The following is a 576,716-nucleotide window of genomic DNA, read 5'->3' as shown; positions in this document are numbered from 1 at the left end:
TTGATTTATGTTAATTAATGTTGCGTTGATTTTTGGGCGATGTTCTGCTGGGATACCCTGGGTCCAACCATCCATGTGCCGGGCACTATGCCGTCTACCACCTAGCTAAACGTCATTGATGACCAAGTACACCCTTTCGTGGCAACGGTTTTACCATCTGGCGGTGACGTCTTTCTGCAGATTTATGTCAGTTGTTATTGTAAACATTGGTTTCTGTGAAACACAAGGTTTATGAGAAGCATTTAGTAGCTATCTCATTGTGCTTGTCGACAGGTTTGAAAGTTCCAGCGGACAGACTAGATAGTGTTGTTAATTATCCGTCCATTGTATGTTATATATTGTTTTCTTGGTTCTCAGGAATTCAGAGACTGAGCATATATAAAAAAAGTATTGTATATATCTGTTTAATATAATAATTACTGTTTCTCGGTGGTAGTGTAGTGAGGATAATTTGTTGCAGTTCTCCACTAGTTGTCGACACCCACTGGTATTGCACTACTTCCGGTGTGTGCGGGACTTGTGCATTCAGCAGAAATACATAACGTAAACCGGGGCCTAGAGAAGGGCACCGGGCAGCATCTGTCGTATATTGGCGGTGATAAAATACCTCGCACATGTTTTTAGGCTAGATTTGTTGAGGTTCTACGCCAAAATAGGTGAACCAGGTGGAGATGGGCTTTTGCCTAGGAGCCACCCTTGACTAGGATACACGTACGCAGTGCACTAGGAGGTCAAATATAATATAATGTCTTATATATGTGTAACGAGAATGTTAATGTATATAAAATTGTATATATATATATATATATATATATATATATATATATATATATATATATATATATATATATATATATATAGTCAGTCCTCGTATAGCACGATAGTTGTGTTCCTAGAAACCCTCGGCGCCTCCGTAGCCAGGTGGGAAGGAGCAGCAGTGCATAGTCCACGCTTCTTGATTAGACCGGAGTTCAAGCCCGTCACCACCAAATACGGAGGATGCGGAAAGGTCAGGGAATGACCATCGCATATTCCCGGAGCAATATGGCCTTAGTTGCTAATGCTCCTAAAAACCAAATAACAACATAACTAGAAACCCTCGTGCAATGCAAAATCGTGCAATATAAACAACAGGCCCTATGGGAAAAATAGGGTTAGGTGGCGACCACCAAATTTTGAACACACATTTGTAACCAAAACATTACCAAACACAATAAATAAAATCGTAATAAAATACTTACGTATTTTATTACGACTATTACCTAATAAAATATTGCTAATGCTTTTGCTTCTATGGTAAGCAAACTTGTTTTTTGTTTGGTTTTCTATCCAAACAGATGACAGCCGTTCCATCTCTTCCAATTTTTTGTGTCTTAATCTAATGGATTTTAATTACACTTTTGAGTTGTTCCTGCTATGAAAGTTGTTTTCATTTTCTCTGCATTCTTTGGCGTTGCCTCATTTAGGTCTGTAGCACGTGCAATATCACATGGTCTTTCGTTTTGCTCAAAGCGTTTCACAATTTCATATTTTTTTCTCTATCGACAGAGGCGGACTGGCTTTACCAGGGGAAACCCCGGTGGGCCGGAGGCCGGTGTGATTTTGGCCATAAACCATAGTATGAGGCCACTATAAATTTTCCCGGGTAAGAATTTTTGATCCAGTCCGCCTCTGTTTATCGTTATTGCTTTTCTTTTTCTCTCTGAATCTGCAGTGTCTTCACCAGGACGCTTCCTTTTCACACTTTTTAAGTATTTTGCTCATTTTTAGGGAATAAAGCTTTATACACATAAACAAAGCTATGAATAAACAATGAATAAACAACACCGTAAAGGCAGAGAGATACGCTATTAACACCTCACATTTTACTAAAGAACATTTCTAGGGGTTACTACCATAAAACAATAAAAACAATTTCCAGTTGCGTTTCTGCTAGTGGAATCTGTTATAGACTGGTAGTAAACACGATCTAATTGCATTTGCGATTATACCGATAGCTGGAATTGTGTTGGTTTTTACGTTATTATGGTGAAATGTGTTTTCCCCTTCACTGATAAAAAAAAAAAACATTAATACATTTTCAGAATCTTCTTTTCATTCCTATCGTGTTGCGTTCGGTTGGAGTGATTCTGGGGTGATTCTCAGGGTAACTCGGGAATTTTTTTTGGCTGGTGTAGCATGAGCCTCAGGCTTCCTTGCATCATATTACTAATAATAATAATAATTAGAGTGCTCTAACAATCTAACCATGTGTCGAAAAAAAATTAAACCTCATGAGTTCGTAAATCACTGGGTAAATAAATATCTATTTCTGTTCATCTCCGGTTAGTATACATGTGATACAGAACACAGGCCAGAGGTTTAAAAGTGTACAAAGGGTACTAGGAAAGTTTTGCAATATGACGCAACAATGAATCACAGGAAGCTGCATGTTGAGACATGTTCATGCACATATGAACATGTTGAGACATGTTCATACGTGCATAGTAGCCGCCGCGCCAAGTCGATGGGCTCAGTTATTCATTAGCAGTGAGAGTGTAAAGTGCTTGCGATGGCATCGTGGTCACGAAATGAGATAAGGACAGTTTTGCAGTATAATTTCCTGCGTGGTTTAACCATAGACCAGTGCTTAGAAGAAATGACTCTTGCACTAGATGATGATTGTCCACATCGTACAACGATATTCAGGTGGTATAGAGAATTCCAAAGGGGAAATTTCACTCTGGAGGATTCTGAGAGGCCGGGAAGGCCACGAACGTCAGTTACGGAGGAAAACGTTACTGCTGTGAGGAAAATGCTTGACGAAAACAGGCGAGTGGCCTACCAACAGATAGAGGATACTTTGGGCCTAAATGCACCAGCAATTCGTTCGATTCTGCAAGATCATTTGCACGTGAAGAAACTTTGTTCTCTCTGGGTGCCGCATCAACTGACTGAAGAGCAGATGACACGACGTGTGACTTGGTGCCGGGAGATGTTAAAAAAGTTTGATAAGGGACAATCTCGGTATGTGAACAACATCGTGACAGGTGACGAGACTTGGCTGTACTATTACGATCTGCCGACCAAGGCTCAAAACAAAGTTTGGGTCTTTGATGATGACGACACACCCGTAATTGTCAGAAAATCCCGATCTGTAAAGAAGAAAATGATAGCTGTATTTTTCAAATCGAGTGGAATTGTGGAACGTGTCGTTTTGGACACGCAGAAGACAGTCACAGCTAAGTGGTATACTGAACAATGATTGCCTAAAGTCATTGGATCTATGAAGAACCTGCGGCCAAAGTCAAGAATGGACACCTGGTACCTCCATCACGAAAATGCTCCAGCTCACCGCGCCAAAGCCTGCACCGAATATTTGACGACAGGACTGAAACTTCTCGAGCACCCTCCCTACAGGCCAGACCTTGCTCCCTGCGACTTTGCACTGTTCCTGCATGTGAAAATGAAGCTAAAAGGGAGGCGATTTTCCAGTGATGAGGACCTTCTACGGGCTTGGGACAACGAGTGTGCTTTACTTCCTAGTGAAACTTGGCAGAACTGGTTTAAAGATTGGTTTCGGAGGATGGAGAGGTGTATTGAATGTAGAGGAAATTACTTTGAAAAAATTAAATAAACAAAGCTGTATTGCAAAACTTTCCTAGTACCCTTTGTATGAAATATATGTGCTGTGTAATGTTTTGTACTGTTGTTCATCTGGCCTTTTAGCTATTGAATCCCTAATGAGACCCACCCTTGCCCACACTAAGCCCCTTGGAGGCAGACCAGGTACACCAGTATTTTAGATATTTACTCTGGCAGATCCAGTGTAAATATCTAATTTACCACCTAATTTCCTGAGATTTCAGTGGCTAGGACCGAAGGAAAAAAAGGTGGGGGGGGGGATAAACGCTAGAAATTAGGTCAGGCCAAAAAAGAGATATAAGTTATGCTGGGTAGAGTTAAAAATTTTGAGTGTGGGGCTTGTGTAGTTTCGACAAGGGTCAAACGCTAGTAGTGAGATAGCTAGAGAGGGAAGGGAGACTGAAGACTGGGGGGTGAGAGACAGAAGTATGGGGACAGTAGGGAAGATGGCCCCAGAGTATCAGTGAGGCAGGCCCATGCCTCACCAGGTGAAGAGTGGAGTGTGTGGGGGGACAGCATGCCATCCCCTCCCCCTTCCCAGGAAGGGGAAAGATAGGGGCACCTCACAAGAGTGAGGTACAAAGTGCCAATGGCACCAGCATAGCTGGGAGTTTTCACACTCAGTGTTAGAGTCCATATCAGTTGTTGGAGGTCCGCTGTGAGTCATTCATGGGGAAAGCCCCGTTCTGTGAGATTGTCTCGGTATTGGTAGTTTTTGGTCCACTCGCTGTTCAATTTGTGTGACTGGCTGGATTATACGTTGTCCAACGAGGGAGTGGAATGTCCCAAATTTCGAATTTCCTGCGTGTTGTCACTTCTTCATCTAGTTCGAGTTGTTTTTAGTTTTAGTTGGTACCCTGAATAGCAATCAACATTCTTCTCCTGGAGAATAAGTCCTGAGCGAAGCGTGAGAGTGCTCTGTAGTTGTCCTCCGCTTGGAGTAAGTGCGACTCGTGATTCAGTGGCATGTATCTTGTCCTTATTATTATTAGGCATTGCAAGTCCTCATAGTGTTCACATCGGTGCATTAGATGGTCTCCTGTCTCCGCCTGCCTGCAAATACACAGTGGCTATCAACCAAGCTGAAGCCTGCCAATTTGGCATTGTATGGGCAATGTCCTGTGATTAGAAAGGTCAGATTCAGTCCTGGATGAAACCAAGGAGGGGGCCGGAGGTACACCCTGTCAATATCCGGTAAGAATTTCCTTGTCGCTTCTCCTTTCGTTGAATGCATCCATCTGTTCTGTCGTGCCCGCTACAGGTGTTTTATTAGGTTGGCTTTCTCCATCTTCTGATTGTTTGTGGGATCTATGGTGTATCCAGCAAAGGTGGGGGACTCCCTTTGCAAGGTGGTCTAGGTCCAGCGGGAGGGTTCCCACAAGAACCTGTAGAGCGTGTGTACTGACCGTATGGCAGGCTTGGGTGATAAGGAGTATAGTTCTTTGGATTGTATCCAGGGTTCTTCTGTTTACAGCAGCTATGGATTTGTAGTACCATATAGGTGAGGCATATGTGATTACAGGAATGAAGATGGTTTTGTGATATAGTGAATGAGTGTGTTTTTTTTAAGTCCCCAGTCCCTCCTAGTGACTTGCAACTAAAGCCACATAGTTTCTTATTTTACTCTTTATATGTTTCAAGTGAGCTTAGAACGTCAATTTGGTGTCCAGGACAATGTCTATATATTTAAGTTCCGTGGTGAGCTTCAGAGTTTTAAATCCAATCTTTATTTGTGGCAGCAATTGACAATCCAGTCTTCCTTTCAGGAGGATAGTGGAAGTCTGTGGAGGAGATTTTTAAGAAGTGGGTCAAGGCCCATTCTTGTAGTTTTGTCATTACCTGGCTTGCAGTGGTCTCTAATTGGGCCCTTGAGTCTCCCGTTATCATAAGAACGAGATCGTCCACAAAGGCCTGGGAACAGACATCACCCAAGTCCAGGGTGAGGAACTCATCAAGAACTATATTCCACAGGAATGGCTCCAGGATCGAACCCTGTGGGCAGCCGCTGTGGACCAGTCTAGTTAGGCTTCTATATGGCATGTTTACGGCTATTTCCTGTCCTGAGAGGTATGATTTCATTATGTCATAGTGGTTCCTTGGTATAGAGGCCTGCCTCAGTCTTGCAAGGACGCTTGGCCACCAAATGGTGTCAAATGCCCCCACAAAGTCAATCGAAATGACCAGAAAATACTTCTTATCGCATGCTGCTGCAGCATCTAGACGTTTCAGTGCATTGGTGGTTGAGACTCTGAGCTTGAACCCAAACTGGTTCGGACTTGCAAGTCTGACTGCATCGTAGTGGGATTGTATTCTTCTGGACAGCATCCTCACTAGTGTGCAAGCAGCATATGGTATTTTTCAGCAAATATATTAAATATTTTTGCCTTGTGCAAAAAAATACATGCTCTTATAACCATCAGCATTTATGAAGGTTTGTATAACTTTTGAATTTTATATTAGTGTAGCTTCTTTAATCATCACCATTACTATTTGGATTACTTATATGCTGTAAAATGTACTGTGAAAGTTGACAACACTTGGGGCATTGCACAACAAACATGTGAGGGCTGCACATGGCCTCCAGGCCACCAGTTTGACATGCCTGATGTGTACTCTGTTAGCAGAAATATTGGGACACTAAGGAAACTGTTTGCAAGTCAGATTTAGTATGATGGAGGACACCTTCCACAATTTTTTGTACATATTGGAAAACAGTATTCTTTGAAACCAAAAAGTCCCACATACCATGCTTTGTGACTATGGTAATGTTTCAAAAATGTAATTTTATGTGCCATAAAATTTCATCAGCATTAGAAGAATGACATTATGGCGTTAGAAGAATGACAATGTCTGAAAGGCATTAACCACACAATCTCCTCGGTCCATCATCATACCATGAAAAGTACACCCAAACAGTTATACTTCACATAGTGCTGATCACCACTGATCACTATGCTCCATGATCAGGACAATTCAGTGATTTTCAAAACATTCTCTGAGTTGGTACCACACCAAAGTTCTTTCATCAGATGAAAACACTACAGAGATTTGCTGCTCCATGGACTCCTTTTATACTCCTATAGTCCAGGCTAGTTCTTCCAAGCATGACTCTATTGCACTGTAAAGATAATGCTGCACATTAAATTTTGTAATAATTTTAATGTTTAATGAAAGATTTGTAGATAGAAGATTATCTTTCAAATCTCTGTTGAAGTAACACAGTGTATGCAGCACATGCACTGTGTATTCTTAGAAGTCTTAAGTGATTTGTTGGAAACTGACTGCTCACCCCATCAACCCCTGGTAGATTGCTTGCTATTAAAGTAGATGCCCTATAAATGTTCAAATATGACACGACCAATGGTAATCTACTTGCATCTGTTGTGCACTGTTCTATCCTCCTTCCTCTAGTGACCTACCCCTTGACCACATTCAGGTTCATTTTCAGGTGGTATGTTGATTTTAATTTATACTACTTTTTGCTTTTACTTTGTGCAACTTGATTTATATGTTTCTGTGCTACAGCACTGTGCTCTATAATATTTGTACGAAACTGGTTTATTCCTTGGTGACCCAATATAAGCACACTTAAACATTAATATATAAATCAATTAATACTTAACATTATTCATAGGTAAAGTAGGACTTATCTTCAATATTAAAAAAGACTGACTACCAGATCACAATCCTTGGAAAAACATTTATACCACACAAATGTGCACTAACCCATTGTTTTATCACCATATTAAAGTCTGCTAAGGCAACTTCAGTCAGGTCTTCTGAAAAGTAGTTCTCTGATCAGTGCTAGTATTTTAATAGACCAACAGCAGTGATACTACTGTTGTGTTTCCTACTTTGGAATGTGTATTAAAGATGCTGCATTTGTATAATAAGATCAAAACTTATGTCACCTACTAAATAGGATTCCATGTGCTGCCAGTTTAAAGCAAAACTTTGTGGTACCATAAAAAGTTCTGCCATTACTTTCCATGTTCAGTTTTGCCTTAACAGTAATGCAAGGATGGTAGAAAATGTATCTGTACAAAAGTTGAATCCATATTGAATTCTTGGAGAAAAAGTTTCCCATCAATTCCACCCCAGTATAGCATCCCGAAGAGTTGTTTCCAAAATTATATAGATTTCATGAAATGTACTGTGGCTTGGTGGGCTGAGGAGTATGTTTTTCCATGTTACAGCTGTAACTATCAGTGTTCTGAGAGATGGATGAAAGATTTTACCACTCTCTTGTTTGCATATGACAATGTGCTTTACGATAGCCTGCTAAAGTGACTGAAAATTTTCAGAATCAAGAAACTTCCACAATTCTGGCTGTTCCTCTGAAGGAGGGCAGAACAAAGCAGGGGGGGCTATGTGGAATATTATCCACATTAGCATGTGATATTGTTCATTTACAATTTGGTTGCATCTCAAGTTCAAAACTGAGCTACCTTCATACATTCATTATTGTTAATTTTTGAATCTACTTCTTACTTTACGTTTATAAAAATTTTAAATGCAACATGAACCTTTATACTGGCATTTTTTAACTTGTGATAAAGTCTTTTTTTTTAATATATATATATATTACAGTAAAAACCCTAAATCTGTTATTACCAGTTCTTACTAGTACAAAAAAAAGAAGCTCCCAATGCGTTCAACAAAACTAGTTTTTACTGGCAAGAACTAGAAACCACTGCACATGCTGGTAAAAATCCAAAGTGTAACTCTTAGTATTACTGACATTTTTAGTAAAAATTAGCTCCTTCGAAATTTCATTTGGCAGAAAACACAAGAACACTGTAAAATGTAACAGAGGGGGAAGGTTAAACTTTAGAACAAGACTCTTACCCATGGATCTTTGCAACAGCAAATGATAGCCAGGTGTAGCTCCACCACTGCTTTGTGCTGATTGGTTGCTAATTGCCATGATTTTTCATTAGAGTGAATGCCATTCTGCAAGCGAGTCGAGCCAGTGGGAATTTAATAGACTTTCATGTTCGGCTAGTAAAAAAAGGTTGGGTTATGTTAGTTTATGCAACCAAATTTGGGATGGATTCCAGCGGGAAAAAAAAAAAGTGTTTGTAATATTTGGTGCGCACTGTTTTTATCTTGAATCCATCCTGAATTTGGTGGCTTAAATAATCTGCGATTTTTTAACAAGTGGAAATGGAAATCAGTTAAGAAAACTCCTACTATCCAAGCCTGCCTATTGTATTCCTGTTGGTCAGACTATCTGAATTTAGCACTGACTGGCAGAAAGGTTAAAGAGCTTCTACTATAGCCTTTAAAGTAGGCTGTTGCTATTTTTTTTTTTTTTAATTGATCCACTTACAAACACTGAAGATGAAATGACCCTCGCCCTCCCCAACTTCAATTTTTCTGCATTTGTTTTGGTTTCACAAGCTTTAGAATTAACTGAGGTTGTTGATGTGTTTTCTGGTGCAAGGGCTAGAAAATACAACAACATCACTTAAGCAATACCTCAATTAATCAATAGGCCATATTGATTAACTGAGGTAAAAAGCTTATTTTCAACTACGTTTGTATTTAAACAAAAATGCCCAATGCCCAGCCTCTAGAGATAATTCTAAGGGTAAATTGCATCTATTTATTTAATTTCTATGATTTTTACAAGCAAAAGGCTTTTACATTAAATTTCCTGGCCATCATATGCTATATTCAGTTAAAAAAAGTTTACTTTGAAACTTTTTTTGAAAAAAAAAAAAGTTTCAAAGTAAACTTGGTGTTCAAAGAAAGTGCATCACCTAGAAATTTCACATTTCTAACCCTTTTTCGGGATGGTATGTTACACTAATGACTAGCATCACAAATGGAAATATAAACAAAAGATTTTTTGATAGTTAAGGCAAAGGTAAGTAATATTTGACAGGTGCTCTCAAAATATTCCAAAATGAGCATTTGCAACCTTCATACAACAGTTTTGGTAAACACAACAATTACGGCTGAAATGTTATCAGAAGCTCTCAATTTGCTCCAGTTTATCATTTTAAATGGAAAACAAAATGAAAAGTTCACCAGGTGCAAACTAATATTTAGTTGAACCACCTCTGGCCCTGATGACAGTAGCACACCATCAATACATTGACAAGATCAATTTCTGAATATAATCAATTAGTAGTAGTAGTGGCATGTGATGCAAGAAAGCAAGTGTATGAGCTTATGCAGCATCAGCAAAAAAAAAAAAAAAAAAAAAATCACACCATTCCCTCCAAATGCCTGTCCAGTTCCTCTTTAAATTTATTCAACCTATCAACTTCCACAACGACAGATGGAAGTTTGTTCCAGCAATTAACCACCCGCTGGCTAAAGGCAAATTTCAGCATCTGTCTTTTCTTAATTTGAATTTATGCCCCCTTAGGTTTGTAATCTGAACAAGTAGAAGGAACCCATCAGAATTCGGCGTGCTCAACCCATTCAAGGCCTTATACACCTCAATCAGATCACCGTGCAGGTGCCTAGTCTCCAACTACTGCAATTTGCAGAACTTAAGCCTCTCTTGGTAAGAGGATCCCTTCATTCCCCTCACTAATCTTGTTGCCCTTCTCTGTACACGCTCAAGCAAATCAACATCCTTCCTAAAATGAGGCGTCCAGACCTGTACGCGGTACTCAAGGCGTGGCCTGACCATTGTATCCCCCCCAAGCTAGCAGTTTTCCGACCCACCTAACACTGCCTCGATAGCATCAGCAAATATTCTTGCACCCTTTCTATTTAAGTGTATCCCATCCCAGTAGAAGCAGTCTCTCCTGTTAACACGTACAGACCAGGCTGAAAAAAATTCTACCCCTTGAGCCTTGCACAATCTTTCCAGGGCCAAATTGATCGACAAGGCTCTCATCATATACTCCCTCCTATCATGTCTGGGCAGAATTGCAGACACTTTCAAATTCAACCCTAATTCACGGCTTTTGTTCAACAGTGACCTGTACTTGTTAAGTAGTTCTGCCAGTGTCCTACTCTTAATATCATTAGTGCCAACATGTACAACTATATCACCTTTTGTGCCCTTAAAAGATGATATCTGCTCCACAACATCATCAACCTGTCCTTTTTTACAAAGCGTGTTCCCCGTTTCCCTGACAATAGAGTCACCAACAACTACTAGTTCCTGTGGGACCAGTGCATTCTGCCTTGTGGGTTGCCGCTGTGTCACGCGATGACCAAGTGCAAGCTCTGGTGTTGATGTGGGCAGCTGAGTGCTTGATGGGCCCCTCAATTTAGATCATTCAAGGGCATCCAACCTGTCCTTCAAGCTCTCATATAGGCCCATAACAACATTGAGTTGTTGCCTGATTTCCTTACACTCCTTACTTCGCGTGCGCACACACACACACACACAAAGACATCCCCATGGCAATATCATGATCTGTTCCAGAGAGTTCGGCAAACATTTCACAAGTTGCACATTTTTTTAGGCTGTGATGCATTGGAGAATCGCCCCCATCAGTTCTCCCCCGAGTCTCTCCCATGAATTGATAGTTCGTGGTTCCAAACACAAATTATGGCTGCCTGAAGTTCACGAAAGGGTCTTTAGTTTCTTTCTAGCAACTGCAGATTCCACAAAATGCTAACAGTTCCCTATAGGATTCAAGTCCGCTGTTTTCTGGCCAGCTAAGAGTTGTAATGGACCGTTCTTCCAACCATTTTTTCACCTGTAACAAATGTAAACATATTACTGTCGAACCTCTAATGCAGAAATAAAACTCAAGTTACTGCAGAAGTGCCTACTTAAACTTTTCGCCCGATGACAAGGAGCAGAGTTGTCTTGAAAGATGCAGTTACTTGGCAGGTTGAAAGTCTCTAATGGTTGGCAGCAGTTTGCCTTCCAGTATAGCCAGATATCCATTGGCATTTATGGAACCTTTTATAAACTATTCCGCGATATGAAATGCAGTCCGATATCATTTGGCTGGTAGGGAATTTCACTGTAGACATTATACAGTCTGGATAGTATTCTTCACCACACCTGCAGCAAATCGTTTGTCTCCTATCAGAGCCATGCAGGTTGAATTTCTTCTCATTTGAGAAAATAACTGACTTCCATGGCTTGGGGGTACATTTGACATGCTCCTTACACCAAATTAATCGGGCCTTTCTCATATTTTGTGCAAGGAGTGGCTTCTTAGGATGACGGACTACTAGTCCATTTTCGAAGACGCTTCTTCTGACTGTTACTGCACTTGCTACCACTCCTGTATGTTCTCCCCATTCTCTTTTCAGCTCAGATGAAGAAGCTTTACCTTTACAGTTTTTAAGGATTATTTGTTCGAAACGCTGTCCTGTTTTGGCATAGAGACTCATTTGCATCTGGTTCCTTTTTTCCTATCACCAGAAACAGTATTATTAAGTTTGGAAAGAAATCTACTCACCGTTGGCTGATTACAAGACACTCTATAAGCAATATGATGGGAAGAAGATCCTTCCTCACATAAAGCGACAATAGCACTCTTTCATCGTGGCGTCAACTGCACGTAACTCACCATCCCGACAAGCAAAGAATGACTGCAACTCTTGCAGAGTGTGCTTATACACTGATGAGCCAAAACATTATGACCAGGAGTCGGTATGCAAATTGAAGCAACCGCAGGTGAACTATAGCGCGTGCAGGGACATGGTATAAAAAACACATGATACTGAGCTCCATTAATCAGTGTTACTCTTGTTCTTCAGATGGGAAAGGCAGCAGACTTAAGCGAGTTTGATAAAGGCCAAATTGTAATGGCCAGACGAATAGGTCAGAGCATATCCGAAACAGCACGGCTGGTGGGATGCTCACGGTCAGCTGTGGTTAGTACCTACCGAAAGTGGTCTGAGGAGTGAAAACCCACGAACCGCCTGCAAGGTGCTGGACGACTATGACTCATTGATGCTCAAGGTGAGCAAAGGCTCTCGTGGATGGTACGTGGCAACAGAAGGGCGACTGTGGCGCAAATCGCCAGTAATTGGAATGCTCGTGACAGGAGTAATGTGTCACAACACATACTACATCGAACCCTGCTGAAAAGCAAGTGGAGGACCAACATCATATTAGGTAGGTGGTCATAATGTTTTGACCCATCGGTGTATAGCTGAAAGTAACAGCTGATGCAATATTATGTCATCACTTGTGTCAATTGTATCTCGTGCAATCTGTAAGAAATATTGCCATATACTTACGTTATGCTGATGACAATTACAATTTTAAGGGGGTGACGCACTTTCTTTGAACACCAGTGTATATACTGTGCTTCTAGTTATGATTTGCCCACAGTGGGTAAACAAGGAGATTAGACAGTGCCACCTTGATAATAAAGCCAATTTACGTCATCAGTGGGCTAATCTGTTTAGCTAAGTGGTTCGAGTGGTAAACGTAAAGAACTAATTCCAGTAGTAGTAGCAGTGCTTTTGTTTGTGTTATTTGTGCTGTTGTGAATATTATAAACAGAATATAACTTTTGTGTTTGTGATATTTCATCTCATAAAAGTACTTTGAAATTTTTAATAATGCCTGGAACATGTCATGTTCCTGGATGGAGTGGAAATTATAAAGGTGGTTCAAAAGTATGTCTAACTTTCCTTTGAAGGATACTGTTTTAACTGGTTGAAAGCTATAAAGTTTTCTAAAATAAGTTTGTGGTAAGTTAATAATAGTTATCTTAAATAGTGGTATTTTAATCAGTAATGAAATGATAGTATAGTACATTTATCTAATCACACAATTAGCTATCATAAGGAAATAGAACAGATATATTCTTGTCAGAATTTTGGCTTTGTGACAAAATCAAAAATATGAACATTAATTGCAATAAATAAATACTAAATATTCATAAATACGGCATTTTAAGCCACGCGCATATCTATACTGTAGTACTGTACAGCTACGCATACTGTTCGTTTGTTTGTTCAGGAAAATGAGAGAATCTCACTGACCAACATAACATAAAGCTCGCTGAAGTCACAAAGTGTGGTTCTCTTCATTTTCACTGTGTTGTCTTATTTCAAATTTATCCCAGTTATTAATACTTTACAGTATGCCAAAATGAAGTCATATTATAGAAAGTGATGTTAATAAAAAGAATAAACATTGGAAACAAAATATGAGATCATAAGCAAGCATAATCTCATTATTCTTCATCATCAGTTGTTGTTGTTGTTTGGTTTTTAGGAGCATTAGCAACTAAGGCCATATTGCTCCAGGATATGCGGTGGTCATTCCTTAACCTTTCCGCATCCTCCGTATTTGGTAGTGACGGGCTCGAACCCCGGTCTAATCAAGAAGCGTGTGCTACGCACTGCTGCTGCTCTTTCCCACCTGGCTACGGAGGCGCCCTCATCATCAGTCGATGATGATGAAGAATAAACATTCTTTAATGTTTGTATGACATAATTTCTTTATTGTTATAATTTGCTTGATTTTAAAGGCTATGGTTTCATTTCTTGGGATAAATAAATCTTTGTTTAAGCATAAACTATTGTTTTGTTGACCTTTATTTAACATTACTATGGTCAAATTTCATTGTTGAGAATGTAACTCCTGTTTTTAACATTACGTCTATGGGAAATATATTCCCGCTTTACAGGTGCACAGTAGGAACATATTAATTTGTAAAGTCGAGAACTACCTGTATTCATTTTGTGTATTGGATACACTGAAGAAAAGTGCATGCTTGTTTAAGAAATCAAAAAAATCTCAATATTTGTACACAATACTTAATGTTAATTTTATTTATTGCAACTTTTAGTGTAGATAAATACACAAAGTATAATTATATGCAGCCTTTGATTTTTCTGAATAAATGTATCGATTGGTTAGATAGATGGGGACTACTACAGTCTAATATTAGTACAGGTTTTTTAACAAGAGACACTACTTTGGAGCATACAACTTACACATTACTTGAAATGGCAAATTACTGTTTTTCAGAATTAAACAAGAGTTATTTTCTTAGAGGAAAGATTTGGTCAATACAGCAATTATCTAGTTCAGTAGTATATCATGTGTCTTTATGACAAATTAATGAAAATGAAATAAAATTATGAAAATGAAATTAATGCATTCTGTATTACCTTTAACTTTAAAGTCAAACACATTTGGCAACTTTGGAATTAATGGTTTCAATACAAACTCATTTCATGAAAGTTTTGTTGAAACAGGAATGAATGGAGGCTATTACATCCACATTGTTTTCTCATTACCTTCACAGAAAGTGATTTAATAAAAGAAAAAGATTACATGCCACTCTTAGTTTATCTTGCTGGATATCCTGCATATGTTGTTATCAAAAGATATTGTTGTGAGAAATTTAAACTTATTTTAAAAGTGAATGAACCATTACCTACTGGTGGCCAATATGAACCAATTCAAAACACCGATAGAGGTAGACTGTTGTACCCGAATAAAACATAATTACCATTGCTGAATATTGTTATATATTATTTCAAAAAATTATATCGTCAAAAGCCCTTGAGAAAGAATTCTTGAAGTTATGTAATCAGAGAGAATTCTTATCATTACTTATGTTAAATTTCTTTGAAACCATTGAATTTTCTTTGATGTTTGCAAAAATGGTCATTTTGGAGAAATAATTTTAAATTTACTAATTAATACCATTATCAATATTTTTCTGAACAATTATGGTAAAACAAAAAATGTATTAAAAGCAACAAACAATTTCTGTTAAATTATAGTAATCAAATTATTAGATTTAATAAACTAATGTATACATTAGTTGGATTAAAAATTACAGTGGGGCCTTGACTTACGATGACATCGACCTCTGATATTCTCAGGAACTGATATACGATCTTTTGTTTTAAGGACCGATGATATTTGCAGGTACCGATGGCTTTCCGACATAGCTGGAAAGATACATGGGTGGAAATTTTCAGACTCATGGCACACAGAACGTCACTCGTACAATTGTTCTCAATCAATTAGCGTCTTTGGTATTGTTCAACGTGTGGCACACGGAACATCATTCATATGATTATTTCACATTTATGATGATCTGAAACTTAAAGCTCCCTCAACCAGTGGCAGTGCTGTGTGCTTTAAAGACAGCAGAGGTTGGTCCAAGTGCTTCAAAAAAAGGGCGAATATCAAAAGTGTTGAAAGGCACGGGGAGGCTTCCAGTGCTGATAAAAAAGCAGCTGAGACCTTTAAAATTGAATTCAATAGTTTGTTGATCAGGAGGGTTATCTTCCCCAGCAGGATTTTAACATTGACGAAACTGACCTCTTCTGGAAGTGAATGCCCAGGAACATGTACATTACTAAGGATGAGGCTAGTTTACCTGTACATAAGTCTATGAAAGATAGGCTCATTCTCCTGTTGGGTGCCAATACCTCTTGAGATTTTAAGCTGAAGCCTTTGCTTGTGTATCGCTTTAACACATCCCCAGAGTATTTAAACAAAAAAAAGATTGACAAAGGCATGCTGGGAGTGTTTTGGCTCAGTAACAAGAAGGCCTGAGTTACAGGATATGTCTTCAATGAATAGGAGCTTGAAATTTTTTGTCCTTCAATGAAGAGTTATCTTGAGAAAAATAAGCTTCCTGTGAAGGCACTGCTCCTGCTGGATAATGTGCCAGAATATGATAGACTGTGAGGCTGATTGTAAGTTCTTGGAATGATGTTTCCACTAAGGGTTTAAATTTGGCCTGGAAAAATATCTGGCCTTTAATTATCCATAACGTTGACAGATTTGAAAATGATGGTGCTTTGACAAATGATATTGTCACTCTTGGTAAATCAATGGGTCTGGAGGTTGGCGAAGAGGATGTGGAGGATCTTATTGACACTCAATGGCGTGAGCTAACAATAGAAGCGCTACAACAGTTGGAGAAAATTACGGAGAGTGACACTGGAGAGGAAGACCTAAAAAGTATCAGCTAAAGACTTATTTCTTGTTGGGAGAATTTAAGAGAAGTGATAAAAAAACACCCCAACATTGAAAACACCGAACTCATGATGTGCAAAATGGAAGACAAAGTCATTTCTTACTTCAGGAAGCTACAAAAAAGTTGTCAAAAACAGTCCACTTTGGACAGTTTCTTTGCTAGTAGCAGCAAAAGACAAAAAAGACACCTGACATAGTCCCACCAGCACTACTACGCCACCATTGATTTCATCCGCTCTGCACTTCAAGTCTAAGGTAAATGTTAATTTATTGTTTTTTTATTATTTTTTTATTTTAAGATGTTTTATGTCTATTAATAAATAATTTTTAAAAAACACTAATTATTAATGTAAAAATGAAGTATAACTGCAAAAAAAACCTATTTTATGTTTTGTTGGGGAACGAATTATAGAAAATCAATGTTACAGTGGATTCTGGTTATTTGGGCCACCAGTTAATTGGGGCAAATCTTAAAAAAAAAAAAGAACCCAATTGAGAAAATATCCAGGGTTTACTTCGCTTAATTGGGACAACATGCCGTTTAATCGGGGCAGGAGACTGCAGCACTGGAGATTACCCTACGATTGTCTCCGACCGTACCACGTGGTTCGGTTGGATTTCTGGAGGTCACAACCATAAAACAATAAAAACAGTTAGCAGTCACCTGTTTATTGGGCTTTTCTGTTAGTACAATCTATCATAAACGGATAGTAAACTCGATCTTATTGAATTTGCAATGACACCGACAGCTGGAATTTTGTGGGTTGTTGTGGTGAAATGTGTTTACACTTCCATGGAATCTTCAATCATATAAAAAAAATTAATTTTCAGAATCTTTTCTTCATTCCTATTTTTAAAGCTTTGTAACTTGTTACTCCGTTCTCACTTGCACATATTGATATGTGCAAATTGTTACTTGCAATTTGTGTGTGTCGTGTTCTTTTTACTGTTTTAAATTTTAATCCCCACCCACAAATGTCAGTGAACAGAAATGTCAACTAGTTAGTATGTACATATTACAGTACGTATTAATTATTCCGATTATCATGTATATTCTTCCGATTTTCACATATCATTTAATTTTTTAATTGGTAAGGTAATAAAGGGTAAATTTGTGCTTAATATATTTTGGCTTTTATAGCCTGTGGATAATATTCCTCCTATTTTCACTAATTTGAATCGCTATTTAATAGAATTAAAATTCAATTCATAAACTTAATCACAATGACCGGCACTTACTACACATCGATAGTGAATGGTACTTTACTATGGTGAGTTCATTGTAACGTGATTTGATTGTACAGTGAACCAATTGTAAAGCGGGGGTCGCCACTGTACATGTAAAACATTAAAATGTAATAAAATAGTTAACTATAAAATGTGTTGTCTTCATTTTTTCAGAATGTTATGATTAACAAAAATTATCATACTTAAGTATCAAAACTGTAATTTTTTATTTATTTATTATTTTTTGTATTGTCCCTTGCAACATAAATTAGTTTTCCATGGACAGAAAATAAAATAGATTCACATTCAACTCTTGCTTTCGCTTTTCTCAAAAATTTGGTGCAGCGATGTAGCTTTATGTACTTTTTATGGCCTTATGATGTCAAACATGCAGTGATCAGGCTTTGTTCTTAAGGTGGTGCTGGATTAGACCACATTTCAGAGCATATGAGGGGGATTATCATGGCCACTAATTTTGGTACTGGCTGATGCAGCTACTGATGTAAGCAGCATGGTATGCCATGCCAACTTCAAAGATTCAGGCAGCGTGATCTGCCTGAGTCTTGGAAGTGGGCCGTAAGACAATTAAGAAGATTGTGAGATTGTAGAAAATGAATAATTTGCATAATGTGCATCCCATAAGGGTAGATCAATTTCTATTGGATACTCAGAATTTGTATTCCACGATGCCTATTACACTGCTTGACAAAATTAACAGAACATGTAGTAAATGTGGTATAACTTGTGCACTACAGAATAATGAAATGAGCAATGAGATTTATGGGGGGTTGCATAAGAATTTCAAAAAACATCACATTACAGTTCTTGTGTGGGGCAGAATGATCAACAGCCGCACTACCATTCATGTTTTTGATAGGGGTACCGTAACTGCCCAAAGGTACTGAGAACAGATCTTCGAACCCTATGTGCCACTTTTTAGGGGTTCAGTTGGCCCAGATTTTATTTTCTTGCATGACAGAGCTCAAGTGGCAGAGGAATATCTTGAAACTGAAGAAATCCAATACTGCTGTGGGCAGTAGTACAATCACCAGATTTAAATCCAACTAAACATCGCACGTCGACAGTCAACTCCTTGGTCACTTGGTCAGCTAAGATCTGTGTTGGTGGAAGAATGGGATTTGTTGCCACAGAATCTTATGGACACCTGTATATTGAGCATGGTTCACTGCTGTCAGGCCTGTTTAGCTGAATGGATCATACGGCATACTGATGTCATGTTGTGAGCATATTTTTCAGCATCTTGTATCAATTCCACAATGTAATTTTTTTATCTTATACAACCCCTGTAAATGTCCCTTATACCTGTACAAAGTTTCTCGCTGTCTCCTCATTTCATCGTTATTATATGGTACACTATATCAAATCTCAAGCTGCACAAGCTACATCAAGTTTTCTACATGCGTTCTGTTAATTTTGTCGAGCAGTGTAGAATGTATACAGGTCTTACACCTTATTTCAATTAATACAGTAAACCCCCGCTATTCGCGGTATCTGTATTCATGGTCGCTGATTTAATATAAAATGAAACCTAAAAAAATTTGAATTTTAAAGCGGCGTGAACATTTTCCACCATAAAAAAACATGGGCGTGGCTAAAATTATCTTTCACGGTCAAAACAGCGCTCAGTGGATGTGGGGAGGGATGACAAAATCGCTAGTGTGGATGTTTCTCGCTAATCCTTGTTCAGTATGTGTTATGCACTTGTCATGGAAGTTTGTTTTTTTTTTGTTATTTGGTTTCTAGGAGCATTAGCAACTAAGGCCATATTGCTCCAGGGATATGCGGTGGTCATTCCCTGACCTTTCAGCATCCTCCGTATTTGGTGGTCACGGGCTCAAACGCCGGTCTAATCAAGAAGCGTGTGCTATGCACTGCCACTCCTGCCCACCTAGCTATGGAGGCGCCTTGTCGTGGAAGTTTTCGTCGTTTGCTTTTAATTTATATGCTTATAAATTGAATAAATTTATATGCTTATAAATTGAATAAATTTATATGCTTACAAAAGTGATAAATCTACCGTTTTGCAGTGTAAAACAGACTTTCTGATAAATCTGCCGTTTTGCAGTGTAAAACAGACTTTTTCGAGTGTGTTAACAGAAGAAATTGACTTTATTGTGGACAAGTTCTTTCTAACCCGTACAAAAATATGGCTACGAATAACAAGGGAAATGTGAAAAGATCAAAGAAGGTGATGACATTAGCGAATAAAATTGAGTTATTAGACAAAATTTCTTATGGTGAAAGTGTCTCCTCAGTGGCAAAACATTATAAAATCAATGAGTCAATGGTACGATCAATCAAAAAATCGGAAGAAAAAAAATCAGCCGTAGTGTCTGTGAAAACGCGCTAATTGCTTCAAAAATTTGCTCTTGATGTTAAATTAGAAAAAATGGAAAAAGCTTTAAATCTGTGGATAGAAGACCGAACTCAAAATAAAATTCCGTTAAGTTCACTCATCATTCGTGAAACGGCAAAACTCCTTTATCAACACTTTAGCAAAACTGGTGATAGCACTGGTGGGATAAGTTTTTTTAGCTAGCAACTGCGCTGGTTTGAAATTTCTAATAAATATTACATTTAATATTAAATTGTTTCTTATTTTCATTTCGATGTCATATGCTTGCATTTCACTATGTATTGTCTATGTACATAGTCATATTATGAAGGTACATATAATACATACATACACAAAATTTTAGACTAGTTTTTCTTATATATTTCATACTTTGGAACGGAACCCCTTTATTCGCGCTTTCGGTATTCGTGGCATTTCTCAGGGGTTTACAGGGGTTTACTGTATTTAGACCTACCACACGAATGGCAAGCATCTAACCATGAGCAAAGCTAAAAATCATAGGTTTGGCCAATTCAAGTATCTCCCCCCCACCCCACCCGAATGTTTTAGATAAATTCAGATTGTCTGTGGGTGTTCCTGATGTGTCAACAGCTCCTGCACTGATGAGTTTGTTTCCACCACCTACATCTCCCATGATTGGGGGTATTTCTGAAGGTCTCGTGTTGCACAGTTACCATATTGTAGTGTGTAGTTCCTTGGCAGAAAGGGAATCTATAATTACCAAAGTTTATTATTCCTTTCTTTTTATGAAGTGGTTTTGTTTATCAGCTTTAATTCTGGATTGTGTGGTTTGTTACATTGTTGAAACTGGCAAGAGACTTATCATCTTAGAACATGAATTGATTGGCAAAGACACTTTTATGCATTTCATTGGTGGCAGAAAATTACTAGTTTAAGTATCAATCTCAATCTAATATTTATTGAGATTTCAGACTTCTTCCAAATTTTAACTGAAATAGGGGAACCTACATATATGCTATTATGGGAAGAGTAATTTTGTGATGAATGATCTATTCCTTATTATTCCTTAGCCACTGAACAACATTTCATCCCAAAGTATAACAAACTATCCTGTTTTTCTCATTTCCTTCCTTTTTTCTCACTTTTGTTTCTTTCTTTTTTACCCTCCTTTTCTTTTTTTTACTTTCCTTTTATTTATGGTCCATATCAGTTATGTCCACATGTCAATCCTAAGTTGAATGCTAGATGTTCTTTCAAGCTGAAGAAGGAACACTCCATTCTGAAAGTTTCTTACATATTTTATCACTTTTAATACTATTATTTTTTTCATCTGTTTTTAATTTTCTTTCTGCTTATATATATATATATATATATATATATAAGAATATTAAATGTAACCCCTTAAAGGAAATGTTTAAAAAGTTACAAAGGTATTAAGTTGTTGAAATGGTTTCAGTGAATGAAAGATTAATAAATCAAGTATGACAGATGCACCTAAAAGCACAAAGCATCATTAAAGGATGCAAGGATATAAGTTTGTATTGATATATTGAATAAAGTATATATTGAATAAATGGATGTGACAGTTACACAAAGTGCCAGTAACTATAAAGGTGAGGAAAGTAGAAAAAGAAGTGTAGTAGATTTGTGAAAGGTGAAAGAATGCTAATATCCTAAAGATTATGATGAATTAAGAAAATTATGAGCTGAATTACCAAGCCAGTAGAAAGTGGAAGAACTACCCCAGGGGCTTACACATCTGATGAGTATGGGTTTGGCACACCCAGGGTTCTGAGCTGGATATCATCATTCTTCTCTTTCTTGGTGATTCTTTTTTACTTCTGACACTCTCTCTCTCTCTCTCTCTCTCTCTCTCTCTCTCTCTCTCTCTCTCTCAGGGTAATTCAAAAATTTTTTTTTTTTGGCTGGTGGGGCAGGAAATTTAACAGAGACAGTGGCAAATTATCCAAGACTTGCCATGTCCTGGTCAAAGAATTGTCACTGATCAGGCAACCACTCAAAATGGTGGATGATATGGTACAAGCTAATTGACATGTAACCACTAGCACAACAGAGAGTGACCTATCATCTTAGTGTAGGTTACGGCAGTGTCTACATAATTCACGACCATTTGCATTATCATAAAATCTGTGTAACACAAAATGTTTGCACAATAAATAAGAGCAGCTCGAATGCGTACGCATATGCCATACCTGGTAATCGACACCACTTTCATTTATAATATTGGCATTAATATTGCAAAATTTCAAAGCCAATTGACCAGAGCTTTCTTTCATTTAAAAACCAATAATTACAAATCACAAATCAGTAATTACACAATACAAAGTGATTTTATTTATTGAGGAGAATATTTACTTTGCTTAGCATGCCAGCAAAGTTTAAGTTCTCTAGATCAGAATTTTAGAGTATAACCTTTGATGCTTACTACATATACTAACCAACTGACAAATTTTAAGAGTGTGTGTGTGTGTGTGTGTGTGTGTGTGTGTGTGTGTGTGTGTGTGTGTGTGTGTGTGTGTGTGTGTGTGTGAAGAACAGTAAAATGTTTAAAACCTTATCTTTAATACACCATTTTAAAGCCAGTGGTCTACACTATACAAAAACAAACAAACAAACAAAAAAAACAAACAAAAAAGAGTCCAAAGAGTACAGACCAACTCACCCCCACAAATTTCATTACAAGATTTACTGTACACATCAATTGTATGGAGATCACAGGTCTGTTAAGATGTGAGAGAGGAAAAGCAGCACCACCACAGCCACGTCTTTGTCCAATAGTCAAAACATGCACTGGGTGCCAGGCCTTTAAGGCAATCCTGAAGGAAAGCAAAACAATCAACAGGCAGGCCACTGCCACTCAGATTGTCTTACTGGGTGCAAGTACATTAGATGCATTTCATCTTTAACTTCCTTGCTACCACTCTGAATCTCCCAAAGCTTTCTGGAAAACATAGTCTTTTCCTTGAAGGTTCATAATGCCATCTTTCAAATGAAACTTCCATCTGTTCTTGCTCCGTGTAATCTATTTAGATTAAAATCCATTAGAAATAAAATGAACTTAGACTATAAGTTAAGTCACAAAAAGCTGAAAAATATAATATTACAGTAAAAGAATTGTTTAAAAATTTGCCTATAACAGTGTTTATTCATAATTATACACTATTAACCATTTCATCAACAAGTTTCCCGAAAGTATATGTATTGCTCCAAGTAGCTACTGTTATGACGATTTCTGGTGCAAGGGTTACTTAGGTCATATTTTACCATCAATGTGATTAAAATTAGTCATACTTACAAAAAAATTAGAATTCAGAAGTGATTAAACAGATTTTATTTTTTTACAAGTAGCAAGTTTCTGATATGTGGAACTCAAATGTGGAATTTAAGTTTCATGAAAAAAATCTCTTCATATCATCATCATCAGCCATTTTCAATCCACTGCAGGATGAAGGCCTCTCCAGCAACTTTCCAGTTCCTTCTGTTTTGAGCACTGGCCATCCATTTACTACTCACAAACTCATGAATTTCATCTATCCATCTCCGCCTTTGTCTTTCAGGTTTTCTTCTAGCTCCTCTTGGGTACCATTCTGTTATTTTCTTAGTCCATCTGTCATCATGTCTTTGAGCTATGTGTCCTGCCCAAGACCATTTTAGTTCTTTAGTTTTGATAAGAATGTCCTTTACTTTGCTGCCTAATCCATGTGTTTCTCTTGTTATCTAACAGACTGATTCCCAATATAATTCGTTTCCTTCTTCGCTGTGTAGTTCTCAGCTTCTCTTCCATTCTTTTGGTGAGTGTCCAAGTTTCACTTCCATAAGTCATGGTGGGGAGTATACATTGGTTCATTATTTTACATTTCAGACAAAGTGGGATATTGCTCTTCAGTATGTGACTATATTTCCTGAATGCCATCCATCCAAAATTTATTCTTCTCTTGACTTCCAGCCATTTATCATTATTACAGCTAATAACTTGTCCCAGATAAATATATGACTCCGCCTTTTCAATTACTGCTCCTTCAATCATTATTTCCCTTTCCGTGGCATACTTGTTCATCATTACTTTTGTTTTAGCCATATTCATCTTTAGTCCAAAATTCTTACTAACTGTGCATAACTGATTAAGATTTTCCTCTAATTCTTTGGGATCATGGCTTATGACCACAATGTCATCTGCAAATCGTAAATGGTTTAGATACTCTCCGTTCACATTGACTCCTTTCTGCGACCAGTCTAATCTTCTGAAAGCTTCCTCAAGGGCAGCAGTAAACAGCTTCGGAGATATTGTGTCTCCTTGTCGAACTCCTTTCTCGATTATTATATTTTCTCAATTATTATACTTTCTCGAATATTTTCCATGACTTTTTTTCTAAATTTTCTACTGTCTTTGTCTAGTCTAATAAAGGAGGTACACTCTCATATATTTCCTTCAAAACCATAATATATGGGGTATCTATGCCTTGTCTTTCCAGTGCCCGAAACATTGCCTTATGCTGTATGAAGTCAAATGCCTTTTCATAATCCACAAATGCCAGGCATAATGGTGTTTTATATTCATTTGCTTTCTCCATTAGCTGTGATATTATGTGAAGGTAGTTGAGAATCCTGTCCTAAAGCCAGCTTGCTCTTTCGGTTGATTCTCATCATGTATTCTTTCTAATCTGTTAGTAATGGCCCTTGTGAACAACTTGTAGATGTAGGATAACAAGCTAATTGGTCTATAATTTCCAATTTCTGATTTATCTCCTTTCTTATGCAGCAAAACTATGATTGCATTATTCCACTGCTTAGGCGTCACACCTTTTCTAATGCACTTTGTGAAGAGCCTTGCCAGTTTTTGTGTTATGTCTCTTCCTTCCAATTTTAACAACTCTACAGTAATGTCATCTTCCCCTGGGGCTTTCTGATTCTTCGTTTTCTTCAATGCATGTTCTACCTCATCAGGAAGAATATGGGGTATGTTGTATGTGTTGCTAATTTGCAATCCATCTTCCCCACTGTTAGCATCATTCCCTCGCTCCTTGTATAATTAATTAATATAAATTATTAATATTAATATAAATATTAATACGATCTTAGTTTGACTCGATTGCCTAATATTAGAATGAAATAGTAAAAAATTAAATTAGAACTCTTTCAATTGTAAAAAAAAATTTCATAATAATCTTATTATTATTTTTTTTTTTACATCAACTTCTAGATCTCAATTTTAGAGAATTTCTTTTAACCTTTTTTAAACCCAAATCAGATAACTGACATTAACAAGTATGATTTATTCATTTAATCTTCAAAGCTGATTTTGTGCTACCAATCTGTGATAAGCTGTCTCTATGATTTGTTGGAAATCACAAATAAGAAATGGCAGCATGAACTGAAAAAAATTTCAATACACTTTGTGTACATTAGTGGGCACACTGAAGTTACTTTCAAAAAGGAGATCTACATATATACCCCACAGTCCATCCACATACAAAAAAATTATATCTTTATATATACTCATTAAAGAGATTACATGTATATTTTGTAACTTTAAAATGACTGAGTTGATAAATTGATATTTATATATTTATCACTTTGCAGCAAATATATATTTCAACAAAATACAAATAAGTTCCGATGCAGTGCTACTGTTTGAAATGCATGTTTAATTATCACTTCAAAAACTTGAAATGAATTCAGTGAAACTAGTGATTTTCATCTATACCTGCTGCCATTCCATACTTAATATTTTCCATAACTTTTCTACCTCAACAATATGAATATACTGTAGTGAGGTAGAAAATTAAGTGCAAAAATTGGTAGCAGGGGTAGATGAAATCAGACTAAGTCTATAATTACTGCCATTCAATGCTTAATACTTTCCAGAGTCTTGTCTACCTCAACAGTATGAAATTACAGATGATCAGTGGTCTGCATCGATTTTGATGTTTCTAAAATGCATGTTTTTTTTTTTTGTTTTTTTTTTTACAAATAACAAGGTTTTTAGGTACACATTTTATGTATATATGACATTGACATGCATACTACTTCCTTTACAACTAACAGGTAGATGTGTCTGGCCGTGTTTGGACAAAGACCTTCAAGTCAGCAAGCTATACAAACCTATGAAGTGTTTCTTCTGTATTCAGTTTTTTGGTGTAGTTACACTAAACTAGCATCTGCTTCTAACATGATTTAAACATTTTCACATTTTGTGTCTTTGACAATGGCAACTCATAATTATGTGAACAAACAAAATATATCTTGTTACATTTGCAATAACTATGTCATGGAAAAACAAAAGCAGGTAATAACATCATTTTTGAAAAAAGTATATGGATCATATATTTTGGAATAAAAGTTAGTCCCCATAAAGTGTGCCATACATGTGGAAGGCCTGAGCTTGTGGAAATGTGGTAAAAAGGCAGTCATGATACCTGCCATTCCCATGGTGTAGAGGGAACCTTTAGAGCATATTAATTACTGCTACTTTTGTATATGCCATGGACCTTAACTACTGATACTACCACCTCCAAGTCATTCTTGAGCATGTGCCATCAGATTCAGAATCTGACATTTGTGATCTAGAAGATGGTATTCAGTACTGTGACAAAGAAATTCACAACTTTTCCATAGCTGTTTATATAAAGTGCTAAAAGCTAGTGCTTACACATAGCTGTTTACACAAACTCTACAATCTCATAGAAATTTAATCTACTTGAAGAGTCTGCAGAACTTTTAGAGGCAAGACTGAAATCCAAGAATTTGCTAACTTCAGGAACTTTTATTGTATTCATGAATCTATTGTTTTACAATGTGAAAAACAATGGATTCCCCATTTTTACAGAGAATGCCCAATAATATATTGCAACAACATTCCTGTAGTTAGGAATGTTTCTGGAATTTTCTACCAACAGAATGGAGGCTATTTACTGCCTTAAAGAAAAGATGCAAAGGAGTTCTCCTTCATAATGGGAAAAAAGTATGCATCCATTCCTGTAGCCCATTCAACAAACCTAAAAGAACATTAAAGAACTAAAAGAACTACAAAAACATTAAGTTTTTTTGAAAAAGGTCAGTATAAGGATCATGGCTGGCTATTGTGTGGTGATTTTAAAGTTATTAGTGAAATTATTAAGGCTACTTAGCCAACAACACGATAACAGAAAAATGCATTGTTTTCTGTGCGAGTGGGATAGCTAGACAAGAAGCAAATATTGGGAAAGGAAAGTGTGGCCACCAAAGACAGTCTCTGACACCAGGTTCAAAGATGAGCTACTAACAGATTGAATGAGTACTGGTACTTCCTCTGCATATAAAGCTAGTTTTGATGAAACAATTTGCGCAGGCCCTGAATAAAGAAAGAAATTTGTTTCAAGGATTTTTATACTAAATTCTCATCACTTTTTTTTTTTTTTTATGAAAACTCCACACAAGAGAGGTATTAGAACCTATTGTACTTAGTACAGTGCATGAGTTGGAGGTTGAGAACATGAAAGAAGATATTTCTTGACATTAGGCTTTAACTTCTATAGGTTGTAATTTTTAGGAAATACTATGAAGGAAGGTTGTTCCAGAAAACCGAAGTTGAATGAATAAATGAGAAAGAAGAAAAGGTGGTTCTGAAAGTTTGATGTTGGACTGTAAAATGATGTTGACTGGTTGCAGCATGTGTTCGGACTGCTTTGAAAGTGAGAGCAGGAATTACAAAAGCCAATTCAGAAGAACAATGTGCCCACAGAGGTATCTATAGAAAAGGCTGACAGCAGAATCAGAACGTCTACAAGACAGAGTGCAGCAGAGAGACTTCAGCATTAGCAGATGCATATGATGCGAGAAAGCAAGCTTATGCCGCATCAGCCAAGAAAAAAAAACAAAAAAAACCCCTCTCATTTCACATATCTATTTTCTCTAAAAGTCTGTCCAGTTCTTCCTTGAATTTATTTAAGCTATAGCCACAACAACAGATGGAAGTCTGTTCCAGCAATCAACTACCCGCTGGCTAAAAGCAAATTTCTGCACATCTGTTCTACAACTGTCTTTCTTCAATCTGAATTTATGGCCCCCTCAGGTTTGTAATCTGAGTAAGAGGAAGAATCCCATCAGTACTGAGCCTGCTCAAACCATTCAAGGCCTTGAACACATCAATCAGATCATCTTGCAGGTGCTTAGTCACAAGATAGTAGTAGTAGTGGCATGTAATGCAAGAAAGCATGTGTATGAGCTTATGCAGCATCAGCCACAAAAAAAAAAAAAAAAAAAAAAAAAAATCACACCATTCCCTCCAAATGCCTGTCCAGTTCCTCCTTAAATTTATTCAACCTATCACAACGACAGATGGAAGTTTGTTCCAGCAATTAACCACCCGCTGGCTAAAGGAAAATTTCCGCACATCTATTCTACATGTCTTTTCTTAATTTGAATTTATGCCCCCTTAGGTTCGTAATCTGAACAAGTGGAAGGATCCCATCAGAATTCAGCGTGCTCAACCCATTCAAGGCCTTATATACCTCAATCAGATCACCGTGCAGGTGCCTAGTCTCCAGGCACTGCAATTTGCAGAACTTAAGCCTCTCTTGGTAAGAGGATACCTTCATTCCCCTCACCAATCTTGTTGCCCTTCTCTGTACAAGCTCAAGTAAATCTACATCCTTCCTAAAATGAGGCCTCCAGACCTGAATGCAGTACTCAAGGCATGGCCTGACCATTGCCTTATACAGAAGGATAATCACCTCATTTTCCCTGCTAGCAAAATTCCTATATATCATTGACAAAACCCCATGACCTGCCCCATGCTGCAATTTGCAGAACTTAAGCCTTTCGGGGTAAGAGGATCCCTTTGTTCCCCTCACCAATCTTGTTGCCCTTCTCTGTACTCGTTCTAGCAACTCTATATCCTTCCGAAAATAAGGCTTCCACACCTGTACGCAGTATGCAAAGTGCAGCCTGACCATTGCCTTTTACAAGGGGATAATCACCTCCTTATCCCTGCTAGAAAAATTCCTGTATATCATTGACAAGACCCCATGACCTGCTCTGGCAGCCTGTCTGCATTGCTCAGAAAACTTCATATCTGACTTCACAATTACCCCAGGTCGTTTTCATTCACTGCCACTCTGAGTGTAGTATGACACAGTTGGTACGTTTCTCTGGGGTTACTTCTACCTCAGAGAAATATACAATATTCAGTACTTTGCATTTGTCAATGTTAAATTTCAGTTGCAACTTCTCAGCCCAGCTTTTCTAGATCCTGTTGCAGTAGCACACTGCCATTACTATCATTAACAACCCTGATAACCTTTGTATCATCTTCAAACTTTGACATTAAGCCTGATATACCTTCATCAATATCATTGATAAATATAAAAAACAACAGTGGACCCAACACCGAACCCTGTGAGACTCCACTAATAACATTAATCCACGAAGAGCAGCACCCATTGATTACCACCCTCTGTCTTCTCCCACTCAACCATCCTTTTATCCCTTGTAGCAACTTACCCTTATTACCATTCTGCTCCAATTTGTACAATAGTCTTCCATGCGCAACAGTGTCAAAAGCTTTCCTGAAATCCAAATATATATCATCAAAATTATTTTTTGCATCCAGTTCCTTTGTAACCACATCACAGTATACAATCAAATTTGTCAGACAAGCCCATGCTGTGTCTGACAAATTTGTCAGACAAGCCCATTTCCCTTAACAAGCCCATGCTGTGTCTGAATTATTACTGCAGTCTTGTCTAAATGATCTTGCAATGCTTCTTTAACCAGTGACTCTATTATTTCCTCCAAAACAGAAGTTAAACTGGTCTGTAATTACTCGTGTCACCCTTCGATCCCCCTTTGTGAATTGGGGATACATTTGCACATCTCCAGTCCAAGGGAACCTCCCCTGAGTCCAAGGATGCTCTCATAATTATAGCTAAGTGTTTGCTTAGTTTCTTTGCCGCCTCCTTTAATGTAACTGGATAGATCCAATCCACCCCAGGTGCCTTTCTTATGTTTAACTTCAACAATTTCTCCTCCACTTTGATCTCGGTTATTACAAAATCATAAGCACCCTGCTACAATTTGATAACCTTAATAACTCCTCATGTGTGAATGTAGATAAATACTCATTCAGTTTGTTTGCTATCTGAGCAGGATCATCAACAGTGGACCCATCAGATTCATCCCCTTCCTTTTAGAGTTTATATAAGTAAAGAAATCCTTGCTGATTTTCTTAGCATCTTTTGCCAAAGATGTCTCGTAATCTGCCTTCGCCTGCCTAACCTCCTTTGTGACCTGATTACAGACTAGCTTATATCTGCCATAGGCTTCTGAGTCGCTTGAATAATTTATATGCATCCAATGCATTTTTCTTCTCTGTCACGAGTCTCATTAGTTCATTTGATAACCATTTAGGCCTAAACCTTGAACAATACTTCTTAATAGGTATGAAACTTTTAGTAGCTTCCACGATTAATTCCTTGAATGCTTCCCACTTAGAATTTACTGTTGGTAACATCGTCAGTTTATCCCACTGTAGAGAATTTAAAAACTTTCTGAGACCACTGTACTCACCTTTACGGAAGCAAAAATCCTTTCCTTTACCCCTGATGGTAATTATATCTTTAAGTAAATCCAGCATTAGTACACTGTGATCACTGCCACCTAGTGGTTCCTTTATCTGCAAATTCTTAATACACGAATGATCACTGCTGATAACCAGATCAAGAATATTATTCTCATTGGTTGCCTCTCGAACATGCTGCTGCAGAAAACAATCATCCAATAAATCCACAAAAGTCTGACTAGTGTGTGAGTGACCAACAAGTTCCAATATCTGGGAAGTTAAAATCCCCCATTATAAGACATTCTGATTTACTGGCCCACTCTATTTCTCTGTATAATTGTTCATTGTACTCATTCGAGTCATTAGGCCTATAACACACTCCTACTCTTATTTTTGCTTTCGCAGTGCTTATGTCACACCAAACTGATTCAACAGTGCACTGTTCATCTATATCAATTGGGTGCACTTCTTTTGATTTTGTTTTTCTTAATTAACAGCATAACACCTCCTCCCTTTCTATCTTTTCTGTACACATTGTACCCCCCAAATTCCAGTTCTGCATTTCTTATATCTGTGTGACACTACATTTCTGCTATCCCAACAATATCCGCCTTTAATGTCTTGATCAACACTTCAAATTCATCAAATTTATTTACTATACTTCTGGCATTGGTATACAATCAAGCATACATGCTCCTATTCCTATTCCCCATAACACATCCTATATACCCACCTATTTCAGGATGACTGCCATCCGTCCCTGAAACCCCCAACACCCCTCGCTCCAGGTCGCTACTTATTCTAATAGAAGTTGTGCAAGAATCACCTTCACCTCTGCCTATGGCTACTGTTAAACTATTAGTCCTTGTATCCCCCCAAGTTATCAGTTTTTCGACCCACCTAACACTGCCTCAACAGCATCAGCAAATATTCTTGCACCCTTTCTATTTAAGTGTATCCCATCCCTGTAGAAGCAGTCTCTCCTATTAATGGTTATCATTTGATAACCATTTAGGCCTAAACCTTGAACAATATTTCTTAATAGGTATGAAACTTTTAGTAGCTTCCACGATTAATTCCTTGAATGCTTCCCACAGGAATGGTCCTGTGCAGTTTGGCAGATTGATTTTATTTTGCAGTCAGGGGCTTGAACCCTGGTCTACTCAAAAAGTGTGTGCTACTGCACTCCTGCTCCTGACCACTCCGCTATGGAAGCCGTTTAAATATAGTAAGTACCTCATTGCCAATATTTTCTTTTCATTTGTAAAAAATTATGACATATAGAAACAGAACAGATTAAGTAAATTTTGAAACTTCCATTAAAAATGTAGTTTAGATTTCTTATCAGCAGTAAAACAGAATGCAGACCTACATTTATTAGAAAAACTTGAGCCTGAAAACAAATAAGGCTCCTAGAGTTGATGGTATTTACCCAGTAATTTCGAAGAATAAATCTTTCACACCATTTATGTGAAGGATTGCATAAATTATGTCCTAGAATGGCCACTTCTAGCCTCAATTTCTATAGTTTCTTCTTCTTCCCTAAATTGTTTCTACAATTTGGAAATGGTAGCTTCCAAACACTGGCATTGGTTAGCTGTTCCAGCATTAGTAATGCCCTTATTGTGCATCATTATAACAGCATTACGTTTTCTTGTTGTTAATTCGGCCATTGGAACAGGAATCCTCTATCATTAACATTAACTTGCACTGCTGACTGACCTGCTATTTGTAGCTCAAAAGTAAGAATGATACAATAATGTGCAATATGGGATGATGCAATATGTATGTTGATGGCTTATGAGAAAATTGAAAATTAAGTTGGAAAAATGTTTTAACCAAAAATTATATTTTCTAAAATATTTTGAAATTTTATTATACATTAGCAACTTGCAGTACTCCTGGCCAAAGTATACACACATGAAAAACAGAATTTGTCATAAATCAAAACAGCTGAGAGCTAGGCAACTGACAAACAATTTTTTTTGGCTAATGCTGTATAAGTTTATTTCTTTGCATATTTTGTCACTACTAACTTTTCTAAAGTGATGGGAAATTATGTGATTATCGTGAAATAGCTTATGAAGCTACTGGCCAACAAATGTGCAAAGGAGTTCCATCCTGCATAAAAACAGTTATTTATAAAGAAAAGGAATTACACAATGACTGAGAAGATTGCAGTAATTCTTGGTTGTCATGGTATGTCTGGAGGTGATGACCCCCACACCCAAGAATTATGGGTATTCACACTGCCAATTAACTGGAAATGAGCCTTGTCCACCCACAAGATGTTCTCTGGCCATGTCATTGACCTCCATCCTTGCCAGAAACTACAAGGCAAAGTCATTAATGTGGATCAGTTTGTGTTAGCTGTTGCACCACACGAAGAGGTACAAAGGAATGATTGGATCAAAGAACTTTATGGGCAGTTTAAGAAGGAATGTTAAGCTGTTGTTATTGTTATTTATTTGGTTTTTAGGAGCATTAGCAACTAAGGCCATATTGCTCCGGGTTATGCGGTGGTCATTCCCTGACCTTTCCACATCCTCCGTATTTGGTGGTGAAGGGCTCGAACCCCGGTCTAATCAAGAAGCGTGTGCTACGCACTGCTGCTCCTTCCCACCTGGCTACGGAGGCGCCTGTTAAGCTGTTGTGATACTGTCCTAGCACTAATGGACAAATGTTGATTTTGTGCTGTATCGTTAGCCACAGCAATGTCAATCCCTTTGACAAAAGCTGCCACAACTGGTAGGCATCCTCTGCAGTGAGATAGTTTCCTGTTTTTTTTTTGAATTTTCAAATCATTTTGCAGCTGTTTTGGGAAAAGTGCTTTGCTTCTTAACGGTTTTAAATGCCCATATTCTATGAGCACAGCCACAGAGTTTTTGTTTTTCTGGTAAAACAACTTCAACAACACATGATCCATCTTTTGAAGTATTATTTCTAGATCTGTTGACATCACCATCCTACCCCAGTCATACCATTTTTAAATTCTTTCAGAAGTGTTACAGGGCTAGATTTGGAATCTGGCACACATACATACAATAGTATTTCTCTCTGCTCATAGTTTTTGGAACTATTTTTATACTTTCCATTTCTACATGCATTGGATAATGTCCATTCTAAAGTATCTTTCATTAACGGTTTCCCACCTACAGCCAACTGAAGTGATGCACTTTAATTATAACCATCCTATTAAAAAATAATAATTTTTTTTTTTCCTTGTATTTTTTTTAGAGTAACTGAAGAGAACTGGGCAACTTTTAGCTGATTACAAAACGTACAAGTTTACATTACAGGTTTACGCCTCTGTATTAGTTGAATTTATTAACAATCCAAATGTGCACATCATTCTGCAATATTTATATTTTATCACGTGCATAAATACAGTTTTTAACACTTTTCTTAATACATTTAACTTCATATTGAAGTTTTATTATTGAAAGTTGCCTATTTTGTGATATTGAAAGTTGCCTATATTGGAAATCACAACAAAATTAAAGATTTATGTATAAATTTATCCACACTTAACCACCATTAGCATAGGTGGTTGGCATTTTATATTTTCTAAAAGGGAAAAAAAAAAATTTTTAATTATTTAAATGTAACTTACTTTATCATACTGACAGACAACCACATTATCTGTGTCAAACAGATCTGCAGACTCATCATCAGTAACATCATCATTAGAATTCAGAGGTTCCTATAAAAATCACATTAGATTAAAATTGGCATGATGTTACAAAATGATATTTTATAAATTATCATTTAAGTAAAAATAAGTTAACATTAGTACAATGAGCAAAAAAGTATACCATGTATTAATTAGGATATCTAGAATACACTTAACTGGAAGAATGAAATTCCACTATTATCTTTCTTCCTACATGGCTATCTCAGAAAGTATCCAGTTGAAACTGTAATTGTGCATGACCAATTACTGTATAATCTAAAACAGGGTGGAATAATCCTTAGACAGGTTGCAGGGCAAGAGGATTGTGATTACTCGTTATTCATCAGATTAGGCTAACATAAGAAGTGATGTTCCCCAAGGATTAGTTCTGGGACCACTGTTGTTTCTGATTTTTTTAACCTGGCAGACAGCTACACCCCAGTTTGTTGTAACAAACACAGTTATGTGGAACCTGATAAGTGACCAACTCTTTTTAATTTTTATGTTTTTTTAAGATTCTGCTTGTGTATTTATTTATTTTTTAATTGATTGCAGTATAAAAACTTAAAATATTCAAAAAAATGCTGCATTTTTTTACACCTTAAAAATACAAAAATTAATTCTGTTGAAAAAAAATTATAATCATAATATATAAACAAACTAATAATGTATTTATTTATAATATCACAACTACCAGGTCGAGTTGACAAATTATTTTGTAATTAATACAACTGTTAACTGTATTTAGCAGTTATGCAGGCTTGAACCACAGTTCACTCAAATGTGTGTATATTACTGCATTCTTGCACTTGACCAATCAGCTACATTCCTTCCATTTTCCAGTTCAGGGAATTATTAGGAGCATAAAATTTTAAATTTGCATACGTATAAATATTAACCCTTTGTGGTTCAGCATTATTTTCATTGTCTTCCCCATACACTCCAGCACTATCAATAAAAAAAAAGACAATTTTTGCCAGTGATGTTCAAAAATTTATTTATTTAAGGGTTTGCATGAGCTAATAAATATTTATAATAATATATAAAACGGCATGAAAAAGCAGCTTAAATGGTCTAATGTAATATTTCTTCCTGGAAGAAAATATTCACAAACCTTCAATTTGGATACTGACGATTTTTTTACTTTAGAACCCCTATTTGGAATTCCTTGTTTGTCCTTTTGTGAGCGGGCAGAAATGCAACATCCAAAATAGCTGTAGAAATCTCTTCCTGCAAAATAAATCCTTTAAAAATTTAATTCTGTCTGTTCATTTTTCAGACCAATTTTTTTTCATTTAGTCTCATGTTGATAACTCCAAAAATCTCATTCAGTTCATTTAGTGAAACCTAAACCCAGTAACATTATTATTATTAGCCATATGGTGCAAGGAAGCCTGAGGCTTATGTTGCACTAGACAAAAAAAAAAAAAAAAAAAAAAATTCCCGAGTTACCCTGAGAGAGAGAGAGAGAGAACAAGTATCAGAAGTAGAAGGGAATCACCAAGAAAGAGAAGAATGATGATATCCAGCTCAGGACCCTGGGTGTACCAAGTCCATACTCACCAGATGTGAGCCCCTGGGGTTATCATATGGAACAGTCAAACTAACTTATTTGTAAGTTTCCTTTTTTTCCACCTCAATTTCTTTAGGCAGGTGTAACAATTTCTCAATTTTTGGCATCAGAAAGGTCTTTTACTAGATCTTGACGACATGTCTAAATACTTCATTCTAACACAGAGTATAAGTTACTTCATGACTTCTACACTTTAAAAACACAATGCCACCTGCTGCTATAACAATTGAATATAAACATCCACTTAGTTTTTCAGATTGTTTATATGAAGTATAAATGGATGGCTGTACAGGAGGAAAACAGATTTTATAATCGGAAATGCCAACGTTTTTTGTCTTCAAGTTCAATGTGTTTCCTTATGGAACTTGGACAGAAAAAAACCCTTGCCTGCCATTAACCATTGAACATAAACATTGATTTAGTTTTTCTGATTGTTTATATGAAGTATAATTATTATTATTATTAGCCATATGGTGCAAGGAAGCCTGAGGCTTATGTTGCACTAGCCAAAGAGAGAGAGAGAGAGAGAATCAGAAGTAGAAGGGAATCACCAAGAAAGAGAAGAATGATGATATCCAGCTCAGGACCCTGGGTGTACCAAGTCCATACTCACCAGTCCATACAAAATTTGCAGATGATGTATATTTTACTCTAATGTACCGGTAAGTTGTCGATTTTTTTGCCTTTTCCGTTTTAATTTCTGGAGGGTATCATACGGAAGTGTTCTATGCACTATATTGAGGTAAACTCCTCTTATTATTTTACTAATATTATTATCAACGTAGAACATATCGAGTAGTACAGCTCTGATTCATACTATCTAATCAAGTATAAATAAATTTCATTATCAAAATTGCCAAAGGTTGTGCCATTTGAGACATTTGGACTTTATGACACAGAGAAGAATGTGCAACAGTCAATTTCATGAATCACATGTGAGGTCCTGCATGACTGGCTCTGGCACTGACAAAGAGACAGTAGGTGTGATGTCAAAATTTGCAGATGATGTAAAGATAAGGAGAGTAGTTAATGATCTAGGTAAGGATATTCTTACCAAAAAATCTTCAGTTCTGTAAATTGTAGCATCTAGAAACCAGGCACCTGTGAGAAGAGATGATTGAGATATTCAAGGTTCTCAATGGATTGAGTAAGCTAAATGTTGATTGGAATTCTTACTTTTTTTTCAGACAACACATGATGTCCCATCATGTGTTGTCCGAAATTGGGGAAGGATGGTTGATGGACAGTTGTGCAGAAATTTGCTTTCAGCTAGAGTAGTTGATTGTTGGAAGAAATTAAATATAGCAACACAGTCTGGTGTTGCTGAAGTAGGTAGTTTGAATAAACTTAAGGAAGAATAAGAATTATTGGAGGGAATAAACAGGTAATGTGAGAAGCTCTCTCTCTCTCTCTCTCTCTCTCTCTCTCTCTCTCTCTCTCTCTCTCTCTCTCTCTCGGGAGTACAATGTGTACAGAAAGGATAGACAGGATAGGAAGGGAGGAGGTGTCATGCTGTTAATTAAGAAAAACATAAAATCAAAAGAAGTGCATCCAGTTGATATAGATGAACAGTGCACTGTTCAGTCAGTTTGGTGTAACATAAACACTGCAAAAGCAAAAATAAGAGTAGGAGTGTGTTATAGGCCTAATGACTCGAATGAGTACAATGAACAATTGTACAGAGAAATAGAGGAATGTCTATCAGTAAATCAGAATGTCTTATAATGGGGGATTTTACTTCCCAGATATTGACTGGAACTTATGGGTTGGTCACTCACACACTAGTAAGAGTTTTGTGGATTTATTGGATGACTGTTTTCTGCAGCAGAATGTTCGAGAGGCAACCAGAGGGAGTAATACTCTTAGCATTAGCATTAGTAGAGGCATTTGATGCAAGAAAGCAAGCTTATGCAACATCAACCAAAAAAAAAAAGAAAAAAAGTAAAATAAATAAATCAAAAATAACCACTTCCACTTCACCCCTCTGTTCGTTCGAAATACCTGTCCAGCTGAGCCTTAAACTTATTTAGGCTATCAACTTCCACGACAAGGGAAGGAAGTCTGTTCCACCTACCAACCACCCGCTGGCTCAAGGCAAATTTCCGCACATCTATCCTACATCTGCCTTTCCTCAATTTGAATTTATGCCCTCTCAGGTGATTATTCTGAGCAAGAGGAAGAATCCCATCAGCATTGAGCATGCTCAAACCATTCAAGGCTTTGTACACCTCTATCAGATCACCTCGCTGGTGCCTAGTCTCCAGACACTATAATTCGCAAAACTTAAGCCTTTCTTCATAAGAGCACCCCCTTTGTTCCAATCACTAATCTTGTTGCCCTTCTCTGTACTCGTTCCAGCAGCTCTACATCCTTCTTGAAATGAGGCCTCCAGGTCTGTATACAGTACTCTAGGTGTGGCCTGACCATTGCCTTATACAAGGGAATAATCACCTCCTTATCCCTGCTAGAAAAATTCCTATATATCATTGACAATACACCATGAGCTACTCTTGCAGCCCGTCTGCACTGCTCAGAGAACTTCATATCTGACTGCACAACCATCACCAGGTCCCTTTCATTCTCTACCACTGTCAGTGTAGTGACAGTGGTAGACTCTTGATATGATTATCAGTAGTGATTCATACATTAAAAATCTGCGGATAAAGGAACCACTAAGTGGCAGTGATCGTAGTGTACTGATGTGGGATTTACTTAAAGATATAATTACCATCAGGAGTAAAGGAAAGGGTTTTTGCTTCCGTAAAGGTGAGTACGGTGGTCTCAGACAGTTTTTGAATTCTGTACAGTGGGATCAACTGACGATATTACCAACAGTAAATTCTAAGTGGGAAGCATTCAAGGAATTAATTGTGGATGCTACTAAAAGTTTCATACCTATTAAGAAATATTGTTCAAGGTTTAGGCCTAAATGGTTATCAAATGAACTAATGAGACTCGTGACACAGAAGAAAAATGCATGGGATGCATATAAATTATCAAGCGACTCAGAAGCCTATGGCAGATATAAGCTAGTCTGTAATCAGGTCATAAAGGAGGTTAGGCAGGCGAAGGCAGATTACGAGAAATATTTGGCAAAGGATACTAAGAAAAACAGCAAGGATTTCTTTACTTATATAAACTCTAAAAGGAAGGGGATGAATCTGATTGGATCACTTGATATCGATGGTTCCACTGTTGATGATCCTGCTCAGATAGCAAATAAACTGAATGAGTATTTTGCATCTACATTCACACATGAGGAGTTATTAAGGTTTGAAAATGGCAGAAGGTTATCAAATTGTAGCAGGGTGCTTAATGATTTTGTAATAACTGAGAGCAAAGTGGAGGAGAAATTGTTGTTAAACATAAGAAAGGCACCTGGGGTGGATGGGATCTATCCAGTTATATTAAAGGAGACGGCAAAGCAACTAAGCGAACCCTTAGCCATAATTATGAGAGCATCCTTGGACTCTAGGGAGGTCACCACGGACTGGAGATGTGCAAATGTATCCCCAATTCTCAAAGGGGGAACGAAGGGTGACACGAGTAATTAAAGAACAGTTAGTGTAACTTCTGTTCCGGGTAAAATAATGGAGTCACTGGTTAAAGATGCATTGCAAGATCATCTGGACAAGACTGCAGCAATAATTCAGACACAGCATGGGTTTTTTAAGGGAAAGTCTTGTCTGACAAATTTGATAGAATATTATGATGTGGTTATAAAGGAACTGGATGCAAAAAATAATTTTGATATCATATATTTGGATTTCAGGAAAGCTTTTGACACTGTTGCGCATGGAAGACTATTGTACAAATTGGGGCAGAATGGTATTAAGGATAAGTTGCTACAATGAATAAAAGGATGGTTGAGTGGGAGAAGACGCAGGGTGGTAATCAATGGGTGCTGCTCTTCTTGGACTAATGTTATTAGTGGAGTCCCACAGGGTTCAGTGTTGGGTCTACTGTTGTTTTGTATATATATTTATCAATGATACTGATGGCATATCAGGCTTAATGTCGAAGTTTGCAGATGATACAAAGGTTGGCAGGGTTGTTAATGATAGTAATGGCAGTGTGCTACTGCAACAGGATCTAGATAATTTGGGCAGATGGGCTAAGAAGTGGCAACTGAAGTTTAACCTTGACAAATGCAAAGTACTGCATATGGGTAGAAGTAACCCCAGAGAAATGTACCAACTGTGTGGTACTAAACTTAAGGTGGTAGAAAATGAAAAAGACCTGGGGGTAATTTTGCAGTCAGATATGAAGTTTTCTGAGCAATACAGACAGGCTGCCAGGACAGTCATGGGGTTTTGTCAATGATATATAGGAATTTTGCTAGCAGGGAAAAGGAGGTGATTGTCCCTCTGTATAAGGCAATGGTCTGACCATGCCTTGAGTATTGCATACAAGTCTGGAGGCCTCATTTTAGGAAGTATGTAGATTTGCTTGAGCGTGTACAGAGAAGGTCAACAAGATTGGTGAGGGGAATGAAGGGATCCTCTTACCAAGAGAGGCTTAAGTTCTGCAAATTGCAGTGGCTGGAGACTAGGCACCTGCACGGTGATCTGATTGAGGTGTATAAGGCCTTGAATGGGTTTAGCATGCTGAATTCTGATGGGTTCCTTCCACTTGTTCAGATTACGAACCTAAGGGGGCATTAATTCAAATTAAGAAAAGACAGATGTAGAATAGATGTGCAGAAATTTGTCTTTAGCCAGCGGGTGGTTAATTGCTGGAACAAACTTCTATATGTTGTGGAAGTTGATAGGTTAAATAAATAAGGAGGAACTGGACAGGCATTTGGAGGGAATGGTGTGATTTTTTTTTTTTTGGCTGATGCTGCATAAGCTCATACACTTGCTTTCTTGAATCACATGCTACTACTACTACTCTCTCTGCCTGCTATATACGCTTCCTTCCTTCCGTCATTTATCACTACCATCAGTGCACCAGTCAGGTTTCCTGACTGGTGCACTGATGATGCTGCAGGATTAAGGTGGTTTTGCTGATGTATAGTGTTGATGGAGGTATTTCAATAGTTGGCAATAAAAAATGCACAAAAGCAGCAACTAGTATTAACCTTGAAAATGCAGTTTATAAGTAGTTTGTACAACAGTGCTTAACAGGTGAGTGTACATAGCTGCATGTAGGTAGGTGTACGAATGATATTCCCAATGTGTTCAGCTAGTTTCTTACCAGCAACTCAAGAAAGTCAAGGTAAATAAAAGCTTGTTTTTTTTATTGTTTAACTTTTTTTGGAATTTCTAATACATACACGTACAGAGTAACTATTTAAGTTGTCAATTATGTGTGGTAAAAATGGTCTTGTAAAAAAACTTTTGATTTAATGGACATTCAGCAATAATGGACACTCCATCCCTATTAGTCTGCAAAACAGAGGGTTTACTATACTATTAAATGCTAGTCATCACAAAGAAAATTTGTAGGATAGGCTATTTACCTCTTCTTCTCCAACATAGTTTTCTTCATCATTTTGCTCTTCTTCATTATCATCTCTTTCTTCTTCATCCTGATATTCATCTTCATCCTCTTCATCACTTGTGTCATTAGTGCCATCTAACTGATGAATCCCAGTTGTCTTAAAAATATACACAAACTAAATTATTTACTATCTTCTTAGTAACAAACTTAGAAGAAATATCATTTAAAATTTTTAACCCCAGTTTTTCTTAAGAGAAAGGACCACTTAATATTTTACTCAAAATTGTAAAAAAAAAGGACAGAATTCATAAGAATATGTTTAGATATCTACTCAAAAGTTAATTTGCCAATTTTTTCATTTCTTTTAGTTTATATCAAATATCTTAATGTAGTCATGATAAAGGAAAACTGTCAAAGGAACTCAAAGAACTGAAAAAGTTGAGGCCCCTTTCTGAGTTATTTCAAGATTATTCTGATAACTAAACAAGTATTTCAAAATATCAGAAAATGTATAGTTAATTTATTTTGTGTTCATTACACAGAAAATTACAGTGTTTAGAGTTTACCTTCTTACGTTAACTCTTCACTCATTCTTAATCATATACATTATATAAATTTGCCTCTCAGTTGATGTGGGGGGGGGGGGAAATCCACTAAATCTGAGTGGAAGAGAGCAGGAAGGTATATAGTTATAGCACTAAAATTGTAACATCATAAATTTAATTGCAAAAAAATAGAAAAGGGGCTTAAAGCAAAGTAAAATGAATTAAAACAATATGAATATCTATTTACAGATTAAAATGCCCCTAAAATTACTAATTCAGGATCACTTTAAACTAAACCCAGTGTGAACCTAAGTGGATGAACCTAAGAAAAATAAATTTTCTGTTTATACTCCGGGACGTCATGCGGTCAGAGGAGTTCACAAGACAGAGTGAATACAACAAACAGCACCGTATTCAGCAGTCACGGACTTGAACCCCCGTCACTCAAGGCACATGTACTTATGCACCCTCGTGCATGACCTCTCGGCTGTGGCAGCCTAATATAGTTTAGGCCGTCATACATAATATAGTCATATACAAATATTTGTAATTTTTTTTCCTTCTAAAATACTAATGGTTGAAAAATAGTTTTTGATTAAAAAAATAAATTACAAGAGCAAAGAGACTTACCTGTGCCTGAATAGTTGTGGTAGGTTGGCTTACAGCAACTGCAAATTGTGGAGTTTTCTGTAGTTGCTCAGTTGTTAAAGTATGATAAAGTTGTTGACCTAATTAAATTTTTTTAAAACCAAGATATTAGTTTCACATTCTTCCTTTATAGAATAATGATTAGAAATTCAATTTTTTTTTTTTTTTTTTTAATTCTTATATAACACAGGTTTTCAAACTTGGTTTCATGTGATGGGGAGGGAGGCGTGGAGAAAAAGAGGGATGTGTTTTATATTTGTTATGTTTGTTTTTTCATCAAATAAAATAGCAAAGTGGATAAGTTCTATGATATTTGTTCCTCTTTGAATAACTTTCTAAAGCAGTGATTTTCAAAATTTATTCCACAGGGCCCCTGCCTGGTCTTAGGTAGGGAATACAACTAGACCAGGGCCCCGTGTATTCAACTTATCATTTGAATTGCCTAAAAATACAACCTACAGAAGTGAAAGTAAAATAATTTTCCAATCATTAATCTGTCTATGGTACTTTTTTTTAGAAAGCACATTAAAAAATGAAGTGGCTAGTGTGTGTCATCAAAAATATGAACTGTACCATAAACACTAAATAAAAAAATAAATTACAGCATGGCATGTTAAAAGTCTGCATTTTCAACCTTGTTTCGTCATATCAAATTCTCACAGAATTCACTGAATTTTTATATTCACCAAATTGTTGTAGCTACCAACTATCTTTTGCTCAATTGCCATGCACCAAATTGTCTTGTACACCAAACATCATGCAACAAATTATTTTGTACACCCTTTCAAACAGACTTGTGAAAAGTTGTTGCTGTTCTACCATTCTAGTTACACATTTAACTAAAGACAGCCAATTCATACAAAGACATGCTTCAAAATCTCTTTCCTTTCAGCACTTTTTTTAGATATTAGTAAATTCATCCACTTTCACAGGAAGGCATGTCTCCTTTTCCAGCACATAAATTAATAAAGGTTCTAATACTTTTCATGGGTTAGGGTTTTCATTAAAAGAAAATAAAAAAAAAAAAAAAAAGCCCTTCCCAAAAGCTGTGCAAAACTATTTTCTTTGTGCATCTGGCAAAATGGATTTATGAAATTAGAACACTTAGTTCTCTATATCTGTTGCCATTTTGCTAATAATGTGATGTGACTAGAACCAACCCAACAAGAAGCTGCCAATTCAACCTCCTTTAACCAGGTTTCAAACAGTCTTTCAGGAGTTTCTTAATTTGGAAATTCCTTCAAAATTTCCTACAAAAAATTCCTTCCTTAAGCTTGGCATATGTTAAATTAGGATTTGCATACTTGAGAAGTATGCAAATCCTAATTTACCTTCTTTTCTAGTCCCTTCGCAAAATTTTTAATTCCAAGTTTGATGTGCGGGGATGGAAGAACCTTGTTTGATTGCACTAAAGAAATATATTTTACATTACATTGTCCTGGTATGAAGTGAACTCGTCCTGCTTGTCCCAATGTTGCACAACACAATGTTCTTTTGTCGCACAGCTGTCCCACCAACACAAAAAACAACAATATTTTGTGAACCCTTCCTTGCAAATCAATAACCTTAAGACTGCTACATATGTTCCAACCATAAACCTGGTATTTTATAGCATGTAGAACCTTAGATATGCTTTCATGACTTTTAAATCCAACTGAATGAAACACGGGAACTGATGGAAATTAGTTGCCATTATGAAGCAAAATTGCTTTTAAAATTGCTTTTTAATTTTGAGGCATCTATGAATAAATGCCATTCATCTGACTTATGCATGACACCTGGTTCTTTCAGAAGTCCAATAACGTCTTTGCAAAAATGCATACCATCCTCCATAGCAAAATATTTTGAAAACTTTTCAGTGTCTTTTTCGAAACACTGAAATCTTTGTTCTTGCTACGAGTATATTCCATTGCTGTAACCTAGAATCTGACAATTCAGCTTGTTCTTTCAGCAAATTTAAGTCTCGAACCAAACCATTCAACTCATCTTGTTTTATTAAATGTACCTCATTACCTGAACTTACTGGCTGATAGTTGATATCTTGTGGAGTGGTGGGGGGCCCTCGAGAGTAGGAAAGTGCCACCCTCCTACTCTCAAGGGGCTGTTTATGTTTGGAGGCTAAATTTATAATCCCAAGAATGTGTCACGATCAGTTAATACTTAGAAAACCTTGGCACAGCCTACAAAAATCCTCAGCATACACGCTAAGAGTCCTCTTTTCAAATCATAAATTGTTATATCAGAATTTGAACCTAAGAACCAGAGGTAGCAGTCTGATTATGTTTATCACAAGAAAATCAAGGCCAGAATTGATTGCTAAAATTAAGAGAATCTGTTAAAATAAATCAAATGTCCTACACACTACTGGCTAGATTATGCGAAATTGGCATATTTTGATAAAATGTAACTCCCTCTATATTTAATAACTGACATGGTGTGAAACTATCATGGTGATTTTTGAAATCGATGCATAATAACTGGTTAAAAACAGCATTTAAGTTCTTGCAGGTAAAAATTGTGTTGGCTAGTGTAATCAGACATATTGGTATAAGGTGCACAGAAACAGTAATTACTTATTATTTATGCATTGACGAGTGTGTCCTGAATGAAGTGCATATCCTGAATTAGAGAATATAGATAGAATTGATATCTTTCATTTAAAATCAATTATTGAAATTGTAAAAAAGAAGAAATGGGAGACAAAGATGGACAAATCAAGAAACAGCCACTCCCCGACTTTTGTGAGGGTTTGCCTTCCTCAGAACTCTAAGTAAGTCGAATTTTACATGTCGGAATTTCCCTAAATGCTTATGCAGCACTCGCAGCTATGCGCACTGAATTTGATTGAAGCAAAACAGAAACGTTCAACGAACATGTAAATAGAATTATTTATTCAATTTTTTTTTATCTTGTGCAGAGGAAAAATTACAAAAATTTCAAAATTATAAAATTACAAAAAGAGAGAGGAGACAGGCATAATGTCAGCAAGTTTTATCTTTTGAGCATCGTTGCCAGAATGCAAAAGTTGAGGGCTGTGGAGATTTAGAAGGGGTTTTTTCCAACACATCACAAAATTTCTCCACAGCAGCAGAATCGGCACTGGCGACTTCACTGCATACTTTAATGTTTTGGAAACCAGCGTGATGCTTGAACCTATTAAACCACCTATTGCTTGCCACGAACTTGGCTTGGGGTTTGCCATACTTATCCTTAATACCTTCATAAATACTTCTTGCTTAAATGGCCATTGAACTTAGGGGCACTTGCTTCTGAATCTGATTTTCCATCCATATTATTTATAGCACCTGAATGCTGTTTTGTTATCGCTGCTGATCTTAAATGCATTGATTCTTTAACATGTTCTTTTATACGTGCACTGTCCCTTAAAATAGTATTCAACGTTGAAGCAGCTAGACCTAATTCCGTGCAATAGATGACAAACTTTTGCCCTGCTTTGTAATTCTTAATTAATCATCTTCATTTCTAAATCAGTTTTGTTTCATTTCCTAGCACTGTCAGCACTTTCCCTTTCCGTTGGTCCCTTTCCCTTCACCATTGTAATAAGTAAATAGGAATGAGGAGAAGATTCTTAAAATTTATGTTTTTTATATGATTGAAGATTTCAGTGAAGGGGAACTCATTTCACCATAAAGTAAAAACCCAAAGAATTCCAGTTATCGGGATTATCGCAAATGCAATAAGATCGGGTTTACTGCCCATTTAAAATAGATTGCGCTAACAGAAAAGCCCAATAAACCGGAAAGTGCAAATTGTTTTTATTGTTTTTTGGTAGTGACCTCCAGAAATGTGTTTTAGAACACTATCATGAAAGCATTCAAAATTGATTCTTATAATGGAACATATGACAATGATGAAAGCGCAATTTCCATTATAAAAATGACCTTTTAGAGAGATAAATAGCTTAGTTATATAGCAAAAATTTCAACTTCTGAGGTCTTGGAACGAATTACCAAAAAACAAAAAAAAAACAAAAAAACAAAACTGTTATTGGGTTCACATTACGATATTTTCACAATACCTCCATTTATTCCTACTGGATGCAAAATATGTTTCCACAATTTTTTTAGGTTTGCACCGGCCGGCACTAGTATGTGAACTCTGTCCAAAATTTTGGACCCCATCACCCGCATTATATTGAGTCTACAGTGTAATAATAATAATAATAATAATTTAAAAATAAAGTCAATTTTTGATAGGAAAATTAATCTTCATTAAAAACAAATACCTTGGTGACCAGTTGATGGCTGAGCTTGACTTGCATGTAATACTCCTCCTTGACTAAGTGCAGCCTGCTGCAGAATGGTAGCAAAATCAGGTGTTAGGGCAAATGTAGTACCACCAGGACCAGACTAAATAAGAAAGAAATAAAAAATTTGATGTTTATTTAGAAGAATAGGAACTTTTTTTATAAAGTCTATTTGATAAATGCTATTTGTTGCAAACAAATAGCTTTTATCAAAAATGTGTTTCATTAAAACCACAATTTTTTAGTCATCACACCATTTTAGTCATCTGAGCAATATAAAATGTTTAGAAACAGAAAGTACCTGATCTATATTTATCAATTTTATTATAATTCATGTCACAGCATGTTAAGGTGTCCTCCACACTCATCAATAATGTATCACAGATGGAGTGTGAAGTTGCAAAAAATATGCTCCATTTCCTCTGACATAAAACATTTCATCTTTAATCACTTCCTTTAGCATAGGGAATGGTTTGCAAGTTCTTACGAATCACTGTCTTTAAAATAGCTCCAAAGATAAAAATCATGTGAGTTCAAATCAAGTTATATTGGAGGCCACGTGTCCTTTGTTTACACCTCAGGTTTGGCAGTTAGAAACCACCCTGTTGATAAAAAATTTAATCCAGGAAATCCAGAACAACTCCTGCAATATGGTCCTTGCACTGCCCTGTTGAAACCATTTGTCATCCACATCAGTGCCACAGCCATACAAAAATAAAGGTACAGAATTATCCCCAAGGTAGATATCACTTGTTTCCATTGACAAACATTGGCTGAAAAATGCCAATTCAGAGAGTGCATACCAGACAGTGATGACCTTCTGTGCATGTAATGGATTGTAAGTAATAATGTGTGGATTTTCCAGAGCCCAGAATCTTGCATTTTGCTTATTCACATACCTGTCTAAATGAAAGTGCACTTTGCAGAAAATCAGACTTTGTTTATAATGTCAGGTTCTCACTTTAAGAGTGCACTGAATTCCATGGCAAACTGAACATGCCATTCTTTTGCATTTGGTATGTGGCTGACTGAGCTGAATTTTATAAGGACATGCAGACAAGTCACTTTGGTAAATCTTCCTTATTGTGGAATAAGGTCACTTTTTTAAATCTTCCTTATCTGTTGTGAACGTTTATGCAAATTCTTCCTTGGGCTTTGTAGCAAGATTTCCTGAGCTTTAGTTCTCACTGGCATTCTTAATGCCAGCCTGTATGATTTTTTGGCTAAGGTAAAGAAAGCCAACATGAGAACAATGAGAAACGTCGGATAACTTACACGGAAAATTAATTTCCCGACTCTAGCGCTGCTCTCTCGGTAAACAGACGGTAGGTGTTATCGGTCTGGAGACGAAATTGAGAAGGATATATTGATCGGCAGGTAGGCGTGGTAAACAATGAAATGATTGGTGGTGGGTGCGACAGATGACAAGCTACTGTGCAGTCATTGGTTGGCATTATGATGTGTATTTATGAGTAAAGAACAGTGCATAATAGTTTTGTGATGAACGGTAAACAGGTAATAGTAGTGATGAATCTTTTAAAGATGGAAGAAATTTGGAAGGAAAATAAAATGTTGGTTGATTTTTTGATGAAAACTAAATTAATAAAAGTTTCGTTCTGTTTATTTTTATGTTCTTCATTGTTTTTTTCTCACTATTAAAAGCAGATTTTTGAAGTTCATGAGTGTTTTTACTATATTGCTGATTTAGGTTTGGTTACGAAAAAAGGAAAAAGGTTTCTTTATTTTTTGTTATATTTCGTAACCTGACCTTAAATGGTAGGTTAGGAAATAATAGGAAAAGAAAGAAAGATTCTTTATTTATATATATAAATAATAGCTATTCACTATATATATATATATATATACACACACACACACACACACACACACACAGGGTGTCTCAAAAATATTGGTACAAACGTTTAGGGGAGGTAGGTAAAATCTAAAGGAATCTAAATTGCATAGGAACCCATAACCAGAAACATCACCGTAAGTCGGTACACAGCGCTATTCATCAGTTCGCAAGAGGGAAAATTTCTGGTTTACTCATTCAAGCAGTAGTCGCTGCACGAAGAGCATGCATCGATATACAAACTGTGAGCTGGCAGATATGCACCTAGTGTATGGATTAGCAGAGGGCAATGGACGAGCCGCTCAACGAATTTATGGAGAACACTTCCCAGACAGACATGTACCGGACCACTGTTTGTTTGCACGTGTGCATCAAAATTTGTGCGATTATGGGTCATTTAGAGGTAACAGGAATAGTGTGGGTAGACCACGTCCGACACGAACTCCCGCCATGGAAGAAAGTGTCTTGAATGCCGTTGTATAAAGGCAAAACATGAATTTATTCATAAATTTTTACTTTACAATAGTAAATAAGTTTATTTTTTCTAATTTGAAGAAAGGCTATGTTGCAGACATTCATTAGTGTTAGTATAATGTTTTAATGAAATTTAAAACACACTAACATTAGTGAATGTTTGTGCTTTATGTTAATTCTTTAACCTTTTGTAAAACATTGCTTTAAAATGAAAATATATAGTATTCAATTTTTATAATATGAAAATCTTGTTCAATGAATATTAAATTAAATGTGTAATAAAATAAAAGTTTCTAACAGAGTATAAATTTATAGAGAACATTAACATGGACATACTGCTAGGTAAGCTTTAATAAATCACATTTTATCATTTAAATACTGGAATACTGGTAGGAGAAGGATAAAATTATTACAGTTTTGCTTTTACCAGTCCCAATATCTTAATTAAAAAGTGACTGTTTCTGAATTCCATATTTAAATTAGTGCTGAGGATAAATATATCATAGAAGTACTAAAGTTACTTGTATAATACTGCCTACTGACACTTAATCGTGCTTGAATGGGAAGAAAAAATTATCAAAAGCACTTAGAAGGAAAACAGCTACAATAAAGAGCCATCACTGTAGCCGTGATCTTCCAAGAGATTAATGACAATCTGAAAATACTGCAGGAAAATTGCTTCCTTGAGAAAATTATTCAACCAGCACAAAAAAAAATGCAGAAAACTAAAATCTGGAAAACATTTTAAAATCTATAAATACTAAAGAAATTCAACACTCTTATCTACAATTCCATTTGTCTTTAAGAATCCACATAAAAAAAAAAAGGAAAAAAAAAAATCTCTTTCAGCACTATTGCTTATTTAGTAAACTTTGTTACAGAGCAAGAACTGCTCTTGCCAGTTACAGCTATGTGGCTGGTCAAACAGTGCTTCTCTGAGCCAGTCTGATATAAGTTTAGAACAGCTGGGGGGGGGGAGAGGGAGGAGAGAGAGAGAGAGAGAGAGAGAGAGAGAGAGAGAGAGAGAGAGAGAGAGAGAGAGAATATACAGCACGAGAATGACTGGAAAAATGGATGCTTCATTAAATCTATGGTTAATTTCTTCCATAAATAGTTGCTTGCTGATACAGACAAACAGCAGATTCTACACAGAGGTGGTTTTTGCCATCATTATAACTAGTAATACAATTGTCAGCTGCATGAGAATATAATTGTGAATATAACTTAGTGACCTCTGTTATTATGTGCCAAAAATTAATTGTTTTTCCACAGTACATTATCAAAATGTCATGTAAATTGATAAAGACTGCACATATCTTGTCACACTTATTCTTTAGTAACAATGGTTAATTTTTTTTTTTATTCTTCAATGTAAAAGTAAATTTTTTTTTCTCTGAAGCAAATTCACTGATATTTTCTCTGATACTGAACTAAATATGTATCTGAAATGACATTACAGTACACAGAAAAATTTGCTGCAACTACTATCATTTGTTTACATTTAGAAAAATTTGAGCCATTACTGCTACCTTTTAGTTAAATGTTTACTGATGTAAATAAGTTCAGTTATTAGTGCTTAATATTCATTTCAAAACTGTTCAACTGCTAGGTATACCTCTCTAAAATCCAGAATCAAAAGAAGACATACTAATAAACACAATCTATAAGTCGAAACCAAAACAGGAAAGTAGGGTAGGAAGACATAGGAAATGATAAAAAGATATCATAGAAAACAGAATCCTGGTTGCAACAGGATTCTGTTTACATCTAATGAATAAAGAAATACAGTGCATGTTAAATGGTTGAAATTATAACTTGCAGATGAGAAAATCCTAGCATTCAAGTTAATATTTTCTCATCAGCAAAATAATTGCAACATAAGAATATTTAATAAAACACTTTCCTGTGTGAAATATTTAATTAGTTTATTAGTATGCAATTAGTATTCTTTCTAACTGGTATTAGTTTATTTGTACTTATAATCTACTGTTATTTGAAAAGAATCCTCTTCCTATTTAACACAAAAATGCTTAAAATTAGGAGAGACTGAGGTGCAACCAGAAGCCATCTTATCCATTGAATCAGTGTACACCACTACTGCTCTACAAGAAGCAAAACACAATTATCAGAGAAGTCTTCAATTAACAAAAACAGAATTTCCAAGACCTGTATTAGTAAATGACATGTCACATTCAACAGACAAAAATGATGTTTCTACTGCTAGCAGAAACAATTGTAGTTAATCTAAAGCCAAAATTTTTGGAAACCGCTCCCTTGTAAACCAAATTCTGATGCCATTACATCAACGACTAAATTTCAAAAACAAAGATTCCATGTACAGTCTGTCCTCGTATAGCACGATAGTTGCGTTCTTAGAAACCCTCGTGCAATGCGAAATCGTGCAATATAAACAACAGGCCCTATGGGAAAAGTAAGGTTAGGTGCCGACCACACAAGATTGAACACACATTTGGAACCAAAACATTACCAAGCAATAAATAATCGGGTAATTTTAATTGTTATAAAATATGTTAAGTATTTTATAACGATTAAAATACGTAATAAAACTATTATAATAAAGTATTTTTTAATACTAAAAAAGTATTTTTTACGAATAAAATACGTATTTTATTCGTAAAAAATTTATTATATTAAATAAAATAGTCGTAATAAAATACTTACGTATTTTATAATACGTAAGTATAAATTATAATACGTAAGTCGTAATAAAATATTGCTAATGCTTTTGCTTCTATCGTAAGCAAACTTGCTTTTTGTTTGATTTTCTATCCAAACAGATGACAGCCGTTCCATCTCTTCCAATTCTTGTGTCTTAATCTAATGGATTTTAATTACACTGAGTTGTTCCTGCTATGAAAGTTGTTTTTATTTTCTCTGCATTCTTTGTAATTCTCGGCGTTCCCTGATTTAGGTCTATAGCACGTGCAATATCACATGGCCTTTCATTTCGCTCAAAGCGTTTCACAATTTCATATTTTTTTCTCTATCAACAGAGGCGGACAGAAGCCTTACAGGGGAAACCACGGTGGGCCGGAGGCCGGTGTGATTTTGGCCATAAACCGTAGTATGAGGCCACTATAAATTTTCCCGGTTAAGAATTTTTGATCCAGTCCGCCTCTGTTTATCGATATTGCTTTTTTTTTTTTTTTCACTGAATCTGCAGTGTCTTAGCCAGAACGCTTCGTTTTCACACCTTTTAGTATTTTACTCATTTTTAGGGAATAAAGCACAATTACAAAACGAGGAGGCACGCTTGATACACATAAACAAAGCTGAGCGCGTGTAGCAACTGAATAAACAACACCGTAAAGGCCGAGATACACTATTAACACCCCACATTTTACTAAAGCACATTTCTGGGGGTTACTACCATAAAACAATAAAAACAATTTCCAGTTGCGTTTCTGCTAGTGGAATCTGTTATAAACTGGTAGTAAACTCGATCTAATTGCATTTGCTATTATATCGATAACTGGAATTGTGTTGATTTTTACGTTATTATGGTGAAATGTGTTTCCCCTTCACTGATATAAAACACAAATACATTTTCAGAATCTTCTTCATTCCTGTCGTGTTGCGTTCAGTTGGGGTGATTCCACGTTCGACTGACATTTCTTGTAAACACAAAGACGAATCGTGTATAAGCGAATTCGGTTCGTGTTATATAAGATAATGTTCCCCTATTTATAAATCGTGTATGATCGAATTCATGTAATGTAAACACGTGTTATACGAGGACCGACTGTATTTTAGAATTTTATATGGTTTATTTATTGATATCCAGAGATGTTATTGTTATTAGGTTTTAGGAACTGCAGCAATACAACCATATAGCACCACTCTGTATTAGGTCTATACAAGTGTGTGTTCACAGATCAAATTGCATTTGTACAACCGGAGATGGAAAAGAGGATTTCCTATATAAAGGAATGTTCAATTGAGTATAAATAAGACTGCAAAAAATAATGTCAAGCTGCAGTATTACTGCAGCAACAGACTCTTCTTAGACAAGTTGTAAACTGATGTAGTTACAACCTATCTTAGAAGAGTCCACACGACTCTACATTATAGTAACTTGTCTCAAGAATGGATCTGAAATGATGACATCAATATAATGGTATTTAGTTAACTGAATGTGCCTTCGTGTAGTAAATTGTCTTTTTCATCTCTAGGTATCAATCAAAAAATCATTTAATTTGCAAATGTGGATTGTGTTTTTCATCTTTAATGAAATTCTAGTAATTTTTCATGGCAAGGACAACCTCCAATTATTCTGTGACCAATTTCCATGCTAACTGAATTAGTTATTGGGATGGTGAGTCTAATCATAATTTATTGCATACCAGTAAATTAAATATTTTGTATGAAAAAACACATTTTAGTTAATGGTCATACTAGTGGTAATCTCATGTCATGAGAATACCACTAGTAATCCTTCTTAAGCTTAAATGAAAATAAGCATTTTCCAGACAGATGTTTGAATGTTGTTGACATTTTGTCAGTGGGAAGAAAAACTCCTAGATGGATAAAGCTATGGGAACAAAAGACAAAAACATCATTTATACTGAACTGAACTGGTTCATTTTAAAAACCTGCCTTTATATGCATTATACCGATAAAATGAGGAGGAGGAGGAAAAATCGGAATAAGGAAAAAAACTATAAAAAGACATTTTCCATAAATTTTATAGAAAACCATAAAAACTAAGTATGAATATAAAGTTAAGCTGTACTCAGCATCCAAACTAATAGATCCTCCAAGAACACTACTATAGTTAAGATTTTTGAATTCTGTTAATTCAGTAGAATTTTTTTTCCCTTTCCATTATACCAGGCATGTGGAACCTTGTGATAAGTGCAACACACTTTAACCTCCGAGTTAAAAAATGCTCTCACTTCAAGACTTTGCATTATTCTCAAGCATACCAGTTGAAGTTTTCAAATGGTGCCCATAAATACTTCGTTCATTGCCTACTAGCAAATTCCACTTACACTTTAACTGCTGCTCAATAACAAAACTCAGCAGTAGTTTTCAAATTTAGCAATGCTGGTCAATTTAAATACTTAACAGTGGAAAAGGTTGAGAACCCCCTCATCTGCATTTTTCCCACATGCCCTCTCAAAGCTAGTATGATAATCAAGGGACAAGAGGAATTCTTTACTGTCTTCCAAAACTGCCTATCCGAAGACAGGCAACTCAAATAGTGAGATCAGCAGAAGGATGACCACATGAGGAAAGACTGATTATGTGGGCTTGACAGCCATGCACCTCTGAGGTGACCTGATTGAGGTTTATAAGGCCCTGAGAGGGATTAGTAAGATGAAATTCTCACTGTTCTAAAGAATTCCAGAACTAGGAGTCATAAATTCAAATTACAGGGCTTAAGGTTCAGATTAGATTGTAGGAAGTTTTCTTATAGCCAGCAAGTTGTTGTTTGCTGGAACAAGTTGCCCTTGCAGGTAGTTGAGGCTGACAGTTTGAATAAATTCAAAGGTCAACTGGATACTTACCTGTACGAGGAGGGAAGCATATAATTTGCGTTTTTTTATCTACTTGTCCCCCCCCCCCATTCCGAGCGCAGCAAAAGCCTGTGGCTTCCTTGCACTATATGATTAATACTATTATTATCACTAAAAGTAGGCCTAGAGTATTAATCAAAGTCCTATGAACACAACTTAAGCTTAAATATGCATCCAACACTCAAAATTGAAAAAATATTAAAAGAAAGATAACATAACTATGATTTTAAAGAAACTTAAAAATCACTGCCACAACATCATCATGTACCAAATAAGATTGAAATAGGTGGATTATGGCCTTACTAGTAGCCCTTCTTAAGCCACCACTTAGTAGCCCTTGCACCAATAAATCCAACAAACGACAACAACTGCCACACCATGTGATAGTTTTAAACATTCAAGTGAATCACATTAATTTACACTTAATATTGATTTGATTTTTTTCGAGGTTCAACTGAACCTTGTCATCAGAGAATATTAGAACCTATAGGGACTGTTAAAACCCGAAAAATAAAAAAAAATCAAATTAGCAATTGTAGGGTTACAACAGAATTGCAATATGAAGTTATATCAATGAATTTGTAAAAATTGTAAAAAATTACATTTAAAATAATATATCTTAATTTAATCATTAGAAAATTCATTAATGTAACTTCAAATTGCAATCCTGTTGTAACCCTACAACTGATAATTTGATTTCTTTCATATTTTAAACTTCCCCTATAGAGGCCTGATGGCAGGGTTCGGCTGAACCTTGAAATAGATGAAATAGCATAAATTGATGTGATTCACTAAATGTTTAAAACTGTCATGTGGTGTAACACTGTTTTTAATTTCCTTTAAATCACAGTAAATGGCTAAGTATTGTCCTCCCTTTCACACAATTAACAAAGTTAACATAATATCTGGAATGGCTAAGTCAGTTTAATATAAAGGATGGTTTAAGCATAAAAATAATTGTCATGTGGAAGAGTTAATGGAGTGTTTCTTTATGGAAATATTCAAAGGTGTTGATTTCAAAACTTTTATTTCAAGGTGTGTTGATAAGATTATATGATTTTGCAATGAGAACAGAAGACCTCTGACTTTAATTTCTTTGACAGTAGAAGAGGACAGTCTGGTATTTTCTGGTGTATAAGAACTATCAATCAATCTGATTAATAACGTTAGCACTATTATAAATAACAATGTTAATTGAAACCGTGCTTGGTCTTTTAACAGGTTCTCATTCAACAAAATATTGTTCAAACATTATAATTTGTTGACATATTCATTTGACAAAAGGCTGTGCTAATCTTCTTAACTTTTGTACACACTCACCAGATTATATTATATCTTCTCATCTGCACCTTCTCTACACAGATGAGAAGTAAGCTTCATTAGCCATATAAATATAGGTTCAAGAAGAACACTTTACATCCATTTCTTAATGTGAAAATTATAGTTATTATACTGAAAGCTACATGCATGTTTATCTAATTTAAGTATTTAAGTTAATTTAAGTGTTCCTTTCTACAGGTATTAATACAAAAAGCAATTTAAATGGGATTTTTAATAAAATTGATAAGAATAATGATTCCAAGACATAGCAAAAAAAAAAAGCAAATTTCTGTTATATTATTGCTTATTTACCACCAAAGTTTGCAATCCAGCCTGAGCAATATGCGTGGGAAGTGCCAAAGTAAGTTTCTGTGGTACTCCTATTACTGTCTTCTGGCCATCATTCTAGAATTATAAAATGATAAATGTTTATCATGAAGTTTTAAATATACTTTCATTCATAGAAATGTATTCTTTAAGACCCAATTCACCAGGCCAAAATTTACTGGGTTAAAAATAACGAGCTAGTATGAAATTTCATGATACACCAAAAAAAGTCAGACACACAAGAAACCAAGTTTGCATGTGTTCAATATGACTTTTTTTTATGAGTAGTAACAACTGCAGTAATCACAATTTCAGTTTAATTTTATAAAACAACAGCAATAAAATCGCTAGCTTATTTCCAAAACAGCAAGGATTTACAAATCATGTGGAGGGAGAAAAAAAGGAAATTATTAAAAGCAAATAATCATGGTTATGTTTATATACAAAGAGAACACAAAAATAAGCAATAAAGGGGAGGAAGAGAGAGAGATCCATTGTTAAAAAAAAAAAAAAAAAACATTTCTGTCTTGAACTTTGTCAAATTATCTCAACTACCTCAGGAGGTGGTAGATGACTTTCATCAACCGGTGAAATACCACCACTTTGCTTATTGGAGGCTTGAAGTGGTGAAACCCATGTTTAGTCTCTACAGCAAAGTTTCCGGCATCCCCCTCCCCCCCATACTTCTCCTTCAACCCATGCACGGTACTAAGTACTATAGGTTTTGATACTTTTCGTGTTTTGGGTTTTCATAAAAAAAAAAAAAAAAAAAAAAAAAGGAGGAAGTATTCCAGGATCAGCAACACATTGCCAAACACTTTCATTATTAAAATACCAAACACTGCACTAGTAAAACATGAACTGCTGGAAAACAAACATTGTGATACAAAATGTTATACAAATCAGATATTACCATATCTATGGGCACAATACTGTTCAACTCATAAAGCAAATGGAAACAACAAGTATCAAGGAAATGAAGGTTAATGTCCTATTTTATTAACAGTGTGGTAATTGATGTTTCCTTAATTCAAGAACCTTCTGTTGCTTCTCAACATGTTATCTGTCCTCTTGTTCTAGTTTCACTTGCCACAGAAAAATCTCCCCCTAGTTCACTGTACTTATTCCTTTAAGGGCTTTAAACAACTATCACATCATCCTGTGAGAGTTTTCTCTAGGCTCTGCAGTTCATATCCTCTTAAGACATTTCTCACAGGGGACAACGCTTGGAATCCCAACCAATTTAGCTGGCCTTCTTTTGACCTTCTCTAGAAGTGTGATGTCCAGCAGATATACAATATTCCATATGTGGTTTCACCATTTCATAAAGTGGAATACCTTTCTCAATGCTATCAAAGATCCTACTGATTATGGATAATCACCCTGAACCTTCCTGGCTACATACTTACACTTCAAGGGAACCTTCATGTCTTCTTACATCATAATCCTTAAATATGTCATCCTGATTTACTTTTGTGTCTACCATTTTGTAAGTAAACCCAGATTTCTTTTCTTCAGACAAAACTTTACATTTAGCAGGATTAAACTTCAGTTGCCATCTTTCAGACCATATATGTACTGATCTAAGTCATTCTGAAACTGCACAGCTTGGTCCAGATTATTTACCATCTCACCTACCTTTAAATCATCAGACTTTGACAGCTTTCCCTTCAACTAGTATTGAAATGGGTACATCAAGAAATTCAATATCATTGAGGAAAATCCAAAAGAGGGGAGCCCAGCACAAAACACTGATAGATCCCCCACCCACAACATTAGTGCTATCACTAATGTTGTGAGTGGGGAAGGAAGGCCATTCTGAAGAAAGGCCATTCATTACTATCCTCCATCTGCTTTTTCACACAGCCGCCAGCTTCTGGTCCACTAAAGGACCTTACCAGTAATCCAAGCACACTACAGTTTATACAGTATCCTCACATGGGGAACAAAATCAAAGCAGTGCACAATATCAAAAGTTAAATTGTTTCCAGCAACTAAATGCTTTATGACTTCTTCATAATAATTAACCAGATTTGTCAGGTAAGATACCCTTCACAAATTATGCTTAAGATTTTTTGGGTTATATCCTTAATCACTGGCACATTATATTAACAACCACAGAAGTCAGACTCGTCACTGACTTCTGTGGTTACTCATCTTCAACTAAGCCCCCTTATTCCTTCCCTTATGAATGGGTGAGATGTGAATTTTTCAGTCCAAAGAAATCATCCCAGGGTCTAGTGATGATCTCAGTAGCAATCCAAATTGTACACATCTCTTCTGCATTCTTTTAATATAAGTGAATCACTCCTCATTGTTATGTTTCCATGACTTTTCTATAATTTTTCTTAGTTCATATTTTTATTGTGGCATCCTATATTTGGCATTAAATGTGTGTTCTACCCCAAGATTATAGGCAACCATACTTCAAACCCCTCTTTTCTAAGATAGTTTGAAAATATGTTAACTAGTACACTCAGTGTAATTTCTCTGCAACTGTTAGATTCAGGTTTATTTCTCATTTCATATACAGGTGAAATTAATGCCTTGAGTAGAACCTTTCACATTCATTTCACAAATATACATGGTCTTAGTTCTAATCTCAATGATATACATTTCCAACTAAAATATGCCAAGCCCCACTTACTTTTTCTGACAGAATCTCAATTATTGGTTGCCCCAACCAATATTCATTTCAGTTGCCCTAAGTATTCACTCTTAAGATTCTTTTACTTGTTCATATATTCACTTTTCTATTCACTGCAAGAGGCTTCCTAATTTAGAATCCCCTCTTAAAATCTATAGCTTAAAATATCTACCCCATTCTATCATCCTATCTGTTGCCCCTAATATTCTCCCAACTCCACTTTCTCCAGTCTAATTTGTCTAACAGTGAGGTAATTTTCTTGGGTGGCTTTAGTTTTATAGTTGCACAAACCCAGCTGGTTGAGATACTGAGGGTTTTGCAGTCACTACCAGAATACAGCTCATTCATTTACCTACCAGAATACAGTCAATCTCAACCATATACCCAACACCCATGATCTTTTTCTCGCCAAAAATGTTTAAAGTACAGGATCGGCGTTAGTGGTCCTCCTGCACCTCAGATTACAACTTGGTGATGGTCTATTTTACAATAGAGCCTCTCCCAAATAGTCATTATCATCAGCCTCGTGTAATTTGGAATAAGAGAAATGCAAAAATGGAATGATCTGCATAATTTCTATTCTTATTTTCCCTGGTTAGACAGCTGTTTTAAATCTTCTGATCCTAATGTTTACTGAGATTTCAATAATGAAATTTCTTGCAGGAACAATATCCTTTATTCTGTATTCCATTCTAAAATCTTGTCAATCTAAACCTTGGTTTTCCAATAAATGTGCTAAGGCTGTTCAAGATAAGAATTTAGTAGTAGTAATGGCAAATTATGCAAGAAAGCAAGTTTATGTGGCATCAACAACCCCCCCCCACAATTCACCCATCCATACCCTTCGAGAATTTGTCTAGTTCTCCCTTGAATTTATTCAACCTATCCACTTCCACAACAACAACAGATGGAAAGCGTTCCAGCAATCAACCACAACAGGTGAAGGCAAGCTTCCACACATCTATCCTGCGACCATCCTTCCTTGACTTGAATTTATAATCCCCCCCCCCTCATGAATGTAGTCTCAGCAAGTAGAAGAATACCATTAACATTCAGCTTACTCAATGCATTCAAGGCTTTAAACACCTTATTCAGATCTCCATACAGGTGCCTGGTCTCAAGACGCTGCAGTTTGCAGAACGGAAGCCTTTCTAGGTAAGAGTACCTTTTTGTTCCCTTCAGCAATCTGATTGTCCTCTGTTCTAGCAGATCTAAATCCTTCCTAAAGTGAGGCCTCCAGACCTGTCCAGTACTCTGTGTGGCCTAACCATGGCCTTATACAAAGGGATAACCACCTCCTTATCCCTGATAGCAAAGTTTCTGTATATCATTGACAAAACCTCACGAACTGTCCTGGCAATATGTCTGCACTGCTTAGAGAATTTCATGTCTGACTGCACAATTACCCCCAGGTCTTTACCATTCTCTGCTACCCTGAGTGTAGTGCCATACAGTTAATAAGTTACTCCGGGGTTACTGCTACCCATGTGTAATATCATGCATTTGTTAATGTTAAACTTCAACTGTCATTTCTGTCGACCCAATTTTCCTAGTCCTTGTTGCATAGCTCACCCCGAGCTGTCATTAACCACTCTGCCAACCTTTGTATCATCTGCAAACTTATACATTAAGCCTGATATACCTTCATCAATATCATTGATAAATATTGAAAACAATGGACCCAGCACTGAACCTTGAGGAACTCCACTAATAACATTAGTCCATGAAGAGTAATGCCTATTAGTAACCACTCTTGTCTTCTTCCACTTAACCATCTCTTTATTCATAGTAGTAATTTGTCCTTAATGCCAGATTGCTCCAGTTTGTATAGCAGTCTTTTATGTGCAGCAGTATCAAAAGCCTTCCTGAAATCCATGTATATGATATCAGAATTACTTTTTGAATCCAGTTCTTTGGTCACTACATCACAGTAACCTATCAGATTGGTTAGACAAGACCACTCCTTGCCAAATCCATGCTGTGATTACAGTATAATTGCATGCCTGTCGAAATGGTCCTGTATTACTTCTTTAGCCAGGATTATATAATATAACAATTATCACAATTGGTTTATATTCAAACCTTCAGCTTTATTTTCTTCTCACAATAAAGCTCAAAACAATTTTAAAATATTTATTAACTAATTTTGAACCAGGTAAAATTAACAAGATTTAAGCATACTAAAAACATGTTTCTTGTCCACATGTTGAACATTCTGGTCTATTGCCAAATACTATTGGCTGCAATTTCTGTCCATTTATATTCCCAATTCTTTTACAACCTCATCTTTCTATTGTGCCATCATAAAGCCGACTTACTACCATCCTACTTTTTTTTCAAACTTTTATTAGCATTAGTAGAGGCATATAATGCAAGAAAGAAAGCTTATACAGTATCTCCGAAAAAAAAAAAAAAAAAAAAACATACACTTTGCATTTCATCCACCCATTCGCTCCAAAAGTTTGTTCAGTTTTTCCTTGAATTTATTTAAGCTATCAACCTCCACAATGTCAGATGGAAATTTGATCCAGCAATCAACTATCTGCTGGCTAAAGATAAATTTTCACACATCTTTTCATCAACTGTCTTTCCTCAATTTGAATTGGTCTCCTCAGGTTTGTAATAGTAGTAGTAATATGTCCCCTTGTATTAGTAGTAGTAATAGAGGCATGTGATGCAAGAAAGCAAGCAAGCAAGAATATGAGCTTATGTAGATCAACCAAAAAAAAAAAAAAAAAAAAAATTCACTATTTATTTAAATAGTGAATTTTTTAATTTATTTAAGCTATCAACATTGACAATGACAGTTTGGAGTTTGTTCCAACAATTAACTAGCTGGCTAAAGACAAATTTCTGCACATTTATTCTACAATTGTCTATCCTCAATTTGAATTTATGCTTTTCAGGTGTGTAATCTGAGCAAGCAGAAGAATCCCATCAGAATTCAGTATGTTCAACCCATTCAAGGCCTTATACACCTCAATCAGATCACTTTGCAGGTACCTAGTCTTCGGCTACTGCAATTTGCAGAACTTAAGCCTTTCTTGGTAAGAGGACCCCTTCATTCAACTCACCAATCTTGTTGCCGTTCTCTGTACATGTTCAAGCAACTCTACATCCTTCCTAAAATGAGGCCTTCAGACCTGTACACAGTACTAAAGGCGTGGTCTGACCATTGCCTTATACAAAGCGATAATCACCTCCTTTTCCATACTAGCAAAATTCCTGTATATCATTGACAATACCCCGTGACCTGCTCTGGCAGCCTGTCTGCATTTCTCAGAAAACTTCATATCTGATTGCAGAATTACTCCCAGATCTTTTTTTCATTTTCTACCACCCTAAGTGTAGTACCAGTTGGTACGTTTCTCTAGAATCACTTCTACCCATATGCAGTACACATTGTAAACTTCAGTTGCCACTTCTCAGCACATCTGCTCAAATTTTCTAGATCCTGTTGCAGTAGCACACTACCATTACTGTCATTAACAACCCTGAGCAAGAGGAAGCATCCCATCAGCATTGTGCCTGCTTAAGCCATTCAAAGCCTTAAAATACTTCAATCAGATGATCTCGCAAGTGCCTAGTCTCCAGATGCTGCAATTTGCAGAACTTAAGCCTTTCTTGTAAGAGCACACCTCTGTTCCCCTCACCAAACTTGCTGCCCTTCTCTGTACTTGTTCTAGCAACTCTACATCCTTCCTAAAATCAGGCCCTCCCCTCACCTGTATGAAGTACTCAAGGTGTGGCTCAACCATTGACTTATACAAAGGTTTTAACTTCTGTTCCAGGGAAATTAATGGAAGCACTGGTTAAAGAAGCACTGCAGGATCATCTAGACAAGACTTCAATTATAGCTCGGACCAGTGGTGGGATTCAAATAATTTAACAACCAGTTCGCTGCCTTAATGACCGTCCTAAGTATAAAAAAACTATATACCGAAAGGTAGTTTATTATTTCATGCAGTTAATACTTACATAAGAACAATAAAAGAGGTCCACAAAACTAGATTATGTTATAAGAAAGAGTTTTAAAATATTAATGAAAAAATATTAAATAATACCTGACAAAAAAACAATAAAACTGTTATTTAAGATATTTCCATATTGCTTCTTGATTGGCGTCCTTAGTTGCAATTTTCTTCGCTTTTATCCGAGCATCACCGGCTGAGTGGTTTATCCTTAACCATCATTTAGAGGTAGCCCGATTAGACTAATAGTCATTGTGTTTGATATATTAGAAACAGTTATGCGACTTCTCTTCTCTGATCATATTATGTTCATCTTTGAAAAACCCCTTTCCACTTCTGCTGAACTTACAGCAATTGTTCTGACAACATTTTTAACTCTTTGAACACTTTCAGGAATTGCATAATTCTGGGAATTTAAAACGTTTTCCATGAAATCTCGATAATCATTAATATCAATTTGGTAATTAAAAATGTCATTAAACATGAGCAATTGTTCTTCAGCTGCATTCCATGGAACTAGTACTTCTCCAATATTCCAGTAATCTGGCTAAAAAAAATTGAGAAATTGTAATTTATTCCCATCTTGAAATTGGCTACAACTTGCTTTTAAATGTTCACACTCCATTAGTCTTTTTTTCAAATTCGTTATGTTTTCTAAAAGTCTTTCCCGAGGAAGCCTGACAAATCGATGATTTTCTACAAATTTTATATTTTTGAATGTTTCTGAAGTAATTAATTCATCAACTTTTTTTTCGTATGGACCCTTTTCCTTTCCAAGCATCTGAAATGCTTTTATAGATCTTATGAGTTTTTCAGCCTTTATTATGTCTATATTTCTTGCTTGCAGTGCATTTGAAAGAAGAGAAATTTCGTTTAAAATATCAATCATCAATGCCAAATCAGTTATAAAATATATATTTTCAAGACGGGCAGCCATACCTAAGTACTTTTTATTTGAATAAAAATAGTGATGCAGTGCTGGATAAGCACGCTACACAGCTAGGGTTGACCTTAAACTACAAGGCAGCCCATCTTGGTCCCAAAACTCTACCAATCTTTATAATTTCAATTCCAAGTTGTTCGGATATTTTGGAAAGTTCAATTTGGTTCTTATTGGATTGATGAAAAATAGTATGTATCTTATCAATAAATATTTTAAAATGATTTACTTGCTTTATTTCCTTTATCGAATTATCTAAAACAAGATATAGGCGATGATTTAAACAGTGCCATATTATTATGTTTGGAAACTCTTTTGCAATCCTAGTGCTCACTCCAGATTTTCTTCCAAGCATGACGCTGGCACCATCGGAGCAAAATCCTATTAAATTTTTTTCTAGGTAGTTCTTAGTAAGCCCAACATTATTTAAACTTTCCATAACTGAAGAACATATTGTCTCTGCACCTTGTTTTTCCAACTCAACTAGTTCAACGAAAATTGTTGGTGATGTAACTGAATCCTCAACTTTTAAGAAAAGTTGAATAACTGGTTTGCGGGATATCGTTGAAGCTTTGTCAATAATCAAACATATTTTCAGATTATTTTCAATAATTTTATTAAATATTTCTTTAATTTCCTTTGCAATGAAATCAACTACTTTCACAGCAGTTTTACAAGAATGTAATCCTATTCCCATATCTAATCCATTTTTAATTTGCACTTCTATCTCATCTTCTATGTCTGAAAACAGTTTACATCTTTTTGCCAGGATGTAAACTGTATTGAATACTCTACAAGTAGCACTTAAATATTTTTCATTCATCGTATCTGTTACTTTTGTTATTGAATCCTGCTCACATTGTTTTAAGTTCTCTTTACAAATGTTATGAGCTTTTGATGAAAAATGTTTTTTCATTTTTTTCCTTAGAGAACCTTGTTGTACCTCTTTATTTTTCCCTGATGCCTCAATCTGAAAACATTTCCATTCTTTTGACACATGAACACTTTTCTCTTTTATAAAGTCATATTTTGCACAATACTCACAACCTATCTTTTTGTTAAAAATTACCAGTCTGTCATATTTTTATTTAAAATTGTTATATTGTTGCACTGTCCAGCATTCAAGAAGATTATTTTCAATTTTGGAGTTGTTATCGTTTTTTATTTCAATATTTGATGTGCTGCTTTCTTCAAGTTGGAGTGGTTGTGCTTGTGACTGTTTTGTACCATCCAAGGCCAATTCTGATACAAATTCTGATTTTGGTTTCTTATTGAAAAAATCTGTCAAACTCTGTTTCCTTTTCATTCTTTTAAGGGCTACTGCAAAAAATTAATTTTTTTATTTTAATATATTATAGAGCAGGAGCAGATATGTGCCTATATATTTGAATATTTTTACTGGTTCTGTCCACATGTGGTCATATCATAAACTTTTATAAAAAAAAAGCACTGTGCTTATACCATTGATAAACATCAGTCAGAACATACATTTTCTTCATTTTATTGATACTAAACGAAAATTTCTTGCTGAATTAATAAATAGCATAGGCTATGCAGATTAAATACGACAGAATAATGTGTATGACAAACCTGTTTGTCACGGGAAAGTAGTGATAAAAACGTCTTAATTACCACGTGCACACTGGCATAAGGATTCCAACATGGAAGAACATTCTTCCACGGCTTCCGAAATGGGCAATAAGATAACCCTTGAAATCTATATTTCTATTGGTTCGTTGTGTACTAGCTTCCTATTGTTTTTATTGATGGGGGAACACCAACGCACTCATAATATCTCGTGTGAATTTAGGGCGTAACACAAAGCTGAAACAAATGACAGTGTCACCCCCTGGTTATTTGGCACTTTTTCTCTTTACATTATACGTTTGTTTACTTAAGTAACAAACGCAAGGGAATAAAAATGTAGTATTTCATCAAAGGTATAATGAGTTTTATGAAATGAATAAATAAATATTACAAGCATAGTTCCATCTAATTTTTTTTTCATCTATGGACAGAATGAACATTACTACGGGCACTTGGAATACGCTGTTGTGTAGATGAACATTAAAAAAGAGTAAGGAATGTAAATTTGTGATTTCCACATTGGGTGGCTGCTCAGAAGCCCAATGTGGAAAACCTTAGGGAGAACCCTGATCACAAGTGCCATTTTAACAACCGGTTTGCCGAACTCAACAAAAAATTAGGTATCGGTTTTGCCGAACCTGTGCGAACCAGCTGAATCCCACCACTGGCTCGGAGACAGCATAGTTTTGTTAAGGGAAAGTCTTGTCTGACCAATTTGATTGGATACTATGATGTGGTCACAAATGAACTGGATGCAGGGAATAACTTTGATATCATATATTTGGATCTTACAAAGGCTTTTGATACTGTTGCACATGGAAGACTGCTGCACAAATTGGAGCAGTGTGGCATTGGAGGCAAATTGCTACTATGGATAAAGGGATGGTTGAGTGGGAGAAGACAGAGATTGGTAATTAATGGACATTGCTCTTTTTTTTTCTTTTTTTTAATGTGAACCCCAAACACGAGAGGTATTAGAACCTATAATACTTAGTACCGTGCTTGGGTTGGAGGTTAATAAGACAAAAGAAGATATTTGTTGACATTGGACTTGAACTTCTGTAGATTGTAATTTTCAGGAAATACGTATGAAGGAAGGTTGTTCCAGAAAAATGCAGTTGAATGAATAAATGAGGAAGATGAAAAGTTGGTTCTGTGGGTTTGAAGTTGGACAGTAAATGGATGTTGGCTGGTGGCGGCACGTGTTCAGACTGTTTTGAAAGAGAGAGCGGGAATTATAGAAGCCAGTTCAGAAGAACAGTGCCCATGGAAGTATCTGTAGAAGTGGCACGAAGCAGAAACAGTACGTCTATGAGAAAGCGAGTGGAGAGACTCTGTTAGAGATGAATCATTAATTAACCTAACTGCCTTCTTCTGAATGGAATCAAGAAGCCTGAGAGAGGTTATGGGGGCACCACCCCAGATGTAGGAACAATATTCCATGGTAGGGCGGATTTGCGATTTATACAGAGTGAGCAGCTGCTTGGAAGAAAAGTAACACCGAGAGTGAAAGAGAAAACCAAGTTTTTTAGATGCAGAGAAAGCAATATTTGCAATGTGCTTGTGCCAAGAGAGATTAGAAGTAAGGGTAATCCCCAAAAGAGATATATCATTTTGTCTAGAAATCGGAGTGTCACTAAAGATAAGCATAGGAGCAGAAGAATCCTTTTTGCGAGATATAAGACAAGACTGAGTTTTAGAAGGGTTGAAATCAACTAAGTTGTCTTTACCCCACTGGAGAATTACCTGAAGATCGGCATTTAAGGAATTGGTAGCAAATTTTCGAAAAATTGAAGCTGATTGAGCAGGACAAGGTGCTCAATCTAATAGGTGCTCCACTAATAACATTAGTCTTCATGGACTAATGTTATTAGTGGAGTCCCTCAGGGTTCAGTGTTGGGTTCATTGTTGTTTTCTGTATTTATAAGTGATATTGATGATGATGGTATATCAGGCTTAATCTCCAAGTTTGCAGACGATATGAAGGTTGGCAGGGTTGTTAAGGACACTAACTACAGTACGATGCTGCAGCAGGATCTAGAAAAGTTGAGCAGATGGGCTGAGAGGTGGCAAATGAAGTTTAACATTGACAAATGTAAAGTACTACATATGGGAAGCAGTAACCCCAGAGTAACGTATCACCTCTGTGATACTAACACTGACAGTGGTAGAGAATGAAACAGATCTGGGGGTAATTGTGCAGGCAGATATGAAGTTTTCTGAACAGTGCAGACGGTCTGCAAGAGTAGCTCATGGTGTCTTGTCAACGATATACAGGAATTTTTCTGGCAGGGATAAGGCAATGGTCAGGCCACACCTTCAGTACTGTACACAGGTCTGGAGGCTTCATTTTAAGAAGGATGTAGAGCTGTTGGAATGAGTACAGAGAAAGGCAAGAAAATTGGTGAACGGAACGAAGGGTTGCTCTTGCGAAGAAAGGTTGCAGTTTTGCAGATTACAGCCTCTGGAGACTAGGCACTTTTTTTTTTTTTTTTGATTTGGTAGTTGTTGGCGCATCGGCTTCTGTGGCCATATTGCACCTCCCAAGGTTTTTGCAGTACTTTGATCCAAGCCCGAGGCGGGAATCGAACCCGCGACCTTTGGGTTGCCGGGCAGGTACTTTACCCACTCGGCTAGCCCGGTCGGCTACTAGGCACCTGCAAGGTGATCTCTGATTGAGGTGTATAAAGCCTTGAATAGTTTGAGCAGGCTCAATGCTGATGGGATTCTTTCTCTTGTTCAGAATAATCACCTGAGAGAGCATAAATTCAAATTGAGGAAAGACAGTTGTAGGATAGATGTGCGGAAGTTCGCCTTTAGCCAGCGGGTAGTTGATTGGTGGAATAGACTTCCATCTTTTGTTGTGGAAGTTGATAGCCTAAATAAATTTAAGGCAGAGCTGGACAGGTATTTGGAATAAACAGAGGGGTGAAATGAGAGCTTTTCGGGTTTTTTTTTGGCTGATGCTGCATAAGCTTGTTTTCTTGCATCGTATGCCTCTACTAACGCTAATGCTAATAATAACCTCCTCCCTCCTAGCAAAATTTCTGTATATTATTGACAAGATTCCGCGATCTGCTCTGGCAGCGTGTCCGCACTGCTCTGAAAATTTCATATCAGACTGCACAATTATCCTCAGATCTTTTTCATTCTCCACTACCCTGAGGGTAGTACTACACAGTTGGTACATTTCTCTGGGTTTACTGCTATGCAGTACTTTGCATTTTTCAATTTAAACTTCAGTTGCCACTTCTCAGCCAGGCTGCCAAACTTTTCTAGATCCTGTTACTGTAGCACACTGCCATTAACAACCCCGCTAACCTTTGAATCATCTGCAAACATCAACATTAAGCCTGATATATATCAATATCATTGATAATATACAAAACAACAATGGGGCCCAACACCAAACTCTGGGGAACTACACTAATAAAATTAGTCCACGAAGAGCAGTCCATTGATTACCACTCTGTCTTCTCCCTCTCAACCATCCTTTTATCCATTATAGCAATTTGTTCTTAATGCTATACTGCTCCAATTTGTACAGTAGTCTTCCATGTGCAACAGTATTAAAAGCTTTCGTGAAATACAAGTATATGTTATCAAAATTATTTTTTGCATCCAGTTCCTTTGTGACCACATTATCGTATCCAATCGAATTGGTCAGACAAGGCTTTCTCTTTACAAATGCTTACAAACTTACAAACTATTAGAATGAGCAGAAGCCTGAAAAACAAGATGCATGGTATTTCAGAGACTGCTGGGAGCCATTGTGGTACAAGTAAACACATGGATTGTGTTAGGGTAGCTAAGAATAGAAACAGGTGCAGGTATACTTGCGTGTACACCAATGCTAGGAGTTTAGTAAATAAATTTAATGAATTTGAGGTATTGCTCAAAACATCGAAGGCAGATATTGTTGGGATATCAGAGACGTGGTGTCACACAGATATAAGGGATGCGGAACTGCAATTTGGGGAGTACAACGTCTACAGAAAGGATAGACAGGATAGGAAGGGGGGAGGTGTTATGCTATTAGTTAAGAAACACATAAAAACCAAGGAAGTGAAGCCAGTCGACATCGCTGGACAGTGCAGTGTGGAGTCAGTTTGGTGTGACATAAACATTGGGAGATCAAAATTGAGAGTAGGAGTGTGCTATAGGCCTAATGACTCTGATGAGTATAATAAGGAACTGTACAGGGAAATAGAATGGGCCAGTAAATCAGAGAGTCTTATAATGGGGGATTTTAATTTCCCAGATATTGACTGGAATTTGTGGGTTGGTCACTCACACACTAGCAAGGCTTTTGTGGATTTATTGGATGATTGTTTTCTACACCAGCATGTTCGGGAGGCAACTAGAGGGAGTAATACTCTTGATCTGATTATCAGTAGTGATTCTTCATGCATTAAGAATCTGCAGATAAATGAACCACTAGGTGGCAGTGATCACAGTGTGCTGAAGTGGGATTTACTCAAAGAGGTAACTACCATTAGGGGTAAAGGGAAGGGTTATTGCTTCCGTAAAGGCGACTACGATGGACTGAGACAGTATTTAAATTCTATACAGTGGGACCAACTGATGATGTTACCAACAGCAAATTCAAAATGGGAAGCATTCAAAGAACTTATCTTGGAAGCTACTAGGCTTTACATACCACCTAAGAAATATTGTTCAAGGTTTAGGCCAAAATGGATGTCAGATGAACTAATGAGGCATATGGCAGAGAAGAAAAATGCATGGGATACTTACAAATTAACACATGACACAGAAGCCTATGATAGATACAAGTTGATATGCAACCAAGTTACAAAGGAGGTTAGGCAGGCGAAGGCAGATTACGAGAAATCCTTGGCAAGAGATGCAAAGAAAAACAGCAAAGAGTTCTTTACTTATGTAAACTCTAGAAGGAAAGGGATGAATCAGATTGGTCCACTTGATATTGATGGGTCAAGTGTTGATGATCCTGCTCAGGTGGCTAACAAACTAAATGAATATTTTGCATCGACATTCACACATGAGGAGTTATTCAGCGAGGGGAATGCCAGAGGTGTATTCAACTCTAGCAGTAAGTTACAGAATCTTGAAATAACTGGGAGTAAAGTGGAGGAGAAACTGTTGAAGATAAACACAAGAAAGGCACCCGGGGTGGATGGGATCTATCCAGTTATATTAAAGGAGGCAGCAAAGGAAGTAAGCAAACCCTTAGCCATAATTATGAGAGCTTCCTTGGACTCAGGGGAGGTACCCATAGACTGGAAATGTGCAAATGTGACCCCAATTCACAAAGGAGGGTCAAAGGCTGACACAAGTAATTATAGACCTGTGAGCTTGACTTCTGTTCCAGGAAAATTAATGGAGGCACTGGTTAAAGACACACTGCAGGATCATTTAGACAAGACTTCAGTTATAGCTCAGACACAGCATGGTTTTGTTAAGGGGAAGTCTTGCCTGACCAACTTGATTGGATACTATGATGCAGTCACAAAAGAACTGGATGCAGGGAATAACTTTGATATTATATACTTGGATCTTAGAAAGGCTTTTGATACTGTTGCACATGGAAGACTGCTACACAAATTGGAGCAGTGTGACATTGGAGGCAAATTGCTGCTATGGATAAAGGGGTGGTTGAGGGGGAGAAGACAGAGAGTGGTAATCAATAGACACTGCTCATCGTGGACTGATGTTATTAGTGGAGTCCCTCAGGGCTCAGTGTTGGGTCCATTATTGTTTTCTGTATTTATAAATGATATTGATGATGGTATATCGGGATTAATGTCCAAGTTTGCAGACGATACAAAGGTTGGCAGGGTTGTCAAGGACACTACTGACACTATGCTTCTGCAACAGGATCTGGAAAGGTTGAGCAGATGGGCTGAGAGGTGGCAAATGAAGTTTAACATTGACAAATGTAAAGTACTACACATGGGAAACAGCAACCCCAGAGCAACGTATCAACTCTATGGTACAACACTGACAGTGGTAGAGAATGAAAGGGACTTGGGGGTGGTTGTGCAGGCAGATATGAAGTTCTCTGAGCAGTGCAGACGGGCTGCAAGAGTAGCTCATGGAGTATTGTCAATGATATACAGGAATTTTTCCAGCAGGGATAAGGAGGTGATTATTCCATTGTATAAGGCGATGGTCAGGCCACACCTAGAGTACTGTATACAGGTCTGGAGGCCTCATTTCAAGAAGGATGTAGAGCTGCTGGAACGAGTACAGAGAAGGGCAACAAGATTAGTGAATGGAACAAAGGGGTGCTCTTACGAAGAAAGGCTTAAGTTTTGCAAATTACAGTGTCTGGAGACTAGGCACCAGCGAGGTGATCTGATAGAGGTGTATAAAGCCTTGAATGGTTTAAGCATGCTCAATGCTGATGGGATTCTTCCTCTAGCTCAGAAAAATCACCTGAGAGGGCATAAATTCAAATTGAGGAAAGACAGATGTAGGATAGACGTGCGGAAATTTGCCTTTAGCCAGCGGGTGGTTGGTTGGTGGAACAGACTTCCATCCCTTGTGGTGGAGGTTGATAGCCTAAATAAGTTTAAGGCTCAGCTGGACAGGTATTTTGAACGAACAGAGGGGTGAAGTGGAAGTGGTTTTTTTTTTTTTTTTTTGGCTGATGCTGCATAAGCTTGCTTTCTTGCATCAAATGCCTCTACTAATGCTAATGCTAAATGCATGCCGTGTCTGAATTATTACTGCAGCCTTGTCTAGTATGATCCTGCAATGCTTCTTTAACCAGTGACTCCATTATTTTCCTTGGAACAGAGGTAAACTAACAGGTCTGTAGTTACTCGTGTCACTCTTTGATCCCCTTTGTGAATTTGGGATACATTTGCTCATCTACAGTCTGTGGGGGACTTCTCCTGAATCCAAGAATGCTTACACTGCTGCCTTCTTTAATATAACTGGATAGATCCCATCCACCCCAGGTGCCTTTCTTATGTTTAACTTCAACAATTTTTCTTCCACTTTCGTCCTTGTTATTACAAAATCATTTAGCTTCCTGTTAGAGCTTGATAAACTTCTGGTGTCCTCTTCCTTAAGAATTCCACATGTGAATGTAGATGTAAATACTCGGTGTGTCAGCAACCTGAGTTGGATCATCAACAGTCAAAGTATCAATATCAAGTGGATCAATATGATTCATCCCCTTCCTTTTAGAGTTCACATAAGTAAAGGCGCATCCGTAGCCAGGTGGGCAGGAGCAGCAGTGCGTAGCACAGGCTTCTTGATTAGACCGGGGTTCGAGCCCGTCACCACCAAATATGGAGGATGCGGAAAGGTCAGGGAATGACCACTGCATATCCCGCGGCCTTAGTTGCTAATGCTCCTAAAAATCAAATAACAAAGAACATAAGTAAAGAAGTTTTTGCTATTTTTCTTTGCATTCCTTTGCCAAAGATTTCTCATAATCTGTCTTCACTTGCCATACCTCCGTTGTGACTTGATTACAGACTAGCTTATATCTACCATAAGCTTTTGTGTTGCCTGATAATTCATATGTGTCCAATGCATTTTAATTCTCTGCCACAAGTCTCATTAGTTTGTCTGACATCCATTTAGGCCTAAACCTTGAATGTTTCCCATTTAGAATTTACCGTTGGTAACATCATCAGTTGGTCCCACTGAATAGAATTTAAAAACTGTGTGAGACCACTGAAGTTATCTTTTCAAAAGCAATAACTCTTCACTTTACCCCTAATGGTAGTTACATCTTTAAGTAAATCTCACATCAGTACACTGTGATCACTGCCACCTAGTTGTTCTTTTATCTGCAAAATTTTTAATGCATGAATAATCACTGCTGATAATCATATAAACAATATTACTCCTTCTGGTTGCCTCTCAAACGGGCTTCTGTAGAAAAAAAATCCACTAAAGCCTTGTTAGTGTGTGAATAACAAACCCACAAGTTCCAGTCAATATTTGGGAAGTTAAAATCCCCCATTATAAGACATTCTTATTTACTGGCCCACTGTATATTTCTCTATATACAATTGTTCATTATACATCATTAGGACTCCTACACTCTTTTTTCTTTCCCAGTGCTTATTCACACTAAACTGACTCAACATTACACTGTCCACCTATGTCAACTCGATGCATTTCCTTAGATTTTATATATTTCTTAACTAACAGCATAACCCCTCCTCCCTTTCTGTACACAATGTAGTCCCCAAATTCCAATTCTGCACTGCAATGAAATAATAGTAAGAAAGAGAAAAGCGAAAGGAAAAAAAAAAAAGAATATTTGTGCATTAGGGTTACTGATAGAAAGGCCAACCAAACAAGCATGTTGATTTATAGTTTTAAGGGCAGAGGAATGAAGATAGATGGAAGAGTGGAGAGAAGTGAAAGAATAACAAGAAAGATACAGGAGTGAAGAAAGGGAAAAGATTAGTTAAGAACTCATTAGGTGGTGAAAGAGAAAGATAATGGGGAAAGAGTAGTTATCAGGAGAGAGTAAGAAAAATATAAGGAAGATAAAGAGGAGTAGTGAGAAGAGATAGTGAGAATGGTAATTGTAATAAAACATCATAATAAAAAAAAAAAAAGTAATGCTAAATGATATAATATCTAAAGAAAAGTGAATATTATTATGCAGCAATATCAACATCTTTTTCAAGAACCAATCACTGAAATTAAACGAAAAATAACAATATCAAGCTTGTCTGCTTCTGATATTAAATATATGCGAATAAGGTACTAGTTAAAAACTTTGATTTTGAATTTTCATAAAAACTTTTAACTGAAAGTAGCAAAGGGGGGGAATTAATGCACTGGCATATATTTTATAATTGGTTCTACAGAAGACATGAAGGAACAGAAAAGTAACTCACCATAAATAAAAAACACCAAGATTGAGCTTGGTGAAAGTGGAGCTGGCTATGCAAAAGACAAAAGTAAAAGGTGCAAGTGAGGTCACTAAAGGAATGTAAACAAAGTGAAACTGGAATATATAGTAATCACATAGTGGCATCTAGTAGAACAACAAATGAGGGGTGGGTGAAGTGGTGAAAAGAGAAAATGCATTTAAAGAAATAAAAGTGCAAAAAGGAAAAACCAGATGTAAGTTTTCTAACAACTTTGGAGTTAAAGTAGTTCATACATCCAGCATACTTAGTGGACATTACTAACAAAGTAGCGATAAACAAAGGATGCAAAAACTTTGTAAAGGATAAAAAAAGGTATAGGAAGGGAATAGCAACCTACTAGGCATTTGAAACCTAATGGTTTCATGGGAAATAAGATGAAGAAATGAAGTACAGTTAAAAGTATGAGGAAATGAAGTAAAATATATTTGCTCATGCAAATCCCATTCCTAAAGGAAGACCTTGAACAGAATTCTGAGAGTATGAATCACATATTTAAGAAAATACAAAACTATGAAGATCAACTAAAATGTGAAAAGTGAGAACATAAAAGTAAACTAAAAAATAAACCGAAATAAAAAATGCCTACATAGTACAGTAAATCATCATACACAGTCATAAGCTATACCTTGTAAGCTATATACAGAATATACAGACTTGGAAAATTAGAAATAAACAAAACTCCAGGCAAGGAATGGTAATGAATAATTAATAATGTAATCTACAGTAGATCAAAATGGTCTGAGAGAAAATAATTTTATTAATATGATTTTGAAATATGATGATTGATTCAATAGTTGATTGGTTGGTTGGTTGGTTGGTTCAATATGATTTTGAAATATTTTTTTTTTTTTTTTTAATAATTAATAATATTAAGAGCTTTAAGAAAATGAAACCTCAAATGTGGTAAGGGTTGTGATAAACATTGCTAATGAGTTTCACGATAGAATATTCTCAAGTTAGAAACAGCCAAATTATAATTGTCGCAATCCTTAACACATTGGGAGAGGATATTAGCATGAACACTTTTAGAAATGTTATAAAACAAGTGAGAGAAATTGTTCACCTCAAAAGTAAAAGCATCGCACTTATTGTGTCCAATATCAGTATGATTATTGATGTACAGATAATTGGTAATTTGGTTACAAGAATTAGTCTTTTCTAGTGCAAGTTCTGTGGATGCATATGACCAAAATCTTGATAAAATTTGGATAATTGAGTACACACACAGATCATCTACACGTCTCCATTGATTACCCCTCTCTGTCTTCTCCCATTCAACCATTGTTTTATCCATAGCAGCAACTTGTCCTTAATGCCATACTGCTCCAATTTGTATAGTAGTCTTTCATGTGCAATAGTATCAAAAGCTTTCCTGAAAGCCAACTATATGATATCAAAATTAGTTTTTGTGACCACATCGTAGTTCCAACCAATTTGGCAAGACAAGACTTCCCCTTAACAAACCCATGCTGTGTCTGAAACTAGGCACTGAGTTGGCACCTAATTTCTTCACACTGTCTGCACCTAGCACACACAGATATCCTTGTTGGCTAGATCATGTCCTATTCCCAAAAGGTCTGCAAACATTTCACAACTTCCATCCGTGGGGCATTGGAGAATCAAGAAAGTAGGTTTCAACTCAGCATTCTGATGAGCATCTATGAGATTTTGAAGAGTAGGGTAGATACTCTCGAAGGAATTAAATGGGGGGGGGTCATCAAGCTCTCAGCTGTCCAGCTCAATGCCAGAGCTCACTCTTGTGCATCAGGCAACACAGCAGCAATCTTCAAGGCAGAATGCACTGGTCCTACAGAAACTAGTTATTGTCAGTGACTCTATTGCAGAGAGATGCAAAATATATTGTGCAAAAAGGATAGGTGGAATAGGACCAGAGTATTAGCATTAGTAGAGGCATACGATGCAAGAAAGCAAGCTTATGCAGCATCAATCAAAAAAAAAAAACAAAACAAAAAAAAAAAAACCCTCCCATTTCACTCCTCCTTTCATTCCAAATGCCTGTTCAGCTCAGCCTTAAATTTATTTAGGCTATCTTATTCACTCTCCACTTCCCTGAGTGTAGTACCACACAGTTGGTATGTTTCTCTTCGGTTGCTATCCATATGCAGTACTTTGCATTTGTCAATGTTAAACTTCAATTGCCAATTCTCAGCCCATTTGCCCAACTTGTCTAGATCCAGGTGGAGTAGCATACTCTCTTTACTGTCGTTAACAACCTTCCAACAAAAGATGGAAGTCTGTTCCACCAATCACTACCCGCTGGCTAAAGGCAAATTTCCGCACATCTATTCTACAACTATCTTTCTTCAATTTGAATCTGTGCCACCTCAGGTTCTTAATCTGAACAAGAGGATTAAGCTCAACCCATTCAAGGCCCTATACACCTCAATCAGATCACCTCACAGGTGCCTACTCTCCAGGCACTGCAATTTGCAGAACTTAAGCCTTTCTTGGTAAGAGCACCCCCCCCTCCCTTTTTCCCCTCACCAATCTTGTTTCTCTTCTTTGTACTCGTTCTAGCAACTCGACATCCTTCCTAAAATGAGGCCTCCAGACCTGTACACAGTATTGATCATTGCCTAGTATAAAGGGATAATCACCTCCCTGTCTCTGCTAGCAAAATTTCTATATATTGTTGACAAGACTCCATGACCTGCCCTGGCAGCCCATCTACAGCCCAGCTCAGCAAACTTCATATTTGACTGCACAATTACCCCCAGGTCTTTTTCACTCTCCACTTCCCTGAGTGTGGTACCACACAGTTGGTAAGTTTCTCTTCAGTTGCTATCCATATGCAGTACTTTGCATTTGTCAATGTTAAACTTCAATTGCCAATTCTCAGCCCATTTGCCCAACTTGTCTAGATCCAGGTGGAGTAGCATACTCTCTTTACTGTCATTAACAACCTTTCCAACCTTTGTATCATCTGCAAACTTGGATATAATACCTGATATACCCTCATCAATATCATTGATAAATATACAAAACAACAATGGGCCAACACCAAACCCTGGGGAACTCCACTAATAACATTTGTCCACAAAGAGCAGTGTCCATTGATTACCACTCTCTGTCGTCTTCCATTCAACCATCCCTTTATCCATTGTAGCAACTTATCCTTAATGCCAAACTTCTCCAATTTGTACAGCAGTCTTCCATGTGCAACAGTATTAAAAGCTTTCCGGAAATCCAAGTATATGATATCAAAATTATTTTTGCAATTCGGTTCCTTTGTAACCACATCTTAGTATCCAATCAAATTGGTCAGATAAGACTTCCCTTTAACAAACCCATGCTGTGTCTTAACTATTACTGCAGTCTAGATGATCCTGCGACACTTCTTTAACCATTGATTCCATTATTTTTCCTGGAACACAAGTTAAACTAACAGGTCTATAGTTACCTGTGTCACCTTTTGAATCCCCTTTGTGAATTGGTGATACATTTGCACAACTCCAGTCTATGGGGACCTCCCCTGAGTCCAAGGAAGCTCTCATAATTATGGCTAAGAGTTTGCTTACTTCCTTAGCTGCTTCCCTTAATATAACTGGATAGATCCTGTCTACTCCAGGTGTCTTTTTTATGTTATGTTTTATATATTTTTGCCATTGGCAAGAGTTAATGATGTAGAGCACATATCTTTTAAGGGCACAAAATGTCATATTGTTGTACATATTGGTACTAACAACATTAAGAGTAGGAGATCTGGAGATTTACTTAACAAGTGCAGGTCAATGTTGAAAAAAAGTTGCGAGTTAGGGTTAAATTTGAAAGTGTCTGCAATTCTGCCCAGACACGATAGGAGGAAGTATACGATGGAGCCTTGTCGATCAATTCGGCCTTGAGAGATGGTGTGAGGCTCATGGGGTAGAATTTTTTACTTCTTAACAGGAGAGATAGCTTCTACAGGGGTGGGAATACAATTAAAAAAAAAGGGTGCAAGAATATTTGGTATTGATATTGAGACAGTGTTAGGTTGGTCGGAAAACTGCTAGCTTGGCGGGATTTCAGACTAAAAAGATTAACAGTAGCCGCAGGCAGAGGTGAAAGTGATTGTTGCACTGCTTCTATTAGAATGGGCAACAGCCTGAAAAGCAAAATGCTGGGGATTTCAAGGACTGCTGGGAGTTGTCAGGGAACAAGTAAATACATGGGCTGTATTGGGGTAACTAAAAGTAAGAACAGGTGCTTGTATACTTACATCTACACCAATGCTAGGTGTACAGTAAATGACTTTGATGTGCTGATCAGGACATCAAAGGTGGATATTGTTGGGATATCAGAGATATGGTGTCACACTAATCTGCATCCCTTTCCCCATTATCTTTCGCTTTCACCACCTAATGAGTTCTTAACTAATTTTTTCCCTTTCTTAACTCCTCTATCTTTCTTGTTACTCTTTCTCATGGTTGTTGGGTTGGCCTTTCTATCAGTAACCCTAATCCACAAATATTTTTTTTTCCCTTTCTCTTTCTTACTATTATTTCATTGTCTTCTAATATAAAGTTTACATTATTATAGATATATATATATTTTATTATTATTATTTTTTTTTTTATTGTACAAGGCAGTCCCAGCCAATTTTTCGAAAACTCCACCAAATATTTACAGTATTTTACTGATGATATCATACAGATAGAGATTAACAGTATCATTCATTAGAACAGGATAAAAGTTCCCAAACTTTTATATCTTGTGCCCTCTTAACACATTCATAAATTTCACCCCTTTCCAGAGTGAAAAATAAACAGATTTGATATAAAATTTAGCTATGAGTACACATTTTTATAAATTAATATGTACTTTAATACATTTAATCTCAAAGATTGAAATAAAATATGCTTCATATGTGGATTAGTACATGTTTGGTCCACATTTGGTTAAGAAGTGTTCCATAAAAATCACATTTGCCCTACCCAAAACACAAAGTGCATCCCCAGGAGGGAATGTGCCTCACAATTTGGGAACCTCTGTGCTAAATAAAAAGATTCCTTTTGTTATGGTCCCAATTTGCTCTATTTATTTTATTTTTATTTTTTTTAAGCAATAATCAGAATTATCATTGTGCCATACCACGTGGAGAAAGGGGAACTACTGGAATTGGGCATGTAATACTAAATTCTTTTATCATATTTTATTCAAGTGAACACTTGAAGAAAATGCTGCTTTTTGGATTTCTGATTCTTTTCTTAGTTGTATTTCCAATATAGAGTGCATACGGTGTTTTAGGTAATGAATTTCAGATAAGATGATGAAACCAGTTTTTTGTTGGTTTTTTTTTATTCTTGAACCAACCACTCACATATATTCACACTTTTCTATTTGTAAATAAATAAATATATTTCAGTGCTGGGCTCGTTTTTTTTTTTTTTTTTTTTGACTGATGCTATATAAGCTTGCTTTCTTGCATCATATGCGTTTACTAATGCTAATTTTATGCACTAATTCACTGTACCGTATTTTTTGTAGGAACTAATTTTGTTCAAACAAGATTTATAAAGCACAAACAAGTTGTCCAGGACAAGGAAATATTTTTGCTATAGTGAAATTTTCATTAAAATAATATTTGTTAATAGGATTTTACTGTACATGTAAGGAAAGTGAAATTGGATCTTCAGTGATCATAGATTCGTTGAAGGTCAGTCTTGTCTGACCAATTTGATTGGATACTGTGATACAGTGACCAAGGAACTGGACACAAAAAAAAATATCATATACCTAGATTTCAGAAAAGCTTTTGATACTGGCTTTTCAAAGTACCAATGGACCAATGTAATTTCTTGGACCAATGTAATTATAGAGTCCCCAAGGTTCAGTGCTGGGCCCATTGTTGTTTTCTACATTTATTAATGAAGGCATATCAGGCTTAATGTCCAAGTGTGCAGATAATATGACGGTTGGCAGGTACGTTACTACAAACATGATCTAGAAAAATTACACAGATGGGCTGAGAAGTGGCGACTGAAGAACACTGACAAATATAAAATACTGCACATGGGTAGTAGTAATCCCAGAATAATATATCACCTGTGTAGTACCACATCATTATTATTACTAACCTACACTACTTGTACAATGCGCTACCTGAGCAACAGCTCATCCACACTTAAATCTTTAATCTATAATTTCATCCTTAATTGATCCTTTGTCATACCTCCCATTTTCTAATTCTTTCATTTTTTTCCCTTTTCTCTTTCGTTCTTTTTTTTTTTTTTTTCTCTTTCCCTTTTTTTTCCTCTCCTTTCCCTTTTTTCCCTTTCTTTCTTCCCCCCCCCCTTTTTTTACAAACTGTAAACTCACATAAAACTTTAAACTTTCAACTCAACAATTGCTAATATAAATAAAAACTCATCAGTGAGTGCAAAAATAACTTGAATAAATATAAATAGCTTAAAATATAAATAAAATAACTTGAATAAATATAAATAAAGATAAAATAGCAAAAAAAAAAAAAAAAAAAACACCTACACTCAGGATAGTGGGGAATGAAAAAGATGTAATTTTGTATGACAGAGGTTCCCAAACTGTAGGCCACGGTGCCCTGGGGAGTTGCAGCGAACTCATGGGGGCACTACGGGATATTTAAATTCGAGGGAAACAATGAATACTCTACATCTGTCAGACTCAGACACTGCGCGAACTACTAGTTATTACTTAAGTTGTTTGGACCTAAATACTTAATAAACGGAACTGTTAGATATTTCTTTCTAGGGTTGCCGTGAAAAAATTACTGAAACACTAAGGGCACCGTGAACCGAGAAAGTTTGGGAACCTCTGGTGTATGAACTTCTCTGATCAGTGCAAAAAGGCTGTGAGGACAGCTCAGGGGGTTTTGTCTATGATATACAGGAATTTTGCCAGCAGGAATAAGGAGATATTTATCCCATTATAGATTTGACCATGGTTCTGTTAGAATGCAGAGAAGAATAACGAAATTGGTGAGAACAACAAAGGGCACTCTTACCAGGAAAGAGTTCAGTTCTGCAAATTGCAGCATCAGGAGAGTAGACACCTGCAAGGAGGTGTGAGTGTATAAGGTTCTGAATGGATTGAGTAAGTCAATGGCATCCATCCTCTTGCTTTTACTATGCACATGAAAAGGCATAAATTCAAATTGAGGAAAGATAGTTTCAGGATCATCAGCCATTTTCAATCCACTGCAGGATGAAGGCCTCTCCAGCAACTTTCCAGTTCCTTCTGTTTTGAGCACTGGCCATCCATTTACTACTCACAAACTCATGAATTTCATCTATCCATCTCCGCCTTTGTCTTCCAGGTTTTCTTCTAGCTCCTCTTGGGTACCATTCTGTTATTTTCTTAGTCCATCTGTCAGCATGTCTTTGAGCTATGTGTCCTGCCCAAGACCATTTTAGTTCTTTAGTTTTGATAAGAATGTCCTTTACTTTGCTGCCTAATCCATGTGTTTCTCTTGTTATCTAACAGACTGATTCCCAATATAATTCGTTTCCTTCTTCGCTGTGTAGTTCTCAGCTTCTCTTCCATTCTTTTGGTGAGTGTCCAAGTTTCACTTCCATAAGTCATGGTGGGGAGTATACATTGGTTCATTATTTTACATTTCAGACAAAGTGGGATATTGCTCTTCAGTATGTGACTATATTTCCTGAATGCCATCCATCCAAAATTTATTCTTCTCTTGACTTCCAGCCATTTATCATTATTACAGCTAATAACTTGTCCCAGATAAATATATGACTCTGCCTTTTCAATTACTGCTCCTTCAATCATTATTTCCCTTTCTGTGGCATACTTGTTCATCATTACTTTTGTTTTAGCCATATTCATCTTTAGTCCAAAATTCTTACTAACTGTGCATAACTGATTAAGATTTTCCTCTAATTCTTTGGGATCATGGCTTATGACCACAATGTCATCTGCAAATCGTAAATGGTTTAGATACTCTCCGTTCACATTGACTCCTTTCTGCGACCACTCTAATCTTCTGAAAGCTTCCTCAAGGGCAGCAGTAAACAGCTTCGGAGATATTGTGTCTCCTTGTCGAACTCCTTTCTCGATTTTAAATTTCCTACTGTCTTTGTCTAGTCTAATAAAGGAGGTAGCACTCTCATATATTTTCTTCAAAATCATAATATATGGGGTATCTATGCCTTGTCTTTCCAGTGCCCGAAACATTGCCTTATGCTGTATGGAGTCAAATGCCTTTTCATAATCCACAAATGCCAGGCATAATGGTGTTTTATATTCATTTGCTTTCCCCATTAGCTGTGATATTACGTGAAGGTGATCCACAGTTGAGAATCCTGTCCTAAAGCCAGCTTGCTCTTTCGGTTGATTCTCATCAAGTATTCTTTCTAATCTGTTAGTAATGACCCTTGTGAACAACTTGTAGATGTTGGATAACAAGCTAATTGGTCTATAATTTCCAATTTCTGATTTATCTCCTTCCTTATGCAGCAAAACTATGATTGCATTATTCCAATGCTTAGGCGTCACACCTTTTCAAATGCACTTTGTGAAGAGCCTTGCCAGTTTTTGTGTTATGTCTCTTCCTCCCAATTTTAACAACTCTACAGTAACTTCATCTTCCCCCGGGGCTTTCTGATTCTTCATTTTCTTCAATGCATGTTCTACCTCATCGGAAGAATATCGGGTATGTCGTATGTGTTTCAGGATAGATGTGTGCAAATTTGTCTTCGGCCAGCAGGTAGTGGATTGTTGGAACAAACTTCAATTTGGTGTTGTAGAAGTAGGCAGTGTGAATAAATTCAAGGAAGAAAGAACTAAACGAATCATTAGAGGGAATGGAAGTGTTTTTTGGGGGGGGGGAGTGATGCTGTATAAGCTTGCTTTCTTGTATCATTTCCCACTACTAATAGTAACAGGAAGACAGAAATTAAAAATTCAACATCCACTTTGTGAAAATACACATTCTCCACATCAGATCATTAAGATTAGTGACATTGAAATTAAAAATTTAAAAACTACAAGCTTTTGTAGTTTTTAAATTTACCAGAACAAAATGTAATATTGTCCTTGGCTGGTAAGAGATGCTAATGAAATTAAAGAAGAAAACAGTGATTACATGAGTTTGTGAAAGGACTTGTGGGGGCTGGGGAATTAAGATTCAGGTTCTGTTTCTGATAATTTAGTAATAAATATTAAGAATGTCAGGATGACTTTTAAATTAAGATTTGCAAGGTTAACTTGTTCAAATGCAGTATGAAACTACTTATATGGTGACAGCTCTCTCGCTCTCTCTCTCGCTCTGTGTGTGTGTGTGTGTGTGTGTGTGTGTGTGTGTGTGTGTGTGTGTGTGTGTGTGTGTGTGTGTGTGTGTGTGTGTGTGTGTGTGAAGAGTTACTGTTAAAACTTTCATGATGAAAATTAAATGTGAACAGTTCATTTAATAAATTAGTTCTTATTTCATTTTTATTATCAGAATGCATTCAGTATATGAATAATATGTTTTAAACTACATTATGTTAGAGACATTAGTTAATATGCTCCAGTAATTTTCAAAGGAAAGAAAAAATGCATTTCTATTATGTAATTATTATCACTATCCCATCAAGAAAAAAAAATTCAATAAACACAAAATATCTTACCCCAGTTGTAGTAGTAGCATATTGTAATACTCCTTGTTGGACCAGATTTCCTGCCGGCATAGTTATTTGGTGAGTTATTGCTATAAGAAAATAAACATATTTTTACATCAGTTATTTTAATTTCGATCAATAAGTTAAATTCTCTTTTCAATTGATCGTAATTCATAAAGTTAGGAGTTTTTTTAGTTTACTTTTGCCTTTCTAGTTAATGATATACACTTAACAATAAATAGCACTTATTTTAATTGACACTAAACCATCTAGGAGGAGGGCCTGCATTTTACCATTTCCATAAACTTCTTGATTTTTAATATGTGGTGGCATGGTATCCTATTGGGAAATGTTTTTATACCAATTTTACCCATTCAGAAACAAAGTTTTTATTAAATTTTTCAGAAAATTATGTACAGAGGGTTAGTGCTGTCCAATGCATTTTCAAATGCCAAAAAGCAGAGTTTTTTCATAAAACTTGGACTTTTGCTTTGCTCCAATTCATCTTGTACTCGCTACTTCGTAAAGAATGGCCAAATATTGCTATTTTAGTTGGGTATTTCAAATGAAAAGTTTTACATATAAAATCATTAAGCACTTTATAACCATAAGTATTTTACTAGCAAATGAAAAATTAAATAGTAAATATTCACGTGTCTGCATTACAAGATCCTAATAATGAGGTGCATCAATACCGTATTCTATCACTTATGGTTATGGAGGGAACAACAAATACATGAGTATATATAACAAATTTTCCAAAAAGTCCTGTTCATCCATATTTCTTAATATTTCTTCATAAATTTGGGTATGGTGAGCTCAAATGCGACCTTAGTCTTTGTTTAACATCAATGGTTACCTAAGAAATAAAAGAAAAGTAAATATACTTTTCTTACTAAAGCATTTTAAGGGCATTATGCCCTTAAAATGCTTTAGAAAGAATGCTTTAGAAAATTTTCTTACTAAAGCATTTTAAGGGCATTATGCCCTTAAAATGCTTTAGTAAGAAATTTTCTGTGGATACTACCACCTGCATCACTGGGGTATCTACCCACCCACCGAAGAAGGGCCAAATAGCCCTGAAACGGTGCTGTCTGGGTGGTGGTGGTGGTGGTGGTGGTGGTGGTGGTGGTGGTAGTAGTAGTAGTATCCACAGAGAATAAGTAACAATAGTCTTCTCCATTGGTGAAGTGCTGCTTATTCGAAGTAGTGCAATAGCATGGCAATTTGTAAAGGTATTCACAATATGAGATACAATTAAAACAATGCTGTTTCTAACTATTTTTAGTTTTTAGAGGTTTGCTGCATACTAATATGCTGCCTTTGCACAAACTTGTATATTGTCATATACTTTTCTTTTATTTATATTTTAAAAAAGTAAAAGAAAAGTAAGTAAAAATAAAGTAAATTTATTAACAATGTTTGAATTCTGTACACAACAGAATATTAATCTTTGCTAGAAATAAACAAGTTAAAAAAATCAAATTAAAAAGAAGACACCCTTCAGATTAATCAAAACATTTCCTTAAAAAACTACATTTGTCTTTTGTGGTCTTCCACATTGCCTATATGAGGAGGGGTTTGAAAAAAAGATTTGTATTCAACTAGAAGTAGTAATGATAGCGGTTGTAACAAACACACTGTAATACACTTTTTTAACATTGTCACTAGGCAAAATGACACATTTTTCTCACCTCCCAATATACTTCTGGAGGTTAGTTTTGTAGGTCCTCCAAACTGTCCTTCAAACCAAAACCTGGCAGCAGAAACCTCATCAACAGCAGCAAAGTGTTTTCTATGAAGAAAGGACTTCAGGACAGGAAAGAGGAAGAAATCCAAGGTGCAAGGTCAGGGGAATAAGCAGGATGTGACAATATTTCAGTTTTTCCTAGCACGTGACAACATTTCATGTGCACACTGTGCCCCTTTCTTCTGGTAAGTGATTAAACATCTGGGAACCAATTTAGCAGACACTACTCATATCCAACTGTTGATGTTCTTCACAGACCCTACACTTGTTTGTCGCTCTGCAGCAAGTTCTTTGATGCTAATACGACAATCATCCAGAATTAATGCCTCAATTTTTACAATACTCTTCTGTTACAGCAGTTGCTGGGTGTTCTTGGATTTCTTCATGCACTAGGTTCATTCACATTTGAATTGTTTATACTAATGCACAACAACATTGTAACCTGGGAAGTCTTCTCCATAAACAGCAACCATTTCTTCATGGATTCTTTTGGGTGTTTTCTCTTGCAGAAAGAGGAACCAAATCACTGATCTATATTCCACTTTATCCATTGTGACACTTCACTTAATTCAGGACTGCAAAGAAAAAAATTGTCAGATCAAAACAAAAATTTGTATGGTTGCTATACAGATTACGGTATCAGACAAACAAAAAAAAAAAAAAAAAAAAAATATATATATATATATATCATCTTTCTATCCCAACTACTTCTCAGTGAATATAAACCTTTTTTGATCTCCCTCACATGTCCTATGGAATCTCTCCCTATTCAACTAGCATCACTCAGATTTAGAGTAAAAAAAATCCAGGTGAGAGTGCAACTATATCTTGATGGTCATTCTGCTTCCCATTTTTCCATAATTTCAATCAAAGCCATTCATTACAATGTGAAAGAATTGACAGGCATTTTGCTCAGCCAACAGTATTTTGTCTTCCAGTTCTTGTGAAATCAGTTTGACTAACCATTACTTACGTCACCTTTTGCATCAGACAATTTTGAAAACAGTTTGTTACATGCTTTGAGGCATCACCATCAGGATCCAGTGCTTTAAAAATTGTTTGACTATTCCCAGCTTGACGTGAAGTGGTAGAAGCAAGATTGTTTCTTGGAACAAAGGGATTGTTTACTACATTTTGTGCATCTAGTTACCACTCAATTCTGGCAAATCATTCTCTTCTCTTGTAGGGCTGATCTACTGCCCCATAGGCAGAAAAAGCAAGGGAACTTAATGAAACCACCTTGAAAACCCAGAAGAAATTCCAGCTTATTGAAGTCCCCCCCCACACACACATCCCATTTATAGTCATATTTGATATCTAATGCATGCTTCACACTTCTGTAGTATTCTTTAATATGAACAGAGTGCAGAACAGGAATCAATAGGCGTATATATTTCCATTTTCGAGCAACACATCTTTCAAACATTTACTCAAACTTCTAGTGTGAATAATAATAATTTCTTCATATATATATAAAAAAACCAGTCAAATTAAAGCAACAGCACAGGGATTCTCAACAGTGTAAAAAAAGTACATAAATGATATCTTTTTCTGCAAGAAGTCTTGCAGCTGGGATCCAGTAGGCTGCCCTCTTTAAGGTATCAGGAACTCTGCATTGGATTTGGTTAGAGCAAGTCCCTCACTAAGCCATCCAATTCTTGCTGATTAGGAAAAGGTGGATTTACTTGAATAGATCTCTGAGGTGTAATATGAGTTATTCTATTCTAAAAATTTATCATCCATTTCTGAAGACATTCTCTGGATGGCAGGTCTACATTGTTGTGTGGCACTGAATCAATAGATGACATTACTTTAGGCTTTTTAAACTGATTGCATTCATCATAAAAAAGTAGCAGCAGAGGATGCCCCCAAGTCATGAAGATAACTTGGGGACACCATCCCTCTAACAATGACCTGCAACTACCGTAGCAAAAATGCACTTGTCTTGATCACCCGTATGCATTCCAAAATGGGCTAAAGGTGCACTGGAAAATTTGGTGCCACCAACAATGTTATGCTTCACTTGCTTTGGATCTATATTATATCCACAAACAGCAGCATGAGTGTGGGACTAATTTGCACTTTCATCTGGCAGCCACAGTACACTTAAAAAAAAAAAAAAAAAACTTTATAATACAATACAAGCTCTTATATATCACAGTACACAAACATATTCCCCTATCATTAAATATACAGACACCTGCATACTGAAATGTTTAGTATTTATGACAGTCTCTAATTTCTGTGGAATGCTATCCAACCAGTTTTTTTTTTGCAAATGACCTCTGATATATTCCACAATTTGGCTTTCAAAGCAGTGACCAGTTCAGCTGTTTTTTGGGGAGTCTCTCATAACATGCATCCCTAAGTCACCAAGGAGACTAGGCAAGCGAAGGCAGATTACGAGAAATCTTTGGCAAAGGATGCTAAGAAAAACAGAAAGGACTTCTTTACTTATATAAACTCAAAATGGAAGGGGATGAATCAGATTGGTCCACTTGATATCGATGGTTCAACTGTTGATGATCCTGCTCAGATAGCTAAAACTGAATGAGTATTTTGAATCTATATTCACACACGAGGAGTAATTAAGGGAGGAAAAAGCCAGAAGTTTTATTAAACTGTCACAGGGTGCTTAATGATTTTGTAATAACTGAGAGCAAAGTGGAGGAGAAATTGTTGAAGATAAACATAAGAAAGGCCCAATTACAGACCAGTTAGTTTAACTTCTGTTCTGGGGAAAATAATGGAGTCAATGGATAAAGATGCATTGCAGGATCATCTAGACAAGACTGCAGCAATAATTCAGACACAGCATGGGCTTGTTAAGGGAAAGTCTTGTCTGACAAATTTGATTGGATATTATGATGTGGTTACAAAGGAACTGGATGCAAAAAATGATTTTGATATCATATACTTGGATTTCTGGAAAGCTTTTGACACTGTTGCACATGGAAGACTACTGTACAAATTGGAGCAGAATGGTATTAAGGGTAAGTTGCTACAATGGATAAAAGGGTGGTTGAGTGGAAGAAAACAGAGAGTGGTAATCAATGGACGTTGCTCTTCGTGGACTAATGTTAGTTTAGTCCCAGAGGGTTCAGTGTTAGGCCCATGTTGTTTTGTATATTTATCAATGATATTGATGAAGGTATATATCAGGCTTAGTGTTGAAGTTTGTAGATGATAGTTGGCAGGGTTGTTTAACGACAGTAATGGCAGTGTGCTACTGCAACAGAATCTAGAAAATTTGGGCAGATGGACTGAGAAGTGGCAACTGAAATTTAACATTGACAAATGCAGAGTACTGCATATGGGTAGAAGTAATCCCAGAGGAATGTACTAACTGTGTGGTACTACACTTAGGGTGGTAGAAAATGAAGAAGACCTGGGAGTAATTGTGGAGTCAGATATGAAGTTTTCTGAGCAATGCAGACAGGTTGCCAGAGCAGGTCATGGGGTTTTGTCAATGATATACAGGAATTTTGCTTGCAGGGAAAAGGAAGTGATTATTCCTTTGTATAAGACAATGGTCAGGCCACGCTTTGAGTACTGCGTACAGGTCTGGAGGCATCATTTTAGGAAAGATGCCTCCAGACTAGCTTGAACTTGCTAGATTTGCTTGAATATGTACAGAGAAAGGCAACAAGATTGGTGAGGGGAATGACGGGGTTCTCTTACCAAGAGAGGCTTAAATTCTGCAAATTGCAATGGCTGGAGACTAGGCACCTGCGAGGTGATTTGATTGAGGTGTATAAGGCCTTGAATGGGTTGAGCATGCTGAATTCTGATGGGATTTTTCCGCTTTCTCAGATTATGAACCTAAGGGGACATAAATTCGAATTGAGGAAAGACAGCTGTAGAATAGATGTGTGGAAATTTGCCTTTAGCCAGCGGGTGGTTAATTGCTGGGACAAACTTCCATCTGTCGTTGTGGAAGTTGATAGCTTAAATAAATTCAACAAGGAACTGGACAAACTTTTAGAGGGAATGGCTGTGTGAATTTTTTTTTTTTTTTTTTTTTAAGGTTCATGCTACATAAGCTCATACACTTGCTTTCTTGCATCACATGCCCCTATTACTATGATCCAATTCATCCCAGAGGTTCTCTACAGGTTGAGTTCAGGGCTCTGGACTAGCCAGTTGAACTTTTAGATGCTTATGTCCTCAAACCAATCTATCACAGTGAGAGTAGTAGACATGGAGTTGTCCTGCCGACACAGGGATGGAGCCTCCCCATTGTGCTGCCACAACATAGGTAACATTGTCCTGGATATCTAGACAGACCTCAGAATTTAATGAATTTGTCCAAAACAACTAATGGTCCCACACTAAACCATGAAAACAGCCCATGTTACCTGTGTTCTGAGTGGACGATTCTTTGCAGGGCTGTCCAGCTTTGGAGATTTTCTGGGTTGTTTTGAGACTGTTTTAGCACCATTCCACTTCCATTTGCAGATTGCATCAATCGTTTACCTAGGATTTTTTAGTGCTGTTACAATGTCATGCACAGACATTGCTTATGCAGCACCCTATTATCATTCTGTGCTGCAAGTCCATTAACTTCATCAGTCACAGCGTCTTGGATTTGCAATTGCGCAACTGTCTCCTCAAAGACCTATGACAATAATATAAAACCTTAAATTTACAGAAATTCTGATGGGGAGAAATCAATGACACTGTTAGATTCAGCAAACCAAATGCCTATAAGAAACAATTATAAATAAACATATGTTTGTTATGTGGTGTTGAAGCTCTTGATACTTCTAGGGGTTCTCAATTAGAGCCTACTCCTTTGGATGTGATAAGTGTCCTTGTGAGGGGTTGTTATTACTGAGAGTTTACTGGGTGGTATATTTAGCACTCATTCAGAGTGCCTTTTGTTAGGCATTCCTACAATCACATCCCCCATATCTACATTGTTTTACAGACTTGGGAGAAGCCCACAAGGTTTACCAGCTCTTTTTTGCATCCTTAAAGGCCTATTAGTTATACTATAGTTAGGCAGGCAACTTTCCTTTTAGTTACTGTTTCAGTGCCTAGCAGATCTGGATTTGTGATACAATAAAATTTTTCTTTTAACTGAAAGGCAAATGACAAATGTCTTCCCTATATCACTTTACAGATATTGCTTTCGTCAGCAGAATGGAAATCTCTAGTAAGAATCTTCAGCAGTTCCATCAAGAACTTCGTTTTCCAATATTTGTATTTCTAAGTAAAAATATGAAGATTGTTAAATGGCATGCCATCCCTTGGGATGGAAACGCAGCAAGATTTTCACCCAGTGATTAGTTTATTAAACATACAAAGCCAACAAAAAGATTCTTTCTTCCTAGTATTAAATAGATAAAATTTATGTAACAGAAACACCAAGATCATTAATTTAGTTAGAGAGAATCATGTCAACATCATCTGCCTCCCAGCTGATAGCAACTACAAAATGCACCCCCTCAGATAAAACTTTCCTTGAGGGATTTCCCTGAAAACTTCCTACTGTCATGAAACTGAGAAATGGTTTCGCACTCAGAGCAAATGGTCACCTTCTACCAAAACTGGTACTCGTTGGAAATGGTTACGAGAGAGAGAGAGAGAGAGAGAGAGAGAGAGAGAGAGAATTTAAAAAAAAAAAAAAAAAACACAAAATGCAGGCTACCTGGAGTTCCTATCTGTGTTGTTGCTTGGGTTTGTACTTGAATCTGTTGGCTAGGTGCTGTTGTTGACTGACTAACAATTCTGCTCACAACTGGCTCTGGTTCATGGTCAATAGCTTTGGACTCAACGAGCTTTTTTTCCCAGGTCTAAAAAATTAAAAAGTGAATATTGTTTTAAATATAACACACACACACACAGGATAAATTTTAGTAAACACAAACTGCTTCATGAAAAAAAAATAGGAAAGATCTGTAGATCTGTAAAGAAGAAATGTTAAATTCATACAATATATCTTAAAATTATAGTAACTAAAAGTTAAGTATTGCAAGGAGTCAGTAGCAAAGTTCAGGATAAGTGTTTACGAGGAGTACCCTAATCTCAGCAAGATAATGATGAAAACACTCCTACCTTTTGCAATATCCTACTTATGCGACAAAGGATTCTCATCCGTTGCAGCACTTGAAACAAAGTATCAATGCTCCAATTGACATAGAAAAAGATCCTCATCAGTGGCCATTTCCAGACTCAAGACACAATTTGAGGAATTATGCTCCAAGGTGCAGCCACATACTTCTTACTAATGTAGGTACCTTCCTTTTTTCATCTTATTAATTCACTTGTTTAAAAATTACTTAAAGTAGGAACAATTTATTTTTACATTATATTTATATGTATTTATACTTACAGTATTTATAATTAATAAAGGGAGCACACAACATTCAAAAACTTTTAAGGGAGGCACAGTGTAAAAGTGTGGAAATCCCTGCACTATATAAATTTGGCTCTATACATTTGTATGGGAGAACTGGCAATAAACAGACATTTTTTCCTGCTAATTTTATTTTATATCTAGCCATATGTAAACAATGTTACTCTTGTGATCTGTCTATTTGATCTTAGGACAGAATGTAGTGTTTTTAAACATGTAAAGTTTGCATCAATATTTTTTTTGCATGCTGAAAAGGCTGTCTCAGAAAAAAATGTCAGAAACTGTTGAAGAGTAGGTCTCAGACAAGATATTTTTAGAATATATTGAAAACTTCAAGATGAGAAACACTCAAAGGGAGCAATTGTATAGCTAATAAAATTAGCAAAATTTAAAAAAGCAGCTGAATAACTCTTTTTATTTTGTACTGATCAAAAAAAAATCAACTCATAACTTAATATTAATATATCACAAGAAAGCTTATTCCATCTATGTCTTTTGCTTTAAAAGTTTGTTCTAAAATGGTTCTTCATCTCCATACTGTTTTTCTTCAAACTAGCCATGGTTCCCTTCTTGCTAAACTTGCTATGTTTAATCTGCCTGATTCTCCCCTCTAACTGTGATAGCCCAGAAGACTAGCAGCATGTTCTTTTCACCTGTCCATATTACTTGGATCTTCGTTAGCCTCTGGCTGCTGTGTATCAACCATTTTATCCTGGCAACAAATCATCTCTCCTGGACCCCAAAGAAAAGCCTAATCTTCTGCAAGACTTTGTTCAATAAAGCCTTCACCAGACACGAAAGCTCATCACTAGTATTTCAGTTCCTGGAACTACTCCTATTTCAGCTCCACCTTCAGTTTAGGCTATCGCCTCCATTGTCTCTAGTTTGTAATACCTCCATAATCATTGTTACCTATCTTTAGTTCAAGTAACCACCATCACCTTCAACAGTTTCTAAGCATGCTTGTAGAATGTTGAATGATGACTGTATTTTCCTATCTTACATCTCCTGCTGGCCTTAGGCTGGTCCTGAGGTGGAATCATCTGCTGGCACAGGCTATCCTGTGTGGAACCTATATCTTTTCCCTATATTTCCTTAATTTTTTTGTCTTTTCCTTTTCATTTGTCTATCAGGTGTTAACTTTTTTTTTTCTTTTTATTCTTCCTCTTTTTTCTGCTATTCTTTCCTCTATTGTATTTGTCCTTGCTGGAACCAGCTTTGAACCAGTGTGGGATTTGCTTTGGTTTTTATTTTTAATTATTTTTTGGTAGTTTTCTATCAATTCTTTTACTTTTATTATTTTTTATTTATTTTTAATCCTTTAATTCTTTTTAATTTTATCATTCATATTACTTAATTATTATTATTTTTACTACTTTATTATTATTTTTTATTTAATTTGCTCATTTTTTGGGCATTCAATACATGACATTCTAGGTTTGCTGCAGTTTGTATTCAGTTGTGGCCCACCTCCTCGTAGCATAGATCAATACCATGATGCTCCTTCCTGGTAGCAAAGTGGCCAGAAACAACTAACAACATATGCCTAGCACAAACATAGTACTACACTACATACGTTTCTGGCCTTTCTGCAAAGTTTCTGTATCATCACAGGGTATCACAGCAGAGTTGAAATAGTGTTTGGGAGTCACTCTACATAAGGTACTATACATATCTACATGCCTAATATATTTTTTTAAATACATATTGATATATAATTTTAAATTTATATTTTTTTATATTACAGTGGTCAACAAAATGAATTTTTTTTCATCAAAAATGTAAACACTTTTCTAAATCAATTTTGCACACTGATTTTAAATATGTCCTTAGTATTTTTCTGGTCGATGTAGTTTCATAATATAACTGATGATAACATCAGTGCAAGTTAATTAAGATGATTTTATTTACAAACTCATATCATTGGTTCTTATTACTTTTACACTTTAAACCCATGCACTTTATATACATAGTTAAAAATAATACAATACCCTATTATAAAAAAGATATGCACAATTTAAAAAATTGTTGGAGGATTCCTTTGGCACTTTGTCTGGAATGTAAAGTAAAGCTGTCCAATAGTATTCAACAAATTCTGGAATAAATATGCTAATGTATTTAATTCTAATCTTGATGGAAAAATTGTTGGAGGATTCCTTTGGCACTTTGTCTGGAATGTAAAGTAAAGCTGTCCAATAGTATTCAACAAATTCTGGAATAAATATGCCAATGTATTTAATTCTAAAGATATCTTGATGGAATCTCACCCCCCCCCCCCCCGATTCATCATTCACTGTGACATGGTTTTCAGAGAAGAAGTCTGAACATGAATGAAAGAAAAAGTTTCAGCAACACGTGACATCCAATTTCTTCGTATGCACTGAGCAGTTTCTGAACTCCACCTTTGTATGTGAGAAAATTTTTGGTTACCAAAAAAGTTTCCACAAATTTATATTTTTTATATTACAGTGGTCAACAAAATGAATTTTTTTTCATCAAAAATGTAAACACTTTTCTAAATCAATTTTGCACACTGATTTTAAATATGTCCTTAGTATTTTTCTGGTTGGTGTAGTTTCATAATATAACTGATGATAACATCAGTGCAAGTTAATTAAGATGATTTTATTTATTCCTCCCATGCTTTTAGCTCTAATAAACTGTGGAAAGCCTCCCATGCTTTTAGTTCTAATAAACTGAGGCATTTTCAATGCTTTTATCCTGAAGCTCTCTGATTTGAGGCCCTACAAAAATACCCTCTTTCACTTTCATGGGACTGATCTTTGTGAAGTTTCTCAAGTAATGAAATCCTCTTGAAGTCATCTTGCCCATCACTTTCACAAAGCTCTTCACTAGGAAGACTTTATTGTGAGAAAACAGGACATGCTTCAGTGGATACACTAGTGGCTCATATGTGCTTCTTTGAGACTAGTCACATCAGATGTGATGGTCTGCAATAGAATAATATACAATATGTCCCATTAGTGGATCCATTAAGTATTCCATTGTTGAGTGCCATATTGAACTGCTTAGAATAGTGTCCTCATGTTATACACAGTGCAGCAATTGGGAAATGAGAATGATGTTATGAGATGAGTGCTGGTGCTGCCATCTACTAGAAGTAAACACGAAATGAAAAAACTTGTTCCTCAAGGATGCAGTTAGCAGAGTTTGCCACCATTTCAGAATGTAGTACTAGCTGAACTAAATGTCTCTCCTGTGTCTGTGGAAGGACAATGGAACAAAGAGAAAACATTAAGGTTTTGTGTTTGACTGGGCAAAAAGTGCCATTAAAACGTTACAAATGATGAAGCAAGTGTATGGAGTGAGTTGTCTGTCTCGTGCAAGTGTGTTTGAGTGGCATAAACATTTCTCCCATGGAAAAGTATCACTGGAAGCCTACGAACAGCCCAGCCTGGCAAAAATGCTTCAAACTCCAGTCTTGATTGAAAAGGTGTGGGAAATGGACTGTGCAATGCTTTGAATGATTTCAGAAGATGAATTAATAAGCAAATAATTAATAAGCAAATCATTTAACAAATAATAACTCAGGATTTGAAGAAAATGAAGGTCTTTATGTGGTTTGTTCCACATTCGTTAGCAGACTCAACAATAGGTGCAACCGAACACTGCAGAGAACTCATTGAAGCTGCTGAAAGCAAACCTAACTTCCTGAATTCAATCATTACAGGTGACGACACATTTTCAGTACGACTCCACAAGAAAGCAGTAAAGTGCGGAGTGAAATCAGCAAACTCTCCCAAAGCAAAAAAAGTTCATCAAGAAATATCAAAAATCAAAACCATCCTAGTCAATTTCTACAACACTAAGGGAATTGGGCACAAAGAGTTCATGGCAAAAAGGCTCTGCAGCAAAAGTGTTACTGCTGCCTACTATCTGGACGTTTTGAAATGTTTTTTGTAGAGAATCTGTCATGTGTGGCCACAGTATGAAGAATACAGCAGTTTGTTCCTCTTATATGACAATGCATCAAGCTACAAGGCTCTCACTGTTCCAGTGTTTTTGGCTAGAAAGAAAGTTTATGTACTGTTGCACTCACTGTATTCATCAGACTTAGCCCTGTGCAACTTCTTTTTGTTCTAGAAGCTCAAGGCACCTTTGAAAGACTTATTATCATGATGTCAATACAATTCAAAGAGCTGTGACAAGAATGTTATACCAATCATGGCCTTTCACCAGTCATTCAGTTGCCACGTGATAGTTGTATGCATTGTGTGGATTTGGGAGAAAGTTACTCAGAATAAACAAAGGTTAGTTTACTCATACATAGGATCATTATTTTTTCTAGCATCAGTCTCATTTTCTAATTGCCACACTGTGTAGTATGTTTCCTTTTAGTGGACAGAGTGAGCAATGGGGATGTTCTTATTATGTAAGGGAACAACTTTTAAACTTCACTGTAAGGAGTCAATGAAGCAGCAGCAGCATTAAGCAATGTGTACTTGAGACAATCTCCCCCAAAACTCCATTGATATCGTGGCAGTAGCAGAGCAAATTGTTACCATAAGAATGTTGCCAAAACTTTTTTTTTTTTTTTTGACAGTAAGATGCCTTAACATTCTTCTTAACCAAGTGTTTCTGCTTTAGTTGCAAGGCAAGAAGTTTCAGCTTTATTATTATTATTATTATTATTATTAGCTATATGGTGTATCTTTGTAGAGGGCAAGATTTCTATATGATGTCATGTAACTCAGAGGTAAACAGCTCTGATGTTGCTTCATCAAGTGTGTACTCAATTTGGCTGAAGTTTGGGTCTTCACCAATTGTCTTCTAAAGAATCTAGTCCATGCTATGGAGGTATCAGAATTGGAATATATTGTTATTGTGAGGGACTGGTCTCATCACTAAGTACATGTTTGGATAAACAATCCTGTATTATTCTTTCGTGAGAATCTATTCACATTCATATTTAAAAATAATTACCATAGTGATTTTTTGGCTCCCTCCAAATCACGAGTATAGCAAACAGTATTAACTCTTTCCTTTCTTTCATCTGTCATATAATCCATTCAAACAAGCAGCACAAATAACATGTGATTCCCATACTATATTCTGGTAACCTAGAATAGCATTTCCCAACCTGGTTCACTGAACTTAATAATAAAACAGGGCTTTTTTTTTTTTTTTTTTGCAGTAGGCAACAAACCACTTAATAATGATCGGATATAAAAGTAGGTCCATAACGACAATGTATATTACATGTTTTAAGTATACAGTATGTATTTAAAAAATGGTCAACATATTTCCATCATGCAGTATGATTGATGATTTTTGAGGTTATGATGAATGTCGTGGCGAGATCCAATATTCCTTACATTTCAAGGGTACAGCTCTAAAACGGTGTTCGCAGGCCGGCCGCTAGTTAGTACACCGGACTGAACCTATTGGTAACTCTCTAGGAAGCTTCCGGATCAGCTAGTGTATAATCTTGCTACCTCTACTCTGCCAGATAGTGACTGGAGGGAGTCCGAGTAGTGTGTATGCGGGGAGCATTGTCGAGGCCACGTTATGTCAAGGATCTGGGTATATTCTTACCACATGTACGCCATATCCAAAAATTTCATTACTTCATACAGCATGTCCCACCCACTTTTTCTTATTATTGAATACACCATGAATTGTCAAAATAATAGAGCAAGCTTATCTGCGAAAAGATCTAAACCTCCCAAGGACTTCCTAATACATTTCACAAATATACGTAGTCTCATTTCTAATCTCAACGATGTCCATTTCCACTTGCAGTCTTCCAAACCCCATGTACTTTTTCTGACTGAATCTCAGTTATCAGTTGATTCAACTACTGCTCATCTCAGATGTCCAAATTATTTGCTGTATGATTCCTTTCGCCTCAAAGGTGGTACTTGTGCATATGTCCGTTCTGATATTCCCTGTCAGAGACTTGGCAATTTGGAATCTCCTCTCTTTGATCTTCTCTGGCTTAAAATCTCTCTACCTCATTGTGTAAAATTCATCTGTTGTCTCTACCGTTCTCCCAACTCCACTAATCACTTGGAGCTCTTTGACTTCCTCTCTTTGCAACTTGACTTTCTCCAGTCCAACTTTCCTAACAGTGAGGTAATTTTCCTTGGTGATTTTAACGTTCACAACTCCAGCTGGCTTCCGTTTTCTAGTCACACCAACCCAGCAGGTCGAGATGCTCAGGCTTTTGCAATTACTAATGACCTAGCACAGATTGTTCATTTACCTACAAGAATACCGGACAATCCTAATCATACAGCCAATACGCTTGATCTTTTTCTCACAAACAACCCTTCTAAGTACAAGGTTGAAGTGAGAGGTCCTTTAGGCACTTCAGATCACAACTTGGTGATTGCCTCTTCTCCAATGGAACCTTTATCTCATGGCTATTCCCAACCTCGTATTGTTTGGCATCACAAGAATGCAAAATGGGATGACCTGCGAAACTTCTTTTCTTCTTTTCCTTGGTCTGATTACTGTTTCAAAACTTCTGATGTCAACGTTTGCTCAGATCGTGTCAGTGAAATTATTCTTGCAGGAATGGAATGCTTTATCCCACACTCCACTTTAAAATCTCGTCCTTTATCTAAACCTTGGTTTTCCAATAAATGTGCTAAGGCTGTCCAAGAGAAGAACGTTGCATATCGTAATTGGCTTGTTTCTAATTCTTCAGTTTCATTTTCTGCCATATACCAAAGCTCGCAACAATTGTAAAGCAGTTATTAATCAGTCCAAACTAGAGTTTGAACAGGCTAATAGTAGAAAACTTGCTTCTTGCCCTAATGGTAGCCGAGCATTCTGGTCTCTTGCCAAAGCTATTGGCCGCAACTTTTGCCCATCTCTGCTCCCACCTCTGTCCAAACCAGATGGTTCTGTTGTCACTTCAGCCAAGGATAAAGCTGACCTGCTAGCATCCCATTTTTCTTTGAGCTCATGTATTAATGATCTTGGTAAAACACGTCCCACCATTCCTAACACGCTCCATTCAATGCCTCCTGTGGTCTTCCGTCAAAAGGATATCAGAAGGATTTTGATGAATCTTGATGCTAAGAAAGCACCAGGTCCTGATGGTATTTCTCCGCTTGTTCTCAAAACCTGTGCTCCTGAACTTACTCCTATTCTTTGCCGCCTTTTTTCACTTTCGTATTCCAAAGGTGTTTTTCCTTCTGCTTGGAATTTGCTCATATCCAGCCAGTTCCTAAAAAGGGTGACAAATCCCTCCCATCCAATTATCGTCCCATTGCAATTACTTCTACTCTTTCTAAAGTAATGGAGAAATCAATTAACCGCCAACTCTTAAACTACCTAGAAACCTTCCATCTGATCAACGATCGCCAGTATGGATTCCGTCAGTGTCGATCCACTGGTGATATTCTGGCTTATGTTACCCATTTATGGACTAATTCAATGGAAAGGTTCGGTGAAACACAAGTAGTTGCTCTTGACATCTCAAAGGCTTTTGATCGTGTTTGGCATAAAGGTCTTCTAAACAAGCTTCCTTTTATGGTTTGCCAACTGTTTTTAGTAATTGGTTATCCAGTTTTCTCTCTGATCGCTCACTGAGGGTGATTGTAGATGGCTCTCTGTCTTCTAACTTCTCCACTAATGCTGGTGTCCCCCAAGGTTCAGTTCTTTCCCCCACTCTTTTCCTCTTGTATATCAATGACCTTCTTCCATTGACTGGAAATCCTATCCATAGTTTTGCCGATGATAGCACATTGCATTCAACTTTCCATTTTGAGAAACCTTGTCCAGCTCAATCAGCTTCAAGTTCTCGAAAATCTGCTGCCAATTCCTTAAATGCCGATCTTCAGGTAATTCTCCAGTGGGGCAAAGACAACTTAGTTGATTTCAACCCTTCTAAAACTCAATCTTGTCTTATATCTCGCAAAAAGGATTCTTCTGCTCCTATGCTTATCTTTAGTGACACTCCGATTTCTAGGCAAAATGATATATCTCTTTTGGGGATTACCCTGACTTCTAATCTCTCTTGGCACAAGCACATTACAAATATTGCTTCCTCTGCATCTAAAAAACTTGGTTTTCTCTTTCGCTCTCGGCGTTACTTTTCTCCCAAACAGCTGCTCACTCTGTATAAATCGCAAATCCGCCCTGCCATGGAATATTGTTCCCACATCTGGGGTGGTGCCCCCAAAACCTCTCTCAGGCTTCTTGATTCCATTCAGAAGAGGGCAGTTAGATTAATTAATGATTCATCTCTAACAGAGTCTCTCCACTCGCTTTCTCATAGACGCACTGTTTCTGCTGCATGCCTCTTCTACAGATACTTCCATGGGCACTGTTCTTCTGAATTGGCTTCTATAATTCCCGCTCTCTCTTTCAAAACAGTCCGAACACGTGCCGCCACCAGCCAACATCCATTTACTGTCCAACTTCAAACCCACAGAACCAACTTTTCATCTTCCTCATTTATTCATTCAACTGCCGTTTTCTGGAACAACCTTCCTTCATACGTATTTCCTGAAAATTACAATCTACAGAAGTTCAAGTCCAATATCAACAAATATCTTCTTTCGTCTTCTCAACCTCCAACCCAAGCACGGTACTAAGTACTATAGGTTATAATACCTCTCGTGTTTGGGGTTCTCATAAAAAAAAAAAAAAAATTTGCACATATAGTTTAATATATTGTGGTCCATGGCCTCTACCTCAAAATAACAAAAGTGGTTCATATCTGGAAAAAAAAAAAGTTGAGATACACAGATCTAGAGGATAACTGGCAAATTTCCAAATATCTGTCATGATTTTATGCCATTATGATTTAGTGTTAAGAATGAGCTGCACACACAGTAGAATTTGTTGGGGTGATTTTTACACTTTTGAGGCATGACAACGAACATGTTTCAGTAATTCAATGGATCTTACCTAAAATAACATGGATATATATATATATATATATATATATATATATATATATATATAATTAAACAATTACATCCAAAATATGAATGTATAAACAATAAGTAATGATTATATGCATTCATCCGATCAACATGAATATAATAAATAATAATTATATTCATATATATTGGCTGAATTAGGTACGCAAGTAGTATAATCACTCTCATGTTCATGTAATCTGTCTGATTACAAAAAAACAAAACATGCTAGTGGAAAACCAAAAACAGATTTGGAATGAGTGTCCATAAATCTATCTAGTCCACTTTTTTTTCCCAATGAGAAAAAAAAAGAGAGAGAGAAGAAAACCTTGATCTGTATTGTTTACACAAAACAAAAATAACAGGTTAAAACAGACTAGTTCCCAATAAATTTTGCAATTAGGTCAATATATATAAGTGACCATTTCTCATATTGGTCTTCTGTAAGCATTACAGAAACTATCCACTGACAGAAACTGTGCATTACTGAGTTCTTATATAGAAGCTTATGTTAGCTGAAATTAGGATTCTAACACTCATTTTGCTGATTCCACACTCTACATGATATGGAAGAAAGTTTATTGGTCTAAAGTCTAAGCAGCTGTTCTGTCACATTATTTGTAAACTGTACATACTCATGGTATGCAAAAGGTTTGCTCATACAATACTCATATGAATGTTCTGTATGCTTGGAAAGACAAACTGGAAGAGATTTTGTAGTGATAAATAGTAATAACTGAGTATTTATGAGAAAAAACATTGCTTCTCCCTTTCAAATTTATTATGCTTCTGCTATAGGAAATTAATTATAAAAAAGCAGGATGTTCCTAGGACTCATTTAATTGACATACTTACTTGTTTGAGCTCTAAAAGGATTTGTTCATCTACTCCTTCATCCATAAATGCCTCTCTCACAGTATTGATGACATCATCTATCACACTCTGATATAACTTTGGCTATAAAATGAAATTGCCAATTATGTGTAAAATACAGCAGTATTCAAATAAACTTTATTAAAAGATCAAATTTTTTTTAAGGCTACATCAATCACAAAAAAAGAGAACAAAGCAGCACTACATTCACAAAGCTGAAAAAAATCTGAATTTGACCTGTTAATGCTACCACCATCTTTTTCATTGATGATTTCATGACCACACACACACACACATAAAAATTTTCTTTCTCTGCAATTCTGATAAATTGTGTTGAATTTAAATCTGACCTTAAATACTGAATGGAACATTTAAGAAAAAAGAAAGGATATTAAAGATTTATAAATAGAAAAATTTTAATTTTATTGTACTTAAGTAAAAAACTGGGAGGTTGGGTTGCTTCATACAGCATCAGCAGTGCTCATACCATTTCTTATGATTATGTTCAGATCATTATTTGTAATACTGTTACCTACAGATCTTTTCATAATCTGTTATAGGCAGTAGCATTAGATTTTTGTTTAAAACAATAGCTACCATTTGCACATATTACCAATGTCAGCTGTTACAGAAGCAACAACTGACATCTCAAGAACTCTTGTGGTATGTGCAAGCAATACTTTGGCTCTTCTTTACTCATTTTTAATTGTTCCTCCAATCAAAAAAACTTGCTAGAATGCTTTGACTTATTACTCTATGATGAATTAGTTCTGAGATATTCATCTCATCAGATAAACGCATCTATATTATCCCTATTCCACCCCCTAATAAGCAGTTTCCCTGAACTTTTAAGTTAAGCGCAATAATTGGCAAAAACCATTGTTAGTCCCTTTGTACAAATATATTCCATCTCCATGAAATAGATTCTTTCTGCCTACAAGTGTGGGCCATGCTGATTAAAAAAACAGAAAAATCACCTCTCCACAAAAGCTTTCTAGAGTCCCTTAAGTCTTTAGTTAATCCACAAGGATTTCAAACAAGCATCTATCCCATTGTGCTTGGCACAATGGGATAGATGCTTGTGCTTGGCACAGGTAAGTTAGCACGAAATTTGGCAGGTGTAGTTGGTAGCACATATACACGTGAATAGGCTTTTTGTTGTATGAAATAAAAGAAATTGAAACTCCATTCAAGCAGTGGCATAGCCAGGATTTTTCGTCAGCAGGTACATTCACAAAAAAAAAAAAAAAGGCACCATTTGTTTTCTAAGAAAAGTGCCACAATACCAGGTTTTGGCATCGGGGGATACAATGTACTTGCTGATCCTACACTCCTGCATTCAAGGATAGCAGATGTAAGTCATGCATTGTGAAGCATAAGCTGGCTCAACTTTCATATTAAAGTAAGTTTAAGCTATTTTTATTGTAATGTTCAGTTTTATATTGGTCATGGCAAAGCTATTTGAATGCTCTGGTCTTTGTAGCATATATCTTTAAATTTGCCTAAAAGGTTAGCACCCCCTGTTCTGTTTTGTTATGCAGGTTCACTTTGTTTACATGTCCCCTGTCTTTGTAGCAAACTATTTCTTTCAATGTGCTGCTTGTCATAATTGAAACTTATCACTTGAAACTTTGCAGCCAGTTATTACAAATTAAATCTTTACTCATTTTTATTTTTAATTGTTCCTCCATTCAAAAAACTTGCTAGAATACTGTGACTTATTACTCTATGATGAATCAAATTCTGAGATATGTTTGGTTTGTGAAAGAGAAAATTACACACTGTATAATTGTATCTTATACATACTTATGCATATACACTATAGTTGCTTAAATCCAGTGAAGATAGTAGTGTACTCTTTCTGACACCAAATATCAATGGTATTAGAACCTGTAGTACTGTGTACGGGTCCATGGTACTACAGGTTCTTCAACTAATTAAATAAGTATCGCCCATCTTTGCAACTGGTGTTTATTGACATTCAACATGAATTTCTGTATATTGCAATTTTTATTAAATATATATATACACAGAAGGTTTTTCCAAAGACATAAGGAAGGGATAAATGTAGAGTTCTCCTATCCCCAAAAAATGCAACATTTAACTGTTATGTTTTTTTGGAGGCAGGAAACTCCAGATTTATCCATATTAGCATTAGTTATAATGTTAGTTATAATTATAAGTTATACAGCATCAGCAAAAAAAAGAACCCACTTCCCATTTCACTTATCCATTCACTCCAAAAGTTTGTCCAGTTCTTTCTTGAATCTATTTCAGCAATCAAATTCCACAATGACAAGTGAAAGTTTGTTCCAGCAATCAACCACTCACTGGCTAAAGGCAAATTTCCACACATATATTCTACAACTGCCTTATCTCAATTTGAATTTATGGCCCCTCAAATGTGTAGTCTGAGAAAGAGAAAGAATCCCATCAGCTTCTGAGAAAGAGAAAGAATCCCACCAGCTTCTGAGAAAGAGAAAGAATCCCACCAGCTTTCTCAAGAGACTGCAATTTGCAGAACTTAAGCCTTTCTTGGTAAAAGCACCCATTTGATTCCCTAACCAATCTTATTGCCCTTCTCTGTACATGTTCCAGCAGCACTACATCTTTCCTAAAATGAAGCCTCCAGACCTGTATGCAGTACTCAAGGTGTGGCCTGACCATTACCTTATACAAAGGGATAATCACCTCCTTATTTCTGCTAGCAAAGTTCCTGTATATCATTGACAAGGCACCCTGAGCTGCTGTGGCAGTCTGTAAGCACTGCTCTGAAAACACCATATCTGACCACACAATTATCCCCAAGTCTTTTTCATTCTATATTACCCTGAATGTAGTAACACACAGTTAGTAGATTGCTCTGTGGTTACTGATACTCATTGATTAGACTGGGGTTCGAGCCCGTCACCACCAAATACGGAGGATGCAGAAAGGTCAGGGAATGACCACCGCATATTCCCGGAGCAATATGGCCTTAGTTGCTAATGCTCCTAAAAACCAAATAACAAACAAACAAACAACTGATACCCATATGCAGTACTTTGCTGCATTTGTCAATGTTAAACTTTAGTTGCCAGCTTTCATCTCATCTGCCCAAAATTTTTTATTTAACCACAATTTGAGAAGGTCCACATTTCTCCACATTAGCAGTAGTATTTGATACAAGAAAGCAAGCTTATACAGCATCAGCAAAAAAAAAAAAAAACACACACATTTTACATTTCTGTTGCACTAGCGTACTGTCATTAACAAACCTGCCAACCCTTGCTTCATCTGCAAACTTGAACATAAGCTTGATATACCTTCATTAATATTACTGATATATATAGAAAACAACAATGGTCCAAACACTAAAACGTGGATGACTCCACTACTAACATTAGTCCACATAGTATAGTGTCCATTTATTACCACTTTCTGCTGTCTCCCACTCAATCATCCCTTTATCCATTGTAGCAACTTGCCCTTAATGCCATATCGCTCCAATTTGTACAGCAGTCTTCCATGTGCAACAGTATCAAATGTTTTCTTAAAATCCAAGTATATGATATTGAAATTAATTTTTTGCATCCAATTCCTTTGTGATCAACATCGTAGTATCCAATCAAATTGGTCAGACAAGACCTTCCCTCCTCCCCTTAACAAGCCAATGCCATGTCTGAACTGCAGTCTTTTCTAGATGATTTTGCATTGCTTCTTTAATCAGTGACTCCATTAATTTCCCCTGAACAGAAGTTAAACTAACAGGTCTCTAATTGCTTACATTACCCTTTGATCCCTTTTGTGAATTGAGGATACAGTTGCACATCTCCAATCCGTAGGGACTTCCCCTGAATCAAAGGATGCACACATAATTGTGGCTAAGGGTTTGCTTATTTCCTTTGCTGCCTCCTTTAATATAACTGGATAGATCCCATCCACCCCAGGTGCCTTTCTTATGTTTAACTTCAACAATTTCTCCTCTACTTTCTCCTTAGTTATTACAAATCAGTTAGTCCCCTGTTAGAGTTTGATAAATTTCTGGCCTCAACTTCCCAACAGAATTTCTCATGTATGAATATAGATGCAAAATACTCATTCAGTTTGTCAGCTATCTGAGCAGGGTCACCAACAGTCAAACCATTGATATCAAGTGGACCAATCTGATTCATCCTCCCTCCCTTCCTTCTAGAGCAGGGGTCGGCAACTTGCGACCTGCATGCAGTTCTTTGAGTATGTAACTGCGACTCTTTAACTTTTAGCCCACACTAGGCACAATATTATTATTATTAGCCATATGGTGCAAGGAAGCCTGAGGTTTATGCTGCACCAGCCAAAAAAAAAAAAAATTTTCTGAATTACCCTGAGAGCGAGAGAGAAGTAGAAGGGAATCACCAAGAAAAAGAAGAATGATGATATCCAGTTCAGGACCCTGGGTTTGCCAAGCCCATACTCACCAGATGTGAGCCCCTGGGGTTTATGAAATGGAGTTAGAGGACTAAAAATCAAGGACATTTGGAGTGCAAGACAAATCCTCAAAACTGAAATTGAGGATTTGGAGAGGCAAAAGGCTGCCCTTGCAATTCTACACAAATGGACGGCAATATGTTGTTGCTGTTTTTGAGTTTAATGACACATAGACTGCTAGGGCTATATTGTGTCTTTCTAATGGTGAATATGAAATATTAGCTTCATTGTGATAACTATATTTTATGATATATTCCTATACGATTTAGGAAAGTAAATAGTTCTTTTTCATTAGAATCATCTCCCAGAATCTGTAATAAATTTATTGATGACTGTGTATTAGCTATTGATTTAAAGGTGTTTAAGCGGATATTTTGAAAGTGGGGACAGTCCACTAACAAATGGCGAATGGTCAGTTGTACTTGACATGATGTACATTGGGGGAGCGCTGTCATTAGTTAATAGATACAGGTGAGTGAGGTGAGTATGCCCAATCCTTAGCCTTCCTAAAATTATTTCATCTCGCCTGTTTTTTCGGAAGCTGGAGAGCCACAGCTTTGGTTCCGATTTTATTTGGTAGAGTTTATTTCCTGGATAACCTTTCCAAATTAATGACCAGCTGTTATAATATGCTTTACGGATAATGCGTTTGTAATCTGTATATGGAACTTGAAAAGTATGTGAAATAGTGGTTTCTGGTTGTTTGGCTGCATGATCTGCTCTTTCATTGCCAGCTATTCCAGAATTTCCTGGGATTTTTTTTTTTTCCCCTTGTTAGTTGTTGGCACATCAGCTTCTATGGCCATAATGCACCTCCCAAAGTTTTTGCATTTTACTGTGATCCAAGCCCGAGGAAGGAATCGAACCCGCGACCTTTGGGTTGCCAGGCAGGCACTTTACCTACCTAGCTAGCCCGGTCGGCAATGTCCTGGATCCAGCAGAATGTCACAGTTTGGTTCAATTCCTTACAGGAAAGTAACTTAGAATGAATCTGTTTTATTACAGGGTGAGAGGAGTTGGTATTAGTATTTATGGCAGAGACAGCCCTGAGTGAGTCAGTGTATATTAAAGCAGATGGAATTAGATGTTCAATAATGTGATCCAGAGCTAAGTTTATAGCATAGAGCTCAGCAGTGAAGATACTGCATTCTATTGGCAATGAGACAGAAGTGCTAAATGATGGGAAGATTGCAGCAGCACCTACTTGGGTCTCAGTATTTGATCCATCTGTATAGATTTCACATGCGTTTGAATTAGAAAGAGTGTAAGTTGCATGTAACTGGGTGATATTGGAAGGAAACAGCGTGTTCTTTCCCCACTGTTCAAAGTAGTCATCATATATTGCAGATATTTTTCCAGGGTGGATCTGGTGGTGCTTTGTCCTGAAATATATTGCTGATTTCTATATTCCATGATTGTGCCAGTTCCTTAAAACTAAGTGGAGCAGGTCGGTTTTCATTATGTTTACTGTTGTAAAATGACTCTCATTCAGTATTGTAGAGACATCTCCAATAAGTATGAGAGGGCAGACTACAGATTTTTGCAACATACATCAGAAGTAATGTTTTTCTGCGAAGATGTAAGGAAGGTTCATGAGCTTCGATGTAAAGGCTCTGAACCGGGGAGGTTCTGAATGCGCCTAGAGCGACTCTCAAAGCACAGTGCTGGATGGTGTTTAGTCGTTCTAAAGTACTTTTCTTTGCTGAATCATATACTGGAGAGCCATAGTCCAAGCGAGACCTGATGAGAGCTCTATAAAGATGGATGAGGGTATGACGATCAGCGCCCCATGACATGGATGACACACACCGGAGGATGTTTAATTTCTTAAAGCAGATGGTTCGAAGATAGGCCACATGTGCTTGAAAGTTCAGTTTCCTGTCTAGTATCAGGACAAGGAAATGGACAATGTGAGCAAGAGGAACTGGCACGTTATTTATCTTTAGCTCTGGATCAAGATGAAGTGACTGAAGTTTGCAGAAATGAGTGGTAGTGGTTTTCTGTTCAGCGAGATGATATCCATTTCGTAAGGTCCGGGATTGAATTCTCGTTAAAGCAATTTGTAGCTGTCTTTCGATAGTATTCATGCTTTGCGATTGGCAGGATATGGTGAGATCGCCAGCCTACATGTATACTTCAATCGTTTTTGGAAGTTATTCCAAAATATTGTTGATTCTAATTGCAAATAGGGTTGGGCTCAATATGGAACCCTGTGGGACACCCTCTTCTTGAATGTGAGATGTTGACAGCATGTTTTTATATCGGACTTGAAATGTACACAATTTTAAAAAGTTCTGAATTATTAAAGGGAGATGTCCTCTCAGCCCCAACTGATGCATATCTTTAATAATACCATGTGGTGTCAAATGCTTTATGAATATCCAGGTTGACCATCACTAGATGTTGCCTTCTGACAAAAGCATTACGAATGTTGGATTCAATTTTTACAAGTACATCTAGGGTGGACCTGTTTTTACGGAAGCCATATTGGTGATCAGAAAGGAGATTTTCGGAGTCTAGAATCCAGGTGAGCCTCTTATGTACCATCCTTTCAAAGATTTTGCCCAAACAGCTTGTTAATGATATTGGTCTGTAATTCTCAACTAGAGAAGGATCTTTGCCTGGTTTTGGAATAGCACAAATACAGGAATGACGCCATGACAGAGGATACGTATTTTCTGAGAAGATCTGGTTATAAAAGAGTAATATATGCCGAGATCGGCTTCACATAGATTCTTCAGCATACTGTAGTGAATGCTGTCTGGTCCTGCTGCGCTGTTCAGAGATTTGCTCAAAGATTCTCTCAGTTCAGATAGAGTAAACAGCTGGTTATATGGAAGTGAAAGTCTTGTTGTGAAATTAAACTTATGACGTTCTGAATCAGTTTTACTGCGTTGAAAGGAGATCACATAAGAGGAACAGGCAGAAATGTTATCAAAAGATTCGGCTAAAGCATTTGCAATGTCAGTAGGAGAGGATAAGTCCTGCCCATTGCATTGTATTATCGGAGATTGCAGTGGTAGAAATTTCCCATTGAGAGCTTGAATTTTTTTCCAAATGATTCGAGGGTCAGTACTTTTGTTAATAGCTAAGGCAAATTTAATCCAGGAGTCACGTTTTGCTGTCTTCCTAATTTCTTCTTTGCTTTGGCTCTGAGTTTTTTTGTACATAATTAGGTTGGCGGTAGTTGGAAATTTGCGAAACTGGTTCCAGGCACGGTTTTTTTCTCGTTACACTTCGGAGCATTCTTCATTCCAACACTGATTACTGATTTTGGTGTACATGCTTCAGCTGATCAGATTTTGGGATGGAAATTTCTGCTGCAGATAATATATGGCTTATAATGTGATGATCAGTTATGTCATCAATATGTTTTTGTTGTACATATAGTTTGTCAAGTAGGACACAAGTTGAATAGTTTTTCCAGTCTGCTTTATGAAATTTCCAAGAAGTACAGCCTTTAGGACATGACACTGTCTGTGTTTGAATTGAACTAATGATAGGAAAATGGTCACTGTGGAATGGATCATTTAGCGCTAACCATTCCATGCTTAGCAAAAGAGATGCCGAACATATGGATAAGTCTATGGCTGATGTAGTACCTGTAGGTAGTTGGATATAAGTTGGAGAGCCAGAATTTAACAGAGTCAGGTTATGGTTATCCAGGAATATTTCTATTAATTGGCCTCTCTTATCCATGGTGGAAGATCCCCACAATGGATGGTGACTGTTGAAATCGCCGAGTAAACAGACTGGAGGTGGTAGTTGTGTGATAAGATTGTCAAGTTCAGTCTGGGAGCAAGGATAATTTGGTGGGATATAAATGGATGCAAGGATTAACGATATTCCCATTGCTATCCAAACCGCTACAACTTCTAAAGAGGTTAGTTGGAGATGTCTTGACGGTATGTTAGTTTTGGTAAGAATAGCCACCCCGCCATGAGCAGGAGTGTCAGAATCCCTGTCTCGCCTGAACATAGTATAATTTTTAATTTTCAGAGAAATTTGTGGTGATAAAAAGGTTTCCTGTAACATACACCTATTGCTTTAGTTTGTATGAGTAAATCATTCAAGTCATCTACGTATATTACTGCGTAATCCTCTACAGTTCCATTGAAGGAATTTATTAATTTGTTGGATTTATTTGAGGAAGATTGATCTGACTGTTTTTTCAGAGAAGGTTTCTGTCTGTTTAGTTTTGATTTTTCATTTCTGGGAAAGTTTGGGTGTCCCATGGTATCATTAGCATGTAACTCTAATACTGTGTCTTTATTCTCTGACTGAACCTCCATTTTCATGTTGCTAATGCGTGGTTTCACTTTCTTCTGGTTTTCAATAGTAGCTGATTTTGTTGTTTCGGGCAAGGTTGAGATAGCATCAGTTGGGATGCTGATTGGGGTGTTGCTGGTCTCATTGACTGTAGTTTTCTTATTGTAAGTTAGCATAGTTTTGGCCCAGGTGGCAAAGGAAATATTTGGTTTGATGGAGACATCTGTTTGGGTTGCAGCTGAGTGGCTATTTTTGGTGACCAATGCATATGATCGGCTAGGCATGGTTAGCATTATTTGCTTTCTTGCTTCAGGGTATGTGACTTTATGCTCCACTTTATACTTCTGATATTTTTTTCCCTGTTTTCCAAAGGTCACACACACTTTAGAAAATGCAGGATGGCTTCCTTTACAGTTTGGGCAAGTGGGAGTGGAAGCTGTACAGTCTCCTTGGGAATGCTCCTTGGAGCCGCAAATAGGGCACACAGCATCGCCTCGGCATGCGATCTGAGAATGGCCGTACTTCTGGCACTTAAAGCAGTGAATGGGATTCGGGATGTAAGGTTGAATCTTGCAGTTTAAGTAACCTGCTTTTACAGAAGATGGGAGATTCGGAGTACTGAATGTCAAAATAATGGACTTAGTTGGTAATTTCTCATAATTCTCCATGCATGAGTCACTTTTTGTTCGCTAAGCTCTTGAATGATATCTTCCTCAGACACATTTAGTAAGTCCCATTCGCTGATAGTTAAACCCAGGGGCTCACATCTGGTGAGTATGGGCTTCATTCTTCTCTTTCTGACACTCACTCACTCACTCTCAGGAATTTTTTTTTGGCTGGTGCAGCATAAGCTTCAGGCTTCCTTGCACCATACAGCTAATAATAATAACTCCTTTAGAGGTGTTCAGAGTGTTATGGGCAGTTACTGACACAGGAATATCGTTAAAAGTTGTTAATTTTAACAATTTTTCTGAGTGACTTGGCTTAGAAGCTTCAATTAGAATAGAAGGTCTCCAGATTGGAGACGTTTAACCATTTTGGGAGATCCAATAACCTATTCTAAACATTTCTGTATTAGAAAAGGCGATAGCTTGCTAACAGGTTGTGTGGATAGGGAATGCATTATGAGAAATGCTGGCACGTCTGTTTTTTGTTTTTCTGTCCGTAGTCTCTTCGGACGATTCAAGTCATGCTCTAAATCAGAGTTGACGGGTCTGGAGCCCGCGGGCTCTAGCGATGGATATGCATCACAATCCATCGCTGCTCCTTTTAGCCCTGGAAGAGGGAATTCCTTCTCCCAGGTTACCGATCCCACCACGTGGAGGCAGGAGCGGTGCCAACCAGTGACCAAGCGATCAGCAGAAGAGGAGAGCAGTAACATTGCTAGTGATAGCAGTAACGTTGCAAGTGGGGTTAGCAGTAACGTTGCTAGCAGTGAAGTTGCTCAGCAAGGGAAGCAGTAATGTTTCAAGCGGTCAGCAGTAATGTTGCGAGCGGTGGAGGGATTATTAAAACACTAGTACTCGCCCTAGGAAAATCGCTTGGGAACTATCGCTTGACACTCGGGGGCCCAAACAGATGGCAATAGATGAGCTGAAAAGGGAAGACCAAATTGTGTTCGATAAGTACAGTAGCTTACCAAACATGTATATAAATTTGAAAATATTTACATTTGGACTCAAAGAAAAATGAGTTTGGACTCAAACTCATTTTTCTCTCAGTGTTTGGTTCAATGTATTTCTACTGGCAAATATTTTCGTTATTTGTTATTTGTTTTTTTTGGAGCATTAGCAACTAAGGCCATATTGCTCCTAGATATGCAGTGGTCATTCCCTGACCTTTCCGCATCCTCTGTATTTGATGGTGACGGGCTCTAACCCCGGTCTAATCAAGAAGCGTGTGTGCTACGCACTGCTGCTCCTTCCCACCTGGCTACGGAGGCGCCAAATATTTTCACACATGAACTATATTAAAAATAAATCAGGAAACCTTCTGAACAATGCGAGTCTCTCAGCATGTTTAAAGATAAATTACAGCAAACTCGCCTGATGCTGAGAAACTGGCTCAAGAAGTTAAGCAACAAAAGTCACATTAATTCGTAACTAACTGAATGTTTGTTACGTTTTTTCAGTATTAATAAATATTTCAAAAACACCTTCTCACTCTATTCCATTTCTTAAAAAACTCCCTGCCTCCCCCAGCTTGAGCTGAGGTGCGGCTCTTTGGATTCTGTTTTTTTTTTTTTTTTTAATTAGAACAAAAATGGCTCTTCACTCAAAAAAGGTTGCTGATCCCTGTTCTAGAGTTTATATAAGTAAAGTCTTTACATCCTTTGCAAAAGATTTCTCGTAATCTCTTTCCTTGCCTAACTTGATTACAGATTAACTTATATCTAACATAGGCTACTGTGTCGCCTGATAATTTATATGCATCCCGTGCACTTTTCTTCTCTGCCATGAATCTCAGTTCATCTGACATCCATTTAGGCCTAAACCTTGAACAGCATTTTTAGCATTAGCATTAGTAGAGGCATTTGATGCAAGAAAGCAAGTTTATGCAGCATCAGCCAAAAAAAAAAAAAAAACCACTTCCACTTCACCCCTCTGTTCGTTCAAAATATCTGTCTAGCTGAGCTTTAAACTTATTTAGGCTATCAACTTCCACGACAAGGGATGGAAGTCTGTTCCACCAACCAACCACCCTCTGGCTAAAGGCAAATTTCCGCACGTCTATCCTGCATCTGTCTTTCCTCAATTTGAATTTATGCCCTCTCAGGCGATTATTCTGAGCTAGAGGAAGAATCCCATCAGCATTGAGCATGCTCAAACCATTCAAGGCTTTATACACCTCTATCAGAACACCTCGCTGTTGCCTAGTCTCCAGACACTGTAATTTGCAAAACTTAAGCCTTTCTTCGTAAGAGCACCCCCTTGTTCCATTCACTAATCTTGTTGCCCTTCTCTGTACTCGTTCCAGCAGCTCTACATCCTTCTTGAAATGAGGCCTCCAAACCTGTATACAGTACTCTAGGTGTGGCCTGACCATTGCCTTATACAAGGGAATAATCACCTCCTTATTCCTGCTAGAAAAATTCCTATATATCATTGACAATACACCATGAGCTACTCTTGCAGCCCATCTGCACTGCTCAGAGAACTTCATATTTGCCTGCACAACCACCCCCAGGTCCCTTTCATTCTCTACCACTGTCAGTGTAGTACCACAGAGTTGATACTTTGCTCTGGGGTTGCTGTTTCGCATGTGTAGTACTTTACATTTGTCAATGTTAAACTTCATTTGCCACCTCTCAGCCCATCTGCTCAACCTTTCCAGATCCTGTTGCAGCATCATAGTATCAGTAGTGTCCTTGGGTCCATTAACAAGATGCAGGATATTTCAGAGACTGCCGGGAGTCATTGCGGTACAAGTAAACACATGGGTTGTGTTAGGGTAGCTAAGAATAGAAATAGGTGCATGTATACTTGCGTGTACACCAATGCTACGACTTTAGTAAATAAATTTGATGAATTTGAGGTATTGCTCAAAACATCAAAGGCAGATATTGTTGGGATATCAGAGACTTGGTGTCACACAGATATAAGGAATGCAGAACTGGAATTTGGGGAGTACAATGTCTACAGAAAGGATAGACTGGATAGGAAGGGAGGAGGGGTTATGCTATTAGTTAAGAAATACATAAAATCCAAGGAAGTGAAGCCAGTTGACATCGCTGGACAGTGCAGTGTCGAGTCATTTTGGTGTGACATAAGCATTGGGAGATCAAAATCGATCAAAAATTGAGAGTAGGAGTGTGCTAGGCCTAATGACTCTAATGAGTATAATAAGATACTGTACAGGTAAATAGAATGGGCCAGTAAATCAGAGAGTCTTATAATGGGAGATTTTAATTTCCCAGATATTGACTGGAATTTGGGGGCTGGTCACTCACACACTAGTTGTCCTTGACAACCCTGCCTACCTTTGTATCGTCTGCAAACTTCGACATTAAGCTTGATATACCCTCATCAATATCATTTATGAATACAGAAAACAATAATGGACCCAACACTGAGCCCTAAGGGACTCCACTAATAACATTAGTCCACGACGAGCAGTGTCCATTGATTACCACTCTCTGTCTTCTCCCCTTCAGCCACCCCTTTATCCACAGCAGCAATTTGCCTCCAATGCCACACTGCTCCAATTTGTGCAGCAGTCTTCCATGTGCAACAGTATCCAAAACCTTTCTAAGATCCAAGTATATAATATCAAAGTTATTCCCTGCATCCAGTTCCTTTGTGACTGCATCATAGTATCCAGTCAAATTGGTCGGGGAAGACTTCCCCTTAACAAAACCATGCTGTGTCCGAGCTATAGCTGAAGTCTTGTCTAGATGATCCTGCAGTGCTTCTTTAACTAGTGCCTCCATTAATATTCCTGGAACAGAAGTTAAACTCACAGGTCTATAATTACTTGTGTCAGCCTTTGATCCTCCTTTGTGAATTGGGGTGACATTTGCACATCTCCAGTCTGTGGGTACCTCCCCTGAGCCCAAGGGAGCTCTCATAATTATGGCTAAGGGTTTGCTTACTTCCTTTGCTGCTTCCTTTAATATAACTGGATAGATCCCATCCACCCCGGGTGCCTTTCTTGTGTTTATCTTCAACAATTTCTCCTCCACTTTACTCTCAGTTATTACAAGATTCTCTCGCTTACTGCTAGAGTTGAATACACCTCTGGCTTTCCCCTCGCTAAATAACTCCTCATGTGTGAATGTCGATGCAAAATATTCATTTAGTTTGTTAGCTACCTGAGCAGGATCATCAACAGTTGACCCATCGATATCAAGTGGACCAATCTGATTCATCCCCTTCCTTCTAGAGTTTACATAAGTAAAGATCTCTTTGCTGTTTTTCTTTGCATCCCTTGCCAAAGATTTCTTGTAATCTGCCTTCGCCTGCCTAACCTCCTTTGTAACTTGGTTACAGATCAATTTGTATCTATCATAGGCTTCTGTGTCATGTGTTAATTTGTATGTATCCCATGCATGTTTCTTCTCTGCCATATGCCTCATCAGTTCATCTGACATCCATTTAGGCCTAAACCTTGAACAATATTTCTTAGTCGGTATGTATAGCCTAGTAGCTTCCAAGATAAGTTCTTTGAATGCTTCCCATTTTGCATTTGCTGTTGGTAACATCATTAGTTGGTCCCACTGTATAGAATTTAAATACTGTCTCAGTTCATTGTAGTCGCCTTTACGAAAGCAATAACCCTTCCCTTTACCCCTAATGGTAGTTACCTCTTTGAGTAAATCCCACTTCAGCACACTGTGATCACTGCCACCTAGTGGTTCATTTATCTGCAGATTCTTAATGCATGAAGAATCACTGCAGATAATCAAATCAAGAGTATTCTTCCCTCTAGTTGCCTCCTGAACATGCTGAAAATAATCATCCTATACATCCACAAAAGCCTTGCTAGTGTGTGAGTGACCAGCCCCCAAATTCCAGTCAATATCTGGGAAATTAAAATCTCCCATTATAAGACTCTCTGATTTACTGGCCCATTCTATTTACCTGTACAGTATCTTATTATACTCATTAGAGGCATTAGGCCTAGCACGCTCCTACTCTCAATTTTTGATCGATTTTGATCTCCCAATGCTTATGTCACACCAAAATGACTCGACACTGCACTGTCCAGCGATGTCAACTGGCTTCACTTCCTTGGATTTTATGTATTTCTTAACTAATAGCATAACCCCTCCTCCCTTCCTATCCAGTCTATCCTTTCTGTAGACATTGTACTCCCCAAATTCCAGTTCTGCATTCCTTATATCTGTGTGACACCAAGTCTCTGATATCCCAACAATATCTGCCTTTGATGTTTTGAGCAATACCTCAAATTCATCAAATTTATTTACTAAAGTCGTAGCATTGGTGTACACGCAAGTATACATGCACCTATTTCTATTCTTAGCTACCCTAACACAACCCATGTGTTTACTTGTACCGCAATGACTCCCGGCAGTCTCTGAAATATCCTGCATCTTGTTTTTCAGGCTTCTGCTCATTCCAATAGAAGCAGTGCAAGAATCTCTTTCACCTCTGCCAGTGGCTACTGTTAATCTATTCGTCTTTGTCTCCCCCCAAGCTAGCAGTTTTCCGACCCACCTAACACTGCCTCGATAGCATCAGCAAATATTCTTGCACCCTTTCTATTCAAGTGTTCCATCCCTGTAGAAGCAATCTCTCCTGTTAACAAGTACAGTCCAGGCTGAAAAAAATTCTACCCATTGAGCCTTGCACAATCTTTCCAGGGCCAAATTGATCGACAAGGCTCTCATCATATACTCCCTCCTATCGTGTCTGGGCAGAATTGCAGACACTTTCAAATTCAACCCTATTTCACGGCTTTTTTTCAACAGTGACCTGTACTTGTTAAGCAATTCTGCCGGTCTCCTACTCTTGATATCATTAGTGCCAACGTGTACAACTATATCACCTTTTGTGCCCTTAAAAGATGATATCTGCTCTACAACATCATCAACCTTTGCCCCTGGCAGACATACCCTGGTCCTGTTCCACCTATCCTTTTTACAAAGCATGTTCCCCGTTTCTCTGACAGTAGAGTCACCAACAACTACTAGTTCCTTTGGGACCAGCGCATTCTGTCTTGGGGGTTGCCGCTGTGTTGCGCGATGACCAAGTGCAAGCTCTGGCGTTGATGTGGGCAGCTGAGAGCTTGATGGGCCCCTCAATTTAGTTCCTTCGAGGGCATCCACCCTGTCCTTCAAGCTCTCATATAGGTCTCCCATATTTCTTAGTTTAAAAACTCTAGTAGCTTCCAAGATTAATTCCTTGAATGTTTCCCATTTGGAATTTGCTGCTGGTAACATTATCAGTTGGTCCCACTGTATAGAATTTAAAAACTGTCTTAGACCACCATAGTCACCTTTATAAAAGAAAAAACCCTTCCCTCACTTAAAGATGGTAGTTACATCTTTAAGAAAGTCCCACATCAGTACACTGCAATCACTGCCACTTAGTGGTTCCTTTATCCGCAGATTCTTAATGCATGAATAATCACTGCTGATAATCATATCAAGAGTATTACTCCCTCTGGTTGCCTCTCGGACATGCTGCTATAGAAAACAGTCATCCAATAAATCCACAAAAGTGTTGCTAGTGTGCAAGTGACCAACCCATAAATTCCAGTCCATATCTGGGAAGTTAAAATCCCACTATAAGACATTCTGATTTACTGGCCCACTCTTTGTCTGTACAGTTGTTCATTGGGCCTATAACACACTCCTCCTCTCATTTTTGCTTTCCCAGTGCTTATGTCACTCCAAACTGACTCAACATTGCACTGGCCACTCATGTCAACTGGATGCATTGCCTTAGATTTTGTTTCCTAACTAACAGCATAACCCCTCCTCCCTTCTGTCCTTTCTGAACACATTATACTGCCCAAATGCAAGTTCCACATTTCTTATATCTTTGTGATACCACGTCTCTGATATCCCAACAATATATAACTTTGATGTCTTTTTCAGAACTTCAAATTCATCAAATTTATTTACTAGCATTGGTGTAGATGCAAGTATATATGCACCTGTTCTTACTCTTAGTTACCCTATAACACAGCCCATGTATTTGCTTCTTCCATGATGACTCTCAGCAGTACTTGAAATCATCCCCAGCACCTTGCTTTCCAGGCCACTGCTCATTCCAATAGAACCAGTGCATTTTCCATTGCTTTGAATGTGGTGCCAAGCATCTGGTATGTTATTGTTGGATTACTGCTGCCCACATGCAGCAGTGCCTTGCATTTATAAATGTTGAAATTCAACTGACACATCTCAGCCCACTTACCTAACTTTTCCAGGTTTTGTTAGAGTAGTATACCTTGATTCCTATCATTAACCACACCTGGCAACCTTTTAAACATCTACAAGCTTAAATAATAAGTTTGATTTTCCTTCTTCAGTATTATTAAAAATATCAAAAACAGTAAGGGGTCTGGTCTGTACTAAATCCTAAAGGATGCCACTAAAGACATTGTTCCAAGAAAAGCAGTGTCCATTTATAACACCCTCTGTCTTCTGCCACTCAATCATCCCTTTATCTATAGCAGTAACCAGTTCCTAATGCTACACTGCTCCAATGTGCAACAGTGTCAAATGCCTTACTGAAATCTAAGTATATGATGTAAAAATTATTTTTTGTGTCCCCTTCCTTTGTTACTCCATCATAATACTTAATCAGATTGGTCAGAGATTTCCATAACTCCATTCCCGTCAAGATGATCCTGCAATACTTCAACCACTGACTCCATTATTCTCCCCGGAAGAGAAGTCAAGATTACAAGTTTGTAATTACTCACACTGCCTTTGATCTCCCTTTGTGAATAGGAGTCATTTGCACATATCCAATCTACTGGGACCTCCTCATGAATCCAAGGATGCTCTCATAACAGGCTAAAGTTTTGCTTGCCTCTTTTACTGCTTCTTTTAATTCAACTGGATGGAGTCCGTTCAGCCCCATGGGACTTTTTTCTTTTAGCTCTGGCAATTTCTCTTTCACTTTCTTCTCAGTTAACACAAAATAATTTAGCTTCTTATAAGCTGATAAACCTCTGGCATTCTCATCCCTAAAAACTTCATATACGAATCTAGATGAAAACTATTTATTTAGTTTGCCAGCAATCCAAAGAGGATCATCAGTAATTATGACATTCATATCTAGTGGTTCATCCCTTTCCCTTTTCTAGTGTCATTATAAGCAAATAATTCTTTGCTACTTTTCTTTGCATTCTTAGCCAAAGAGTTGTGATAACCTGCTTTAGCTTGCCTAACCTTTTTAATGAATTGACTGCACACTGGTTTGTATTTACAGTAGGTTCCTGTGTCCTCTGATAATATATAATTATACCATGCATTTTTCTCTCTGCTACTAATCTCATCAACTCTTCTAACATCCATTTAGATCTAAACCTTGAACAATATCTCTTTATTGGTATAAAAAGCTTAAGTTTCTGTGATTACTTCCCTGACTGCTTTCCATTTAAAATTTGCAGTTGGTAACATCATCCAATAGTCCCATTGAAAATAATTTAAAAACTCTTTAAGACCATTGTAGCCATCCTTAACAGTTGTAAGCCTGAATATCATGATTGTTCAATGATAATGTTTACAAGTTGAATTTGTTACTTTTATTCTGCAATTATGATAAAAATGAAAATAAAATCCCCCCCTTCTCTATTTCATAAAATAAAAATAATATGAAAATATGTATATCTAAGGGTGTAATTATAGTGTAATTAGCCCCCTCCTGAACTAAGGATTATTCCAAATGTTCTTGTATGTTTTACTTCTGTATTATCTATAGACAAATTTTACGTAGGTTGCAATTTTCCCCACCTAATTGGATTCACCTTATTTTCTTATGCTGTCCTCCCATTTCCAAATTGAATCTGGATCCATTCATGATATACAGGGTGTTTCAGTTAAACGTTTCAGAACTTCTAAGAGGGGTAGGGTACATCCTGACAACTCGAAATCATATAGCAATGTGGGGTCGGAAATGCTTTCCTGAAGCGGTGTTGTACACAGAAGCACCATAAAGAAAAGAGACCGTAAGTGAGAAATCGTTTTAATAATACATGAAAAGAAGCAAAAGGTACATGGATTAAAGTAAGTGTTCGAAGTTTCTTCATCGGGCTACAATGCACGCCTCACATCTCCGACGCATGGACATCCGAACATTCTGGAATACTCCAGGCGAATTTCGAATTTCTTCGGCAGCTACTGCGATTCTTGCAACCAGCTCCTCAGCATTGTCAACAGGGGTGTCATAAACTAGCGATTTCATATGACCCCAGAAATAAAAATCAAGACATGATAGGTCGGGTGACCGAGCAGGCCAACGCACGGGACCACTACGTCCGATCCACTGTTGACCAAATGTGACATCCAGGTAGTTACGAACATCTCCGCTATAATGGGCAGGGGCTCCATCGTGTTGGAACCACATTGTCTGTTGCGTCGATGCAGAAATCTGATCATCTCTCAAAAGTTGTGGCAATACTTGCTGCAGAAAGATCAAGTAGATAGGTCCGGTTAGACGACACGGTAACAGGTAAGGTCCGATGAGGTGATCTCCCATAATACCGGCCCATACATTGACCGAAAATCGAATCTGTGCTGCACGACGACTTCTGTGTACAATACCGCTTCAGGAAAGCATTTCCGACCCCACATTGCTATATGATTTCGAGTTGTCAGGATGTACCCTACCCCTCTTAGAAGTTCTGAAACGTTTAACTGAAACACCCTGTATTGTAATGGTAAAGAACAAAATTTCCATTTCTTTCTGATAATCTTTTATAATGGGGACTGAGAAACTTCCCAAAATGTGACCAAAGCTATATTTCAATGTCACATCGGGTATAATCTCTTATTAGGGAACCACTAATAAGTAGTGATCATAATACTGTATATTGGTTTGGGACATACTTAAGAACAATATTCTTGTCCACACATCAGACAGGAAATGCGACTTAAAAATTTTATAGTAAAATAAAGTCTGCCTATATAGAAAAAGGAATAAAGGGAAAGTAAAGAAAACTCCAAAAACCAGAATTAATATAAGGAAATTTTCTTACAATTCTAATTTTTTATAAAACCCTCAACCTGCAGGGGACATACCATGGCAGTGTTTTTGGAGATTTCTTTCTTTTTGTGTTATTCTATTTTCTGTGTAAGCAACTTTATTTTACTACGCTAAAATCTTTAAAACACATTTCCTGTGTAGTCAGTGTCAACAAATACTATTCGAAGTAATATCTCCACATATAAAAATGGGTGCCATTATGCATATCATACCATTCCACTGCGTGATCCCTCCTTGCAACATATTTAGAAATGCTTTACATGTGATCTACTGCAGCTGAACTTACTCGTTTTGGGTTCTCCTATAGAAGATGAAAGCCACAGTTGAATCTACAGTTGAATCACTACAGTAAACATATTTTCCAGGTCCAACAATATAGCATTATATTTATAATATACATTTAAACAAGTTGAAATTTTATTGTCAGGTTTTTTTGAAACTCTACGACACAAGTGATTAACTGAAAATTAACTTTCTTTTCTATTAATGTACAATTAACAACAAAGCAGAAATCTATCCCCATTATCGACATGCACAGAAAAGCATGATCAGTAAAATAATTGAACCTGTGGAATCCATTCTGGATTTATTCTGATTATTTTAATGCTCTTTAATTTTCTTCAAAAGTAGAGAAAATGTTTATTTATTGGTATCCATTTCATCATGATAACTGTTTCAGAAAGATTTCAGTTAAGTTTTTCATCTCCCATGAAAAGTTTATATACTGGATAATGTTTTGAAAAAAAGCTTCTCAAATGAGGAAGACATTTTGGAGTTGAACTGTGAATGGCTGCGGACTAGCTGAAGAGTAGTTTGGATTGTTATTGTTGTTGTTATTTGGTTTTTAGGAGCATTAGCAACTAAGGCCATATTGCTCCGGGAATATGCGCTGGTCATTCCCTGACCTTTCCACATCCTCCTTATTTGGTGGTGACGGACTCGAACCCCGGTCTAATCAAGAAGCGTGTGCTCTGCACTGCTGCTCCTTCCCACCTGGCTACGGAGGTGCCCAGTAGTTTGGAAGTATACTGACATTCTCTCTGATATACCAGACAAGCTGTACTTGCTACCTGGGAGTCTAAAACGCTGATATACGGGAGACACTCAAGTCAAGTGGACCCAATTTCGGCGAAGTCTGGACAGTCTGTGACAGCCAAATCCTCTGCTTGCACCTTCACAATGGTGGGACTGTTAGTAACCTCCATGCACAAGTACATGGTGGGTGGCCACCCAGGTGTGAACCAACGTAAGCAGGGGTCGAGGTGTGGTGCCCACACCACATGGAGTAACGCCACCCCTCTATCTTACCAGGCAGTAACTAGGTGGTAGATGACTCTCATCAACCGGTGCAATACCACCACTTTCCTTATTGGAGGCTTGAAGTGGTGGAACCCATGTTTAGTCTTTAGAGCTAAGTACCAGTATTAGAGATATTACCGGTCAACCATTCCCTATCTCTTCCATCATGCAGTACGATTGATGACTTTTGAGGTTATGATGAACATCGTGGCGAGATCCAATATTCCTTACATTTTGAGGGTACAGCTCTAAAACAGTGTTCGCAGGCTGGCCACTAGTCAGTACACCGGACTGAACCTATTGGTAACTCTCTAGGAGGTTTCCAGATCAGCTAGTGTATAATCTTGCTACCTCTACTCTGCCAGATAGTGACTGGAGGGAGTCCGAGTAGTGTGCATGAGGGGAGCATTGTCGAGGCCCCGTTGTGTAAAGGATCTGGATATATTTTCACCATGTGTACGCCATATCCAAAAATTTCATTAATTCATGCAGCATGTCCCACCCACTTTTTCTTACTATTGAATACACCACGAATTGTCAAACTAATAGAGCAAGCTTATCTGCGAAAAGATCTAAACCTCCCAAGCACTTCCTAATTCATTTCACAAATATACGTGGTCTCAATTCTAATCTTAACGATGTCCATTTCCACTTGCAGTTTACCAAACCCCATGTACTTTTTCTGACGAATCTCAGTTATCGGTTTATTTAACTACTGCTCATCTCAGATGCCAAATTATTCGCTGTATGATTCCTTCCACATCAAAGGTGGTACTTGTGCATATGTCCATTCTGATATTCCCTGTCAGAGACTTGGCAATTTGAAATCTCCTCACTTTGATCTTCTCTGGCTTAAAATCTCTCTACCTCATTATGTCAAATTCATCTGTTGTCTCTACAGTTCTCCCAACTCCACTAATCACTTGGAACTCTTTGACTTCCTCTCTTTGCAACTTGACTTTCTCCAGTCCAAATTTCCTAAAAGTGAGGTAATTTTCCTTGGTGATTTTAATGTTCACAACTCCAGCTGGCTTCCGTTTTCTAGTCACACCGACCCAGCTGGTCGAGATGCTGAGGCTTTTGCAATTACTTATGAACTTACACAGATTGTTCATTTACCTACAAGTATACCGGACAATCCTAATCATACAGCCAGCACGCTTGATTTTTTTCTCACAAACAACCCTTCTAAGTACACGTTCGAAGTGAGAGGTCCTTTAGGTACTTCAGATCACAACTTGGTGATTGTCTCTTCTCCAATGGGACCTTTAACTCATTGCTATTCCCAACCTCGTGTTGTTTGGCATTACAAGAATGCAAAATGGGATGACCTGCGAGACTTCCTTTCTTCTTTTCCTTGGTCGGATTACTGTTTCAAAACTTCTGATGTCAACGTTTGCTCAGATCATGTCAGTGAAATTATTCTTGCAGGAATGGAATCCTTTATCCCACACTCCACTTTAAAATCTCGTCCTTTATCTAAACCTTGGTTTTCCAATAAATGTGCTAAAGCTGTTCAAGAGAAGAATGTTGCATATCGTAATTGGCTTGTTTCTAATTCTCCAGTTTCATTTTCTGCCTACACCAAAGCGCGCAACAATCGTAAAGCAGTTATTAATCAGCCCAAACTAGAGTTTGAATAGGCTAAGAGTAGAAAACTTGCTTCTTGCCCTAATGGTAGCCGAGCATTCTGATCTCTTCCCAAAGCTATTAGTCGCAACTTTTGCCCATCTCTGCTCCCACCTCAGTCCAAACCAGATGGTTCTTTTGTCACTTCAGCCAAAGCTGACCTGCTAGCATCCCAGTTTTCTTCCAACTCATGTATTAATGATCTTGATAAAACACCTCCCACCATTCCCAACACGCTCCATTCAATGCCTCCTGTGGTCTTCCGTCAAAAGGATGTCAGAAGGATTTTGACGAATTTTGATGCTAAGAAAGCTCCAGGTCCCAATGGTATTTTTCCACTTGTTCTCAAAACCTGTGCTCCTGAACTTACTCCTGTTCTTTGCCGCCCTTTTTCACTTTCTTATTCCAAAGGTGTTTTTCCTTCTGCTTGGAAATTTGCTCATATCCAGCCAGTTCCTAAAAAGGATTACAAATCCTTCCCATCCAATTATTGTCCCATTGCAATTACTTCTACTCTTTCTAAAGTAATGGAGAAATCAATTAACCGCCAAACACTTAAACTACCTATAAACCTTCCGTCTGATCAACGATCGCCAGCATGGATTCTGTCAGTGTCGATCCACTGGTGATGTATGTTCTGGCTTATGTTACCCATTTATGGACTAATTCAATGGAAAGGTTCGGTGAAACACAAGTAGTTGCTCTTGACATCTCAAAGGCTTTCGCTCGTGTTTGGCATAAAGGTCTTCTAAACAAGCTTCCATCTTAAGGCTTGCCAACTGTTTTTAGTAATTGGTTATCCAGTTTTCTCTCTGATTGCTCACTGAGGGTGATGGCAGATGGCTCTGTCTTCTAACTACCTCACTAACACCGGTGTCTCCCGAGGTTCAGTTCTTTCCCCCACTCTTTTCCTCCATTGACAGAAATCCTATCCATAGTTTTGCCGATGACAGCACTTTGCATTCCACTTTTCATTTTGAGAAACCCTGCCCTGCTCAATCAGCTTCAACTTCTCAAAAATCTGCTACCAATTCCTTAAATGCCGATCTTCAGGTAATTCTCCAGTGGGGCAAAGACAACTTAGTTGATTTCAACTCTTCTAAAACTCAGTCTTGTCTTATATCTCGCAAAAAGGATTCTTCTTCTCCTATGCTTATCTTTAGTGACACTCCGATTTCTAGGCAAAACGATATATCTCTTTTGGGGATTACCCTGAGTTCTAATCTCTCTTGGCACAAGCACATTACAAATATTGCTTCCTCTGCATCTAAAAAACTTGGGGTTTTCTCTTTCGCTCTCAGCGTTACTTTTCTTCCAAACAACTTCTCACTCTGTATAAATCGCAAATCCACCCTGCCATGGAATATCGTTCCCACATCTGGGGAGGTGCCCCAAAACCTCTCTCAGGCTTCTTGATTCCATTCAGAAGAGGGCAGTTAGGTTAATTAATGATTCATCTCTAACAGAGTCACTCCACTCGCTGTCTCATAGACGTACTGTTTCTGCTGCATGCCTCTTCTACAGATACTTCCATGGGCACTGTTCTTCTGAATTGGCTTCTATAATTCCCGCTGTCTCTTTCAAAACAGTCCGAACACGTGCCACCACCAGCCAACATCCATTTACTGTCCAACTGCAAACTCACAGAACCAACTTTTCATCTTCCTCATTTATTCATTCAACTGCATTTTTCTGGAACAACCTTCCTTCATACGTATTTCCTGAAAATTACAATCTACAGAAGTTCAAGTCCAATGTCAACAAATATCTTCTTTTGTCTTATTAACCTCCAACCCAAGCACGGTACTAAGTATTATAGGTTCTAATACCTCTCATGTTTGGGGTTTACATAAAAAAAAAAAAAAAATACAGCGTTACTTTTCTTCCAAACAGCTGCTCACTCCGTATAAATCGGAAATCTGTCCTGCCATGGAATATCGTTCCCACATCTGGGGGGGGGGGGTGCCTCCATAGCCAGGTGGGAAGGAGCTACAGCGCCTAGCACACGCTTCTTGATTGGACCATGGTTTGATCCCGTCACCACCAAATACGGAGGATGTCGAAAGGTCAGGGAATGACCACCGCATATTCCAGGAGTAATATGGCCTTAGTTGCTAATGCTCCTAAAAACCAAATCACAAATAACAACATAACATCTGGGGTGGTGCCCCCAAAACCTCTCTCAGGCTTCTTGATTCCATTCAGAAGAGGGCAGTTAGGTTAATTAATGATTCATCTCTAACAGAGGCTCTCCACTCGCTGTCTCATAGACATACTGTTTCTGCTGCATGCGTCTTCTACAGATACTTCCATGGGCACTGTTCTTCTGAATTGGCTTCTATAATTCCCGCTCTCTCTTTCAAAACAGTCCGAACACGTGCTGCCACCAGCCAACATCCATTTACTGTCCAACTTCAAACTCACAGAACCAACTTTTCATTTTCCTCATTTATTCATTCAACTGCCGTTTTCTGGAACAACCTTTCTTCATACGTATTTTCTGAAAATTACAGTCTATAGAAGTTCAAGTTCAATGTCAACAAATATCTTCTTTCGTCTTCTCAACCTCCAACCCAAGCAGGGTACAAGTACTGTAGGTTCTAATACCTCTCGTGTTTGGGGTTTACATAAAAAAAAAGAAAAGAAAAAAAAAGAAAGGTGTAATTAAATGCTAACTTAGTGTCTGTAGAAAAGATAATTCACCAACAAATGAACATATGTGTGCGAATGGAGAGTGGAGTTAATTTGTATGCCCTGATTGTCTTCTTTTGGATAGAGTCTAAGAGAATATGCAGGCACCATCCCATATGAGAACAATATTCCTTAGTAGGGAAAATCGTGATTTGTTAAGTGTGAATAGCTGCTTAAATGAAAAGTAACAATGAAGAGAAATGCAAAGAAAGCAGTACAATAACACCAAAAAGCTCAGTCAGCTTATCTCCTGTAAAGAAAGTGATCATGTCTAGAATTAGGACTGTTGTTGAAGATAAGCAGGAGCAGCAGACTAGTGAGAAGTAAGACAGGACTAGGTTTTTAGAAGGATTAAAGTTTTCTTCTCTCCACTAGAATTAAGGGAGGCAGCAGAGGAAGTAAGCAAAGCATTAGCCATAATTATGAGAGCATTCTTAGATTCAGGTGAGGTCCCCACAGACTACAGATGTGCAAATGTATCCCTAATTCACAAGGAACAAGATTAATTACAGACCTGTTAGTTTAACTTCTGTTCCAGGGAAAATAATGGAGTCACTGGTTAAAGAAGCAATGCAGGATCATCTAGACAAGGCTGCAGTTATAGTTCAGACACAGCATGGGTTTGTTGAGGGGAAGTCTTGTGTGACCAATTTGATTGGATACTACAACATGGTCAGAAAGGAATAACACAAAAAATAATTTTGATATAATATACTTGGATTTCAGGAAATTTTTTGATACTGGTGCACATAAAAGGCTGCTGTACAAATTAAGGGCAGATTACTGTATGGATAAAGGGATGGTTGAGTGGGAGATGACAGGAGTGGTAATCAATGGACACTGCTCTTTGTGGACAAATGTTTTAGTGTACCCCCCCCCCCAGGGTTTGGTATTGGGACCATTATAGTTTTCTATATTTATCAATGATATTGATAAAAGTATCAGGTTTAATGTCTATGTTTGCAGATGATACAAAGGGTGGCAGGGTTGTTAATGACAGTAATGACGGTATGCTACTTGGTGAACTGAAGTTTAATATTGACAAATGCAAAGTACTGCATATGAGTAGCAGTAACCATAGTGTAATGTACCAACTGTGCAGTACAACACTCAGGTCAGTGGAGAGTGAAAAGGACCTGGAGGTAATTGTGCAGTCAGATAAGAAGTTTTCAAAGCAGTGCAGAGAGGCTGCTAGAGCAGCTGATGGGATCTGTCTTGTCAATTATATACAGGAATTTTGATAGCAGGAATAAGGAATTGATTACCCCTTTGTATAAGACAATGGTCAGGCCACACCTTGAGTACTGCATACAGGACTGGAGGCCTCATTTTAGGAAGGATTTAGAACTGCTGGAATGAGTACAGAGAAGCGCAACAAGATTGGTGAAGGGAACAAAGTTTTGCAAATTGTAGTGTCTGGAGACTAGGTACTTGCAAGGTGATCTGATTGAGGTGTATAAGGCCTTGAGTGGTTTAAACAAGCTCAATAGTGATGGGATTCTTCCTTCCGCTTGAGTAAGTGATTAATTGCCTGAGGTGACAATTTCAAATTGAGGAAAGAGTTGCAGAATAAATGTGCAGAAACTTGCCTTTAGCCAGCAGGTGATTGATTGCTGTTACAAACTTCCATCTGTCATTGTGAAAATTGACAGCTTAAATAGATTCAAGGAAGAACTGGACACTTTTGGAGTGAATGGATAGGTAAAATGGGAGGTTTTTTTTTTTTTGCTGATGCTGTATAAGCTTGCTTTCTTGCATCATATGACAGTATTAATATTAATGCTGATTATCTGGAGATCAGCTTTAAGGAACTGGTGGTGGATATTTTAGAAATTTCAGCTATTTGTGTGGAGCACGTTTTATTGAACTAGAAGGTATAATATTGTGTACTGTCACCATAACTCTAGACAGGAAAAGTGTGTGTGAAAGAACAGACCCGGTGGAATCCCAGTATTAGATGAGAAGTTAAAGACGGCATCACATAACATCACATGCAGAAAATAGTCTATCCAATTGCAAAAAAAAAAAAAAAAAAAAAAAATAAGGTGGAAGCCTGTTTAGAAGTCCTTCGTGGGGAAACACTATCAAGACTACTGACACTATGCTGCTGCAGCAGGATCTGGAAAGGTTGAGCAGATGGGCTGAGAGGTGGCAAACGAAGTTTAATTTGTTTGTTTGTTTGTATTGAGGTTTAATGGCGCATGGACTACGCGGGTCATAATGCGCCAGTTCATACGGTGTGATGTGTTTCAGGGGTGTTTACTTTCAATTTCAATTGTTCATTTTAACCTGATTTATACGTTCTTGTGTTAGTCTGTTGCTTATATTCATTTCCTTAGAGGAGGTGGTATAAATTGATAGCTTTAAGAAAGTTGAAAACATCTGTGCAGTCATGTTTATTTTTAAAAAGATCTGTTAGTGTAATGGCGTCATGTGTCTCATAAATATCTTTGAAGACTTGTTTACGTTCATTTGTATATGTAGGACAGTCTATTAATATGTGTTTTACTGATTGAACGGTGTCACAAGTCTGGCATCGTGGTGGTTCCTCTGCTCACAACAAAAATGAGTGCGTAAGATGGGTATGGCCGATTCTTAGCCTAGTGAGTGCTGTTTCTTCTTTTCTCAACCTTCGACTGCTAGAAATCCAGTTTTCAATATTCAGCTTTATTCGGTATAATTTGTTTGCAGTTTGCTGATTCCAGGTTTCTTGCCATTTCAACTGGCAAATACGCCATATCGCAGGCTTGTGAAGTTTAACATTGACAAATGTAAAGTACTACACATGGGAAACAGCAACCCCAGAGCAACGTATCAACTCTGTGGTACTACATTGACAGTGGTAGAGAATGAAAGGGACCTGGGGGTGGTTGTGCAGGCAGATATGAAATTCTCTAAGCAGCGCAGACGGGCTGCAAGAGTAGCTCATGGTGTATTGTCAATGATATATAGGAATTTTTCTAGCAGGGATAAGGAGGTGATTATTCTCTTGTATAAGGCAATGGTCAGGCCACACCTAGAGTACTGTATACAGGCCTGGAGGCCTCATTTCAAGAAGGATGTTGAGCTGCTGGAATGAATACAGAGAAGGGCAACAAGATTAGTGAATGGAACAAAGGGGTGCTCTTATGAAGAAAGGCTTAAGTTTTGCGAATTACAGTGTCTGGAGACTAGGCACCAGCGAGGTGATCTGATAGAGGTGTACAAAGCCTTGAATGGTTTGAGCATGCTCAATGCTGATGGGATTCTTCCTCTTGCTCAGAATAATCACCTGAGAGGGCATAAATTCAAATTGAGGAAAGACAGATGTAAGATAGATGTGCGGAAATTTGCCTTTAGCCAGCCGGTGGTTGGTAGGTGGAACAGACTTCCATCCCTTGTCGTGGAAGTTGATAGCCTAAATAAGTTTAAGGCTCAGCTGGACAGGTATTTCGAACGAACAGAGGGGTGAAGTGGAAGTGGTTATTTTTTATTTATTTATTTTACTTTATTTTTTTTGGCTGATGCTGCATAAGCTTGCTTTCTTGCATCAAATGCCTCTACTAATGCTAATAAGATCGATGCTTAAGTTTCACTGAACTATTTGGTGAAACTCAAGTATTTGATAATTTTATTTATTTCGTATGATGTGATCAATACACAAAAGAACCAGTTTTTTCTTGCTTCTTTCATGTATCGTGGCTGGGATATCCAACCAACCAGTTGGTTTGGCACCATCGTGATATCGAGCCTGAGGCAGGAATCGAACCCGTGACCTTTGGGTTGCCAGGCAGGCACTTTACCTACCCGGTCGACTATTTGATCATTATATATAAGCAGTCATTAACGAGATGGAAGGTTTCATGATAATGTAAGATGAATTCCTCCATTTGGAAGGAGTTGAGGATAGATGCAGTGGAATGTTAATTGAAGGAGAACAGTAGAGTAAGATGACACAAGTCAATTCTGGAGCACAGGTTTTAAGGCCATGTAGGAAAATGCCATCAGGTCCTGATTAGTTTTTACTTCCAGTATCCTTCTGTCAAAAAAACAAGTCACACTGAGTTAGAGAAAAATTAGCATGCTAATAAGTCATCTTTATCTTTAGATAAGAGTACAGTAGTGGCAGGATGTAACAGAGGTGGAAGTATTGGTGGATCAAGCCCTAACTGCAATGACAGTTTAAGTATTAACACATCTTGGAGGAATATCCAAACTATGAAACAGAAAGGCTGACATTGTCATAACTGGTACGCTATAAGCACTGGTTTGGTTTTTTTTTTTTTTTTTAGGAGCATTAGCAACTAAGGCCATATTGCTCGGGGATATGCGGTGGTCATTCCTTGACCTTTCCGCATACTCCGTATTTGGTGGTGACGGGCTCGAACCCCGGTCTAATCAAGAAGCGTGTGCTACGCACTGCTGCTCCTTCCCACCTGGCTACGGAGACGCCACTTCTATAAGCACTGCTGATGCTATACAAAAAGAAAACCCACCTTCTCAATAAATACAGTCAGTTCTGCTATAACGTGGTACGTGTTCCCAAAAATCTCTGCATTATGGTATTTCGCACATTAAAAACAACAGGGCTTATGAGAAAAATAGGGATGGGGCAGAGCACTAAAAACAGTCTGGCAAGTAAAACACTAAAAAAAAAGTTAGAAACCCAATAAAATTGCTAACAGGTTTAAACATTTTAAATTTCTAATAAATAAATGAAATATTACAGTAAATATAGCACTTTACCTTGAAAAGATATAAAGTTTGATATCTGTTCACTGTCATTTTCTTTTTGTGGATTGCAAAATTTAAAACAGTAAAAAAGATAAGCAATCAATAACGACGAATACGGGAAGCACAAATTGCACAAGTGAGACAAGTTTACGAAGCTTAAAAATAGGAATGGAGAGAAGATTCTGAAAATTTATTTATGTTTTTATTATGACTGAAGATTTCATGGAAGGTGAAACACATTTCACATTAATAATAAAAACCCACAGAATTCTAGCTATCAATATTATGGCAAATGCAATAAGATCGAGTTTACTCCCCATTTATAATTAGATTGCACTAACTGAAAAGCCCCGGGAACTGCAAATAGTTTTTATTTATGGTAGTGACCTCCAGAAATGTGCTTGTCTGCTCACACCTCACGAAATTTCAGTTCGAACAGAAAAATGTGAGCTCCTGAAACACGAGTTGGCCTACAATATCACCGGTTATCTTGTGAATACAATGAATGACAACAGTGTCTCTGACCAATACAACTACAGTAAATGGGAAATATAGCTGTCACACATTTGTTGTTTGACAATTTTTAAGCTTCATAAACTTGTATGTATTTGTCGCACAGGTCGCCACGTTCAGCTTGGTGCTGGGTTTTGCATTCACCTAGTGTTACTTGCAGATGAAATCACGCATGAGAAAATAAAAAAAATCACGTTATACTCTCAGTTTCCTAATATATCAGTCGTGTTGGAGCAAATTCGTGTTTTGAAAATGTGCATTATAGCAGAACTGACTGTAACTGCATTTTTGTTGAATATTACAATGAGCCACAAAGATGTAGAGGATATTTATATAAGATTAATCTCTTAAATGAAAGAGATTAGCATTAGTAGAGGCATATGATGCAAGAAAGCAAGCTTATTCAGCATCAGGCAAAAAAAAAAAAAAAAAAAAAAAAAAAACACACCACTCCCATTTCACCCCTCCGTTCGCTCGAAATACCTGTCCAGTTGAGCCTTAAATTTGTTTAGGCTATCAAATTCAACAACAAGTGATGGAAGTCGGTTCCACCAACCAACCACCCGCTGGCCAAAGGCAAATTTCCACACATCTATCCAGCATCCGTCCTTCCTCAATTTGAATTTATGCCCTCTGAGCTGATTATTCTGAGCAAGATGAAGAATCCCATTGGCATTGAGCATACTCAAACCATTCAAAGCCTTATACACCTCTATCAGATCACCTCGCCGGTGCCTAGTCTCCAGACTCTGTAATTTGCAAAACTTAAGCCTTTCTTCGTAAAAGCAACCCTTTGTTCCATTCACTAATCTTGTTGCTCTTCTCTGTACCCGTTCCAGCAGCTCTACGTCCTTTTTGAAATGAGGCCTCCAGACCTGTATACAGTACTCAAGATGTGGCCTAACCATTGCCTTATACAAGGGAATAATCACCTCCTTATCCCTGCTAGAAAAATTCCTGTATATCATTGACAAGACAGGAAATGCCATTAATGGCATTTTTATTCATGTCGTCCCAGTTATGAGCACACAATCCAATCCTTTGTTTAGATATAATACATCTGCATCACACCTAAAAATGCCAAATATTTTTTGAGGCTATCTAATAAGACATTGAGAATGTTTGCATAAAAAAAAAAAACGAAATTTAAGTTTGTTCAGTCTTCTCTAGAATGCCTGGATGCCTTTCTCATTTCTTCCATTTATTCATTCACAAATTAGCCTAATTAAATTTAAACCATTTTCATAGTAAAGAAGTTTTGATTACATAAATTCTTAAATTCCATAACCATTAGACTCAATTTTTGATACATACTGTTATTTGAGGCTGAAATGTAGGTTCAAAAAAAAAATAATTTTTAACATCATATACTTAGATTTCAGAGAAGTTCTTAATAGTTGCACATAATACTTCTATACAAATTTGGGGAAGTGTGGCATTAAGGGTGATAGTAGTAGTAATAGAGGCTACTAGGTGCTAGATAACACTCATCAACTGGTGCAATACAACCACTTTGCTTATTGGAGGCTTGAAGTGATGGAACCCATGTTTAGTCTCCAGAGCTAAGTTCCGGTCAACCCTTCCCCATCTCTTTCATCACGCGGTATGACTGATGACTTTTGAGGTTATGATGGACTTCATGGCAAGATCCATTCTTCCTTACATTTCGAGGGTACAGCTCTAAAACGGTGTTCACAGGCCACCTAGTTAGGACACCGGACTGAATCTATTGGTAACTCTCTAGGAGGCTTCTAGATCAGCTAGGGTATAATGCTGCTACCTCTACTCTGCCAGAGTGACTGGAGGGAGTCCAAGTAGTGTGTATGTGGCAGCCATTGTTCAGGCCACGTTATGTCAAGGATATGGGTATGTTCCTACCATGTGTACGCCATATCCAAAAATTTCATTACTTCATATAGCATGCCCCCCCACTTTTTCTTACTATTGAATACACCATGAATTGTCAAACTAATAGAATAAGCTTATCTGCAAAAAGATCTAAACCTCCCAAACACTTCCTAATTCATTTCACAAATATACGTGGTCTCAGTTCTAATCTAAATGATGTCCATTTCCATTTGCAGTATGCCAAACTCCATGTACCTTTTCTGACAGAATCTCAGTTATTGGTTGATTCAACTACTGCTCAACTCAGTTGCCCAAATTATTCACTGTACGATTCGTTTCAACTCAAAGGTGGTACTTGTGCATATGTCCTCAAAGGTGGTACTTGTGCATAATTCCAATATTCCCTGTCAGAGACTTGGTAATTTGGAATCTCCTCTATTCGATCTTCCCTGACTTAAAATCTCTCTACCTCATTCTGTCAAATTCATCTGTTGTTTCTACTGTTCTCCCAACTCCACTAATCACTTTTATCTCTTTGACTTTCTCCAGTCCAATTTTTTTAAAAGTAAGGTAATTTTCCTTGGTGATTTTAATGTTCACAACTCCAACTGGGTTCCGTTTTCTACTCACACCGACCCAGCTGATCGAGATGTTTAGGCTTTTGCAATTACTAATGACCTTGTACAGATTTTTCATTTACCTACCAGAGTACCGGACAATCCTAACCATACAGCCAACACGCTTGATCTTTTTCTCACACAAACAACCTGTCTAAGTACACGGTCGAAGTGAGTGGTCCTCTAGGCACCTCAGATCAACTTGGTGATTGTCTCTTCTCCAATGGAGCCTTTATCTCATGTCTATTCCCAACCTCATATTGTTTGGCATTACAAGAATCAAAATGGGGTGACCTGTGAGATTTCTTTTCTTTTCCTTGCTCAGATTACGGTTTTAAAACTTCTGATGTCAACGTTTGCTCAGATCTTGTCAGTGAAATTATTCTTTTAGGAATAGAATCCTTTATTCACATGTCTCCACTTTAAAATCTCGTCCTTTATCTAAACCCTGGTTTTCCAATAAATGTACTACGGCTGTTCAAGAGAAGAATGTTGCATATCACAATTGGCTTGTTTCCAATTCTTCAGTTTCATTTTCTGCCTACACCAAAGCTTGCAACAATTGTAAAGCAGTTATTAATCAGTCCAAACTAGATTTTTCAACAGACTAAGAGTAGAAAACTTGTTTCTTGCCCTAATGGTACACAAGCATTCTGGTCTCTTGCCAAAGGTATTGGCTGCAACTTTTGCCCATCTCTGCTCCCACCTCTGTCAAAACCAGATGGTTCTGTTGTCACTTCAGTCAAGGATAAAGCGGACCTGCTAGCATCCCATTTTTCTTCCAGCTCATGTATTAATGATCTTGGTAAAACACCTCCAACCATTCCCAACGTGCTCCATTCAATGCCTCCTGTGGTCTTCTGTCAAAAGGATATCAGAAGGATTTTGATGAATCTTGATGCTAAGAAAGCTCCAGGTCCTGATGGTATTTCTCCACTTGTTCTCAAAAGCTGTGCTCCCGAACTTACTCCTATTCTTTGCCGCCTTTTTTCACTTTCTTATTCCAAAGGTGTTTTTCCTTCTGCTTGGAAATTTGCTCATATCCAGCCAGTTTCTAAAAAGGATGACAAATGCCTCCCTTCCAATTATCGTCCTATTGCAGTTACTTCTACTGTTTCTAAAGTAATGGAGAAATCATTAACCGCCAACCTCTTAACCTATCTAGAAACCTTCCATCTGATTAATGATCGCCAGTATGGATTCTGTCAATGCCAATCCACTGGTGATATTCTGGATTATGTTTATGGACAATTTTTGTCCATTTATGGACAAATTAAATGGAAAAGTTCGGTGAAACAAGCAGTTGCTCTTGACATCTCAAAGGCTTTCGATTGTGTTTGGCATAAAGGTTTTCTAAACAAACTTCCATATTATGGTTTGCCAACTGTTTTTTGTAATTGGTTATCTCCGATCGCTCACAAAGAGTGATGGCTGTGTCTCTTCTAACTTCTCCACTAATGCTGGTGTCCCCCAAGGTTCCGTTCTTTCCCCACTCTTTTCCTCTTGTATATTAATGACCTTCTTCCATTGGCTAGAAATGCTATCCATAGTTTTGCTGGTGATAGCACATTGCATTCCACTTTCCAGTTTGAGAAACTTTGCCCTGCTCAATCAGGTTCAACTTCTCGAATATCTCCTACCAATTCCTTAAATGCCAATCTCCAGGTAATTTTCCAGCGGGGCAATGACAACTTAGTTGATTTCAATCCCACTAAAACACAGTCTTGTCTTATATCTCACAAAAAGGATTCTTCTGCTCTTATGCTTATCTTTGGTGATACTGATTTCTAGGTAAGATGATATATTTCTTTTATGGATTACCGTGACTTCTAATCTCTCTCTTAGCACAAGCACATTACAATTATTGCTTCCTCTGCATCTAAAAAACTTGGCTTTCTCTTTCGCTCTCGGCGTTACTTTTCTTCCAAATAGCTATTCACTCTGTAGAAATCGCAAATCTGCCCTACCATGGAATATTGTTTCCACATCTGGGGTGGTGTCCCCAAAATCTCTCTAAGGCTTCTAGATTCCATTCAGAAGAGGGCAGTTAGGTTAGTTAATGACTCATCTCTAACAGCATCTCTCCACTTCCTGTCTCATAGATATACTGTTTCTGCTGCATGCTTTTTCTACAGATACTTCCATGGGCACTGTTCTTCTGAATTGGCTCCTATAATTCGTGCTCTCTCTTTCAAAACAGTCCGAACAAGTGCCACCACCAGTCCATTTACTGTCAGACTTCGCAGAACCAAGTTTTCATCTTCCTTATTTATTCATTCAACTGCCATTTTCTGGAACAACTTTCCTTCATATGTATTTCCTGAAAATTACAGTCTACAGAGGTTCTAGTCTAATGTCAACAAATATCTTCTTTTGTCTTCCCAATCTCCAACCCAAGCATGGTACTAAGTACTATAGGTTCTAATACCTCTCGTATTTGGGGTTTTCATAAAAAAAAAAAAAAAAAAAAAAAAAGAAAAGCAGGTGATGCAAGAAAGCAAGCGTATGAGCTTATGTAGCATCAGCAAAAAAAATAATTTCATACATCCGATCCCTCTAAAAGTTTGTCCAGTTCCTCCTTGAATTTACTTATGCTATCAACTTCCACAATGACAGATGAAGTTTGTTCTAGCAATGAACTACCCGCTGGCTAAAGGCAAATTTCCACACAGCTATTCTAACAACTGTCTTTCCACAATTTGGATTTATGTCTCCTTAGGTTCATAATCTGAGCAAGTGGAAGAATCCCATCAGAATTGAGCCTTCTGAACCCATTCAAGGTCTTATATGCCTCAATTAGATCACCTCACTGGTGTCTAGTCTCCAGCAGTTACAATTTTCAGAACTTAAGCCTTTCTTGGTAAGAGGACCTCTTCGTTCCCCTCACCAATCTTGTTGCTCTTCTCTATACTTGCTCAAGCAACTCTACATCCTTCCTAAATTGAGGCCTCTAGACACCTGTAGGCAGTACTCAAGGTGCAGCCTGACCATTGCCTTATACAAAGGGATAATCACCTTGTTTTTCTTACTAGCAAAATTTATGTATATATCATTGATACGTTTCTCTGGGGTTACTTCTACCCATATGCAGTACTTTGCATTTGTCAATGTTAAACTTCAGTTACCACTTCTACCCAACTTTTCTAGATCATGTTGCAGTAGCACACTGCCATTACTCTATCATTACCCATCAACAACCCTGCCAACCTTTGTATCATCTGTATACTTGGACATTAAGCCTGATATACCTTCATCAATATCATTGATAAATATACAAGAAACAGTGGACCAAACACTGAACCCTGGGGGACTCCACTAATAACATTAGTCCATGAAGAGCAGTGTCCATTGATTGCCACTGTCTTCTCCCTCTCAACCAACCTTTTATCCATTATAGCAACTTGCCCTTAATACCACACTACTCCAATTTGTACAGTAGTCTTCCATGTGTAACATCTGTTACACATGGAAGACTTTCCTTTCTTTTCTTACATCTATATCAAGTGTGCATCTTACCATTATGTGACCACTTCCAACATTTATTTCATTCAGGACAGTAACATCATTCACGATATATCTTCTGTTAGTGAGGATGAAGTCGATTTCATTAGTTGTTAATCCATTTGGGCTCTTCCGTGCCCACTTTCTGTTCATTCTTTTCTTGAAAAAAGTGTTTATTACTGACAATCCTTGAGATTCTGCAAATTCCACAAGTCTTTCACCTCTTTCATTTCTTTTACCAATTCCAAAATTTCCTATAGTTCCCCTTTCTGCACTGTTTTGTCTACAGCACATGTGCACCAAAGCATACAGAGAATGTCGGAAACAGAAGCAAGAACATTGCAGTCTTTCTCATAATTTTGGTGGATGGCCTCTGACAAAGACACTGAAATTGTGAAAAACACTGCAATATAGTCTTATTTTGGTTGCCTTTTCATATCTTATTTTAATTTCTTCCAACTATCTGTCTCCTTTTTATATCTTACCTGGTCACCGCATCCTACCATATATTGCTACATTTCTTATCCATTTTGTCAAATCCACTTCTTGTGTATACCGTAGATTCAATAGGAATAAACAAAAAATCTTCTTCACACTTTCTTCATACCATAAATATATATACACATTATGGCTGTAGGGTACGTTTGCTAATTCAGTGTCCCTGATCCATAATTAACGCTCGCTACAGTTACTCTATGCTTACTTATCTTCTTAATACTATTATTATATATATATACATACAGTAAAATCTCATTAATACAAACTCAGTTTATACACAGTACTCGTTTATATGAAGCATATACCATTTCCCTGCGAAAGGATATAAATATATTCAATTATTACAAAATTCAGTTAATATGTATTACAAAGTTCTTTTTCACCCCATGAGAAATTAATATTGTCATTTTGTATGTTTAATACAAATCTTGGCAGAGCGATCTGATTATTGTCCCTGGCCACCTGGCTCCCTACTTTCCGAAGGATGGCACTAACTTGTTAGAAATTAGTTTTGTGTAAACAAAAGTAGTATATGATAGCTACAATGTCAAGTGCACTCTGAAAAACATCTTTCTGAAGGATGAATTGTAAATTAAAAAAAAGAATAAAAAGTTTTTCTAAGTTGTTTGCATGCACTCCCTCGCTCTCCACAGGAATAAGGTCAGTTGCAATTGTTACCCCATTCAAAGAGTCTTTTGCTATCACATACAGCAATCTATTTTTTGTGTCATTTTGTCTGAGCTGATGTCTATTTTGGAACTTGTCTTTAAATTAATTTAAAATTTGTTTATATTAAATCTTATCTAGCAGCGTATGGCGACAAAACGAAGACAGACCAAATTAAGCCTGGAAATTAAACAAAAATTATACAAGAGCCTTATTAATTATTGGTGGGATATATTGAATGGTGTTAGCTCTCGAAAAAGTGTCATTCAATGTATCCGATTATCAATAATTAGCTGCATAATCATTATTTTATTTGATTCTATTTTATTGCTAATTATATGTTTATTTCTAGGATATATATAGCAACATAAACCAACACAGGCTATCTTAGTCTTTATAGGTTCTTTTGGCCTTATGGCCCGCTGAGTACTTTTGTACCAATGTTTTAATACACTTTAAGTACATGTTTAGTACCAATTATACTCTTACAATAGTAATTATATATATATATATATATATATATATATATATATATATATATATATATAGCAAGCTACATTGTGTCAACCAGTCTAAGAAAGTGCGCTCCATATCTTCAACTTCTCAAATATCCACTGCCAATTCCTTAACTCAGTGATGGTGGCACCCCCAATAGTAGCAAACATTGGCAGGTCACTTTAGCATTAGCATTAGTAGAGGCATTTGATGCAAGAAAGCAAGCTTATGGAACATCAGCCAAAAAAAAAAAAAAAAAAGAAAGTAACATAAATAAAAATAACCACTTCCACTTCACCCCTCTGTTCGTTCGAAATACCTGTCCAGCTGAGCCTTAAACTTATTCAGGCTATCAACCTCCACGACAAGGGATGGAAGTCTGTTCCACCTACCAACCACCCGCTGGCTAAAGGCAAATTTCCGCACATCTATCCTACATCTGTCCTTCCTCAATTTGAATTTATGCCCTCTCAGGTGATTATTCTGAGCAAGAGGAAGAATCCCATCAGCATTGAGCATGCTCAAACCATTCAAGGCTTTGTACACCTCTATCAGATCACCTCGCTGGTGCTAGTTTCCAGACACTGTAATTCACAAAACTTAAGCCTTTCTTCGTAAGAGCACCTCTTTGTCCCATTCACCAATCTAGTTGCCCTTCTCTGTACTCGTTCCAGCAGCTCTACATCCTTCTTGAAATTAGGCCTCCAGGCCTGTATACAGTACTCTAGGTGTGGCCTGACCATTGCTTTATACAAGGGAATAATCACCTCCTTATCCCTACTAGAAAAATTCCTATATATCACTGACAATACACCATGAGCTACTCTTGCAGCCCGTCTGCACTGCTCAGAGAACTTCATATCTGCCTGCACAACCACCCCCAGGTCCCTTTCATTCTCTACCACTGTCAGTGTAGTACCACAGAGTTGATACGTTGCTCTGGGGTTGCTGTTTCCCATATGTAGTACTTTACATTTGTCAATGTTAAACTTCATTTGCCACCTCGAAGCCCATCTGCTCAACCTTTCCAAATCCTGTTGCAGTAGCATAGTGTCAGTAGTGTCCTTGACAACCCTGCCAACCTTCGTATCGTCTGCAAACTTGGACATTAAGCCTGATATACCATCATAAATATCATTTATAAATACAGAAAACAATAAAGGACCCAATACTGAACCCTGAGGGACTCCACTAATAACATTAGTCCACGATGAGCAGTGTCCATTGATTACCACTCTGTCTTCTCCCCCTCAACCACCCCTTTATCCATAGCAGCAATTTGCCTCCAATGCCACACTGCTCCAATTTGTGCAGCAGTCTTCCATGTGGCAACAGTATCAAAAGCCTTTCTAAGATCCAAGTATATAATATCAAAGTTATTCCCTGCATCCAGTTCTTTTGTGACTGCATCATAGTATCCAATCAAATTGGTCAGGCAAGACTTACCCTTAACAAAACCATGCTGTGTCCTAGCTATAACTGAAGTCTTGTCTAGATGATCCTGCAGTGCTTCTTTAACCACTGCCTCCATTAATTTTCCGGGAACAGAAGTTAAACTCACAGGTCTATAATTACTTGTGTCAGCCTTTGATCCCCCTTTGTGAATTGGGGTCACATTTGCACATCTCCCGTCCGTGGGTACCTCCCCTGAGTCCAAGGAAGTTTTTTTTTTTTTTTTTGGTAGTTGTTGGCGCATCGGCTTCTGTGGCCATATTGCACCTTCCAAGGTTTTTGCAGACTTTGATCCAAGCCCGAGGCGGGAATCGAACCCGCGACCTTTGGGTTGCCGGGCAGGTACTTTACCCACTCGGCTAGCCCGGTCGGCCCTCCAAGGAAGCTCTCATAATTATGGCTAAGGGTTTGCTTACTTCCTTTGCTGCCTCCTTTAATATAACTGGATAGATCCCATCCACCCCAGGTGCCTTTCTTGACAGGTGATCTGCCACTTCAATTTTCAAAATTTATTTCAAATTTTGCACACTTCTGATCTGATTGATTGATTGTCCCACTCACTGTTTTTGCACACTTCACACAGCATGCAAAATTTTAAATTACAAATGTTGCTTTCTGCAAAGTAGCACCCATCTTGGGAGAATCAGGTGTTTTCCTGTCTTTACTATGTGAAAATGACAAATCATTAAAAAAAAAAAGAAAGTTTTCTTTAAATTCTTTTGAAATGTTTATTATCTCAATGTTACAATAGTTTAATATTTTACAATTGTTTTACAAGCTTTTATGGATCTCTCCTTTATACTCAGTGGTGGGTTCGGTGGTCGCATTGCACATATACGTGCTCTATACACTTTACGATGCTCACTATTAGCTCCCCATCTTGAATTATAAATTTTTTTTCTTTCAAAATTTTTTATGAAATACGGTAGAGAATGACAAAATATTTTATTCTTTAAATTGGAATGGTAGAAGCTGAGATATGGCAATTTAAAATGTAAACACAACACACATGCGAGTTACAGTGGCCATGTTGAAGCATACTGATTGCATTCATGCAACGAATCATTTTGTGTTGCATTTATGGTGATTTTTGTCAATTCTCCCATGTGAATGGGAGAATTGACCATGAACAAGTTACTCCCATGTGAAAACTGCCTGGGGTGCACCTAAAGAAGTTTCACTAAAAAAAAAACAAAAAAAAAAAAAAAACTAGGAAATGCTGTAGATGTTTATTGAACTAGTAAGAGAATAAAAACAAGTAACCTGACACATGTAATTCAAAACTTTGTAAACAGTCACAGAACTCTCACTAAATTACTCTCGGTGTTGGGGGGGGGGTAACACTTTAGAGGACTATAGTTTTTTTTTGTATTTAGGAAGGTCGAAAAAATTTCAGATATTTCATGCCTAACAAATAACAGTTAACACAGGATAATTATTTATGAGAATCACCTGTCAGGTGACATGTGATTCTCATAAATGTTAAGTAATCACCTCAGCGATGCCCCGTTAAGTAATCACCTCTGTGTAATTCTGCAATATGGAAAAGAAAACGTAATTAACTTCAAGCACTCTTAAACTCAGCCCTGTCATATTTCTTGCAGAGAAGCATTACTTCTGTGCTTATCTTCAATAACACTCACATCTCTAAACAAGATCATATCTTTCTTGGGTTTATCTTTGTTGGTTCAGATTCATCTTGATATCTAATCATCTCTCATGAAATAAGCAGATCATAAATATTGCTTCCCCTGCACATCATGAATGTTTTCTTTTTCACTCTCAGCAGCTCTAAATAGTGACTGACTCAAGGAATCTCAAATCTATCCTATCATGAAATATCATTCCCAAATCATTGTGGTGTCCCCTAAAGTTTCCATTATAAAAATGTCATTTTTATAATGGAAATGGCACTACACTTTCATTGTTATAATAATCAATTTTGAACGCCTTTGTAATTTTTCTAAAACGCATTTCTGGAGGTCACTAACATAAAACAATTTGCACTTTCCAGTTTATTGGGCTTTTCTGTTAGTGCATTTAATTATAAACAGGTAGTAAACTTGATCTTATTGCATTTGCGATAATACCGATAACTGCAATTGTGCGGGTTTTTACGCTATTATGATGAAATGTGTTTCCCTTCACTCAAATCTTCAATCATATAAAAAACAAATTTTCAGAAACTTCTCTTCATTCCTATTTACTTACTACAATGGTGAAGGGACCAACAGAAAACAAAAGAAAGCTAGGAAACAAAACAAAATTGATTTAGAAATGAAGGTGATTAATTAAGAAGTACAAAGCAGTGCAAAGGTTTGTCATCTATTGCACAGAATTAGGTCTCTCTGCTTCAACAGTGAATACAATTTTAAGGGACAGTGCACGTATAAAAGAACATGTTAAATAATCAACAGCGATCACAAAACAGCATTCAGGCACTATATTGAAGATGGAAAAGCTATTAATAATATGGATGGAAAATCAGACTCAGAAGCAAGTGCCCTTGAGTCCAATGGCCATTCAAGCAAAAGCAACAAGTATATTTATGAAGATATTAAGGATAAGTATGGCGAATCCCAAGCCAAGTTCGTGGCAAGCAACGTTGTTTAAAAGGCTCAAGCATCGCACTGGTTTCCAAAACATTATGTGGTGAAGTCGCCAGTGCCGATACATATGTTATATATAGGGATCCACAATTTTTTTTGACGGGGTCTGGGAACTTTTCTGAATTTTTGAAAGGGTCCGTAGATCTCAGTAGTTTGGGAACCACTGAGCTGGAGAGTTCATTCTGGCAATGATGCTCAAAAGGTAAAACTTGCTGACATTATGCCCATTTCCTCTCTCTTTTTTAATTTTATAATTTTGTAATTTTTCCTGCGTAAAAAAATTTAATAAATAATTCTTTTTACATGTTCGTCGAACATTTCTTTTTTGCTTCAATCAAATTCAGTGTGCATAGTTGCGAGTGCTGCATAAGCATTTTGGGAAATTCCGACTTACGCAGAGTTCCGCGGAACGCAACCCTTATGTAAGTTGGGGAGTGGCTGTACTTCGAATACCATGTCCAAGTATGGAGACTGCACTTAAAATAAGACATTGAACTTGTCAAAATGGTTGAAAGATAGACAGCATGCCTGGTTAGATCAGCAAATGGGCTACAGCTCTCAAATCAGGTCCTCAGCCCTCAATCCACATGACAAAAGACTTTGAATATATAGGCTACAGCCCTCAAATCAGGTCCCTTCTAAAGGAAACCTAATTGAGATCTATAATGGCTGAGAGTGGTCAGTAATATGAATGAAGGTGAAATTTTGACATTTAATAATGATTCCCAAATTGGGACCATAATTTAAAATTATTGGGATTTTAAACTGAATTATAGGAAGATTTCTTTTAGCTAAAGAGTTGTTGATTACTGGAATGTTACCTTCATGGGTTGAGACTGAACAGCTTGGGAAATTCAGTGGTCAACTGGATAAACATCTATACAAAGATATGTTAGTGATACATATGTATGCAGTACATTACATTTCAGGCATGTATGATTTTGTCTTAAATTAATTGAATTTCTTTTTCTGTGATTCACAGAAGTGAATTAAATATAGTTACCTTCTTATCAATTAATTAATAAGATTATTGGAATGGCTTTACAAATATTTTTAAAAGGCCCAAATATAAAATTTCATGAAAATCCATCCACTGTGGATGAATAGGCAGACATATGGACATGGTAAAGACAATAGGCACTTACCATATGCAGGGTGTCTCAAAAATATTGGTACAAACTTTTAGGGGAGGTAGGTAACATCTAAAGAAATGCGAATCGCATAGGAACCCATAACCGGAAACGTCATGAGGAAAGTAGTAGCAGAGGCACAAGAAGCAGAAATGGCACAAGACAGTAATTAGTGGCAAATATTTATTTGACATAATATTCGGATCTCAAAAAATCCTCAGAGAATACCACATAAAATGCGTGCAGTTGCCTGGTAGAAACTTATGTTCTCTAGTTTCCAATGTAAAGACGCAGCAGTGTAATATACCGCATAGCCTGCAAAGACTGTGACAGCTGCTACATAGGAGAGACTTCGAGACTCTTCAAGACTGCCTTGCAGAACACGACAGAGCAATTCACCTTGCTGAGACCGACCAGTCCGCAATTGCGGAACACTTCTGGTCCACCCACCATGACCTCAATCCCAAGCAGGACTTTGAAATAATCGACCACTCCCGACACTTTCGCCATCACCTCTGGTTAGAATCACTCAGTATACAGGGTGTCTCAAAAATATTGGTACAAACATTTATTGGAGGTAGGTAACACCTAAAGGAATGTGAATCGCATAGGAATCCATAACCGGAAATGTCAGGGGAAAGTAGTAGCAGAAGCACAAGAAGCAGAAATGACACAAGACAGTAATTAGAGGCAAACATTTATTTGACATAATATTAACAATGGAGTATGAGATGGATGCATTTCATGATGTTACAACAGATGCTCAAAGGTTCCACCACGAGACGCGATGCATGTGTGACACCAACGCAGCATGGATTGGCGGACACGGTCGAACACATCTGGAGTTTCTTTGACAGTAGCAGCAGCACAGACAAGTCTCGCCACGAGATCCATTTCCGTCTCCACAGGCGAGTCATACATGATAGATTTGAGGTTCCCTCCACAGAAAGAAATCAAGGCTCGATAAATCAGCTGAGCATGGGTGGCTAGGTAATGTATCCACCACGGCCAATCCATCGACGCCCAAAACACCTGTTCAAATGGTCACGAATGCACCTTCCATAATGGGCAGGTGCCCCATCATGTTGAAACCAAATATTGCGTCTCACATTTGCTGGAACATCGTCAAGTAACCCATGGTAGAAATTTTTCAAGAAAGATCCGATATTTAGCGGAGTTCATGCGGGATGGTACCAGGTATGGGCCGATTAAGCAGTCACCAACCATACCTGCCCACACATTTATTGCAAAGCGATGTTGTGCCGCATGGGGCACACACTGTGTGGGTTGTCGTGAGCCCACACATGAGCATTGTGCTGATTGAATAAGCCTTCCCGAGTGAAATAAGCCTCATCCGTGAACAAAAAATATGCTGGAAAATTAAAGTCTTGAACACTTTTTTGGAGAAACCACTGTGCAAAAGCCACACGTGCAGTATGATCTTGGGGGAGCAGTAAGAGCATGTATCAATGCATGCTCTTCGTGCGGCGATTACCGTGCCATTTACCGACTTACAGTGACGTTTCCGGTTATAGGTTCCTATGTGATTCACATTCTTTTAGATGTTACCTACCTCCCCTAAATGTTTGTACCAATATTTTTGAGACACCGTATATATGTTACGAGAAGGGGTAGTTTATTTTATGCCGACTGGGCTAGCTGGGTGGGTAAAGTGCCTGCCTGGCAACCCAAAGGTCGCGGGTTCAAATCCCACCTCGGGCTTGGATCAGAGTACAAAATGCAAAAACCTTAGGAGGTGCAATATAGCCACAGAAGCCAATGTGCCAACAACTAACAAAAAAAAAAGTTTATTTTTTTTGTACAAACTTAGCGGTGATGGGCACTGTTCAGAGGAAGCTTTAGCCTATACCATGTTAATCCATTCTAAGAAGTGTTTTCTTGATGGTTACAGGTCTTACACTTATCTATAAAATCTCACAAATCAGCCTTTGCAATTTCTTTCAAAAATTCTCACATCTGTTTCAACTATTAACATGCTGAGGGCATGTTAATAACCAGTCATCCCAAGCCAGGCAGAGCATGATTAATGGTGGTCTGCCTAGCTTGGGATGAATGTTACATTATCTTTCCTTGGCATGTGTCCAAAAGATGATTTTGTGTGCCTCGCTCTGCTATCTGGAAAAAAGGATATGCTCTATGTGACAACCTACTATCACACCTCTTGTGGAGAGAACTAGGTCCTTTTCTCATTTTATTTTGTTTTAGGTTGTCACATAGACAAATGCTAATTTATTTTGATTTTCTTTTGTAGAGGATCTGTGTTCTCATTTTGAATTTAAAATCAATGGTGTGAATTTACACCAAACAGGACAGTGTTGGCTATTAAGAAGTATTTTTGGAATATTAAAATTTTAGAAACTTTATATTTTAAGCCAGAAATTCTCTTACCTGAGATTTATTCAGGAATGGCTGGATCCAGGTAAGATGTAATTTGAATAGTATTAAAAGCTTTAGGATCAGAGCTTGCTTTTATTGGTGTGAATTTACACCAAACAGGACAGTGTTGGCTATTAAGAAGTATTTTTGGAATATTAAAATTTTAGAAACTTTATATTTTAAGCCAGAAATTCTCTTACCTGAGATTTATTCAGGAATGGCTGGATCCAGGTAAGATGTAATTTGAATAGTATTAAAAGCTTTAGGATCAGAGCTTGCTTTTATTCCTTCATCCTCTTACTAGGTTTATTTCATTTCAAACTACTCTAATTACACCTTACCCTGATGCAGCCAGTCCTGAATAAATCTCATGTAAGAGAATTTCTGACTTAAAATATATTTCTAAAATTTAATATTTCTTAATAGCCTACACTATTCTATTTTGTTTAAATTCACACCATTGATTTTAAATTCAAAATGAGAACACAGATCCTCTACAAGAGAAAATCACAATAAATTAGCATTTGTCCAACTTTACTAAAATTAGTGGGTCTCAACTACACAAGTTGTCTGTCCAATATGTCTAAAAGTTGAGACTAGGATTTCCATAATTTTTTACACTGGGTAGATGTAACTGATTCTAACATATGACCTCTAGAATTAACCATTTCTTCCTGGGAATAAATTTGGCAAAAATGATTCAAATGATTATACAGCACCAAGGAAAAAGGGGGGAAATCATATTTTGAAGATAAATTTCCACATATCTTCAACCTTCCTATTTCAATTTACTTTACACAAAAGAATAAAAATGGCATCAAAATTAATTTACTCATTACATGTAATCCTCTACTGGTAATACTGCTGAACGGAACAAATTGGCTTGAGTGCATCTATCAGATGATATTTTTTAATAACAAAAACTTTTTTTGTTGAATCAAAATGTTTTATTAAATTAATAATGTAATTACATAACTTATTGGACTGAAATTTCTGGGGATGAATGGTTTCAATTTATGTATGTTTTTGGGTTTGTATGCTTTTTATTCATCTTTTATTATGGCTCTGCCCTTTAAATTTTCATAAAGTTGCTGAATTAACTGAAATTTGTATGCACTATTTAATAAATTTTAAAAAAAAAGTCAACTTCTTGTAAATAGTAAATTAAGCAAAAACTTTATATCCTTTCTAACTAGAGCATATCAGGCATGCTCTATCAAACTGAAAGTTGGGGAGGAGGATCTGGTTGTCCATCTCATACAAGACACACTATCCCTGAAAGCATAGGGTCACTAAATACACTCTGTGAAGACATGCTTACTGTCCAAGATAAATGTAAAATGCAATGTAGAATGAAAGAAGAATGAACAAAAGGAAAGAATCAGAGTGTGAAAGACAGAGAATGGGCTGGGCACTGAATGATAGAGTGAAATAAGAATTGAGGTAAAAGGAATTAATATTAGTTTTGGTGGAAGACCCAGCAAGGGAGCAAGAGAGTGAATGAGTGTTATGATAAAAAAGTGAGTGAAGGAATGAAAGAAATTGCCCACAAGAACACACATATATAACAACAATATATTTATTAGAAATACTAACAAATCTCGACTATATACTAACAACACAAATGCTGCAACCCCCCCCCCCCCGGGCTTGCAAGATCTACAGCCAAGATCTGCACTTTAACCGAAAGTTATTAGTAAGTTGAAGTGTCCAGGGAAAGCAGTGCAGTAGGAAAGAATTGAGTAAATGCCAGCAGAATAAATGGGAATATGTCTGTGAAAAGGTTCTTCTCCTTCCAGTCACATAGTTCCTCGAGGAGCTGTTGTGGCCACCAACAAATTCCTCTAACTGCATCAAGCATGTGCTATATGAGCAGTGAAGTAGCCCAGTGGTCAGGAGCGAGAGTGCACAGCACGCGTTCCTTGAGTGGACCAGGGTTCAAGCCTGTGACTACTAAATACGATAAATATTTGTATTGGCGATTTATTGTAAACTCTACTGACTTGGTTGTCGTGCCAGAGTATAAACAGAAAATTTATTTATTTATTGCAAAATGTCACGCCCAAAAGTTCACTGATCCCATCCTTCCATCTAGTTGCAGATTTTACAGCAGTTTTTGGAGTTGGTTTTGTTTTGGTCTCTGTGGGGCATCAGATAATGTGATGGTATGCCATTGCCTACCACATAGCCGATTTTGAAAGGGGCCAGCTTTAAGGTGAAACTGTGCAAATCACATATTGATTAATTTAAGTGTTTACTAACCCTTAGTTATTAGATGTTTAGTATAGTAAGTACACTATATACCATTGCATTCTCCCCCATATGAGAACAAAGATGGATGTTTAAAAAAAAAAAAAAAGTTGTATAACCTAACAGAAAACATAAGAAAAAAAAAAGCATAAAACGGTATAAAATGTAAGAAAAAACTATAAAACCAGAATGAGAACAGAATCAATGAGGATTATGAGTGGATGAAATTACCCACTTTCCCCCAGTGGATGATGGGTAGAGGGCCATAGCAGTCCCCTGCCTATCCGAGCAGACATCATGCTATTGCTAATTAGCTGGCATGGTGTGGGATGCTGACACTAACCAACAGAGCTTGCCCCTTGGCCAGTGTGGGAAAGAGCACCACTGCAGGCACTCTAACATAGGGACCCTTTTCCCTATGACCTTTCATTTCTACCACCTGGGTTTGTTGTTCTTTCGTTCCCCCTCCCTTCACCTGGTGGGTAACCCCACTGCCATCTGTCAGTGGGGTTACCCACAAGAATGCCCATCCTGACCTGGGGGCAGGATGGGCATTCTGGTTAGGGTCCCTCTTCTTTCCCCTCTTTCAACCAGGCAGGCATCTTTACTACTGCCTCCCTTTCTCCTCCGTCTCCCCACTATCACTTTCATTTTTTACTGGGCTTTCCTTGTCTATAGTCTTGGCTAACCCAGGTTTGCCCCACCAGGGTATTTGGGGGAGACCCTCCTCGTCGTGCTGGATGGTAAACTAGAGGTTTTTGTGTAAAAACACAGGCCAAATGAAACCCCCACACTAATACTACACGAACACTCATTAACCTACTTACATAAATCTGACCTTCACAGAGTTTTGTATTCATCACATTGCTTGATGCAGAGTTCAGGGAATTCCCCCCCCAGAGCCGCATTACAATTAACACTATGTCAATGATGAATCTGGACCTACTGCTTCTGTAAAATGGTAAACATAGGGAACTAATCTCTATATCTTACAGCTGTGAGATCTCCTCACTGGAATATATGGAGATTGTTTAGCCTCTGGCAGCAGTTACTGGGTGGAATTTGGTTTCCATCTGGTCTAAATTAGGGAGATTCCAGTGAAGGGCATTATCCCTACTCAGAGATTGTATATGCATTTTGGAATTAGTTCCAAAATGCATATACAATGGACATACTTGTCATTGTGCTTACAATGACAAGTCCCATTCAGCCACATGGTTACCTTGGATCTACCTTTTCCTGACTCTATTCTTCCTATTGCCCTACATATCAAATAACCATTCACATGGTATCTTGATATCCTAAAATTAATATTCGAATGATAAACACAAAATGCACAAATACAAAACTGTTTTCATGAAACAATTGCAACTCCTGATCACCTGGTATAAATCAAAAAATATATATTGTATTGAAATTTTCACATTTTACAAAGAATGTTCAATATCATTCCTAAGAATATTGTTGTTATTTGGTTTTTAGGAGCATTAGCAACTAAGGCCATATTGCTCCGGGATATGCGGTGGTCATTCCCTAACCTTCCCGCATCCTCCGTATTTGGTGGTGACGGGCTCGAACCCCGATCTAATCAAGAAGCGTGTGCTACACACTGCTGCTCCTTCCCACCTGGCTATGGAGACGCCTATTCCTAAGAATAATGGGATGAATAATAAACTGTTGATGTTAGTATGTTACAGTTTTATTTTACAATTAACACTTATTACTAATAGATGTAATTAGGGCTATGATGCACACAGGCTTTTCAGACCCAGTGGTCCTCAAATTGTGGTGGTATGTGGACCTTTGAGCTAAGCACAGATGGTAAGAACCACAGATAACCACTAATCATACAAGCCACCATTGGTGCATTGAGCTCCAGCACTAATCCACACAGCTTCACTGGCTATTTCTCTTGGAGCACACATGACCCTACCCACCACTCCTCAAGGGAGTGGTCATTGACCCGACCCTCCCCAAAGCCCATTTGTCCCTTAGGGAGGGTCAAAATCCATCCAAGACAAGTGGGCTTTGGGGGAGACCCACTTTTCTAGTCCCACCCACAGTAATAGAAAAGCATAAGCACCAAGTTTAATTTTCTAGGCTCAATCATAAAACATGAGTGAAAGCCCGGTCCTTAAACTCTGTTGATCATAATTACACCTAATCTTTTAATTTAGCACAAGTTCCTATACACCAAAAGAACTTTTATATTTTGTTAAAAAATTCTGCTTAAGTTATGCATAATATTTATTCCTGTAACAATATCAAATGTTCTATTTATTTTATAAATCTTTTCCTTCAAATATTAATAGTTATTTTTCATTCAGCCCCATAGACATATTTCACCATTAGGAAAAATATCAATCAGTCATGACCATTAGAAGTAATGTCCAAGTGGGGCACAAGTTAAAGGAGATACTTATTGAGCATCATATGTATATGCATTAAGGAACATACATGTTGTTCAATTATTCCATTTGCATTACTCTATCAGTGACAGTCACACATGAGGAAAAAAATATACAACCATCCATCCTCTTCATATGTTCCAGAAGTCCACTCAAAAGTCACTAATCCACACTCACAATAAGAAACAATGAGCAAAAATTCTTTTAAACGATACATATAAATGGGACATGGAAACTGTAGTAGGGATACACACGTGGTATAAGTTATTGTCAGCCACTTATTAGTTTCCTCTAACCTATTTTTTAATTATCATAACTAGGGGGTATGAACAGAAGGGAGTTCATTTCAAAACTAAATGGATTTCATGTAGTCCTATACAAACACAAAAGGATATTCTTATCAGAAACAAAATTGGGGGTGCCCATAAATTTGCCTGCAGAAACAAGGCATCTCCAGGTGGCCAAATTGAAGAGTATAATGCTTTAAAAGAGCTAAGTAAACTAAATGCTGATGGCATCTTTACTTTTTGTGAGTTAAAGCCCACAACAGTGTTGTGGGCTTTAACTCACAAAAACTGAAAGAGGATTGCTGCAGAACAGATGTCCAGAAATTTGCATTCACCCAAAGAGTAATCATCTGTTGGAGCAAACTTCCAACTAGTGTTATTATGGTGGTGAATAAATTTAGGGAAGGTATGGCCAAATTATTGGAAGCAGTGGGCAAGTGATTTATTATTATTATTTTTTTTTTTGTATTAATGCTGTATAAGCCTTGCTTTGTTGCATCACATTGACAATACTAATGATGGAAAAACGTGGACGCACAATTTTTCATGATTTATGAAGTTAACATATAGTGAAAATAAATGCACGGATTTATTGTTTTTATTTTCTTCTTTCATTTCGTTCTAAAAGAAAGGGACGAAGGAGTGACGATAGGCATTAAATTTTAGGAGCCTTTTCTTTTTAGTAGTACAACTAATAAGAAAAACTTTTTAATTCAATCTTTGACAACGATTCTCTACACATTCCTCGAAAGTTACTCAAACTTACATTTCATTGATAATGTACAGATTGAATAAGGCAACAGTCGAGTTACGACTTCCGGAGATTTCTAGTGCCGTATTATAGTCCCACAATATTAAACCTGTTTGCTAACAAATAAAAAAAATATTAAAAGTAAAGTTATTTCCATTGAGTAATATAATCGATGTTCTAAACCCCACCAAATGTTTATCCAGACTTCACTAACAAAACGACAGTTTTCCGTGAGCAGAAAACTGATAACCGGTAACTTGTCTGAACCCACTACTACTACACCGATGTAAACTGCAGCGTCGCGAATGACGTATATTTATCCCGGTTGGAGGTTATATATTCGACATTAGTAACAAACCCCCCGATCTTGATACACCTTAGATTTCATTAAATCCTTAAATTCTAAACTCAGTTAAACAAATAAATGGCACAACTAGTCCAACCTGACTTACCACGCTAGTTGCTGCCATTTAACTTAGTTTTTCATAGATGTACGCGACCTAATGGGCTTCGATGAAGCCGAAGCCAGCTGCACAACACTCCTTTATATAGATGACGGTGATCCTCCACTGCTGCTGTAGGGGATAGTCCCGTGACATCAGATAAGACTAGAACGCCATCTTCCGTCACTTAATGAAAACAGCATATAATACTGTATACAGTATAATAAAGAAAAACAACTTAGTGCAAGTAATAGACTAAATGTTTCTTCTGCAAGATGCCGAAGAAGGGGAAGGAAAGTGGAAGCGTAAGAAAATAAGACATAACGAGATGAAACGATATCAAAAATGCTAATGGTTTGATTAATATGATGATGTAATACTGATCATTATTAGAGAATACCAGCATTGATATACATATAACTACAATGTGAATATTGTGCAAAATTTGCTATACTGTAACTAGAACGCAGCTGATGATAATAAGCAATATGTTATGCAAGGTCTGGGATCAGGGCAGGCCTAAAATTTTTGATACTGTGTTCAAGATTTAATTGCGGGCGCTGGGGTCCTATGCAAAATTTATATGGGTGTTTTTGCAATGCGATTTTTATCTTTTCAAATTTTACAGTAATTAAGAAATAATTAAATAATTTTACATTTAATTATGAACAAAGATTTTAAAAATAAATAATAATATGAATCACAGACATTTACATATTAAAGCAATTCATCATCGTAACGCTGTTCCAAGGATCGATTGTCTGAAGCCTCGCCACCATGCCTTGTCAGATGATGAGAGCCTTGTCAATATATTCCGCCCTGGAGGGAATGTGCAAGGCTCAAGGGGTAGAATTTTTTTCAGCGTTGTCTGTAGGATAGGATGAGATATACTTAAATAGAAAGTGTGCAAGAATATTTGCTGATGTTATGCAGGCAGTGTTAGGTGGGTCGGAAAACTGTTACCTTGGGGGGTTTCACAAAATAAGGTTAAATGTAGCTGCAGGCAGAGGTGAAGGTGATTCTTGTACTACTTCTGTTAGAATAGGCAGTCGCCGGGAGCAAGGGTTACTGGGGGTTTCAGGGACTGGTGGCAGGCATCGTGAAACAGGTGGGTATATGGGATGTGTTAGGGTAACTAAGAATAAGAATAGGTGCATGCATACCAATGCTAGAAGTATAATAAATAAATTTGATGAATTTGAAGTGTTGGTCAAGACATCAAAAGCGAATATCAGAGACGTTGTGTAACACATATTAGGAATGCAGAATTGGAATTTGGGGAGTACAATGTGTACAGAAAGGATAGGAAAGGAGCAGGTGTTATGCTGTTGATTAATAAAATCAAAAGAAGCGCATCATTATAACTGACCTAACCATTATAAGACATTCTGATTTACTATCCGACTCTATTTCTATGTACAATTGTTCATTGTACTCATTCGAGCCATCAGGTCTCGAAATTTTTTTTTTTAGCTGGTGCAGCATAAGCCTCAGGCTTTCTTGCACATATATGGCTAATAATAATAATAACACACTCCTGTTTTTATTTTTGCTTTCGCAGTGCTTACGATTTGTCACACCAGATTGACTCAAGAGTGCACAGTTGATATACATGAACAGTGCACTGTTGAGTCAGTTTGGTGTTACATATCGTAAGCACTGCGACAGCAAAAATAAGAGTAGGAGTGTATTATTATTATTATTATTATTATTATTATTATTATTATTATTATTATTATTATTATTATAAGAGTAGGAATGTATTATTATTATTATTATTATTAGCCATATGATGCAAGGAAGGCTGAGGCTTATGCTGCACCAGCTAAAAAAAAAAATTCTGAATTTCCCTGACAGAGAGAGAAGTAGACCTAATGACTCGATGAGTAAAATTAGCAATTGTACAGAGAAATAGACTGGGCTAGTAAATCAGAATGTCTTATAATGGGGGGGGGGATTTTAACTTCCCAGATATTGACTGGAACTTGAGGTTTGGTCACTCGCACAATAGTAAGACTTTGTGCATTTATTGGATGAATGTCTTCTACAGCAGAATGTTCGAGAAGCAACCAGAGAGGGTAATACTCTTGATCTGGTTTGCAGATAAAGGAACCAATAGGTGGCAATGATCACAGTGTACTGATGTGGAATTTACTTAAAGACATAACTACCATCAGGAGTAAAGGAAAGGGTTTTTGCTTTCATAAAGGTGACTACAGTGGTCTCAGACAGTTTAAATTCTGTACAGTGGGATCGACTGATGATGTTACCAACAGCAAATTCTAAGTGAGAAGCATTCAAGGAATTAATCGTGGAAGATACTAAAAGTTTCATACCTATTAAGAAATATTGTTCAAGGTTTAGGCTTAAATGGTTGTCAAATGAACTAATGAAACTCGTGGCAGAGAATAAAAATGCAAGGGATGCATATAAATTATCAGGCAACACAAGCCTATGGCAGATATAAGCTTGTCTGTAATCAAGTCACAAAGGAGGTTAGGCAAGCGAAGGCAGATTACGAGAAATCTTTGGCAAAGGCTGCTAAGAAAAAGAGCATGCATTTCTTTACTTATATAAACTCTGAAAGGAAGGGGATGAATCTGATTGGTCCACTTGATATCGATGGTTCGACTGTTGATGATTCTGATCAGATAGCAAACAAACTGAATGAGTATTTGCATCTACATTCGCAAATGAGTACTGTAGTTATTAAGGACTGAAAATGCCAGAAGGTTATCAAATTCTAGCAGGCTGCTTAATGATTTTGTAATAACTGAGAGCAAAGTGGACAAGAAATTGTGAAGTTCAACATAAGAAAGGCACCTGGGGATGGATGGGATCTATCCAGTTATATTAAAGGAGGCAGAAAAGGAAGAAAACAAGCCCTTAGCCATAATTATGAGAGCATCATTGGACTCTGGGGAGGTGCCCACGGACTGGAGATGTGCAAATGTATCCCCAATTCACAAAGGAAGATCGAATGGAGACACGAGTAATTACAGATCAGTTACTTTAACTTCTGTTCCGGATAAAATAATGCAGTCACTGGTTAAAGATACATTGCAGGATCATCTAGACAAGACTGCAGCAATAATTCAGACACAGCATGGGTTTGTTAATGGAAAGGCTTGTCTGACAAATTTGATTGGATATATGATTTGGTTACAAAGCAACTGGATGAAAAAAATAATTTTGATATCATATATTTGGATTTCAGGAAAGCTTTTGACACTGTTTTTCATGGAAGACTTGTACAAATTGGAGCAGAATGGTATTAAGGGTAAGTTACTACAATGGATAAAAGGATGGTCGAGTAGGAGAAGACAGAGGGTGGTAATCAATGGGTGCTACTCTTCATGGACTAATGTTATTAGTGGAGCCCCACAGGTTTCAGTGTTGGGTCCAATGTTGTTTTGTATACTGTATTTATCAATGATATTTATTTATTTATTATTTATTATTTTTTTTTTTATGGAAACCCCAAACACGAAAGGTATCAAAACGTATAGTACTTAGTACCGTGCATGAGTTGAAGGAGAAGTATGGGGGGAACGGGGAGGGGTGCTGGAAACTTTGCTCTAGAGACTAAACATGGGTTTCACCACTTCAAGCCTCCAATAAGCAAAGTGGTAGTATTTCACCGGTTGATGAAAGTCATCTACCACCTACAATGAAGGTGTATCAGGCTTAGTGTCGAAGTTTCCAGATGATACAAAAGTTGGAAGAGTTTTTAATGGCAGTGTGCCACTGCAACAGGATCTATACAATTTGGGCAGATCGGCTGAGAAGTGGCAACTGAAATTTAACCTTGACAAATGCAAAGTACTGCATGTGGATAGATGTATCCCCAGAGGAATGTACCAACTGTGTGGAACTACACTTAAGGTGGTAGAAAATGAAAAAGACCTGGGAGTAATTGTGCAGTCAGATATGAAGTTTTCTGAGCAATGCAGACAGGCTGGCAGGTCAGGGGGTTTTGTCAATGATATACAGGAATTTTGCTAGCAGGGAGAAGCAAGTGATTGTGGCTCTGTATAAGGCAATGGTCAGGCCACGCCTTGAGTACTGCGTACAGGTCTGGAGGCCTCATTTTAGGAAGGATGTAGATTTGCTTGAACATGTACAGAGAAGGGCAACAAGATTGGTGAGGGGCAGAGCCGGCCCGACCAAAAGCGGGGCCCGGTGCAAAGTTGACTTGCGGGGCCTTGATACAAATTTCGTACAACAAAATAATTTATTGCATTTGATATTTTTTACATTGCACAAATTGGTTTAGTAAGGATTACATTAAAATGATAAATATTGAATTATTTTAATAAAATTAACATTTCAATCACAAAAAAATCTTTAATAAATCAAATAAGAAAAATAATTGCTTCATATACTTATAAAATACAATTTGGTATGCGACTTAATCGAATAAGGTCATAATATGGGATTTTTGTTTCATTTTCTTACATGTTTTATAGCAAATTCGTTGATAATAACATCATAATTTAGTTTTTTGGCTATTTCAGATTCGATAGATAAAATGGCTACGGAAGTAAATCGTTCTTGACTAATGCTAGATCTCAAGTAATTTTTTATTATTTTCAATCTTGAGAAAGATCTTTCTGCAGATGCGACGGTAATTGGTAAGGTTAATATATTTTTCAGAACAGTAACAAAATTTGGATACAATTCAAATAAATTTTTTTCAGTAAATATTGTAATATTTGTAGAATTGTGATCCTGGAAGGCAAAACTCGACGACAAATTTTGATTTCATTAAATAAATCAATATCGTCTTGTAAGGTCGCATTTAAGTCTTTGCAACATTTAAGAAGATCGTTTTCAGTCAGTTTTTGAATATTATCCGAATTATATAAAAAACCATATGATGTCTCATGTACGTGTTAAATTTCGAATCTTTTCTTAAAATAAATAATCGCACTATCGATTATGACTAGAAAATATTGAATTATGAAATATTCTTCGCCTGATGAAATAGGCTGATCGGTTCCTTCATAACAAAATTGCTTTGTTTTTCGTCCAGTTCTTTGATTCTTAAATTCAGATGTCACTTGTAATTCTTCAGCTATTTCCTTTGCAGTTATTAAAGAAGATTTGAATCCCGATTCATGATACTGTTCAAAAAAATTTAAAAGGCCTTTTAAATGTGAATTTGCAGTACCGATATCTATATTTGAATTTTGAAATATCTTGCTCACAATATTTACTTTATTCAGTATGTCATACCAAATGACCAAACTTAATAAAAATTCAAATGAAGTAAGTTTATTTTCGATTGATTGGATTTCGTTTTCATGTCACTGGTATGTTCATAAAGGTATTTATGAACATACCAGAGGTAACTACCATGACGGTAGTTACCTCAAAGAGGTAACTACCGTCAGGGGTAAAGGAAAGGGTTTTTGCTTCCGTAAAGGGGAGTACAGTGGTCTCAGACAGTTTTTAAATTCTGTACAGTGGGATCGACTGACGATGTTACAAACAGTAAATTCTAAGTGGGAAGCATTCAAGGAATTAATCGTGGAAGCTACTAGACTTTTCATACCGATGAAGAAATATTGTTCAAGGTTTAGGCCTAAATGGTTATCAAATGAACTAATGAGACTCGTGACAGAGAAGAAAAATGCATGGGATGCATATAAATTATCAGGCGACGCAGAAGCCTGTAGCAGATATAAGCTAGTCTGTAATCAGGTCACAAAGGAGGTTCGGCAGGCAAAGGCGGATTACGAGAAATCTTTGGCAAAAGATGCTAAGAAAAACAGCAAGGATTTCTTTACTTATATAAACTCTAAAAGGAAGGGGCTGAATATGATTGGTCCACTTGACATCGATGGTTCGACTGTTGATGATCCTGCTCAGATAGCAAACAAACTGAATGAGTATTTTGCATCTACATTCACACGTGAGGAATCATTACAGTTTGAAAATGGAAGAAGGTTATCAAATTGTAGCAGTGTGCTTAATGATTTTGTAATAACTGAGAGCAAAGTGGAGGAGAAATTGTTGAAGTTAAACATAAGAAAGGCACCTGGGGCGGATGGGATCTATCCAGTTATATTAAAGGAGGCGGCAAAGCAACTAAGCAAACCCTTAGCCATAATTATGAGAGCATCCTTGGATTCAGGGGAGGTTCCCACGGACTGGAGATGTGCAAATGTATCCCCAATTCACAAAGGAGGTTCGAAGGGTGACACGAATAATTACAGACCAGTTAGTTTAACTTCTGTTCCGGGTAAAATAATGGAGTCACTGGTTAAAGATGCATTGCAGGATCATCTAGACAAGACTGCAGCAATAATTCAGACACAGCATGGGTTTGTTAAGGAAAAGTCTTGTCTGACAAATTTGATTGGTTATTATGATGTGGTCACAAAGGAACTGGATGCAAAAAATAATTTTGATATCATATACTTGGATTTCAGGAAAGCTTTTGACACTGTTGCGCATGGAAGACTACTGTACAAATTGGAGCAGAATGGTATTAACGGTAAGTTGCTACAATGGATAAAAGGATGGTTAAGTGGGAGAAGACAGAGGGTGGTAATCAATGGGTGCTGCTCTTCGTGGACTAATGTTATTAGTGGAGTCCCACAGGGTTCGGTGTTGGGTCCACTGTTGTTTTGTATATTTATCAATGATATTGATGAAGGTATATCAGGCTTAATGTCGAAGTTTGCAGATGACACGAAGGTTGGCAGGGTTGTTAATGACAGTAATGGCAGTGTGCTACTGCAACAGGATCTAGATAATTTGGGCAGATGGGCTAAGAAGTGGCAACTGAAGTTTAACCTTGACAAATGCAAAGTACTGCATATGGGTAGACGTAACCCCAGAGAAACGTACCAACTGTGTGGTACTACACTTAAGGTGGTAGAAAATGAAAAAGACCTGGGAGTAATTGTGCAGTCAGATATGAAGTTTTCTGAGCAATGTAGACAGGCTGCTAGGGCAGGTCATGGGGTTTTGTCAATGATATATAGGAATTTTGCTAGCAGGGAAAAGGAGGTGATTGTCCCTCTGTATAAGGCAATGGTCAGGCCACGCCTTGAGTACTGCGTACAGGTCTGGAGGCCTCATTTTAGGAAGGATGTAGATTTGCTTGAGCGTGTACAGAGAAGAGCAACACGATTGGTGAGGGGAATGAAGGGATCCTCTTACCAAGAGAGGCTTAAGTTCTGCAAATTGCAGTGGCTGGAGACTAGGCACCTGCGCGGTGATCTGATTGAGGTCTATAAGGCCTTGAATGGGTTGAGCACGCTGAATTCTGATGGGATCCTCCCACTTGTTCAGAATACGAACCTACGGGGACATAAGTTCAAATTAAGAAAGGACAGATGTAGAATAGATGTGCGGAAATTTGCCTTTAGCCAGCGGGTGGTTAATTGCTGGAACAAACTTCCATCTGTCGTTGTGGAAGTTGATAGGTTAAATAAATTTAAGGAGGAACTGGACAGGCAATTGGAGGGTATGGTGTGATATTTTTTTTTTTTTTTGGCTGATGCTGCATAAGCTCCTACACTTGCTTTCTTGCATCAAGTGCCACTACTACTACTACTACTACTATTTCACAGCTAGAGAAAATTGTGGTACTTGGTATCTCACAGATTTCGCACTTTCGAGGCGACATTCCCACCTCGTTTCTGACGGTGATTTTGGAGCAAGATGTTTGACATGCTCTTTTAATATATCGCAGCGTATTACAGAACTTGCAAAAATATTATATATGCTTTGTAAAGTCCCAAAAAATGAATTTGCAAGAGAAGATGATTTTGAAATGTCTCCAAGAACTAAATTCAAATTATGACCTCCGCAGGGCATATGTTGTGCTTTGGAATTCTTTTGCAGGATAAGTGCTTGCACACCTTTATATAAACCTCTCATATGAGCTCCGTTATCGTATCCCTGTCCTCGACAGTTCCCTAAATCTAATTCCTCCTTTTCTAATATGCTTTCAATTTTAGCTGATAACCCTTTTCCTGTCGAGTCTTTTACTGTTTCAAAACAAATAAATCGTTCTTGTATACTCACATCACTTTCAGAATTATCTACATTAACATATCTTAAAATAACAGATAATTGTTCTTGATGGCTTACGCCTTGGAGTGCAATCTAATAAAATTGTGAAATACTTAGCTTTCTTAACTGTATTTATTATTTCCTTTCTAACTTTTTTAGCCAAAGCAGAAATCAGTTCATCTTGTATTCTATGAGATAAATAGGAACGCAATGCTGATTCTACCCACCAAATATTGTTTCATTATTGGGTCAAATCTTGCAAGTAATTCTAAAACCTAAAAAATTACTGTTGTGCGGTTTATATAAAGCATCGCTACTGCCCCTGAACGCCAAATTATGCTCTGATAAAATTGCAACCACTATTCGTTCACAAACACATTTTAAACGCTGTGCTTCGTTTTTAATTATTTTTTCATGTTCTTTGTCAATAGTGTTTCCAAGTTTCAAATTCTTTTCAAGTTGTAACAATTTGTACATAGCTTGTAAATGATATTTTGATGTTTCATGACTTTGTAATCGCGATTACAATTTCATGACTTTGAGTAGAGTAACCACCTTCGTTCTTGACGTTCCCCATTCGTTAATTTTCTTAAATAATAATTTTCAGAAAAACTTCTGTTATTTTTATCTTTCGGAAAATCGTAGTTTTTTACTTGTGTCACGCCATTCTGTACTATAGCCATTCTAAATTTATCAGTTATAATTTCGGGCCAAGTACCAGGATCATTGATATCGATATTTTCGTCTTCGTCGCTTTGTTAATTCTCTTGAAGCTGCGGTCCTCGGAATAATTCATCTTGTTCTTTGTTCGACGCTGGCAAAAAAATCCTCCGTCTGTACTTTTCCCTCTGCTTCGTGATTATCTTCCCGTTCTACAGTTTTCTTATCATCGCTTTCCTCTTCATTAGGAGGAGAGCTGGCTTTATGATGATCAGGATCGTTTTCGTGGATGTCGCACACCGTAATTTCATTTCCGCGAGTTTGATCTTCCAGTAACTGTGAATTATGCGTTTCTTCAGTTTGTTGCACATTTTCGGTTTTTAAAAATTTTGCGAGGGAGTTCCTCTGTTTTTCCGTAATTTCTTCTCTCTTACTTTTTTCTTCAATTTATCAGACACATATACTTTCTTCCTGAATCTCTGTCTCTACTAGTCATGTTGCGAAATAGATACGAATATGTTATTTATTTTCAAACCTCGCGAATCGCAATAAAAACGTACGATGTACGATCAGCTGTCATATATATATATATATATATATATATATATATTTGTGGGGAATATTTATTCAATAATTTCAAATGAAACTCCAATAAATTATTATTTTTATTTGTAAGCAGAGATATTTTAAATATATTTGAAATAAAATATATTTTTCCGTGTTCTTTGGGGAATTCTTGGCGGGCTTTCAGATAATGTTAATAACATGATTATTGACATTTTATTTCTTATGTATATTAAAAATATGGCCATTTTATGGCGATGTCGCTAGATTTTGCGACGGTATTAAAACAAAACAAAAAAAAAATTAAATCATTTTTATTTTGCAAAATCAGTCAGCGGCGCGGGGCCTTCAGAAACGCGAGGCCTTGTGGGCTCGCACCGTTCGCACCCCCCTCGGGCCGGCTCTGGTGAGGGGAATGAAGAGATCCTCTGACGAAGAGAGAGGCTTAAGTTCTGCAAATTGCAGCGACTGGAGACTGGGCACCTGTGAGGTGATCTGATTCAGGTGTATGAGGCCTTGAATGGGTTGAGCACATTGAATTCTGATGGGATTCTTCCACTTGTTCAGATTACGAACCTAAGGGGGCATAAATTCGAATTGAGGAAAGACAGCTGTAGAACATGCGTGGAAATTTGCCTTTAGCCAGCGGGTGGTTAATTGCTGGAACAAACTTCCATCTGTTGTTGTGGAAGTTAATAGCTTAAATAAATTCAAGAAGGAACTGGACAAACTTTTAGAGGGAATGGCTGTGTAAATTTTTTTTTTTTTTTTTTTGCCTGATACTGCATAAGCTCATAAGCTTGCTTTTTTGCATCACATGCCGCTATTACTACTACTATTACTATTGATCATTAATACAGAACACTAGAATTGATATACACTGTACATATAACTACAATGTGAATATTGTGCAAAATTTGCTTTACTGTGACTAGAACGCAGCTGATGATAATAATAAGTAATATGTTATGCAAGGTTTGAGCAGAGCAGGCCCAAAATTTTTTGAACTCTGTTCAAGAATTAATTGCAGGCGCTGGGGTCCTGTGCAAAACTTATAGGAGTGTTTTTGTAATAGCGATTTTTTATCTTTTCAAATTTCACAGTAACTGAGAAATTTGAAGACGAAACGGCAAGGCATAATTCCTTATGGGTTTAGGTAATTAATTTTTATAATATCGGTGTAGATACATCATAGTTTACCCATAAATTTGAATTACGAATGTAGTCTAAAAGTAACTAAGAAATAATTAAATCATTTTACATTTAATTATGAACAAAAATTTTAAAAGCAAATAATATTTAATATCTTAATCAACAATATTGTTTAACATTGCGTCATCTCATAAAATTGGAAATATGAATAAATAATAATAATAGGAATCACCCACATTTACATATTAAAGCAATTCCTCATCATCACCGTCATCGTTCCGCTGTTCCAATGGTCCATGTATCAAGCCTCGCCAACATACCTTGTCTGTGTACTTCTCTCCGGGGTTGATTTCATTCTAGTTTCCTCCTCTATGAATGACATCTGTCTTTATCATATCCTGCCACTTCATTCCTGATCTCCCCTTGGTCTTTTGTTCCTTAATTGCAAATCAAACACTCTTCTTTACAAACACCTCTCGTTCATGCTCTTGACATGTCCAACCATTTCAAACGGGACCTTTCAATCCTATTCTGGGGTTTTTCAACCTGAATTCTCTCTTTCATCACATCTTTCCTGATTTTATCGGACCTTGTGTTTTCCGCTATGCTTCTCACAAATCTCATTTCTGCCCTCTGCTTTCATTCTTTTTCCTCATAGTCTAAATTTCTGACGCATACGTCACAATTCATACGTAAGTGTAAAGTGTGTTAGCACCAGGGATTTCCCCCATCTCAGCATTGCGTACTCTGTTTGTGTATCACAGTACAGTACTCTGTGGAGGCCAGAGATTTAAAGATGTGTGTGGGGAGCGGAATGTCGTGTATTGCTATGTTCTGTTGTTCTTCTGACCATTTAGCTGTTGGTCAACTAGCGGGACCCACCTTGGCCCAAATTGAGCAACGAGGAGGCAGGTCAGGCACAAAACAAGGAATGAATTGCGGTGAATTTACAGCTGAATTGGAGTATAGGTTTAAATGAGATGGTTTAAATTTTGCGCTAGTTCAATTAAGTTAATTTAAGGGCATACTCGGTAAGTTAAGTTTGAGTAGAGGGAGAGACTGAAGGCTGGTGAGGAACAGATAGGAAAGGTGTCCCCTTGAAGATCAGTGGGGAAAGGCCCAACCAGAAGAGGTGGGAGGTAGGAAGAAAAATCAAATTATTATATTAGGATCTCCCGTAAATGATTACATATACCCGTGTATGTATTATGTCTGTAAATTGCGTTAGTTCTCTGTTCGATTTGCCTGCTTTGCTGGACGAAAAACCCCAGTTTATGGGGGGAGGAACTTGCTATCTACGCCTGAGATCGACGAACTGAGCCAAGGAGTGAAAAGAGTCCATTAAAGTTCCTCGCGTAATCGACGGGATTTGAACATGGATCTTTTCCATTCGCTGCGGGGAGGACGGTGACGATACCACTGTGCTACACGCGCAGACTGGGAGGTAGGAGAGGGGAGAAGACAGGAACCTGTCTCCTCATCCCCTGCCAGAGGATGAGGATTTAAAGAAACCGGTTAGGTTAACCGGTTTAGATCGCCAAATTGCGGAATGTCAGATTCAGGATGCGATTCTCAACACCCTAGCTGGGGGAATAGAAGGTCATTCCATACGTTGGTATTTGTCGTCCTACAATTGTATTTCCAGTTCTTTAATTTGCTAGTCTCCGTTTTGGCGGGGAATCTTGTACTACTATTCGGCGCATTGTGGGTAGTCAGTTCCCGTCCATCAGACATGAGTTTGATTTCGGACGTATACGTCATCAATGTCGGGTCGCTATAGGCATCCTCCTCTTTGTTCATTGACTTCTCTATTTAGTAGCGTCAAGTTTAGGTATGATTTCTGGGTGTTCAGTCAGTAAGGATTTGTTGATAGGGGCTCCATTACTTTACTTAGGTTCCTTGCTGCCCTTTTCTTGTTCGTTTGGTGCGGGTCTAAAGTCTGCTATGTTAATTTCCTTCGCTGCTATGCAGCGCGATCAATGTCACCTTCCTTGCGAAAAGAAAATTATTTTATTATTATTATTATTATTATTATTATTATTAATGGCCATATGGTACAAGGAAGCCTGAGGCTTATGCTGCACCAGCCAAAAAAAAAAAAAAAAAAAAATTCCCAAGTTACCCCCTGAGAGAGAGAGAGAGAGAGAGAGAGAGAGAGAGAGAGAGAGAGAGAGAGAAGTAGAAAGGAATCACCAAGAAAGAGAAGAATGATGATATCCAGCTCAGGACCCTGGGTTTGCCAAGCCCATACTCACCAGATGTGAGCCCCCGGGGTTAAAATTATCCTGTGCGAACTTACTGAATGCTTTGTTTTCTTCTTCGTGTCCAGTAAAAGGTATAAAAAAACCCACACTATTATTTCAGGCCACCCGAATAATTAAATTCATCTGCCGTGCTGTGTGTCTTATGTCTGTTAATTGCGTGTGCTCTACGGTCGACTTGTCTGATTTGCTGGAAGAAAATCCCTAAGGTTTTGCTGTCTAGGGCGTAGACAGTAAAACCTTGCTGTCTACGCCTGAGACCGACTAACTCAGCCACGGAGTGAAAAGAGCCCATAAAATTTCCTCGCGTCATCGACGGGATTCGAACCCTGGCTTTTTCCACCTGTTGTGGGGAGAACGGTAACGATACCATTGTGCTACCCGCGCAGACTCCACTAAACGGTAAAGTGTATTTAGTGTCAAACGGCACCATGGGTTTCCCCATCTCCTCGTTGCTTTCATTGTGGGCGTACCAGTTCTCTAGAAAGGCCAGAGATTTAAACGTGTATGGATATTGAATATTTTGTTGTGTCGGGTACCATTGTTCTTCTCCGACGTTTAGCCACTGGAACGTTGCTTGCTGGGGCCCAACGTTGCCCACCCTTCGACCAGTGGGATCGGACCAGGTACCAGTAGTTTAGATTTAACTCTCTCAGTAAAAAGTAAAAAAAAACAAACAAACAAACTGTTATTTTTAGGGCACCGGAAGAATTAAATTCATCTGCCGTGTGCATTGTGTATTATGTCCGTAAATTGCGTGAGTTCTATGGTCAATTTGCTTGTTTTGCTGGACGTACAACCTTAGTGGCTGAGGGGAAAAAAACTTGCTCTCTACGCTTCAGACGGAGGGCAGTAAAAGGTAAAAACAAAAATTATAATACTAGGGCCAACTGTATATGATTATATCTACCCATATATGTATTACGTCTGTAAATTGCGTGTGTTCGCTGGTCTATTCGCCTGTTTTGTAAAATCCCCCATTATAGGACACTCTGATTTACTGCCCCACTCTATTTCTCTGCACAATTGCTCATTATACTCATCAGATTCATTAGGCCTATAACACACACCTACTCTCACTTTTTCTTTCCTAGTGCTTATGTCACACCAAACAGACTCAACATTGCATTGTCCACCAACATCAATTGGATGCACTTCCTTAGATTTTATGTGTTTCTTATCTAACAGCATAAACCCTCCTCCCTTCCTGTCCTGTCTATCCTTTCTGTACACATTGTACTCCCCAAATTCCAATTCTGCACTGCTTATGTCTGTGTGACACCAAGTGTCTGATGTCCCAACAATATCTGCCTTTGATGTTTTGACTTTCTTACACTTCAGTGGTATCTTCCTGTTCCGGATCACATTTTTTTTTTATCTGCTTAGAGAAATTCTCGCCGATTTTATTCTACTTATTTGTTCTTCTATCGTTCACTGGAGCGATCTTTGTGATGGAGACCCCAAGGTACTTGAAGTTGTTAACCATTTTTAGCTCTTCCCCAACCCATTGTAATGTATCCGTCAGGCTCACCACACCGCTTTAGAACTATTACTTCACTCTTTTCCTGACTGAAACCATAACGGGATGATATTAAAGCAATTATTGCACACAAACATTGTTTAGATATTTGCAAAATATTTCTAATCCTTTTGGCGGCAAAGTCATTAATGATGTTGTCATAACCATTTTTTATTTTATTTATTATTATTATATATATATTTTTTTGCAATGTAATTTTCGATGGAAATACATTGGCGTGCAAATTTAAGGACCAGTCAGGTTTTCACCTGTAGCTTCTTATAGGAGTGGCCTGGAACCTCGTGACCAAAGGAACTGACCAAAGGAACCTCGTGATGTACAGAAATGATGAAGCAAAAAAGAACACCGACACAACAACAACAACGGAAACAAAACGGTACAGAGGGACTTGATTGAAAAATGGCAACATAGCACTGGCTGCCATGATACAGATGCATAACTGCCAAAGATGGAACAAAGGTAAGGGGTGGTCCTCAGTAGGAGTTATGGCCAGGCTTTGCACCGCCTGTCCATACTTAGAACAATGTTGATGATAAGTTCTTGCGGTAACATCGTCCATTCCTCTGTCAACGCCATCTTCAGCTGGTGAACATTTTCTGATGGGTGTGGACGTGCCCTAGGCGTCTCCCCAGAGCGTCCCATATGTGTTCGATGGGATTTAGATCGCTGGAACGGGCAGGCCAATCCATACGAAGAATGTCCTCACTTTCCAAAAACATATCAACAGCTGCAGCGCGATGGGGGTGTAGTTATCATCCATAAACACGACCTCGGGGCTAATGGCACAATGTCACCCCGGAACAGACGCACATGGGGGAAGGATTACCTCGGGCGGTACTGTAACCGGTGCACGTGCACCTGAAGGATTACCGGTTCACTGTGCACCTCTTACAGTACCGCCTTTCGATATCTGGGGTTGTGTACGTCCATCCAACATAACGCCTAATCAGACGAGAACACCTCGACCGCCATATCGATCCCTTTCAGTGATGTTTGCGGGGTGATACCGTGTGCCAACCTCTCGCCAGATTAGCCGATGTCCAGAATCGCTGCTGAGACTGAATCTACTCTCATCAGTAAATAGTACCTTAAGTAAAAATTTGTGGTTTAGAAACAGTGTTGGTCCTTAAGTTTTGCACACCAATGTAATTTTTCTCTATCAATTGCACACGAGTGTAATTGATAGATTAATCAGTTTTTCCTGGGAAATTGAAGACTTTAAATATTTTTTAATTATTTTTAGCTTGGAATGGGATCTTTCATTCGCTGCTATTATAATGAGGTTTGTTAAAATCAATCTTAAAAACAATACATATATTATTGAAGTGAGTATAACTTCCCATGTTCGAAATCAAACGAAACTTACACATTGAGAATGAAGTATACGCCTTACTTCTAGCAATTTTCAAGTGACTCGCGCAAGCACTCCTGGAGTGACAATAATGTGGGAAAATAGGGATTAAGACGGCTTGTTGATAGAAATACGGAAAAGGCGCAGATGATATTATTATTAAGACCATTTGAACACGGGGCACAGTTCGACAGAACTGGTTGAACTTCCTTGTGGCGATGTTGCCTTGGATGCCAGTTAATGGTAGAATGTCAATGTTGGAAAGTAGCAAAGCAAGGTTAAGTAAAATAAAATTAAATAGAACATCATAGGAAACTTCGTCAGGGGACCACAACCATGATGATCAATTGAAGACATAATGTTTCATACATTTCTGCCAATGCAAGAAGATCAAAATTGAAAACGAAAAAACAAAGTAATATAAATTTAAAATATGCATAAGGAGAAACGGTGGTTCAATCGCTGTTGATATATTAACAAGTAAAATATTAAAACGTGAGTAGCAAATTAAATTACTAATTAAATAAAATTTCAAAAAAAAAAATGAGTCGTATACAAAAAATTGTATATCAGATAAATGACATAATAGTGTGACGGACCAGTTTATATATATAATGTGTAAGGGAAAAAATGATGATTAGTTAATTGCAAAGAAGGCAAAGAATAGAATGGAGGCAATTTTTTTTTCCTATGCATATTCCAAAATCGTAGTACAGTACAGTACTGTATTTTGTTTTGTTTGGTTTTATTATTAATTTTCTATATTGATCTACTTGCATTTGCCAAGATGTACGAAACATTATTTCTCAAAGGAACATCAAAATTAGTTGTGTTTAATTCTAGGAAGAACTGGACAAACTTTTGTGGCGAATGGATGGGAGAAATGAAAAGAGAGGTTTTTTTTTTTTTTTTTTTTTTTTAGCTGATGCTGTGTAAGCTTTGCTTTCTTGCGTCATATACCTCTACTAATGCTAATGATGTTCCATTTCACTTTACTTTGCTTTACCTTCTTCTCGGTCTGCGCGAGTGGCATAGTGGTATCGTCACCGTCTTCCCCACACTGGGTGGAAAAATCCCGAATTCGAATCCCATCGATGACGCGAGGAAATTTAATGGGCTTTTTTTACACTACGTGGCTGAGTTAGTTGGGGTTTGGTGTAGATAGCACGGTTTTTTTACCCCAGAAATTGGGGATTTTTTTCGTACAAATCGATCATAGAACCCATGCAATTTACAGACATAATACACATATGGGCATATACAAAGAAATTATGGGTGGCCATAATATAATAGTTTGAGCTTTGCGTTCTTCCCAGCATTGATATACTACCATTAACTTTCATTCCATTAATCAAATAATTAGCATTTTTATATTCTTTCAGCTTTTTATGTCTTCTTTACTCACTTCTACTTTCCTTTCTCTTCTTTTTATGGGTTTACATCTTGCAGATGAACATTTCAAATTATTGCTTCGATTAAATTGCTTTTCCTTTATTAAACTTTCTCCAACACCCCTCTTTCCCAGCTCAGCACTTCTAATTGTTGTTACATATCTGCAGGTGGTAGATGACTTTCATCAACCGGTGAAATACCACCACTTTGCTTATTGGAGGCTTGAAGTGGTGAAACCCATGTTTAGTCTCTAGAGCAAAGTTTCCGGCATCCCCTTCTCCCCATACTTCTCCTTCAACCCATGCATGGTACTAAGTACTATAGGTTTTGATACCTTTCGTGTTTGGGGTTTTCATAAAAAAAAAAAAATATCATCAGAGGCGGACTGGCTGAAAACTTCTTACCAGGGGAAAACTTGTAGCGGTCTGACACGAGTGTTATGGCCAAAATCATATCGGCCTCTGACCCCTATATATACATATGAAATGCTTATAGAACTGAGTTCTATATATATGAAAACAGTATTAATAACTCCACCAGACACAGTCACAAGACAAATACTCGCATAGTTCTCCCTTACCATAGTGAGCTCCCAGCACAATTCCGACGTACATTCAAAGATACCTACATCTCCCTCACCCTCTCCACTTACAATAAACTAGGTTCCATATTTAATTCTTATAAAGATACACACAAATATCCCATCAATGATCTCAATAACTTAATATATCTCATAAAATGCCAACCGAACTGCGACACCTATTACATCGGCAGCACAACCACCAAATTCGGTTCCTCCACAACTTCCAATACCCGCGCATACTACCACTTCAACAGTTTCAAGACAAGTCAATCCTGCACCGAGTTAACAACCCATGCCCAAACCACAACCACACCCCCCTTGTTGACTCTGCCATCACCATTATTAAACTTAGATCGAGCTACAGAATTCTTCAATATGAAGCCCTCACCATCGAATGGTACCGACACCATTCTGATCTCAACATTATTAACGCTAAACTTCCCTTCAACCTTTCACCGGCGTGGAACCTCTCGCGGCTAAAGTTCCCACGTGTCAAAAAGAGCATCATGGGAGTTTAGATAAACTTTAAATACAACACGCGCTCACTTCTCTTCCATTTGCCACCTGATGACGGTTTACTCACGAAAGTCCTTCGTAACGACTATTGGCACCACCGGTCTTCTCTCTTTTTTTCCATTTACGTCTTTTAACCTCTTTATGACAACCAAGGATTGGAGATCTGCATTTCTACTTCCTTGCGCTCATTTTAAAATCTGTTTAAAATATTTTCACCCCATTCCCCACCTTAGTTCTTTTTAATGCATCTTCCAACCTAAATTTAACCACCATCTATCAAAAAAAATTATTGCAGATTTATACAAGGTGAGTACCGTTTTCTAAGCATTTGTTATTCATTTTCAAACAACAACAACAAAGAACGAGCGATCGGAGAGAAAACTAGATAACCAATTACAAAAAACAGTTGTCAAACCATAAGATGGAAGCTTATTTAGAAGGCTTTTATGCCAAACACGATCGAATGCCTTTGAGATGTCAAGAGAAACTGCTTGTGTTTCACCGAATTAGTCCATAAATGGGTAACATAAGCCAGAATATGACTAGTGGATCGACACTGACGGAATCCATACTGGCGATCGTTGATCAGACGGAAGGTTTCTACGTAGTTTAAGAGCTGGCGGTTAATTTATTTTCTCCATTATTTTGCATTAGCATTAGCATTAGCATTAGCATTAGTAGAGGCATTTGATGCAAGAAAGCAAGCTCATGCAGCATCAGCCAAAAAAAAAAAAAAAACCCACTTCCACTTCACCCCTCTGTTCGTTCAAAATACCTGTCCAGCTGAGCCTTAAACTTATTTAGGCTATCAACCTCCACCACAAGGGATGGAAGTCTGTTCCACCAACCAACCACCCGCTGGCTAAAGGCAAATTTCCGCACGTCTATCCTACATCTGTCTTTCCTCAATTTGAATTTATGCCCTCTCAGGTGATTATTCTGAGCTAGAGGAAGAATTCCATCAGCATTGAGCATGCTCAAACCATTCAAGGCTTTATACACCTCTATCAGATCACCTCGCTGGTGCCTAGTCTCCAGACACTGTAATTTGCAAAACTTAAGCCTTTCTTCGTAAGAGCACCCCTTTGTTCCATTCACTAATCTTGTTGCCCTTCTCTGTACTCGTTCCAGCAGCTCTACATCCTTCTTGAAATGAGGCCTCCAGACCTGTATAAAGTACTCTAGGTGTGGCCTGACCATTGCCTTATACAATGGAATAATCACCTCCTTATCACTGCTGGAAAAATTCCTGTATATCATGGACAATACTCCATGAGCTACTCTTGCAGCCCGTCTGCACTGCTCAGAGAACTTCATATCTGCCTGCACAACCACCCCCAAGTCCCTTTCATTCTCTACCACTGTCAGTGTAGTACCACAGAGTTGATACGTTGATCTGGGGTTGCTGTTTCCCATGTGTAGTATTTACATTTGTCAATGTTAAACTTCATTTGCCACCTCTCAGCCCATCTGCTCAACCTTTCCAGATCCTGTTGCAGCAGCATAGTGTCAGTAGTGTCCTTAACAACCCTGCCAACCTTGTTTCTTGGCGCAGTATAACCTTAGTTGTTTTTGCGCCAATAAACCCAAAATCAAATCAAACCTGCCAACCTTTGTATCGTCTGCAAACTTGGACATTAAGCTTGATATACCATCATCAATATCATTTATAAATACAGAAAACAATAATGGACCCAACACTGAGCCCTGAGGGACTCCACTAATAACATTAGTCCACGATGAGCAGTGTCCATTGATTACCACTCTCTGTCTTCTCCCCCTCAACCACCCCTTTATCCATAGCAGCAATTTGCCTCCAATGTCACACTGCTCCAATTTGTGTAGCAGTCTTCCATGTGCAACAGTATCAAAAGCCTTTCTAAGATCCAAGTATATAATATCAAAGTTATTCCCTGCATCCAGTTCTTTTGTGACTGCATCATAGTATCCAATCAAGTTGGTCAGGCAAGACTTCCTCTTAACAAAACCATGCTGTGTCTGAGCTATAACTGAAGTCTTGTCTAAATGATCCTGCAGTGCTTCTTTAACCAGTGCCTCCATTAATTTTCCTGGAACAGAAGTTAAGCTCACAGGTCTATAATTACTTGTGTCAGCCTTTGATCCTCCTTTGTGAATTGGGGTCACATTTGCACATTTCCAGTCTATGGGTACCTCCCCTGAGTTCAAGGAAGCTCTCATAATTATGGCTAAGGGTTTGCTTACTTCCTTTGCTGCCTCCTTTAATATAACTGGATAGATCCCATCCACCCCGGGTGCCTTTCTTGTGTTTATCTTCAACAGTTTCTCCTCCACTTTACTCCCAGTTATTTCAAGATTCTGTAGCTTACTGCTAGAGAATCCAATTATCCAAGAATCCAATTATCCAATTATCGTCCCATTGCAATTACTTCTACTCTTTCTTTAGAAAGAGTAGAAGTAATTGCAATGGGACGATAATTGGATGGGAGGGATTTGTCACCCTTTTTAGGAACTGGCTGGATATGAGCAAATTTCGAAGCAGAAGGAAAAATAACTTTGGAATAAGTAAGTGAAAAAAGGTGGCAAAGAACAGGAGTAAGTTCAGGAGCACAGGGTCAGGTAATTACATGTACAGTATAAAGTTAATATACATAGTCAGGTAATCACTTAATACATAGAATGATTTGGTGTAGTCCCCCTGATGATAATACCTGATCATTTATTAATATTCAATTTTGTTAATATCAGATTAAAAGACAGATTTAATTGCATATTTGCTCTAACCGCTTTTTTCGACTTACAGCTAAATTTGGCCACTCATATATGATGCTTGTTACTATTACTTTTATTAATTTAATCATTTTTACTTTACAGGTCACTCCTCTTAATTGGCTTTACAATTCAGCCTATAATTTTACTTAATTCATTAAAACATAATTCATTCACAAAGAATGTGAATATATAGGATATTCACATTCTTTCTTTCTTTTTCACACCTACAATTTCTCATATTTTTGCAATACTTTTTCTATTAGCTTTTGGTATTTTGTGTAATTTACACTTCCATCTTCACACTTAACTGACTTATTAATTCTCCCCAGTACTGTAGCTAGAGCTTTTGCCGCCCGTGGCGATCCCTGAGTTTGCCGTCCCTCTCAATACACACCAAAAATACTACAAAAAGTCAAAACGACGTATAGGGAAATAAATTAAAACACTATGTTTATTTTTGAAGTAAAACTTTAATTACAAGATTCTAAAATGTTATTTTTGCGTATAACTAAGGCCATCGACAAGATGGCCTTAGTTATACGCAAAATTAGAATAATAAAAAAATACGTTTTCGCAAATACATGTATGTACTGACTGTGCGGTGCCGTTGCTGAGACGCAGCCGCCGCGGTATAAGCAATCGCCGTGCCATGCCTTTTATTGTTTTATTTTTAAGAATTTGAATTATAGTATGATAGGGAAATGTAAAGGTTTTGTTATATTTATATTTTATTTATTTTAGCTGTAAGTATAGTTGTTAAAAACTAATTATTAATTAAGTAATCAAAATTACTAAGTTAACATAAAAAAAAGAATCGTCGAAAAATAAAATTGTGTCTCACATGAAAATTGCCGCCCACAAAAAGTGGCGCCCGGGGCAGATCGCCTTTTCCCCCTAGCTACGCCACTGGTAAAGAGATTAATATTAACCGATAAAGAAAAGAATTACTGAGTATACTTTTCCAACTGAACAGGATGTCCCTTATATGCGAAAATTTCAATTTAAGTGTCTGGAAACTTATAAAGGGTATAGTTATTCGCAGTTGAAAGAAAGGATTTTGTAAATATTGTTTGTCGTTCCGAGAGCTTATTCCTTTTGAAACTTAGTGCGTTGGTTACCCAGTCATGTACAACTTTTTAAAAATCTTTAATATTATTGAAAAAACATGCAAAATACCACAAAACTGACTAGTCACCTCTGATAACTTAGCGAAAATTATTAACAAAATGTTAGCATTAGCATTAGCATTAGTAGAGGCATTTGATGCAAGAAAGCAAGCTTATGCAGCATCAGCCAAAAAAAAAAAAAAAAAAAAAAAACCCACATCACCCCTCTGTTCGTTCAAAATACCTGTCCAGCTGAGCCTTAAACTTATTTAGGCTATCAACCTCCACTACAAGGGATGGAAGTCTGTTCCACCAACCAACCACCCGCTGGCTAAAGGCAAATTTCCGCACGTCTATCCTACATCTGTCTTTCCTCAATTTGAATTTATGCCCTCTCAGGTGATTATTCTGAGCTAGAGGAAGAATCCCATCAGCATTGAGCATGCTCAAACCATTCAAGGCTTTATACACCTCTATCAGATCACCTCGCTGGTGCCTAGTCTCTAGACACTGTAATTTGCAAAACTTAAGCCTTTCTTCGTAAGAGCACCCCTTTGTTCCATTCACTAATCTTGTTGCCCTTCTCTGTACTCGTTCCAGCAGCTCTACATCCTTCTTGAAATGAGGCCTCCAGACCTGTATAAAGTACTCTAGGTGTGGCCTGACCATTGCCTTATACAAGGGAATAATCACCTCCTTATCCCTGCTGGAAAAATTCCTGTATATCATGGACAATACTCCATGAGCTACTCTTGCAGCCCGTCTGCACTGCTCAGAGAACTTCATATCTGCCTGCACAACCACCCCCAAGTCCCTTTCATTCTCTACCACTGTCAGTGTAGTACCACAGAGTTGATACGTTGCTCTGGGGGTTGCTGTTTCCCATGTGTAGTATTTACATTTGTCAATGTTAAACTTCATTTGCCACCTCTCAGCCCATCTGCTCAACCTTTCCAGATCCTGTTGCAGCAGCATAGTGTCAGTAGTGTCCTTGACAACCCTGCCAACCTTTGTATCGTCTGCAAACTTGGACATTAAGCTTGATATACCATCATCAATATCATTTATAAATACAGAAAACAATAATGGACCCAACACTGAGCCCTGAGGGACTCCACTAATAACATTAGTCCACGATGAGCAGTGTCCATTGATTACCACTCTCTGTCTTCTCCCCTTCAACCACCCCTTTATCCATAGCAGCAATTTGCCTCCAATGTCACACTGGTCCAATTTGTGTAGCAGTCTTCCATGTGCAACAGTATCAAAAGCCTTTCTAAGATCCAAGTATATAATATCAAAGCTATTCCCTGCATCCAGTTCTTTTGTGACTGCATCATAGTATCCAATCAAATTGGTCAGGCAAGACTTCCCCTTAACAAAGCCATGCTGTGTCCGAGCTATAACTGAAGTATTGTCTAAATGATCCTGCAGTGCTTCTTTAACCAGTGCCTCCATTAATTTTCCTGGAACAGAAGTTAAGCTCACAGGTCTATAATTACTTGTGTCAGCCCTTGATCCTCCTTTGTGAATTGGGGTCACATTTGCACATTTCCAGTCTATGGGTACCTCCCCTGAGTCCAAGGAAGCTCTCATAATTATGGCTGAAGGTTTGATTACTTCCTTTGCTGCCTCCTTTAATATAACTGGATAGATCCCATCCACCCCGGGTGCCTTTCTTGTGTTTATCTTCTACAGTTTCTCCTCCACTTTACTCCCAGTTATTTCAAGATTCTGTAGCTTACTGCTAGAGTTGAATACACCTCTGGCATTCTCCTCGCTGAATAACTCCTCATGTGTGAATGTCGATGCAAAATATTCATTTAGTTTGTTAGCTACCTGAGCAGGATCATCAACAGTTGACCCATCAATATCAAGTGGACTAATCTGATTCATCCCCTTCCTTCTAGAGTTTACATAAGTAAAGAACTCTTTGCTGTTTTTCTTTGCATCCCTTGCCAAGGATTTCTCGTAATCTGCCTTCGCCTGCCTAAATGTTAGCTAAATGTTAAAGGCATTCTTCCATTTGTTGAGACTACACGCATGTGGGGGAACATAAATTCAGGTTGAGGAAGGATGTGTGGTAACACTTATATTTATTTTATTTAACTGGCCATACGTCAATTGTGGTCGTTCAGCCTCATATGTAGTTTATTTACTTTATTATTTTAATTTATTTTCTTCAAAATAAATGTTAATAATTTTGCCAGGACAGCTCATAGGATTGTCAGTTTCTGCATGTCAATGATATGCAGAAACTTTCTTGCAGCGATAAAGTGGTGATTATACATTTGTATATGGCCATGGTTAGGCCGCATCTTGAGTACTGTATACAGGTCTGGAGACCTCACTTTAGGAAGGATGTAGATCTGTTGGAACAGATACACAGAAGTTCAACCAGACTGGTGAAGGGAACAAAAGGGTGCTCATACCTGAAAGGTTTCAGTTCTGCAAATTTCAGCGCGTGCAGACTAGGCGCCTGCGGGGAGATCTGATTGGGGTGTTTATAGCCTGCCTTGAATGGATTCAGTAAGCTAAATGTTAATGGCATTCTTCCATTTGTTGAGACTACACGCATGTGGGGGGGACATAAATTCAGGTTGAAGAAGGATGTGTGGTAACACGTATATTTATTTTATTTAACTGGCCATACGCCAATTGTGGTCGTTCAGCCTCATATATAGTTTATTTACTTTATTATTTTAATTTATTTTCTTCAAAATAAATGAAATGATTTCCACCCGTATCGATGCCCCGCGCGAACTAAATCGCAACTCTGACTGCAATTTTCAGAAAATTCCAAAATCTAGGGTGTGTGTGTGTGTAAAGCGATAATTAGCAGAGCATAAAGACCACATCAAATTTATATCATAACAAATTTTAATAAGGCTAATGTAATTTTTTTTTTTTTACAGATTCCAAATTGAATTTACATATAGGAACTACAATACAAGGAATTTCACCATCTCACACACATAGGTATCAACTATTCTCTTATATTTCCTCATATAAATAATTTAGTGTTTAAAACATCCCTTCCTTCCCTTTTTTTCTTATTGGTAATCTCTCACACTAATCAAGGAATTCCAGCTATTATTTAGGTTCTTTTCTTCTTTTACAGATTTTTTGCGTATATATCCCTTACATCAGTAGACTTTTACTTACTACAAACTCACTCACAAGCATATTGTTACTTCGCTTTTCTCATACAGGGCAGGGTTCCCCTTTTCTCTCAAGGTTTTTATTTTTCTTTTCACACATTACCTAGAATTTTATCAGTTATTATATTATCTGTTAACACATTATCTAGAAATATCATATACCAGGTGATTATAAAATAAGTTTTCCTATTCAGGAGACCATAGTTTCAAAACGGTTAGAGATAGCGCTGTGAAAATCGGTGTATGTCATTTAGGGTATGGGGACGCGATTTGAAAAAAATTAGTTCAAATTCCCTCCATCAGGGGAGAAATTCGCACTGTAAACGTGTGATGGAATACCTAACATAGGATTAGAATTTAATATCACAAATCAGAAATCTACAGATATTGTTCTATGTGCTTTCCTCCACTTGAGATGAGAGTCTGAAAACTGCGTGCGACACAGTTACGCATGGCTACATGCTGTTTAATGCTTGCTTTCAAATCGACAAGCGTCTGTATACCGCCACGGTAAACTCTGTCTTTCAGGTATCCCCTTAGCCAGAAATCACAGGGATTGTGACCTGTGATCGGGTTGGCCAGAACTGCGGAAAGTCTCTAGAAATGACGTGATCATTTCCAAATGTCGAACGGAGCAGTTCCTTCACTTGTCGACCAGCATGGGGAGGGGCACCATCTTGCATGAACACTACGATCTCCAAGCATTGCCTTTCTTTCTTGAAGAGCGGGAATAATGTGATCTCTTAGAAGAGCGCAGTACTGTGCACTAGTTACTATACACCTTACGGGGGGGGGGGGGCATGACGTGTAGACTCTTCAAAGAAAAATGGTCTGATTATAAACTCTGCTGTGAATCCACACCATACTGTAACGTATGGATTTTTGCAGTGGATTTTCATGCACAGCAGATTCGGCAGTTTTTTGCATTTACAGCCCCGTGAAGAGTGAAACGTGTCCCATCAGACCACAAAATCATTCGAACCCATGTATCGTCAAGTTCTATACGAGCCAGAAATCGTAGGGCAAAGTCTATTCATTGTTGCTGATCGCAAGATTTTAGTTCTGTGTGAATCTTGTAATGTGTGTGTGCGCGTTGTGTAGTGTCGTGTTATGTTGTTCTTCTGACCATTTAGCCGTTCGGCCTCTAGTGGGATTCCCTGTTGCTCAAACTTAGCCCCAAGGAGGAGGCAGGTCAGGGATCGCATAAGCACTCTGGCAGGCCCTGTCACCTAATTTCCGAAGGTTTCAGTGGCAAGGGCCGAAAAAAAAAAAAATAAAAATAATAATAATAAATTAAAAAAATTAAATAAATAAATAATAATAAATAAAAAAATAAAATAAATAATAATAAATAAATAAAATAAATAAATAATAATAAATAAAAAAATAAAAAAAAGTAAAAAAAAAAGTGACAAGTTAGAATAAGGGTAGAATCAGAAGGAGGAGGGGACAGGTAAAAACATGAATGGGGATGATAGGGAAGACAACAACAAACTGGTCAGTGGAGAAAAACCCCACCAGGAGAAAAAAGGGGGAGGGGGACATAAACCGTCCTCTCTCCCCTGCCCAAGGGATGGGGATTAAAAGTGAACTGGGCTAGAGCACCCCATTCAGGTCGCCAATGACAACAGTCACTGTCAGGTAATGGATCCATTATTCCAGGCAAGAAGTACATTCAGGAAGCTGGCATTTAGTGTTATTTTTCCTCCTCCGGGTGTTTCTTGGGTCTTCCTTGCCTTATCAATGGCCATTGTCTCCAGAGATCAGGTCCAGTTTAATTGCTTCTAATAGGACTAAGTCACAGTTAGGAGTTGATGGTCAAGTTTCCATTTCTCAAAGACAACCATGGTGCATCTCCAGTGGCTGTGATGGCTCCGGATCGAAGTACGACAAATCCGGTCTTGTAAGATCGCTCCTAGTCCGGTCGACAGCGAGCAATTTGATTTCACTCTCATTATTTCAAGTCAGTAATTGGTAGTAGTATATGTCAATTCTCAGTGGGAGGTGTTGTTATTCTCAGGATGCAATTTTAAGTTCAGAGTTTTCAATTCCAGCGGTTTCAATTCCCTGTGTCTCTCATTGGAAGCATTATTTTGTTGAGCAACTATGCTAGGTCAGTTCCCCAAAATGGTTTGTCAGTTTCTGGTCAATTTAGAGTATAGTCAGTTCCGTTGCGTGCATTTAAAAGGTTCAAGTTTCTTGACACACCTCTGGCAGGCACTACCAACTGGCAGTGTTTCGTATTCTGACCATTCCAGTTGCCACTTCATTCACTATCTCCGTTCCGATACGTGGTCGTCCCCTGCCTGGAATTACACCTAACTCCCTGGTCGCTTCAAATTTCTTTATTAGTTTTCGAAGCCTCACTGACGTCAAAAGTCCTTTACGCAAACCTTTAACTTTCCGATATTCATGTAGTGCTGATTTAGCGTTACTATTATTCTGGTAGAACAGTTTTACTAAAACAGCACGTTCCTTTTTTGTAAGAGTCATAATGGTTATGGACGGTGGCGTTGGGCTTTCTGCTTTTATCTAACAGGGGGCTCACATCTGGTGAGTATGGGCTTGGCAAACCCAGGGTCCTGAGCTGGATATCATCATTCTTCTCTTTCTTGGTGATGCCTTTCTACTTTTCTCTCTCTCTCTCTCACACACACACACACACACACACACACACACACACACACACACACACACACACACACACACACACACACACACACACACGGGGTAACTCGGGATTTTTTTTTTTTTTTTTTTTTTTTTGGCTGGTGCAGCATAAGCCTCAGGCTTCCTTGTACCATGTGGCTAATAATAATAATCATAATAATAATAATAATAGGATGTCATTGCCATAAGCAGCGTGTCTTGAAGTAAATGACAACTTTTACATATGTGCAGTACCGTTTTCCCTGGTGGCAGAAATTTGAACTAATTTTTTTTCTTCTACAAATCGCTTCCCCATATCCTAAATGACACACCCACCGATTTTCATATGGCTAACTCTAACCGTTTCGACACTAAGGTTTCCTGAATAGGGAAACTTATTTTATAACTACCCAGTAGATACTTCGATGAGTCAAAACATGACCAGCGAGTCGTTATGCAAATGGAAGCAACTGCAGGTGAATTACGGCGCGTACGCAGGTCGGGATACGGTATAAAAACACCTGATACTGACGGTGAAGAAGGTGACGATACCACTGTGCTACTCGTGAAGACTATTCTCTTTGCACAATATATTTCCTGTCGCCCTGACTATAGAGTCACCGACAATAACTACCTCATGTGGGACCAGCGCATTCTGCCTTGGAGAATGCTGCTGTGTTGCCTGATGCACAGGAGTGAGCTCTGGCGTTGAGTCGGGCAGCTGAGAGCTTGATGGGCCTGTTATATTAATTTATTCGATGGCATCTACCCTAAACCTCAAACTCTCAAACGCCCATCAGAATCTTGAGTTGGCGCCTAATTTCTTCACACTCTGTGTACCTAGCACACACACACACACACACACACACACACACACACACACACACACACACACACACACACACACACACACACACACACACACACACACACACAAATACAGAACATCCTCCTTGGCTAGATCATGTGCTGCTCCAGAAGTTCCGCAAACATTTCGCAAGTCTGCTCGGATAACACAGTGGTATCATCACCGTCCTCCCCAAACCGGGTGGAAAATTAATAAATTATTTTATTATTTATTATGTTGATAGTACTGCAAGTGTTTTGCTGACTGCACGGGTAGCATAATGGTATCGTTACTGTCCTCCCCAGACCGGATGGAAAAGGCCTAGGTTATAATCCTGTCGATGACACAAGGAACTTTAATGGTCTTTTTTCACTCCGTAGAGAGCAAGTTTTTTTCTCCCGAAAAAAAACTGGGGATTTCATCCAGCAAAGCAGACGAATCAACCAGAGAACACATGCAATTTACAGACATAATACACATGGGTTGTTGAAATTAAATTTCCAGGTGATCCCAATAAAATAGTTTTAGTTAATAGTAAGTGCTTTTCTTTGCTTATGCATTATAATCATGCTAGCCTCACACTGAAACACTCCATTTGATGTCTTCTTCCCACAGTTTGTTGCTTCTAAAGTAATAACTTCTTTAGTGTGTTTGTTAGTCGGTACCTGCGGTTTTCGACAAAAGGGTGGGAAACCTCTGCATCGTTGGAATAAATTGGTGGCAGGGTTCAGAAGGAATGTTTCTTTACTGTGTACTAGAATAGACATCTCTTCCTTTTGTTCAAAAGTTACTTTGCTGAACGTACTGTCTACATCCAGACCAAACATCAGTCGGTATCCAAAGCTGTTTCTCGAGGGTGTCCTCAGGGTTCCATTCTTGGCCTTCTTGTGTGGAACCTCGTCCTTGATGATTGGCTGTCTTCTGCCTCCTACAGGGCCGATGTGCAAATGATTGCCTTTGCCGACGATCTCTCCATCTTAGTACATGGCAATTCCAGGTCCCATTTAGAACAACGGGCTAACTCTGTGCTCAATAACTTGCTGGATTGGACTCTGAAAAATAAATTAAGAGTGTCACCATCTAAAATCAAGATGATGATACTGTATTTCACTGAAAACTAGACCATAATAGACCTCCAGTGGTCAAGTTTAATGGAGTATCTCTGTCACTTGTTACCACTCATAAGCATCTTGGCATTATTTTGATGAAAAATTATCATTCTTACCACACATCCAGAATCTTTCCAAAAAAGTGAAAACTTTTACGGCCATGTTATTCAAAGTATCTTGGGAGGATTGGGGTTTAAAAAAGGTAACCCTCAGAATTCTATACTACACAGTGTTTATTCCAATCGTTACATATGCAGCCAGCATATGGTTTCACAGAACCAAACTTATTACAGTTCAAACCAAACTAGACAGTGTCTAACGGACCTTTTTGCTAGCTCTCCTGAGAACTTGTACAACAGTTTCAACTGCATCTTTGCAAGTCATCTCAGACTTGTTACCTCTGGATCTGTATCTTACGTACAAAGGCTTTGTTTACTGTATTCGTAAAGGATATCCTCTAACTTTTTCCGATTTGACCTATGATCCCACTGCCAATCCAAAGAATGAAAAAGCGAAATGTTGGACTGATCTTCATAAACGATGGAAAGTGAGATGGAATTCCTCGACCAAAGGAGCAGTGACCAGATATTTTATAAAAATGTAAAGTGCAGCCATTATAAACCCACTGCAGGATGGAAGCCTCTTCAACAATTCATGCTGAGAGAAATGGACCATAATCTGCCACGCTGGTCCAGTGCGGGTTGGCAGATCGACCGTATTCAGCAGTCAGGGGCTTGAACCCCGGTCTACTCAAAGAGCGTGTGCTACTGCACTCACGCTCCTGACCACTCGGCTACGGATGTTTTATACTTGATATTAAATTCACTACCTCAAAAAGTAATCAGTTGTGGTTCTACCCAAGCCTTGTTACCTCATCCATTCTAACTGGTCACGGTTCTTTAAACGCTCGTCTTCTTCAATTCAATTTATCTACGACAGATACCTGTTTCTGCAGCTCCTCTGAAGACTGGGGTCATGTCTTATTCTTCTGCAGAGTTTACCAAGATTTAAGACAAACATTATCTAGTACAGTGCATAATTTCTCGCCTGGAAATGAAAGATATCTTATTGAAAATCAAAATGCATTCTCAGCTCTACAGGAATTTGCCACACAGGTTTTCCAGACGTCGTGGATTGCTGAGATGACTTCTATACTCAATAAAGCTACTTTTTTTTTTAATAATAATTATTTTAATATTTTATCTAATTAATTTATTATTATTATTTTTTTTATTTACCATTTTTTTATTTTTTTTTCGTTATTTTATTTATTTTTTTCGTTATTTTATTTATTTTTTTCTTAATTTTATTTATTTATTTTTATTTTTAGTAACGTAATGAAATTTTGTCCATAATTTTTTTTTTTTTTTTTGCTAGCCCCTTAGGGGTCAGGATTCACTGGTCTCCAGTTTATTAGAGACGGGATTTTAAACTGCTTGTACCGAGATTTGGGCTTCCTGGGTACGGGAACTGCTGGCATCCATTGCTATTACACTTTCTTCAGTGGATGCGGGATTCTTTGTGGTATTCACCACCGTACGTGATTAAAGGAGACTGCTGCACCCATAAGACTTGCGCTTATTCCTATGGGTGCTTGAAATATTACATTTAGTTAGTACGTGTATAGTTGTGCCCGCCTCCTCGTGGCGTGGACGGGTACTGGGAAGCAGCCTTCCTGGCGATCGCTGCTTCTTGGTAGCAAAGCGGCCAGAAATAGCTAAACAACACAATAACACACACACACACACACACACACACACACACACACACACACACACACACACACACACACACACACACAACGCAAACATAACTCATTTCTGGCCATTGTATAGTCTTGTATATCATCACAGAGAACCATGGCGGAGATAAACTAACGTTTAGGGGCCGCCTTGCGTAAGACACAACACATGTCCACATGTGTACTAGAATACGAGTAGTTCTGTTGATTGCTCGATTTAAGGAGTTATTTACGTAGGTCTAAGTATATTGAACAGTTGCATATGAGATGAGCCTACTCCGCTGTGTCCCTGCATAGGCATTTGTTGATTTTCAGGCCTAGGTTCATAGAGATAAGAGTTGATGGAACCATGGCCGGTGGTAAGATATGTTGTTCTTTCAAGATCTGGTGTGAACAAGGTCAGAGTGCCTTTAGAAAGGTGTCCATTTTGTGGCAATCATTCCACATGGACCCACCTGGGTCCATGTAGAATCATTCTAGAAGGACCATTTAGTTTGCCAAAGCTGATATAGTTCCTCCCAGCGCCTCTTCCTCTCCACCTTGAAGGCCTGGTCTGTTCTTGTAGCATTTCCTAGGAATTCAGTTTGTTTGTTTTTCCTGACACATTGCGAAATGAGGCTGTGCGACATGCGCTGATAAGTCGAAGGAAGAAGCGACGCTGGATCTATTCACTTTCTTGGTAAGAGTGATTTTATTCATTCACTGAACCAGACTGCGGACCCCATAGGCGACGTTAGGGAGAAAGACAGTTCTGTATAATAGATAGAGAACACTCTCACAATGGTTCCACGCAGTTCTGGTAACCCTGGCCAACAAGGGTGTATGCCTTGAGTTTTTATTTCATGTGTTCTAGAAGAGGAAGGAAGGACCACTTTTGGTCAAGAATTATTCTCAGATATTTCAGAGCGGCTGAATATTTTAGGGATTTACTCTCTAGCTTTATAACTGAGATCCTGTTTGGATGAAGTGTGCCTATGATGAGCAACGTTTTTATCTTGCTGTTTGAGGTTGTGAGCATGTGGATGGTAGCCCATTCTGAGAAGCAGAGAGGACAGAGTTTGCCTGCCAATCGGGGTGGCAGTAGTGTATTCCTCAACCAAAAGAAAAAGTAATCGGCGTATGAAAGCATGGTTGTTTGTTGGATATTAATTAATAGTAATACACTCATCCAATACCATGTCCCTTACATGAATCCCTAATGGCAGCCTCTAGTCGACTTTCTAGTAATACTATGAAATTTTTTACGGATAGTAAGCCTCATTTCAGGGAAGTAGCTTTTTAGGCATCTGAAGAGCATTGGTTCGAGCTTGCCTGATGACGCCGGCCCGCCAGATAGAGTCAAAGGCCATTTGAAATTGATAAAGATTGCAAGGATGTATTCAGATGGTAATTCTTCAGCTTTTTGTGGAACGTAAAGTAGAGTGTCTGTGGTGGACCTCCCTGCCATAAAGCCATATTGATTAGGGCAGTCGTTCTCTGAGCCTTTTTGCTCAGAGGTGCCCCCTGGAAGACCAGGTAGGTCTTCAGGTATCCCCCCCCCTAATATTATCGGAGGTACAGAACGCTAAGAAAGGGGCGTATTCCGGTTTTTTGCACGTGTGTATCGTTTTATACTGAAGTCAGAAAATAATCGCTACTCTTAAAATTTTAAACTAAAAAAAAATGTAATGCCTAGTCCAAATTAAAGAATAAAAAATAGACTTACTCAGTAAATCTAGTGAGAGACCTGCTATGACAGATTTTAAGCGATTTTTCAGAAATTAGGTGTCAAAGTTGATAATCGACAGCGAATATCTGCTGAAGCGTCAAATCTGTTTCCGATTTTTGATTGTGTCACTATATGTGTCAAACCCACGTTCACATGGGTGAACGTCGGTTTGACACATTGGGAAGCATTCAAAGTGGGAAGCATTCAAAGAATTAATCGTGGAAGCTACTAGACTTTTTATACCGATTAAGAAATATCGTTCAAGGTTTAGGCCTAAATGGTTATCAAATGAACTAATGAGACTCGTGACAGAGAAGAAAAATGCTTGGGATGCATATAAATTATCAGGTGACGCAGAAGCCTGTGGCAGATATAAGCTAGTCTGTAATCAAGTCACAAAGGAGGTTCGGCAGGCGAAGGCGGATTACGAGAAATCTTTGGCAAAAGATGCTAAGAAAAACAGCAAGGATTTCTTTACTTATATAAACTCTAAAAGGAAGGGGGTGAATCTGATTGGTCCACTTGACATCGATGGTTCGACTGTTGATGATCCTGCTCAGATAGCAAACAAACTGAATGAGTATTTTGCATCTACATTCACACGTGAGGAATTATTACAATTTGAAAATGGAAGAAGGTTATCAAATTGTAGCAGTGTGCTTAATGATTTTGTAATTGAGAGCAAAGTGGAGGAGAAATTGTTGAAGTTAAACATAAGAAAGGCACCTGGGGTGGATGGGATCTATCCAGTTATTTTAAAGGAGGCGGCAAAGCAACTAAGCAAACCCTTAGCCATAATTATGAGAGCATCCTTGGACTCAGGGGAGGTTCCCACGGACTGGAGATGTGCAAATGTGTCCCCAATTCACAAAGGTGGATCGAAGGGTGACACGAGTAATTACAGACCAGTTAGTTTAACTTCTGTTCCGGGTAAAATAATGGAGTCGCTGGTTAAAGATGCATTGCAGGATCATCTAGACAAGACTGCAGCAATAATTCAAACACAGCATGGGTTTGTTAAGGGAAAGTCTTGTCTGACAAATTTGATTGGTTATTATGATGTGGTCACAAAGGAACTGGATGCAAAAAATAATTTTGATATCATATACTTGGATTTCAAGAAAGCTTTTGACACTGTTGCGCATGGAAGACTACTGTACAAATTGGAGCAGAATGGTACTAAGGGTAAGTTGCTACAATGGATAAAAGGATGGTTAAGTGGGAGAAGACAGAGGGTGGTAATCAATGGGTGCTGCTCTTCGTGGACTAATGTTATTAGTGGAGTCCCACAGGGCTCGGTGTTGGGTCCACTGTTGTTTTGTGTATTTATCAATGATATTGATGAAGGTATATCAGGCTTAATGTCGAAGTTTGCAGATGACACAAAGGTTGGCAGGGTTGTTAATGACAGTAATGGCAGTGTGCTACTGCAACAGGATCTAGATAATTTGGACAGATGGGCTAAGAAGTGGCAACTGAAGTTCAACCTTGACAAATGCAAAGTACTGCATATGGGTAGAAGTAACCCCAGAGAAACGTACCAACTGTGTGGTACTACACTTAAGGTGGTAGAAAATGAAAAAGACCTGGGAGTAATTGTGCAGTCAGATATGAAGTTTTCTGAGCAGTGCAGACAGGCTGCTAGGGTGGGTCATGGGGTTTTGTCAATGATATATAGGAATTTTGCTAGCAGGGAAAAGGAGGTGATTGTCCCTCTCTATAAGGCAATGGTCAGGCCACGCCTTGAGTACTGCGTACAGGTCTGGAGGCCTCATTTTAGGAAGGATGTAGATTTGCTTGAGCGTGTACAGAGAAGAGCAACACGATTGGTGAGGGGAATGAAGGGATTCTCTTACCAAGAGAGGCTTAAGTTCTGCAAATTGCAGTGGCTGGAGACTAGGCACCTGCGCGGTGATCTGATTGAGGTCTATAAGGCCTTGAATGGGTTGAGCACGCTGAATTCTGATGGGATCCTTTTACTTGTTCAGATTACCAACCTACGGGGACATAAGTTCAAATTAAAAAAGGACAGATGTAGAATAGATATGCGGAAATTTGCCTTTAGCCAGCGGGTGGTTAATTGCTGGAACAAACTTCCATCTGTCGTTGTGGAAGTTGAAAGGTTAAATAAATTTAAGGAGGAACTGGACAGGCATTTGGAGGGAATGGTGTGATTTTTTTTTTTTTTTTTTGGCTGATGCTGCATAAGCTCCTACACTTGCTTTCTTGCATCATGTGCCACTACTACTACTACTATTACTACTACTACTACTACTACATAAATAAGTTGTCACAAATGGTAAAAGTTTACGAATTACTTTGTCTGCTATATTAGGGAAAGAGTGAAAGAAAATAGCTCAGAATGAAGAAAGTGGAACACTAAAAACGTTTCTTGGACTGACGTGTCACAAGAGATATCAATCAATTCTGCTGCTTCTTCATTTTCTTTTCTGGACAGGGCAGAACCATCTGGTCCTTGAGGTTGTCACAGACATTCTCTCAGATATGCCAGACAAGCTGTTCTTGCTGCCTGGGAGTCTAAAACGCTGATGGAACTGATATTCGGGTGACACTCAAGTCAAAGTGGATCCAATTTCGGCGAAGGCCGGACGGTCTATGACAGCCAAATCCTCTGCTTGCACCTTCACGATGGTGGGACTGTTAGTAATCCTGGGTATAACCTCCATGCACAAGTACATGGTGGGTGACCACCCAGGTGTGAACCAACGTAAGCAGGGGTCGAGGTGTGGCGCCCACACCACATGGAGGAACGCCGCCCCTCTATGTTACCAGGCAGTACTAGGTGGTAGATGACTCTCATCAACCGGTGAAATACCACCACTTTGCTTATTGGAGGTTTGAAGTGGTGAACCCATGTTTAGTCTCTAGAAATTAAGTTCCGGTCAACCCTTCCCTATCTCTTCTGTCATGCAGTATGATTGATGATTTTTGAGGTTATGATGAATGTCGTGGCGAGATCCAATACTCCTTACATTTCGAGGGTATAGCTCTAAAACGGTGTTCGCAGGCCGGCCGCTAGTTAGTACACCGGACTGAACCTATTGGTAACTCTCTAGGAAGCTTCCGGATCAGCTAGTGTATAATCTTACTACCTCTACTCTGCCAGATAGTGACTGGAGGGAGTCCGAGTAGTGTGTATGCGGGGAGCATTGTCGAGGCCACGTTATGTCAAGGATCTGGGTATATTCCTACCACATGTACGCCATATCCAAAAATTTCATTACTTCATACAGCATGTCCCACCCACTTTTTCTTACTATTGAATACACCATGAATTGTCAAAATAATAGAGCAAGCTTATCTGCGAAAAGATCTAAACCTCCCAAGGACGACTTCCTAATTCATTTCACAAATATACGTGGTCTCAATTCTAATCTCAACGATGTCCATTTACACTTGCAGTCTTCCAAACCCCATGTACTTTTTCTGACTGAATCTCAGTTATCAGTTGATTCAACTACTGCTCATCTCAGATGTCCAAATTATTTGCTGTATGATTCCTTTCGCCTCAAAGGTGGTACTTGTGCATATGTCCGTTCTGATATTCCCTGTCAGAGACTTGGCAATTTGGAATCTCCTCTCTTTGATCTTCTCTGGCTTAAAATCTCTCTACCTCATTGTGTCAAATTCATCTGTTGTCTCTACCGTTCTCCCAACTTCACTAATCACTTGGAGCTCTTTGACTTCCTCTCTTTGCAACTTGACTTTCTCCAGTCCAACTTTCCTAACAGTGAGGTAATATTCCTTGGTGATTTTAACGTTCACAACTCCAGCTGGCTTCCGTTTTCTAGTCACACCGACCCAGCAGGTCGAGATGCTGAGGCTTTTGCAATTACTAATGACCTAGCACAGATTGTTCATTTACCTACAAGAATACCGGACAATCCTAATCATACAGCCAATACGCTTGATCTTTTTCTCACAAACAACCCTTCTAAGTACAAGGTTGAAATGAGAGGTCCTTTAGGCACTTCAGATCACAACTTGGTGATTGTCTCTTCTCCAATGGAACCTTTATCTCATGGCTATTCCCAACCTCGTATTGTTTGGCATTACAAGAATGCAAAATGGGATGACCTGCGTGACTTCTTTTCTTCTTTTCCTTGGTCTGATTACTGTTTCAAAACTTCTGATGTCAACGTTTGCTCAGATCGTGTCAGTGAAATTATTCTTGCAAGAATGGAATCCTTTATCCCAAACTCCACTTTAAAATCTCGTCCTTTATCTAAACCTTGGTTTTCCAATAAATGTGCTAAGGCTGTTCGAGAGAAGAATGTTGCATATCGTAATTGGCTTGTTTCTAATTCTTCAGTTTCATTTTCTGCCTACACCAAAGCTCACAACAATTGTAAAGCAGTTATTAATCAGTCCAAACTAGAGTTTGAACAGGCTAAGAGTAGAATTAATTTATATAAATTTTGGATGGATAGCATTCAGGAAATATAGTCACATACTGAAGAGCAATATCCCACTTTGTCTGAAACGTAAAATAATGAACCAATGTTTACTCCCCACCATGACTTATGGAAGTGAAACTTGGGCACTCACCAAAAGAATGGAAGAGAAGCTGAGCAGCGAACTACACAGCGAAGAATGGAACGAATTATATTGGGAATAAGACTGTTAGATAAGAAGAGAAACACATGGATTAGACAGCAAACTCAAGTAAAGGACATTCTTATCAAAACTAAAGAACTAACATGGTCTTGGGTAGGACACATAGCTCAAAGACATGATGACAGATGGACTAAGAAAATAACAGAATGGTACCCAAGAGTACCATTCTGTTATTTTGTTGCTGGAGAGGCCTTCATCCAGCAGTGGATTGAAAATGGCTGATGATGATGATGATGAAGAGTAGAAAACTTGCTTCTTGCCCTAATGGTAGCCGAGCATTCTGGTCTCTTGCCAAAGCCATTTGCCGCAACTTTTGCCCATCTTTACTCCCACCTCTGCCCAATACAGATGGTTCTGTTGTCACTTCAGCCAAGGATAAAGCTGACCTGCTAGCATCCCATTTTTCTTCCAACTCATGTTTTAATGATGTTGGTAAAACACCTCCCACCATTCCCAACATGCTCCATTCAATGCCTCCTGTGGTCTTCCGTCAAAAGAATATCAGAAGGATTTTGATGAATCTTGATGCTAAGAAAGCTCCAGGTCCTGATGGTATTTCTCCACTTGTTCTCAAAAGCTGTGCTCCTGAACTTACTCCTATTCTTTGCCGCCTTTTTTCACTTTCTTATTCCAAAGGTGTTTTTCCTTCTGCTTGGAAATTTGCTCATATCCAGCCAGTTCCTAAAAAGGGTGACAAATCCCTCCCATCCAATTATCTCCCATTGCAATTATTCTACTCTTTCTAAAGTAATGGAGAAATCAATTAACCGCCAACTCTGAAACTACCTAGAAACCTTCTGTCTGATCAACGATCGCCAATATGGATTCCGTCAGTGTCGATATCACTGGTGATATTCTGGCTTATGTTACCCATTTATGGACTAATTCAATGGAAAGGTTCGGTGAAACACAAGTAGTTGCTCTTGACATTTCAAAGGCTCTTGATCATGTTTGGCATAAAGGTCTTCTAAACAAGCTTCCATCTTATGGTTTGCCAATTGTTTTTAGTAATCAGTTATCCAGTTTTCTCTCTGATCGCTCACTGAGGGTGATGGTAGATGGCTCTCTGTCTTCTAACTGCTCCACTAATGCCGGTGTCCCCCAAGGTTCAGTTCTTTTCCCCACTCTTTTCCTCTTGTATATCTCAATCTTGTCTTATATCTCGCAAAAAGGATTCTTCTGCTCCTATGCTTATGTTTAGTGACACTCCGATTTCTCGGCAAAATGATATATCTCTTTTGGGGATTACCCTGACTTCTAATCTCTCTTGACACAAGCACATTACAAATATTGCTTCCTCTGCATCTAAAAAACTTGGTTTTCTCTTTCGCTCTCGGCGTTACGTTTCTCCCAAACAGCTGCTCACTCTGTATAAATCGCAAATCTGCCCTGCCATGGAATATTGTTCCCACATCTGGGGTGGTGCCCCCAAAACCTCTCTCAGGCTTCTTGATTCCATTGAGGAGAGGGCAGTTAGGTTAATTAATGATTCATCTCTAACAGAGTCTCTCCACTCGCTTTCTCGTAGACGCACTGTTTCTGCTGCATGCCTCTTCTACAGATACTTCCATGGGCACTGTTCTTCTGAATTGGCTTCTATAATTCCCGCTCTCTCTTTCAAAACAGTCTGAACACGTGCCGCCACCAGCCAACATCCATTTACTGTCCAACTTCAAACCCACAGAACCAACTTTTCATCTTCCTCATTTATTCATTCAACTGCCGTTTTTTGGAACAACCTTCCTTCATACGTATTTCCTGAAAATTACAATCTACAGAAGTTCAAGTCCAATGTCAACAAATATCTTCTTTCGTCTTCTCAACCTCCAACCCAAGCACGGTACTAAGTACTATAGGTTATAATACCTCTCGTGTTTGGGGTTCTCATAAAAAAAAAAAAAAAAGAAGAATTTAGATTTTTGAAGAAAGGGTTAGCTATCTACCTGTAATTTTCAATGTATCTATTGACAGGAAAATATTCCTCAAAAGAGAACGACAGTGTGTGAAGCGATCAGTTATTTCATTCTGTATGTCTGACTCTGAGGAGATATTTTTTTTAAACAAGACATGTAGTAAATGTATCGAAGGTATTACATTGTCCTGCTTGAACTTACTTTCTCCAAAGAATATTTTTATCTTTGAATACAAAGATTTTATCATTATCCATGAAAAGTGTCGTGTTTCTACTTTGAAGTGATACATTTATTAAGTTCAGTATGTCAAATATATCGGCAAAGTATGCAACTGCAACCCCATGTGAATTATAATCACTAGACAAAGTGAAAGGATTTTTGCAGTTCATCTCGAGTTGTTTTTCCTTTGGCTTCATCCAATTTCAAAACGTAATTCAGAGAATCTCATCAGCATTTTTCCTCAACTCATCCAACGTGCTTCGGTGTAAAGAAGTTAACAGTGGTAGTCGCTGCCCATTTAGTCCCAAAACTGCTAGAAACGCTTTGTATTTAAGCCACTAGATTTCACATAATTAACGATTTCTATTAGTGTCGTATAAAATATCTTTCAGTTTTTCACAGCTACATTTTATATAGCGACTTCTTGAACAGTAAAGTTGTGCTACTGTCTTGATTCTCATAGCAACACCTGAAATGGGACCATGCACAGCCTTGGCACAGTCGGTACAGACGTCAATACACTTCTTCCAGTCAAGTTCATGAGCGCGAAAAAAGCAGTCAGTTATTTAAAAATAGCAGCTCCTCTTATTGTGGTTTTCAAATTGTCGCAGGTCACCATTATACAGGTATCAAACAAATACTAACAGTACAGCTAAGCTACTGATATCAGTGCTCTCATCGATTGTTGCAAGGTAAAATGATGCGACAACTTAAGTGTACGGATGAGTTCACTGAAAAGATGAGCTGAGCAAAGTAAAATTCTTTTTATACACTGGTGTGAAAAATTTAAAGACCAGCCTGGTTTTCACCTGTGGCTTCTCATAGGAGTAGCCCTGATATGGGAAAGGCGTACCAAAGGAACCTCATGAGGTACAGAAATGACGAAGAAAACAACACCGACACAACAACGGAAACAAAACGGTACAGAGTGACTTTATTCAAAAATGGCAACATAACACTGGCTGCCATGATCCAGATGCATCGCTGTCAAAGATGGAAAAATGGAAGAGGTGGTCCTCAGTAGGAGATATGGCCACCCCTAATGTCGATGCAGGCCTTGCACAGCCTGTCCATACTTAGAACAATGTTGTTGATAAGTCCTTGCGGTAACATCGTCCATTCCTCTGTCAATGCCATCTTCAGCTGGTGAACATTTTATGGTGGGTGTGGACGTGCCGTTAGGTGTCCTCCCAGAGCGTCCCATATGTGTGCGATGGGATTTAGATCGTTGGAACGGGCAGGCCAATCCATACGAACAATGTCCTCACATTCCAAAAACATATCAATAGCTGAAGTGCGATGGGGTGTGGAGTTATCATCCATAAACACGAACTCGGGGCCAATGGCACCTCCGGACAGACGCAAATGGGGTAGGATTGCTTCAGTACAATAGAGTGCTGCGCGGGTAGTATAGTAGTATCGTCACCGTCCTCTCCACACTGGGTGGAAAAGGCCCGGGTACGAATCTCGTCGATGACGCGAGGAATTTTAATGGGCTTTTTTCTCTCAGTGTGGCTGAGGTAGTCAGTCTCAGGCGCAGATAGCAAGGTTTTTCCCCAGAAACTGGAGGTTTTCGTCCAGAAACAGACAAAACGACCATAGAACACACGCAATTAACAGACATAAGACACAGCATGGCAGATGAATTTAATTATTTGGGTGGCTTAAATATAATGATAGTAGTACAGTAGCGTGCACTGGTTACAGTACCGCCTTCCAGTATCTGGAGTTGTGTACGACCATCCAAGATAACGCCTCATCAGACGAGAACACCTCGATCGCCATATCGATCCCTTTCAGTGATTTTTGCGGGGTGATACCGTGTGCCAACCTCTCGCCATATTAACTGACGTCCAGAATCGCTGCTGAGACTGAATCCATCATCAGATTCTCATCAGTAAAGAGTACCTTAAGTAAAGATTTTGTGGTTGTAACCTTTAGAAATAGCGTTGACCCTTACGTTTTGCACACCAGTGTAATATCATTAAAGTGTTGCACCTGTTTTATATTTGCTAATTCATTGGGTCAGAATATTGTCTTGCACTGATAAATAGCACACGGCATTATCAAATTTTCACGAATAGTGTGGGCTTCTCTTTAGCATTAGTAAAGGCATTTGATGCAAGAAAGCAAGCTTATGCAGCATCAGCCAAAAAAAAAAAAAAAAAGTAAAATAAATAAATAAAAAATAACCACTTCCACTACACCTCTCTGTTCGTTCGAAATACCTGTACGGCTGAGCCTTAAACTTATTTAGGCTATCAACTTCCACTACAAGGGATGGAAGTCTGTTCCACCTACCAACCACCCGCTGGCTACAGGCAAATTTCCGCACATCTATCCTACATCTGTCTTTCCTCAATGTGAATTTATGCCCTCTCAGGTGATTATTCTGAGCAAGAGGAAGAATCCCATCAGCATTGAGCATGCTCTCAACATTCAAGGCTTTGTACACCTCTATCAGATCACCTCGCTGGTGCCTAGTCTCCAGACACTGTAATTCGCAAAACTTAAGCCTTTCTTCATAAGAGCACCCCTTTGTTCCATTCACTACTCTTGTTGCCCTTCTCTGTACTCGTTCCAGTAGCTCTACATCATTTCTTGAAATGAGGCCTCCAGACCTGTATACAGTACTCTAGGTGTGGCCTGAGCATTGCCTTATACAAGGGAATAATCACCTCCTCATCCCTGCTAGAAAAATTTCTATATATCATTGACAATACACCATGAACTACTCTTGCAGCCCATCTGCACTGCTCAGAGAACTTCATATCTGCCTGTACAACCACCCCCAGGTCCCTTTCATTCTCTACCACTGTCAGTGTAGTACCACAGAGTTGATACGTTGCTCTGGGGTTGCTGTTTCCCATATGTAGTACTTTATATTTGTCAATGTTAAACTTCATTTGCCACCTCTCAGCCCATCTACTCAACCTTTCCAGATCCTGTTGCAGCAGCATAGTGTCAGTAGTGTCCTTGACAACCCTGCCAACCTTTGTATCGTCTGCAAACTTGGACATTAAGCTTGATATACCATCATCAATATCATTTATAAATACAGAAAACAATAAAGGACCCAATAGTGGACCCTGAGGGACTCCACTAATAACATTAGTCCACGATGAGCAGTATCCATTGATTACCACTCTCTGTCTTCTCCCCCTCAACCACCCCTTTATCCATAGCAGCAATTTGCCTCCAATGCCACACTGCTCCAATTTGTGCAGCAGTCTTCCATGTGCAACAGTATCAAAAGCCTTTCTAAGATCCAAGTATATAATATCAAAGTTATTCCCTGCATCCAGTTCTTTTGTGACTGCATAATAGTATCCAATCAAATTGGTCAGGCAAGACTTCCCCTTAACAAAACCATGCTGTGTCCGAGCTATAACTGAAGTCTTGTCTAGATGATCCTGCAGTGCTTCTTTAACTAGTGCCTCCATTAATTTTCCTGGAACAGAAGGTAAAATCACAGGTCTATAATTACTTGTGTCAGCCTTTGATCCTCCCTTGTGAATTGGGGTCACATTTGCACATCTCCAGTCCATGGGTACCTCCCCTGAGTCCAAGGAAGCTCTCATAATTATGGCTAAGGGTTTGCTTACTTCCTTTGCTGCCTCCTTTAATATAACTGGATAGATCCCATCCACCCCGGGTGCTTTTCTTGTGTTTATCTTCAACAATTTCTCCTCCACTTTACTCTCAGTTATTACAAGATTCTCTAGCTTACTGCTAGAGTTGAATACACCTCTGGTATTCCCCTCGCTGAATAACTCCTCATGTGTGAATGTCGATGCAAAATATTCATTTAGTTTGTTAGCTACCTGAGCAGGGTCATCAACAGTTGACCCATCGATATCAAGTGGACCAATCTCATTCATCCCCTTCCTTCTAGAGTTTACATAAGTAAAGAATTCTTTGCTGTTTTTCTTCGCTTCCTTGCCAAGGATCTCTCGTAATCTGCCTTCGTCTGCCTAACCTCCTTTGTAACTTGGTTACAGATCAATTTGTATCTATCATAGGCTTCTGTGTCACGTGTTAATTTGTATGTATCCCATGGATTTTTCTTCTCTGCAACATGCCTCATTAGTTCATCTGACATCCATTTAGGCCTAAACCTTGAACAATATTTCTTAGTTGGTATGTAAAGCCTAGTAGCTTCCAAGATAAGTTCTTTGAATGCTTCCCATTTTGAATTTGATGTTGGTAACATCATCAGTTGATCCCCCTGTATAGAATTTAAATACTGTCTCAGTCCATTGTAGTCGCCTTTACGAAAGCAATACCCCTTTCCTTTACCCCTAATGGTAGTTACCTCTTTGAGTAACTCCCACTTCAGAACACTGTGAACACTGCCACCTAGTGGTTCATTTATCTGCAGATTCTTATGTATGAAGAATCACTACTGATAATCAAATCAAGAGTATTACTCCCTCTAGTTACCTCCCGAACATGCTGATGTAGAAAACAATCATCGAATAAATCCACAAAAGCCTTGCTAGTGTGTGAGTGACCAGCCCCCAAATTCCAGTCAATATCTGGGAAATTAAAATCCCCCATTATAAGACTCTCTGATTTACTGGCCCACTCTATTTCTCTGTACAGTTTCTTATTATACTCATCAGAGTCATTAGGCCTATAGCACACTCCTACTCTCGATTTTGATCTCCCAATGCTTATGTCACACCAAACTGACTCGACACTGCAGTGTCCAGCAATGTCGACTAGCTTCACTTCCTTGGATTTTATGTGTTTCTTAACTAATAGCATAACCCCTCCTCCCTTCCTATCCTGTCTATCCTTTCTGTAGACATTGTACTCCCCAAATTCCAGTTCTGCATTCCTTATATCTGTGTGACACCACGTCTCTGAAATCCCAACAATATCTGCCTGTGATGTTTTGAGCAATACCTGAAATTTCTCAAATTTATTTACTAAACTCCTAGCATTGGTGTACACGCAAGTATACATGCACCTGCTCTTCCTCTTAGCCACCCTAACACAACCCATGTGTTCACTTGTACCCCCATGATTCCCAGCAGTCTCTGAAATATCCTGCATCTTATTTTCCAGGCTGCTGCTCATTCCAATAGAAGCAGTGCAAGAATCACTTTCTCCTCTGCCAGTGGCTACTGTTAATCTATTAGTCCTTGTATCCCCCAATCTAGCAGTTTTCCGACCCACCTGACACTGCCTCGATAGCATCAGCAAACATTCTTGCACCCTTTCTATTTAATAGTATCCCATCCCTGTAGAAGCAGTCTCTCCTGTTAACAAGTACAGACCAGGCTGAAAAAAATTCTACCCCTTGAGCCCTGCACAATCTTTCCAGGGCCGAATTGATCGACAGGGCTCTCATCATATACTCCCTCCTATCGTGTCTTGGCAGAATTGCAGACGCTTTGAAATTCAACCCTAATTCACGGCTTTTTTTTCATCAGTGACCTGTACTAGTTAAGTAATTCCGCCGGTCTCCAACTCTTAATATCATTAGTGCAACGTGTACAACTATATCATCTTTTGTGCCCTTAAAGTGTGCCCTTTGATAAGCAATGTGAGCCCTCACTTTCAGTCTGTTTCTAATAATTCTTTTTTCCGACTCAAAACTTCAGATTTCACCAACGAAGTCGTTTTTAAGTAATATTTCCTTTTCTCTTGGAAATAGGTAATTTACTTACTGTTAAGGTCTCGAAAATTTCTTTCAAAATGTCTCATCAACAGAGAGAGTTTCATACAATTATTGCTGAATTTGTGTTCACATATTAAATTATTCTGTTAACTTATACCCACCAAATAAAACAAATCTGATGGGGCGAGCCTAGGGCTGTAGGGTGGGTGAGGCATTATGCTTCACCCCAGCTTTGCGATCAGTGATAGTGTTGTCTGTGCTGTGTGCTACCTTGCGTTATCCTCACGAAACGTAATGTCCTGCCGATTCAATTCTAGTCTTTTGGTTTTCAGAGCTCGATTAAACATTTCTAGGGACAAGCAGTATCTTTGTTTGTTGATGGTCGTTTGGTTTACCCAGAAATCGATAAAAATGATGCCATTTTGATCCCAGAAGAATGTAGCAGTCAGTAGATGACTTGGAAAATTTTGGCTTTTTGTTTACAATGCACCCGCATGTGTAAATAATTTTAAATTACTAATTGCTCACCCTTGTATATTAAATATGAATTATTTGGTTTATCCAGTACTTTTGGTTTTCTTTTCTCAATATACTATTCGCACAAATTTTACTCACCAGATGTGAGCCCCTGAGGGTAATAATATTCCTGTGAGCCCCATAAATATTCTGATGTTAGAGACACATGTTCAACTAGTACCTAGGAGACAGTGTGCTACTGCAACAGGATCTAGAAAATTTGGGCAGATGGGCTAAGAAGTGGCAACTGAAGTTTAACCTTGACAAATGCAAAGTACTGCATATGGGTGGAAGTAACCCCAGAGAAACGTACCAGCTGTGTGGTACTACACTTAAGGTGGTAGAAAATGAAAAAGACCTGGGAGTAATTGTGCAGTCAGATATGAAGTTTTCTGAGCAATGCAGACAGTCTGCCAGGGCAGGTCATGGGGTTTTGTCAATGATATATAGGAATTTTGCTAGCAGGGAAAAGAAGGTGATTGTCCCTCTGTATAAGGCAATGGTCAGGACACGCCTTGAGTATTGCGTACAGGTCTGGAGGCCACATTTTAGGAAGGATGGAGATTTGCTTAAGCGTGTACAGAGAAGGGCTCCTCTTACAAAGAGAGGCTTAAGTTCTGCAAATTGCAGTGGCTGGAGACTAGGCACCTGCGTGGTGATCTGATTGAGGTGTATAGCGTGCTCAACCCTTGAATGGTTTGAGCACGCCTAATTCTAATGGGATCCTTTCACTTGTTCAGATTACGAACCTAAGGGGGCATAAATTCGAATTAAGAAAAGACAGATGTAGAATAGATGTGCGGAAATTTTCCTTTAATCAGCGGGTGGTTTATTGCTGGAACAAACTTCCATCTGTCGTTGTGGAAGTTGATAGGTTAAATAAATCTAAGGAACTGGACAAGAATTTGGAAGGAATGGTGTGATTTTTTTTTTTTTTTGGCTGATGTTGCATAAGCTCATACACTTGCTTTCTTGCATCACATGCCATTACTACTACTAATTACCTTGTAGAAATAATACCAATAGGGAACAGGTTTACGCCTCCACAAAATCATTTGTGTCTGCAAATAATTGGGTAAACCACATTTATATAAGACAAAACTAAGGGCCCTATAGAAAGAAAGAGTATATATATATTTTTTTTTTTGACTGTTGCAGCATATGCCTCAGGCTTCCTTGCACCATATAGCTAATAATAATAATAATATGCATTTACAGATATCAGTCCAAACATGGACATTGACAAACAAGTCGATATTTACTAATTTATATTTGTGGAATGTGATTCTTCTGAAGACATGACATGAATGCGTTAACCATTACTCGTTCTAAAAGCTTTAATTCCTAATTATAGTTTTATAACCAGTACAACTGTATATTTACTGTAGAACTTAGTTTGATGTTGTTATATACTGTATTTGTTATAGCGATCAGCTGATCTTAAACCGGTAGTATCGGTATCGAGAGTGTGGAGGCGTTTCCGGTTGTTGATTCTTGGCGTATGATTGTGAAAAATAGTTGTTTTAAAATGATAGACAGAGTTAAAGATCGATTAAAGTAATTTTAATATGAAAACAGCTGTTACCTGCTGCATTCCTAGTAGGGCTTACAATGCTTCAGCAAATAAGATATTTATTTAGTAAGTATTTTCAGCATGTTACACTGCTTGTCATGTTAAGTTGGAATATACAAGAGGTGGAAATATTTGTTTTCAAATGTCACTCCCTGAACTAATACACAATTGTTAAATATTAAAAATACAGAGTTCTCCTCGAATTAATCTTGCTTGTGTATCATGGTGTATTTTCAATGTTATATGATGTGTTATCGCGATTATTGATAATTACTCCCAAGCGTAATTTATGAAGAGCTGAATAATATCGTCTACATTGAAAACATGTTGAGTTAATTTTTCAGTGTCATGTATATGTTTTTAGTTTTTGTTCATTGGGTTAAAGCTTTTCATTCATGTATTGAGAAGGCACTCGCTTTCTTTTGCATTTTCTAGCGCAAGTATTATATTGGTAAAAATTACATTGGATATTATAAAAAATCTGCATATATTGCATAGGTCACATTACAGTCTTAACTCTTTAGTAGTCGCGTGACACTTTTAGTCTCATGGATGACTTGTCCTTTAGCTTAAAATTCATTTTTAAGCTTGTGGATTGTTTTTTTCTTTCTTTGTAATTTTATAATTGGTGTTTTTATTGATCCATTCAGAGACATTGTAGATTGGTTTTAAGTTTCTGGAAAAAAGGACGGCCATAAATAATTATCTAATGTTCGGCGTTGATAGAATTTTGGTATCGGGGCATTGATGGTGAATATTCTATAAATGATAGAAATATTGAATATTTGTGTCGATTATGATTATTCTTTCAAACATCCGCAAAGGCATTTCTGCAGAATTTCAGGGAATCATTGTTAACCCTCAGACTGATCCCAAAACTGAGCGAACCAGATGCTGGAATTTGTTAGTGAACACCTGGCAGAATAGATGGAATTCTACCGAAAAAGGAGCTATCACCAAAAACTTCGTTCCCGACGTAACTGCACTACTCTCATCATCCACCAGAAAATGGTTTTCACCCTCACTGTTTACCTCCTACATACTAACTGGGCATGGTTCGCTTAACGCAAAACTCTACCAATTCAGACTTTCCAATACAGTCTCCTGTAGATGTGGGCTACCGGAAGACTCTCCTCACGTATTTTTTGAATGCTCCATTTACGAGGATCTAAGATCGGCTCTTAAGGCAACAGTACCAAACTTGTGTCCCGGAGGTGAGAAGATACTCATTTCTGTCAACAGTTTCCGGGCCCTTCAAACCTTCTGCAATGCTGCTTTTAATCGCAGGAAGTCTCTCAACCTCAATGTTAATTCAAGAAATGAAACTGAAAATGCATCATAAATCATAATACAACTGTGCGCTGCCTTGTCGTCCTGATGACGTCATATACAAAATTGTTGTGGCTTTCAAGACCACGCAAAGATTTTAACAGATGCTGCACTTCTTTGACTCATCCTTTATCAAGACTCTCTTCAACTAAACCTCTGCTCAGTGATACCGTCATCTACCAGAGACTTCTGACACCACTCCAGTTTAACAGAATTCAGAATTATATCTAGAATTTGTTCCTGCCGATCATGATTGAATGACATTACTACTTCTGTTTGACAATACACCTTTTCTCTTTGTGGACCACTTTGGGCAGCACTGCATAAAGATGTGGGCAAGAAATGGATAAAGATTTTATTTTACTTTTTCTTTTTTTTTTTTTTTAATACATATATTTTCTATATATATATATATATTTTTTTTTCCTTCTTATATATATATATATATTTTTATTATTATTATTATTATTATTATTATTTTTTTTTTTTAAATTTAATTTTATTTATTTATTATTTTTTTTTACTTTATGCTATTCTCATCCTTATTTCTTCATCTTCTGCTGTCCTGTCTCCTGTGTGTGTGTGTGTGTGTGTGTGTGCGCGCGCGCGTGCGTGCATGTGCGCGCTGTTGCCGGCTTGCTGGCACGGGGTTCTTTTGAATGGCTCCAAACCCTCTTTGGACATTTAGTACGTGACTGTTGAGGTTGGCCATGGTTCTTGCGCAGTTGTGGCCTACCTCCCCGTGGTGTAGACGGACACTGGGCAGGCTTTCCAGGTGATCGCCTGCCTGGTGACAAAACGGCCAGAAACAACTAAACAACACAACAACACACATACTGCACGAACATAACATTACACACATTTCTGGCCTGTTACAGTGCTCTGTAACCATCACAGTGTACAAAGACGGAGTTGAACTTTCGTTCAGGTGCCGTCCTACATAAGATACTATACATGTCTACACACACATACATTCTTTCAATCAGTAGATTATTATTTATAGAAGTTTCATAATCATAAATAAATCAAAAATAATTTTGATATCATATACTTGGATCTCAGGAAAGCTTTTGACACTGTTGCACATGGAAGACTACTGTACAAATTGGAGCAGAATTAAGGGTAAGTTGCTAAAATGGATAAAAGGGTGGTTGAGTGGAAGAGGTCAGAGAATGGTAATCAATGCCCACTGCTCTTCTTGGACTAATGTTATTAGTGGAGTCTCACAGAGTTAGATGTTGGGCCCACTGTTGTTTTGTATATTTATCAATGATATTGATGAAGGTATATGAGGCTTGGTGTTGAAGTTTGCAGATGATACAAAGGTCGGCAGGGTTGTTAATGGCAGTGTACTACTGAAACAGGATCTAGAAAATTTGGGCAGATGGGCTGAGAAGTGGCAATTGAAGTTTAACATTGACAAATGCAAAGTACTGCATATGGGTAGAAGTAACTCCAGAGGAACATACCAACTGTGTGGTACTAAGTCTAGTACCACAGACTTAGAAAATGAAAGAGACCTGGGAAATGGTAGACAACGAAAGAGACCTGGGAGTAATTGTGCAGTCAGATATGAAGTTTTCTGAGCAATGCAGACAGGCTGCCAGAGTAGGTCATGGGGTTTTGTGTCAATGATATATAGGAATTTTGCTAGCAGGGAAAAGGAGGTGATTATCCCTTTGTATAAGGCAATGGTCAGGTCACCCCTTGTGTACTGCATACAGGTCTGGAGGCCTCATTTTAGGAAGGATGTAGATTTGCTTGAGCTTGTACAGAGAAGGGCAATAAGATTGGTGAGGGGAACGAAGGGGGTCCTCTTACCAAGGGAGGGTCTCAAGTTTTGCAAATTGCAGTGGCTGGAGACTAGGCACTTGCGAGGTAATCCAGTTGAGGTGCACAAGGCCTTGAATGGGTTGAGCATGCCGAATTCATTCTGATGGGAGTCTTCTGTTTGCTCAGATTACAAACCTAAGGGAGCATAAATTGAAATTGCTGAAATTTGCATTTAGCCAGCGGGTGGTTTATTGCTGGAACAAACTTCCATCTGTTGTTGTGGAAGTTGATAGCTTAAATAAATTCAAGGAGGAACTGAACAAACTTTTAGAGGGAATGGTTGTGTGAATTTTTTTTTTTTTTTTTTTGGGCTGATGCTACATAAGCTCATATGCTTGCTTTCTTGCATCACATGCCTCTATTACTATAATGGAATAATCTGATGTTCATTACTAATAGAATAATCTGATGTTCATTACTAATAGAATATTTTATTAGTATGAGATGTGCATCAAACACAGAGTAAAGATATTGGTTTCAATGACACGTGTAATATATATTTCAAAATTATATATGTTTTAAAAAACATTTTTTTATAGTAAATATACAAAATATTACTTTACTGTGTATATATGCTTATTTATCTACTATAACAATTGTTTTACTCTCGGCACTAAAATCACCTATTACCCTAATTCTTTTAGAATGTGACATTGCAAAATAGACATAACGCAAATAAAAAAGAGCAAACAAGGACAGCGCACTCTAAAATCTAAGTGAAAACTGAAATCATAGCAAGGACAGAATAAAATAACTGTAGAAATCAACAGTGAATCAGAATGCAGCAATGTGAAATGGAGAGGAGAATTGTAACGTTATTAGTCACATGGATGACTGTCGTCTTCGAGGCCAATTTTTATGGAAATTATTCAGAAAACTAACTGCCACTTGATCTGGGTTCACAGAAACAATAAATTAGCTTGAGATACGAAGTTACTGAAAGTTACATAGCTGTAAATGCAATTACTATTTATTGGCACCAATTTAAAATTCCATGAATGACTATTGTCATTCACACGATTACTGAAAGGTTAAAGGTATGGTCCACCCTAAGTGGTTACGCCTAGGTCCACCCTAAGTGGTTGGCTGCCTTCTCGTAATGTACAAAAATGTTACTGAAAAGAATATACAGTAACAGCTTGATTATCTGAGCTTTTAACTGGCCAACCAAAGTGCAGAAAAAAAAAGAGGGTGTGGTGATAAAAGGTGATAAAACAGTTGAACTTAGAATTGTTTATGCGGCAGTTTATGTAGCCACTGAGCTCTCATTCTGCACTGGAACAGGAAAATTAGAACTCAGATATTTGGATATCAAGATTATGTAACTGCTCAAACTTGTAATCGATACTGATCATCTTGACCTTTTGAAAAACTTTTCTGAGTAGTATAACAACCAGAATGCTTTGTGTAATATAACAGTATAGGTGCTAATGTGATGATTTAACAATAACAATAGTGTAATTTATAAAAAATTGAATTTATTGATTGTGCATTTAAAACTTTGTTTTAAATGCACAGTCAATACAGCATTTTACAGCACATTAAATTCAGCAAGAGATAATACACATTTAAAATGTATTGCTATACTGTATTGTTAAATAAAACTATTTAAGAATTATTCCATACATGCTTTTTTTAGAACTACTGTATGTAATAACCACTATAAAATAATAAATGTATTGTATTTACTAGTTTTACAGAGATCAATAAGAGAATTACAGATGGCAGAAAGGCTATCGGCATGTAAACTCTGTTCTGTGGAGCAAAATTATCCTAAATAAAACAAAGAAACTTATATTTCAAATGATTGTACAAAGTCTTCTATTGTATGGAGTGGAAACCTTAAGGTTGTCACAGACATTCTCTCAGATATGCCAGACAAGCTGTACTTGCTACCTGGGAGTCTAAAACGCTGATGGAACTGATATTCAGGTGACACTCAAGTCAAGTGGACCCAATTTCAGGGAAGTCCGGACAGTCTGTGACAGCCAAATCCTCTGCTTGCACCTTCACGATGGTGGGACTGTTAGTAATCCTGGGTATAACCTCCATGCACAAGTACATGGTGGGTGACCACCCAGGTGTGAACCAACGTAAGCAGGGGTCGAGATGTGGCGCCCACACCACATGGAGGAACGCCGCCCCTCTATGTTACCAGGCAGTACTATGTGGTAGATGACTCTCATCAACCGGTGAAATACCACCACTTTGCTTATTGGAGGCTTGAAGTGGTGGAACCCATGTTTAGTCTCTAGAGCTAAGTTCCGGTCAACCCTTCCCTATCTCTTCTGTCACGCAGTATGATTGATGACTTTTGAGGTTATGATGAACGTCATGGTGAGATCCAATATTCCTTACATTTCGAGGGTACAGCTCTAAAACAGTGTTCGCAGGCCGGCCGCTAGTTAGTACACCGGACTGAACCTATTGGTAACTCTCTAGGAGGCTTCTGGATCAGCTAGTGTATAATCTTGCTACCTCTACTCTGCCAGATAGTGACTGGAGGGAGTCCGAGTAGTGTGTATGCGGGGAGCATTGTCGAGGCCACGTTATGTCAAGGATCTGGGTATATTCTTACCACATGTACGCCATATCCAAAAATTTCATTACTTCATACAGCATGTCCCACCCACTTTTTCTTACTATTGAATACACCATGAATTGTCAAACTAATAGAGCAAGCTTATCTGCAAAAAGATCTAAACCTCCCAAGGACTTCCTAATTCATTTCACAAATATACGTGGTCTCAGTTCTGATCTCAACGATGTCCATTTCCACTTGCAGTCTGCCAAACCCCATGTACTTTTTTTCTGACAGGATCTCAGTTATCGGTTGATTCAACTACTGCTCATCTCAGATGACCAAATTATTCGCTGTATGATTCCTTTCGCCTCAAAGGTGGTACTTGTGCATATGTCCATTCTGATATTCCCTGTCAGAGACTTGGCAATTTGGAATCTCCTCTCTTTGATCTTCTCTGGCTTAAAATCTCTCTACCTCATTGTGTCAAATTCATCTGTTGTCTCTACCGTTCTCCCAACTCCACTAATCACTTGGAGCTCTTTGACTTCCTCTCTTTGCAACTTGACTTTCTCCAGTCCAACTTTCCTAACAGTGAGGTAATTTTCCTTGGTGATTTTAATGTTCACAACTCCAGCTGGCTTCCGTTTTCAAGTCACACCGACCCAGCAGGCCGAGATGCTGAGGCTTTTGCAATTACTAATGACCTAGCACAGATTGTTCATTTACCTACGAGAATACCAGACAATCCTAATCATACAGCCAATACCCTTGATCTTTATCTCACAAACAACCCTTCTAAGTACACGGTCGAAGTGAGAGGTCCTTTTGGCACTTCAGATCACAACTTGGTGATTATCTCTTCTCCAATGGAACCTTTATCTCATGGCTATTCCCAATCTCGTGTTGTTTGGCATTACAAGAATGCAAAATGGGATGACCTGCGAGACTTCTTTTCTTCTTTTCCTTGGTCGGATTACTGTTTCAAAACTTCTGATGTCAACGTCTGCTCAGATCGTGTCAGTGAAATTATTCTTGCAGGAATGGAATCCTTTATCCCGCACTCCACTTTAAAATCTCGTCCTTTATATAAACCTTGGTTTTCCAATAAATGTGCTAAGGCTGTCCAAGAGAAGAATGTTGCATATCGTAATTGGCTTGTTTCTAATTCTTCAGTTTCATTTTCTGCCTACACCAAAGCTTGCAACAATTGTAAAGCAGTTATTAATCAGTCCAAACTAGAGTTTGAACAGGCTAAGAGTAGAAAACTTGCTTCTTGCCCTAATGGTAGCCGAGCATTCTGTTCTCTTGCCATAGCTATTGGCCGCAACTTTTGCCCATCTCTGCTCCCACCTCTGTCCAAACCAGATGGTTCTGTTGTCACTTCAGTCAAGGATAAAGCGGATCTGCTAGCATCCCATTTTTCTTCCAGCTCATGTATTAATGATCTTGGTAAAACACCTCCCACCATTCCCAACGTGCTCCATTCAATGCCTCCTGTGGTCTTCTGTCAAAAGGATATCAGAAGGATTTTGATGAATCTTGATGCTAAGAAAGCTCCAGGTCCTGATGGTATTTCTCCACTTGTTCTCAAAAGCTGTGCTCCTGAACTTACTCCTATTCTTTGCCGCCTTTTTTCACTTTCTTATTCCAAAGGTGTTTTTCCTTCTGCTTGGAAATTTGCTCATATCCAGCCAGTTCCTAAAAAGGGTGACAAATCCCTCCGATCCAATTATCGTCCCATTGCAATTACTTCTACTCTTTCTAAAGTAATGGAGAAATCAATTAACCGCCAACTCTGAAACTACCTAGAAACCTTCTGTCTGATCAACGATCGCCAATATGGATTCCGTCAGTGTCGATATCACTGGTGATATTCTGGCTTATGTTACCCATTTATGGACTAATTCAATGGAAAGGTTCGGTGAAACACAAGTAGTTGCTCTTGACATTTCAAAGGCTCTTGATCATGTTTGGCATAAAGGTCTTCTAAACAAGCTTCCATCTTATGGTTTGCCAATTGTTTTTAGTAATCAGTTATCCAGTTTTCTCTCTGATCGCTCACTGAGGGTGATGGTAGATGGCTCTCTGTCTTCTAACTGCTCCACTAATGCCGGTGTCCCCCAAGGTTCAGTTCTTTCCCCCACTCTTTTCCTCTTGTATATCAATGACCTTCTTCCATTGACTGGAAATCCTATCCATAGTTTTGCCGATGATAGCACATTGCATTCAACTTTCTATTTTGAGAAACCTTGTCCTGCTCAATCAGCTTCAACTTCTCGAAAATCTGCTACCAATTCCTTAAATGCCGATCTTCAGGTAATTCTCCAGTGGGGCAAAGACAATTTAGTTGATTTCAACCCTTCTAAAACTCAGTCTTGTCTTATATCTCGCAAAAAGGATTCTTCTGCTCCTATGCTTATGTTTAGTGACACTCTGATTTCTAGGCAAAATGATATATCTCTTTTGGGGATTACCCTGACTTCTAATCTCTCTTGGCACAAGCACATTACAAATATTGCTTTCTCTGCATCTATCTAAAAAACTTGGTTTTCTCTTTCGCTCTCGGCGTTACTTTTCTTCCAAACAGCTGCTCACTCTATAAATCGCAAACCTGCCCTGCCATGGAATATTGTTCCCACATCTGGGGTGGTGCCCCCTTAACCTCTCTCAGGCTTCTTGATTCCATTCAGAAGAGGGTAGTTTAAGTTAATTAATGATTCATCTCTAACAGAGTCTCTCCACTCGTTTCTCATAGATGCACTGTTTCTGCTGCATGCGTCTTCTACAGATACTTCCATGGGCAATGTTCTTCTGAATTGGCTTCTATAATTCCCGCTCTCTCTTTCAAAACAGTCCGAACACGTGCCGCCACCAGCCAACATCCATTTACTGTCCAACTTCAAACCCACAGAACCAACTTTTCATCTTCCTGATTTATTCATTCAACTGCCGTTTTCTGGAACAACCTTCCTTCATACGTATTTCCTGAAAATTACAATCTACAGAAGTTCAAGTCCAATGTCAACAAATATCTTCTTTCGTCTTCTCAACCTCCAACCCAAGCACGTTACTAAGTACTATAGGTTCTAATACCTCTCGTGTTTGGGGTTCACATAAAAAAAAAAAAAAAACCTGGACATTGAATAGGTGAGTGGAAAACAAATTGCTCTCCATAGAAATGGATTTTTGGAGATGCTCAGCAGGAACTTCTAGAAAAGACAGAAAACGGAATGAAGACATAAGGGAAAAAATGGAAGTGAAAAAGACTATTATTGACACCATCAAAGAAAATCGTCTAACATGGTATGGACAAGTAAAACGGATGCAAGAAAACAGATATCCAATGGCTATCCTGGAAGAAGGAGAAGAGGAAGACCTAGGAGGACATGGATGGATGGAGTACGGGAGTGCATGACAGCCCGAGGCTTAACCGACCAAGAGACCTTGAACCGCACTTTATGGCGGGAAAAAATTCCTAACAAGAAATAACTTGTAGGCTGAGGAAACTCATTGTGAATGGAAACACTCCTCTTGAAGAAGAAGATTTACTAGTATAAAAAAATTAGCAAAATAGTTGTATTTTTCTACTCCAGAGCAGTTTTGGTCTCATTCATCTCATATAATCGAGATACCACTGTCTAAAGGAAATTACAGTCAGCTTGCAGAACTTCCTTTTACTCAACTTACTTAGCTTATTTTTATTTTTTTATTTGTGCTATACGTCTCTCTAGTCTTGCACATTTTAGAATGTTCATCTACAATTTGGGCTGTTTTGGACCCACAAACATTCAGTTATTGGGAGGGGGGGGGAAGAGCGATAGAGAGAGAATTCAGCAGAAATTTATTAGAATTTTATTGACTATATTCTTTAAAGAATTTTCAGAGATAATATTATTTTTCAAATGTTTTGTTTATGTTCTTTATATAATTGAAATTGAAAGGAACAATCTCAAGCAAAGACTTAGGAAATATGAACACACACCAAGATCTTCAGACCAGGTTACACACATTAAATAATCAACTCTGCTCAGCATTTATGGCAGATAAAAAATCCCACTTGTTCAGATTACGAACCTAAGGGGGCATAAATTCAAATTAAGGAACGACAGATGTAGAATAGATGTGCCGAAATTTGCCTTTAGCCAGCGGGTGGTTAATTGCTGAACAAACTTCTATCTCTCATTGTGGAAGTTGATAGGTTAAATAAATTTAAGGAGAAACTGGACAAACATATATTAATTTTGTAAATTTTTTTTTTTTTTGGCTGATGCTGCATAAGCTCATATATATTGCATTCTTCTGCATTTTGGAAAATTGGTTTCACGGAAGCGAATGACTAAACTCTATCACTCATTGTTTCCTAATCCAATGTTTTATCAGATATATGAAGTAAAAAACAGATAGAAATACTCTTTTAACATAATAAACATTTGTCTCAAATACTACCATTAATAAAAAAAAGAAGAAAAATCAGCCTTTCAAATAATTCCGGATAACTGACATTCTGGAAAACTGGCTTCCAGATAACCGACGTTCTACTGTAGTTTTAAATCAACATGGTATTGTTGATCATGAATGGTTTGAACATGCTCAGTGCTGATGGGATTCCTTTCTCTTGCCCAGATTACTCACCTGAGGGGGCATAAATTCAAATTAAGGAAAGACAATTTTAGAATAGGTGTGAAAATTTGTCTTTAGCCAGCGAGTGGTTGATAGTTGGAACAAACTTCCATCTATTGTAGTGGAGGTCAACTTAAATAAATTCACGGCTGAACTAGACAAACTTTTGGAGTGACTGGATGGTTAAAACGGGAAGTTTTTTTTTTTTTTTTGGCTGATGCTATTATAAGCTTGCTTTCTTGCATCTTCTAATGTGAATGTGTTGTGTCTTATGTAGAGTGGCTCCTAAATGCTAGTTCAACTCAAAGTGGTATTGTGATGATGCTCTGTAAAATGGCCAGAAGTGAGTTTACTCTTATTTTTTTGTAGTGTGTGTGTGTGTGTGTGTGTGTGTGTTTCCAGCAAAAAAAAAAAAAAAACACACACAAACAAAAAAAAACCCTACCATCTCACAGGGAGGGCAACTATGCTTTGATGGTGGCATTGTGGGTCTTGGAAGGTCTCCCCATAATTCTAGACATGGGAGACCTTTAGCATTAGTAGAGGCATATGATGCAAGAAAGCAAGCTTATGCAGCATCAGCCAAAAAAAAAAAAAAAACCCTTTCACTTCACCCCTCTGTTCGTTCGAAATAGTGTCCAGCTGAACCTTAAATTTATTTAGGCTATCAACTCTCACAACAAGGGATGGAAGTCTGTTCCACCAACCAACTACCCGCTGGCTAAAGGCACATTTCCGCACATCTATCCTACATCTATCTTTCCTCAATTTGAATTTATGCCCTCTCAGGTGATTATTCTGAGCAAGAGGCAGTATCCCATCAGCATTGAGCATGCTCAAACCATTCAAGGCTTTGTACACCTCTATCAGATCACCTCACCGGTGCCTAGTCTCCAGACACTGTAATTTGCAAAACTTAAACCTTTCTTCATAAGAGCAACCCTTCGTTCTGTTCACTAACCTTGTTGCCCTTCTCTGTACTCATTCCAGCAGCTCTACATCCTTCTTGAAATGAGGCCTCCAGACCTGTATACAGTACTCAAGGTGTGGCCTGACCATTGCCTTATACAATGGAATAATCACCTCCCTATCCCTGCTAGAAAAATTTCTGTATATCATTGATAAGACACCAGGAGCTACTCTTGCAGCCCATCTGCACTGCTCAGAGAACTTCATATCTGCCTGCACAATATCCCCAGGTCCTTTTCATTCTCTATTAATGTCAGTGTAGTACCACAGAGTTGATACGTTGCTCTGGGGTTGCTGTTTCCCATATGTAGTACAGTAATACCCCGACTTACGCGAACTTGGAGTTACGCTGTTCTTGATTTTTTCTATTGGTGTATATCTAAAATTAGCTTATCAGTGATTTGGAAGTCAAATCATAAAGCTTGGGTGACAGCTTCCGTTTTTGAGGACTGGTTTGGTCACCACTTCATACTCGAAGTCGAACGTTATTGCAAGTCTAAACAGATTCCATTTAAAGTGATGCTTCTTATTGACAATGCACCTGGTCACCCTGCTACCACCCTAATTAATTTTGACCCATGTGTGAAAGTTGTGTTTTTGCCTCCAAACACAACCAGCTTGCTTCAACTGATGGACCAGGGAGTCATCAAAACATTCAAGACTTACTACATGAGGCGTTCGTTTGCAAGTCTGAATGAAGCTATGAGACAAAATAGTGAGATATCTGTTAAAGACTTTTGGAAACAATTCAATGTTTTAGATGCTGTAAGAATCATTGAAGAATCTTGGGATGAAATTCACAAAAAACATTGATTTTTTTTTCAAAACTGACATGAAAACAATGCCAGAAACTGATCATGTTGCTCATGTGATAGAAGAAGTTGTTAATCTTGCCAGTCAATTAGATTTGGAAGTCAATGGTGATGATGTCAACGAGCGGTTGGATTCACATAGTCAGGAGCCGACAGTGAATGAGCTCATAGAGACGCATGAGCAAAATGTCACTGAAGTATCCGACACTTCAGACCCAGTTCCACCAGAAAAGCACATGACAATTGCAAGCTTGACAGAAGGTCTCAGCTCAATTGAAAAGGGCTTAAAAATTTTAGAAAACAGACTCCAATGAAGAACGCATTATAGCTACAAAGCAAGGAATAAAAAAATTATTAGCTTGCTACGAAGAAATTCTGCGTGAAAAAAAAGGGGCTGTGTCGTCAGACGAATTTGTTAGATTTTATGAAGCCATCGACATCGAAATAGCTTTTTTACGTAACTCGTTTATTTTTTTAATACATATTTTGTATTAATATGTATAAAGAACTGCAACTTTATTAAATATTTTTCTTCTAAACTAGTGTTTTTGTTAGTCCTTGGTCCTAATTAAACAAAATATATATGTATTTATATGCAAAGTTCTACCCCGACTTACGCAAATTCGACTTAAGTGATTTTTGTCGGACCCACCTATCTCGTAACTTCGGGGTATTACTGTACTTTACATTTGTCAATGTTAAACTTCATTTGCCACCTCTCAGCCCATCTGCTCAACCTTTCCAGATCCTGTTGCAGCAGCATAGCGTCAGTAGTGTCCTTAACAATCCTGCCAACCTTTGTATCGTCTGCAAACTTGGACATTAAGCTTGATATACCATCATCAATATTATTTATAAATACAGAAAACAACAATGGACACAACACTGAACCCTGAGGGACTCCACTAATAACATTAGTCCACGACGAGCAGTGTCAATTGATTACCACTCTCTGTCTTCTCCCCCTCAGCCACCCCTTTATTGATAGCAATAATTTGCCACCAATGCCACACTGCTCCAATTTGTGCAGCAGTCTTCCATGTGCAACAGTATCAAAAGCCTTTCTAAGATCCAAATATATAATATCAAAGTTATTCCCTGCATCCAATTCTTTTGTGACTACATCATAGTATCCAATCAAATTAGTCAGGCAAGACCTTCCCTTAACAAAACCATGCTGTGTTTAAGCTATAACTGAATTCTTGTCAAGATGATCCTGCAGTGCTTCTTTAACCAGTGCTTCCATTAATTTTCCTGGAACAGAAGTTAAACTCACAGGTCTATAATTACTTGTGTCAGCCTTTGATCCTCCTTTGTGAATTGGGGTAACATTTGCACATCTCCAGTCTGTGGGTTCGTCCTCTGAGTCCACGGAAGCTCTCATAATTATGGCTAATGGATTGCTTACTTCCTGTGCTGCCTCCTTTAATCTAACTGGATAGATCCCATCCAGCCCCAGGTGCCTTTCTTGTATTTATCTTTAATTTCTCCTCCACTTTACTCTCAATTATTACAAGATCATCTAGCACACTGCCAGTGTTTACTCCATCTATGGCATTCCCCTTCCTGAATAACTCCTCATGTGTGAATGTAGATGCAAAATATTGATTTAGTTTGTTAGCTACCTGAGCACGATCATGAACAGTTGAACCATCGATATCAAGTGAACCAATCTGATTCATCCCCTTCCTTCTAGAGTTTACATAAGTAAAGAACTCCTTGCTGTTTTTCTTTGCATCCCTTGCCAAAGATTTCTCGTAATCTGCCTTTGCCTGCCTAACCTCTTTTGTAACTTGGTTACAGGTCAACTTATATCTATCATAGGCTTCTGTGTCACATGTTAATTTATATGTATCCCATGCATTTTTCTTCTCTGCCATATATCTCATTAGTTCATCTGACATCCATTTAGGCCTGAACCTTGAACAATATTTCTTAGTTGGTATGTAAAGCCTAGTAGCTTCCAAGATAATTTCTTTGAATGCTTCCCATTTTGAGTTTGCTGTTGGTAACATCATCAGTTGGTCCCACTGTATAGAATTTAAATACTGTCTCAGACCATCGTAGTCGCCTTTACGAAAGCAATAACCCTTCCCTTTACCCTTGATGGTAGTTACCTCCTTGAGTAAATTCCACTTCAGCACACTGTGATCACTGCCACCTAGTGGTTCCTGTATCTGCAGATTCTTAATGCATGAAGAATCACTACTGATAATCAAATCAAGAGTATTGCTCCCTCTAGTTGCTTCCCGAACATACTGATTTAGAAAACAATCATCCAATAAATCCACAAAAGCCTTGCTAATGTGAGAGTGAACAACCCACAAATTCCAGTCAATATCTGGGAAATTTAAATCCCCCATTATAAGACTCTCTGATTTACTGGCCCACTCTGTTTCCCTGTACAATTTCTTATTATACTCATCAGAGTCATTAGTCCTATAGCACACTCCTACTCTCAATTTTGATCTCCCCATGCTTATGTCACACCAAACTGACTCGACACTGCACTGTCCAGCAATGTCGACTGGCTTCACTTCTTTGGATTTTATGTGTTTCTTAACTAATAGCATAACCCCTCCTCCCTTCTTATACTGTCTATCCTTTCTGTAGACATTGTACTCCCCAAATTCCTGTTCTGCATTACTTACATCTGTGTGACACCATGTCTCTGATATCCCAACAATATCCACCTTTGATGCTTTGAGCAATACCTCAAATTCATCAAATTTATTTACCAAACTCCTAGCATTGGTGTACACGCAAGTATACATGTACCTGTTCTTTTTCTTAGCTACCCTAACACAACCCATGTGTTTACTTGTACCCCAATTACTCCCAGCAGTCTCTGAAATATCCTGCATCTTATTTTCCAAGCTGCTGCTCATTCCAATAGAAGCAGTGCAAGAATCACTTTCAACTCTGCCAGTGGCTACTGTTAATCTATTAGTCATTGTATCCCCCCAATCTAGCAGTTTTCCGACCCACTTAACACTGCCTCGATAGCATCAGCAAACATTCTTGCACCCTTTCTATTTAAGTGTATCCCATCCCTGTAGAAGCAGTCTCTCCTGTTAACAAGTACAGACCAGGCTGAAAAAAATTCTACCCCTTGAGCCTTGCACAATCTTTCCAGGGCCGAATTGATCAACAGGGATCGATACGATGATTGATTGATCATCATATACTCCCTCCTATCGTGTCTGGGCAGAATTGCAGACACCTTCAAATTCAACCCTAATTCACAGCTTTTTTTAAACGGTGACCTGTACTTGTTAAGTAATTCCGCCGGTCTCCTACTCTTAATAAAGTAGTAAAACCTTTTTTGAGGTTTTATCATGAAATCCTTTTATCATTTAGGTTACATGAAATCCCAAGTAAAACCTTGGGATTTCATGTGACCCTTAGCTCCTTCAAGGGATGGGCTGTTCATAGAAACTTCCTTGCTGGCATTGGAATAATGCAGACACTATGGGCCCCTGCTCATAGCATAGGATTTCATTAGCCACCGGTTTTCTAGGAGTGTATTAGGATGATGCTTCCTACTGTCTTTTCATGCCTTTATTACTTTCACCTCCTCTTACTATCTCCTACCCCTCTTGCCCTGTTGATCCCACCTCTAGCTAGCTAAGGTCTTGCTGATCTCCAAATTTTTGGAGGTGGCATGATATGGGGAAATCTTCCTTACTGCTCCATCTTTGAAAACTTCTCCATCTACACTTGTACTATTACTCCCCGCCCCACATCTTTGTTTCTTCCCAGCAGGTCTCGTTTCAGTGGGCAGGAGAAAAATTAGTACTTATAAGGCGGTCATAAGACTTAACTTTGAATATTGTGTTCATGTATGGAGACAGTATCTAAAAAAAGGCATTCAGGTTCTTGAAAGGATCCAAAGATGGGCAGCATACCTATCGAGATCAGCAAAGAGATATCCTTATGAGGAAAGACTTTGAATATGTGGGCAGTAGAGATTGGTAACTATAACCACCTTAGAAGACACCTGATTGTGGTATACAAGGTTCCGAGGTTAGAAGGTAAAATAAATGAGGGTGAAAATTTCACTGTTATTAATTATTCCAGAACTAGGATTCATAAATTCAAATTATGAGAGAAGAGATTTAGACTGGATTGTAGAAACTTTTCTTTTGCCAGTGAGCTGTTGATTACTAGAATAAGTTGCCTCCATGGGTGAATGCAGCTGAGAGCTCTGGGAGATACAAAGGTTAATTAGCATTAGCAAAGGCACATGATGCAAGAAAGCAAGCTTATTTAGCATCAGCTAAAAAAAACCCTTATTTCACCCATCCACTTGCTCCAAATGTTCGTAAAGTTCTGCCTTGAATCTATTTAAGTTATCAACTTCTACAACGACAGATAGAAGTTTGTTCCAGTAATCAACCACCCGCAGGCTAAAGGCAAACTTCCACACATCTATCCTACAACCGTCTTTCCTCAATTTGAATTTATGCCCTCTCAGGCGATTATTCTGAACAAGGGGAAGAATATCATCAGCATTGAGCATGCTCAAACCGTTCAAAGCTTTATATACCTCAGTCAGATCACCTTGCAGGTGTCTAGTCTCCAGACACTGTAATATGCAAAAATTAAGCCTTTCTTTGTAAGAGTAACCCTTCGTTCCATTCACTAATCTTGTTGCCCTTCTCTGTACTCGTTTCAACAGCTCTACATCCTTCTTAAAATGAGGCCTCCAGACCTGTATACAGTACTCAAGGTGTGGCCTGACCATTGCCTTATACAAGGGAATAACAACCTCCTTATCCTTGCTAGAAAAATCCTGTATATCATTGACAAGACACCATGAGCTACACTTTCAGACCATCTGCACTGCTCAGAAAACTTCATATCTGCCTGCACAATTACCCTGAGGTCCTTCTCATTCTCTACCACTGTCAGTGTAGTACCACAGAGTTGATACGTTACACTGGGGTTACTGCTTCCCATATGCAGAACTTTACATTTGTCAATGTTAAACTTCATTTGCCACCTCTCAACCCATCTGCCTAACCTTTCCAGATCCTGCTACAGCAGCGTACTATCATTAGTGTCATTAACAACCCTGCCAACCTTCATATTGTCTGCAAACTTGGACATTAAGCCCGATATATCAATATCATTTGTAAATACAGAAAACAACAGTGGACCCAACACTGAACCCTGAGGGACTCCACTAATAACATTAGTCCATGAAGAGCAGTGTCCATTGTTTACCACTCTGTCTTCTTTCACTCAATCATCCCTTTATCCATAGCAACAATTTGCCTCCAATACCACACTGCTCCAATTTGTGCAGCAATCTTCCATGTACAACAGTATCAAAAGCCTTTCTAAGATCTAAATATATGATATCAAAGTTATTCCCTGCATCCAGTTCATTTGTGACCACATCATAGTATCCAATCAAATTGTCAGACAAGAATTCCCCTTAAGAAAACCATGCTGTGTCCAAGCTATAACCGAAGTCTTGTCTAGATGATCCTGCAGTGCGTCTTTAACCAGTCCCTCCATTAATTTTCCTGGAACAGAAGTTAAACTAACAGGACACAAAGGGACACAGGAAATTAATAATTTCCTGTCTCCCCCTTCGATCCTCCTCCTTTGTGGATTGGGGTCACATTTGCACATCTGAAGTCCATGGGTACCTCCCCTGAGTCCAAGGAAACTCGCATAATTATGGCTAAGGGTTTCCTTACTCCCTTTGCCACCTCCTTTAATATAACTGGATAGATTCCATCCACTGCAGGTGTCTTTTCTTATGTTTATCTTCAACAATTTCCCCTCCACTTTACTCTCAGTTATTACAAGATTATCTAGCTTACTGCCAGAGTTGAATACACCTCTGGCATTCCCCTCGCTGAATAACTCCTCATGTGTGAATGTCGATGCAAAATATTCATTTAGTTTGTTAGCTACCTGAGCAGGATCATCAACAGTTGACCCATCGATATCAAGTGGACCAATCTGATTCATCCCCTTCCTTCTAGAGTTTACGTAAGTAAAGAACTCTTTGCTGTTTTTCTTTGCATCCTTTGCCAAAGATTTCTCGTAATCTGCTTTTGCCTGCTTAACCTCCTTTGTGACTTGGTTACAGACCAACTTATATCTATCATAGGCTTTGTATCACCTGTTATTTTATATGTATCCCATGCATTTTTCTTCTCTGTCACATGTCTAATTGCCGACCGGGCTAGCCAGGTGGGTAAAGTGCATGCTTGGCAACCTAAAGGCCACGGTTTCGAATCCCGCCTCGGGCTTGGATCAAACTACTGCAAAAACCTTGGGAGGCGCATTATGGCCACAGAAGCTGATGCGCCAACAACTACCAAAACAAAAAAAAAAACAAAAAAACACATGTCCAATTAGTTCTTCTGGCATCCATTTAGGCCCAAATCTTGAACAATATTTCTTAGTTGGTATGAAAAGCCTAGTAGTTTCCAAGATTAATTCTTTGAATGCTTTCCTTTTTGAATTTGCTGTTGGTAACATCATCAGTTGGTCCCACCATATAGAATTTAAATACTGTCTATCCTTTCTGTACACATTGTACTCCCCAAATTCCAATTCTGCACTGCTTATGTTTGTGTGATTCCACGTCTCTGATATCCCAACAATATCTGCCTTTGATGTCTTGACTAGCACTTCAAGCACTCATCAAATTTATCAACTATACTCCTAGCATTGGTATACATGCAAGTATACATGCACCTGTTGCTACTCTTAGTTGCCCTAACACAGCCCATGTATTTACTTGTTCTACTATGACTCCCGGTTGTCCTGGAAATCCCTATTGCCTTGCTGTTCAGGCTGCTGCTGCTCAATTGCATTTCAATAGAAGCAGGGCAAGAATCACTTTCACCTCTGCCAGCGGCTACTGTTAATCTGTTAGTCTGTGCATGCTCCCCCCCCCAACTAGCAGTTTTCCACACCACCTAACTCTGTCTCGATAGCATCAGCAAATATTCTTGCACCCTTTCTATTTAAGTGTATCCCATCCCTGTAGAAGCAGTCTCTCCTGTTAACAAGCACAGACTATGCTGAGAAAAATTCTATTCCTTGAGCCTTGCACAATCTCTCCAGGGCTGAATTGATCGACGGGGGGCTCTCATTATATACTCTCTCCTATCGTGTCTGGGCAGAATTGCAGACACTTTAAAATTCAACCCTAACTGGGGTTTTTTTTTTCAGCATTGACTTGTACTTGTTAAGTAATTCTGCCGGTCTCCTACTCTTAATATCATTATTGCCAATGTGTACAACAATATCACCCTTTGTGCCTTTAAAAGATGATATATGCTGTACAATGTCGTCAACCTTTGCCCCTGGCAGACATACCCTGGTCCTGTTCCATCTATCCTTTTTGCTCAATATGTTCCCCGTCTTCCTGACAATAGAGTCACTTACAACAACTAGTTCCTTTGGGACTAGCGCATTCTGCATTGGGGGTTGCCGCTGTGTTGCATGATGTTCAAGTGCAAGTTCTGGCATTGATGTGGGCAGCTGAGAGCTTGATGAGCCCCTCAATTTAAATCCTTCGAGAGCATCCACACTGTCCTTCTAGCTCTCATATAAGGCCATAACAATGCTCAGTTGGTGCCTGATAGTTGGAGAGATACCTGTGTAAGTAGGAATTAAAATAGGCATATTTTATTTATTATCGTTATGATTTTTTTTTTTTTTTTTTTTGGTGTTGCAGCAAAACCCTTGGGCTTCCTTGCATCATATGGCTGATACAACAGAAGTTCAACAACAAGAGATTACGTAAAGAAGCATTTATGATTTGGGTAATAGAAAACAATATAAACTGAAAAAAAGGGAAACAGATAGAACCAGATCCTTATGTTCAAACCAATCTATGTGTGTAGCCTGAGGAAGAATGACATCAGCATTGAGCTTGCTCATTCCATTCAAAGCCTTAAACACCTCAGTCAGATCATCCTGCAGGTGACTAGTCTCCAGATGCCGAAATTTGCAGAACTGAAGTCTTTCTTACACCTTTTATTCCCCTCACTACAAATCTGAACATAATATCTGGTATGGAAATTGATTTTAAAGTGCTTTGCTTTTCTAATAAAATATTTTCAGAGAGTTTTGTTATCTCTCTCTCTCAGGGTAACTCAGGAATTTTTTTTTGGTTGGTACAGCATAAGCCTCATGCTTCCTTGCACCATATGGCTAACAATAACAATAATAATAAACACAATACATGCATGTATCCTGATAGAACAGAACATGCAATGTGTGTGTGCATTCATGTTTTTAATGCACGTATTTAATTTAAATTTGCCAGATAATCAAAATAATGCAACCATTAATTTTATTACCTGTCACTAATATTTCCCTGCTTTGCTGTTAAATTCAACCTCTTTAATTTGTGAAGTTTGCTTCAAATGCTGTCAATTAAAATTTGTTGTGAAACAATTTTTTTTAAAGGTGACTAAGGAGATTGAGCCTTCATAAATCAACATGGATGAACCATCTCCATCAGATTTAAGTTCCAAATATCAAAAACTTGCTGCAGAATATTCTAAAGTAAGCATTCCATTTCTTTATTTGATATTTTTGATGTCAATTATCAATGTTCTGTTGTATTTATTAAAGTATGCAGAGTGTGATTACAAAAAAAAAAAAAAAAAGTACTCAGAGTTGAATATCCAGTTAATGATTAATCATAGGCAGCTGAATGCAGTGGGTTATAGAGAATGTTATAGTTGTGATTTTTGATTTCTTGGGCCTATAAATTCTCATTTTGTGTATTGTTTATTTGGATCTGTCTTGATCAGCAAGTAGTCCACTTGTATGTTTAAGGTGAACTTTCTGTTGCAGGTAGTATCTGACTTGGTAACTGACAATAACAGGAAAACAGCACCCTGAAATTGTGAAATTTTATTATTCACAGGAGAGCTGCTATAATGCTTTTGGAGAGTATCAGCATTTGAAAGAGATTCCTTGTGGACCATGGCCAAAATTGTGTCAAATTGTATGAATGACTAATTCATGTTTGGTTCTTTTAAAAAGGTTGTTCATTTCATCACAGAGTTCATAAAAATCAGACCAATATAAAAATGGCAATTATTATTTCTTTGTTCGTCTACATTTAATAACTTCTAGTGATGGATTTTTGTGAAATTTTATGTTTTGGGCATTTTAGAAAGATTTGATGAGCTGTCCCAAATTTCATTAAAATTGGACCAATAGACAGTTAATATTTCTTTTCCATCCATCCGCTTGTAATAATTTTACTCTTAGTGGATGGATATTTTCATGAAATTTTATTTTGTTCTTTTATAATGATATGTCAAGCCTTTCCAAACTTAATTAAAATTGGATCAGTAGAGATCTAGAAATTATTCTTTCTTTCTTTCATTTTCTCTTTTTTTTTTTTCTTTATTCATGCATATACATCAGCTATTCATAACCATATATGTTAACTGAAGAACTGGGTATTGTTTGTTGCTGTATTGAATGGGAAATATAGTGGATGCACAGAAATGAAATGTTTGGTTTGGGCATAAAAGTTGTCGCTTTTTTGCTCTTTTTATTTTTTTTAAAAAACAAATCATGAGTTATTGCTATTTATGATAACTCATGATATATAAACAATAGTCTGCCTGAAGTGTAATGTCATACATTAACTAACTTGTTTTTGTTAATCTTCAAACAGCTACACAAACGTTGCTGCTTGACAGCTCCGGCATATTGGTAAATGCTTTTCAGTGTAAATTTCAAATGTGTGCTTCTGCTTGCTATTAGAGCTCATTTCCTTTTTTTAATACTTTACTCAGTTTCCATTATTCAATTTTATACTAGTTTCATTATGGTTATGGTGGTTTGCAAAATGCATATGGATCCAAAACACAGAACACTGTCGAATGTACTTTCATTCTCTTTCATTTGTATGTTTACTTATATAAAACTTATGTAACTCTTCAGTAAGATAAAGTAATCCAGGAAAATGAGTGCATTTATTGTAATGTTTTATCTGTTATGTCACATATTTTGACTAACACAAGTAAAATGTGTGACACCACTTGTCTGATAATGCTTGTCTTTTCTTCTTGGTAAGTCTGGCAGAAATCCTCTTGTCAAGAACCAGGATATGGGAGGGATTCAGCTGTTCATGATTGCTTATTGGAAGAAGGTAAGAGGCTGTGAGAATGAGATTGTCAAGACTTATTCTATCCCATAATATTTCTTTTTTATCGTCTTTTAAGTCTTCTCAGTAATGTTATATCCATGCTCCTGGGGGTTAGGAGGTAGTTTGATATTTGGGTTAGCCATATAGTGTAAGATAACCCTGGTCTTTTGCTGAACCAACCAAAAAATGACAACAGCCTATTTGACTCCTTCCTTACATAGCTATAGGTATTCAGCTGAGCTTTCAAATTCCCCCAAGTGGTCAACTTCAGCTGTCTGTGGTGTAACTTATTCCAATAATTAACAACTCTGGATAAAAGAAAACTTCCTGCAATCCAGTCTAAACCTCTCCCCTCTTGTACTTTTAATTTATGGACCTAGTTCTGGACTCAACAATGAAAATTTTATCATAATTTCATCTCTCAGGTCTTTATACACCTCAGTCAAATCTCTAAGGTGTCTAGTTTCCAAACTCTGCAGCTTTTGAAGTCTTTCCTAGATTCAGTCTTTCTTCACATGTGCACATATCGTTTTGCTGACCTTACCAAGTGTGTTGATCTTTAGATCCTTTCAAGAAGCTGTCTTTTTTTAGGTGTGGCCTCCACACCTGGACACAATATTCAACATGTGTGTGTGGTCTCACAATTGCCTTTATAGAGTGGCATTACAAGCCTTCCCTATCTGTACAAGCAAATATTTAATAAATCATTGATAGGATGCTACGGGCCCTCCTTACCACATGTTCTTGGAGAACTTCATGTCACTGTATTGTAACTCCCAGTTCTCTCTCTCTTTTTTTTTTTTTTTTTTTTGTTGTTTTTAGTTCAACCACACAAAGTGTGTAAGTTAATTGGGGTTGCTCTTCCCAAAGTGTAAAACCTTGTTTTGTTACATTAAAATATGGCTTGTATGTTTCTGACTATCCTTGAAGCATATCAAGTCATCCTGAAGGAAGCTGCTCGTTGTCAATTGTTAGCTACTCTCCAGATCTTAACATCCTCTGCAAATTTTGACATCATGCCCCTCTGTCTTTATCTATGTCACTTATGAAAATTGGAAACAACAGTTATTTCAGAACCGATCCTTGGCTGACCCCATTTATAATGTTAGACAAATCAGAAGAGTAACTATTAATCACTACCCTCTGCCTTCTTCCTTACAGCCATTCATGATCCATGTTCATCTCTTCTCCAGTAATTCTTGAAGAAGTTCAAGAATTATTGGTAGAAAAAGAGGCTGGTGAAGCGGATTTGGTGGAAATGGCATCGGAGGCAAATCAATTCAGAGGATGATAGCGCATTGAAAATTCTGCTGAACTTCCAAATTTCTAATTTCCACTAAAATTAGAATCGTATTTTTTGAATTCAGATTCTTCGACTGAAAGGAGCCCAAAGTTCAAAAGGGAGCTTCAAAAATGCTTAGTTACATACGATTAAATTACAAAGACCTATCAAGCAAAAGCAAACAAACCCAGATTAATGATTTTTTAAAGAGAGCAAAAGATACACAAAATTTAGAATGGTGTATTTTTATCAGTTTTTTTAACATTTTGTTAACGAAATGGTGTATTTTTGTTATCTCTTGGAACATAACTCCCCTTTTTGTACTGGTTCTTAGTCCCGTATAACATGATTTCACACTACACAAGATTTTACAGGAACCTAACAACTGTTTTATACAAGGATTACCTGTATATGCATTGTGTTGTTAGGTTAGGTTATTTCAGTGGCACGCAAACTTATTTCACTCATGATCCCCTTTATTAAATATAAAATTGATGCGATCCCTCAATGTAAATCCTGAGGTAGGATGACCAGATTTTTAGAGAAGAAAAATGGCATTTTATAAATTATGTAGTATTTTGAAGACTAAATGCACAAAGCATAATATGTTATGGGTGAAATTAAATATATAATATCGGTGTAAATACACCATAGTTTACCCATAAATTTAATTACATAAGTAGTGTAATGGCGTCGTTTTATTTTATCTCATATTGTGGCTACCTTCACAACAAGATACCAGGTATTGCACTACTTCGAATAAATAATGCTTCTCTAGTAGAGGAGACTACTGTTATTTATTCTCAGTGGGCACCACCACCCAGATGCTTTTTGGAGCTTGTTGGCTCACTCATCAGTGGGTGGGCATTATCCGGGTACCCGCCCGCCCACTGAAGAGTGAGCCAACAAGCTCTGAAATGCATCTGAGTAGTCTCCTCTACTAGAGAAGCATTATTTATTTGAAGTGGTGCAATACCTGATATCTCGTTGTGAAGGTAGCCACAATGAGATAAAATAAAACGATGCCTTTACACTACTTATCGTATTTCCATGTATAAGACGCACCTTTTTTTTTGAAAAATTTGGGGTCTAAAAACTGGGTTCGTCTTATACAGTGGTTGTAGATTTTTTTTTTACTTGCATTTCCCGCTTTTTTGCGCTTGTTGTCTTTGCGCTCATTGTTTCGTACTTGTTACCGGTATATTAGGTTACATTTTGCTACGTTCTGCCCAGAAATGGCTCAGAAAAGATTTTCGTACAGTGCTGAATTCAAGTTAAAAGTGATCCAGTTTGCAAAAGTGAATGGAAATCGTGCTGCTGAACGTAAGTTTGATCCTCCTCCAACTGAAAAAACAATCCGAGACTGGCTACGGGAAGAAGAAACCCTACTGAAAATGCCACGGCAGAAGAAGGCAAACAAGAGGCAAGTCAGCAAAATGGCCTGATTTAGAGAGGGAATTGAAGATGTGGATTGAGGAGCAAAGGGCAATTGGAATTCCTGTGTCCACAAAGATGGTTGAGCATGAGGCAAGAAGAATTGGTGATGAAAAAGAAGTTACTGATTCAAAGGAGGTTGACTTGGCGCATTATGGCCTTAGCTGCCAATGCGCCATAAAAAATCAAATCAAAATCAAATTTCAAAGGAGGACACAATTGGTGCTTCAGGTTCATGAAACGGAATGGACTAAGCATGTGTACACACACCAGACTTGCCCAAAAGATGCCTGTAAGCTATGAGCAGAAGGTCCTTGAATTTCATCATTTTGTCATTCAATGTCGGAAGACACATCCGTTTGAGTTGGGACAGATTGCAAATATGGACAAAGTACCCCTTCAATTTGATGTCCCAAGTAACAGAACTGTTGATAAGAAGGGGGTGAAAACTGTAACTGTGAAGACAAGTGGACATGAAAAGAGCCATTATACAGTTGTTCTAGCTTGTTGTGCCAACGGAACAAAGCTGCCTCCTATGCTGATTTTCAAACACAAAACAATGCCAAAAGAAGACATTCCTCGAGGAGTGATTGTCCACATTCATGACAAGGGTTGGATGGACCAACATGGGATGAAGATCTGGTTCGAGAAAGTCTGGAACAGGAGACCAGGTGGGCTCTTACGCAAACCTGCCCTATTGGTGCTTGATCAGTTCAGGGCACACAGAACAAAAAATACAAAGAAGATTGCTGCAGAGCAAAAAACAAAACTTGCCGTTATACCTGGAGGCTTGACATCCCAGCTCCAACCACTTGATGTCAGCATTAACGAACCCTTCAAAGCTGACATGAGAGATGAATGGAACCAATGGATGAAGTCTTCTGGGGACAATTTGACACCATCAGGAAGAGTGAAGAAACCAACTACAGGAGAAGTTTGGTGAAAAGATCCTGGGATAATATCAAGATTGAGATCGTTGTCAAGTCATTTAAGAAGTGTGGCATATCAAATACCATAGATGGAACTGAGGACGAGGCAATATATGAAGACAGTGACCTAATATGACTTGGGTGTTACGATACGGTCAGACATGAAATTCTCTGAGCATTGTAAACAGGTTGCAAGGAAGGCCCATGGTGTCCTATCGATGATCTATAGAACTTTTGCAAGTAGAGATAGGGACGTGATAATCCCATTATATAAGGCTTTTATTAGACCACACTTGGAATACTGTGTTCAAGTATGGAGACCACACCTAAAGAAAGACATTGAGCTTCTTGAAAGGGTGCAAAGATGGTTAACTCGCCTGGTGAGATCGGCAAAAGGGCATCCTTATGAAGAAAGACTTCGAATATGTGGGTTGCAGAGTTTGGAAACTAGACACCTTAGAGGAGATTCGATTGAGGTATTTAAGGCTCTGATAGGCATCAGTAAAATGAATGAGGATGAAAATTCAAAGATTATAAATGATGCTAGAACTAGGGGACATAAATTCAAGTTACGGGGGGGAGATGTTTAGATTGGACTGCAGGAAGTTTTATTTCAGCCAGCGAGTTATAAATTACTGGCATTAGTTGCCTACATGGGTGGTAGAGGCTGACAGTTTGGGGAAATTCAAAGGTCATCTGGATAGTACCTTCGGGTGAGGGAAACGCATAGGATGATAGGTTTAATTTCCTTTTCTTTTATTAGTTTTTTTTTTTTTTTTGGCTGGTGCAGCATAAGCCATAGGCTTTCTTGCACCATGAGGCCATTACTAATACTAATTACTCAAGGTCCAGTTTCGATGCTTGCGTGCCCATCGTAGGCACTGCCGCTGGTGAACCGTGGGTAGCATGGGCACTTGGAGTGGCCTGCGACTACACAGCCCCATTTTCAGCAGGGTTCGATGTACTGTGTGTGTTGTGACACATTACTCCCATCACCAGCATTCGAATTACCGTCGAGTTGTGCTACAGTCACCCTCCTGTTGTCACGTACCATCCGGGAGAGCCTTTGCTCACCTCAAGCATCAATGTGCCGTGGTCATCCAACACCTCACCTGCGGTTCGTGGGTTCCCTCTCCTCGGACCACTTTCAGTAGGTACTAAACATGGCTGACTGTGAGTTACCCACCAGCCTTGCCGTTCCGGATATGCTCTGACCCAGTTGTCTGGCCATTACAATTTTGCCTTTGTCAAAATCACTTAAGTCTGCTGCCTTTCCCATATTAAGAACAAGAGTAACACTGATTAATGGAGCTCGGTATCAAGTGTTTTTTGTACTGTGTCCCGACCCACACACGAGCTGTAGTTAACCTGCAGTTGCTTCGTTTGCATAACGACTCGCTGTTCATAATGTTTTGGCTCATCGGTGTAAGTTGAGAAAGGTTTGAAATATCTGTGGTTTCATCTAACTGTATTGCAGAAATTGGACTTTCTCTCAATCGATTTAATAATTTGAATTTTTAACTGTCTGCGATAACTCTAATATGGTGCTGGATTGAGGAATAGTTTTTAAGTATTTCGTTTGTTTTTTTCCATACATAATTGAAATAATTTTTATTGCAGCAGGGAGAACAAGAGATTGAGCAATATTAAGTGACACTCGTGGGTAGCATAGCTGGTAAATCACCGTCTTCCACACTCCGGATAGAAAAGACCTGAGTTTGAGTCCCTTCAGTGATGGGAGGAATTTTTATAGGCCTTTTTTCACAGAGTAGCTGAGTTATTCAGTCTCAAGCAAGGATAATATTGATTTTTCTCCCGGAAATTCGGTTTTTTTTTTTTTTTTTTTTTTGTCCAGCAAGCATAAAATCAACCTCAGAATACACGCAATTTACAGACAATATACATGGAGCAACATGGCCTCGGTCGCTGATGCTCCTAAAATGCTGCAACAACAGTAGTATGTAATTTCAAAATTTTTTTTTTCTATTAAATATGAAACTTCCAATAATGCTCTTAAAGCTTTACAAGCTTTTCTTAAAGCCTTATGTTTCTTCATGAAAGATTTCAGACCTTGTAACCAGTTAGCTAGTTTTTTGCAACATATTATGCACACAGGACTTTTATCATCAACAACACCAAGTGAAGCCATACTTCATAAATTTCCCTTGATATTTTCTATTCTTTTTCATTCCTTTTGATTTGGTCTATGATGGCTACTACCAGAAATTGATGGTTGCGCTACATTTGAAATAACGTTAGTGTCCAAATTTTCACATGATATATTTCTTACCTTATTAGCTTCTGAAATATCTGTAGCAACATTGTTGTCGTAACTCCTTGGCCGTTTTGTTCTGATTATCCAATTGTCCATGGTAAAATATATATTTTTTGATTCTTAAAAACAACGATAATAACAATGAAACGTGCAATATAAAAAGTAGCATAAGAATGTGAAACATACATCCATGTTGACATGAAAGCACTGAATTATGGAACAGAATAAAGTGTGCTTGCAACAGACTTGCTATATAACATATTTACTGCCACTGCATATTTGCACATCTAGTGTTTAGGCAATATAGGCAATTTGAGAATTTGTGTTGTAGGAAGCATGAATTAAGAGCTAAAGGGATTACCATTCAGCAATTGAGTAGTATTGAGAAGTATTAATACATACTGAGAAGTCACACTAGTCAGCTGCTTTCTGTGTGTCCATAGACAGTGAGAAAATTAAGGCATATTCTTGACATGGACAATATGTAAGAACACCATCTGCGTCACAAGTGCAGCCACCCTAGCAAAATAAAAAGAGTGGCAGTAGGGTTCATTCATATCTCAGACTTCATTCGAGTAGTATAGTCTCTACACAAGAAATAATTTTATTTAAAAATTTTTACGACCCCTATAATTTTTCCTGTAGCCCCTCTGGGGGTCATGCCCACAGATTACACACTACTGGGTTATTTCATTTGTTATAATGTATCCTTTGCAAACGTTAACCATTAGTAGTCAAATTTGAGAGAGAGAGAGAGAAATCAGCAATGTAGAAATATATTGTTTTGGAGTGAATGGATGGGTGAAATGGGTTTTTTTTTTTTTTTGGTTGATGCTGTATAATCTTGTTTTCTTGCATCGTATGCCTCTGCTAATGCTAATATCGATGATGAAATTGTAACAGAGCAGGCTTCTGATGCTGTTGACACATTTGCCATTTACCTCAATTTGCATTTTACCCAAATTGACATTGGAGCACGTACTGGTGTTTGCTGCTTGTCAGTATTGAACTCTGTGTGGAATGTTGATTGTCATGTTGATTTAGAGTACTAAATGTATAGTTACATAATTTTCTTAACCATTGCAGAGAGTTTGTGATGTATTATCTAAGATATCACTGAGAGAGAGAGCGAGCAAGATTGAGAGCATGTCATTCTTTCACTGTATGAAATATCAATGCAGTAAAGATCTGCATTGCTTTGATTTTACTGACCACACACAGTAGTGAATGAACTATACTGGAGTGAATTGACCTATTACAGCATTCCTTACACAAAAATGCAATAAATATCTTATATTGATTACTAAAAATATAAAATTTCTAACATAACCTGCCTTAGATAGGTTAAATTAGAAATGGCGAAACCAGTAATTGGATAAGAACTCTGCAGGAAATTTTTTTTTTTTTTTTTTTAATAATATAGTAGAACATCATAAATCCAGTCTCCTTGGGACCCAACACTTGCTGGGTTTCTGAAAATTCTGCCTTTTGAAGTATGTAGCCTATAGATTTAAGGGTAATTTGCTAGTTTCATTAGATAGCACAGTAGCTCTGACCCTTATAGTCTCCAAAGAATGATAGTTGCTAGCATTTAGCCAAAATGCTAACCAGTATTGCTGGGTTGGTCCTATGGATAACATAGTTGCCTAAGAAATAAAGGTTGTTAGTTATAATGCTGCCTCTGGTATGGGTATTACAAGTGTCCAATATTTTTAATATGTGGTATAAATATTGTAATATGATTTCAGCAATCGACTTTGCCTTAAAAACTAAATACATACTACTGTACTATTAAGTACTATGCTGTGAATCAGTATTGAATGTCTTGCAAATTGATTTTATATGTTACAAATACATAGTAATAATGACATGCAGTCTAGGAAATATGTAAAAGAAAAATAAATCAGGGTTTGTTAATTATTAATGGAACATAATGTATAAATTTGGCACTCTTTTTTTTTTTTTAAGTTTGGCCAGCCTATTTTCCCTTTGAACTTATATCGAGTAGTTGAATACCCTTGGAAAAGTGCCAAATTTTTAAATGTCAGATTTTTAAATCTGCTTTATATGGAAATTTTGGTTTATTGTGTTATTCGATGAGCAAGAGCCTTCATGTTAGTTATTGTAAGTTGCTGTGCTCATCACGTAGTGAGCAATAAATAAAAGAAGTGTACAGACCTGGAAAGTGTTATAGAAAGAAGGTTATAAACTAATAGGTTCTGGTGGGAGGAAACAAAGATTACAATGCAGTGAGACAGAGTCTGGGCTTTTTGTATGCTTACATTGATAATTACATTAAGATATCAAACTGGGCTGCATATTTCAGAGTCAAGAATATAGATCATGCATAGGGAGGAAAATGTACCTAGAGGAGATAGGAATTAATTTTGCATCTTGTCTTTTGAAATTAGTAGTCTTGTAGTCTTTTGAAATTAGTCTCCATTTTGAGACCTGTTGAATTCTGAAAGTTGATTGCTGTAGACCAGTGGTCTCAAACTAAAATTGCATGCGGGCCGAATGCACGATCTGAAAGCAGCTGATGGGCCGGAATTTTTTTTTTTTAACAAAATGAGAGTGAATATAAGCACCGTATTTACAACAAATACATAATTGAAATGTATTTGCGGGCCGCCGGTTTGAGACCACTGCTGTAGAATATAACAGCAATCTTTAATGCTTGGTTCTTTACATCAAGATAGGTCACTGTCTCACTGCACTGTAATCTTTTTCTTCCACAAAAACCCATTAGTTTATGTTCTTTCTATATAACTTGCATTTTCTTCTTTTCCCATTATGCATATTGAATTAGGTTCAAGACAGGTAAGCTTTATATCTTCTTAGTCTTCCTCTGCTTTTTGCCTGTGGATCTCCAGTTCTTGTATTATTATTTTTTTTTTCACCTATAATTTTCTGTCCTGTTTATACGTTGTTCCATCCTTTTTTCCTGTTATATATACGAGATGCAAAATTTTTTGTTATTTCTTGATTTCCTCATTTTTAACTTTGTTTTGTTAGTTATTTTTCTTAATGTTTTCATTTCTGTTGTTTCATGTACATATTTTGTTTTTGCTGTTGTACTTCTTGCTCCAGCTGCCTGTATTATTTGTTTTAACTTTAGTCTCCTGATTAATGTGTGAATTGTTCCTGATTATATTATTTAACCCATCAGATGTTCTACACTCACTTTTAATATTTGTTATTCTTCTCATAAATTATTTTTCTGTATTCCTAAATAGTTAAGTTTCTTTACTTATAATTTTTGATTCTAATTTCCAATTTACATCTTTTGAGTGGTTCTTTTGCTGTTGTGTTAGACTCTTTGTTTTCCCAATGGATATTTCCCTATTATACTCCTTTTGCCATTTTTAAAAAATGGTATAGCATTCTTTGCAAATCACTTTCATTTTCTGCAATTAGTGCTGCATCATTTATTTAATGGAAATTTTGTGAATTACTTGAAATTGCTCTATAATGTCAAATTTTTTTTACAAATTAAAAAAAAAAATTAAAATATTGGTGGAAGTGCTTCTGGTTTATTTTGTATTAAATCGGCTGAGAAGTGGCAATTGAAGTTTAACATTGCAAATGCAAAGTACTGCATAGGAATTGCAGTAACCCCAGGGAACTGTACCAACTGAGTGCTACTATACTCAAGGTAGTGGAAAATGAAAAAAAAAAAAAAAAAGGGTGGTAATTGTGCATTCAGATATGAAGTTCTCTGAGCAATGCAGACAGGCTGCTAGGACAATTCATGGGATTTTGTCAATGATATACAGGAATTTTGCTAGCAGGGATAAGGAAGTGATTATCCCATTGCATGAGGCAACAGTCACATCACATATCGAGTACTGCATACAGGTTTGGAAGCCTCATTTGCAGAAGGATGTAGATCTGTTGGAACTGGTACAGAGAAGAGCAACAAGATTAGCTAGAAGAAAACAAAAGGGTGCTGTTACTAGAAAACATTGAGCATAAAGGCAAGTAAGGCTCCCAGAGCTGATGGCATAATCCTAGTAAATTTGAGGGAGGCCATGAGGGAGTGTATTGAACTTTTGGATTTGAAAAGTGCCAATGTAACACCAGCAAATAAAGACAGTTCTAAGAGTGAAGTTGGTAAATACAGGTAGTAGTAGTAGTAGTGGCATCTGATGCAAATGTATGAGCTTATGCAGCATCAGCCAAAAAAAAAATCACACCATTCCCTCCAAATGCCTGTCCAGTTCCTCCTTAAATTTATTCAACCTATCAACTTCCACAACGACAGATGGAAGTTTGTTCCAGCAATTAACCACCCGCTGGCTAAAGGCAAATTTCCGCACATTTTTTCTACATCTGTCCTTTCTTAATTTGAATTTGTGCCCCCTTTGGTTCGTAATCTGAACAAGTGGAAGGATCCCATCAGAATTCAGCATACTTAACCCATTCAAGGCCTTATACACCTCAATCAGATCACCACGCAGGTGCCTAGTCTCCAGCTGCTGCAATTTGCAGAACTTAAGTCTCTCTTGGTAAGAGGATCCCTTCATTCCCCTCACCAATCTTGTTGCCCTTCTCTGTACACACTCAAGTAAATCAACATTCTTCCTAAAATGAGGCCTCCAGACCTGTACTCAAGGCGTGGGCTGACCATTGCCTTATACAGAGGGACAATCACCTCCTTCTCCCTGCTAGCAAAATTCCTATATATCATTGACAAAACCCCATGACCTGCCCTGGCAGCCTGTCCGCATTGCCCAGAAAACTTCATATCTGACTGCACAATTACTCCCAGGTCTTTTTAATTTTCTACCACCTTAAGTGTAGTACCACACAGTTGGTACGTTTCTCTGGGGTTACTTCTACCCATATGCAGTACTTTGCATTTGTCAAGGTTAAACTTCAGTTGCCACTTTTTAGCCCATCTGCCCAAATTATCTAGATCCTGTTGCAGTAGCACACTGCTATTACTGTCATTAACAACCCTGTCAACCTTTGTATCATCTGCAAACTTCAACATTAAGCCTGATATACCTTCATCAATATCACTGATAAATATACAAAACAACAGTGGACCTAACACCGAAACCCTGTGGGACTCCACTAATAACATTAGTCCATGAAGAGCAGCACCCATTGATTACCACCCTCTGTCTTCTCCACTTAACCATCCTTTTATCCATTGTAGCAACTTACCCTTAATACCATTCTGCTCCAATTTGTACAATAGTCTTTCATGCGCAACAGTGTCAAAAGCTTTCCTGAAATCCAAATATATGATATCAAAATTATCAAAAAATTATTAATCAAAAGGTCAGTTAGTTTGACTTCAGTGGTAGGGAAAATCTTAGAGATAATGATTGAGTACAATCCTGGGACATTTGGATAGATATGGCATTATGAAGGACACATAGCATGGTTTTGTTAAGGGAAAATCATGTTTAACTAACTTAGTAAACTATTTTGACATAGTTACTCATGAGCTGGATATAGGGAACAATTTCGACATAGTTTATTTGGATTTTAGCAAGGCATTTGACTCAGTCTGTCATAAGAGGTTACTGTATATGCGGAACATGTTCGAAATACTGGAAAGAAGGGTTTTTGTTTTCGTAAAGGCGACTATGATGGTCTGAGACAGTATTTAAATTCTATACAGTGGGACCAACTGATGATGTTACCAACAGCAAACTCAAAATGGGAAGCATTCAAGGAACTAATCTTGGTGGCTACCAGGCTTTACATACCAACTAAGAAATATTGTTCAAGGTTTAGGCCTAAATGGTTGTCAGATGGACTAATGAGACATGTGGCAGAGAAGAAAAATGCATGGGATACATACAAATTAATGGGTGACATGGAAGCCTATGATAGATATAAGTTGGTCTGTAACCAAGTCACAAAGGAGATTAGGCAGGCAAAGGCAGACTACGAAAAATCCTTGGCAAAGGATGCAAAGAAAAACAGAAAGGAGTTCTTTACATACTTGAACTCGAGAAGGAAAGGGATGAATCAGATTGGTCCACTGGATATTGATGGTTCAACAGTTGAGGATCCTGCTCAGGTGGCTAACAATCTAAACGAGTATTTTGCATCTACATTCACGCATGAGGAGTTATTCAGGAAGGAGAATGATGTAGGTAAAGTAAACATTGGCAGTGAGCTGGATGATTTTGTAATAACTGAGAGGGAAGTGGAGGAGAGATTGTTGAGGATAAACATAAAAAAGGCACCTGGGGTGGATGGGATCTATCCAGTTATATTAAAGGAGGCAGCAAAGGAAGTATGCAAACCCCTAGCCATAATTATGAGAGCTTCTTTGGACTCAGGGGAGGTACCCATAGACTGGAGATGTGCAAATGTAACCCCAATTCACAAAGGAGGATCAAAGGCTGACACAAGTAATTATAGACCTGTTAGTTTAACTTCTGTTCCAGGTAAATTAATGGAGGCACTGGTTAAAGAAGCACTGCAGGATCATCTAGACAAGAATTCAGTTATAGCTCAGACGCAGCATGGTTTTGTTAAGGGCAGGTCTTGCCTGACCAATTTGATTGGATACTATGATGTAGTCACAAAAGAACTGGATGCAGGGAATAACTTTGATATTATATATTTGGATCGTAGAAAGGCTTTTGATACTGTTGCACATGGAAGACTGCTGCACAAATTGGAGCAGTGTGGCATTGAAGGCAAATTGCTGCTATGGATAAGAGGATGGTTGAGTGGCAGAAGACAGAGAGTGGTAATCAATGGACACTGCTCAACGTGGACTAATGTTATTAGTGGAGTTCCTCAAGGTTCAGTGTTGGGTCCATTGTTGTTTTCGGTGTTTATGAATGATATTGATGATGGGATATCAAGTTTAATGTCTATGTTTGCAGATGATACAAAGGTTGGCAGGGTCGTTAAGGACACTACTGACGCTATGCTGCTGCAACAGGATCTGGAAAGGTTGAACAGATGGGCTGAGAGGTGGCAAATGAAGTTTAACATTGACAAATGTAAAGTACTACATATGGGTAACAGTAACCCCAGAGCAATGTATCAAATCTGCGGTACTACACTGACAGTGGTGGAGAATGAAAAGGACCTGGGGGTAATTGTGCAGGCAGATATGAAGTTCTCTGAGCAGTGCAGACGAGCTGCAAGAGTAGCTCATGGTGTCTTGTCAATGATATACAGGAATTTTTCTAGCAGGGATAAGGAGGTGATTATTCCCTTGTATAAGGCAATGGTTAGGCCACATCTTGAGTACTGCATACAGGTCTGGAGGCCTCATTTCAAGAAGGATGTAGAGCTGCTGGAACGGGTACAGAGAAGGGCAACAAGATTAGTAAATGGAACAAAGGGTTGCTCTTACGAAGAAAGGCTTAAGTTTTGCAAATTACAGAGTCTGGAGACTAGGCACCGGCGAGGTGATCTGATAGAGGTGTATAAGGCTTTGAATGGTTTGAGCATGCTCAATGCCAATGGGATTCTTCATCTTTCTCAGAATAATCACCTCAGAGGGCATAAATTCAAATTGAGGAAGGACGGATGTCGGATAGATTTGCGGAAATTTGCCTTTGGCCAGCGGGTGGTTGGTTGGTGGAACCGACTTCCATCACTTGTTGTTGAAGTTGATAGCCTAAACAAATTTAAAGCTCAACTGGACAGGTATTTCGAACGAACGGAGGGGTGAAATGGGAGTGGTCTGTGTTTTTTTATTTTTATTTATTATTTTTTTTTGGCTGATGCTGAATAAGCTTGCTTTCTTGCATCATATGCCTCTACTAATGCTAATGCTAATGCTAAGATTCTAAGATGGGTTGTTTCGTGGTTGTAGAGCAGAAGAGGATAGTGATTAATGGTATTCTTTAGTTTGGTGTAATGTCAGGAGTGGAGTCCCCAAGGATTGGTTCGTGGATCATTTTTGCTTCTGATTTTCATAAACTACATCGACTTTGTCGAGGGTTAGCATTAGAAGAGGCATTTGATGCAAGAAAGCAAGCTTATGCAACATCAGCCAAAAAAAAAAAATAAATAAAATAAATAAAAAAAAATAACCACTTCCACTTCACCCCTCTGTTCGTTCGAAATACCTGTCTAGCTGAGCCTTAAACTTATTTAGGCTATCAACTTCCACGACAAGGGATGGAAGTCTGTTCCACCAACCAACCAACCACCCACTGGCTAAAGGCAAATTTCTGCACGTCTATCCTACATCTGGCTTTCCTCAATTTGAATTTATGCCCTCTCAGGTGATTATTCTGAGCAAGAGGGAGAATCCCATCAGCATTGATCATGCTCAAACCATTAAAGGCTTTATACACCTTTATCAGATCACCTCGCTGGTGCCTAGTCTCCAGACACTGTAATTTGCAAAACTTAAGCTCTTTCTTTGTAAGAGCACCCCTTTGTTCCATTCATTACTCTTGTTGCCCTTCTCTGTACTCGTTCCAGTAGCTCTACATCATTTCTTGAAATGAGGCCTCCAGGCCTGTATACAGTACTCTAGGTGTGGTCTGACCATTGCCTTATACAAGGGAATAATCACCTCCTTATCCCTGCTAGAAAAATTCCTATATATCATTGATAATACACCATGAGCTACTCTTGCAGTCCGTCTGCACTGCTCAGAGAACTTCATATCTGCCTGCACAACCACCCCCAGGTCCTTTTCATTCTCTACCACTGTCAGTGTAGTACCACAGAGTTGATACGTTGCTCTGGGGTTGCTGTTTCCCATATGTAGTACTTTACATTTGTCAATGTTAAATTTCATTTGCCACCTCTCAGCCCATCTGCTGAACCTTTCCAGATCCTGTTGCAGCAGCATAGTGTCAGTAGTATCCTTGACAACCCTGCCAACCTTTGTATCGTCTGCAAACTTGGACATTAAGCCCGATATACCATCATCAATATCATTTATAAATACAGAAAACAATAATGGACCCAACACTGAGCCCTGAGGGACTCCACTAATAACATCAGTCCACGATGAGCAGTGTCCATTGATTACCACTCTCTGTCTTCTCCCCCTCAACCACCCCTTTATCCATAGCAGCAATTTGCCTCCAATGCCACACTGCTCCAATTTGTGCAGCAGTCTTCCATGTGCAACAGTATCAAAAGCCTTTCTAAGATCCAAGTATATAATATCAAAGTTATTCCCTGCATCCAGTTCTTTTGTGACTGCATCATAGTATCCAATCAAATTGGTCAGGCAAGACTTCCCCTTAACAAAACCATGCTGTGTCCGAGCTATAACTGAAGTCTTGTCTAAATGATCCTGCAGTGCTTCTTTAATCAGTGCCTCCATTAATTTTCCGGGAACAGAAGTTAAACTCACAGGTCTATAATTACTTGTGTCAGCTTTTGATCCTCCTTTGTGAATTGGGGTCACATTTGTACATCTCCAGTCCATGGGTACCTCCCCTGAGTCCAAGGAAGCTCTAATAATTATGGCTAAGGGTTTGCTTACTTCCTGTGCTGCCTCCTTTAATATAACTGGATAGATCCCATCCACCCCAGGTGCCTTTCTTGTGTTTATCTTCAACAATTTCTCCTCCACTTTACTCTCAGTTATTACAAGATTCTCTAGCTTACTGCCAGAGTTGAATACGCCTGTGGCATTCTCCTCACTGAATAACTCCTCATGTGTGAATGTCGATGCAAAATATTGATTTAGTTTGTTAGCTACCTGAGCAGGATCATCAACAGTTGACCCATCGATATCAAGTGGACCAATCTGATTAATTTCCTTCCTTCTAGAGTTTACATAAGTAAAGAACTCTTTGCTGTTTTTCTTTGCATCCCTTGCCAAAGATATCTCGTAATCTGCCTTCGCCTGCCTAACCCCCTTTGTAACTTCGTTACAGATCAACTTGTATCTATCATAGGCTTCTGTGTCATGTGTTAATTTGTATGTATCCCATGCATTTTCTTCTCTGCCATATGTCTCATTAGTTCATCTGACATCCATTTAGGCCTGACATCCATCAAGTCCTCTATCTATTTAGGATAGAGGACTTGATGTCAATTTGCAGATGATGTAAAGATTGGTAGCATCGTTAATGATCAGTGCCAAGGAGCACTCCTTCAAAATGACTTAAACAGACTTCAGAAATAGTCAGAAAAGTGGCAGCTATGTTTTAATGCAGGAAAATGCATGGTCTTATACTTGGCAAATAGTAACCAAAAAATAAATTATACACTTGGTGGAGCTGAATTAAAAACAGTAGAAGAAGAAAGGGATCTGGGAGTTACTATATGGGCAGATATGAAGTTTTCTAAGCAGTGTAAACAAGTAGTCAGGAAAACTCATGTCTTATTGATGATTTTTTGAAGAGATATGGAGGTCATGGTTGGAGGACACTATATAAGGCAATTGCAAGACCACATTTGAAATGTTGTGTTCAAGTATGGAGACTTCATCTGAAAAAAGACATTGAGCTTCTTGAAAGGGTCCAAAGATGGGAAACTTGCATGGTGAGATCGGCAAATGGGCAATTGTGGGGGAAAAGCCTCTGAATATGGGGGCACAGAGCTTGGCAACAGAGCACCTCAGAGGCGACCTGATTGAAGTTTAAAAGACTTTGAGAGTGGTTAGTAAAATGAAAGAAAGTGGAATTTTCACTATTATAGACAATTGCAGAACACAGGTGCATAAAATCAACTTACAAGCTAAGTGGTTTAGACTAGATTGTAGGAAGTTTTCTTTTAACCATGAGTCTTTGATTGCCTGAATAAGTTGCCTTTGTAGGTACTTGTATTTGACAGTTTGAATAAATTCAAAGGTCAGCTGGATACTTACCTGTGTGAGGAGGGAATTTATATTTTCTTATCTACTTTTTTGACCAAAGCCTTTGGCTTCCTTGCACTATATGGCAAACACTATTATTATAAAGGCTTCAGTTCTGCAAATTGTAGCATCTGGAGGATGGCACCTGTGAGGAGATCTGGTTGAGGTGTTTAGGTTTTGAATGGATTGAGTAAGCTCTGTGCTGATGGAATCCTTTCTTTTGCTCTGACTATACACAAGGAGGGAGACATAAATTCAAATTGAGGAAGGATGGTTTGCAGGATAGCCATGTTGCAGAAATTTACTTGCAGCCAGCAGGTAGTTTACTGTTGGTACAAACTTCCATCCAGTGTTGTACAAGTGGGTATTTTGAATAAATTCAAGGGAGAACTAGACAAACTGTTAAAGGCAATTGACTGGTGATATGGGAACTGGTGAATTTTTTTTTTTTTTTTTTGGCTTAAGTTGTATAAGCTTGCTTTCTTGTATCGCTTGCCATTATTAATACCAATATGTTTTTAAAATAATTTATCAATTTAAATGAATATATGTTTATTATTTTAACATATTCATTTAATTCTTTTCTTTGATTCCATATTATTTCGACTTTTTTCTTTGTACTCTGTAAAAAGCATGTTTGATTTCTTTTGAAAAGTGTCTCTGTACTGTTGTTTTATTTTTATTATCTCTGCATTGATTCTGTTATGAACATCTTTATAATTGTGGTATGTCTGTGTGTGTAAATATATATATATATATATATTTTTTTTTTTATACATGTTTCTGAAATGCTTTTACTTTGATGTTAGCCAAGTTTATTTCTTACTATAGTGTCTTTTTTTATTATTTTTTATGTTCTATTCTCATGTTTTATAATGCTGCTTTATTTATACATATTTTAAGATTTCACATTTTTCATATTCCCTTTCTTTTAATTCTAAATAATCTCTTAATCTATTTGTGTATAGATTTCTAATACTCTGATCTTTTAATAATTTAGTTTGGAATGTTGTTCCTTTATTTGTTTTATTTATTTTGGTATTTTTCGAATGTTTACATTACTAATATATGATTGCTTACATTATCTACCAAATGGTATTGCTTTTACATCCTTTATATTTTTCAGTTTTTTATTTCTGTTATGATTATATAATTGATTGCTGATGTACTGTCTCCCTTATTTGTCCATGTTATTTTGTGTTGTTTATGTTCAAAAAAAAGTATTGTTAATTCCATATTCACCATCTGTACAAAATTGTAATAATTTATTTACATTTTGTACTTTAAACTCTTGTCAAATTCCTGATATTACTTTTATTTCCTCTTTGAGTATTTAAATATTCTGCTATTCTTATTGTCTGTCTTATTAGTTAAATCTAATTGATTATAGAATTTATTGATTTATCTTTAGGTTCCCCCCCCCCAGACCATATATGCTTAATATTCTTTCCGATTCTAGATTATATTGTTCTGTGTTTTGTTTCAGTGGTTTATGTATCCAAATCTTTATATCTCTTTACCACCTCTCTCAATTTCCTGCGTTTATTATACCTTTTTTTTCCCAGTTTCTGTGTAAAAATCTTAATTTTTTTTTTCTATTTTCTGATTCTGTTATTTCTTCTTTTTTTTTCATTAATATGTTCCCTGTTATTACTCTTTCTTATAGAATTTCCCTAATCCATTCCTAGTCAGTTCCCTGTTGTCAGTCTGGTTTCTGGCTAATTTTCTTGGAGCATTTTAATTTTACATCCAAAGGGTGGTTTGCTAGTCTGTCTCTTCGCATCAGTTCTTTGACCTTTTTGGCTAGAATAGTCCCACCAGGAGCTTAAGCTTTTGAGATCATTGGGGTACTTAAACCTCTTCACCACAATATGGTGGTAGTCCATGAGGAGGGTATAACTTTTTTGTATAACTTTCCAGCTCTATATATTTATTGCAATAAATACTGAAGACTAAAAAAGTTTATAAACTGTCAGAAAGATGGTAGTAAATATACTAATGCTTTGTGTAATATAACATTTCATTCAGAAAATACTGATTTAGTTATTTTGTTTTTTGCAGATGAGAGCCCAGACTATTGTTTTGAAGAAAGCTGTTGCTGAGGAACAAGCAAAAACCAATGAATTAAAGGTAACTATGCAGGATTTTAGATTATTATTAAAGGAAAGGAAAGTCAAGTAGTATGCAGATCAGATCCATCTAACAAAAGAGATCTTTATTGGCCTGCTAGAATTTTTGAGGAAATGAAAATAAACAGAAATATAATAAAATTAGTGAATTATATATGTAGTAATTCTTTAGTACATTGGGGTTTTAACATAGTTTTACAAATACCTTGTTGTACCTCTATAACTACAGGACTTGGCTACCAACTGCACAAAATGAATATTACTAATTAATGTTTTTAAATACAATGTTGAATCTGTTTGGTGTGACTTAAACACTGAAAAAGGGAAAATGAAAGTAGGAGTGTGTTATAGGTCTAATGATAGTGAGAAATAATGGGCCAGTAAATCAGAATGTCTTGTAATGGGAGATTTGAACTTTCCAGATATTGATTGGAACTTGTGGTTTGGTCACTCGCATGCTAGCAAGGCTTTTTTGGATTTATTGGAGGATTGTTTCTACAACAACATGTTCGAGGGGCAAACAGAGGGAGTAATACTCTTGATCTGATTATCAGCAGTGATTATTCATGCATTATGAATTTGCAGATAAAGGAACCACTAGATGAAAGCGATCACGGTGTACTGATGTGGGATTTACTTAAAGATGTAACTACCATCAAGGGTAAAGGGAAGGGTTTTTATTTTCATAAAGGTGACTGCAGTGGTCTCAGACAGTTTTTAAATTCTATACAGTGGGATCAACTGATGATGTTACCAGCGGTGAATTATAAATGGGAAGCCTTCAGGGACTTAATCTTGGAAGCTACTAGACTTTCATGCCAACTAAAAAATATTGTTCCGGGTTCAGGCCTAAATGGATGTCAGATGAATTAATAAGGCTCGTGGCAGAGTAGAAAAATGCATGGGATGCATATAAATTATCAGGCGACATAGAAGCCTAAGGCAGATATAAGCTATTCTGTAATCAAGTCACAAAGGAGGTTAGGCAGATTACGAGAAATCGTTGGCAAAGGATGCAAAGAGTTCTTTACTTATCTAAACTCTAGAAGCAAGGGGATGAATCAGATTGGCCCACTTAACATAGATGGTTCGACTATTGATGATCCTGCTCAAGTAGCTGATAAACTGAATGAGTATTTTGCATCTACATTAACACATCAGAAATTATTTAAGGAGGGGAATGCCAGAAGTTCATCAAACTCTAAAAGGGAGCTAATTTGTAATAACTGAGAGCAAAGTGGAGGAGAAATTGTTGAAGTTCAACATAAAAAAGGCACCTGGGGCAGTTGGAATCTATCCAGTTATATTGAAGCATGCAGCAAGGGAAGTAAAAAAACTGTTAGCCAAAATTATTTTTATTTTTTTAATGTTAACCCAAAACACGAGAGGTATTAGAACCTATAGTACTTAGTACCATGCTTGTGGAGGTTGAGAAGACGAAAGAAGATATTTGTTGACATTGGACTTGAACTTCTGTAGACTGTAATTTTCAGGAAATACATATGAAAGAAGGTTGTTCCAGAAAACGGCAGTTGAATGAATAAACGAGGAAGATGAAAAGTTGGATCTGTAAGTTTGAAGGCGGACAGTAAATGGATGTTGGCTGGTGGTGGCACATGTTTGGACTGTTTTGAAAGAGAGAGTGGGAATTATAGAAACAAATTCAGAAGAACAGTGCCCATGGAAGTATCTGTAGAAGAGGCATGCAGCAGAAATAGTACGTCTATGAGACAGCGAGTGGAGAGACTCTGTTAGAGATGAATCATTAATTAACCTAACTACCCTCTTCTGAATGGAATCACGTGGGCACCTGTACGTGGTGAGGTGACCTCCCAGTGATGCTGCTGGTTTTCCAGATTAGCATCACTGGGATCCAGCGCCCATACCTTGGTTCCAAGGTTACACCATTGGAATCCGGCGTGTGCAGCCGTGCGCCACGACCCGTGGAAGCGGAAAGGGGGATCCTGGTGGTTGAGGGGCCCAGCCTTAATACACCACTTTGGCCCCTGCTTCGACAAGACGGGTGGTCCCGGACCGGCTCGACTGGGATCAATCGCCTGGTGGTTTTATACTGCTAGGGTCAACTGCGTTCCAATAAGTCTCCCTCCCTTTGGTCCTGGGATAAAGACTTATTGGTAACATGGGTATGGTGTTCTAAGCGAACTTGGCGTCCCATTCGTGTACGCAGTACCTGCTAGTTCACGAGTGGGCGCCCCCTCGTAGGGCTCCGTGGTGGGTGAGGTACTTAGGCATCAGACACTTTTTCTTTACTCTCATGAGTAATTTAATCCAATTTCTTCTGGGGCCCCAACAAGGACCCTACCTAACCGATCAGATGAGAATGACACCAATTCTGCCAAAAGAGCCAGAACTGAGGATAAACCACCATCTATTACACCGCTTTTCCTCATACTCCATTCTACCGGAGAGCAGTCAATTGGGAAGATGTCACCCTTCTTCATCCAGAAAGGATTAGAAGGGTTGGCAGGATCACCAAAATCAGTAAAACGGCTGCGTTCTGGCGATCTTTTACTCGAAGCTTTAAATACAAAGCAAGCAGAAAGAATATTAAACGCGACATCCATAGGGGGAATACCAATCAATGTAACACCCCACAAAACTTTGAACTCTTCACGCGGTGTCATTTCAGAGTGGGATCTTCTTCATGTCTCTGAAGAAGAGATCTGCTCTGAACTAAAAGACCAAGGAGTGATAGCTGTCAAGAGAATATCAATGCGGAAGGAAGGGAATCTCGTCCCTACCCGAGTTCTCATCCTAACATTTAACACCCCACGGCCTCCTAGTTCCATCAAGGCAGGGTATTTAAACTGCCCACTGAGGATCTATATTCCAAACCCACTGAGGTGTTTTAAATGCGGTGTTTTAAATGCCAAAAATACGGACGCTCACAAACGGCTTGTCGTGGTAACCCTGCCTGTGCTCTCGTGGTGCGAAAGACCACGAGAGCAAGGAATGTTCAGCTTCTAAACCGATCTGTGTAAATTGCCAACAAGATCAACGAGCCTACTCCAGAGCATGCCAGCGGTGGAAGGATGAAAAAGAGATCCAAAAATTGAAAACGGAGCTGAATATCTCCCACCCAGAGGCTAGAAAACGCATTCAACCAATAAATAGCGGAAAACCTTCATATGCCCAGAAGGTTTCTGCGAAGTGCACTATCGGTACGCAGACTGAGATGACTGTACCACCAAGAGAGTCATTCACACCGATTGCCTGCTATTTATTGAGTTCACAAAAGCCCACCAAAAAAACGCAATCAGCTGCCACTCCTATATCCGTACCTCCTAATGCTCCACCACTACCAAAACCAAGTGGTAAAGAGCCAACAGTAATAACAGAAACAATGGATGTCGAGCACAAGGAGGTACCGGATGAATCAGTCTTGGAACTCTTTGCGGAGGAAGAAATGGACACGGGACAGCGTCCATTCTTCCCCAAAAAAGATAAAGCCAAGACTGATAAAAGTAAGTCCTCAGCACTTCGGAAGCCGCCTGATGGACCCACCAAGCCAAAATAATGGCTAAATTCCTACAATGGAATTGTCGTGGATTCCGGCGAAATACTGATGACATCAAGGCCCTCCTGCAAAAGCACGAACCAGTTTGCTTTTGCTTACAGGAGACTTATCTAAAAGCAAATGATGATCCCACCATGTATAACATCACAATCTTTCGTAAGGATAGAATTGCGGATGGTCCTGCTCATGGAGGAGTGGCTATCCTTGTGAGTAATCAGACCCCAGTTCAGCCCTTGCTAATTACAACCAGCGTAGAGGTTGTTGCAATTCGCCTTACAGTGGGATTTTTATTAACGGTCTGCTCTATTTATTTGCCACCTGGGACTGACATCTCCCAGGAAGACCTTGATGATCTTGTAACGCAGTTGCCTCCCCCTTTCTTACTTCTAGGGGATTTTAATGGACATAACACCCTGTGGGGTAGTGCTAACATCAATGGAAGGGGACGGGTCATAGAGCGTATGCTCAATGACAATGCCCTTGCCCTTCTAAATACTGGAACAAACACCTTCTTCCACATGCCTACCCGTACTTTTTCTGCCATTGATCTCTCTATCTGCTCCCCTTCTCTACTCCCTTCACTCACTTGGGAAGTGGAGGAGAATCCATACGGAAGTGATCACTTCCCTGTGATAACCTTGTTACACAGTGGGAGACCATGTCTTCCTTTTAGGTTACCACGGTGGAAGTTTGATCAGGCTGACGGGAATGCCTTCCAACATCAGGCAAATTTAGACCTCAGTACAGTCAGTCAGGAGCCTATCAATGACGCAGTAACATACATCACAAAAATCACTGTCCAAACAGTTGCGAATGCTGTTCCAAAAACATCTGCCCGGTTTCCACCATTTCCCAAACCTTGGTGGAATTCACAATGCACAGCAGCAAAAAAGGCTCAAAACAAAGCATGGGGGATATTCCGCCGATATCCTACCACTGTTAATCTAATAGCCTTCAAGCGTGCACGAGCCAAAGCACGCTACATTCGCCATCAGAGTCAAAAGGAATCATGGATCCGTTTTACATCATCTATTAACCAGGCTACCAATTCTAAGGTAGTCTGGGATAAAATCCGGAAAATGAAGGGAAAATACACATTCCACCCTTCTTCAATCCTAGATTATAATGGATGCGCTATTGCAGATCCAACTGCAATAGCCAATGCTCTTGGGGAAACATTCTCTAACATCTCCGCAACATCTTTGTATTCCCCAGAGTTCCTGGTCCTGAAACATAAAATCGAAAAACAGGCGCTTAATTTCAAGTCCAAGGGCCTCTATCCCTACAATGGGGCATTCACTATAGAGGAACTGAAAAGAGCCCTCACTCTTTCAAAAGCAAGTGCTGTTGGACCAGATGGCATCCATTATGAAATGATTAAACACCTTTCACCAAAATCTATGGATTATCTGCTCCTTCTATATAACAGAATCTTTATTGAAGGGCAGTTTCCGGACTCCTGGCGCAAGGCAATCGTTCTTGCCTTTCCTAAGCCAGGAAAGGATCCAAAAGCCACCACCAATTATCGTCCTATTGCTCTGACTAGCTGTCTGTGCAAAATCCTGGAGAGAATGGTTAATTCTCGTTTAATATGGTATCTAGATTCAAATGACCTTCTCTCCAACATCCAGTGCGGCTTCCAAAGGAACCGGTCCACTTTGGACCATCTAATTAGATTGGAAACATCCATCCGGGATGCTTTCCTAAAACGCGAACAATTGTCAGTGTTCTTTGACATGGAGAAAGCGTATGACACAACTTGGAGATTTGGCATCTTAAAAGATCTGCATAGCCTTGGTCTTAGGGGACGACTCCCCACTTTTATTAAAAACTTTTTAGCCAATCGACCTTTCCAAGTTCGTGTGGGATCCTCACTCTCTCGTTCCTTTAGCCAAGAAGAGGGAGTACCACAGGGATCAGTTTTAAGTGTCACGCTTTTCGCCATCAAAGTAAATTCCATCACAGAACAACTTCCTCCAACCGTAAACAGTGCCCTCTATGTTGATGACTTTAGCATATTTTGTCAGTCATGCAACATGAGGGTTATTGAAAGACAACTGCAGAAAGCCATTGATTGCCTTAATTCCTGGGCACTTGCTAATGGCTTCAGGTTCTCGCCGGAGAAGACCGTTTGCGTACACTTTTGTCATAAGCGTAATCTTCATCCTGAACCTGAATTAAGGCTCGGACAAAATGCTATTCCAGTAGCGGCTTACACAAAATTTTTGGGACTCATATTCGATAAAAAGTTGACCTTTCTGGATTACATCCGTCAACTCCGCACAAAGTGCACAAGAGGGCTGAATATTCTGCGCTCTCTTTCCTCTACATCTTGGGGTGCGGATCGATGCACCCTATTACGCATCTACCGTGCACTTGTACGATCCAGAATAGATTACGGGTCCCTGGTGTACAATTTGGCCAGAGACAGTGCACTTCGTTGGCTGGATCCTGTCCATCATCAGGCTCTTCATATTGATATTGGAGCATATCGAACATCTCCAGTCCAGAGCTTATACGTCGAAGCAAACGAACCGCCGTTATCGCTTCGACGTAAGCAGTTGTCTCTAAACTACGCTTTAAAACTGAAATCACTGCCAGACCATCCTATGTGGCTATCCGTTTTTGAGCCACGATGGGAAAATTTGTACAACACCCGTAAGACTGCCAACCGACCTTTCGGTATTCGTCTCCAAGAGCTACTCAAAGAACTTAATATCAAGGTAGACAAGGTTGCTCAAACACCGAAGCAACCCCTTCCACCCTGGCATGCTCATTTCCCGGCATGTGACTTGTCCCTTAGAAATTGGGGAAAGTCGGACACTCCATCGTCTGTCTACCTGCAGCTTTATTCAGCACACCGAGCTGAATATTCTGACTTCGCGCCAGTTTACACAGACAGCTTGAAGTTGGAATCATATGTGGGATCTGCTGCTGTCTTTACAGACAGCACTACATCGGAGCAGATTCCCTCTGAATGCAGCATATTTACTGCAGAGCTGCACGCAATAGAGTTAGCCTTGGATCACATTAGTGAATGCCAATACCAACGGTTCATTTTATATTCTGACTCTCTCAGCGTGTTACAGGCTTTAATAACTGTGAGATATAATTCTCATCCAGTTCTGTCTAGCATTCAGCAGAAGATTCACTTTCTCCATGAACGTGAATATGACATCCGCTTCTGCTGGATTCCCAGCCACATTGGGATTAGGGGAAATGATTTGGCTGACGCCGCAGCCAAATCAACAATTCCCAGTAATAACCGCTGCCTGTCAGTCCCCTATACAGACTACAGGCAAATAATACACGAAAAGATACACTCCCAATGGCAGGATTCGTGGAATAGACAAGCAGCGAATAAATTATATCATATAAAGCCTGTAATTGAACCGTGGCAGTCTAGTCTGCGCAGGAATCGTAAGGAGGAAGTTGTTCTTGCCCGGACCCACATAGGACATAGTCATTTGACTCATTCGTTTTTGCTGAGGGCTGATGACCCTCCTATGTGTGAGTCCTGTGGCACAATTTTAACAATAAGACACATTTTAGTTGACTGTCCAGATTTTAGCAATATCCGTTTTACCGCTTTTAATCATCTGACTGAGCCATATACACTCAGTCAAATTTTATCCAACAATGACAATGTGTCTGCTGTTTTTAGCTTTTTTAAATCAATAAAGGTTTTTACTCTTTAAATTTATACGTAAAAAATTTATACGTACAATAAATTTCATGCATTTAAAATTTATACGTTATTGTTATTTCTTTTATTGATAAGCTTTTTATTATATATCTGGACATGGTGGCCTAACTACTTAGGTCACTGAAAGGTTAAAATTTTTAAATTTTTTATATATTACCTGGTCTTGGCGCATTATAACCTTAGATGCTAATGCGCCAATAAAATACAAACCAACAACAACAACAACTGAATGGAATCAAGAAGCCTGAGAGAGGTTAAGGGGGCACCACCCCAGATGTGGGAACAATATTCCATGGCAGGATGGATTTCCGATTTATACAGAGTGAGCAGCTGTTTGGAAGAAAAAGTAACGTCGAGAACGAAAGAGAAAACCAAGTTTTTAGATGCAGAGGAAGCAATATTTGTAATGTGCTTGTGCCAAGAGAGATTAGAAGTTAGGGTAATCCCCAAAAGAGATATATCATTTTGCCTAGAAATCAGAGTGTCACTAAAGATATGCATAGGAGCAGAAGAATCCTTTTTGCAAGATATAAGACAAGACTGAGTTTTAGAAGGGTTGAAATCAACTAAGTTGTCTTTCCCCACTGGAGAATTACCTGAAGATCGACATTTAAGGAATTGGTAGCAGATTTTCGAGAATTTGAAGCTGATTGAGCAGGGCAAGGTTTCTCAAAATGGAAAGTAGAGTGCAATGTGCTATCATCGGCGAAACTATGGATAGGATTTCCAATCAATGGAAGATTGTCATTAATATACAAGAGGAAAAGAGCGGGGGAATTAACTGAACCTTGGGGGACACCGGCATTAGTGGAGAAGTTAGAAGACAGAGAGCCATCTACCATCACCCTCAGTGAGCGATGAGAGAGAAAACTGGATAACCAATTACTAAAAACAGTTGGCAAACCATAAGATGGAAGCTTGTTTAGAAGATCTTTATGCCAAACACGATCAAGCCTTTGAGATGTCAAGAGCAACTACTTGTGTATCACCGAACCTTTCCATTGAATTAGTCCATAAATGGGTAACATAAGCCAGAATATCACCAGTGGATCGACACTGGCGGAATCCATACTGGCGATCGTTGATCAGATGGAAGGTTTCTAGGTAGTTTAAGAGTTGGCGGTTAATTGATTTCTCCATTACTTTAGAAAGAGTAGAAGTAATTGCAATGGGACGATAATTGGATGGGAGGGATTTGTCACCCTTTTTAGGAACTGGCTGGATATGAGCAAATTTCCAAGCAGAAGGAAAAACACCTTTGGAATAAGAAAGTGAAAAAAGGCGGCAAAGAATAGGAATAAGTTCGGGAGCACAGGTTTTGAGAACAAGTGGAGAAATACCATTCGGACCTGGAGCTTTCTTAGCATCAAGATTTGTCAAAATCCTTCTGACATTCTTTTAATCTAAGACCACAGGAGGCATTGAATGGAGCATGTTGGGAATGGTGGGAGGTGTTTTACCAAGATCATTAATATATGAGTTGGAAGAAAAATGGGATGCTAGCAGGTCAGCTTTATCCTTGGCTGAAGTGACAACAGAACCATCTGGTTTGGACAGAGGTGGGAGCAGTGATGGGCAAAAGTTGCGGCCAATAGCTCTAGCAAGAGACCAGAATGCTGGGCTACCATTAGGGCAAGAAGCAAGTTTTCTACTCTTAGTCTGTTCAAACTCTAATTTGGACTGATTAATAACTGCTTTACAATTGTTGCGAGCGTTGGTGTAGCCAAAAAATGAAACTGAAGAATTAGAAACAAGCCAATTACGATATGCAACATTCTTCTCTTGAACAGCCGTAGCACATTTATTAGAAAACCAAGGTTTAGATAAAGGACGAGATTTTAAAGTGAAGTGCGGGATAAAGGATTCCATTCCTGCAAGAATAATTTTACTGACATGATCTGAGCAAATGTTGACATCAGAAATTTTGAAACAGTAATCTGACCAAGGAAAAGAAGAAAAGAAATCTCGCAGGTCATCCCATTTTGCATTCTTGTAATGCCAAACAACATGAGGTTGGGGATAGCCATGAGATAAAGGCTCCATTGGAGAAGAGACAAATCACCAAGTTGTGATCTGAAGTGCCTAAATGACTTCTCACTTCAACCGTGTACTTAGAAGGGTTGTTTGTGAGAAAAAGTTCAAGTGTGTTGGCTGTATGATTAGGATTGTCCGGTATTCTTGTAGGTAAATGAACAATCTGTGCAAGGTCATTAGTAATTGCAAAAGCCTCAGCATCTCGGCCTGCTGGGTCGGTGTGACTTGAAAACGGAAGCCAGCTGGAGTTGTGAACATTAAAATCACCAAGGAATATTACCTCACTGTTAGGAAAGTTGGACTGGAGAAAGTCAAGTTGCAAAGAGAGGAAGTCAAAGAGCTCCAAGTGATTAGTGGAGTTGGGAGAACGGTAGAGACAACAGATGAATTTGACACAATGAGGTAGAGAGATTTTAAGCCAGAGAAGATCAAAGAGAGGAGATTCCAAATTGCCAAATCTCTGACAGGGAATATCAGAACAGACATATGCACAAGTACCACCTTTGAGGCGAAAAGAATCATATAGCGAATAATTTGGGCATCTGAGATGAGCAGTAGTTGAATCAACCGATAACTGAGATTCTGTCAGAAAAAGTACATGGGGTTTGGCAGACTGCAAGTGGAAATGGACATCATTGAGATTAAAATTGAGATCACGTATATTTTTGAAATGAATTTGGAAGTGCTTGGGAGGTTTAGATCTTTTTGCAGATAAGCTAGCTCTATTAGTTCGACAATTCATGGTGTTGGTGTATTCAATAGTAAGAAAAAGTGGGTGGAACATGCTGTATGAAGTAATGAAATTTTTGGATATATGGCATACACATGGTAAGAATATAACCAGATCCCTGACATGACGTGGCCTCGAAAATGCTCCCCGCATACACACTACTCGGACCCCCCCCCCCAGTCACTATCTGGCAGAGCAGAGGTAGCAAGATTATACAGTAGCTGATCCGGAAGCCTCCTAGAGAGTTACCAATAGGTTCGGTCCAGTGTACTAACTAGCGGCCAGCCTGTGAACACCGTTTTAGAGCTGTACCCTCGAAATGTAAGGAATATTGGATCTCGCCACGATTTTCATCATAACCTCAAAAGTCATCAATCATACTGCATGATGGAAGAGATAGGGAAGGGTTGACCAGAACTAGCTCTAGAGACTAAACATGGGTTCCACCACTTCAAGCCTCCAATAAGCAAAGTGGTGGTATTGCACCGGTTGATGAGAGTCATCTACCACCTACTACTGCCTGGTAACATAGAGGGGCGGCATTCCTCCATGTGATGTGGGTGCCACACCTCGATCCCTGCTTATGTTGTTTCACACCTGGGTGGTCACCCACGATGTACTTGTGCATGGAGGTTATATCCAGGATTACTAACAGTTCCCCCATCGTAAAGGTGCAAGCATAGGATTTTGCTGTCACAGACCGTCCGGACTTCGCCGAAAATGAGTCCACTTGACTTGAGTGTCACCTGAATATCAGTTCCATCAGCATTTTAGACTCCCAGGTAGCAAGTACAGCTTGTCTGGCATATCTGAGAGATTGTCTGTGCATATCTGAGAGATTGTCTGTGCATATCTGAGAGAATGTCAATTATGAGAGCATCCTTAAATTCGTGGGAGGTCTTCATGGATTGGAGATGTGCAAATGTATCCCCAATTCACAAAGGGGGTGCGAAGGGTGACACAATTAATTATAGACGTGTTAGTTTAACTTCTGTTCCAGGGAAAATAATGGAGTCACTGGTTAAATAGGTGATACAGCATCACCTATACAAGAGTGCAGTAATAATTCAGACACAGCATGTGTTTGTTAAGGGGAAGTCTTATGTAACCAAATTGATTTGGTTACTACGATGTGGTCACAAAGGAACTGGATGCAAAAAAAAATTTATATCATATAATTGGATTTCAGGAAAGCTTTTGATACTGTTTCACATGGAAGACTGCTGTACAAATTGGAGCAATATGGCATTAAGGGCAAGTTGCTGCAATGGATAAAGGGATGGTTGAGTGGGAGATGGCAGAGAGTGGTAATAAATGGACACTGCTCTTCGTGGACTAATATTATTAGTGGAGTTCCCCGTGGTTTGGTGTTGGGCCCATTGTTGTTTTGTGTATTTATCAATGATATTGATGAAGGTGTTTCAGAATTAATGTCCAATTTTGCAGATGATACAAAGGTTGCCAGGGTAGTTTGTGACATTAAAGCCAGTATACTACTGCAACAAGATCTAGAAAAGTTAGGCAGATGGGCTGAGAAGTGGCAACCGAAGTTTAACATTGACAAATGCAAAGTACTGCATATGAATAGCAGTAACCCAAGAGAAACGTACCAACTGTGTGGAACTACACTCAGGGAGATGGAGAATGAAAAAGACCTGGGGTAAATAGTGCAATCAGATATGAAGTTCTCTGAGCAGTGCAGATGGGCTTCCAGAGCAGGTCAATGATATATATAGAAATTTTGCTAGCAGAGACATGGAGGTGATTATACCTTTGTATAAGGCAGTGGTCACACCTTGAGTACTGCATACAACTCTGGAGGCCTCATTTTAGGAAGGATGTAGAGTTGCTAGAATGAGTACAGAGAAAGGCAACAAGATTGGTGAGAGGAACAAAGGGGTGTGCGTATGAAGAAAGGTTTAAGTTCTGCAAGTTGCAGCATCTGGAGACTAGGCACCTGCGAAGTGATCTGCTTGAGTTGTATAAGGCCTTGAATGGTTTGAGCAGGCTCAATGCTGACTGGTTACTTTCGCTTGCTCAGATTAAGAACCTGAATGGGGCATAGATTCAAATTGAACAAAGACAGTTGTAGAATAGATGTGTGGAAGTTTACCTTTAGCTAGCAGGTAGATAAAAAATAAAAAAAATCCTTCCCATTTAACCCATCTGGTCACCCCAAATTTTTGTCTGTTCAGCCTTAAATTTATTTAAGCTATCAACTTCCACAACAACAGATCGAATTCTGTTCTAGCAATCAACTACCCATTGGCTAAAGGCGAACTTCTTTTACACTGTGTTGCCTGATGCACAGGAATGATCTTTGGCATTGAGTTGGACAGCTGAGAGCTTGATGAGTCCCTCATTAATTTCTTTGAGGGCATTTACCGTACATCTCAAACTCTCATAGATGCCCATGCGAACGCTGAGTTGGTGCCTAATTTTTTCAGTCTGTGCACCTAGCACACACAAAAACATCCTCCTTCGCTAGATCACGTCCTGTTCTAGACAGCTCTGGAAACATTTCACATTTCATGCATTGTTTTAGACTGTGACGCGGGGGAGAATTGCTCCTTCAGTTCTTCCGTGGTCTACAGCACTCTGGCTATTCTGTGAACACTGCTTTGCTGCTCTTGTGTGGGTCGTGATTCCATTTAAGTATAATTTAATTAACAATGAAATTTAATATGACTAATAAATTTTATTGATAATACTATACTAATCTAACAGATTGCTAATACACTGCTACGTATTTCACTATCTAGTTTTACGTTAAACCTCACGATAATCTGTATCGTATAACAATGGCAGCAATTTACGAACATAAAATCTACGGACACTAAGTATTAACTTTCAAAATCGCTATCTAAATTCAAAATAAACCACGGAGCTTGGTTAGAACTATAAGCTACTTATAGAAAATAATTTAGTATGATAATTAAGTCAATGAAAACTTAGCATTCACTGTAGCTGCAAAAATCTTGATCAACGTGGTTGTACAACAGATATTTGAAAAAAGGTATATGCTCTGGCATTCTATTTTCCATCTGTGCCTTCCAGTGGGATTAGAGGACCAAGGATAATATGCATGAAAACATGACCCACATCATTACTCTTTCTCCAGCAGCCTGTACTGTCGATACTTAACAGGATGGTTACAGTGCCTTGTGATTTCTTCCATTCTGCTTACTTAGATTGGCACTGGAAAGCATAAATTGGAACTCATGGACTGTATGACTTGTTTTCAGTCCTGCATCTATCCTTTGTGTTCCTGGCACCAATGTGGCTATATTTTTTGATTGGTGTCTGTGAGAAGCTTCAATGCAAGCATTTTTTATAGTACGGATACTCATTAGCATTGGTAGAGGCATTTGATGCAAGAAAGCAAGCTTATGCAGCATCAGCCAAAAAAAAAAAAAAAAAAAAAAAAAAACCCACTTCCACTTCACCCCTCTTTTCGTTCAAAATACCTGTCCAGCTGAGCCTTAAACTTATTTAGGCTATCAACCTCCACCACAAGGGATGGAAGTCTGTTCCACCAACCAACCACCCGCTGGCTAAAGGCAAATTTCCGCACGTCTATCCTACATCTGTCTTTCCTCAATTTGAATTTATGCCCTCTCAGGTGATTTTTCTGAGCTAGAGGAAGAATCCCATCAGCATTGAGCATGCTTAAACCATTCAAGGCTTTATACACCTCTATCAGATCACCTCGCTGGTGCCTAGTCTCCAGACACTGTAATTTGCAGAACTTAAGCCTTTCTTCGTAAGAGCACCCCTTTGTTCCATTCACTAATCTTGTTGCCCTTCTCTGTACTCGTTCCAGCAGCTCTACATCCTTCTTGAAATGAGGCCTCCAGACCTGTATACAGTACTCTAGTTGTGGCCTGACCATTGCCTTATACAATGGAATAATCACCTCCTTATCCCTGCTGGAAAAATTCCTGTATATCATTGACAATACTCCATGAGCTACTCTTGCAGCCCGTCTGCACTGCTCAGAGAACTTCATATCTGCCTGCACAACCACCTCCAAGTCCCTTTCATTCTCTACCACTGTCAGTGTAGTACCACAGAGTTGATACGTTGCTCTGGGTTTGCTGTTTCCCATGTGTAGTACTTTACATTTGTCAATGTTAAACTTCATTTGCCACCTCTCAGCCCATCTGCTCAACCTTTCCAGATCCTGTTGCAGCAGCATAGTGTCAGTAGTGTCCTTGACAACCCTGCCAACCTTTGTATCGTATGCAAACTTGGACATTAAGCTTGATATACCATCATCAATATCATTTATAAATACAGAAAACAATAATGGACCCAACACTGAGCCCTGAGGGACTCCACTAATAACATTAGTCCACGATGAGCAGTGTCCATTGATTACCACTCTCTGTCTTCTCCCCCTCAACCACCACTTTATCCATAGCAGCAATTTGCCTCCAATGTCACACTGCTCCAATTTGTGTAGCAGTCTTCCATGTGCAACAGTATCAAAAGCCTTTCTAAGATCCAAGTATATAATATCAAAGTTATTCCCTGCATCCAGTTCTTTTGTGACTGCATCATAGTATCCAATCAAGTTGGTCAGGCAAGACTTCCCCTTAACAAAACCATGCTGTGTCTGAGCTATAACTGAAGTCTTGTCTAAATGATCCTGCAGTGCTTCTTTAACCAGTGCCTCCATTAATTTTCCTGGAACAGAAGTTAAGCTCACAGGTCTATAATTACTTGTGTCAGCCTTTGATCCTCCTTTGTGAATTGGGGTCACATTTGCACATTTCCAGTCTATGGGTACCTCCCCTGAGTCCAAGGAAGCTCTCATAATTATGGCTAAGGGTTTGCTTACTTCCTTTGCTGCCTCCTTTAATATAACTGGATAGATCCCATCCACCCCGGGTACCTTTCTTGTGTTTATCTTCAACAGTTTCTCCTCCACTTTACTCCCAGTTATTTCAAGATTCTGTAGCTTTCTGCTAGAGTTGAATACACCTCTGGCATTCCCCTTGCTGAATAACTCCTCATGTGTGAATGTCGATGCAAAATATTCATTTAGTTTGTTAGCTACCTGAGCAGGATCATCAACAGTTGACCCATCAATATCAAGTGGACCAATCTGATTCATCCCCTTCCTTCTAGAGTTTACATAAGTAAAGAACTCTTTGCTGTTTTTCTTTGCATCCCTTACCAAGGATTTCTCGTAATCTGCCTTCGCCTGCCTAACCTCCTTTGTAACTTGGTTGCATATCAACTTGTATCTATCATAGGCTTCTGTGTCGTGTTAATTTGTAAGTATCCCATGCATTTTTATTCTCTGCCATATGCCTCATTAGTTCATCTAACATCCATTTTGGCCTAAACCTTGAACAATATTTCTTAGTTGGTATGTAAAGCCTAGTAGCTTCCAAGATAAGTTCTTTGAATGCTTCCCATTTTGAATTTGCTGTTGGTAACATCATCAGTTGGTCCCACTGTATAGAATTTAAACACTGTCTCAGTCCATCGTAGTCGCCTTTACGGAAGCAATAACCCTTCCCTTTACCCCTAATGGTAGTTACCTCTTTAAGTAAATCCCACTTTAGCACACTGTGATCACTGCCACCTAGTGGTTCATTTATCTGCAGATTCTTAATGCATGAAGAATCACTGCTGATAATCAAATCAAGAGTATTACTCCCTCTAGTTGCCTCCCGAACATGCTGATGTAGAAAACAATCATCCAATAAATCCACAAAAGCCCTGCTAGTGCGTGAGTAACCAGCCCCCAAATTCCAGTCAATATCTGGGAAATTAAAATCTCCCATTATAAGACTCTCTGATTTACTGGCCCACTCTATTTCCCTGTACAGTTCCTTATTATACTCATCAGAGTCATTAGGCCTATAGCACACTCCTACTCTCAATTTTGATCTCCCAATGCTTATGTCACACCAAACTGACTCAACACTGCACTGTCCAGCGATGTCGACTGGCTTCACTTCCTTGGTTTTTATGTGTTTCTTAACTAATAGCATAACCCCTCCTCCCTTCCTATCCTGTCTATCCTTTCTGTAGACATTTTACTCCCCAAATTCCAGTTCTGCCTTCTTTATATCTCTGTGACACCACGTCTCTGATATCCCAACAATATCTGCCTTTGATGTTTTGAGCAATACCTCAAATTCATCAAATTTATTTACTAAACTCCTAGCATTGGTGTACACACAAGTATACCTGCACCTGTTTCTATTCTTAGCTACCCTAACACAACCCATGTGTTTACTTGTACCGCAATGGCTCCCAGCAGTCTCTGAAATACCATGCATCTTGTTTTTCAGGCTTCTGCTCATTCTAATAGAAGCAGTGCAAGAATCTCTTTCACCTCTGCCAGTGGCTACTGTCAATCTGTTGGTCTTTGTCTCCCCCAAGCTAGCAGTTTTCCGACCCACCTAACACTGCCTCGATAGCATCAGCAAATATTCTTGCACCCTTTCTATTTAAGATCATTTTTGTGATTTCTAAATAAAAAAAAAAAAATAGTTACTATAAAAAAAAGTTTCCGACATCCCTGACATAAATAACAAAACAAAATTTGCCCTTTTGCGGTGTGACGGAACACAACAATCGACACAATGCACTAAATCAAACTAAACTTTGGTCTCTTTTTTTTTTTTTTTTTGTTTTTGTTTTGAGCTGTAGGTGTGAAGACAGCGGGGGTTATTATTATTAGCCATATGGTGCAAGGAAGCCTGAGGCTTATGCTGCACCAGCTGAAAAAAAAATTTCTAAATTACCCTGAGAGAGAGAGAGCGAGAGTGCGCGTAAACAAGAACAAGAGTCAGAAGTAGAAGGGAATCACCAAGAAAGAAAACAATGATGATATCCAGCTCAGGACCCTGGGTGGCAAGATAATAGGAATCTCCCAGTGACGACTTATAACGCCGGTTCTTGTCGCTTATTTACGACTTGCAAAATATACGTTTATACCTATTCTAGTTATTACTTGAATTTTATGATTTATGGTTGATTTTTTTATTTATTTTTAATTTGGAGTCTTGAAGTGTCTCGGTTAATCCAATCCCGGTACGTCGAGAGTCTCCTGTACTTTATTATTACCGTATTTAATGTTGATAATGTCTTACTGTTTGTTTAATTTATAAATTAAACTTTATTATACGTATGTATGTACAAGAAAATCACGTTATATATGGGGTCAGCAGATGTTTGCTTATATCCGCGGTTTCAGCCATCCATGGTCTTGGAATGTATCCCCGCGGATATGGGGGGGTCTTACTGAATATCATATTTGACCCTAAGTTTTCACTTCTCAAAGCATGTTTTTCAATACCAGAATAATAATACCAGAATACAATTAATTTCTGTGATGTATGTTTGTTCTTCGTTGCTCTTAAATTTATTGCTAGATGTATAAACCAAGTTGTTAACATATTTGAATGTTATGGTGTTGCTTTGGCAAGTTCATTAAATGTATTTTTGAATTCAAGCTTTTCTTTCCCAATTTTTACTAAGCTAGTGTGTTGTAATGAAAGTTGCATGGTTACATTTTACAGTAATTCTCTAATATATTACACTGAAATTGATAAAGTTTTTAAGGTGCTTTTGCATATACATATATATGCTATAAAGGTGCCAATTGTCTTCACCATGTCTGTCAATCCACAATGTAACAACCAACTCAACTCCCAGTGGACAGATTTTCATGAAATTATATATTTGGGTCCTTTTTTTTTTTTTTTTTTTTTTTAAACCTCTCTTCTCTTTTCATCAGATTGACTTTTCCCTACTTCATCCTCAAAATTAATCCAAATACTCGCCGGCTTGTTGGTCGGCATCCAATCTAATCATCTAGTTAATCCAATTTTCTGGATTTTTTACCATTTCTTCCAACTTGCATGCTGAATACATGCAAAAGGGCCATACTGACTTGCAGCTACAATAAAGGTGGCTATGCATTGCAGGACACAGAGACTGCATCCAGAGAGTTGGATGCAAAGTACTAGGTGAAAAAATGAGACCTCAACATAGGTCCGGAACAGTTTCTCCACCTGAGGAACCAGCTGCTGAGTACTCCAGTGAGTCAGAAACAGAAGAAGCAGTTGACAAAAATGATTTTCATCAAGGTTTTGCCCTATAGATAAATTTCTTAAGTTGAGAGATTTTTTGGAGAAATACATGGCAATTGGCAAGATAGACCAATAGGATTTAAGCAGCCATCAGAATGGACATTATAGAGATTTAGTCCAAAATGGAGGGAATTATACTCCATCTCCATACTGATTATGAGAGGCTAAATGCCAAGTTAGGTGTTAACTCAAGAATGGGAAAATAAAATGACAATGCCCCTGTTCTTATGCTGAAGCATGGAGGAATGAAATAGCTGATACCAATGAAGTTGCTATAGACCAGAAAAAGACCAATGTAGCAGAGAAAAAGTTGCCACAGTCGCATATTGTTCTGACAAAGCCTACAGAGGAAGCAAAATTAGTCATAAGTGAAGCTTCTAAGGATATCCTAATGACAAACTTCGCAGATCAAATGAGAAAATTGAAAATCAAATGCACGAGAAAAACAAGAATGCCAGGCCTCATTGTTGAGACTATAACCAAGGAGGAAGTGCGCTCCAGACTGAAAAATCCCCATATCCCTTCAATAGGGCTGAAAGCTGAGACACCAAAATTTAAAAACTGTCGGAGACCACTGTACTCACCTTTACGGAAGCAAAAACCCTTTCCTTTACCCCTGATGGTAATTAAATCTTTAAGTAAATCCCACATCAGTACACTGTGATCACTGCCACCTAGTGGTTCCTTTATCTGCAAATTCTTAATACACAAATGATCACTGCTGATAACCAGATCAAGAGTATTACTTTCTCTGGTTGCCTCTTGAACATGCTGCTGCAGAAAACAATCATCCAATAAATCCACAAAAGTCTGACTAGTGTGTGAGTGACCAACCCACAAGTTCCAGTTAATATCTGGGAAGTTAAAATCCCCCATTATAAGACATTCCGATTTACTCGCCCACTCTATTTCTCTGTACAATTGTTCATTGTACTCATTCGAGTCATTATGCCTATAACACACTCCTACTCTTATTTTTGCTTTCGCAGTGCTTATGTCACACCAAACTGACTCAACAGTGCTGTTCATCTATATCAACTGGATGCACTTCTTTTGATTTTATGTTTTTCTTAATTAACAGCATAACACCTCCTCCCTTTCTATCCTGTCTATCCTTTCTGTACACATTGTACTCCCCAAATTCCAGTTCAGCATTCCTTATATCTGTGTGACACCATGTCTCTGCTATCCCAACAATATCCGCCTTTGATGTCTTGACCAACACTTCAAATTCATCAAATTTATTTACTATACTTCTAGCATTGGTATACATGCAAGCATACATGCTCCTACTCCTATTCCTAGTTACCCTAACACATCCCATATACCCACCTATTTCAGGATGACTGCCATCCGTCCCTGAAACCCCAACACCCCATGCTCCAGGTCGCTACTTATTCAAATAGAAGTTGTGCAAGAATCACCTTCACCTCTTCCTATGGCTACTGTTAAACTATTAGTCCTTGTATCCCCCTAAGCTATCAGTTTTCCGACCCACCTAACACTGCCCCGATAGCATCAGCAGATATTCTTGCACCTTTTCTATTTAAGTGTATCCCATCCCTATAGAAGCAGTCTCTCCTGTTAACAAGTACAGTCCAGGCTGAAAAAAATTCTACCCCTTGAGCCTTGCACATTCTTTCCAGGGCCAAATTGATCGACAAGGCTCTCATCATATACTCCCTTCTATCGTGTCTGGGCAGAATTGCAGACACTTTCAAATTCAACCCTAATTCTCGGCTTTTGTTCAACAGTGACCTGTACTTGTTAAGTGATTCTGCCGGTCTCCTACTCCTAATATCATTAGTGCCAACGTGTACAACTATTCACCTTTTGTGCCCTTAAAAGATGATATCCGCTCTACAACGTCATGAACCTTTGCCCCTGGCAGACATACCCTGGTCCTGTTCCGTCTATCCTTTTTACAAAGCATGTTTCCCGTTTCCCTGACAATAGTCACCAACAATTATTAGTTCCTGCGGGACCAGTGCATTCTGCTTTGGGGGTTGCCGCTGTGTTGTGTGATGACCAAGTGCAAGCTCTGGCGTTGATGTGGGCAGCTGAGAGCTTGATGGGCCCCTCAATTTAGATCTTTCGAGGGCATCCACCCTGTCCTTCAAACTCTCATATAGGCCCATAACAACGCTGAGTTGTCGCCTGATTTCTTTACACTCCTTACATTGCGCACACACAAAGACATCCCCCATGGCAATATCATGTTCTGTTCCAGAGAGTTCGGTAAACATTTCACAAGTCACACATTTTTTTAGGCTGTGATGCGTTGGAGAATTGCCCCCCTCTGTGTGACACCACGTCTCTGCTATCCCAACAATATCCGCCTTTGATGTCTTGACCAACACTTCAAATTCATCAAATTTATTTACTATACTTCTAGCATTGGTATACATGCAAGCATACATGCTCCTACTCCTATTCCTAGTTACCCTAAGGCATCCCATATACCCACCTATTTCAGGATGATTGCCATCTGTGTGTGAACTAGTAAACCAGTTTTCTCCAAAGTCAAGTAGGTGCTAATCCAGCAGGAAAGGGTCTTTGTTGGCTGGGGAGGCCATCAATATAGAGAACATATTCCTGTCCCTAAGTGTTATCAATGCCAAAAATTTGGATGTACATTGCACATATGCATTCAGAGGATTCAACATGTGGATATTTTGCTCAGTATGGTCATGAGTTTAGTACATGTCCAAAAAATCTGCAATCTGTTCTAACTGCAAAAGTGTCAAATGCCACATGACCACTCTATCAGAGATCCCACCTGTGCTGTATATATAAAGGCCAAACATACACATCAAACTAGAATCAATTATGGATAGAAGGCTTAACTCAAGAATAATCCAAAAGTTAATATATTTGCAAATAAATGTGCAACATGTGAGGTCAGTTGTTGATGAACTCAAATTAAAAGCACAAGGAGAATATTGATATTCTACAGGAATCCACACACACACACACACATGGGTAATGTCATTGGCTATCAAGATTGTATAGACTCATACAATGTACTACTGAAACACCCTTGGCTGCAATAGCTTTAAGAAATACAGATGTCACTGTAATAATAAACTCTGCATGCCTATCATGTCACTGATGTCACTGTAATAATAAACTCTGCATGCCTGCACACAGATCAACTCTGCCTTAGGCTCACTCCACCTCCTCTCCATATGCAGCTGGCCAGGAGCAGACATCTCCACCACTTTCAATTTAATCCAAACTGCATTTGATGTTTTCCCAGGGGGCAAAACATCAAATGCAGTTTGGATTAAATTGAAAGTGATATAGCAGGCTACCTAACAGGGTTGACACCTGGAATGGAGAATAGATTTCATCATTGGCTCAAACCATTCATATCCTGAACCGCTCTGGGAATCCCTCCACTTACAGTAGCATTCTCTGGGAGAGTACCATGGACATACTCTAGCAACCCCTGCCATAGCCCATAAATTTTCTAAGTGGAAGGTTAATGAATCTTGGACCACCTCTCACCACAGAGCATATCTCCTTCTCTCTTGGTTGTTGTGTGTTGTGAAGCAAACCATTCATATCCTGAACCACTCTGGGAATCCCTCCACTTACAGTAGCATTCTCTGGGAGAGTACCATGGACATACTCTAGCAACCCCTGCCATAGCCCATAAATTTTCTAAGTGGAAGGTTAATGAATCTTGGACCACCTCTCACCACAGAGCATATCTCCTTCTCTCTTGGTTGTTGTGTGGATCAAGTACCTCCTACTCCCAGGGATATAGTGTGCTTCTATACCAAGAAGGCAGACTGGAATTGCTTTCTAAATGACCCATTTAGTAGACTATGTGGACTCCCCAATCCCTGTCCCATTCATCACCTGAGGAATATGCCATTGCACTCACAAGAACCATCCAAGAGGCTTGTACCATTGCCATACCTAAATGGAAACCCTTCAGAATTGCAGTACCTTGGTGGAACCCAGATCGTGGAAATCAGAAGAGACTTGTCCACCAGGCATGAAAGATGTTCAAAAGGGTTCAAGCAACTCTGCCCAAGTGGAGATAGATGTGGCAAGAGAATCTTATAGAACCTCCAGGAATAGATATACAGGTTCCATCAGGAAAAGCAAAAAAGCCTCTTGGCAAAATGTAGTGCCTGCAACTGGAAACAGTGATCCCTAGTGAGTGGTATTTCATATTGTTACCAATAAACTCCCAGGGGCAAAGTACATTGTACCACTTCAAGGTCAGACGGGACCACAACACTGAACTGAGATGACTCCATCTCTAATGTGTTGGACTCTCTCTTTCCAAATGATGAAGACCCACTGAACAACAAGCAGAAACTTATTTATAGCAATGCTAACTACATTACAGAACACAGAGGAACCTTTTACTTTTACAGAATTATATTCTGCCCTACAAAGGACCAAAACAAACTACATCAACCCGAAGGAGGTTTCCTGGAAGGAGACCTCTTTGAGGTTGATGTAGTTAAAAAAGATTGCAGAACAATATCTACAAACCTCTTAGCCAACTTTAATAGATGTCTCAAAGCTGGTCTTTTCCTGACATCTGGAAGGAAGCCACACTTAGGTTATTCAGGACTCTTTAAGAGTGCTGAATAACCTGTTGAAAATCCTGTATCCTACAGGCTCTATCGCCCTTCTCCCAGTTCTGGAAAAACTCCTAAAAAGGTTACTCTTGTACAGATTGGATAAACACTACACAGCTTCTAACTTAGCCTCACTTCTACAATTTGGATTTAAACAGGGATCAAGCACTGTTGAAGCTATTCAGTACCTGATTATAGTGGATACTGAAACAATTGCTAAATATTCCCTTGCTATAATGGTCGACTTTGCTAGTTCTTTTGATAAAATTTGGTGATCCAACGTTCTTAGAAGATTCTGAAACTCCAAAATACCTAGTAACTTGTTTAGATGTATTAAATTGTACTTAAACCAGAGAAAAGTTATGATCACTGGCAAGTGCCAGCAAGTCACCAGACTGGACCTTTCTTCTGGTCCATTATGCTGGAAAGTTCCTTGGGATGGACCTTGAGTGCATAGTGTCCCTTGCCTTTGTGGATGACCTGGTATAGGTGGTGCATGCAGAAACTAGAGTGCAACTTGAAGTGCAAGCAAACCAAGAACTGCAGAAAATTTGGAGCCGGGCCACTACACACACAAGCTTCTCATATCAGGAGAAGAAAAACCAAGTCCATCCTTACACAATTTACTGTGTAAACAGGGTAAGGATGGACTTGGATTGTAAGGATGAACAGTAAACAGGGTGAGTTACTACAATGTGATCTAGAAAAAATTAGGCAGATGGGCTGAGAAATGGAAGTTGAAGTATAACATTGACAAATGCAAGGTACTGTACATGGGTGGCAGTAATCTCGGATCAATGTACCAACTGTGTGGTACAGCATTCAGGGCAGTGGAAAATAAAAAAAGACTGGAGGTAATTGTGCAGTCAGATATGAAGCTCTCTGAGCAATGCAGACAGGCTGACAGGACAGCTCATGGAGTTTTGTCTATGATACACAGGAACTTAATCACTTCATTATCCAGGGATAATGAAGTGATTATTCCATTATATAAATCAACGTTTAGGCTGCATCTTGAGTACTTCATACAGGTCTGGAGGCCTTATTTCAGGAAGAATGTAGATCTTCTGGAACAGATGCAATAATAATAATAATAATAAAGAGCAATGAGATTGGTGTAGGGAACAAAAGGGAACCAAGAAAAAGCTTGAGCTCTGCAAATTGCAGCATCTGGAGATGGCACCTATGAGGTGATCTGATTGAAGTGTATAAGGCTTTGAATGGATTGAGCAAGAATGCCATCAGTGCTGATGACATTCTTCCTCTTACTTAGGCCGACCGGGCTAGCCAGGTGGGTAAAGTGCCTGCCTGGCAACCCAAAGGTCGCGGGTTCGATTCCCGCCTCGGGCTTGGATCAAAGTACTGCAAAAAACCTTGGGAGGTGCACTATGGCCACAGAAGCCGATGCGCCAACAACTACCAACCAAACCAAAACCTCTTACTTAGACTACAAACACAAGGGGACATAAATTAAAATTGATGAAGGATGGTTGTAGAAGATATGTGCCGAGGTACATCTCTTCTACAACCTTAGATATACTTGAAATATCTCTATCAGTATCATTAATAAATATTAAAAATGGTAAAGGACCCAGCATAGACATCCATGTTGCCCTATCATCACATTAGTCCATAAAGAGCAGTGGCTATTTATAATCACTTTGTCTCCAACATCTAAACTATCCATTTATCCATGGTAGTAACTTGCCCCTAATGCCACATTGCTCTGATTTATACATTAATCATACATGTCATACAATATCAAAATTTTACTGAAATTTAAGTATATGAGAATTATTCTTTGCATCCAGATTTGTGATGATGTCATAATAGTTAATTAGATGTTTCAGACATGATTTGCTTTTAACATGCTCTGATTGCCTTATGGCCTCACTCCTTTCAAGATGATTGTGCATTACTTCTTTAACTATTGATTCCACTATTTTCCCCTGGAAAATAGTGGAATCAATAGTGGAATCAAAACTTACTGTACTCATTTCACCCTTTGAACTGTCCCTGTGAATAGAAGATGCATTTTCATGTCCCCTGTATCTAGGGGCTTCTGTTGAATTAATTTTAATATAACTGGATATATTCCATCAGCTTCAGCTACTTCGTTCACCTCTAGCTGCAGAAGTTTCTCTTCCACCTTACTTCCATTATTATAAAATCATTTTAAGTCCCTATCAGTATTAGATTTCTGCTAATTCCATCTCTAAAGAATTCATGTTTGAATCTGGATGCAAAATATCTATTTAGTTTATCGGCAACTGTACAGGATAATACAATACAATAGCTATTCTATTCATATCTAGTGGACAAATATGGTTTGTCCCTTTCCTCATAGTGTTAACTTACAAAGAGTTCTCTACTATTTTTATTTTGCATCCTTAGCCTACACATCCTTAGACATTCCACAGTCTGCTTTAGTCTGAGTGTCACAGTAAGTCTCGCAGTAAGAACAAACTACTATGTAATCAAGTGAGTAACTTAATTACACAATAGTATGTTCTTACTGTGGGACTCTATTCCCTGACAATTAATAATTATCCCATAGATTTTTCTTCTCTTCCACTATGCTCATTAGTTTATCTGATATCCATTTTGGTCAAAACCTTGAACAGTGTCTCTTTGTTGGTATGAAAAGTTTAGTGGTCTCTAGTTACCTCTCTGAATACTTTCCATTTGTCATTTATATTTTTTTAACAATGTTAATTGGTTCTACTGCAAAGAGTTTAAGAAGCCTGCGCCCTAAATCCTTTTCCCTTGACAGTAGTAGTTTCATTGCACGAATCCCACACAAATACTCTATGATTACTACCACCTATAAGTTAAGACAGTTTACATATATGCAAACTGTCATAAACTCGCCCCAATATTAATATCTTTACATGTCAGACTATTCATTTATTTTATTAGCAATCTGTAAAACCTTTTTTTTTTATTCCTGGGTTACAAACTATTCTCTGAACTATTTAATATTGTAATAGGAGGTTCTGAAGGATAAAGATCAGTCTGTTAGAAAACTTGAACAAGAAGTAGAGTGCTTAAATTTTAGGAATACGCAGCTGTCTAAGAGAGTAGCCATTCTTCAAGAAGACTTGGAGGCTTGTGATGAAAAATTAAAGAAACCAAAGGTAATATATATTACCACTATACAATTAAGTTGCATATATATATATGCAACTTAATTGTATAGTGGGCCAGAGAAATAACTTTATGATTTGATTATTAATCTGTAAAACTCAGGCAAAATATATATATATATATAAAAATGAACATTATATGCAACCCCTTAAAGGTAATGTTTAAAAAGTTACATGGGATAATGGCGCCTCTGTAGCCAGGTGGGAAGGAGCATGTGTGCATAGCACACACTTCTTGATTAGACCGGGGTTCGAGCCTGTCACCACCAAATACGGAGGATGTGGAAATGTCAGGGAATGACCACCGCATATTCCCGGAGCAATATAGCCTTAGTTGCTAATTCTCCTAAAAACCAAAACAACAACAACATGGGATAAAAAGGTATTCAGTTGATGAAATGGTTTCAGTTGAAAGATTAATGAGCCAAGTATAACAGATGCACCTAAAAGTGCAAAGCAGCATTAAAAGATGCAAGAGTATATATAAGTTTGCATTAATATATTTAATAACATGTGCATAAATGGATGTGAAAGTTACACAAAGTGCCAGTAACTAGCCGGGGTGAGAAGTTGAAAAAGAAGTGTAGTAGATATTGCATCCTTGAAAGAATGTTAATATCCTAAACTTGATGATGAATTAAGAAAATTATGGTCTAAATTACTAAGCCAATAGAAGGTTGGAGAATTGTAAAGAAAAATTAGTACAGCAAAATACCAATAAAATAAAAATAGAAAGTGGTACAGCTGTCATCAGATATTGGGGGGGGACATATTTAGGTAATAGTCAACTATAGGTGAGTCAAAAATGCTTGATCTGTTGTCAGCTGCAACAAATATTGATACGTGATCAGGTATTTCATCAGGCGACTACACCTGACCATGTATCAGGAACTGCATTTCTATACTTGTCCATAGTAGTAGAAGAAAAGTGAATTGCCAAAAAGCAACGAAAATGAAATTGGCACTTTCTAATACTGAATGGACAAGGTAGTCCCAATACAGGGTGAGGTATTAAATTGAGGATGGGGAAGGGAAAAAGGAGTATTTTAGATAAATAAAGAAGAAAAATAGCAATAAAAGTAGGAGTGTTCGTATCACCCTCGTATACACTAATATTTTACAAATGGGACGAACGGTGGAAATAGACAGCAGAAAGATAACGAGCAAAGAAAAAGTTATTAAATAACACTGAGCTTGCTGGGGTTGTGAAGCCCAATCTTATAGTAAGGGCTCTGGTTTATGTAAGTGTTAGTATAAAAGGGATCTAATACCAAATGCTTGTATTGTAAAGAAAAAATTATGTATGTCGAAATGTGCCGAGAAACGAATCTAAAACGAAACTGAAAGTATAATAAGAAGTGAACTTTTTACCTTTCTGCTGTCTATTTCCACCGTTCTTCCCATTTGTAAAACTATTAGTGTATACGAGGGTGATACGAACGTTCCTACTTCTATTGCTGTTTTTCTTCTTTATTTATCTAAAATACTCCTTTTTCCCTTCCCCATCCTCAATTTAATTCCTCACCCAATATCATGTGCTTGTTCCAAATTTATTTATTGAACTATTGAATTCCAATCTACACAAAATTACATCCTTTAAATTTTACTTATTTATATTAACCATATTTATTCTAACTTGATCCTTATTTTTACTTTAATAAATTACACTGGGACTACTTTGTCCATACAGTATTAGAAAGTGCTAATTTCATTTTCATTGCTTTTTGGCCATTCACTTTTCTTCTACTACTATGGACAAGCATAGAAAGTTCCTGATACATGGTCAGGTGTAGTAGTCCCCTGATGAAATACCTGATCATGTATCAATATTTGTTGCAGTTGACATCAGATCAGGAATTTTTGCCTTGCCTATATTCGACCATTACCTTAAATATGTTCCCCCAATATCTGATGAAAGCTATACCACTTTCTAATTTTTTTTCAAAATTTTTATTTTTGTTTTATTGTTATTTTGCTGTACTAATTTTTCTTTACAGTTCTCCAACCTTCTATTGGCTTAGTAATTTAGCCCATAATTTTCTTAATTCATCATAACTTTTAGGATATTAACATTCTTTCACATATCTACCACACTTCTTTTTCAACTATCCTCACCCTTCTAGTTACTGGCACTTTGTGTAACTTTCACATTCATTTATGCACACTTTATTCCATATTTTATTATATACTGGGTGGTTATAAAATAAGTTTTCCTATTCGGGAGACCCTAGTGTCAAAACTGTTAGAGATAGCACTGTGAAAATTGGTGGGTATGTCATTTAGGGTATGGGGACATGATTTGTAGAAGAAAAAAAATTAGTTAATTTCTGCCACCAGGGGAGAAATTGGCACTGTAAACATGAGATGGAATACTTAACTTAGGATTAGATTTTAATATCAGAACTTAGAAATTTACAGATATTGTTCTGTGTGCTTTCCTTCACTTGATGATATTCTGTAAACGGACTGCGTGCAACACAGTTTTGCATAGTATCTCACTGGGGATGTTAGCTACATGCTGTTTAATGCTTGCTTTCAAATCGACAAGTCTGTAGGCTGCCACGGTAAACTTTGTCTTTCAGGTATCACCATTTCCAGAAATCACTGGGATTGAGATCTGCTAGAACTGTGGAAAGTCTCTATAAATGATGCGATCATTTCCAAATGTTGAATGGAGCAATTCCTTCACTTGTCGACTAATTTGGGGAGGGACACCATCTTGCACTGAACACTACAGTCTCCAAGCATTGCCTTTCTTGCAGAGCGGGAATAATGTGATCTCTTAGAAGAGTGCAGTACCGTGCACTAGTTACTGTACACCTTATGGGGGAGGGGGCCATGAGGTGTAGACTCTTCAAAGAAAAATTATCCGATTATAAACTCTGCTGTGAATCCACACCATACTGTAACATATTGACTTTAGTGGTCTTTCATGCACAGCAGATGGAGAAGTTCCCCATATCCAGCAGTTTTGTGCATTTACAGCCCTATGAAGAGTGAAATGTGCCTCATCAGACCACAAGATCATTCGAGCCCATGTATCATCAATTTGCATATGAGCCAGAAATCGTAGAGCAAAGTCTATTTGTTGTTGCTGATCACAAGACATATTATTTTTTCCTTGATTGGGGGTTCCAGCCCGTGATGAGTATTGCTACCAAGTATGTGGTTGTTGTTATGCCTGATGATACTGTTGGTCGAGGAACTCTCTGACAATCCTACAGGTGTTCAGGATTGCGACTTTCTGGAGTTCCTTGTAGGTGTTCGCTGGGAGACCTATTGCTGCTAGGCTGTTATGTAGCGTCTTTGGCACCATACCTGTGGTTGACATGATGATCAGGATGGTCGTTACTTGTTGCATATGCCACATCTCTTTGATCTCCTGTCTTAGGTTCGTGTACTTCCTGATTTTTTCCCCATGGGTTTTCTGCAGGTTGCCAGTGTTGGGTACCGCTATGTCAATCAGATAGGTAGCCTTTTCCATCTTGTCCACAAGAGTTATGTCCAGTCTGTTGTGTGGGATTGTCCTATCCGTTATTATGGCACGGTCCCAGTACAGCTTGTGGGTTGAGGTCTCTAGTACTGCCTGGGGTTCGTACTTGGTTGTTTGTTATTTGGTTTTTAGGAGCATTAGCAACTAAGGCCATATTGCTCTGGGGATATGTGGTGGTCATTCTTTGACCTTTCCTCTGTGTTTGGTGGTCACGGGCTCGAACCCCGGATCTAATCAAGAAGCATGTGCAACGCACTGCTGCTCCTGCCCACCTGGCTACGGAGGCTCCATTTTGTACTTGTAGTATGGTACACTTTCTTTGATCAACTGGTATTTCCTTGCTAGCTTATTATTATTATTATTATTAGCAGCCATATGGTGCAAGGAAGCCTGAGGCTTTGCTGCAGCAGCCAAAAAAAAAAAAAATCCCGAGTTACCCCGAGAGAGAGAGAGAGAGAGATAGAGAGTAGAAAGGAATCGCCAAAAAATAGAAGAATGATGATAATTCTTGCACTACATGAATCTTGTACGGGAACCAGTGTAAAATTATTATTTGAAGCACTTTACGAACAGTAGACCAAGGGAAGTTCAAGTCTCTTGACACAACTCTAGCGCCGACCGGGCTAGCCGAGTGGGTAAAGTACCTGCCCGGCAACCCAAAGGTCGCGGGTTCGATTCCCGCCTCGGGCTTGGATCAAAGTACTGCAAAAACCTTGGGAGGTGCAATATGGCCACAGAAGCCGATGCACCAACAAATACCAAATCAAAATCAAAAAATCACAACTCTAGCAGGCACTATTGACTGGTAGTGTTTCGCATTCTGACCAGTGCAACTGCCACTTCATCCAGTACCTCCGTTCCGATACGTGGTTGTTCCCTGCCTGGAATTACACCTAACTCCCCAGTCACTTCAAATTTCTTTATTAGTTTTTGAAGCCCCACTGACGTCAAAGGTCCTTTACGCAAACCTGTAATTTTCCAATATTCATGTAGTGCTGCATTAGCATTACTAATATTCTGGTAGAACAGTTTTACTAAAAGAGCACATTCCTTTTTTGTACAAACCATAATGGTTATTGATGGTGGCGTTAGTATTTCTGCTTTTATCTAACAGGATGTCATTTGTGTAAGCAGCGTGTCTTGAAGTAAATGACCACTTTTACATATGTGCAGTACCGTTTTACCCCCGATGGCAGAAATTTGAACTAATTTTTTTCCTTCTACAAATCGCTTCCCCATACCCTAAATCACGTACCCACCGATTTTCAGAGCACTATCTCTAACCGTTTTGACACTATGGTCTCCTGAATAGGGAAACTTATTTTATAACCACCCAGTATATATATTAAATGTAATATAAAATCAAAGTTCCAGTTGATGAATAAAAATAAATAAGCAAGGTATGACAGATGCACCAAAATGCGTAAAGCCAGTAAAGGATGCAAAAGTATATACAGGCGGGCCTCGATTAACGCGATTAATTCGTCCCGCGAGCGCATCGTGCAAAACGGAAACGCGTTAATCAAATATCATAACCAATAGGAAAAATTATAATTGGTACTTGACCTTCTGGAATGTCCATAAAGAATTTTAAATAACTTTTAAATAATACTTTTTAAATAACTTTTTAACTGCATGCCATGTAAAAGATAATAAAAATTATAGAATTAAATGTTTATTGTTCAAAATATATAATGGAGAAACTAACTATTTGCTACAGAAATATTTGAACACAGTCGTTTGAACAGTTTTGGCTTTCGTTTTTTCATCATACAATTTCCGATAGCCGACAACAAGCTTCTCTAGGCCCTGGCAAAATAACATGCTTCTTTCGATGTTAGGATCAACATCCATTACCTTTTGTTTAAGGTTCTCTGCGATACGAAAGATTTCGCCTAGTTCTTTTACCGTTATCTCCTTTGAGGTAACATTTTCATCTGGCTCACACTCTTTTTCTTCAGCTTCTTCGTGCGCACGCTGTTGCTCTATTTGAAGGAGATCATTGTCACTTAGCTGTTCTAAATGCGAATTCAGTGATTCTCGAACGTTAGCCGCATCCAAGCCTTTGAAACCAAGTTCATTACCAATATTAGTTATGTCTTCAATAACTTTTTGAACTGCATCTTTGAAGCAAGTAAAATCGTTTGCGCGGGGTAAAAGATGCTTCCAAACTGCTCTCATATTGCTGGCTGTCACTTCTTCCCATGCTGCATGAATGTTTTCAATGGCCAATCGTATGTTATATTTTTTCCAAAATTCTGGTTCAGAAATTGCATTATCTCCTGTTATAGCTTCAAGTGCCTGTGCAAAGGTTCTGCGGAGATAGTAAGCCTTGAAAGTTGCAATCGTCCCCTGGTCCATGGGTTGCAATAACGAAGTCGTATTCGCCGGTAAAAAAACAACTTTCACATTTTCATTTAAGTCACCAAGTGCAGAAGGATGTCCAGGTGCATTATCTAAAAGCAACAGAGCTTTAAAAGTAAGATTATTTTTCTTGCAATAGGCTTCAACTGTTGGACAGAAATAAGACATAAACCAGTCTTCAAATAGGGCTTTGGTCATCCATGCTTTTTTATTTGAACGAAAAATGACTGGAAGAGTGCGATGGCTGTATCCTTTTAAAGCTCTAGGATTTTGTGCACGGTACACAAGCACAGATTTAAAATCACCTTCAGTGTTACCTCCTAATAAAAGTGTTAGTCGATCTTTTGAGACTTTATACCCAGGTTGTGATGCTTCATTTGCAGCCAAATAAGTTTTAGTTGGCATCCGTTTCCAAAATACGCCGTTTCGTCTACATTAAATATTTGCTGATCGTTGTATTCAGCATCCTGAATGATTTTTTGCAATTCTGCAGGAAATTTGGCTGCAGCATTTTCATCAGCACTAGCAGCTTCCCCTGTTACTTTAACATTATGCAGTCGTGCTCGATTTTTGAAACATCCAAACCACCCTGAACTAGCAACAAACATTTCAGTCTCCCCTTGATATTTTGTTTCTTTGAGCTTAGTAAAAAGGTTAATAGCTTTGCTCTGAATATTGTCCTTAGATAATGGAATTCTTTTTTGATTGCAATCTTCTATCCAAATTGATAAAAGACTTTCCATTTCAATCATTATTAGAGTTCTGTTTCTGGTATTTTGTAAGACAAAAGAAGATGATGAAACTTTACCTTTCTCTTTATATTCGTTCTTACGGCTTAAGATAGTTCGTACGGTAGACTCACTGTATCCTAGATCTCTTACGATTTTCGCATGGTTTGCACCACGTTCATGTTTTTTAACAACTTCAAGTTTATCAGCTAAAGTAATAACTTTTCGTTTTTTTTTATTACAATCACGTTGTTTTTCACTCTTTCTTTTATCCATAATTAACGGGTAGAAAATTAGAATTTTTAAATACGTCTGCACGTGACTTTATTAGGTGGAGACAAACAAGTAACACGTCTACTTAGTTGATGGAACACACTGAGGCGGGAAGCAGACAAACGCTTGTTTATTGGCAGTCAGACATTTAGTGCGCGATTCGAATCTTTTTCAACTATCAGAAATAAAAGATCGCGTTAACTGGAAATTTGAATCGCGTAAAGTAAAAAGTGGTATCATTTTTTCCAATCGCGGTAACTGAAAACCGTGTTAATCGAACTCGCGTTAAGTGAGGCCTGCCTGTATAAGTGTTTAAGAATAGAAAGTCTGATAAAGTTTGCACAGGTGGAAGTGAAAAGTATATAAAGTGCCAAGGACTAGAAGTAGAAAAAAGAAGTATTGTAAAAGGTAAGAGAATGTTAATATCCTAAAAGTTATGATGAATTAAGATAATTATGGTCTGAATTGCGAAGCCAATTAGAGGTGAGGGAACTGTAAAGTAAAATAATTAAACAAATAAAATAAAAAAATAAAAGGTGTTAAAGCTCATCAGATATGGGTGGACAAATTTAGTAATAGGTCGAAAACTGGGATAGCAAAAAGGCAAAATCATGTCAGCTGAAGTAAATGTTGATACATGGTCAAGTATTTCATTAGGGGACTACACATCATGTATCAGGAACTGCATATCTATACTTGTCTGTAACAGTGGAAGAGAAGTGAAATTAAGCCGAAAAACAAAAAGAATAAAATTAGCACATTCTCTTACAGTATGGACAAGGTTTTTAGTGCTAGTGGTCAGTAGGTAGTATAATCAACCATAGGCAAAAATCATGGAATAGAAGTAAAAACAAAAAAAAAAAAAAAAAAGGGAAAAAAAATGCCAATTCGTAAAGGGAAAAAAAAAAAAAAAATCAAAAATAATATATTAAAAGTACTTAATGTTGCAAATTCGATGATTTTAACATCTTTCTCAAGGTCCAGCCATCAAAACCAAGGAAAATGCAGCAAGAAGTAAGACCTCTGTTTCCTAACAAGAAATATACATTGTGCTTGGTAGGTATAAAGAAACCAAGTTTTGTATAAGCATAGGAACCAGGTTGATAGTAGTGGATAGAATACATAATGCAAGCATATATTTCATGGCTAATCCGACAGAGGCGGAGGAATGATAAGTGTTAAGAAACATAAGTAGCAAAAATTACTAAAAGCCGAAGGTAAATGTGATAACCTTAAAGGCTGAAATAACGAGTTGGAATAGGTGGTTAGGAACCATACTTACTGTATACATATGCCAGAGTCGTGGAGACAGCCGTCAGGTGTAGGCTAGTGTTTTGCAGAGAAGAAAAATAATTCTACATGCTCACGTCAATGACTATATAGTATGTAAAACACATACGGTTGATTATACTACCTGCTGAACACTAGCCACGCTAAAAACCTAACCTCCTACAATAATTTATCAATTTATGGTCGTTAGGTGTAGTCTACTCTACATATAGTAACCCAGGTCTAATTCATTCTAATATTCCTCATATGATCACTCCAGTACCTATTATTACCCCCCCCCCCCCCCCCACACACACACGTATTCAAAGTCTAAGAAAGTGCTCACTGCTTAAAATTATAATTGTCATCCGAAGAACTTAAGTATATGGCAATATTTCTTACAGATTGCATCAGATAAGATTGACACGTGTGGGTGATGACATAATATTGCTTCAGCTGTTACTGTCAGCTATATAAGCTATATATATCTGCAAGAGTTGCAGTCATTCCTTGCTTGTGTCAGGATGGCAAGTTATGTGCAGTTGATGCCACGAAGAAAGAGTGTTATTGTTGCTTTATGTGAGGATGTTCTTCCCGTCATATTGCTTATAGAGTGCCTTGACAATCAGTTGACAGTGAGTAGATTTCTTTCCAAACTCAAGAATACAGGACCACATTTTGAAGCGCTTGTGCTTTAAAAACTGTAAAGCTTCTGCGTCTGAGCTGAAAAGAGAATGGGAAGAACATACAGGAGTGGTATCAAGTGCAGTAACAGTCAGAAGATGCCTCTTCAAAAATGGACTTGTAGCCCATCGTCCAAAGAAGAAGCCCCCCCCCCACAAAAAGTGAAAAAGGACTGATTAATTTGGTGTAAGTAGCATGTCAAATGGACCCCCGAGCAGTGGAAGTCAGTTATTTTCTCGGATGAGAAGAAATTCAACCTTCAGGGTTCTGATGGGAGACAAACAATTCGCTGTAGACGTGGTGAGGAATACTATCCAGACTGTATGGAATCTACAGTGAAATTCCCTACCAGCCAAATGATATGAGGGTGCATTTCATATTGCGAAGTAGGTCACCTGAAGTTTATAAAAGGTTCTGTCTAGCTGCCAATGGATACCTGGCTATATTGGAAGGCAAATTGCTGCCAACCATTAGAGACCATTTCAATCTGCCAAGTAACTGCATCTTTCAAGACGACTCTGCTCCTTGTCATCGGGCAAAAAGTGTAAGTAGGCACTTCTGTAGTTACATTAGCTTCATTTCTGTATTAGAGGTTCTACAGTAATGTGTTTACATTTGTTACTTGTGAAAAAATGGTTGGAAGAACAGCCCATTTCAACTCTTAGCTGGCCAGGAAACAGCCCGTATCTGAATCCTATAGAGAACTGTTGGCATCGTGTGGATCTGCAGTTGCCAGAAAGAAACTAAAGACCCTTTGTGAACTTCAGGAAGCCATGATTTGTGTTTAGAACCACAAACTATCAATTGATTATCTTCAGAAATTGATCTTGTCAATGCCTCATTGGTGTGCTGCTGTCATCAGGGCCAGAGGCAGTTCAACTATATATTAGTTTGCCCCTGGTGAACATTTCATTTTGTTTTCCATTTAAAAATGATAATCTGAAGCAAATTGAGGACTTATGATAACATTTCAGCCATAATTGTCATGTTTACCAAAACTGTTGTATAAAGGTTGCAAATGCTCATTTTGGAATATTTTGAGAGCACCTGTCAAATATTACTTAGCTTTGCTTTAACTATTAATAAATATCTTTTTTTTTATATTTCTATTTGTAATGCTAGTCAAAATTAATGCTAAATTAATATAGGACTAGAAATGTAAAATTCCTAGGTGATGCACTTTCTTTGAACACATGTGCGCGTGTGCGTGCGTGTGTATGTGTGTAAACCACAAACACGAGAGGTATTAGAACCTATAGTACTTAGTACCATGCTTGGGTTGGAGGTTGAGAAGACGAAAGAAGATATTTGTTGACATTGGACTTGAATTTCTGTAGACTGTAATTTTCAGGAAATACGTATGAAGGAAGGTTGTTCCAGAAAATGGCAGTTGAATGAATAAACGAGGAAGATGAAAAGTTGGTTCTGTGAGTTTCAAGTTGGACAGTAAATGGATGTTGGCTGGTGGCGGCACGTGTTCGGACTGTTTTGAAAGAGAGAGTGGAAATTATAGAAGCCAATTCAGAAGAACAGTGCCCATGGAAGTATCTGTAGAAGAGGCATGCAGCAGAAACAGTATGTCTATGAGACAGCGAGTGGAGAGACTCTGTTAGAGATGAATCATTAATTAACCTAACTGCCCTCTTCTGAATGGAATCAAGAAGCCTAAGAGAGGTTATGGGGGCACCACCCCAGATGTAGGAACAATATTCCGAGTTGGCGGTTAATTGATTTCTCTATTTTAGAAAGAGTAGAAGTAATTGCAATGGGACAATAATTGGATGGGAGGGATTTGTCACCCTTTTTAGGAACTGGCTGGATATGAGCAAATTTCCAAGCAGTAGGAAAAACACCTTTGGAATAAGAAAGTGAAAAAAGGCGGCAAAGAATAGGAGTAAATTTAGGAGCACAGGTTTTGAGAACAAATGGAGAAATACCATCGGGACCTGGAGCTTTCTTAGCATCAAGATTCGTTAAAATCCTTCTGACATTCTTTTGACGGAAGACCACAGGAGGCATTGAATGGAGCATGTTGGGAATGGTGGGAGGTGTTTTACCAACATCATTAAAACATGAGTTGGAAGAAAAATGGGATGCTAGCAGGTCAGCTTTATCCTTGGCTGAAGTGACAACAGAACCATCTGTATTGGGCAGAGGTGGGAGTAAAGATGGGCAAAAGTTGCGGCAAATGGCTTTGGCAAGAGACCAGAATGCTCGGCTACCATTAGGGCAAGAAGCAAGTTTTCTACTCTTCATCATCATCATCATCAGCCATTTTCAATCCACTGCTGGATGAAGGCCTCTCCAGCAACAAAATAACAGAATGGTACTCTTGGGTACCATTCTGTTATTTTCTTAGTCCATCTGTCATCATGTCTTTGAGCTATGTGTCCTACCCAAGACCATGTTAGTTCTTTAGTTTTGATAAGAATGTCCTTTACTTGAGTTTGCTGTCTAATCCATGTGTTTCTCTTCTTATCTAACAGTCTTATTCCCAATATAATTCGTTCCATTCTTCGCTGTGTAGTTCGCTGCTCAGCTTCTCTTCCATTCTTTTGGTGAGTGCCCAAGTTTCACTTCCATAAGTCATGGTGGGGAGTAAACATTGGTTCATTATTTTACGTTTCAGACAAAGTGGGATATTGCTCTTCAGTATGTGACTATATTTCCTGAATGCTATCCATCCAAAATTTATATAAATTAATTCTACTCTTAGCCTGTTCAAACTCTAGTTTGGACTGATTAATAACTGCTTTACAATTGTTGTGAGCTTTGGTGTAGGCAGAAAATGAAACTGAAGAATTAGAAACAAGCCAATTACGATATGCAACATTCTTCTCTCGAACAGCCTTAGCACATTTATTGGAAAACCAAGGTTTAGATAAAGGACGAGATTTTAAAGTGGAGTTTGGGATAAAGGATTCCATTCTTGCAAGAATAATTTCACTGACACGATCTGAGTAAACGTTGACATCAGAAGTTTTGAAACAGTAATCCGACCAAGGAAAAGAAGAAAAGAAATCTCGCAGGTCATCCCATTTTGCATTCTTGTAATGCCAAACAACACGAGATTGGGAATAGCCATGAGATAAAGGCTCCATTGGTGAAGAGACAATCACCAATTTGTGATCTGAAGTGCCAAAAGGACATATATATAGAATTTTTACTATGTTATTTAATATGCAAATTAAATCCAAATGAATCAAAAATCAGACAGCGAAAATATAATTCAGATTAATTCATAATAATCTAAATATATACAGGTAGCCCTCAATTTACGGTTGGGTTAGGTTCCTGGGGGGTACAAATGGAACTCTTTATATAATGGAGTCAATCGTAAATCACAGCTTAGGTTCCAGGCACCAAAAACTTTACCTACCACCTTTACATAGATTGTTTTATTTTATTAGCATTCTTCGTAGTTGTTGTAATAGTCAATGGAGACATATTCATAGCCCTACACACATTAAGGCAACTTTCACCAGATTCCATCCTCTGAATATTGCACTAGAATTTAATATTAGTAAATTAATAAGAGGAGTTTACCTCAATATGTCGTGATCACAGGAATTTTCATTCCTGTGATGACGACAGTCGGTCGAAAAGCATTGTCAGCTTCAGGAAGGAAAATCGTTTTGAATATTTTCGTTAGATTCTTTTAATTGCGTTAATTTGAATTTTAATTGTTTTGAATTGATTTTGAATTGTGTTAAATTGATTATTTAATTATTTATATTTTACTTTAATTATTTATATTTTACTTTAATGTACCGGTAAGTTGTCGATTTTTTCGTTTTTTCCGTTTTAATTTCTGGAGGGTATCATACGGAAGTGTTCCACGTACATTATTGAGGTAAACTCCTCTTATTAATTTACTAATATTATTATCAATGTAGAACATATTGAGTATTACAGCTCTGATTCATACTATATATATATACTGATTATTCACTGAATTATGACCATGTTGAGCAACCGTTTGCAAAGGATAACAGCCACTATTCACCTAGGGATTGGATTCACTAGATGTCTGAAGACATTTTTAGCACTATGAAGCCATGCTGCCTGCAAGCTTTCAACTATTCCAACTGTGTTGGAATAAATGACAGTTGCATGTCCATACACCTCACTTCCCATTCCAAAACAACCCACAGGCAAATTTGGAGGCCAGTGAAGTTGGGTGATATTTTTACAATGTCTCAAACCACTCATGCACAGTGTAAACCCGATGATGTAGTGAATTATCATCTTAAAAGAACCTGTTTCTGTCTGGAAAAATATGCAACATAACAGAAGCACATGATCTAAGAGCTGCTGGTAGATCTGATCAATGAAACAATCCATACACACCGGGGATCCTAGTTCTTGCTGGCAACTGTCTGGATAGTAGGCATCATGCATGATGGGTCCACAGAATCCTGTTGCTTGTTCCACACATGAAGGCATTTGGATTCATCTGACCAGCACACTCGTTTCTAGTCCTTCAGTGCAACCAGTACATTGTTGATTCCACAGCATTTGCCATCAACGATGATCAGTGGTGAGAAGAGTGTCCCTTGGGTCATCTGCTGTGGAACTCCATATGTCTGAGTGTGCAGCTCATTGTCACTTGGGATATTGTTCTCGCATTCTCCATATAGTATTGGGATGTTAACTGTCGCACAGTGACCTGCTGTTGAGTTCGTACAAGATGCTACACCCTTCGCTCACCATGAACATCCACCTTGCATAATCATTTATAGTTCTGTCAGTGGGAGGTAGTTTGATCCATGCTTTCTACATCTTAACCAGAGTGTACCTTAAGTATCTAACAAGACATGCCATTTCTGATGTGAAAGCACCCAATGCACAAGCTCTCACAATCGTGCCCTTTTAAAACTCCATGATATCTTTACTACATCCCATAACTGCTACTTTATCACTTTGATGCATATGACCAGATGCAAATCACCACTATTCTAGCATATTAAGCTGTTCGGCTTTTTATACTGCAAGCTATATGGCATAGTCCATTATGGATTGGTGGTCATAATTCAGTGGTCAGTGTGTGTGTGTGTGTGTGTGTGTGTGTGTGTGTGTGTGTAGCCCTTGTTTTGCACTGGTCCAATTTGCACCAGTAGCACCGATCACTAACCACAACACCATTTTTATTTTTATTTATTTATTTATTTTTGCAATTTTTTTATAAATTAAAGTTTAAAATCATCAGACAAAATTTATTGGCATCATACTGTGCTATGTATCATGCACTGTTCACGTGATTTAGGACAATCTGAGCCAATCAGCAATTAGCACATGCATATCAGTTCACATGATATCAAAGATGAGAAAGATTCCAGCCCTCAAAGTAGCCACTCGTGGATGCGGGTGGTAAAAGGTTCATGCGGCGAAGCATTCATCTGGTTGTTGTTTACGCTATTTACATATGTTGGAAATTTATTACACTAACATTTTTTATTAATTGTGCTATTAATAAATTAAATAATAATAATAGTGATAGCTGTGTGCAGTTTTTTCCACTCATGTTACAATGTTTTTAATTTAATAGAATAAAGACAAGGCATGTCTGGTAAAAATAGTTCATTAAATTCTAGTTAGATAGTATGAATCAGAGCTGTAATACTCAATATGTTCTATGTTGATAATAATATTAGTAAATTAATAAGAGGAGTATACCTCAATATAGTACGTGGAACACTTCCGTATGATACCCTCCAGAAATTAATTTATTAATTTACTAATATATATATATATATATATATATAGATATATATCATTAGTAGAGGCATATGATGCAAGAAAGCAAGCTTATGCAGCATCAGCCAAAAAAAAACAAAAAAAAAAACACTCCCATTTCACCCCCCCCCCCATTCGTTCGAAATACCTGGCCAGCTGAGCCTTAAATTTATTTAGGCTATCAACTTCTACAACAAGGGATGGAAGTCTGTTCCACCAACCAACCACCCGCTGGCTAAAGGCAAATTTCTGCACATCTATCCTACATCTGTCTTTCCTCAATTTGAATTTATGCCCTCTCAGGTGATTATTTTGAGCAAGAGGAAGAATCCCATCGGCATTGAGCATGCTCAAACCATTCAATGCTTTATACACCTCTATCAGATCACCTCGCCGGTGCCTAGTCTCCAGACACTGTAATTTGCAAAACTTAAGCCTTTCTTTGTAAGAGCAACCCTTTGTTCCATTCACTAACCTTGTTGCCCTTCTCTGTACTCGTTCCAGCAGCTCTACATCCTTCTTGAAATGAGGCCTCCAGACCTGTATACAGTACTCAAGGTGTGGCCTGACCATTGCCTTATACAAGGGAATAATCACCTCCTTATCCCTGCTAGAAAAATTCCTGTATATCATTGATAAGACACCATGAGCTACTCTTGCAGCCCGTCTGCACTTATTTTCAGTTGCATATCAACTCCACTCAGACAGCACTGTTTTGAAATCATTTGGCTTCCCATCAGTGAGGGGGTAGGTACCTACAGGTATACAGGGTGACTAAAAGGTATCTCTCATCTTAAGACTAATAATATTTTAGGGCAGCAAGCCTCAAACTATAAAATTAAAACTATGACATTGAGTAGTGCATTTGCATCATTACCGCATAGTTGAATTTTTTAGACAAACCGAAGTTTGTATGTTGGCATCATTATTGCAGCATCTCATAATATTGTGAAATACTTAACGAGTTGTCCTTCTTATACTTCAAATAAGTAATGCTTCACCATTACTCCAAGTTTGCAGATGATACAAAGGTTGGCAGGGTTGTTAATAACAGTAAAGACAGTATGCTACTGTAACAGTATCTAGAAAAGTTAGGCAGATGGATATGAGAATTGGCAACTGAAGTTTAACATTGAAAAATGCAAAGTACTGCATATGGGTAGCAGTAACCCAAGAGAAACATACCAACTGTGTGGTAATACACTCATGGAAGCGGAAAATGGAAAAGATCTGGGGTAATTGTGCAGTCAGATATGAAGTTCTCTAAGCAGTACAGATGGGCTGCCAGAGCAGGTCACGGAGTCTTGTCTGTGATATATAGGAATTTCGGTAGCAGCCACAAGGAGCCACGTGATTATCCCTTTGTATAAGACAAAGGTCAGGCTGCACCTTGAGTACTGCATACAGGTCTGGAGGCCTCATTTTAGGAAGGATATAGTTGCTAGAACAAGTACAAAGGAGGGCAACAAGATTGGTTAGAGCATGGTTTTCAACCGGGGTACCGTAGCACCTTAGGGTGTCGCAACAACATTCTAGGGGTGCCATGTAATTTGGGTTTAAGTTACTTAAACTTATTATTTTTTAAAAATTTATATGTTTATTTCATTATAAAAAGGTGTACAGTATCTTTTTAATTTTGTGGTGATCAATGATTGATGTTTACTTAGTATCTCTATATAAAGAATAAAATTATTATATACTGTATATATATAATTTGTATTATGAAATGTAATTTTTATAATTATATTATTGTAATAACTAATCATATAACATATATTTTTTAATATTATATATGTAATATTGATAAAAATAATTAAGTTACCGAATGACAAAGTAAATTTATACATTTCGCATGTATACATCATAACAGAATCAGAGACCCTGCTTATTGTTGTGGCTCCTATGGTTTTGGCTGCCGACCCTATGAAGTAGTAGTTAAAGCTTTAAGACCCACTACTTTAGGTAACATTGTTATCTTCATTATTATTTCTATTTTTATGTTAATCAATTTATTTTAGGTTATCTCCTTCACCCTGAAGTTTAACCTTGACAAATGCAAAGTACTGCATATGGGTAGAAGTAACCCCAGAGAAACGTACCGACTGTGTGGTACTACACTTAAGTGGTAGAAAATGAAAAAGACCTGCGAGTAATTGTGGAGTCAGATATGAACTTTTCTGAGCAATGCAGACAGCCTGCCAGGGCAGGTCATGGGGTTTTGTCAATGATATATAGGAATTTTGCTCGCAGGGAAAAGGAGGTGATTATCCCTCTGTATAAGGCAATGGTCAGGCCACGCCTTGAGTACTGCATACAGGTCTGGAGGCCTCATTTTAGGAAGGATGTAGATTTACTTGAGCGTGTACAGAGAAGGGCAACAAGATTGGTGAGGGGAATGAAATGATCCTCTTACCAAGAGAGGCTTAAGTTCTGCAAATTGCAGTGGCTTGAGACTAGGCACCTGCGCGGTGATCTGATTGAGGTGTATAAGGCCTTGAATGGGTTGAGCATGCTGAATTCTGATGGGATCCTTCCACTTGTTCAGATTACTAACCTAAGGGGGCATAAATTCAAATTAAGAAAAGACAGATGTAGATTAGATGTGCGGAAATTTGCTTTTAGCCAGCGGGTGTTTAATTGCTGGAACAAACTTCTATCTGTCGTTGTGGAAGTTGATAGGTTGAATAAATTTAAGGAGGAACTGAACAGGCATTTGGAGGGAATGGTGTGATTTTTTTTTTTGGCTGATGCTGCATTTGCTTTCTTGCATCAAATGCCACTGCTGCTGCTGCTGCTACTACTACAGGCCTACTGCCTTACAGGCCTTCTCAGTTTTTCCATGGTAATTACAATTGACAAGTCAACGTCCCTTCCCTATACACTGAATATACACTATATATATATATATATATCCATAGGATGTGTGTGTGGATATATACAGAGAGAGAGAGAGAATCAGATCTAACAGGCAGAAAATTGAGTAGGGGTGCCCCAAAATAAAATAAATTACTTAGGGGTGCCATTATTAAAAAAAGATTGAAACCACTGGGTTAGAGGAATAAAGGGGTGCTATGAAAGGCTTAAGTTCTGCAAGTTTCAGCATCTGGAGACTAGGCACCTGCGAGGTGATCTGATTGAGCTGTATAAGGCCTTGAATGGTTTGAGCAGGCTCAATGCTGACGGGATACTTCCGCTTGCTCAGATTAGAACCTGAGGGGGCATAGATTCAAATTGAGGAGAGACAGTTGCAGAATAGATTTGTGGAAGTTTGCCTTTAGCCAGCAGGTATTGATTGCTGGAACAGACTTCCATCTGTTGTTGTGGAAGTTGACAGCATAAATAAATTTAAGGCTGAACTAGACAAACATTTGGAGTGACCAGATGGGTGAAATGGAATGGGTTTTTTTTTTTTTTTTTTGACTGATGTTGTTTAAGCTTGCTTTCTTGCATCATATGCCTCAACTAATGCTAATTAGAGAAGGCCGATGTCATAGTTTGAATTTATGCTTCAAATAAGCATTATATTTCTTATACTTCAAATAAGTAAAGCTTATTTGAAGTATAAGGAGGGTAACTCATTATGAAGGATTTCACAATATGAGATGTTGCAATAATGATGCCAATACAGAATTTAGTTTGTCTAAAAAATTCAACTATGTAGTAATGATGCCAATCCACTAACCAATGTCATAGTTTGAATTTTATGTAGTTTGAGGCTTTCTGCCCTAAATATTATTAGCAAATCATATACTTGATAGGAACATTGGCAGCTACTTGGTGGTGAAAGAGAGAAGCTATCATGACTGATGCATCATTCATTATAAGCAATTGTGAGCACATGCATTAATAATAGCCTTTTGTATAAAAGAAATGTTATAAATATGTTATTGTTTAAAACTGATTACAAATTTATATGTAGTGATTTAAATATCCAATATAATATTATCTCCTTTTTATTTAGAGCATTTGACAAGTTGCTCAGCTAGATGGGTTAAAATTTGCTTTCAGTCATAGTGTAATTAACTCTTATAGCAAACTTCCATTTACTATTGTGGAAGTGGCTAGTTTGAATAAATTTAAGGAAAGATTAGATAAATTATTAGAGGGGATGTACATATAAGGTGGGTAGTTTTTTTTTTTTTTTTTTTTTTTTTAGTCTGATGGCATATAAGTTTGCAACCTTGTATCATTGCTGATATTAATACTAAGCAATATTTCATTATGAGAAAAACATGATAATTCAGTTCATATGTATATAATTATTGACAGATAACATAATCATTTTATCTGTTGAATTTTTTTGACAAACTTTGGTTTGTCTAAAAAATTATTAAAAATAAGTATTTTTCCACATGATAGTCATTGTCCTTTATAATTTCCTGTGCTGTTTATGAAGTCCTAGGAAAATGACTTCTATTTCATGGATTTAGGATATGAGTAATTCATAGTCTTTTTGGAAAAAATCACATACCTGTGGAAAAGTAAGGAACCTACCACTGATCCTTTGGGATCCTGTTTGTGGAATTTTTTCATGAAGACAATAGCCATTTATATCTAATTTGTCTTCTACCACTTAACTATTCTATTATCCATAGCAGCAATTTTTTCCTTAATATGCTAATTGCTCCAACTTACACAATAATTCATGTGGAACTGCATTAAAAGTTTTGTAGAGGGGACATGTATAACGTGATGAAAATTTTAGATATGCTATAGACATGGTAAGGTATGCTTTATCTTTTAATATAGCATGGTTTCTACGTATACACTACTTCAACTATCTCTAGTCACTGCTAGCAGAATATAAACAATTGGATTATTCATTTATTAATTCCATTGCTTCCTAGAATGTTTACACCATGTGGGTTGAACATAAAGCTTCCTAAGAACATTACCACTAGGGTTCAGTTTAGTAGACTTTCTAGCATATTTTCTTGCACAAAATATATCAAGCAAAAGTGGTGGTATTGCACTGGGTTGTGAATCATCTTCCACGTAGTACTGCCTAGTGTAATTGAGGTTTTGTCATTCTTCTATGGGATGTGAATGTCACTGGGATCCCAACCCTCTTCTCACATTGGTTCACACTTTGGCTAATCATACCAGTATACTAGGCATTGATAGTGAATGTCAATGTTTTTGTATGCTTTTATTCCCTTAATGTCTTTTTTTTCCCCTCCTTAACCATCTTTGAATTGTCTTTTCTTCTCTCAAGAAAGACTAACTTTCTCTGAAAATTAGTTAATTCTGAGAATTGTGCACTTTATTAAAAATTGGGATATGTGCTGATTTATTATAAAATCTCTGATTATATTGCTTCTCAATTGTATATTAGCCATGTAGTAAATTGATTAGGTAACCTTTTTTATGTAATATATCACAGAAATTTAAATGACAGATATTTTTATAGAACAAAGAAAAGTCATCTGTGCATAATCTTGCTGTTACTCCAGAAGCTCAAAGTATACTGAATGCTGAACTGCTTAGTAGAATAGAAGAAAATGAAAAACTTCATCAGCAGGTTTGTATGTTGCTCTCCTTTTTACAGTATATAACATTATTGTTATAGAATTACTTTGAATTAGAATTACTGTTTTTTTTTGGGGGGGAGGCATGATTACATTTCCTGTTCACTTCTATATGTATAGCAGTGGCTGAATTCATTTAAAACACAGCTGGATAATGAATGGCATGAAATAATAAGCTTTTAATGACACTAACCAACAAAAAAAAAAAAAAAAAAAAAAATTTTTTTTGTAACTTCAGAGCAAGGGTTGCAGATTCTAAAGGAAAGTAATTCACTGATTCCAAAATCGCCAATATTGTGCCTCTGCCTATAACCACTGAAATTTTAGTAACTAATTGAATGTGCAATTTCAAATATCATACAGTAATACATATGCTATCTTAAAAATGAGTCATTCATTTTTGATTAAAATATTTTAATCAAACATAATGTACTACATACATTCTATTTACTTAGAGATGTTTGCCACATAAAGCTTTACTTATAGTCCATTTTGTTTTCCCTCTTGCGAAAACAGCAGTAATCCCATTGTGGCAGTATCCCAGTGACTTTGGTACTACTTTTCCATTGTGGATATATCCCGAAGAAAGTGATGATTCTGTTTACACCTTTCAAATTTCAAGAAAAAAAAAAATTGAGATGAAGAAAATGAATTTTCAAAGACATTTGGTAGCCCTGATCTTTATAACATTACAATAAAGTTGACATCAGAGATAAATAATTATGTTCTTTTCTTTAAATAAACCCATACAAAACTGCTTTAAACGATTGCCAAGCTGCTAGTTCATTAACCTATAGCTTGTTTCAAATACATCATCTTTGGGTTTATTTAAATCCCAATGAAAATTCCTTCTCTCAGGTTTGCATCTGTTAAATTGGAAAAAATGCTTCCCTTTAGGTAGCAGAATTCACTTACTTTATGCAGAGCTTTAACAAAATTCTTCATTAATCCAAGCTTTATATGCAAAGATGGAAGAATAACTTTTTTTTTTTCATGTTCAACCAATTGAACATATTTTTATATTACTTTCCACTGAAAAAAATTCTTCCCTCTTTTCCCAGTACTACGCAGTATAATGTTTTTCTGCTGCAACTGTCCCACTAAAAAAAGAAACAGTATTTTGTGAAACTTCCCTGTAGAACAGTGAGTAATCCAATTACCTTAAGATTGCCATAGTCATTCCAAGCAAAGTCATGATACTTATTGCACTCGGGATCTTAGACATAGTTTCATATGTTTCTTTTAAGCTAACAGCATGAAATAGAGGAACTGCTGAAAATGCATTTCCATTGTGCAGCAAAACTGCTTTTAAAATTAAATTTTGAGGCATCAGTAAATATACACCATTCATTAGGATTATCCATAAAAAAAATTGCAACAACAGAGATTTCTATATATAGAAAGAGATGGACAGATAGATAATGGAAAAGTATATATTCACATCAAAAAGTTATAATGGTAGTGGTATGTTTTGAGGATCTTATTTCTTCTTCAGTCCAGTAGATGCCTAGAGTCTTCTTTGGCTAGCTGAAAAAAAAACATTTATAAATGCTTTATATTAGACTAAGGCACTAAGGCGCTAATTATGATGCTAAGCACTTTATATACATAGTCTAAATTTGTTCGCAGCTTGAGGCTCTAGCCCTAAATGCGCCTTAGTCTAAATACATCATACACCATCAGGCATCTCTCATATTGTGGAGTTATACTTCATAACTGTTTTTGCCATCATTGCATCACTTGGGTACCTACCCACTCACTGACGAAGGGCCAAATAGCCCTGAAACAGTGCTGTCTGGGTGGTGGTACCTATCTGAGAATAAGTAACACTAGTCTTCTCCTTAGGTGAAGCGTTACTTATTCGAAGTAGTGCAATATCATGGCAACTCGTTGTGAAGGTATTCACAATATGAGATATAACCTAAAACGATGCCACCTTAAAAATTTTCTGTTTATTCAGAAATGGCTGTGTATTATGATGCTAAGCACTTTATATACATAGTCTAAATGCTTTATATATAATTTAGTTGATCATATCTTTCAGTTTTTATGCCTTCTGGCTTCAAGTCAGGAACTTGATTTCTTCAGGTACATTTATTTCTTGGTACAGAAACTGTCAGTAATTCTAGTTCCACTTATTTCTCATATTTACTATAATAACATTGATTGACTAATGTCTAGTGTAGAAGTACCTGTCAACAAAGCGAAGTGAAGGTTGTTTATTAACTCTTCCAGGACAGCCTGAAAGATATTCTGCTTCACAGTTGTAAGCAGTGTGCTTCTATAGCTGATTCTGTTCATTTGAAAAAGTTAGTCTGAACTTCTTGAAAAGTAGTCTGAACTTCCTGAAAGGGTTCAGTATAATGAATTATGTATGGAGACCTGAAATTTCTGTGTTTTCTGCATTGTCAACATGCAGAGAATTTTCATGGTTGTACAAACTAATTTTTATTATTATTATTACTTTTTTTAAACGAATGAGACAGCTCAGTGAGAAGTCAACATTGGGAAAAACAGCCATCCGTATGCATTCTTTTTGATGCCTTGATTTGGAAAATATCTTTCTTAAAATGTTGGTTGACCAACTGCAAAGTGCTGTTACTTCCAATTCATACAAAACTGGGTTTTATGAAATTATGTGTGATGGTAATGGATAAGAATGATGAAAGTACATTTGTAACAGATTTCCAGTTGTTATCTACAAGAAAGTTTGCATGACTTCAAATTGAAAAGTTAACATTGTACAAATAGTTTGAAGGAACAGTATACCCAGTTGAAAGGACAAAGATGGTTTCAAAAATATTATTCAGAACTTCTTGGAGAACATAAAGGGTCCAAATTTCTAAAAGGACTGCTGAAAAAAATGCTGAGTAAATTTTTAAAAAAAGTTGGTTGGAGTATGAGCTTTAAGATTCATTTCCTGCATTCCTGTTTGAAGTATTTTCCCAAAAATCATGGTAGCAGTGTGAGCAAAGAACAAGATAAAAATTTCGTCTGGGCATTACAAAATTTGTTTACATTCAGAAATGTAAAATTTGAACATTCAAAAATGTTCAAATTTTTGATGCTGGACAATAATTCTCATTCTGTGAATTAGCATTATTGTAGTGTTTTTTACCTCTTTTTTTTTTTTTTTTTTCCTGATTATTTTAGAAACTTCTCACAGTAATATTTCAACATTGGTGTATTTTAATATTTCAACTAGGTGTATACCACAGAGAGTGAACATAAACGGATAGTAGGAGAACTGTCCTCAAAATTGGAAAGCTTGGAGTCTGATATGTCAAAACAATGTCATAATTTTAATGAAGCTATCAAAAAACATGAAGCAACAATTGAGAAATTAACCCGAGAGAGAGCCAAATTAGAGGTGAGTCCATTAGATGGTGCAAAATATTTCAGTTTTTTTGTCCAGTAATTGAATAAGATACAGTTCATTTTTTTTCCCTTCCCTTTTACTGTCCAGAAGTAGCCATTTTCTGATGTGTAAAGAATGTAGTTTACACTTACTTCTTAAAAATTGATGTTATTGACTGTTGTATATCACAATTATTTAAAAAATCCTGTTCCATTTACTTTCTTTTTACAAATTTCTAATACTTCAGGAAAAAAAAATACTAAACAGCATGTATTTCAAAGAAAGACGTGCTCTGTCTTGTGATGTCCTCTCTCTTTGCTTACTTGTCTGGACAAAGCAAAGACATCCTAACCATAGAGAGAAGTAGTGCATTTGATCAAGGGACTAGCATAGGTTCCAAAACAAGATGCTGTCAATAAAGGAAATTGATGTGGTGTAATGATGGTTTTAGTTGTAGTTGTCTCTTAACGTGGCATCGAGATCTTTCGATTCTGTATTAGGTTTGCTGATTGCTGGTCTTGTGATTTCTCTCCCATTCCAGGAATTCTAGTGATTTTAATTTAGAAAAATATTCTTGAAACTTGAATCCTATAATAAATATTACTTAGAGTAATATTTATTATAGGATTTGTATCCTTTTTTATAGCCAAGAAAATTGATTAAAAAAAAAAAAAAAAGAACATAAGTAGCATTATACTTCTCTTTTGGAGAATCACTTATTTTTATGGTAGTATGTAGGCAACTCATGGTGGTAGCTCTATAGTTTGAGATATCAGCACCTTTGAAAAGACTTATCTTTTCTTTCAGTTTGCCACGAAAAGTATATAGTCCTGTTATAGATATTATCTATAGAGAAATTATAGTTCAAACTTGGATATGTCAACAAAAGGTTGGAAATTTGGCCAATGGCAAATACATCCATGGGGAAATGAGCTCAACAGAAAATTTATCCATGTTATTAGCTAGATGTTTATAATTACAAGCTATGAGTCCAAATGGTTTAGCATAGTTGAATCTGTATATAATGTTCAAATTCTGGCAGCCAGCAGGAAGTAGGTCCGTCAAATTATTAATGCAGCTATTAGTGTTGAAATTGTCCAAGCTAGTATTGTATTTAAATATGATGGTAGTATTATCTTGGCTATTCAGATTGATGCTGGATTTTAATTTAAATTTGCAAATGTCTGTTATAAGTTGAAGTAAGTGTTTAGAAGTGAGGTCAAAGGTGAGGATGAACCTGTAAAGGGCCTTTAGGAAGTTATGTTTAGTACAGAATAGCAGATCATGAATCATCTGTACATTAAATTGACTGTTATCCCATTCAGTGATGGTTTGTTGAAAATCACTCAGCTTGTATTTATGCATAGAAATAATGGTACTTTTGGGTTTGTTTCCTATAAGGTCTGGAATTGTCAAGGCTTTTGGTGACTTGGAATTTGTAAGTAAACCCTCGATTTAACGGACTAATAGGGGAGAAGGGGCGTCTGTTAATGCTGAAAGTCCATTAAATTGAATGTAACCTGGGGGGGGCAGTTTTTATTGTTCTTAATGTAAAAAAAAACTTTAATACAATATACAGTATTGTACAATATAAAATTATGTTGTAGTTTGGCCTTTGATTTACGGATATCAGAAACAGTTTGTTTTTTTACGCTGTAAATTTCACAAACACGTGCTACTGAGATGCCTTGTTCTAATTTCTCAATTAGCTCTAATTTCTTTGCCACATTTAAGTGTACGCGCTTTCTTTTAACTCCTCTATCACTTGATGCCATTTCAAACTGTAAAGATTGCAAAATTATTTAATAAATAAAGTCACAATTCAGAAATCACAGAAACTCTGTGTACAACCTGACCGCACGATAGGTTGAGGCAGACTGAGACCGAAACAAAGCGAGTCGGTAGACATACAGTTTAGTGTCCCGAGTCACGTTCAGCTCGCAAGTCACTGTCTGCTCTTATCTGTAATCTGGGAAAACAGCTATTTGAACATGTTTTCAGAAAGAATAAAAAACCATTTCCTGACTACAATTTCCTGAATTTGATTATAAAAATAAAAGTGGGTAATTATTATTAATTTTTAATTAATAACAACACCGAAGTTTTGTATAATCTAAAAAAAATATGGTCCTGATTAATATGTACATTACTATATTATTTGTCCGGTCCATTAAATCCGAAATCCGTTATATCGGGTTCCGTTAAATCAAGGGTTTGCTGTATATGCAAATTTCTGTAATATTATTTGTGATGATTTTGTGATTAAACTTATTATTGAGTCCATATGCATAAAGATTTTTTAACTTTAGCATAAATAATTCTTCCTGTTTATTCTTGTGGTAGGGTCAGGTATTTGTGCTAGTATGGAAAATTGTGCTAGTATTGTAATTCTTATCTGATCTATGTAGATTCAGCCTAAGGTGAAGTTTATCATCAGTTAGTCCTACATATTTCATATTGCAGGTATCAGGTAAACCACATTGCTGCATTTGTTGAAAATAGGTACATCAGTATTTTTATAATTATGCTGTGGATGCACATATGGGCCAATGCTTCAGGCTAGAAGCATTGGATGCTGGATTTCTCTGTGTAGTGTGTGATAAATGTGAATGTTGTTAGTTAGCAGTATGTATCGAAGGGCTGTAAGAGCATAATCCCCTGGGGTCAGATTTATCCTACTCGCCCCATGTAGTATGTTATTATTGGGTTGACTATTCATAAAGGTCATATAAACAGATTAAAAATAAAAATACCAAAGCATAAAAAATGAAAAATAGTAGTGCGATATGGAGCACAAACACAATATAAACAAAAGTATTCCAAAAAGAATACCAAAGGCAAGGTGCCAATAATTAAAATAAAATGTCTATAAAATAATTATAGTCTCCACAAGGTTTGTAAAAGTGAGATATAATTTTTATCTACAGTTTTCAAAAGTTGACAAGTCAGCAAGGTGAAAAACTGATTTTGATGTGAATACAAAGCAATTCAAGGCAGCGTAAGCAATGCCAAGACAATGCTTGTGAAATATATAATAATGATAGGTTGTAATGATAAAACGGAACGTCTGAAAAATATATAATACTACTAATAATATATAATAAATAATAGTGGATTATGGATCCGAGACACTACTAGTAATAGCAGAAGTGCCCAGCAACCATAATGAAATATAGGTAAATAGATTAGATAAAGTGTTTGGATAGGAGTGCTGACCTTGAGGTGTTGCTATAATGGAAAAAATTAAGTGCCTGAAAATAAGAGCAGATTGCGTATAAAATTATATAAATAAAATTAAATGAAAATATATAAATGGTACTGAATGCTGGTTCCTAAGATTTTAACTACGTTATCAAGGGATGGCAGCCAAAACCATAGGAAACACAGCAATAAGCAAGGTCTCTGTTTCTGTTATGATGTATTCGTTTGCCCAATATACATCATAGCTATGATTTAGATAATGTCAAATTAACCCCATAATAAACTGCTCAGTAATAGTCTCCCTTCAACCTTCCTTTACCATCATTTCAAGAAAGCACTGAATGTCATGAAATTTAAAAAACTTATTGATAAAAACAACATAATTGATTGATTTCTGGTTGATTTCTTTTTACATTCAGGCCTCTACATAATGTATAGTCATATACCCCCTAGCCTCTGTCGTGTCTCACGGTGTAGAAAGCCTGTGCCCACAGATTGGCCAACTTGAGGGTATTATGTGTTCTTTTGTTTGTCTTGTATTGCTAACTGTTTTGTCATTTTTATTGTTCATTGTTGACATTTTTTTGTTGCATATTTTTAAAAATAATACCATTACTGACTTAAACATGAGGCATATGTCCAGGGACCTGCTTTAGGTAGGGGTTACATAATCCCGGACTGCCCAAGCACCACTACATTCTCCTTCTTCCATTTACTTTTTACTGTTCTTATATACTATATCTTATATCTCGTGTGCGTGATTAGGCTGGCCAAAAGCAATATTTGAGATACTATTTTTCTGCTATCACTTCTTTTTTCTTGTACTACAAAGTTTAGAGGCTTTCTACACTACTTTGTTTGTCTAGTTCTTTCTCCTTTGCTAGCTCATTTTCTTCTTCTGTTTAATTGCTTACTCCACTGTCACACTGGTATGGTTCACTTTGATCAATTCACACTTCCTTTCCCCCTGTACTCGGGGTTACTTTAGCTGTTCTAAATATGCTGTGAACTTTCAGCTTACTCCTTTGGTCTTCATTACAGCCCTGTTATGTTCACTTCACCCGGCAGTTTGACAGTAAGTTGTCATATATGAGAATAAGTTGTCATATTCTCTTTCATCCTGATATTTAAGTTTCTTTGTTAATATTCAGGTAGGGATGTTTGCTTTTCATTAATTTTTTTCTTTAACTGGAATCATTTTTTTTTTTTTTAACTGGAATCAATTTGTGTTAAATTTAGCTTTATTTTTAGATTTTATTTTGTTTTGTTTTTTATTTCTTTTTCTTTTTGGTCTCTGTTGGGTTGGCTATGATGTATACGTTTGCCACGTATACATCATAACAGAAACAGAGACCTTGCTTATTGCTGTGTTTTCTTTTGTTTTGGCTGCCCCAACCCTTGATAACGTAGTTAAAATCTTGGGAATTACAGCAATAATTATTATTTCTATATTTTAATTTAATTTTATTTATATAATTTTATAGGTAATCTTCTCTTATTTTTCAAGCACTTAATTTTTTCCATTATAGCAGCACCTGTCAGGTGCTGCTATAATGGAAATCCTATCCCACACACTTATCTAGTCTATTTCCTTTATTTCATTATGGTTGCTGGGCACTTCTACTATTACTAACAGCGTCCTGGATCGATAATCCACTATTATTTATTATATATTATTATTATTAGTATTATATATTTTTCAGACGTTCCGTTTTATCACTACAGCCTATTATATATATATATATAAAAGATATATAAAAGATATTTCTTGGCTAAATACCTAAGAGTATGAAGGAGTTTGTTTATGCATGGGTAATGCAGACATATCATTTCTATTACCAAGGTATTTTTAATGCATCGTTTTAATCATATCTTTTATTGTGAATACCGTTATGTGTTGCCATGATATTGCATTATCCCCAAATAAGTAACTTTTCACCTATGGAGAAGACTATTGTTATTTATTCTCAGCGGATACCACCACCCAGATGGCACCGTTATTGGCTTCTCATTGATCAGTGGGCAGGTACCCTGTTGTTGCAAAAGTGACAACCCAATTTTGAAGTATAGTTCCACAATATGAGAGATGCCTGATGGTTACATGGTTTTATTTAAAAGATATTTCTTGGCTAAATGCCTAAGAGTATGAAGGAGTTTGTTTATGAATGAGTAATGCACACACACACCATTTCTACTACCGAGGTAGTTTTAATGCATCGTTTTAATCATATCTCATATTGTGAATATCTTCACAATGAGTTGTCATGGTATTGCACTACTCGAATAAGTAATGCTTCATCTACAGAGAAGACTTCATAACTGGGTTGTCACTATTGCAACAACAGGGTACCTGCCCAGCCAGCGATGAGAAGCCAATAAGCTTCAAAACAGTGCCATCTGGGCGGTGGTATCCACCGAGAATAAGTAAAATTGTCTAATCAATAGATGAAACATTACTTATTTGAGGTAGTACAAGAGTTTAATCATATCTCACAATATGAGATATGATTAAAACAATGCATTAAAACCATCTTGGTAGAAATAATGTGTGTGCATTACCCATTCATAAACAAACTCTTTTATATATATATATATATATATAGTTTTATGTCATTCCAAAAAAGTATATACAATAATTTCCTGATTTGCCAACCTCAGAGTTAGTAAATTTCTGATTTACTTACGGAACTTTTGACACTTCTGGTTCAATTTAATTTTTTGAACTTTTGTTCAGCTTCAAAAACTCTATAAGGGGTTATCTTTTGAAAGGAAAATGAATGAGAATGAAATACTTTTAATTTATGTATTTAATGTTGACACACATATGCAATAAAATTCAATTCACTTTTTTGCAAAATTAAGGCTCCTACTGCAATATTTCCATTATTTCCTTGTTAATCTAAGAAAATTCTTTCTTGATATTTATTGTAAAATACAGTATATAATTATTAAAACCAAGAAATTTCAGTAAAGAAATTTTAAATAATTTAATAATAAATAAATACAATTAAAACTCCAAAAATCTAACCTTGGGGCCAGGCCTTTGTTGGATTTTGAAACAAAATATTATCAACAGTTGTTGCTGTTTCTGTTGTTATATAAAATGATACTGTACTACATTTTGTTTTCACTGTGCTACAAGTATTGTACAGTATATATGAAAGCGTAATGTATGTATTAATTAAAAATTGTATCAGTGATATAGTAAAAAGAGGTGAACAAAATTTTTTTGACTTCCACTGTGTGTGTGTGTGTGTGTGTGTAAAATGAGAAAAAAAAGAAGGAAATAGAGAAATTCTCTTATTGTACTTTTTTGTTACCTTCTATCACTCACTTTTTTCCTCACTTTATTGTCCATGCTCTGCATAGGTTTAGCATTTGCTGCCTTTTACTGCACTAGACTACTTCCTCATTTTTTGTCTTCTTTTTTTCCATTTTTCTGCCTTCTTGTTTATACTTTCTTGTTATTCTGTTCAACATTTATATATACATATATAAGCTAAGAGGTAAAAGTAATAGAGGAATAGAAAAAAAGGGAAAAAATAAACAGAATAATATTAATTAGAATAACAGTATATGTAAACACACACACACATACAAATAAAATATATAAGAATATTGTTGTGTAATGCACAACTCTTGTCTCTATTTCAAGAGTCAAGATACCTATATTTATAACAAATTTCACATAGTCAAATTTCTTATTAAACTACAAACTAAAAGATCATAATAAATCCAAAGACAAAATTAAAAATAAGAACATATCTAAATTGGGTAAATTTTCTCTTGTAAAAAATGATTGGGAAAGTGATCATATTAATGTATAACCTATACATATTCTACTTTTCAGTGTTAAGAACAGCATAATCAAAGCATGTATAGGTTTATTCATGTATTAGCATTAGTAGCAGCATACGATGCAAGAAAGCAAGCTTATGCAGCATCAGCCAAACAAAAACCCCTTATTTTAACCTTCCACTTGCTCCAAATAGCTGTGCAGCTCAGCCTTAAGTTTATTTAGGCTCTCAACTTCCACAACAAAAGATGGACGTCTGGTCCACCAATCAACTACCTGCTGGCTAAAGGCAAACTTCTGCACATCTATCCTACAACTGTCTTTCCTCAATTTGAATTTATGCCCTCTCAGGTGATTATTCTGAACAAGAGAAAGAATCTCATCTGCATTGAGAATGCTCAAACCATTCAAGGCTTTATATACCTCAGTCAGATCACCAGACACTGTAATCTGCAAAACTTAAGCTTTTCTTCATAAGAGCAACTCTTCGTTCCATTCACTAATCTTGTTGCCCTTCTCTATACTCATTCCAACAGCTCTACATCCTCCTTAAAATGAGGCCTCCAGACCTTTATACAGTACATAAGGTGTGGCCTGACCATTGCCTTATACAAGGGGATAATCACCTCCTTATCTTTGCTAGAAAAATTCCTGTATGTCATTGACAAGACATCATGAGCTGCTCTTGAAAGACCGTCTGCACTGCTCAGAAAACTTCATATCTGCCTGCACAATTACCCCCAGGTCATTTTTGTTCTCTATCACTGTCACAGAGTTGATACGTTACTCTGGGGTTACTGCTTCCCAAGTACTTTACATTTGTCAGTGTTAAACTTCATTTGCCACCTCTCAGCCCATCTGCTCAACTTTTCTAGATCTTGTTGCAGCAGCGTACTATCATTAGTGTCCTTAACAATCCTGCCAACCTTCGTATGATCTGCAAACTTGGACATTAAATCTGATATATCATCATCAATATCATTTATAAATACAGAAAACAACAATGGACTCAACACTGAATGCTGAGGGACTGCACTAATAACATTAGTCCACTAAGAGCAGTGTCCATTGATTACCACTCTATCTTCTCCCACTCAACCATCCCTTTATCCAGTGCCACACTGGATAAAGGGATGGTTGAAATTTGCCTCCAGTGCCACACTGCTCCAATTTGTGCAGCAGTCTTCCATGTGCAACAGTATCAAAAGCCTTTCTAAGATCCAAATATACGATATCAAAGTTATTCCCCCGCATCCAGTTTCTTTGTGACCATATCATAGTATCCAATCAAATTGGTCAGACAAGACTTCCCCTTAACAAACCCATGCTGTGTCCAAGCTATAACTGAAGTCTTGTGCAGATGATCCTCCAATGCTTCTTTAACCAGTGCCTCCATTAATTTCCCTGGAACAGAAGTTAAACAGGTTTATAATTACTTGTGTTGCCCTTTGATCCTCCTTTGTCAATTGGGGTCACATTTACAGTCCCTGGGTACCTCCCCTGAGTCCAAGGAAGCTCTCATAATTATGGCTAAGGGTTTGCTTTCTTCCTTTGCTGCCTCCTTTAATATAACTGTATAGATCCCATCCACCCCGGGTGCCTTTTTTATTTTTATCTTCAACAATTTCTCCTCCACTTTCCTCTCAGTTATTACAAAATCATCTAGCTCACTGCCAGAGTTTAATTCACCTCTGGCATTCTCCTCCCTGAATAACTCCTCATGTGTGAATGTAGATGCAAAATACTCATTTAGTTTGTTAGCCACCTGAGCAGGATTATCACCAGTTGAACCATCAATATCCAGTGGACCAATCTGATTCATCCCTTTCGTTCTGGAGTTTACATAAGTAAAGACCTCTTTGCTGTTTTTCTTTGCATCCTTTGCCAAAGATTTCTCGTAATCTGCCTTCACCTGCCTAACCTCCTTTGTAACTTGGTTACAGACCAGCTTATATCTATCATAGGCTTTTGTGTCACATGCTAATTTATATGTATCCCATGCATTTTTTTTTCTGTGTCACATGTCTAATTAGTTCATCTTGCATCCATTTAGGCCTAAATCTTTAACAATATTTCTTTGTTGGTATGAAAAGCCTAGTGGCTTCCAAGATTAATTCTTTGAATGCTTATCATTTTGAATTTGCTCTTGGTAACATCATCAGTTGGTTCCACCGTATAGAATTTAAATACTGTCTCAGACCACCGTAGTCACCTTTACGAAAGCAAAAACCCTTCCCTTTACCCGAGATGGTAGTTACCTCTTTGAGTAAATCCCACTTCAGCACACTGTGGTCACTGCCACCTAGTAGTTTCTTTATCTGCAGATTCTTAATGCACGAAGAATCACTACTGATAATCAGATCAATTGTATTACTCCCTCTAGTTGCCTCCCAAACATGCTGCTGTAGAAAACAATCGACCAATAAATCCACAAAAGCCTTGATAGTGTGTGAATGACCAACCCACAAGTTCCATCCCCCATTATAAGACACTCTGATTTACTGGCCCACTCTATTTCTCTGCACAGTTGCTCATTATACTCATCAGATTCATTAGGCGTATAACACACCTACTCTCATTGGTAGTAATTTGGTATAATTTCAGTATAAATATTTGGACCATATTAATTTTAATGAATGTATTAATTCACACAACAATCCACTTCCTACTGATTACTAAAATACTCATATTGAAGTTTGATATAAATATTCTAAACTTAATTGCTTGTAATTGTAAAACAATAGCAACTAATTTATGTGCTGACATTTTTGATTTGGACAACTGTATTTGCAACAATTTTCAATCATTCATTATCCCAATTTTGGTCATATTATTTCTGGAGATTTGGTTATAAGTTTAGGTTAATCCCAAAAGTTAATTTTACTTATTTAAGAAAAAAAGAAGAAAGTCTATCAGGACCATTTAGAATATTGTATTTCCCTTTTCCAGGGAAATACAATATTTCCCTGGAAGACAAAGGCGGAGATGGATAGATGAAATTCATGAGTTTGTGGGTAGTAAATGGATGGCCAGTGCTCAAAACAGAAGGAACTGGAAAGTTGCTGGAGAGGCCTTCATCCTGCAGTGGATTGAAAATGGCTGATGATGATGACGATTTCCCTTTTCTACAAACACAACACACCTGTTGAAACCTTCCAGATGGGGATCAATATTATTTTCTTTGATCTTATTGATAACTATTCAGAAATCTACTCAGTCTCTCTATCATAAATGTTTCAGGCACTACAATTCTGTCGAAATTGAAGCACAATTACAAGATCATTTTATTATTGCTCCTGTCAACAAAATACCAATGATTTTGCTTTCATCTATAAAGCATTTTATGCTGATACTCTAAAAGAAGAGTTTCAGTGCAATGATACCTACAAACCTGTCTTTTCCTCTCTCATTATTATACCAAAAAATTATTGGCCTTAAATAAGAAATTGAAATCAAACATAAATAATTATAATTTTCCTTTTGTATATTTTATTCCCAAATTTCACAAAAAACATTGGAGCAATTACTTAAACCTATCATGGGTTTTACTTAATAATAAAATAATACTTAATAATCTACCACTTTTGGATACCTGCAATTTTACATTATTATAAAATTGCAGATATTCAAACCTTTACTTTCATATCTTTTCATCAGCATCTAAAAACAGTTCTACAGAAAATATATCAGAATTATAAACCTATAATTAAATGCAATTCCACATTTGGAATAATCTTGCTAATCTGTGTGTTTTCAATAACTATGTCTTTGATGGTAATTTGGTTTACCAGGAAATTCAAGGAATACCTATGGGCAGTCCTACTTCATGTATCATTATACCTCTATTGGTTTTGAAGTCCTCTTTTCAAAGGCATATTCTTATTTATGTTCTGATGATGATGTTTTATTTGATGTTCTGTGTGTGCTCATTTGTCCAAATTTTCTTGAGGAATTTGGCCATCTTTATCCTTTATTCTAAAAAAAAAACACTTTATCCAAAGTATTATTATTATTATTTTTTCCAATGTATCCTATGGATACTTTGGAAAAAAAACTAATTTTTTAAATCAAAAAGTCAATTATTTATACCTAGACATTAATATTGATAATGGGCATGCTATTATTAATTTTTATAAATGTGATGCCTTTAATTTTGATGTGGTTAGTTTTTCTCATTGGCTATATAATATTTCTAAATGTGTTCATTCTAATATCATCTTTTCTCAGTGTATCAGGATTGTCACTATTTGGGATGATATCCATTATTGATATTTCTAACCCTAGAAAATTCTACCTTAAACTTATTGGCAATTCTTTTCCCCTGAATTTTCTGTAATATCATTTTCATAAGGTCATAAAATTTTCATATGAAAATTTTCATTTTCATATTATCAATTTTAAAAAATTATTACCTGATCATTTTGATATAAATCAGATTTCTAACTAGTTTTGCTTTCCAACTATATTTGCCTTATCTTGGGTAATTGTTTTTTATTTCAATCTTGACATGTTCTTCAGCTAATTTCCTTCCCCCATTCCATTTTCTAGGTTTGTACATTCTGTTCACATGTCATACATTGTATGACATATGGCTACGTATGATGCTTGACCATACAATATACGATGTCCATTTATTTTTGTCCCTTTTCATTCATTTAATACTTGTTTGTTAGTTATTATTCTTGTTTTCACATTTCTTTAAATTTCTGATTCATACTCTCAGGACTCCATTCAGGTCCCATCGATGGGAATGCGATTTGCAACCCCCTGAACTGCTTGAGCCTTCCTATTTTCACTACATTTCCTTTGTTTTTTACTTTTCTGTAATCTTCTTTTTATTTCTTGAGATCCTTAGTTTTATGAATATGTAGCGAGAAACTTTTTTTTCTTTTACAAAGTTTTAGTACCTTTTTTTTTTTTTTTTTTGCTACTTTGTTCTTTACTTTCTTTTCAGTTCTGAGTTGTATTTATCACGAATTTAACTATATGCTAACTACACTTAATTCATTATTATTTTCTCACTGTCTGCTTGAGGTTGCTCAAACGAGTTATATAATAGCATTAGCAATGGCACATGATGAAAGAAAGCCAGCTTATATAGTATCAGCCAAAAAAAAACCAAAAAAAAAACCCCTTATTTCACCCATCCACTGGCTCCAAATGTTTGTCAAGTTCTGCCTTGAATCTATTTAAGCTATCAACTTCTACAGCGACAGATGGAAGTTTTCCAGCAATCAACCGCCCGCTGGCTAAAGGCAAACTTCCGCACATCTATCCTACAACCGTCTTTCCTCAATTTGAATTTATGCCCTCTCAGGCGATTATTCTGAGCAAGAGGAAGAATCCAATCAGCATTGAGCATGCTCAAACCATTCAAGGCTTTATACACCTCAATTAGATCACCTCGCAGGTGCCTAGTCTCCAGACACTGTTATTTGCAAAACTTAAGCTCTTTCTTCGTAAGAGCAACCTTTTGTTCCATTCACTAATCTTGTTGCCCTTCTCTGTTCTCGTTCCAACAGCTATACATCCTTCTTAAAATGAGGCCTCCAAGCGTGTATACAGTACTCAAGGTGTGGCCTGACCATTGCCTTATACAAGGGGATAATCACCTCCTTATCCCTGCTAGAAAAATTCCTGTATATCATTGACAAGACACCATGAGCTACTCTGGCAGACCGTCTGTACTGCTCAGAAAATTTCATATCTGCCTGCACAATTCTCCCCAGGTCCTTTTCATTCTCTATCACTGTCAGTGTAGTACCACAGAGTTGATACATTACTCTGGGGGTTACTGCTTCCCATATGTAGTACTTTACATTTGTCAATGTTAAACGTCATTTTCCACCTCTCAGCCCATCTGCTCAACTTTTCTAGATCCTGTTGCAGCAGCGTACTGTCATTAGCATTAGTAGAGGCATTTGATGCAACAAAGCAAGCTTATGCAGCATCAGCCAAAAAAAAAAAAAAAAAAAACCCACTTCCACTTCACCCCTCTGTTTGTTCAAAATACCTGTCCAGCTGAGCCTTAAACTTATTTAGGCTATCAACCTCCACCACAAGGGATGGAAGTCTGTTCCACCAACCAACCACCCGCTGGCTAAAGGCAAATTTCCGCACATCTATCCTACATCTGTCTTTCCTCAATTTGAATTTATGCCCTCTCAGGTGATTTTTCTGAGCTAGAGGAAGAATCCCATCAGCATTGAGCATGCTTAAACCATTCAAGGCTTTATACACCTCTATCAGATCACCTCGCTGGTGCCTAGTCTCCAGACACTGTAATTTGCAAAACTTAAGCCTTTCTTCGTAAGAGCACCCCTTTGTTCCATTCACTAATCTTGTTGCCCTTCTCTGTACTCGTTCCAGCAGCTCTACATCCTTCTTGAAATGAGGCCTCCAGACCTGTATACAGTACTCTAGGTGTGGCCTGACCATCGCCTTATACAATGGAATAATCACCTCCTTATCCCTGCTGGAAAAATTCCTGTATATCATTGACAATACTCCATGAGCTACTCTTGCAGCCCGTCTGCACTGCTCAGAGAACTTCATATCTGCCTGCACAACCACCCCAAGTCCCTTCCACTCTCCACCACTGTCAGTGTAGTACCACAGAGTTGATACGTTGCTCTGGGGTTGCTGTTTCCCATGTGTAGTACTTTACATTTATCAATGTTAAACTTCATTTGCCACCTCTCAGCCCATCTGCTCAACCTTTCCAGATCCTGTTGCAGCAGCATAGTGTCAGTAGTGTCCTTGACAACCCTGCCAACCTTTGTATTGTCTGCAAACTTGGACATTAAGCCCGATATACCATCATCAATATCATTTATAAATACAGAAAACAATAATGGACCCAACACTGAGCCCTGAGGGACTCCACTAATAACATCAGTCCACGATGAGCAGTGTCCATTGATTACCACTCTCTGTCTTCTCCCCCTCAACCACCCCTTTATCCATAGCAGCAATTTGCCTCCAATGTCACACTGCTCCAATTTGTGTAGCAGTCTTCCATGTGCAACAGTATCAAAAGCCTTTCTAAGATCCAAGTATATAATATCAAAGTTATTCCCTGCATCCAGTTCTTTTGTGACTGCATCATAGTATCCAATCAAGTTGGTCATTAACATTAGCACTAATGACACTAATCATTAACATGTTAATGATTAGTGTCATTAACAATCCTGCCAACCTTTGTATCATCTTCAAACTTGGACATTAAGCCTGATATACCATCATCTGTATCATTTATAAATACAGAAAACAATGGACCCGACATTGAACCCTGAGGGACTCCACTAATAACATTAGTCCATGAAGACCAGTGTCCATTAATTACCACTCTATCTTCTCCCACTCAACCGTCCCTTTATCCATAGCAGCAATTTGCCTCCAATGCCACATTGCTCCAAATTGTACAGCAGTCTTCCATGTGCAACAGTATCAAAGGACTTTCTAAAATCCAAATATATGATATCAAAGTTATTCTTAGCATCCAGTTCATTTGTGACTACATCATAGTATCCAATTAAATTGGTCAGACAAGACTTCCCCTTAACAAACCCATTCTGTGTCTGAGCTATAACTGAAGTCTTGTCTAGATGATCCTGCAATGCTTCTTTAACCAGTGCCTCCATTAGTTTCCCTGGAAGAGAAGTTAAACTAACTTCTTACCCAGTGGTGGATTTAGCACTTGAGAGACCCCAGGCGCAGTTCAGTTTTGAGGCCCCCCTCAAAATATTTTCGGTACCACTACAGTGTGCATTCTACTCACACGTTTTTACTATAGCACGCGCTCTAGATTTGTTGTTGTGGTTTTAATCATTTTGGTTGCGCAATTCTTTCATACATATTTTATTAATTAGGAATTAAAAAATTAATTCCCAATTATCACTTGCTATAAATGTATAGCAAGTGATAATTGGGAATTAATTTTTTAATTCCCAATTAATCCTCATCAAACAATTCAGTTTTGATAAATACATAAACAATACATAAGATATTGCAGATATTACTTACTTGATAACAAAACAAAAATACTCCTACACTAAAACACCAACCACACCAAAGTCTAGTAATTTGTAACAGATTCGTGAGTGAAATGTTAGTTCCGAAAGCTATTAAAAAAGATGATGCTCTGTTACATGTGAGCCAGCGCAGTACTGATTTCAGAGGCTTTAAAAGACAATTGTGCTTGCTTATTGGTTCCCAATTAGTAACGAATAGTTTTGAACAGCCTCCGCAAACAAATCTAATATCGTTTCTTGAGCAATGTCGTCACAGAGTTCTTCACTCGTGGAATTACTTCCACTAGGAAAAAACTGAAAGTGTTTAGTAGTAGTAGTAGTGGCATGTGATGCAAGAAAGCAAGTTTATGAGCTTATGCAGCATCCACCAAAAAAAAAAAAAAATCACACCATTCCCTCCAAATGCCTGTCTAGTTTCTCCTTAAATTTATTTAACCTATCAACTTCCACAATGGCAGATGGAAGTTTGTTCCAGCAATTAACCACCCACTGGCTAAAGGCAAAATTGGTTCCCATTTAGTTACGAATAGTTTTGAACTGCCTCCACGAACAAATCTAATATCGTCACAGGGTTCTTCACTCGTGGAATTACCTCCACTAGGAAAAAACTGAAAGTGTTTAGTAGTAGTAGTGGCATCTGATGCAAGAAAGCAAGTTTATGAGCTTATGCAGCATCGGCCAAAAAAAAAAAAAAAAATCACACCATTCCCTCCAAATGCCTGTCCAGTTCCTTATTAAATTTATTTAACCTATTAACTTCCACAACAACAGATGGAAGTTTGTTCCAGCAATTAACCACCCGCTGGCTAAAGGCAAATTTCCGCACATCTATTCTACATCTGTCTTTTTTTAATTTGAATTTATGCCCCCTTAGGTTCGTAATCTGAACAAGTGGAAGGATCCCATCAGAATTCAGCGTGCTCAACCCGTTCAAGGCCTTATACACCTCAATCAGATCACTGTGCAGGTGCCTAGTCTAAAGCCACTGCAATTTGCAGAACTTAAGCCTCTCTTGGTAAGAGAATCCCTTCATTCCCCTCACCAATCTTGTTGCCCTTCTCTGTACACCCTCAAGAAAATCTACATGCTTCCTAAAATGAGGCCTTCAGACCTGTACGCAGTACTCAAGGTGTGGCCTGACCATTGCCTTATACAGAGGGACAATCACCTCCTTTTCCTTGTTAGCAAAATTCCTATATATCATTGACAAAACTCCATGACCTGTCCCAGCAGCCTGTCTGCATTGCTCAGAAAACTTCATATCTGACTGCACAATTATTCCCAGGTCTTTTTCATTTTCTACACCTTAAGTGTAGTACCACACAGTTGGTACATTTCTCTGGGGTTACTTCTACCCATATGCAGTACTTTGCATTTGTCAAGGTTAAACTTCAGTTGCCACTTCTTAGCCCATCTGCCCAAATTTTATAGATCCTGTTGCAGTAGCATACTGCCATTACTGTCGTTAACAACCCTGCTGACCTTTGTATCATCTGCAAACTTCAACACTAATCCTGATATACCTTCATCAATATCATTGATAAATATACAAAACAACAGAGAACCCAACACTGAACCCTGTGGGACTCCACTAATAACATTAGTCCACGAAGAGCCGCCTCCGTAGCCAGGTGGGAAGGAGCAGCAGTGCATAGCACACGCTTCTTGATTAGACCGGGGTTCGAGCCCGTCACCACCAAATACGGAGGATGCGGAAAGGTCAGGGAATGACCACCGCATATTCCCGGAGCAATATGGCCTTAATTGCTAATGCTCCTAAAAACCAAACAACAACAACAACATGCACGAAGAGCACCCATTAATTACCACCCTCTGTCTTCTCCCACTCAACCATCCTTTTATTCATTGTAGCAACTTACCCTTAATACCATTCTGCTCCAATTTGTACAATAGTCTTCCATGTGCAACAGTGTCAAAAGCTTTCCTGAAATCCAAATATATGATATCAAAATTATTTTTTGTATCCAGTTCCTTTGTAACCACATCATAATATCATATCAAATTTGTCAAACAAGACTTTCCCTTAACAAACCCATGCTGTGTCTGAATTATTGCTCCAGTCTTGTCTAGATGATCCTGCAATGCATCTTTAACCAGTGACTCCATTATTTTATCCAGAACAGAAGTTAAACTAACTGGTCTGTAATTACTCATGTCACCCTTCGATTCCCCTTTGTGAATTGGGGATACATTTGCACATCTTCAGTCCTTGGGGACCTCCCCTGATTTCAAGGATGCTCTCATAATTATGGCTAAGGGTTTGCTTAGTTGCTTTGCCGCCTCCTTTAATATAACTGGATAGATCCCATCCACCCCAGGTGCCTTTCTTATGTTTAACTTCAACAATTTCTCCTTTACTTTTCTCTCAGTTATTACAAAATCATCAAGCACCCTGCTACAATTTGATAACCTTCTGCCATTTTCAAACCTTAATAGCTCCTCATGTGTGAATGTAGATGCAAAATACTCATTCAGTTTGTTTGCTATCTGAGCAGAACCATCAACAGTCGAACCATCGATACCAAGTGGACCAATCAGATTCATCCCCTTCCTTTTAGAGTTTATATAAGTAAAGAAATCCTTCCTGCGTTTCTTAGCATCTTTTGCCAAACATTTCTCGTAATCTGCCTTCGCCTGCCTAACATCGTTTGTGACCTGATTACCGACTAGCTTATATCTGCCATAGGCTTCTGAGTCACTTGATAATTTATATGCATCCCATGCATTTTACTTCTCTGTCACGAGTCTCATTAGTTCATTTGATAACCATTTAGGCCTAACCTTGAAGAATATTTCTTAATAGATACGAAACTTTTAGTAGCATCCATGATTAATTCCTTGAATGCTTCCCACTTAGAATTTACTGTTGGTAACATTGTCAGTTGATTCCACTGTACAGAATTTAAAAACTGTCTGAGACCACTGTACTCACCTTTACGGAAGCAAAAGCCCTTTCCTTTACCCCTGATGGTAATTATATCTTTAAGTTAATCCCATATTAGTACACTGTGATTACTGCCACCTAGCGGTTCCTTTATCTGCAAATTCTTAATACACGAATGATCAATTCTGATATCCAGATAAAGAGTATTACCCTCTCTGGTTGCCTCTCGAACATGCTGCTGCAGAAAACAATCATCCAATAAATCCACAAAAGTCTGACTAGTGTGTGAGTGACCAACCCACAAGTTCCAGTTAATATCTGGGAAGTTAAAATCCCCCATTATAAGACATTCCGATTTTTTAGCATTAGCATTAGTAGAGGCATTTGATGCAAGAAAGCAAGCTTATGCAGCATCAGCCAAAAAAAAAAAAAAAAACCCACTTCCACTTCACCCCTCTGTTCGTTCAAAATACCTGTCCAGCTGAGCCTTAAACTTATTTAGGCTATCAACCTCCACCACAAGGGATGGAAGTCTGTTCCACCAACCAACCACCCGCTGGCTAAAGGCAAATTTCCGCACGTCTATCCTACATCTGTCTTTCCTCAATTTGAATTTATGCCCTCTCAGGTGATTTTTCTGAGCTAGAGGAAGAATCCCATCAGCATTGAGCATGCTTAAACCATTCAAGGCTTTATACACCTCTATCAGATCACCTCGCTGGTGCCTAGTCTCCAGACACTGTAATTTGCAAAACTTAAGCCTTTCTTCGTAAGAGCACCCCTTTGTTCCATTCACTAATCTTGTTGCCCTTCTCTGTACTCGTTCCAGCAGCTCTACATCCTTCTTGAAATGAGGCCTCCAGACCTGTATACAGTACTCTAGGTGTGGCCTGACCATCGCCTTATACAATGGAATAATCACCTCCTTATCCCTGCTGGAAAAATTCCTGTATATCATTGACAATACTCCATGAGCTACTCTTGCAGCCCGTCTGCACTGCTCAGAGAACTTCATATCTGCCTGCACAACCACCCCCAAGTCCCTTTCATTCTCTACCACTGTCAGTGTAGTACCACAGAGTTGATACGTTGCTCTGGGGTTGCTGTTTCCCATGTGTAGTACTTTACATTTGTCAATGTTAAACTTCATTTGCCACCTCTCAGCCCATCTGCTCAACCTTTCCAGATCCTGTTGCAGCAGCATAGTGTCAGTAGTGTCCTTGACAACCCTGCCAACCTTTGTATCGTCTGCAAACTTGGACATTAAGCCCGATATACCATCATCAATATCATTTATAAATACAGAAAACAATAATGGACCCAACACTGAGCCCTGAGGGACTCCACTAATAACATCAGTCCATGATGAGCAGTGTCCATTGATTACCACTCTGTCTTCTCCCCCTCAACCACCCCTTTATCCATAGCAGCAATTTGCCTCCAATGTCACACTGCTCCAATTTGTGTAGCAGTCTTCCATGTGCAACAGTATCAAAAGCCTTTCTAAGATCCAAGTATATAATATCAAAGTTATTCCCTGCATCCAGTTCTTTTGTGACTGCATCATAGTATCCAATCAAGTTGGTCAGGCAAGACCTCCCCTTAACAAAACCATGCTGTGTCTGAGCTATAACTGAAGTCTTGTCTAAATGATCCTGCAGTGCTTCTTTAACCAGTGCCTCCATTAATTTTCCTGGAACAGAAGTTAAGCTCACAGGTCTATAATTACTTGTGTCAGCCTTTGATCCTCCTTTGTGAATTGGGGTCACATTTGCACATTTCCAGTCTATGGGTACCTCCCCTGAGTCTAAGGAAGCTCTCATAATTATGGCTAAGGGTTTGCTTACTTCCTTTGCTGCCTCCTTTAATATAACTGGATAGATCCCATCCACCCCGGGTGCCTTTCTTGTGTTTATCTTCAACAGTTTCTCCTCCACTTTACTCCCAGTTATTTCAAGATTCTGTAGCTTACTGCTAGAGTTGAATACACCTCTGGCATTCCCCTCGCTGAATAACTCCTCATGTGTGAATGTCGATGCAAAATATTCATTTAGTTTGTTAGCTACCTGAGCAGGATCATCAACACTTGACCCATCAATATCAAGTGGACCAATCTGATTCATCCCCTTCCTTCTAGAGTTTACATAAGTAAAGAACTCTTTGCTGTTTTTCTTTGCATCCCTTGCCAAGGATTTCTCGTAATCTGCCTTCGCCTGCCTAACCTCCTTTGTAACTTGGTTGCATATCAACTTGTATCTATCATAGGCTTCTGTGTCATGTGTTAATTTGTATATGTCCCATGCATTTTTCTTCTCTGCCATATGCCTCATTAGTTCATCTGACATCCATTTTGGCCTAAACCTTGAACAATATTTCTTAGTTGGTATGTAAAGCCTAGTAGCTTCCAAGATAAGTTCTTTGAATGCTTCCCATTTTGAATTTGCTGTTGGTAACATCATCAGTTGGTCCCACTGTATAGAATTTAAATACTGTCTCAGTCCATCGTAGTCGCCTTTACGGAAGCAATCACCCTTCCCTTTACCCCTAATGGTAGTTACCTCTTTGAGTAAATCCCACTTCAGCACACTGTGATCACTGCCACCTAGTGGTTCATTTATCTGCAGATTCTTAATGCATGAATTTACTCGCCCACTCTATTTCTCTGTACAATTGTTCATTGTACTCATTCGAGTCATTAGGCCTATAACACACTCCTACTCTTATTTTTGCTTTCGCAGTGCTTATGTCACACCAGACTGACTGAACAGTGCACTGTTCATCTATATCAACTGGATGCACATCTTTTGATTTTATGTTTTTCTTAATTAACAGCGTAACACCTCCTCCCTTCCTACCCTGTCTATCCTTTCTGTACACATTGTACTCCCCAAATTCCAGTTCAGCATTCCTTATATCTGTGTGACACCACGTCTCTGCTATCCCAACAATATCCGCCTTTGATGTCTTGACCAACACTTCAAATTCATCAACTAGTCAAGTTAAACTCTAATTTACAGACAATGTGTCATGATGTGTTACAATAACAATTATCCTAATGAGGAGGGAGGCTTATGTACTAAAAGAGGGTAAGAGTAAGGTAAAACTTACCAGTATAAGGAATGTCTTGGTCCACTGTATCTGGAACAGCAACTGTATCGTTCCATTCCAGTCAGCTCTGCTGGAAGCTTCAGGTCGGTGGTCTAGGTAAGGCTGTGGTAACAGTCTTTTCTTAATCTTTGTCGTCTTCTTCTCTCTCTCTCTCTCTCTCTCTCTCTCTCTCTCTATCAATTCTTTCAAGAGGACTCCCTAGGACTCTAAGAAGATTTTTCCCAGAACTCTCCAAGACTGCCAAAAGCTCCTTCAAAGATTCTAAAAAACTTTCTCTTTGCTCTTCTAAACGAATGCAAAAATTCTCTACCCTAAAACTCTCTTTGCTCAAAACTCCAAAAAACTCTAAAAACTCTGCAAGAAGCTCCTCTTCCTTTGTTCTTACCTGCGTATTTATAGGGCCATGCTCCCATTGGTCCAGAGCTCGTTTTTGTGGGGGAACTAACTTCCAGGGCTGATATCTCGGTTCCAAAAATAGTAAAAAAAAAGGAGTTATAACCATGCGAAAACGAAACTCATATTTGTTCGGGGTGAGAGTTCCTGATCTCTGAACGCGGGAATCCAATTCCTGCGAAAGGAACTTATTGATACAATATACTCCACAGTTATTAGATTTGGGTTTCCCATTAAAAGTCTATTTTCAATAGTCATAACTTCTTTCTATGTGATAAAATAATCAAACACTTCTTTATTAACCACACTTCCATCTCCCGTACATTTGCATATCTCTAGTCCATGGGGACCTCCCCTGACTCTAAGGTTGATCTCATAATTATGGCTAAGGTTTTGCTTACTTCCCTTGTTGCCTCCTTCAATATAACTGGATAGAATTCATCTGCTCCAGGTGCCATTTTTATGTTTAACTTCGACAGTTTCCTCTCACTTTGCTCTCAGTTATTACAAAATCACTTAGCTCCCTATTAGAGGTTGATAAACTTCTGGCATTGCCTTCCTTGAATAACTCCTCATGTGCGAATGTAGATGCCAAAATACTCATTCAGTTTATCAGCTACTTGAGCAGGATTATCAATAGTCGAACCATCTATGTTAAGTGTACCAATCTAATTTATCCCCTTCCTTCTAGAGTTTACATAAGTAAAGAACTCTTTGCTAACGATTTCTCGTGATCTGCTTTCCTTTAACTGCTTAACCTGTAGCCTCCTTTGTGACTTGATTACAGTATAGCTGCAAGCCTCATTAATTTATATCTGCCTTAGGCTTCTGTGTCACCGGATATTTATATGCATCCCATGCATTTTTCCTCTCTGCCGCAAGCCTCATTAATTCATCTTACATCCATTTAGGCCTGAACCTTGAACAATATTTCTTAGTTGGTATGAAAAGCCTAGTAGCCTCCAAGATTAAGTCCCTGATACAGTGGGATCAGTTGATCCCATTGTATAGAATTTAATAACTGTCTGAGACCACTGTAGTCAACTTTATGAAAACAAAAAACTTTCCCTTTACCCTTGACGGTAGTTACATCTTTAAATTAATCCCACATCAGTCCACTGTGATCATTGTTACCCAGTGGTTCCTTTATCTGCAAATTCTTAATGCATGAATAATCTCTGCTGATAATCAGATCAAGAGTATTACTCCCCCTGGTTGCCCCTCGAACATATTTCTGTAGAAAACAGTCATCCAATAAATCCACAAAAGCCTTGCTAGTGTGTAAGTGACCAACCCACAAATTCCAGTCAATATCCGGGAAATGAAAATCCCCCATTATAAGACACTCTAATTTACTGGCCCACTCTTATTTCTCTGCACAATTGCTCATTATACTCATCAGATTCATTAGGCCTATAGCGCACACACACACACACACACACACACACACACACACACACACACACACACACACACACACACACACACACACACACACACACACACACACACCTACTCTCATTTTTCCTTTCCCAGTGCTTATGTCACACCAAACAGACTCAACATTGCATTGTCCACCAACATCAACTGGATGCACTTCCTTAGATTTTTATATGTTTCTTAACTTACTGCATAACCACTCCTTCCTTCCTACCCTATCTATCCTTTCTGTACACATTGTACTTCCCAAATGCCAATTCTGCACTGCTTATCTGTGCGACGGCATATCTCTGATATCCCAACAATATCTGCATTCGATGTCTTGATCAGCACTCTGAATTCAAAATTATTTAGTATACTTTTAGCATTGGTGTACATGAAACTATACATGCACCTCTTCTTACTCTAAGTTACCCTATCACAGCCCGTGTATTTACTTGTTCCATGACTCCCAGTCACTCTTAAAATCCCCAGCAACTTTCTCTCTTGGCTGCTGCTGATTACAATAGAAGCCGTGCAAGAATCACTTTCACCTCTGCCTGCAGCTACTGTTAATCTTTTAGTCTGTGAAATACTCCAATGTAGCAGTTTTCTGACCCACCTAACACTGCCTCAATACCATTAGCAAATATTCTTGCAGCCCTTTTATTAAGTGTTTGCCATCCCTGTAGAAGCAGTTTCTCCTGTTAGCAAGCACAGACCACGCCAAAAAAAATTCTACCCTGTGAGCCTTGCACAATCTCTCCAGGGCTAAATTGATTGACAAGGCTCTCATCATATACTCCCTTTTATCGTGTCTAGGCAGACACTTTCAGATTTAACCCTAACTCTCCCTGACTTACGTAAGGGTTACGTTCCGCGGAACTCTATGTAAGTCAGAATTTCCCTAAATGCTTATGCATCACTCCAACTATGTGCACTGAATTGGATCGAAGAAAAAAGAAATGTTCAATGAACATGTAAATAGAATTATCTATTCAATTTTTTTTTATCTCATGCAGGAAAAACTACAAAAGTTTACAAAAATTTAAAAATGATAAAATTACAAAGAGAGAGAGGAGGCAGGCATAAGGTCAGCAAATTTTACCTTTCTAGCATCGCTGCCAGAATTAACTCTCCAGCTGATAAGCATGCTGCAACGGAGGTTGAGGGCTGTGGAGATTTAAAAGGGTTTTTTTCCAGCACATCACAAAATTTCTCTGCAGCTGCAAAATCAGCACTGGCGACTTCAGAGCATACTTTAATATTTTGGAAACTAGCGCGATGCTTGAACCTATTAAACCACTGGTTGCTTGCCATGAACACCGTACTTATCTTTAATGTCTTCATAAATACTTCTTGCTTTTGCTTGAATGGCCATTGGACTCAGGGGCACTTGCTTCTGAATCTGATTTTCCATCCATATTATTAATAGCTTTTCCATCTTCGATATAGCACCTGAATGCTGTTTTGTGATCACTGTTGATCTTAAATGTGTTGATTTATCCTTTAACATGTTCTTTTATACGTGTATTATCCCTCAAAATAGTATTCACTGTTGAAGCAGCGAGACCTAATTCTGTGCAGTAGATGACAAACTTTGCCTGTTTCCTACTTTTTAATTGATCATCTTTATTTCTAAATCAATTTTGTTTCGTTTCCTAGCACTGCCAGCACTTGCACTTTCCATTGGTCCCTGTACCATTGTAATATGTAAATAGGAATGAAGAGAAGATTCTGAAAATTTATTTATGTTTTTTATATGATTGAAGATTTCAGTGAAGGGAAACTCATTTCATCATAATACCGTAACGTAAAAACTCACAGAATTCCAGTTATTGGTATTATCGCAAATGCAATAAGATTGAGTTTACTACCCATTTATAATAGATTGTGCTAACAGAAAAGCCCAATAATCCAAAAAGTGCAAATTGTTTTTATTTTTTTATGGCAGTGACCTCCAGAAATGTGTTTTAGAAAATTTCACAAAGGCATTCAAAATCAAGTCTTATAATGAAACATGGACTAACTTAAAAAAATACACTTCCAAGATTTTTCTAAGTTTGCACCGGCCAGAAGAAACGTACGTAAAGTCGAATTTCTGTAAGTCAGGTATTACGTAAGCCGGGAAGTGTCTGTACTTGTTAAGTAAATCTGCAGATCTCCTACTCTTAAAGTCATTAGTGCCAACGTATACAATAATATCACCTTTTGTTCTCTTAAATGATATCTGCTCTACAATGTCGTCAACTGTCCCCTGGCATACCCTAGTTCTGTTCCACTTATCCTTTTTGCATAATATATTCTCCATCTCCGTGACAATAGAGTCACCAACAATAACTAGTTCCTGTGGGACCAGCGCATTCTGCCTTGGAGATTGATGCTATGTTTCCTGATGCACAGGAGTGAGCTCTGGTGTTGAGTTGAGCAGCAGAGAGCTTGATGGGCCCCTCGTATTAATTTCTTTGAGGGAATCTGCTGTATGCCCCAAACTCTTATAGATGCCCATCAGAATGCTGAGTTGGTGCTTAATTTCTTCATAGTCTCTGCACCTAGCACACACAAAGCCATCCTCCTTGGCTAGATCACATCCTGTTCTAGAAAGGTCTGCAAACATTTCACACATTTTTTTACACTGTGAAGCATTGGAGAATCGCCCCCTTCAGTTCTCCCCCAAGCCACAGCACTCCTGTTACTTTGTGCCCATTGCTTTGCTGCTGTAGTCTGGGTCAAGATTCTGTTTAAGTATAATTTAATAAGATTAATAAATTTACTGATTAATTGATAAATTAATCAGTAAAATTTATCAATATATAAATTAATCAGTAAAACTAATTAACTGATTAATTGATACTATACTAATCTAAAGGTTTCTAATGTTCTGCAATGTATTTCACTATCTAGTTTTGGTGCATTGTTGGTGGTTGACTCTTGCAAAAGACACCAGGGTAGTGCTTTTTGTGACACTATTCTTATCTGTTTTATTTGTTTTATTATTATTGTGTGTGTGTGTGTGTGTGTGTGTGTGTGTGTGTGTGTGTGTGTGTGTGTGTGTGTGTGTGTGTGTGTGTGTGTGTGTAAAGTTTTCTTTTGCTTAATTATTATAACTTTGCTGCTCTCTCTTGTGTACATGCATCCATAAATTTATATTTAAAAAGAGTGGTTGTACATTTAACCTTTCTTGGCATATGCATGTTACAAATATTGCATCCTCTATATTGCAAAAGCTAAGGTTTCTATTTTGTTCTTTGGGCTAAACAACTCCTCATTTTGTACAAATTATAAATCCACTCTGTCTAGATCATATCTTCAAGAGAGCAGTCAAGTTAATTAATAATATAGTTTTGATAAACTCACTTCCATTTCTTTCTTCCAAAGCCAAAACAATTCATACGTTAGTCAATACACATTCCTGGTTGACCTCCACATTAACTGAACTAATTGTTTTTCCTCTACATTTATCCCTTCTGCTTCTGTTCTTTTTGGAACAACTTTCTTCTCATGTATTTCCTAAAGTCTTCAAGTTTGTCTTCTCAGCTCTCAGCAAAATCAGTTTTTATGCCTGTACCAGGCATAAAAACTGATTTGGTGGTTCCCACCATAAAAAGAAAAAAACCCTGGATCCTTTGTGTTAAAAATTTTTTGCAATTCCAATTTCTAAAAATTGGCAGGTGTGAGTAAGAGAGTGAGAATTATACCATTAATTTATTTGTACAGCCTATACTTTAAAAACATATAGATTGCAATAAAATATTGGATAGGATTTCTCTAATAAAATAATTTGTAATAATTTTATATTATAATTTGCAGTCCAAGGAGTGACTGAAAATGACAAGAAAATGAACTAATAAGATTAATTAAGTAAAAATTTTTGTTATTCTATAAATTACCATTTCCTTTAAAAAATTATAATTATATAATAATTTAAATACTTCTGTGGCACTAGTTCTGTATTCAACTGTGTAATTTGCTACTCAGCAATACCTTGATGTTATTTGAACTTGTGCTTCAGGAAGGATAAAAAGTACTCGTCTTTTGGATTATTGAAGCTTACTGTTACCAATTTGGAACTGTTTTTAAAGAAGGCTTTTCATAATAGTTCTCTTGAATCTTTTAAGAGAACTGTTTCTAAAAATGGTTCTCTTAAAAGATTTTTTATCTTTATGTATAGCTTTCCCTAAGGAATTGTGAAAAAGAAGCAAAGGATGAAAAGGCACAAAAGGAAATGTGGTAAGTTTGCATAAACTGTAATAGAGTTAGCACAATATTGTAAGTTAATTTGAAATAATTTTTAGCATCAGAAAAAAGTCTGTATATAGTATTGAGGAGTTTCTTGAGCTATTATTTATGTGCTAATTTCACTTTTAACAAAATAAATTTATTTTTGAATTATACCAAAATCTTTAGCCCTATGGTTCATAAGATTATGACTTTGTTACCTGGTGTTCCTTTGTATGAAGACAAATTCTTCAAGCAATCCATTCATTAAATTTTTAATTTAGAGGTACACTGCAGGGTTAGGCACATTTAACTTTTAATTTGTGCCTGATATGTTTAAGGCTAACATAGGATAGCAGATTTTTAACTTTCTAATGGGGCATTCCAAAAATATCACGAGTACTCACACTTTTTAAATTTTTACACCAATTGATATATTTGGAGTAAAGGAATAGTGTAAAATTATGTAATTTTAATGATATTTATTTTTACATTATATTGCATACAAGAATGAAAAGTATATTACCTAACAGTAGTCCTGTTATCCAAAAAAATTATCTGGTTACGTCATGTGCAATACAAGCAATACTTTGATACATATCAAAACCCAAAACCAAAACTCTAAATGAATATGAGAGGATTGTATTGCAGAAATTAAATGAGCAGGTATGTACCTTATTTTGTGTACCAGTGTGCAAAGATATGACTTTTTTTTTTGTACAGTTATAGTTTTTTGATTCTTACATGGTCGGTGATCAGTAATGTAAATCTAATGGATGTTTTTTTTTTTCTAAGTTACTTTTTTTTTTTTTTTTTGTTGCATAGAGACTACTAGTTTGTCTACTGCTGGGTTAATTGTGCAAGAATAAAGAAAAAGATATATCAGTTATGCATGTTTTTACACTGTTCTATAATCTCTGTACTGTTGTTTTGATTTGATAAATCTTCTGTAATAAAGTTAATTTATCACAGTACATTTATTTTATTATTTAAAAAATCATTCTGGAATAAATTAACTAATTGGAACTTGAAATAATTGATTAAAAATACTTTTAACTACAATACTATAATAAATAGAATCCTGAAAAAGTAAACATAAAAGGAAGAGATTAATGAGAGAATTGAGTTTTGTTACCTTTTGTGTAACTAGTTTAGGTTTGGGGTAGCCAGTTTAGAATCTAGATAATTAGAAAGTAAATAAAATCAGTCTTAAAAGGAACATACAAACTTGGAGTTTTTCAAAATTTAAATCTATGAATCACCCCCAAAGCTTGGCACTGCTTCAAACTTATATTCAGGGTGTGGTGATGAGGACTCTGGTAAAAGAATTATATCATCACAGGTGCATGTGAACATTCATATTCATATGTTAAAATTAGCAAATCCCAGGGTTTCCCTCATTAGCTGCTCGTAAACGTCTTGTGGTGAAGCCAGCGCAAATGCTGGCCATGCAAGGCGGCCAGGATCAAATTACATCTTGCCACACTTACAGAGGTCAAGACTAAGTGCAATTGAGAAGAAATAGAAAAGGTATATATACAACTTAGGTAAAGTATGGGTAATGGATGAGATTGGGTAAATAGAGTAGAAAAGAGAAGGATCACAGAGGTACCCATCATGAAATAGAAGTTAGTAGCCGACCGGGCTAGCCGAGTGGGTAAAGTACCTGCCAGGCAACCCAAAGGTCGCGGGTTCAATTCCCGCCTCGGGCTTGGATCAAAGTACTGCAAAAAACAACCTTGGGAGGTGCAATATGGCCAGAAGCCGATGCGCCAACAACTACCAAATCAAAAAAAAAAAAAAAAAAAAGAAGTTAGTAGAATGAAAAAGGAAAAGTAGCAGTATAGAAAGTGGAAGTTGTCTTCCTGTCACTTCTTCAAATTCTGAAGAAATGAAATTGTTTACAGCATATATTTACATCATATAAAACAGCAGAAGTCAAAGAGAGTGGAGATAGTCGACTGTCCCCTGTCACCTCCATAAACTCTGAAGAAATTAAGTAATGTACAGCATATAATTACATCAAATAAAAGCAAGTGTCATCATCCAAACTTATTTACAACATGAAAAGTTGCAACTATTTACATGATATGGAAACAGTATATATAATATCCGGAGTTGGTTTCCAGACATCTTCAAGCTTTGAAGAAAAGCAATAATTTAAAACATAATTTACAGCATATTACAGCTTATATAGCATTTACCATTACATAGTAATTCCTAGTAACAAACAAGACATCAAACTGACACCATAAGACTACAAAAATGACAAGTTAAATAGACAATTCAGTTACCTCAATGAACTTCAGATGTAAGTAATTAACATATAGCAGTTAACTGAAGTAAAAAGGTAATAAAGAGGTTTAGCTAACAAACATACCTTGTTAGCTAAACGCGATTGCTTGACCACTTCCTGATAATGGTTCCTGTACTGTAGCCCTGTGATGTCATCTGATTTGTTAGTAACGATGAGGTCAAGAATATTCTCATTCCTAGTACTTTCTCCAACATTCTGGTACAAATAATAATCATCTAGTTTATTTAAAAAAGTTTTTCCCCATGGTGAGTTCCCCTCCCACTTATTCCAATCAATCTGGGGCAGATTAGCAACATATCAACTCTGTGGTACTACACTGACAGTGGTAGAGAATGAAAGGGACTTGGGGGTGATTGTGCAGGCAGATATGAAGTTCTCTGAGCAGTGCAGACGGGCTGCAAGAGTAGCTCATGGAGTATTGTCAATGATATACAGGAATTTTTCCAGCAGGGATAAGGAGGTGATTATTCCATTGTATAAGGCAATGGTCAGGCCACACCTAGAGTACTGTATACAGGTCTGGAGGCCTCATTTCAAGAAGGATGTAGAGCTGCTGGAACGAGTACAGAGAAGGGCAACAATTAGTGAATGGAACAAAGGGGTGCTCTTACGAAGAAAGGCTTAAGTTTTGCAAATTACAGTGTCTGGAGACTAGGCACCAGCGAGGTGATCTGATAGAGGTGTATAAAGCCTTGAATGGTTTGAGCATGCTCAATGCTGATGGGATTCTTCCTCTAGCTCAGAATAATCAAGAGGGCATAAATTCAAATTGAGGAAAGACAGATGTAGGATAGACGTGCGGAAATTTGCCTTTAGCCAGCGGGTGGTTGGTTGGTGGAACAGACTGCCATCCCTTGTGGTGGAGGTTGATAGCCTGAATAAGTTTAAGGCTTGGCTGGACAGGTATTTTGAACGAACAGAGGGGTGAAGTGGAAGTGGGTTTTTTTGTTTTTTTTTTTTTTTTTGGCTGATGCTGCATAAGCTTGCTTTCTTGCATCAAATGCCTCTACTAATGCTAATGCTAATTACAGTCACCCGTAATAAGACATTCACACTTGCTCGTTCCATCTGCATGTAAAGACTCTCGTTATATTCTTCACAATCTTTTGATCTGTAGATTACTCTCACTCTCATTGTTCCTTTGTTTCCCACCAAATCACACCACATTGATTCTATGCTGGCAGACAATTTCAGACTCAGCAAAAGCTCTTTTTGTACTCAGGCTGCCGTTGATAAGAAGCATAACCCCTCCACCCCTTCTGTCTTCCAAATATATTATATGAACTGTAGTGGAACTCGTCATCACCAATTTCTGGGTGGCACCAAGTTTCTGTTAGCCCTATTATATTAGCATTAGTTGTCTTAACCAGGAGTTCAAATTCAGCCATTTTATTGACAACACTACTGACTTTACTGTAGACAGAGAGACTAAGTAATTTTCTATAGTTTACTACCCTGACACACCTCTTGAAATTATTTAGGTTTGTATCTCGAGCTATATCTTCCCCTTCATTTGAAACATTTCTACCCTCAGAACATCTTATCAACATCGGCTGTTGTGGCAACAAACAAGAATTCATGAAGTGAGTGGAAGCATTACTTTGACCTATTTCATTTAATAAATGGGGATCTAAATTACTCTTCTCCCCCTAACTAGCAGTTTCCCTGAATCCTTAGGATATCCTCCATGATACTGGCAAAAATCCCTGCACCACCTTTGTTCAAATATTCAAATGAAAAGTAAATTAATTTAAATTAGAATTTTAAAATCCACTTTTGGATTTCTTTGCCTGTTGGTGAAAATGAGCTGCTACTGAAGTGTCTGAAGCCATCTTAATTAGGAGTCCCCAATCTCTGCATCTCCTAAGTAAGACCCATTCCTAAGCAAGAACCAGTGCCCATTCCTCACCTTCTTGTGGTGTATCCTGTAGGTAGCCAGTAATATCATTACTGAAAATGAATGAGGATGGGCTGTCAAAGTACTAAGCTGTTCAAATTGAGTCAATTTGAAGCTACAGCCTTATTGGGTAGGATGAAGCAGTCTGATTCACGCTGTCTGGGACATCAGTGAGGTCTCTACTATGCTTCTTGGAGAACCAGGATACACACGTGCACACATGCCAATATAGATAACATCTGTAATTTATTAACAAGCAATAACTTTAATGACAAAGAAGCGAAATTAGTAGAGAACTACATTGATAGGATTCTTTAGTATTTTAGCAAGAGAAATTAATGAAAAAGAAACAATAGTTTTGCTTGGAGATTTAAAGAACAGAATAGAAAATGGCAGCTAAATTTTATATCTACATTGATATTTTAAGAAAATTTGGAGGGAAAAGGTACCAAATAATCTGTTATTTCAAATTTTATAAAATATGGTAGTAAGATTAACTGCTTCTTTTATATATTTTTCTTGTTGAATCAGACAGAGCCACTGGCCAATATTTTAGTGGTAATTGAAGGTCTTATGTTTTTGTGACATTTATATGAATTACTACATAAATGCATCCCAGTATAGTGATATATAAGAGCCTGCAATATTTGTGGTTTTTTTTTTTTTTTTTTTTTTTGCTATGACTATCAAATGAAGGTGTAAATTATGCTATATTTGTGGATATTACATAAGTCTAAAGCAGTTAAAGCATAATAGTTGGTGGCACCAAGTTTTGCAGTGCATATGAAGCCTATTTTGCAATGCCTATGGGTGGAATCAAGACAAGTTGTGAGCACGTAATTTCAGTGATTGGTTCAGGTCAATATTAGAGGAATAGTTTTATGGTAGTTGTGCGTCTCATGAAAACAGCTACTTTAATATTGTATCAAAATTTTAAAATAGTATGGTATCAAAGCTTAAAAATTCATTAGATTGAAAAGCTGTATTGAATTATTCCAGTTCTATACATTGAAGGCCTGCCAATTCCCATTTCATTTTGGTTGATGAATCTTGTGAATGGGATAACTGTGATTACACTTCAATAAGTCTGGTCAAGTAAAGTGCTGTATTATCCTAACCAGCAAGAATTAAATGACTTTCTGAGGGGGTTTGATTCTAATCATATACAATGCAATACTCATGACATTTCATTTATGAGTGGAATCAGCTGCAAGTCTCTACCACACATAGAAAAAGATATGTCATTTATGCATGTTTTTTATGCTATTGCAAAATCCCAGTGCTATTGTTTTTATTTGATTTGTCTTTATGAAGAAATCGATATTACTGATTTGTTCATAAAGGTTCAGTGTTGGGCCCATTGTTGTTTTTGGTATTTATCAATGATATTGAGAAAGGATATCAGGGTTAATGTCTAAGTTTTTAGACGATACGAAGGTTGGCAGGGTTGTTAATGACAGTAATGATAGTAGGCTACTGCAAGAGAACCTGGAAAAGTTGAGAGAGAAATTAGTATCGAGAGCCAACCAGAAGGAGTAATACTCTTGATCTGATTATCAGCAGTGATTCTTCATGCATTAAGAATCTGCAGATAAAGGAACCACTAGATGTCAGTGATCACAGTGTACTGATTTGGGATTTACTTAAAGATGTAACTACCATCAGAGGTAAGGGGAAGGGTTTTTGCTTTCATAAAGTTAACTACAGTGGTCTCAGATTTTTTAAATTCAGTACAGTGGGACCAACTGATGATGCTACCAAGAGCAAATTCTAAATGGGAAGCTTCAAGAAATTAATCTTGGAGGGTACTAGGCTTTTCATACCAACTAAGAAATACTGTTCAAGGTTTAGTCCTAAATGGATGTCAGATGAACTAATGAGACTCATGTCAGGGAAGAAAAATATATGAGACGCATATAAATTATCAGTAGACACAGATCCCTATGGTAGAAATAAGATAGTTTGTAATCAAGTCACAAAGGACATTAGACAAACAAAGGCAGATTAATAGACATCTTGGGCAAACAATGCAAAGAAAAACAGTAAAGACTTCTTTACTTATGTAAACTCTAGAAGGAAAGGGGTGAATCAGATTGCTCCACTTGACATCGACGGTTCAATTGTTGATGAGCCTGCTGAGGTAGCTGACAAACTGAATGAGTATTTTGCATCTACATTCACACATGAGGAGATGTGTAGGGAAGTGGAGGCCAGAAACTTAAAACTCTGGCAAGAAGCTAAATGATTTTGTAATAACTGAGAGCAAAGTGGAGGAGAAATTGTTGAAATTGAACATAAGAAAGGCACCTGGGGTGGATGGGATCTATCCAGTTATATTAAAGGAAGCAGCAAAGGAAGCAAGAAAACCATTAGCCATAATTATGAAAGCCTCCATGGACTAGAGATGTGCAAATGTGTCCCGAATTCCCAAAGGGGGGGGGATCAATTAGTGGCACAGGTAATTACAGACCTGTTAGTCTAACTTCTGTTCCAGGGAATATAATGGAGTAATTGGTTAAGGAAGTGATGCAGGATCATCTAGACAAGACTGCAGTTATAGTTCAGACATAGCATGGGTTTGTTAACAGGAACTCTTTATCTGACAAATTTGATTGGATACTATAATGTGGTCACAAAGGAACTGGATGCAAACGATAATTTTGATATCATATACTTGGATTTTAGGAAAGCTTTTGATACTGTGGCACATGGAAGAGTACTATACAGCCGACCGGGCTAGCCGGGTGGGTAAAGTGCCTGCCTAGTAACCCAAAGGTCACGGGTTCAAATCCCACCTCGGGTTTGGATCAAAGTATTGCAAAACCTTGTGAGGTGCATTATGGCCACAGAAGCTGATGTGCCAACAACTACCAAAAAAAAAAAAAAAAACGTACTATACAAATTGGAGCAGTATGGAATTAAGGGCAAGTTGCTGCAATGGATAAAAGGGTTGTTGAATGGAGAAGGCAGAGAGTGGTTATCAGTGGACACTGCTCTTCATGGACTAATGTTGTTATTTGGTTTTTAGGAGCATTAGCAACTAAGGCCATATTGCTCCGGGGATATGCGGTGGTCATTCCCTGACCTTTCCGCATCCTCCGTATTTGGTGGTTACGGGCTCGAACCCCGGTCTAATCAAGAAGCGTGTGCTACGCACTGCTGCTCCTGCCCACCTGGCTACGGAGGCGCCACTCATGGACTAATGTTATTAGTGGAGTCCCCCAGGGTTTGGTATTGGGTCCATTGTTGTTTTCGGTATTTATCAGTGATATTGAGGAAGGTATATCAGGGGTAATGTCTAAATTTGCAGACGATAAGAAGGTTGGCATGGTTTGTTAATGACAGTAATGATAGTACACTACTGCAACAGGATCTGGAAAAGTTGAGCAGATGAGCTGAGAGATGGTAGCTGAAGTTTAACATTGACAAATGTAAAGTACTGCATATTGGTAGCAGTAACCCCAGAGTAATGTATCAACTTGGTGGTACTACACTCAAGGTAGTGGAGAATGAAAAAGACTTGGGCAGCTTGGTCCTTGAGGCTGTTGCAGTTCTCTCAGTTATGGCAAGCTGGATTTGCTACCTGTAAAAGTTTCAGCAGAATCCAGTCATTATGCAACAACCAAATCCTCAGCTTGCACTTCCACAATGGTGGAACTGTTAGTTTGTTTGTTTGTTATTTGGTTTTTAGGAGCATTAGCAACTAATGCCATATTGCTCTGGGGATATGCGGTGGTCATTCCCTGACCTTTCCGCATCCTCCGTATTTGGTGGTGATGGGCTCAAAACCCGGTCTAATCAAGAAGTGTGTGCTACGCACTGCTGCTCCTTCCCACCTGGCTACGGAGGCGCCTAGAACTGTTAGTAATCGTGGATATAATCCCATGTGTAAGTCCTGAAATATAGCACCTAGTATACTGGAGGTGATCAACCAGGTGTGAACTAACATGAGCAGGGTTCGATGTGTGGCATCCATACTAAATGGAGGAATGCTACCCCTCTGTGTTGCCAGACAGTACTAGGTGGTAGATGACTCCTATCATCTGGTGCAATACCACCACTTGAAATATGGCACCTAGTATACTGGAGGTGTCCATTTAGATGCAAACCAACATCTGCAGGGTTCAGTGTGCAGTGTCAACACCACATAGAGTAATGCCACCCTTCCGTGTTACCAGTCAATACTAGGTGGTTGACTTCTGTCATCCGGTGCAATACCACCACTTTGCTTATTGGGGGCTTGAAGTGGTGGAACTCATATTTAGTCTCCAGAGCAAAGCTCTAGTAATCCCCCATCACTCCATATCTCCCATCATGCAGTGTGATCGATGTCTTTTGAGGTTTGTTGAGCATTATGGTGAGATCCGGTCTTCCTTACATTTTGAGGGTACTGCTCTAAAGCAGTGTTTGCAGACTGGCTGCTAGGTAGTCCAACCTACCGAACCTATTGGTAACTCTCAAGGAGGCTTCCGGATCACGTACCACCCTTTGCTTCAAAGGTGGTACTTGCACTGTCTGATCTGATATTTCCTGTCAGAGATTTAGTGATTTGGAATCTCCTCTTTTTAATCTTCTGTGGTTTAAAATCTCTCTGTGACATTCTGCCAAATTCATCTGTTTCCTCTATCATTCTCCCAACTCCACTGATCACTTGGAATTCTTTAACTTTCTCTCTTTGAAACTTGACTTTTTCCAGTCCGACTTTCCTTACATTGAGGTAATTTTCCTTGGCGATTTTAATGTTCACAAATTCAGCTGTTTTCTGTTCTCAAGTCACACAGGCTCAGCTGATTGAGATGCTAAGGCTTTTTCAATTACTAATGACTTTGCACAGATTTCATTTAACTACCAGATTACAAGACAATCCTTACCACACAGTCAGCACCATCTTTTTCTCACAAACAACCCTTTTTGAGTATGGCTGAGTTGAGTGGGCCTCTAGGCACTTCAGATCACAATTTGGTGATGATCTCTTCTGGAATGGAGAGATTCTTTCATAGCCATTCTCAACCTTCTGTTGTTTAGCATTACAAGAATGCAAAATTTCATGATTGTTTGTATCTTGGACAAGTCATTAGCTGTAATAATGATAAATGGCTGGAAGTCAAGAGAAGAATAAATTTCGAGTGGATAGCATTCAGGAAATATAGTCACATATTGAGGAGCAATATACCAATTCATCTGAAACGTAAAATTATGAACCAATGTATATTCCCCACCAGACATTAGTATTAGCATTAGTTAAGGCATATGATACAAGAAAGCAAGCTTATACAGCATCAGCAAAAAAAAAAAAAAAAAGAAAGCCTTCCTATTTCACCCATCCAGTCACTCTAAATGTTTGTCTTTCAGCCTTAAATTTATTTAAAGCTAAACTAGACAAACTTATCAACTTCCACAACAACAGATGGAGGCCTGTTCCAGCAATCAACTACCTGCTGGCCAAAGGCAAACTTCCGCACCGTCTTTCCTCAATTTGAATCTATGCCCCCTCATGTTCTTAATCTGAGCAAGCAGAAGAATCCCATCAGCATTGAGCCTGCTCAAACCATTTGAGATCTTATACATCTCAATCTGACACCTTGCAGGTGCCTAGTCTCCAAATGCTGCAATTTGCAGAACTTAACCCTTTCTTTGTAAGAGCACCCTTTTGTTCCTTTCACCAATTTTGTTGCCCTTATCTGTACTTGCTATACCAACTTATGGAAGTGAAACTTCTCTTCCATTCTTTTGGAATGGAAGAGAAGCTGAAAACTACACAGAATGGAACAAATTATATTAGGAATCAGACTGTTGGATAAGAAGAGAAATACATGGATTAGGCAGCAAACTCAAGAAAGGATCTTATCAAAACTAAAGAACTAAAATGGATTTGGCCAGTATATGGAGCTCAAAGTCATGATGAGAGATGAACTAAGAAAATAACATAATGGTACCCAAGAGGAGCTAAAAGAAAACCAGGAAGACAACAATGGAGATGGAAAGATGAAATCCAAGATTTCGTGGGCAGTAAATGGATGGCCATTGCACAAAACAGAAGGAACTGGAAAGTTGCTGGAGAGCCATTTTCAATCCTGCAGTGGATTGAAAATGGCTGATGATGATAATGATTGATGATGTCACCATTTGTTCAGATTGTGTCGGTGAAATTATTCTTGCAGGGATGAAATCCTTTATTCTACACACCACCTTAAAATCTCGTCCTTTATCTAAACCTTTGTTTTCCAATAAATGTGCATTGTCTGTACAAGATTAATGTTGCATATCGCAATTGGCTTGCATCCAAATATTCACATTCATTTTCTGCCTACACCAAAACTCACAACAAATGTAAAGCAGTTAGTAATCAGTCCAAACTAGATTTTGAACAGGCTAAGAGTAGAAAATTTGCTTCTTTTCCAAACGGCCGACAAGCATTCTGGTGTCTTTCCAAAGCTATTGGCCACAACTTTTGCCCATCTCAGTTCTTCCCTCTGTCAAAACCAGACAGTTCTATTGCCACCTATGGTAAAGCTAACCTGCTAGCATCATGCTTTTCTTTTAACTCATTATCTTGTTAAACCACCTCCTCCCAATCCCAAGTACTCCATTTAGGGCCTCCTGTGGTCTTTCATCAAAAGGATATCAGAAGAATTTTGAACAGACTTGATGCCAAGAAAGTGCCAGGGCCTGATGATATTTCTTCACTTGTTCTCAAAACCGTTGCTCCTAAGCTCCTGTTCTGCATCGCCTTTTTTTTCAATTTCTTATTCCACTTTTGTTTTCCTTTTTGTTTGGAAATTTGCTCGTATCCAGCCAGTTCCTAAAATGGTGACAAATCCCTCCCATCCAGTTAATGTCTCATTGCACTTCTACTCTTTTTAATGAAATGGAGAAATCCATTAACCACTAACTCCCATATCTAGAAATCTTCCATCTGATCAGTGATCTCCAGTATGGATTTTGTAAGTGTTGATCCACTGGTGATAACTGGCTTATGTTACCCATCTGTGGACAGATTCAATGGAAAAGTTTGGTGAAACTCAAGAAATTGCCAGCGGGCAGTTGGTTTGTGGAATAGACTCCCATCGTTTGTTGTTGAAGTTGATAGCCTAAATAAATTTAAGGCTCAACTGGACAGGTATTTCGAACGAACGGATGGGTGAAATGGGAGTAGTGGTTGTTTTTTTTTTTTTTTGGCTGATGCTGAATAAGCTTGCTTTCTTGCATCATATGCCTCTACTAATGCTAATTGCTCTTAACATTTAAAAGGCTTTTGATTGTGTTTGGCATGAATGTCTTTTAAATAAATTCCATCTTATGGTTTGCCACCTGTTTTTTGTAATTTGGTATTCAGTTTTCCCTCTGACTGCTCACTGCAGTTGATGGTAGTTGGCTCTGGTATATCATTGACAGATATATGACAGATGGTATATCATCGACAAAACTGCATGAGCTGGCCTGGCAGTCTGTCTGCACTGCTCAGAGAACTCCTTATCTGAATGTACAATTACTCTCAGGTCTTTTTCATTTTCCACTACCCTGAGTGTGGTACCACACAGTTGGTACTTTTCTCTTGGGTTATTGCTAACAATATGCAGTACATTTCATTTGTCAAGGTTAAACTTCAGTTGTCATTTCTCTAGATCCTGTAGCTGTAGCCTACCATCATTACTGCCATTACCCACCCTGCCAACCTCTGTATCATCTGCAAATCTGATATGCTTTGCAGATGATACAGAGGCTGGCAGGATGCAAGTATATCAAAAAAATCTGATATGCTTTCATCAATATCGTTGCTAAATACAGAAATCGACAGTGGGCCCAACACCGAAACCTGAGGGATTCTACTAATAATATTAATCCACTAAGAGCAGTATCCATTGATTACTCTCTCTCTCTCTCTCTCTCTCTCTCTCTCTCTCTCTCTCTCTCTCTCTCTCTCTCTCTCTCTCTCTCTCTCTCTCTCTCCCCCCCCACTCAACCATTCCTTTATCCATAGCAGTAACTTGCCATCAATGTTAAAGTGCTCCAATTTGTACAGCAGCACTTTTATGAGCAATGTATCAAAAGATTTTCTGAAATCCAAGTTTATGATACCAAATTATTTTCTGAAATCCAAGTTTATGATACCAAATTATTTTATGCATCGAGTTCCTTTGTGACCACATCGTTTGTATCCAGTCAAATTGGTCAGACAAGATTTCCACTTAATAAACCCATGCTATGTATTAAGTAAATTGAGGAAAGACGGTTGTAGGATAGATGTGCGGAAGTTCGCCTTTAGCCAGCGAGTGGTTGATTGCTGGAACAAACTTCCATCTGTCGTTGTAGAAGTTGATAGCTTAAATAGATTCAAGGCAGAACTTGACAAACGTTCGTAGTGAGTATCGGATGGGTGAAATAAGGGTGTTTTTTTTTTTTTTTTGGCTGATGCTATATAAGCTTGCTTTCTTGCATCATGTGCCTTTGCTAATGCTAAGTATAGTGGCAGTCATGTCTAGATAATCCTACATTACTTCTTTATCCAGTGATTCCATTATTTATCCTAGAACAGAAGTTAAACTAACAGGTCTGTAATTACTCGTGTCACCCTTTGATCCCCCTGTTTGTGAATTGGCAATACATTTGCACACCTTCAGTCTGTGGGGCCTTCCCTGAATCCAAGGTTGTTCTCATAATTATGGCTGTGGGTTTGCTTACTTCCTTCACTGCCACACTTAAATATAATTGGATTTGATCCATCCACCCCCAGGTACCTTTCTTATGTTTAACTTCAACAATTTTACTTCCAATTTGCTCTCAGTTATTACAAAATCATTCAGTTCCTTGTTAGAGTTTGATAAACTTCTGGCCTTCACTTCCCTAAAGATTTCCTCATGTGTGAATGTAGATGCAAATACTCATTCAGTTTGTAGTAGGATTATCAACAGTTGAACCATCAATATCAAATGGACCAATTAGATTCGTCCCCTTCCTTCTAGTGTTTACATAAATAAAAGGATTCATTCAAAAACAGTAAAGACATAAATAAAGATGTCTTTACTGTTTTTGAATGAATCCTTTTCCAAAGATTTCTTGTAATATGCTTTAGCTTGCCTCTCCTCCTTTGTGACTTGATTACAGACTAATTTATATGCATCCCATGCATTTTTCTTCTCTTCTACAAGTCTCATTAGTTCATATGACATCAATGTAGGCCTAAACTTTGAACAGTATTTCTCAGTTGGTATGAAAACCCTAGTAGCTTCTATGATTAATTCCTTCAATGCTTCCCATTTACAATTTTCTGATGGTAACATCATCAGTTGGTCGCTCTATATAGAATTTAAAAACTGTCTGAGACCGCTGTAGTCATCTTTATGAAAGCAAAAACCCTTCTCTTTACCTTTGATGGTAGCTACGTCTTTAAGTAAATCCCAATCAATATATTTTGATCACTGCCACCTAGTGGTTCTATTATCTGCAGATTCTTAATTTTGAATGATCACTGCCAATATTCAGATCAAGAGTATTACTCTTGTTGTCTCTCTAACATGCTGCTGTTTTCTACAGCAGCATGTTAGAGAGGCATCATCCAATAAATTCATAAAAGTCTTGCTAGTGTGTGTCCGTCCGGTGACAAAGGAGGTTATGCAGGCGAAGGCAGATTACGAGAAATCCTTGGCAAAAGATGCTAAGAAAAACAGCAAGGATTTGTTTACATATATAAACTCTAAAAGGAAGGGGGTGAATCTGATTGGTCCATTTGACATCGATGGTTCGACTGTTGATGATCCTGCTCAGATAGCAAACAAACTGAATGAGTATTTTGCATCTACATTCACACATGAGGAATTATTAAGGTTTGAAAATGGCAGAAGGTTATCAAATTGTAGCAGGATACTTAATGATTTTGTAATAACTGAAAGCAAAGTGAAGGAGAAATTGTTGAAGTTAAACATAAGAAAAGCACCTGGGGTGGATGGGATTTTTCCAGTTATATTAAAGGAGGCGGCAAAGCAACTAAGCAAACCCTTAGCCATAATTATGAGAGCATCCTTGGACTCGGGGAGGTTCCCACGGACTGGAGATGTGCAAATGTATCCCCAATTCACAAAGGGGAATCGAAGGGTGACACGAGTAATTACAAACCAGTTAGTTTAACTTCTGTTCTGGGTAAAATAATGGAGTCACTGGTTAAAGATGCATTGCAGGATCATCTAGACAAGACTGCAGCAATAATTCAGACACAGCATGGGTTTGTTAAGGGAAAGTCTTGTCTGACAAATTTGATAGGATATTATGATGTGGTTACAAAGGAACTGGATGCAAAAAATAATTTTGATATCATAAATTTGGATTTCAGGAAAGCTTTTGACACTGTTGCACATGGAAGACTATTGTACAAATTGGAGCAGAATGGTATTAAGGGTAAGTTTGTACAATGGATAAAAGGATGGTTAAGTGGGAGAAGACAGAGGATGGTAATCAATGGGCGCTGCTCTTCGTGGACTAATGTTATTAGTGGAGTCCCACAGGGTTCGGTGTTGGGTCCACTGTTGTTTTGTATATTTATCAATGATATTGATGAAGGTATATCAGGCTTAATGTCGAAGTTTGCAGATGATACAAAGGTTGGCAGGGTTGTTAATGACAGTAATGGCAGTGTGCTACTGCAACAGGATCTAGATAATTTGGGCAGATGGGCTAAGAAGTGGCAACTGAAGTTTAACCTTGACAAATGCAAAGTACTGCATATGGGTAGAAGTAACCCGAGAGAAACATACCAACTGTGTGGTACTACACTTAAGGTGATAGAAAATGAAAAAGACCTGGGAGTAATTGTGCAGTCAGATATGAAGTTTTCTGAGCAATGCAGACAGGCTGCCAGGGCAGGTCATGGGATTTTGTCAATGATATATAGGAATTTTGCTAGAAGGGAAAAGGAGGTGATTATCCCTTTATATAAGGCAATGGTCAGGCCACGCCTTGAGTACTGCGTACAGGTCTGGAGGTGTCATTTTAGGAAGGATGTAGATTTACTTGAGTGTGTACAGAGAAGGACGACAAGATTGGTGAGGGGAATGAAGGGATCCTCTTACCAAGAGAGGCTTAAGTTCTGAAAATTGCAGTGGCTGGAGACTAGGCACCTGCGCGGTGATCTGATTGAGGTGTATAAAGCTTTGAATGGGTTGAGCATGCTGAATTCTGATGGGATCCTTCCACTTGTTCAGATTACGAACCTAAGGGGGCATAAATTCAAATTAAGAAAAGACAGATGTAGAATAGATGTGTGGAAATTTGCCTTTAGCCAGCGGGTGGTTAATTGCTGGAACAAACTTCCATCTGTCGTTGTCGGAGTTGATAGGTTGAATAAATTTAAGCAGGAACTGGATAGGCATTTGGAGGCAATGGTGTGATTTTTTTTTTTTTTTTGGCTGATGTTGCATAAGCTCATACACTTGCTTTCTTGCATTACATGCCACTACTACTACTACTACAAGTTCCAGTCAATATCTGGAAAATTAAAATTCCCCCATTATAAGACATTCTGATTTACTGGCCTACTTTGTTTCTCTGTACAGTTGTTTGTTGTACTCATCACAATTATTCGGCATATAATACATTCCTACTCTCATTTTTGTTTTCCCAGCACTAATGTCACACCAAACTGACTCCCCATTGCACTGTCCACCCATGTCAACTGGATGTACTGCATTAGATTTTATTATTATTAATTAATTCATAACCCCTTCTCCTCTCCCATCCTGTCTGTCCTTTCTGTATATATTATACTCATATTAAAATTCTGCATCCTTTATATCTGATTAATACCATGTCTCTGATATCCCCACAATGCCTGCATTTGATGACTTGACCAGCACTTCAAATTCATCATTTACTTGGCTCCTAGCATTGGTATACATGTAAGTATATGCACACTTGCTCATTCTCTTAGTAACCCTAACCTGCCCAGCCCAGCCCATCTATTTACTTGTTTCCTGATGACTCCCAGCAGTCCTTGAAATTTCCTGCATCTTGCTCTCCAGGCTGCTGCTCATTCCAGTATAAGTAGTTCAAGAATCATTTTAATCTCTGTCTGCAGCTATTTTTAATCTATTAGTCTGTGTATTCCCCCAAGCTATCTGTTTTCTGGCACACCTAACACTGCCTTGAAAGCATCAGCAGATATTCTTGCATGCTTTCTGTTTAAGCGTATCTCACCTGTAGAAGCAGTCTCTCCTGTTAACGAGCACAGACCATGATGAGAAAATTCTATCCTATGGGCATTGCACCAGTTGACTGCCAAACAATTTTTTTTGTTACTTTATTTGCTGATATGCTTATTTGATAGGTGAACTTTTGTGTTTACTTTTTGAAAGTATTGAACTGAAACAAATAATTTTATATGAATATCTTATTTCTATCCATTTGGGTTAGTTTTCCCATTATATTTAGTAGCCATGTTTTCCACAGTTGTCTTGTACCTCAATGAGGGACTGCATGACAAATTCCTGCTGCTGGACCTGGTTCACCTTTTGTACATGTTATGGCCATGTTTTGTATGAACTCTGGTGGCATTATTCACAGAATTTTTAGAGCACACTGAACTTATTCATTAGCAAAGTATACACTGAATACTGTCATATTATAAACATTGGCATAAGGGGATATTTAGCTTTTTACTTTCAATCTTTTCATTTTTTTACAAGTGAAAATCATGCATACTAGTCTCTGGGTGATATAATCAAGTTGTTGTGGCCATTTCTGCTTAACATCAGCATAACAGGATGTCTTTCATTCAAGTTTTTTTCCTTGTGCAGGTAAACCCCTCACCCAGGCTGTTGTTTAGAAATTTCCATTTGCTATATGAGTCTCTAATTCCAACCAGAGCTGTTTTGCATCAAAAAGTGTTCTAGGCTTGTCCATTTGTCCCTAATTGATATGGCTATTGCATTGTCATGAGTATATATATTTGAATGGTTAAATTTTATTCTGATATGGGTATCTTGCATTCTTATTTAAAATCATTAATTTTCACTCATAAATGATTTTTTATTCTTTCACTGAAAATGTAATTTTTTAATGATAGCCTAGTGCTAGAATGTTGTGAAAAGAGACCACAAAACTCTGTTCTATAAAAATCGATAGAAGTTTGAGTGTAGCAATGAAGCCAGAGTTCAATTAGTATTAGCTGGGAAACTAAGTTGCTGAAACATGTGGCTCATATTTAAAGATTTTACACTGTTGTTTTATTTCCCTCAAAAAAACCTACTGCTCCCAAACAAAGCTTCATGAAGATTTGTGTACTCAGATTTTTGTATAAAGAACACACATCTTTACTGGTGATAACCATGACTTCTAGTGCATGTGCCAACTACTGTGGTTTTCGCAATTTCAGCTCGATTAAGTAGACTCTTTTATATTCAAAAATTTATAGTTATTTTATAGTTAAAAAAAAAATTTTTGATATTTTTTTCAAATTTGCGAAGTTATTTTTTATATTGAATTGATTAAATATTAGAAATTTTTTCTTGTTTGGGCAAGTAATTCCAAAAATAGCAATAGGCAAAGGAGGAGGAGAGAATTTGCTGCCATTGTATTCATTGTACCAGAAACAAGTATAAATCTTTAATAATAAAGATTTATACTTGTTTCTGGTACAAGAAACGAGTATAAATCTTTAATAATTCTTTTTATGTAATTAATATTATAAATGTTATAAATGTAGATGTGTAATTAATATTATAAATGTTATAAATGTAGATGTGTAATTAATATTATAAATTTTTTTAATGTAATACATACATATACTATATTGCTATAGTAAATGAGAATAGTGTAGTTGTAGTGTAGTATTTATATTAGTCACATGGTGTGAGAAAGCCTGAGCTTTGGCTGCACCAGCCAAAAATAAAATAAATAATTAATAAAAAAACAATAAATAAAAAATAAATTGTCTTTGACTCCTTTCTCACTCCTTTCTCATGGTGCCTATCTAGCTGACCTTTGAATTTCTTCAAACTGTCAGCAAAACTACCTGTGAGGTCCACTAGTTCCAATAATAAATAACCCATTAGCTAAATGATCATGCAATACAGTCTAAACCTCTTCTCCTGTAATTTAAATTTATGGCACCTATTTCTGTAATTATTTATAATGATAGAAATTTTCACCCTCATTCTCTTTACTTTCTCCTTTCAGAGCCCTATACACTTCAGTCAGGTCTCCTCTGAGGTTCTTTGTTACCAAGCTGTGTAGCTCATTTATTTGAAAATTTTTTTCTCATGTGGGTGCCTTATTGCTAATCTTGCTAGACGTATTGTCTGTGTTTGAATTCTTTCAGGAAGCTCAGTGTCTTTTTTAGGTGCATTCTCCATATTTGAATATAGTATTCCAAGTGCAGTCTTACAATTACCTTTTACAGTGAGATAATGATCTTCCTATCTCCACAAGCAAATGTTCAATAAATTAACGCTAGGAGAGGCCATTCTTGCTGCCTGGCTACACTCTCAGACAACTTAGTGTGATCATATCATAACTTCCAAATCCTTTTCTTCTTCTTCTTCTTCTTCTACTGTTTAATTCAACCTAATCAATTTTTGGAGTTGCTGTTTCCTTAAGTATAAGACCTTATGGAGAGAGAGAGAGAGAGAGAGAGAGAGAGAGAGAGAGAGAGAGAGAGAGAGAGAGAGAGAGAGAGAATGAATGAATATGATTAGCTGGAGAGGGGTGGTGGGAATTGCTGGGGGCAATTCTCCTATGATCAGAGACCTATCACTTGCACTTTGTGCAACACATATGCAGCACTGAATGTAGCAGATTGTAGCTGAGCTACAGAGATGGTTTTTTTTTTATGCAAAGAAATCAAGGTAATTAAGTAGAAATTTGGCATTTTGATGAATGAATTTGAGTGCTCTAAGGAAAGAATTGTTTCCTTTAAAGGAATAAAAATGGGACCCATCAAGTGCTCAAGTATCCAACTCAAGATTAGAGCCTGCCTCATGCATTAGATGTAATGGTGGAACCATGTGAAAAACAATTATTGGTGACTCTTCAAGGGAAATGTATTATCCTTCTTGTCAGGGAAATATATTATTCAAAAAGGATAGGTGGAGTATGTGCCAGGGGCAAAAGTTAATGATTTGTAGAATAGTTTATCATCTTAAGAGCAAAAAAGGTGATATTGTTGTACATGTAGGTATTAATGATATTAATATGGGCCATCTGTGGATTTACGTAAAAAAGTATGAGGGGACATTGAGGGAAAAATCATGAGTTAGGACCAAATTTGAGAGTATCTGGAATCCAAGGCATGATAGGAGAGAGAGTACACAAAGTGTCTTGTAGTCATTTCAGCCATGGAGAGATTGTTGTAGGGCTCATGGTATAAAATTTTTCTCAATGTGGCCTGCACTTCATAACAGGAGAGACTGGATGGCTGCAGAAAGTAGACATCCAGGCTCTCCTGTATAAGCCAAAATGTTAAAGAAGCAAGATAAAGCAATGTTCTTGACCTTTTTATCAGCAGTGATTCACCATGTATTAAGAATCTTCAGGTATAGGAATCCCTTAGGTGGGTGGTATAATCTGACATGGAGTTCTCTGAGCAGTTTAGACAGGCTGTTAGGGCAGATCATGTAGTTCTGTCAATGATATTCGGGAATTATGCCTGTAGGGACAAAGATGTCAGGCAGTAAGGCAAAGGTTGCATCTTAATACTGCCTACTGGTTTGGAAACCTTATTTTAGCCCAATTACTCTACTTATTGCTCTTCTCTGCACCAGATCCAATCTGATGTAGAGAAGAGCAACAAGATTAGTGGAGACACAAAAGAGTACTCTTATCAAGAAAAACTTAAATTCTGTAAAAATGCAGTGTCTGAAAACCAGGCATTGTGAGGCAGTCTGATTGATGTGTGACGGCTTTAAATCAGTTTAGTATCCTAAATGTTGACATTATTCTTGCTCTTTCTCGGAAGAGATGCACACACAGATACACAAGGGGGTGTAAATTTAAATTGGAAAACAATGGTTGTAGAGTAGATATGTAGAAATTTGTCATCAGCTAAAGTGTAATCAGTTACTCTCTGGCTGAAGTTTAGTGTTAAAGAAATTTCCACCTAGTGTTATGGAAGTAGGTAGGCAGTCTGAATAAATTTAAAGGTGTGAAAAATTTGGAGAAATTATTAGAAGGGATGGGCAAACAAAGTGGGTGACTTTTTTTCTTTTTTTTTTTTTTTTTGGCTGCTATTTAAGCTCACTTTCTTACATGATATTGCCACTACTAATATCTCACATTTCCTTCTCTATATGAAAAAAAATATATCAGTGATATTTTTCTTCTAAAAAGGTCTTTCTCTTATCTCTCGATGTTACTTTTCTTCATAAATGCATGGAGAGTAATTTGTTTTTAATTTCTTAAAGAATTGTAGATTATGCTCAGACATTTCATGTACTTTCTGTACTACTTTTTCAGTGAATTCCTGTAATGCTGTCTCTATGACGCCATCAGTCTCACATATCAATTAAAAGAATATTTAAGAGCTACCAACAGTACAAATCACAAATATAATTAACCTGAATATTCAAGTTAATTATATTTTCTAAACTGATTAAAAATTTGGGTAGAACCTGGATATTCAGGTTAATTCTTTACTAACTTGATTAAAAATAATATTCAATGATGTGATTATTATACTTTTACTTTTCCTTGTGATACAAGTGTTCTTATTTATCATATAGTTATTTCTAAGAATAATTATTGTTATATATAACTTAAATGTAGGGGAAACTGAAAGCATAAACTCCACTCACCTTTTTATGAGCTTTGTTTTTGTTCTGCATTTGGCTATAGTTGGTAAGGACTTTGTTGAGACGAGGTAAGGAATATATTTGTGCAGCAGTGGAGTTTAAAAAATCACTTATTGACACATGGAAATACATACTCAAAAAATGGATAACATGGCAGATAAATATATTTTTAACCGTGAGCCAGTCATATGGAGAAAGAAAGTGCAAAACAGTAGGTAAAATTTATTTTACATTTACCCGTTCTTTTGTCCATTCCTTTTAACAATTGGTCTACCCACTCCTTTAACCCTTTATTGGGTAACATGGGTTGATTAGAAATTTGGCACACCTGGGTTAAGGATTAAATGTTGATCCATTTAAAAGCAGATATATATTTTTAATGTTGATCAGTTTGAAAACAGATATATTTAATTTTTTTACTCCATTTTTTTTAAAGTATGTATTTTTGTGTCATTAGCCATATATTTTGTCAGTCCCTTTGCGAAAGGAGTGTCCTTGGCAAAATGTCTCCTCTGCCTCACCGGTGTCCTTGTCTCACCAAGCCCTCATCAGCTGGAGCTGTAGTCCAGTGTGAAATAAAACTAACCACATAAAAAGGGTGAGTGGAGTTTCTGATGCTTTTACTTTTCCCTACATTTAATTTCAGTGCTCCAGGTGAGGGTTATAATTTCATACTGCTGCTACTAGTACTTTGACCAAAAACAAAAAAAAAAAAAAAAAATATCCAGTTCATATCTTTATAAATTCACATATCATTACTAAGAGTAATCAGTACAATGGCCTTAGTTCTTGGATTAACTTTTAGCTAACTTTTATCTGTTACAGTAAGACAATTGAAACAGCAGTTAACTCACAATTCTAATCATACTGTATTGCAGGATTCATCAGTCTATGGCTATTTGAACATGTAACTGTGGCTCTCTAACTTTTAGCCCACATGAAGCACAATTTAAAATGGAGTTAGAGGACTTAAAAATCAAGGACATGTTGGAGTGCAAAACTAAAATGCCTTAAAACTGAAATTGAGGATTTGGAAAGACAAAAAGCTGGTCTTGCAATTCTACACAAATGGACAGTGATAGATGAGCTGAAAAAACAAGACCAAATTGTGTTTTTTTTTTTTTTTTTTTTTTTTATGAAAACCTCAAACACGAGAGGTATTAGAACCTATAGTACTTAGTACTGTGCTTGGGTTGGAGGTTGAGAAGACGAAAGAAGATATTTGTTGACATTAGACTTGAACTTCTGTAGACTGTAATTTTCAGGAAATACGCACGAAGGAAGGTTGTTCAAGAAAACAGCAGTTGAATGAAAAAAAAGAGGAAGATGAAAAGTTGATTCTGTGAGTTTGAAATTGGACAGTAAATGTTCGGACTGTTTTGAAAGAGAGAGCGAGAATTATAGAAGCCAATTCAGAAGACCAGTGCTCATGGAAGTATCTGTAGAAAAGGTATGCAACAGAAACAGTACATCTATGAGACAGCGAGTGGAGAGACTGTTAGATAGGAGTCATTAATTAACCTAACTGCCCTCTTCTGAATGGAATCTAGAAGCCTGAGAGAGGTTTTGGGGGCTCCGCCCCAGATGTGGGAACAATATTCCATGGTAGGGCGGTTTCTGATTTGTACAGAGTGAACAGCTGTTTGGAAGAAAAGTAACGTCGAGAGCGAAAGAGAAAACCAAGTTTTTTAGATGCAGAGGAAGCAATATTTGTAGCATGCTTGTGCCAAGAGAGATTAGAAGTCGGGGTAATCCCCAAAAGAGATATATCATTTTGCCTAGAAATTGGAGTGTCACCAAAGATAATCATAGGAGCAGAAGAATCCTTTTTTGTGAGATATTAGACAAGACTGAGTTTTAGAAGGATTGAAATCAACTAAGTTGTCTTTGCCCCACCGGACAATTACCCGGAGATTGGCCTTTAAGGAATTGGTAGCGGATATTCGAGAAATTGAAGCTGATTGAGCAGGGCAAGGTTTCTCAAAATGGAAAGTGGAATGCAATGTGCTATCATCGGCAAAACTATGGATAGGATTTCCAGTCAATGGCTGAAGGTCATTAATATACAAGAGAAAAAGAGTGGGGGAAAGAACTGAACCTTGGTAGGACACCAGCATTAATGGAGAAGTTAGAAGACAGAGAACCGTCTACCCATCACCCTTAGTGAGCAATCAGAGAGAAAACTGGATAACCAATTACAAAAAACAGTTGGCAAACCATAAGATGGAAGCTTGTTAAGGAGACCTTCTTGCCAAACACGATCGAAAGCCTTTGAGATATCAAGAGCAACTGCTTGTGTTTCCCCGAACTTTTCCATTGAATTTGTCCATAAATGGGTAACATAAGCCAGAACATCATCAGTGGATCGACACTGACGGAATCCATGCTGGCGATCATTGATCAGACGGAAGGTTTATAGGCAGTTTAAGAGTTCGCGGTTAATTGATTTCTCCATTACTTTAGAAAGAGTAGAAGTAATTGCAATGGGACAATAATTGGATGGGAAGGATTTGTAACCCTTTTTAGGAACTGGCTGGATATGAGCAAATTTTGAAGCAGAAGGAAAAACACCTTTGGAATAAGAAAGTGAAAAAAACGCGGAAAAGAATAGGAGTAAGTTCAGGTATTGAGAACAAGTGGAGAAATACCATCAGGACCTGGAGCTTTCTTAGCATCAAGATTCGTCAAAATACTTCTGACATCCTTTTCACGGAAGACTACAGGAGGCACTGAATGGAGCATGTTGGGAATGGTGGGAGGTGTTTTACCAAGATCATTAATACATGAGTTGGAAGAAAAATGGGATGCTAGCAGGTCAGCTTTATCCTTGGCTGAAGTGACAACAGAACCATCTGGTTTTGACAGAGGTGGGAGCAGAGATGGGCAAAAGTTGCGACCAATAGCTATGGCAAGAGACCAGAATGCTTGGCTACCATTAGGGCAAGCAGCAAGTTTTCTACTCTTAGCCTGTTCAAAATCTAGTTTGGATTGATTAATAACTGCTTTCAATTGTTGTGAGCTTTGGTGTAGGCAGAAAATGAAACTGAAGATTTGGAAAAAAAGCTATTACGATATGGAACGTTCTTCTGTTGAACAGCCTTAGCACATTTATTGGAAAACCATGGTTTAGATAATGGACAAGATTTTAAAGTGGAGTGTGGAACAAAGGATTCCATTCCTACAAGAATAATTTCACTGACACGATCTGAACAAACGTTGACATCAGAAGTTATAAAACAGTAATCCGACCAAGGAAAAGAAGAAAAGAAATCACGCAGGTCATCCCATTTTGCATTCTTGTAGTAATAGCAGTGGCATGTGATGCAAGAAAGCAAGTGTATGAGTTTATGCAGCATCAGCCAAAAAAAAAAAAAAAAAAATCACGCCATTCCCTCCAAATGCCTGTCCACTGTCCAGTTCCTCCTTAAATTTATTCAACCTATCAACTTCCACAACGACAGATGGAAGTTTGTTCCAGCAATTAACTACCCACTGGCTAAAAGCAAACTTTCACACATCTATTCTACACCTGTCCTTTCTTAATTTGAATTTATGTCCCCTTAGGTTCGTAATCTGAACAAGTGGAAGGATCCCATCAGAATTCAGCGTGCTCAACCCATTCAAGGCCTTATACACCTCAATCAGATCACCGCGCAGGTGCCTAGTTTCCAGCCACTGAAATTTGCAGAACTTAAGCCTCTCTTGGTAGGAGGAACCCTTTATTCCCCCTCACCAATCTTGTTGCCCTCCTCTGTACACTTTTAAACAAATTGACATCCTTCCTAAAATGAGGCCTCCAGACCTGTACGCAGTACTCAAGGCCTGGCCTGACCATTGCCTTATACAGAGGGACAATCACCTCCTTTTCCCTGCTAGCAAAATTCCTATATATCATTGACAGAACCCCATGACCTGCTGTGGCAGCCTGTCTGCATTGCTCAGAAAACTTCATATCTGACTGCACAATTACTCCCAGGTCTTTTTCATTTTCTATAACATTAAGTGTAGTACCACACAGTTGGTACTTTTCTCTCGGGTTACTTCTACCCATATGCAGTACTTTGCATTTGTCAAGGTTAAACTTCAGTTGCCACTTCTTAGCCCATCTGCCCAAATTATCTAGATCCTGTTGCATTAGCACACTGCCATTACTGTCATTAACAACCCTGCCAACCTTTGTATCATCTGCAAACTTCGACACTAAGCCTGATATACCTTCATCAATATCATTGATAAATATACAAAACAACAGTGGACCTAACACCGAACCCTGTGGGACTCCACTAATAACATTAGTCCATGAAGAGCAGCGCCCATTGATTACCACCCTGTGTCTTCTCCCACTTAACCATCCTTTTATCCATTGTAGCAACTTACCCTTAATACCATTCTGCTCCAATTTGTACAATAGTTTTCCATGCGCAACGGTGTCAAAAGCTTTGCTAAAATCCAAGTATATTATATCAAAATTATTTTTTGCATCCAGTTCCTTTGGAACCACATCATAATATCCATTCAAATTTGTCAGACAATACTTTTCCTTAACAAACCCATGCTGTGTTTGAATTATTGCTGCAGTCTTGTCTAGATGATCCTGTAATGCATCTTTAACCAGTGACTCCATTATTTTACCCGCAACAGAAGTTAAACTGGTCTGTAATTACTCGTGTCACCCTTCGATTCCCCTTTGTGAATTGGGGATACATTTTCACATCTCCAGTCCGTGGGAACCTCCTCTGAGTCCAAGGATGCTCTCATAATTATGGCTAAGGGTTTGCTTAGTTGCTTTGCCGCCTCCTTTAATATAACTGGATAGATCCCATCCAACCCCTAGGTGCTTTTCTTATGTTTAGCTTCAACAATTTCTCCTCCACTTTGCTCTCAGTTATTACAAAATCATTAAATATCCTGCTACAATTTGATAACCTTCTGCCATTTCAAACCTTAATAATTCCTCATGTGTGAATGTAGATGCAAAATACTCATTCAGTTTGTTTGCTCTCTGAGCAGGATCGTCAACAGTCGAACCATGGATGTCAAGTGGACCAATCAGATTCATCCCCTTCCTTTTAGAGTTTATATAAGTAAAGAAATCTTTGCTGTTTTTCTTAGCATCTTTTGCCAAGGATTTCTTGTAATCTGCCTTCTCCTGCCTAACCTGCTTTGTGACCTGATTACAGATTAGCTTATATCTGCCCTAGGCTTCTGAGTCGCTTGATAATTTATATGCATCCCATGCATTTTTCTTCTCTGTCATGAGTCTCATTAGTTCATTTGATAACCATTTAGGCCTAAACCTTGAACAGTATTTCTTAATAGGTATGAAACTTTTAGTAGCATCCACGATTAATTCCTTGAATGCTTCCCACTTAGAATTTACTGTTGGTAACATCGTCAGTTGATCCCACTGAACAGAATTTAAAAACTGTCTGAGACCACTGTACTCACCTTTATGGAAGCAAAAACCCTTGCCTTTACCCCTGATGATAATTAAATCTTTAAGTAAATCCCACATCAGTACACTGTGATCACTGCCACCTAGTGGTTCCTTTATATGCAAATTCTTAATACACGAATGATCACTGCTGATAACCAGATCAAGAGTATTACTCTCTCTGGTTGCCTCTTGAACATGCTGCTGCAGAAAACAATCATCCAATAAATTCAAAAACGTCCTACTAGTGTGTGAGTGACCAACCCACAAGTTCCAGTCAATATCTGGGAAGTTAAAATCCCCCATTATAAGACATTCTGATTTACTAGCCCACTCTATTTTTCTGTACAATTGTTCATTGTACTCATTCGAGTCATTAGCCCTATAACACACTCCTACTCGTATTTTTGCTTTCGCAGTAATGTAATGTAATGCCAAACAATATGATGTTGGGAATAGCCATGAGATAAAGGCTCCATTGGAGAAGAGACAATCACCATGGTGTGATCTGAGGCGCCTAAAGGACCACTCACTTCGACCATGTACTTAGAAGGGTTTGTTTGTGAGAAAAAGATCAAGTGTGTTGGCTGCATGGTTAGGATTGTCCGGTATTCTTGTAGGTAAATGAACAATCTGTGCAAGGTCATTAGTAATTGAAAATGTCTCAGCATCTCGACCAGCTCGGTCGGTGTGACTATAAAACGGAAGCTAGCTGGAGTTGTGAACGTTAAAATCACGAGGCAAAATTACCTCACTGTTAGGAGAGATGGACTGGAAAAAATCAAGTTGCAAACAGAGGAAATCAAAGAGCTCCAATTGATTAGTGGAGTTACACAATGAGGTAGAGATATTGTAAGCCAGAGAAGATCGAAAAGAGGAGATTCCAAATTACCAAGTCTCTGACAGGGAATATCAGAACGAGCATATGCACAAGTACCACCTTTGAGGCGAAAGGAATCATACAGCGAATAATTTGGGCAATTGAGATGAGCAGTGTTTGAATCAACTGATAACTGAGATTCTGTCAGAAAAAGTACATGGGGTTTGGCTGACTGCAAGTGGAAAGGGACATCGTTGAGATTAGAATTGAGACCACGTATATTTGTGAAGTGAACTAGGAAGTGTTTGAGAGGTTTAGATCTTTTCCCAGATAAGCTTACTCTATTAGTTTGACAATTTGTGGTGTATTCAATAGTAAGAAAAAGTTGGGAGGACATGCTGTATGAAGAAATTAAATTTTTGGATATGGTGTACACATGGTAAGAATATACTCGGATCCTTGACATAACATGGCCTTGACAATGCTCCCTGCATACTCACTACTCGGACTCCCTCCACACTATCTGGCAGAGTAGAGGTAGCAATATTATACACTAGCTGATCCGAAAACCTTCTAGAGAGTTACTAATAGGTTCGGTCCAGTGTACTAACTAGCGGCCGGCCTGCGAATATCGTTTTAGAGCTGTACCCTTGAAATGTAAGGGAGATTGAATCTCACTGTGTTGTTCATCATAACCTCAAAAGCCATCAGTCATACTGTATGATGGAAGAGATGGGAAAGGGTTGACCGGAACTTAGCTCTGGAGACTAAACGTGGGTTCCACCACTTCAAGCCTCCAATAAGCAAAGTGATGGTATTTCACCAGTTGATGAGAGTCATCTACCACCTAGTATTGCCTGGTAACACAGAGTGAGGTGTGGCATTCCTCCATGTGGGCGCCACACCTCGAACCCTGCTTACTTTGGTTCACACCTGGGTGGTCATCCACAGTGTGCATGTGTATGGAGGTTATACCCAGGGTTACTAACAGTCCCACCATCGTGAAGGTGCAAGCAGAGGATTTGGCTTTCACAAACCATCTGGAGTTCGCCAAAATTGGGTCCACTTGACTTGAATGTCACCCGAATATCAGTTCCATCAGCGTTTTAGACTCTCAGGTAGCACATACAGCTTGTATGGCATAGCTGAGAGAGAGAGAATGTCTGTGACAACCTCAAGGACCATTATGTTCGATGCGTGGAGTAGCTTACCGGAAAGTATATAAATTTGAAAATATTTACGTTGGACTTCTCTCAGTTTTTTGTTCAACGTATTTCTGTGGGCAAATATTTTTGAACATGAAATATATTAAAAATAATTCAAGAAACCATCTGAACAATGTGAGGCCCTCAGCATCTTTAAAGATGAAAATTACGGCATACTTGCCTGATATTGACTCACTCAAGAAGTTCAGCAGCAAACCTAATTAGATGTTTGTTACATTTTTTCAGTATTAATAAATAATATTTTGGTTGATTCCGCTTATTTGGGACACATCGGGACTAGTGCATTTTGGCCCAATCAAGGGCTGCCCCAGTTATGCAAAGCTTCGCGTATATAGTTAAAAATACAGCTTTACAGTTGATTTTCTGTACAATCAAATCATGTTACGATGGACTCACCATAGTAAAGTACCGTTCACTATACGACATGTAGTAAGTGCCAGTCATTGTGTTCACGTTTTTGAATTGAATTTTAATTCTATTAAACAGCTATTGCAATAAGCAAAAATAGGAAGAATATTATCCACAGGCTATAAAAGTAAAGATATATTAAGCACAAGTTTACACTTTATTACCTTACCAATTAAAAAATTAAATGATACGTGAAAATCGGAAGAATATTTTCCACAGGTTAGGAAAATAAAAATAAATTTACTCTTACTTACATAGTTTAATTAATAAGTACTGTAATATGTACATACTAACTAGTTGATATTTCTGTTCACTAACATTTGTGGGTGGGGGTGAAAATTTTAACAAAGAACACAGCACACACACAACTTGCAAATAACACGATATGCGCAAGTGAGAACGGAGTAACAAGTTATGAAGCTTAAAAAATAGGCATTGAAGAGACGGTTCTGAAAATTTTATTTTTTTATATGATTGAAGATTTCATGGAAGTGTAAACACATTTCACCATAATAATTCACAGAATTTCAGCTGTGAGTATTATCGCAAACTCAAAATCGAGTTTACTATCTGTTTATGATAATTGCACTAACAGTAAAGCCCACAATAAACAGGGCTTCTAATTGATTTTATTGTTTTATGGTTGTGACCTCCAGAAATCCGACCGAACTACATGGTGTGGTTGGAGACAATCATAGGGCAATCTTGACGGCGGTCTCCTGCCCTGATTAAATTGCACATTGTCCTAATTAAGCGAAGTAAACCCTGGCTATTTTCTCAATTGGGTTCTGTTCTTTAAGATTTGTCCCAAATAAATGGCTGCCCCGATTAACCAGTGGCCCAAATAACCAGAATCCATTGTATATATGTTTTTAATAAAAAAACCTTCCCACTCTATTCCGTTTTTTAAAAAACTCTCTTCCCTCTTCCCAGCTTGAGCTGAAGTGTGGCTCTTCGGATTCTCTTTTTTTAAAAAATTAGATCAAAAATGGCTCTTCACTCAAAAAAGGTTGCCGACCCGTGATAAGAGCTACCCATGTAGAACATATATGGGTAGCTCTTATCAAGTGCCATCTTTAGATTAAAGGTAGAAGGTAACCAGTTTCCTTTTTCAATCAGTTTCCTTTGTCTTAATAATAATTCACTCAGTGGCCATGTCTGTGCTGTAATGTTATCTCAATCTCTTTTTCCTGAATTAGACAAAGATGGACAAAGAATTTTTTACATAAAAAATTTGATGTTTATGATGAATAAAAATCTATTTATCAATGTTTTCAGTATTTTAATTTTTATTAAGCTGTTAAAAAAACCTTAATTTTATCAAGATTTTACAGAGCCACTGGTTTTTCTCTGAAAAGAGTATTGCTTATTTTAATATTTAAAATTTTCATTATGTAGAAGGCAATTGTCACAGTTTGCTAACCAGAGTTCCTTTTTGTGCAGTCAACTGGAATTACAAGCCTTTCAAGTGGATATGGGATCAAGGTTAGAGCAGACCACTAAACTTCTTCAAGAAAATGTGCCTTTTATTGATTCAAGTGAGTTTTTAATTAAGGTGTATCATCAAAAATGAGTGTAAAATAATAAAAAAAATAGCTAATTATAATACACTAGTTTATAACCCATCATAAAATGGCAGGGAAAATGCTATAAATGGGGGGGAAAAAAAATCAAATCAATTTGACATGCAAAAATCCCACATCTTTCCTGTGCTGTTTTGTAACAAAAGTGTTGCACTGTCCCATTATTCAACACAAGTTAGTTAATAGGTAGTCTTCTTCTTCAAGAGGAGTGTTTCCATTTACATTGGGTTTCCTCAGCCTACAAGTTATTTTTTGGTAGGAATTTTTTCCTGCCATACAGTGTGGTTCACAGTGTCTTGGTCGGTTAAGCCTCGGGTTGTCATGCACTCCTGTACTCCATTCATCCATGTCTTCCTGGGTCTTCCTCTTCTCCTTCTTCCATGAGGTATCCATTCCAGGATAGCTTTTGGATATCTGGTTTCTTGCATCCCTTTTATATGTCCATACCATGTTAAAATCCTTTCTTTGATAGTGTCAGTAATATTCTTTTTAACTTCCATTTTCTCTTTTATGTCTTCATTCCCCCTTTTTCTGTCTCTTCTAGAAGTTCTTGCTGAGTGTCTCCAAAAATCCATTTCTGTGGAAAGCAATTTGTTTTCCATTCTATTCAATAGAAGACTTTGTACAATCGTTTGAAATATAAGTTTCTTTGTTTTCTTTAGGATATTTCTGCTTCATAGAACATAATTTAACATGCTGGTAGCCTTTCTGCCATCTGCAATTCTTTTATTGATCTCTGCTTAGGATGATCCATCACTTTGTAAGATTGATCCCAAATATTTGAATTTATCGACCTGTTTGATTTTAAAACCTGCAATGTTTAGAATGTGACCTGATCCTGAAGACAACATTTCAGTCTTGCTAAAACAATGGGGTCTAAATTGATTTTTAGACCCCATTGTTTATATTCCTCAAGCAATTAACAACACGCATAGTCTGCGTCTTTTAAGTCTTGTACTGTCACCACCTGATCGTCTGCAAAAGTAAATTGTGAATATAGGTGTTCTTATTAATCGGCAATCCCATTTTATTACATTTTTTTGACCAGGATCTTAGGCAGATGTCAATACAAATTTTGAAAAGTGTGGGTGACATACAACAGCTTCATAATAAGCCTTTTGAAGTCCTGCATCTATTATTCCTGTAAATTGTCTTAATAATGTTAATCAGTTGTCCATCAATATTTGCCTCTTTCAGTGATTCCCATAAGAGTTTTCTTGGAACACTGTCATATGCCTTTTCAATGAAAATCAAAGATTTCTTTTCCTTTCGATTGGCATTTTTCAAGATCTGTTGTACTGTTGAGATATGGTCTATACATGACCTCCAGCTGAAAAACCACTTTGTTCTTCTGACACCTCGTTTCAGGCTTCTGAATGGTTCCTGATCCATTTTCCAAGAATCTTTAACAGTGGGTTCAGGACGCATATTCTTCTGTAATTTTAACAGCTTTTCCGATCACCCTTATAAATTGATGTAATATATCCTGTTGTCATTTCTTTCGGTATTTCTTCTCCTCCTAGTATACCATTTAACAGTTTTTGTATCAGAACAGCCACTCCTCTTCCTCCGTATTTCAGAAGTTCCTCCAGGTCCAGGTGATTTGCCATTCCTTCCTTCCTTTAGCAAGAGTTCCACTTCCCTAACAGAAACTTTTAAGCCCAAGTCCTTATACACCAAAATCCTCCACCGTCTTGAACTCTTCCCGGTCTTCTTTTAAAAGTCCTTCATAGTACTTCATCTGGTCTTTCAAAGGTATTAACTGCAAACCAGCGTTGTGTTTTCTCAAGTCTTTAAGGACCTTCCACGATTCCGCTGATCGCTTGAAGCACAATTTTCTATTAAGATTCATGCATTTCATTTCCCATTCTTCATTTTTCGCTTCTACTACCAACTGATTGGCTATTTTCTTCTTTTCAACATAAATGTTCCTATATGCATCATTCATATCACCCAACCATTTCTGATATGCAAGTTTCTTTTTCTCTACAGCAGCTCTTACTTTCTCTGTAATCCAGGTCTCTTTTGGTCCTTGGGTCTTCTTTTTGCCTAGGATTTCATGAGCTATTTTTTTTTACAATATTTTTTAAATATTTGTATATTTCTTCAGTATTACCTTTTATCTCTATGCTAATTGCAGCATCCAATCTCTGAGTGAAGTTGTTTCTAATGCTGTCATCCTGAAGCAGTTCAACGTTAAATCGATCCACTTGTAGCATTTCTCCTTCCCTGCATTGTTGCTTGTCCATGCTTATTTTCTTAATCCAGTTTCATCTCAGTGTTGTTTTAACAAGAAAATGGTCAGATCCACATATGGCTCCTCTATAAACTCTGACATCTTTCACTACATTTGTCCCTGAATGTTTTGAAATAATGTAATCTATAACTGATCTAATTTGTCTTGTCTTGTCTCCTGTAATCAAGTATATTTATGGATATCCTTGTGTTGGAAAAATGTGTTTATTCTCAAGTCAAACTGGTCACAAAGATTGAATAGTCTATCTCCATTGTCATTCCTCTCTTTCTCTCCAAATCTTCTAATAACTTTGCTGTTTTGTTCAGTTCCTACTCTTGCATTGAAATCTCTCATTAAAAATATCTCTTTGTTCTTAGGGATTTTTTCTATTAGTTCTCTCAGATCCTCCCAAAATTCATCCTTCAAGGTATCAGCCATGTCATTATTTGGGCCATACATTCCCAAAATACATATTTCTCCCCCATACATTGTCAATTCCAATGAGATCATTCTTTCATTAATAAATTTCCAGTTTTTGATATTATGTCCTAATTTCTTTTTAACAGCACTAGAAACTCCTGCTCTTGCTCTTTCACTCTTATTGACTCCACTCCAAGAATGGTAGTATTCTCCCATTATTTTCTCTCCACATCCCTTTTTCTTTGTCTCTGATAACACAACAATATCTAAATTGAATTTTGCAGTTCATCTAGAAAAAAGTTTCTTTTAGTTTGAAGGACCTTGAATATTCCAGCATCCCAAAATCATTGTCCTTTTCCATTTGCCGAGTCGTTTTCGAAAGTGCAGTAAGTTTTCATTTTCACTTGTAGGTCATTTAGCATTTGTGTATTTTTTACACTGAATGAGGAGCTAGCCCATTACAGCAACCCCCAACCTGGAGAACCAGGGCATCTCTCTTAGTCTGGCCTCTACCCTTTGACTTGTCTGGCTTGGGAGGCTCTACCAGTACCTAAGCTACTGCCGACTTAGCTCTCTGGGTCATCGGGACATGCAAGCTCCCCCCCACTGCAACAAGGTGGAGAATACCATTGGGGGAGTAATCGGTAGTCAAATACATATTCGTGATATGTAGCAGAAAAAAAAAAAAAAAAAAAACCCTTTTATGCAGGAACAAAGAACATTAATTTCTCCAGTCACTGCAAGGTAACAAACATAATATCCAGTTCTTCAGCTACAGTTTAGGGATAGCCTATGTGAATATGGGATCATGGCACTAAATATAAAACATGGAGAAAGAAAGAAAAGAAAAAAGAAATACTAATTGATGGATTTCTATTGGTCTGATTTTAATCAAATTTGGAACAGCTCAACAAATTGTTTTAAAAGAGCCAAAAAAAAAATTTCATGAAAATTCATCACTGAGAGTTCAGTTATTATATGTGGACTAAAAATAATAATCATCAGATTTTAATCAGTCCAATTTTAATGAAATGTGGGATGGTTGACAAATCTTTCTAAAAGAGTCAAATATAAAATTTCATGAAAATCCATTCACTTCGGATTTCAGTTATTACATGCAGGTGGATGGATGGACAAAGAAATATTTGCCAGATTTCTATCTGTTTTAATAATGCCAATTTTAATCAAATTCGGGATGGCTTGACATATCTTTCTCATAGAGCCAAATATAAAATTTTATGAAATGCATCCAATCAGAGTTGAGTTACTATATGAGGATGGGTGGACAGATGGAAAGGCATAGTGAAGACAATAGGTGCTTTACACATATTTCAGGCCACCATAGCTGAGTGGTCATATGCAAGGGTGCATAAGTATACAGTAAACCCCCACTATTCGCGGTTTCACGTATTCGCGATCGCCGATTTAATATAAAATAAAACCTAAAAAAATGTGAATTTTAAAGCGCCGTGAATATTTTCCGCCATAAAAAAACACGGGCATGACTAAAATTATCTTTCCCCGTCAAAAACAGCGCTCAGTGGGTAGGGGGAGAGGGATGACAAAATTGCGAGCGTGGATGTTTCTCGCTAATCCTTGTTCAGTATGTGTTATGCGCTTGTCGTGGAAGGTTTCATCATTTTCTTTTAATTTATATGCTTATGATATGTTTACAGAAATGATAAATCTACGTTTTTGCAGTGTAAAACAGACTTTTTCGAGTGTGTTAACGGAAGAAAGTGACTTTATTGTGGACAAGTTCTTTCTAACCCCTACAAAAATATGGCTACAAATAACAAGGGAATGTGAAATGTGAAAATATCAAAGAACGTGATGACATTAGCGAATAAAATTGAGTTATTAGACAAAATTTCTAATGGTGAAAGTGTCTCCTCAGAGGCAAAAATTATAAAATCAATGAATCAATGGTACGATCAATCAAAAAATTGGAAAAAAAAATCTGCCGTAGTGGCCATGAAAACGCGCTAATTGCTTAAAAAATTTACTCTGTAACTCGTGATGTTAAATTAGAAAAAATGGAAAAAAGCTTTAAATCTGTGGATAGAAGACCAAACTCAAAATAAAATTCCGTTAAGTTCACTCATCATTCGTGAAAAGGCAAAACTCCTTTATCAACACTTTAGCGAAACTGGTGATAGCACTGGCGGGATAAGTTTTTTTGCTAGCAAAGGTGCTGGTTTAAAAGATTTGTTTGAAATTTCTAATAAATATTACATTTAATATTAAATTGTTTCTTATTTTCATTTCGATGCCATATGCTTGCATTTCACTATGTACTGTCTATGTACATAGTCATATTATGAAGGTACATATAATACATACATAGACAAAATTTTAAGTAATCACCAAGAAAGAGAAGAATAATGATATGCTTTGAGTGATCAGGATTCAAGCCCATAATTACTAAATACGGTTCTGTTTCTTGTATTCTTTCTATATTGTGAACTACTTTGACTTTATGGTTATCCCTGAGTATGAACTGAAAATTTGTTTATATATGCTGATGTTTCTAAAATTCCCCTATTACTTGAAGTGATTGTTTGACATTGAACTTAGCAAATACACTTAAAATGATTTTTTTGTCTATATTGTCAGCATGGATTATTTTAGAAATGGTGCAAATTACAAAATAAAGTCCAACCTAATCGACATTCCATATATACATATTACTGAAATTACGTATTGAAAAATTAATACAAATGCCCGTAGTATGGCAAAACAGTAGAGCGAAAATTTAACTTAAACCTAACAATTAATCATAATTGGGAGGATAGAGAAGGGGTAACAAGACAGGAAACTGTAGCCGTAAGCCTCCAAATAATTTAGAATATAATTTTAATTTTAATCCAATTCAAATAAATCCGTTTTAAAATTTAAAATATAAAACCAATTGTTTTAGTAGTTTGATTAGTCTCTTTTGGTGATATTTCATGTTTCTCAGAACTGGAACCTTACTGGGGGGGGGGGTGCCGCTAAATTGTTATACAATTGGTTCTATATTTTAAATTTTAAAATGGATTTATCTGAATTGGATTAAAATTATATTCTAAATTATTTGGAGGCTTTCGGCTGCAGTTTCTTTCTTGTTACCCCTTCTCTACCCTCCCAATTATGATTAATTGTTAGGTTTATGTTAAATTTTCGCTTTACTATTTTGCCACTACAGGCATTTTTCAATACGTAATTTCAGTAATATATTTGGTATCATGTGGAGGGTTTGTATTTATTTATTTATGTTTATTTTCTTATTTATCTATTTTATTTTTTAATGTCATTACTTATATATATATATATATATATATATATATATATATATATATATATATATAGAAAATTATTTTAATGTTATGTGCAAATCTTTAATTTAACTTATGCCAATAATGAAAATACCGTGTACCCTGGGAGCGATGTATGTTGAATAAAGGGGGGAAGAACGGAAAAGAGTAACGTTATAAACAAAGTGCGAATTTGGAAAAATGCAAAATTTGAAAAGAACGACCAAGGTAGAAATAGCAGATTTTTGAAAAGAAATAGCATTGCAGTATCTTTCACAATTTCTGTGTCTTCTTCAGAGGTCATCCACCTAAATTATGAAAAAGAACAGCAATACTCTTACTTCTGTTTCTGACATGTTCTGTATGTCAAAAAACACATGTACGCGGACACGTTGTAAAAAATAATTTAGAATATAAATTTTGAATAAATAAAATACAAGTTAAGCCAAAATATTATGCCAAAGTATAACATACAGAACATGGATGACCTTACAGAAGTAAGTAGCCCGCCAAAAAGAGAAGACAAAGGAAGCGAGTGTCCGAATGACAAGAATGACAATAACTTACCGCTACGTGACCGGTCGACAAAAAAGAAAGAGCCGGAGGCTAAACCGTGTATATATGTGAAGAAACGCTAGCGGCACCTAGCGTTAGACGAATTTTGGTGTATGTATATTTTGTAATTTACGTAAGCGGTGGAGCTACGCTAGGTTCAAGTTAAGTACATGATACTCAAACATCCGGGATAGCAAAGAAATATAATTGCTTACAAAGTAGCATTAGAGTAGCTAAACTTTGTTAAGGCGAAAAATTATGATTGGGTATAGTTAGAAAAATAGTACTCTGATATTGCTTTCGTTACACTAATCGCTCACAGAGCATAAAATGTAGAATTTAGTAAAGCAAAAAGATGATGAAATTAGGGATATGAAGTTGGGCTAGGGTAGTTCGGGGTTGCAAACCCGTTCCTATAGTTAGGACCCTGAACGACTGTCCGAGAGTAGGTGCATCATGTACTTAAGTCAGTTGTGTTAAAGTGTAAGATATATATAAGTTACAATTAACAAATAAATAGATAAATAAATTAAGATATAATCAAAATTAATTAAGATATAATTAAAATTAATTACAAGATAATTACAAGGTAATACACTATGTTAGACCAATCGGTGGATACAAGTTTTCCAGACCGTAAGACACCAAAGAGGCCTAGTGTATTGTATTTACACTATTTACAAACTTGATGCATATGGGAGTAATTATTAGTTATAAACTAATAATGCTGTTTATATTGATATCTATTAAGTTTTTGTGCCTTAATATGTTAAGGGCTTTATTGATATGATGACGCAGGTATTTAATAGGAAAAAGATTTCTGGTCAGTTTACTGTACAATGTTCTGATGTTATCAATAACTGTTGTTTTGTCGCTACATATCGTTGCTATTCTGATGCATTGTGCTAAGATAACATTAGCATGTACCTGTTTGGAAATATTGGAATTCCATTGTGTATAGTTTACTATGCTAAAGTTGAAAGCTTCACGTTTGTTGTACAAATTGATGGAGGCTATACCGTTTTTTATATTGATGTCTAGATCCAAAAATTGGGCTGCTGTGTCAGAATTGTTAGTTCTTTCTAGTACAAGTTCGCTAGGGTATAGATGTACATAATCCTGGATGAAATTCGGGCAGTTAATTACTATGAGGTCATCTATGTATCTAAATAGTATTAGTTCCTGTGGAAATGAGGTTTCTGACCAGTATAGATATAGGTTGGCTATTATACATGAGGCTGGGCTGCCCATAGGTGTTCCATTGGTTTGTTGATATACTGTATCGCCATCATATATGAAATTATTGGAAATACATAAATTAAGTATGTTGTTCCAGTAATAGGTGTTGCAGGAAATAAAATTCTTATGTTTATCATAGATATCTTTGAGTACCAATTTGAGATTGGTTTGATTGATACTGGTAAATAGGCTATGGAAATCAAAGGTTTGAATATTATTGACTGTATTACTTTGCAAAAATTTTAATACAGGTTGGTTGTTGCCTATGATTTTGCTGTTATGTATCATATTCATCAGTGGTTGCAGTAGTCGTTCAAGTGTTTTTCCTGATTTGTGTACATAACTATTTTTGCATGAGGTTATGAATCTGAAGCCTATTGGTTTTTTATGAAATTTAGGAATGAAGTAGATGTAAGGTAAGCTGTAATTACTTAAGTTGAGCTTTAGTTTTTTATTGAAGGCCATTAGTTTTTTTGTAATGATATTACTTGTACTGGAAATAGGTTTGTAGGTATTGCTTGAGTTAAGTTCATTAGTTAAAGTATATGTATAAAAATATTTGCAAATGAATGCAAAATTATTGGCTGCTTTATCTACCGGTGTGATTACGAAGTTTTTGTGAAAATCTAGCAGTTTTTGTTTTAATGTAGTCAAGTTGTAGTATGTGCCCTGATAATATAAATTTGAACTCTGTAATGCATATTTATGTTTGAATAGGGCGAATGTATGGCTAATCCACATTTGGTATGCTTCTATAGGCGTGTTATTTTTGTAGGCTAGATGGAAGCAGTAGTTTAACAGGTCTTGATATAGCTGCTTATTGAAGTTGGTTATGTTTATTTTGGTGGGCGGCCTGAATTTGAATCCTTGTGATAGTACATGTCTGAGCATTGGGTCCGTAACTATGTTTAGATTTCCTGTAATGATGTGTCCATAGTCTGGATCAATATATTGCTGCATGTTGGTTTGTTGACAAACGCAGTTATTGGTGTCTGTTATATGTGATGTTAAACTGGTAGCTATAGATTTGTAGTTACAAGCTAATAATCCAAAGGGTTTATTATACTTATATCTTACTTTAATATGACTGGGACTAGTATTTGGAAGTAGATGATTATGCTGATTTACAATTTTATTGATATTTATGTTATCCATGATATGGTTGTTGAAGTTCAAAATAATAATTGAATTTTTATCATGTGTTGTAGAGCTTATGTTTTTAAGATTAAATTTACAAATATCATTTATTATATGAAAGAGATGTTTGGATTCGAATTTGAAAGTGCGTATGAATTTGTGCAATGCTTTCAGTATACTGTGCTTAGTACTGAAAAGTAAATTATGTATATCATTTACATTTATAATGTTCTTATCCCAGTTTTTAAGTGTGACTTCAAAATCACCTAAAATATTACTGTGTTTGTTGCTAGTATTTTTAGATTTATGAGTACGTTTGCGAGGGTTCCTATGGAACTTTATTATATTAAATTTGTCATATATACAACAATCTGTTAAGTTATTGGTAATAATTTTATGGTTGAATTTATTATTTAGACCATATGGGTATAATGTTTTTAATTTTAACATAAAAATTTCTTCTTGTTTAGTTCTAATATTAGCGTTATTAATCTGTGCTAATATGGATATGTATATATTGTTGAAGTTGTGAGATTGAAAATGCATATATTCTATTTCTTGTTCTATATTGTTAATATTTCTTTTTAAGTAGTTATTGATGTCAGATCTATGTTGATTAATTCTTACGTGTAGTTTATTGCTGGTTTGTCCGACGTATTTTATATTACATGTTTTGCAGGTTATGAGGTATATAACATTACTAGTTTTACAAAAAGTAGGTTTTGATGCATCATTTGTAATATGCTGCGGGTGTATGCAGGGACAGGTTAAACAAAGTTTATTCTTGCAGGTGTTAAATTTAAGTATATGGATCCCATATTTATCTAAGTTAGAAGCATTACATGCTGATGTGCTCTGACTTGTGTGTGTTAAATGTGTATGTTCAGAGTTACATCCGTGTTTCGGAGTACAGTACAGAGCATGTGTACCCGGGGTCAAGTTTATCCTACTCTGCCCATGTAGTATTTTGTCAAAGTTATCTGATTCCATTCATATAAGTTGCATAAAAATTACATTAAAATTAAAATTTTAAGTTACAATAATAATTAAAAGGACAACAAAATAAATAAAGTGTATGCGCAACCAGAAGTAAACTAATATATACACCTACACTTACATTTTTTATATTTTTTATATTTCTACTCGATTTTCACTTGCAATATATTCACCTTCCTATCCCGATATTGAAAATACAGTTTACTTCTGGTTGTGCATACACTTTATTTATTTTGTTGTCCTTTTAATTATTATTGTAACTTAAAATTTTAATTTTAATGTAATTTTTATGCAACTTATATGAATGGAATCAGATAACTTTGACAAAATACTACATGGGCAGAGTAGGATAAACTTGACCCCGGGTACACATGCTCTGTACTGTACTCCGAAACACGGATGTAACTCTGAACATACACATTTAACACACACAAGTCAGAGCACATCAGCATGTAATGCTTCTAACTTAGATAAATATGGGATCCATATACTTAAATTTAACACCTGCAAGAATAAACTTTGTTTAACCTGTCCCTGCATACACCCGCAGCATATTACAAATGATGCATCAAAACCTACTTTTTGTAAAACTAGTAATGTTATATACCTCATAACCTGCAAAACATGTAATATAAAATACGTCGGACAAACCAGCAATAAACTACACGTAAGAATTAATCAACATAGATCTGACATCAATAACTACTTAAAAAGAAATATTAACAATATAGAACAAGAAATAGAATATATGCATTTTCAATCTCACAACTTCAACAATATATACATATCCATATTAGCACAGATTAATAACGCTAATATTAGAACTAAACAAGAAGAAATTTTTATGTTAAAATTAAAAACATTATACCCATATGGTCTAAATAATAAATTCAACCATAAAATTATTACCAATAACTTAACAGATTGTTGTATATATGACAAATTTAATATAATAAAGTTCCATAGGAACCCTCGCAAACGTACTCATAAATCTAAAAATACTAGCAACAAACACAGTAATATTTTAGGTGATTTTGAAGTCACACTTAAAAACTGGGATAAGAACATTATAAATGTAAATGATATACATAATTTACTTTTCAGTACTAAGCACAGTATACTGAAAGCATTGCACAAATTCATACGCACTTTCAAATTCGAATCCAAACATCTCTTTCATATAATAAATGATATTTGTAAATTTAATCTTAAAAACATAAGCTCTACAACACATGATAAAAATTCAATTATTATTTTGAACTTCAACAACCATATCATGGATAACATAAATATCAATAAAATTGTAAATCAGCATAATCATCTACTTCCAAATACTAGTCCCAGTCATATTAAAGTAAGATATAAGTATAATAAACCCTTTGGATTATTAGCTTGTAACTACAAATCTATAGCTACCAGTTTAACATCACATATAACAGACACCAATAACTGCGTTTGTCAACAAACCAACATGCAGCAATATATTGATCCAGACTATGGACACATCATTACAGGAAATCTAAACATAGTTACGGACCCAATGCTCAGACATGTACTATCACAAGGATTCAAATTCAGGCCGCCCACCAAAATAAACATAACCAACTTCAATAAGCAGCTATATCAAGACCTGTTAAACTACTGCTTCCATCTAGCCTACAAAAATAACACGCCTATAGAAGCATACCAAATGTGGATTAGCCACACATTCGCCCTATTCAAACATAAATATGCATTACAGAGTTCAAATTTATATTATCAGGGCACATACTACAACTTGACTACATTAAAACAAAAACTGCTAGATTTTCACAAAAACTTCGTAATCACACCGGTAGATAAAGCAGCCAATAATTTTGCATTCATTTGCAAATATTTTTATACATATACTTTAACTAATGAACTTAACTCAAGCAATACCTACAAACCTATTTCCAGTACAAGTAATATCATTACAAAAAAACTAATGGCCTTCAATAAAAAACTAAAGCTCAACTTAAGTAATTACAGCTTACCTTACATCTACTTCATTCCTAAATTTCATAAAAAACCAATAGGCTTCAGATTCATAACCTCATGCAAAAATAGTTATGTACACAAATCAGGAAAAACACTTGAACGACTACTGCAACCACTGATGAATATGATACATAACAGCAAAATCATAGGCAACAACCAACCTGTATTAAAATTTTTGCAAAGTAATACAGTCAATAATATTCAAACCTTTGATTTCCATAGCCTATTTACCAGTATCAATCAAACCAATCTCAAATTGGTACTCAAAGATATCTATGATAAACATAAGAATTTTATTTCCTGCAACACCTATTACTGGAACAACATACTTAATTTATGTATTTCCAATAATTTCATATATGATGGCGATACAGTATATCAACAAACCAATGGAACACCTATGGGCAGCCCAGCCTCATGTATAATAGCCAACCTATATCTATACTGGTCAGAAACCTCATTTCCCCAGGAACTAATACTATTTAGATATATAGATGACCTCATAGTAATTAACTGCCCGAATTTCATCCAGGATTATGTACATCTATACCCTAGCGAACTTGTACTAGAAAGAACTAACAATTCTGACACAGCAGCCCAATTTTTGGATCTAGACATCAATATAAAAAACGGTATAGCCTCCATCAATTTGTACAACAAACGTGAAGCTTTCAACTTTAGCATAGTAAACTATACACAATGGAATTCCAATATTTCCAAACAGGTACATGCTAATGTTATCTTAGCACAATGCATCAGAATAGCAACGATATGTAGCGACAAAACAACAGTTATTGATAACATCAGAACATTGTACAGTAAACTGACCAGAAATCTTTTTCCTATTAAATACCTGCGTCATCATATCAATAAAGCCCTTAACATATTAAGGCACAAAAACTTAATAGATATCAATATAAACAGCATTATTAGTTTATAACTAATAATTACTCCCATATGCATCAAGTTTGTAAATAGTGTAAATACAATACACTAGGCCTCTTTGGTGTCTTACGGTCTGGAAAACTTGTATCCACCGATTGGTCTAACATAGTGTATTACCTTGTAATTATCTTGTAATTAATTTTAATTATATCTTAATTAATTTTGATTATATCTTAATTTATTTATCTATTTATTTGTTAATTGTAACTTATATATATCTTACACTTTAACACAACTGACTTAAGTACATGATGCACCTACTCTCGGACAGTCGTTCAGGGTCCTAACTATAGGAACGGGTTTGCAACCCCGAACTACCCTAGCCCAACTTCATATCCCTAGTTTCATCATCTTTTTGCTTTACTAAATTCTACATTTTATGCTCTGTGAGCGATTAGTGTAACGAAAGCAATATCAGAGTACTATTTTTCTAACTATACCCAATCATAATTTTTCGCCTTAACAAAGTTTAGCTACTCTAATGCTACTTTGTAAGCAATTATATTTCTTTGCTATCCCGGATGTTTGAGTATCATGTACTTAACTTGAACCTAGCGTAGCTCCACCGCTTACGTAAATTACAAAATATACATACACCAAAATTCGTCTAACGCTAGGTGCGCTAGCGTTTCTTCACATATATACACGGTTTAGCCTCCGGCTCTTTCTTTTTTGTCGACCGGTCACGTAGCGGTAAGTTATTGTCATTCTTGTCATTCGGACACTCGCTTCCTTTGTCTTCTCTTTTTGGCGGGCTACTTACTTCTGTAAGGTCATCCATGTTCTGTATGTTATACTTTGGCATAATATTTTGGCTTAACTTGTATTTTATTTATTCAAAATTTATATTCTAAATTATTTTTTACAACGTGTCCGCGTACACGTGTTTTTTGACATACAGAACATGTCAGAAACAGAAGTAAGAGTATTGCTGTTCTTTTTCATAATTTAGGTGGATGACCTCTGAAGAAGACACAGAAATTGTGAAAGATACTGCAATGCTATTTCTTTTCAAAAATCTGCTATTTCTACCTTGGTCGTTCTTTTCAAATTTTGCATTTTTCCAAATTCGCACTTTGTTTATAACGTTACTCTTTTCCGTTCTTCCCCCCTTTATTCAACATACATCGCTCCCAGGGTACACGGTATTTTCATTATTGGCATAAGTTAAATTAAAGATTTGCACATAACATTAAAATAATTTTCTATATATACATTATGGTTGTAGGGTACCTTTGCTCTTGCAGTGTCCCTGATCCATAATTCATATTATTGATATTTCATTTTATCTCTATTCAAATTCAAATCCATTTTCTTTATTTACTTAATTTTAATTTTTTATTCATAATTATATATATATATATATATATATATATATATTTTTTTTTTTTTTTTAATATGAAAACCCCAAACACGAGAGGTATTAGAACCTATAGTACTTAGTACCGTGCTTGGGCTGGAGGTTGAAAAGACAGAAGATATTTATTGACATTAGACCTCAACTTCTGTAGACTGTAAATTTCAGGAAATAATATGAAGGAAGGTTTTTCCAGAAAATGGCAGTTGAATGAATAAACAAGGAAGACGAAAAGTTGGTTTTGTGAATTTGAAGTTGGACAATAAATGGATGTTGGCTGGTGGCAGCATGTGTTTGGACTGTTTTGAAAGAGAGAGCAGGAATTATAAAACACAATTCAGAATAACTGCGAGTGGAGCGACTCTTTTAGAGGGGTTTTGGGGGCACTGCCCCAGATGTGGGAACAATATTCCCTGGTAGGGCAGATTTGCAGTTTGTACAGCTGTTTGGAAGAAAAGTAACGCCTAGAGCGAAAGAGAAAACCAAGTTTTTTAGAAGGCAGAGGAAGCAATATTTGTAATGTGCTTGTGCCAAGAGAGAGATTGGAAGTCAGGGTAATCCCCAAAAGAGATATATAATTTTGCCTAGAAATTGTAGTGTCACCAAAGATAAGCATAGGAGCAGAAGAATCCTTTTTTGCAAGATATAAGATAAGACCGAGTTTTAGAAATATTGAAATTAACTAAGTTGTCTTTGCCCCACTGGAGAATTACCTGGAGATCAGCATTTAAGGAATTGGTAACGGATATTCGAGAAATTGAAGCTAATTGAGCAGGGCAAGGTTTCTCAAAATGGAAAGTGGAATGCGATGTGCTGTCATCAGCAAAACTATGGATAGGATTTCCAGTCAATGGCTGAAAGTCATTATTATACAACAGGAAAAGAGTGGGGGAAAGAACTGAACCTTGGGGGACACCAGCATTAGTGGAGAAGTTAGAAGACAGAGAGCCGTCTACCATCACCCTTAGTGAGCGATCAGAGAGAAAACTGGATAACCAATTACAAAAAACAGTTGGCAAACCATAAGATGGAAGCTTGTTCAGAAGACCTTTATGCCAAATACGATCGAAAGCCTTTGAGATGTCAAGAGCAACTGCTTGTGTTTCACCGAACTTTTCCATTGAATTTGTCCATAAATGGGTAATGTAAGCCAGAATATCACCATGGATTGACACTGATGAAATCCATACTGGCGATTGTTGATCAGATGGAAGGTTTCTAGGTAGTCTAAGAGTTGGCAGTTAATTGATTTCTCCATTACTTTAGAAAGAGTAGAAATATATTAATTAATCAAGAAATTTCAGGAGATGAGCTATAATCTGGGAAGATGTTCTGAGAGAGAACACTCCTTGGTCTGGGAGACCTGTTCATAATCTTTAATAAATGAATGATATTCCTGATCATATACTGCAAAGTTTTGGAAAATCTACAAAGTTACTAAGATTATGAGCTTATCCATTGGATCTGCTCATAAAGCAATTAGGAAGAAGTTAAAATTGTATCCATACAAAGCAGCTATGCAAGATTTTATTACACTAAATAGCATACTGTAAATGAGTCAATGATTTCATAATAATAAATGGTGTGGAAGTTTTGGGTATAACTTTTTTCTAATGAAGCTTTTTTCATCTCAGGGTTGTGTAAACAGTCATAACAGTAGATTATGGTAATAAGAAAACCTCTATGAATTATGAATTACCGCTTTACAGCTAAAAAATTGGAATTTAATACACAGTGCCTTTCATGATGACCATTGGACCAATATTCTTTGAGGATACTAATCATAATAAATGTAATAAATCAAGAGGATACTCTGGATAGTGAGTGCTGTATTTATTATGATATCCTGTACTCATTCTTTGATGTTGAATGGAAGATGAATTTATTGCAGTTATTTGCAATAAGATGTTGAAACATACGCTTCCACCTAAATTTTTTCGAATCACAGTATGACAACAGTTTTCATTAATTTTTTTGAAATTAGCTATGACAGTACATTATTATTATTTATTAGTATATTATTTTAATTAAACTTTGTGACAGTATGAGGTTTAATTAAAAAAAAAAACACACCACAAAGTATTTTAAGATTTTTTAACAGAAGTGGTGGTCCTGTGGCAATCATGGTGCTGTTTGTGACCAAGTGCAATTGGATCACATATGCTGATCAAGCAGCTTACTAGGATATCGCCATCCTACTGTAGCCGAAGATACACGGCAAATCAACAGGAGGACATAGCTGACTACATCAACACATTCAACCTCCAAGTCAATCCTCCAAAATCGGCACATATCATATTTTCACTAAAGGGCCACCCAAAAATGCTGGAGCTCACGCTCAATGACTCTTCAGTTCCAAGTGTCCAAACACACAAAGAACTGGGGGTCATTTTTTACTCCAAGCCATCCTTCGCCAAGCACGTTAACCTCATACATTTGAGGCTGACTTCACTATGCTGGGTTGTCAAGCAACAGCTGCTCCACACCAATGGCCCACACCTGGTAAAAATGTGCATCATATCAAACCTATACCTGACAGCACTCTATGCTTCAGAGATATGGGCCTTGGCTGCCGAATCCAACCTTTAAAAGGTATTCGCTGCCGAATTCTGGCTGTTAAAATGGGCCAATACCAAACTCCACCTTCATCCGGTTCTCAGAGCAACACAGTTAGCAGATGCCCTTCAACTGTACAGGCTCTGATCTTAATCAGAGAAAGAAGGCTGCTGTTCACAATCAAGGTGGCCACCGGTAAAAAGAGCAATGATCCCAGAAATTGCCGAATTTCTGGGATCACTGCTTTTGACGCATTCCTCCCCCTTATCTCTGGTCTTCAGCACAGCTGCTAGCAGACCATAACTGGCCATTGCTTACCGACAGATTCCTTCCAAAGCAAATGCTGCCCTCACTGCAAGCAGTTGACGGTGACCTCCAAGAAGTGGTCAACAACAAAAAATACAGGAAGAGAATAGTCACTGAACTGAAAATTTAGAACTATGCTTTTGCCTACAATACTCTCGATGTATGTTATGTAACATCGTGTATGTATTTTTTCATGTGTCTCTCTGTTGTCTGTATTTTGTAAATAGGTATTGTAAACCCCTGGCACCACCATGCCGTGACGGGAAAAATTATATGTAGGTCATATTACAATTAAAGATATTATTATAATTATTATTAAGAATTTAAAAATTTACAGAAAAAAATATATTGAAATGATTAATATTAACAGCTATACTGATTTTTCATCAGAATATCCTCCAATGAGATTTTACCACTGTCTCACACAGATGTAGCATTCTGCCAGAACTGTGCTTCCAATGTTAGTCAAGACACTATTATAAAATTAACTGCCAAGTTAATTTTATAATAGTGTCTATATTATTATAATAGTGTCTTGAATAACATTATTCCAAGTGATCTGAAAGATTCCCCATAAATTTTGTGAAGATGGGCAGATTTCACAGACTTGGTCTAGATGATCCCATAAAAGCTGTATTGGGTTTAAGTCAGTTGATTTGGGTGGCCACATCATAATTTTCAATATCCCCTCCTGCTGTTTAGTTGCTAGATAGTCCCTACACAGAGTTGTGCTTCAGGTCATTGTCTTGTTGTAATATAAAATTTCTTCCACAAAGTCAAAGTCCAGAAGATATTGCATTATGTTCAAGATGTTTTTATAGTCTTCTTTTCTTAAAATTCTTTCAGTTCTAACAAGGTCATCCATTTCAGATAAACAGAAGGCACTCCAGATGATGATGAAGCTAGCACTGTGCTTTAATGTAGGTGTGCTAAACAATGTGGCATCATTTTTTTTCAGTTTCTTTTTTACTTGAATCCAAAAATTTCAAATTTGGATTCATCCATGCACAATACATTTTTCCACTCTTCAGTTGCACAATGTTGATAGTACCTAACCCAAGCCAATCGTTTCTTTTGATTTTTTTGGTTTTATTAAAGGTTTTTGGACTGTTACATGACCATGAAGTCCTACTTGTTTAAGATGAAGTTTTACAGTGGATGTAGACACGAGAGTTCCTCTGTTCCTGTTGAACTCAGCTCTGATTTCAGGTGCTCTATGTCATCGATTGCATTTAGACGTTAGTGTTATGGTCATGTCTTGTGCTTCCATTTTTACATGTGGTCATTCTGATTATGATTTGTCCTTTAAACCGCCAGTCTCCCTGAATCATCGAATGGTAGTTTGTACCCCTTTAAATTAAACAACTAGTCTTTTTCAGTACTACTCCTGAAATTACTTTCTTTATACAGAGTTATAATTGCACTTCTTCTTTCAACACTCAGTTCCTTATACTTGCCATGTTTATTACGAAACACAACTTATAACAAACTCTCTTTGAATGACAGGTGTTTAATTTTATTAGTTACAGCACTTTCATCTCAATTTATATTATTGAAAAACACTCTAGAATCATCTACAATCTTCTATGATATATTGAAACAATACATCCACTCTATATTATCCTAAAATCATCTTCAATGTTCAGGAATCTTCTGCATCTTTCTGGAATATTCTCAAATATTCTAGAAATTTCTTACATATTATTTAAGTTTTTTGATTTTTACACATAATAGAAAATATTTTTTTAAAAAATTGGTGAATTTGGGCCTATTTTAATAAAAACTTTGAAAATCATAAAAAAAGAAATGTGATTCCAAACTTTTAGGCAGGAATATACATCAAATGGAACCATAATTCTGTGGAAGGGATTTTTTTTTTTTTTTTTTCCCAGAGTAATTTCAAGATCCTGTTGTCCACCACAAACCTCAGATTTGTTATCCCTTTGATTTTATTTATAGGAAAAGTTGAAAGGTATTGTTTGCAAAAAAAAGAAAAAATCTGCAAACTTGGACATTAAGCCTGGTATGCCTTCATCAGTATCATTGAAACATGTATTAAACAACAATAGGTCCAACACTGAATCCTGGGAGACTCCACTAATAATTTTAGTCCACAAACGTCAAATGTCCATTGATTACCACTCTGTCTTCTCACAATCAACTTCCTTTATCCATAGCAGCAACTTGCCTTAATGCCACTCTGCTGTAGTTTGTATGGCAGTCTTTTATGTGCAACAGTATCAAAAGCTTTCCTTAAATCCAAGTATACAATATCAAAGTTATTTTTTGCACTCAGTTCCTTTGTGAATGCATCGTTAGTATCAAATCAAATTTGTCAAAAAATTTTCCCTTAATAAACCCATACTGTGTCTGAAGTATAATTGTCACCTTGTCTAGATCAGTGCTTCTCAAACTATCTGTGGTGAAGGACCAGTTTCTTTTATTTCCAATCCACTGTGGATTGGTGCTTTTGTAAAATACAAATCTTGCAGACCAGTAACAAACAGTTCAAGGACTGGAACCGGTCTGCGGACCGCACTTTGAGTAGCATTTGTCTAAAACAGGTCTTCTTAGTTAAACTAAGAAGTTAAACTAACAAGTAACTAACAGGTATCATCCTCTGATCTCCCTGTATTTGGAGATACAGTCACATTTCCAGTCTGCAGGGACCTGTCCCGAATTCAAGGATTTTCTCATAATTAAAGCTATGGGTTTGCTTGCTTCCTTTGCTGCCTCACTTAATATAATTTTATAGATCCCATCCACCCACTCAGGTGCTTTTGTTATGTTTAACTTCAATTTCTCTTCCACTTTCCTCTCAGTTACAAAATCATTTAGCTCCCTGTTAGTTTGATAAACTTCTGGCCTTCACTTCCCTAAAGAATTCCTCATGTGTGAATGTAGATGCAAAATTCAGTTTGTTGGCAACCTGAGTAGAATCATCAACAGTTGAACCATCAGTATCAAATGGACCAATTTGATTCATCCCCTTCCTTCTAGTGTTTACATAAATAAAGAAGGCTTTGCTGTTTTTGCTTGCATCCGTTGCCAATGATTTCTCATAATCTACCTTAGTTTGCCCAACCTCTTTTGCACTTGATTACAGACTAATTTACATCTACCATAGGCTTCTGTGTTTCCTGTTAATTTATATGTGTCCTGTACATTTTTCTTCTGTACTGCAAGTCTCACTAGTTCATATTACATTAGTTTAGGCCTAAACTTTGAACAGTATTTCTTAGTTGGTATGAAAAGCCTATTAGCTTCTATGATTAATTCCTTGAATGCTTTCCATTTAGAATTTGCCGATGGTAACATCATCAGTTGACCACACTGTATAATATTAAACTGTAGTTGCCCTTCCCTTTATCTTTGATGGTAGTTGTCTTTAAGTAAATCCCAAATCAATACGTTTTGGCCACTGCCATCTAATAGTTCTTTTAGCTGCAGATTTTTAATGCATGAATAATCACTGCTGATAATCAGATCAAGAGTATTACTTCCTCTTGTTGCCTCTAACATGCTGCTGTAGAAAACAGTCATCCAGTAAATCCACAAAAGTCGTGTGTGTGTGTGAGAGACCAACCACAATTTGCAGTCAATATCTGGAAAGTTAAAATCTTCCATTATAAGACATTCTTATTTACTGGCTTATTCTATTTCTCTATACAGTTTGTAAATTTTGTACTGATTAGCATAATTAGGCCTGAAACACACTCCTGCTCTCCATTGATATCGAGTGGACCAATTTGATTCATCCCCCCTTCTATTGCTTACATAAGTAAAGAAAAATCTTTGCTGTTTTTTTTTGTATTCTTTGCCAAAGATTTCTTGTAATCTGCCTTCTCTTGATTATAAGCTAGTTTATATCTACCGTGTATTGTATACATAAACTAGTCTGTAGCTAACATGCCTAAAAAGGAAACTCATTTTTATAGGCTGCCTCTTTTGTTTAATTCATTTAGGTACAGAAAATGCTGCAACAAATTTGCTAGTCTAATCTAGCAAATTTGTTGCAGCATATATATTATTTTTTGGAAAGGGACATTAAAATAAAAGAAAGGTAGCAGAGGTTTTGGGACTTTGCCAACAAAGAGGCCAAGAAAATGCACGAGGTAGCTCTGATTGAACAGAAATTTGTCAAAATTGGCTTACTAGTGCAAGTCATTATTTAGTTTTTTTTTTAAGCAGGTGATAATCATTCTGTAATGTTCAGGGTTTCTAAATTTATACCATATTTTAACGTGTGAACAAAATACATCAGAATACCACTCTGAAAATGAATGGCATAGGAAGAATGAAATGAAGAGGAAATAGGATTCTGGCCATTGGCCAGAATGGTATTTTTCTGAAATTTTGATCGTAGTCTTTGTTTTCTGAACATGTTGCTGTTGAAAGATTGTGAGTGTAATGAATAATGACTGTTGTTTCTTTGGATTTAGTTTAAAAGATTTAATTTCCATTCCTTTGTAAATATTTGTCTTAACCTATCACTGACTTTCCTATCCTTTTTTTCCTTTTTATTTTTTGATAGGAATTAAGTTATGTAATTCACTTAATGTCCCAGTGTTATTGCGAAGGAAACAAACTCAGGTAATATCTCTCTTACGGGATTTTGGAGGTTTAATAACTGAAGTAGTAAGAAGATTGTCAGACTTGCATACGTATATGGAACAGAGAATTCAGCTAGTGGAGCCAGATATTCTTCTTGTTGGGCCTCTTAAAAGGGTAAGTTCTTTTGTTTATAATTTCTTTTTCAGTTGCAACCTTATTAGGATTTATTTTCTGTACACTTTGGGGATTTTTATTTTTCTGTATTTACAAGATTTAGTATATTGCTACTAAACAGTACTTTGAAGATATCATTTTTTTTTATCCTTTTACTATTAGTATTATATTTTTATGAAAACACCCCGAACATGAATGGCATTAGAACTCATAGTATTTAGTACTACGCATTTGAAGGTTGAAAAGACAGAAGATATTTGTTGACATTAGACTTGAATTTCCGTAGATTGTAATTATTTTTGGGAAATACATGTGAAAATCCTTCCAGAAAACAGAAGGAATAAATGAGAAAGAGGAAAAGTTGGTTCTGTGAGTTTGGAGTTCGACAGTGAGCGGTTGCGAATTGGTTGCAGCACATGTTCCAAGTGGTTTGGAAAAGAACGGTGGAATTACATTCCAATTCATGGTGTACATGGAAGTATCTGTAGAAGAGGCATTCAGCAAAAATTTGAACATCTATGATACAGAGTGTAGAGACTTTGTAAGAGAGGGAGGTCAGTAATTAACATGATTGCCCTCTGTTGGATGGAGTCTACGAACTTGAGAGCGGTATTGTTTCCTGCCCCAGATGTGGAAACAGTATTCTGTGGTTGGGCAGATAGGTACAGAGTGAGTAGTTTAGAAGATGAGTAATGCAGAGCACAAAAAGGAAAAACCAGTTTTTTTTAATGCAGAGGAAGCAATATTTTTTATGTGCTTATGCCAAGAGAGATTAGAAGTTACAGTAATTCCAAGTAGAGATATATGATATATGTGATCTTGTGTAGAAATCTGAGTGTTGTCAAAGATGAACATAAGAGCAGCAAATTATTTTTTGTGAGAAATAAGACAGGGCTGAGCTTTAGTAGGAAATAAGTTAACTGATTTTTCATTGTCCCATTGGAAAATGACCTGGAAATAAGCATTTCGGGACTCGGTGAGGATATTGGAGAAGTTGAGGCTGTTTGTGTGCATGATACAGTTTCTCAAATTGGGAGGTGGAATGTAGTGTGCTGTTATCAGCAAAAGTATGGATAGGATTTCCAGTCAGTGGAAGAGGGTCAGTATCTTCGCCTTCTTCCCACGTTTATATGGGGTCAGCATTTCCGTCCTTAAATCTTTTCCTCCATTCCTCCCTATCCTGGGCTTCCTCTCTCCTCCATTCTCTCTCTTTTAAATCCTCTGCCACCTTGTCCTTCCATCTCAACTTAGGTCTCCCCCTCTTCCTCTTCCCTATCACCTCCAACTTTTCATACCTCTTCCCCACATACTCCTCACTTCTTCATTCCACATGTCCAAGCCACCTCAACCTAGATTCCTGCATTTTTTACTCAGAGGCCCCACCTTAACTGTACCTCTGATGTAGTTGTTTCTTATCCTGTCCTTCCTCGTCACACCACGCATCCATCTTAGCATCCTCATCTCTGCCACTTCCGTCTTTTTCTCCTGGGCCCTTGTAATCGCCCATGGCTCAGCACTGTACATCAATGCGGGTCTAACCACAGTTTTATACACTCTTCCCTTCATTTTACAATTTACTTTCTTTTCACACAGCACCCCACTCATCTTTCTCCAGTTCAACCATCCACATTACACTCTATGCTGTATTTCTGCACTCAGTCCTCCATCTCTCTCAACGTTCGATCCCAGATACTTAAATTTTGAAACTGATGGTAGCTTTTCCTCCTGCAGTTTCATAGAACTCTCTTCTTCTCCAGTTAATACCATATATTCTGTCTTTGTTCTACTTATCCTCATGCCTCTCTCTCTTCCAACACTTTCCTCCATTCCTCCAATTTCTTCTCTACTTTTCCTTGGGATGGTTCGCACAGTACGATATCATCCGCGAAGAGCATACTCCATGGTGCTGTACTCTTCACATCTCTCACCAACACATCCATTACCAGATCAAACAGATGTGGGCTGAGAGCTGATCCCTGGTGCAGTCCAACTTCTACAGAGAACCCCACAGTCATACCCACACTACTCTTAACCTGAGTCATCGCTCAATCGTACATTTCCTTCACAAGCTTTGTGTACTTTTCTGATGCACCCTTCTCCCTCATGCATCTCCATACATCTTGTCTGGGCACTCTATCATATGCTTTTTCCAGGTCTATGAACACCATGTGCAACTCTACCTGCATTTCCCTGTATCTTTCCATCACCTGCCTTAAAGCAAAGACCGCATCTATTGTTCCTCTTCCTGGCATGAAACCAAACTATTCCTCTCCTATTTCTGTCTCCTGCCTTATCCTTCCTTCCACAATTCTTTCCCAGATCTTCATCGAATGAGACATTAACTTTATTCCCCTGTAGTTCCCACATTCTTGCACATCCCCCCTCTTTCCCTCCACTCATCGGGTATCCTCTCCTGCTGCCACAGTTTTTCCATAAAGTCCCATAGGATATCGATCCCTTCTTCTCCCAGACTTCTCCATACCTCTACTGGTATCTGATCAACACCTACTGCTTTCTCCCTCTTCATTTTTCTGAGTGTGCTTTCCACTTCTTTTCTGCTTATGCCTTCCACTACTCTTTCATTCGTCTCTCCATCCTCGCATAATGCTCTAGGGTTTTCCTCATTTAATAACTTCTTAAAATAGTCTCTCCACCTTTCCTTAACCTTCTCCTTGTCCTGTATAACCACTCCCCTCTCATCTTTTATCTGTTTTATTGATGCCTTATCTTTCGCTTTGACTATTCTCATCAATTGCCTATCTCCATCTTTCCTTTCCAGTTCCCCATAGGCCTCGTCCACTGCCCTTGCCTTTGCTATTGCCACAGCCCTTTTTACCTCCTTATTTGCTAATTTATATGCTTCTTTATCTTCCTGGCTACCTGTTAAATCGGCACCTCTATAGCCAGGTGGGAAGGAGCAGCAGTGCGTAGCACATGCTTCTTGATTAGACTGGGGTTCGAGCACGTCACCACCAAATACGGAGGATGCGGAAAGGTCAGGGAATGACCACTGCATATTCCCAGAGCAATAATTAGCAATTATTGCTCCAGGAATATGCGGTTGGCCTTAGTTGCTAATGCTCCTAAAAAAACCAAATATCATCATCATCATCAGCCATTTTCAATCCACTGCAGGATGAAGGCCTCTCCAGCAACTTTCCAGCTCCTTCTGTTTTGAGCACTGGCCATCCATTTACTACCCACAAACTCATGAATTTCATCTATCCATCTCCGCCTTTGTCTTCCAGGTTTTCTTCTAGCTCCTCTTGGGTACCATTCTGTTATTTTCTTAGTCCGTCTGCCATCATGTCTTCGAGCTATGTGTCCTGCCCAAGACCATTTTAGTTCTTTAGTTTTGATAAGAATGTTCTTTACTTGAATTTGCTGCCTATCCATGTGTTTCTCTTCTTATCTAACGGTCTGATTCCCAATATAATTCGTTCCATTCTTCGCTGTGTAGTTCTCAGGCTTCTCTTCCATTCTTTTGGTGAGTGCCCAAGTTTCACTTCCATAAGTCATGGTGGGGAGTATACATTTGTTCATTATTTTACGTTTCAGACAAACTGGGATATTGCTCTTCAGTATGTGACTATATTTCCTGAATGCTATCCATCCAAAATTTATTCTTCTCTTGACTTCCAGCCATTTATCATTATTACAGCTAATAACTTGTCTCAGATAAGTATGACTCCACCTTTTCAATTACTGCTCCTTCAATCATTATTTCCCTTTCTGTGGCATACTTGTTCATCATTACTTTTGTTTTAGCCATATTCATCTTTAGTCCAAAATCCTTACTAACTGTGCATAACTGATTAAGATTTTCCTCTAATGCTTTTGGGATCATGGCTTATGACCACAGTGTCATCTGCAAATCGTAAATGGTTTAGGTACTCTCTGTTCACATTGACTCCTTTCTGCGACCAGTCTAATCTTTTGAAAGCTTCTTCTAGGGCAGCAGTAAACAGCTTTGGAGATATTGTGTCTCCTTGTCGAACTCCTTTCTCAATTTTAAATTTCCTACTGTCTTTGTCTAGTCTAATAAAGGAGGTAGCACTCTTATATATTTTCTTCAAAATCATAATTTGTGGGGTATCTATGCCTTGTCTTTCCAGTGCCCGAAACATTGCCTTATGCTGTATGGAATCAAATGCCTTTTCATAATCCACAAATGCCAGGCATAATGGTGTTTTATATTCTCCATATTTGCTTTCTCCATTAGCTGTGATATTACATATAGGTGATCGATAGTTGAGAATTCTGGCCTAAAGCCAACTTGCTCTTTTGGTTGATTCTCGTCAAGCATTCTTTCTAATCTGTTAGTAATGACCCTTGTGAACAACTTGTAGATGTGGGATAACAAGCTAATTGGTCTATAATTTCCAATTTCTGATTTATCTCCTTTCTTATGCAGCAAAACTATGATTGCATTATTCCACTGCTTAGGCATCACACCTCTTCTAATGCACTTTGTGAAGAGCCTTGCCAGTTTTTGTGTTATGTCTCTTCCTCCCAATTTTAACAACTCTACAGTAACTTCATCTTCCCCCGGGGCTTTCCGATTTTTCATTTTCTTCAATGCATGTTCTACCTCATCAGGAAGAATATCGGGTATGTCGTATGTGTTGCTACTTTGCAGTCCATCTTCCCCACTGCTGGTATCATTCCCTCGCTCCTTGTATAATTCTCTATAGTAGTCTTCTGCTATTTGAATTATGCCTTCTCTGCTGTTTATAAGTACACCATCACTATTCTTCAGTTTCAGTATCATTTGTCTTTCTGTATTACTGCTCATTTAAATCCTTTGTTTTCCCTTAATTCTTGTTCTACTTTTCTTGTGTTAAATCTTCTTATGTCCTCTCTGAGTCTTTTTCTAATGGCTTTGCATAACTCAGTATACTCAATTTTTTTCTTGTGAGTGTTTAACTTGCTCTTCATTTTTCGCCTTCAGTTCATCATAACAAGTGTTTCTTGACTAATATTTTCTTCTTTGGATTTCTTTTTACCTATAGGTTTCTTGGGCTTTATCACTTTCAGAAAGTTGTAATATTCCTCATCGATATCTTGGTCCTGAGCAGTCTGCAGAAGCCCAAACTTGTTCTTAAGTTCCAGTACATACTGCTTTTTCTCCTCTTCTGTTATCTCAAAGACCTTTGTATTATTTACTTGAGTCAGTTTTTACCTTTCCTTTATCTATATCAAGTGTACATCTTACCATTCTGTGATCACTTCCAACATTTACCTTATTCAGGACTGTAACATCATTCACAATATATCTTCTGTTAGTGAGGATTAAGTCGATTTTATTAGTTGTTAATCCATTTGGACTCTTCCATGTCCACTTTCTGTTCACCCTTTTCTTGAAAAAAGTGTTCATTACTGACAATCCTTTAGATTCTGCAAATTCCACAAGTCTTTCACCTCTTTCATTTCTTTCACCAATTTCTGCTCATCTAGAAGACTCAATTTCAGTGTACGTTTCTTCAACCTCTTCATCATCATGGCTCAATGTTGGTGCATAAATCATTATAACCTGTAGCTTGTACCTCTTAGTCTTGACAGTCTTGGTGATGTACTTTTGAATTCCAAAATGTTGTTTTTTAAATCTTTATGTACCAGAAACCCAACTCCCCCTTCACTCCTTTCACTGTTTCCATTGGTGTAAAGCAGATTTCCACTTGATAAACTTATAAGTGATTAATTTCTTCTTCTTGTTTCAGCCAAACCGATGATATTCCAATTCACATTTTCAAATTCCTTTTTCAGCTCTAATATCCTGTCTTCACCGATGAGTGATCTTACGTTATAACAGGCCAAGTTCAGTTTCCATGCATGGCAGCCTGGTCGTACCCAGAGATTCTTAGCACCCTCTGCTTCCACTCTGATCCTCTCGCTGCCGTAAGAGGGAGAGTGAAAGCTGCTGGGCACTGAGGGCCATTTGTTTTCTGGTGCTGTCATATGCTGGAGGGTTTGTTCTTTTCCTCTTCACGCTGACCAGGCGTCTTGAAGAGAACCACTCTACACTTTCGTTGCCACCTAAGTGACATAACAGGGCTTACCATCGAGAAGGTGTGCATGAGTGGATTTTAGGGAGGCAAGCCAACCGGACTTCTCCTAAATCTTCTGTAATAGAGAGATATTGGATCCATCAGTGTTTTAGACTGAGTGTCTGATAACACACAGGGTACCTGTTCCCCTCTAAGCCTCTAAAAACCAAATAACCTGTTAAATCCCATCTTTTCTTCTTCTCCTTCTTTTGTTTTATCACCGATTGCACTTCCTCATTCCACCACCAAGTCTCCTTTCCCTCCAGCACTCCCTTTCCTGATGTTTTTTCCAACAACTCTTCTCCAACTTTCCTTAAGATACAACTATTTAACTTCCACCACTCTTGCACGTCTTCCGGTAACTTTATTCCTTTTAGCACCTTTTCCCTAAACTCTTTCCTCAAACCCCTCCTCTTTCAATCTCCACCATTTTATCCTTTTCTCCCCCTGTCTTGAATATTTCCTACTTTTGTCCACTGCAACCTCCCAATCGACCACGAGCAATCTATGTTGTGCAGACACACATCAGTATACAAGAATAAAAGGGTGGGAGAAAGAACTAAACCTTGGGAAACACTAGCATTACTGAAGAATTTAGAAGACAGAGTGCAGTCTCCATCACCAGCAGTGAGATGGTCAGAGAGAAAACTGGATACCCAATTGCAAAAAAGAGTTCACATTTCATAATGTGGGAGATTTTATAGAAGGTCTTGATGTCAGACAATCAGAAGCCTTAGAAATGTCAAGATCAGCTGCATAAGTTTCACAAAATTTTTCCATTGAATTTGTCCAAAGATGTGTGACATAGGCCAGTATATCATTAGACATTGACATTGATGAAATTCATATTATATATTATAGACTATATGATCAAAAAAAGTGTCTAGATCCACATAGGTCAGCGTTTCCCAAACTGGGGTTACTAATACTAATACATATAGCAAAAAATACCTAGCTCCTTCACATAACATGGTCTTGATGATCTCCTCTTCCATATATACACTACTCAGATTCCCTCCAGTTACTAGCTAGCAGGTCCGCCAACTAGTAACGGGAGGGAATCTGAGTAGTGGGGTCCGCAAAACGTCAAGTAATATGTGTTTATATATATATATGTAGGGGTCTGCAGATCTCAATAGTTTGGGAAACACTGACATAAGTAATTACAAAAAGGGTTTTTAATTTGCACATAGTGGCCATGTTTTGCATGTAGACACTCAGCTTTCTTGGTCATACACTCTAATAATTTCTGTAAGTGTTAGATGGAATTTTCTTCTATTCCTCCTGTAAAGCAACTGTCAGAGCAGGTTTGGAAGAAGGTTGTTTTGGCTATAACCTAATCTGGTATTCTAGTTTGTTCCACAGTGGAGTTTTAGCCCAAGCTGTGAAGGCGCACTATAGCCATAGCAGCTAATGCGCCAATAAACAACCATACCACAGTACAGTACCAAGCTGTGACTGTGTGATCCAACTTTTTGATATCTTTGTCCACGAACCAGTCTTCTGTAATCCTCACTGTATGACATTGTCTTGATAATATTGACAGTTTCTGTAACATACAAATATCCAGATTATTCAAGCAGGTTGTGGACTTCATCCTTTTGCTCACTGCTACCAATGAACCACGTCCAAACCAGTTGAAACAGTCTTATACTTATACTCCAACAGAAAGTACTCAGCTGGCAATTTCTATATGGAGCATTTCTATTGAAATGAAACAAAGATTCATTAATGTAGAATATTCTGCTGCCATTCATGGATTCTAAACTTTATGGCTTGTTGAACAGTATAAGTTTGTGAGTCTGTGCAAATTTTTATTTTTTTAAAATTTTTTTGAGATAAGAACATTTATTGTTAAATCCTGTTGTCATCATTAATGGATTACAGTAGCTGTTTTATATCCATTAACATCCAAATCATCCTAAGATTGCATAATTGAACCTATATGTTGCAATGAAAATATGTGGGCTATTGTTAACTGTTGCACTGATGTCAGATTCAATAAAACAGTTACAGTGAAGTTATGAATTCCTGGTCTTAGGCTGTACAGATTATAAATATAAATTTATTACTATTACTACTGTATTATTTAGACTTCTGTAGAAGTTAAATTATTTTTTAATGGGAAAAAAAAAAAACTGTTTTCAATCAGTATTAATTAGTAATTTTATAATTAATACTGATTAGTAGTTATTTTACTAATTACAGCATTGATTCTTATATTTAATGTTAGAAAGTTTAAAGTTGCTATTGAAATATTATAGTTTGGTCAATATTTACATGAAAATGCCCAATACTTGAGAGCAGTTGAAGTAGCATATGAAGAATTTTCATCCAGAATTTGTGCAGATATGGCATCATGGGTAAGTAAACATGCTGTTTTTTAAATATTTTTTTTTTTAGAAGTTAGTGGGTCTTTGGAATCATACACAACAAATCTTGGACATTTGTTGTCCAAGACACATATTTTATTATTATTCTAACAGAAATAATTATTTTTATAGTAAATCATACCAGTAATTTGAAATTTTGATGATTCAAAGCAACTTTTAGTTCCACTACAAATTGTTAACGTGTGCCCGGATAATCAAAGTAAAATGTTATTAAAAACAGTTGCATATTCCTCGCCCACTGAACAATAATGTGAGACATTTTTGTTGCAATGCTAACCACATGTTGAATGCTGCATTGGATTCTATTTTTATTATTTTTTTTTACACTATTTTGTATTTAGTCAGGTATGTGGATATTATGTTATGTTTATTCAAAGGATAGTATGCTATTCAAAAATCAAGTTTTGTTTGTTAAATCCCTTAAAAACAATTTGCAGTACTGTATTGTATTTTGTCATTTAATGTTTACAGTTTAGTGTGAATGTATGTACAGTTAAATCATTCAAATCTGGCAACTTTGGTGCCTGACTTTTTCCCTATTTTGGGATTTTCCAGAATTTTGGGGGAGCACACAGTCATATATATAAAAAAAAGTCAAAAAATACTTTATTTCTATGCCAGAAATAAAAGTTTTGTTGCTGTTTAAGGGCTTTACAGCACAAATGCAACAAAGTCATGATGCACCAAACAAGGTTGTAACAGCTCTATGCAAAGAACACAGATTGTGCAAGTAGTGAAACCCATGTTTAGTCTCTAGAGCAAAGTTTCCGGCATCCCCCCTTCCCCCATACTTCTCCTTTAACCCATGCATGGTACTAAGTACTATAGGTTTTTATAGGCGCCTCTGTAGCCAGGTGGGAAGGAGCAGCAGTGCATAGCACACGCTTCTTAATTAGACCGGGGTTCAAGCCCGTCACCACCAAATATGGAGGATGTGGAAAGGTCAGGGAATGACCACCGCATATCCCGGAGCAATATGGCCTTAGTTGCTAATGCTCCTAAAAACTAAAAAAAACAAAAAAAAAAACATAGGTTTTGATACCTTTCGTGTTTGGGGTTTTCATTAAAAAAAAAAAAAAAAAAGTATGCCGAATCTGTTGTAAAGAGGACAGTCAATAATAGTATACCAGACTGAGTTGAGTATGACGGTGAGGGCAGAAAGGTGGGTCTGACATAGTAAGGAGGTAAGAGTGAGTAAAATGTGTGTGGCCCATCTAAATTCTTGTAAGTTTCTGTCAAGTGGAAACTGGATGGTCAGGACCAAAATTTTAGTGTAATCTGTAGGATCTTGTTACCATCTTGAGACCACCAGTTGTCTTTAATCCTTTCCCCTTCTAAGACTGTCATAATTCATAAAGAGTGCAAGTAATATCAGTTGCCTCTTCAATGACTCTAGCAGTATGGTCTGCCCTTTTGTTGACAAGCAAGGGATCCAACAAGATTTCAGTTTGTATTTTCTTGGTAAGACATGGTTTGAATATATTTAAGTAGGTGGCTGTGATGCTGTCTTCATTGTAAGGAAAGAATGATTACTGAGAAAATCACTGAAAATGATCCTGTGGGTAACTGTTGGGATTGAGTGGATTCCAAAGCCATTTGTATTGCACAGTAGTGCAGTAGTTCTGCAGTAAAAATGCTGTATTCTGGAGGCAGTTGAGTGGCTGGCCAACACCCTAAATTTTTCCATTGTTGCATGCTGTTTTAAAGTGGGTACCACTCTTTTGTACATATCTGCAGTCAGCCACTGGAATATTCAATTTTGAGATCTATTTTTTTGTCCACTACTGCTGTGGAGCCAGATAGTGATGTTAGTTCTGAATGGGCAGAACTGTCAGTTGTATCATAAATTTTAATGTGTTCTATAAAGCGTATATGGGCTAAAAGGAAATTATTTGGAGTTAGGTACACAAAGAGATTTTTAATTTTGTAACAACATACAAAGTAAATATAAAATGAAACAAACTTAGTCTCAAATATCTGTAGACAGCTAGATATTTCAGTATCTACATTGATGCTTTCCTCAGTAGTAAGAAGAGAGCATCAAAGAATAACAGCTACATTAAATGTAAATATAGGAAATAATAAAAAAAACAAACAAACAAAAGGGTTACAGAAAATAGTTTGCTAAAAGAGGGGGGAGGGAGTCATGTATAACTACCTGTGATTTTACTATTAAAAACAATGCCAAACTGGAAATTAAAGACAATGAGTAAATTCCATTTCTTGATGTACTGATCTGGGAAACAGATTTGGGTATTAAAACATTCATTTATAGAAAACTAACAGACTTAAGTGGATGATGAGATATTTTCATATCTAGCTCAAAAATTGGCATCATATGAAGAATTGTTCTGAGATGCTTCCCCCACCACCACCACCACCACCACCACCATATTTCTAGGTAATTGACTACTTGGATATTGCAAATATTTACCAAACAGATGCCAGGAAGAAGGAAGATTAAATAATGGGATGCTGTTTATCTGGTGGGACAAACTAGAGAACATGTGCTTAAATCAAGTAAAGATAGTTGTAGACAGAATATTAGAAAATTTTTATTGACTAAGAGGTCATTAATTGTTGGAACAAATTGTCATTTAATTGGTTGGGAATAGAGCTTATGTCAATTTAAGGAAGGATTGGATAACTAATTGGATGAAATCTGGCAACTTTAAAATCTGATTATAAATAAGCCAGGCTTGCTTTTCTCAGTTTTTTATTTATCCTGTTATTCATTAAGAAGATGACTACTGTGCCTCATTTCTAGGTACAGTCTGATTGCACATTACTCTACAGACCAACCAAGATTTATTGTTGGGTGTTTGAAGTTTTTAATTTATAGGCAAGAAATGTAGTGTCGGAAAAAAGGCCCAACAACGGATTACTGTTTTCCTAACAGCAAACATGTCTGGCACAGAGAAACTTCCTCTTTTAATAATTGGGAAGGCCCAGAAGCCTCACTGCTTTAAAGGTTTGAAGACATTACTGACTATGTATCGAGCAAACCAAAAGGCATGGATGACATTGGAAATCTGCAAAGAATAGATCATAGACTTAGATTATGGGATGAGTGAGAAGAATTTTGCTGTTTTTGGATAAGTGCACCCCTTATTGTCAAGTGAATGACCAACATACAATCACTGCAAGTACCTACTGCCAAATATGATGTCATTTCTTCAGCCACTTGATCAAGATGTAATCTAGTGTTTTAAGAATCTACCAAAGAATGCTATTAAACAAAATTCTGCTGCTTTGAAAGCAAAATTCAATGCGAAATCGATATGACATCCTGCAGGTAATGTATGTGTTTCAGCATGAGATGAAGTTGATGAAAAAGTGATCGCCAATTGCTTGAAACATGCTGGATTTACTACCTTGAATGATGCAATATGTGAAGTTGCACATGCTTCTTCCTTTTAATTGTGAAGAACAATATGATAATAGGTAAGAAATATTTGAGCATGTGCATCATCATCATCTAAACTTACAGGAAATTTAAGCTTCAAAGATTATGCAGAAGTGGATGTAGAATGTTTCAGGATATGCACGAATGAAGAGGAACTCATTGCAGATGTAATGGAATCTTCTGAAATATGTAGTGTTGAAGATGAGGAACCTACTGTGGTTGAACAAGAAATTTTAGTAAAAGCTGCTCATCAAGGATTAGAACTTGTACATCAATTTTTCAAGTGCATTCTAACTGCAAAAGTGAAATAATTGCTATCATGCACCTTCATAATTCTCTCTTAAAACATGCTCTTTCATTGAGACAGAGTGCTTTGACAGATCATTTTAAATTATGAAATAATTCTCTTGTTAGGTCTTGATAGGTATGTAGCCTACATAGTGAAATTTACAATTTAATTGTACTCTACAATCAATGCAAAATTTACAATCATCAATTTCTTGTTTAATACTGTAGTATATATTATAAATAAGATTATACTGTATTGTATTAGTAGAATTACATTAAATGTTCAAGTTTTTACTTGTTTTGTTGCTGATTTTATGAATGATCAATAAGCATCCTTCTGATATAATGAATCATTGCCCTGGAGGGTCATTATATAGAGGTTTGACTGTATTTGAAATAAATATATGAGGCATATTTGGCATTGCCAACTAAAGATTAACAATTCAATCTCCCACTTTTATACCACATGGGAGATTTTTCTGCAAACTGCAATATGATAATGTGAGGTGCTACAGCTACCTGTTCTCATGGTATACTGAACAAAGAAAGACTAAAAAGAGAGAATTAAAATATAGAAAATAAAGACAAATAATGGAATTGAAAGCCAATACCGGTGACATGAAGCCCAACTGCATCACACACACACACACATGGTGCCATTACAGCCAGTGAAAGGCAAAGACTCCCAACACATGCAAACTTGAAGGCAAAATGGAAGCCTTCATTTCAAGTAGAGAAAATAAGAAAAGAAAGATAACCAAAGAACAGGGAAAACAGTAATCTCTGTTTGAAATTGAAAGTCAGTACTCATGACTGGAAGCACAAATGGTGCTATTGTAGCCAGCAAAAGGCAAAGATGCCTGACAAATGCAAACCTAAAGGAAAAATGTTGATCTTTATTTTAAGTAGAGAAGAGAAAAGAAAGAATGGGGGGGGGACACAATAACCTCTTCATCAGGGTGGAATTAGCCACTGTGACTTCTGTATAGTTATATTTTGCTCTCTCTCTCTCTCTCTCTCTCTCTCTCTCTCTCTCTCTCTCTCTCTCTCTCTCTCTCTCTCTCTCTCTCTCTCTCTCTCTCTCCTGTTATCTGCATAATAGAAAGTGAACCAGCTGTGAATGCTCCTATACAATTTGGAATAATTGTACAGTCCAGCATGAAGTTCACTAAGGAGTACAGATGCTGCTAGGATAGCTCATGGCACTCTGTCAATGATATACAGGAATTTTTCTAGCAGGGACAAGGCAGTGATTATTCCATTGTATACGGCAGTGGTTATGTTGCATCTTGAGTACTACACATGGTTCTGGAAACCTCATTTTAAGAAGATGTGGATCTGTTGGAAAGAGTGTAGAGAAGAACAACAAAAATTAGTTATGATTGCAAAAGGTCTTACCAAAAAAAAAAAAAAAAAAAAGCTTGAGTTCTGTAAATTACAATTTCCATGTGGAAATTAGGCATCTATAAGGAGAAATGACTGTTTATGATTTTCAGTAGATTAGGTAAATTAACTGCTAATGGCATCTTACTCTTTCTTGGACAACACGTAGAAGGAGATGTGAATTTAAATTTAAAAAGAATAGTTGCAGGATAGGTGTGAGAAAATTTACTTTCAGCCAGAGTGATTGATTGCTGGATAAACATCTGGTGGTGGTGTGCAAGAGATTGATTTGAATAAATTTAAAGAAGGGAAGGACAAATAGAGTTGGCAGTTTTTTTTTCTTTTTGGTTCTGATGCTATATAATAAGCTTGCTTTCTTGCATATTTTTCCCACTACTGTATGGGAGGATTTGACCCAAACTGCAACATTTTTTGCTTCATTTTCCTGCTAATGTTAATACTGAAAGATTTGAGCAAATAAATGATTCCATATTAAGTTTGTTACACACTGACTGTTGAACAAAAAGCTGCTCAAAGTATTATGGAGTTATTCAAACTGTAGATGTTGATTCCTCCTTGCTTGATTTGATCATAACAGGTAATGATTTGTGGCATTTAGAATATTATCCACAAAGAGACAGAGCAAGGAACAGCCATTGGCATGCACTCCAAGACATGGAAATTATTTGCAGAAACTACAGTAATATTTCTCTAATCATGACTTTAAAAGTGTTTTTTCTTTTTCATGTTATTTACAAGGAGTAACTACTAATTAATACAGTACTACACTATGATTATTATGATTGTTATTTTAATATGATTATTATATTATTATAATCCACATATTGCCTGAAGAAGTTGAACTGGCACTATGGGGAATGAAAAAGGAAAGGCTCCAAGAGAAGATAGAATCTTGATTGAGCTTCTTGATTGAAAAGTGGCTAGTTGCTGCTCAACTAGCAGCAACTAGCAACTAATCTTTATACAAAATATCTTAAATATAGAAAACTCCCTAAAACTTGGAATAATACAGCTCTACTTATTTTTAACCTTTCACTGCTGGTGTGGCATTTGAGAGCACCACCTTTTCAAATTTTTCCATTATTTTTTAAAATTTGTAAATGAAATCATGTATCTTTGCCCACAGTATTTTCTGCTTTCATTTTGATACACAGTAGAGTCCCGATTAACTGACTTGTTTAACTGAGGTTCTGTATTTTATGAGGTTCTGTATCTCAGGTGAAATGTTGAAAAGTTATATACTATGTCATCAAAGACAAGAATATGTAGTTTAATACAGAGTGGGAACTCACACCAGTTGATGGTTGAACCATGCTGATCTTTTACGTTTGCTGATTTCGTGACTTTTTACTCTCTAATTTTAAAGATTTAATAAAAAAGATTTAATAAAAATGAAATAAAAAAAGATTTAAAAATTTTACTCTCTAATTTTCTTTTTTTTTTTATTTGTCATGTCACGTTATTAGAGTTAGTGTAAGCACTATGAGTGGAAAACAGAAGCATGTTGTTGTGTTTTTAGATATGAAGTTGAATGCAATCAAATGCTTGGATCAGTGAGAAGCAATAACAAAAGTGGCTAGTGACTGAGGTGTTGAAGTGACTGTAGGGGAGTGGAGGAGAAAGAGAATGGAAATTGAAAAATGGTGTTCACAAAGAGCATCTGTATGTGATAGTGAATAGAAAAACAATGAAGAAGGGAGAATTTGAACACACGTCTGAAGGTTTTTTTTTTTTTTTTTTTTTGTGGTTTACACAGATGAGAGACAAAGGAAGCCCAATTTCTGGACCAATTTTACAGGCTAGGGCCTTAAAATTTTATAAGCATTTTAATGAAGGAGAAGAACAATTTACTGCAAGTATTGGTTGGCTGGATAGTTGGGAAAAAAGATTTAGAGTTGGAAATCTGAACATCACTGGGGAAAAATTATCAGCTAGTACAGAAGAAATAGCAACATCTACTGTTAAATTAGCAAGAATTATTCAAGAAGAAAATTTGAATTTGGATCAAATTTACAATTGTGATGAAATGGGTCTAAATTATAAAATGCTCCCATCAAAAACACCTGCAGCTAGAAAAGAAAAGTCAATTCCTGGTTATAAACCAAGCAAGGAGAGAATGATGGTACTGTCATGTTCAAATTCATCAGAGGGTGGGGGTAGGGTATAAGCTTAAACTTACTCTCATTGGAAAGTCAAAGAACTCCTGAGCTTTAAAAAATGTAAAATGTTTGCTTGTTAACTATGCAAAAAATGCATGGATGGATTCAAGTTTGTTTAAAGCATGGTTGTATGAAGAATTTGGCCCTAGCACAAAAAAAATTTGAATGAAAAGAAACTTCCCCATAAAGCACTTAATTTTAAACAATGCTCCATCCCATCTAGATGAAAGTGAACTAGTTTTTGGTGACATCAAAGCTGTTTTGCCACCTAGTGTGACATCCCTTCTTCAACCTCTAGATCAATGTGTTTTGGAGACTTTGAAATGTAACTATAGGTGACTTCTCTTAAAACATCTGCTTCAAAATCATGAAACAGGGACCAGAGTTGTTGAGAATCTTAAAAAATAAACATCAAGGACGTTATTTACTGGTTGGCAGAAGCATGGAATGATGTTAATGCATCTACTCTTATTAAATCCTGGAAAAATATTTTATGAAATGAAGCCAACAAGATGGCAAATGAAGAGGAAAGAGGTGAGGAAACCCTTTTAGAACTAGCCAATAACCTTCCTGTTTTGGACACTTACTACAGAGGATATTAAGGAGTGGATAAATTCTGATGAACAGCTGGAAATGACTGATGACATGATCGTGAAGCTTGTTAACAAACAAAAAGATGAAAGTGAACATGACAATGAAGAGTACACAAACTACAAAAAAAAAAAAAAAAAAAAAGTCGCACTCGGAAGGTCTAAATGCCATTGAGTCAGCTTTATGTTATATTGTATAGCAGGAGGATACCATGCCTGCCGATGTTTTGTTACTTATGTTCTTACAAAATATAGCAGCTAAAAAGTGGAGCGTCTATGAAACAGAAACCCATTAAGGAATTTTTTATGATATTAAGGTGTAGTGCTAATGGCTGTAAGTGTACATTTTTCTTGTCTGTGACTTTTAATTTTTTTACATGTACTATTTTTTTTTAAATTTTTGTAATAAAACAGTTTTAAATAAAATTAAAAGTGTTTTATTGTATAATTTAAAAGCCATTATGTTCAATAAGTAGGTCTAACTTTAATGTGTTCAAATCCAGTTTATTAAATAATAATTTACCAAACCTTCCGTGTTACCTGAGTTTTTGATTTTCCGAGATTCCCTCAGTCCACATTATCTCAGATAATCGGGACTCTTCTAAACTATGAATTGTGAGACAAAATTTTTGTTTGGCATTTAACAGACACCAGGTAAGCAAAAGCATCTGTCTTTTTTTCTAGTTAATTCCCATTCCCATGTGGCATCTGTGAGACATCAGTGACAGATGTCTAATCATGCCTTAGACTATGGTTTCACCAGCTAAATGTGAACAGCTGACAAAAATATGAATGTTCACATTACATTTGCCAAACAGCACACAACCATTTGTGTTTCAGTTCCAGGCTATAAGAGATCTTCAAAATTCTAAAAAAAGAAAAATTATAAAATCTACTTTTTTTAATTAATAGTTTTGTTCATTCTTTTAAATTGAGTTTTACAGGTCATAATTAATAGATTCCAATTTACAATATGATAAAAAAGCTAAAAATTAAATTTTTATAATTAAAGCAAAAAGGTGTGTCTTACAGATACCATGCAAGCATCTTTGTTAAATTTTGGGCATAAGTGACAGAAGATTAAGAAAGTGAACATAAAATTTATACAGAACTATACATTTTACATTTTTTTTTACATTTTTATTAACAAGCAGCCCCTAGCCAGATACTGGCAAATTTGTTGTATACATTCATACATATTATATTATATACAGATGATATACAGATTCAAAGTCATAAGAATTATGATGTCATAAAATGAAATGAACATATAACATCTCCAGACAATAAATCACATCACATATTAGAACTAGTCAGAAATATAAATTGTGGCACAAGGAACCACAAGACAAGCACATGGCATAATGAGCCATATGATATGAATAAGGCCAGACACAAGGAGCCACTGATCTTACAAAGCCAACATGAGATGAAAACAAATAGCAGTATGGTCTCAAGTAACTACATAAATTGTCCAATAAGATTATCCTGTTTACAAAGGAACATGATGATCATTAACTACAAGGTCAATTACACAGAACTGTAGACCAATAAGAATACTATCACTTGTTTCTAAAGTTTTTATGAAACTAATAAGTAACAGAATTAAAATGAACCTAGAGAGTTTGCAGCCATGAGGGCAAGTGGGTCTCAGAAGTAATTATAATACAACAGATCATATCCACATAATCAGACAGTTAATCAAAAAATCGATGAATGCAATAAATTAGTATTAGTATTAATAGTGGCAAATTATGCAAGAAAATAAGCTTATACAGTATCAACCAAAAAAAAAAAAATTCCCATTTATCCTTGTTTGAGATATTTGTGAACCTTTATGGAATCGGACATGATACAGCCAAGGGGGATGTCTATATGTGTGTTTGGTGCAAAGAGTATGAGCAAATTAAGTTTAAACTCAGCATTCTGATAGGTGTTTATGAGAACTTGAAGAACAGGTGGATGCCCTTGAAGAAATTAAAATGGACAGCTCATCACGCTTTCAGCTGCCTACCACAATGCCAGAGCTTACACTTGTGCATTAGTCAACACAGCAGCAGTCCCCAAGGCAAAATGCACTGAACCCGGGCACCTCTGTAGCCAGGTTGGCAGGAGCAGCAGTGCATAGCACACGCTTCTTGATTAGACCGGGGGTCGAGCCTCTCACCACCAAATACGGAGGATGCGGAAAGGTCAGGGAATGACCACCACATATCCCCGGAGCAATATGGCCTTAGTTGCTAATGCTCCTAAAAAACCAAATAACAACAACAACACTGAACCCACAGGAGATAATTACTGTCATTGACTCTATTGTCAGGAAATGGGAAATATATTGTGCAAAACGGCTAGCTGGAATAGGACCAGGGTAGTCTGCCAGAGGCAAAAGTTGATGATGTAGATCAGGGGTGGCCAACAAGTCAATTGCGGCTTTAATTTTGGTCGATCACGATGAATTTTAAATATATATAAAAATAGATTAGTCAAAATTAAATATTATTATTATGCTCCCCACTGCATATGCTTATTACAAATCCGTTGAACCACGTGACTACTCTCATTGCTGCACAGCCGCTAGACTTCTCTTGTGAAAATTCACGCAGTTACGTTGTGGAGAGCAATGTATGTGTCGAATTCTTATTTAGCTTGCTTGATTTAATAACTGGACAATACTTATACATTAATTTAATAACCTTTGATTTAAAATGAATACTACGAAAAAGAGTAAAACATTTTATTTTCATTAAGAGTGGGAACTAGAATACCTTTTTGAAATGATAAAAGAAAAATGTTGTTTGATTTGCAATGCTTCCATGGCTATACCCAAAATAGGAAATATAGAAAAGCACTTCAACGCACTCCATGTAAATACCAATCGGATTTTCCGCCTAACCTTAGAAAAAATATATTAAATCTAGATTATTATTATTTTTTTTATTTTATTAATAGTAAGATACATAACAGGTAACCTTTAAGAGTTTGTGAAAGCAGAACAATGAACACAATTGATAACAATAATATGAAATCTAACAGGAAGATAAACATTGATATAGATTTAAAAATTAAAATCATATGTACAAAGAGGATTGCATTAAGTTACCAGTAAAACAAATAATAAATTAATTAGTTAGAGAATAGAAAATAATTTAAAAAAATAATAAACTACAATAATTAGATGAGAACTAGTCACTTTGCAGTTTAAAAGAAGAGGCAAACTTGTGGATGGAGTTCATTACGCAACAAATTTCTTCATGACACCTAATTTAGAATCTAAAGCAGCAACTGTATCATCATTTAAAGTGAGTCACATCTTGCAAAAAAAAAATGCAAACCATTTTCTGATGATCAGTTCATCAAAGATGCATTTTTAGAAATAACAGATTCTCTTTTTGAAAATTTTAAGAACAAAAATGAAATTAAAAGTGCTCTTCAAGGTTTGCAATTATCTTGAATTACTATGATATGATGTATTGAAAAAATGAGTAAAAATGTGAGCGGACAAGTGTGTGCTCATATTGCTAATTATGTGTCCTTTTCTTTACAACTGGATGAATCTACAGACGTCAGTGATACAGCTCAATTGCACGTTTTTATTCATATGGGTTTCAGTGATTCTGCCACAAGAGAAGAACTGCTGGGTATGGTTTCGTTAAAAGTAAGAACTAGAGGTCTTGATATATTTAACGCATTCAAAAATTTTATTGAAAACATTAAATTACCACTGTTTAAGCTTGTATCAATAATAACTGATGGGGCATCTTTTGGCACAATTCCATGAATCCTAATGGAGTCATCGCATTGTGCCAAAAGGACGATGAATTCCCAGATTTTTTGAATTGCCATGATATCATCCAGCAACAAGTGTTAGCCAGCAAAATATTAAATACTAAAAGTGTTATGGACACAGCTTTCAAAATCGGGAATTCCATCAGAGGACAAATCTCTTCAAAAGAGACTTTTTAAAATGCAACTCGATGAAAATGAACCACATCTGATATTACACACAGATGTGAGGTGACTAAGTTGGAGTAATTTCTAAAGAGATTTCTAGATTTGCTGAATGAAATTAAAAAAAAAATTGTTGATAAAAGGGGAGATGATTATCAGCAGCTACAAGATACGGAGTGGTTGTGTGATCTGGCTTTTTTGGCAGATTTTACCAGTAAATTAAGTGATCTGAATTTGGAATTACAAGGAAAAAATAAAAATGTGGGTGACATGATTAGTAGTATTTCTGCATATAAATATCAATTTTTGGCAATGGCTACGGATCCCAAAGAAAAAAAATTCGATCATTTTGCAAATATGCAAGATTATTTGCAAAAATATCCTGTTTTTGAATTTAATAGTGAGAAATATGTTTCTGAAATTGAGAAGGTTGTGGATGATTTTGAAACAACTGAAGGAAGTGTTCAATATATTTCTTATCCATTTAATGTCGACTTAGATATGAAACAAATCGCTGAGATTTTTCACATAGAGAAAATATTACTAGAAAATGAAATTATTACATTGCAAAATGATATCTTCCCAAAAGCCAGATCATCAGAAAAAGACTTTTTGAAATATGTTTCCCGAGAAAAATATCCAAATGTCAAAAAAATGCAGTGAACTTTTAAATTCCTGCTTTGGTTCCACATATCCATGTGAATCGGCCTTTTTGTGTTTGAAACAAACAAAGACGAAGAACTGCTCTACTCTTATGGACTTGCAAACAGAAGACTCTTTACGGTTGGCCTTATCACAGTACATCCCTGAGTTTTGAAAGCTTGGCAGGTGAAATGATGACTAAAACTTTACATAAATTAAAAATTTAAATACATATGAATTTAAAATAAGAATTCTGAATTGTATTTAATTTTAAAATTTATAAACATTTTTCAATATGTGTTTAACTTTTTAACCACGTGCAATGAAATTCTCAAGATGGTAGATCGAGGCACATTTTGAAGAAAAAAAGTAGATCGCATCACGAATTAAGTTGGCCACTCCTGATGTAGATCAGATAGATACTATGTTGTAGATATAATCTTTTAAGTTATAAAAGGTTATTATTGTTATGCGTAATGGCACTAATGATATTAAGAGTAGGAAATACGAGGACTTATTTAAAAAATACAGGGCAATGTTGAGAAAATTTGTAAGTTTAAAAAAAAGTTTGAAAATGTCTGTAATCCTTCCCAGACACGATAGGAAGGGCTATATGATAAGAGCCTTGTCAAATTAATTCAGCCATGGAGACACTGTGCAAGACTCATGAGGTAGGTTTTCTCAGTGGTCTGTGCTTGTTAACAGAAGATAAGACTATTTTTCCAGGGATATAGATACACTTATATCTTAAGTCTAAGCTCAGCATTCTGATAGGTGTTTGAGAACTTGAAGAACAGGGTGGATGCCCTTGAAGAAATTAAAATGGTCAGCATTAGGTGGGTTCGAAAAGTGTTAATATGGACAGGATACACAAGCTAATGGATTAACAACAGCTGCAGGCAGAGATTTAAGTGATTCTTGCACAACATTCAGCAGCCTGGAAAGCAAGGTCTCACAGATTTCAAGGCCTGCAGGGGAGTCCTTGTGGAACAAGCAAATACATGGATTGTGTAAGAATAAAAATGGGTGCAGTATAATTGCATGTACACTAATTTTAAAAGCATAGTAATTAAATTTGTATTTGAATTACTAGTTAAGTTATCTAATATGGACACATGTATTAGAAACATGGTGTTGCTCAGATATAAGGGATGCAGGATTTCAGTGTGCAGGAGTATGTGTACATAAAGGACAGACAGCACAGGTGAGAGGAGAGGGAGGGAGGGATTAAGTGTCTTAGATAAAATAGAAGGAATGTTGAGTCAGTTTGGTGTAATGTAAGCACTGGGGAAAAAAAAGATGAGAGTGGGAATGCATTTGGCTTAATGACTATGATGAGTATTATGGACTATTACACAGACAAATGGTGTGTGCAGTAAATCAGAATGTCTTATAATGGAAGATTTTAACTTTCTAGGTATTGACTAAAACTTGTGGGTTGGTCACTCACACTTGCAAGACTTTTGTGGATTTATTGGATGACATATTTTTTACAGCGACATGTAAGAGAAACAACAAGAGAAAGCAGTACTCTTGATCAGCAGTAGTGATTCTTTATGCAGGGAATGAATTTTGTTTTCATAAAGGAGAGTACAGTGGTCTTAGAGAGTTTAAGCTCTATACAGTGGGACAAACCGATGATGTTACCAAGAGCAAATCCTAAACTGGAAGCATTCAGAGAAGTAATCTGATTGGTCCACTTGATATCGATGGATCGACTGTTGATGATCCTGCCCAGATAGCAAACAAACTGAATGAGTATTTTGCATCTACATTCACACATGAGGAGTTATTAAGGTTTGAAAATGGCAGAAGGTTATCAAATTGTAGCAGGGTGCTTAATGATTTTATAATAACTGAGAGCAAAGTGGAGGAGAAATTGTTGAAGTTAAACATAAGAAAGGCACCTGAGGTGGATGGGATCTATCCAGTTATATTAAAGGAGGTGGCAAAGCAACTAAGCAAACCCTTAGCCATAATTATGAGAGCATTCTTGGACTCAGGGGAGGTCCCCACGGACTGGAGATGTGCAAATGTATCCCCAATTCACAAAGGGGGATCGAAAGGCGACACAAGTAATTACAGACCAGTTAGTTTAACTTCTGTTCCGGGTAAAATAATGGAGTCACTGGTTAAAGATGCATTGCAGTATCATCTAGACAAGACTGCAGCAATAATTCAGACACAGCATGGGTTTGTTAAGGGAAAGTCTTGTCTGACAAATTTGATAGGATATTATGATGTGGTTACAAAGGAACTGGATGCAAAAAATAATTTTGATATATATTTGGATTTCAGGAAAGCTTTTGACACTGTTGCGCATGGAAGACTATTGTACAAATTGGAGCAGAATGGTATTAAGGGTATGTTGCTACGATGGATAAAAGGATGGTTAAGTGGGAGAAGACAGAGGGTGGTAATCAATGGGTGCTGATCTACGTGGACTAATGTTATTAGTGGAGTCCCACAGGGTTCGGTGTTGGGTCCACTGTTGTTTTGTTTATTTATCAGTGATATTGATGAAGGTATATGAGGCTTAATGTCGAAGTTTGCAGATGATACAAAGGTTGGCAGGGTTGTTAATGACAGTAATGGCAGTGTGCTACTGCAACAGGATCTAGATAATTTGGGCAGATGGGCTAAGAAGTGGCAACTGAAGTTTAACCTTGACAAATGCAAAATACTGCATATGGGTAGAAGTAACCCCAGAGAAACGTACCACTTGTGTGGTACTACACTTAAGGTGGTAGAAAATGAAAAAGACCTGGGAGTAATTGTGCATACAGATATGAAGTTTTCTGAGCAATGCAGACAGGCTGCCAGGGCAGGTCATGGGATTTTGTATAGATATATGATAGTGATATAAGATAGATAATGATATATAGGAATTTTGCTAGCACAGAAAAGGTGATTATCCCTCTGTATAAGGCAATGGTCAGGCCACGCCTTGAGTACTGCGTACAGGTCTGGAGGCCTCATTTTAGGAAGGATGTAGATTTACTTGAGCGTGTACAGAGAAGGGCAACAAGATTGGTGAGGGGAATGAAGGGATCCTCTTACAAAGAGAGGCGTAAGTTCTGCGAATTGCAGTGGCTGGAGACTAGGCATCTGCGCGGTGATCTGATTGAGGTATATAAGGCCTTGATTATTGGTTCATTTTGCGGGTGGTTAATTGCTGGAACAAACTTACATCTGTCGTGGAAGTTGATAGGTTGAATAAATTTAAGGAGGAACTGGACAGGCATTTGGAGGGAATGGTGTGTGTTTTTTTTTTTTTTTTGGCTGATGCTGCATAAGCTCATACACGCTTTCTTGCATCACAACACATGCCACTACTACTACTACATGAAATACTCCTTGTCCCCACTTTTTGCTTTCTTAGCCAGGAATTTCTCATAATCTGCCTTTACAACATAATCTTTTCTGTGGTACTATTGCAGATCAGTATATAGTTGTTATATGCTTCAGTATTATTTATTGCTCTGTAATGTTTTCATTCTATCTTTTTCTGCTGTTATTATACTGGCTAGTTGATTATTCATCCAACTCAGAATCTTTCATATGTATGCATATGCTTTTGTGTCTATATCTTTAAAGATATACCATAAATCCTAATGTATTTGCAGTCTGTGAGCTTTCTCCCCAGTAAATAGTGGCCATGTAGCATCGTAAGTTGTCATAATTTCCTTTTCTTAAATTAAATGCAAAGTACTGCTTATGGGTAGAAGTAACAACCCAGAGAAATGTACCAACTGTGTGGCACTACACTCAGGGTGGTAGAGAATGAAAAAGACCTGGGGGTGCAGTTAGATATTAAGTTTCTTGAGCCAGTGCAGACAAGGCTGCCAGATCAGGTCATTGGGTTTTGTCAATGATATTTGGGGATTTTGCTAGTCGGGAGAGGGATATGATTATTCCTTTGTATAAGGTAATAGTCAGGCCACATCTTGGGTACTGCATACAGGTCTGGAGGCCTCATTTTAGGAAGGATATAGAGTTACTAGAACGAGTGCAGAGAAGGGCAACAAATTCTGCAAACTGCAGTGTCTGGAGACTAGGTATCTGCAAGGTGATCTGATTGATCACTTTGCAGGTGCCTTGAATGGGTTTAGCAGGCTCACTGCTGATGAGATTCTTTCTCAGATTATGAACCCGAGGGGGGGACATAAATTTAAATTGAGGAAGAACAGTTGTAGAATGGATGTTCTGACATTTGCCTTTAGCCAGTGGGTGGTTGATTGCTGGAACAAACTTCCATCCCATTGTGGAAATTGATAGCTTAAATATATTCAAAGCAGAACTGGACAAACTTTTTAGTGTTTGTCCAGTTCTGCTTTAGATTGTCCTAAATAGGACAATCTATTTAGTGTCTGGAGACTAGGTATTGCAAGGTGATCTGATTGATCACTTTGCAGGTGCCTTGAATGGGTTGAGCAGGCTCACTGCTGATGAGATTCTTTCTCAGATTATGAACCCGAGGGGGGGACATAAATTTAAATTGAGGAAGAACAGTTGTAGAATGGATGTTCTGACATTTGCCTTTAGCCGGCGCCTCCATAGCCAGGTGGGAAGGAGCAGCAGTGCGTAGCACACGCTTCTTGATTAGACCGGGGTTCGAGCCCGTCACCACCAAATACGGAGGATGTGGAAAGGTCAGGGAATGACCACCGCATATCCCGGAGCAATATGGCCTTAGTTGCTAATGCTCCTAAAAACCAAATAACAAACAAAATAACAAGCCTTTAGCCAGTGGGTGGTTGATTGCTGGAACAAACTTCCATCTCATTGTGGAAATTGATAGCTTAAATATATTCAAAGCAGAACTGGACAAACTTTTAGAGCAGATGGTTGTGTGAAATGGGAACTTTTTTTTTTTGGCTGATGCTGTATAAACTTGCTTTCTTGCATCATATGCCTCTACTAATGCTAAAACCGATTCCTTTTCTATTAACAATTTCTACCCCTTTCTTCCCCATCATCCAACTTAGAACTCGATGATTATTCCTTGCTAATGGTTCCTGTACTGTCTATCCTGTGATGTCATCTTGTTCATGAGTAATGATCAGGTCTAGAATATTCTTGCCTCTAGTACTTTTCCCTAAGAATGACCACCGCATATCCCCGGAGCAATATGGCCTTAGTTGCTAATGCTCCTAAAAACCAAATAACAAACAAACAAACTTTTCCCTAACATGCTGATACAAGAAAGTCATCTAAGTGATTAAACATTTTGTTCCCCTGGTCAGTTTCTTTTCATTTGCTCTAATACTTAAACTTTCAAGCATAAAGGCAAGTAATGTTATTGGAATTGATGGCATATACCCAGTAATTTTGAGGGAGGCTGCCAGAGCATGTATTGAACCATTGAAGTTAATTATGAGGGGATCTGTGGACTCAGAAGAGATTCCTTTGGATTGGAGAAGTGCCAATGTATATAAAGGTGGTTCTAAGAGCAAAGTTGATAACTACAGACCAGTTAGTCTGACTTCATTGGTAGGAAAAAATCTTGGAAGCAATGATTAAGAGTTTAATCCAGAGATATTCAGAAGATAGATATGGCATTCTGAATAACATACCTCATGGTTTTGTTAAGGGAAAATCGTGTTTAACTAACTTAGTAAACTATTTTGATGCAGTTACTCGTGAGCTGGATGTAGGGAACAATTTAAATTTTAGCAAGCCATTTGACTCAGTCCCTCATGAGAAGTTATTGTATAAGCTGGAACATGTTGGGATTACTGGAAAAATTCTAAGATGGATTACTGGGTGGCTGCAGAGCAGAGGGTTAATGTGATTAATGGGTTTCTTCAGATTGGTGTAAAGTCAGAATAGGGTCTCATAAGGATTGGTTCTTGGAGTACTGTTGTTTCTGATTTTCATAAACAACATTGATAGTGGGATAGAATGCTTGGTGTCAAAATTTGCAGACAATGTAAAGATTGTTATAATAGCTAATGATCAGTACCAAGCAGCTCTCCTTCAGAATGACTTGGACAGGCTGCAGGAATGGCAGAAAAGTGGCAGCTATGTTTTAATGCAGCAAAATGCAAGATCTTACACTTTGGGAATACCAACCCCAACATAAATTGTATGCTTGGTGAGGTTGAATTAAAAATTGTATGCTTGGTGAGGTTGAATTAAAAACAATAGACAAAGGAAGGAATTTGGGCTTTATAGTATAGGCAGATATGAAGTTTTCTGAGCAGTGTAAACAGGCAGCAAGGAAAGTTCATGGTGTCTTATTGATGATTTATTGAACATTATTTTGTAGATATATGGAGATCATAGTCCCACTGTATAAGGAAATTTAAGACCACATTTGGAATATTGTGTTCAATATGGAGATCTCATCTGAAAAAAGACATTGAGCTTCTTTGGTCCAAAGACAGGCAACTTGCATAGTGAGATTGACAAAAGGGCAACCATATAAGGAAAGACTCCAAATATGTGGGCTACAGAGCTTGTCAACCAGGCATCTCAGAGTTGACCTGATCGAGGTTTACAAGGCTCTGAGAGGGATTAGTAAAATGAATGAAGGCAAAATTTTCACCATTATAGAGAATACCAGAACTTGGGGTCATAAGTTCAAATTACTAGAGGAGAGGTTTAGACTAGATTGTTGGAAGTTTCTTTTATCCAGCAAGTCATTGATTCCTGGAACAGGTTGCTTTCACAGATAGTTGAGGCCAGAGTCGGTCATAGGGTTTGCGGGGTTGTGTGCGAAAATAAATGCAGGGCCGAAAAAAATTATCTTTTATTTACTCATTAAAGATACATGTTTTTTCAAATCTAAAAATAATTATTAAAATAAAATCACAAAGTTTTATAGCAAAAGTAACAAAAACAATTTCTATACCTCTAAACAAATACAATATTAATATAAACAAAAAAACAATATTAATATAAACAAAAAAACAATATTAATATAAACAAATAAAACTATATATTTTATTACAAAGTAATTCTACGTGCTTTTTTCACTACAAAATCATCTATAATTTGTGAAAAATCTATCCCATTGCAAATGTTTCTTTCAATTGCAACTAGCAATAGCCCAGCTAGTTAAAAATATTTTAATTTTTAATTTATTATAAAAACTAATGTGGCCAGCGCAGGGCCAGACTACATGCGGTGCACACCCTGCACTCCCCTTTCGATGGTTCTGGTTGAGGCTGACAGTTTGAATAAATTCAAAGGTCAACTGGATACTTACCTATGCGAGTAGGGAAGTGAATAATTTGTATTTTCTTATCTACTCTTTTATTTATTGATTTTGATTTTGGGTATTCCACATTTGATTTTGATTTTTACATTTGGTTTTGGGTGCCCCACTCCTTTTATGTGGCAATCAACTATCCATTTCTAATGATGGGATTTACGTCCTTTTCACTTCCCATTTTCTGTTTATGTCTACCTGTTATATGAATGTACATTCCTTTTATATCATACTATTAACATTTTTGTTAAAAGTATGGTATAAAAGGCGGGGATATGCAAGACAGCATATCCCACCAGAGCAAAAGACAACATCCAACTTTGGATGTTGTCTTTTGCTCTGTCGTGGTGGTGCCTGACTGCCAATATTGTAGACCCCCCCCAAAGATTACCTAGGATGCCTGAATCTACAAGACAGATGGGCCACTTTGGAGGTCATACTCAGGATTGTAGTGACTACTTTAGCTCTGTACCTAATGTAGGGTAGTCAGTAAGTGATATATATTTATGTGGTAAGCATCTATTTAGGCAGGTGAACTTACATATATATTTTTAACTTAGAATTATATAAAATTTTTTTCTTATTGTTATTGAACCTGCACTTAATTCAGTTCTGTCAACTCACATGAGTCAGCTCATTAAAGGTACCTTTGTAATTTATTCACTCTATTCATTTCAGCTGTTGACATACTACCGATGGGGGGGGGATTAATGTGGTCTTACCTGGCTTTCAATGAATGGTTGCATTATCTTCCATTGATGTGTGGTAATTACATTTTATTTTGGGTATCCCATGTTTTTTGCTTTGTGACAAAATACTCACTTCTGTTAAATATTAAATTTTCTGTTTATACTCCGGCAAGACAACCAAGTTAGTAGAGTTTACAATAAATCGTCAATACAAATGTTTATCGTATTTAGTAGTCATGGGCTCGAACCCTGGTCCACTCAAGGAATGCGTGCTGTGCACTCTCGCTCCTGACCACTCGGCTATGTCGGGCCTGTTCTATGTGCCTGTCACGTACATTATTGTACTTTTATATTATAATTTTAACTGTTTTGTTTTGCAGTCCACTTGTCATATGACCTCTGGTTATGATTACTTCATATGATTATGATGTTCATATGATTACTATTTATGGGTGAGGGAGAAGTCCCAATAGACATTTGAGGATAGTGTGTGTGTGTGTGTGTGTGTGTGTGTGTGTGTATATATATATATATATATACACACACACACACACACACACACACACAGGGTGATTCACTACCAGTGCGACAAACTTGCAGGAGGTGTAGGGGGCACAAAGATGAATCGGAATCATATAGCATTGCAGGGTCCGAAATGCCTTCGTCATGCGGTAGAGGACATTGAATGGGAGGTCGCGTGAACAGCGATCCCGCTGAAAGTCAGCATTTGCGAACCATTTCTGTTGAAGAAACCAAGTAGCAAAAGTCCTCCAGAGTGGAAAATCCGCAGGCTCCAATGATTGGACACGTTGCAGATGGTATGAACTCATTTGGTTTGTTGACAGTATCCTCCATACAGTGGATTGGGAAATACTCAATTGTTGGCCTATCGCTCGAGTACTCGTACTCGGATTGCCTTCTGCAAGACGTAGGACATTCTCCTCATTGTCTGGCGTCCTCGTCATTCGCTCTCAATTCATGGTACCTCTCGTGAAACAACCAGTCTCACGTAACCGTCTGTGCACACGTGCGAAAATCGTATGATGAGGAGCACGCCTGTGCGGGAAACGTTCCTGATACAAGCGCAGAGCGGCGCGCCCATTACAGTCTGCAGCTCCATATGTGAGGTGCATGTCGGCCAGTTCAACGTTTGAATACTCGTCCATCCTACTGCCTTGGGAACCAGTTCGCAAATGCTGACTTCCAGTGGGATCGCTGTTCACGCGACCTCCCGTTCAATGTCCTCTATCACATGATGAAGGCATTTCGGACGCTGCAATGCTATGTGATTCCGATTCGTCTTTGTGCCCCCTACACCTCCTGCAAGTTTGTCGCACTGGTAGTGAACCACCCTGTATATATATATATAAAATTAATTTTTATGAGATTTATAAAGTAGTATGTATGTGTGTTCACATTTATTTTAAGTATTTATATGTATGATGAATACATTTGACTTCTAGTTGGAAGGTTTAAATTTGAGCAGACTGCTGTCCGCTTTCTCAAAATATGTGAGATATCTAGAAAAATTGCTCCCATACCTTCTTTTGAGGTGAGTACAGCCATTAAAAATATTAATATTCAGCAGTTTTAGAAGTAATTTTACTTTGCCTTTATGATGCTGATTTTATGATGTCTGAATTTTGTGCGCTTATGTTTTGTTTTTGTTTGCACAGTTAGTGGGGAAAGAAGGAGAATGTAGCAGGTATATATGCTTTAGTTTAGTAACTGGGAATGGGTCTTCTTTCTTTTAGTTTCTAGAACTGAAATTTTTAATACGTCATTTCTATATTTTGTTTAATTTGCTAGTAATTTAATTTCTGGCATTAAATATTTATTGCCTTTTCTTATGGCAATTTCAGGTTTCCAGCTGTTTTTAGGTTTTGAAAATTTGGATGAATGCTCAGCGGAATACAAATTAATGCCATGTTGACTTAATTCTTACGTATTGCACTTTTAAAAGAAACTAAAGATTTAGGGATATCCAAAATTAATGATTAATAGACTGTTTCTTTCTATTAATCCAGATCAGTAAAAAAAAGCTGTGATTTAGGGTTCAATTTGAAAGTGTCTGCAATTCTGCCCAGACATAATAGGAGGGAGTGTAGGATGAGAGCCTTGTCGATCAATTCGGCCCTGGAAAGATTGTGCAAGGCTCAAGAGGTAGAATTTTTTTCAAGCTGGTCTGTGCTTGTTAACAGGAGAGACTGCTTCTACAGGGATGGCATATACTTAAATAGAAAGGGTGCAAGAATATTTGCTGATGCTATCGAGGCACTGTTAGGTGGGTCGGAAAACTGCTAGCTTGGTGGGGGGATACACGGACTAATAGATTAACAGTAGCCACTGGCAGAGGTGAAAGTGATTCTTGCACCGTTTCTATTGGAATGGGCAGCAGCCAGGAAAACAAGAAGCAGGGTATTCAGAGACAGCTGGGAGTCATTGCGGTACAAATAAACACATGGGTTGTGTTAGGGTAGCTAAGAATAGGAACAGGTGCAAGTATACTTGTGTATACATCAATGCTAGCAGTTTGGTAAATAAATTTGATGAATTTGAGGTGTTGGTCAAAACATCAAAGGCAGATATTGTTGGGATATCAGAGATGTGGTGTCACACAGATATAAGGAATGCAGAACTGGAATTTGGGGAGTACAACGTGTATACGAAGGATAGATAGGATAGGAAGGGAGGAGGGAGGTTATGCTATTAGTTAAGAAACATGTAAAATCCAAGGAAGTGCAGCCAGTTGACATTGCTGGACAGTGCAGTATCGAGTCAGTTTGGTGTGACATAAGCACTGGGAGATCAAAATTGAGATAGTGTGAGTCAGTAAATCAGAGTCTTATAATGGGGGATTTTAATTTCCCGGATATTGACTGGAATTTGTGGATTGGTCACTCATACACTAGCAAGTCTTTTGTGGATTTATTGGATGATTGTTTTCTACATCAGCATCTTCATGCATTAAGAATCTGCAGATAAAGGAACCACTAGGTGGCAGTGATCACAGTGTGCTGAAGTGGGATTTACTCAAAGAATTAACTACCATCAGGGATAAAGGAAAGGGTTTTTGCTTTCGTAAAGATAACTACGGTGGTCTGAGACAGTATTTAAATTCTATACGGTGGAACCAACTGATGATGTTACCAAGAGCAAATTCAAAATGGGAAGCATTCAAAGAATTAATCTTGGAAGCCACTAGGCTTTTCATACCAACAAAGAAATATTGTTAAAGATTTAGGCCTAAATGGATGCAAGATGAACTAATTAGACATGTGACACAGAAAAAAAAATGCATGGGATACATATAAATTAGCATGTGACACAAAAGCCTATGATAGATATAAGCTGATCTGTAACCTAGTCACAAAGGAGATTAGGCAGGCAAAGGCAGATTATGAGAAATCTTTGGCAAAGGATGCAAAGAAAAACAGCGAAGAGTTCTTTACTTATTTAAACTCTAGAAGGAAAGTGATGAATCAGATTGGTCCAATGGATATTGATGGTGCAACTGTTGATGATCCTCTCAGGTGGCTAACAAACTAAATGAGTATTTTGCATCTACATTCACACATGAGGAGTTTTCAGGGAGGGGAATGGCAGAGGTGAATTAAACTCTGTCAGTGAGCTAGATGATTTTGTAATATGACAGGAAAGTGGAGGAAAAATTGTTGAAGATAAACATAAAAAAGGCACCTGGGGTGGATGGGATCTACAAATTATACTAAAGGAGGCAGCAACGGAAGTAAGAAAACATTTAGCCATAATTATAAAAGCTTCCTTGGACTCAGGGCAGGTATCCATGGACTGGAGATGTGCAAATGTAACCCCAATTTACAAAGGAGGAACAAAGGCTGACAAAAGTAATTATAGACCTGTTAGTTTAACTTCTCCAGGGAAATTAATGGAGGCACTGGTTAAAGAAGGCACTGCAGCATCATCTAGACAAGACTTCAGTTATAGCTTGGACTCAGAATGGTTTTGTTAAGGGGAAGTCTTGCCTCACCAATTTGATTGGATACTATGATGTAGTCACAAAGGAACTGGATGCAGTGAATAACTTTGATATCTTATATTTGGATATTACAAAGGCTTTGATACTATTGCACATGGAAGACTGCTGCACAAATTGGAGCAGTGTGGCATTGGAAGCAAATTGCTGCTATGGATAAAGGGATGGTTGAGTGGGAGAAGGCAGAGTGTGGTAATCAATGGACACTGCTCTTCATGGACTAATGTTATTAGTGGTGTCACCCAGGGGTTAGTGTTGGGTCCATTGTTTTCTGTATTCATTAATGATATTGATGATGGTATATTAAGCTTAATGTCCAAGTTTGCAGACAATACGAAGGTTGGCAGGGTTGTTAAGGAATTAATGACAGTACGCTGCTGCAACAGGATCTAGAAAGTTTGAGCAGATGGGCTGAGAAGTGACAAATGAAGTTTAACATTGACAAATGTAAAGTACTACATATGGGAAGCCGTAACTCCATAGTAACTTATCAACTCTGTAGTACTACACTGACAGTGGTAGATAATGAAAAGGACCTGGTGGTAATTGTGCAGACAGATATGAATTTTTCTGAGCAGTGCAGATGATCTGCAAGAGTAGCTCATGGTGTCTTGTCAATATACAGGAATTTTTCTAGCAGGGATAAGGAGGTGGTTATCTCCTTGTACAAGGCAATGGTCAGGCCACACCCTGAGTACTGTATACAGGTCTGGAGGCCTCATTTTAAGAAGGATGTAGAGCTGTTGGAAAGAGTTCAGAGAAGGGGAACAAGATTAGTGAATGGAATGAGGGGTTGCTCTTACGAAGAAAGGCTTAAGTTTTGTAGATTACAATATCTGGATGTTTGGGCACCTGCAAGGTGATCTGATCGAGGTGTATAAAGCTTTGAATGGTTTGAGCATGCTCAGTGCTGATGGGATTCTTCCTCTTGCTCAGAATAATCACCTGAGAGGGCATAAATTCAAATTGAGGAAAGACAGTTGTAGGATAGATGTGCAGAAGTTTGCCTTTAGCCAGCGGGTAGTTATTGGTGATACAGATTTCCATCTTTTGTTGTAGAAGTTGATAGCCTATAAAAAAATTTAAGGCTGAGCTGGACAGTTATTTGGAATGAATGGAGGGGTATAATGGGAAGTTTTTTTTTTTGGCTGATGCTGCATAAGCTTGCTTTGTTCCATCGTATGCCTCTACTATGCTAATATTATGAATTGTATATGAACTGTTGTGCGTTTATAACTAGCTAACAAGAATAATTCTAAAATCTACTTTCTAATTGCAATTAAATAAGGCTGTATTGTTTTTTGCCAATATGAATATTTTTATATTGGCAAAAAGCAATATATATGCTTGAAAATGAAATTTTTTTATGAAAACCCCAAACACAAGAGTTATTAGAACCTATAGTACTTAGTACAATGCTTGGAATGGAGGTTGAGAAGATGAAAGAAAATATTTGTTGACATTAGACTTATTCTGTATACAGTAATTTTCAGGAAATACATATGAAGGACGATTGTTCCAGAAAATGTCATTTGAATGAATAAACAAGGAAGATGAAAATTTGGTTCTGTGAGTTTGAAATCGGACAGTAAATGGATGTTGGCTGGTGGCGGCACGTGTTCCGATTGTTTTGAAAGAGAGAGCAGGAATTATAGAAGCCAATTCAGAAGAACAGTGCCCATGGAAGTATCTGTAGAAAAGGCATGGAGCAGAAACAGTACACCTATGAGACAGCGAGTGGACAAGTTCTGGTAGAGATGAGTCGTTAATAAACTGAACTGCCCACATCTGAATGGAATCTAGAAGCTTGAGAGAAGTTTTGGGGGGCACCACCCCAGATGTGGGAACAATATTCCATGGTAGGGCAGATTTGCTTTTTTTTTACAGAGTGAACAGCTGTTTGGAAGAAAGGTAACACTGATAGCGAAAGAGAAAACCAAGTTTTTTTAGATGCAAAGGAAGCATTATTTGTAATGTGCTTGTGCCAAGAGAGATTAGAAGTCAGGGTAATCCCCAAAAGAGATATATCGTCTTACTTAGAAATCGGACTGTCACCAAAGGTAAGCATAGGAGCAAAAGAATTCTTTTTGCACGATATAAGGCAAGACTGAGATTTTGAAGGATTGAAATCAACTAAGTTGTCATTGCCCCACTGGAGAATTACCTAGAAATTGCCATTTAAGGAATTAGTAATGGATATTCGAGAAGTTGAAGCTGATTGAGCAGGGCAAGGTTTCTCAAACTGGAAAATGGAATGCAATGTGCTATCATCGGCAAAACTATTTACAGTCAATGGAAGAAGGTCATTAATATAAAAGAGGAAAATAGTGGGGAAAAAAAGTGAACCTTCAGGGACACCAGCATTAGTGGAGAAGTTTGAAGTCACAGAGTCATCTGCCATCACCCACAGTGAGTGGTGAGAGAGAAAATTGGATACCCAATTACAAAACACAGTTGGCAAACCATAAGATGGAAGCTTGTTTAGAAGTCCTTTATGTCAGACATGATCAAAAGCCTTTGAGATGTCAAGAGCAACTGCTTGTGTTTCATTGAACATTCCACTGAATTTGTCCAAAAATGGGTAACATAAGCCAGAACATCACCAGTGGATTAAACACTGATGGAATCCATATCGTTGATCAGACAGAAGGTTTCTAGGTAGTTTAAGAGTTGGCGGTTAATTGATTTCTCCATTACTTTAGAAAGAGTAGAAGTAATTGCAATGGGATGATAATTGGATGGGAGGGATTTGTCACCCTTTTTAGGAACTGGCTGGATATGAGCAAATTTCCAAGCAGAAGGAAAAACACCTTTGGAATAAGAAAGTGAAAAAAGGCGGCAAAGAATAGGAGTAAGTTCGGGAGCACAGGTTTTGAGAACAAGTGGAGAAATACCATCGGGACCTGGAGCTTTCATAGCATCAAGATTCATCAAAATCCTTCTGACATCCTTTTGACGGAATACCACAGGAGGCATTAAATGGAGCGTGATGGGAATGGTGGGAGATGTTTTACCAAGATCATTAATACATGATTTGAAAGAAAAATGGGATGGTAGCAGGTCAGCTTTATCCTTGGCTGAAGTGACAACAGAACCATCTGGTTTTGACAGAGGTGGGAGCAGAGATGGGGAAAAGTTGCAGCCAATAGCTTTGGCAAGAGACCAGAATGCTCGGCTACCATTAGGGCAAGAAACAAGTTTTCTACTCTTAACCTGTTCAAAATCTAGTTTGGACTGATTAATAACTGCTTTACAATTGTTGCGAGCTTTGGTGTTGGCAGAAAATGATACTGAAGAATTGGAAACAAGCCAATTACGATATGCAACATTCTTCTCTTGATGAACAGCCTTAGCACATTTATTGGAAAACCAAGGTTTAGATAAAGGACGAGATTTTAAAGTGGAGTGTGGAATAAAGGATTCCATTCCTACATGAATAATTTCACTGACACAATCTGAGCAAATGTTGACAGAAGTTTTGAAACAGTAATCTGACCCAGGAAAAGAAGAAAAGAAATCTTGCAGCTCATCCCATTTTACATTCTTGTAATGCCAAACAACATGAGGTTGGGAATAGCCATTAGATAAAGGCTAAGTTGTGATCTGAAGTGCCTAAATGACTACTCACTTCGACCATATACTTGGAAGGGTTGTTTGTTAGAAAAAGATCAAGCATGTTGACTATATGGTTAGGATTGTCCGGTACTCTAGTAGGTAAATCTTCAATCTGTGGAAGGTCATTAGTAATTGCAAAAGCCTCAGCATCTCGACCAGCTGGGTTGGTGTGAGTAGAAAACAGAAGCCAGCCGGAGTTGTGAACATTAAAATCACCTAGGAAAATTACCTAACTGTTAGGAAAGTTGGAATAGAGAAAGTCAAGTTGCAAAGAGAGTAATCAGAGAGCTCCAAGTGATTAGTGGAGTTTGGAGAATGGTAAAGACAATAGATGGATTTGACAGAATGAGGTAGAGAGATTTTAAGACGGAGAAGATTGAAAAGAGGAGATTCCAAATTACCATATCTCTGACAGGGAATATCGGAATGGACATATGCACAACTACCACCTTTGAGGCGAAAGTAATCATACAGCGAATAATTTGGGCAGCTGAGATGAGCAGTAGTTGAGTCAACTGATAACTGAGATTCTGTCAGAAAAAGTACATGGGGTTTGGCAGACTGCAAGTGGAAATGGACATCATTGAGATTACAATTGAAACCACATATTTGTGAAATGAACTAGGAAGTGTTTGGGAGGTTTAGATATTTTCGCAGATAAGCCTACTCTAATAGGTTGACAATTCATGGTGTATTCAATAGTAAGAAAAAGTGGGTAGGACATACTGTATGAAGTAATGAAATTTTTGGATATGGAGTTCACATGGTAAGTATATACCCAGATCCTTGACATAACAGCCTCGACAATGCCCCCCCCACCCCCGCATACATGTTGGGAGTCTTCTCAGACTCCCAACAGTCACTATCTGGCAGAGTAGAGGTAGCAAGATTATACACTAGCTGATCCGGAAGCCTCCTAGAGAGTTACGATAGGCTCAGTCCAGTGTACTAACTAGTGGCCAACCTGTGAACACTGTTTTAGAGCTGTACTCTTGAAATGGAAGGAAGAATAGATCTCACCATGATGTTCATCATAACGTGAAGTGATCAGTCATACTGTATGATGGAAGAGATAGGGATGGGTTGACCAGAACTTAGCTCTGGAGACTAAACATGGGTTTCACCACTTCAAGCTTCCAAGAAACAAATTCGTGGTATTGCACTGGTTGATGAAAATCACCTACTACCTAGTATTGCCTGGTAGCACAGAGGGGCGGCATTCCTCCATGCGGTGTGGGTACGTCACTTCGACATTGGTTCACACCTTGGTGGTCACCCACAGTGTGCTTGTGCATGGGGGTTATACCCAGGATTACTAAAAAAGTCCCACCATCGTGAAGGTGAAATGCTATTGATTCAGCTTTAATATTAATAGTGGCAAATGATGAAAGGAAGCAAGTTTATACAGCATTAGCAAAAAAAAAAAACCCTATTACCTACCTCATCTATCCATCCCAACTAATAATTTGTCTACCCACTTCCACAACACCAGATGGAGGTTTGCTCCAACACTTAGCCACTCTGACTGAAAGCAAATATTTGCACATCTCTGTAGCCATCGTAACGTAACGCTGTCACCCCTCTCGCTAGGGAACGAACCCACCGCTTGGCAGTATATAGGTACACTGTATTCACATAGGCATTAATTTGATGTCAATATGGATAAATGTCATAGATAGTATGAACCAGAGCTGTAATGCTCAATATGTTCTACGTTGATATCAATATTTGTAAAATTATAAGAGAAGCTTATCCCAATATAGTACATAGAACACTTCCGTATGATATTCTCCAGAAATTAAAACGAAAAATTTAAAATCTTACATTAGAATAATAAATGATTAGAAATCAATTTAACACAATTAAAAATCAATTTAACGCAATTAAAAATAAGGAAATTAATTAAAATAATATAACGAATAAATTGCAAGACGATTTTCCTTCCTCATTTTGCAATTTTTTCGTTATATTCTTTTAATTAATTTTCTTATTTTTAATTGCAGTAAATTTATTTTTAATTATTTGTTACTCTAATGTAAGATTTTCGATTTTTCGTTTTAATTTCTGGAGAATATCATACGGAAGTATTCTACGTACTATATTGAGATGAACTTCTTATTATTTTACAAATATGGATAAATGTCGTGAGCTAACTGAAAGAGGAATGGTAGTGGGTGCCCGATGCATAGGTCACTATCACAGAGGTGGTATAGAAATTGCACTATCACTGTTCGATAGTATCAAGAGTGTATTGGGAATATGTCATTTCCAGAATAACATCTCACTGTGGATGGTGCTGTGGGCAGAGAAAGGTGGCGGATGAATGTGGCTGTTGATGTCTGTTTTGCATTGTTTCAGCCAACGAGAGAGATACAGTGGCACACTTGAATGAGGAAAGTGCCAGAAATGTCTCCACCAAGACCATCAGGTGATCATTAGCCGCAATAGGTTATGGGAGCTGCCAACCCACCAGAGTCCCATTGCTAACACCACAACACAGGACTTTATCCCTCAGCTGGATGAAAGAACATCGGCACTGGATCTTGCAAGATTGGAGACGGGTCTTCTGGTCTGATGAGTCCCATTTCCAGTTATTTCGAGCAGATGGGAGGGTGCCTATCTGACAGAAATTGCACAACGCTTTGCACCAGTCATTTCAACCAGGAACTGTTCAGGCAGGTGGATGGTGAGTAATGGTATGGGGCATGTTCAACTGGCACACGTTGGAACATCTGGTATGTCTAAATGCATCTCTGAATGGTCCAGGTTATATGTCCATCCTTGCAGACCATCTGTACCCCTTCATGGTCATCGTGCACCCACAGGGCAATGGACTCTTCCAGCAGAACAATGTGCTTCCCCACAGAGCCATGGTGACTAGAACATGGTTCAAAGAGCATTTAGCAGATTTTACCACCATGGAATGGCCTCTCCATTCATCAGAAATGAACTCTGTGGAGCATCTTTGGGATGCTGTGGAAAGGTCTGTTCGAGCTTTGGATCCTCCACCCAAGAATGTAGCAGAATTATGTACAGTGGTACAGCAAGCATGGATGGAAATACCTGTGTAACACTTTCACGAACTAGTAGACTCAATGCCTCGCCTTGTAACTGCCCTTCTCCGGATGAAAGGTGGGTCTGCCTGTTAGGTATCTACTAGTTAGGTATCCCATGATTTCTGTCTACTCAGTGTACATTTATATGCATTGTGTTAGATTTTGTGTTATACACTAATGCATGGAGCACTGTGATTATATTTAAATTGAACATAATGGTGAAGTTCACAGATGTTAACGTAACAGAAATATGATTAATTTAATTATGTCATGCACAGTGAGGACAGACACTAAGGAGAATGGATAGTAATATGCTTGTGTATTTGACATGCAGATATTCAGCACACATATGAACTCTCACTATAAAGGTACATTTAAACTTAGAGCATTGTCTAAAACAGTGTTTTGGATTTTTATCATGGATTTTTGTTGGACACACTGTTCATGAATTTTGTTCTAGACAAATGTATATATCATGTTTACATGTAAACAGAATAAGTTCTGGATATGGAGTTAGAAGTAAGGTAATGCACTTGATTTCTTGTGTAGCTTGGATAGCAATTTAAGAGGAAGAAAGAAATAAAGACAGCATACAATGGTTGAGAAAATTTTTATTCAACAGAAGCACCCAAGGAGCCTATCATTCACTTTTCTATCATCTGTGGTTAAAAAATACACTTCCAGCATGTGATATTTCAGATTTATTGCCTTTGTTAATTCTCAGTACTCTGAGATTTCAAACTGTATCTTTTCATAATTTCAGAAATATCAACTTTTAACATTGAAGCAGCTTCCTTTAAATTGTTCCTGTTTTATTTTGGTTTGTAATATTTATTAGAAGGCTCCTACAAACATCTTTCCACCTTTAGTTCTTCAGTTAATTTTAATGTTATTCCTTTCAACCACTCTATAAAGCTAATATCAAAGCTAATGAAAAACAGATGAAACCAAGTTGACCAGCTAGCTGACACAATGCACAACTACTCTTGCCTCAGACATCCTGTCTTTCAGAGAGCACACTATTTGGTAGTCCCACTCGTCATCTAGGGGATGATCTTCTCTCTCTCTCTCTCTGAGGGCTGATGACCCTCCTATGTGTGAGTCCTGTGGCACAATTTTATCTATTAGACACATTTTAGTTGAATGTCCAGATTTCAGCAATATCCGTTTTACCGCTTTTAATCATCTGACTGAGCCGTATACACTCAGTCAGATTTTATCCGACAGTGACACTGTGTCTGCTATTTTTAGCCTTTTGAAAGCAATAAAAAACATTTTTAATAGTATTTAAAATTTATGTTATTGTTATATCTTTTATTGATTTATCTTTTTAATTATTTATTATTAGATCTGGACATGGTGGCCTAATTAATTAGGTCACTGAGATGTTAAATTTTTATATATTACCTGGTCTTGGCGCATTATAGCCTTAGTAGCTAGTGCGCCAATAAAATCAAAACCAACCAACCAACTTCTCTCTCTCTAGTAGAGTAAAAGACTACAGCAGCAAGCTCAAAGTGGTGGGAATGCCATGCCTCAGGGGAGAACTGAAGGGGTGATTCTATGAATCATGACCTTATGAAATGTGCTGCTTGTGCAATGTTTGTGGGCTATCTGAAATGAGATGGGACATAATGCAGCCAAGGGAAATCTTTGTGTGTTTGATAAATAGAGTATAAGGAAATTTGATGCAAACTCATCATTCTGATGGATGTGTATTGAGAGCTTGAAGAAGTTAATACCTTGAAAAAATTAAAATGGTGGTCTCATCAAGCTCTCAGCTGCCCAACTCAACACTAGAGGCAAACAAGCTGGTCTCACAGGAGGTAGTTATTGTCACTCTCTTATTAAGAGAAGCAGGAAACATATTGTGCAAAAAAGGATAGATGGAATAGGACCACAGTATGTCTGCCAGGGACAAAAGAAGATGACGTTACAGAGCAGATATAATCTTTTAAGGGCATGAAAGGTGATATTGTTGTACTTATTGGCACTAATGATATTAAGAGTAGAAGATCTGATGGTAATGTTGGAAAAAGTTGCGAGTTAGGATTAAATTCGAAAGTGTCTGTAATCTTGCCCAGACATGATAGAAGGGAGTATGTGTTGAGAGCCTCCCTACGTTGGATAATAAAAAGAGAGGTAGCAGTAGTTAAGCCAAAGGAATGGATTATAATTTCAGGAAAGGAAATTACAATGGCTTAAGGTGCTACATGTCCTCTATTAACTTGGTAGATATTTTACAGAGACAAATACAAATGAATTATGGCATACCTTTAAAACATTAATCACAGAAGCCATATATGCATATATACCATTAAAAAAAATACTCCACGAAGATAATTCCAAGTTGGATAAATAATGAAGTTGCCAGATTACTTAAGCAGAAAAAGACAACACGGAAAAGTTACAGAACAATAAAAAGTACGGAAGCCTATAACAGCTACAAATTGATCTGTAATAGTGCCACAGAAAAGGTTAGGCTGGCAAAGGCAGATTATGGGAAATCACTGGCAAAGAGTAATTCTCCTCATGTATAAATGCAAAGAAGGGAAGGACAAATCAGATCAGACCCTTTATGACATGGGATAGTATTAGACACCCCAGCTGATGTTGCAGGTGAACTCAACAGTTACTTTGCATCAATATTTACAGAAGATAAACCCTTTGTGTCAAGGAGAAATTATGGGAGTAATGTTGAAAAATCTACAATTAATGATATTGAAATTTCACATAATCATTTAACGAAAAAACTTATTATCCCACAGGCGAGTAAGGCTCCTGGGATTGATGGCATATACCCTATAATTTTAAGGAAGGTGGCAAGTGAATGCATTGAACCATTAAGGCTGATTATGAGAGCATCGCTGGACATCACATTACACTCAGTTGACTTGGGTGACGAGTGCAATGTTGAGTCAGTTTGGTATGATATAAGCACTGAGATAACAAAATTGAGTGTAGGAGTGTGTTATAGGCCTAAAGACTATGATCAGTATACTGAACAGCTATATAGGGAAATAGAGCGGACCAGCAAATCAAAATGTCTCATAATGGAGAATTTTAACTTTACAGATGTTGACTGCAATTTGTGGGTTGGTCACTCACACACTAGCAAGACTTTTGTAGATTTTGTTTTCTGTGGCAGCATGTTAGAGAGGTGACACGAGGAAGCCTCCTCAACAATTCATGTCAAGAGAAATAGACCGTAATCTGCCATGCTGATCCAGTTCAGATTGGCAGATCAGCCGGGGCAGACTATGGTCCATTTCTCTCAACATGAATTGCCGAGGAGGCTTCCCTCCTGTGGTGGGTTGATAATGGCTGCAGTTTACCCTTTACTTGTATTTTAGGAAAGCTTTTGATGCTGTTGCATCTGGAAGACTACTGTACAAATTTGAACAGTATGGCATTAAGGGCAAGTTTCTGCTAGGGATAAAGGGATGATTGATTGGGGACAGAGGGTGTTAAACTATGGACACTGCTCTTCGTTGACTAATGTTATTAGTGGAGTTCCCCAAAGTTCGGCTTTGGCTCCATTGTCATTTTCTGTATTTATTAATGATATTGATGAAGACATATCAGGCTTAATATCCAAGTTTGCAGTGATATGAAGGTTGGCAGGGTTGTTAATGACAATATGCTACTGTAACAGGATCTAGAAAAGTTGAGCAGATAGGCTGAGAGGTGGCAACTGAAGTTTAACATTAACAAATGTAAAATACTGTATATCAGTAGCAGTAACCCCAGAGTAATGTATCAACTGTGTGGTACTACGCTTTGTGTGGTGAAATGGGAAAGTTTTTTGTTTTTTTTGGCTGATGCTGTATAAGCTTGCTTTCTTGCATCATATGCCTGTATTAATGCTGGGTATTAACCTTCATGCACAAGTACATGGTGGGTGACCACCCAGGTGTGAACCAACGTAAGCAGGGGTCGAGGTGTGGTGCCCACACCACATGGAGGAACGCCGCCCCTCTATGTTACCAGGCAGTACTAGGTGGTAGATGACTCTCATCAACCTTTGAAATACCACCACTTTGCTTATTGGAGGCTTGAAGTGGTGGACCCCATGTTTAGTCTCTAGAGCTAAGTTCCGGCCAACCCTTCCCTATCTCTTCCATCATGCAGTATGATTGATGATTTTTGAGGTTATGATGAATGTCGTGGCGAGATCCAATATTCCTTACATTTCGAGGGTACAGCTCTAAAACGGTGTTCGCAGGCCGGCCGCTAGTTAGTACACCGGACTGAACCTATTGGTAACTCTCTAGGAAGCTTCCGGATCAGCTAGTGTATAATCTTGCTACCCCTACTCTGCCAGATAGTGACTGGAGGGAGTCCGAGTAGTGTGTATGCGGGGAGCATTGTCGAGGCCACGTTATGTCAAGGATCTGGGTATATTCTTACCACATGTACGCCATATCCAAAAATTTCATTACTTCATAGAGCATGTCCCACCCACTTTTTCTTACTATTGAATACACCATGAATTGTCAAAATAATAGAGCAAGCTTATCTGCGAAAAGATCTAAACCTCCCAAAGACTTCCTAATTCATTTCACAAATATACGTGGTCTCAGTTCTAATCTCAACGATGTCCATTTCCACTTGCAGTCTTCCAAACCCCATGTACTTTTTCTGACTGAATCTCAGTTATCAGTTGATTCAACTACTGCTCATCTCAGATGTCCAAATTATTTGCTGTATGATTCCTTTCGCCTCAAAGGTGGTACTTGTGCATATCTCCGTTCTGATATTCCCTGTCAGAGACTTGGCAATTTGGAATCTCCTCTCTTTGTCTTCTCTGGCTTAAAATCTCTCTACCTCATTGTGTAAAATTCATCTGTCTCTACCGTTCTCCCAACTCCACTAATCACTTGGAGCTCTTTGACTTCCTCTCTTTGCAACTTGACTTTCTCCAGTCCAACTTTCCTAACAGTGAGGTAATTTTCCTTGGTGATTTTAACGTTCATGACTCCAGCTGGCTTCCGTTTTCTAGTCACACCGACCCAGCAGGTCGAGATGCTGAGGCTTTTGCAATTACTAATGACCTAGCACAGATTGTTCATTTACCTACAAGAATACCGGACAATCCTAATCATACAGCCAATACGCTTGATCTTTTTCTCACAAACAACCCTTCTAAGTACAAGGTTGAAGTGAGAGGTCCTTTAGGCACTTCAGATCACAACTTGGTGATTGCCTCTTCTCCAATGGAACCTTTATCTCATGGCTATTCCCAACCTCGTATTGTTTGGCATTACAAGAATGCAAAATGGGATGACCTGCGAGACTTCTTTTCTTCTTTTCCTTGGTCTGATTACTGTTTCAAAACTTCTGATGTCAACGTTTGCTCAGATCGTGTCAGTGAAATTATTCTTGCAGGAATGGAATCCTTTATCCCACACTCCACTTTAAAATCTCGTCCTTTATCTAAACCTTGGTTTTCCAATAAATGTGCTAAGGCTGTCCAAGAGAAGAACGTTGCATATCGTAATTGGCTTGTTTCTAATTCTTCAGTTTCATTTTCTGCCTACACCATAGCTTGCAACAATTGTAAAGCAGTTATTAATCAGTCCAAACTATAGTTTGAACAGGCTAAGAGTAGAAAACTTGCTTCTTGCCCTAATGGTAGCCGAGCATTCTGGTCTCTTGCCAAAGCTATTGGCCGCAACTTTTGCCCATCTCTGCTCCCACCTCTGTCCAAACCAGATGGTTCTGTTGACACTTCAGCCAAGGATAAAGCTGACCTGCTAGCATCCCATTTTTCTTTGTGCTCATGTATTAATGATCTTGGTAAAACACCCCCCACCATTCCTAACACGCTCCATTCAATGCCTCCTGTGGTCTTCCGTCAAAAGGATATCAGAAGGATTTTGATGAATCTTGATGCTAAGAAAGCTCCAGGTCCTGATGGTATTTCTCCACTTGTTCTCAAAACCTGTGCTCCTGAACTTACTCCTATTCTTTGCCGCCTTTTTTCACTTTCTTATTCCAAAGGTGTTTTTCCTTCTACTTGGAAATTTGCTCATATCCAGCCAGTTCCTAAAAAGGGTGACAAATCCCTCCCATCCAATTATCGTCCCATTGTAATTACTTCTACTCTTTCTAAAGTAATGGAGAAATCAATTAACCGCCAACTCTTAAACTACCTAGAAACCTTCTGTCTGATCAACGATTACCAGTATGGATTCCGTCAGTGTCGATCCACTGGTGATATTCTGGCTTATGTTACCCATTTATGGACTAATTCAATGGAAAGGTTCGGTGAAACACAAGTAGTTGCTCTTGACATCTCAAAGGCTTTTGATCGTGTTTGGCATAAAGGTCTTCTAAACAAGCTTCCATCTTATGGTTTGCCAACTGTTTTTAGTAATTGGTTATCCAGTTTTCTCTCTGATCGCTCACTGAGGGTGATGGTAGATGGCTATCTGTCTTCTAACTTCTCCACTAATGCCGGTGTCCCCCAAGGTTCAGTTCTTTCCCCCACTCTTTTCCTCTTGTATATCAATGACCTTCTTCCATTGACTGGAAATCCTATCCATAGTTTTGCCGATGATAGCACATTGCATTCAACTTTCCATTTTGAGAAACCTTGTCCAGCTCAATCAGCTTCAAGTTCTCGAAAATTTGCTGCCAATTCCTTAAATGCCGATCTTCAGGTAATTCTCCAGTGGGGCAAAGACAACTTAGTTGATTTCAACCCTTCTAAAACTCAATCTTGTCTTATATCTCGCAAAAAGGATTCTTCTGCTCCTATGCTTATCTTTAGTGACACTCCGATTTCTAGGCAAAATGATATATCTCTTTTGGGGATTACCCTGACTTCTAATCTCTCTTGGCACAAGCACATTACAAATATTGCTTCCTCTGCATCTAAAAAACTTGGTTTTCTCTTTCGCTCTCGGCGTTACTTTTCTCCCAAACAGCTGCTCACTCTGTATAAATCGCAAATCCGCCCTGCCATGGAATATTGTTCCCACATCTGGGGTGGTGCCCCCAAAACCTCTCTCAGGCTTCTTGATTCCATTCAGAAGAGGGCAGTTAGGTTAATTAATGATTCATCTCTAACAGAGTCTCTCCACTCGCTGTCTCATAGACGCACTGTTTCTGCTGCATGCCTCTTCTATAGATACTTCCATGGGCACTGTTCTTCTGAATTGGCTTCTATAATTCCCGCTCTCTCTTTCAAAACAGTCCAAACACGTGCCGCCACCAGCCAACATCCATTTACTGTCTAACGTCAAACCCACAGAACCAACTTTTCGTCTTCCTCATTTATTCATTCAACTGCCGTTTTCTGGAACAACCTTCCTTCATACGTATTTCCTGAAAATTACAATCTACAGAAGTTCAAGTCCAATATCAACAAATATCTTCTTTCGTCTTCTCAACCTCCAACCCAAGCACGGTACTAAGTACTATAGGTTATAATACCTCTCGTGTTTGGGGTTCTCATAAAAAAAAAAAAAAAAAATGCTAATGTCCCTGCTCAAGTTGCACACAATTTGAATGGGTGTTTTGCATCTACATTCACACATGAAAAATTCTTTAGGGTAGGGGATCGCAGTAGTTAATCAAATTCTATTACAAAGTCAGCCAAATGACTTTGTGATAACTGCAAGGAGAATAAAGGAGAAATTGTTGAGGATGAACATAAAAAAGGCACCCATCTGGGACAAATGGAATTTATCCAATTATATTATGGGAGGCTGCAAAGGAGGTAGTCAAACCCTGAGCCATAATTACTTTTAATTAATTATTACTTTGGATTCAGGAGAGACTCCTATGGACTGGACAAGTGCAAATATATCCCCAATTCATAAAGGGGGATCAAAAGGTAACGTGAGTAATTACAGACTTGTTAGTGTAACGTCTGTTTCAGGGAAAATAATGGAATCACTGGTTAAAGAAGTAATGCAGGATCATTTGGACTGTAACTAAAATTATACTGTAATCTCAGCATGGAATTTTCAAGGAGTGGTCTTGTCTAACCAATCTTCTAGGTTACTTTGATGCAGTGACCAAGAAACTGGATTAGGAAATAATTTTGACATCATATAATTAGATTTAAAGAAAGCTTTTGATACTGTTGCACATAAAAGGCTGCTGTACAAACTGTAGCAATGTGGCATTAAGGGAAATTTACTGCTATGGATAAAGGGATGGTTAAGGGAAGAAGAAGACAGAGTGGTTATCAGTGGCACTGCTCTTTATGGACTAATTTTATTAGTGGAGTTCCCCAGGGCTCAGTGCTGGATCCATTGTTGTTTTCATTATTTATCAGTGATATTGATGAAGGTATATCAGGCTTAATGTCTGAGTTTGCAGATGATACAAAGGTTGGCAGGGTGGTTAATGACTTGTCAGGATGAGCTACTGCAACAAGATCTATGATAATTGAGTCAATGGGCTGAGAAATGACAGTTGAAATTTAACATCGACTAATGCAAGGTCCTGCACATGGGTGGCAGTAACCCCAAAGTAACTTATCAACTGTGTTGATATTTCAGAGTAACTTATCAACTGTGTCTACACTACATTCAGGGTAGTGTAGAATGAGGACTATCTGGGGTTAATTGTGTAGTCAGACATGGAATTATGTGAGCAGTGGAAACATGCTGTCAGGACAGCTCACAAGGTTTTGTCAATAATATTCAGAAACTTTGCTAGCAGGGATAAGGAGGTGATTATCTCTTTGTATAAAGTCATGGTTAGGCATCACCTTGAGTACTTAGTCAGGTCTGGAGACCTTACTTTAGGAACAGTGTAGATCTTCTGGAACGAGTGAAGAGAAGGGCAACCAGATTGGTGAAGGGAACAAGAGGTTGCTCTTACCTAAAAAAGGTTTCAGTTTTGCAAATTTCTGCATCTCGAGACCAGGCATCTGCAGGGAGATCTGATTGAGGTGTTTAAAGCCTTGACTGTATTGAGTACACTGAATGTTAATTGTATTCTTCCATTTGCTGAGACTGCACCCATGAGGGAGTATAAATTCAAGTTGAGTAAGGATGGTTGCAGTATAGATGTATGGAAGTTTGCCTTCAGCCAGCGGGTGGTTTATTGTTTGAACAAGCTTCCATCTGTTGTTGTGGAAGTGGATGGGTTGTATAAATTCAACTGAGAACTAGATAAATTCTTGGAGAATATGGCTGAGTGAACTGTTTTTTGTTTCTTTTGGCTTATCTATATAAGCTTGCTTTCTTGCATCATTTGTCATTACTACCAAATACACTGGTTTATGCTCTATATTTTGAGTTTTCTAGTGTTTATTTATTCTTCGTGCCTTTTCAATTTTGGTAAGTTCTCTTCTTGTTCTCCTTCCATATATATTTACTTGCTGTATCGTGTCAGCTGTAAACTACTTGCTTACTATCCATATAAATCATCCCCCCTTCTTCTACTACTTCTGTTTAATTTAGTTTTTTAATATTTACAAAATCTTTAACTAAACTTTTGCTTATGCTTTGTCTGTGCCTTTATTGGCATGTATTTTACATCAGAAATAGGGATGTTATTGCATTGCCATTATTGCTTGCAATTCCGGCAGTTGATGCTTGAGAACAACACCGGGTTTGAGTTGTACAGCAATGCCCCTTCTTAATTAAATGTATTATACAGCTATATTCCTTCTTGATTAAATTTATATTTATTATATTAAATCCACCCTTTTTTCTCCCTCTTTTGTCTATTAACTATTTATACTCTTTTTTTCTTTTTTTTTCTTTTTTTTTTCTATTATTTATTTATTCTCATTTTATTTTCTTTGCATTGCTGAGGAAAATAAAGTGATAAATGATGAAAATAAAATTATAAATCATAAAATGCTGCCTTTTGCATTTGCTTACTTTCTTGCTGCTTCCTTTTTCTTTTTGTATATGTAAAATTTAGTTAGTTTTGTGAATTATGCTTAGCTTTATATAATGGGCTTTTTTTTACAAAATTCTTTATATAATGAACAGTATTAAATATTATTAAGCTATTTTATTATTCTCCAAAATGACTGCCTAAGTGATTTAAGTACAAAGTTTCATTTATTAAAATAAACTAGTTGCCAAAATAATGTACAGAACATACACAATATTTTCTTATGTCCATTTTAGCATTCAGGCAGAAAGTAGAGTGAAAGGAAGTATTCCTCGATTGGAAGAAACTCACCAGAAATTGCAGTCTATTGCTCTTCGGCTCACATCAGGATTTAGTAGAATGGAGAGGAACCTTCAGCTTTTAGTAGAACCATGTAAATTTTATTATTGTTTGTTTATTTACTATTTTAACTATCATTATTGTTATTTCATTTGCTTCAATTTTAAGGATGTAAAATTTTATTAAGTTTTTTTTTTTTTACCTTAAATTTTTACTTGCTGTTACTTTTGTTAGAAGTGGTTAAATTTTCTTGGATTTAATTCCTTCCTTTTTTTTTTTTTTTTTGAATTCTCGTTAATTCTATTTTAAATTCAGTGCTAATGTCAGTTTTCTATCAGGAAGGGATAGAGTGAAAAGATGGGACTACTTGTTTGGGTTTTTGTTGAATTTTTATAAACTTTAATTTTCAATTTATTTGATTTTAACAAGTATCATTATAGTAACATCAATTAATGAAGAGCATTTGCTCTAATGCCATACTTCATTACCAGTGTAGCTTTAACAGAGAACAAAGGAACTGGTTCTAGTTCTTCACAATAAGTGGCATATTATATATCAATCCATTTAAGTGGATTGACAATTAATTTTAGTTTATGTATATCTGTAGTAAAAGTATTATAGATTAAAATACGGAACATAAACTGATAGAGAAATATGTTGATTTGTTATTTCACTAACAAACAGGATGATACCTTTTGAAATACATGCATTCTATATGATTAATAAATTCATAGTAAAAAACATTAAATACAGTATGTATTTGAACATTGACTGCTAAATTTTGCTGGAGCATGAATTTTATTGACAAAAAAAGCGTTTATTTGCTGATGGGAGGTGTGTGTATAATAAAAGAGATGAGGACCCCTACATACAGTAATGGTATGTAGGGGTCCTCATCCCTAAAAGAACATTTGAATGAAGATTATTTTCTCTTAACTCCTCTCACAAATTCCTCTCCATGACCGGATTCTATAGAGGGAGATTCATGCTATAGCAGGAGTTGGTTTACAAAACATGCCTTATGAGAGAACTGCATGGATCATTCTTTGAGATAGTTTTCATTATTCAGTGATCCTTGATGATCTCAGACAAAAATCTTATTGTAAAAGTTTTCTTGTGTGGACCGTTAGTGCTATTGGCCAGTTCTTCAGTGTACTGCTCAATCAGTTATTGCAGCTCTTCATTTATTGCAGTGATAAGCATCTTTGGCACCAACTTTTAAATCTTGTAGTTTGTGCCATCTGGATGATATTATTAGATCACTGAAATGATGAGTATGAAACCTACAGTGCTACTGATGGCCTCAGGCCACACCCTTTAACCCCTGCTCTGGACAGTCCAAACAGACTGGTTTAAATTCCTTCCATACCTCATTGACATTGTCAGTTGCTTGTATACTGAACTTCTGTTAGTGTTCAATTGACCTATTGCTCCCATCATTATTAGCATCATTCTGCTGGTAGAATATACATCTCAGGTAATAACCCTTGTTTGAAGCAATAGTATCTTGGTCTATAGGCTGCAGGAGGGAAGTTGTATTTTGTGGAATAAACACAACTTTTACTGACATGAAAGTATGAATGGCAAGGTTGCAGAATGGGCAGAGGCACTGTCTAATGGCAGCAACACCCATCACACTCCATCAGTACTGAACCATTGGTTCAGTACTGATGGAGAAGCCATAGTGCTCTACCATTGGACTAAAATAGTTCTCAAACATTCACTAAGACGTCCTTTGTAGCACAGGCATTTCCAAATAACAGGTTTTTGAATATCCTTTTGTCTCTCATAGCATCTTAAAATGGTAAACAAAAAGGGATTTTAACAAGGTCTCTTAAAAGAGGTAAAAAAATAAAATAATATTGATATTACAGTCCTCTATGGCTGTGGAAAGTGTGTTCACAGGCCATTTGCATTTGTGTGGGTTAAAAAACCTAGAATAACTCAGGGAAAATCATTCATCCTCTACCTGCGATTGGCTAACTACAGGTGCTGAATGAAGAGGACTTCAGCAATTCCTCCAGTTGTCAATAGGAATTGAACCCAGATCTCTCCAAATGTGTAGCAGATGGCAATGTATTGTGCTGCCACAGGTTTACTGCCAAGAAGTAAGGCAATCTTTAGTGACCTGAAAACCTGATGCACGCTTCTCTTCTTGAGCGATAAATGTTCTGAAGGGCATTCTCTTCCACAAAATCCCATGAGATGGGATTTTGTGGAAGGTAATTTCTACCTTTCACAAAGGAAGGTAGAGAGGGTAATTTCTACCTTAAACAATAGCTTAGAACACTTCAGTAAATTGAATTGCCCTCTGGGTCTCAGCTCTTGCAGCTTTTCCAGTGAATAGCACTGGGAATTTTGTTATGCTTTTTAAACTTGTCAAACTAACCTCATCTGGCTGCAGACTTTATTCATTGCTGCTTCATCTGTAAGGCGCCTCCGTAGCCAGGTGAGCAAGAGCAGCAGTACATAGCACACACTTCTTGATTAGACCGGAGTTCGAGCCTGTGACCACCAAATACGGAGGATGCGGAAAGGTCAGGGAATGACCACCGCATATACCCGGGGCAATATGGTCTTAGTTGCTAATGCTCCTAAAAAAAAAACCAAATAACAAATAGCTTCATCTGTATGAGGCTTCAGATAATTAAATAAACTTTCTGCATTTTCTGTAATAAGGATCTGAGCGAGTCGAATATAGCAAAGGGTATGTTGTCCTTTTGTTGATTTAAAATAGAATTTTAAGGTTGACTGTGATATATGGAGTGTGCACACTTATCCTAAAGAATTAGAATAACTAGTTATCTGGGATGTGATATGCATATTTTAGAGCAATATAAGTTAATTATATATTGATACAAATTTTTCTTATTTTAATTATTAATAATATACCTGGGTAATTATAAAATTTCAATTTTGATTACAAGTAATTTATATAATAAATATATGAGAGTCAGTTACCATTCATATTATTTTAAAAGTATTCAGAAGAGATTGTTGTGAGGTAGGCTGTCTCCACATATTGTTTTATGTATTATTTACTATTATAAATAGAAATTTCATTGAACTAATCTCTCCTATTGTTCACAAACAAACTGGTGATGATATTTAAAAAGCCACATGAGTTAATATGAAACATTCTTGTTTTGATATATATTGAAATTTAGCACAAAATTTTGATAGAATTTAGGTATGTAATACAGTCAAAGCTATATATAATGACCCCACAGGGGAATGAGAAAATGGTCATTATATCTGTTGTTTATAAAATAGCATGTAGGTTAATGAGAAATTGGCGTTAACCACATAGGTTGTTATAATGTGTGAGACATTAAAAAGAGGGGTTAGCTATAAGGAGCTTTGACTGTATTGGAAAGTATGTAACCTTGGAAAATCCATGTATCAACAGATGTGCTCTGATTGATATCTTCCTTAATTAACTTATTCATATCTCAGAAAGTGGGAAGTACACTAGTCTGACAAATGGCCCACAGTGTTTTTATTTGGTATACAAGTAAATAGTCTTTGATTACTAATTCATTACTCTGGCTAAAACTACACTTTGTAGTTATCCCAAGAGGTTTCAAGCAAAAAACGAAAAGGAAGGATATGGAACAAATATTTTTTGACTATACAGTTCATATATTATAATATGGTATTCCAGTTTCATGATATTTCTGTAGCAACTATCACATATAACTCATATCAAAGCAAAAAAGTGTTAAAAACTGAACACCACCACACTATATACATTGTTCAGAATTCTATTTCTTGTTATATTTTCTTGTACATATTTAAGCTGTGGTGGCATTCATTCTATTTTAATAGTTGTGCTCTAATTAAATTACATAGTTCTGCTTATTCAATTATCTCATTTGAAGATTCTTTTCTGTGAAACATATTCCAAGTTGTAAAACAATATCATTTAGTGTTTTTTAATTGTTTTCTCATACTTCAAGAGATTTGTAACAGGTATAAAAATGATAACCATTTTATTTCAGTTTTAGAAGAATGCAATTTTATTTGCCATAATTCTTTCTTGTTATTGTGGCCCTTCAGGAACAGAAGGAAAGTGTAAAGAATTTAAAGATAGCAAAACTATGCTAAGGTATTCAAACCATATATTCCTATATGAGATGTAAAGATTTTTGTATAGTATAGGTATATTAATTTAAACTTTTTTTTTTTTTCCCCCATTTTAATCAGGTTATTATTAAACAAATTATATATAAAACATAATTTTTTTTTTTCCAAATAAATCATTTGAAAACCTGTTATAGAAATATTTTGGTAAGGATTGTACTTCTATTTTGAAAATGTATTGTATTAGGGCAAGTTAAAACAGTTATGCTTCTTTGACCAGATATAAGTATTGGGTGCATTCTTATTGCACTCATTAAAATGCTTGTTTATTTTTATACATTTTATTATTTATTTTTCAGATTGTGTAGACGGTAACAGTATTAGATTATCAGTTATAGCCAACAAGTTAATACAAGCTATTGTTTATCTCAGAAATTGTTTTGAAGGTAAGCATTAATTATCTAATTGGAGAAAAGGCCTATTAAAGCCCCATATAGTTTAAGGTTAAAAGTTATATAATAGCAGTGAAACATTTTTTTTCTTTTTATTTTTTTCTCAGCTTAATATTTTTTTTACAATGTTATGTGAGAGTTTTTTTACAATGTTATGTGTTTATGTGAGAATAGAATTTTTACCATTAGAATTCAAGAGCTGAATTTTTATCTTTAATTTCTTTAAATAAGACATTTACTTCAGGAAAATAAGCAATTGCAAACCCTGTACACCATGTTAGCCACTTTAATTACCCATCATGTTACAAAGCATTTTGTAACATGTAACTTTTTGTAACTTTAACTTACAAAGCAGGTTCTTTACAAAGGGTACTAGGAAAGTTTTGCAATATGACGCAACAATGAATCACAGGAAGCTGCTTTTTGCTGCATGTTGTGACATGTTCATACGTGCATAGTAGCCGCCGCGCCAAGTCGATGGGCTCAGTTGTTCATTAGTAGTGAGAGTGTAAAGTGCTTGCGATGGCATCGTGGTCACGAAATGAGATAAGGACAGTTTTGCAGTATAATTTCGTGTGTGGTTTAACCATAGACCAGTGCTTAGAAGAAATGACTCTTGCACTAGATGATGATTGTCCACATCGTACAACGATATTCAGGTGGTATAGAGAATTCCAAAGGGGAAATTTCACTCTGGAGGATTCTGAGAGGCCGGGAAGGCCACGAACGTCAGTTACGGAGGGAAACGTTACTGCTGTGAGGAAAATGCTTGATGAAAACAGGCGAGTGACCTACCAACAGATAGAGGATACGTTGGGCCTAAATGCACCAGCAATTCGTTCGATCCTGCAAGATCATTTGCACGTGAAGAAACTTTGTTCTCTCTGGGTGCCGCATCAACTGACTGAAGAGCAGATGACACGACGTGTGACTTGGTGCCGGGAGATGTTAAAAAAGTTTGATAAGGGACAATCTCGGTATGTGAACAACATCGTGACAGGTGACGAGACTTGGCTGTACTATTACGATCTGCCGACCAAGGCTCAAAACAAAGTTTGGGTCTTTGATGATGACGACACACCCGTAATTGTCAGAAAATCCCAATCTGTAAAGAAGAAAATGATAGCTGTATTTTTCAAATCGAGTGGAATTGTGGAATGTGTCGTTTTGGACATGCAGAAGACAGTCACAGCTAAGTGGTATACTGAACAATGCCTGCCTAAAGTCACTGGATCTATGAAGAACCTGCGGCCAAAGTCAAGAATGGACACCTGGTACCTCCATCACGATAATGCTGCAGCTCACCGCGCCAAAGCCTGCACCGAATATTTGACGACAGGACTGAAACTTCTCGAGCACCCTCCCTACAGGCCAGACCTTGCTCCCTGCGACTTTGCACTGTTCCCGCATGTGAAAATGAAGCTAAAAGGGAGGCGGTTTTCCAGTGATGAGGACCTTCTGCGGGCTTGGAACAACGAGTGTGCTTTACTCCCTAGTGAAACTTGGCAGAACTGGTTTAAAGATTGGTTTCGGAGGATGGAGAAGAGATATATTGAATGTAGAGGAAATTACTTTGAAAAGATTAAATAAACAAAGCTGTATTGCAAAACTTTCCTAGTACCCTTTGTATATGTACAATAAGTGAGGACAAGGAATTCAAATATACCCTTTTTTTTTTTTTTTTTTTGCTAATGCTAATATCATGATGTTATTAGAAGATTTTCTAATCCAGTGCTTATCCACTTTGTTCCCCCTTCAGTTAATCTGTACTTAACCTTTTTGTTGAAAAGCCCATTTCATAGTTCTACTATATTTCTCTATTTGTTTATATTTAATGCCACATAGTTAATTTCTTAATGTAAGAGATTTCTTTTATTTTTAGATTTTCAAAAAAGCTTTCCTGCACTGTTATAAAAAATCATATTGCTTTATGCTTGAGCACATCTTTATCTGTGCTCTGCTAATTTTGATTCTTTATATTGTTTCCTCAACAGTGTTTCCTCTGTAGGCTGCATGCCACATCTCAACCCCCCCATTTATATTAGTTTTCACCTAGGTGAAAACTAATATAAATGGAAGGGGGTTGAGTTGTGGTCCTTACACCACGAGGAATGGACAACCCTCTGTGTCACAAGGTGACATAAGTAGTAGATGACTCATCATCTGGTGCAATGTCACCACTTTGCTTATTAGAGGATTGAAGTGGTGAAAGGCATGTTTGGTCTCCAGAGAAAAGCTCTGGCATCTCTTCTCTTCTGTTGTTCAGTATGTGTTATCATTTGTAGTTATGGTGGACATCATGGTGAGTATTCCTTGTATTTAGTACAGCTTTAAAACAGTTTTTGTAAGCCAGCTGTTAAATAGTTCACCAGGTGAAACCAATTGGCAACACTCTAAAGAAGCATCCAGCTCATATATAATCTCATTGCCTCTATTCTGCCATGAGAGGGTTCATGAAGCATTTTTATGGGACTACATAGAGATTGTAACATAGTGCTTAATTATTAAAGTAACTAACGTGTATAAAGTTTCTTGGACCTGTCCCCACACACGTGCAGATTATTTGGAGAGGATTAAAATAGTGTGCATGTTGGGGGGGACAGTTTAGGCTACATTGAAACACATAGCTGAGGGACAAAATTAGTAGTAGATGCCTGCAAAAGATCTAACCCTCCAAAAATCTTTATTTGTTTTACAAATACGTGGTCTCAGTTCCAATCTCAATGATGTCTTTTCCCACTTACAATCTCCTGAGTCCACTTATTTTTCCCCGATAGAATCTTAATAATTTATCCCATTCTGTCAAATTAATCTGTTGCCTTTATTATTATCAAAATCTACAAATCACTTAGAACTTTTTGACTTTCTTTGAACTTAACTTAGTATAATCTAACGTTCCTAATAGTGAAATAGCGTTGTTGGTGATTTTAATATTCATTACTCCAGGGTGAAGATACTGAAACTTTTGCTGTTACTTATGACCTTACCCAACTTGTTCTTTACCTACTAGAATGCCAGACAATTCTAACCATACACCTAACATTTCTGACCTTTTCCACACCAACAACCCTTTGAATTATACAGTTCATATTAGTTGTATCTAAGATCATCTACTGTGAAATGGAGTGATTTGCATTTATGTTTTTTTCTTTTCTTGGTTGGACTACTGTTTTAAATCTTCCAACCTTAATATTTACTCAGATCATGTCAGTGAAATTATTTTTGTAAGAATAAACTCTTATATTTCTCATTCCACTTTAAAATGTCATTCTTCATCTAAGCCTCAGTTTTCTGTGCTGGGACTATTCACGATAAGAACTTAGGATATTGCAGTTGGCATATATCCAAGTCTCCAGCTTCATTTTTTTCCTACACTAAAGCATATAACAGTTGTAAACAAGTTATTAATAAATCCAAGCTCTTATTTTGAAAAGGCTGAGATTAAGCTAGCTTCTTGCTCAAATAGTCGGTGAAGCTTCTGTTTTCTGACTGAAGCTGTTGTCCAACTTCTGTTCATCCATACTTCCACCTCTTTTGCATTTAAAGATAAAGATTTACATTCTGTGGTCACTTTTTTATTAGGGTCAATTTACATTTACCCTTTTCATAGAATGGAGTGCTCACCTTTTTAGTGACAGCTTCATGTGTACATACCATGCAATATATAAAACAGGAAGATATGTAGGCATGCCATATGTGTGCAATTCAGTGCAAGAATGGGAAATATGAATTATTTAAGTGATGCTAACAGGTACACCAGAGTATATGAGCACCTCAGGAACTGCAGCCCTTCTGGGGTTTTCATCTACAACTGTGTTGTGTCTTTTATGTATCAGGATTGATATATAACATCCAGTAATCAAATAACATTCAGCCAGTGGCGATTCTGTGGTCAGAAAGAGCTTGATGTAAGAGACTGACAAGACTTGTGCAGGGTAACAGAAGGACTACAGTCAATCAAATAACAACCTAGTACAATAGTGGCTTTTCAAGAAGGCATTTCAGAATGTGCAACTTCACAGATGGGGTATTGCAGCTGACTGACAACTCAATTTGATTCCACTTTTGTTAGCAAAAAGACAAGAGCAGACGCCCACTTGTATTGAGTGTGTTATGATATAATTTATTTATAGTAAATATTAGCTTGTAATAGATAGAACATCTGCTTTCTTTGGACTGATAAAAGATTTCTCTTAAAACAAAATAACTGCCTTTCAGCACAATATTAGTAAATTACCTCTGTAAAGCCATATATTTATCCAAAATAAAGATATAGATAACCAATAAAATTGTAGATTTACTAAACTACATTGAAATTGTTACTGTATTCACCCATTTTCACATTTTTTTCTCATTTTCGATTTTCAAATTAAGTATTGTTACATGCACCCACAGGTGGCTATGTATGACTCAATCTACAATGTTTTATATTTCATATGCATGGAAAGTAAATTAGTGCTTACAAGCATGAGTGATACTGGATTTTCTTTTCAAAGATATTTTAATGGTACTGGATTATTCAAAAAGTAAATAAAACTGCAGCAAATCATTAACAAATTTGCAGTAAGTATAAATGCTAATTGACTGTTTTTTAAAAAGTCATAATTAACATTGCATTACAGCAGGCCCCCGTTATAATGCGGTTCGCTTTACGCTGATTCGTTATGATGCTGTTCTTATATTATAACCTATATCTGACTATAACGCTGTCACAGATCACTATAACGCTCTTTACAGATTCCATTTTTGGCATATTTAACGAAATCGTTTCATTTGATGGAGTCGATAGCTTGAAAATGAATAGAAAAACAGCATTAAAACGTTTCCCATGCCGACTTGAGAAATTTTCCCGCACTCAGTGAAATTTTCTCGCACGCTAAATTAATTTCAGTACAATGACTTGTTATGTAGTTCCGAGATCAACATTTTAGAAAATGATCATATTGCTTGTAATATTAGCGTTATATGCATTTATCCGAAGACTAGTCATCACTCAGTACAGTATTAGACATCGTGCGTAACGGACAGTTTACTCGAACATTGTATTGTAATTAATGCAACCAACATTAATAATAGCCGATAAGAATGAAAATGCAACAATGTCTGGGCACAGTATGAAGGCTATAAATGTAAGAAAAAGACTGAATTTGAAAATTAAATTAGATGTTTTGAAGCAAATTGAATCCGGTCAATGACAAGCAGATGTGTGCCATAATTTAGGACTTGCAAGTTTAACTGTAAGAACAATTATAAAAAAATAAAGAATTAATTTTAGCAGCAGCGGGAAAGATAGCTGTTCCACCGCAAGCAACTAGGGCTAAGCCGGCTATTAGGATTGAAATGGAAAGACTTTAACTAATTTTATTGAAGATAATATCCAATGCAGAATTCAGTTAAGTTAAATATTATACAGGGTGTTTCAGTTAAACGTTTCAGAACTTCTAAGAGGGGGGTGAGGCGCCTCCGTAGCCAGGTGGGAAGGAGCAGCAGCGCGTAGCACACGCTTCTTGATTAGACCGGGGTTCGAGCCCGTCACCACCAAATACGGAGGATGTGGAAAGGTTAAGGAATGACCACCGCATATCCTGGAGCAATATGGCCTTAGTTGCTAATGCTCCTAAAAACCAAAACAACAACAACAACAACAACTAAGAAGGGGTAGGGTACATCCTGACAACTCGAAATCATATAGCAATGTGGGGTCGGAAATGCTTTCCTGAAGCGGTGTTGTACACAGAAGCACCATAAAAAGAAAAGAGACCGTAAGTGAGAAATCGTTTTAATAATACATGAAAAGAAGCAAAATGTACATGGATTAAAGTAAGTGTTCGAAGTTTCTTCCACGGGCTACAATGCACGCCTCACATCTCCGACGCATGGATATCCGAACATTCTGGAATACTCCAGGCGAATTTCGAATTTCTTCGGCAGCTACTGCGATTCTTGCAACCAGCTCCTCAGCATTGTCAACAGGGGTGTCATAAACTAGCGATTTCATATGACCCCAGAAATAAAAATCAAGACATGATAGGTCGGGTGACCGAGCAGGCCAACGCACGGGACCACCACGTCTGATCCACTGTTGACCAAATGTGACATCCAGGTAGTTACGAACATCTCCGCTATAAAGGGCAGGGGCTCCATCGTGTTGGAACCACATTGTCTGTTGCGTCGATGCAGAAATCTGTTCATCTCTCAAAAGTTGTGGCAATACTTGCTGCAGAAAGATCAAGTAGATAGGTCCGGTTAGACGACACGGTAACAGGTAAGGTCCGATGAGGTGATCTCCCATAATACCGGCCCATACATTGACCGAAAATTGAATCTGTGCTGCACGACGTCGTATTGCATGCGGGTTCTCGACTGCCCAGATATGGTCGTGATGCGTGTTGAAAATTCCTTCCCTTGTGAAGGATGCCTCATCGGAAAACAACACTTCAGCAGGAAAAAGGGGATTTGTAGTACATTTTCCAAGGTACCACTGTGCGAAAGCAATACGAGGTTGAAGAAACTTCGAACACTTACTTTAATCCATGTACCTTTTGCTTCTTTTCATGTATTATTAAAACGATTTCTCACTTACGGTCTCTTTTCTTTTTATGGTGCTTCTGTGTACAACACCGCTTCAGGAAAGCATTTCCGACCCCACATTGCTATATGATTTCGAGTTGTCAGGATGTACCCTACCCCTCTTAGAAGTTCTGAAACGTTTAACTGAAACACCCTGTATAAAAAAAAAAAAAAAGAGAGAGAGAGAAAGAGATTAGCCAATATGATGATCTGAAGAAAACTCACCTAAAAAAAAATGTGGAACCACTTAAAACTGGTTGAATAGATTTAAAATCCAGGGAAAAGCTGCAAGTGGAGATCAAGGAGCCGAAAATTTCAAAAAAGAACTTGTTAAAATTATCGAAGAGGGGTATTATGTATTATACTTCTCAACAAGTTTTTAACACAGATGAAGCAGGACTTTTGTGAAAACGAATGCCTAAAAGAAGTTTCATATTGAAAGAAGAAAAAAACATGCCAGGTTTCAAAGTGACGAAGGATCGGTTGACTTTATTGTTGGGTGGTAATGCTGCGGGGGATTTTAAATTAAAACCCCCTTTAGTTTATTTGGAAGAGTGGTAAAGTTAAACCAAAAACCGACACATTTTTCATGATTAAATTAATCAATTAAAATCAATTTAGATCAATTAAATTCATGATTTTAATTGGAATTTTAAGTTTAATTTTGATACGTAAGTAGTTACCACATAATTATATACGTATGTAATGCAGAATATTTTATATGTACAAATATTTGAATATTAAATATTTTGACCGACATTTATGCATCTTTTCACTATCGTTTATTATTGATTAGGAAATATCCTATGGCACCGACCGCAACTTACAAATACATATGTTACCTTATGGGAATGCGGTGCTCGCTTAGCGCGGATTCACTTAGTGCTCTGTTTTTCCAGAACGAATTATCGGCGTTAAGCGGGGGTCACCTGTATATATTATTAATAAATAATTTCCAGTATTAAAGAATGTACAGTCAAACCTCCCTATAACAAATTTGATAAATCCAGTGAGAAAAGTTCATTATAGAGAAATGATGTTATACAGTGAATATATTTTTTATTGGAAATTGACATCTAATTAGAAAATAAAATGAAAATGAATGTATATTTATTTTTAATTATATAGTATCGGTGTAAATACACCATGGTTAACCTATATATTTGAACTACGTATGTAGTGTAGAGGGCATCGTTTTAATTGTATCTCATAGTGTGGTTGCCTTCACAATGAGATAGCTACTATTGCATTACTTCAAATAAATAACGCTTCTCTAGTAGAGAAGACTACTGTTATTTATTTTCAGCGGTACCACCACCCAGATGATCGTTTCGAAGCTGTGCGGCTTCATCAGTGGGTGGGCAGGTACCCAGGTAATACAAGCCATCACAGTTGCAAAGTTATATCCACATTATGAGAGATGCCAAAAGGGTGTAGTGGTAATGTATTTGGAAAATTAAATGCACAGGGCATAATTCTTATGGGTTTTGATAATTTAACTATATAGTATCAGTGTAAATACACCATAGTTAACCCATATATTTGAACAACGTATGTAGCATAGAAGGCATCGTTTTAATTGTAATTTATGGTGTATTTACATTTGGTGTCTGGAGACTAGACACTGGCAAGGTGATCTTATAGAGGTGTATAAAGCCTTGAATGGTTTGAGCATGCTCAATGCCGATGGGATTCTTCCTCTTGCTCAGAATAATCACCTGAGATGGCATAAATTCAGATTGAGGAAAGACAGATGTAGGATAGATACTGTATAGTCAATTATCAAAACCCATAAGGATTATGCCCTGTGCATTTAATTTTCCAAATACGTTACCACCACACCCTTTTGGCATCTCTCATAATGTGGATATAACTTCACAACTGTGGTGGCTTGTTGTATTACCTGGGTACCTGCCTGCCCACTGATGATGAAGCCGCACAGCTTTGAAACGATCATCTGAGTGGTGGTACCGCTGAAAATAAATAACAGCAGTCTTCTCTACTAGAGAAGCGCTATTTATTTGAAGTAATGCAATAGTAGCTATCTCGTTGTGAAGGCAATCACATTATGAAATACAATTAAAACGATGCCCTCTACACTACATATGTAGTTCAAATATATGGGTTAACTATGGTGTATTTACACCGATATTATATAGTTAATTATCAAAACCCATAAAGATTACGCTCTGTGCATTTAATTTTCCAAAAAAATTTATTTTTAATATATTGTATTCAAAAACACTTATTTAAATTACGTTTGCACAGTTATCATGGGTAAGTATTACAAATTAAAAAAGTCTTTAATTTTCTTTTGTATAGTACAATTAAAAAAATTCTTGTTCTCAAAGAAAACTTCACATTTATTCAGAGCATTAAAACACTATTAGGAATATTTTCAAAAAATTGAAGACCTAGACGAACTGTTTTAACCATTTTAAATTGCAATTTTAAAATTGTAGATCCAGATGACTGTTTTAACCATTTTAAATCATTTCTTCATGAGTTTGCTTTTCTGTGGGTTGTTCTGGTGTGTTTTCGGCATCATTGTTGATTTCTTTGTGATCATGGCTGTGCTTAACACTGTTCAAAGTATTTCATCTTCATTTGAATGTTCTGTTATAACCAGATATTGATCTATATTAATATAACCATCTAGTGTTATTTGATTTTCGATATTTACAGATAATTTTAACAATGTCTAAATTGTAAAGCAGCAGTTCATTTGTTTATCGCATCATTATTCAACTTCTGTAGTCATTGCAAATTCCACCTTTGAAAAACATTTTGAATAGTGTATTCACTCACATCATTTGTCCAAACTTTTGCTAATTCAGAGATGCAGTTTAACTTTTATGTAACTTCCGTGGTTTTTTGTAATTTTCATGTTTTTATGTTCTTGTAATGCATTGATAATCTTCATTAATATTCTCTTTCAATTATGAAATTTAAAATTTTTAATAATGCTTTGGTCCATTGACATTGGAGCTTTGGCATTATGTTTGGTGGTAAAAACAACAAATTGACATTTTTAAGTTTGGCAGAAATACTGGCAGGATGTGCTGGATAGTTATCAATAATCAACATGATTTTTCTTTTTTCTTTGGTCATACGCTTGTCTAATTTTAATATCCATTCTTCAAAAATATCATTGTCATCCATGCTTTTTATTAAAGGCAAAGTCAACTTCCAATGATTTTGTGCCTCTAAAACACTTTGGGTTTTTTGATTTTTTGATGACTAAAAGGCTTAATTTTTCACTTCCTGCCATGTTAGCTCCAACTAGCACCATGATTTTTTTTTTTTTTTTTTGCTTTGCTTTCCATCAAAATATACATCATTCTTAAAAGTAAGCATTCTGTTAGGTAAACATTTGAAGAATAAACCCATTTTGGCATTAAAAATGTTCTTTGGTTTGTATTCTTCCAAAATCTTTAGTTTTCTTCCTCAAAATGTTGCAATCTTCTTCACTTACATTGACACTTTTCCACAATTAATCTTTTATCCACAATTCTGTGGCACTTCTTAAATGTATTTAATGACCCAGTGCTTGCATTAAACTCTGTATGTCCAAGAGACTGCAAATTTCACTGCTTGTTGCATAATTACTGCAACTGATATTGGCATATTATTTTCATGGATCATTTGCACCAACAGATTTATCAATATTGTCATATACACACACAACTTAATTCGCTTCTTGTCTGATCCTCCTTTAATTGCATTTAAAATAATTACCGATTTTTTCAAAATCATAGATAAACTGCTTGCAGGTATGGTATATTTTTCGGCAATATCTTTTTTTATTTAAATTCTTGTCAGTTTCATGAGGAATCTTGACTTTAGCATTGGCATTAGTAGTGACAAATGATTGTAAGAAAGCAAGTTTATAGAAAGCATCAGCTGTATCAAAATAGTGTGTCTAGTTCTTCCTTGCATTTATTTAAGCTATCAACTTCCACAATAACAGATGGGAGCTTCTTCCTGCAATCAGCAACCTGGTGGCTAAAAGCAAACTTCTGTACATCTCTTCCACAACCATGCACATGAATTTGTACATCTCTTGAATTTGCACATCGCTTGCACATGAATTTGTACCTTCATGTGCAAGAGAAAGAATCCCATCAGCATTCAGCTTGCTCAAACCATTCAAAACATTAAACACCTAAATCCGATCACCTCGCAGGGACCTAGCCTTCAGGCATAGCAATTTGAAGAACTGAAGCCATTTTTGGAAAGAGTAATCATTTGTACCCCCCCCCCCCCCAAATCTTGTTACCCTTCTTTGCACTCATTCCAGCAGTGCTACACCCTTCCTAAAATGAGGCCTCCAGAAATGTATGCAGTATTCAAGATATGGCCTGCCTATTGCCTTATACAATGGGATAATCACCTCCTTACACCTGCTAGCAAAATTCTTGTATATCATTGACAATACTCAATGAGCTGTCCTGGCAGCCTGTCCAATTTCTTTCATTTTCCACTAAGCTGAGTGTACTACCACACAGTTGTTCTTACATTACTCTAGGGATACTGCTACCCATATGCAGTACATTTTTCAATGTTAAACTTCAATTTCAATTTCTCAGCCCATATGCCTAACTTTTATAGATCCTGTCATTAACCAACCTGCAAACATTTGGGTCATCTGCAAACTTAGACATTAAGCCTGATATTCCTTCATCAATATCATTGATAAGTATAGAAAACAGCAATGGGTCCACCACAGTCCTGGGGAACTCCACTAATAATATTAGTCCACAAATTGCAGTGTCCATTGATTACCACCCTCTTCTCCCATTCAACCATCCCTTTATCCATACTAGCAATTGTCCTTTATCCATACTAGCAATTGTCCATTAAGGACAATTGCTAGTATGGATAAAGTCACTGCTCCAATTTGTATGTATGGATTGCTAGTATGGATAAAGTCACTGCTCCAATTTGTACAGCAGTCTTTTACGTGCAACAGTATCAAAAGCTTTCCTGAAATCCAAGTATGTGATATCAAAATTATTTTTTGCGTCCAGTTACTTTGTGACCACATCATAGTATCCATTCAAATTGGTTAGACAAGATTTACCCGTAACAAACCCATGCTGTGTCTGAAGTATAATTGTAGCCCTGTCTAGATGATCCTGTATTACTTCTTTTACCAATGACTCCATTATCATCCCTGGAACTGAAGTTAAACTAACAGGTAATTATTTGTGTCACCCTTTGATCCCTCTTTTTGAATTGACGATACATTTGTACATCTCCAATCCATGGGGACCTCCCCCTCAATACAAGGATGCTCTCATAATTGTGGCTATGAGTTTTTTTACTTCCTTTGCTGCCTCCCTTAATATAATTGGATAGATTCCATCCACCCCAGTGCCTTTCTTATGTTTATCTTCAACAATTTCTTCCACTTTCCTCTCACTTATTCCAAAATCATTTAGCTCTCTTAGAGTTTGAAAAACTTTTATCAACTCCTTTCCCAAAGGATTCCTCATGTGTGAATGTAGTTGCAAAATACTCATTCAGTTTGTCAGAAATCTGAGCAGGATCATCAACAATTGAACCATCAACATCAAGTGAATCAATTTGATTCATCTCCTAACTTCTAGTCTTTACATAAATAAAGTCTTTGCTGTTTTTCTTTGCATCCTTTGCCAAATTTTTCTCATAATCTGCCTTTGCTTGCTTAACCTCTTTTGTGATCTGATTACAGATTAGTATGTATATACCATAGGTTTCTGTGTTGTGTGATACTTTATATGCATCCCCATGGATTTTTCTTCTGTGGCACGAGTCTGATCAGTTCATGTGACATCCATTTAGGCCTATACCTTGAAGATTAATTCTTAGTTAGCATGATAAGACTAGTAACTTCTATGATTAATTCCTTGAATGTTTCTCATTTAGAATTTGCTGATGGTAACATCATCAGTTGGTCCCACTGTATAGAATTAAAAAACTGTCAAATTCCTCTGTAGTCACTCTAATGGAAGCAAAAGCCTTTCCCTTTATCCTTGACAGTTATGTCTTTCATTAAATTCATCCAGTGGGTCGTTTACCTGCAGATTCTTAATTCATGAATAATCACTGCTGATAATCATATCAAGAGTATTACCCCTCTTGTTTTTCTAACATGCTGCTGTAGAAAACAGTCATCTAATAAATCCACAAAAGTTTTGCTAGTCTGTGAGTGACCAATCCACAAGTTCCAGTTAGTATTTGGGATGTAAAAACCCCAAATTGACATTTTGATTTACTGGTCAACTCTTTCTCTGTACTGTTGCTGTATCATCAGAGTCACTAGGCCTGTAATACACTCATACTCTTATTTTTGCTTTCTCAGTGTTTATGTTACACCAAACTGACTCAGCACTGCACTTGACCATCCTTGTTAACTGGATGCACTGCCTTAGATTTTATGTGATTCTTAACTAAGAGCATATTCCCCCTCCCCTCCTATCCTGTCTACCCTTTCTGTATACATTATACTCAGAGGTATATTGCTAAAAAAATAGTACTGGAATGCTCGTCGTAAAAAAAAATAGTACGGGAATGCTCGTTCTCCAGAAGACTATATGATAATGCCACATTGACTGTACATTAACTGAATCAGACTTCAGACTCACGGTTCATAGAACAACCAGTTCTAGTGTTCAGCGCATGGTGAATCAAAATGCAGCGTTTGCATGCATCACAGTATATCTCATTCATTGGATCTCTTTATCTAACACATTGTACTTTAGTAAGAAACGTTCAAGTTTCATTGCAAAATTTATATTTTTGTTTTTAAATAAATTTTTAAAGAAATCTATTCATTTTAAAGATTACTATTAATATATGTTTTTAGTAGCAATGGGTTTTCTCCCTCCTCTTTGATTATGCCATTGTTTCAAAATATTAGGTGTATAAATTTAATGATTTTCTATTATGACATTTAGAAAAAAGTACATTCTGGCCCGATTGCACCACTGATTATATTCCCCCTATTCAAATTCTGTATTTGTTACATATGAGTGACACCACGTCTCTGATACCCACACTGTCTGCATTTGATGTCTTGACTAGCACTTCAAATTTATCAAATTTATTGCTATGCTCCTAGCATTAGTGCACATGCTAGTATAAATGCAACTCTTCTTACTCTTATTTACCCTAACAGCTGATGTGTTTATTTGTTTCATGGTGACTTCAAGCATGCCTTGAAATCCCCAGCATCTTGCTTTTAAGATTGCTGTTCATTCCAATAGAAGCAATGTAAGAATCACTTTCACCTCTGCATGCAGCTGTTGTTAATGTGTATCCTTCCAGCTAGCAGTTTTCTGACCCACCTAATACTGCCTTGATAGCTTCAGCATATATTCTTGCATTCTTTCTATTTAAGTGTATCCCATCCCTGTAGAAGCAGTCTTTCCTGTTAACAAGCACAGAACACTCTGAGAAAAATTCTACCCCTAAGCCTTGCATAATCTCTCTAGGGCTGAATTGATTGACAAGGCCTGTTGTGTGTGTGGGCAGAATTGCAGACACTTTAAAATTTAACCCTTTTAACTCGTGACTTTTTTTTAACATTAACATATTACATCCATATATATCAACAGCAGACCGGGCTAGCCGAGTAGGTAAAGTACCTGCCCGGCAGCCCAAAGGTCGCGGGTTCGATTCCCGCCTCGGGCTTGGATCAAAGTACTGCAAAAACCTTGGGAGGTGCAATATGGCCACAGAAGCCGATGCGCCAACAACTACCAAATCAAAAAAAAAAAAAAAAAACCATATATCAACCAACTTTTAATAGCCTTAGGGCTATCTTGGCAGGGTCTGGCAAGATAGTCCTAAGGCAGTTAAAAGTTTGTTGACATATGGATGTTATCTGATCATATAAAGTTCTGGGGCGCCTCGGTAGCCAGGTGGGCAGGAGCAGCAGTGCGTAGCACACGCTTCTTGATTAGACCAGGGTTCAAGCCCATGACCACCAAATACGGAGGATGTGGAAAGGTCAGGAAATGACCACCGCATATCCCCGGAGCAATATGGCCTTAGTTGCTAATGCTCCTAAAAACCACATAACAAACTATTGCCATATACAATGGGATAGTCACCTTCTTGTCCCTTCTGGAAAAATTCCTGTATATTATTGACAAAAACCCATGAGCTCTCCTAGCAGACTGTCTGCATTCTTCAGAAAATTTTATGTTTGATGCACGATTACCCACAGGTCTTTATTGTTCTCCACTACCCTGAATGTGGTACTGCACAGTTATGTTATTCTAGGATTCCTGCTGTCCATACATATTATCTTGCATTTGTCATTGTTAAACTTCAGTTGTCACTTCTCAGCCCATCTGCCTAATTTTTCTAGGTCTTGTTGCAGTAGCATACCCTCATACCCTTTGAGTAGATTGAGGTTCAAGCCCCTGACTGCTAAATATGGTCAATCTATCAAGCCGCACTGAACCATCGTAGCAGATTATGGCCCATTTCCCCAAAATGAATTGTTGAAGAGGCTTCCATCCTGCAGTGGATTGATAATGGCTGCTGCTTCTTACCCTTATGCCTTTATTAATAACAATGGGCCCAGTACTTAACCATGGGGAACTCCACAAATAACATTTGTTCAAGAAGCCCTTGATAACTTCTTTGTCTTCTCCCACTCAAACATCTCTTTATCCATAGTAGTAATTTGTCCTTAATGTCACACTGCTCCAACTTGTGCAGCAGTGTTTTTTTTTTTTTTTTTTTTTTTTTTAATGAAAATTCCAAACATGAGAGGTACTACAACCTATTGTACTTAGTACTGTGCATGGGATGAAGGTTGAGAAGATGAAAGAAGATACTTGTTGATATTAGACTTGAATTGATGTAAATGTAATTTTCATCAGAAAATGGAAGTTGAAGGATTAAATAAGGAAGAGGAAAAGTTTCTTCTGTGAGTTTGAAGTTGAATAGTGAAATGATGCTGACTAGCTGTGGCACATGTTAGGACTGGTTTGGAAGAGAGAGCAGGAATTATAGAAGCTAACTCAGAAGAACAGTGTCCATGGAAGTGTCTATAGAAAAGGCATGCAGCAGAAACAGAATGTATGAGACTGAGAGTGAAGAGACTTTGTGTGAGGATGGGGCATTAATTAACCTAACTGTCCCCTTTTGAATGGAGTTTAGAAGTCTGAGAGAGGTTCGGGGGCACCACCCCAGATGCGGGAATAATATTCAATGGTTAGGACAGATTTGAGGTTTGTATGGAGTGAGCAGCCATTTGGAAGAAAAGTAATGCTGAGAGTGAAAGAGAAAATTCAGTTTTTTAGATGCTGAGGATGCAATATTTGTGATATGCTTATGCCAAGATAGATTAGAATTCAGAATAATTCCTAATAGAGATATGTGATCTTGTCTAGAAATCTTAGTGTCATTGAAGATAAGCATAGGAGCAGAAGAATCCTTTTTGTGAGATATAAGACACGACTGAGTTTTAGAAGGATTGAAATCAACTAACTTATCTTGTCCTACTGGAGAATTACCTGAAGATCAGCAAGTATCGCCTCAAAGGTGGTACTTGTGCATATGTCCGTTCTGATATTCCCTGTCAAAGACTTGGCAATTTGGAATCTCCTCTCTTTGATCTTCTCTGGCTTAAAATCTCTCTACCTCATTGTGTAAAATTCATCTGTTGTCTCTACCGTTCTCCCAACTCCACCAATCACTTGGAGCTCTTTGACTTCCTCTCTTTGCAACTTGACTTTCTCCAGTCCAACTTTCCTAACAGTGAGGTAATTTTCCTTGGTGATTTTAACGTTCACAACTCCAGCTGGCTTCCATTTTCTAGTCACACCGACCCAGCAGGTCGAGATGCTGAGGCTTTTCCAATTACTAATGACCTAGCACAGATTGTTCATTTACCTACAAGAATACCGGACAATCCTAATCATACAGCCAATACGCTTGATCTTTTTCTCACAAACAACCCTTCTAAGTACAAGGCTGAAGTGAGAGGTCCTTTAGGCACTTCAGATCACAACTTGGTGATTGTCTCTTCTCCAATGGAACCTTTATCTCATGGCTATTCCCAACCTCGTATTGTTTGGCATTACAAGAATGCAAAATGGGATGGCCTGCGAGACTTCTTTTCTTCTTTTCCTTGGTCTGATTACTGTTTCAAAACTTCTGATGTCAACGTTTGCTCAGATCGTGTCAGTGAAATTATTCTTGCAGGAATAGAATCCTTTATCCCACACTCCACTTTAAAATCTCGTCCTTTATCTAAACCTTGGTTTTCCAATAAATGTGCTAAGGCTGTCCAAGAGAAGAACGTTGCATATCGTAATTGGCTTGTTTCTAATTCTTCAGTTTCATTTTCTGCCTACACCAAAGCTCGCAACAATTGTAAAGCAGTTATTAATCAGTCCAAACTAGAGTTTGAACAGGCTAAGAGTAGAAAACTTGCTTCTTGCCCTAATGGTAGCCGAGCATTCTGGTCTCTTGCCAAAGCCATTTGCCGCAACTTTTGCCCATCTCTGCTCCCACCTCTGTCCAAACCAGATGGTTCTGTTGTCACTTCAGCCAAGGATAATGCTGACCTGCTAGCATCCCATTTTTCTTCGAGCTCATGTATTAATGATCTTGGTAAAACACCTCCCACCATTCCTAACACACTCCATTCAATGCCTCCTGTGGTCTTCCGTCAAAAGGATATCAGAAGGATTTTGATGAATCTTGATGTAAGAAAGCTCCAGGTCCTGATGGTATTTCTCCACTTGTTCTCAAAACCTGTGCTCCTGAACTTACTCCTATTGTTTGCCGCCTTTTTTCACTTTCTTATTCCAAAGGTGTTTTTCCTTCTGCTTGGAAATTTGCTCATATCCAGCCAGTTCCTAAAAAGGTTGACAAATCCCTCCCATCCAATTATCGTCCCATTGCAATTACTTCTACTCTTTCTAAAGTAATGGAGAAATCAATTAACCGCCAAATCTTAAACTACCTAGAAACCTTCCGTCTGATCAACGATCGCCAGTATGGATTCCGTCAGTGTCGATCCACTGGTGATATTCTGGCTTATGTTACCCATTTATGGACTAATTCAATGGAAAGGTTCGGTGAAACACAAGTAGTTGCTCTTGACATCTCAAAGGCTTTTGATCGTGTTTGGCATAAAGGTCTTCTAAACAAGCTTCCATCTTATGGTTTGCCAACTGTTTTTAGTAATTGGTTATCCAGTTTTCTCTCTGATCACTCACTGAGGGTGATGGTAGATGGCTCTCTGTCTTCTAACTTCTCCACTAATGCTGGTGTCCCCCAAGGTTCAGTTCTTTCCCCCACTCTTTTCCTCTTGTATATCAATGACCTTCTTCCATTGACTGGAAATCCTATCCATAGTTTTGCTGATGATAGCACATTGCATTCAACTTTCCATTTTGAGAAACCTTGTCCAGCTCAATCAGCTTCAAGTTCTCGAAAATCTGCTGCCAATTCCTTAAATACCGATCTTCAGGTAATTCTCCAGTGGGGCAAAGACAACTTAGTTGATTTCAACCCTTCTAAAACTCAATCTTGTCTTATATCTCGCAAAAAGGATTCTTCTGCTCCTATGCTTATCTTTAGTGACACTCCGATTTCTAGGCAAAATGATATATCTCTTTTGGGGATTACCCTGACTTCTAATCTCTCTTGGCACAAGCACATTACAAATATTGCTTCCTCTGCATCTAAAAAACTTGGTTTTCTCTTTCGCTCTCGGCGTTACTTTTCTCCCAAACAGCTGCTCACTCTGTATAAATTGCAAATCCACCCTGCCATGGAATATTGTTCCCACATCTGGGGTGGTGCCCCCAAAATCTCTCTCAGGCTTCTTGATTCCATTCAGAAGAGGGCAGTTAGGTTAATTAATGATTCATCTCTAACAGAGTCTCTCCACTCGCTGTCTCATAGACGCACTGTTTCTGCTGCATGCCTCTTCTACAGATACTTCCATGGGCACTGTTCTTCTGAATTGGCTTCTATAATTCCCGCTCTCTCTTTCAAAACAGTCCGAACACGTGCCGCCACCAGCCAGCATCCATTTACTGTCCAACTTCAAACCCACAGAACCAACTTTTCATCTTCCTCATTTATTCATTCAACTGCCATTTTCTGGAACAACCTTCCTTCATACGTATTTCCCGAAAATTACAATCTACAGAAGTTCAAGTCCAATATCAACAAATATCTTCTTTCGTCTTCTCAACCTCCAACCCAAGCATGGTACTAATTTTTAAAAAAAAAATTTAAGGAATTGGTAGTGGATATACAAGAAGTTGAAGCTGTTTGTGCAGGGCAAGGTTTCTCAAATTGGAAGGTCGAATGCAATGTGCTATCATCAGCAAATCTATGGATAGGACTTCCAGTCAATGGAAGAAGGTCATTAATATACAAGAGGAAAAGAGTGAGAGAAAGAACTGAACTTCAGGGAATACCAGGCATTGGTAGAGAATTTGGAAGACAGAAAGCTACTTACCATCACCTGCAGTGATTGGGCAGAGAGAAAACTGGACACCCAATTACAAAAAGAATTGGCAAATCATAAGATGAAAGTTTATTTAGAAGACCTTTATGCCAAACACTATCCAAAAGCCTTTGAAACGTTAAGAACAACAACTGCTTGAGTTTCCCCAAACTTAAGTTCATGTGCAACGGTATAAAAAGCTTTTCTGAGTTTTAAGTACAGGCAGTTCTCGCTTTATGAGTTTTTCACTTTACAAGTTCCCAGGTTTACGAGTTCCCCCCCCCCAAGAATCAAGTATCAACAAAATCGAAAATATGAACATTAATTGCAAAAAATCAACGTAAAACATTATAAATACTGCATTCCAAACCACTTGCGTAGCTATACAATACAGTGTACCCCACTTTACGATATTAATCAGTTCCAGAGACACCATCGTATCATTAAAATATTGTACTGTGAATCCAATAACACATTGTGTTTTGGTAATTTGTTTCAAGATCTCAGAAGTTAAAATTTTCGCTGTATAACTAAGCTATTTATCTCTCTAAAATGTAATTTTTAAGGTCACGAGCGTGACCTTAAGGCCATCTAAAAGGTTGTGAGTGTGGTTTGTAAATTGTATTAGTTACCAATTCAATCATTAAAATGCACTACACTTTCATCGTTATCATATGTTCTATTGTAAGAATCAGTTTTAAATGGCTTTGTGATATTTTTCTAAAGCACATTTCTGAGGTCATGACCATAAAATAATAAAAACAATTTGCACTTTCCGATTTATTGGGGCTTTTCTGTTACTGCAAGCAATTATAAATGGGTAGTAAACTCGATCTTCTTGCATTTGCGAAAATACTGATAGCTGGAATTGTGTGGGTTTTTTACATTATTATGGTGAAATGTGTTTCCCCTATAATGAAATCTTCAATCGTACAAAAAACATAAATAAATTTTCAGAATCTTCTCTTCATTCCTTTTTAAGCTTTGTAAACTTGTTACTCTACACGAATCGTGTTAGTTGCAATTTGTGTGTGCCGTTAAAAAATGCTTATGCATGCAGTCGTGAAATTTATAATCAAAAGAGAAGATTGTCTTGGAAATAAACACCTCTTGAAGCATTTCTGAAGAAACGACTCCTTGTGCAACAAACCAATGAGTGCTGAGCCAATAATGAGTGATCAATGAGTGTGCATTTAGTTGATGATGACAAAGCATAAACATTCTTTAACATTTGTAAGTCGTAAATAATTTCTCTATTATTATAATTTGTTTGATTTTACAGACTATGTTTTCATTTCTTTCGATAAATCAATCATTGTTTAAACATAAACTAATTAGCTAACTAATTTCATTGTTGAGAATGTAACCCTTATTTTTAACTTTGTCTATGGGAAATAAATTCCCACTTTACGAGCGCACACTAGGAACAGTTTAACTTGTAAAGTCAAGAACTACTTGTATATGATATCAAAATTATTTTCTGCATCCATTCTTTTGTTATTGGATCATCAGATTCAATTAGATTGGACAAGATCACCCCGTAACAAATCCATTCTGTGAGTGCCATGTAACTTTATTCACTCTTAGATGGCTTGCATTACTTCTTTAATCAGTGACTGTTATTTTCCCTGGAACCAAAGTGAAGCTGACATGTCTGTAATTACTCCTTCATCCTTTTATCCCCCTTTATAGATTGGAGATACATTTGTACATCTCTGGACCTTCCCTGCATCCAAGGATGCTCTGCCGACCAGGCTAGCTGGGTGGGTAAAGTGCCTGCCTGGCAACCCAAAGGTCATGGGTTCAAATCCCGCCTCGGGCTTGGATCAAAGTACTGTAAAAAAAACCTTGGGAGGTGCATTATGGCCACAGATGCCAATGTGCCAACAACTACCAAAAAAAAAAAGGGATTCTCTGATAATTATGGCTACAGGTTTGCTGACCTTTTTTTGTTGCCTCTTAATATAATTGGATAGATCCCATTCACACCCCAGGTGCCTTATTTACATGGCACATTATGGCCATGGTTGCTGATGCGCCTAATAAATCCCTAAACCAACAGCCTTATTTACATTTAGTTTCAACAGTTAGTTTCCCTTCCTCTCAGTTATCACAATATCATTTAGCTCCCTCTAATTTGATATTTTTCTGGTATCCCCAACTGTAAAAAATTCCTCTTGTTAATTGTAATCTCAACATATCTGTTCAATTTTTCAGCAACCTGAGCAGGATCATCAACAGTTATAACTTTCATATCTAGCAGACCAATGAGATTCATCCCTATCCTTTTGTTTACATAATTAAAGAAGTCTTTGTCAGACACTTCTCATAATTTGCCTTAGCCTGCCTAATCCATTTTGTGACTTGATTGCAGATTAGTTTATACCTACTGTAGGTATCTGTTAATTTATAAGCATGCTATGTTTATTTGTTTATTTAGTCTAATTATTTTATTTTATTTAATTGTTGGTTAGCAAGTACAGATATCAATTTTAGTTTGCAGTTTGGCCAAATTTCATAAGTAAATTAAAAAAAATTATTTATTGAATTGAGTTCATTTGGGTTCTACATATCATTTGTTTGTAAGCAGGATAAAAATCAAAAATTATATAACACATTATAATTCACAAAAATATATTTTTTTATATTTTTAAATTTCCTGTTTGAGAGACATTATTTAACTTAAGCTGACCCTCTGTAACAATTAGAAACAGAAATAATTTTTAGGGGTATAGTAAAATTTTCTAATCTACAATTTTTAAGCTCTTTAAACTTAATGTAAATAATGTACTCATAAGAAAAGTGTACTTATAATAATGTTGTAGTATTATTGTGTATTATTATTGTGTAGTATTATAGTATATTAGATTCCAGAAATTTTATATATTATTTTAAATTTAGCTATGGTTTCTGAATTTTAAAATTTTAGAATTATTTTAGAAACCAAATTATTAATAATTGGATTCAGTGGACAAACTATTTTGTTCTATAGAGGCCAAGAAATGCTTTAGCACCAAGATGGTATTAGAACATCAACTCCCAACAGTCACAGACAAGATCAAAACAACAGATGAGTGTATACTGTCAACTTTAGTTACTATAGCAACTGCAGTGAAAAAGGTTTCCATTTTCTTTTATAATTCAATTATTCTTTTTATCACCAGCATATTAATTCAAATATAAAGTATCTGAAATTATTATTGCATTTATCTGTAAAACAGTTTTTTAAATGTTTTACTAGGCAAAGTTAGGGGTATTTTAAAATTTGCATACTAAAAAAAACAACATTGAATAGCTGAAATATTTGTGATTGGTAATGTTGGTATAATTACAGACTTGATTATTACTGAAATCTAAGGCTAATTTTTGTTCCTGTTTAATTATTTGAGTAATATTCATCTTTATCAGGTAGTATGTCTGTAAATATGACTTCTGTGTATTCTTAATCACAGATTTAATTATTGAATCTAAGAATTTCAGAGTCACTATGAGAAAAATTATATTATAAGAGAATCAGAACAAGGTTTCTATTAACTCTGCAATGGTTGTGCTCATCATAACAAACATGTTTGCTAACATGGTGACCAACTTTGTTTTTTTTCTATGAAGTTTTTTTTTTTTTTTTTTTTTGTGAATTCTACTTGAATGATACCAATGATAGCAATTTTTTTATTAGTGGATTGCAGTACAGGTAGGTCCCTTTTTACGATGGTCGATTTTACAGCTTTTCACATTAATGACTGTTTCAAAATATTACCTGAAAAAATTGAAAATAACAAAAAAAATCACAACTCAGTAACACGTTGCAGTAACACCTGCAAGTCCAAACAAGCACTAGGCGTTTCTTTTGTTTTTCTTGGTGAATTGTGGGTGGAATGATAGCTATGCCAAGAGTTATTATTATTAATAGCCATATGGTGCAAGGAAGCCTGAGGCTTATGCTGTACCAGAAAAAAAAAAAAAATTCCCAAGTTACCCTGAGAGAGAGAGAGAGAGAGAGAGAGAGAGTCAAAAGTAGAAGGGAATCACCAAGAAAGAGAAGAATGATGATATCCAGCTCAGGACCCTGGGTGTGCCAAACGCATGCTCACCAGATGTGAGCCCCCCCGGGGTTCTTTGTTTACATTCAGTGTGCCATGTTCATTTCATTGTGAATTTTCCCTCAATTGTTAACAGGTTACACAGTGTTATTTCTCATTAATAATAATTTTTATGTAACCATGAGCTCTAAGCGTAGGGCAGTTTCTGTGCTGGGGGAGCAAAAAGAGTGTAAAACACTAACAATTAAGGAGAAAATGGATGTGAATCGTCACATGGAGTCTTGTGAGCATCGGTCGGATATGTGTAAGGCGTTGAGTTTAGCACCTTCTACTGTATCAACGATTATGAACAATTTTGATAAAATTAAGCGCTCACCACAGGGATAACAAGTGTGCTATCCTCCAGAACAACTTATTCATGCAGTGAGACAATGGAAAAAATGGAGAAAATATTAGTGTTGTGGGTTGATAATATGAACCAAAATAACATTCCTGTTACACAGGTGGTAATTCTGGACAATGCAAAGTCGTTATTTGACGAAATATGTGAGGAGTCTGGTAGCACTGAAACATTTACGGCCAGCAAAGGGTGGTTTCATCAATTTAAAAACTGTTGTAAAATTTACAATGTGAAAGTGTCTGGTGAGGCTGCTAGTGCTGACGTTGCACTGGTCGAAGAATATCCTTCCGAATTTAAACGCTTAATAGAGAAAGGCAACTACCACCCTGATTTAGTTTTTAATGTGGACGAAACGGGTAGTGGAGTCATCACTTGAGTAAATACGTACTCAAGTGATGACTCCACAGGACCAAAGTAAAATTTTATTTTATATATAAGTATAAATAAAATGTGTATTAAATGTTTAAAATATTTAATTATTTATAAAGAACAGAAATATTAGTGCATACTTGGAAAAATCTTGGGAATTTTGGAACCTATCTCATTCAATTACATTATAATTTGGTCTTGTTTTACAACTTTTCATTTTACGACCCTGTTTTGCTGGAACCTAACCATGTCTTAAAATGGGTCCTACCTGTACTTATTAAATGTGATTTTTAATTTTTTGAATGAAATTTTTTTATAAATGTGTGTTTTATACATTATTTTCAATGAAACAACTTTTATTAGCTTTTCTGAAAATGGGGAAAAAAAAGTTAATTTGAATATAAACATGAAATTAATAATCTCTCCCACTTTTTTTGTTCAAAAAACTATTAAAAATGTGAAAATCCCAACCTGGCCTGCATGCATTGATATATTTTTTCAAATATGTAAAGGAATAAAGAGATAAATAACATTATTAATATTGGCTAACAAAATAAAAAATTTTTTTCATACCTCCAGAGCAAAAGTTGGCAGTTCTAAATGACACTGAATCTCCTGATTCCAAAAAATACTAAAAAAAATTGTCTATGACATCTCCATGTATATTGAAATTTTAATAACTTTATGATCAACCACTTTCAAATATCGTACAGTAATAGATGTGCAATCTTAAAAATGAGTCATTCATTTTAAAATACTTTAATGAAACATGATGTACTACATATGCTCTATTTTAGCATTAGCATTAGTAGAGGCATATGATGCAAGAAAGCAAGCTTATGCAGCATTAGCCAGAAAAAAAAAAAAAAAACCTTCCACTTCACCCATCCGTTCGTTCGAAATACCTGTCCAGCTGAGCCTTAAATTTATTTAGGCTATCAACTTCCACAACAAGGTATGGAAGTCTGTTCCACCAACCAACTACCCGCTGGCTAAAGGCAAATTTCCGCACATCTATCCTACATCTGTCTTTCCGCAATTTGAATTTATGCCCTCTCAGGTGATTATTCTGAGCAAGAGGCAGAATCCCATCAGCATTGAGCATGCTCAAACCATTCATGGCTTTATACACCTCTATCAGATCACCTCGCCAGTGCCTAGTCTCCAGACACTGTAATTTTCAAAAATTAAGCCTTTCTTTGTAAGAGCAACCCTTTGTTCCATTCACTAATCTTGTTGCCCTTCTCTGTACTCGTTCCGCCAGCTCTACATCCTTCTTGAAATGAGGCTTCCAGACCTGTATACAGTACTCAAGGTGTGGCCTAACCATTGCCTTATACAAGGGAATAATCACCTTATCCCTGCTAGAAAAATTCTTGTATATCATTGATAACACACCATGAGTTCCTCTTGCAGCCCATCTGCACTGCTCAGAGAACTTCATATCTGCCTGCACAATTACCCCCAGGTCCTTTTCATTCTCTTTGTGTCAATGTAGTACCACAGAGTTGATACGTTGCTCTGGGGTTGCTGTTTCCTATATGTAGTACTTTACATTTGTCAATGTTAAACTTCATTTGTCACTTCTCAGCCCATCTGCTCAAACTTTCTAGATCCTGTTGCAGCAGCGTACTGTCATTAATTCCTTAACAACCCTGCCAACCTTCGTATTGTCTGCAAACTTGGACATTAAGCTTAATATACCATCATCAATATCATTAATGAATACAGAAAACAATGGACCCAACACTGACCCCTGGGTGACTCCACTAATAACATTAGTCCATGAAGAGCAGTGTCCATTGATTACCACACTCTGCCTTCTCCCACTCAACCATCCCTTTATCCATAGCAGCAATTTGCTTCCAATGCCACACTGCTCCAATTTGTGCAGCAGTCTTCCATGTGCAACAGTATAAAAAGCCTTTCTAAGATCCAAGTATATAATATCAAAGTTATTCCCTGCATCCAGTTCTTTTGTGACTGCATCATAGTATCCAATCAAATTGGTGAGGCAAGACTTCCCCTTAACAAAACCATGCTGTGTCCGAGCTATAACTGAAGTCTTGTCTAGATGATCCTGCAGTGCTTCTTTAACTAGTGCCTGCATTAATTTTCCTGGAACAGAAGGTAAAATCACAGGTCTATAATTACTTGTGTCAGCCTTTGATCCTTCTTTGTGAATTGGGGTCACATTTACACATCTCCAGTCTATGGGTACCTCCCCTGAGGCCAAGGAAGCTCTCATAATTATGGCTAAGGGTTTTCTTACTTCCTTTGCTGCCTCCTTTAATATAACTGGATAGATCCCATCCACCCCAGGTGCCTTTCTTGTGTTTATCTTCAACAATTTCTCCTCCAACTTACTCTCAGTTATTACAAGATTATCTAGCTTATTGCCAGAGTTTACTTTACCTCTGGCATTCTCCTTCCTGAATAACTTCCTCATGTGTGAATGTAGATGCAAAATACTCGTTTAGTTTGTTAGTTACCTGAGCAGGATCATCAACAGTTGAACTATCGATATCAAGTGAACCAATCTGATTCATCCCCTTCCTTCTAGAGTTTACATAAGTAAAGAACTCTTTGCTGTTTTTCTTTGCATCCCTTGCCAAAGATTTCTCGTAATCTGCCTTCGCCTGCCTAACCTCCTTTGTAACTTGGTTACAAATCAACTTATATCTATCAGAGGCTTCTGTGTCACGTGTTTATTTATATGTATCCCATGCATTTTCCTTCTGTAGCACGAGTCTGATCAGTTCATCTGACATCCATTTACTCCTAAACCTTGAACAATATTTCTTAGTTGGTATGTAAATATTTCTTAGTTGGTATGTAAATATTTCTTAGTTGGTATTTATTTATTTCCTTATAAATATAGTACATTTTGCTTCCTTTCTTTTAAAAAAACTAGCAGTAATCTCTTATCATGGTACCCTTACTCATCACTTGTTGGTTATTTGGTTTTTAGGAGCATTAGCAACTAAGACCATATTGCTCCGGGATATGCGGTGGTCATTCCCTGACCTTTCCGCATCCTCCGTATTTGGTGGTGATGGGCTCGAACCCCGGTCTAATCAAGAAGCGTGTGCTACGCACTGCTGCTCCTGCCCACCTGGCTACCGAGGCGCCTCATCACTTGTACCAAGTGTGATGAGTAAGGGTACCTCTTTTCATACTTCAGCTTACTTGAGAGCTGAAAGCATTACCCTTAATGGTAAAAAAACTGAGAAGTGAAAGGTAAAAATGAATTTTCAAAGATGTTCGAAAGCCCATATTTTTATAATATTGCAGCAAAGTTGACACCAGAGATTCATAATGATCTTTTCTCCTTCCGAGAAATCCATTCACAACTGCCTTAAACAATTGCTGGTTGCTAGTTCATTATGCTATAGTTGCTAGTTCATTATCCTGTAGTCCTATCCTATAGTCGCTAGTTCATTATCCTATAGTCCTATCCTATAGTCGCTAGTTCATTATCCTATAGTCCTATCCTGTAGTTGCTAGTTCATTATCCTATAGTCCTATCCTATAGTTGCTAGTTCATTATCCTATAGTTTTGTTTCAAATGCATCATCTTTAAAGAGTTTCTTTATTTGAGGCCCAATGAAAAGTTTTTCATGTTTTAAATTAGGAAACATTTCCCTTAGATAGTAGAATTGCACTCCCTTCTTTATCCAGAGCCTTAATAAATTTCTTCATTAATCTAAGCATTATATGGAAAGGTGCAAGAAGAACCTTTGTTGGTTCAACCGGTGGAACATATTATTTCTCCCTGGTAACAATTCCTCTCTCTCTTTTCCCACTGCTGCATAATATAATGTTCTTTTGTTGCAAGATTGCCTCACAAAAATAGAAAAGAGCAGCATTTTGGGAAGCCTCCCATAGATCAGTGAGTAATCCAGTTAACTTAATATAACCACAGACATTCCAAGCAAAGTCATAGTACTTTATGGCATTCAGGATCTTGGATATACTTTCATATTTTTCTCTCAAGCCATTTTTAGCAATTCCTCTACTTCAAGTACGAAGTAGAGGAATTGCTAAAAATGCATATCCATTGTGCAGAAAAAACTACTTTTAAACTTAATTTTGAAGCATCAGTAAATATATGCCACTCCATAGGATTGTGTTTAATGCCCAGTTTATCAGAAGATCGCTGATATCTTTAGAGAAACATACTGTCTTCCATAATGAAATATTTTGAAAATACTTTATGGTGCCTCCGTAGCCAGGTGGGCAGGAGCAGCAATGCGTAGCACATGCTTCTTGATTAGACTGGGGTTCGAGCCCGTGGCCACCAAATACATAGGATGCGGAAAGGTTGGGGAATGACCACCGCATATCCCCGGAGTAAGCCTTAGTTGCTAAAAACCAAATAACGAACAAACAAACTTTGTGATATTTTTGATATACTGTAATTTTAATTTTTGCTCCAAGTAACTTCCACTATTGTAATCTGGAACCAAGGGGCTAGATAAGGTTCATTCAACTCTTGTTTAATTAGGTGCAGCATGTTATAATTTTATGATTGGTAGTCAAAATCAGTCCCATTTTCCTTCCTTCCTTCCCCCTTCCCTTCTCCTTAATCCCTATCTTCCACCTCTTTTCATATTTCAGCTTACTTGAGAGCTATATGTCATTTCCATAGTATATAAGTCAACTGCTGACCACATTAACTTATTTAATAAAGGTTGCATACTGCAGCTGAAAGCCAAAGTATTTGTGTTTTTAAATTTATCATGTATATTTTTAATGCTTTTATTTAGTACAGTCAAAGCTCTTTATAGTGACCCTTTTTTTAATGTCCTGACACATTGTCCTATGTGGTTGGTCTCGGCTCATTCTCATTAACCTAATGCTATTTTACATTGTATAATGACTTGGAAATAAAGGGTTTCTCTTTAATAATCATAAATTACTACCTCTTAATCTGAATTTTTACTTTTTATTACAATATTCACATATAAAAATGACAGAACACTTCATTGAAGTAATTGGTGAGCTTGCAGCTTTGACAGTGGGAAATCATTTGTTAAGATTTCTCACACTCTTTTCTCACAGTGCTGTAATGAAATGAATGTTGACTAGAAGTTAATTTCATTATTTGGAGTGTGTTTATTGGTATGCTTCCAAAAAAGCAGATAGTTTTGCCAATCGCAGATAAAATTAGGATTTTGAGCAGTAGATAATGGTGGGCATTCTAAGACTGACATCGCCAAACAGTTTGGCATTCTTAAGAGTACTCTGTTCACTATTCTGAAAGATCGGAAAAAGATTGACAGTTTAGAGAAGTCTGCTGCACCGGGTAGGATTTGAGCATAAATGGTAAAATATCCAGTCTTGAAAAGATACTTTTGGAATGGCTAATGATGATACATCAAAAAACGTTCCTGTAGATGGTAATCTTTTAAAAGCTAACACTGAATCCTTTTTGCATTGAATGGATATTGAAGAATTTAAAAGTTCAGATGGATGGTTTCAGAAATTTAAGACTTGTCATGGCCCATCTTTCGAAAAAGTGGGGCAAAAGTGCAGCTGTGGATATTGATGCTACAAAGAAATGAAGGAAAATCATTTAAGAATGTTTTGCCAACATGTTACCACAATGACATCTTCAGTGCTGGTGAAACTGGACTCTTTTTTTAAATTGCTATTGGATAAAATATTTACATTTAAAGGCGAGAAATGTAGTGGCAGAAAAAGGCCAAACAATGGATTACCATTCTCCTAGCAGCAAACGTGTCTGGCACAGAGAAGCTTCCTCTTTTAATTATTAGGAAAGTCCAGTAGCCTTGATGCTTTAAAGGTTTGAAGACATTACCAACTATGTATTGAGCAAACCAAAAGGCATGGTGACATCACAAATCTATGAAGAATGGATCAGAGACTTAGATTGCAGGATGAGTGAGAAGAATAGAAAACTTTTGCTGTTTGTGGATAACTACACCCCTCATTGTCAAGTAAATGACCTACTTGCAATCACTGTCAAGTACCTACCACCAAATATGACAGTTCTTCAGCTACTTGATCAAGGTGTAATCCAGTATTTTAAGAAAAACTACCGAAGAATGCTATTAAACAAAATTCTGCTGTCTTGAAAGCAAAATTCAATGCGAAGTCGACATGACATCCTGCAGACAATGTATGTGCTTCAGCATGGGATGAAGTTGGTGAAAAAGGGATCGCCAACTGCTTCAAACATGCTGGATTTACTACCTTGAATGATGCAATGTGTGAAGTTGCATGTGCTTCTTCCGGCGCCTCCATAGCCAGGTGGGCAGGAACAGCAATGCGTAGTACACGCTTCCTGATTAGACTGGGGTTCAAGCCCATGACCACCAAATATGGAGGTGGGGAAAGGTTAGGGAATGACCACTGCATATCCCTGGAGAAATATGGCCGTAATTGCTAATGCTCTTAAAAACCAAATAACAAACAAACAACAACATGCTTCTTCCTCTTAATTGTGAAGAAAAGTCTGATAATAGGGAAGAAATATTTGAGCATGTGCATCACCACCTAATCTTACAGGAAAGCTTAAGTATTAAAGATTATGCAGAAGTGGATGTGGACATTGAATGTTTGAGGATATGCATGAATGAAGAGGAACTCATTGCAGATGTAATGGAATTTTCTAAAATTTGTAGTGATGAAGATAAGGAACCTATTGTGGTTGAACAAGAAGTTTCAGTGAAAGGTGCTCATCAAGGATTAGAACTTGTTCAATTTTTCAAGTGCAGTTCATTATCCTATATAATTGCGAAAGTGAAATAACTGCTATCGCACACCTTCATAATTCTCTTTTAAAACATGCTCTACCATTGAAACAGCGTGTTTTGATAGATTATTTTAAATTATGAAACAATTCTTTTGTTAGGTCTTGATAGGTATATAGCCTATGTAGTGAAATGGTGTCTCCGTAGCCAGGTGGGCAGGAGCGGCAGTGCGTAGCACGCACTTCTTGATTAGACTGGGGTTCGAGCCCGTGACCACCAAATACGGAGGATGCGAAAAGGTCAGGGAATGACCACCACATATCCCCGGAGCAATATGGCCTTAGTTGCTAATGCTCCTAAAAAAAAAAACCAAATAACAAAATAAAAATGTAGTAAAATTTACAATTTAATTGTAACCTTAGTGCACTCTACAATCAATGCAAAATTTACAATCATAAATTTCTTGTTTAATGCTGTAGTACATATTATAAATAAGATTATACTATATTGTATTAGTAGAATTACATTAAATGTTCAAGCTTTTACTTGTTTTGTTGCATATTTTGAATGATCGATAAACATCCTTCTGATATAGTTTTTCTCATTGCCGGGGGGGGGGTCGTTATAGAGCTTCGACTGCATATGAAAAAATATACGTGGTATTATCAACTAAAGATTAACAATTCAATCTCCCACTTTTATACCACATGGGAGATTTTTCTGCAATATGTTAGTGAGGTGCTCTAGTTACCTGCTCTCATGGTATGCTGAACAAAAAAAAGACTAAAGAGAGAGAATTAAAAGATTTAAAATATAGAAAATAAAGAAAAAATAATGGAATTGAAAGCCAGTACTTGTGACACGAAGCCCAACTGTAAAGAGCATTATGCAGGTGGTGCTAATACAGCCAGTGAAAATCAGACTCCCAACGCATGCAAACCTGAAAGCAAAACAGCAGTCTTCATTTCAAGTTGAAAAAATAAGAAAGGAAAGATAACCAAAGAATAGAGAATAAGATTATTCCCTAAGATAACCAAAGAAATAAGATTATACTATATTGTTTTAATAGAATTACACTTAATGTTCAAGCTTTTACTTGTTTTGTTGCTGATTTTATGAATGATCAATATGATGTCCTTTTAAATGTTGAAGCTTTTGCTTGTTTTGTTCCTGATTTTATGAATGATCAATATAATATCCTTCTGATATAATGACTGTTTTTCTCATTCCCCTTGAGGGGGGGGATTGTTATATAGAGCTTTAACTGTATATTTTTATTGATTTTATAACCTTTTAATTACAGTTATCTTGTAATTGTTATTTTATAGTAAACTTTTTTCATCTGAAATGTCATATATGCAATAAATCATGCATACTTGCTAATTTTTCCCATAATTGCATGACACTAGTATAACCTGTTAACCTTATGGAAAATTTTGTAATAGCAAGAGTTACTGTTTGGCATTATTTCTACTTATTAAACTTGCAATCTGGTATTAATTTCTTATTTTATTTTTATTTTCTGACAGATGGGTGTTCTTATGGAAGATAAAGTAGATGTGTTGGTGTGCAACATGCCTTACAGACCTCGAGGTTTTATCACACATCAAAAGATACAAGTAAATCCAGTTGTTCCAATTTTACGAAATAGGGGACTTAGGTACATGGCTATTACAAAAATGGTAAATATATATTTCTTTATTAATCTCTCCACTTAACATACATCATTACACACATCGGAATAATGGATTATATTCGTGACCGTATGATTCACAGTTTAAGGAAACTACAACCTTGATTATGAACTTTTTCAAAATTTGTATGTAGGTTACTGGAATCATATATTCAGGTAATGGCATTTCAAGTTTTGTTACCCTATCATTTCAGTATATGTATTCTGTATGATTCCCATTCATTATCAGGTGGAATTGCGCTTGATAGAAGTCCGTTTGCCTTCTAGATACCGAAGTAATATTTCAGCAACAATGTATTTCATTCACTATGAACAACTATCTGACAATATCTTTCCATTCTATAATTGTATGGGGGCTGTCATGAGTTCTGTCAGAGCAATCTTCATTTTCTTTGTGATATACACAGTTGCAGCCATCTTGCATAAAGATAACTTGTAATGACATCCCCTTTCCTCCTTGTGTAGTGCTGGCACATCATCACAAAATGATGTAGTTATGTCTTTTTTGACATTGCATGTAAAGTTGAACTGTGGCCTCATCTGTTTATTAGGCATCAGCTGGTTTTGTATGTGATTTATTCACTTGTAAATGATTAATTCTTTTGCTCTTTATTTTTTTTGCTTTTAAAATTGTTTTTTTTTTTTTTTTTTGTCTTATTTGTTCAACTCTTTCTTAAATTTACATAAACTCCCCAGTTCTACAAGATTAGACGATAATTTATCCAAATTTGAAGTGCACTTAAATTTGGTTAATGGGCACTCAAACTGCAGGATATGCAGTGGATGATGCACATACCTTCTAGTTTGAGCTGTTTCTGAGAGGAAAAGATAATCCTATTATTTACTTTACTGAAGTCTTTTTTAAAGTCTTAAATACCTCAACTAGATGTCTGTACAAAGAATTGCTTCCCAAGTAGATATCTGGCTTCAAGACATTGCAACCCATAAAACCAAAGTCTCTCTCTTTATATATAACTAATCTTTGCTGCAACTTTTCCAGCAGATCCATATCATTTCTGAAATGGAGTTCCTAATATAACATAACATAATGGAGTTCCTAATAATAATGTAAAATTAAATAGCGTAATTTGTATCGCTGCATTTAGGAATCTATTGGCTTAGTGTGGCATTGTCAATTAATCAACTAAATTTATTACTCTTATTAATTTTCATTGTTAATCAATTAAATTGTATTTAAATGGAAATCATGCCCCAGACTAGATCAGCAAAGCAATGAGCACAAAGTAGCTGGAGTGTGACTGAAAAATGTGCAACTTGTGAAATGTTTGCAGATTTTTCTGGAACAGGCCACGATCCAGCCAAGGAGGATGTCTTTGTGTATGCTAGGTGCAGTGTGTGAAGAAATTTACCCCAGGGGCTCACATCTGGTGAGCTGGATATCATCATTCTTCTTGGGTTGGATATCATCATTCTTCTCTTTCTTGGCGATTCCCTTCTACTTCTCTCTCTCAGGGTAACTCAGAACTTTTTTTGGATGGTGCAGCATAAGCCTCAGGCTTCCTTGCACCCTATGGCTAATAATAGTGGAGAAATCAGCCATGGAGAGACTGATAATTGCCTAGAAAGGAGGAGGAAGGGGCCTGATAGACCTCATTGAGCAACAGAAGACAGCGATTGCTAACCTGAAGGATTACTTCCAGAAACACACAGCAGCAGCACTCCACCAGGCCATAAGGAAGATTGACAAGCAGTGTACCCCACTCAACCTAAGCGAGGAGTCCCCTCCCAACCAGGAGGTACAAATGAAGCTAGAAAGGTGGGCAGAGAAGACACTCCGTGGCAGACACCACAATGATCTCCATCAAGATCACATAGATAAAATTGCTTATAATGCATGGCTCACAAGTGGGACGCTCTTTCCCAAGACTGAAGGATTCATGCTTGCCATCCAATACCAGGTAATCAACACCAGGAACTATAGAAAATACATCGCCAAGGAGCCCGGAGTGTCCAATGGTACATGTCGACAATGCCACCTGACCTCATCCAACACATCACCGCGGGATGCAAGGTGATCACCCAGACTGAGTACCCCAATCCACAAGCTGTACTGGGACCATGCCATAATAATGGATAGAACAATCCTGCACAACAGACCAGACATAACCCTTGTGGACAAGATGGAAAAGGCTACCTATCTGATTGACATAGCAGTACCCAACACTGGCAACCTGCAGAAAATCCATGGAGAAAAAATCAGGAAGTACATGAACCTAAGACAGGAGATCAAAGAGATGTGGCATACGCAACAAGTGACGACTATCCCGATCATCTTATCAGCCGCCGGTATGGTGCCAAAGACTCTACATAACAGCCTAGCAGTAATAGGTCTCCCAGCAAACACCTACAAGGAACTCCAGAAAGTTGCAATCCTGAACACCAGTAGGATAGTAGTCAGAGAGTTCCTCGACCAGACATAACCACCCAGTGTACTTGGTAGCAATACCTGTCACAAGGTGGAACCCCCAATCAGGGAGAAATAATATAAGATAATAATAATAAATTAAGCACCAACTCAGCATTCTGATAGGCATTTATGAGAGTTTGAAGAGTAGGGTTAGAAGCCCTCAAAGGAATTAAAATGGGAGGGGGAGAGCCCATTAAGCTCTCAGCTGCCCAATGCAACAACAGAGCTCACTCTTGTGCATCAGACAACACAGCGGCAATTTTCAAGGCAGGATGCGCTAGTCCCACAGGAGCTAGTTATTGTTGGTGATCATTGCCAGGGATATATGTTGTTCAAGAAGGATAGGTGGAATAGGACCAGGGTATGTCTGCCAAAGGCAAAATTAGATGACATTGTAGAGCAGATATCATCTTTTAAGAACACAAAAGGTGTTATTGTTGCACTCATTGACTCTAATGATATTAAGAGTAAGAGATCCTTGGACTTATTTAACAAGCAATTTTGGCAAAAAAGTCATTGTTAGGATTGAATTTGAAAGTGTCTGCAATTCTTCCTAGACACGATGGGAGGAGTGTATGTTGAGAGCCTTGACAATCAGTTTGGCCTTGGAGAAAATGTGCAAGGCTCATGGGGTAGAATTTTTTTTCAGCTTGGTCTATGCTTGTTAACAGAAGAGACTGTTTTTACAGGGATGGAATGCACTTGAATAGAAGGGGTGAAAGAATATTTGCTGATGCTATGGAGGCAGTGATAGGTGGGTCGGAAAACTGCTAGCTTTGAGGGATACATACTCTGCCTGCAGCTCTAGTTAAACTAGAGCCACAAAGATGAAAGTGATTATTGCATTGTTATTATTGGTGCATGTAGTAGCCTGGAAAGCAAGGGGTCTGCTGTAGGTCATCATGGAACAAATGAATAAATTGACTGTGTTAGGGTAACTAAGAGTAAGAACATGTGCATGTATACTTGCATGTACACTAATGCTAGGAGCATTGCAAATAAATATGATGAATTTGAAGTACTGATAAGCTGTAGAATGCAGACATTGTAGCAATAGCAGAGATGTGTCACTTAGGCATAAGTGATGATGAATCTGAATATGGGAAGTACAATGTATACAGGAAGGGCAGACAGGAGACGAGGAGGGGTTATGCTCTTAGTTAAGAAGAATATTAAATCTAAGGCAATTCATCCAGTTGACTTCGGAAACGAGTGTGTGTTGAGTCAGTTTGGTGTGATATAAGCACTGGAAAAACAAAATTGTGAGTAGGAGTGTGTTAAAGGTCTAATGATTAAGAATCTGCAGGTAAAAGACTCACTGGGTGGCAGCAGTCATGGTGTTATAATGTGGAATTTAATTAAACATATAAATAACTACTGACAAGGGTAAGGGAAAGGCTTTTGTAAGGGTGACTACAGAGGTCTCAGACAGTTTTTAAATTGTGTACAGTGGGACCACAACTGATGATGTTACCAACAGCAAATTCTAAATGGGAAGTAATCGAAGAAGCTACTAAGCTTCTTGTACCAACAAAGAAATACAAAGCATAGACCTACATCTTCTTTTCTTCTCTGCCACATGTCTGTTGAGACACGTGGCAGAGAAGAAAAGTGCATAGGATGGATATAAATTATCAGGTGATATGGAAGCCGATGGTAGATATAAATTAATCTGTAATCAAGTCACAAATGAGATTAGGTAAACTAAGGCAGTTTATTAGAAGTTTTTGGCAAAGAACGCAAAGGCTTCTATGGTTATAGTAACAGTAGAAAGAAAGAAAGGGTTGAATCACATTGGGCCACTTGACATCTATGGGTTAACTGTTGATGACCCTGCTCTGGTTGTGGACAACTTGAATTTTGCCTCTATGTTCACACATAAGGAATTCTTTAGGGGAGAGAATGGCAGAAGTTTACCAAACTCTAACGAGGAGCTAAATGACTTTATGATAACTGAAAGGAAAGTAGAAATTGTTGAGGATGGGCATTAAAAAAAAGGCAACTGGAGCAGATGGAATCTATCCAATTATCTTAAGAGAGGCAGCAAAGGAGGTAAGCAAATCCTTAGCTATAATTGTGAGTGCAACCTTTGATCAGAGAAGGTCCCCCGAGAAGTGCGAATATATCCCCCATTTATAAAGTGGGATCAAAAGGTGACAAGAGTAATTAACACCTGTTAGCTTAACATCTGTTCTAGGGAAAATAATGGAATCACTGGTTAAAGAAGTAAAACAGGACCATTTGGATAGGCATGCAATTATACTGCAATCACAGTTGGATTGGTCAAGGGCAATTTTGTCTAACCAATCTGCTATGTTACTTTGATGCAGTGACCAAGGAAGTGGATGCAAAAAATAATTTTGACATCATATACTTGGATTTCAGGAAGGCTTTTTGATATTTTTGCATATAAAAGAGTGCTGTACATAGTGGTGCAATGTGGTGTTAAGTGCAAGTTACTTATGGATGGTTAAGTGGAAGAAAACAGAATGGTTATCAGTGGGCACTGCTTTTTTATGAACTATTGTTATTTAGTTTCCCAGGGTTCATGCTGGATCCATTATTGTTTTCAATATTTATCAATGATATTGATGATGGTATATCAGGCTTAATATCTAAGTTTTTGATAAAAAGGTTGGCAGGATGGTTAAGGACAGTCATTAGGGTGAGCTACTGCAACAAGTTCTAGGAAATTTAGGTCGATGAGCTGAGAATTGGCAGTTGAAGTTTAACATTGACAAATGCCAAGAAATATTGCCATCCTGCACTCAGTCGACGAGAAAACCATAATTATGGCATGCTGTGCCATAGTGAAAATTGTTAGGCCCTGAATATGAAGCTGAATTTAAAAAGATTCCTTTAGCTGACAACACAATTGGGTGAGGAATTCAGGATGTATCTGAAAACATTGAAAATTTGGTGAGAGATACAGTTGGGAAAAACAGTACCATGTTTGCAATTCAAGTTGACAAATTTAGTGGACTTGTTTAACTCTTGTGTTTCATATGTCTTATTTATGAAGAAAAATTGTTGACTAGTATTTATGCTGCAAAGAAATCATGCTTATTACAAGAGAAGAACTTTTAAGGTTTTAAATGAGTACATGCTGAAGAGGAATTTATGTTGGAATAGCATAGTTGGTGCATATTCCAACACAATATGCTAACCACACATCACTTTCTACATTGAGAAGTGTTGTATGCAAAAACTATTGGCAAAGACCTGATAATAGTTTTAGACAAGACTGCAGATGGTAAACTTTACTAGGCCTCAAAATCATGCATATTTGCTCATATGTAAAGAAATGGCTACAAAAGTCTTCAATCTTCTCCCCTACTGAGGTACTAGTAATTATGGGGATGGGTGTTAAGTCACGTTGATGAACTATAGGATGCAATGTTGGAGTTATTTGAGAATGAAAATAAAACTGAGTTTATAAGTCTACTTAAAAATGAGTTGCAGTGCACAAAATTAGCTTTTCTATCTGATATATTTGAACTCCTGAACAAAACAAATTTCAGGATGCAAGGAAAGAGTGAGAGCATTCTGTCTATAACATACACAAAATATCAACACTGAGATAAATAAAAAATTTGGTCTAGGTAACTCAAAGAGGACAATTATAAAATGATACCAAAAACTTCTGATTGTTATTTGAAGAAAGATATAAAAGATTTGATTTGTAAATACCTGACATCACTGAGAGAAGTGTACTTTCCAGATTTGAACACAAATACATGACTGGATAAGAAATCCTTTTGTTTCATCAGATGTAGGGCTTTCTTTGGCAGAAGAAGAAGTGGAATTTGCAGATTTAAAAAAATAATTAGAGCTTAAAGTTAAAATACTGAGAAAAATGATCTGGATAGTTGGAATTCGCTGCAAGATTTCCTAATCTGGCTAAGCTAGCTTTCATGGTTTTGTTGCATTTTCAACTATCTATTCTTGTGAAGCTGGCTTTTCTGTGATGATATAAAAACAGTGAAATACAGAAGTTTAAGAATGTTAAATGAGGAAATGTGAGTGAGTTTGACACACATTTTTCCTAACATAAAAGAAATTTTTGTAAGACTCACCAAGCACATGTGAACTTAAGTCTTTTCATTAAAAATTTATTTGTAAATGTAAATGCGTTTTTTCCACCCCCCCTTCTAAAAGATATGTAAACACTACAATTATATTACAACTTTATTTTTTTTTGGTGGGGTGTGCCACAGAATTTTGAATGTCCTTGGGCATGTTTCCATGGAAATACTTTGGAAAGCTATAGGATCACCTCTTGCACTAGTATGGAAATTGTTGAAATTTATATGCTGTTTGTGAATTGCTGGTATGCGAGCCTCTTCATGAAACAATTAGGCATAAAACATGCAAAGCACTTTACAGAGATCTGCCAGGTTCAAGTTGGTGGCTACAGCCTGCATCTTGACTTTGGAGAGTTTTGCTGGGATTTACCAGCTGTACTTTTGAACAATGGTTTCATTTGCCTGAGCTGAAATAGTGTAACAAGATTTTAAGTGCTAAAATAATTTTGAAATAAGATTTTCATGATAATATTGCATGAAATATATTTTTGCACACAAAAAATTAAGTCTCTAGTAATTAACAGTTTTGATATTTACTGTTACATTAAAATCTAATTTCAGAATAATGCTCAGTCAGTACCATACAAACTTGCATTGAAAAACAAGGAAGTTCTCCAAAACTATGCTGATAGTAAAGACAGCCTAACTCAAGAGGTAACATCATTTTAAAGAAACTTTTTTTGGGGGTTCAGTATGTTATTAATATAGACAAAAGGAACATTTTTTGTTAATCTAAATTTTTATTTAAATGAAAAATTTAATTAAGTTAAAAGCTTTATTTTTATGAAGTTATGTGCAATTCTTTTTGATTTATGTGAACCACAAACATCTTAAATTAATTGCAGATATGGAAAATGTGGTTATGTCTTCAAAACTGTGCCATAAAAATAAACACCATTATACCACATACTAGTACAGCAGTTAAGGTCATACTTGGCAGGTGAACGTTGATACCTGTGTCCAAAGATGCCTTAAAAAAATTGACATAATACCTGATTATGTATTCATAATATTCATAATAGTCACGTATTATGAATGAGCATGATTACATGAGCAAACCTCAGTGACTTTGGAGTGTAATTGTTGGCAGTAGTCTTCTGTGACAAAGATGTTGGAATCTGTCATAAGAAACTATCTTGAAGGTGATGTTAACATGGATAAAAGATGAGAAGATATCATCATTAAATTATAACAGTGGCTGACAATGCATACATGGCAGTAAAGATGTCTGATTATATTGAACAACAAATTTTGGATTATATCTTGTTATGAGCAAGAAAATAAGTTTACTTTATAGATTTTGGAGTGGGTACTAAACATGGATACAGTGCTTAAAATGGCAGATTGGCTCTTGTTTTCAAAAAAAGTATTTTGTTTTTATTTTTATACAAGGTATTTTTTTTATACAAGAAATAGACTGAAAATACTGTGAAGAAGAATAAAAATAAATGGAATGTGCAAATGTATGAGGGTGGTTCAATAAAGAATCGCCCTCACCTACTTCCACATATCACAGAGTCGTGGTATTTTGTGTGTAGCATCATACATATCTCTGTACTAAAGGTGTAAAATTTCAGCCCTGTGTCTTAATTTCTTTTTCTCTTAAAGAGCCGAACGTGTGATGAAGTAGCATCACGGACAAAGTTGAAGCCAGAGCTGTAATCCGGTATCTGTTCTTGAAGGGGAAATCTCTTAAAGAAATCCACAAGGAGATGATTACTGTATATAAGGATGAAGCCCCATCCTATAGCATTGTGAAGCACTGGCATAGACAGTTTAGGTGTGGTCAGACATTGGTAGAATCTGAGCCCATTCCAGGTCATCCCCATTCAGCCATTGATGACAGCACAATCAGAAAAGTGGAGTCGTTAATCATGGAAGATCGCCGGATATCTGTGCATGAATTGTCCCAGGAGGTGAAGGTTAGTTTGGGCTCCATTGAAACAGTCCCTCATTACCAACTTCATTTTCGGAAATTGAGTGCAAGATGGATTCTCCAATTATTGACTGGTTTCCAAAAGGCCGCTCGACAACAGAAATCACAAGAGTTGTTAGCCCTGTGCCAAAAAAATGAGGAAGACTTTTTCTCTCGTCTAATCACTCAGGATGAAAGTTGGATACACCATTTCGACCCTGAAAGTAAAAAGCAGTCCATGGAATGGCAACATCATGGTCCCCCCCACCCCCAAGAAGGTAGGGTTCAAGCATCAGCAGGAAAGGTCTTGCTGACAGTGTTTTGGGATGAGAAAGTCATAATAATGACTGATTACTTGCCGAAAGGTAGAACAATTAGAAGTGCTTATTATGCCAGCTTACTCACAAAATTACGGAAGAAAATCAAAACATGTAGGCGTGGCATGCTGTCCTAAGGTGTGTGAATGCTTCAAGACAATGCCCCAGTTCACACTTCTGAAATTGCAGCAACACAAGCGACCACTTATGGATATGAAATACTGCTCCATCCTGCCTACTCGCCCTATCTTGCACCATCGGACTTCTTGTTTCCTTCCCTCAAATCATTTCTTTAGGGGACCCACGTCCCTGATGATGAGACACTCATTTCTGCAACAGAGTCATGGTTCAAAGACCAACCTCACCACTTCTACAAAAACTGTATCCGTAGCCTCATCCATTGATGGGAAAAATGTATAAATCTGAACCGCGGCTCTGTAGAGGAGGACTAAAACCTGTGCCAAGAATCACAGGCTAGCACCTCTGCTAGCCTGTGATTCTTGGCACAAGTTAGCAGAGGTGCTAGCCTGTGCCAAGATTACATGGCACAGGCTAGCACCTGTGATTACATGAGCATGATTACATGAGCAAACCTCAGTGACTTTGGAGTGTAATTGTTGGCAGTAGTCTTCTGTGACAAAGATGTTGGAATCTGTCATAAGAAACTATCTTGAAGGTGATGTTAACATGGATAAAGATATCATCATTAAATTATAACAGCTAGGTCAGGGCAATTCTTTATTGAACCACCCTCGTTGTCTGCAATACTGCCCAGAAACGATAGGAGGGAGTATATGATGAGAGCCTTGTCAATCAATTCGGCCCTGAAAAGATTGTGCAAAGCTCAAGGGGTAGAATTTTTTTCAGCCTGGTCTGTACTCCTTAACAGGAGAGACTACTTCTACAGGGATGGGATACACTTAAATAGAAAGGGTGCAAGAATGTTTACTGATGCTATCGAGGCAGTGTTAGGTGGGTCGGAAAACTGCTAGATTGGGGGGATACAAGGACTAATAGATTAACAGTAGCCACTGGCAGAGTTGAAAGTGATTTTTGCACTGCTTCTATTGGAATGAGCAGCAGCTTGGAAAATAAGATGCAGGATATTTCAGAGACTGCTGGGAGTCATTGGGGTACAAGTAAACACATGGGTTGTATTAGGGTAGCTAAGAAAAAGAACAGGTGCATGTATACTTGCGTGCACACCAATGCTAGGAGTTTGGTAAATAAATTTGATGAATTTGAGGTATTGTTAAAAGAAAAGCATCAAAGGCGGATATTGTTGGGATATCAGAGACGTGGTGTTACACAGATGTAAGTAATGCAGAACTGGAATTTGGGGAGTACAATGTCTACAGAAAGAATACTGGAATTTGGGGAGTACAATGTGTACATGAAGGATAGCAAGGGAGGAGGAGGAGGGTTATACTATTAGTTAAGAAACCCAAAATCCAAGGAAGTGCGGCCAGTCGGCATCGCTGGACAGTGCAGTGTCGAGTCAGTTTGGTGTGACATAAGCATTGGGAGATCAAAATTGAGAGTAGGAGTGTGCTATAGGCCTAATGACTCTGATGAGTATAATAAGAAACTGTACAGAGAAGTAGAGTGGGCCAGTAAATCAGAGAGTCTTATAATGGGGGATTTTAATTTCTCAGATATTGACTGGAATTTGTGGGTTGGTCACTCACACACTAGCAAGGCTTTTGTGGATTTATTGGATGATTGCTTTCTACATCAGCATGTTCGGGAGGCAACTAGAGGGAGTAATATTCTTGATATGATTATCAGTAGTGATTCTTCATGCATTAAGAATATGCAAATAAAGGAACCACTAGGTGGCAGTGATCTAGTGGGATTTACTCAAAGAGGTAACTACCATCAGGGGTAAAGGGAAGGGTTTTTGCTTTCGTAAAGGTGACTATGATGGTCTGAGACATTATTTAAATTCTATACGGTGGGATCAACAGCAAATTCAAATGATGTTACCAACAGCAAATTCAAATGATGTTACCAACAGCAAATTCAAAATGGGAAGCATTCAAAGAATTTATCTCGGAAGCTATTAGGCTTTACATAACAAATAAGAAATACTGTTCAAGGTTTAGGCCTAAATGGATGTCAGATGAACTAATGAGACATATGGCAGAGAAGAAAAATGCATGACCGACACGGAAGCCTATGATAGATATAGGCTGGTCTGTAACCAAGACACAAAGGAGATAGGAGATTAGGCAGGCAAAGGCAGATTATGAGAAATCCTGAGCAAAGGATACAAAGAAAAACAGAAAAGAGTTCTTTACTTATGTAAACTCTAGAAGGAAAGGGATGAATCAGATTGGTCTACTGGATATTGATAGTTCAACTGTTGATGATCCTGCTCAGGTGGCTAACAAACTAAACGAGTGTTTTGCATCTACATTCACACATGAGGAAGTTATTCAGGAAGGAGAATGCCAGAGGTGAAGTAAACTCTGGCAGTGAGCTAGATAATTTTGTAATAACTGAGAGGAAAGTGGAGGAGTAATTGTTGATGATAAACATAAAAAAGGCACCTGGGGTGGATGGAATCTATACAGTTATAATAAAGGAGGCAGCAAAGGAAGTAAGCAAAGCCTTAGCCATACCCCTCGACGTGGGCACCTGTACGTGGTGAGGGGACCTCCCAGTGACGCTGCTGGACTTCCAGACTAGCATCACTGGGATCCAACGCCCACAGCCCAGGTTCCAGGCTTACATCAATGGAATCCGGCGTGTTTGCCATGCGCTGCGACCCATGGAAATTCGGAAAGGGGGTCCTGGTGGTTGAGGGACCCAGCTTCAATACACCACTTTGTCCCCTGCTTCGACAAGACGGGTGGTCCTGGAAGGCCCGGCTAGGATCAATCGGCTAGTAGGCTCGCCTGCGAGGGTCAACCGTGTCAATGCCACGCCCCTACCCTCATGGTCCGAGGGACAGGATTCAGGCTGGCGGCGGTGCAGGTATAGTGTCTGGGTAGCCCTGGCGTTCCACTCCCGAGCGCATTTATTGCATGCCGGGTAGTGGGGTGGGCGTCCCTTTGGGCTCCATGGTGGGTGGGGAGCCCGGGCACTGAACAATATAAAAATCTCTATGAATCCTGATAAATATATTCCTTCAGGGGCCCCAACCCGGTCCCTGTCTGAAAACAGAGACGGAGAGACAGATAGCATTATTGCTACAAAGAGGCAGCGAACCGAATTACCATCAGGGCCAGTCCCAAGGTTCTTAATCATGCATTCTACCAATGAGACACCGATTGGTAAAATGTCGCCCTTTTTTATTCAAAAAGGGCTAGATGGGTTAGCAGGTTCACCCAAATCAGTTAAAAGGCTTCGTTCTGGAGACCTTTTAATTGAAACTAAAAATGACAGGCAATCAGAACATCTACTCCGAACAACATCAATCGGAGGAATCCCTATAACTGTGACACCACACAGAACACTCAATTCATCAAGAGGTGTCATTTCGGAGTGGGACCTTCTCGACGTAACCGAGGAGGAAATCTGCTCTGAATTAAAACCACAGGGAGTCATTGCCGTCAAGAGAATCACTGCGCGAAGGGATGGAAAAATTGTTAAAACCAGGAGCGTTATCCTGACTTTTAACTCTCCTAAACCTCCCGACGAGATTAAAGCTGGATACATCAACTGTTCAGTGCATCCATACGTTCCGAACCCTTTACGGTGTTTTAAATGCCAGAAGTATTGACATCCTGCCGTGGAGTCCTTGCATGCGCTCGATGCGGTGCAAAGGACCATGAAACAACAGCATGTTCAGCCGCGAAACCCACCTGTATTAACTGTGAGGGAGAACACCTGGCCTACTCACGAGCATGCCAGAGGTGGAAAGAAGAAAAAGAGATTCAACGGCTGAAGGCAGAGCTAAATATATCATACCAGGAGGCAAGGAAATCGGTCAAACCCCTGAATATCAACAGACCTACCTATGCCCAGAAGGTAGCAGGGAGATGTGCCGTCGGAACTCAGACGGACATGACCATTCCTCCAAAGGAGTCTTTCACTCCTATCACGCGTTATCTCTTAAGTTCTCAAAAACCTGCACAGAAGGACCAATCAGCTGCCACTCCTATGTCGGTACCTCCTAATGCTCCACAAGTAACAAAGGTAATTATGAAAGAAAAGAATAAGAAAGGGAAAGTCCCCCCTAGTACCCAAGAAAACATGGATGTCGAGCAGAAGGAGGTACCTGAAGATTCAGTCTTGGAACTCTTTGCGGAGGAAGAAATGGACACGGGACAGCATCCATTCTTCCCCAAAAAAGATAAATCCAAGACTGATAAAAGTAAGCCCTCAGCACCTCGGAAGCCGCCTGATGGACCCACCAACCCAAAATAATGGCTAAATTCATACAATGGAATTGTCGTGGATTCCGGCGAAATATTGATGACATCAAGGCCCTCCTGCAAAAGCACGAGCAAGTTTGCTTTTGCTTGCAGGAGACATATCTAAAGGCAAATGCTGATCCCACGATGCATAACACCACAATTTTTCGTAAGGATAGAATTGCGGATGGCTCTGTACATGGGGGAGTGGCTATCCTTGTGGGTAACCAGACCCCAGTGCAGCCCTTGCTAATTACAACTAGCATAGAAGCTGTTGCAATTCGCCTTACGGTGGGATTTTTATTAACTGTCTGCACTATCTATTTGCCACCTGGGACTGACATCACCCAGGCAGACCTTGATGATCTAACGCAGCTGCCTCCCCCTTCCTTTCTTACTTCTCGGGGATTTTAACGGACATAACACCCTGTGGGGTAGTGCTAACATCAACGGAAGGGGACGAGTCATAGAGCATATGCTCAGTGACAATGACCTTCCCCTTCTAAATACTGGAACAAACACCTTCTTCCACATGCCTACCCGTACTTTTTCTGCCATTGATCTCTCTATCTGCTCCCCTTCTCTACTCCCTTCACTCACTTGGGAAGTGGAGGAGAATCCATACGGAAGCGATCACTTCCTTGTGATAACCTCGTTACACAGCGGGAGTCCATGTCTTCCCTTCAGGTTACCACGGTGGAAGATTGATCAGGCTGACTGGACTGCCTTCCAACATCAGGCAAATTTTGATCTTAGCACAGTCAGTCAAGAGCCTATCAATGGTGCAGTTAAGTACATCACAGAAAATACTGTCCAAGCAGCTGCGAATACTGTTCCAAAAACATCTGCCCGGTTTCCACCATTTCCTAAACCTTGGTGGAATTCACAATGCACAGCAGCAAAAAAGTCTCAAAACAAAGCGTGGGGGATATTCCGCTGATATCCTATCACGACCAACCTTATAGCCTTTAAACATGCACGAGCCAAAGCACAATATATCCGCCGTCAGAGTCAGAAGGAATCGTGGATCCGTTTTACATCATCTATTAACCAGTCTACCAACTCTAAGGTAGTCTGGGATAAAATCTGGAAAATGAAGGGAAAATATACATCCCACCCTTCTTCAATCCTAGATTATAATGGATGCGCTATTGCAGATCCAACTGCAATAGCCAATTCTCTTGGGGAAACATTCTCTAACATCTCTGCAACATCTTCGTATTCCCCAGAGTTCCTGGTCCTGAAATATAAAATCGAAAAACAGGCACTTAACTTTAAATGTAAGAGCATTTATCCCTACAACGGGGATTTCACTATTCAGGAACTGGAAAGAGCCCTCGCTCTTTCAAAAGCAAGTGCCGTTGGACCAGATGGCATCCGTTATGAAATGATTAAACATCTTTCACCAAAATCTATGGATTGTCTGCTCCTTCTGTATAACAGAATCTTTACTGAAGGGCAGTTTCCGGACTCCTGGCGAAAGGCAATCGTTCTTGCCTTTCCTAAGCCAGGAAAGGATCCAAAAGTCACCACCAATTATCGTCCTATTGCTCTGACTAGCTGTCTGTGCAAAATCCTGGAGAGAATGGTTAATTCTCGTTTAATATGGTATTTAGAATCAAATGACCTTCTCTCCAACATCCAATGCGGCTTCCGAAGGAACCGGTCCACTTTGGACCATCTTATTAGATTGGAAGCATCCATTCAGGATGCTTTCCTAAAACGCGAACACTTGGTGTCGGTGTTCTTTGACATGGAAAAAGCGTATGACACAACTTGGAGATTTGGAATTTTAAAAGATTTACATAGCCTAGGCCTTAGAGGGCATCTCCCCCTTTTTATTCAAAACTTTTTAGCCAAACGATCGTTCCAAGTTCGTGTGGGATCCTCACTCTCTCGCTCCTTTAGCCAAGAGGAGGGAGTACCACAAGGATCAGTATTAAGTGTCACGCTTTTTGCCATCAAAATAAATTCCATCACAGAACAACTTCCTCCAACTGTAAACAGTGCCCTCTATGTTGATGACTTTAGCATTTTTTTGTCAGTCTTGCAACATGAGGGTTATTGAAAGACAACTGCAGAAAGCCATTGATAGTCTGAATTCCTGGGCACTTACTAATGGCTTCAGGTTCTCGCCGGAGAAGACCGTTTGCGTACACTTTTGTCGCAAGTGTAATCTTCATCTTGAACCTGAATTAAGGCTCGGACAAAATGCTATTCCAGTAGCAGCGAACACAAAATTCTTGGGACTCATATTCGATAAAAAACTGACCTTTTTGGATCATATTCGTCAACTCCGCACAAAGTGCACAAGAGGCTTTAAAATGCTCCGCTCGCTATCCTCTTTATCTTGGGGTGCAGACCGATGCACCCTTCTACGGCTTTACCATGCACTTGTACGATCCAAATTAGATTATGGGTCCCAAGTATATTCTTCAGCCAGAGACAGTGCCCTTCGATGGTTGGATCCTGTCCATCATCAGGCTCTACGTATCGCTACTGGAGCATTTCGAACATCTCCTGTCCAGAGCTTATACGTCGAAGCAAACGAACCACCGTTATCGCTTCGTCGTAAGCAGTTGTCTCTAAAGTACGCCTTAAAATTGAAATCCCTGCCAGACCATCCTACGTGGCCATTCGTTTTTGAGCCACGATGGGAAAATTTGTATAACACCCGTAAGACTGCCAATCGTCCTTTTGGTATTCGTCTCCAAGAGCTACTAAAAGAACTTAATATGAAGGTAGACAAGGTTGCCCAAACACCAAAGCAACCCTTTCCACCCTGGCATGCTCATTTCCCGGCATGTGACTTGTCCCTTAGAAATTGGGGAAAGTCGGACACTCCATCATCGGTCTACCTGCAGCTTTATTGAGCACACCGAGCTGAATATTCCGACTTCACGCCAGTCTACACAGACGGTTCGAAGTCGGTATCATATGTGGGATCTGCTGCTGTCTTTACAGACAGCACTACATTGGAGCAGATTCCCTCTGAATGCAGTATATTTACTGCAGAGCTGCATGCTATAGAGTTAGCCTTGGATCACATTAGTGAATGCCAATACCAACGGCTCATTTTTTATTCCGATTCTCTCAGTGTGTTACAGGCTTTAATATCTGTGAGGTATAATCCTCATCCAGTTCTGTCTAGTATTCAGCAGAAGATTCACTTCCTCCTTGGACGTGAATATGATATCCGCTTCTGCTGGATTCCCAGCCACATTGGGATTAGGGGAAATGATTTGCCTGACCCCGCAGCCAAATCAGCAATTCCCAATAATAACCGCTGCCTGTCAGTCCCCTATACAGACTACAGGCAAATAATACACCAAAACATACATTCCCAATGGCAGGACTCGTGGAATAGACAGACTGGAAATAAACTATATTGTATAAAGCCTGTAATTGAACCGTGGCAGTCTAGTCTGCGCTGGAATCGTAAGGAGGAAGTTGTTCTTGCCCGGACCCGCATAGGACACAGTCATTTAACTCATTCGTTTTTGCTGAGGGCTGGTGACCCTCCTATGTGTGTGTGTGTCCTGTGGCACAATTTTAACTATGAGACACATTTTAATTGATTGTCCAGATTTTAGCAATATCCGTTTTACTGCTTTTAACCATCTGACTGAGCCGTATACACTCAGTCAGATTTTATCCGACAATGACAATGTGTCTGCTATTTTTAGATTTTTAAAATCAATTAATATTTTTACACATTTATAAAATTTACATTTTTCTTATACTTCTTGACATAGTGACCTAATTAATTAGGCCACTGAAAGTTTAAATTTTTTTATAAATGACATGGTCTTGGCGCATTATAGCCTTAGTAGCTAATGCGCCAATAAAACCAAAACAAAACAAAACAAACCTTAGCCATAATTATGAGAGCTTCTTTGGACTAAGGGGAGATACCCATAGACTGGAGATCTGCAAATGTGACCCCAATTCACAAAGGAGGATCAAAGGCTGACACAAGTAATTATAGACCTGTGAGTTTAACTTCTGTTCCAGGAAAATTAATGGAGGCACTGGTTAAAGAAGCACTGCAGGATCATCTAGACAAGACTTCAGTTATAGCTCAGACACAGCATGGTTTTGTTAAGGGAAGGTCTTGCTTGACCAATTTGATTGGATACTATGATGCAGTCACAAAAGAACTGGATGCAGGGAATAACTTTGATATTATATATTTGGATCTTAGAAAGACTTTTGATACTGTTGCACATGGAAGACTGCTGCACAAATTGGAGCCGTGTGGCATTGGAGGCAAATTGCTGCTATGGATAAAGGGATAGTTGAGGCGGAGAAGACAGAGTGGTGATCAATGGACACTGCTCATCGTGGACTAATGTTATTAGTGGAGTCCCTCAGGGTTCAGTGTTGGGTCCATTGTTGTTTTCTGTATTTATAAATGATATTGATGATGGTACATCAAGCTTAATGTCCAAGTTTGTAGGCGATACAAATGTTGGCAGGGTTGTTAAGGACACTACTGACAGTATGCTGCTGCAACAGGATCTGGAAAGGTTGAGCAGATGGGCCGAGAGGTAAAATTAAGTTTACATTGACAAATGTAAAGTACTACATATGGGGAACAGTAATCCCAGAGTAACGTATCAACTCTGTGGTACTACACTGACAGTGTATAGTGTGTTCGTGTCTAACAGCACCAGGGGTGTCCCCCATCTCTGCGTTGCTTTCATTGTGGGTGTAACAGTTCACTGTAAAGGCCGGAGATTTAAAAGTGTATGGATATTGTATGAGTGACAGTGGTAGAGAATGAAATGGACCTGGGGGTAATTGTGCAGGTAGATATGAAGTTTTCTGAGCAGTGCAGATGGGCTACAAGAGTAGCTCTTGGTGTCTTGTCAATGATATACAGGAATTTTTCTAGCAGGAATAAGGAGGTGATTATTCCCTTGTGTAAGGCAATGGTCAGGCTACACCTTGAATACTGTATACAGGTCTGGAGGCCTCATTTCAAGAAGGATGTAGAGCTGCTGGAGCGAGAACAGAGAAGGGCAACAAGATTAGTGAATGGAACAAGGGTTGCTCTTATGAAGAAAGGCTTAAGTTTTGCAAATTGCAGTGTCTGGAGACTAGGAACCGGTGAGGTGATCTGATAGAGGTGTATAAAGGCTTGAATGGTTTGAGCATGCTCAGTGCTGATGGGATTCTTTCTCTTGCTCAGAATAATCACCTGAGAGAGCATAAATTCAAATTGAAGAAAGGCGGTTGTAGGATAGATGTGTGGAAATCTGCCTTTAGCCAGCTGGTATTGATTGGTGGAACAGAATTCCATTCCTTGTTGTGGAAGTTGATAGCCTAAACAAATTTAAGGCTCAGCTGGACAGTTATTTTGAACGAACGGAGGGGTGAAATGGGAGTGGTTTTTTTTTTTTTTTTATGGCTGATGTTGAATAAGCTTGCTTTCTTGCATCATATGCTAATGCTAATAAATAGAGGGAATGTGCAAAATGTGCTGAAAAAAGAGCAAGGAAACGAATAAACTAGGATACAAGTAGAAAAAGGAGAGTGGAAGGAATATGTATCTAAAAAAATTTTGAAGATATTAAATACAGGTCGGCTATCACTAATCTAGCCACCGTTAATCCGGTTCCACTGATAATTCAGACATAATTTCTGCGAACATAATTTCAAATTTCCCATATCGGCGCACTGACCTGCCGCTACTGTTTTGGTGGCGTTGGTTGCGGCATCAGCCATTGGCACAAACTTGTAAACACTGGCAAGCCATTCCCACTTGTTTTTCTGCATTTATTATTATAATCTGCTCACATTTAGTCCCAGCCATGGTTCCAATGCATAAAGGAAGTGCCTCTCATGGTGTAAAGCGCAAACACCGTACATTTTCCATTATAGATAAAGTTGAACTTCTGAAAAAACTTGACACCAGTGTGTTGAGAAGTTTAACTCTGCTTAATTGTAAATTCCAGCAATTTCTTTTAGCCATTACTTTTTTTTTTTTTTTACAACACACTTATCCAAACTTCCAGAAAAACACAACACAATATAATGGATAATACACCACGCTAACGAACTTGTTTTCACAAAATCTCATGGAAGACTACTGCACATGGAAGACTACTGTACAAATTGGAGCAGTATGACATTAAGGAGAAGTTGCTACATTGGTTGAGTTGGGGAAGTCAAGAGTGGTAATCAATGGATACTGCTCGAAGTGGACTAATATTATTCATGCTGGGAAAAAATTCTACCCTCATTGACTAGAATTTTCCCAGCGTACATTTCATTAGGCTGTGATTTGTAAGAGAACCATTCTTTAAGTTTTCTCTCAAGCCACAGCACTCCCACTACTTTGAGCCTATTGTTTTTCTGCTCTAGTCTGAGTCATGATTTATGAGCTAGATTTCATAATATGTATACTGATACCCAGGACCACTACCTCAGCAATATTTAAAAAAATTTTTTATAGTCTGAACAATTTTTAAACTTGTGGCACAAAATTTAATCTTTATCACTATGAAATGGTCTTGCATTTTTCCAAAATTTAAAATAACATCATCCAGTACTTGAGTTTTATTGTCAATAAGTGAAAACGATACAGAGTCATGCTTGGCAATGTAAATTAGGCAATACTGCCTTTTAAATGATTTCTTTATTGAAAATGAAATGACAGATGTAAAACTCCTATCACCAAGACATTTATTTTTTTTTGTTCAATCTACGTATAATTTATGGTTTTATCTCTGTTTATCTTTAGTTGGCATCGTGCAAGAACAAGCTGACTAGATTAGAACAGGTAAGCAACATTATTTATAACGAAGTGTAGGATTCAAAATTATGCAAATTAAAATTGATATTGGAACTCCTGTTTCCATTAAATTAATGTATGGAAACAATAAAATTATTTAAAGTATTTAGATGGAGGAAGCAAACTGAATTTTATGTAAAGGAAAAATTATATAAATGTCAACAGTATTATTGTATGCAAAAAAAAAAAAAAAAAAAAGAGAGAAAAAAAAGGAAAAGAAAGAAAAAGAATTTCAGCTTTAATTTCATTTCAATTTTGCACTTCATGTGTTATTGGTAGGTAATGTATGAATACATCATGAATAAAAACAAAAGTTTTTTTTTTTTATTTATTCAATAAAAGCAATATTAGTAGCAAATGTAATTTATAGCTTCCCTCTTCTCCTGTTTATGCTGATTGGCTTCTTTTTTATTATTATTATTATTATTATTATTTTTTTCAGAACTGAGAGGAAGTTGCAGGAGGGATTTTTACTATGTTTATCAGTTTGCTTTTTTCCATTTTATAATAAATATTTCACTATTTATGAAATGTGTAATCACAAATTGCGCTTATCTTATTACGCATTATTTTTATAAATTGATCTTCCTCTCTCTTGTAGTACATATTGCTTAAATGTATCTCCTCTTCAAGATTTTGAGATTTTTAAGGTCTATTACAAAAAAAAAAAAATGTAATAGGTAATTTTTAATTTTGGCACTTTTCCAAATTGAAAATGAAATGAAAGTGTTATGAAAAGACAGGAAATGTAATAAAAGGCATTAATATTTATAAATTTTGCATGTATAAATATATTTATAATTTGTTTAATTCTTTCTTTACAATTTATATTATATTTTTAATTAAAAATTTAATTGTTTTTCTCTCTTTTCTTTTACAAATTGTAAAAGAAAAGAGAGAGCTAGATTTCATAATATGTATACTGATACCACTTTTACCACTATTTTTCACATGAGCCTTGATGTCCAAAATTTGGTCTCAAAATTCTTTTAAACTTTTGTCCACATATTGCTACTTTTTTGGTTTGTACTTATAACAAGCTCATTAGACAAAATCATTTCACTTGTTTGGTTTGACCTTTGAGATGCTGCTTATAGCTCTTACTGGGTAGGAGGCATCATACAAATATTTCAAATATTTTGGTAGCCAGATGAACTGAAATAGCAATTGCACTGCAATGGCACTGTTTTTCTTCATAAGTTTTCTTATCACTATTTATATTACACTATACAACTTCACAAACTCATTAACTGGAGAAATAAATGGCATAAATAAAAAAAAAAATTAAAAAAAAACAGTCCAAGACAAGCAGTATGAGAAAAACAGTTGAAATAGTTCTATTAAATAACATTACTCTGTGTTAGGTTTAATTCAACAACATGGGTATTTTGTAATCCCTCCAGTGATGGTGACAGTTTTAGAAACAAATACATTTGTCCCTATAAAAAAAAAAAAAAAAAAAAAAAAAAAAGTCAACCAGTAAATGTCTCATGCCCAGAGGTGACATTTTTTATATTTGGGGTACATGAGTGTTTTTTAAATTGTAAAATAAGATATCCTTTTTAATCCGAACAAAAAAATCTGAAAATAGGAGAAGATGAATTTCACTATTGTATACAATACATTTAGGAAGAATAGGAAAGACAGAAAGGGATGTTGGGTCAATGATTCTTATCAAAATCAATTTTATTGCAAAATAAGTTTTTGCAGATTCAGAAATTATGCATTCTAGTATAGAATTTGTAAGATCTGAGTAAGTTGGAAGTTCAGATATAATTGAGGGTAGGAGTGATCTGCAGGCCAGAAGACTGTGAAGAGGAGGAAGATAAATAAACTGTTAGTGACCCTTGGTGTTACTGTACCAGTGTTTCTTCTTGGCAATTGTGAAGATTATGATGAGAACTTTTACATGCAGATGGAATAGGTGAGAAGTTGTGAATATTGAGTGATTTCATTTTGCTCCTGATTCATTGTAGAAAGAGGGGAAATGTGGCATATTTTTTAAGTTAACTAGATGATGATTATTTCTATTAGCATGTTAGGAGATTGGCTGCTTAAGGTGTTACATGGTCTCTATTAACTGGAGAGATGGTATATGGAGAATTAGGGTATACTTTTAAAGCTAAATATATTATTATTAATAAAAATATATTATTATTATTAGTAGTGGCAAATGATGCAAGAAAGGAAGAATATTTCTACTGCATTAGCCAAGAAGAAAACATACCCCTACTCATCTGTTCATCCTTTTCATTAATAAACATATCTGCTCTCTTAGATAGATTCAAGACATTTAAGAATGGTTTTGGGAGAACACATACCCAGATGTGTGAACGATATTCCATAACTGTTGATGATCATGCTGAGGTAGCTGACAAACTGAATGAGTTATTTTGCATCTGCATCCACACATGAAGTCTCTAGGGGAAGTGGAGGCCAGAAGCTTATCAAACTATCAGGGAGCTAAATGATTTTGTAATAACTGAGAGCAAAGTAGAAGAGAAGTAGAAGAGAAATTGTTGAAGTTGAAAATAAGAAAGGCACGTGGGGGTGGATGGAATTTATCCAGTTATATTAAAAGAGGCAGAAAAGGAAGTAAGCAAACCCTTAGCCATAATTATGAGAGCTTCCTTGGACTCAGGGGAAGTACCCATGGACTGGAGATTGCAAATGTGTCCCCAATTCACAAAGGGAGATCAAAGGGTGACATGAGTAATTACAGAACTGTTAATTTAACTTCTGTTCCACGGAAAATAATGGAGCCACTGGTTAAAGAAGCACTGCAGGATCATCTAGACAAGACTGCAGTTATAGTTCAGACATAGCATGGGTTTGTTAAGGGTAAGTCTTGTCTAGCAAATTTGATTGGATAATATGTCATAGTCACAGAGGAACTGGATGTAGAATATAATTTTGATATCATATACTTGGATTTTAAGAAAGCTTTTGATACTGTTGCTGATGGAAGACTGCTGCACAAATTAGAGCCGTTTGGCATTGGAGGCCAATTGCTATGGATAAAGGGATGGTTGAGTGGGAGAAGACAGAGAGTGGTAATCAATGGACACTGCTCTTTGTGGACTAATGTTATTAGTGGAGCCCCCCCCCCCCCAGGGTTCAGTGTTGGGCCCTTGCTGTTTTCTCTATTTATCAATTATATTGATGAAGGAATATCAGGGTTAATGTTCAAGTTTGCAGACCATACAAAGGTTGGCATGGTTGTTAATGACAGTACACTACTGCAACAGGATCCAGAAAAGTTGATCAGATGGGCTGAGAGGTGGCAACTGAAGTTTAACATTGACAAATGTAAAGTACTGCATATGAGTAGCAGTAACCAAAGAGTAACATACCAACTGTGTCATACTACACTCAGGGTAGTGGAGAATGAAAAGGACCTGGGGGTAGTTGTGCAGTCAGATATGAAGTTTTCTGAGCAGTGCAGACAGGCAGCAAGAGTAGCTCATGGTGTCTTGTCAATGATATACAGGAATTTTGCTAGCAGGAATAAGGAGGTGATTGTTCCCTTGTATAAGGCATTGGTCAGGCCACACCTTGAGTACAGTATAAAGGTTTGGAGACCTCATTTTAGGAAGGATTTAGAGCTGCTGAAACGAGTACAGAGAAGGGCAATGAGATTGGTGAATGGAACAAAGGGCTGCTGTTACTGAGAAAGGCTTAAGTTCTACAAATTGCAGCATCTGGAGACTAGGCACCTGTGAGATGATCTAATTGTGAGGTGTATTAGGCCATGAATGGTTTGAGCAAGTTCATTGCTGATGGGATTCTTCCTCTTGCTCAGATTACTCATCTGAGGGGACATAAATTCAAATTGAGGAAAGACAATTGTAGAATAGATATGCAGATTGCCTTTAACCAGTGGGTGGTTGATAGTTGGAACAAATTTCCATCTGTTGTAGTGGAGGTCAACAACTTAAAGTTCAAGGCAGAACTAGACAAGCGTTTGAAGTGAATGGATGGGTGAAATGGGAAGGCTTTTTATTATTTTTATTTGGCCCGATGCTATATAAGCTTGCTTTTTTGCATCATATGCCTCTGCTAATGCTAATAATAGGAGAGATTTGTTAACAGCTGTTTAGAATAAAAATTGTGCATGCTGAGAGAAAATGAGCATGCATGAATATTAAAAGAGGAAATAAGGCACTTGGTAGTAATAGGTTGTCCTTCTTACCTGATTAATATGTGTGCTGAAAAGGGGACTGAATACTTTATTCTGAAAGTGGATGAATATTTGGTGGACTACTATCTTGATAGAATGGATGAAAGTCAGATTGAAAACAGTTTCAATTAATACATGCCAGTGAAGTGAAAGAAGTTTTGAAAGATGAATTTGCATATTAGTTGTCTTTGATTAAATGTTTAATTAGACTGATAAGACTATGGCAATGTTTAACAAGTCTGTTTAAAGAAGAGCTTAGAAGTGGTTAAAAAAAACCATATGAGCACTTTTTTGTAGTTACCAAATTGAAAAATAAAACAGTCATTAGTGAGTTGCATTGACTCATGTCCAAGTCTAGTTCATGATTCAAAAGAAGCCTTTACAAAAAAAGACAAATTAATGAACTTCTCATGGAAAAGAACTGAATAACAAACTTCTGACTTTTTTTTTCCTAAAATTTACTGTGATATTGAATATCACAGTAAATTTGTTAGATCAACATTTGTTAATTCAGACTTATTCATTGGCTGTTCTGCTGCCAAGATTATAGAGCATCTTCAACAAGAGAAGATTCTGTTCTTTTGTTTAGAGAGAAAGTTCTTTATTGCTAAGTTCCCATTGAAAAATTATATGTTCTTATAAATGCTGAGATAGCACAAGCTTTTTGCAAAATGATGCACTGCAAATTGCACAAAAATTTGCAGTGTATCATTTTCAGATATGAAATTTTTTGGGTATAAGTTTTCAGTATTACTGAAGTTAAAGAAACAGATGAAGCAGTAGATGCTTTGCAGATGTTTTATCTCTTCTTTCAGTTTCAGTCTGAGAACCAACGAGAAGATATGAAAGTAGAGAAAAATGATGCTCTGCGGACCTTGGGGAACTAACAAGTGAAAAGGAAATTTGAAATATAAAAAAAAAAAATCATGTCATTCTTGCCATTTAGAGTTCCTCAGAGTAATACTGAGTTTGAGAAAATATTCAGCTGTTAAAAAAAAGAAATAAAGTTCAAATCTTCTCTTTCTGATAAAACTTTAAAAACTTTAAAAATGCACTGCTTGCATGATGTTAGTGGAGCAATCGGGTATAGGACATGATATTGCCATGGGGGATGCCTTTGTGTGTGCATGATGCAAGGAGTGTAACGAAATCAGGTGATAACTCAGCGTTGTTATGGGCCTATATGAGAGCTTGAAGGACAGGGTGGATACCCTCGAAGGATCTAAATGGAGGGGCCCATCAAGCTCTCAGCTGCCCACATCAACGCCAGAGATTACACTTGGTCACCATGCAACACAGTGGCATCCCCCAAGGCAGAATGCGCTGGTTCCACAGGAACTAGTACTTGTTGGTGACTCTATGGTCAGGGAATAGGGGAACATGCTTTGTAAAAAGGATAGGTGGAACAGAACAAGGGAATGTCTGCCATGGACAAAGGTTGATGACGTTGTAGCACAGATATCATCTTTTAAGGGCACAAAAGGTGATATAGTTGTACACGTTGGCACTAATGATATTAAGAGTAGGAGACCGGCAGAATTACTTAACCAGTACAGGTCACTGTTGAAAAAAAAAGCCGTGAATTAGGGTTGAATTTGAAAGTGTCTGCAATTCTGCCCAGACACGATAGGAGGGAGTATATGATGAGAGCCTTGTCAATCAATTTGGCCCTGGAAATATTGTGCAAGGCTCAAGGGGTAGAATTTTTTTTAGCCTGGTCTGTACTTGTTAACAGAAGAGACTGCTTCTACAGGGATGGGATATACTTAAATAGAAAGGGTGCAAGAATATTTGCTGATGCTATTGAGGCAGTGTGAAGTGGGTCGGAAAACTGCTAGCTTGGGGGGATACAAGGGCTAATAGATTAACAGTAACCACTGGCAGAGGTGAAAGTGATTCTGTCACTGATTCTATTGGAATGAGCAGAAACCTGGAAAACAAGATACAGGATATTTCAGAGACTGCTGGGAGTCATTGTGGTACAAGTAAACACATGGGTTGTGTTAGGGTAGCTAAGAAAAAGAACAGGTGCATGTATACTTGCGTGTACACCAATGCTAGGAGTTTGGTAAATAAATTTGATGAATTTGAGGTATTGCTCAAAGCATCAAAGGCGGATATTGTTGGGTATCAGAGACGTCGTGTCACACAGATATAAGGAATGCAGAACTGGAATTTGGGGAGTACAACGTCTAAAGAAAGGATAGACAGGATAGGAAGGGAGGAGGGGTTATGCTATTAGTTAAGAAACACATAAAATCCAAGGAAGTGAAGCCAGTCGACATCACTGCACAGTGCAGTGTCGAGTCAGTTTGGGGTGACATAAGCATTGGGAGAACAAAATTGAGAGTAGGAGTGTGCTATAGGCCTAATGATTCTGATGAGTATAATAAGAAACTGTACAAGGAAATAGAGTGGGCCAGTAAATCAGAAAGTCTTATAAGGGGGGATTTTAATTTCCCAGATATTGACTGGAATTTGTGGGTTGGTCACTCACACACTAGCAAGTCTTTTGTGGATTTATTCTATGATTTTTTTCTAGATCAGCATGTTCGGGTGATGGAGGAATACTCTTGATTTGATTATCAGTAGTGATTCATCATGCACCAAGAATCTGCAGATAAAGGAACCACTAGGTGGCAGTGATCACAGTGTGCTGAAGTGGGATTTACTCAAAGAGGTAACTACCATCAGGGGTAAAGTGAAGGGTTATTGCTTTCGTAAAGGCGACTACGATGGTCTGAGACAGTATTTAAATTCTATACAGTGGGACCAACTGATGATGTTACCAACGGCAAATTCAAAACGGGAAGCATTCAAAGAACTTATCTTGGAAGCTACTAGGCTTTACATACCAACTAAGAAATATTGTTCAAGGCCTAAATGGATGTTAGATGAATTAATGAGACATATGGCAGAGAAGAGAAATGCATGGGATACATATAAATTAACACGTGACACAGAAGTCTATGATAGATATAAGTTGATCTGTATCCAAGTTACAAAGGAGGTTAAGGAGGCGAAGGCAAATTATGAGAAATCTTTGGCAAGGGATGCAAAGAAAAACAGCAAAGAGATCTTTACTTATGTAAACTCTAGAAGGAAGGGGATGAATCAGATTGGTCCACTTGATATCGATGGGTCAACTGTTGATGATCCTGCTCAGGTAGCTAACAAACTAAATGAATATTTTGCATCCACATTCACACATGAGGAGTTATTCAGCGAAGGGAATGCCAGAGGTGTGTTCAACTGTGACAGTAAGTTAGATAATCTTGTAATAACTGAGAGTAAAGTGGAGGAGAAATTGTTGAAGATAAAGACAAGAAAGGCACCTGGGGTGGATGGGGTCTATCCAGTTATATTAAAGGAGGCAGCAAAGGAAGTAAGCAAACCCTTAGCCATAATTATGAGGGCTTCCTTGGACTCAGGGGAGGTACTCATAGACTGGAGATGTGCAAATGTGACCCCAATTTACAAAGGAGTATCAAAGGCTGACATAAGTAATTATAGACCTGTGAGTTAACTTCTGTTCCAGGAAAATTAATGGAGGCACTGGTTAAAAAAACGCTGCAGGATCATCTAGATAAGACTTCAGTTATAGCTCGGACACAGCATGGTTTTGTTAAGGGGAAGTCTTGCCTGACCAATTTGATTGGATACTATGATGCAGTCACAAAAGAACTGGATGCAGGGAATAACTTTGATATTATTACTTGGATCTTAGAAAGGCTTTTGATACTATTGCACATGGAAGAATGCTGCACAAATTGGAGCAGTGTGGCATTGGAGGCAAATTGCTGCTATTCATAAAGGGATCGTTGAGTGGGAGAAGACAGAGAGTGGTAATCAATGGACACTGCTCATCCTGCACTAATGTTATTAGTGGAGTCCCTCATGGTTCAGTGTTGGGTCTATTATTGTTTTCTGTATTTATAAATTATATTGATGATGGTATATCAAGCTTAATGTCCAAGTTTGCAGATGATACAAAAGTTGCAGGGTTGTTAAGGACACTACTGATGCTATGCTGCTGCAACAGGATCTGAAAAGGTTGAGCAGATGGGCTGAGAGGTGGCAAATGAAGTTTAACATTGACAAATGTAAAGTACTACATATGGGAAACAGCAACCCCAGACCAAAGTATCAACTCTGTGGTACTACACTGACAGTGGTAGAGTATGAAAAGGACCTGGGGGTAATTGTGCAGGCAGATATGAAGTTCTCTGTGCAGTGCAGACAGGCTGCAAGAGTAGCTCATGGTGTCTTATCAATGATATACAGGAATATTTCTAGCAGGGATAAGGAGGTGATTATTCCCTTATATAAGGCAATGGTCAGGTCACACCTTGGGTACTGTATACAGGTCTGGAGACCACATTTCAAGAAGCATGTAGAGCTGCTGGAATGAGTACAGAGAAGGGAAACAAGATTAGTGAATGGAACAAAGGGTTGCTCTTATGAAGAAAGGCTTAAGTTCTGTAAATTACAGAGTCTGGAGTCTAGGCACCTGCGAGGTGATCTGATAGAGATGTATAAAGCCTTGAATGGTTTGAGCATGCTCAATACTGATGGGATTCTGCCTCTTGCTCAGAATAATCACCTGAGAGGGCATAAATTCAAATTGAGGAAAGACAGATAGATGTGCAGAAATTTGCCTTTAGCCAGTGGGTAGTTGGTTGGTGGAACAGACTCCCATCCCTTATTGTGGAAGTTGATAGCTTAAATAAATTTAAGGCTCAGTTGTGCAGGTATTTCGAACGAATGGAGGGGTGAAGTGGAATTTTTTTTTTTTTGGCTGATGCTGCATAAGCTTGCTTTCTTGCATCATATGCCTCTATTAATGCTAATAGTAACTTTAGAAATGCTCTAAGCAGCCAAGTTTAGATATGGGCAAATTTTATAAATAAAACTTTGAATGAGCACCTCTGAAGATGATCTGACAATATTTTCCTTAAAGCAGTTATAATCAGTGGTGACGTCTAGCACAGACAATTGAAACAGAAATGATATGAAGAAAAATCCTAGGTATATTTATGTTTGAAAGCATACTGTTATTAGCAAGTAATTCTATGTCTTGACATAAAATGTATATGATATCAGTGAAATTTAAGTGAAATTTAAGCCCAAAGGATTAAAAAAAATTGCTCTCTTTTTTCTTCAAATAAAAATTATGAATTCAGCTTTCCAAAAGTCAAGGGTATTGCTATTGATACCCTAACCCTGTGACTAATATTTTATAGAATTTGGTACAAAAAGTTGTGATTTGTTACTGCTTGAACAGTAACAAATCACAGCTTTTTGTATATCTAATACATACATCATTTTCTGCAGCAAATTATCTACATTGGACAGCTGGAAGATATACCTTCTTCATACTTCCATTATAGAGCTTGGAAAAGGTGTAAAGCAAACAAAAAAAAAAGGTCCAATCTCATCTTCAGTAGTTGAGATTATATATACGGGGTGTCTCAAAAATATTGGTACAAACGTTTAGTGGAGGTAGGTAACATCTAAAGGAATGTGAATCACATAGGAACCCATAACCGGAAACATCACGGGAAAATAGTAGCAGAGGCACAAGAAGCAGAAATGACACAAGACAATAATTAGTGGCAAACATTTATTTGACATAATATTAACAATGGAGTACAAGATGGATGCATTTCATGATGTTACAACAGATGCCCGAATGTTCCACCATGAGACGCGATGCATGTGTGACATTGACGCAGCATGGATTGGCGGACACGGTCGAACACACCGGGAGTTTCTTTGACAGTAGCAGCAGCGCAGACGAGTCTCGCCACGAGATCCATTTCTGTCTCCACAGGCGATTCATACATGATAGATTTGAGGGCCCCACACAGAAAGAAATCAAGGCTCAATAAATCAGGTGAGTGTGGGGGCCAGGCAATGGGTCCACCATGGCCAATCCATCGACGTCCAAAACGCCTGTTCAAATAGTCACGAACACACCTTCCATAATGGACAGGCGCCCCGTCATGTTGAAACCGAATGTTGCATCTCAACATTTGGTTTCAACATCGTCAAGTAACCCTGGTAGAACTTGTTCAAGAAAAATCTGATATTTAGCGGAGTTCATGCGGGATGGTAACAGGTATGGGCCGACTAAGCAGTCACCGACCATACCCGCCCACACATTTATTGCGAAGCGATGTTGTGCCGCATGGGGGCGCACACCGTGTGGGCCCTCTGCTAATCCATACACTAGGTGCATGTCTGCCAGCTCACAGTTTGTATATCGATGCATGCTCTTTGTGTGGCAACTACTGCTTGAATGAGTAAACCAGAAATTTTCCCTCTCTTGAACTGATGAACAGTGCCGTGTACTGACTTCGGTGACATTTCCGGTTATGGGTTCCTATGCAATTCACATTCCTTTAGATGTTACCTCATCATCATCATCATCAGCCATTTTCAATCCACTGCAGGATGAAGGCCTCTGCAGCAACTTTCCAGTTCCTTCTGTTTTGAGCACTGGCCATCCATTTACTACTCAAAAACTCATGAATTTCATCTATCCATCTCCGCCTTTGTCTTCCAGGTTTTCTTCTAGCTCCTCTTGGGTACCATTCTGTTATTTTCTTAGTCCATCTGTCATCATGTCTTCGAGCTATGTGTCCTGCCCAAGACCATTTTAGTTCTTTAGTTTTGATAAGAATGTCCTTTACTTGAGTTTGCTGCCTAATCCATGTGTTTCTCTTCTTATCTAACAGTCTGATTCCCAATATAATTCGTTCCATTCTGCGCTGTGTAGTTCTTAGCTTCTCTTCCATTCTTTTGGTGAGTGCCCAAGTTTCACTTCCATAAGTCATGGTGGGGAGTATGCATTGATTCATTATTTTACGTTTCAGACAAACTGGGATATTGCTCTTCAGTATGTGACTATATTTCCTGAATGCTATCCATCCAAAATTTATTCTTCTCTTGACTTCCAGCCATTTATCATTATTACAGCTAATAACTTGTCCCAGATAAGTATATGACTCCACCTTTTCAATTACTGCTCCTTCAATCATTATTTCCCTTTCCGTGGCATACTTGTTCATCATTACTTTTGTTTTAGCCATATTCATCTTTAGTCCAAAATCCTTACTAACTGTGCATAACTGATTAAGGTTTTCCTCTAATTCTTTGGGATCGTGGCTTATGACCACAATGTCATCTGCAAATCGTAAATGGTTTAGGTACTCTCCGTTCACATTGACTCCTTTCTGCGACCAGTCTAATCTTCTGAAAGCTTCCTCAAACGTTTAAGGGAGGTAGATGTTACCTACCTCCCTTAAACGTTTGTACCAATATTTTTGAGACACCCTGTATATTGAGTTCTTGAGTAGGACTGATAAATTGTTTGATATTGACCCAGTTAGAGCTGAATATTGTGTTAGAACACAATATTCAGCTCTCCACATACCTTTGAATCGAGAATCAATAGCACTGGCCCAGAATGAGAACAGATAGATGACAATAGGATGAAGAAAGGCATAAATATAATTGAATAATGATTTGTGATTTTGTACACATGTGATCTGCTGTTTCAGATACTGGAAGGATTTGTTGAATTTAGGCAGCAGGATTATGTGCACATAAAAGAAAAAATAGGAATTGTAGATTATCCCAAGATCTTTATGATAAGGAACAGAGAGAATAGGAATACCAACAACAATGGGAGTGATGAGAAAGTTATTCTTATTATAAAACATGCACAATTTTTTAATTTTAAAGGATTAATATCAAGATGGAAGCTGGCCAAGAAGTTTGGCAAAATAAAGAGTTGTGTTAAAGAGCAAGTTGATTCTGCTCTGCTTTGACTTAAGATCAGCATTTGCCAGCTTATTTATCATTTTGTTGTCTAGAGAATTATAGTTTCTCAATGAATTATATATGAAAACCAGGTGATTGCCAAATCTGTTTTAGTATAAAGCTGATTTTATATGAAAATCTTTGGATTGTGTATTACTCTGGTTGCAGAGCTGTTAAGATTCTGTGTAGAGCATATGTTGAAATCTGATCACCTTACATCTAATCAGATGTAAGGGCCTTAAATATACTACAAACCAGTGCACAGACTGTTCTTACATATGATGTACGTTGTAGGTAAAAACAAAATAAAATATATGGAGTATCGGTTGAGATTTTGTCAGTCAACATTGTTATGTCATGTTACCTGTTGTTATGTCACTTGACATCTGCCTGTACATGCAGTCGAGTAGAAGAGGGAGAATGCAGTGAGTGGGTGGAGTCACAACCCATCAAACACTGCTTTCCCCCTCTTCTCCTCGCCACCATTTTGCAAGGTGTCTCTGAAGTTTTACCAGAGTTTCTTATCAGACACTCTGTATTTAGTATTTAAACTAGGAAAAGGAATGCAACTTGAAAGAATAGAAAGAAGAAACAAAAATAAGAAAATGGAAAATAACTAGGTAACATCATCTTCACATGATAAAAAAGGTAAGATAAGGTAAGCAGCAGCCGTTATCAATCTGCAGGATGGAAGCCTCCTCAATGATTCATGTTGAGGGAAATGGACTATAATCTGCCATGCTGGTCCAGTGCAGGTTGGCAGATTGACCATATTTAGCAGTCAGGGGCCTGAACCCAGGTCTACTCAGTGAGCATGTGCTACTGCACTCCCACTCCTGACCACTTGGCTACAGCGGCCTGACCTTCACGGAATATCCAGTAACTAATGAGATGAAATGTTTCAGATAGTATTAAGCTAAAAATAACCTAGTATATTTCCTTTTCATTTTGCCATGAGAGCTAGCATTTCTTGTGTGATAAATTTATATTTCACAGAATAATTTTAATTTCATTGTGTGTGTGTATGTATGAGACCTGGACTAAGAACTAAAATTGTTTCATTTGTTTTGTTATATTATTTTGTTTGACTAATAAATAAAATTATCCAAATAAATAATATTAATTACATATTTTTCCAGTTGGATATAAATAATTGTAGATATTGGAAAATATCTAAAAAATATTGAATAGCATAATTTGACAGGTAAAATCACAAATATTTATTAAATTAATATGTGTGTATATTGTGTCCATCAGAGATTGATTGGTTTAGAACTGCCCTTTATTTCGAATTATGTTGGGTCACTGAAAATGTAATTTTAGACATATAGATAATCCTTGAAATAAAATTAATTTCTGTTTCAAGGATTTTTTTTTTTTTTTTTTGTCAGTAAAGTGTATTTTATTCTAGGACAAAGAGTATTGGATGTTAGAATGTCAGTTAATGCAGGCAAAGCATGCAAAGGTAAGGGCTATTTCTTTCAGTATGTTTAAATATATTACTATATATTACACAGCATATAATGCAAAAATATCCTCTGCATCAATTTATTTATCACTTAATTCAGTACATATGTACTGATGAATGATTTAAATCTCTCACACACACACACACACACACACACACACACACACACACACACACACACACACACACACACACACACACACTTCAGTCTGCTCTTATAGCTCTCTCTCTCATTTAGAAATGTGAATTGGAGATTAAGTATAGTAAAATCTCATAGATGTGGAAATATTGGGATTTAGCCCTTGCCAGATTTTTTGAAAATTGAATATTGTAGACAACTGTTAGTGGTAAAGCAACAGTTTCCAAAGGATTATATAAGTTTTGATGAAGCAGAGTTGCTGATGCAACAGTTATTATGGATCACTCACTTTGGTATAAAGTTTTCTGAACAATGGATAAACATATTAAAAATATCAGTAAAGATTAAAAAAAAAGCCCATACTCTCTTTAATAAAAGCATGAGGGTCTTAGTCTGGGATCCTAGACCCTTATACCTATAAGGTTCTGTCTGCTCTCCATATGTATTTACTGTCTGTATCTGAAGAGCAGATATCGATAAGCTCATGTGATATGATTAATCAGTTCATTGAAAATCAAAACTCTGCAGTGCATTTCTCATTGGTTGCTCATTGTTCCTAATCACACCTGACAGATGCTATAATTCAGACTGTACACAATATAAATTTTAAAGTGGGGGGGAAGCTTGTGAATTTGATGCTTATGGAAACTTTCCTGCAGCTCGTGCTCTGGAAAGCTACAATATCATTCACATTGCAAGCATAATGAATGATATTCTATGGTTGCAAAGATTGCATTTGAGAAACAGATGTGCAATTTCATTGCTGAAACAATTTACAGCATTACATTCTTCACAGTATCTTATTACAGTGGCCAATGAATTTAACCTATTTTTTTTTCAAACCCCATAATAAAATATGTAATCCACACTTATTTTGTATCTCTGAGCAAGTGTGACCTTGATTTTGCTGGCCTTGATTTTGTTGGGGGCCATTAATTAACAGTTTTGTTTTAGTAGTAAAAACAAAAATCAAAAACAGTATTTATTAACAAACCATTTAGCAAAATGTTAATTTTTATAAGCTTAAAATGTTTTGGACCCCAACTTTTGTGTTGTTTAAGAGTTTAGCTTGATCTTAGATTTAAGTCTCAAATGAGATCATTTAGTTCCACTTGAAAGAAATCGAATGAGTTTGACTTTTCTTGGGCTGATACATATTCTATATCCTTGTTGGAAACTTCATTTCTTCATCTTCTCAAGATGGACAAATGAAGTGTCCGACATCTTTTTTCTCAAGTCCATGTTTCAAGAGAATATGGAAATAGAATGTCATCACAGTGGGCTACTTGCTGTATTGCAGAAGTCTGGTTGGTTTATTGCATCTTATTAATGTTAGATGAAAAGCTGATGGTCTTGGTTAAACAAAAGTAAGGGTCCTCAAAATGGTCTTTTTACTCCTCCTGTATAATGCAAAGGGCACACATTTAATTTTTCCATCCAACCATCACTGCACAATGTATAAAACATATACTACCCCCCAAAAAATATGCAGGCACACACACTGATATGCTACACCCTTCAAATGCATGTCAGCCCTCTTGTGCCACTGTGACACATTCCACCTTCCTGGACAGCCTTTTCACCAGTGAATGATAGATTACAGCAGGTTCCTCCTACAGAACAATGATCATTTGAGCTACAAATATGGGATGGCTCAGCCAACATTCCAGTTTCAGGAGAAGTTGGCCACATGGGTGCTCCGCAGGGTTCAAATTGGGACTCTGCACTGGCCATTTCAATTTTTGTACATTCGTGTCCACGAACTGAACCATTCTTGAACAGCAGTGGTGTGGCATGGCATTAACTTGTTGAAACAAACATTAATCAATACCAAAGAATGGCCACATTGGTAGGAAGCATAGAACTGTCCAAAATATGTAGCTGTCTGCATTCATGTTTTCCTGGAGAATCACCAAATGTCCTACACAATAACTCCACCTCCTCCAAACCTCATTGTCACAATGCATTTATACAGCAGACTTTCTCTTGGCATCCTCCACACCCATCTGATCAGAATAGGGTATAGCAATATTCATTTTGCCATGAAATGTGAGACTGCTGATTGTGATGAGCAATGCTTGGCTCGTGCATCTCTTTTCTTCCCACACTGGAAGAGTGGGAAGATTATAAGGAGATTCATAGGTGCATTATTTTTGTTGCAGTGAAGGCATGCACATTTTGTTATCCAAAGCCTTCTGGCAGTTGGGGGCCATTAACAGTGTCACATTATCAGTTTCTTGTCAACCCATCCATTACTCAATTGTGAGAGCATGGATGAGGTTCACAATTTGAGGGCAATATGTAGTATTGGTGGAATATTTTTGCACATATTTCTATGACCACTGGAAGTACAAGTTTAATTTACCCATGTAACTTTTGAATTAATATCATATAACCCTTCTTTAGCATGAATCGCTTTATGAATTTTAATTGATTCACCTAAACCCCTTAAATAGTTTATATCAATTATCAGGCCATTCTTAAAACAGTTGAGCCCATAATTCATTCAGTTTTTTCACAGATGCTGTTATTGAGTTTTCACCTTCCATTCAAAATAGTCCCATTCATTCTCTATAGGATTTAAATCTGGCGACTTGGCTGGCCACTTTAAATACCCTATCATAACCGGCCTCAGGTGTCAAGCGTTTCTGTGGCCAAACGATCCTTGTGCGATTGAAGAGCGTTTTTCTGTAAGTGATTAGGTTCTCCTTTGTTTTCTCCCTTACTTATTAAAATTTTCCATTAAGTAGCTCAATTTCTTAAAAGCACTAAGAAGAGAGTCCAGAAGAAGGAAAGTACCCTTTTCTTTAATTTAATTTGTCTTACTAACTGTACTAACCTCTACGCTTGGCCACAAAGCGGCACTGCTCCTGCTTCCCTGTGGCGGGGCCGGTAACCTGAGTGGTAAAGATAAACCCCACAGTCAAAAGGAGCTATCATGGATATAAATAGTTATCCACCTTTAGAGCCTTTGAGCTCAAGACAAGAAATTTCTGACATTGACCATGACTCTATTTAACCGAAAGGGCTCTGAAGGGAAACAAAGTGTCCTAATGATATTCCGAATTTCCTGGTGGTACGAACCTGGTGGTTCCAACTTGCCTACAGGTTGGACGAATTTCTCTATCTGTCCAACCTGTAGGCAAGTTATCACCATTCTTAATACAAAAATGTTTAGAATCTATTGCAGGGTCACCAAATATGATGAAGCGACTACAATCCGGAGACCTCCTGATTGAAATAAACACCTCAAAACATTCTGAGTGTCTGTTAAACACAACATCATTTGGGGCGCTGACAGTATCAGTTACTCCTCACAGAACCTTAAATTCATCAAAAGGTGTGATCAGTGAGTGGGACCTAATTACAGTCTCTGAAGAAGAACTATTCCAAGAACTTAGTAGTCAAAAGGTAATAAATGTGTAAAGAATCATGAGTAAAAAAGATGGAAATCTAACTCCAACAAGAACCATCATCTTAACATTCAGTACTCCAGACTTACCATCTTCAATTAAAGCTGGCTATTTGAATTTTCGGATTAGACCATATATTCCGAATCCCGTTTGTTGCTTTAAATGCAGAAATATGGTCATTCCCAGCAGGTGTGTTGAGGTGAAGCCATATATCCCATCTGCAGATCTAAAGAGCACACTCAAGTGGATTGCTCAGTCAAAACCCCTGTTTGTCCAAACTGCAAGGCCCCATGTACCAAACGTATTTCGAGGCCAAGCGATATTCTTGTGATATATAGAGCGCTCTTGTAAAGTGATGAAGTTATTTCCTTTTAAGTTCCTACATTTCTATCAACAGTCTTTCTTTAAAACTAGTTCTATACTCGAAAGCCACAAGTTAAAACACAGAAAGGAAACACACCTTTCTTTTTCCTATATTTCTAGTTCTACTAATCAACTAACACTTCAACTGCTTGGCCTCTGAGCGGCACTGCTCCTGCCTCCCCGTGGCTGGGCCGGTAACCTGGGGGGAAAAGTTATCTTCCAGGGCTAAAAGGAGTAACGATGGATAAAAATGACTATCCAGCTCTAGCGCCTTCAAACTCAAGGTTAGATAAACCCAGTGATGATGAATTAAGGCAACCAAAAAGGCTCCAAAGAGAAGTGCAGTGCGGTTCATTCCACAGCGCCAGTTCTGCTTACCAAAAGTGGCCCACTGGGCACTCACATCCTTTCATCCGGGCTTCGAGTCAAGCAAGCCGGACTTCTCACCCATTTAAAGTTTGAGAATGGGTTGAGGTCATTTCGGCCCCAAGACCTCTAATCATTCCCTTTACCGGATGAGACTGATTCCCTCGAGCGCCAGCTATCCTGAGGGGAAACTTCGGAGGGAACCAGCTACTAGATGGTTCGATTAGTCTTTCGCCCCTATACAGGCTGGTTGGAGATACACACTCTCTCCAACCAGCCTGTCGGAAAATTGTCACCATTCATCATCCAAAGATTTTTGGATTCCATTGCTGGAACACCAAAAATGGTTAAATGACTGCAATCCGGAGACCTACTTATTGAAACAGCAAACTCCAAATATTCTGAGTGGCTGCTCAAAACAACGACATTCGGTGGCCTGCCAGTATCTATTACTCCACACAATACCTTAAATTCCTCGAAAGGCATTATAACCGAATGTGATCTACTTACAATATCTGAAGAGGAATTAGTTCAAGAACTGAGTAATCAAAAAGTAATCAGTGCCAAACGCATCTAGATCAATCATTTTAACTTTCAGTACCCCGGATTTGCCATCCTCAGTAAAAGCTGGCTATTTAAACTGCCAAATTTGGGCTTATATCCCCTAATCCCATTCATTGTTTTAAATGCCAAAAATATGGACATTCCCAACAAGCATGCAGAGGAGAAGCTATTTGTCCTATTTATGGTTCCAAGGAACATACAGAAGAGACTGTTCAGCATCAAGTCCCATTTGCCCCAACCGCAAAGAAAGTCACCCAGCCTTTTCAAAATCTTGTGAAATGTGGAAAACAGGGAAGAAAATTCAAATATATAAAATTGAGCACAAAGTCACATACCCCGAGGCACGCATACAGATTGTTGACCACGCCCAGTCCTTCATATGCATCTCACACTCAAAGCTTTAATTCAACAGCAGTACAAACAGATGTATCAGTACCTCCCAGCACATCTCTGGCTAATTGGGTTAAGAATACATTATCAAACTCAGGAAAAGACACACATCAAACTAAAACCAGTGAATCGACCAACACTCCAATCAGCATCCCACCTGATACTCGGACAGTCCCACATGACAAAGAAAAATTAAAAACTACTAAAGACAACAAGAAACCTGAATCATCCACCAAATCTAGTATGGAAGTAGATGTACGTTCAGATCATGAAAAACCCATACTAGAACTTCATGCAAATGACACTATGGATACTGGAAGCCCCAGCTTCCCAAAAAAAAGACCGGAAAAAATGCTCCTCAAACAAAAAAACAGTCAGATGAATCATCCTCAACTAAACCTAAATGAACCACAGTATCTTACAATGGAATTGCAGAGGTTTTCATTGCAACACTGATGATATTCAATACCTAATTAACCAATATTCTCCAGTTGCCTTCTGTCTACAGGAAACTTACCTAACCTCACAAATTTCTCCTTCGATAAAGAACTATTGCCTTTATCGAAGAGATCGAAATACAGATAATGCTGCCCATGGTGGTGTAGCAATCCTAGTAAACTCGAAGATCCCACTCAACTAAACATATCCCACTCCAAACTGAAATAGAAGCTGTTGCTGTTTGTATAATTCTCCATAGTGCAATAACACTTGTCTCAATTTACCTACTGCCAAACTGCACTTACTCTTTAAAAGACCTTGTAGACCTCTTTATACAGATACCTCCACCTCTCTGTATGTTAGGGGACCTTAACAGGCACCACCCCCTTATGGGGCTCTCCTAAATTAGATAGATGGGGTAGCCTAATTGAAAGCTTTTTAAAGGCACTAAATCTCACTGTACTCAATACTGATGCACCGACACACGTACAGCTCCCAGCAGGATACACCTCAGCAATAGATCTCTCAATTTTTTCACCAGTACTAGTCCCAACCATAGTGGTATGTGGTTGGGACTAGTACTGGTGAAAAAATGATCCCATGGGCAGTGACCACTTCCCAATAGTATGCAACTTTCTGAAAGCAAAGACTCCTTCAACTCAACCCTGCAGAAAGTGGAAATTTGTCCAAGCAGACTGGGCAAAATTTCAGTCATCAATTGACCTTGATGAGGAAAAAATCTGCCTCCAGCATATTGATAATGTGACAGATTACATCACGTTGCATCTTCTAAATGTGGCTAAAGACACAATACCACTATCAAATCCACTGTGCCGAAAGCATTATAATTACTGGTGGAATGACAAATGCACCACAGCAAAGAGAGCAAAAAATAAAGCCTGGAATTCATTTCGGCAATGTCCGAGCACAGTCAATTTCATTAATTATAAGAAATTAAGGGCAAAAGCACGCTTCGTACAAAAGCAAGCAAAGAAAGAATCCTGGACCCGTTTTGCATCCAGTTTTCACAGAAATGCTGATCCCAAAATAATATGGAAAAAAATTAGACAGCTGTCTGGTAAGTTTCCTACCATACCTTCTCCAATCTTCTGGAATGGGAAAGATCTCTTTAATCCTGTAGATATAGCTAATGCTTTAGGCAATACTTTTGCAGAAATCTCAGCAACATCAGCCTATACTACCTCATTCCAACAAATTAAAAATACTAAAGAAAAGCATGCTATTAATTTTCAAACTGCCTGCCTTTATCCATATAACAAACCTCTGAAATATTCTGAACTGTTACATGCCATTAAAACCGCCCGCAGTGGTGCTGCCGGGCCAGATGGGATTTATTATGTCATTCTACAACACCTTGATGACAAAGCTTTGCACCTCCTCCTGGTCTTTTACAATCGCATATTTTTAGAAAATGTTTTTCCAGCTTCTTGGCATCGCTCTACAATTTTGGCATTCCTGAAGCCTGGAAAAAATCCATCCAACCCCAATAGCTATAGACCCATATCTCAAGCTGCCTCAGAAAAATTCTTGAGAAAATTATCCACAGAAGACTCGTCTGGATCATTGAATCAGAACATTAGCCATATCGACTATGGCTAATGAGCCATAGTCGATATGGCTTTTGTAAAAACAGGTCATGCTTTGACCTTATGGTCAAGGCTGAGTTTGCCATCCTTAATGGTTTCAATTAAGGATATTAATGATATTAATCACTAATGATATTAAGAGTAGGAGACCGGCGGAATTACTTAGCAAGTACAGGTCACTGTTGAAAAAAAGCCGTGAATTAGGGTTGAACTTGAAAGTGTCTGCAATTCTGCCCAGACACGATAGGAGGGAGTATATGATGAGAGCCTTGTCGATCAATTCGGCCCTGAAGGGATTGTGCAAGGCTCAAGGGGTAGAATTTTTTTCAGCCTGGACTGTACTTGTTAACAGGAGAGATTGCTTCTACAGGGATGGGATACACTTAAATAGAAAGGGTGCAAGAATTTTTGCTGATGCTGTCGAGGCAGTGTTAGGTGGGTCGGAAAACTGCTAGTTGGGGGGGATACAAGGACTAATAGATTAACAGTAGCCACTGGCAGAGGTGGAAGTGATTCTTGCACTGCTTCTATTCGAATGAGCAGAAGTCTGAAAAACAAGATGCAGGATATTTCAGAGACTGCTGGTAGTCATTGCGTTACAAGTAAACACATGGGTTGTGTAAGGGTAGCTAAGAATAGAAACAGGTGCATGTATACCTGCGTGTACACCAATGCTAGGAGTTTGGTAAATAAATTGGATGAATTTGAGGTATTGCTCAAAACATCAAAGGCAGATATTGTTGGGATATCAGAGACGTGGTGTCACACAGATATAAGTAATGCGGAACTGGAATTTGGGGAATACAATGTATATAGAAAGGATAGACAGGACAGGAGGGGAGGAGGGGTTATGCTATTAATTAAGAAACACATAAAGTCAAAGGAAGTGAAGCCAGTTGACATCGATGGACAGGGCAGTGTCGAGTCGGTTTGGTGTGACATAAGCATAGGGAAATCAAAATTGAGAGTAGGAGTGTGCTATAGGCCTAATGACTCTGATGAGTATAATAATATATTGTACAGGGAAATAGAGTGGGCCAGTAAATCAGAGAGTCTTATAATGGGGGATTTTAATTTCCCAGATATTGACTGGAATTTGTGGGTTGGTCACTCGCACACTAGCAAGGCTTTTGTGGATTTATTGGATGATTGTTTTCTACATCAGCATGTTCGTGAGGCAACAAGAGGGAGCAATACTCTTGATCTGATTATCAGTAGTGATTCTTCATGCATTAAGAACCTGCAGATAAATGAACCACTAGGTGGCAGTGATCACAGTGTGTTGAAGTGGGATTTACTCAAGGAGGTAACTACCATCAGAGGTAAAGGGAAGGGTTTTTGTTTTCGTAAAGGCGACTATGATGGTCTGAGACAGTATTTAAATTCTATACAGTGGGACCAACTGATGATGTTACCAACAGCAAACTCAAAATGGGAAGCATTCAAGGAACTAATCTTGGTGGCTACCAGGCTTTACATACCAACTAAGAAATATTGTTCAAGGTTTAGGCCTAAATGGTTGTCAGATGGACTAATGAGACATGTGGCAGAGAAGAAAAATGCATGGGATACATACAAATTAATGGGTGACATGGAAGCCTATGATAGATATAAGTTGGTCTGTAACCAAGTCACAAAGGAGATTAGGCAGGCAAAGGCAGACTACGAAAAATCCTTGGCAAAGGATGCAAAGAAAAACAGAAAGGAGTTCTTTACATACTTGAACTCGAGAAGGAAAGGGATGAATCAGATTGGTCCACTGGATATTGATGGTTCAACAGTTGAGGATCCTGCTCAGGTGGCTAAAAATCTAAACGAGTATTTTGCATCTACATTCACGCATGAGGAGTTATTCAGGAAGGAGAATGATGTAGATAAAGTAAACATTGGCAGTGAGCTGGATGATTTTGTAATAACTGAGAGGAAAGTGGAGGAGAGATTGTTGAGGATAAACATAAAAAAGGCACCTGGGGTGGATGGGATCTATCCAGTTATATTAAAGGAGGCAGCAAAGGAAGTATGCAAACCCCTAGCCATAATTATGAGAGCTTCTTTGGACTCAGGGGAGGTACCCATAGACTGGAGATGTGCAAATGTGACCCCAATTCACAAAGGAGGATCAAAGGCTGACACAAGTAATTATAGACCTGTTAGTTTAACTTCTGTTCCAGGTAAATTAATGGAGGCACTGGTTAAAGAAGCACTGCAGGATCATCTAGACAAGAATTCAGTTATAGCTCAGACGCAGCATGGTTTTGTTAAGGGCAGGTCTTGCCTGACCAATTTGATTGGATACTATGATGTAGTCACAAAAGAACTGGATGCAGGGAATAACTTTGATATTATATATTTGGATCTTAGAAAGGCTTTTGATACTGTTGCACATGGAAGACTGCTGCACAAATTGGAGCAGTGTGGCATTGGAGGCAAATTGCTGCTATGGATAAGGGGATGGTTGAGTGGCAGAAGACAGAGAGTGGTAATCAATGGACACTGCTCAACGTGGACTAATGTTATTAGTGGAGTTCCTCAAGGTTCAGTGTTGGGTCCATTGTTGTTTTCGGTGTTTATGAATGATATTGATGATGGGATATCAAGTTTAATGTCTAAGTTTGCAGATGATACAAAGGTTGGCAGGGTCGTTAAGGACACTACTGTCGCTATGCTGCTGCAACAGGATCTGGAAAGGTTGAACAGATGGGCTGAGAGGTGGCAAATGAAGTTTAACATTGACAAATGTAAAGTACTACATATGGGTAACAGTAACCCCAGAGCAATGTATCAACTCTGCGGTACTACACTGACAGTGGTGGAGAATGAAAAGGACCTGGGGGTAATTGTGCAGGCAGATATGAAGTTCTCTGAGCAGTGCAGACGAGCTGCAAGAGTAGCTCATGGTGTCTTGTCAATGATATACAGGAATTTTTCTAGCAGGGATAAGGAGGTGATTATTCCCTTGTATAAGGCAATGGTTAGGCCACATCTTGAGTACTGTATACAGGTCTGGAGGCCTCATTTCAAGAAAGATGTAGACCTGCTGGAACGGGTACAGAGAAGGGCAACAAGATTAGTAAATGGAACAAAGGGTTGCTCTTACGAAGAAAGGCTTAAGTTTTGCAAATTACAGAGTCTGGAGACTAGGCACCGGCGAGGTGATCTGATAGAGGTGTATAAGGCTTTGAATGGTTTGAGCATGCTCAATGCCAATGGGATTCTTCATCTTTCTCAGAATAATCACCTCAGAGGGCATAAATTCAAATTGAGGAACGACGGATGTCGGATAGATGTGCGGAAATTTGCCTTTGGCCAGCGGGTGGTTGGTTGGTGGAACCGACTTCCATCACTTGTTGTTGAAGTTGATAGCCTAAACAAATTTAAAGCTCAACTGGACAGGTATTTCGAACGAACGGAGGGGTGAAATGGGAGAGGGTTTTTTTTTTTTTTTTGGCTGATGCTGAATAAGCTTGCTTTCTTGCATCATATGCCTCTACTAATGCTAATGCTAATTGACATAGAGAAGGCTTTTGATACCACCTGGTGGTATGGTATACTTAGTGATCTTTACCTTCTCGGACTACGAGGCAACCTTCCTATATTTGTTCAGAACTTTTTACATACTAGATCATTTCAAGTTCGATACCAACATGCCCTTTCCGCAACTTTCATCCAGGAAGAAGGTGTTCCACAGGGATCAGTACTGAGTGCCACTCTTTTTGCTCTGAGAATAGATTCTATCACTAAGCAGCTTCCAAATACAGTTGAGACTTACCTTTATGCAGATGACCTTTCCATCTCCTGTCATTCTCAAAACATGAGATCTATTGAAAGACAGCTTCAGATATCACTTAATAAAATTCAACAAAGGGCGAGCCACAAGCTATTGGCTCTCGCAGCAGAAAACAATTGCTATTCATTTTTGTAGACAACACAAACTTCATCCAGATCCTGAACTTCAAATTTCTAATGTCTCCATCCCGGTCACCAGCAACATCCAATTTCTAGGATTAACCCTTGACAAGAAGTTAAATTTCCTAGATCATATTAAAAATATATGGACTTCCGTCTAAAAAAATTAAACATACTGAGAGCTTTATCTGCCCAAATGTGGGGTGCAGATCGTACCTCCCTTCTTCAGTTATACAGGGCATTAATCAGAACCTGCCTCGATTATGGTGCTCCCATCTATGATTCTACCAGAAAGAGCGCATTATGCTGGCTTAATCCCATTCAACACAGTGCTATTAGAATTGCAATTGGTGCATTCAGAACGTTGCCAGCACATAGTCTCTACATTGATCACGAGCCCTCACTAACTTTACGCAGGAAAACACTGTTACTGAAATATGCTGTCAAGATACAAAGTTTTGCCTCTGGTACTCTCAGACTAATAATAAACTCTTTCAGTTTAAACATGAACCGAAAATTTGGTGCTCCAGTGTCCGTACATCGAGACCAGAAGAAGTAGTCCTTTCAAGGGCAAGGATAGGTCATATCCATCTGACCCAACTTCATTTACTCACAGGAGATGATCCACCACAGTGTACACATTGTTCTAACAATTTGACTGTAAAACATATTCTTATTGGCTGCTCCTACTATAAACAAGACAGAACTTCATCCTTGATCACACTGGTTAATCTTCATAAACCAATAACTCTTGAAAATCTCATTGGTGATAAGGCAAATATTTCTGAATTTTTTGAGTTCCTCAGGCAAACTGGGCTTTTTAATTATTTCTGATTTCAGATTTTCTTCTGACTTTATGGAAAACTCATCTTTTAATATAATAAGTGACTGTTTGTTGTTGTTTGTTTGTTTGTTTTTTTAGGAGCATTAGCAACTAAGGCCATATTGCTCCGGGATATGCGGTGGTCATTCCTTGACCTTTCTGCATCCTCCGTATTTGGTGGTGACGGGCTCGAACCCCGGTCTAAGCAAGAAGTGTGTGCTACGCACTGCTGCTCCTTCCCACCTGGCTACGGAGGCACCTATAATAAGTGACTAGGCACATTATGGCCTTAGCAGCTTATGTGCCATTAAGCCTCCATAACAACAACAACCAAACTGCAAAGGAAGCCATTCAGCCTTTTCCAAAACTTGTGAGCTATGGATAACAGGAAAGGAAATTCAAAAATACAAAATAGAAAATTTGTTTCTATTGCAGCTCAAAAAGATGTATCAGTTCCGCCTAACACCTCTCTCTAGCAAATTGGCTTAAATCTACACTTTTAACCTCTAAAAAAGATACTCCTCCAAAAAATACTAGTGAAACCACAAATACTCCAGTGAGCATCCCGCATCCCTATTCATACTCTATCGGTTTCAGTTGAAAAAGAACAATGAAAATCTGACTCAAAAAAAAAAAATAAAATAAATAAATAAATAAATAAAATGGGAACTCTCCCCAACAGTATGGATGTAGATGGACTGTTAAATACTGAAGAGCCCATTCTAGAACTCCATGCAAATGACAGCATGGATATTGGATGCCCAACATTCCCAAAAAAAAGACCAAAAAAAATGTTCCACACACAAAAAACAGTCAGATGAATCACCCCGTGCTAAATCTAAATAATGCATAACATCATACAATGGAACTGCAGAAGACTAAGCAGTCATTCTGATGACTTAAGGAATTTACTAGTTCATTTCAATCCCATGGGTGTATGCCTACAGGAAACATTCTTGTCACTCCAAGTTTCACCAAAATTCTCAAATTATGTGATATACAGACAAGATAGGAGTTCAAACTCTCCTGCCCATGGTGGAGTAGCTATTTTTGTTAACTCTGATATTCCATCCAGGCCGATCCAATTGAGAACCACTCTAGGAGCTGTGGCAGCTCATATTGCAGTTGGTATTTCAGTTACCATTGTTTACGTCTATATTTCATCATCTCTACCACTTCCACAGTCAGAACGTGACAACCTGATTTCCCAACTCCAATTTGTCTTTTTGGTGACTTTAATGGACACTATCCATTGTGGTGGTCTGCTACAATGGATAGAAGAGATAAATTGATAGAGGAATTCATGAATAATAATGATCTTAATTTATTAAGTTCTGGATCTATGTACATCCACCTACCAACAGGATTTGCTTCTACAATAGACTTGTCAATTTGTAGAAGCAAATCCTGTTGGCAGGTGGAATCACTACAAATGGGTAATTCCACATCCTGTTCAACAATCCAATTGGCAGTTTAAAAAGGCAAAATGGGGGGGGGGGACTATTCTTCTGCCAAAATACTCTTAGACAGATTTTATGTTCAAAGGCAACATATTGATGATGTAAATACTTACGTAACCAATCATATTCTGACTGCAGCTAATGCCTCCATTCCAAAATCCATGCCATATCGCAAACACAGAAATCACTGGTGGAATACAGATTGTTTAATTGCCAAACAGGGAAAAAGCTGTGCTTGGAATAATTTCCACAAGTATCCCACCACTAGTAACCTAATTGCTTATAAAAGACTCAAAGTAAAAGCTAGACAAGTTAGGCTGAAAGTGAAACGGGATTCATGGATTGCTTTTGCCTTAACCATCACCAAAGATATGGATACACGGGTCATCTGGATCAGAATATAGGTGCTAAATGGAAAATTCGTTTGACTGCCCTCTCCAATACTTCATTGGAAAGGAAAAGACCACCTATCTACAGCTGAAGAAATTGCCAATGCACTAGCAGAATCATTTGCTAAAATCTCTGCTTCTGCCTCTTATGTGTCCACCTTCCAGAACATCAAAGCAAGTGCAGAACAGTATAAAATCAACTTCTTCATGCACTGCTCATTCCCATACAACCAACCCTTTGCATTAATAGAACTTCAAGAATCATTAAATAGATCTTCCAGTAGTGCAGCAGGTCCAGATGGTGTTCATTATGTTATGCTAAAGCATTTACTTGAAGAAGACTTGAGACCCCTATTAATTTTTTATAATCTGGTCTTCTCTGAAAATGCCTTTCCTTCTTCCTGGCATCATTCGTTCATTATAGCCTTACCAAAACCATAAAAGATCCTTCCTGTTTTGAAAATTGCAGGCCAATATCTCTTGAGCTGCATGGGAAAAATTTTTGAAAGGATGGTTCATACTAGGCTCACTTACATCCTGGAGTCAGAGAATCTCTTTCCAGAACAACAGTATGGCTTTCAGAAGAATAGATCAATGCTAGGCATGCTTATCAAAGCCGAATCTCATACCTGCAATGCCTTTGTCATGAAACAACATCATGGTCAATTTAGATCTTTAAAAGGCATTTGATACTACATGGCATCATGGTATTATTATGGACCTTTACCATCTTGGGCCATTTGCTGGAAATAATTCAAATTTTTTTTGCAATTGCGTTCTTTTCAGGTCTGATATAAAAATGTACTCTCTACATCTCACATTCAGGAAGAGGGAGTCCCACAGGGATCAATACTTAGTCAAACAGTTAGCAGCATGACACAAGATATCCCAAAAACTGTTCAAACTTATATGTATGCAGATGACTTTATCATTTCCTGTCAAACTCAAAGTACGAATACCATCGAATGGCAGCTCCAAATTGCCATAACCAAAATAGAATCCTACTCTTCTCGGAACGGTTACAGACTATCAGAAAAGAAATGCACTGTCACTCACTTTTTCAAGAAACGAGCTCTCCATCCTGAACCTGAACTACAAATAAACAATAATTGAGGACTGCTCTGGGAGCTTTCAGGACTTCTCCGAATTAGTCTTTATATTGAAGCGCATGATCCCCCATTACACCTATGTAGAAAAACACTACTGCTCCACTACGCTGCTAAGATCCCGAGTCTACCATTGCATCCAAGTTGGGAGTATTTTTACATTACTTGGTGGGAAGCCTTCTATGAGAGCAAGCCAAATAAAAATAGACCTGCCTCACTCAGGATCAAAGAGCATGTTCAGAGCTGTAATGTCAGTTTAAATGAAATTTTTCAAGACAAGTGCACCTGTTCCACCTTGGACATATGTCTGTCTCTCAAGATATACACTTTCTCTGGTGGGAGAAAAATATTATACCTCCCTGCAATATCAGACAGTTACATTTAGCTCATGCTACTATGAATCATTAATGTAAAATTTATACAGATGGTTCCAAAACTGACAGTATGGTAGGACTGTCAGTATGACAGTACAGATCAGTTTTTCCTTTATTTACTATTTCAGTGTGCCTCCGTAGCCAGGTGGGAAGGAGCAGCAGTGCATAGCACATGCTTCTTGATTAGACCGGGGTTTGAGCCCGTCACCACCAAATATGGGAGATGTGGAAAGGTCAGGGAATGACCACCGCATATCCCGGAGCAATATGGCCTTAGTTGCTAATGCTCCTAAAAACCAAATAACAAACAAACAAACAGACTATTTCAGTCACACTACCACTAGCTTGCAGCGTCTTCACAGCTGAATTATATGCCATTAACTTAGTAAGATTATTGAGCTTTCCATCTCATCTGCCATAATTTACCCAGACTCCCTCAGTGCTGTCTCTGCCATAAGGAAGAATTTCTCCTCTTCTCATCCTACATTGAAACAGATTCATTCCCAGCTATTCTCCTGCAATATGTCCAACCAGTCAATCAGTTTTTCTCTGGCCATTCTGGGAAACGAAAGTGCTGACTTTGTCGCTAAACATCCTCAACCTGCTCTCTCACAACATTCTCAGGTTCCTCACTCTCACTATAAGCCTGTCATACGCAAAGCATGCTATGATAAATGGTTACAGATCTGGAAAAGTGACACCAACAATAAACTTTACCAGATAAAAGAAGATCCAAAGCTGTAACTCTCTGGCTTCCGATGAAACAGACAAGAGGAAGTGGTACGGGCAAGCCTCAGAATTGGATTCACTCATCATACTCATCTCTTCCTATTATTGGGAGAAAACCCACCACAGTGCTCATCCTGTCAGATGCAACTTATGGTCCGTCATTTTCTGGTTGATTGTCCCTTACATGCAACCATCTGGTCAAACACTTTTCAGTCACTCTCCACATTGAATATATCACCTGATTTATCTCATTTCTTAGGAAATGAAGAAAATATTGAAGGACTTTTATTGTATCTAAAATATATTGGCTTTTACAGAAGCATATAATTTAACATCTCTAACTATACACTTCTTGTGAATTAATGATGAACATTAGCAAGGGCACATGATGCAAGAAAGCAGGCTTATATAGCATCAGCCAAAAAAAAAAAAAAAAAAAAAAAACATGCACCCCCTTCCCGTTTCACCCATCCACTCGCTCCAAATATTTGTCTAGCTCTGCCTTGAATCTGTTTAAGCTTTCAACTTCTACGACAGATGGAAGTTTGTTCCAGCAATCAACTATCCGCTGGCTAAAGGCAAACTTCCACACATCTATCCTACAACTGTCTTTCCTCAATTTGAATTTATGCGCTCTCAGACGATTATTCTGAGCAAGAGGAAGAATCCCATCAGTATTGAGCAATGCTCAAACCATTCAAGGCTTTATACATTATACACTTCAATCAGATCACCTCACAGGTGTCTAGTCTCCAGACACTGTAATTTGCAAAACTTAAGCCTTTCTTCATAAGAGCAACCCTTTGTTCCAGTCACTAATCTTGTTGCCCTTCTCTGTACTTGTTCCAACAGCTCTACATCCTTCTTAAAATACAGTACTCAAGGTGTAGCCTGACCATTTCCTTATACCCAGGAATAATCACCTCCTTATCCCTTCTAGAAAAATTCCTGTATATTATTGACAAGACACCATGATTTACTCTTGCAGACTGTCTGCACTGCTCAGAAAACTTCATATCTGACTGCACAATTACTTCCAGATCATTTTCATTCTTCACTACCCTCAGTCTAGTACCACTCAATTGATACGTTACTCTTGGGTTACTGCTACCCATATGCAGTTCTTTACATTTGTCAATGTTAAACTTCAGTTGCCACCTTTCAGCCCATCTGCTCAACTTTTCTAGATCCTGTTGCAGCAGCATACAACTGCTGTTGCAACAGGATCAACAACCATTAACTACATTATTAACCATTAGCAATCATTAACAACTCTACTGACCTTCATATTGTCTGCAAACTTGGACATTAAGCCTGATATACCATCATCAATATCATTAATGAATACAGAAAACAACGATGGACCCAACACTTACCCCTGGGGTACTCCACTAATAACATTAGTCCACGAAGAGCAGTGTCCATTGATTACCACTCTCTGTCTTCTCCCACTCAACCATCCCTTTATCCATAGCAGCAATTTGCCTCCAGTGCCACACTGCTGCAGTTTGCGCAGCAGTCTTCCATGTGCAACAGTATCAAAAGCCTTTCCAAGATCCAGATATATGATATCAAAATTATTCTTTGCATCCAGTTCCTTTGTGACTACATCAGAGTATCCAATCAAATTTGTCAGACAAGACTTCTCCTTAAAAAATCTATGCTGTGTCCAAGCTATAACTGAATCTTGTCTAGATGATCATGCAATGGTTCTTTAACCAGTGCCTCCATTAATTTCCCTGGAACAGAAGTTAAACTAACATGTCTGTAATTACCTGTCTTCCCCCCTTTGATCCTCTTTTGTGGATTGTGTTCATATTTGCACATTTCCAGTCCATGGGTACCTCCCCTGAGTCCAAGGAAGCTCTCATAATTATGGCTAAGGGTTTGCTTACTTCCTTTGCTGCCTCCTTTAATATAACTGGATAGATTCCATCCACCCCAGACACAATTTGGCCTTAGTATCCTTTGTGTCATTAAATCCAATACTAACAACAACTTTACCATAACCCTTGCTTCCTCATGCCAGTTTAAAATCATTAGAGGCTCTGTGAATACGACAGTTGTCATTCTGGAGTATCGAAATCATGAGTGGCCCTCATATGCCTGCAAAAGGCATAGCCTGATCATCCAGAATATTTGTATAGACATCCTAATTCATCATGGTTATTGTTTAAAGTAGGGGACCCTCTTCATAATACAGTGAAACTTCTCAAAGATGACTACCTTCGGTTCCACATATATTTAGTCTTTTATAAAGATGATATAGTTACAATAGTTGCGATATTTATATATGATATGATATAGTTGGAATATTTATATAGTTACTTCAGAAACTCCAGATTCATAGAAATCTATGAAAAACACTGTCTGCCAAACAACAGGATTAACAATCACGGTCAGGTAAGAGCGTGACTGTTAATCTGATGTTAGACAATGGTCGTCTTCGAGAATTACAAATTACCTAGAAATCTATATACAGCCAGTAGACAACAGGATTAATGGTTATGGTTGGGTCAGAGAGTCATCTAAGAGAATACAGTTTTAGTACACAGGACACTTACTTAAAACCATTCTAAGAAATATTGGTCTTTTTTAAAGGTAGTCTCATTGAGGAGGTGGTTGCTTGTAGAGGTTTCACTGCAGCCTCAGTGATGCTTTCATCCTGAAAGCATCACTGACCCACCACCATCTTTTGTGGCACCTTGCACACAGTTTGGTTGAAGTGCTTCATTGCTTTTCCAGTAAACTCAATGCCTGTCATCATTAGAGTATAGGCAAAGTTTGGTTTCTTCAGACTGTATTGTAGATTTCCAGGCATCATCAGTACAGTTTTTATACTTTTTAGCCCATATTAAAAAAATTCCAGCTAATATCTGGGCTTTTTTTTTGTACAGTTGTTAACATTGTTTTTTTTTTTTTTTTTATGTAAACCCCAAACACGAGAGGTGTTAGAACCTATAGTACTTAGTACCGTGCTTGGGTTGGAGGTTGAGAAGACAAAAGAAGATATTTGTTTGACATTGGACTTAAACTTCTGTAGACTGTAATTTTCAGGAAATACGTATGAAGGAAGGTTGTTCCAGAAAACAGCCGTTGAATGAATAAACGAGGAAGATGAAAAGTTGGTTCTGTGAGTTTGAAGTTGGACAGTAAATGAATGTTGGCTGGTGGCAGCACAAGTTCGGAGTGTTTTGAAAGAGAGAGCAGGAATTATGGAAGCTAATTCAGAAGAACAGTGCCCATGGAAGTATCTGTAGAAGAGGCACGCCAGCAGAAACAGTATGTCTATGAGAAAGTGAGTGGAGAAACTCTGTTAGAGATGAGTCATTAATTAACCTAACTGCCCTCTTCTGAATGGAATCAAGAAGCCTGAGAGAGGTTTTGGGGGCACCACCCCAGATGTGGGAACAATATTCCATGGCAGTGCAGATTTGCGATTTATACAGAGTGAGCAGCTGTTTGGAAGAAAAGTAACGCTGAGAGCAAAAGAGAAAACCAAGTTTTTTAGATGCAGAAGAAGCAATATTTGTAATGTGCTTGTGCCAAGAGAGATTAGAAGTCAGGGTAATCCCCAAAAGAGATATATCATTTTGCCTAGAAATCGGAGTGTCACTAAAGATAAGCATAGGAGCAGAAGAATCCTTTTTGCGAGATATAAGACAAGACTGAGTTTTAGAAGGGTTGAAATCAACTAAGTTGTCTTTGCCCCACTGGAGAATTACCTGAAGATCGGCATTTAAGGAATTGGTAGCAGATTTTCGAGAAGTTGAAGCTGATTGAGCAGGACAAGGTTTCTCAAAATGGAAAGTGGAATGCAATGTGCTATCATCGGCAAAACTATGGATAGGATTTCCAGTCAATGGAAGAAGGTCATTAATATACAAGAGGAAAAGAGTGGGGGAAAGAACTGAACCTTGGGGGACACCGGCATTACTGGGGAAGTTAGAAGACAGAGAGCCATCTACCATCACCTTCAGTGAGCGATCAGAGAGAAAACTGGATAACCAATTACTAAAAAACAGTTGTCAAACCATAAGATGGAAGCTTGTTTAGAAGACCTTTATGCCAAACACGATCGAAAGCCTTTGAGATGTCAAGAGCAACTACTTGTGTTTCACCGAACCTTTCCATTGAATTAGTCCATAAATGGGTAACAAAAGCAAGAATATCACCAGTGGATCGACACTGACGGAATCCATACTGGCGATCGTTGATCACACTAAAGGTTTCTAGGTAGTTTAAGAGTTGGCGGTTAATTGATTTCTCCATTACTTTAGAAAGAGTAGAAGTAATTGCAATGGGACGATAATTGGATGGGAGGGATTTGTCACCCTTTTTTTGGAACTGGCTGGATATGAGCAAATTTCCAAGCAGAAGGAAAAACACCTTTGGAATAAGAAAGTGAAAAAAGGCGGCAAAGAATAGGAGTAAGTTCGGGAGCACAGGTTTTGAGAACAAGTGGAGAAATACCATCGGGACCTGGAGCTTTCATAGCATCAAGATTCATCAAAATCCTTCTGACATCCTTTTGACAGAAGACCACAGGAGGCATTGAATGGAGCATGTTGGGAATAGTGGGAGGTGTTTTTCCAAGATCGTTAATGCATGAGTTGAAAGAAAAATGGGATGCTAGCAGGTCAGCTTTATCCTTGGCTGAAGTGGCAACAGAACCATCTAGTTTGGACAGAGGTGGGAGCGGAGATGGGCAAAAGTTGCAGCCAATAGCTTTTGCAAGAGACCAGAATGCTCGGCTACCATTAGGGCAAGAAACAAGTTTTCTACTCTTAGCCTGTTCAAACTCTAGTTTGGACTGGTTAATAACTGCTTTACAATTGTTGCGAGCTTTGGTGTAGGCAGAAAATGAAACTGAAGAATTAGAAACATGCCAATTATGATATGCAACATTCTTCTCATGAACAGCCTTAGCACATTTATTGGAAAACCAAAGTTTAGATAAAGGACGAGAATTTAAAGTGGAGTGTGGGATAAAGGATTCCATTCCTGCAAGAATAATTTCACTGACACGATCTGAGCAAATGTTGACAGAAGTTTTGAAACAGAAATCTGACCCAGGAAAAGAAGAAAAGAAATCTCGCAGCTCATCCTATTTTGCATTCTTGTAATGCCAAACAACATGAGGTTGGGAATAGCCATGAGATAAAGGTTCCATTGGAGAAGAGACAATCACCAAGTTGTGATCTGAAGTACCTAAAGGACCTCTCACTTCGACCATGTACTTAGAAGGGTTGTTTGTGAGAAAAGGATCAAGCATATTGGCTGTATGATTAGGATTGTCCAGTATTCTTGTAGGTAAATGAACAATCTGTGAAAAATCATTAGTAATTGCAAAAGCCTCAGCATCTCAACCAGCTCAGTCAGTGTGACTAGAAAACAGAAGCCAGCTGGAGTTGTGAACATTAAAATCACCAAGGAATATTACCTCACTGTTAGGAAAGTTGGACTGGAGAACGTCAAGTTGCAAAGAGAGGAAGTCAAAGAGCTCCAAGTGATTATTGGAGTTGGGAGAATAGTAGAGACAACAGATGAATTTGACACAATGAGGTAGAGATTTTAAGCCAGAGAAGATCAAAGAGAGGAGATTCCAAATTGCTAAATCTCTGACAGGGAATATCAGAACGGACATATGCACAAGTACCACCTTTGAGGCAAAAAGAATCATATAGCGAATAATTTGGGCATCTGAGATGAGCAGTAGTTGAATCAACCGATAACTGAGATTCTGTCAGAAAAAGTACATGGGGTTTGGCAGACTGCAAGTGGAAATGGACATCATTGAGATTAGAATTGAGACCACGTATATTTGTGAAATTAATTTGGAAGTGCTTGGGAGGTTTAGATCTTTTCGCAGATAAGCTTGCTCTATTAGTTTGACAATACATGGTGTATTCAATAGTAAGAAAAAGTGGGTGGGAAATGCTGTATGAAGTAATGAAATTTTTGGATATTGCATACACATGGTAAGAATATACCCAGATCCTGGACATAACGTGGCCTCGACAATGCTCCCCGCATACACACTACTCGGACTCCCTCCAGTCACTATCTGGCAGAGTAGAGGTACTATAATAATTAATGATAGACATGCTGAAGAAGGAGACGGCAGTTCTCCGAAAGCTCCAGATTGTATGTTTTATCGCTTTTAACCTAGTTTATTTTAATTAATTTTATTGTTTTTAACTATATTTTAACTATAATTTAATCAGTGTTTTATTTTATTTGCATCATATTTCATTGTATATTATTTCATTGTATAGTAAATTTTTAGTTTAATTCCTGGCTGGTGTCTATCATTAATTATTATAGTATGGAAATTCCCAGCCCCATAGGCCTGTTTCAAGATAGAGTAGAGGTAGCAAGATTATACACTAGCTGATCCCGAAGTTTCCTAGAGAGTTACCAATATGTTCGGTCCGGTGTACTAACTAGCAGCCGGCCTGTGAACACCGTATTAGAGCTGTACCCTCGAAATGTAAGGAATATTGGATCTCACCACGATGTTCATCATAACTTAAAAAGTCATCAATCATACTGCATGATGGAAGGGATGGGGAAGGGTTGATCTGGGGATCCTACTCCAGATATCCATGTTATACAATTCTCTTTGCTGTGTTCTCTCAGAAATTGGCCAATGAAGTCTTTGGTGAACTGTTTACAGCAGTTCTTGTCTTGTTTGAGATTGTTTTCCATTTGCTAGATATATTTGTTGCTGATCATGATCACTTAGCACAGACTTTCAAACAGAATCCTGTCACTTATATCTGTTTGGTTTATGAGAACACACACTATTCCTTAAAAATTCTTATTACTCTTACAAAATGAGCCACTCTTACGGGATATCCTTTAGACTTGCCAAATGCTATCATTCCTTTTTGCCACTCATTAACGTCTTTTTTGCACCCCATCTTTCATAATGAAAATCTTTGCCGTTTCAATCACAGTTGGTATATCTGTAAATAGAGAAAATGGATTGGCCTTTTACTCCAATTTTAGCGTTGTATGCAGACAAGCATAGAAGATATGTATTCAATCTGTTATCTTTTTTCTTTTTTTCAAGAAAAGGGTGAACAGAAAGTGGACATGGAAGAGTCCAAATGGATTAACAACTAGTGAAATCGACTTCATCCTCACTAACAGAAGATATATTGTGAATGATGTTACCGTCCTGAATAAGGTAAATGTTGGAAGTGATCACAGAATGGTAAGATGTACACTTGATATAGATGTAGGAAAGGAAAGGAAAAAAACTGACTCGAGTAAATAATACAAAGGTCTTTGAAATAACAGAGGAAGAGAAAAGGCAGTATGTACTGGAACTTAAGAACAAGTTTGAGCTTCTGCAGAATGCTCAGGACCAAGATATCGACGAGGAATATTACAACTTTCTGAAAGTGATAAAGCCCAAGAAACCTATAGGGAAACAGAAATCCAAAGAAGAAAAAATTAGTCAAGAAACACTTGTCATGATGAACCAAAGACGACAAATGAAGAGCAAGAAAAACACTGACAGGGAGAAAATTGAGTATACTGAGTTATGCAAAGCCATTAGAAAGAGACTCAGAGAGGACATAAGAAGATTTAACACAAGAAAAGTAGAACAAGCATTAAGGGAAAACAAAGGATTTAAATCAGCAGCCATGAGCAGTAATATAGAAAGACAAATGATACTGAAACTGAAGAATAGCAATGGTGTACTTATAAACAGCAGAGAAGGCATAATTCAAATAGCAGAAGACTACTATAGAGAATTATACAAGGAGCGAGGGAATGATACCAGCAGTGGGGAAGATGGACTGCAAAGTAGCAACACATACGACATACCCGATATTCTTCCTGATGAGGTAGAACATGCATTGAAGAAAATGAAAAATCGGAAAGCCCTGGGGGAAGATGAAGTTACTGTAGAGTTGTTAAAATTGGGAGGAAGAGACATAACACAAAAACTGGCAAGGCTCTTCACAAAGTGCATTAGAAAAGGTGTGATGCCTAAGCAGTGGAATAATGCAATCATAGTTTTGCTGCATAAGAAAGGAGATAAATCAGAAATTGGAAATTATAGACCAATTAGCTTGTTATCCCAAATCTACAAGTTGTTCACAAGGGTCATTACTAACAGATTAGAAAGAATACTTGATGAGAATCAACCGAAAGAGCAAGCTGGCTTTAGGACAGGATTCTCAACTATGGATCACCTTCACGTAATATCACAGCTAATGGAGAAAGCAAATGAATATAAAACACCATTATGCCTGGCATTTGACTCCATACAGCATAAGGCAATGTTTCGGGCACTAGAAAGACAAGGCATAGATACTCCATATATTATGATTTTGAAGAAAATATATGAGAGTGCTACATCCTTTATTAGACTAGACAAAGACAGTAGGAAATTTAAAATCGAGAAAGGAGTTCGACAAGGAGACACAATATCTCCGAAGCTGTTTACTGCTGCCCTTGAGGAAGCTTTCAGAAGATTAGACTGGTCGCAGAAAGGAGTCAATGTGAACGGAGAGTACCTAAACCATTTACGATTTGCAGATGACATTGTGGTCATAAGCCACGATCCCAAAGAATTAGAGGAAAATCTTAATCAGTTATGCACAGTTAGTAAGGATTTTGGACTAAAGATGAATATGGCTAAAACAAAAGTAATGATGAACAAGTATGCCACAGAAAGGGAAATAATGATTGAAGGAGCAGTAATTGAAAAGGTGGAGTCATATACTTATCTGGGACAAGTTATTAGCTGTAATAATGATAAATGGCTGGAAGTCAAGAGAAGAATAAATTTTGGATGGATAGCATTCAGGAAATATAGTCACATACTGAAGAGCAATATCCCAGTTTGTCTGAAACGTAAAATAATGAATCAATGTATACTCCCCACCATGACTTATGGAAGTGAAACTTGGGCACTCACCAAAAGAATGGAAGAGAAGCTAAGAACTACACAGCGAAGAATGGAACGAATTATATTGGGAATCAGACTGTTAGATAAGAAGAGAAACACATGGATTAGGCAGCAAACTCAAGTAAAGGACATTCTTATCAAAACTAAAGAACTAAAATGGTCTTGGGCAGGACACATAGCTCGAAGACATGATGACAGATGGACTAAGAAAATAACAGAATGGTACCCAAGAGGAGCTAGAAGAAAACCTGGAAGACAAAGGCGGAGATGGATAGATGAAATTCATGAGTTTTTGAGTAGTAAATGGATGGCCAGTGCTCAAAACAGAAGGAACTGGAAAGTTGCTGGAGAGGCCTTCATCCTGCAGTGGATTGAAAATGGCTGATGATGATGATGATGATGCCCTAAATACCAGACCAATTTTTTGTCCAGTGTCTGTATAGCCCTTAGCTTCATTATTGCATATCTGCCAAATCTCCAGAATTTCAGTGGAGAATGACTTTTTATGTTAGAAAAAGGAAAAAAAAAAAAAAAAAAAAAAGACTCCTTGAAAATCATAGTTTTTTTAAAAAAAATTCTGTGACTTTTAAAAAAATCCTAGGTAAGCTAACGTTTGAAAGCATATTGCATTGATAAACAATCCTAAGCCTATATTTTAATATCAAAAGTGTTTTGTCAGAAAAATTTAACTTCTAGTGCAGTATGGACATCAAAAAGTTTTATTTTTCAAAAAAAAAAAAAATTTATAATTTTCTCCTGTTGTCCTCCATGCCTGTTTTGACAAAAATTTCTGTTTTCCTCCTCTTTGCAGTCAAATGATTTTCAACTTTTTGAATGTCAGATGTTATCAGCTATGGTATTAGAGTAGGATGAAGTGAGTGTCCTGGTCCACGATGAATGCACGAGTCTGTGATCTTTGGAGAAGAAATGATTCCTAATATGATTTTAGTTTTTTTTTTTTTTTTTTTTTTATAATGGCCTCTTATTGGTTATTGTTTTACATAGCCACTTAAACATTTAGTTATCTTATAAAGCCATCTGTGGAGTTTGACCAATTCTTACAGATTGCACATATTTCCTTTCAACTTGGTGCAGAGACTGTGAGGAAATTAGGCACCGACTCAGCATTCTGATGGGTGTCTATGAGAGTGTGAGGTGTAGGGTAGATACTCTAGAGGAAATTAATAAGATGGGTCCATTAAGCTCGCAGCTGCCTAACTCAACCACAGAGCTCACTCCACAGCAGCAATCTCCAAGGCAGAATGCACTGGTCCCACAGGAACTAGTTATTGTTTGTGACTATCGTCAGGGAGATGGGGAATATATTATGCAAAAAGGATAGGTAGAACAGGACAAGGTTATGTCTTCCAGGGGCAAAAGTTGATGATGTTGTAGAGCAGATATCATCTTTTAAGGGCACAACAGGTGATCTTCTTGTACACATTGGAACTAATTACCATAAGAGTAAGAGATCTGCAGATTTAATTAACAAGTACAGGTCAATGTTGAAAAAAGTCACAAGCTAGGGTTGAATTTGAAATTGTCTGCAATTCTACCCAGACATGATAGAAGGGAGTATATGATGAGAGCCCTGTCAGTCAATTTGACCCTGGAGAGATTGTGCAAGGCTCATGGGGTAAAATTTTTTTCAGAGTGGTCTGTGCTTGCTAACAGGAGAGACTGCTTCTACGGGGATGGGATACCCTTATATAGAAAGGGTGCAAGAGTATTTGCTTATGCTATCGAGGCAGTGTTAGGTGGGTCAGAAAACTGCTAGCATGGGGGGGAACTCACAGATTAAAAGATTAACAGTAGCTACAGGCAGAGGCAAAAGCGATTCTTGCACTGCTATTTTAATGAGCAACAAATTGAGAGCAAGTTCCTGGGGATTTAAAGAGCTGCTGGGAGTCATCATGGAACAAGTAAATACATGGGCTGTGTTAGGGTAACTAAGAGTAAGAATAGGTGCAAGTAATCTTGCATGTATGCCAATGCTAGAAGTATAGTTAATAAATTTGATGAATTTGAAGTGCTGATCAAAACATCAAAGGCAGATATTATTGGGATATCACAGACATGGGGTCACAAAGATATAAGCAGTGCAGAATTGGAATTTGGGGAGTAGAGTGTACAGAAATGATAGAGTAGAAAGGGAGGAGGAGTTATGCTGTTAGTTAAGAAACACAAAATCAAAGGAAGTGCATCCAGTTGATATGGGTGGACTTCTTCAATTAAGAAGATTGAGTCAGTTTGGCATGATATAAACACTGGGAAAGGGAAAATGATATTAGGAGTGTGTTATAGGCCTAATGACTCTGATGAGTACAATGAACAATTGTGCAGAGAAATAGTGGGCCAGTAAATCAGAATGTCTTGTAATGGGGGATTTTAACTTTCCAGATATTGACTGGAACTTGTGGGTTGGTCACTGGCACGCTAGCAAGACTTTTGTGGATTTATTGGAATATTGTTTTCTATAGCAACATGTTCGAGGGGCAAACAGAGGGGGTGATACTCTTGATCTGATTATCTGCAGTGATCACTCATGCATTAGGAATTTGCAGATGAAGGAACCACTAGGTGACAGTGATCACAGTGTACTGATGTGGAATTTACTTAAAGATGTAACTACCATCAAGGGTGAAGAGGAGGGTTCTTGTTTTAGTAAAGGTGACTATAGTGGTATAGGAGGCTTAGAGAGAAACAGGCATTCTGTGTGTTATCAGACACTGAGTCTAAAACACTGATGGATCCAATATCTTTCTATTTCAGAAGATTAAGGAGAATTCTGGTTGGCCTGCCTCCCTAAAATTCACTCATGCACATCTCGATGGTAAGCTCTGTTACGTCACTTAGGTGGCAACGAATGTGTAGAGTGGTTCTCTTCAAGACGCCTGGTCAGTGTGAAGAGGAAAAGACCAAACCCTCCAGCACATGACAGTAAGATGAAACAAATGGCCCTCAGTCCCCAGCGGCTTTCACTCCCCCTCTTATGGCAGTGAGAAGATCATAGTGGAAGCAGAGGGTGCTAAGAATCTCTGGGTACGGCCAGGCTGCCATGCACGGAAACTGATGTTATTGTCGTTTGTTATTTAGGAGCATTAGCAACTAAGGCCATATTGCTCCGGGATATGCGGTGGTCATTCCCTGACCTTTCCGCATCCTCCATATTTGGTGGTGATGGGCTCGAACCCCGATCTAATCAAGAAGCATGTGCTATGCACTGCTGCTCCTTCCCTGGCTACGGAGGCGCCCATGGAAACTGAACTTGGCCTGTTACAACGTAAGATTGCTCATCAGTGAAGACAGAATATTAGAGCTGGAAAAGGAATTAGAAAATGTGAATTGGAATATCATCAGTTTGGCTGAAACAAGAAGAAGAAATGAATCACTAAGTTTATCAAGTAGAAATCTGCTGTACACCAGTGGAAACTGTGAAAGGAATGCAGATGGAGCTGGCTTCCTGGTCCATAAAGATATAAAAAACAACATTTTGGAATTCAAAAGTACATCACCAAGGGTGTCAAGACTTGGGATTTCTAAGAGGTATAAGCTAAAGGTTATAATGATTTATGCACCAACATTGAGCCACGATGATAGATGTTGAAGAAATGAACATCGAAATTGAGTCTTCTAGATGAACAGAAAACTCACTACGCTATCATTATGGGAAACTTCAATGCTAAGGTTGGAAAGAGACAAAACAGTTCAGAAAGGGGAACTATAAGAAGAAATTTTGGAATTGGCGAAAGACTTGTGGAATTAGCAGAATCTCGAGGAATGGCAGTAATAAACACTTTTTTCAAGAAAAGGGTGAACAGAAAGTGGACATGGAAGAGCCCAAATGGATTAACAATTAATGAAATCAACTTCATCCTCACTAACAGAAGATATATCGTGAATGATGTTACTCTCCTGAACAAGGTAAATGTTGGAAGTGATCACAGAATGGTAAGACGCACGTTTGATATAGATGTAAGAAAAGAAAGGAAAACACTGACTTGAGTAAATAACAGAACGGTCTTTTAGATAACAGAAGAGGAGAAAAAGCAGTATGTACTGAAACTTAAGAACAAGTTTGAGCTTCTGCGGATTGCTCAGGACCAAGATATCGATGAGGAATATTACAACTTTCTGAAAGTGATAAAGCCCAAGAAACCTATACCATAAACCAGGACAACTTTGTGACACTTTTTATTGTTTTCTAAAAATAAATACATGTAAGTATAAACGAAATGATATTCCGATTATGATTATGGGTATAATTACCTCTCATTTTCTGAATACCATTAGGTTTATTTACAAATTTGCATTAGAACAATTAGAATTTGAGAAATTAGGTGTCATAATGTTACACTCCTTTGTAGGACAACTTTGTGACAACCAACATTCTGCTATCACTCCTTTGTATTTCAACATCTGTCATGGTATTGTATAAATGACTAATTTAGGACAATTAAAGGATAAACGGAAACAAATCATTTAGTATTTTCGATGGAACAATGTCATGAATGCATTTTATTAATATGTTAGCTTACAGTATTTGAGCACAAACATTTTTTTATAGAACATAGGGTAGAAACTTTACTAAAAACAACAAAAAAGAAACCCTTCAAAGCAGTTGGTACACATTTCATTACTCATTACTTTGAAAACAACTGGGTTATTTGTGGAACATCAAAAATTGCTCGCTTCCCCCTCTGCTTAGGAGCATTTATTTTACATACAATCTCCTTGTCTTCGTACCAAATTTTGTCTTTTTCCGCAGGCTATCTCCAGTGTTTACTGCTGGTTCCATTGCATTGATTAGTGTCCCTTGGTGAAGAAGTCCTCGAACGTGTTGTAGTCAAACCATCCAGAAGGAGTGCAGTTATATCTTGCACCTGCAGGACCCTCTTCAGTCCATATATTCCACAAATGCTTGGACTTGTAGTTCACATAAAGTGGAGCAAGCTGGCCATCTGCATTCCCACAAAACATCATGGAAATGCAAGCTTTTGTGGAGTTCCTAATTTTTTCAGGGTATTTTGTACCTCTTTTTGTGATTACTTTGCAAGAGCCTGGGTTGTCTATGAGGTTCGTCTCGTCGTAGTTCCAAATATTTGCACTTGGAACTCCAAGTTCTGCTTGCAAGCGGTCAAAAAATTATTAACAACATCCTCATCAACTGCTGCTCTTGCAATTGATATATTTTGAGCAAATCTTTGCATAAGAATTTTATGGCGACCCATGAAGGAGTTTTGCCAGTCAACTCGTGGAAAATTATTTCTAAAAATAAGCACTGTATGGCCCACGTGGTCCAGATAGGATTTCACTATGCACCTCAGGTCGAATCTTGTCAGAGGAAACCATAATTTGACATCACAATACAATAAGAAATGAAAGCCTCTTCCTCAGTTTCACTAAAAACAGTTGTATGTCCTGGGGTGGCATCATGTTTCCCTTTCACCTTTAACCATAGGGTGTTTCTATGTATCCCATATCTAAAAAATAAATTTTTTTATTAGTATAAAATTATTAATTACCATAAAATTATTAATTATGTAGTGTAAAATTATTAATAATGGTAGTATTAAATTATTTTTCTAATAATTAAAACAATAAAAGAATAATTAAAACAGTTAAAACAGAATACTGATACAAACTACTTGAAACTTACTTTTCAGCTGCTTTCCATAAGGATATTTGATTTAATTTCATTAAGGGGCTCTGTCAGCGTAGCATCAGTATAATTTCGATATTGACGTGACCCAACTTTCCTTCTGCATTTTCCGGGCATTTTATACCCTAAAACAGATAAATTATTATAAATATAGTAAAATAAAATAAAAGCAAAAGTGATGAAATATCATGGTGCAACTTTGTGACACCGCCAATCACTGTCACAATGTTGTACTCCATATGTTTACGTTCTACTTATTTTCACGAAAAATAAAGTAAATAAACACTTATTTAAAATTTACTTTTTACAAAATTATCACAAAACATAATAAATAAAAATAAACTTACTTTCAAATCCACTGCACTTAGAATTTTTCTGTATCAAAACAAAGTTTCAACAGCTTCCTGAAAATGATATTCACAAGTGACACACACAATGGCTGCACTAGGCTGCTTGAAGGTTGTGCTAGTAGTTTAACAGTTCCAACAGATGGAAGTAATAACTGTAAAAATGCTGGGGTTAATTTTGCCCTCTCACGGATTGCAGAATGCCCGGTAAAATCAAAAATAAGTCACGTGGAGTAGGTGTCATAAAGTGATACCCGCTGTCACAAAGTTGTCCTGGTTTACAGTAGGTAAAAAGAAATCTAAAGAAGAAAAAATCAGTCAAGAAACACTTATGATGAACCGAAGACAACAAATGAAGAGCAAGAAAAACACTAAGGAGAAAATTGAGTATACTGAGTTATGCAAAATCATTAAAAAGAGTCTCAGAGAGGACATTAGACACAATTTGACACAAGAAAAGTAGAACAAGCATTAAGGGAAAACAGAGGATTTAAATCAGCAGCCATGAGCAGTAATTCAGAAAGACAAATGATACTGAACCTGAAGAATAGCGATGGTGTACTTATAAATAGCAGAGAAGGCATAATTCAAATAGCAGAAGACTATTATATAGAGTTATACAAGGAGCAAGGGAATGAGGCCACTAGTAGGAAAGATGGATCGCAAATTAGTAACACATTCAGCATACCTGACATCCTTCCTGATGAGGTAGAACATGCGTTGAAGAAAATGAAGAATCAGAAAAGCCCGGGGGAAAATTAAGTTACTATAGAGTTGTTAAAATGGGAGGAAGAGACATGACACAAAAACTGGCAAGACTTCACAAAATACATTAGAAAAGGAGTGGAATAATGAAATCATAGTTTTGTTGCATAAGAAAGGAGATAAATCAGAAATTGGAAATTATAAACCAATTAGCTTGTTATCGCACATCTACAAGTTGTTCACAAGGGTAATTACTAACAGATTAGAAAGAATACTTGATGAGAATCAACTGAAAGAGCAAGTTGGCTTTAGGACAGGATTCTCAAATTTACAAACATCTTCAAATTTACGATTTGCAGATGAATTGGGGGTCATAAGCCAGGATTCCAAAGAATTAGAGGAAAATCTTAATCAGATATACAGAGTTGGCAAGGATTTTGGAATAAAGATGAATATGGCTAAAACAATAGTAATGATGAACAAGTATGCTACAGAAAGGGATATAATGATTGAAGGAGCAGTAATTGAAAAGGTGGAGTAATATACTTATCTGGAACAAGTCATTAGCTGTAGTAATGATAAATGGCTGGAAGTCAAGAGAACAATAAAATTTGGATGAATAGCATCAGGAAATATAGTCACATACAGAGAAGCAGTATCCCAATTTGTCTGAAACATAAAATAATGAGCCAATGTATACTCCCCACCATGACTTATGGAAGTGAAACTTGGGCACTCACCAAAAGAATGGAAGAGAAGCTGAGAACTACACAGCGAAGAATGGAATGAATTATATTGAGAATCAGACTGTTAGATAAGAAGAGAAACACATGGATTAGGCAGCAAACTCAAGTAAAGGACATTCTTATCAAAACTAGAGAACTAAAATGGTCTTGGGCAGGACACATAGCTCGAAGACGTGATGACAGATGGACTAAGAAAATAACAAAATGGTACCTAAGAGGAGCTAAGAGAAAACCTGGAAGACAACAATGGAGATGGATAGATGAAATTCATGAGTTTATGGGTAGTAAATGGATAGCTATTGCACAAAACAGAAGGAACTGGAAAGTTGCTGGAGAGGCCTTCATTTTGCAGTGGATTGAAAATGGCTGATGATGATTATGGTCTCAGATAATTTTTGAATTCTATATAGTGGGTCAGCTGATGATGTTAAAAACAGTGAATTCTAAATGGGAGGCCTTCAGGGAATTAATCTTGGAAGCTACAAGGCTTTTCATACCAACTAAAATACTGTTCAAGATTTAGGCCTAAATGGATATCAGATGAACTAATGAGGCTCGTGGCAGAGAAAAAAAATGTGTGGGATGCATATAAATTAGCAGGTGACACAGAAGTCTATGGTGGGGAGTATACAAACACCATGTATACAAACAGTATACAAACACCAAAAAAGTATACATGGTGGGGAGTATACAAACTTACTTTCAAATCCACTGCACTTAGAATTTTTCTGTATCAAAACAAAGTTTCAACAGCTTCCTGAAAATGATATTCACAAGTGACACACACAATGGCTGCACTAGGCTGCTTGAAGGTTGTGCTAGTAGTTTAACAGTTCCAACAGATGGAAGTAATAACTGTAAAAATGCTGGGGTTAATTTTGCCCTCTCACGGATTGCAGAATGCCCGGTAAAATCAAAAATAAGTCACGTGGAGTAGGTGTCATAAAGTGATACCCGCTGTCACAAAGTTGTCCTGGTTTACAGTAGGTAAAAAGAAATCTAAAGAAGAAAAAATCAGTCAAGAAACACTTATGATGAACCGAAGACAACAAATGAAGAGCAAGAAAAACACTAAGGAGAAAATTGAGTATACTGAGTTATGCAAAATCATTAAAAAGAGTCTCAGAGAGGACATTAGACACAATTTGACACAAGAAAAGTAGAACAAGCATTAAGGGAAAACAGAGGATTTAAATCAGCAGCCATGAGCAGTAATTCAGAAAGACAAATGATACTGAACCTGAAGAATAGCGATGGTGTACTTATAAATAGCAGAGAAGGCATAATTCAAATAGCAGAAGACTATTATATAGAGTTATACAAGGAGCAAGGGAATGAGGCCACTAGTAGGAAAGATGGATCGCAAATTAGTAACACATTCAGCATACCTGACATCCTTCCTGATGAGGTAGAACATGCGTTGAAGAAAATGAAGAATCAGAAAAGCCCGGGGGAAAATTAAGTTACTATAGAGTTGTTAAAATGGGAGGAAGAGACATGACACAAAAACTGGCAAGACTTCACAAAATACATTAGAAAAGGAGTGGAATAATGAAATCATAGTTTTGTTGCATAAGAAAGGAGATAAATCAGAAATTGGAAATTATAAACCAATTAGCTTGTTATCGCACATCTACAAGTTGTTCACAAGGGTAATTACTAACAGATTAGAAAGAATACTTGATGAGAATCAACTGAAAGAGCAAGTTGGCTTTAGGACAGGATTCTCAAATTTACAAACATCTTCAAATTTACGATTTGCAGATGAATTGGGGGTCATAAGCCAGGATTCCAAAGAATTAGAGGAAAATCTTAATCAGATATACAGAGTTGGCAAGGATTTTGGAATAAAGATGAATATGGCTAAAACAATAGTAATGATGAACAAGTATGCTACAGAAAGGGATATAATGATTGAAGGAGCAGTAATTGAAAAGGTGGAGTAATATACTTATCTGGAACAAGTCATTAGCTGTAGTAATGATAAATGGCTGGAAGTCAAGAGAACAATAAAATTTGGATGAATAGCATCAGGAAATATAGTCACATACAGAGAAGCAGTATCCCAATTTGTCTGAAACATAAAATAATGAGCCAATGTATACTCCCCACCATGACTTATGGAAGTGAAACTTGGGCACTCACCAAAAGAATGGAAGAGAAGCTGAGAACTACACAGCGAAGAATGGAATGAATTATATTGAGAATCAGACTGTTAGATAAGAAGAGAAACACATGGATTAGGCAGCAAACTCAAGTAAAGGACATTCTTATCAAAACTAGAGAACTAAAATGGTCTTGGGCAGGACACATAGCTCGAAGACGTGATGACAGATGGACTAAGAAAATAACAAAATGGTACCTAAGAGGAGCTAAGAGAAAACCTGGAAGACAACAATGGAGATGGATAGATGAAATTCATGAGTTTATGGGTAGTAAATGGATAGCTATTGCACAAAACAGAAGGAACTGGAAAGTTGCTGGAGAGGCCTTCATTTTGCAGTGGATTGAAAATGGCTGATGATGATTATGGTCTCAGATAATTTTTGAATTCTATATAGTGGGTCAGCTGATGATGTTAAAAACAGTGAATTCTAAATGGGAGGCCTTCAGGGAATTAATCTTGGAAGCTACAAGGCTTTTCATACCAACTAAAATACTGTTCAAGATTTAGGCCTAAATGGATATCAGATGAACTAATGAGGCTCGTGGCAGAGAAAAAAAATGTGTGGGATGCATATAAATTAGCAGGTGACACAGAAGTCTATGGCAGATATAAGCTAGTCTATAATCGTCACAAAGGAGGTTAGACAAGCGGTGCCCACCAAATACAGAGGATGCGGAAAGGTCAGGAAATGACCACCGCATATCCCCGGAGCAATATGGCCTATTTACCAATTTGGTCAATCAGTACAATAAAACATTAACAACATATCGAAAAAATGACTACATTACTATGGCTCAGTTAAAAGGAATTGAAGGCCAGAACATACAATATTCCTGCACTTTTCGGTCAGGTAAAATTACAAAAGACCAGATTTTCTATTCGGCCTATTATTTCCTACAGAAACTCGGCATTTTCATCCTTGCCCACACATGTATATAACATATTTAACCCTTTAGACAGGCAATACAATTTGGGATTGAGAACTATGATACACCATTTAATAACCTTAAGGACTGTAGACTTGGCGATAATGATAATTTATTCTCACTAGATGTTACCTCATTATATACAAATGTAAACGTTGAATGCACATTAGATATTATTTGGAATATGTCAAATAATAAATATATACACTGATTAATTAGTAGAGGGGAACAGGTATCCTGTGTGTTATCAGACACTCAGCCTAAAACACTGATGGATCCAATATCTCTCTATTACAGAAGATTTAGGAGAAGTCCGGTTGGCCTGCCTCCCTAAAATCCACTCATGCACACCTTCTCGATGGTAAGCCCTGTTACGTCACTTAGGTGGCAATGAACGTGTAGAGTGGTTCTCTTCAAGATGCCTGGTCAGCTTGAAGAGGAAAAGAACAAACCCTCCAGCATATGACAGCACGAGAAAACAAATGGCCCTCAATCCCCAGCAGCTTTCACTCTCCCTCTTATGGCAGCGAGAGGATCAGAGTGGAAGCAGAGGGTGCTAAGAATCTCTGGGTACGACCAGGCTGCCATGCATGGAAACTGAACTTGGCCTGTTATAACGTAAGATCACTCATTGGTGAAGACAGGATATTAGAGCTGGAAAAGGAATTAGAATATGTGAATTGGAATATCATGGGTTTGGCTGAAACAAGAAGAAGAATTGAATCACTTATAAGTTTATCAAGTGGAAATCTGCTGTACACCAATGAAAACAGTGAAAAGAGTGAAGGTGGAGTTGGGTTTCTGGTCCATAAAGATTTTAAAAACAACATTTTGGAATTCAAAAGTACATCACCAAGGGTGTCAAGACTAATACTCAAGATTTCTAAGAGGTACAAGCTAAAGATTATAATGATTTATGCACCAACATCGAGCCATGATGATGAAGAGGTTGAAGAAATATACACCGAAATTGAGAGTCTTCTGGATGAGCAGAAAACCCACTACACTATTATTATGGGGGTCTTCAATGCTAAGGTTGGAAAAAGACAAAACAGCGCAGAAAGGGAAACTATAGGAAATTTTGTAATTGGTGAAAGAAATGAAAGAGGTGAAAGATTTATGGAATTTGCAGAATCTCAAGGACTGTCAGTAATGAACACTTTTTGCAAGAAAAGGGTGAACAGAAAGTGGACATGGGTGAGTCCAAATTGATTAACTACTAATGAAATCGACTTCATCCTCACTAACAGAAGATATATTGTGAATGATGTTACCATCCTGAATAAGGTAAATGTTGGAAGTGATCACACTTGATATAGATGTAGAAAAGGAAAGGAAAAAACTTGACTTGAGTAAATAATACAAAGGTCTTTGAGATAACAGAAGAGGAGAAAAAGCAGTATGTACTGGAATTTAAGAACAAGTTTGAGCTTCTGCAGACTGCTCAGGATCAAGATATCGACGAGGAATATTACAACTTTCTGAAAGTGATAAAGCCCAAGAAACCTATAGGTAAAGAGAAATCCAAAGAAGAAAAAATCAGTCAAGAAACACTTGTCATGATGAACCGAAGACAACAAATGAAGAGTAAGAAAAACACTGACAGGGAGAAAATTGAGTATACTGAGTTATGCAAAGCCATTATTAAGCTATTAGTCCTTGTATCCCCCCCAACTGGGTCGGAAAACTGCTAGTTGGGGGGGATACAAGGACTAATAGATTAACAGTAGCCAGTGGCAGAGGTGGAAGTGATTCTTGCACTGCTTCTATTGAAATGAGCAGAAGTCTGAAAAACAAGATGCAGGATATTTCAGAGACTGCTGGTAGTCATTGCGGTACAAGTAAACACATGGGTTGTGTTAGGGTAGCTAAGAATAGAAACAGGTGCATGTATACCTGCGTGTACACCAATGCTAGGAGTTTGGTAAATAAATTTGATGAATTTGAGGTATTGCTCAAAACATCAAAGGCAGATATTGTTGGGATATCAGAGACATGGTGTCACACAGATATAAGTAATGCGGAACTGGAATTTGGGGAATACAATGTGTATAGAAAGGATAGACAGGACAGGAGGGGAGGAGGGGTTATGCTATTAATTAAGAAACACATAAAGTCCAAGGAAGTGAAGCCAGTCGACATCGATGGACAGGGCAGTGTCGAGTCAGTTTGGTGTGACATAAGCATAGGGAAATCAAAATTGAGAGTAGGAGTGTGCTATAGGCCTAATGACTCTGATGAGTATAATAAGATATTGTACAGAGAAATAGAGTGGGCCAGTAAATCAGAGAGTCTTATAATGGGGGACTTTAATTTCCCAGATATTGACTGGAATTTGTGGGTTGGTCACTCGCACACTAGCAAGGCTTTTGTGGATTTATTGGATGATTGTTTTCTACATCAGCATGTTCGTGAGGCAACAAGAGGGAGCAATACTCTTGATCTGATTATCAGTAGTGATTCTTCATGCATTAAGAACCTGCAGATAAATGAACCACTAGGTGGCAGTGATCACAGTGTGTTGAAGTGGGATTTACTCAAGGAGGTAACTACCATCAGAGGTAAAGGAAAGGGTTTTTGTTTTCGTAAAGGCGACTATGATGGTCTGAGACAGTATTTAAATTCTATACAGTGGGACCAACTGATGATGTTACCAACAGCAAACTCAAAATGGGAAGCATTCAAGGAACTAATCTTGGAGGCTACCAGGCTTTACATACCAACTAAGAAATATTGTTCAAGGTTTAGGCCTAAATGGATGTCAGATGAACTAATGAGACATGTGGCAGAGAAGAAAAATGCATGGGATACATACAAATTAATGGGTGACATGGAAGCCTATGATAGATATAAGTTGGTCTGTAACCAAGTCACAAAGGAGATTAGGCAGGCAAAGGCAGACTACGAAAAATCAAAATCCTTGGCAAAGGATGCAAAGAAAAACAGAAAAGAGTTCTTTACCTATTTAAACTCAAGAAGGAAAGGGATGAATCAGATTGGTCCACTGGATATTGATGGTTCAACAGTTGAGGATCCTGCTCAGGTGGCTAACAATCTAAACGAGTATTTTGCATCTACATTCACGCATGAGGAGTTATTCAGGAAGGAGAATGATGTAGGTAAAGTAAACATTGGCAGTGAGCTGGATGATTTTGTAATAACTGAGAGGAAAGTGGAGGAGAGATTGTTGAGGATAAACATAAAAAAGGCACCTGGGGTGGATGGGATCTATCCAGTTATATTAAAGGAGGCAGCAAAGGAAGTATGCAAACCCCTAGCCATAATTATGAGAGCTTCTTTGGACTCAGGGGAGGTACCCATAGACTGGAGATGTGCAAATGTAACCCCAATTCACAAAGGAGGATCAAAGGCACACAAGTAATTATAGACCTGTTAGTTTAACTTCTGTTCCAGGTAAATTAATGGAGGCACTGGTTAAAGAAGCACTGCAGGATCATCTAGACAAGAATTCAGTTATAGCTCAGACGCAGCATGGTTTTGTTAAGGGCAGGTCTTGCCTGACCAATTTGATTGGATACTATGATGTAGTCACAAAAGAACTGGATGCAGGGAATAACTTTGATATTATATATTTGGATCTTAGAAAGGCTTTTGATACTGTTGCACATGGAAGACTGCTGCACAAATTGGAGCAGTGTGGCATTGGAGGCAAATTGCTGCTATGGATAAGGGGATGGTTGAGTGGCAGAAGACAGAGAGTGGTAATCAATGGACACTGCTCAACGTGGACTAATGTTATTAGTGGAGTTCCTCAAGGTTCAGTGTTGGGTCCGTTGTTGTTTTCGGTGTTTATGAATGATATTGATGATGGGATATCAAGTTTAATGTCCAAGTTTGCAGATGATACAAAGGTTGGCAGGGTCGTTAAGGACAATACTGACGCTATGCTGCTGCAACAGGATCTGGAAAGGTTGAACAGATGGGCTGAGAGGTGGCAAATGAGGTTTAACATCGACAAATGTAAAGTGCTGCATATGGGAAACAGTAACCCCAGAGCAACGTATCAACTCTGCGGTACTACACTGACAGTGGTGGAGAATGAAAAGGACCTGGGGGTAATTGTGCAGGCAGATATGAAGTTCTCTGAGCAGTGCAGACGAGCTGCAAGAGAAGCTCATGGTGTCTTGTCAATGATATAAAGGAATTTTTCTAGCAGGGATAAGGAGGTGATTATTCCCTTGTATAAGGCAATGGTAAGGCCACATCTTGAGTACTGTATACAGGTCTGGAGGCCTCATTTCAAGAAGGATGTAGAGCTGCTGGAACGGGTACAGAGAAGGGCAACAAGATTAGTAAATGGAACAAAGGGTTGCTCTTACGAAGAAAGGCTTAAGTTTTGCAAATTACAGAGTTTGGAGACTAGGCACCGGCGAGGTGATCTGATAGAGGTGTATAAGGCTTTGAATGGTTTGAGCATGCTCAATGCCAATGGGATTCTTCATCTTTCTCAGAATAATCACCTCAGAGGGCATAAATTCAAATTGAGGAAGGACGGATGTCGGATAGATGTGCGGAAATTTGCCTTTGGCCAGCGGGTGGTTGGTTGGTGGAACCGACTTCCATCACTTGTTGTTGAAGTTGATAGCCTAAACAAATTTAAAGCTCAACTGGACAGGTATTTCGAACGAACGGAGGGGTGAAATGGGAGTGGGTTTTTTTTTTTTTTTTTTTGGCTGATGCTGAATAAGCTTGCTTTCTTGCATCATATGCCTATGCTAATGCTAATTAGAAAAGAGACTCAGAGGGGACATAAGAAGATTTAACACAAGAAAAGTAGAACAAGCATTAAGGGAAAACAAAGGATTTAAATCAGCAGCCATGAGCAGTAATACAGAAAGACAATGATACTGAAACTGAAGAATAGCGATGGTGTACTTATAAACAGCAGAGAAGGCATAATTCAAATAGCAGAAGACTACTATAGAGAATTATACAAGGAGCAGGGGAATGATGCCAGCAGTGGGGAAGATGGATTGCAAAGTAGCAACACATACGACATAACCAATATTCTTCCTGATGAGGTAGAACATGCATTGAAGAAAGTGAAGAATCAGAAAGCCCCGGGGGAAGATGAAGTTACTGTAGAGTTGTTAAAATTGGGAGGAAGAGACATAACACAAAAACTGGCAAGGCTCTTCACAAAGTGCATTAGAAAATGTGTGACGCCTAAGCAGTGGAATAATGCTATCATAGTTTTGCTGCATAAGAAAGGAGATAAATCAGAAATTGGAAATTATAGACCAACTAGCTTGTTATCCCACATCTACAAGTTGTTCACAAGGGTCATTACTAACAGATTAGAAAGAATACTTGATGAGAATCAACCGAAAGAGCAAGCTGGCTTTAGGACAGGATTCTCAACTATGGATCACCTTCACATAATATCACAACTAATGGAGAAAGCAAATGAATATAAACATCATTATGCCTGGCATTTGTGGATTATGAAAAGGCATTTGACTCCATACAGCATAAGGCAATGTTTCGGGCACTGGAAAGACAAGGCATAGATACCCCATATATTATGATTTTGAAAAAAATATATGAGAGTGCTACCTCCTTTATTAGACTAGACAAAGACAGTAGAAAATTTAAAATTGAGAAAGGAGTTCGACAAGGAGACACAATATCTCCGAAGCTGTTTACTTGAGGAAGCTTTCAGAAGATTAGACTGGTCGCAGAAAGGTGTCAGTGTGAACGGAGAGTACCTAAACCATTTACGATTTGCAGATGACATTGTGGTCATAAGCCACGAATACAAAAGAATTAGAGGAAAACCTTAATCAGTTATGCACAGTTAGTAAGGATTTTGGACTAAAGATGAATATGGCTAAAACAAAAGTAATGATGAACAAGTATGCCACAGAAAGGGAAATAATGATTGAAGGAGCAGTAATTGAAAAGGTGGAGTCATATACTTATCTGGGACAAGTTATTAGCTGGTCCCAGATTAATAATGATAAATGGCTGGAAGTCAAGAGAAGAATAAATTTTGGATGGATAGCATTCAGGAAATATAGTCACATACTGAAGAGCAATATCCCAGTTTGTCTGAAACGTAAAATAATGAACCAATGTATACTCCCCACCATGACTTATGGAAGTGAAACTTGGGCACTCACCAAAAGAATGGAAGAGAAGCTGAGATCTACACAGCGAAGAATGGAATGAATTATATTGGGAATCAGACTGTTAGATAAGAAGAGAAACACATGGATTAGGCAGCAAACTAAAGTAAAGGACATTCTTATCAAAACTAAAGAACTAAAATGGTCTTGGGCAGGACACATAGCTCGAAGACATGATGACAGATGGACTAAGAAAATAACAGAACGGTATCCAAGAGGAGCTAGAAGAAAACCTGGAAGACAAAGGCGGATATGGATAGATGAAATTCATGAGTTTGTGGGTAGTAAATGGATGGCCAGTGCTCAAAACAGAAGGAACTGAAAAGTTGCTGGAGAGTCCTTCATCCTGCAGTGGATTGAAAATGGCTGATGATGATTAATTATTATACAAAGCTTCCTATTAAAGAAATTTTTCACTTAATTAACTCTTAGTTGAGGCCAACTATATCACCTTTCAAGACAAAGTATACAAATAAATTTTTGGTTTGCCAATCGGATTGAGCTTGAGCGACTTAATATTGGAGATCTATCTCTCAACGATAGAGCGTATACATTTGACTCCTTTTCTACCCCATATCACATACTATGGGAGGTATTTAGACAATGTTCTAGTTATTACTGATAGTAGTACTATCCAAGACATTTTACATCCATTTAATAATATTTACTCTAGACTCAAATTTACATTGGAAAGGGAGGGTACTGATAAAAGTCATTAAATCTTCTAAATTTCACGCTGACTCAAATAAAATCCAATTTAATATCTATCGAAAACCTACAAACACCGGCATGCTTCGCATTATAACAACTATCACCCATTCTCGTAAAGAGATCTATTATCTTTAATCACTTTATAAATGCCTATTAATATTCAACGATGGAATCTGCTTTGGGCTCAGAAATACAAATATTAATCAGCAGATTTTTAAATAGGGGTTATCCCCTTGCTACAATAAACCAAATTAGGGCACAAGCTAGGGGATACAAAATACTACATCAACCAACAATAGTAATATTAAAAAATACTTTATTTCTTTCCCATATGGTGAACAGTGGCACAAGCAGCTTAACAGATTCTTTAAAGATACCGAATTTAAAATTGTGGCCAGGCCAATACGGAAACTACACACTCTACTGAAAAATTGCTCAGTCCTTTCGTTGTTTGCAACACAAATAAATGACCTGGTATACAACATTTCTTGCAAGGATTGCAACTTGTCGTACCGAGGTTCTACACATTTTCCTCTGACTTTTCATATTAATCAACACGTGGCCTCAGTTCGTGCTTCTCGTTCAGCAGCATCAGAATTAATTGTGTTCCATTGATTTTTAATTATTTTTTTACTGTAATGTAAGATTTTCAATTTTTTTGTTTTAATTGCTGGAGTGGAAGTGTTCTACATATTATATTGAGGTAAACTTCTCTTATTATTTTACAAATATTGATATCAACATAGAATATATTGAGCATTACAGCTCTGGTTCATACTATCGTATTTATTAATGATATGGATGAAGGTATATCAAGCTTAATGTCCAAGTTTACAGATGATATAAAGGTTGGCAGGGTTGTTAATGATAGTAAAGACAGTATACTACTGCAGCAGGATCTAGAAAAGTTAGGTAGATGGGCCGAGAAGTTGCAACTGAAGTTTAATATTAACAAATGCAAAGTAGTGCATATGGGCAGTCACTCAAGAGAAACATACCAACTGTGTGGTACTACACTCATGGAGGTGGAGAATGAAAAAGACCTGGGAATAATTATGCAGTTGGATATGAAATTCTCTGAGTGGTGCAGATGGGCTGCCAGAGCAAGTTGTGAAGTTTTATCAATGATATATAGGAATTTTTCTAGCAGAGACAAGGATGTGATTATCCCTTTGTATAAGGCAATGTTCAGGCCACACCTTGAGTACTGCATACAGGTCTGGAAGCCTCATTTTAGGAAGGATGCAGAGTTGCTATAACGAGTACAGAGAAGGGCAGCAAGATCGGTGAGAGGAACAAAGGGGTTATAACGCAGAAGCATACCAAACACATGCTTCTGCATTATAACAGCTATCATCCGTTCTCCTACAAGAGATCTGTTTTTTTAATCAATTTATAAATGCCTATAAATATTCCATGATGGAATCTGCTTTGGGCTCAGAAATACAAATATTAACCAGCAGAAAAAGGCCTCCAGAGACAGGAACTCTAATTCATTTTTAATGCCACTAAAACTCTGACTCAAGACTGCATATATAAACATTATTTACAATAAAATAAAATATACTATAAAAATATAAAAGTATATTCAAAAACTCCAATTAAAATAAAGTAAAAATAAAATGTATGTTACAATAATAAAATCACTAAAAATCGCTAAAAAGATTAAAATCACTTAAAACCAATATACAAGAGCTTTCGGCAGCAACAGCTGCCTTGATCAGCTGAAATGGTTACGTGCTATCCAACAAAAAAAAATAAATAAATAAAAATAAATAAAAAAAAAATATATATATATATGCTAACTTGTTAACTAGTTCCATATACACTTAAATACCTATAAATAAATAAATAACATTAATAAATAAACACCAGAAAATAGATTAAATCGACCAGCATTAAATCAATTGACCAGTATATATATATATATATATATAATAAAAAATAATTATATTAAGAAGCTAATTAATCATGGAGGGTGGAATGTGACTGTACGAAAAGGAAGATAACGTTGATTATGGATCAGGGACACTGCATTAGCAAAACGTATCATACAGCCATAATGTGTGTATATATAAAGTATATATATTTTATGTAGAAAGTGTGTAGAAGAAGATGATTTTGGTTTAAACCTATTGAATCTATGGTATACACTGTGAGCTCGACTAAATAGTATACACTGTGAGCTCGACTTGTGCAAGGCTCTAGGGGTAGCATTTTTCTGAGCCAGGTCTGTGCTGGCTCAGAAAAAAACAGGAGAGATTGCTTCTACAGGGATGGGATACACTTTAAATAGAAAGAGTGCAAGAATATTTGCTGATGCTATTGAGGCAGAGTTAGGCGAATCGGAAAATTGCTAGCTTGGGGGATACATGGACTAATAGATTAACAGTAGCCATTGGCAGAGGTAAAAGTGATTCTTGTACTACTTCTATTGAAATGAAATTGGGCAGCAGCCTGGAAAGCAAGGCAATGGGAATTTCCAGGACTGCCGGGAGTCATAGTGGAACGAGTAAATACATGGGCTGCGTTAGCATAACTAAGAGTAGAAACAGGTGCATGTATACTTGCATGTACACCAATGCTAGGAGTATTGTTAATAAATTTGATGAGCTTGAAGTGCTAGTCAAGACATCAAAGGCAGATATTGTTGGGATATCAGAGACATGGTATCACACAGACATAGGAAGTACAGAAGTGGAATTTGAGGAGTACAATGTGTACAGAAAGGATAGACAAGACAGGCGGGGTTATGCTGTTAGTTAAGAAACACATAAAATCTAAGGAGGTGCATCCAATTGATGTTGGTGGACAATGCAATGTTGAGTCTGTTTGGTGTGACATAAGCACTGGGAAAGGAAAAATGAGAGTAGGTGTGTGTTATAGGCCTATTGAAACTGATGAGTATAATGAGCAATTGTATAGAGAAATAGAGTGGGCCAGTAAATTAGAGTGTCTTATAATGGGGGATTTTAATTTCCCGGATATTGACTGGAATTTGTGGGTCGGTCACTCACACACTAGCAAGGCTTTTGTGGATTTATTGGATGATTGCTTTCTACATCAGCATGTTCGGGAGGCAACTAGGGGGAGTAATATTCTTGATCTGATTATCAGTAGTGATTCTTCATGCATTAAGAATCTGCAAATAAAGGAACCACTAGGTGGCAGTGATCTAGTGGGATTTACCCAAAGAGGTAACTACCATCAGGGGTGAAGGGAAGGGTTTTTGCTTTCGTAAAGGTGACTACGATGGTCTGAGACATTATTTAAATTCTATACGGTGGGACCAACTGATGATGTTACCAACAGCAAATTCAAAATGGGAAGCATTCAAAGAATTAATCTTGGAAGCCACTAGGCTTTTCATACCAACGAAGAAATATTGTTCAAGATTTAGGCCTAAATGGATGTCAGATGAACTAATTAGACATATGACAGAGAAGGAAAATGCATGGGATACATATAAATTAACATGTGACACAGAAGCCTATGATAGATATAGGTTGGTCTGTAACCAAGTTAAAAAGGAGGTTAGGCAGGCAAAGTTAGATTACGGAATCTTTGGCAAAGGATGCAAAGAAAAACAGAGAAGAGGTCTTTACTTATGTAAACTCTAGAAGGAAGGGGATGAATCAGATTTGTCCACTTGATATCGATGGTTCAACTGTTGATGATCCTGCTCAGGTAGCTAACAAACTGAATGAATATTTTGCATCGACATTCACACATGAGGAGTTAGTTAGGGAGGGGCATGCCAGTAGTGTATTCAACTGTGGCAGTAAGCTAGATAATCTTGTAATAACTGAGAGTACTGGGGGTGAATAGAATCTATCCAGTTATATTAAAAGAGTAAGCAAAGGAAAGTAAGCAAACCCTTAGCCATAATTATGAGAGCTTCCCTGGACTCAGGGGAGGTACTCATGGACTAGAGATGTGCAAATGTGACCCCAATCCACAAAGGAGGATCAAAGGGGGAGACAGGTAATTACAGACCTGTAAGTTTAACTTCTGTTCCAGGGAAATTAATGGAGGCACTGGTTAAAGAAGCATTGCAGGATCATCTAGACAAGACTTCAGTTATAGCTCGGACACAGCATGGGTTTGTTAAGGGGAAGTCTTGTCTGACTAATTTGATTGGATACTATGATGTAGTCACAAAGGAACTGGATGCAAAGAATAACTTTGATATCATATATTTGGATCTTAGAAAAGCCTTTGATACACATGCACGTGGAAGACTGCTGCACAGATTTGTGCAGTGTGGCATTGGAGGCAAATTGCTGCTATGGATAAAGGGATGGCTGAGTGGGAGAAGACAGAGTGGTAATCAATGGACACTGCTCTTCATGGACTAATGTTGTTAGTGGAGTCCCTCAGGGTTCAGTGTTGAGTCCATTGTTGTTTTCTGTATTTATAAATGATATTGACGATGGTATATCAGGCTTAATGTCCAAGTTTGCAGACGAAACGAAGGTTTGCAGGGTTGGTAATGACACTAATGATAGTAAACTGCTGCAGCAGGATCTAGAAAAGTTGAGCAGGTGGGCTGAGAGGTGGCAAATGAAATTTAACTTTGACAAATGTAAAGTACTGCATATGGGAAGCAGTAATCCCAGAGTAATGTATCAACTCAATTCTCTACCACACTGACAGTGGTAGAGAATGCTGGGGGTAATTGTGCAGGCAGATATGAAGTTTTCTGAGCAGTGCAGACGGTCTGCAAGAGTAGCTCATGGTGTCTTGTCAATACAGGAATTTTTCTAGCAGGGATAAGGAGGTGATTATCCCCTTGTATAAGGCAATGGTCAGGCCACACCTTGAATACTGTATACAGGTCTGGAGGCCTAATTTTAAGAAGGATGTAGAGCTGTTGGAACGAGTACAGAGAACGGCAACAAGATTAGTGAATGGAACAAAGGGTTGCTCTTACAAAGAAAGGCTTAAGTTTTGCAAATTACAGTGTCTGGAGACTAGCCACCTGTGAGGTGATCTGATTGAGGTGTATAAAGGATTGAATGGTTTGAGCATGCTCAATTCTGATGGGATTCTTCGTCTTGCTCAGAAAGGCGGTTGTAGGATAGATGTGCGGAAGTTGGCCTTTAGCCAGCAGATGGTTGATTACTGGAACAAACTTCCATCTGTCATTGTAGAAGTTGTTAGCTTAAATGGATTCATGGCAGAACTTGACAAACATTTGGAGCGAGTGGATGGGTGAAATGAGGGTTTTTTTTTTTTTGGCTGATGCTATATAAACTTGCTTTCTTGCATCATGTGCCTATGCTAATGCTAAAGTGAACTCAACTAAATGGATAAGGAATGTAGCGATATATGGTATGAAGAAGAAATAGACAGGAAATTAAAAATAAAAATAAGATGTGAAAAGGCGACCAAAATAAGATTGCATTGCGGTGTTTTTCACAATTTCAGTGTCATCATCATCATCAGATGACATCCACCAAAATTTTGAGAAAGACAGCAATGTTCTTAGAAGGTAACGGTAAGTCCCTTTCTTCCTGCCTATTCCGATATTCATTACTTTAGTTTCTTCAATTCTTTTCACTTGCTTCTGTAAGGTCATCCCTGATCTGTATGCACTATGTAATATAACTACATTTATTGGCACAATTTATTAGACCTTATTCTTACCGCAAATCTTAAAATTCTAAAAATTTCGTTCTCAACACATGGCTACAGCACACGTGTACCATAGCATACAGAAAATGTCGGAAACAGAAGCAAGAACATTGCTGTCTTTCTCATAATTTCGGTGGATGGCCTCTGATGATGACACTGAAATTGTGAAAAATACCGCAATATAATCTTATTTTGGTCGTTTTTACATCTTATTTTTATTTTTAATTTCCTGTCTAATTCTTCTTCTTTTTCATACCATGTATCACTACATTCTTTTTCATACCATATATTGCTACATTCTTTTGCATACCATATATTGCTACATTCTTTTGCATACCATATATCGCTACATTCTTTTGCATACCATATATCGCTACATTCTTTTTCATACCATATATTGCTACAATCCTTATCCATTTAGTCGAGCTCACAGTGTATACTGTAGATTCAATAGGTTTAAACCAAAATCTTCTTCTTCACACTTGCTACATAAAATATACGTTATATTTTATGTAGAAATACAATATTATACTGACCACTCACATGCAATAGATGTGAGTGGTCAGTATAATATTGAGTTGTCCTGGTGAAACATAAAAATAGGTGGAGGGAAATAAAAGGTGTATCAAATAGGTCAAAAATTCTATAATGAGTATAACAGCTATGGAGATAGTGGGTCAGCAAATCTGGATGTCTCATCTTAAAATGTTGGCTCCTCCCTAGCCAGGTGGGAAGGAGCAGCAGTGCGTAGCGCACGCTTCTTGATTAGACCGGGGTTCGAGCCCGTCACCACCAAATACGGAGGATGCAGAAAGGTCAGCAAATGACCACCGCATATCCCTGGAGCAATATAGCCTTAGTTGCTAATGCTCCTAAAAAAAACCAAACATCTTAAAATGATTATAAGATTAGACATTTTTATTTTCTCTAATTTCACTTTATTTCAGAAAGCTTGAAGAGCAATTGTTGATGCTAAAAATAAACAAGATGCCTATGGCTGTTGGATTTATAACCTTGTATGTTGGATTTATAACCTTGTCTGTCTATTTCCCCAGGGTTCAGTGCTGGGCCCCCGTATTTGTTTTCTGTATTTATTTATGATATCAGGCTTAATGTCTAAGTGTGCAGATGATACAAAGGTTGGTAGGATAGTTAATCACAATAATAAGTGTATGCTACTTCAATGAGATCTACACAAATTAGGCAGAATTCAAATGGGGAGCAGTAATCCAAGATTAACATACCAGCTATGTGGTACCACACTTAGGGGTAGTTCAGAATGAAGAACATCTGAGGTAATTGTGCAGTCAGATATGAAGTTCTCTGAACAGTGCAGACAGGCTGCTGGGGAAACTCATGGGGTTTTGTCAATGATGCACAGGAATTTTTCCAGCAAGGATAAGGAGGTGATTATCCCATTGTACAAAGTAGTGGTTAGGCCACATCTTGAGTATGCATACAGGCCTGGAGGCCTCAGTTTAGGAATGGTGTAGATCTGCTGGAACAGGTTCATAGAATGAGATTTGTGATTGAGATTGGCAACAAGATTGGTAAAGGGAATGAAAGAAGTAGTCTTACCAAGAAAGGGTTCAGTTCTGCAAATTGCTGCATCTGGAGACTAGGCATCTGCAATGTGATCAGATTCAGGCATTTAAGGCTTTGAATGGATTGAGTAATCTCAATGCTGATGGCATTCTTCCTCTCACTGTGGGAATTTTTTTTTGCTAATGCTTTATAAGCTTGCTTTCTTGCATCACATGTTACTAATAATATGAATACTATATGTGGAAAGTTAAAATCCCCACTGTAAGACACTGATTTTGTCCACTCTGCAACTGTTTGTTATAATTGTTAGAGTCATTTGGCCTAACATACCGCTCTCCCCCTCTCTCTCTCCGCCCTCTCCCTCCCTGTGTCCCATTAGTTCATCTGACATCCATTTAGGCCTAAACTTTGAACAATATCTCTTAATCAGTATAAAAAGCCTAGTAGCTTCCACGATTTGTTCCTTGAATACTTCCCACTTAGAATTTGCTATTGGCAATCATTAGTTGTACAGAATTTAAAAACTGTCTGATACAACTGTAGTCACCTTTACGGAAGCAAAAATCCTTCCCTTTATCCCTGATGGTAATTATATCTTTAAGTAAATCCCACATCAGTACACTGTGATCACTGCCACCTAGTGGTTCCTTTATCTGCAAATTCTTTATACGCGAATAATCACTGCTGATGACTAGATCAAGAGTATTACCCTCTTTGGTTGCCTCTCGAACATGCTGCTGCAGAAAACAATCATCCAATAAATCCACAAAAGTCTTTCTGGTGTGCAAGTGACCATCCGACAAGTTCCAGTCAATATCTGGGAAGTTAAAATCCTCCATTATAATGCAATCTGATTTACTGGCCCATTCTACAACTGTTTTTACTCAATTTGAATTTATGTCCCATCAAGTGATTAATCTGGGCAAGAGGAAGAATCCCATGAGCATTGAGCTTGCTCAAACCATTCACCTCACTCAAGTCACCTTGCAGGTGCCTAGTCTCCAGACACTGTAATTTGCAAATCTTAAGCCTTTCTTAGTAAGAGCAACCCTATCTTCCATTCACTAATCTTGTTGCCCTTCTCTGTACTCATTCTAGCAGCTCTACATCCTTCCTAAAATGAGGCTTCCAGACCTGTATACAGTACTCAAGGTGTGGCGTGACCATTGCCTTATACAAGGGGACAATCACATCCTTATCTCTGAATAGCTAGGATTCATAGTAATTTCCCCTGGAAAAAGATATGCCAGTACCAAAAATATTATATCAGACAAATACACACACACACACACACACACACACACACACACACACACACACACCAAAAAATGAAAGCCAGAATAAAGTAGCATTCCTACTACACAAGGTGTGCTACATGATTTTGCAATTGTTACAATTATCAAAAAAAAAAAAAAAAAACCTGTTTTGACTTTAAAAAATTCTGAGGTTCTGAGTATGGAAAAAACACAAGAAGAAAATGTATTGAGTTCTTCTGCATCCTAACCAAAACAGAGGGGAAATCAGGATGGCAGAGTGAACAATGCTGACTAATAAGATTTTCCAGTGGAAACGGAAATCTTAGACACCTAGCCAAAAGTTTCCCTGCCTGCTGATGAGGGTATCAGTGGCTATAATATAAATAGTGTTATTTGTTTTATGTTATAATCACTGATATCCTCATCAGTAGCCATTTCAGAGTCATAGAGCTTTGAAATGGTTCGTATATACTGAAGGTTTTAACTTATTATATTTTCAAATTGTATGGTATAATACAGCATAGTGTTTTTTTTAATTATTATTATTTAATTTGAATATGATATTTCACTTTCAGTAATCTAGTGCACTTTGTTTAGTGTAACCAATGATAAAAATATCACATTATTATTTTTTGATATCAATCACTGACTCTATAAAAATTCCAGCTGTACTTTTTTTCATTGATACATGCTGAAAATTGTATTATATCTTTTATTTGATAATATTTGTATGTATTATACCAGTATTATATATGTATTATGCAAGTAATTTTACAGAAGTTTGATTCATTGCATTAATGTTGCATGTAAAGCATTACAATATTTAGTTGTTATGCACAGATAATTATGTACTAGTTAAAAGCTTCTTTAATATCTGCTAATATAATTATATTTAGATGAATGTTTTTTACATTTTTAGAGACAGTCTTCTCTTATGCCAGAACAGACTGCTACACCTTCTACGACCCCTGATGATGATGCACAGTTTCAGTTATTTTTGAAATCTAGTGTTAACCACCTTGTAGCTCAAGTCCAGCAAGCAGACAGTAAATCTTCTTCTTTCCACGCTGAGGTCTGTTTACTTACAAACTAAATCTGTTGAATTGTTTGAATAGTTTATAATTATAATTTCTGAATATATAAAAATTCATTTTTTATTTCTTATATTTAATTAGAAAATATTCACAACAACTGTAATAATATACCTTTTTTGTCAACATATAATGCATAAATACAGTAATATTCAAAAATATGTAGAAAATATATTAAAAAAAATTGATTAAATTATTATATTTAAATACCATGTGTTTGTTTATAATATCAATGCTGCAGTCACTTATGTAATTATAGAACAAATTAGCGTACTTCAAACAACGATTTTATCGTGAGCAATGTTATAGATGATTCTCAAAAGTTTGTATACATTGAAAAAATCTTTAGAAGTTTCATGGTGTTTACATCTTGATGTTACATCTTAATTATGAATAAATAGTATTCAGTGCAACAAAAAAACAAAAAAAAAAAAAAAAAACAGTATGTAATTTTCTAAGGTAATGAAGATTGTAATTTTATTTGTCAGGGATATTTGTTATATGCAGTTGAAAAAATAATAGAATGGAAATACAATTCAGTATCTGAAAATTGGCAACCTCAGGACTTGAAGAATGCCTTTTGAATTTTTCTGGTGTTTGGACAATAAATCTAAACAACATGAATTGTTAAAATAAATGAAACTCATCTGGTCAGTTGTCTTGGACAACTGAGGCCAGATGAGTTCACAAAATTTCTTATTTTTATTGAAGTCGCTCTATCACTGAAACAGCTTATAATTGGTCATGCACTTTGTCACACTATCAGTTTGATAGGTAAAAAAGGCACCTGGGATTTCTCCCATCTCCGCTATCGGAGATGGGAGAAATCCCAGGTGCCGTCCGACACGAACATACCCTATCAATTTGATAGGTAAAAATGTGAGCATGAGGTAAACTGAGACTGCATCGGCAGCTTACTTTTACACCAATTTCCCTATTTGATTATAATATATTATTTATTATTTTATCCTCTTGAACCACTGGTCAAGATTTGAAAATGAGAAATGTGGGCATAATGAAATTATCAAATCTCTTACCTACAAAATTGCTTTGGTAATGCTCAATTGAAAAAAAAACAAAAAAAAAAAAAACAAAGAGGAGATAAAAAAAAATAAACAGAAGTGCAATGCATATTTTATCAGCTCAAGAGCCTACCATTTCAAATGCAACCCAAGAGGATGCATTTTAGAAATTGCATATGAACTGAACATGGTTGTTTTACACCATGTTGGTTTACATTGCGTACTCTAGAAAAGATTTAAATGGTATAACATTTGGGTACATTTTAGATTCTTGGGTACATTTTAGACTTTGTACCCTCCTCTCATTTTTCTTTCATTATTATAATTGATATGTAGGAGGGCTTAGAGGGGAACAGGCATTCTGTGTGTTATCAGACACTCAGTCTAAAACACAGATGGATCCAAAAGCTTTCTATTTCAGAAGATTTAGGAGAAGTCCGGTTGGCCTGCCTCCCTAAAATCCACTCATGCACACCTTCTTGATGGTAAGCCCTGTAATTGTCGCTCAGGTGGCAAAGAATGTGTAGAGTAGTTCTCTTCAAGATGCCTGGTCAGTGTGAAGAGGAAAAGACACACAGCACAACAATACAAATGGCCCTCAGTCCCTCAGCTGAGAACTACACAGCAAAGAATGGAACAAATTATATTGTGAATCAGACCACGTGGATTAGGCAGCAAACTCAAGTAAAGGACATTCTTATCAAAACTAAAGAACTAAAATGGCCTTGGGCAGGACACTGCTTGAAGACATAATGACAGATGGACTAAGAAAATAATAGAATGGTGCCCAAGAGGAGCTAAGAGAAAACCTGGAAGACAACAACGCAGATGGACGGATGAAATTCATGAGTTTGTGGGTAGTAAATGGATGGCCATTGCACAAAACAGAAGGAACTGGAAAGTTGCTGGAGAGGCCTTCATCCTGCAGTGCATTGAAAATGGCTGATGATGATGATGATGAGGTAGGTAGTTTTTACTAATTATGCTGGCAAATAAAAAAAAAAAAATTTTTTTAAACCTCTGGAGCAAAATTCTAAATTGCAAATTCTAAAAGAAATTGATATGCTTATTCCAAAATACTAAAATTGTCTTTATTGCATCTCCATCGAAAGGTGTAATGGAATATTAATAACTCAATGAATGACTAATTTAAATTATTGCACCATAATTCATATGCTGTCTTAAAAATGAATCTTATTCATTTTAAAATACTTCAGTCAATACATATAATGTACTACAGGTGACCCCCGCTTAACGCTGATCATTCGTTCCGGAAAAACAGAGCGCTAAGTGAATCCGCGCTAAGTGAGCGCCACTTTCCCATAAGGTAACATATGTATTTGTGAGCTGCGGTCGCTGCCATAGGATATTTCCTAATCAACAATAAACTGTAATGAAAAGATGCACAAATGTCGGTCAAAATATTTAATATTCAAATATTTGCACATATAAAATATTCTGCATTACACATGTATAATTATGTGGTAACTACTTGCGTATCAAAAGTAAACTTAAAATTCCAATTAAAATAATGAATTTAATTGATTTAATTTAATGGAGGAATTTAATCATGGAAAATGTGTGGATTTTGAGTTGAACTTTGGCCCTCTTCCAAATAAACTAAAAGGGGTATTAATTTTAAATGGCCCGCAGCGTTACCACCCAACAATAAAGTCAACTGATCCTTCGCCGCTTTGAAATTTGGCATATTTTTTGTTCTTTCAATATGAAACTTCTTTTAGGCATTCGTTTCCACAAAAGTCCCGCTTCATCTATGTTAAAAACTTGTTGAGAAATATAACACATAATACCCCTCTTCAATAATTTTAACAAGTTCTTTTTTGAAAGTTTCGGCTCCTTGATCTGCACTAGCGGCTTCTCCCTGGGTTTTAAATATATTCTACCAGTCCTTACCAGTTTTAAATGGTTCCACATTTTTTTTTTTTTTTTATGCGAGTTTTCTTCAGATCATCATATTGGCTAATCTCTTTCTCTCTCTCTCTTTTTTTTTTTTTTTTTAAATATTTAACTTAACTGACTTCTGCATTGGAATATTATCTTCAATAAAATTAGTCTTTCCATTTCAATCCTAATAGCCGTCCTAGTTTCTTGCAGTGGAACAGCTATCTTTGCCGCTGATAAAATTAATTTTTTATAATTGTTCTTACAGTTAAACTTGCAAGTCCTAAATTATGACACACATCCGCTTGTCGTTGACCGGAATCGATTCGCTTCAAAACGTCTAATTTAATTTTCAAATTCAGTCTTTTTCTTACATTTATAGTCTTCGTACTGCGCCCAGACGTTGTTGGTTTTCATTCCTGTCGGTCATTATTAGCTCTTCGAAAATATAACTGCGTTGGTTGAATTAATTATGATACAATGTCCAAGTAAACTTTCCGTTACGCACGATGTCTAATACTGTACTGAGTGATGACTAGACTTCGGATAAATGCATATAACCCAAATATTACAAGTAATATATTCGATCATTTTTTAAAATGTTGATCTCGGAACTACGTAACAAGTCACTGTACTGCAATTAAATTAGCGTGCGAGAAAATTTCACTGAGCGTGGGAAAATTCCTCAAGTCGGCGTGGGAAACGTTTTAATGCTGTTTTGCTATTCATTTTCAAGCTATTGACTCCATCAAATGAAAAGATTTCGTTAAATTTGTCAAAAATGTAATCTGTAAAAGAGCGTTATAGTGATCTGTGACAGCGTTATAGTCAGATACGGGTTATAATATAAGAACAGCGTTATAGCGAATCAGCGTAAAGCAAACCGCGTTATAACGGGGGCCTGCTGTACTTTCTTTCTATTTACTTATGTTTGCCACTCTGAGGTTTTCTTATAGTCTATTTTTCTTTCCCTCTTAAGAAACCAGTGGTAATCCCCCATCGTGGCAGGGTCTTTATGTAGTACCACAGTGGAAAAGTGGTATTACCACTTTTCTATTGTGGATATATATCCTGATGAAAGTGATGGTCGTTTTCATCTCACTAATCACATTTTCCAAGATTTGAGATAAAAACAGTAGGATGGGAATGAGCAAAATTAGTCCTTGAGGTTGTCACAGACATTCTCTCAGATATGCCAGACAAGCTGTACTTGCTACCTGGGAGTCTAAAACGCTGATGGAACTGATATTCGGGTGACACTCAAGTCAAGTGGACCCAATTTCGGCGAAGTTCAGATAGTCTGTGACAGCCAAATCCTCTGCTTGCACCTTCACGATGGTGGGACTGTTAGTAATCCTGGGTATAACCTCCATGCACAAGTACATGGTGGGTGACCACCCAGGTGTGAACCAACGTAAGCAGGGGTCGAGGTGTGGCGTCCACACCACATGGAGGAATGCCGAACCTCTATGTTACCAGGCAGTACTAGGCGGTAGATGACTCTCATCAACCGGTGAAATACCACCACTTTGCTTATTGGAGGCTTGAAGTGGTGGAACCCATGTTTAGTCTCTAGAGCTAAGTTCCGGTCAACCCTTCCCTATCTCTTCCATCATGCAGTATGATTGATGACTTTTGAGGTTATGATGAACGTCGTGGGGAGATCCAATATTCCTTACATTTCGAGGGTACAGCTCTAAAACGGTGTTCGCAGGCTGGCCGCTAGTTAGTACACTGGACCGAACCTATTGGTAACTCTCTAGGAGGCTTCCGGATCAGCTAGTGTATAATCTTGCTACCTCTACTCTGCCAGATAGTGACTGGAGGGAGTCCGAGTAGTGTATGCGGGGAGCATTGTCGAGGCCACGTTATGTCGAGGATCTGGGTATATTCTTACCACGTATACGCCATATCCAAAAATTTCATTACTTCATACAGCATGTCCCATGCACTTTTTCTTACCATTGAATACACAATGAATTGTCAAACTAATAGAGCAAGCTTATCTGCGAAAAGATCTAAACCTCCCAAGCACTTCCTAATTCATTACAGACAAACTTATATCTATCATAGGCTTCCATGTCACCCATTAATTTGTATGTATCCCATGCATTTTTCTTCTCTGCCACATGCCTCATTAGTTCATCTGACAACTATTTAGGCCTAAACCTTGAACAATATTTCTTAGTTGGTATGTAAAGCCTGGTAGCCTCCAAGATTAGTTTCTTGAATGCTTCCCATTTTGAGTTCGCTGTTGGTAACATCATCAGTTGGTCCCGCTGTATAGAATTTAAATACTGTCTCAGACCATCATAGTCGCCTTTACGAAAACAAAAACCCTTCCCTTTACCTCTGATGGTAGTTACCTCCTTGAGTAAATCCCACTTCAACACACTGTGATCACTGCCACCTAGTGGTTCATTTATCTGCAGATTCTTAATGCATGAAGAATCACTACTGATAATCAGATCAAGGGTATTGCTCCCTCTTGTTGCCTCACGAACATGCTGATGTAGAAAACAATCATCCAATAAATCCACAAAAGCCTTGCTAGTGTGCGAGTGACCAACCCACAAATTCCAGTCAATATCTGGGAAATTAAAATCCCCCATTATAAGACTCTGATTTACTGGCCCACTCTATTTCCCTGTACAATATCTTATTATACTCATCAGAATCATTAGGCCTATAGCACACTCCTACTCTCAATTTTGATTTCCCTATGCTTATGTCACACCAAACTGACTCGACACTGCCCTGTCCATCGATGTTGACTGGCTTCACTTCCTTGGACCTTATGTGTTTCTTAATTAATAGCATAACCCCTCCTCCCCTCCTGTCCTGTCTATCCTTTCTATACACATTGTATTCCCCAAATTCCAGTTCCGCATTACTTATATCTGTGTGACACCACGTCTCTGAGATCCCAACAATATCTGCCTTTGATGTTTTGAGCAATACCTCAAATTCATCAAATTTATTTACCAAACTCCTAGCATTGGTGTACACGCAGGTATACATGCACCTGTTTCTATTCTTAGCTACCCTAACACAACCCATGTGTTTACTTGTACCGCAATGACTCCCAGCAGTCTCTGAAATATCCTGCATCTTGTTTTTCAGGCTTCTGCTCATTTCAATAGAAGCAGTGCAAGAATCACTTCCACGTCTGCCAGTGGCTACTGTTAATCTATTAGTCCTTGTATCCCCCCCAACTAGCAGTTTTCCGACCCACCTAATACTGCCTCGACAGCATCAGCAAAAATTCTTGCACCCTTTCTATTTAAGTGTATCCCATCCCTGTAGAAGCAATCTCTCCTGTTAACAAGTACAGTCCAGGCTGAAAAAAAAAAAATTCTACACCTTGAGCCTTGCACAATCCCTCCAGAGCCGAATTGATCGACAAGGCTCTCATCATATACTCCCTCCTATTGTGTCTATGCAGAATTGCAGACACTTTCAAATTCAACCCTAATTCACGGCTTTTTTTCAACATTGACCTGTACTTGCTAATTAATTCCGCCGGTCTCCTACTCTTAATATCATTAGTGCCAACGTGTACAACTATATCACCTTTTGTGCCCTTAAAAGATGATATCCGCTTTACAACGTCATCAACCTTTGCCCCTGGCAGACATACCCTGGTCCTATTCCGCCTATCCTTTTTACAAAGCATGTTCCCCGTTTCCCTGACAATAGAGTCACCAACAACTACTAGTTCCTGTGGGGACCAGCGCATTCTGCGTAGGGGGCTGCCTCTGTGTTGCCTGATGACCAAGTGCAAGCTCTGGCGTTGATGTGGGCAGCTGAGAGCTTGATGGGCCCCTCAATTTATTTCCTTCGAGGGCATCCACCCTGTCCTTCAAGCTCTCATAAAGGCCCATAACAACGCTGAGTTGTCGCCTGATTTCCTTGCACTCCTTACATTGTGCACACAAAGACATCCTCCTTGGCAGCATCATGTCCCGTACCCGACTGCCCCGCAAACATCAAGCAAACAGTGCATTTTAAAAGACTGTGATTCAGAGGGCAACTGCCCCCCTCAGTTCTCCCCTGAACCACAGCACTCCCATTAGCTTGAGCCTTTTGCTTTGCTGCTCTGGTCAGAGTCATGATTCCGATTTAATTCAATAAAATTTCAAAACAAAAATTAAATCCTTAAGCTATATCCCAAAACAGTTATGTTATATATATATATATACAAAGGGTACTAGGAAAGTTTTGCAATACAGCTTTGTTTATTTAATTTTTTCAAAGTAATTTCCTCTACATTCAATACACCTCTCCATCCTCCGAAACCAATCTTTAAACCAGTTCTGCCAAGTTTCACTGGGGAGTAAAGCACACTCGTTGTCCCAAGCCCGTAGAAGGTCCTCATCACTGGAAAACCGCCTCCCTTTTAGCTTCATTTTCACATGCGGGAACAGTGCAAAGTCGCAGGGAGCAAGGTCTGGACTGTAGGGAGGGTGCTCGAGAAGTTTCAGTCCTGTCGTGGTCAAATATTCGGTGCAGGCTTTGGCGCGGTGAGCTGCAGCATTATCGTGATGGAGGTACCAGGTGTCCATTCTTGACTTTGGCCGCAGGTTCTTCATAGATCCAATGACTTTAGGCAGGCATTGTTCAGTATACCACTTAGCTGTGACTGTCTTCTGCGTGTCCAAAACGACACATTCCACAATTCCACTCGATTTGAAAAATACAGCTATCATTTTCTTCTTTACAGATCGGGATTTTCTGACAATTACGGGTGTGTCGTCATCATCAAAGACCCAAACTTTGTTTTGAGCCTTGGTCGGCAGATCGTAATAGTACAGCCAAGTCTCGTCACCTGTCACGATGTTGTTAACATACCAAGATTGTCCCTTATCAAACTTTTTTAACATCTCCCGGCACCAAGTCACACGTCGTGTCATCTGCTCTTCAGTCAGTTGATGCGGCACCCAGAGAGAACAAAGTTTCTTCACGTGCAAATGATCTTGCAGAATCGAACGAATTGCTGGTGCATTTAGGCCCAAAGTATCCTCTATCTGTTGGTAGGTCACTAGCCTGTTTTCGTCAAGCATTTTCCTCACAGCAGTAACGTTTTCCTCCGTAACTGACGTTCGTGGCCTTCCCGGCCTCTCAGAATCCTCCAGAGTGAAATTTCCCCTTTGGAATTCTCTATACCACCTGAATATCGTTGTACGATGTGGACAATCATCATCTAGTGCAAGAGTCATTTATTCTAAGCACTGGTCTATGGTTAAACCACGCACGAAATTATACCGCAAAACCGTCCTTATATCATTTCGTGACCACGATGCCATCGCAAGCACTTTACACTCTCACTACTAATGAATAACTGAGCCCATCGACTTGGCGCGGCAGCTACTATGCACGTATGAACATGTCTCAACATGCAGCAACAAGCAGCTTCCTGTGATTCATTGTTGCGTCATATTGCAAAACTTTCCTAGTACCCTTTGTATATATATTTTTTTCGGTATCTAGTGTTTTCTACGAGTTCCCTTTATACAACTTCTGTACCACGTGTACCACTATAGTTATGTATTAATTATTTGTTACGATTAAGTCGTTATATATATATAGAGTTAAAAATACAATTTAATTGTCAATAAAGTTTATCAAGATTAATAGATTTACTGATTAATTGACAATATTATATTATGCACTATACTACACTAAGCTTATGCTATTGTGTTAAAATGGCGGGAATTCTCGAACGGTACTTCTACGGACTCGTAAGTATTGATTAGCTTCCAAATCTCCCTATCTCAATTTAGAATAAACTAAGGATCCTGACTAGGTCTATAATCTACTTATAGAAGATAATTTGATATAACAATTGGTTAATAAATCGACTAAATTTGGTTAAAAAAAAAGACCTCTCGTTCAATTTGTGACACGTGGATTTGATACCGTTACTGATACTAAGTAATATCCACAAAATCTCTGTCTAAGTTAAACTTTAAACTAAGTATCGTAACTAGGAATATAAAGCTACTATAGAAAATAAGTTTATACGACAATTTAAACTAATAAAACAGAAAATAAATCAGGAAAAACTCTGTTTCAAAAGCTTCAAAGAGCTACGTCCGCACAGGCTAGTAGGAGACTGGCAGAATTACTTAACAAGTACAGGTCACTGATGAAAAAAAGCCATCAATTAGGGTTGAATTTGAAAGTGTCTGCAATTCTGGCCAGACACGATAGGAGGGAGTATATGATGAGAGCCTTGTGAATCACTTCGGCCCTGGAAAGATTGTGCAAGGCTCAAGGGATAGAATTTTTTTCAGCCTGGACTGTACCTATTAACAGGAGAGACTGCTTCTACAGGGATGGGATACACTTAAATAGAAAGGGTGCAAGAATATTTGCTGATGCTATCGAGGCAGTGTTGGGTGGTTCGGAAAACTGATAGCTTGGGGGGATACAAGGACTAATAGTTTAACAGTAGCCGCAGGCAGAGGTGAAGGTGATTCTTGCACAACTTCTATTAGAATAAGTAGCGACCTGGAGCGAGGGGTGTTGGGGGTTTAAGGGAAGGGTGGCAGTCATCGTGAAACAGGTGGGTATATGGGATGTGTTAGGGTAAATAGGAGTAGGAGCATGCATACTTGCATGTATACCAATGCTAGAAGTATAGTAAATAAATTTGATGAATTTGAAGTGTTGGTCAAGACATCAAAGGCAGATATTGTTGGGATATCAGAGACATGGTGTCACACTGATATAAGGAATGCCGAACTGGAATTTGGGGAGCACAATGTGTACAGAAAGCATAGGAAGGGAGGAGGTGTTATGCTGTTAATTAAGAAAAAAAATCAAAAGATCAAAAGAAGTGCATCCAGTTGATATAGATGAACAGTGCACTGTTGAGTAAGTTTGGTGTGACATAAGCACTGCGAAAGCAAAAATAAGAGTAGGAGTGTGTGATAGGCCTAATGACTCAAATGAGTACAATGAACAATTGTACAGAGAAATAGAGTGGGCTAGTAAATCAGAATGTCATATAATGGGGGATTTTAACTTCCCAGATATTGACTGGAAGTTGTGGGTTGGGCACTCACACACTAGTCAGACTTTAGTGGATTTATTGGACGATTGTTTTCTGCAGCAGCATGTTCGAGAGGCAACCAGAGAAAGTAATACTCTTGATCTGGTTATCAGCAGTGATCATTCATGTATTAGGAATTTGCAGATAAAGGAACCACTAGGTGGCAGTGATCACAGTGTACTGACGTGGGATATACTTAAAGATTTAATTACCATCAGGGGTAAAGGAAAGGGTTTTTGCTTCCGTAAAGGCGAGTACAGTGGTCTCCGACAGTTTTTAAATTCTGTACAGTGGGATTAACTGACGATGTTACCAACAGTAAATTCTAAGTGGGAAGCATTCAAGGAATTAATCGTGGATGCTACTAAAAGTTTCATACCTATTAAGAAATATTGTTCAAGGTTTAGGCCTAAATGGTTGTCAAATGAACTAATGAGACTCGTAACAGAGAAGAAAAATGCATGGGATGCATATAAATTATCAAGCGACTCAGAAGCCTATGGCAGATATAAGTTAATCTGTAATCAGGTCACAAAGGAAGCTCGGCAGGCGAAGGCAGATTACGAGAAATCCTTGGCAAAAGATGCTAAGAAAAACAGCAAGGATTTCTTTACTTATATAAACTGTAAAAGGAAGGGGATGAATCTGATTGGTCCACTTGACATCGATGGTTCGACTGTTGATGACCCTGCTCAGATAGCAAACAAACTGAATGAGTATTTTGCATCTACATTCACACATGAGGAATTATTGAGGTTTGAAAATGGCAGAAGGTTATCAAATTGTAGCAGGGTGCTTAATGATTTTATAATAACTGAGAGCAACGTGGAAGAGAAACTGTTGAAGTTAAACATAAGAAAAACACCTGGGGTGGATGGGATCTATCCAGTTATATTAAAGGAGGCGGCAAAGCAACTAAGCAAACCCTTAGCCATAATTATGAGAGCATCCTTGGACTCAGGGGAGGTTCCCACGGACTGGAGATGTGCAAATGTATCCCCAATTCACAAAGGGGGATCGAAGGGTGACACAAGTAATTACAGACCAGTTAGTTTAACTTCTGTTCCGGGTAAAATAATGGGGTCGCTGGTTAAAGATGCATTGCAGGATCATCTAGACAAGACTGCAGCAATAATTCAGACACAGCATGGGTTTGTTAAGGGAAAGTCTTGTCTGACAAATTTGATAGGATATTATGATGTGGTTACAAAGGAACTGGATGCAAAAAGTAATTTTGATATCATATACAGTGAAACTTCTCCTAACGGACACCCCTCTCTACAACGGACATTTTCAAATTCCCCAACTCACCTCCATTGGTTTTAACGTGTTTTCAGCTTCTGTCTAGCGGACATTGCCTGTCCGCATCCGTTACAGAGAATCTGCACTGTTTCGTTTAGATTAGCACTTAATTTGATCTCCCCATAACGGACTGAGGGAGAGCTGACGGCCCTTTTTCTAGGAACCTTTCATCCACGTATTGTCTCAATCTTGTGTTTATTTTCTATTTTTATCAAGGTTTACGCCGCAGTTCTAAACCCTTTTTCGAGAATTTTAAGGCACGTGTAAAACTTCTGATGAATTCGGTGTGTGCAGAGGGGGGGGGGGCAATTTGGTCGGCCTTTCGTGTTTTCAGTTTCCAGTTTTGTTCAGTGTCGTGTGAAATGCACAATGTCTTCTCGTAAACATTTAACTTTAAAAGATAAAGTCGAACTCATTAATGCGTATGATTGATCAGCAAAAAAAATAGTGTTCGCAATCTCACTGCAAAATTCAAAATCGAGAAAACGCAGGTAAGCGACATCCTAAAGGGAAAAAAATGAAATGCTCAAACAATTTTGGCAACACGGAAATAATCAGGTTCAAAAATCATTCCCGAAAACTGTTGGACTTCAAATTGACAATGTTACGCATGATTGGTTTCGTCGCGAACGTGCTAAAAAAATTCCCATTAATGGGCCTATTATTAGGGAAAAGGCTTTGGAGGTTGCGAAATCTATGGGAGTAAATGAGTTCAAAGCTTCTGTGGGATAGCTAGACAAGTTCAAAACTCGGCATAAAATTCCTTGGAAAACCGTAAGTGGTGAAGGTGGATCTGTTGATACTGGGGTTGTAACAGAGTGGACCGTCAAATCGGAAGATTTATGTCGTGATTTTGAAGCTAACGATATTTACAACTGTGACGAAACAGGGTTGTTTTTTAAAGCTCTTCCTGAAAAAACAATGAGTCTAAAAAACGAAAAGTGCCAGGGCGGAAAAATTTCTGAGGAACGCTTGACTGTACTATTTTGTTCAAATATGCTGGGAGACTTTGAACAACCTGTTGTTCAAAGGAAAACCACAAAATCCTCGTTGTTTCAAGGGCAAAAAGTTGAATCTTTTGAATGTTGACTGGAAGTCTAATAAAAAAGCGTGGATGATATGAGATATCATGAGCGAATGGACAAGTCACTTTAACCAAAACATGATTCGTCAAAACAGAAAAATTATTCTTTTCATGTATAAAGCTGCATCTCACCCGCACATTGAATTGTATCATTCAAATTGTTTTTCTGCCACCAAACACATCTGCAGAGTGTCAGCCCTTGGATCAAGGGATAATAAAAAAATTTAAACTTCACTACAGAAAACGTGTTTTAAGACATCTCATTGCAAACATGAACGATGTAACATGTGCGAGTGACACAATTAGAAAACAAACTGTCGTGAACTGTTTTGTAAAGTCTGGCTTCTCAAACGCAAAAATTGAAGTTGTGAACAGCAATGTGGAGCACCAAGAAGAACAAGAACTTCAACATCTATGGATAATGTACAATACTTCCACTACAAGTGACCCTGGCTACAAAGATATAGACTCGAACCTCACTACAGAAGATGGTGGTATAGATATCAACAACATCATCAATATTTTTCAAGAAGTTCCTCATGAGGATGAAGAAATGGAAGGTCATTCTGTCGAAGAACATATTAACGACGAACCATCGATGATAATAGAAGAGCTCATACAAATCAATCGTTTAAAAATGTTTTTTGCCGCTGAAGAAGATACTGAAGGACTTTCGATGGTTTCTGCACTCCAAACAAATGTTGAAAACAAAATTATCAGCCGGAAGAATGTGCAGAAGAAAATAAGTGATTACTGTATGTATTTTTCTTAAGATAAAGTCATAATATGCATAGCACAATTGTATGTATATTATTTACAAAAATATTGTGCAAAATCTGTATATAATGTAATTTAATTTTACATTAAACGTTTAATCAATTTTCTTTATCTCTTGTGTATGTAATGGTATATTATTTACAAAAATATTGTTCAAAATCTGTATATATTTTAATTTAATTTTACATTAAACGTTTAATGATTTTTCTTTCTTTTTTTTTTTTTTTTCTCCCTCAGACTTCTTGTTAGCGGACACTTCTCTCTAACGGACACATTTTCGTTCCCCATGGCTGTCCGTTAAAGGGAAGTTTCACTGTATTTGGATTTCAGGAAAGCTTTTGACACTGTTGCGCATGGAAGACTATTGTACAAATTGGAGCAGAATGGTATTAAGGGTAAGTTGCTACAATGGATAAAAGGATGGTTAAGTGCGAGAAGACAGGGTGGTAATCAATGGGTGCTGCTCTTCTTGGACTAATGTTATTAGTGGAGTCCCACAGGGTTCGGTGTTGGGTCCACTGTTGTTTTGTATATTTATCAATGATATTGATGAAGGTATATCAGGCTTAGTGTCGAAGTTTGCAGATGATACAAAGGTTGGCAGGGTTGTTAATGACAGTAATGGCAGTGTGCTACTGCAACAGGATCTAGATAATTTGGGCAAATGGGCTAAGAAGTGGCAAATGAAGTTTAATCTTGACAAATGCAAAGTACTGCATATGGGTAGAAGTAACCCCAGAGAAATGTACCAACTGTGTGGTACTACACTTAATGTGGTAGAAAATGAAAAAGACCTGGGAGTAATTGTGCAGTCAGATATGAAGTTTTCTGAGCAATGCAGATAGGCTGCCAGGGCAGGTCATGGGGTTTTGTCAATGATATATAGGAATTTTGCTAGCAGGGAAAAGGAGGTGATTATCCCTCTGTATAAGGCAATGGTCAGGCCACGCCTTGAGTACTGCGTACAGGTCTGGAGGCCTCATTTTAGGAAGGATGTAGATTTACTTGAGCGTGTACAGAGAAGGGCAACAAGATTGGTGAGGGGAATGAAGGGATCCTCTTATCAAGAGAGGCTTAAGTTCTGCAAATTGCAGTGGCTGGAGACTAGGCACCTGCGCGGTGATCTGATTGAGGTGTATAAGGCCTTGAATGGGTTCAGCATGCTGAATTCTGATGGGATCCTTCCACTTGTTCAGATTACGAACCTAAGGGGGCATGAATTCAAATTAAGAAAGGACAGATGTAGAATAGATGTGCGGAAATTTGCCTTTAGCCAGCGGGTGGTTAATTGCTGGAACAAACTTCCATCTGTCGTTGTGGAAGTTGATAGGTTGAATAAATTTAAGGAGGAACTGGACAGGCATTTGGAGGGAATGGGGTGATTTTTTTTTTTTTTTTTTGGCTGATGCTGCATAAGCTCATACATTTGCTTTCTTGCATCACATGCCACTACTACTACTATTAGTGAAGCGTTACTTATTCGAGGTAGTGCAATATCATGGCAACTCGTCGTGAAGGCAGAGCATAATATGAGAAAGAGCAAATGATGCCTACAACAACTACTTTGTAGTTTCTTAAGAGTTGTCTATGGTGTATCTACACACCGATATTATATAGATATTAAACTCTTAATGTATTATGCCTTGTGCATTTAGTTATTTTAAATAATGTCCTTGCATATAGCACTTTGTAATTACAACAGTCATCACTTTTTTTCTGTTGAAAGTAGGTTTGAAAAATTGAGCTTGGTGAAAATGTAAACTAACACTAATATTTGAGTTAATAAATTTTAATAGGTTCTGTTGTCGTCATTTTAAATGTTATAATTATGAGGATCTACACTAGTGGTCTGCTATTTTACTACATATTTTTTCTTTAATATTGATTTGACAGATGTAGTATAATCTGTATTTTTCACTTTCATTTTATATATGGCAGTGTGTAGTTTTACAGCAACGACTACAGCTTGCAGAACAAAACAGGACATCTTTAGACCAAGAACTAAATGTTGCCGTAAAATCTATTTCACAGTTGCAAGTAAGTTATGAATGTTATTAAATTAATTTATATGCACATTTAATAGCTTAAATTTTCCTAAATTATAGTCTAAAAATTAATATTTTTGGTTTTGTGTGTTATGTTAATAAAGGAATAAACAGCATGAAAAAGAATAAGATATATGAAAAAAGAATAGTTATAAGAGCAGCTAAGAAAGATGAAATAATGACTGATGAATTATTTATTATTTTTTATGAGGGAGCTTAAATACTTTGGGAATATTTATATTAGTAGTGGCAAATGATGTAAAAAGCAAGCTTTTAAAACATCAGACAAAAAAAAAAAAAAAAAACCCTGTCCATTCCCTCCAATAGTTTTTCCGCTGGCTAAAGGCAAACTTCTACACATCTATCCTGCAACATCCTTCCTCAGTTTGAATTTATGCCCCTCGTGAGTTGTCTGAGCAAGGGGAAGAATGCCATCAGCATTAGTTTGCTGGAAACCAAGCACCTCTTAGGTGCTTGGTTTCCAGCTGGCACAGTTTGCAGAAATCTTGTTTCCCTTCTCTGCACCTGTTCACCCAATTATTGTATTCAGTGTAATGTCCTTTTGAAGAATGAATTCCTTAAATTTAGTTCTGGGAGGTGTCATCTTATCAAGTTACTAGACTTGATAAGGTGACACCTCCCACCTTATTAATTGTAGAATAAACTACATTCTAGATCCTGTGCTACAGTAACAGGATCTAGAATGTAGTTTATTTAGTTATATTCTACTACTTTGTCTCTTCAATCCTTTAACATATAATAATTTTTATGATTATTTTTATGTTAATTTTTGCTCTACAGTTTTTGCCATACTACTGGCTTATGTTTTATTTTATTTAATTTAAAATATTGGATGTATTTCAGCTTCATATGGAGGAATTGCATATCGCTGCCTCTAATGAATGCCTAATTATTTATTTATTTATTTATTCACTTTATTATAATTTAATTTATGTTAATATTTAATGTAATTCAATGATAGTATATATATATATATATAAGTATATTTTATATATATTAAGTGTGAATAAGATTTTGGTTTAAACCTATTGAATCCATGGTATACACTGTGAGCTCGACTAAATGGATAAGGAATGTAGCGATATATGGTATGAAAAAGAAGAAGAAATAGACAGGAAATTAAAAATAAAAATAAGATGTGAAAAGGTGACCAAAATAAGATTAGATTGTGATGTTTTTCACAATTTCAGTGTCATCATCAGAGGTCATCCACCGAAATTATGAGAAAGACAGCAATGTCCTTGCTTCTGTTTCCAAAATATTCTGTATGTGCTGCAGTCACATGTTGAGAATGAAATTTTAAAAATTTTCAGATTTGTGGTAATAAGGTTATATATATATATACAATCGAACTTGGTTATGACGAGCACGAAAATAATGAGATCATGACTGTAACGAGCAAAAAGCCATAATGATTTTAATTTACACGTATTCCCATACAATCGCTCACTGTTTGAGTGTATTACACAGATATACTGAACAAATTTTGGTAACTATGCAATCATTCTTCATTGCTTGGGTAATCGAAAAAACTCAATTCTTGGAATAGATGAAAATGAAAAGGGTGACTTAGCTTTATGACCACCTGCATCGGATTAGTAGCCAGTTTATGACCTTGTCCTTCCAGGGACAGGGGCTATACAATAGTGCTTTGGCATTCTGCTTGTTGCATTACCCTATTTACAGATTATCTTGTATTCACTGAAACATAAATTTATTTCGCTTTATCACTTTATCATTTTAAAGGAAAATCAGTTAGAAACGAACACTTCCTTCAGAAAAAAGTCTACTTACAAAAGAAAGACTTTCTTGATTCGTGAAAAAGTCGGAATTATTGAATGTAGTGCAAAAAATGTTGAAATGTGTAAAACATTTTCTTTGTCCTCTTCAAGTGTATCAACTTTGTGGAAGAATAAAGATGATTACATATCGGCACTGGAAAAGAACGTAACAAAAAAAAAAAAAAAAAATTAGAAAGTGAGAAGTTACAAACGTTGAGGAAGCATTGCTTCAATGGTTCACCACACAAAGTGCTGGATTTTCAATAGATGGTCCATTTCAATAGAAGGCTCAAGTGAAAAAAATTTCTAAACAATTTGAATGCGACAAAATTTTGTGTGTAAAAACGGCTTGCTGAATTGATTTACAAACCGACATAACACTGTTTATGCTAAAATTAGTGGAGAATCTCTATCTGCAGATCCAATAATGATAAATGAATGGATTGACTGTGTTTGGACTGAAATCAGGAAAGATTTCAACGATAGAGACATCTACAGCAGTTGTGCTACAGCAACAGGATCTAGAAAACTTGGACAGATGGGCTGAGAAGTGGTAACTGAAGTTTAACATTGACAAATGCAAAGTACTGTATATGCGTAGAAGTAACCCCAGAGGAATGTATCAGCTGTGTGGTGCTACATTTAGGATGGTAGAAAATGAAAAAGACCTGGGAGCGATTGTGCAGTCAGATATGAAGTTTTCTGAGCAATGCAGACAGGGTGCCAGAGCAGGTCATGGGGTAGTGTCAATGATATACAGGAATTTTGTTAGCAGAGAAAAGGTGATTATTCCTTTTGTATAAGGCAATGGTCAGGCCATGCCTTGAGTACTGTGTACAGGTCTGGAGGCCTCATTTTAGGAAGGATGTAGAGTTGCTTGACCGTGTACAGAGAAGGGCAACAAGATTGGTGAGGGGAACAAAGGAGTTCTCTTACCAAGAAAGGCTTAAGTTCTGCAAATTGCAGCTGCTGGAGACTAAGCACCTCAATCAGATACACCTGCGAAGTGACCTGATTGAGGTGTTAAGGCCTTGAATGGGTTGAGCACACTGAATTCTGATGGGATTCTTCTGCTTGCTCAGATTATGAACCTGAGGGGACATAAATTCAAATTCAGAAAGACAATCGTAGAATAGATGTGCGGAAAGTTGCATTTAGCCAGCAGGTGGTTAATTGCTTCAAGACTTATGCTGCACCAGCCAAAAAAAATAATAATAAAAAAACAAAACAAAAATAAATAAAATTAATAATAATAATAATAAAAATAATAAGAGAAAAGGAAATAGACAGCCTATGCGTTTCATTCCTCTCGTAGGTAATTATTCAGCTGATCTTTGAATTTCTTCAAATTCAGCATTTACCACCCATGTAGGTAACTTATTCCAGTAATTTATAACTCACTGGCTAAAATAAAACTTCCTACAATCCAGGCTAAACATCTTCCCCCAAAAATTGAAATTATGGCCCCTTGTTCTAGAATCATTTATAACTATGAAAATTTCGTTCTTATTCATTTTGCTTATGCCTCTCAGAGCCTTAAACACCTCAATCAAGTCTCCTCTAAAGTGCCTCGTTTCCAAGCTCTGCAGTCCACATTCGAAGTCTTTCCTCATGTGGATGCCCTTTTTCCGATCTCACCAAGCGAGTTACACGTCTTTGGACCCTTTCAAGAAGCACAAGTATGGAGACTGCACCTTTCTTTAGGTGCAGTCTCTATACTTGAACACAGTATTCCAAGTGTGGTCTAACAATAGCCTTATATAATGGAATTATGATGGCATTATCTCTACCCGCAATTGTTCGATAAATCATCAATAGGACACCATGGACCTTCCTTGCAACCAGTCCACAATGCTCGGAGAACTTCTTGTCTGACCATATCTCAATACCCAAGTCCCTTTCCTTCAATACTGGCTTTAGTTCAACTCCGTCAGTTGTATGTTATTTTGGGGTTGCTGTTCCCCAGGTGCAATACCTTGCACTTTGCTGGATTAAAGCAGAGCTGCCATTTTTTTTACTATTCCTGAATAGTAAAAAAATGTGTTCTTTACTGTGATGAGTAGAGATTCAGCCAGAATAGTAATTCTTCATGTAGGAGTGTGCAAAAACTTTGACTGCTTGGTATCAAAGTTTGTATAGTAGTGGTATGATTTCCACCCATAACCCTTTATGATATGAAATGTGTGTGATTTTTATGAATTAATGATTATATTATATATATTTATTTTTTTATTTTATTTTTTTTACCCCTGAATTTATAGGAAGATTTGAAAACAACTGTTAAAAATTATGAGGACCAGTTAAGTATGATGAGTGAACATCTTGCTAATATGAATGATAAGTTAACTTCACAGAAAGATGAAATTGATGCTTTACGGCAGGCTGGAACTAACAAGGTATGATTTCTTTAAAGTAACACAAATAAATGACCTTTATTTAAAAATATTGAATGTTTTTATTTAGTAAAAAAATATTGTGTGTGTGTGTGTCTTTGCTATAGTACCTACCTGCACCGTCAGCATTATCTGTGAATAATGCCAAGGGTGTAGCTTTGACCTTCCACTATACTTTGTGAAATGTCACATTAGCATCTTTGTTAAATGTCCTCAATTTAACAAAGGTACTGTGGTATCTGTATGATGCCCCTTTTCCTTTTACAGAATTGAAAAATGATCATCTATTAATTATGATTTGTTAAACTCAAAACTAAAAAATATTGAACCAAAATAAATGAGAGAAAACAGTAGTAACAAAGAAAATTTTTATTGTTCATTGTATTTTTTAAAATTTTCAAGGTCATTGACTGAAACAAATAATCACATGGCATCTGGCAGAAATAATGCAAACATCTGTATTTTTGTCAGTTGTTCGCATTTAACTAGTGAAACTAAAGCTCTATGGCAAGATTACATCTCTTGCTAGCATCTCAGACTTCATATGGGAATTGCTCAAAAAAAAAACACTTTTCCTTGCCTGGCATTTGTTGAAAGCTAGACAAAAAATTAATGTCTCATAATTCATAGTATATTGAAATGAAAACAAAAAATACTATATAACTAGTTACAGAATATTGTTGGGCACAGGTACATGGGAGAATTTGATTTCATTTAAAAAAAATGTTGTATCTCTTGTGCTATCTCTTGGATGACAGCATACTGGGTAATGCTTCTTATCAGAAGCAGCCTGAGTGCGACGATAGCTTTCCCGGATTCAGACGTTTCACATGCTAGTATAGAGTCTGTATGGTGTGAGATAGTTGGAAACAAAGGTATAATGCGAGTAGGAGTAATCTACAGACCAGGTGATTGTGAAGATTATGACAAAAGCCTCTACATGTAAATGGAATGGGCAAGTAAGCATCAATGCCTTATTATGGGTGATTTCAATCTGCCTCTAATTGATTGGAGTAAATGGGAAGGAAACTCGACATGGGGAACAAAATTTTTAAATCACCTAGATGACTGTTATTTGTATCAACATGTCAGGGAAAATACTAGAGAAAAGAATATCCTAGACCTCATCATCACACATGAATCAGATGACATAACAGGGCTGACAGTAGAGGAACCAGTAGCAGGAAGTGATCACGGAGTTCTACGGTGGATGATGACGAGAGAGGTAGCAGAAGTAAAAGGCAAAGGAATGGGTTTTAATTTCAGAAAAGGAAATTACGATGCCTTAAGGTACTACATGGCCTCTATTAACTGGGTAGATATCGCGCAGAGAATGAATACAATTGAACTGTGGTACGCTTTTAAAACATTAATCACAGATGCCTTGAATGCATATATACCATTAAAAAAATACTCCACGAGGAGGGTTCCAAGTTGGATGACTAGTGAAGTTGCCGCATTACTTGAGCAGAAAAAGGTGGCATGGAAAGGTTACAGAACAATAAAAAGTACTGAAGCCTATAACAGCTACAAGGTGATGTGTAATAGAGCCACAGAAAAGGTTCGACAGGCAAAGGCAGTTTATGAGAAATCACTAGCAAACAGAGCAAAGAGGGGGGATAAAGAATTCTTCACATATATAAATGCCAAGAAGAGCAGGACAAACCAGATCGGACCTTTATGTAAGGGAAAGGGGATAGTAATAAATACACCAGCTGCCGTTGCAGATGAACTCAACAGTTATTTTGCATCGATATTTACAAATGAAAAGCCTTTTGTGACAAAGGGAAATTGTGGGAGCGAAGTTAAAAAATATGTAATTAATGATATTGAAATTTCGCAAGATTATTTAATGAAAAAACTTTCGAGCCTACAGACCAGTAAGGCTCCTGGAGTTGATGGAATATACCCTATAATCTTAAGAGAGGCGGCAAGCGAGTGCATTGAACCATTGAGGCTAATTATGCGAGCATCATTAGACTCTGGGGAGATTCCCTTGGATTGGAAAAGTGCAAATGTATCTCCCATACATAAGGGTGGCTCTAAAAGTGAAGTTGGAAATTATCGACCTGTCAGTCTGACTTCAGTAGTAGGGAAAATCATGGAGGCAATGATCAAGGGTGGAATTCAGGATCATTTGGATCGAATTGAAATTCTCAAGGATACTCAGCATGGTTTCGTAAAGGGAAAATCATGTTTAACAAATCTGGTTCGCTATTTCGAAAGGGTCACTCACGAGCTGGATTTAGGGAATAATTTCGACATTGTTTATTTAGATTTCAGCAAAGCTTTTGACTCAGTCCCACATGAGCGGTTGCTTTATAAGCTGGAACAGGTTGGAATCACTGGGAAAATCCTTAGATGGATAGAAGGATGGCTTCAGGGCAGGAGGCAGAGGGTTGTGATAAATGGCTATTCCTCAGATTGGGTTGATGTAAGAAGTGGGGTTCCCCAAGGATCAGTATTAGGACCACTGTTGTTTTTAATTTTCATAAACGACATTGATGAAGGGATAGAGGGCGTGATGTCTAAATTTGCAGATGATGTTAAAATTGGGAGAGTAGTTAATGATCACTGTCAAGCTGAGCTTCTTCAGAGAGACCTAGATAGACTTCAGGAATGGTCAGAAAAATGGCAGCTGTGCTTTAATCCAACAAAGTGTAAGGTATTACACCTGGGAAACAGTAATCCCAAAAAAACTTATTCACTTGGTGGAGTTCAACTAAAGCCAGTACTGGAGGAAAGGGACTTGGGTGTTACGATACGGTCAGACATGAAATTCTCTGAGCATTGTAAACAGGTTGCAAGGAAGGCCCATGGTGTCCTATCGATGATCTGTCGAACTTTTGCAAGTAGAGATAGGGACGTGATAATCCCATTATATAAGGCTTATGTTAGACCACACTTGGAATACTGTGTTCAAGTATGGAGACCGCACCTGAAGAAAGACATCGAGCTTCTTGAAAGGGTGCAAAGAAGGGTAACTCGCCTGGTGAGATCGGCAAAAGGGCGTCCTTATGAAGAAAGACTTTGAATATGTGGGTTGCAGAGTTTGGAAACTAGACACCTTAGAGGAGATTTGATTGAGGTGTTTAAGGCTCTGAGAGGCATCAGTAAAATGAATGAGGACAAAATTTTCAAGATTATAAATGATACTAGAACTAGGGGACATAAATTCAAGTTACGGGGGGAAATGTTTAGATTGGATTGCAGGAAGTTCTATTTTAGCCAGCGAGTTATAAATTACTGGAATAAGTTGCCTTCATGGGTGGTAGAGGCCGACAGTTTGGGGAAATTCAAAGGGCATCTGGATAGTACTTTCGGGTAAGGGAAGCACATAGGATGATAGGTTTAATTTCCTTTTTATTTATTTTTTATTTTATTTTTTTTTATTTATTAATTATTATTATTTAGTTATTTATTTATTTATTTTTTTTTTGTTTTTATCATTGTTTTGTTCGGATTTTTTTTTTTTTTTTTTTGGCTGGTGCAGCATAAGCCATAGGCTTTCTTGCACCATGCGGCCGTTACTAATACTAATACTAATACAGTTAAACTCACTTCACAAACATACCAAAAGATAGAGAGTGAATATAATTGAATAAGATGCTTTTTACATATGACAAAAATTAAGTTATTGAATTGTAAAAGTGAAAAATTTTCAAATTTATTACCCTGTATAGTGCCCAAATAAACTAAGGGCAGTGCTTTTTGAATTTTGCTATGTAATTCTGTATCTGAGCTGGAATAAGTTTTCTACATAAATTTAGCAGGATGTACAGAGAAGATGAGATTTAGACTTCGCTGACCTTTCAGCAGAGGAGTTTCTGGATTCATTCTATGTGCAATGATTGGGCATGAGAAATTCATTCTTCCCATTGTTGACTAAAATCTTCATATTTGCTTGGGAATAGATTCTTGGGAAAGATTCCCTGAAGCCTAATTTTTTTTAAAAGGGTGCTATTATGTTGAAAGTAAAAATATATACAGCAAATCAGATTCAAGATGGAGTTTAAACATAAAGCAAAACTCCCACTCCTCTAAAGGGAACATTATATAGAATACCCACAAGCACTGCTTTTCCATTCTCATTCTATAAGTAGTGGTTATAAGAACTTTATTCTCAGGACCTTGAGAATATAGGCTCTTCAAAATGAATCGAAAAGATCAAAAAGATTAATACTATCCTAGAAATTCAATAAAAATACTCCTAAGCTGAAAAGATCCAGTGTTCAATACATTCCTTTGGTTTTGATACCACACATGGCCAGGCATCAGGAATTCTCTGCTTGCTATCCAAATTTCAGGGCCTTCAAGAAAATTATACCAAACACCATCCAATGTAACTCCAGAGATCTCATTTAACACATCAGTTATTGATGTAAAGGTGTGTGTGTATATATATACACACACACATATATATGTGTGTGTGTGTGTGTGTGTGTGTGTTTTGATGAATCTTGTGTGTTCTGCCTGCATCCATGAATATTCCAAAAGAATGTCAGTTTGTAACAGACAGTAACTAAGATATTCTAATGCAGACACTTGGAGTTTCAAAACTACAAAAGCTTTATCACTAAATCAATGGTAACATTGATGTACGTTCAAGGAATCCTTCATGATGTGTTTTCCAGAATGGTGTCTCAGTTTAAAAAGTGAAATGATTTGCAGTACCTAACATGTTCAAAAAACATATTTTGGCTCTTTAAAGATACCAGAACAAGCAAATAACCTGAATAATGGAAGAGAACTCGCAGATCTCTGATAGATTTCTAGGGATCTCGTCCATTTTGGGAAAATAGTAGTGTAGTTCCAGAGTACTCGTACGTCAATACTTATTCAGGTCACTTATGCCAATTAGTTGCCTATGTGATAGAAATCCAACAGTTTTGCAAACCAACTATCCAAAATTTGGACTTAGAGAGAGAAAATATTTATTGCAACAATAATAATAATAATATGTACAAAATAGTTTGTTGATACCTACCCGTCATGGCCACAGGCCAGGGATCAATGAATTTAAATAATAATAAAAAAAAGTAAAGGATATTTACAAAAGCAGTATACAAAGTGGCTAATATTTAAAAAGAACAAAGGTGATTATAAAACAGGCAATGAACGAAAAAGGCTGTTGGCCTCTTCAGGTTGAAATACACTCATCTATTTAACAAAGTGTGTGTGTATATATATATATATATAAGGACTTGTCACATCGTCGGCATCAACACAGCATCAGGAAGCATCTAATATTCCAAGAGTTGTAATCCAGTGAGGTTTGCGAATGTCCGGAAAACTGACAAGACGTTGCGAGGATAACACTTCCTTTTCGTAGCACTTTATTGTATGCAAACGTGTGAAGGGCAGCATCGATTTTGTATACCCAAGACCCTTCAGTAACCAATGGATATGTTACATAATATACATCCAGTTATTGGAAGGCAATGTTCTAAATTTTCAGTTCAGTGAGGATTCCCTTTCTGGAGTTTTTGTTGTTTACCACTTCTTGGAGGTCACCGTTGGGCAGCATTTGCTTTGGCAGGAATCTGTCGGTAAGTACTGTTATGGTCTGCTGTGCTGAAGGCCAGAGATGGGGGGGGGGGTGGAATGTGCCAGGAGCAGTAATCCCAGAAATTTGGCTCTGGTTGTGAATAGCAGCCTTCTTTCTCCAATATAAGATTGGAGAAAGCTCCAATCTTCTGGGTGAAGGCGAAGTTTGGTGTTGGCCCATTTTAACAGCCAGAATTCAGCAGCCGAGGCCCATATCTCTGAAGCATATAGTGCTGTTGGATATAGATGAGATACTATATACCTTTTTACCAAATGTGGGTTGTTGGTGTAGAGCAGCTGTTGCTTGGCACCCAAGCTTAATGAAGTCAGCCTTGAATGTATGAGGTTAACGTGACCCATGAAGTATAGCTTGTAGTCAAATGACCACCAGATTTTTGTGCGTTTGAACACTTGGAACTGAGGAGCTGGAAGGCAAGGCACGGTTCTAAATTAATCATCTGAAATTGGCAAAAAATCATTTTCTCACTAAAGGGCAGCTTGGAGCCTGTGCTCAGTCTGCCCTTTAGTGAGAAAATGATTTGTGCCAATTTCAGAGGATTAATTTGCATTTAGGTAGTCAGCTGTTCTTTAGTTTCCTATTGATTTCTTGAGTGGTTTCAGCTGCTGATATCCTAGTAAGGAGTTTGACATTGTCAGCATATGTGATCCAATTGCATTTGTTGGCAACAATAAGCACCATGATTACCATAGGAGGACATTGGACAGGACCTTCTTTGAGGCACACCAGCAGTTATATGACACATGAAGATCTTCGTTCCGATCTTTAGCAGGAGTCGTCGTCTTGGATAGGAGAGAGATTCTAGGAACCAGAGAACAACACCACAGAAATTGAAGTAGCTTTCTAAGAGATATAGGAGTTGGGGTATATAGAAGGCATCAAATGCAGAATGAATGTCAAGATATATATGATTAACAGCTCCTGTCTTTGTTCTAAGTTAGTATCCAGCAACAGCATTAGAAAAAACAACTGAACTCAACACAACTAGAATAACCATCAACATAGATTCCATAATTCCCATCAATACAGAAGAACAATACCTCCAACAGCAGAAGTGTGATTCAAGAAACTTTTATAAACCCATATTTTGTCATAAGCATAAGGTAACTAGTTTAACTTGGCCTATGTTTTTAGAAATGAAATGTCATCAGTGATGCCAATACCTAACTTTGTCTCCTTATAAACCATAATCAGGTCACCTCTGAGTTGCCTCAATGATCAATCCCAAATGGCATTACTAGAACTATATAACAGAATCTTCCTAGAAAACCAAATTCCAAACAGTTGGCATCGTGCAATAATTCTTGCTTTCCCAAAACCGGGGAAAGACCTCTCTGGCCTGGGAAAAGTTATGGAGAAAATTATCAATGTTCGTCTAACATGGTTTTTGAACAGAAATAACCTTCTCAATCCAGCACAGCATGGTTTCAGGAAAAATCGTTTAACACTAATTTACTTATCAAATTAGAGAAGTGTGCGGAATGCCTTTATCCGAAAAGATCACATAATGATCTGTTTTGATATAGAAAAAGCTTATGATATGGCATGGCATTATGGAATTATGCAAAACCTATATCACCTTGGATTACGTGGACATCTTGATAAATATATTCAAAATTTCTTACGCCACAGATCATTTCAAGTTAGGTTGCAGAATGCTTTTTCAAAAGTCTTCACCCAAGAAGAGGGCATGCCTCAGGGGTCCGTGCTTAGTACTACTACCCTCTTTGCTATCAAAATAAACTCCATAACTGAACATATATCAAAACCTTTTGATACTGCTTTATATGTTGATGATTTCAGTATTTCCTATCGCTCTCAAAATATGTGAAGTATAGAACGGCAGCTACAAGGAGCAATAAATAAAATAAGTAAATGGGTGCAAACAAATGGCTTCCGGTTTTCCACACAAAAAAACTGCATGTATATACTTCTGTAGGAAACAAAACTTACACCTTGATCCTGAACTTAAACTGAACAGATATGTGAACCCAGTTGTACCAAACATAAGCTTCTTAGGGTTTCTCTTAGATAAGAAACTGAAATTTCTTGAAGCAACTAAGACATTCATGCATCAAGAAGTTAAACCTACTCAAAAGTTCTTTCTGCAGCAGCTTGGGGTGCAGATCGACATACACTTCTTAAACTTCATGAAGCAATAGTACGTTTCCAAGTTTACGACTCCACAAGACCAAGTGTACTGAGATGGTTAGATCCCATACACCACAATGCGCTCTGTATAGCACTTGGAGCTTTTGGTACTTCGCCTGTACAAAGCCTATATGCAGAAGCTGATGAACCTTCACTACAACTTAGACGACAGAACTTATTATTACACTATGCCGTCAAGATAAAATCCATCGCCGATCATCCAAATAGAGAGGTTCTGTTTTCATCTTTCTGGGAAAACTTATACCAAGCCCATCCATGAATGAACTGACCTGCCAACATCTGTCTAAAAGATTTACTGTTAAGCCGAGAGCTTAAGTATGACAGCATAACTAGTATGACTGCACAGATCATAATTCAACTTGCATATGACCTGCATTTTCAATCCTGGGGGGGACCTCTCCTGAGAACAAACTACCAGCAGCTACATGCAGCACACAAAGAAAAATATGAACACCACACTTTCATATGCACAGATGGGTCAAAAACAGAGACCTGTGTAGGAGCTGCGATTCACTTCAAAGACTATTCTTATCCCAAAAGTTCCCTTGCTGATATATTTGAAAAAATTAATGATTTAAATTTAAGTCTTCAAGGACAGGGAACAAATATATTAATAATCAGTGATAAAATAGAAATTTTCAAAAGGAAGTTTAATCTTTGGAAAACTGAATTTGAGCTTAATAATACTGAAATATTCCCACGTTTTTTCTGATTTTGTTAATAGCAATAATATTGACATTTTACAATTTATCAATATCATTGCCACCCACCTAACAATGCTAATTAAGAATTTTTCCAAATGATTTTATGTATCTCCAGAAAAAAAAAAGTTGTATTGGATTTGTGATTTCTTTTCTTTTGATATCCTGAAATTACCATTGAGCAAAAGGAAGATCTTATCGACCTATTGTCTGATGAAACATTACATGCTCTTTTCAAGACTACTTGGGAAAAATTTTGGCTTTTTCTTCAAGATGCATACCCAGATTTATTGAAAATGGCAATACAAACATTGCTATCTTTTGGATCTACATATTTATGTGAGGTTGGTTTCTCAAAATTAACAGCTATAAAAACAAAAAAGGGTTCCAGACGACATGAGATTAGTAATTTTCAAATATTACACCAGAATTATACCAAATTATAACTGGGAGCTGAATGATTTTGTGATAACTGAAAGGAGAGTGAAAGAGAAACTCCTGAGGCTAAAAGTAAATAAGGCACCTGGAGCTGATAAAATCTGATAATTATATTAAAAGAAGCAGAAGAGGTAATAAACCTTTAGCCATAATTATGAAAGCATCCTTGGATTCAGGGTAGATTCCTATGGATTGGAAATGTGCATATGCATGTCTCCACTGTTCATAAAGGAATCAAAGGAGGAAGAGAGAAATTATAGACCTGTAATTCCAGTGATCAAAGGATTAATGCAGGTGCACCTCAACAGGAATGCTTAAATGGTAGATTTGGTAAGGGAAAATCTTGTCTGACCAGTCTTCTCTGTCTTCAGATTAGATCCTGAAATCTGATTACATTCCAGGATGCAGTAACAAAGGAACTGGATATAATAAAATAATTTTAAGGTATATTTGATTTCAGCATTTGATACCACGACTGCTATACAAATTGGAATTTGTTACATTAGAGGCAATTTACTGCTATGGATAAAGGGATGATTGAGTGGCAGAAGGCAGAGAGTGATTTTTAATGAGCACTGCCGTTCTTGGACTAATGTTATTAGTGCAGTCCCTCAGTGCTGGGCCCTTTATTGTTTTCAATATTTATGAGTGGCAGAAGGCAGAGAGTGATTTTTAATGAGCACTGCCGTTCTTGGACTAATGTTATTAGTGCAGTCCCTCAGTGCTGGGCCCTTTATTGTTTTCAATATTTATGAAGTCGTATCGAGTTTGAAATCCGAGTTTGCGGATGATATGAAGGTAGGAAGGGTGGTTAATGTTATAAATCAGTATGCAACAACACCAGAAAAATTAGCCAGATGGGCCAAGAAGTGGCAGTTGTTTAAAATTGAAGGATGCAAGGCACTGCATATGGGAAGTAGTAATTTCACAATAACATACCCGTTGGGTGGTACTGCACTGAAGGTAGTGGAGAAATAAAAAGTCCTGGGATACAATTATTACAGTCTGACAAGATTTTCTAAGCAGTGTAGACAGGTACTGGGAGAATTCATGGGCAGAAATTTTGCCAGAAAAGACAAGGTAGCAATTGTCCCATTGTATAAGGTGGTTAGGCCTCATCTTGAGTAATGCATATACGTCTGGAAGCCTCATTTTAGGAAGGATGTGAATCTATTGGGATGGATGCAGAGAAGAGCAGAAAATTTGTTAGAAACACAAAAGAATACTAGCACAGGGGCTCACATCTGGTGAGTTGGGCTTGGCACACCTAGGGTCCTGAGCTTGGATATCATCATTTTTCTCTTTCTTGGTGATTCTCTCTCTCTCTCTCTCTCTCAGGGTAACTCAGAAAATTTTTTTGGCTGGTATAGCATAAGCCTCAGGCTTCCTTGCACCACATGGCTAATAATAATAAGACTTCAGTTCTGTTCTGTAAATTGCAGTTTTTAACAGAAAAATCAGTTGAAATTAGCCAAGAAATTGAGATTGGCATGTTTCCAGTTTAATCTCTTGACCCACCTCAACTGATTTTTATGTTTGCCCAGTTATCCTTATAAGATGTTGATTTATTATTCATATTTTTTTTAAATCGTCCTTTTGTGCATAGACTTCCTTTAAACTCAACAGAAAATATGTAAGTTGCTTAAAACAATTTTTAGCTAAATCATGTAACATCTTTTACCTTAATTAGAAGCACTGCTATAATTCCTCTTATCAGTTCAAATCTCACAATGCTATTTTTAAGCTACTGTTTTAATTGTCATTTTATTAATGATGATGTTAAATGGATGATATTGATATGTTTTCTTTTTATATATATATTTTGCAGGGTAACAAGAAAAAGGGAAAGTAGTTGTGCTAATTCGACTATAGACCAAATTATTAGTTCCATCTTGTTATGGTGTATTTTTAACTCAACAAAGATTCCATTTTCACTGAGACTTTTTTTTTTTTTTTGTGGAACTAGCTATAGAACTAGCATGACAGTGCCTAAAAAGAAACACTTGTACATATTGTTGTGAAATAATGCTGTCCGATGTACAGCAAAAAAAAAAAAAAAAAAAAAATCAAATATATTATATATATATAATTATGATTTAAACTGTTTCTGTAAATCATGATTGTGCATTTGCTGCTTGAGGATCTCCACTTGTGGCATTAAATTAATGGAAACATCAATGTAATTTTACTTCTGTATATGGAGATTTTTTACATCTCATTCCAAGAATGTCCTTAAATCTTTGTACCTATCACAAGGCATCAAATCTTGTGTTTTTTCAAATAAAGAAAGAAATTTACTTAACCCCTGAGAATGTGTCATTTTAACTGTATTTCTACATCATTCACCAATACTTCACTCAATAACCCAAAAAAAAATAAATAAAATAAACACATACATGCAGTAAACTCTATAAAATTGTCTCCCCCAGGGGTGGGGGGGGTTGAGATAAGATTTAAGATGTTGGGTATTGAATCTTGAAATTTCCCAGAATTTGGAGAAATAGTTCAATGAATATTAAGCACCAACAACAGAACTTATATCTATCTGTAACTAAAAGATAGTACTAGTGATTAAATTGCAAATAAAAGTTTTTTTTTTTTTTTTGTTTGCAATTTAAATGATAGTTGTTATGATGGAAGTTTTCTGGTACAAGGACTACTTAGACCATATTGCACCTATCGGAGTAATTGAGGCTACATATGATGACTGCAAGGGAAGTGGTCAGAACTATTTACTGAATTTGTTTTAGAAAAGAAAAAAATTCAGTTTTGCACCATTACCTTTCAGGACAAAGATTCTTGTGGATCTGAGAGGAAACTGAAAGCAAGCAGAGTGTCAAGAATATTGAACCAAGCACGTTCAATAAGCATATGCTTTACTGTGAGTGGTGTCAAACAGTGCATACACTACAGATGATCATTTCCTGTTAGTGGAAACAGATGAGTGAGGTGAGTATGACTTAATTGACAAGTTCTTTGAATTAAGTCCTCTTTTCTATTTTTATGGAATCTAGAAGTCCATAATTGTGGTTCAGATTGTTATTTGTTTTTATATTCCATAAAAGTGACCATTGTTTTATTCATAGTCTCTGTGTATTGCATCTGTAATGAGTAAGTGGGACTAGAACTTTCACTGCGGTTGTGCTGGGGTGGTATTTCACAACATGAACATTCCAGTATTCTGTTAGCACCTGTAATCTGATTCTGGTAGGCCAATTTGGTCTGAGTTTGTTTCTATAGTGGATTGCCCACTATAGAAACCAAGTGCATAATTTTTAGCTGCATAATTGAGCAGTAACAGCTTCCTTCTGACACTGAGTGGAGGCTCATGGGATTCAACATCATTCCGGAAGACCACGGATGTCCACAAGCCCAAAAGGAGAAGAAACGGTAATGGAAACATACCAACGTTCTCCAAGGAAATCTGTTCGGCAAGCATCTCATGAGATAAGCACTTCAAAAGATAGCTTTCATCATTTTGAAGTGCAGACAAAGAAAATGAATGGCTACCAGTTTGAACACTTGAGATAGCTCAAAATAATTCCACATCTGTCCTCTTTAATTTGAATTATAAATCTTGGAGGTATCTGAATTGAAACTGTAAAAATAAATATTCAAAGTGTGTATACATATTTTGAGATGTCCTATATATATTATCATCTCAACACTATTATAAAATATATATATATATATATATATAGCATTAGTAGAGGCATATGATGCAAGAAAGCAAGCTTATTCAGCATCAGCCAAAAAAAAAAAAAAAAAAAACACACCACTCCCATTTCACCCCTCCATTCGCTCAAAATACCTGTCCAGTTGAGCCTTAAATTTGTTTAGGCTATCAACTTCAACAACAAGTGATGGAAGTCGGTTCCACCAACCAACCACCCGCTGGCCAAAGGCAAATTTCCACACATCTATCCGACATCCGTCCTTCCTCAATTTGAATTTATGCCCTCTGAGCTGATTATTCTGAGCAAGATGAAGAATCCCATTGGCATTGAGCATGCTCAAACCATTCAAACCCTTATACACCTCTATCAGATCAACTTGCCGGTGCCTAGTCTCCAGACTCTGTAATTTGCAAAACTTAAGCCTTTCTTCGTAAGAGCAACCCTTTGTTCCATTCACTAATCTTGTTGCCCTTCTCTGTACCCGTTCCAGTAGTTCTACATCCTTCTTGAAATGAGGCCTCCAGACCTGTATACAGTACTCAAGATGTGGCCTAACCATTGCCTTATACAAGGGAATAATCACCTCCTTATCTCTGCTAGAAAAATTCCTGTATATCATTGACAAGACACCATGACCTACTCTTGCAGCTCGTCTGCACTGCTCAGAGAACTTCATATCTGCCTGCACAATTACCCCCAGGTCCTTTTCATTCTCCACCACTGTCAGTGTAGTACCGCAGAGTTGATACGTTGCTCTGAGGTTACTGTTTCCCATATGTAGTACTTTACATTTGTCAATGTTAAACTTCATTTGCCACCTCTCAGCCCATCTGTTCAACCTTTCCAGATCCTGTTGCAGCAGCATAGCTTCAGTGGTGTCCTTAACAACCCTGCCAACCTTTGTATCATCTGCAAACTTGGACATTACACTTGATATCTCATCATCAATATCATTCATAAACACCGAAAACAACAATGGACCCAACACTGAACCCTGAGGAACTCCACTAATAACATTAGTCCACGTTGAGCAGTGTCCATTGATTACCACTCTCTGTCTTCTGCCACTCAACCATCCCCTTATCCATAGCAGCAATTTGCCTCCAATGCCACACTGCTCCAATTTGTGCAGCAGTCTTCCATGTGCAACAGTATCAAAAGCCTTTCTAAGATCCAAATATATAATATCAAAGTTATTCCCTGCATCTAGTTCTTTTGTGACTACATCATAGTATCCAATCAAATTGGTCAGGCAAGACCTGCCCTTAACAAAACCATGCTGCGTCTGAGCTATAACTGAATTCTTGTCTAGATGATCCTGCAGTGCTTCTTTAACCAGTGCCTCCATTAATTTACCTGGAACAGAAGTTAAACTAACAGGTCTATAATTACTTGTGTCAGCCTTTGATCCTCCTTTGTGAATTGGGGTTACATTTGCACATCTCCAGTCTATGGGTACCTCCCCTGAGTCGAAAGAAGCTCTCATAATTATGGCTAGGGGTTTGCTTACTTCCTTTGCTGCCTCCTTTAATATAACTGGATAGATCCCATCCACCCCAGGTGCCTTTTTTATGTTTATCCTCAACAATCTCTCCTCCACTTTCCTCTGAGTTATTACAAAATCATCCAGCTCACTGCCAATGTTTACTTTACCTACATCATTCTCCTTCCTGAATAACTCCTCATGCATGAATGTAGATGCAAAATACTCGTTTAGATTGTTAGCCACCTGAGCAGGATCCTCAACTGTTGAACCATCAATATCCAGTGGACCAATCTGATTCATCCCTTTCCTTCTTGAGTTTAAATAGGTAAAGAACTCTTTTCTGTTTTTCTTTGCATCCTTTGCCAAGGATTTTTCGTAGTCTGCCTTTGCCTGCCTAATCTCCTTTGTGACTTGGTTACAGACCAACTTATATCTATCATAGGCTTCCATGTCACCCATTAATTTGTATGTATCCCATGCATTTTTCTTCTCTGCCACATGTCTCATTAGTTCATCTGACATCCATTTAGGCCTAAACCTTGAACAATATTTCTTAGTTGGTATGTAAAGCCTGGTAGCCTCCAAGATTAGTTCCTTGAATGCTTCCCATTTTGAGTTTGCTGTTGGTAACATCATCAGTTTGTCCCACTGTATAGAATTTAAATACTGTCTCAGACCATCATAGTCGCATTTACGAAAACAAAAACCCTTCCCTTTACCTCTGATGGTAGTTACCTCCTTGAGTAAATCCCACTTCAACACACTGTGATCACTGCCACCTAGTGGTTCATTTATCTGCAGATTCTTAATGCATGAAGAATCACTACTGATAATCAGATCAAGAGTAT

General features: G+C 37.5%; 2 protein-coding genes across 3 annotated transcripts; one reads left to right on the top strand and one right to left on the bottom strand.

The window, feature by feature from the left end:
• Positions 1–22,751: 22,751 nt before the first annotated feature.
• Positions 22,752–153,551, bottom strand: LOC150076878 (transcription initiation factor IIA subunit 1-like). Its single transcript, XM_090386101.1, has 10 exons — positions 153,426–153,551; positions 101,805–101,906; positions 91,342–91,486; positions 83,948–84,027; positions 56,295–56,387; positions 46,776–46,899; positions 42,512–42,609; positions 41,356–41,493; positions 34,259–34,348; positions 22,752–23,130 (listed from the first exon to the last, which is right to left on the bottom strand). The coding sequence occupies exons 1-10, from the start codon at positions 153,441–153,443 to the stop codon at positions 23,023–23,025; spliced, it is 996 nt and encodes a 331-aa protein (XP_090242227.1). The 5' UTR covers positions 153,444–153,551; the 3' UTR covers positions 22,752–23,022.
• Positions 153,552–200,932: 47,381 nt separating this feature from the next.
• Positions 200,933–572,646, top strand: LOC150076877 (protein phosphatase 1 regulatory subunit 21). 2 transcript variants are annotated; one of them, XM_090386066.1, is made up of 23 exons: positions 200,933–201,092; positions 221,562–221,660; positions 223,195–223,269; positions 242,010–242,078; positions 267,797–267,943; positions 287,910–288,020; positions 291,233–291,397; positions 318,412–318,470; positions 348,779–348,873; positions 370,515–370,708; positions 379,020–379,118; positions 400,954–401,042; positions 420,283–420,419; positions 424,768–424,854; positions 446,895–447,022; positions 456,960–457,112; positions 464,198–464,290; positions 476,978–477,016; positions 490,447–490,500; positions 542,273–542,425; positions 557,527–557,625; positions 561,697–561,831; positions 572,534–572,646. In XM_090386066.1, exons 2-23 carry the CDS (start codon positions 221,595–221,597, stop codon positions 572,555–572,557), a joined length of 2,271 nt encoding a protein of 756 aa, XP_090242192.1. In that variant the 5' UTR covers positions 200,933–201,092; positions 221,562–221,594; the 3' UTR covers positions 572,558–572,646. The 2 variants fall into 2 exon arrangements, with proteins under 2 accessions (XP_090242192.1, XP_090242193.1); XM_090386067.1 differs by lacking the exon at positions 223,195–223,269.
• The last annotated feature ends 4,070 nt before the right edge of the window (positions 572,647–576,716 follow it).

The sequence above is a fragment of the Mastigoproctus giganteus genome, chromosome 12 (genome assembly GCF_048544385.1).
Source record: "Mastigoproctus giganteus isolate SK-2022 chromosome 12, ASM4854438v1, whole genome shotgun sequence".
NCBI lineage: Eukaryota > Metazoa > Arthropoda > Arachnida > Uropygi > Thelyphonidae > Mastigoproctus > Mastigoproctus giganteus.
The sequence above is the reverse complement of the archived record's forward strand: the minus strand, read 5'-3'. Positions and strand labels throughout refer to the sequence as shown.

Coding starts and splice junctions, on each gene's coding strand:
- LOC150076878 (XM_090386101.1), bottom strand. Junction 56,388..83,947: donor ATGCTACTACTACAACTGGG/GTAAGATATTTT, acceptor TTATAATTCTAG/AATGATGGCCAGAAGACAGT. Junction 23,131..34,258: donor TTGTCTGTCAGTATGATAAA/GTAAGTTACATT, acceptor TAATCTAAATAG/ATTACACGGAGCAAGAACAG.
- LOC150076877 (XM_090386066.1), top strand. CDS start 221,595: ATGGATGAACCATCTCCATCAGATTTAAGTTCCAAATATCAAAAACTT. Junction 370,709..379,019: donor TTGTTGGGCCTCTTAAAAGG/GTAAGTTCTTTT, acceptor GAAATATTATAG/TTTGGTCAATATTTACATGA. Junction 447,023..456,959: donor TAGCAACTGCAGTGAAAAAG/GTTTCCATTTTC, acceptor ATTTTCTGACAG/ATGGGTGTTCTTATGGAAGA.